General features: G+C 48.5%; 4 protein-coding genes across 8 annotated transcripts; 1 reads left to right on the top strand and 3 right to left on the bottom strand.

Annotated features, from left to right (window-relative positions):
* The first annotated feature begins 2,076 nt into the window (after nucleotides 1-2,076).
* rft1 (RFT1 homolog) lies at nucleotides 2,077-133,805 on the top strand. Of its 3 annotated transcripts, none has more exons than XM_072473149.1 (13): nucleotides 2,077-2,206; nucleotides 17,494-17,579; nucleotides 30,061-30,177; nucleotides 41,125-41,314; nucleotides 54,193-54,294; nucleotides 72,542-72,676; nucleotides 74,658-74,736; nucleotides 77,382-77,432; nucleotides 78,173-78,303; nucleotides 100,037-100,181; nucleotides 107,627-107,732; nucleotides 109,508-109,757; nucleotides 126,891-133,805. In XM_072473149.1, the coding sequence occupies exons 1-13, from the start codon at nucleotides 2,129-2,131 to the stop codon at nucleotides 127,047-127,049; spliced, it is 1,629 nt and encodes a 542-aa protein (XP_072329250.1). In that variant the 5' UTR covers nucleotides 2,077-2,128; the 3' UTR covers nucleotides 127,050-133,805. The 3 variants fall into 3 exon arrangements, with proteins under 3 accessions (XP_072329250.1, XP_072329252.1, XP_072329253.1); XM_072473151.1 differs by lacking the exon at nucleotides 126,891-133,805 and adding an exon at nucleotides 112,589-115,067; XM_072473152.1 differs by lacking the exon at nucleotides 72,542-72,676.
* LOC140388664 (musculoskeletal embryonic nuclear protein 1-like) lies at nucleotides 133,430-138,652 on the bottom strand. Of its 2 annotated transcripts, none has more exons than XM_072473156.1 (3): nucleotides 138,506-138,652; nucleotides 137,753-137,876; nucleotides 133,430-133,827 (listed from the first exon to the last, which is right to left on the bottom strand). In XM_072473156.1, the coding sequence occupies exons 1-3, from the start codon at nucleotides 138,536-138,538 to the stop codon at nucleotides 133,718-133,720; spliced, it is 267 nt and encodes an 88-aa protein (XP_072329257.1). In that variant the 5' UTR covers nucleotides 138,539-138,652; the 3' UTR covers nucleotides 133,430-133,717. The 2 variants fall into 2 exon arrangements, with proteins under 2 accessions (XP_072329257.1, XP_072329258.1); XM_072473157.1 differs by lacking the exon at nucleotides 138,506-138,652 and adding an exon at nucleotides 137,965-138,268.
* A 30,602-nt stretch (nucleotides 138,653-169,254) lies between these two features.
* On the bottom strand, nucleotides 169,255-427,933 carry stimate (STIM activating enhance). 2 transcript variants are annotated; one of them, XM_072473154.1, is made up of 8 exons: nucleotides 427,639-427,932; nucleotides 406,449-406,497; nucleotides 382,156-382,251; nucleotides 360,259-360,380; nucleotides 280,770-280,882; nucleotides 262,737-262,814; nucleotides 239,807-239,956; nucleotides 169,255-175,880 (listed from the first exon to the last, which is right to left on the bottom strand). In XM_072473154.1, exons 1-8 carry the CDS (start codon nucleotides 427,838-427,840, stop codon nucleotides 175,764-175,766), a joined length of 927 nt encoding a protein of 308 aa, XP_072329255.1. In that variant the 5' UTR covers nucleotides 427,841-427,932; the 3' UTR covers nucleotides 169,255-175,763. The 2 variants fall into 2 exon arrangements, with proteins under 2 accessions (XP_072329255.1, XP_072329256.1); XM_072473155.1 differs by lacking the exon at nucleotides 169,255-175,880 and adding an exon at nucleotides 224,616-224,867 and having other exon boundaries at nucleotides 427,639-427,933.
* Nucleotides 175,890-189,068, bottom strand: LOC140388661 (uncharacterized). Its single transcript, XM_072473153.1, has 2 exons — nucleotides 177,237-189,068; nucleotides 175,890-177,151 (listed from the first exon to the last, which is right to left on the bottom strand). The coding sequence occupies exon 1, from the start codon at nucleotides 187,568-187,570 to the stop codon at nucleotides 186,617-186,619; it is 954 nt and encodes a 317-aa protein (XP_072329254.1). The 5' UTR covers nucleotides 187,571-189,068; the 3' UTR covers nucleotides 175,890-177,151; nucleotides 177,237-186,616.
* Nucleotides 427,934-450,000: the final 22,067 nt, after the last annotated feature.

Genomic DNA, 450,000 nt, shown 5'->3' on the forward strand with positions numbered 1-450,000 from the left:
TGACCTCTCACATCTCAGTGTTCACACCCAGTGACCTCTCACAGACAGTGTTCACACCCAGGTGACCTCTCATACTCAGTGTTCACGCTCAGTGACCTCTCACACTCAGTGTTCACGCCCAGTGACCTCTCACATTCAGTGTTCACACCCCAGTGACACTCTCACACTCAGTGTTCACGCCCAGTGACCTCTCACATTCAGTGTTCACACCCAGTGACCTCTCACACTCAGTGTTCACACCCAGTGACCTCTCACACTCAGTGTTCACGCTCAGTGACCTCTCACACTCAGTGTTCACGCCCAGTGACCTCTCACATTCAGTGTTCACACCCAGTGACCTCTCACACTCAGTGTTCACGCTCAGTGACCTCTCACACTCAGTGTTCACCGCCCAGTGACCTCTCACATTCAGTGTTCACGCCCAGTGACCTCTCACACTCAGTGTTCACACCAGTGACCTCCTCACACTCAGTGTTCACACCCAGTGACCTCTCACACCTCAGTGTTCACGCCCAGTGACCTCTCACACTCAGTGTTCCCACTCAGTGTCCACGCCCGTGACCTCTCACACTCAGTGTCCACGCCTAGTGACCTCTCACACTCAGTGTTCACACCCAGTGACCTCTCACACTCAGTGTTCACGCCCCAGTGACCTCTCACACTCAGTGTTCACACTCAGTGTTCACAGCCCAGTGACCTCTCACACTCAGTGTTCACACTCAGTGTCCACGCCCAGTGACCTCTCACATTCAGTGTTCACACCCAGTGACCTCTCACACTCAGTGTTCACACCCAGTGACCTCTCACACTCAGTGTTCACGCCCAGTGACCTCTCACACTCAGTGTTCACACCCAGTGACCTCTCACACTCAGTGTTCACGCCCAGTGACCTCTCACACTCAGTGTTCACACTCAGTGTCCACGCCCAGTGACCTCTCACACTCAGTGTCCACGCCTAGTGACCTCTCACACTCAGTGTTCACACCCAGTGACCTCTCACACTCAGTGTTCACACCCAGTGACCTCTCACACTCAGTGTTCACGCCCAGTGACCTCTCACACTCAGTGTTCACGACTCAGTGTCCACGCCCAGTGACCTCTCACACTCAGTGTCCACGCCTAGTGACCTCTCACACTCAGTGTTCACACCCAGTGACCTCTCACACTCAGTGTTCACGCCCAGTGACCTCTCACACTCAGTGTTCACACTCAGTGTTCACGCCCAGTGACCTCTCACACTCAGTGTTCACACTCAGTGTCCACGCCCAGTGACCTCTCACATTCAGTGTTCACGCTCAGTGACCTCTCACACTCAGTGTTCACGCCCAGTGACCTCTCACACTCAGTGTTCACGCCCAGTGACCTCTTCACACTCAGTGTCCACACTCAGTGTCCACGCCCAGTGACCTCTCACACTCAGTGTTCACACTCAGTGTCCACGCCCAGTGACCTCTCACATTCAGTGTTCACGCCCAGTGACCTCTCACACTCAGTGTCCACGCCCAGTGACCTCTCACATTCAGTGTCCACGCCCAGTGACCTCTCACACTCAGTGTCCACGCCCCAGTGACCTCTCACACTCAGTGTCCACGCCCAGTGACCTCTCACACTCAGTGTTCACGCCCAGTGACCTCTCACACTCAGTGTTCACGCCCAGTGACCTCTCACACTCAGTTCACACTCGGGGCGGTTGGCTGCTCTCAGGCTCCGCCCCTCTCGTCGAGTTTCCGAGAAGCGGCTTCACCGAGACCCGGAGGCGGGAAAGTCGGAGCGGGGGCCGGGGGAGCGGGGCCGGGGGGGAGCGGGGCCGGGGGAGCGGGGCCGAGGCCGGGGGAGCGGGGCCGGGGGAGCGGGGCCGGGGCCGGGGGAGCGGGGCCGGGGGAGCGGGGCCGGGGCCGGGGGGAGCGGGGCCGGGGGAGGGGGGAGCGGGGCCGGGGCCGGGGGAGCGGGGCCGGGGGAGGGGGAGGGGGAGCGGGCCGGGGGAGCGGGGGCCGAGCCGGGGGAGCGGGGCCGGGGGAGCGGGGCCGGGGGAGCGGGGCCGGGGCCGGGGGAGCGGGGCCGGGGGAGCGGGCCGGGGGAGGGGGAGGGGGAGCGGGGGCCGGGGGAGGGGGGCCGAGGCCGCGAGCGGATGGATCCGGCAGCCGGGCGGCCCCGGGAGGCTCTGAGAGCCGCGGCCGCCCTGACCTCGTGGAGCGCCGGCCTCCAGGTGCGGGGAGAGAGAGACCCCCCCCCTCCCCCCTCACCCCTCACCCCCCCCCCCCTCTCCACCCCCCCCCCCCCCCTCCCCCCCCCCACCACCCCCCCCCCCTCACCCCCCCCACCCCCCCCTCACCCCCCCCCACCCCCCCCCCTCCCCCCCCCCACCCCCCCCACCCCCCCCCCCCCCCCCCCCACCCCCCCCCCCCTCACCCCCCCCCACCCCCCCCCCCTCACCCCCCCAACCCCCCCTCACCCCCCCCTCACCCCCCCCAACCCCCCCTCACCCCCCCAACCCCCCCCTCACCCCCCCAACCCCCCCCCCCTCACCCCCCCCTCACCCCCACAACCCCCCCCCTCACCCCCCAACCCCCCCCCCCCACCCCCCCAACCCCCCTCACCCCCAACCCCCCCCCAACCCCCTCACCCCCCAACCCCCCCCTCACCCCCCCCAACCCCCCCCTCACCCCCCCCAACCCCCCCTCACCCCCCCTCACCCCCCCCTCACCCACAACCCCCCCAACCCCCCCCTCACCCCCCCTCACCCCACAACCCCCCCCCTCACCCCCCAACCCCCCCCCACCCCCCCAACCCCCCTCACCCCCCAACCCCCCCCTCACCCCCCCCAACCCCCCCCAACCCCCCCTCACCCCCCCAACCCCCCTCACCCCCAACCCCCCCCTCACCCCCCCAACCCCCCCAACCCCCCCCCTCCCCCCCCCTCACCCCACAACCCCCCCCTCACCCCCCCAACCCCCCCAACCCCCCCCTCACCCCCCCCACCCCCCAACCCCCCCCTCACCCCCCCCTCACCCCCCAACCCCCCCCACCCCCCAACCCCCCCCCTCAACCCCCCTCACCCCCCTCACCCCCCCCCTCAACCCCCCTCACCCCCCCCTCCTCACCCCCCCACCTCACCCCCCCAACCCCCCCTCACCCCCCCAACTCCCCCTCACCCCCAACCCCCCCTCACCCCCCCCACACCCCCAACCCCCCCCTCACCCCCAACCCCCCCCCTCACCCCCCCAACCCCCCCTCACCCCCCAACCCCCCTCACCCCCCCCTCACCCCCCAACCCTCACCCCCCCAACCCCCCCCTCACCCCCCCCAACCCCCCCCCCTCACCCCCCCAACCCCCCCCTCACCCCCCCCAACCCCCCCCTCACCCCCCCAACCCCCCCCCCCTCACCCCCCCAACCCCCCCCTCACCCCCCCAACCCCCCCCCCTCACCCCCAACCCCCCCCCTCACCCCCCAACCCCCCCCCTCACCCCCCAACCCCCCCCCTCACCCCCCAACCCCCCCCCTCACCCCCCAACCCCCCCCCTCACCCCCCAACCCCCCCTCACCCCCCAACCCCCCCCCCTCACCCCCCAAACCCCCCCCCCCTCACCCCCCAACCCCCCCCCCTCACCCCCAACCCCCCCTCACCCCTCAACCCCCCCAATCCACTCCCTCACCCCCCCCCCCAATCCACTCCTCACCCCCCCCCAATCCACTCCTCACCCCCCCCCATCCACTCCTCACCCCCCCCCCCTCCACTCCTCACCCCCCCCCCCCAAATCCACTCCTCACCCCCCCCCCAAATCCACTCCTCACCCCCTCCCCCCAAATCCACTCCTCACCCCCCCCAAATCCACTCCTCACCCCCCCCCCCAAATCCACTCCTCACCCCCCCCCAAATCCACTCCTCACCCCCCCCCAAATCCACTCCTCACCCCCCCCCCAAATTCCACTCCTCACCCCCCCCCCCCAAATCCACTCCTCACCCCCCCCCAAATCCACTCCTCTCACACTCACCACTCACTCCCCCCACAAAATCCACCACTCCCACCCCCCCTCCCAACCCCTAACTCTCCCAAACCCGCAGCCCCCCCCCCCCGCCCCAGGTCTCAGCCACTCCCCTCCCCCTGTGTCAGTGCCGGAGACGGCGCCCCCCAACCCTAACCCTAATTCTCCATCCCCGTGTCTGTCAGCACCACCCTCTCTGTCTGTACCAGGACAACCCCCTCCCCCAACCAATCCCCCCATCACAAACACCAATCCACCCCCCCCCCCCGTGTCTGCATCTTCCCAAACCCCGCCCCCCCCAAACACAAACTATATCACCCACCCCATCCCCCAAGCCCAATTCTTCCCGATCACACCCATGTCTGGCACCATCACCCTCACTGCGTCTGTATCAGGACAGCATCCCCCCACGAACCCTAACCGCCCCATTCCCCCCATCCATAACACCAACCCATCCACCCCCCCATGTCTGTTAACACCACCCTCACTGATTCTGTGTCAGGACAACTCCCGCCCCAACCCCCCCCCCCCCCCCCGAAACCCGAAGTCCCCATCCGTAACCCCAACTCATCCCCCCTCCATGTCTTAGTCACCACCACCCTCAGCAGATTGTGTGTATCAGGGTGATTCTCACTGTGTTTTGTTGTGTGTATCAGGATGATTCTCACTGTGGTTTGTGTGTATCAGGATGATTCTCACTGTGTTTGTGTGTATCAGGATGATTCTCACTTTATATCAGGATGATTCTCACTGTTTTGTGTGTATCAGGATGATTCTCACTGTGGTTTGTTGTGTGTATCAGGATGATTCTCACTGTGGTTTGTTGTGTGTATCAGGATGATTCTCACTGTGTTTTGTGTGTCTCAGGGTGATTCTCACTGGTTTGTTGTGTGTACCAGGGTGATTCTCACTGTTGTGAGTATCAGGATGATTCTCACTGTGTTTTGTTGTGTGTATCAGGATGAGTCTCACTGTTGTGAGTATCAGGATGATTCTCACTGTCTTTTGTTGTGTGTATCAGGGTGATTCACACTGTTGTGTGTATCAGGATGATTCTCACTTTTGTTGTGTGTATCAGGGATTCTCACTGTTTTGTTGTGTGTATCAGGGTGATTCTTCTGTTGTGTGTATCAGGATGATTCTCACTGATTTGTTGTGTGTATCAGGGTGATTCTCACTGGTTTGTGTGTACCAGGGTGATTCTCACTGGTTTGTGTGTATCAGGCTGATTCTCACTGTTTTGTGTGTATCAGGGTGATTCACACTGTTGTGTGTATCAGGGTGATTTTCACTGTTTTGTTGTGTGTATCAGGATGATTCTCACTGTGTTTTGTGTGTATCAGGATGATTCTCACTGTGTTTTGTGTGTATCAGGGTGATTCTCACTGTTTTGTTGTGTGTATCAGGATGATTCACACTGTTGTGGGTATCAGGATGATTCTCACTGTTTTGTTGTGTGTATCAGGGTGATTCTCACTGTTTTGTTGTGTGTATCAGGGTGATTCACACTGTTGTGGGTATCAGGATGATTCTCACTGTTTTGTTGTGTGTATCAGGGTGATTCACACTGTTGTGTGTATCAGGGTGATTCTCACTGTTTTGTTGTGTGTATCTGGGTGATTCACACTGTTGTGTGTATCAGGATGATTCTCACTGTCTTGTTGTGTGTATCAGGGTGATTCTCACTGGTGTGTGTGTACCAGGGTGATTCTCACTGGTTTGTGTGTATCAGGCTGATTCTCACTGTTTTGTGTGTATCAGGGAGTTTAACACTGTTGTGTGTATCAGGGTGATTCTCACTGTTTTGTTGTGTGTATCAGGATGATTCTCACTGTGTTTTGTGTGTATCAGGATGATTCTCACTGTGTTTTGTGTGTATCAGGGTGATTCTCACTGTTTTGTTGTGTGTATCAGGGTGATTCACACTGTTGTGGGTATCAGGATGATTCTCACTGTTTTGTTGTGTGTATCAGGGTGATTCTCACTGTTTTGTTGTGTGTATCAGGGTGATTCACACTGTTGTGGGTATCAGGATGATTCTCACTGTTTTGTTGTGTGTATCAGGGTGATTCACACTGTTGTGTGTATCAGGGTGATTCTCACTTTTGTTGTGTGTATCTGGGTGATTCACACTGTTGTGTGTATCAGGATGATTCTCACTCTTTTGTGTGTATCAGGGTGATTCTCACTCTTTTGTGTGTATCAGGGTGATTCTCACTGTTTTGTGTGTATCAGGATGATTCTCATGTTTTGTGTGTCTCAAGGTGATTCTCACTTTTGTTGTGTGTTTCAGGGTGATTCTCACTGTTTTGTGTGTATCAGGATGATTCTCACTGTGGTTTGTGTGTATCAGGGAGATTCTCACTGTTGTGTGTGTCAGGGTAATTCTCACTGTTTTGTGTGTACCAGGATGATTCTCACTTTTGTTGTGTGTATCAGGGTGATTCTCACTGTTTTGTTGTGTGTATCAGGGTGATTCTCACTGTTTTGTTGTGTGTATCAGGGAGATTCTCACTGTTTTGTTGTGTGTATCAGGATGATTTTCACTTTTGTGTGTATCAGGGTGATTCACACTGTTGTGTGTATCAGGGTGATTCACACTGTTGTGTGTATCAGGGTGATTCACACTGTTGTGTGTATCAGGGTGATTCTCACTGTGTTGTGTGTCTCAGGGTGATTCCTACTGTGTTGTGTATCAGTGTGATTCTCATTGTTTTGTTGTGTGTATCAGGATGATTCTCACTGGTTTGTGTGTATCAGGGTGATTCTCACTGTTTTGTGTGTCTCAGGGTGATTCTCACTTTTGTTGTGTGTATCAGGGTGATTCTCACTTTTGTTGTATGTATCAGGGTGATTCTCATTGTTTGTTGTGTGTATCAGGATGATTCTCACTGGTTTGTGTGTATCAGGATGATTCTCACTGTGTTTTGTTGTGTGTATCAGTGTGATTCACACTGTTGTGTGTATCAGGATGATTCTCACTTTTGTTGTGTGTATCAGGGAGATCCTCACTGCTTTGTTGTGTGTGTCAGGATGATTCTCACTGTTGTGTGCATCAGGATGATTCTCACTGTGTTTTGTGTGTATCAGGGTGATTCTCACTGTTTTGTTGTATGTATCAGGGTGATTCTCACTGTGGTTTGTGTGTATCAGGCTGATTCACACTGTTTTGTTGTGTGTATCAGGGTGATTCTCACTGTTTTGTGTGTATCAGGATGATTCTCGCTGTTGTGTGTGTCAGGGTGATTCTCAGTTTTGTTGTGTGTATCAGGGTGATTCTCACTGTTGTGTTTATCAGGGTGATTCTCACTGTTTTGTGTGCATCAGGATGATTCTCACTGTTTTGTGTGTCTCAGGGTGATTCTCACTTTTGTTGTGTGTATCAGGGTGATTCTCACTTTTGTTGTGTGTATCAGGATGATTCTCACTGGTTTGTGTGTATCAGGCTGATTCTCACTGTTTTGTTGTGTGTATCAGGGTGATTCTCACTGTTTTGTGTGTATCAGGATGATTCTCGCTGTTGTGTGTGTCAGGGTGATTCTCAGTTTTGTTGTGTGTATCAGGGTGATTCTCACTGTTGTGTTTATCAGGGTGATTCTCACTGTTTTGTGTGCATCAGGATGATTCTCACTGTTTTGTGTGTCTCAGGGTGATTCTCACTTTTGTTGTGTGTATCAGGATGATTCTCACTTTTGTTGTGTGTGTCAGGGTGATTCTCACTGTTTTGTTGTGAGTACAAGGATGATTCTCACCTTTGTTGTGTGTATCAGGGAGATTCTCACTGTTTTGTTGTGAGTATCAGGGTGATTCTCACTGTTTTGTTGTGTGTATCAGGGTGATTCTCACTTTTGTTGTGTGTGTCAGGGAGATTCTCACTGTTTTGTTGTGTGTATCAGGGTGATTCACACTGTTGTGTGTATCAGGGTGATTCACACTGTTGTGTGTATCAGGGTGATTCACACTGTTGTGTGTATCAGGGTGATTCACACTGTTGTGTGTATCAGGGTGATTCACACTGTTGTGTGTATCAGGGTGATTCACACTGTTGTGTGTATCAGGGTGATTCACACTGTTGTGTGTATCAGGGTGATTCTCACTGTGTTGTGTATCAGGGTGATTCTCACTGTTTTGTTGTGTGTATCAAGGTGATTCACACTGTTGTGTGTATCAGGATGATTCTCACTTTTGTGTGTATCAGGGTGATTCTCACGGTTGTATGTATCAGGGCGATTCTCACTGTTTTGTTGTGTGTATCAGGGTGATTATCACTGTTTTGTTGTGTGGATCAGGGTGATTCTCACTGTTTTGTTGTGTGTATCAGGGTGATTCTCATTGTTTTGTTGTGTATCAGGGTGATTCTCACTGTTGTGTGTATCAGAGTGATTCTCACTGTGTTTTGTGTATCAGGATGATTCCCACTGTGTTTTGTGTGTATCAGGGTGATTCTCACTGTTTTGTTGTGTGTATCAGGGTGATTATCACTGTTTTGTTGTGTGGATCAGGGTGATTCTCACTGTTTTGTTGTGTGTATCAGGGTGATTCTCATTGTTTTGTTGTGTATCAGGGTGATTCTCACTGTTGTGTGTATCAGAGTGATTCTCACTGTGTTTTGTGTGTATCAGGATGATTCCCACTGTGTTTTGTGTGTATCAGGGTGATTCTCACTGTTTTGTTGTGTGTATCAGGGTGATTCACACTGTTGTGTGTATCAGGATGATTCTCACTGTTTTGTTGTGTGTATCAGGATGATTCTCACTGTGTTTTGTGTGTATCAGGATGATTCTCACTGTTTTGTTGTGTGTATCAGGATGATTCTCACTGTGTTTTGTTGTGTGTATCAGGGTGATTCACACTGTTGTGTGTATCAGGATGATTCTCACTCATTTGTTGTGTGTATCAGGATAATTCTCACTGTTTTGTTGTGTGTATCAGGATGATTCTCACTGTGTTTTGTTGTGTGTATCAGGGTGATTCACACTGTTGTGTGTATCAGGGTGATTCTCACTCATTTGTTGTGTGTATCAGGGTGATTCTCACTGTGTTTTGTTGTGTGTATCAGGGTGATTCTCACTGTTTTGTTGTGTGTATCAGGGTGATTCACACTGTTGTGTGTATCAGGATGATTCTCACTTTTTTTGTGTGTATCAGGGCGATTCTCACGGTTGTATGTATCAGGCTGATTATCACTGTTTTGTGTGTATCAGGGCGATTCTCACTGTTTTGTTGTGTGTATCAGGGTGATTCTCACTGTTTTGTTGTGTGTATCAGGGTGATTCTCATTGTTTTCATGTGTATCAGGGTGATTCTCACTGTTGTGTGTATCAGGGTGATTCTCACTGTGTTTTGTGTATCAGGATGATTCCTACTGTGTTTTGTGTGTATCAGGGTGATTCTCACTGTTTTGTTGTGTGTATCAGGGTGATTCACACTGTTGTGTGTATCAGGATGATTCTCACTGTGTTTTGTGTGTATCAGGATGATTCTCACTGTTTTGTTGTGTGTATCAGGATGATTCTCACTGTGTTTTGTTGTGTGTATCAGGGTGATTCACACTGTTGTGTGTATCAGGATGATTCACACTGTTGTGTGTATCAGGGTGATTCTCACTGTGTTGTGTATCAGGGTGATTCTCACTGTTTTGTTGTGTGTATCAAGGTGATTCACACTGTTGTGTGTATCAGGATGATTCTCACTTTTGTGTGTATCAGGGTGATTCTCACGGTTGTATGTATCAGGGCGATTCTCACTGTTTTGTTGTGTGTATCAGGGTGATTATCACTGTTTTGTTGTGTGGATCAGGGTGATTCTCACTGTTTTGTTGTGTGTATCAGGGTGATTCTCATTGTTTTGTTGTGTATCAGGGTGATTCTCACTGTTGTGTGTATCAGAGTGATTCTCACTGTGTTTTGTGTATCAGGATGATTCCCACTGTGTTTTGTGTGTATCAGGGTGATTCTCACTGTTTTGTTGTGTGTATCAGGGTGATTATCACTGTTTTGTTGTGTGGATCAGGGTGATTCTCACTGTTTTGTTGTGTGTATCAGGGTGATTCTCATTGTTTTGTTGTGTATCAGGGTGATTCTCACTGTTGTGTGTATCAGAGTGATTCTCACTGTGTTTTGTGTGTATCAGGATGATTCCCACTGTGTTTTGTGTGTATCAGGGTGATTCTCACTGTTTTGTTGTGTGTATCAGGGTGATTCACACTGTTGTGTGTATCAGGATGATTCTCACTGTTTTGTTGTGTGTATCAGGATGATTCTCACTGTGTTTTGTGTGTATCAGGATGATTCTCACTGTTTTGTTGTGTGTATCAGGATGATTCTCACTGTGTTTTGTTGTGTGTATCAGGGTGATTCACACTGTTGTGTGTATCAGGATGATTCTCACTCATTTGTTGTGTGTATCAGGATGATTCTCTCTGTTTTGTTGTGTGTATCAGGATGATTCTCACTCTGTGTATCAGGATAATTCTCACTGTTTTGTTGTGTGTATCAGGATGATTCTCACTGTGTTTTGTTGTGTGTATCAGGGTGATTCACACTGTTGTGTGTATCAGGGTGATTCTCACTCATTTGTTGTGTGTATCAGGGTGATTCTCACTGTGTTTTGTTGTGTGTATCAGGGTGATTCTCACTGTTTTGTTGTGTGTATCAGGGTGATTCACACTGTTGTGTGTATCAGGATGATTCTCACTTTTTTTGTGTGTATCAGGGCGATTCTCACGGTTGTATGTATCAGGCTGATTATCACTGTTTTGTGTGTATCAGGGCGATTCTCACTGTTTTGTTGTGTGTATCAGGGTGATTCTCACTGTTTTGTTGTGTGTATCAGGGTGATTCTCATTGTTTTCATGTGTATCAGGGTGATTCTCACTGTTGTGTGTATCAGGGTGATTCTCACTGTGTTTTGTGTATCAGGATGATTCCTACTGTGTTTTGTGTGTATCAGGGTGATTCTCACTGTTTTGTTGTGTGTATCAGGGTGATTCACACTGTTGTGTGTATCAGGATGATTCTCACTGTGTTTTGTGTGTATCAGGATGATTCTCACTGTTTTGTTGTGTGTATCAGGATGATTCTCACTGTGTTTTGTTGTGTGTATCAGGGTGATTCACACTGTTGTGTGTATCAGGATGATTCTCACTCATTTGTTGTGTGTATCAGGGTGATTCTCACTGTTTTGTTGTGTGTATCAGGGTGATTCACACTGTTGTGTGTATCAGGATGATTCTCTCTGTTTTGTTGTGTGTATCAGGATGATTCTCACTCTGTGTATCAGGATGATTCTCACTGTTTTGTTGTGTGTATCAGGGTGATTCACACTGTTGTGTGTATCAGGATGATTCTCACTCATTTGTTGTGTGTATCAGGGTGATTCTCACTGTGTTTTGTTGTGTGTATCAGGGTGATTCTCACTGTTTTGTTGTGTGTATCTGGGTGATTCTCACTCTGTAACAGGATGATTCTCACTGTGTTTTGTGTGTGTCAGGGTGATTCTCACTGTGCTGTTGTGTGTATCAGGATGATTCTCACTCTGTGTATCAGGATGATTCTCACTGTGTTTTGTGTGTATCAGGGTGATTCTCACTGTTTTGTTGTGTGTATCAGGGTGATTCTCACTGTTTTGTTGTGTGTATCTGGGTGATTCTCACTCTGTAACAGGATGATTCTCAGTGTTTTGTGTGTATCAGGGTGATTCTCACTGTGTTGTTGTGTGTATCGGGATGAGAGTCGATTTCGGCGGGAGTGGAGCTGGCTGGTGAGTCAGTTTCAGCGGGAGCATTGCGGAAGTGGCTGCTGGGAGGTAAGTCAACCTTTAAAAGCACTTGTCTTTGCAGGGGCAGGCCAGTCGATTTCGGCGGGAGTGGAGCTGGCTGGTTAGTCAGTTTCAGCGGGAGCATTGCGGAAGTGGTTGCTGGGAGGTAAGTCTGTCCTTTAAAAGCACTTGTCTTTGCAGGGGCAGGCCAGTCGATTTCGGCGGGAGAACAGCTGGTGAGTCAGTTTCAGCGGGAGCATTGCGGAAGTGGCTGCTGGGAGGTAAGTCAACCTTTAAAAGCGCTTGTCTTTGCAGGGGCAGGCCAGTCGATTTCGGCGTGAGAACAGCTGGTGAGTCAGTTTCAGCGGGAGCATTGCGGAAGTGGTTGCTGGGAGGTATGTCTGTCCTTTAAAAGCACTTGTCTTTGCAGGGGCAGGCCAGTCGATTTCGGCGGGAGTGGAGCTGGCTGGTTAGTCAATTTCAGCAGGAGCTGAGAATTTTTCTTTTTTTTTAAATTAGTTTTTTAGGCGGGAACAGGAAGTCGACCCGCGGACGTCTGGGAAGACCCTCACCAATAAATTCTGGTGGAGAGGAAACCCGAGACACTACACGTGTAGTGTCTCCCACCCGCCCTCCTCCTCTAACCTAACAATAAAACCCATTGGTCTGAGGTAAGTACCATATTTTATTATATTATTATTATTTTTTATAAAAATTTAATTTAGTTGTTAGCCAGATCTTGGTAGAAAGTTAGAGGAATGGCAGGGAAGGGAGTGCAATGTTGCTCCTGCAGGGTGTTTGAGGTGAGGGATGCAGTTAGTGTCCCTGCTGATTTTACCTGCAGGAAGTGCTGCCATCTCCAGCTCCTCCAAGACCGAGTTAGGGAACTGGAGCTGGAGTTGGAAGAACTTCGGATCATTCGGGAGGCAGAAGGGGTCATAGATAGCAGCCTCAGGGAATTAGTTACACCAAAGATTGGAGATAGGTGGGTAACTGTAAGAGGGACTGGGAAAAAGCAGTCAGTGCAGGGATCCCCTGCGGTCGTTCCCCTGAGAAACAAGTATACCGCTTTGGATACTTGTGGGGGGGACGACTTACCAGGGGTAAGCCATGGGGTACGGGCCTCTGGCACGGAGTCTGTCCCTGTTGCTCAGAAGGGAAGGGGGGAGAGGAGCAGAGCATTAGTAATTGGGGACTCTATAGTCAGGGGCACAGATAGGAGATTTTGTGGGAGCGTGAGAGACTCACGTTTGGTATGTTGCCTCCCAGGTGCAAGGGTACGTGATGTCTCGGATCGTGTTTTCCGGGTCCTTAGGGGGGAGGGGGAGCAGCCCCAAGTCGTGGTCCACATTGGCACTAACGACATAGGTAGGAAAGGGGACAAGGATGTCAGGCAGGCTTTCAGGGAGCTAGGATGGAAGCTCAGAACTAGAACAAACAGAGTTGTTATCTCTGGGTTGTTGCCCGTGCCACGTGATAGTGAGATGAGGAATAGGGAGAGAGAGCATTTAAACACGTGGCTACAGGGATGGTGCAGGCGGGAGGGATTCAGATTTCTGGATAACTGGGGCTCTTTCTGGGGAAGGTGGGACCTCTACAGACAGGATGGTCTACATCTGAACCTGAGGGGCACAAATATCCTGGGGGGGAGATTTGTTAGTGCTCTTTGGGGGGGTTTAAACTAATGCAGCAGGGACATGGGAACCTGGATTGTAGTTTTAGGGTAAGGGAGAATGAGAGTATAGAGGTCAGGAGCACAGATTTGACGTCACAGGAGGGGGCCAGTGTTCAGGTAGGTGGTTTGAAGTGTGTCTACTTCAATGCCAGGAGTATACGAAACAAGGTAGGGGAACTGGCAGCATGGGTTAGTACCTGGGACTTCGATGTTGTGGCCATTTCGGAGACATGGATGTTGCAGGTTCCGGGGTTTAGGTGTTTTAGTAAGCTCAGAGAAGGAGGCAAAAGAGGAGGTGTGGCGCTGCTAGTCAAGAGCAGTATTAAGGTGGCGGAGAGGATGCTAGATGGGGACTCTTCTTCCGAGGTAGTATGGGCTGAAGTTAGAAACAGGAAAGGAGAGGTCACCCTGTTGGGAGTTTTTTATAGGCCTCCTGATAGTTCTAGGGATGTAGAGGAAAGGATGGCGAAGATGATTCTGGATATGAGCGAAAGTAACAGGGTAGTTATTATGGGAGACTTTAACTTTCCAAATATTGACTGGAAAAGATATAGTTCGAGTACAATAGATGGGTCGTTTTTGTACAGTGTGTGCAGGAGGGTTTCCTGAAACAATATGTTGACAGGCCAACAAGAGGCGAGGCCACGTTGGATTTGGTTTTGGGTAATGAACCAGGCCAGGTGTTGGATTTGGAGGTAGGAGAGCACTTTGGGGACAGTGACCACAATTCGGTGACGTTTACGTTAATGATGGAAAGGGATAAGTATACACCGCAGGGCAAGAGTTATAGCTGGGGGAAGGGCAATTATGATGCCATTAGACGTGACTTGGGGGGGATAAGGTGGAGAAGTAGGCTGCAAGTGTTGGGCACACTGGATAAGTGGGGCTTGTTCAAGGATCAGCTACTTGTGTGTTCTTGATAAGTATGTACCGGTCAGACAGGGAGGAAGGCGTCGAGCGAGGGAACCGTGGTTCACCAAGGAAGTGGAATCTCTTGTTAAGAGGAAGAAGGAGGCCTATGTGAAGATGAGGTGTGAAGTTTCAGTTGGGGCGATGGATAGTTACAAGGTAGCGAGGAAGGATCTAAAGAGGGAGCTAAGACGAGCAAGGAGGGGACATGAGAAGTATTTGGCAGGAAGGATCAAGGAAAACCCAAAAGCTTTCTATAGGTATGTCAGGAATAAGCGAATGACTAGGGAAAGAGTAGGACCAGTCAAGGACAGGGATGGGAAATTGTGTGTGGAGTCTGAAGAGATAGGCGAGATACTAAATGAATATTTTTCGTCAGTATTCACTCAGGAAAAAGATAATGTTGTGGAGGAGAATGCTGAGCCCCAGGCTAATAGAATAGATGGCATTGAGGTACGTAGGGAAGAGGTGTTGGCAATTCTGGACAGGCTGAAAATAGATAAGTCCCCGGGACCTGATGGGATTTGTCCTAGGATTCTCTGGGAGGCCAGGGAAGAGATTGCTGGACCCTTGGCTTTGATTTTTATGTCACCATTGGCTACAGGAATAGTGCCAGAGGACTGGAGGACAGCAAATGTGGTCCCTTTGTTCAAAAAGGGGAGCAGAGACAACCCCGGCAACTATAGACCGGTGAGCCTCACGTCTGTAGTGGGTAAAGTCTTGGAGGGGATTATAAGAGACAAGATTTATAATCATCTAGATAGGAATAATATGATCAGGGATAGTCAGCATGGCTTTGTGAAGGGTAGGTCATGCCTCACAAACCTTATTGAGTTCTTTGAGAAGGTGACTGAACAGGTAGACGAGGGTAGAGCAGTTGATGTGGTGTATATGGATTTCAGCAAAGCGTTTGATAAGGTTCCCCACGGTAGGCTATTGCAAAAAATACGGAGGCTGGGGATTGAGGGTGATTTAGAGATGTGGATCAGAAATTGGCTAGCTGAAAGAAGACAGAGGGTGGTGGTTGATGGGAAATGTTCAGAATGGAGTACAGTCACAAGTGGAGTACCACCATGATCTGTTCTGGGGCCGTTGCTGTTTGTCATTTTTATCAATGACCTAGAGGAAGGCGCAGAAGGGTGGGTGAGTAAATTTGCAGACGATACTAAAGTCGGTGGTGTTGTCGATAGTGTGGAAGGATGTAGCAGGTTACAGAGGGATATAGATAAGCTGCAGAGCTGGGCTGAGAGGTGGCAAATGGAGTTTAATGTAGAGAAGTGTGAGGTGATTCACTTTGGAAGGAATAACAGGAATGCGGAATATTTGGCTAATGGTAAAGTTCTTGAAAGTGTGGATGAGCAGAGAGATCTAGGTGTCCATGTACATAGATCCCTGAAAGTTGCCACCCAGGTTGATAGGGTTGTGAAGAAGGCCTATGGAGTGTTGGCCTTTATTGGTAGAGGGATTGAGTTCCGGAGTCGGGAGGTCATGTTGCAGCTGTACAGAACTCTGGTACGGCCGCATTTGGAGTATTGCGTACAGTTCTGGTCACCGCATTATAGGAAGGACGTGGAGGCTTAGGAGCGGGTGCAGAGGAGATTTACCAGGATGTTGCCTGGTATGGAGGGAAAATCTTATGAGGAAAGGCTGATGGACTTGAGGTTGTTTTCGTTGGAGAGAAGAAGGTTAAGAGGAGACTTAATAGAGGCATACAAAATGATCAGGGGGTTGGATAGGGTGGACAGTGAGCGCCTTCTCCCGCGGATGGATATGGCTGGCACGAGGGGACATAACTTTAAACTGAGGGGTAATAGATATAGGACAGAGGTCAGAGGTAGGTTCTTTACGCAAAGAGTAGTGAGGCCGTGGAATGCCCTACCTGCTACAGTAGTGAACTCGCCAACATTGAGGGCATTTAAAAGTTTATTGGATAAACATATGGATGATAATGGCATAGTGTAGGTTAGATGGCTTTTGTTTCGGTGCAACATCGTGGGCCGAAGGGCCTGTACTGCGCTGTATTGTTCTATGTTCTATGTTCTATGATTCTCACTCTGTGTATCAGGATGATTCTCACTGTGTTTTGTTGTGTGTACCAGGGTGATTCTCACTGTTTTGTTGTGTGTATCTGGGTGATTCACACTGTTGTGTGTATCAGGATGATTCTCACTGTGTTTTGTTGTGTGTATCAGGGTGATTCTCACGGTTTTGTTGTGTGTATCTGGGTGATTCACACTGTTGTGTGTATCAGGATGATTCTCACTCTTTTGTGTGTATCAGGGTGATTCTCACTGTTTTGTGTATCAGGATGATTCTCTCTATTTTGTTGTGTGTATCAGGATGATTCTCACTCTGTATCAGGATGATTCTCACTGTTTTGTTGTGTGTATCAGGATGATTCTCACTGTGTTTTGTTGTGTGTATCAGGGTGATTCTCACTCTGTGTATCAGGATGATTCTCACTCATTTGTTGTGTGTATCAGGGTGATTCTCACTGTGTTTTGTTGTGTGTATCAGGGTGATTCTCACTGTTTTGTTGTGTGTATCTGGGTGATTCTCACTCTGTAACAGGATGATTCTCACTGTGTTTTGTGTGTATCAGGGTGATTCTCACAATCACAGGGTGATTCGCACTGTGTTTTGTTGTGTGTATCAGGGTGATTCTCACTGTGTTTTGTGTGTATCAGGGTGATTCTCACTGTTTTCTTGTGTGTATCAGGATGATTCTCACTGTGTTGTGTGTATCAGGGTGATTCTCACTGTGTTTTGTTGTGTGTATCAGGATGATTCTCACTGTTTTGTTGTGTGTATCAGGGTGATTCTCACTGTTTTGTTGTGTGTATCAGGGTGATTCTCACTGTTTTGTTGTGTGTATCTGGGTGATTCTCACTCTAACAGGATGATTCTCACTGTGTTTTGTGTGTATCAGGGTGATTCTCACTCTGTGTATCAGGATGATTCTCACTGTGTTTTGTTGTGTGTTTCAGGATGATTCTCACTCTGTGTATCAGGATGATTCTCACTGTTTTGTTGTGTGTATCAGGGTGATTCACACTGTTGTGTGTATCAGGATGATTCTCACTCTTGTGTGTATCAGGGTGATTCGCACTGTGTTTTGTTGTGTGTATCAGGGTGATTCTCACTGTGTTTTGTTGTGTGTATCAGGTGGTGATCCGGTTGCTGACCTTCCTGCTGAATGCCTTCACCCTGCGCTATGTTTCTAAGGAGACCATTGGTGTTGTCAATGTGAGGTATGCGCTCAGCATTTCATTGTCGATACCTTTTAAACCTCTCTTCAACATCATCCTTTTTTGGATGTTCAGATTATTTTCATAATCAGAATGGATTTGTCGAATGAATGGGACTAGCAACATTGATGCAAAAGTGGCTGAATAATAGGAAGCAGCGAGGAATGTCCAATGGATATTTTTCAGGCTGGAGGAAGGTTTGTAGTGGGGTTCCCCCGTGTTGATATTAGGACCCTTATTTTTCCTGGTATGGAACATGGAACTGCACAGTACAGGCCCTTCGGCCCATGATGTTGTGCTGACCATTTATCCTAATCTAAGATCAATCTAACCTACATCCCTTCAATTTACTGCTGTCCATGTGCCTGTCTAAGAGTCGCTTAAATGGCCCTAATGACTCTGACTCCACCACCTCTGCTGGCAGCGCATTCCACACACCCACCACTCTCTGTGTAAAGAACCGACCTCTGACATCTCCCCTATACATTCCTCCAATCACCTTAAAATTATGTCCCCTCGTGACAGCCATTTCTGCCCTGGAGAAAAGTCTCTGGCTATACACTCTATCCATGCCTCTCATCACCTTGTACACCTCTATCAAGTCACCTCTCTTCCTTCTTCGCTCCAGTGAGAAAAGCCTCAACCTCAACCTTTCTTCATAAGATATGCCCTCCAGTCCAGGCAGCATCCTGGTAAATCTCCGCTTCACCCTCTCCAAAGCATCCACATCCTTCCTATAATGAGGCGACCAGAACGGGACACAATATTCCAAGTTTGGTCTAAAGCTGCAGCAAAATCTCATGGCTCTTCAACTCAATCGCCCTGTTAATGAAAGCCAACATACCATACGCCTTCTTAACAACCCTATCAACCTGGGTGGCAACTTTGAGGGTTCTATGTACGTGGATTCCAAGATCCCTCTTCCTCCACACTTCCAAGAATCCTGCCTTTAACCCTGTATTCAGTATTCAAATTCGACCTCCCAAAATGAATCACTTCACATTTATCTAGGCTGAACTCCATCTGCCACTTCTCAGCCCAGCTCTGCATCCTATCAATGTCCTGTTGTAACCTGCAACAACCCTCAACACTATCTATAACTACACCAACCTTTGTGGCATCGGCAAACGTACTAACCCACCCTTCCACTTCCTCATCCAAGTCATTTATAAAAACCACAAAGAGCAGAGGTCCCAGAACAGATCCCTGCAAGACACCACTGGTCACCGACCTCCAGGCGGAATACTTTCCATCCACTACCACTCGCTGTCTTCTTTCGGCCAGCCAATTCTGTATCTAGACAGCCAAATTTCCTTGTATCCCATGCCCCCTGACTTTCTGAATGAGCCTACCATGGGGAACCTTATCAAATGCCTTACTGAAATGCATATACATCACATCCACTGCCCGACTTTCAGCAATGTGTCTCGTCACATCCTCAAAGAATTCAATGAGGCTTGTGAGGCATGACCTGCTCCTCACAAAGCCATGCTGACTATCTTTAATCAAAATATGTTTTTCAAAATAATCATAAATCCTATCTCTCAGAATTCTTTCCAGTATTTTGCTCACCACAGACATAAGACTGACTGTAATTCCCAGGGATTTCCCTATTCCTTTTCTTGAACAGGGGAACAAAATTCGCCTCCCTCCAATCATCCAGTTCTACTCCAGTGGAGAGTGAGGATGTAAAGATTATCGGCAACGGCGCAGCAATCTCCTCCCTCGCTTCCCGTAGTAACCTTTGGTATATCCCGTCTGGCCCAGGGGACCTATCTACCCTGATGATTTTCAAAATTTCCAGCACATCCTCCTTTTAATATCAACCTGTTCGAGTCTATTAACCTGGTTCACGCTGTTCTCATGAGCAACAAGGTCCCTCTCTCTTGTGAATACTGAAGCAAAATATTCATTTAGGGTCTCCCCTACCTCCTCACGCTCTAGGCACAAGTTCCCTCCACTATCCCTGGTCGGCCCTACTCTCACTCTGATCATCCTCTTATTTCTTACATAAGTGTAGAACACCTTGGGGTTTCCCTAGCCCTTCCCGCGAGGGGGGGGGGGGGCAGCTCGGTGGCGCAGTGGGTTAGCACTGCAGCCTCACGGCGCCGAGGTCCCAGGTTCGATCCCGGCTCTGGGTCACTGTCCGTGTGGAGTTTGCACATTCTCCCCGTGTTTGCGTGGGTTTCGCCCCCCACAACAAAAAAAGGTGCAAGCTCGGTGGATTGGCCACGCTAAATTGCCCCTTAATTGGAAAAATGAATTGGGTATTCTAAATTTATATAAAAAAGAAAAATTCCTTCCCGCTATGGCTTTTTCATGCCCCCTTCTAGCTCTCCTAAGTTCATGTTTGAGTTCCTTCCTGGTGACCTTGTAACCCTCTGAAGCTGTGCCAGATCCTTGCTTCCTCAACCTTACGTAAGCTTCCTTCTTCGTCTTGACGAGAAGCTCCACTTCTCTTGTCATCCAAAGCTCCTTCACCTTACCATTCCTTCCTCGTCTCAGTGGGACAAAGCTATCCAGCACTCGCAGCAAGTGCTCCTTAAACAACCCCCACATTACTGTTATGATTTCCCTGCGAACATCTGTTCCCACTTTATGCTCCTCAGCTCCTGTCTAATAGCAGCATAATTTCATCTCCCCCAATTAAATACCTTCCCATACTGTGTGTTCCTATCCCTCTCCATGACTATGGTAAAGTTCAAGGAGTTGTGGTCACTGTCACCAAAATTCTCTCCCACCGAGACATCTGACACCTGGCCTGGTTCGTTGCCGACCACCAAATCCAATATGGCCTCCCCCCAGTAGGCCTATCTACATATTGAGTCAGGAATCCTTTGTGTAATCACCTGACAAAATCTGCTCCATCCAAACCATTTGCACCAAGGAGGTTCCAGTCAATATTAAGGAAGTTGAAGTCACCTATGACAACAACTCTGTTACTTCTGCACCTTTCCAAAATCTGACGCCCAATCTGTACCTCCATCTATCTGCTGCTATTGGGGGGTCTATAGAAAACTCCCAATAAAGTGACTGCTCCTTTCTTATTTCTGACTTCCACCCATACTGACTCAGTAGACTACCCCTCCTCGACTTTTCTGCAGCTGTGATGCACTCTCTAATTAACCGTATCCTCACAAATAAAATCCTGTAAAAGTTCTCGCCCTGCTTATCCACAAACCTCTGAACAGGCTGTACACTCTTTCACCTCTTCCTCTGCAGGCATGTTTTTTCCCCCACTTCAGTAAACCTCACTGGCTTTCCTTGTTTTAACGAGTCAGTCTTCCCAGTGCTTCTTAAAAACATACAATATTTTGGACTCAACTACTTCCTGTGGTAACAAATTCCACAGGCAGACCACTCTCTGGGTGAAGAAGTTTCTCCTCATCTCTGTCTTAAATGGTCTACCGCGTATCCTCAGACTGTGACCCCCTGGTTCTGGACTCACCCACCATCAGGAACATCCTTCCTGCATCTACCCTGTCCAGTCATGTTAGAATTTTATAGGTTTCATGAGAATACAATCCGAACCGACTCAACCTTTCCTCATATGTCAGTCCTGCTATCCCTGGAATCAGTCTGGTAAACCTTCACTGCACTCCCTCGAGAGCAAGAACATCCTTCCTCAGATAAGGAGACAAAACTACACACAATATTCCAGGTGTGGCCTCACCAAGGCCCTGTACAATTGCAGCTACACATCCCTACTCGTGCATCCGAATCTAACATACCATTTACCTTCTTTACCGCCTGCTGCACCTGCATGCTTACCTTCAGCGACTGGTGTGCGAGGACACCCAGGTGTCGTTGCAGATTCCCCTCTCCTAATTTATGGCCGTTCAGATAATAGTCTGCCTTCTCGTTTTTGTTACCAAAGTGGATAACGTCACATTTCTCCAAATTAAACTGCATAGGCCATTCATTTGCCCACTCACTCAACTTGTCCAAATCACACTCAAGGACCTTTGTATCCTCATCACAGCTTATCCCTCCCACCCAACTTGGTGTCATCTGCAAATTTGGAGATATGAAATTCTGTCACCCGATCTAAATCATTAATATATATTGTGAATTGCTGGGGTCCCAGCACCGATCCCTGCTGTAGCACACTAGTCACTGCCTGCCAATTTGAAAAAGACTCGTTAATTCCTACTCTTTGTTTCTTGTCTGCCAACCAGTTTTCTATCCATCTTAATACACTACCTCCAATCCCATGCACTTTAATTTTACACTCTAATCTTTTATGCAGAACCTTGTCAAATGCCTTCTGAAAGTCCAAATACACCACATCCACTGGCTCCACTTTTTCAATTCTACTAGTTACATCCTCGAAGAATTCCAGTAGATTTGTCAAGAATGATTTCCCCATAAGACCATAAGATACAGAAGCAGAATTAGGCCACTCGGCACATCGAATTTGCTCCGCCGTTCAATCATGGGCTGATATTTTCTCATCCCCATTCTCCTGCCTTCTCCCCATAACCCCTGATCCCCTTATTCATCAAGAACCTATCTATCTCTGCCTTAAAGACACTCAGTGATTTGGCCTCCTCAGCCTTTTGCGGCAAAGAGTTCCACAGATTCACCACCCTATGGCTGAAGAAATTCCTCCTCATCTCTGTTTTAAAGGATTGTCCCTTTAGTCTGAGATTGTGTCCTCTGGTTTTAGTTCTCCCCGTGTCTGCGTGGATCTCACCCCCACAACCCAAAGATGTGCAGGGTAGGTAGATTGGCCACGCTAAATTGCCCCATAATTGGAAAAAAAGAATTGGGTACTCTAAATTTAAAAAAAAAAAAAGATTCCTGCACAGCCTGCCTTTCTCTCTTGCCCTGCCTAGTGGTCGCCCATTCCCTTCCTGCCTGTGGAGTCTGAACCTGCGGTATGACCACCTCTCTATCCATGTTAGAGGTAGACAAGTCTCCTGGCCCTGATGGAATGCATCCCAGAGTCCTAAAAGAGATGGCTAGGGAAATTTCAAATGGACTAGTGATAATTTACCAAAATTCACTAGACTCTGGGGGTGGTCCTGGCGGATTGGAAATTAGCAAATGTGACACCACTGTTTAAAAAAGGAGGTATGCAGAAAGCGGGTAATTATAGGCCAGATGCGGGCAGGTTGTTTCCACTGGCGGGTGAAAGCAGAACTAGGGGGCATAGCCTCAAAATAAGGGGAAATAGATTTAGGACTGAGTTTAGGAGGAACTTCTACCCAAAGGGTTGTGAATCTATGAAATTCCTTGCCCAGTGAAGCAGTTGAGGCTCCTACACTAAATGTTTTTAAGAGAAAGATAGATAGTATTTTGAAGAATAAAGGGATTAAGGGTTATGGTGTTCGGGCCGGAAAGTGGAGCTGAGTCCACAAAAGATCAGCTATGATTTCAATGAATGGTGGAGCAGGCTTGAGGGGCCAGATGGCCTACTCCTGCTCCTAGTTCTTATGTTCTTATGTTATCCACGACATTCTCGGCTTCGCGGATGCTCCACAGTGTCCCCAGCCGCCGCTCCAGCTCCGAAACCCGGGCTTCCAGGAGCTGCAGCTGGAGACACTTCCTGCACATATGCTAGTCCCGGGCACTGGAAATGTTTCCAGCCTCCCACATGGAGCAAGAGGAGCAAACAGAGGCCTGGAGATCGCCTGCCATGACGTAACCCTTTAAGTTAAACCTTTAGAAGTTGCTTTCACTGTAACTTCATTGCAGTGTTAATGTAAACCTCCTTGTGACAATTCAGATTGTTATAATTCTAATATCAGATTATATCCAATCCTCTAGGTACGTTCTTTTCTTCTTCTCGTAACTACCAATTATAACCCTTGCAGATTATGAACCACAAAATGGATTTTCAAACCATAAAAGTGCTAGAACTTGTCAAGACCTACCGACCTTACCCGCTACTTACCAATCAACTCTCTCTCTTGTAGCCTCTTCTCCCAGTTCCGCCTGGTTTGAACAAGTTGCATAATTAACCTGCCAGAGTTAAAGTTGTGTGCAATGTAGCAGGAATCTTGATTAATAAGGGGATCAGGAGTTATGGGGAGAAGGCAGGAGTTATGGGGAGAAGGCAGGAGAATGGGGATGAGAAAATATCAGCCATGATTGAATGGCGGAGCAGACTCGATGGGCCAAGTGGCCTAATTCTGCTCCTATGTCTTATGGAATGCAACTAACTAAAGTGCAGCTTTTAATTACCCAATTAAAGAACTAACTAATGCAGCTAACCCTGAAAGTTTTGTGAGGGCCACGAAGAATCCAGTACGAGTTGAAGGATAGAAAGAAATAACATTTATTTACAATAACATATATATACAACAGCAGCAGCAACTCCCTTGCTGCTCAGTCTCCTCTAGCCGGTTCCAAACTGGCCAGCTTTATTTATGCAGGGAATCTGCTAATGATTTCTCCGCCCCCCTCATTGGGGAAGCTCAAAGTCCCAAAGGATTGTGGGATTGCCGTTAATCCCCAGCCAGTGGTAAGCAGGCAGGTTATAACAGAAAGCAAGTTTAATTTTTTTTTTGCTTATATTTCTAATTTCTTCACTTTTATTTGTAATTGAATTCTAGCCAATTCTAATGATTCAGGCTTTGTCGCTGGAAAATTTTAATATTGAGCTATGGCTTGTATTTTCTCTGCCACTCTCACCCCTTTAGACAAGGTTAACTCCATCTTCCTCACCACCAAACCCAAAGGTTTTGCTTTAGACTCCCTTTGTAAACCATCCCGAGTAATCTCTTCCATCCCCAGGAACGTTTTTGCAACTGAAAGAACCATCTCCAGTCACTCCCTACTTAAATTTCTCTTTCCCAGAGGGCTCTGGGAGCTCAATCACTGAGCTTGTTTAAGACAGAAATCGGTACATTTCAAGGGGTGTGGAGATCATGCAGGCAAGTGGCCTTGAGGTAGATGATATTATTGAATGACAGAGCAGGCTCGAGGGGAAAAAGGCCTACTCCTGTTCCTACTTCTTATGTTCTTCTGTCATGATAAAGTCTCACAAAATGGACTTGTGAGCAAAATTGAGCTGATGGGATTGAAGTTGCAAAGAACAGGGCCCTGTGTATTAATATGTAGATTCTGGCATACATAAGTGAACCACACTGAGTGCGACTGATAATCTTGCATTGGTTGTCAGTGTAATTCTGTAAGACTTGTTCCTGGGCTCACCCCAGTCCAACGCCGGCATCACCACATTGTGTAATTCTTAGCACACTCAGGATTGGTTAGCACAGGTTGTCCAATCGTGGAATCTTTGCAGACATGAAGAACATGTGCACACCTGTGCCTGTTTCAACTAAACAAAGTAAGCGACAGCCATTCTCTCGTTCACTCTCTAGGGCAATGCTGTGGCCAATCAGAATCAAATTGGCCGGATATGAATTTCAGCAAAACTTGGCAGTTAACTGTCAGTTATAGCACAGAAATGGCTAGTCTGTGCCGGTCAAAAACAACCACCTAACTATTCTAATCCCATTTCTCAGTGCTTGGCCCATAGTCTTGTGTGCCTTGACATCGCAAGTACACATCTAAATATTTCAAAAATATTATAATGGTTTCAGCAGAGAGTTCCAGACTACCACCTCACTCTAGGTGAAAAAGTTTCTCTTCACATCCCCTCTCAGGGTGTCACGGTGACACAGTGGTTAGTACTGCTGTCTCACAGCACCAGGGCTTCCAAGTTCAATACCCGACTTGGGTGACTGTGTGTAATTTGCGCATCCTACCCGTGTCTGCGTGGGTTTCCTCCGGGTGCTCTGGCTTCCTCCCACAGTCCAAAGATGTACAGGTTAGGTGGATTGGTCATGCTAAATTGCCCCTTAGATGTGCAGGTTGGGAGTGGTTATGGGGATAAGGGAGAGTGGGCTTGGGTAGGATGCTCTTTCAGAGAGTTGGTACAGACACGATGGGCCGAATGGCCTTCTTCTGCATTGTTGGGATTCTATGATTCGAAACCTCCTGCCGCTTACCTTTAAGTCTCTACCCCGGTTGTTGATCCCTCCTGTCAACTTATCTATGCGCCTCATAATTTAATATATCAGTACATCTCAATCATGTTCCCCCTCTGTCTCCTCTGCTCCAAAGAAAACAGTCTATCCAATCTCTCTTCATATCTAAAACTCTGCAGCCCAGGCAACATCCTGGTAAATCCCCTCTGCACCCTTTCCATTATCCCTCCTATAATGTAAATTCCAGAACTGCACAGAATCCTGCAGATTAACCTGATGAGTGCAAGATGAAAAGCTTTGACAACATGTCTCTTTTTGCACCATAGAACATACAGTGCAGAAGGAGGCCATTCGGCCCATCGAGTCTGCACCTACTTAAGCCCTCACTTCCACCCTATCCCCGTAACACAATAAACCCATCTAAACTTTTTTTGGTCACTAAGGGCAATTTATCATGGCCAATCCACTTAACCTGTATGTCTTTGGACTGTGGGAGGAAACCGGAGCACCCGGAGGAAACCCGAGCAGACACGGGGAGAACGTGCAGACTCCAACACAGACAGTGACTCAGCAGGGAATCGAATCTGGGACCCTGGCGCTGTGTAGCCACAGTACTATCTACTTGTGCTACCGTGCTGCCCTTAACCAAACGACCAAAAACCAAAAATGTGCTATCTGAAAGCAGACTTTCAAACGGCAATTGGGCAAAATTTTGAAGAGAAAAAATGATTACAGGGCAGTGTGGCAAGACAGCTGAACAAAAATAAAGGCCAGTTTTGCAAAGTGGTGGTAGAGACACGATGATGTGAACAACCTCCTTCTGTGTTGTATAATTTGATGATTCTATGACTCTGGGTAACATTCTCTTCCAGAGTAAATTCAGGGCGCAGATAGGGTGTACTTTTCCTGAATTTTTCCTTTGACGGGGGGACGACTTACCAGGGGTAAGCCATGGGGTACGGGCCTCTGGCACGGAGTCTGTCCCTGTTGCTCAGAAGGGAAGGGGGGAGAGGAGCAGAGCATTAGTAATTGGGGACTCTATAGTCAGGGGCACAGATAGGAGATTTTGTGGGAGCGTGAGAGACTCACGTTTGGTATGTTGCCTCCCAGGTGCAAGGGTACGTGATGTCTCGGATCGTGTTTTCCGGGTCCTTAGGGGGGAGGGGGAGCAGCCCCAAGTCGTGGTCCACATTGGCACTAACGACATAGGTAGGAAAGGGGACAAGGATGTCAGGCAGGCTTTCAGGGAGCTAGGATGGAAGCTCAGAACTAGAACAAACAGAGTTGCTATCTCTGGGTTGTTGCCCGTGCCACGTGATAGTGAGATGAGGAATAGGGAGAGAGAGCATTTGAACACGTGGCTACAGGGATGGTGCAGGCGGGAGGGTTTCAGATTTTTGGATAACTGGGGCTCTTTCTGGGGAAGGTGGGACCTCTACAGACAGGATGGTCTACATCTGAACCTGAGGGGCACAAATATCCTGGGGGGGAGATTTGTTAGTGCTCTTTGGGGGGGTTTAAACTAATGCAGCAGGGGCATGGGAACCTGGATTGTAGTTTTAGGGTAAGGGAGAATGAGAGTATAGAGGTCAGGAGCACAGATTTGACGTCGCAGGAGGGGGCCAGCGTTCAGGTAGGTGGTTTGAAGTGTGTCTACTTCAATGCCAGGAGTATACGAAACAAGGTAGGGGAACTGGCAGCGTGGGTTGGTACCTGGGACTTCGATGTTGTGGCCATTTCGGAGACATGGATAGAGCAGGGACAGGAATGGATGTTGCAGGTTCCGGGGTTTAGGTGTTTTAGTAAGCTCAGAGAAGGAGGCAAAAGAGGGGGAGGTGTGGCGCTGCTAGTCAAGAGCAGTATTACGGTGGCGGAGAGGATGCTAGATGGGGACTCTTCTTCCGAGGTAGTATTGGCTGAAGTTAGAAACAGGAAAGGAGAGGTCACCCTGTTGGGAGTTTTTTATAGGCCTCCTAATAGTTCTAGGGATGTAGAGGAAAGGATGGCGAAGATGATTCTGGATATGAGCGAAAGTAACAGGGTAGTTATTATGGGAGACTTTAACTTTCCAAATATTGACTGGAAAATATATAGTTCGAGTACAATAGATGGGTCGTTTTTTGTACAGTGTGTGCAGGAGGGTTTCCTGAAACAATATGTTGACAGGCCAACAAGAGGCGAGGCCACGTTGGATTTGGTTTTGGGTAATGAACCAGGCCAGGTGTTGGATTTGGAGGTAGGAGAGCACTTTGGGGACAGTGACCACAATTCGGTGACGTTTACGTTAATGATGGAAAGGGATAAGTATACACCGCAGGGCAAGAGTTATAGCTGGGGGAAGGGCAATTATGATGCCATTAGACGTGACTTGGGGGGATAAGGTGGAGAAGTAGGCTGCAAGTGTTGGGCACACTGGATAAGTGGGGCTTGTTCAAGGATCAGCTACTGCGTGTTCTTGATAAGTATGTACCGGTCAGACAGGGAGGAAGGCGTCGAGCGAGGGAACCGTGGTTTACCAAGGAAGTGGAATCTCTTGTTAAGAGGAAGAAGAAGGCCTATGTGAAGATGAAGTGTGAAGTTTCGGTTGGGGCGATGGATAGTTACAAGGTAGCGAGGAAGGATCTAAAGAGAGAGCTAAGATGAGCAAGGAGGGGACATGAGAAGTATTTGGCAGGAAGGATCAAGGAAAACCCAAAAGCTTTCTATAGGTATGTCAGGAATAAGCGAATGACTAGGGAAAGAGTAGGACCAGTCAAGGACAGGGATGGGAAATTGTGTGTGGAGTCTGAAGAGATAGGTGAGATACTAAATGAATATTTTTCGTCAGTATTCACTCAGGAAAAAGATAATGTTGTGGAGGAGAATGCTGAGCCCCAGGCTAATAGAATAGATGGCATTGAGGTACGTAGGGAAGAGGTGTTGGCAATTCTGGACAGGCTGAAAATAGATAAGTCCCCGGGACCTGATGGGATTTACCCTAGGATTCTATGGGAGGCCAGGGAAGAGATTGCTGGACCTTTGGCTTTGATTTTTATGTCATCATTGGCTACAGGAATAGTGCCAGAGGACTGGAGGACAGCAAATGTGGTCCCTTTGTTCAAAAAGGGGAGCAGAGACAACCCCGGCAACTATAGACCGGTGAGCCTCACGTCTGTAGTGGGTAAAGTCTTGGAGGGGATTATAAGGGCCAAGATTTATAATCATCTAGATAGGAATAATATGATCAGGGATAGTCAGCATGGCTTTGTGAAGGGTAGGTCATGCCTCACAAACCTTATTGAGTTCTTTGAGAAGGTGACTGAACAGGTAGACGAGGGTAGAGCAGTTGATGTGGTGTATATGGATTTCAGCAAAGCGTTTGATAAGGTTCCCCACGGTAGGCTATTGCAAAAAATACGGAGGCTGGGGATTGAGGGTGATTTAGAGATGTGGATCAGAAATTGGCTAGCTGAAAGAAGACAGAGGGTGGTGGTTGATGGGAAATGTTCAGAATGGAGTACAGTCACAAGTGGAGTACCACCATGATCTGTTCTGGGGCCGTTGCTGTTTGTCATTTTTATCAATGACCTAGAGGAAGGCGCAGAAGGGTGGGTGAGTAAATTTGCAGACGATACTAAAGTCGGTGGTGTTGTCGATAGTGTGGAAGGATGTAGCAGGTTACAGAGGGATATAGATAAGCTGCAGAGCTGGGCTGAGAGGTGGCAAATGGAGTTTAATGTAGAGAAGTGTGAGGTGATTCACTTTGGAAGGAATAACAGGAATGCGGAATATTTGGCTAATGGTAAAGTTCTTGAAAGTGTGGATGAGCAGAGGGATCTAGGTGTCCATGTACATAGATCCCTGAAAGTTGCCACCCAGGTTGATAGGGTTGTGAAGAAGGCCTATGGAGTGTTGGCCTTTATTGGTAGAGGGATTGAGTTCCGGAGTCGGGAGGTCATGTTGCAGCTGTACAGAACTCTGGTCCGGCCGCATTTGGAGTATTGCGTACAGTTCTGGTCACCGCATTATAGGAAGGACGTGGAGGCTTTGGAGCGGGTGCAGAGGAGATTTACCAGGATGTTGCCTGGTATGGAGGGAAAATCTTATGAGGAAAGGCTGACGGACTTGAGGTTGTTTTCGTTGGAGAGAAGAAGGTTAAGAGGAGACTTAATAGAGGCATACAAAATGATCAGGGGGTTGGATAGGGTGGACAGTGAGCGCCTTCTCCCGCGGATGGATATGGCTGGCACGAGGGGACATAACTTTAAACTGAGGGGTAATCGATATAGGACAGAGGTCAGAGGTAGGTTCTTTACGCAAAGAGTAGTGAGGCCGTGGAATGCCCTACCTGCTACAGTAGTGAACTCGCCAACATTGAGGGCATTTAAAAGTTTATTGGATAAACATATGGATGATAATGGCATAGTGTAGGTTAGATGGCTTTTGTTTCGGTGCAACATCATGGGCCGAAGGGCCTGTACTGCGCTGTATTGTTCTATGTTCTATGTTCTATGACTGTAAGTGTACCTTGTCTTTGGGTAATTGCTGCTGTTCTCTCCATTCAGGCTCACCTTGCTGTATTCTACAATTCTTTTCCTCTCGCGAGAAGCTTTTAGGAAAGCCTGCCTGAATGTTGGTGCAGAACAGAAATGGGCCCAGGTTGTAAACCTGCTCTGGTTAACGTGAGTATCCAGCAGTGTCCGTGATAGTGATCATTATCTTCTTAAAAAAATACATTTAGTGTACCCAATTCTTTTTTTTCCAATTAAGGGCAATTTAGCGTGGCCAATCCACCTAACCTGCACATCTTTGGATTGTGGGGGTGAAACCCACGCAAACACGGGGAGAATGTGCAAACTCCACACTGACAGTGACCCGGGGCTGGGATCAAACCCGGGTCCTCAGCGCCTTTAGGCAGCAGTGCTAAGCACTGCGCACCGTGCCGCCCATGAAGCAGTAGTGCTAAGCACTGCGCCACTGTGCCGCCCATGAGGCAGCAGTGCTAAGCACTGTGCCACCGTGCCGCCCATGGAGTTTGTGAACTAATTTTCGGAAAGCTTACTACGAGCCAGCCAAGAGCCGGATCGTGATCAATTATCACCGTAACATATCAACATACCAATTAGGATCAGGAGGAGGCCACTCGGCCCCTCGAGCCTGCTACCCCATTCAATAAGATCATGGCCGACCTGATTGTCACCTCAAGTTCACATTTCTACCTACCCCTGATAGCCTTTCACCCCCTTGCTTATCCAAGATCTGTAAATCTCTGCCGTATAAAAATTCAAAGGTTCTACTTCCACTTTTCATCAAATACACAAAAAAAACCCAACAATAACAAATACAGTAACAATCCCCCAAACAGCTTCCCCTTCAACATACAAACCTAAACATCATCTTGTGGGAAAGCAGAAACGAGAGGCCATTAATTTAAGATAGTCACCATGATAGAAGTCTAAAAGATTATGAGGGCATGGACAGAGTGGATAGTCAGAAGCTCATACTGAAGGGGGAGGGTGAACATCCAGTTGTCGGGGTGCATATAGGCACCAACGATATAGGTAAAAAACGGGATGAGGGCCTACAGTCAGAATTTAGGGAGTTAGGAGATAAGTTAAAAAGTAGGACCTCAAAGGTATAATCTCAGGATTGCTACCTGTGCCACGAGTCAGAGTATAAATTCAAGAATAGTCAGAATGAATACGTGGCTTGAGAGATGGTGCAGGAGGGAGGGGTTCAGATGTTTGGGACATTGGAACCGGTTCTGGGGGCGGTGGGACCATTACAAATCGGATGGTTTACACCTGGGCAGGACTGGAACCAATGTCCTAGGAGGTGCTTTTGCTAACACTGTTGGGGAGCTTTTAAGCTAATGTGGCAGGGGGATGGGAACAAGATTAGGAAGTTAGAGAAGTTAGAGGTCAGTAAAGAGGCAGAAACTAAAGCCAGTAAGGTACTAGATAATAAACTCAATGTGACTAAGGGGAAGAGTAGACAGGGAAAAGATGATGAGCGCAAAGGGACAGGTGGTCTGAGGTGCATTTGTTTCAATGCGAGAAGTGTAGCAGGTAAGGCAGATGAACTTAGGGCTTGGATTAGTACCTGGGAATATGATGTTGGTATGAGGTTGAGGGAAGGGCAAGACTGGCAACTAAATATCCCAGGGTATAGATGCTTCAGGAGGGATAGAAAGGGAGGTAAAAGGGGTGGAGGAGTTGCATTACTGGTCAGAGATGATATCACAGCTGTGATTAAGGAGGGCACGATGGAGGATTTGAGCACTGAGGCAATATGGGTAGAGATAAGAAATAGGAAGGGTGCAGTAATATTGTTGGGACTTTACGACAGGCTTCCCAAAAGCGAGCGTGAAGTAGAGGTACAAATATGTAGACAGATTACAGAAAGATGTAGGAGCAAAAGAGGGAATTTATGCGTGGAGTCAGAGGAAATGGGTGAGATTCTTAATGAGTACTTTTCATCGGTATTCACCAAGGAGAGGGACATGACGGATGTTGAGGCTAGGGATGGATGTTTAATTACTCTAGGTCAAGTCGGCATAAGGAAGAGTGAAGTTTTGGGTATTCTAAAAGGCATTAAGGTGGACAAGGCCCCAGGTCCGGATGGGATCTATCCCAGGTTACTGAGGGAAGCGAGGGACGAAATGGCTGGGGCCTTAACGGATATCTTTGCAGCATCCTTGAGCACGGGTGAGGTCCCGGAGGACTGGAGAATTGCTAATGTTGTCCCTTTGTTTAAGAAGGGTAGCAGGGATAATCCAGGGAATTATAGACCTGTGAGCTTGACGTCAGTGGTAGGTAAACTGTTGGAGAAGATATTGAGGGACAGGATCTATTCACATTTGGAAGAAAATAGACTTATCAGTGATAGGCAGCATGGTTTTGTGCAGGGAAGGTAGGGAATATACAGTGAATGGTAGAACCCTCAAGAGTATTGAAAGTCAAAGAGATCTAGGAGTACAGGTCCACAGGTCACTGAAAGGGGCAACACAGGTGGAGAAGGTAGTCAAGAAGGCATACGGCATGCTTGCCTTCATTGGCCGGGGCATTGAGTATAAGAATTGGCAAGTCATGTTGCAGCTGTATAGAACCTTAGTTAGGCCACACTTGGAGTATAGTGTTCAATTCTGGTCGCCACACTACCAGAAGGATGTGGAGGCTTTAGAGAGGGTGCAGAAGAGATTTACCAGAATGTTGCCTGGTATGGAGGGCATTAGCTATGAGGAGCGGTTGAATAAACTCGGTGTGTTCTCACTGGAACGAAGGAGGTTGAGGGGCGACCTGATAGAGGTCTACAAAATTATGAGGGGCATAGACAGAGTGGATAGTCAGAGGCTTTTCCCCGGGGTAGAGGAGTCAATTACTAGGGGGCATAGGTTTAAGGTGAGAAGGGCAAGGTTTAGAGTAGATGTACAAGGCAAGTTTTTTATGCAGAGGGTAGTGGGTGCCTGGAACTCGCTACCGGAGGAGGTAGTGGAAGCAGGGACGATAGTGACATTTAAGGGGCATCTTGACAAATACGTGAATAGGATGGGAATAGAGGGATACGGACCCAGGAAGTGTAGAAGATTGTAGTTTAGTCGGGCAGCATGGTCGGCACGGGCTTGGAGGGCCGAAGGGCCTGTTCCTGTGTTGTACATTTCTTTGTTCTTTGTAGGTCATGTCTTACAAATCTAATAGAATTCTTTGAGGAAGTGACAAAGTTAATTGATGAGGGAAGGGCTGTAGATGTCATATACATGGACTTCAGTGAGGCATTTGATAAAGTTTCCCATGGCAGTTTGATGGAAAAAGTGAAGTCGAATGGGGTTCAGGGTGTACTAGCTAGATGGATAAAGAACTGGCTGGGCAACAGGAGACAGAGAGTAGTGGTGGCAGGCAGTGTCTCAAAATGGAGAAAGGTGACTAGTGGTGTTCCACAGGGATCCGTGCTCGGACCACTGTTGTTTGTGATATACATAAATGATCTGGACCAAGGTATAGGTGGTCTGATTAGCAAGTTTGCAGATGATACTCAGATTGGTGGAGTTGCAGATAGTGAGGAGGACTGTCCGAGAATACAGCAAAATATAGATAGATTGGAGAGTTGGGCGGAGAAATAGAACATAGAACATTACAGCGCAGTACAGGCCCTTCGGCCCTCGATGTTGCGCCGACCTGTGAAACCACACTAAAGCCCATCTACACTATTCCCTTATCGTCCATACGTCTATCCATTGACCATTTGAATGCCCTTAGTGTTGGCGAGTCCACTGCTGTTGCAGGCAGGGCATTCCACGCCCTTACTACTCTCTGAGTAAAGAACCTACCTCTGACATCTGTGTTATATCTATCTCTCCTCAATTTAAAGCTATGTCCCCTCGTGCTAGACATCACCATCCGAGGAAAAAGGCTCTCACTATCCACCCTATCCAATCCTCTGATCATCTTGTATGCCTCAATTAAGTCACCTCTTAACCATCTTCTCTCTAACGAAAACAGCCTCAGGTCCCTCAGCCTTCCCTCATAAGATCTTCCCTCCATACCAGGCAACATTCTGGTAAATCTCCTCTGCACCCTTTCCAATGCTTCCACATCCTTCCTATAATGCGGCGACCAGAATTGCACGCAATACTCCAAATGCGGCCACACCACAGTTTTGTACAGCTGCAACATGACCTCATGACTCCGAAACTCAATCCCTCTACCAATAAAAGCTAACACACCGTACGCCTTCTTAACAACCCTCTCAACCTGGGTGGCAACTTTCAGGGATCTATGTACATGGACACCGAGATCTCTCTGCTCATCCACACTGCCAAGAATCTTACCATTAGGCCAGTACTCTGTCTTCCTGTTATTCCTTCCAAAATGAGTCACCTCACACTTTTCCTACCTCCACCTGATGCTCACCATATCATGCCCCAGAAACCTGTCCACTACCTTCGCCACCAAGGTGGGTGTCCCTGTGCTGATGGAGATGATCGCTGTGACGCCTCATTGGTTGCATTCTTGGAGCTTTCCTCTGAGGTGTTATCTTGGAAGGCAGGGGATGGGCTGGAAACATCCGATGGAGATCCTGCAGGAGAATGGACATGTGGACATGTGGTCAGTGAGAGGGAAGGATCATTATGTCTGCCCATCTGTTATGGGCCAACTTCCCCTGAGGGCCAAAGAGACGGCATTGTGAGCTGCACGCATCGGGGGCGGGGGGGGGCGTGCGTGGGGGGTGTGGGGGGGGGGGGGGTGGCGTGCTGTGGGGGGGCACGTGTGGGGGCACGCGCGGCTGGGGGGGGCGCGCACAGAGGGTGGCGCGTGGGGGGCGCGCGCGGCGGGGCGCAGTCATTTCCGCTGTGAAGTCCATGGGGCATCATTACCGGCCCAAATTGGCATTATATGCCAGTGATGGTCACGCCGGGTTGGGAGTCCATAAGCATCCACAATTCTCACTCGCTACCACACCTAGAAACGGTTCTGTTAGATTGCGTCCATTATTAAACTTATAGAAAACTACATATATGCTCAATGTTGAGCGATTGGTCAGAAGATTTTGCACTGAGTGCTGAATTTGGTGCTTTTTGAGTGCGATAGTGAGAGTTTGGTGACCGAGGGAGTATAAGGCTTCATTTTTATCTAAAGTTTAGTCTTTCTTTTATTTAGTTAATTAACTTAAAAGTTGCTGTTTGGTTTAGAAGAAGGTGAATTTTCAATCAGCTTTAAACAGGCATCTACTTCTAGGCACTTGCAGCTGGAGCTTGTTAATTAGTTAATTGGATTAGGCCAGTTTTTCAGAGGCTAGATTCACAGTATAAAAGTGATCCCCTACGCACTGAGTGCTGAATTTGGTGCTTTTTGAGTGCGATAGTGAGAGTTTGGTGACCGAGGGAGTTAGGTGAGGAAGGAGTAAGGTGCTCCTTTCATTTTGTTTCCGACATTTCCGCAAAGAGTGCGAAGAGAGCCAGGAATTTACAGAAAGTGTAGCTGACTGGGAGCAGAGTCGGAGATCTAGTTAGTCCACACAGCAGCTATATTCTGTAAGGTAAGAGGGGATGGAGGCTAGGCCAGTTACATGCTCCTCCTGTAGGATGTGGGTGGTGAGGGATATCACCGGTGTCCCCACTGACTATACCTGCGGGAAGTGCACCCAACTTCAGCTCCTCAAAGACCATGTTAGGGAACTGGAGCTGAAGCTGGATGAACTTCGGATCATCCGGGAGGCAGAGGGGGTGATTGAGAAGAGTTACAGGGAGGTAACCACACCCAAGGTACAGGACAAGAATAGCTGGGTTACAGTCAGGGGGAAAAAAACAAACAGGCAGACAGTGCAGGGATCCCTCGTGGCCGTTCCCCTTCAAAACAAGTATACCGTTTTGGATGCTGTTGGGGGGGATGACCTACCGGGGGAAGGCCCTAGCGGTCAGGTCTCTGGCACGGAGTCTGGCTCTGGGGCTCAGAAGGGAAGGGGTGGGAATAGAAAAGCAATAGTTGTAGGAGATTCAATGGTTAGGGGAATAGATAGGAGATTCTGTGGTCGCGAGCGAGACTCCCGGAAGGTATGTTGCCTGCCAGGGCCAGGGATGTCTCGGATCGTGTCTTCAGGATCCTTAAGGGGGAGGGGGAGCAGCCAGAAGTCGTGGTGCACATTGGTACCAACGACATAGGTAGGAAAAGGGGTGTGGAGGTAATAAACAAGTTTAGGGAGTTAGGCTGGAAGTTGAAAGCCAGGACAGACAGACAGTTGTCATCTCTGGTTTGTTGCCGGTGCCACGTGATAGCGAGGCTAGGAATAGGGAGAGAGTGCAGTTGAACACGTGGCTGCAGGAATGGTGTAGGAGGGAGGGCTTCAGGTATTTGGATAATTGGAGCGCATTCTGGGGAATGTGGGACCTGTACAAGCAGGACGGGTTGCATCTGAACCAGAGGGGCACCAATATCCTGGGAGGGAGGTTTGCTAGTACTCTTCGGGAGGGTTTAAACTAATTTGGCAGGGGAATGGGAACCGGATTTGTAGTCCAGCAACTAAGGTAGCCGATATTCAGGACGCCAAAGCATGTAATGAGGCAGTGGGGAAGGGAACACTGACAAAGGAGAGTATTTGCAGGCATGGAGATGGGTTGAAGTGTGTATACTTCAACGCAAGAAGCATCAGGAATAAGGTGGGTGAACTTAAGGCATGGATCGGTACTTGGGACTACGATGTGGTGGCCATCACGGAAACTTGGATAGAAGAGGGGCAGAAATGGTTGTTGGAGGTCCCTGGTTATAGATGTTTCAATAAGATTAGGGAGGGTGGTAAAAGAGGTGGGGGGGGGGGGGGTGGCATTATTAATTAGAGATAGTATAACAGCTGCAGAAAGGCAGTTCGAGGAGTATCACCCTATTGAGGTAGTATGGGTTGAAGTCAGAAATAGGAAAGGAGCAGTCACCTTGTTAGGAGTTTTCTATAGGCCCCCCAATAGTAACAGAGATGTGGAGGAACAGATTGGGAAACAGATTTTGGAAAGGTGCAGAGGTCATAGGGTAGTAGTCATGGGTGACTTTAACTTCCCAAATATTGAGTGGAAACTCTTTAGATCAAATAGTTTGGATGGGGTGGTGTTTGTGCAGTGTGTCCAGGAAGCCTTTCTAACACAGTATGTAGATTGTCCGATCAGAGGAGGGGCAATATTGGATTTAGTACTGGGTAATGAACCAGGGCAAGTGATAGATTTGTTAGTGGGGGAGCATTTTGGAGATAGTGACCACAATTCTGTGACTTTCACTTTAGTAATGGAGAGGGATATGTACGTGCAACAGGGCAAGGTTTACAATTGGGGGAAGGGTAAATATGATGTTGTCAGACAAGAATTGAAGTGCATAAGTTGGGAACATAGGCTGGCAGGGAAGGACACAAGTGAAATGTGGAACTTGTTCAAGGAACAGGTGCTACGTGTCCTTGATATGTATGTCCCTGTCAGGCAGGGAAGAGATGGTCGAGTGAGGGAACCATGGTTGACAAGAGAGGTTGAATGTCTTGTTAAGAGGAAAAAGGTGACTTATGTAAGGCTGAGGAAACAAAGTTCAGACAGGGCGCTGGAGGGATACAAGATAGCCAGGAGAGAACTGAGGATCTATGGGAAGCAAGAGATGAAATTGCAGAGCCGTTGGCAATGATCTTTTCGTCCTCACTCAACAGGGGTGGTACCAGGGGATTGGAGAGTGGCGAATGTCATGCCCCTGTTCAAAAAAGGGAATAGGGATAACCCTGGGAATTACAGGCCAGTTAGTCTTACTTCGGTGGTAGGCAAAGTAATGGAAAGGGTACTGAAGGATAGGATTTCTGAGCATCTGGAAAGACACTGCTTGATTAGGGATAGTCAGCACGGATTTGTGAGGGGTAGGTCTTGCCTTACAAATCTTATTGAATTCTTTGAGGAGGTGACCAAGCATGTGGATGAAGGTAAAGCAGTGGATGTAGTGTACATGGATTTTAGTAAGGCATTTGATAAAGTTCCCCATGGTAGGCTTATGCAGAAAGTAAGGAGGCATGGGATAGTGGGAAATTTGGCCAGTTGGATAACAAACTGGCTAACCGATAGAAGTCAGAGAGTGGTGGTGGATGGCAAATATTCAGCCTGGATCCCAGTTACCAGTGGCGTACCGCAGGGATCAGTTCTGGGTCCTCTGCTGTTTGTGATTTTCATTAATGACTTGGATGAGGGAGTTGAAGGGTGGGTCAGTAAATTTGCAGACGATACAAAGATTGGTGGAGTTGTGGATAGTAAGGAGGGCTGTTGTCGGCTGCAAAGAGACATAGATAGGATGCAGAGCTGGGCTGAGAAGTGGCAGATGGAGTTTAACCCTGAAAAGTGTGAGGTTGTCCATTTTGGAAGGACAAATATGAATGCGGAATACAGGGTTAACGGTAGAGTTCTTGGCAATGTGGAGGAGCAGAGAGATCTTGGGGTCTATGTTCATACATCTTTGAAAGTTGCCACTCAAGTGGATCGAGCTGTGAAGAAGGCCTATGGTGTGCTCGCGTTCATTAACAGAGGGATTGAATTTAAGAGCCGTGAGGTGATGATGCAGCTGTACAAAACTTTGGTAAGGCCACATTTGGAGTACTGTGTACAGTTCTGGTCGCCTCATTTTAGGAAGGATGTGGAAGCTCTGGAAAAGGTGCAAAGAAGATTTACCAGGATGTTGCCTGGAATGGAGAGTAGGTCTTACGAGGAAAGATTGAGGGTGCTAGGCCTTTTCTCATTAGAGCGGAGAAGGATGAGGGGTGACTTGATAGAGGTTTATAAGATGATCAGGGGAATAGATAGAGTAGACAGTCAGAGACTTTTTCCCCGGGTGGAACAAACCATTACAAGGGGACATAAATTTAAGGTGAATGGTGGAAGATATAGGAGGGATATCAGAGGTAGGTTCTTTACCCAGAGAGTAGTGGGGGCATGGAATGCACTGCCTGTGGAAGTAGTTGAGTCGGAAACATTAGGGACCTTCAAGCAGCTATTGGATAGGTACATGGATTACGGTAAAATGATATAGTGTCGATTTATTTGTTCTTAAGGGCAGCACGGTAGCATTGTGGATAGCACAATTGCTTCACAGCTCCATGGTCCCAGGTTCGATTCCGGCTTAGGTCATTGGCTGTGCGGAGTCTGCACGTCCTCCCCGTGTCTGCGTGGGTTTCCTCCGGGTGCTCCGGTTTCCTCCCACAGTCCAAAGATGTGCGGGTTAGGTGAATTGGCCAATGATAAATTGCCCTTAATGTCCAAATTGCCCTTGGTGTTGGGTGGAGGTGTTGAGTTTGGGTAGGGTGCTCTTTCCAAGAGCCGGTGCAGACTCAAAGGGCCGAATGGCCTCCTTCTGCACTGTAAATTCAATGATAATCTATGATTAATCTAGGACAAAGGTTCGGCACAACATCGTGGGCCGAAGGGCCTGTTCTGTGCTGTATTCTCTATGTTCTATGTAAGATTGGAAAGGATGTAAGGGCCATAAAAGATTGATAAGGGGGGGAAATCTACTGGAGGAGAGAGAGGTAAATAGTAATATAAACACGGGCAGTAAGAGTTTCTATCTATATTTAAATAAGAAATGAGTTAACAAAGCTTCCTGTTTTCTGCCTTCCTTTTGGAATAAAGGAGTTACATTCTCTTATTTTCCTGCCTCACGGAACCTTTTCCAAATCTAGGGAATTTTGGAAAATTGAAACCAATGCATTAATTATCTCACTAGCCACTTGTGTTAAGATGCAAGGACAAAGTTCATCAGGACTTGTCAGCCTGTCGCTCCAACAATATTCTCAGTAACATTTCCCTGGTGATGGTCATTTTCCCGAGTTGCTCTCTCCCTTCCATTTCCTGAATTGCAGCTTTTTCTGGGATGTTACTTGTGTCTCTATAGTGAAAGCTGATGCAAAACACTAGTTCAATTCACCTTCAGTCTCCTTATTTCCAAGATTAATTCCCCAGGTTCACTTTCTATCGGGTCAATGCTCACTTTGTTAACTCTTTTCTTTTTGTAATATCTGTAGAAACTCTGACTATATGTCTTTAAATGTCTCGTCGGCGTTCTCTCATACTCTGTTAAAGATTTCAAAGGAAGTAAAAATAAATCAGAAACAGAAGAGATATCATCAGACTGCGACTCCCCAATGGAAATATAATCACACTTGGAAAGCTGCAGACTGTTAAAGCTCCTTTCTGGTCTTTGTTTGCTGGAAGTATGAAGAAGGTAGAATCCATCCTCTTTGTTCGTTTTGGGCTGCGCTCCTTTTAGGAACGGCCCCTTTTAATTTATCCCTCAGTTAATTTCTGTTCTATTTAGTTGATTGGCCCAATAGTACATGAACAAGGTAGAAGTAATCTCAGCATACTCATAGGCCAGAGCGTGCGGGGAGCCTGTGGGCTATGCGTTCCCAGAGGGCGAGGGGAGTCATGGGCTGTGCGTTCCCAGAGGGCGAGGGGAGCCTGTGGGCTGTGCATTCCCAGAGGGCGAGGGGAGCCTGTGGGCTGTGTGTCCTCAGAGCGTGCGGGGAGCCTGTGGGCTGTGTGTTCCCAGAGGGCGAGGGGAGCCTGTGGGCTGTGCGTTCCCAGAGGGCGAGGGGAGCATGTGGGCTGTGCGTCCTCAGAGCGTGCGGGGAGTCTGTGGGCTTTGCGTTCCCAGAGCGTGCGGGGAGCCTGTGGGCTGTGTGTTCCCAGAGCGCGCAGGGAGCCTGTGGGCTGTGCGTTCCCAGAGTGTGTGGGGAGCCTGTGGGCTGTGTGTCCTCAGAGCGTGCGGGGAGTCTGTGGGCTTTGCGTTCCCAGAGCGCGTGGGGAGTCTGTGGGCTGTGCGTTCCCAGAGCGTGCGGGGAGCCTGTGGGCAGTGCGCTCCCAGAGCGCGTGGGGAGTCTGTGAGCTGCGCGTTCCCAGAGCGTGCGGGGAGCCTGTGGGCTGTGCGTTCTCAGAGTGTGCGGGGGAGTCTGTGGGCTGCGCATTCCCTGGGCATGAGGAATGCAAAGAATTCTCAATTTTATTTAAAAACTGAAATTATGCAACACCCCAGATTAGGGTAGGAATTATCAGTGTTCTAACCAACTGCACCATCCAGTCCCAACACAATTATAATTAATTGTAATTATTCTTTGTGTGCTCTTTATTTCAGTGTTCCATTGGGTGTGCTCTGGGCTTTGCTTTTGTGCTGGATCTGGCTCCAGTTGGTGACGATCCCGGATCCAGCTCTAATCCCTCATTATGAGGTTGGAGTGGTGGCATTCGGTCTCTCTGCGATCGTGGAACTCCTCTCGGAGCCCTTGTGGGTTCTGGCACAGGCACATATGTTGGTGAGGCTAAAGGTGAGTAATGTATAAATGATGACTGACTTGCTTATCGTAAAACTATTTGTTTCATCACTTTATTTTCCTGGATTCTGCTGAAGTTGCTGACACATATCCCAATGTCTAGATCCTGAGGTAATGTCATCTTCACTGCTCTGCCCTTGTGGCTGCTGGTCTTGTGCGATGCTGGGCAATGAGCATTGACACCCTATCTGACTCGGTGGCACCGTAGCCAAGCCTGATGCTGCCTGACCCAATATCCACACCCAAAGGGGTCATTGGACAGTGATCAGGAGCAGGAAGCTTGGTTGATTTTCCCTCCCTCTAGCCTAGATATCACAGGACAGTGAGAGTGTAGAATCTCTGGCTGATTTATTCCCTTTGCTAATGTAATGGTACTGAGGCACAATTGAGAATGTTTCCACAACTGCACAGACTATAGATGGTCTGTGAGAGCCAGTGGCAGCTACTCGGGATCCAGCTGGTTCTATTCCCCTTTGAATTCACATGTTTTCCATTTCCATTTCATTCTCGTTTTTGATTCCTTCAGTTACCTACCTGGGAGGCAGATCGATCATACGGTAAATTGGGATATGTCCCTGAGAATGTTTCCCTTGCATTGTATTATCCGCCCCTGGTTGTGTTAGGAAAGGATCGGTTCCTTGACCTCGAGCCTGACTGGGTGGGGGTGGGTTTGTTGACCTCCAGTCTGGATTGCGGGTGGTGGGTGGATAAGGGGTCAGTTTCCTGACCACCTGAGCTTTTATACAGAAAGAAAGAGTATCCTAAGTAAATGCTAGTTCCTTATAATTAGAGACAGGAGAAACTACATGGGAGATAAGGCAATGGCAGAAACATTAAACAAATATTTTTTTGTCTGTCTTCACGGTAGAAGATTCAAGTTACGTCGCAGAAGTAGCAGTAAACAAGGGGCTAATACGAGTGAGGAAATTAGGGTAATTAATATCTGGAGAGAAAAGTACTGGAGAAACTCAAGGATCCAACAAATCGGCAGACCTGATGGCCTGCACTACCAGGTTCTAAAAGAGATAGTTGCAGAGATAGTAGATGTGATGGCTATGATTTTACAAAATTCCCTAGGTATTGGATGTTCCCGACAGATTGAAATTTAGCAAGTGTAACAGTGTTACTCAAAAAAGGAGAGAGAGAGAAAACAGCCAACAAAGGGCAGTGAGCCTGACATCCGTCATCAGGCAAGGGCTGAAATCTGTTATTAAGGAAGTCTTAACAATGTACTTAGATATTATGATTAGAACAATTCAGCATGGTTTTATGAAAGAAAATGCTTGACAAAGTAATTCAATACTTTTGATGATGTAACTTGTAGGGTAGATAAAGGGGAACTAGTAGATCTAGTATACTTGGGTTTGATAAGGTGCCAGTGGGGGTTGGTGTATTAAAATGGTGAGAGGGTTGGCTAAAGACAGGAAGCAGAAGGTGGGGGTAAATGCGGCATTTTCAAGTTGGCAGGCTGTCGTTACTGGAGTGCCACAAGGTTTAGTGCCGAGGTCTTAACTTAGTGACTTAGACAAAGGGACAGAGAGCAATGCAATAATAATAGTAATCTTTATTAGTGCCACAAGTAGGCTTACCTTAACATTGCAATGACGTTACTGTGAAAATCCCCTAGTCGCCACACTCCGGCGCCTGTTCGGGTACACAGAGGGAGAATTCAGAATGTTCAATTCACCTAACAGGACTGTGGGAGGAAACCGGAGCATCCGGAGGAAACCCACACAGATACGGGGAGAATGTCCAGACTCCGCACAGACAGTGACCCAAGCCGGGAATCGAACCCGGGTCCCAGGTGCTGTGAAGCACCAGTGCTAACCACTGTGCTATCGATTTGGACCGTACAGACTGGGCAGGAGGGCTACAAGATAGGACAGCGGATGAGCAGTGGCAGTTTAAGGAGATACTCAATTCCTCAGAACTAAAATATATCCCAGAGAGGAAGAAAGATGGGAAGAGGGGAAAAAAACATCCATGGCTAAACAAGGAGGTCAAGGACATTATAAAAACTACGGTGCATCATATTGCAAAGGCCAGTGGCAGGCAGGAAGATGGGGAAACTTTTAAACATAAACAAAGGAATGCTGAAAAAGTAATATTAAGTGCTGAGGTAAATTACGAAAAAAAACCTCGCACAGAATATCAAAAAGGATAGCAAAAGCTTCGACAGGTACATAAAAGGGAAGGGAATCACCAAGGTGAATGTTGGCCATTTGGAAGATAAAACCGGTGAGTTAATAGTTGAGGAACGTCAAAATGGGAAAGATGCTAAATCAATAGGTGTACAAGGTGATGAGAGGCATGTGTAGAGTGGATAGCCAGAGACTTTTCCCCAGGGCGGAAATGGCTGTCACGAGGGGCCATAATTTTAAGGTGATTGGAGGAAGGTATAGGGGAGATGTCAGAGGTTGGTTCTTTATCTCTGCGGGTGTGTCTTCTCTGGCTCGCTGGGAGAACTCACTGGGAGTGACGTTAAAGTTGCTCTTTTTAAATTGGCCTGAGTTGACTCCCCCCTCCCCCCCCCCCCGCCCCCCCAAATGCTTTTAGATCAAAGTAACTTAAGGTGCCTGACTTCGGTGCACCGTGGATGCTGGGACAGTAAATTTAAGGAGGAGTTAAGACAGATTTTTAATTGGTAATGTGTTGAAGGGTTATGGAGAACAGGCAGGACGGTGGAGTTGAGGCCAGGATGGGAGCAGCCATGGTCACATTGAGGGTGTTAGGCTCCGGAGGCTAAATTGCCGACTCCTGCTCCTAGCTCATGTGTTCTCGGGAGGAGATGCTCTGGCTGATTTCGCAATCCAGCTCTTGGTCTGTAGCATTGTAGGTAACAGATGAGGAACATATCAGCCATGATAGAAAGGTGGAGCAGACTCGATGGGCTGAATGGACCAATTCTGCCCCTATATCTTCTGAAGTTATAACTGCGCAGAGATGAATGGCAGGGAAGATGATTGGTCAAAATATAAAGAACGGCAGAGAATGACTAAAAGGTTAATTAGGAGAAAGAAATTGAATATGAGAGGAAGCTAGCTAGAAATGTGAAAGCGGAAAGCAAGAGCTTTTACAGGTGAGAGGAAAAGGTTAAAGTGAATGTTGGTCCTCCAGCGTGTGTGAATGGGGAGTTAATAGTCGGTCATAAGGAGGTGACAGTATGATGAGTTGGAGATATTTCAGAGGATGTTTACTAGATTAAGGGGAGATAGATATAAGACAGATGTCAGAGGTAGGTTGTTTACTCAGAGAGTAGTAAGGGCGTGGAATGCCCTGCCTGCACCAGTAGTGGATTCGCCAACACTAAGGGCATTCAAATGGTCATTGGATAGACATATGGACGATAAGGGAATAGTGTAGATGGGCTTTAGAGTGGTTTCACAAGTCGGCGCAACATCGAGGGCCGAAGGGCCTGTACTGCGCTGTAATGTTCTATGTTCTAGATTGAATAAGCAGATTGTTACATGAGGAAAGGTTAGACAGATGGGGGTGTGATTCAGCGGACTTGAGTTAAAGTTCACTGAATGAGTTCTCCCAGTGAGTCAGAGAAAACACAGCTAGAGTGAGGCACAGAGAAGAGTGAGTTTGGGAATTTGATGCTAGGTGGGAATTGAATCGGTAAGACTGTTCCTTTTTAAATTACAGGAATTTAAATTAATCTAGAATTGTGCAGTGAAGGTTAACAAGGGGCTGCCCCACGCACTCACATAACTGGTTGACAGTTAAGTGTCATGCACCTTAAGCTACTTTGATCTAAAAGCATTTGGGGGGGGGGGCGGGGTGGGAGTCAACTCAGGCCAATTTAAAAAGAGCAACTTTAACCTCACTCCCAGTGAGTTCTCCCAGTGAGCCAGAGAAGACACAGACGGAGTGAGGCACAGCGAAGAGTGAGTTTGGGAATTTGAAGCTAGGTGGGAATTCGAAGCTGGGTTGGGAAGAGGTGCTTTTTAACCCTGGTAAGTGACTGGTAAGTAGTTTTTCTTTTCATTTGTCTATTTATTATTTATTTTTTCTTTCATTTTTTGGAATTGTAAGTTAACCTAACGTTTAAGACATGGCAGGATATCCCAGACCCGTGTCATGCTCTTCGTGTGTGATGTGAGAGCTCAGGAACATGTTCACTGTCCCTGGTTCCTTCACGTGCAAGAGGTGTGTCCAGCTGCAGCTCCTGTTAGACCGCCTGACGGCTCTGGAGCTGCGGATGAATTCACTTTGGAGCATCCGCGATGCTGAGGACGTCGCGGATAGCAAACGTTTAGCACGTTTGGTAACACCGCAGGTGAAAGTTACTGAGGGAGATAGAAAATGGGTGACCAAAAGACAGAGCAAGAGTAGGAAGGCAGTGCAGGTGTCCCCTGCCGTCATCTCCCTGCAAAACAGATATACTGCTTTGGATACTGATGAGGAAGATGTCTCACCAGGGGAAGGCAGCAGCAGCCAGGTTCATGGCGCCGTGGCTGGCTCTGCTGTGCAGGAGGGCAGGAAAAAGCAGGGCGATAGCGATAGAGGACTCAATTGTAAGGGGAATAGACAGGCGGTTCTGCGGACGCAATCGAGACACCAGGATGGTATGTTGCCTCTCTGGTGCAAGGGTCAAGGATGTCTCGGAGTGGCTGCAGGACATTCGGGGGGGGGGGGGGGGGGGGGGTGAACAGCCAGCTGTCGTGGTGCACATAGGCACCAATGATATACGTAAAAAACGGGATGAGATCCTACAAGCTGAATTCAGGATGTTAGGAGTTGAACTAAAAAGTAGGACCTCAAAGGTAGTAATCTCAGGATTGCTACCAGTGCCATGAGCTAGTCAGAGTAGGAATGTCAGGATAGATAGGATGAATGCATGGCTTGAGAGATGGTGCAAGAGGGAGGGATTCACATTCCTGGGGCTTTGGAACTGGTTCTGGGGGAGGTGGGACCAGTACAAACCGGGTGGTCTGCACCTGGGCAGGACTGGAACCGATGTCCTGGGGGGGGGGGTGTTTGCTAGAGCTGTTGGGGAGGGTTTAAACTAATGTGGCAGGGGGATGGGATCCGATGTAGGAAATCGGGGGGAAGTAAAACGGGGCCAGAAACAAAAAGTAGTAAGGGGGAAAGTGCAAGGCAGAGAAGCCATAATTAAAAATCAAAAAGGGCCACAGTACAGGGTACGGTGACTGAGGAGAGTGTGAAAAGGGAGGTGGCCAATGCAGGATTGAGGGTGTTGTACCTAAATGTGCGCAGTATACGGAACAAGGTAAATGAAGAACAAAAAACAAAGGAACAAAGAAAATTACAGCACAGGAACAGGCCCTTCGGCCCTCCCAGCCTGCGCCGATCCAGATCCTTTATCTAAACCTGTCACCTATTTTCCAAGGACCTGCTTTCCTCTGTTCCCCGCCCGTTCATATATCTGTCTAGATGCATCTTAAATGATGCTATCGTGCCCGCCTCTACCACCTCCGCTGGCAAAGCGTTCCAGGCACCCACCACCCTCTGTGTAAAAAACTTTCCACGCACATCTCCCTTAAACATTCCCCCTCTCACCTTGAAATCGTGACCCCATGTAATTGACACCCCCACTCTTGGAAAAAGCTTGTTGCTATCCGCCCTGTCCATACCTCTCATAATTTTGTAGACCTCAATCAGGACCCCCTCAACCTCCGTCTTTCCAACGAAAACAATCCTAATCTACTCAACCTTTCTTCATAGCTAGCACCCTCCATACCAGGCAACATCCTGGTGAACCTCCTCTGCACCCTCTCTAAAGCATCCACATCCTTCTGGTAATGTGGCGACCAGAACTGCACGCAGTATTCCAAATGTGGCCTAACCAAATCCTATACAACTGTAACATGACCTGCCGACTCTTGTACTCAGTACCCCGTCCGATGAAGGCAAGCATGCTGTATGCCTTCTTGACCACTCTATCGACCTACGTTGCCACCTTCAGGGTACAATGGACCTGAACTCCCAGATCTCTCTGTACATCAATTTTCCCCAGGACTCTTCCATTGACCGTATAGTCCGCTCTTGAATTGGATCTTCCAAAATGCATCACCTCGCATTTGCCTGGATTGAACTCCATCTGCCATTTCTCTGCCCAGCTCTCCAATCTATCTATATTTTGCTGTATTCTCTGACAGTCCCCCTTGCTATCTGCAACTCCACCAATCTTAGTATCATCTGCAAACTTGCTAATCAGACCACCTATACCTTCGTCCAGATCATTTATGTATATCACAATCAACAGTGGTCCGAGCACAGATCCTGTGGAACACCACGAGTCACCTTTCTCCATTTTGAGACACTCCCTTCCACCACTACTCTCTGACTCCTGTTGCCCAGCCAGTTCTTTATCCATCTAGCTAGTACACCCTGAACCCCATACGACTTCACTTTTTCCATCAACCTGCCAGGGGAAACTTTATCAAACGCCTTACTGAAGTCCATGTATATGACATCTACAGCCCTTCCCTCATCAATTAACTTTGTCATTTCCTCAAAGAATTCTATTAGGTTTGTAAGACATGACCTTCCCTGCACAAAACCATGCTGCCTATCACACTGATAAGTCTATTTTCTTCCAAATGTGAATAGATCCTTGTTGCGCACATTGAAATTGGCCGGTACGATTTGTAGGCATCACCGAGACGTGGCTGCAAGGGTATCAGGGCTGGCATCTAAATATCCAAGGCTATATGTCCTATCAAAAGGACAGGCAGATGGGCAAAGGGGGCGGGGTTGCACTGTTCGTAAGGAATGAAGTTAAATCGATAGCAAGGAGCGATATAGGATCAGAAGGCACAGAATCTCTGTGGGTAGAGTTGAGGAATCGCAAAGGTAAAAAGACCCTGATGGGAGTTATGTACAGGCCCCCTAGCAGTAGTCAGGATGTGGGGCCGAATATAAATCAGGCGATAGAGATAGTTTTTTTGAGCAGCTTGTGACAGAGCCGACTAGGAATCAGGCAATTCTGGATTTGGTGATGTGTAATGAGGCAGACTTGATTAGGGAACTTAAGGTGAAGGAACCCTTAGGGACCAGTGACCACAATATGATAGAATTTACCCTGCAGTTTGAGAGGGAGAAGCTGCAATCAGATGTAACGGTATTGCAATTAAATAAGGGTAACTGCAAAGACTTGAGGGAGGAGCTGGCCAGAGTTGATTGGAGAAGGAGCCAAGCAGGGAAGACAGTGGAACAGCAATGGCAGGAGTTTTGGGGGGTTATTCGGGAGGCACATCAGAAATTCATCCCAAGGAGGAAGAAACATGCTAAGGCGAGGACAAGGCATCCATGGCTTACGAGCGATGTCAAGGACAGCATAAAGGCTAAAGAAAAAGCATACAAAGTGGCGAGAATTAGTGGGAAACCAGAGGATTGGGAAGCCTTTAAAAGCGAGCAGAGGACAACTAAAAAAGCAATAAGGGGGGGAGAAGATGAAGTACGAGTGCAAGCTAGCTAGTAATATAAAGGAAGATAGGACAACATTTTTTCAATATATAAAAGGTAAGAGAGAGGCAAAGATAGACATTGGACCACTGGAAAATGTGGCTGGAGAAGTAATAATAGGAAACAAAGAAATGGCAGACGAACTGAATAGTCTTATCGGTGGAAGACACCAGTGGGATGCCAGAGCTCCAGGAGAATCGGGGGCAGAGGCGAGTGCAGTGACCATTACTAAGGAGAAATTTCTGGGGAAACTGAAAGGTCTGAAGGTGGATAAGTCACCTGGACCGGATGGGCTACATCCCAGGGTTCTCAAAGAGATAGCTGAGGAAATTGTGGAGGCATTAGTGATGATCTTTCAGGAATCACTGGAGGCAGGAAGGGTCCCAGAGGACTGGAAAGTGGTGAATGTAACACCCCTGTTTAAGAAGGGAGGGAGGCAGAAGATGGGAAATACTAGGCCGGTTAGCCTGACTGGTCATTGGTAAGATTTTAGAGTCTGTTATTAATGATGAGATCGCGAAGCACTTGGAAGTGCATGGTAAAACAGGACTGAGTCAGCACTGCTTTGTCAAAGGGAGGTCGTGTCTGACAAATCTGTTAGAGTTCTTTGAGGCGGTAACAAGCAAGTTAGACAAAAGAGAACCAGTGGATGTGATTGATTTAGATTTCCAGAAGGCCTTTGACAAGGTGCCACATAGGAGACTGTTAAATAAGTTAAGAGCCCATGGTGATAAGGGTAAGATCCTGGCATGGATAGAAGATTGGCTGACTGGCAGAAGGCAAAGCGTAGGGATAAAGGGGTCTTTTTCAGGATGGCAGCTGGTGACTAGTGGTGTGCCTCAGGGGTCGGTGCTGGGACCACAACTTTTCACAATATACATTAATGATCTGGAAGAAGGTACTGAAGGCAATGTTGCTAAGTTTGCAGTTTGTACAAAGATCTGTAGAGGGACAGGTAGTATTGAGGAAGCAGGCGGACTGCAGAAGGACTTGGACAGGCTGGGAGAGTAGACAAAGAAGTAGCAGATGAAATACAATGTGGAAAAGTGTGAGGTTATGCACTTTGGAAGGAGGAATTTAGGCAGAGACTATTTTCTAAATGGGGAAATGCTTCGGAAAGCAGAAGCACAAAGGAACTTGGGAGTCCCTGTTCAAGATTCTCTTAAGGTTAACGTGCAGGTTCGGTCGGCAGTTAGGAAGGCAAATGCAATGTTATCATTCATGTCAAGAGGGCTAGAATACAAGACCAGGGATGTACCTCTGAGGCTGTATAAGGCTCTGGTCAGTCCCCATTTGGAGTATTGTGAGCATTTTTGGGCCCCCTATCTAAGGAAGGATGTGCTGGCCTTGGAAAGGGTCCAGAGGAGGTTCACAAGAATGATCCCTGGAATGAAGAACTTGTCGTATGAGGAACATTTGAGGACTCTGGGTCTGTACCCGTTGGAGTTTAGAAGGATGGGAGCGGATCTTATTGAAACGTACAAGATACTGCGAGGCCTGGATAGAGTGGACGTGGAGAGGATGTTTCCACTGGTAGGAAAAACTAGAACCAGAGGACACCATCTCAGACTAAAGGGACGATCCTTTAAGACAGAGATGAGAAGGAAATTCTTAAGCCAGAGGGTGGTGAATCTGTGGAACTCTTTGCCGCAGAAGGCTGTGGAGGCCAAATAACTGAGTGTCTTTAAGACAGAGATAGATAGGTTCCTGATTAATAAGGGGATCAGGGGTTGTGGGGCGATGGCAGGAAATGGGGATAAGAAAATATCAGCCATGATTGGATGGCGGAGCAGACTCGATGGGCCAAGTGGCCTAATTCTGCTCCTATGTCTTATGGTCTTATGAATGGCCAGTTTAGTGGGGTGTTTCTTGGGGATGGGAATTCCAGGGTACCACCCTGCCTTGTCCCTGACCACCCAGGGGGTCTCCAATGGCCTCGGAGAACCCCCCCCCCCCCCCCGCTCCAGGTGCTGTTATGCCTGGTCCATGTTTGTGTGGAGCAGAACTAAACAGCACCCAGGCAAAGTCTTCCGGGAGCGACCGATGAGTCCCGGGTGCTGGGTGAATCCGGTGATGAATATTTATTTAAATATGCTGATCTGGAAAACACCCAGTGACGACGGGAATCTGGTGAGATGTTTCAGGTGTTGCGAATCTTGCGAGATTTCATGGCCTGATCCTGACACCAAGTCGGGCGCGACAAGGTCACTGAATCGAGCCCAGAGTTTGATTCAACTGGCGTTTCGAGGGGAGTCGTTGAGGTAGATCATAGAATTTACAGTGCTGCAGGTGGCCATTCAGCCCATCGAGTCTGCACCAGCCCCTGGAAAGAGCACCCTACCCAAGCCCACACCTCCACCATATCCCTGTAACCCAGCAACCCCATTAACCGTTTTTTTGGACACTAAGGGCAATTTATCACGGCCAGTTCACCTAACCTGCACATCTTTGGACTGTGGGTGGAAACCGGAGCACCCGGAGGAAACCCTCGCAGACACTGGGAGATTGTGCCGACTCCGCACAGACAGTGATCCAAGCCGGGAATCGAACCTGGGACCCAAGAGCTGTGAAGCAACAGTGCTAAGCACTGTGCTACCATGCTACCCAAAATGATCAACCATGATCTGTTTAAATGGGATTCAGGGTCATTTAGCAGTTGAATCAGAAATTGGCTAGCTGGAAGAAGACAAAGGGTGGTGGTTGATGGGAAATGTTCAGACTGGAGTCCAGTTACTAGTGGTGTACCACAAGGATCTGTTTTGGGGCCACTGCTGTTTGTCATTTTTATAAATGACCTGGAGGGGGGCGTAGAAGGATGGGTGAGTAAATTTGTAGATGACACTAAAGTCGGTGGAGTTGTGGACAGTGCAGAAGGATGTTACAAGTTACAGAGGGACATAGATAAGCTGCAGAGCTGGGCTAAGAGGTGGCAAATGGAGTTTAATGCAGAAAAGTGTGAGGTGACTCATTTTGGAAGGAATAACAGGAAGACAGAGTACTGGGCTAATGGTAAGATTCTTGGCAGTGTGGATGAGCAGAGAGATCTCGGTGTCCATGTACATAGATCCCTGAAAGTTGCCACCCAAGTTGAGAGGGTTGTTAAGAAGGCGTACGGTGTGTTAGCTTTTATTGAGGGATTGAGTTTCGGAGCCATGAGGTCACGTTGCAGCTATACAACACTCTGGTGCGGCCGCATTTGGAGTATTGCGTGCAATTCTGGTCGCCGCATTATAGGAAGGATGTGGAAGCATTGGAAAGGGTGCAGAGGAGATTTACCAGAATGTTGCCTGGTATGGAGGGAAGATCTTATGAGGAAAGGCTGAGGGACTTGAGGCTGTTTTCGTTAGCGAGAAGAAGGATAAGAGGTGACTTAATTGAGGCATACAAGATGACCAGAGGATTGGATAGGGTGGACAGTGAGAGCCTTTTTCCTCGAATGGTGATGTCTAGCACGAAGGGACATACCTTTAAATTGAGGGGGGATAGATATAAGACAGATGTCAGAGGTAGATTCTTTACTCAAGAGAGTAGTAAGGGTGTGGAATGCCCTGCCCGCAACAGTAGTGGACTCGCCAACACTAAGGGCATTCAAATGGTCATTGGATAGACATATGGACGAGAAGGGAATAGTGTAGATGGGCTTCAGAGTGGTTTCACAGGTCGGCGCAACATCGAGGGCCGAAGGGCCTGTACTGCGCTGTAATGTTCTATGTTCTATATGTTCTAAATGGTGGAGCAGACTCAACGTGCCACAGGACCTACTTCAGCTGTTTCCTATGATCTTGTATTTAATGAAGGATATTGTGGAGCAGGCTCGACAGACAGTGTGGTCACCTACTCCCAACTACTATTTTCTAATTGTGTCTAAGACGGGTCTGTCTCAGCAGGTTGCTGATTCCTGGGGTCTGGGACAGGGGTCAGTGTCGGCAGGTTGCTGGTAACTGGGGTCTGGGACAGGGGTCAGTGTGGGCAGGTTGCTGATTCCTCTGGTCTGGGACAAGGGTCAGTGTCGGCAGGTTGCTGATTCCTTTGGTTTGGGACAGGGGTCAGTGTGGGCAGGTTGCTGATTCCTTTGGTTTGGGACAGGGGTCAGTGTGGGCAGGTTGCTGATTACTGGGGTCTGGGACAGAGGTCAGTGTCGGCAGGTTGCTGATTCCTGGGGTCTGGGACAGGGGTCAGTGTGGGCAGGTTGCTGATTCCTTTGGTTTGGGACAGGGGTCAGTGTGGGCAGGTTGCTGATTCCTGGGGTCTGGGACAGGGGTCAGTGTGGGCAGGTTGCTGATTCCTTTGGTTTGGGACAGGGGTCAGTGTGGGCAGGTTGCTGATTCCTGAGGTCTGGGACAGGGGTCAGTGTGGGCAGGTTGCTGATTCCTGGGGTCTGGGACAGAGGTCAGTGTGGGCAGGTTGCTGATTCCTGGGGTCTGGGACAGGGGTCAGTGTCGGCAGGTTGCTGATTCCTGGGGTCTGGGACAGGGGTCAGTGTGGGCAGGTTGCTGATTCCTGGGGTCTGGGACAGGGGTCAGTGTGGGCAGGTTGCTGATTCCTGGGGTCTGGGACAGGGGTCAGTGTCGGCAGTTTGCTGATTCCTGGGGTCTGGGACAGGGGTCAGTGTGGGCAGGTTGCTGATTCCTGGGGTCTGGGACAGGGGTCAGTGTGGGCAGGTTGCTGATTCCTGGGGTCTGGGACAGGGGTCAGTGTGGGCAGGTTGCTGATTCCTGGGGTCTGGGACAGGGGTCAGTGTGGGCAGGTTGCTGATTCCTGGGGTCTGGGACAGGGGTCAGTGTGGGCAGGTTGCTGATTCCTGAGGTCTGGGACAGGGGTCAGTGTCGGCAGGTTGCTGGTAACTGGGGTCTGGGACAGAGGTCAGTGTGGGCAGGTTGCTGATTCCTGAGGTCTGGGACAGGGGTCAGTGTCGGCAGGTTGCTGGTAACTGGGGTCTGGGACAGAGGTCAGTGTGGGCAGGTTGCTAATTCCTGGGGTCTGGGACAGGGGTCAGTGTCGGCAGGTTGCTGATTCCTGGGGTCTGGGACAGGGGTCAGTGTGGGCAGGTTGCTGATTCCTGGGGTCTGGGACAGGGGTCAGTGTGGGCAGGTTGCTGATTCCTGGGTCTGGGACAGGGGTCAGTGTCGGCAGGTTGCTGATTCCTGGGGTCTGGGACAGGGGTCAGTGTGGGCAGGTTGCTGATTCCTGGGGTCTGGGACAGGGGTCAGTGTAGGCAGGTTGCTGATTCCTGGGTCTGGGACAGGGGTCAGTGTGGGCAGGTTGCTGATTCCTGGGGTTTGGGACAGGGGTCAGTGTGGGCAGGTTGCTGATTCCTGGGGTCTGGGACAGGGGTCAGTGTCGACAGGTTGCTGATTCCTGGGGTCTGGGACAGGGGTCAGTGTCGGCAGGTTGCTGATTCCTCGGGATTCATACCTTTTGTGGACTTTGTTTTTCAGGTGATTGCGGAGAGCATAGCCATGGTTGCAAAGTGCGTGCTGACTGTTTTGTGTGTCACAATCGCACCGCACTGGGGTCTCTGTATATTCTCTCTGGCCCAGGTGGGTTGCCTTTATTTTTTGTAATAAATATTTTTATTTGGATTTTTATTTTATATAATACACAATAGTATAAAACAACAAGACAGACTAAAACCTCGAACACAAAACCCCAAAACATAGCCTAACCCCGCCCCTTTTTTACATATTGTTTTCAATTAGCCATTCACAGTCGGCTGTAGTAGCGTTGTTACGTTAATGCTTAAATAAACAAGAACCAAGTATAAGTGAGGTGTGGGGTGTGAGTGTTGCGTGTGTGGGGTGTGAGTGTTTGTGTGTGGGGTGTGAGTTGTGTGTGCGGGGGGTGGGCGTGTTGTGTGTGTGCGGGGGGTGGGCGTGTTGTGTGTGTGCGGGGGGTGGGCGTGTTGTGTGTGGGGGGGGTGAGTGTTGTGTGTGGGGGGGTGAGTGTTGTGTGTGTGTGGGGTGAGTTGTGTGTGTGGGGTGTGACTGTTGTGTGTGTGTGGGGTGTGAGTGTTGTGTGTGTGTGGGGTGTGGTGTGTGTGTGGGGTGTGAGTGTTGTGTGTGGGGTGTGACTGTTGTGTGTATGTGGGGTGTGCGTGTTGTGTGTGTGTGGGGTGAGTGTTGTGTGTGTGTGTGGGGTGTGAGTGTTGCGTGTGTGTGTGGGGTGTGACATGCATGTGTGGGGGGGTGTGAGTGTTGCGTGTTTCTGGGGTGTGTGTTGCGTGTGTGTGGGATGTGAGTGTTGCGTGTGTGGGGGATGTGAATGTTGCGTGTGTGGGGGGTGTGAGTGTCGCGTGTGTGTGGGGTGTGAGTGTTGCGTGTGTGGGGGGTGAGTGTTGTGTGTGTTTGTGGGGTGTGATTGTTGCATGTGTGGGGGGTGAATATAGAACATCGAAAATACAGCACAGAACAGGCCCTTCGGCCCACGATGTTGTGCCGAACCTTTGTCCTAGATTAATCATAGATTATCATTGAATTTACAGTGCAGAAGGAGGCCATTCGGCCCTTTGAGTCTGCACCGGCTCTTGGAAAGAGCACCCTGCCCAAACTCAACACCTCCACCCAACACCAAGGGCAATTTTGGACACTAAGGGCAATTTATCATGGCCAATCCACCTAACCTGCACATCTTTGGACTGTGGGAGGAAACCGGAGCACCCGGAGGAAACCCACGCAGACACGGGGAGGATGTGCAGACTCCGCACAGACAGTGATCCAAGCCGGAATCGAACCTGGGACCCTGGAGCTGTGAAGCAATTGTGCTATCCACAATGCTACCGTGCTGCCCTTAAGAACAAATAAATCTACACTATATCATTTTACCGTAATCCATGTACCTATTCAATACCTGCTTGAAGGTCCCTAATGTTTCCGACTCAACTACTTCCACAGGCAGTGCATTCCATGCCCCCACTACTCTCTGGGTAAAGAACCTACCTCTGATATCCCTCCTATATCTTCCACCTTTCACCTTAAATTTATGTCCGCTTGTAATGGTTTGTTCCACCCGGGGAAAAAGTCTCTGTCTACTCTATCTATTCCCCTGATCATCTTATAAACCTCTATCAAGTCGCCCCTCATCCTTCTCTGTTCTAATGAGAAAAGGCCTAGCACCCTCAACCTTTCCTCATAAGACCTACTCTCCATTCCAGGCAACATCCTGGTAAATCTTCTTTGCACCTTTTCCAAAGCTTCCACATCCTTCCTAAAATGAGGCGACCAGAAATGTACACAGTACTCCAAATGTGGCCTTACCAAAGTTTTGTCCAGCTGCATCATCACCTCACGGCTCTTAAATTCAATCCCTCTGTTAAAAGGGATTACTTTCAAAGATGTATGAACATAGACCCCAAGATCTCTCTGCTCCTCCACATTGCCAAGAACTCTACCATTAACCCTGTATTCCGCATTCATATTTGTCCTTCTAAAATGGACAACCTCACACTTTTCAGGGTGAAACTCCATCTGCCACTTCTCAGCCCAGCTCTGCATCCTATCTATGTCTCTTTGCAGCCGACAACAGCCCTCCTTACTATCCACAACTCCACCAATCTTCGTATCGTCTGCAAATTTACTGACCCACCCTTCAACTCCCTCACCCAAGTCATTAATGAAAATCACAAACAGCAGAGGACCCAGAACGGATCCCTGCGGTACGCCACTGGTAACTGGGATCCAGGCTGAATATTTGCCATCCACCACCACTCTCTGACTTCTATCGGTTAGCCAGTTCGTTATCCAACTGGCCAAATTTCCCACTATCCCATGCCTCCTTACTTTCTGCAGAAGCCTTCCATGGGGAACCTTATCAAATGCCTTACTAAAATCCATGTACACTACATCCACTGCTTTACCTTCATCCACATGCTTGGTCACCTCCTCAAAGAATTCAGTAAGACTTGTAAGGCAAGACCTACCCCTCACAAATCCGTGCTGACTATCCCTAATCAAGCAGTGTCTTTCCAGATGCTCAGAAATCCTATCCTTCAGTACCCTTTCCATTACTTTGCCTACCACCGAAGTAAGATTAACTGGCCTGTAATTCCAGGGTTATCCCTAGTCCCTTTTTTGAACAGGGGCACGACATTCGCCACTCTCCAATCCCCTGGTACCACCTCTGTTGACAGTGAGGACGAAAAGATCAATTGCCAACGGCTCTGCAATTTCATCTCTTGCTTCCCATAGAATCCTTGGATATATCCCGTCAGGCCCGGGGGACTTGTCTATCCTCAAGTTTTTCAAAATGCCCAACACATCTTCCTTCCGAACAAGTATTTCCTCGAGCTTACCAATCTGTTTCACACTGTCCTCTCCAACAATATCGCCCCTCTCATTTGTAAATACAGAAGAAAAGTACTCGTTCAAGATCTCTCCTATCTCTTCAGACTCAATACACAATCTCCCGCTACTGTCCTTGATCGGACCTACCCTCGCTCTAGTCATTCTCATATTTCTCACATATGTGTAAAAGGCCTTGGGGTTTTCCTTGATCCTACCCGCCAAAGATTGTTCATGCCCTCTCTTAGCTCTCCTAATCCCTTTCTTCAGTTCCCTCCTGGCTATCTTGTATCCCTCCAATGCCCTGTCTAAACCTTGTTTCCTCAGCCTTACATAAGTCTCCTTTTTCCTCTTAACAAGACATTCAACCTCTCTTGTCAACCATGGTTCCCTCACTTGACCATCTCTTCCCTGCCTGACAGGGACATACATATTAAGGACACGTAGTACCTGTTCCTTGAACAAGTTCCACATTTCACTTGTGTCCTTCCCTGACAGCCTATGTTCCCAACTTATGCACTTCAATTCTTGTCTGACAACATCGTATTTACCCTTCCCCCAATTGTAAACCTTGCCCTGTTGCACGCACCTATCCCTCTCCATTACTAAAGTGAAAGTCACAGAATTGTGGTCACTATCTCCAAAATGCTCCCCCACTAACAAATCTATCACTTGCCCTGGTTCATTACCAAGTACTAAATCCAATATTGCCCCTCCTCTGGTCGGACAATCTACATACTGTGTTAGAAAAGCTTCCTGGACACACTGCACAAACACCACCCCATCCAAATATTGCGTGTGTGGGGGGGGGTGTGAGTGTTGTGTGTGTGGGGGGTGTGAGTTGCGTGTGTGGGGTGTGAGTGTTGTGTGTGTGGGGGGTGTGAGTGTTGTGTTTGTGTGGGGGGTGTGAGTTGCATGTGTGTGGGGTGTGAGTGTTGTGTGTGTGGGGTGTGAGTGTTGTGTGTGTGGGGTGTGAGTGTTGTGTGTGTGGGGTGTGAGTGTTGTGTGTGTGGGGTGTGAGTGTTGTGTGTGTGGGGTGTGAGTGTTGTGTGTGTGGGGTGTGAGTGTTGTGTTTGTGTGGGGGGTGTGAGTTGCATGTGTGTGGGGTGTGAGTTGCGTGTGTGTGGGGTGTGAGTTGCGTGTGTGGGGGGTGTGAGTTGCGTGTGTGGGGGGTGTGAGTGTTGCATGTGTGGGGGTGTGAGTGTTGCGTGTGTGTGGGGTGTGAGTGTTTGTGTGTGGGGTGTGAGTGTTGTGTGTGGGGGGTGTGAGTGTTGCGTGTGTGGGGGTTGAGTGTTGCGTGTGTGGGGGTTGTGAGTGTTGCGTGTGTGTGTGGTGTGAGTGTTGCGTGTGTGTGTGGTGTGAGTGTTGCGTGTGTGTGTGGTGTGAGTGTTGCGTGTGTGTGTGGTGTGAGTGTTCCATGTGTGTGGTGTGTGAGTGTTCCATGTGTGTGGTGTGTGAGTGTTGCGTGTGTGTGGGGTGTGAGTGTTTGTGTGTGGGGTGTGAGTGTTGTGTGTGTGTGGGGTGTGAGTGTTGTGTGTGTGTGGGGTGTGAGTGTTGTGTGTGTGTGGGGTGTGAGTGTTGTGTGTGTGGGGTGTGAGTGTTGCGTGTTTGTGGGGTATGAGTGTTGCGTGTGTGTGAGGTGTGAGTGTTGCGTGTGTGTGAGGTGTGAGTGTTGCGTGTGTGTGGGGTGTGAGTGTTGCGTGTGTGTGGGGTGTGAATGTTGCGTGTGTGGGGTGTGAGTGTTGCGTGTGTGTGGGGTGTGAGTGTTGCGTGTGTGTGGGGTGTGAGTGTTGCGTGTGTGTGGTGTGAGTGTTCCGTGTGTGGTGTGAGTGTTGCGTGTGTGTGGGGTGTGAGTGTTGTGTGTGTGTGGGATGTGAGTGTTGCGTGTTTGTGGGGTGTGAGTGTTGCGTGTGTGTGGGGTGTGAATGTTGCGTGTGTGTGGGGTGTAAGTGTTGCGTGTGTGTGGGGTGTGAGTGTTCCGTGTGTGTGGTGTGTGAGTGTTGCGTGTGTGTGGGGTGTGAGTGTTGCGTGTGTGTGGGGTGTGAGTGTTGCGTGTTTGTGGGGTGTGAGTGTTGCGTGTGTGTGAGGTGTGAGTGTTGCGTGTGTGTGAGGTGTGAGTGTTGCGTGTGTGTGGGGTGTGAGTGTTGCGTGTGTGTGGGGTGTGAATGTTGCGTGTGTGTGGGGTGTGAGTGTTGCGTGTGTGGGGTGTGTGAGTTGTGTGTGGGGGGTGTGAGTTGTGTGTGTGTGTGGGGGGGGTGTGAGTGTTTGTCTGGGGGGTGTGAGTGTTTGTGTGTGGGGGGGTGTGAGTTGTGTGTGGGTGGGTAAGTTGTGTGTGGGGGGTGTGAGTTATGTGTGGGGGGTGTGAGTTGTGTGTGGGGGTTGTGAGTGTTGCCCATACTTCTCCTCCAGCTCACCCAGGCTCACGAACTTCCTGTCCACAAACTGGTCCCCCAACCTTCTTATCCCTGCCCTGTGCCACCCTGAAAACCCTCCATCTGTTCTCCCTGGGACGAACCGGTGTGTCCCCCGTATTGGGGTCCACACCGAGGCCCCAACTTCCCCCCCCTGTGCCGCCTCCACAGCCCCCAGATTTTGAGGGCTGCCACCACCACCGGGCTTGTGGTATACCTCATTGGAGGGAGCGGCAGCGGCGCCATTGCCAGCGCCCCCAGACTTGTACCCACACAGGACGCTGTCTCCAACCTCTTCCATGCAGCCCCTCCCCCTCCATCACCCACTTGCACTCCATCGTCGCATTGGCAGCCCAGTAGTACCCACAGAGGTTGGGCAGCGACACCCCCCCCCCATCTCTACTCCGCTCCAGGAACACCCTTCTCACCCTCGGAGTCCCTCGCGCCCACAAAACCCCATTATGCTCCTGTTGACCTGCCTAAAAATGGCCTTCGGGATAAACACGGGGAGGCACTGGAACAGGAACAAAAACCTTGGGAGCACCGTCATTTTGATTGACTGCACCCTACCCGCCAAGGACAGCGGCAACGCGTCCCACCTCTTAAACTCCTCCTCCATTTGCTCCACCAGCCTTGTAAAGTTAAGCCTATGCAGGGCCCCCCAGCTCCTGGCCACCTGGACCCCCAAATACCTGAAGCTACTCTCCGCCCTTTTTAGTGGGAGCTCACCAATCCCCCTCCCCTGGTCCCCAGGGTGAACCACGAACAGCTCGCTCTTCTCCATGTTGAGCTTGTACCCTGAGAAATCCCCGAATTCCCTGAGGATCCTCATTACCTCCGGCATCCCCCCCCCCCCCCCCCCCACCGGGTCCGCCACATATAGCAGCAAGTCGTCCGCATAGAGCGACACCCTATGCTCCTCCCCACCCCACACCAACCCCCTCCAGTTCCTCGACTCCCTCAGTGCCATAGCCAGGGGTTCAATCGCCAGTGCGAAGAGCAGGGGGGACAGGGGACACCACTGCCTCATCCCTCGGTGCAACTGAAAGTACTCAGACCTCCTCCTGTTTGTGGCCACACTTGCTATCGGGACCTCATACAACAGCCTAACCCACCTGACAAACCCCTCCCCAAACCTCTTCAGCACCTCCCACAGGTACCCCCACTCTACCCTATCGAACGCTTTCTCAGCGTCCATCGCCACCACTATCTCCGCCTCCCCCTCCCTCGCCGGCATCATAATAACGTTCAGGAGCCTCCGCACATTTGCGTTCAACTGCGTCCCCTTCACGAACCCCGTCTGGTCTTCGTGGATCACCTGCGGCACACAATCCTCAATCCTCGTGGCTAAGACCTTCGCCAGCACCTTGGCATCTACGTTTAACAACAAAATCGGCCTGTAAGACCCACACTGCAGGGATCCTTGTTCCGTTTCAGGATCAAGGAGATCAGTGCCCGGGACATCATCGGGGGCAAAGCCCCCCCCCTCCCTTGCCTCATTGAAGGTCCTAACTAGCAACGGGCCCAACAGGTCCATATATTTTTTATAGAATTCGACCAGGAAACCATCCGGCCCCGGTGCCTTCCCCGCCTGCATGCTTCCTATCCCTTTGGTCAGCTCCTCCAGCCCAATCGGGGCCCCCAATCCCGCCACCAGTCCCTCTTCCACCTTTGGAAACCTCAGTTGGTCCAGAAAGCGGCCCATCCCTCCCTCCTTCCAGTGGGGGCTCAGACCGATACAATTCTTCATAAAAGTCCCTGAAGACCCCATTGATGCCAACCCCACTCCGCACCACACTCCCTCCCCTGTCCTTAACTCCCCCGATCTCCCTAGCTACGTCCCGCTTCAGAAACTGATGCGCCAGCATCCGGCTTGCCTTTTTGCCCATACTCTTAAATCGCCCCCTGGGCCTTCCTCCACTGCACCTCCGCCTTCCTGGTGGTCACCAGGTCGAATTTGGCCTGGAGGCTGCGCCTCTTCCTCAACAGTCCTTCCTCGGGCACCTCCGCATACCTTCTATCTACCCTCACCATCTCCCCCACCAGCCTCTCCCTCTGCTCTCTCCTCGTGGGCCCTAATGGAGATCAGCTCTCCCCTAACCACCGCCTTCAGCGTCTCCCATACCATCCCCACTCGGGCGTCCCTGTTATCGTTGGCCTCCAGGTATCTCTCTATGCTTCCTCGGACCCGCTCACTCACCACCTCGTCCGCCAACAGCCCCACCTCCAAGCGCCACAATGGGCGCTGGTCCCTCTCCTCCCCCAGCTCTAAGTCCACCCAATGCGGGGCGTGATCCGAAATGACTATCACTGAGTACTCGGTATCCTTTACTCTTGCTGTCAGCGCCCTGCTCAAAATAAAAATGACAATCCGGGAATAAGCCTTATGGACATGTGAGAAGAATGAAAATTCCCAAGCCCCCGGCCTTGCAAATCTCCAAGGGTCCACCCCTCCCATCTGGTCCATAAACCCCCTCAGCACTTTAGCCGCCGCCGGCTTCCTACCTGTCCTAGACCTGGAGCGATCCAGTGCCCGATCCAACACCGTGTTAAAGTCCGTCCCCCCCATTATCAGGCCCCCAACTTCCAAGTCCGGGATCCAACCCAACATACGCCGCATAAAACCCGCATTGTCCCAGTTCGGGGCGTACACGTTGACCAGCACCACCCTCTCCCCTTACAGCTTACCACTTACCATTACGTACCTACCGCCATTGTCTGCCACAATGTTCGATGCCTCAAATGATACCTTCTTTCCCACCAAGATCGCCACCCCTCGATTTTTCATTTTCATTTTCATTTCATTTCATTTGGCATCCAGCCCCAAATGAAACACCTGACCTATCCACCCTTTCCTCAATCTTACCTGGTCTGCCACCTTCAGCTGTGTCACCTGGAGCATAACCACATCCGCCTTCAGCCCCTTCAGGTGCACGAACACGCAGGCCCGCTTGACCAGCCCGTTCAGTCCCCTTACATTCCAGGTTATCAGCTGGATCAGGGGGGTAGCCGCCTCCCTCCCCCGCCAACTAGCCATGACCCCTCCTCGGCCAGCCACGTGCCCGCACCTCACGCCCGGCCCGTTCCCCACGGCGGCAGACCCCCGTCTTGACCCCCCCCCCCCCCCCCCCCCCCCTCGCACCAGCACCCCCTTGACCATAGCAGCAGCAACTCGATTCTCGTTGTCGGAGATCTTTTGCCGGGCCTTGCGGATCGCCACCCCCTGGGCCGTCTGTGTCTCCAGCAGCATATCGATAGAAGCCTTCATCGGCTCAAGCAGGTCCGCTTTAATCTCCCTGAAGCAGCGCTGGATACCCTCCTGCTGGTCCTGCGCCCACTGCATCCACGCTGCCTGGTCTCCGCCCGCCGCCATTTTGATCTTCTCCCTCGCACCTTCTTCGGGTCCACCACCACTTTTTTAGGCGCCCCGCTCCTGGTAAAAGCCATATACTGTCGGGGAACTATTGTACTCTCCTTCCCTCCACGGGAAACGTCGAAAAAGTGCCGTTGGGGGCCCTGAAAAGAGCCCAAAAGTCAGTTTTTTACGGGAGCTGCTGAATGTGCGACTTAGCTCCGCATAACCGCAACCGGAAGTCCAAAATGATTTTGCCGGTCCTCTTAAAAAAAGACCGCGGTATTAAAATCGGGAGGCATTGGAACACAAATAAAAATCTCGGCAATATCGTCATCTTAACCGTCTGCACCCTCCCCGCCAGTGATTGCGGGAGCGCATCCAATCTCCGAAACTCGCCCCTCATCTGCTCAACCAGCCGGGACAAGTTCAACTTGTGTAACCGGCCCCAGTCGCGTGCCACTTGTATCCCCAGATACCTAAAGTTGTCCCTCACTAACCTAAACGGTAGCTCCCCCAGCCGACCCTCCTGGCCTCTTGCCTGGACTGCATACATCTCACTCTTTGTCATATTCAGTTTGTATCCCGAAAACCGGCCAAATTCCCCCAGAATCGTCATAATCTCCCTCATCCCTGCCCCTGGATCCGCCACATATAGGAGTAAGTCATCCGCATACAGCGATACCCTATGCTGTACCCCCCCTCTCCCCCCCCCGAACCAGCCCTTTCCAGCCCCTAGAAGCTCTCAGAGCAATTGCCAGCGGCTCTATGGCTAAGTGGGGAGAGGGGGCATCCCTGTCTTGTCCCCCGGTACAGCCTAAAATAGTCCGAGGTCGTCTTGTTTGTCCTTATACTAGCTTCCGGAATCTGGTACAGCAGCTTGACCCAGTTGATAAAGCCCCTACCAAACCGAAAGCGTCCCAACACCTCCCATAAATAGTCCCACTCTACCCGGTCAAACGCCTTCTCTGCATCCATGGCCACAACTACCTCTACCTCCCTACCCTCCGGGGCATCATAATCACGTTAAGCAACCTTCTAATATTGACCACCAACTGCCTCCCCTTGACAAATCCGGTTTGGTCCTCCATAATTAGCTCCGGCACACAATCTCCAATCCTTGAGGCCAACACTTTGGCCAGCAGCTTAGCGTCCAAAGGTACATTTCCTAAGCACCCATTTCTTAAAGGTACTCTCACATGACACCAGTGCGGTCTAACCAGGGTTTTATAAAGCTGCAGCAAAATCTCATGGCTCTTAAACTCAGTCGCCCTGTTAATGAAAGCCAACATACCATACACCTTCTTAACAACCCTATCAACCTGGGTGGCAACTTTGAGGGATCTATGTACATGGACCCCAAGATCCCTCAGTTCCTCCACACGTCCAAGAATCCTGCCTTTAACCCTGTATTCAGCATTCAAATTTGACCTTCCAAAAAGAATCACGTCACATTTATCTAGGTTGAACTCCATCTGCCAGTCCTCAGCCCAGCTCTGCATCCTGCCAATGTCCTGTTGTAACCTGCGCTCTCAACACTATCTACAACTCTGCCAACCTTTGTGTCATCGGCAAAGTTACTAAGCCACCCTTCCACTTCCTCATCCAAGTCATTTATAAAAACCACAAAGAGCAGAGGTCCCAGAACAGATCCCTGCGGGTCACCACTGGTCACCAACCTCCAGGCGGAATACTTTCCATCCACTACCACTCGCTGTCTTTTTTCAGCCAACCAATTCTGTACCAGACAGCCAAATTTCCCAGTATCACATGCCCCTGACTTTTTGAATGAGCCTACCATGGGGAACCTTATCAAATGCCTTCCTGAAATCCATATACACCACATCCACTGCCCGACCTTCATCAATATGTCTTGTCACATCCTCAAAGAATTCAATGAGGTTTGTGAGGCATGACCCGCCCCTCACAAAGCCATGCTGACTATCTTTAATCAAACTATGTTTTTCTAAATAATCATAAATCCTATCTTTCAGAATCCTTTCCAGTATTTTGCTCACTACCGATGTAAGACTGACTGGTCTGTAATTCCCAGGAATTTCCCTACTCCCTTTCTTGAACAGGGGAACAACATTTGCCTCCCTCCAATCATCCAGTATTACTCCAATGGAGAGTGAGGATGCAAAGATCATCGCCAACGGCGCAGCAATCTCCTCCCTCGCTTCCCGTAGTACCCTTGGGTATACCCCGTCAGGCCCAGGGGACTTATCTATCCTGATGCTTTTCAAAATTTCCAGCATATCCTTCTTCTTAATATCAACCTGTTTGAGTCTATTAACCTGATTCACACTGTTCTCATGAGCAACAAGGTCCCTCTCTCTAGTGAATACTGAAGCAAAATATTCATTTAGGGCCTCCCCCATCTCCTCAGACTCTAGGCACAAGTTCCATCCACTATCCCTGATTGGCCCTACTCTCATTCTGATCATACTCTTATTTCTCACAAGTGTAGAACGCCTTGGGGTTTTCCCTAATCCTTCCCACCAGGGCTTTTTCATGCCCCCTTCCAGCTCTCCTAAGTCCATTTTTGAGTTCCTTCCTGGCTACCTTGTAACCCTCTAGAGCTGTGTCAGATCCTTGCTTCCTCAACCTTATGTAAGCTTCCTTCTTCCTCTTGACTAGAAACTCCACTTCTCTTGTCATCCGAGGCTCCTTCACCTTACCATTCCTTCCTCGTCTCAGTGGCACAAAACTATCCAGCACTCGCAACAAGTGCTCCTGAAACAACCCCCACATTACTGTTGTGCATTTCCCTGAGAACAACTGTTCCCAATTTATGCTCCTCAGCTCCTGTCTAAAAGCAGTATAATTTCCCCTCCCTCAATTAAATACCTTCCCATACTGTCTGTTCCTATCCCTCTCCATGACTATGGTAAAGGTCAAGGAGTTGTAGTCACTGTCACCAAAATGCTCTCCCACCGAGACATCTGACACCTGGCCTGGTTCGTTGCCGAGCACCAAATCCAATATGGCCTCCCCCCAGTCGGCCTATCTACATATTGGGTCAGAAATCCTTCCTGTACACACCTGACAGAATCTGCTCCATCCAAACCATTTGCACTAAGGAGGTTCCAGTCAATATTAGGGAAGTTGAAGTCACCCATGACAACAACCCTGTTACTACTGCACCGTTCCAAGATCTGCCGCCCAATCTGTTCCTCTATGACTCTGCTTCTATTGGTGGGTCTATAGAAATCTCCCAATAAAGTGACTACTCCTTTCTTGTTTCTGACTTCCACCAATACGGAATCTGTAGACGAACCCTCCTCAACTACCTCCTTTTCTGCAGCTGTGGTGCACTCCCTAATTAACAGTGCCACTCCCCCTCCTCTTTTACCTATTCTTCTGAAAACATCTAAACCCGGAACATATAACAATCATTTCTGCCCCTGTGTAATCCATGTCTCCGTAATGGCCACAACATCGTAGTTCGAAGTACTGATCCATGCTCTTAAGTTCATCTCCCTTATTCCTGACACTCCTTGCATTGAAACAGACACACTTTAACCTATCCCACTCAGTAGAACTTTGCCCTAAGTAGGGGATGACACATTGTTGACTTGGATAGCAGTGCTGGTCTGGGTATGGTACACCACTTGGGGTAGAGAAGACAGCGGTAGTAAGTTTCAAGGGAGTAAGACAAGGCTGAATGGCCTCTATTTTAGTGCCAGGAGTATTACAGGTAATAAGGATGAGTTAAGGGCTTGGATTGACACGTGGAATTGTGATATAGAGCCATCACGGAGACATAGTTGAGAGAGGGACAGGATTGGCATCTCAACATCTCGGTATACAGAATCTTCAGGCGAGACAGAGAAGGGGATAAAAGAGGAGGAGGCATTGCATTATGAGTTAAGGAGTCAGTTACTGCAATAAGGATCGATGATACCTTGAAAGAGACATCAAATGAAGTTTTGTGGGTAGAGTTTAGCAATAAAAAAGGGACAGCTACGATGCTAGGTGTTTATTATCGACTTCCAGATAGTTAGCGGGAAATTGAGGAGCAGATATGTGCGCAATTCACAGAGGGGTGTAAAAATAACAATAGCGTAATTATATTAGGTGATTTCAACTTTCCCAAAATTAATTGGGATAGTCATGGTGTTGAGGCCTTAGATAGAATAGAGTTTTAAAAATGTTAAAAGGAGAACTTTTTAGCTCAACATGTAGAGGGTCCAACAAGTGCTGGACCTAATTTTGGGGAATTAAGCCAGACAGGTAGTTGATGTGTTGGTGCGGGAGCATTTTAGTGATAGTGATCACAGCATGGTACAATTTAAATTTGTTATGGACAAAGAAATAGACAAGTTGCAAAAAAGGTTTTATATTGGGGGAGAGCAGATTTCAGTGTAATAAGGCAGGACCTGGCCAAGGTAGACTGGAAAGAGTTATTTGTGGGAATGGGGGTGGGGGGTGGCATTCAAAAGGAAATGGGAGGGTACAGGCCCAACATGATCCTACTAGGGTGATAGGAAGGAGTAAAAAGCCAGAGACTCATGGATGACCAGACATTCAGGATACAATGAGAGGATTTTAGCAGGCACAAGGGAAGCAAATCAGCAGAGGCATTAGAGCAAATGGACGTATTAGTGAGAGGCAGCATGGTTTTGTGAAGGGGAGGTCGTGTCTCACTAATTTGATAGAGTTTTTCGAGGAGGTCACTAAGATGATTGATGCAGGTAGGGCAGTGGATGTTGTCTATATGGACTTCAGTAAGGCCTTTGACAAGGTCCCTCATGGTAGACTAGTACAAAAGGTGAAGTCACACGGGATCAGGGGTGAGCTGGCAAGGTGGATACAGAACTGGCTAGGTCATAGAAGGCAGAGAGTAGCAATGGAAGGATGTTTTTCTAATTGGAGGGCTGTGACCAGTGGTGTTCCACAGGGATCAGTGCTGGGACCTTTGCTGTTTGTAGTATATATAAATGATTTGGAGGAAAATGAAACTGGTCTGATTAGTAAGTTTGCAGACGACACAAAGGTTGGTGGAATTGTGGATAGCGATGAGGACTGTCAGAGGATACAGCAGGATTTAGATTGTTTGGAGACTTGGGCAGAGAGATGGCAGATGGAGTTTAATCCGGACAAATGTGAGGTAATGCATTTTGGAAGGTCTAATGCAGGTAGGGAATATACAGTGAATGGTAGAACCCTCAAGAGTATTGAAAGTCAAAGAGATCTAGGAGTACAGGTCCACAGGTCACTGAAAGGGGCAACACAGGTGGAGAAGGTAGTCAAGAAGGCATACGGCATGCTTGCCTTCATTGGCCGGGGCATTGAGTATAAGAATTGGCAAGTCATGTTGCAGCTGTATAGAACCTTAGTTAGGCCACACTTGGAGTATAGTGCTCAATTCTGGTCGCCACACTACCAGAAGAATGTGGAGGCTTTAGAGAGGGTGCAGAAGAGATTTACCAGAATGTTGCCTGGTATGGAGGGCATTAGCTATGAGGAGCGGTTGAATAAACTCGGTTTGTTCTCACTGGAACGAAGGAGGTTGAGGGGCGACCTGATAGAGGTCTACAAAATTATGAGGGGCATAGACAGAGTGGATAGTCAGAGGCTTTTCCCCGGGGTAGAGGAGTCAATTACTAGGGGGCATAGGTTTAAGGTGAGAAGGGCAAGGTTTAGAGTAGATGTACGAGGCAAGTTTTTTACGCAGAGGGTAGTGGGTGCCTGGAACTCGTTACCGGAGGAGGTGGTGGAAGCAGGGACGATAGTGACATTTAAGGGGCATCTTGACAAATACGTGAATAGGATGGGAATAGAGGGATACGGACCCAGGAAGTGTAGAAGATTGTAGTTTAGTCGGGCAGCATGGTCGGCACGGGCTTGGAGGGCCAAAGGGCCTGTTCCCGGGCTGTACATTTCTTTTTCATCTAATTTATTTGAAGCCACCAAAATCTCATGTACATGTGGGCTTCTACTTCTATTAGTATTCGTAGTCTTACTCATGTTGCGAAATCTTGATGAACTACGTCCCCTCTCCCGCCTGGTATCTCGTTCTGTACTGCTACTGCTTGATCTTTCCCTTCTGCTGTGGGATGTCCTTTCAATTGTTCGCGACCTTTTCCTGCGGACCTGTTCACTATCCGATGTACTATCTGAACTGGCACTGCGTTTCTGTGCCCTCCATTTTTGAACTTCGTTTTCCCAATCCATTGTCTTGACTCCTTCCCCTGAATGCTGTACATTCAACCAATGTTTATACTTTCCAGTGGCCTTCCCTGCTCTACTAATAACAGTTGCATCCTTCCATTGACTAGACCCTTCAGGCAAGTATGTCACTTTTGTACCAACTTTTGGCAGTTGCCCTTTCGGAAAAATGGCCTGTTCTAATTCATCAGAAGTGTTGTGTTCCTCCACAGAAACTGGTCCTCATAGTTCTGTAACACATGCGTACCAGATGACTGGTTCCTCGTCATGTCTGTCTGCTCTGTCTAAATTTGAAAATTTGTAATCTGGATCCATTAGCGGTCACTAACCTGTTCTATCAGTTTAGTATAGTCGTCATCCCTTACCCCTGAAATAAATTTTTTAGCCTCCGAGGAGACGGATGTGCAAATTGCCTATGCAGTTTTAATACCACAAGCTTTTTATCGGCTAAAGTCCCATTTTCAACTGCCATTAACACATCCTTAACCACTCTACTTTAAATATTATTTGTCAGTAATGGAATACAATAGTGTCCCGACTCTGTAAATTGTAAGTCCACCGTCTTTCCAAAAACTGTTGCCTTATCCTGTTCCATATCCAGTTTCATGTGTGCTTTCTTCATCGACGGTCTGCTCAGAAGCAAAGGTATCTCACTTGATGCAACATCCGTGCTAATGAAATGATTCACTCCGGCAATATTGCAAGGGATCACCACTCTTTTCAGCGACTTCAGAGTATTATCATTCCCAAACCTGAAACTTGTGGAACTTTCAAATTCCTTAACCTTATTACGATTTTCAGCATTCAAGGAGTCCAGATAACATTTTAACCAGTCAATTCCACACACAGTAAATGTGCAGCCACTGTCCAATACAGCACAGTTGAAGGATTCTGCAACCAACACCCTCATTACTGGCGTAAAACTGCTTGTCAATATGACAATGCCTTCTTTCTGGTCACTATCTTTTTCCTCTTCTGACTCTTCCGTGTCATGTGTCGCTTCAAACACTCTATCATAACGAGTTGGACAGTTGAAAGCATAATGGTATTGAGAGTCACATCGAAAACATCGATTTATCATGCCCCGTGCATTTCTGGGGTTAATCTTCCTATTGTAGGTTCTAAATGGGTTTCTGTCTTCATAATTTCCTTGTCTCGGTCTCCTTCTATAGTCTTGAGCCCTGTTCGTAGCCATACAATTTTGCCATCCTGTTAGTAGTGTTTCTTCCATATTCTGCCTTATTGCAGGCTGACCTATTTGGGTCATCGGAGCCATCGGAATCGAATGTTTCCCCAGAAACTTTTGTAAAGCTTTTGTCACCTGTTCGAATAAGGTATCCTTATCAGTAAACTGAACTCCTGTCAAAACCAGGAGCCTATCCATGTTGCTCACTCTAGCACAGTCAAGTAATTTAAAGGCCAACATAGACTGTGGAAATTCCAGGTTGTGTTTCTGCAGCCTTTTATATAGTCTGCCAAATTCCATTATATAGTCTTCCATGGAGATATCCTCCATTTTCCGCAACTTATCAAAATCCGATCATGGTTCATACGTACTTAACAAGTCATCTTTCTTATAAATCTTATCCATATAATGTAATAAAGTCTCCAGACCTCCTTCTGAGTCTAACTCTTCCAATTCCAGCTCAGAAAGCACTTTGTTTCGGATTTTACTGCCATATGGTAGAGAAAGAGCCAATGCCATACCTTGTTTTCTCTTTCCCAAAGCAGTTACCTTAGTCCACATAACTACTGCACTTCTCCATTGGTCGTACGATTCCCTTTCAGAAAATAAGGGAGGATAGTCATATCCAGCCATCTTTATCCTAGGTTCAGCCATGTATCTTTTTTTTCCCCCTTCTCACTCACTCCTTAGTTTGATCAGGAAAAGTTGTATCTTTCAAACCTTCACATTTGCACAGCAACCATCCTCTGCTCCCATTGTTATAGACGTTTTAGTTGCTGTGAAATGAAGAGTCTAAAGTTCTTGTTCCTTTTCACCAAACACCATTTATTTCACTTCCACAGCCTCTGCACAAAACTCTTAACAACACACCACCTGACAGAGGCCACCTGAAGCCCCTTTACATATCAGTGTCAATTAATGGATACTTAACATAAATGAGACAACTAATTGCAATGTCTCTTAACCCATTACTTAACATAGTGGAATACAGAAAGTGCAGGATGGAGCTTAAAAAATAATTAGGAGAGCAAGGAGGGGGATATGAAAAAGCTCTGGCTGGTAAAAGTAGGGAAAATCCCAAGATATTCTATAAATATATCAATGGGAAGAGGATAACCAGGGAAAGAGTGGAACTCATTCGGGACCAAGGGGGAAATCTGTGGGTGGAGCCAGAGGACATTGGTAGGGTGTGAACAAATACTTCACACCCGTCTTCACCAAGAAAATGAAGATGTAGATATCGAGCTCAAGGAGAGAAACTGAGGTTCTTGAGCAAATTGTCATAAGGTAGGGACAAGGTATTGGAAGTGTGGGCAGCTTAAAAGTGGACAAATCTAGGTCCAGATGAATTGTGACCCAGGTTGCTGTGGGAGGCGAGGGAGGAGATTGCAGGGCTCTGATCCAAATTTTTAATTCCTCTCTGGCCTCGATGGAAATGCTAGAGGACTGGAGAACAGCTAATGTGGTGGGGGGGGGGGCGGGGGGCGGGGGGCGGCAGGCAGAGGAGATTCACCAGGATGGTGCCTGGGATGGAACATTTCAGTTATAAAGAGAGGTTGGATAGGTTTGGGTTGTTTTAACTGGAGCAGAGAAGACTGAGGGGCGTCCTGATCGAGGTGGACAAGATTCTGAGGGGCATGGACATGGTGGATAGGGAGCAGCTGTTCCCCTTAGTTGAAGGGTCAGTTACGAGGGGGACTCAAGTTCAAGGTGAGGGGCGGGAGGTTTAGGGAAAATGTGAGGAAAAACCTTTTTACCCAGAGGGTGGTGACAGTTTGGAACGCACGGCCTGGGAGGGGGGGAGAGGCGGGTCTGGAACGCACGGCCTGGGAGGGGGGGAGAGGCGGGTCTGGAACGCACGGCCTGGGAGGGGGGGAGAGGCGGGTCTGGAACGCACGGCCTGGGAGGGGGGGAGAGGCGGGTCTGGAACGCACGGCCTGGGAGGGGGGGGAGAGGCGGGTTGCCTTGCATCCTTTAAAACAATACCTGGATCGGGTGACGGTCTGTGTGGAGTTTGCACGTTCTCCCCGTGCCTGCGTGGGTTTCCTCTGGGTGCCCCGGTTTCGTCCCACAGTCCAGAGATGTGCGGGTTAGGTGGATTGACCATGTTAAATTGTCCCTTAGTGTCCAAGAGGTTAGATGTGGTTACTGGGTTATGGGAATAGTGTGGAGGTGTGGGCTTAAGAAAGGTGCTCTTTCCAAGGGCCGGTGAAGACTCGATGGGCCGAAGGGCCTCTTTTGCACTGTATTATTCTGTGAATGTGAGCGGGCCGGTCAGGGTGGAGACTGATGGCTGTGGCTTGCTCCTTTCCCTATGATCTGTTTACTGTAATTTGCTGCAATTATCTCTAAACTGATGTTAACACAACTGTTTTCGTTTCCTGAAAGCTGCTGTACTCGAGCTGTCTCCTCGCTTGCTATGTGCTATATTTTGTGAAGTTTGTTGGTTCACAGGAAGCACAAAGAAAATCTTTCCCCCTCTCCACACTGGGCGACCTAATGCCGAAGTTTCTCTGTCATCAGGTAAGGGATGTGGGTCCCCATTCACTGTTTACCTGCCTGATGGCCGCCCTTCACTGCCCCCATTCCCAGTTTGTACTCCCCCTACTGATGTTCCCCGCCCTCCTCAATCACTCCCCTCCTCAATCACTCCCCTCCTCAATCACTCCCCTCCTCAATCACTCCCCTCCTCAATCACTCCCCTCCTCAATCACTCCCCTCCTCAATCACTCCCCTCCTCAATCACTCCCCTCCTCAATCACTCCCCTCCTCAATCACTCCCCTCCTCAATCACTCCCCTCCTCAATCACTCCCCTCCTCAATCACTCCCCTCCTCAATCACTCCCCTCCTCAATCACTCCCCTCCTCAATCACTCCCCTCCTCAATCACTCCCCTCCTCAATCACTCCCCTCCTCAATCACTCCCCTCCTCAATCACTCCCCTCCTCAATCACTCCCCTCCTCAATCACTCCCCTCCTCAATCACTCCCCTCCTCCTTCACTGTTCAGCCACCTGAAGATTTGTTAAACAATCCTGAGTCTGTTCAGAATTACACTGACAGCTAATGGAAGATTATCAGTTGGGCTGACAGTGTGGTTCCCTGCGAGCTGAAAGCTAAATCTATTAATACACTGGGTCCTGCACACAGAAAGCACTTGCCCACACATTGTGCCCTATTCAACTAAATACAATAGGCAAGGGCCATTCCCTGCTCCAGTCCCCAGAACAATGCCTCGGCCAATCAGTGTCAACCTGCCTGCTTTGAATTTCGTCAAAGCTCGACAGCTGTCAGTTGTCAGCCAGCTGGTGAACTCTCCATAGCGACATTTCTTTCAATCAGAGTCCACCTGCCAACCAATCAGCATTCTTCTCATGCAGTATAAATTGTTGTTCCTTTTACAATTTGGTATTCTTCTGAATTGCCCTGATGATTCGGAGATTGTCTGGATGAGTGCAGCTCCAACAACATTCCAGAAACTCAACACCATCCAGAACAAAGCTCTCCCTTCCACAAACATTCAAATCCTCCACCACCGACGAACAGTAACAGCCGTCTGCACCATCTACAAGATGCACTGCAGTAACTCACCAAGGTTCCTTTGCCAAACCCATGATCACTATCATCTAGAAGGACAAGAGCAGCAGATACCTGGGAACCCCACCACCTGGAGGTTCCCTTCCAAGTCACTCACCATCCGAACTTGGAAATATATCGGCCGTTCCTTCACACATCCTGGAACTCCCTCCCTAACAGCACAGTGGATGTACCTACACCACAGGGACTGTAGCGGTTCAAGAAGGCAGCTCACCACCACCTTCTGAAGGGCAACTAGGATGGGCAATAAATACTGGGCCTAACCAGCGACGCCCACATCCCGGACATGAATTTTTAAAAAAGATGAAAAGCTTTGTCAACATGTCTTTTTTCAGCAATAATCACAGTAATCAATTTCTATCAATGAGTCTGTAACACTCCGGCATGAGGTGGGGAAATACCCAGTGAGGAAGAGCACAGGGAACCATAGTCCCAAAGTGAACTCTTCCTCCCAAACGGACTCTACTCACCACATATTGTAGATCCCAAAATGTTAATTCGCAAAACAAAATCTCTCCAATTTGCATTTGATGCATGAACACTTCTGGAGTGATTAGTGATACTGGTTTAATGATTACTACAGCAGTGTTGGAGCAGGGAATGCAAAGCTCTCTTGAAATGATCTCTGTGCCAGTTTCGCACTGATATTTAATCAATTGTAACACCCACAGTTTAGACATGATGAAAGGAGCAGCTGAACTGTTTGCCTGTTGTCCTCCACTTAGACATAATAGTAATAATAATGAACAATTTGATTGTAGCCATACAGCTTGGAATCTCGATCGGTGACATCACTAATCACATGACATAAAATGTCTGGCCTGAACATCTGATTTGGTTAGAAGCAGTTTTAATTTCTTGATTTTTTTAATGTAAATATATTCCTGCTAATTGATTTTATTTTTCAGCATGTTATCAATCCAAGACTGGCCATTCTGACTTGGACCTTCTACAAACAATCCTTCCTCAAACAGGTCCTGACAGAAGGTGCGAATTGGTTGCAGGCAAGGGTCAAGTTACTTTAAAGTGTTCATCTCCGATAATAAAGCTGTTGGTTTATTCCATACACGCCTCTCTGTATTTACACCATCGCTAATGGTGCTGAAATGTGTCAAGAGTGACAATCACAGAGTCCCTGCAGTGCAGGGGGAGGCAGTTTGGCCCATCGAGTCTGCACCGACCCTCTGAAAGAGCAACCTACCTAGGCCCCATCCCCCACCCTATCATAGAATTTACAGTGCTGACGGAGGCCATTAGGCCCATCGAGTCTGCACCAGCCCTTGGAAAGAGCACCCCACCCAAGCCCACACCTCCGCCCTATCCCCGTAACCCAATAACCCTACTTAACCTTTTTGGGACACTAAGGGCAATTTATCATGGCCAATCCACCTAACCCGCACATCTTTGGACTGTGGAAGGAAATCGGGGCATCCGGAGGAAACGGGAGACAGTGCAAACTCCACACAGTGACCCAAGACTAGAATTGACCCCGGGTCCCTGGCGCTGAGGTAGCAGTGCTAACCACTGTGCCATCGTGCAGCCTAGACATACCGTGTCCTCAGCCATTGAATAATATTTGATGTGACTTCACAGTACATGATACAAATTACATACCAGAAATAGTGGTACCCAAGGGATGAATAAGATTGAGAAATTTTAAATGCTTCCTACCAGCAGAGAAAAAGTATTAGATAAACTTTGAGTCATAAGATTATTTATGGCACAGAAAGAGACAATTCAGTCCATGAAATCAATGCAGCCCCATGTGGAGAAATGAAGTCAGTCCCACACCCTGTAGCCTGCAAGTTTATTTTGTTCAAGTGCCCATCCAATTCCTTTTGAAATGATTGATTGGTTCTGTGATATTTGTAAGAGAAGCTTGCAGACCATGAAGGTATAAAACAAACCAGAGTTTTATTGGAAACGTGTTGTCTGTACAGCCTCTGGAACAGGCTGACTGCCGGCCCTCCCCAACCACCAATTACCTCATCAATATGTCACATGATCAAACTCATAAAATGACCTTGTTCCAGCTAGAAACATATTGTGAGGACACCCTGGGCGAGGCACAGTCAGCTGCCCCCCCCCCCCCCCCCCCCGAGTCTCAACATCAGTGAATTAACCAACAATGTGTGTTTTCCTAAGATCTTTAATCCCTGACTGCTTCAATGAGTTACAGTCATCAGATTTATAAGCAAAATATTAACAAACTGTTTATTTATAACAAGAATAAAAGGTGAACATAGAAAGGAATTAATTGGCACTATGGTCTACTGTTCTACCTATTCCCAAATCCCCGTCCCACCCTCCACCCAGACACACAGTGAAGAGATAGGAGAAGGGTTAGAGTAACGGGAATGGAGGGAAAGATTTGAGAGGAATCCTCGCAGCTGAGGTTGTGGCTTCTGTAGGTGCCGGTCTTCTCCAAATGCGACCCTCTGGGGAATTGGTTCATACAAGAGATTTGGGTTGGTGCAATTCTGATCTTCGACCACCAGATGGAGCTTTACACAGGGGATTCAGGTCAATTCAATTTTGACCGCCGGCCACCAGATGGAGCCTCCGTCTCCCTGAGATATCGCTGGAACTTTAAACCTGAGAATTTTACAGAAAACCCACGTAGACACGGGGAGAACATGCAAACTCCCCACAGACAGTCAGCCTGGGTCAGAATCGAACCTGGGATCCTGGCACGGTGAGGCAAAAGCGTTAATCACTGTTCCACTGTGCTGCCCGATGTGGGAATGTAAGCTATGAGGAGGACAGGGGAGGCGGTGGTGTAGTAATATCGTCACTGGACGAGTAACCCAGAGACACAGGACAACCTGGGGACTGGGGTTCAGATCCCACCTTGGCAGGTGGTGAAGTTTGAATTCCATAAAATTCTGATGACCATTGTCGTAAAAACCCATCAGGGGAAGGAAATCTGCTGTCCTTTCCTGGTCTGGCTTACATGCAACTCCAGATCCAGATTATACAATAATTATAATAATAATCACGTATTGTCACAAGTAGGCTTCAATGAAGTGACTGTGAAAAGCCCCTAGTCTCCACATTCCGGCGCCTGTTCGGGGAGGCTGGTACGGGAATTGAACCCGCGCTGCTGCCTTGTTCTGCATTACAAGCCAGCTGTTTATCCCAGTGTGCTAAATGTGGTTGACTCTCAAATGCCCTCTGAAATGGAGGGCATTTGGGGACGGGCATTGATTGGTGGCCCATACAGCGATGCCCACATCCGATAAATGAATTTTAAAAACACGATAAGGCTGCAAAGAGAATATGTGGGTTAAGTAAGTGGACAACAAGGTGGCAGCTGGAGAATGTGTGAAGTTATTCACTTGCTGTAAGAGTAGTAAAGCAGAATCATTTTTAAAAGGTGCGAAACTTGTAAATGTTGATGTTTGGAGGGATTTGTCTGGATCTATAGAAGGAACACAGAGTTAGTATGCAGCTACAGGAAGCAGTTCTTTTGATCCATATGGGATATGGAATTAGGAAGGCAAATGACATGTTGCCCTTTATTGGGGTTAGGGGTGCAGCGATAAAGATGTCTTGCTACAACTGAATATATTCACTTTCAGAATAATCCTGGTGCCTGTGAATAATCCCTTCAAATTTTGCTTCCCTTTCAGGTGAACGATATGTCATGACTTTTCTAAATGTGTTAAATTTTGGAGATCAAGGTGTGTTCTTTACTTTCTTGAAACAGTTTGTCTAATTAAATTTTGCATGTTTTATTACAAACCTGGACTGTAGTGCTGGGGCCAAGTACTGAAAAGTTGGATTAGTGGAGATTTAGTGTAGTTTTGTCAGTGCCGAAGACCCCTCTTCTGTACAGTATGACTATGTCCAATGATGCTCCTCTGTTTAGTGAGGGTATTCCTAATGTGTCGGCTTGGCTCACTGGTATCGCAGTGAGCTTGTGAACCCTGTTGGCAGAGCTGATTGCATAATTTTGGGTTGCAACTAAGTGCCGTGTGGAGAGGGCCCAGCGCCCCAGTGTCATGCACTGTTCATGGGTCATTAAGTCACACTCTGGGTCGAAGTGGGGGGAATGGGCCCCTCTCGATCGAGGGTCAGGTTGGTGAGCAGTCCTGAAAGGAAAGGTGTGATGGTGTAAGAACAGCGAATCTCACTTGTTGAGATTGGCTGGAGCCTGATTTTATGCTTGTTTACTGGTGTAGATGCCAACTCCACTGCATGCAGCTGAAATGATTACTGTTTTCATGAAACAGTGGAGGTGGGGAGAAAGAAACATGTCACAGAATCTCACTGCCCCCCAGCCAATGTCTGTCTTTGCCACAGTTCCTGTTCCTGTCTCACAGACTCTTCCTGAAGCTGAGCACAGCCTTCAGGGGACTACAGACAATACAACATATTTCCATTTGGTGGGTTGATTGCTAATTGTGGATTTTTGGTGCAGGTGTATATGACATTGTGAATAATCTGGGGTCGCTGGTGGCCAGATTTCTCTTCCTTCCCATTGAGGAGAGCTTCTACGTTTTCTTTGTTAAAGTGCTTGAGCGAGGGAAGGACATTGGACACCAGAAGCAGGTAATGTGTTGCTGCTACAAGTACTGTATTGCACTGTATTGTGATGTCTCAGGGTCCAGTTACTTTACTGATATATATAAGTGTGTTGCAGCTTTCTTCAATACAGAAGGTTATTTAAAAAGAAAATATTCTTTTTTTAAAAATTATTTTTATTCAAATTTTTGTCAAAAACACAATATTTTTGCATAACCGTACGCAACAATTAACATAACAAAATAAATGTTAACCACATATACAGAGAAAAGAACAATACTACATAACAATCCCCCCCCCCCCCCCCCCGGGGATGCTGCTGCTGACATTTACTGCTCTCCTAGAAAGTCGAGCAACGGCTGCCACCTCCGAGAGAAACCCGTCATGGACCCTCTCAAGGCAAACTTTATTTTCTCGAGACTGAGAAACCCAGCCATGTCACTAACCCAGGTCTCTACACTCGGGGGCTTCGAGTCCCTCCACATTAAGGATCCGTCTCCGGGCTACCAGGGAGGCAAAGGCCAAGACGTCGGCCTCTTTCGCTTCCTGAACTCCCGGATCGTCTGACACACTGAGATCGCTATCTCTGGACTCAGCACCACCCGCGTGTCCAAGATCTTGGACATTGCCTTAGCAAATCCCTGCCAGAATCCCTTAAGAGCCGGACATGCCCAGAACATATGGACATGACTTGCAGGGCTTCCCGCACACCTCGCACATTTATCCTCAACCCCAAAGAGCTTGCTCATCCTGGTTGCTGTCATGTGTGCCCGGTGGACCACCTTAAACTGGATTAAGCTAAGCCTGGCACATGAAGAGGAATTGACCCTGTTTAGGGTGTCCGCCCACAGGCCCGCATCCAGCTCCCCACCTAGCTCCTCCTCCCATTTGCCCTTAAGTTCCTCCATTGGGGCTTCCTCCGCCTCCTGAAGATCCTGGTAGATGTCCGACACCTTCCCCTCCCCTACCCAGGTGCCAGAGACCACCCTATCCTGTATCCTGCGTGGGGGTAGCAGCGGAAATGAACAGGTAGCACCTGTTTTTTGAGAAAGGCGCGTACCTGAAGGTAACTGAAAGCATTTCCAGCGGGCAAGCTGAATTTCTCCTCCAGCGCTTTCAGGCTGGGGAAGGTCCCGTCTATGAACAGGTCCCTCATCCTTTTAATGCCTGCCCTATGCCAGCTTTGAAACCCTCCGTCTATCTTGCCCGGGACAAATCTGTGATTGTTGCGTATCGGGGTCCAGACTGAGGCTCCTTCTACCCCCCGTGCCTTCTCCACTGACCCCAGATCTTTAATGCCGCCGCCACCACCGGAGTAGCTGGCCGGCGGGAACGGCAGAGGTGCTGTTACAAGTGCCCCTAGGCTGGTACCTTTGCATGAGGCCGTCTCTAACCGCTCCCACGTCGAACCCTCCCCAATGCCCATTCCCTAAGCATGGCTATGTTAGCCGCCCAGTAGTAGCTGCAAAAGTACGGCAGCGCCACCCCCCCCCCCCCCCCCCCCCCCCGACTGCACTCCAGGTACAGTCTCTTTACTCGTGGGGTCTTATTTACCCATACGAATCCCGAGATGATCTTGTTCACCCGCTTAAAGAAGGACTTTGGGATGAAGATGGGAAGGCACTGGAAGACGGACAGGAATCTGGGGAGAACCGTCATCTTAACGGCCTGCACCATCCCTGCTAAAGATAGCGGGAACATGTCCCACCTTTTGAAGTCCCCCTCCACCTGCTCTACCAGCCAAGATAGATTAAGCTTGTGGAGGGCATCCCACTTTCGAGCCACCTGTATCCCTAGTACCGAAAGCTCTTCTCGACCATTTTCAACGGAAGCTCTCCCAGTCTCTTTTCCTGCCCCTTAGCTTGGACCACCAACATCTCGCTTTTCTTCTCGTTTAGCTTCTACCCCGAGAAATTGCCAAAGTCCCTCAGAATCTGCATGACCTCCCCCATCCTCTCTAGTGGGTCCGAGATGTACAGGAGCAAATCATCCGCGTAAAACGAGACCCGATGCCCCTTACTCCCCGCCCCCCCGAACCAACCCCTGCCAGTTCTTTGAAGTCCGCAGCGCTATAGCCGGCGGCTCTATCGCAAGGGCGAATAATAACGGGGAGAGGGGGCATCCCTGTCTCGTCCCCCGGTGGAGCCTAAAGTATTCCGACCTCACCCTGTTCGTGCACACACTTGCTACGGGGGCCTGATAGAGTAGCTGGACCGAACCTATGAACCCCTCACCGAATCCGAACCTTCTTAGCCTTCCCACAGGTACTCCCATTCCACACGGTCAAAGGCTTTCTCCGCGTCTATTGCCGCCACCACTTCTGCCTCCCCTCCCTCTGAGGGCATCATGATGATATTTAGCAGCCTCCGTACATTGGAGTTCAATTGCCTGCCCTTGACGGAGCCTGTCTGATCCTCCCCTATCTCCCCAGGGATACAGTCCTCCATTCTAGCAGCCAAGATCTAGGTCAGCAGTTTGGCGTCTACGTTCAGGAGTGATATCGGTCTATAAGATCCACACTGTAGCGGATCTTTCTCTCGTTTGAGGATGAGTGAAATCGAAGCCTGTGACATTGTTGGGGGGAGGGTCCCTCTCTCTTTGGCCTCATTAAAGATCCTTAGCAGGAGTGGACTTAGCAGCTCCTAAAATTTCTTATAGAATTCTACAGGATAGCCGTCCGGCCCCAGGGCCTTGCCCGACTGCATGTTCCCTACACTCTTTACCATCTCCTCCAGCTCTGTCTGGGCCCCCAGTACCTCCACCAGATCCTCTTCCACTTTTGGAAACCTCAGTTGGTCCATGAATTGCCTCATCCCCTCCCCTCCCGGTGGGGGCTCTGACTCATACAATTTACCGTAGAACGCCCTAAAGACTTTGTTCACCCCCTCTGGGTCTATGACCGTGTTGCCCTCCTTAGCCCGTATTTCCCCAATTTCCCTGGCCGCCTCCGTCTTGCGATGTTGGTGCGCCAGCATTCTACTCGCTTTCTCCCCGTATTCATAGACAGCCCCTTTGGCCTTCCTCAGCTGTGCTACCGCCTTCCCAGTGGTCAGCAGGTCGAATTCCGACTGCAACCTCCGGCACTCTTTCAGTAGCCCCGCCACGGGGGTCTCCGCGTAGCTCCTGTCTACTCTGAGTATCACTTCAACTAGCCTCTCTCTCCACTCTTTCTTTCTTCTCTGGGATCTCATAGAGATCAACTTCCCTCTGATAACTGCCTTCAGGGCCTCCCACACCGTGGACGCCGCTACCTCCCCCGTATCATTAGTTTCCAGGTACTTTTTGATGTTCCTCCTTATCCGCCCACAAACCTCATCATCTGCCAGCAGCCCCACATCTCGCCTCCATAGTGGGGGCTGACCTCTCTCCTCCCCAAGACGCAAATCCACTCAGTGCGGGGCATGATCGGAGACTGCAATGGCCGAGTATTCGGTCCCCACCACCCTAGGGATTAACGCACTGCTCATCACAAATATATCTATACGGGAGTAAACCTTGTGGACATGGGAAAAGAAAGAGAACTCCTTCGCCCTCGGTCGGGCGAATCTCCACGGGTCTATGCCCCCCACCTGTTCCATGAATCCCCTCAGTTCTTTAGCCGCTGCTGGTCGCTTCCCCGACCTGGGGTTTGACTGGTCCAATACAGGATCTATAACTGTGTTAAAGTCACCCCCCATAATCAGATTGTGTGAGTCTAAGTCTGGAATTTTACCTAGCGTACGTCTCAAAAAATTCCACGTTGTCCCAGTTCGGGGCGTAAATGTTCACTAGCACCACCTGAGTCCCCTGCAGCTTCCCGCTAACCATTATGTATCTGCCCCCTTGTCAGCCACAATATTCCCTGCCTCAAAAGCCACCCGTTTGCTGACCAGGATTGCTACTCCTCTGGTCTTTGAATCCAGCCCCGAATGGAACACCTGGCCCACCCACCCTTTTCTCAATCTTGTTTGGTCCGCAGGTTTTAGGTGCGTCTCCTGTAGCATGGCTACGTCTGCCTTTAACCCCTCTAGGTGCGAGAACACGCGAGCCCTCTTGACTGGCCCATTCAGGCCCCACATATTCCATGTGAACAGCCTGGATGGGGGGCTAATCCCACTCCTCCCCTGCCGACTAGCCATCTCCTTTTTTCGGCCAGCCACGAGCCCGCGTCCCCGCTTACTCGAGCCCTCCCATTGGAAGCCCCCCCCCGACTCTCCCTCTGTTCCCCCATGTTGGCTCCTTTTCTGTCAGCAAAGCAGCATCCCACTGCCCCCCCCAGCAGCCCCCTGATCCCAAACCCCCGCTTGACACTGGCTCTCCCCCTCCATTACGCTTCTGTGAGTCAGCTGACCCATGCTGACCCCGGCCGCGTCCGCCTATGTCTCTGATTATTCAGATGCCTCATTTTGCAGGCCCCTCCCTCCCTGTGGAAAGCCCAACTTATCTGCTTCAACGGCCCCCAAAGAACATTTTCTGCCCCCCCTCCCCCAACGAAACAAACAACAAACCCCGGGTGCAAACCCGGCCCCACAAAATAAATAATAAACCCAGTAACAGCACGTTAGTGAGCCTAACCCCAAAAGTGGAAACACCTTTAGAGATGTTACTCCAGACAAAATTATTTGATATTTTGAAAAATGAGTGAATAAATGAAAGTCAGCAAACGTTTATGAAAGGCAGATTGAGTTATTTCATGGAGTGAGGGAGAGGCTTGATGAAGGAGTGAGGGAGAGAGTTGATGAGGGAGTGAGGGAGAGGGTTGATGAGGGAGTGAGGGAGAGGGTTGATGAGGGAGTGAGGGAGAGGGTTGATGAGGGAGAGGGTTGATGAGGGAGTGAGGGAGAGGGTTGATGAGGGAGAGGGTTGATGAGGGAGTGAGGGAGAGGGTTGATGAGGGAGTGAGGGAGAGGGTTGATGAGGGAGTGAGGGAGAGGGTTGATGAGGGAGAGGGTTGATGAGGGAGTGAGGGAGAGGGTTGATGAGGGAGTGAGGGAGAGGGTTGATGAGGGAGTGAGGGAGAGGGTTGATGAGGGAGTGAGGGAGAGGGTTGATGAGGGAGTGAGGGAGAGGGTTGATGAGGGAGTGAGGGAGAGGGTTGATGAGGGAGTGAGGGAGAGGGTTGATGAGGGAGTGAGGGAGAGGGTTGATGAGGGAGTGAGGGAGAGGGTTGATGAGGGAGTGAGGGAGAGGGTTGATGAGGGGGTGAGGGAGAGGGTTGATGAGGGAGCGAGGGAGAGGGTTGATGAGGGAGTGAGGGAGAGGGTTGATGAGGGAGTGAGGGAGAGGGTTGATGAGGGAGTGAGGGAGAGGGTTGATGAGGCAGTGAGGGAGAGGGTTGATGAGGGAGTGAGGGAGAGGGTTGATGAGGGAGTGAGGGAGAGGGTTGATGAGGGTAATGCAGTTGATGTTGTTAGCTGCTCTGGGAAAGTGTGCAGTCAATTCCAACCCCACGCGCCCCGGAGTCACAACATAAGTGAATTAACCAATAATTCTTCTAAAATTCCCCGAAATGTTTGGCCCTTGGCTGCCGAATAATTACAGTTACTGGGTTTGTAAGTTGAAACACAATTATTGTTTATTTATAACAAGAAAAAATATGAAATCAGCGGTAAATACAGCTAATTAACGCCGTGCTAATACCTGACTCCCCCTTTAACTGCCCAAGCCTCTATCCACACACACACACACACACACACACACACTCACAAGACACAAACACAGAGGGGTGGAAAGGGGTAATAATAATAAAGATGAAGGTAGAAAAGATAAGCATTCTTGCTTCAGATGATGAGTTCTTCAGTGCACTCTCTTCACAGTTTGAGTGTGGTTTAAAGTCTCTGGCCTGCAGCATGTAATGAACTTCTTTGGAGCTCAACAGTTGATCTTATGCCTTTTGCAGGAGAGGTCTCTTGGCTTCACATCAGCCCATGCCTAAAGAGAGTTTTCTCCCTTAGCTGCCAAAAGCAAAACTGCAACCTCTTTAGATCTCTGAACCCTTTCTTTGGGAGCAGAACAAATAACCACCTGTTACATGGCAGAGCACAGCCTCTTAGGCCAATTCATTTGCCACCAGCCGCTTAAATCAATCAAGTCATCACTGTTGTCCATCTAAAACAGCACAGCCTTCTGCTCAAATTAAAGGCACAGGCCACCTTATTAAAGACATGTGTTCAGGTTCAGTACACTGGGCTAAATAGCTGGCTTTTAAAGCAGACCAAGGCAGGCCAGCAGCCTGGGTTCAATTCCCGTACCAGCCTCCCTGAACAGGCGCCGAAATGTGGCGACTAGGGGCTTTTCACAGTAATTTCATTTGAAGCCAACTTGTGACAATAAGCGATTTTCATTTTCATAAATCATCTATGGTTCAAAAATGTAACAGCAAAAATAAAACAAACGGGAAATAAGAGAAGAGGAAGAACCCTGACACTGTTATGTAGAGATTTTCAAAAGACGTTTGATAAATGCCACCTGGATGTCCATAGATCAGGAACGTGGGGCTGAAGTGCAAAGAAAACCTCAACAGCAACGTTGTCAAGAAACCAAAAAGGGGGTGCAGCCTAGAACTGACAACATAAACATGCTCCACGGTCTCCACCAGGCCGCAAAAGTGGCAGGTCTCTGGCAGAGCCGTGAAGTGATTCAAACGATAGTTGCATGGCACTGCCATGCGCAGCACGCTCCACCCCAGGTCCCCCAGTTTTATGGGGAGGACACCTCCGTAGAGGGACCTCCAGTGGGGACCTCCGCTGCCGGATCGCAACAAAGCATGCCAAGGTGTGTCCGGGCAGCGGGCGAGGACAAGGAGGTCGAAGGCGTGCAACAGCAGGCCGTACAGGAAACCCCTCCATGCACAAAGGGTATTTCCGCGAGGCGGCTGGGGCTATGGGTCACCAGCACCCGGGGGGGGGTTCCGGGGTTTGGGACCAATGTGGAATTCCGTCCGAGCAGGGGTCCACTTAGACGGGATGCCACCGCGCAACACGCCGTCTCTAGCTCCAGTGTGCCCGCGGGACCGAGCACGGCCGCTTTGAGGCCTTGGATATCATTGGCCGCGCACCGGACAGACACCGCTCCGCGCCTGGCAAGCTCGTAGAGTGTCATCCAGCCCGCCCTTCCGCCACCCAGCACGTCCCCGATCCTGGTCACCCCTGCATCCACAGCCCTCCGCTCCGCCAGCCACCTGAATGGCTATTGGCGGAGGTGCGGATTCCTGAGCAGCGGCTCCCTTACGACAGCCACTCCTCCTGACGGGGTAGAGCTGCAGTGCGTGGCGACCGTGTTCCAGACTTTGAGAAGGTCCTGGTACAAGACGGGCAGCGCCAACAAAGAGTTCCGAAGACCATTCCGGTCAACGAAGAGGAGCTGCACGTTGTAGTTCAGGCCGTGCACCTGACAGAAGAAATACGTCGCCAGGGCACACAATCGTGGAGGAGGCTCAACGTACAGGTATCGCTGCAGATAAATGGTTCGGTCCGGGACTGTGTAGTTCTGGTCAGGGTGAACCATGTGGTCCAGCACGGGGCCAAGGCGTAAAGACATCGCCTTGGCAAAGATTTTGTAGTCCGTGCTGAGGAGGGAGACCGGTCGCCAGTTTTTAAGTAGGCGGAGATCCCCCTTCTGTGTTCCATGTTCTTGGGCAGCAGGGCAATGACGGCCCTGCGCCATGAAGGGGCATCTCCCCGGTCGCGATACATTCCCCCAGGATCCCCGCATAGTCGCTCCCCAGGACGTCCCAGAACGTCCTGAAGAACTCAACGGTCAGCCCGTCTAGCCCTGGAGTTTTGCCCCGTGACAAGCTGTCCAGGGTGCCAGTCAGCTCTTGGAGGTTGATGATTTGATCGAGCCTCTCGGCGCCCTCTAGGCCGACCTGCGGCAGGTCCTCCCACAGAACTCTGCAAGCATCCTCGCTGGACGGATCCGGAGAGAAGATGTCGGAATAAAAGTCCCTAATCAGGGTCCTGACCCCCTCCGGATCCGAGACGAGGGACCCATTGTCGGCCAGCAGCGTAGAAATCTGCCGACGGGCCCCACGTCCCCTTTCCAGCGTCAGGAGGCTGCGGGACCCGGCAAGTTGCAGGTCCCGGAGCGTGCCCTTCGGGCTGAGCAAGACGTGACTCTAGATCGAAGAGTTCCTCAGCCAATTTGGCGATCGTGGAGTTCCGCCCTGCCGTAGACCCCTTTGTGTACCCCTGACAGAAGGCGCGGACGTGAGTCTTGCCCACGTCCCACCATAGCCTCCAGGAGGGGAAGCCACCCCGCTTCCTTCTCCAGCCTGCCCAGAAACGGCGAAACGAGTCCAGGAACCGCTCGTCCTCCAGCAGCAGGTTGTTAAAGTGCCAGTACGCGGACCGTGTCTGAGCGCGGGACGGGGCGAGCCCCGCCCACACCAGGTGGTGGTCCGAGCACGGCATCTGCTCCACAGAGGCCGTCGGATCGCTGGGCAAGTATGTCTTGGAAATATAAAGACGGTCGATTCTGGACGCTCTGAACGGAGGGCGCACGAAGGTGCACACCCGCAATTCAGGATGGAGAGTCCGCCAGACGTCGTCCAGGTCCCTCAACTTCACCACCGCCGGCGAGCTGCGCTGGACTCCTCGACGGTCCTTGTCCTGGAGTGTGCAATTTAAATCCCCTCCCAGGACGATGCACTCGCCCACCGAGATGGTGCCTTGAAGAGTGGACACCTTTTTCGTAGAAAGTCGCCTGCTGCGGCCCGACCAGGGGAGCGTAGACATTCACAAAGTGAAGCACCACATCCCCGTCGCGGACTGTTCAGTGCACTGGCTCCTTGACCCCCAAGATCACCGGCTAAAAATGTGGAGCCAACAAGATAGCCACCCCGCCCGAACGTGGGGCCAAGTGACTCATGAAGACTCCTCCTTGCCACTCCAGGGTCTACTGAGCTTAGTCACCCGGAATGGCCTGGGTTTCCTGCAGGAAGCATACCCCGTACTTTCCGTCCCGAAGGAGAGAGAAGAGCTGGAAACGGCGATGTGTGCCCTTGCTGCCGTTGATGATGAGGCTGGCTATGGTTACCTCCATGTCAGTAGTGGTGTGTATCCGTCACCAATCACCTCAGTGCACAGAGGGAGTGGAGGTTCAACTCCCTCAGGAGTCACGCAGGGAACAGAACAGCTTGGCGCTGCTCCCCCTGGTCCTGATCGAAATCCCGCACCTCTCTGGCATAGGTGCGGGCGGACTCGAGGAGCAGCCCCAGAATTCCCCAGCTGTCCAGGGCCAGCCGCACACAGTCCTGGTGACCACGATGTTTATTCAAAAATATCCGGAGTTCTCCCGAGGAGATGAGGGGAAACTCGGTGCTGGGTGTGAGGGTGCCCTCTGCCTCACTGCAGAGAGCGCCTAAATACTCCTCCTCACTCGTCACCGAGCAGCCTTCGTCCTCCGAACAGTCACCACCTGAGCCCGAGTCCCCCGCCACATGGAGTGTGACGGGCAACATGGACCCACCGGCTAGCCCCAGCCCCGAGTCGATCCCACCCCCAGGATCGTCCTAGAGCGGGTCCCTCGCAGGCTCCCCCCGCGATTCAGGGTCCGTGGGCGGCAGCGGCTCCGGCCCCGCCTCCACCGTCGTTGCCGGGCTCTCGGAGAGACCCGGGAAAAGCCCCGGGAACAGCTCCGGGATGGAACCTGGGCCCCCTCATATCGTCTGCACGGTTATGGTGAGCGGGGAGCCTTCCTCGCCGTCGCCCACCCACGACCCGAATATATACGAGCTCTGGTGGCTGCCGCCGACCTCCAGCAACAAACAAAAGGAGGCGAACGGAGAGTAAAACTCCAATGGGCGGAATGAGCCCTCGGGGGTCACATCTCTGCCCGACCCCGGGCCTACCTGCTCGGGGGACGACAGCAGCTCAAATGGTTTAGGGGGCCTCGAAGGCCTCCCTGGCCTTGCTTCTCTTAGTTCTTTACATGGGACTGGGTGTTAGGGGGATGGGGACGAACACTGGAGACACCCACCCCCCCCTCACCCGGGGAGGGGGCAGCAAGATCCACCCTCCTGCCCGGACAGATGGCGCTTGTGGGAAGGGGGTGGCTCGGGATCACCCTGCTGCACGGCCTCCATTTCTGGAAAGCCTTCGGCAGCGTTTCCCTCCCCCACATCGCCCGGCCCCTGGAATCGCGAGGAGGTTGGATCCTCCTCCACCTCGGGACCATACGCAATGTCACCGCCGCCCCCTGCAGCCCAGTCGGTGGTCAATCCAGGCACCTCGGGTTGTTGCGGGGCAGCGGAGACTGGAGGTGACAATGAAACGCTGACCAGCTCAGGGCCGGGTGCAGGATCCCCGTCTCCCTCTGGAGCCCGGTTGGTGGTCTCCTCGGGCCCCTCTGGTTGTTCCAGGGAGGCGGCGTCCTGAGACGAGGCTGCGGCTGCTGAGCTGGTCGGGACAGGCACGGGGACAGCGGCCGGGACCGCCCGGTCTAATCGCCGTGCCGCCGCTGTTTGCCTTTTTTTGTTTTCCGCTGTTCCAGCGGAGGTTCTCCCCCCCCCCCCCCCCCCCCCCGCCAGCAGCTGTGGTGTTATCGGGGGCCAGCTGCTGGGTAGACGAGGAGGAGGAGAGGGGGGCAGTGCCAGCCACGGCCGCCGTGGAGGTGGTATTGCCGGCTGTCAGGGTGGGGCAGTTGCGGCGGAGATGCCCCAGCCCTTTGCAGGCAGGCACCGCATGCCATCCGCTGACCAGAACACCCTGTGGTCCTCCGCTTGGTGGGAGACCACAAAACCTCCCTCCGTGACCTCCTCCCGGGTGAAAACCTGATGCCGGAAGGAGTATACATGGTAGAGGGAGGGGTCCCGAAGGCCGAGCGTCAGTAGTGCCACCCCGGACCTGATCTCCCCCAGTAGGTTGAGATGGGGGAGGAGGAGCTCGGTGGGGAGGGAGGGCGGGAAGTTGGAAAGGACGACATACTCAGCAGTGGCCTCCAGCGGGTCCACCACCACGTGTGTCCCGCCCACCCTGAGCCCCCTTTCCAGGGGCCGGTGGACCGCCTGCTCGTCCCGCAGGAAAAAAACGGCCTTGCCGTACATCCGGGAGTCGGCTACGATGGCCGAGGGGCCGACAACCCCGGCCATCGCACGGGTGCACGCCTCGATGGTCATGGTGGGGTGGGCATAGCACTTTACCCCCATTTGCCGCGTTAGTAGGCGGAAGGGCGTGGGGGCCGTGGAAGCAGCGGAAGGTCGAGAGAATGCCACCCCCGCATAAGTGCTTGGCCACCCTGCCCCTGGCAGAGTAGAGGATGCCCCAGAGGTGCTGGCCATGCCCACCCCGGTACGACCCGGCCGTGCGTAAGACAATGAAAGGATAAGGGAGGTAGGGACATGACACCCTAAGCACAGGTGCCACAAGGGAGGGCGCTGTAGAACAGTGGGGCAGCGTTCTTCAGCCTTGGAGGGGCCCAAGGTAATGTCCAAAGCTGCCCCACTCCCGCCACAGGTGGTAGAAAGGCAGGCGGACGACGCTCTTCAGCCCTGCTGGGGCCTGAAAAACGTATTTTGCCGCAGCCCCAGTGGTCCCACTCCCACCTCAGGCAGAGGGGTGGGAGGACAGAAGGTGGGGCAGGTAAGGTTGGGGATTAGGCAGGAGACGGTGGAGCATTCATCTACAAGTTGTTTGTTTAGAAGAAGGTGAATGTTCAATCAGCTTTAAACAAAGGTTCTACTTGTAGCTACTTGCAGCTGGAGCTTGTTTATTAGTTAATTGGGTTAGGTCATTTTTCAGAGGCTAGATTCACAGTAGAAAGTGAGCCAGCTACAGTGCAGTCTTTGTTTGCACTGAGTGCTGATTTTGGGTGCATTTGAGTGCTATAGTGAGAGTTTGGTGACTGAGGGAGTAAGGTGAAGAGGGAGCAAGGTGCTCCTTTCATTTCCTCAGAGCGTGAAGTGAGCCGGGAGTTTACAAGAGAGTGTAGCTGACTGGGAGCAGAGTCGGAGGGCGGATTTCCAGTTGGTCCACAGGGCAGCTATATTCTGTAAGGTAAGAGGGGATGGAGGCTAGGGCAGTTGCATGCTCGTCCTGTAGGATGTGGGTGGTGAGGGATACCACCGGTGTCCCCGCTGACTATACCTGCGGGAAGTGCACCCAACTCCAGCTCCTCAGAGACTGTGTTAGGGAACTGGAGCTGGATGAACTTCGGATCATCCGGGAGGCAGAGGGGGTTATAGAGAAGAGTTACAGGGAGGTAACCACACCCAAGGTACAGGACAAGAGTAGCTGGGTTACAGTCAGGGGGAAGAAAACGAACAGGCAGACAGTGCAGGGATCCCTCGTGGCCGTTCCCCTTCAAAACAAGTATACCGTTTTGGATGCTGTTGGGGGGGATGACCTACCGGGGGAAGGCCCTAGCGGCCAGGTCTCTGGCACTGAGTCTGGATCTGGGGCTCAGAAGGGAAGGGGGAAGAATAGAAAAGCAATAGTAATAGGAGATTCAATGGTTAGGGGAATAGATAGGAGATTCTGTGGTCGCGTGCGAGACTCCCGGAAGGTATGTTGCCTCCTGGGTGCCAGGGCCAGGGATGTCTCGGAGCGTGTCTTCAGGATCCTTAAGGGGGAGGGGGAACAGCCAGAAGTCGTGGTGCACATTGGTACCAACGACATAGGCAGGAAAAGGGGTGTGGGGGTAATAAACGAGTTTAGGGAGTTAGGCTGGAAGTTAAAAGCCAGGACAGACAGAGTTGTCATCTCTGGTTTGTTGCCGGTGCCACGTGATAGCGAGGCTAGGAATAGGGAGAGAGTGCAGCTGAACACGTGGCTGCAGGAATGGTGTAGGAGGGAGGGCTTCAGGTATTTGGATAATTGGAGTGCATTCTGGGGAAGGTGGGACCTGTACAAGCAGGACGGGTTGCATCTGAACCAGAGGGGCACCAATATCCTGGGAGGGACGTTTTCTAGTACTCTTCGGGAGGGTTTAAACTAATTTGGCAGGGGAATGGGAACCGGATTTGTAGTCCAGCAACGAAGGGAGCCAATATTCAGGATGCTAAAGCATGTAATGAGGCAGTGGGGAAGGGAACACTGACAAAGGAGAGTACTTGCAGGCACGGAGATGGGTTGAAGGTGTGTATACTTCAACGCAAGAAGCATCAGGAATAAGGTGGGTGAACTTAAGGCATGGATTGGTACTTGGGACTATGATGTTGTGGCCATCACGGAAACTTGGATAGAAGAGGGGCAGAAATGGTTGTTGGAGGTTCCTGTTTATAGATGTTTCAATAAGATTAGGGAGTGTGGTAAAAGAGGTGGGGGGTGGGGGTGGCATTGTTAATTAGAGATAGTATGACAGCTGCAGAAAGGCAGTTCGAGGAGGATCTGCCTACTGAGGTAGTATGGGTTGATGTCAGAAATCGGAAAGGAGCACTCACCTTGTTAGGAGTTTTCTATAGGCCCCCTAATAGCAGCAGAGATGTGGAGGAACAGATTGGGAAACAGATTTTGGAAAGGAGCAGAAGTCACAGGGTAGTAGTCATGGGTGACTTCAACTTCCCAAATATTGAGTGGAAACTCTTTAGATCAAATAGTTTGGATGGGGTGGTGTTTGTGCAGTGTGTCCAGGAAGCTTTTCTAACACAGTATGTAGATTGTCCGACCAGAGGGGAGGCAATATTGGATTTGGTACTTGGTAATGAACCAGGGCAAGTGATAGATTTGTTAGTGGGGGAGCATTTTGGAGATAGTGACCACAATTCTGTGACTTTCACTTTAGTAATGGAGAGGGATAGGTGCGTGCAACAGGGCAAGGTTTACAATTGGGGGAAGGGTAAATACGATGTTGTCAGACAAGCACTGAAGTGCATAAGTTGGGAACATAGGCTGTCAGGGATGGACACAAGTGAAATGTGGAACTTGTTCAAGGAACAGATGCTACGTGTCCTTGATATGTATGTCCCTGTCGGGCAGGGAAGAGATGGTCGAGTGAGGGAACCATGGTTGACAAGAGAGGTTGAATGTCTTGTTAAGAGGAAGAAGGAGACTTATGTAAGGCTGAGGAAACAAGGTTCAGACAGGGCATTGGAGGGATACCAGATAGCCAGGAGGGAACTGAAGAAAGGGATTAGGAGAGCTAAGAGAGGGCATGAACAATCTTTGGCGGGTAGGATCAAGGAAAACCCCAAGGCCTTTTACACATATGTGAGAAATATGAGAATGACTAGAGCGAGGATAGGTCCGATCAAGGACAGTAGCGGGAGATTGTGTATTGAGTCTGAAGAGATAGGAGAGGTCTTGAATGAGTACTTTTCTTCAGGAGTTACGAATGAGAGGGGCCATATTGTTGGAGAGGACAGTGTGGAACAGACTGGTAAGCTCGAGGAGATACTTGTCAGGAAGGAAGATGTGTTGGGCATTTTGAAAAACTTGAGGATAGACAAGTCCCCCGGGCCTGACGGGATATATCCAAGGATTCTATGGGAAGCAAGAGATGAAATTGCAGAGCCATTGGCAATTGATCTTTTCGTCCTCACTGTCAACAGGGGTGGTACCAGGGGTTTGGAGAGTGGCGAATGTCGTGCCCCTATTCAAAAAAGGGAATAGGGATAACCCTGGGAATTACAGGCCAGTTAGTCTTACTTCGGTGGGAGGCAAAGTAATGGAAAGGGTACTGAAGGATAGGATTTCTGAGCATCTGGAAAGACACTGCTTGATTAGGGATAGTCAGCATGGATTTGTGAGGGGTAGGTCTTGCCTTACAAGTCTTATTGAATTATTTGAGGAGGTGACCAAGCATGTGGATGAAGGTAAAGCAGTGGATGTAGTGTGCATGGATTTTAGTAAGGCATTTGATAAGGTTCCCCATGGTAGGCTTATGCAGAAAGTAAGAAGGCATGGGATAGTGGGAAATTTGGCCAGTTGGATGAAATGAAATGGAAATGAAATGAAAATCGCTTATTGTCACAAGTAGGCTTCAATGAAGTTACTGTGAAAAGCCCCTAGTCGCCACATTCTGGCGCCTGTTCGGGGAGGCTGGTACGGGAATTGAACCGTGCTGCTGGCCTGCTTGGTCTGCTTTAAAAGCCAGTGATTTAGCCCAGTGAGCTAAACCAGCCCCTAATGAATTGGCTAACTGATAGAAGTCAGAGAGTGGTGATGGATAGCAAATACTCAGCCTGGATCCCAGTTACCAGTGGCGTACCGCAGGCATCAGTTCTGGGTCCTCTGCTGTTTGTGATTCTCATTAATGACTTGGATGAGGGAGTTGAAGGGTGGGTCAGTAAATTTGCAGACGATACAAAGATTGGTGGAGTTGTGGATAGTAAGGAGGGCTGTTGTCGGCTGCAAAGAGACATAGATAGGATGCAGAGCTGGGCTGAGAAGTGGCAGATGGAGTTTAACCATGAAAAGTGTACGGTTGTCCATTTTGGAAGGACAAATATGAATGCGGAATACAGGGTTAACAGTGGGGTTCTTGGCAATGTGGAGGAGCAGAGAGATCTTGGGGTCTATGTTCATAGATCTTTGAAAGTTGCCACTCAAGTGGATAGAGCTGTGAAGGCCTATGGTGTGCTAGCATTCATTAGCAGAGGCATTGAATTTAAGATCCGTGAGGTGATGATGCAGCTGTACAAAACCTTGGTAAGGCCACATCTGGAGTACTGTGTGCAGTTCTGGTCGCCTCATTTTAGGACGGATGTGGATGCTTTGGAAAAGGTGCAAAGGAGATTTACCAGGATGTTGCCTGGAATGGAGAGTAGGTCTTACGAGGAAAGGTTGAGGGTGCTAGGCTTTTTCTCATTAGAACGGAGAAGGATGAGGGGCGACTTGATAGAGGTTTATAAGATGATCAGGGGAATAGATAGAGTAGACAGTCAGAGACTTTTTCCCCGGGTGGAACAAACAATTACAAGGGGACATAAATTCAAGGTAAATGGTGGAAGATATAGGGGGGATGTCAGAGGTAGGTTATTTACCCAGAGAGTAGTGGGTGCATGGAATGCACTGCCTGTGGAAGTAGTTGAGTCGGAAACATTAGGGACCTTCAAGCGGCTATTGGATAGGTACATGGATTACGGTAGAACGATATGGTGTAGATTAATTTGTTCTTAATCTAGGACAAAGGTTCGGCACAACATCGTGTGCCGAAGGGCCTGTTCTGTGCTGTATTTTTCTATGTTCTATGTCCTCTATGACTCCTAGTTCTGGATTCCCCACCATAGGGAACATTCTTTCTGAATCGACCCTGACTAATCCTGTTAGAATTTTGTAAGTTTCTGTGAGATCCCCTCTCACTCTTCTAAACTCCAATGAATATAATCCTAACAGATTTAGTCTCTGCTCATATGACAGTCTCACCATCCCAGGAATCAGCCGGGTAAACCTTCGCTGCTCTCCCTCCACAGCAAGAACATCCTTCCTCAGATAAGGACACCAAAACTGCACACAATACTTCAGGTGTGGCCTGTGACATTGCTGAGGTATCGCTGCCATGAGAAGTGGTGGGTAAGCGCACACAGTTTACATGGGGCAGCTGGGACCTTGCAGCTGCTGTGGGTGGTTATATCTTTCATATCTGGGGGCGAGTCTAGCTGGTGGTGGGGGTCTCCTGCAATCTCGGGCGAAGTGTCCTGACTGCCTGACTGCCCACAGTTGTAACATGACCCCTGGGGTACGTAAGGTGGAGCAGGCTCTCTGGTGCATTGCTCCCTTGGGTATGGTTCTCTGGGTGGGGGGTTGGGGCTGTTGGTGTCGTCGCTGGTTCGGGGGCATTTGTGGGCTGATTCCGTTGCTGTTTCAGGGGGCTTGACATTCTCATGCGTAATGTCCTAATTTGCCGCAATTATAACACTCCTTGTTTCTTCCCTCATTTACCCATGCGGGGTTCTGGTGCACTTTAACTGGGTTCATATCTGTCTGCTCTTCATCGGGTGTTATAAATGCGGTTTTGCCTGCAATTGATTGCTCCCAAGTGCGGGACAATCTCTTCAAAACCCATTTTTCATTGTGGGCCTCATCTGAGGGGTCATAATTTGCGCAAGCTTTTCATCCTGCTTCTGTGGAGTGGGAGACTAGAATTCGGGTCCATTTGGCCATATCATCTGGGGACAAATGGGCGAGGGCCAACTCTCCAAAAACTGCGGTGAAGTGAATCCACATACGTCCAGCAAACGCTGTGGGGTGCTCTGTCTTTTGCCTACACTTATTTATGCTTTCTACGGGGTCTCCTCTGTTAAAACCGATTACATCAAGGATCGCTGTGTGCATCTCTTGGAGTGTGCCTCCTCCTACATTCTGTGGGTCGGGAAGGGCTGCTACGACTGAAGGGTTGAGGCTTAAAACTGTGAGCTTCACTTGCTCCTTTTCGTCCAGGCCGTACATGGTTGCCTGTTGTTTGACTTTCGCGAAAAATTGGTGGGGGTCTGATGTGGGAAGGAACGGTGTAATTTTTCCACACGCATCCCGTAATTGGGTCACGGTTAACGGGGTTGTGTAAAGGAAATCTGCTTCTTCTGCGGCCCTGCGGTGTGTGGTTACAGGATTCATGGGGGTGTGTTCGGCCTGTTCGGTTGGGGCGCTTTCCTTTTCTGGGTTTTTTCCTGCGTATATGTCCCGTGTATGTATCTATGGGCAGTCTCGTTCAATTCCTGCCAGTCAGGGCCGTTTTCTTGATCTAATTGGGGTCCGAATGTACTTTAAAATCCATTTTGAACGGAAAGCAGAGATTGCAGTTCTGCAATTTGCTTCCGGCACTTTGCGTGGTCTATGGAGCTCTGCCTTTGTTCCGTTGTGGAAGTGTGGAGTGCTCGTAGAGCTGCTTTCAAATCATTGCACTGTTTCTGCAATTTCTCAACTTGCTGTTCTGTTTCTTGTCTTACCAAGACCGCACGTTGCATGTCCTGGTAGGCCTTATCATATTGCGTCTGAAAACTGTTCAAATGCGCGAGACAAGACTGATGTGCCCACTTGGCATCATCCACCTCTCTGTCCCTTTCTGCTAACTGCTCTTTTAAATCTCGATTCTCCTTCTCTACCTCACTACTTCTGTCTCTCTCCTCTATCTCTCTACGGAGCGTCCTAACGACCTCCTCTGTGCCTCGCAATTGTGCCAAACAGGACACGATTGCCATCGGCTTGCGAGCTTTCCCCAAGCTCTTCTTGTGGGTCTCTGACAGGTTCTCCCACCAAGTATGTCCTATACTCCCGGGTCCTGTTTCCTGTACTGCAGAATTCACTTCAAAGGGGCCATCCTTTCCCTTTGAGATATTTCCAGATCTCATCTTCCCAAACGGGACACTGTCCTACTCTACTGGTCGCTGCAACCTCGAATTCCAATGGGGTCATAAGGCGTTCCATTGCCTTCATTGCCATTTTCTCTATCTAGGTTCTCTACTGAATTTGGAACAGGGGGTGATAAAGTGGTGATGTAAACACGTGTACAGCTTACTCTAATTTCCAGCCTACAAAACTCCCGACAGTTTTACGCAGCAAAGTCTCTCAGGTTTACCTTATATCCCTGTTAGTACGCATGCATTAACACACTTCCGAATCTCGGAGGCTTGATCAGTACTGTTCTTACACTTGTGGTTTTTCTGTTTCTAATTGGATTCTCAATTCAAATTTTGGGTTCTTTCGGAGTGGTTAGGCCACTTCTAAGTCGAGTCCCGTCAGAAGTCGCCAGTAAATGTTGCTCTCTTTGGTTGGCTCTTAATTTGGCTCTGTTTGATTATGTTTGCTCAAGAATCGCCAGGTATCTTTCGACACCGCCACAAGGTTCAGAACCGAATACTGATCAATGACTCGATACACCAGTTAGTAAGTTCAAAAGCAATGCTCATTTATTTACACACAGTCAAATCTACTCGTACATAAACTCTACAAACTAAACTACCACTATTACTAAAGCCTATACTTAGCTTCGGGTGCCCACTCAGTCAGAGGAACAATGGCCGTTGCTCGGTTCTGAGGCTGCTGGGTTGAGCTGTTTACAGGATAGCAACTAGGAGCGTCTATCTCGTAGTGTGCGTTGACTTGGAACTTACTTGGTCTGATGCAGCTGTTAGGCTGGTCTCTCTCTTCACTGAGAGCCAAAGCCAAAGGAGGGCGTTCTCCCTTGGGGGATACCTTTTATACTAAAAAGGGCTTTGCGCGCTTTTGGGCGGGCCTTGAACTTGGCCTCAACTAATTGGGTCTTTCCCAATCAGTCGTATCGATCTTCCTCCAATGGAGGGGTGGTTCCCTGATCGCTGGGCGTGTCCTGGTGACTGTCAGTCTGCTTTGTCTTCATTTCCTCTGGCGCCGGGGAGTCTGCCTTAACATTGTGTATCTAAATATTTCCCTTTTGTCCCCAGAGATGGCTCATTAGTATGTAGATTGCTTGGTAGTTTCTGTCCTGTCTGAGAGTTTAAGGTTCTAATCAACAGACAGAGCTTGCACCTGCTTGTTTCTTAGTATTGTCCAATTTTCCCTACATTCTTTGCAAGTGTCCATTTTGTAATCGGGCCGTGGCCATCCCAGATGGCTACAGGCCTCACCAATGCCCTATACTCAAATCCTGTCACTATGAAGACAAGCATACCATTTGCCTCCTTTATTGCCTGCTGTACCTACACGCTTACTTTCAGTGACTGATGCACGAGGACACCTAGGTCTCGCTGAGCATCCACCTCTCAATTTACACCCATTCAAAAAAGAATCTGCCTTCCTATATTTCTCCCGAAGCGGATAAACCTCACATATATCCATATTATACTGCATCTGCCGTGCGTGTGCCGATTCACTCAGCCTGTCCAAATCCCGCTGAAGCATCTCTACATCCTCCTCACAGCTCACCCTCCCACCCAACTTTATCTCATCTGCAAATTTGGAGATAATACATTTAGTTCCATCGTCTAAATCATTACTAATTTGTTGTTTGCAAAATTGAAACCCATGAGATTAAAGGGACTGTGACTGTGTGGATACTAAAAGCAGTGAGTGATGATGAATGCTGGTTTTTCAGTCTGGAGGGAAGGACATTGGGGGATTTTCCAGGATCAGTAATGACACCATTGCCTTTTTGATATATATTAATAATAATTTAGACTTGGGTATTCAGAGCATGCTTTCAAAGTTTGCAGATAATATATAAGTGAAAGCTGTAGGAATCAGTGAGGAGTAGAGTAACAAACTTCAGAAGGACATGGACAGACTGGTGAAATGGGCAGACATGACAGATGAAATGTAATGCAGAGAAGTGTCAAGTGATACCTTTTGTTAGGAAGGAGGTGAAGCAACATACACTAAATGGCACAGTTACAAAGGGAAATACAATGATAGAGAGAGCTGCAGATGATTGTACACAAATCTTTGACAGGACAAAAGAGCAGGTGGGATCCTTGGATTTCTAAACTCATCCATAGATTATGAAAACAAGGAAGTTATGCTAACCCTTTATAAAATACCGATGAAGGCTCAGTTGAGTTAATGTATTAATTCTAGGTACCACATTCGGTGAAGGATATCAAAGCCTTGGAGAGGATGTAGAGGGAGACGTACCAGTGTAAATAATAATCTTTATTATTGTCACAAGTAGGCTTACATTAACACTGCAATGTAGTTACTGTGAAAATCCCCTAGTCGCCACACTCCGGCACCTGTTTGGGTACACAGAGGGAGAATTCAGAATATCCAATTCACCTAACAGCATGTCTTTCGGGACTTGTGGGAGGAAACCGGAGCACCCGGAGGAAACCCACGCAGATACGGGGAGAACGTGCAGACTCCACACAGTGACCCAGGCCGGGAATCGAACCCTGGATCCTGGTGCTGTGAAACAACAGTGCTAACCACTGTGCTACTGTGCCGTCTACAGTGATAAAGGACTTCAGTGCTATGGAGAGACTGGAGGAGCTGGGGTTGTGCTGAACAGAAACTTTTACAGATGCACCATTGAAAGCATTCTTTCTGGTTGTATCAAAGCTTGGTATGGTTTCTGCCCTGCCCAAGACCGCAGGAAACTACAAAAGGTTGTGAATGTAGCCCAGTCCATCACGCAAACCAGCCTCCCATCCATTCTTTGTCTACAATTCCCACTGCCTCTGAAAGACAGCCAGCATAATTAAGGACCCCACGCACCCGGTCATACTCTCTTCCACCTTCTTCTGTCAGGAAAAAGATACAAAAATTTGAGGTCTCGTACCAACCGACTCAAGACCAGCTTCTTCCCTACTGCCGTCAGACTTTTGAATGGACCTACCTCGATTTAAGTTGATCTTTTCTGTACACCCTAGCTATAACTAACATTACATTCTGCAGTCTCCCCTTCCTTCCCTATGTACGGTATGCATTGTCTGTACCGCATGCAAGAAACAATGCTTTTCACTGTATACTAATACACGCGACAATAATAAATCAAATCAAAACAAAAAAGTGGAAATTTAATTCAGGTGTCCAAAATCATTGAGCGTTTTGATAGCGTGAGTAAGGGGAAACTGTTACTAGTGCCTGGATCACTAGCAGTGAGACACAGATTTAAGCTAATTGGGAAAAGGACCAGATGGGGGAATCTTTTTATTGAGTGTGTTGAGATGATCTGGAATACACTGCCTGAAAGGGCAATGGGAGCAGATTCAATTCATAAAGTCAGTTGTAAAAGGGAAGATACTTGCAGGTTGAGAGAAAAGTGCAGAAGATTGTAGCGAATTAGATCGCTCTTTCAAAGAGCCAGCTCGGGTAGGGTAGGTTAATCGCCTTTGATTATATAAGATTTTCTAACCTCTCTCAGAATAGGTTTTTGTACCGGTAGTTGCCGATTATGAAGTATGAAATATTCACTAAACTTCCTGTCTGGTTGCCAGGAGGATGTTTCCGTGGCAGCCACTGTTCTGGAGATGCTTGTGAAGTTGGTGCTGTTGATCGGACTGACCATCGCCGTGTTTGGCTACTCCTACTCCCAGTTAGCACTGGATATCTATGGTGGATCGATGCTCAGCTCTGGCTCAGGTATTGCTCTCTGTGTGCCAGGTGCTATATTTCAACTTGCCTTTTTATATAACCCCAAGAAATGGAATTTATACAACTTCATAAAAACGTCAACAGTGACTTTTGTTTAATTGCTTAATACTGACAATCACAACAATTCAGAAGTAATTTTAGAAAATCTATTCTTGGGATATAGGTGTCACTGGCTAGGCTAGCATTTATTACCCATCCCTAATTGCCCTCGATAAGCTGGAGGTGAGCTACCTGTTTGAACTGCTGCCACGCATAAGGTGTAGGTATACCCATAGTGCTATTACGGAGGAAACTCCGGGATTTTGACCCAGTAGCAGTGAAGTTTGGTTCCAGATTAGGATGGTGTGGGGCTCGGAGGTAGTGGTGGCCACACAACATGCTGTCTTATCCTTCTCTGTCGTGGAGGGTGTGGATGAGGGAGCTGCTGTTGAAGTAACTTCATTTATGGAATGTTCCGCATGGTTTGCTGCGAGTGATGTTAGCTTTAAAGAAATCTTCAGCCCACATTCAGCAAGTTTTTGACTGACAACATTAAAAGAGAGTAGAGCTGGTGGGAAATGCAGGGATGTGGGGTGAGGTATGGAGGGATAGAGAACAGAGGGCTAAAGGTAGGGATGGGGATTATGGTGGAGGATCATGAAATTCCAGCTCAAACTCCTGTTTTAAATCATTTACATTTTAAGTCTATATTGAGATTTTATTCCAAAATTGATTTAAAATACAGTTTTGGATCATTGACTGTTGTCACTAACATGTGAATTTGTGTTCTGTTCTTTATTTGTTATCGATGTATTAATTCTAGCCTCTTGAGCATCCCTAATTTTAATCGTTCTATGATTGAGAGCCATGCCTTTAGGTGCCAGGGCCCTAAGCTCCCTCACTGAACACCTCTACCATTCTGTCCTCCTTTATGACACCTCTTCAAACCTACAGTCATCCGTACATTCAGATCCTCGAGCCTCTCCGCCATTTAATAAGATTGTGGCAAATCTGTTTGCGTTGAGTTCATATTTCAATCTACCCCCAATAACCTTTGATTCTCTTCCCCAGAAAGAATCTATCCACCTCAATCTTAAAAATATTGTGACCCTGCTTCCACCGGCCTTTAGGCAGAGTTCCAAAGTTGCATCACCCTCTGAGAGAGAAAAAAATCTCCTAATCTCTGTCCTAAAAGGGAGACCCCTAATTTTAGACCAGTGTCCTCTAGTTAGAATCGTAGAATTTATGATGCAGAAGGAGGCCATTTGGCCCATCGAGTCTGCACCGGCCCTTGGAAAGAGCATCCCGCTTAAGCCCACACTTCCAACCTATCCCCATAAACCCAGTAACACCACCTAATTTGGACATTATGGGCAATTTAGCACAGCCAATCCACCTAGCCTGCACATCTTTGGACTGTGGGAGGAAACCGGAGCACCCGGAGGAAACCCACGCACACATGGGGAGAACGTGCAGACTCCGCACAGTCAGTGACGCAAGCCGGGAATCGAACCTGGGACCCTGGAGCTGTGAAGAAACTATGCTAACCATTATGCTACCGGGCTGCGTGAGTTCTGAACTCACCCACAAGAGGGAACATCATTTCCATGTCCAATCTCGTCAATACTGTTCAGGATTTTTTTTACTTCAGTCTCGCCAACCCCCACTCTTCTAAACTCCAGTGAAAACAAGCGCAGCCTTTAAAAAAAAAAAATTACCCTCATAAGACAACCCGCTCAATCCAGGCATATATGCAGTAAACCTCTGAACTGCCTCCCACGCATTTACATCTTTCCTTAAATAGGGAGACTAAAACTGCTCACCTTTGATAAGATGCCATATCAAAGGTTATTGCAAGAAATAAATCTCATGGTGTAGGGGTTCCCACTATCCACAGCACATGTTACACCTTCAAACAACTTTAATAAATTATTTAAACATGATTTCCCATTCACAAAACCATGCTGACTCTCCCTGATTACATTGAGCTTGGCTAAATACCCAGCTATGACCTCTTCAATTGATTCTAACATCGTCCCCATGACAGAGGTCAATCTAACTGGCCTATAGTTTCCTGTTTTCTGCCTCCCTTCCTTCCTTGAACTGCTCGAGATGCATAACTGAAGCGTAGCATCCTTACTTTTATGTTCAATTCCTCTCGTATTGAAGAATTGTATTCATTCGCCTTTTGATTACATGCTGCATCTCCATATTAACATTTTGTGACCCGTGCATGAGAACTTAGATTCCTCTGCACCTCGGGCATTCTGCAGACGTTTTCCACTTAAGGAATACTCTGCTTTTTTATTCCTCCTATCAAAGTGAACAACTTCACATTTTCCCACATTATACACCCATCTGCCAGATTATTCCTCACTCGCTCAACCCATCTATATACATCTTCCAACTCCTTTTGTCTTCTTCATAACATAATTTCCTGTCTATCTTTGTGTTGTTTCCAAATTTAGCTACCATGTCTTTGATTCCCTCATCTCAGTCATGATGTAAATTGTAAAAAGTTGAGGCCCAGCACAGACCTCTGAAGGACTCCACTTCACATCTAGCCAATCAGACAATTACCCGGTTTTCTGTCAGGCAGTCAACCTTCAATCCAGGCTAATATGTTACCCCTGACACCATGAGATTTATTTCTTGCAATAACCTTTGATGTGGTACCTTATAAAATGCTTTCTGGAAATTGAAGTACAGTACATCTACAGGGTCCCCTCCATCCACAGCACACGGTACACCTTCAAACAACTTTAGTAAATTGGTTAAACATGGTTTCCCATTCATAAAACCATGCTGACTCTCCCTGATTACATTGAGCTTGGCTAAATACCCAGCTATGACCTCTTCAATGATTGATCTAACATCGTCCCCACGACAGAAGTCAATTTAACTGCCTATAGTTTCCTGTTTTCTGCCTCCCTTCCTTCTTGAATAGAGGGCTTATAAGATCATGAGATGTAGGAGCAGAATTGGGCCATTCAATCATGGCTGATATTTTTCTCATTCCAATTCTCCTGCCTTCTCCCCATTACCCCTGATCCCCTTACTAATCAAAAACCTATCTATTTCTGTCTTAACCCACCACCTCGGCCCCTGGTTCTACACAGTGACACCGACCGTAGGGTGTGCCCACCACCGCACCCCGCCACAGTGCGCCCCCTCCGGCCCCAAACACCCCTCAACAGGCCCGCCACCCACCAGCAGACCACCCAGGCACCCATGGCAGCACCCAGGGAGGGCAATGCCAGCCAACGGTACCCCTGGCATCAGGGACGGGCGATCGGACCAGGGGCCCCCACGGTCCTGGACACTGACGGTGCAGGGGTGAGGGGTTTGGGTGGGACATGCAGGACCGGAGCCCACAGTGCCAACCAGGGCCACCGTGTAGCCCATGGAACCTGGTTTGGCACGGGGGTACGCATCATGCTAACATGTTGGCCTTCCACCCCCTGCAGACAATGACGTTTGGAGTTCAACCAGCAATGCTGGCTGCCCTGGTGATGGCTGCAGCTCTGCGAGATGCCCTGCGGCCGTTTGAGCGGGGCTGCTCGAAGAGGTGAGGGAAGCTGCAGCAGCAGAGCAGGCAGCAGCAGAGCGGGCAGCAGCAGAGCGGGCAGCAGCAGAGCGGGCAACAAGGAACAGGCTGCAGAGGGGCAGGTGGCAGCCGCACAGTCTGGAGGGCCGGCCGTCCAACAAGCCAAGGAGGAGGAGGTGCCAAGGAGGCGCCACATGAGGCCATGTGTGTACCGGCAGAGCCTGTCATTCGAGGACCTGCCGGACCGGGCATGGTGTCGGAGACTCTGGCTGAGCAGGGTGACAGTGTGACGTATCTGCCAGATCATGGCGCACCTGGCACCACGGGAGTATGGGGGAGGACGCCCACTCCCGGTGACCGTTACAGTGACGGTCGCCCTGAACCTCTACACGACGGGGTCCTTCTAGTCGCCGAGTGGGGACCTGTCCAGGATCTCAACGAGCGCGGTGCACAGGTGCATCCGCGCTGTCACAGAGGTCCTATATGCCCAGGCGCCTCAATACATCCATTTTGATGTGGACCGAGCCCACCAGGATGCCCGGGTAGCGGGGATCGCCGCCTTCGCAGGGTTGCCCCGGATCCAGGGGGCGGAAGACGGGATGCATGTCGCCCGACGGGCACCTGTCAATAATGGGCCGCTGCATGTCTGTGCCCGATACCCGGGCAGTGTGCACGACGCCTTCATCCTGGCACACCCGGTGATCCATAACATGTTCGGGGGCCCCCCCACCCTCTGCTGAGGGGTTGACTCCCGGGTGACATGGGTTACCCACTGCGGCTGTGGCTGATGACCCCTGTCTGGAGGCCACTGACCGACGCGGGGACCCGCTACAACGATGCCCTTACAGCGCCCAGGAGTGTGATCGAGCGGAGCCTCGACCTCCTGAAGATGCGGTTCAGGTGCCTGAACTGCTCTGGAGGGGTCTCCAGTATGAGGCTGAGAGGGTCGCCCGCATCGTGGTGGCCTGCTGCATCCTCCCCATCATTGCGTAGCAGAGGGGCGATGTGCTGGAGGAGGAGGAGGAAGGGCAGGCCTCGTCAGACGAGAAGCATGCGGCGAGGGGGACGATGAGCAGGACATGGGACCTGGGCAGTAACGAGGCCCCACAACGTGTGCGCCAGGGCCAGCGCGCACGGGATGCTCTGATCGCCTCCAGGCTCACCGACTAGGAGCGGGGTGTTGGTCAGGGGCACGGAAACCACATCCCAGATCCACACCCACTCACCTCCCACACCACCAAACACGTGGGAAGCACGGGCCTCCCATAGGGCCTGCACCGGGACAGGTTGTAATGGTGGTAACAGGTGTTTATTTTTAGCAAATACATACAGATCTGTACCCTCGCCTCAATGACTAAACTTAACTGGTGTCAAACCTTCTGGCCTTACAGGCCCTAACACTACGCCTAGGTGGTTCTCCAGATTGTACAGCAGCTGTGGAGGTGGCCTGCTGTGACTCCTGCCCTGCGGCGAGGGTCCCCGTTGGCGCACGTCTCCTGGGGCTACCTGGCCTGGATGGGCCCGGCCGCTGCTCGCGTAGCGTGGTGCCGCTCTGTTCTGTCTGCTGCCCACCAGGGGGGGGGGGGTGACGGAGAGTACAAGGTCCTGCGTTTTTTCCCGGACCTCACTGGCACGGGCCCCATCACCTCCACCTCCCTCAGGGTCCCCGATGGCCCCCAGGCTACTCCATGGGACGAGGGTGTGACCAAAGCCATCCCCTGACGCCCCCCCGCCACTGGTGCTGCCAGTCCTGGAGGCCTGCTCTGTTCTCAACCAGGGTATGTACGCTCGCGGCCATGGAGCACAGGGAATGTCCTATCTCTGCCTGGGACTGCACCACACCTGCTGTGACTGTGCCACCACCCTGTGGGTCTGTGCCACATCAGCCAGTGACTGGGTCATCTCCCTCTGGGACTGGGCCACCTCCCAATGGGACTGGGCCACCTCGCCCAGTGTCTGTGCCACGCTGGCCAGGCCTGGGAAATGCTGCCAACGTTCCCAGCCATGACCTGCTGTGACTGGGCCACCTCCCTCTAGGTCTGGGCAACCTCCCAATGGGACTGGGCCACTTGGCCCAGTGTCTGCGCCACGCCAGCCAGTGCCTCAGCAATGCCGCAGATGCTCTCAGCCATGGCCTGCTGTAACTGGGCCATTGTGAGGAGCGCTGCTGCAATGTCCAGGTGGCTCTGGCACATGGCTGCCTGTGAGAGGGCAGCCCTGACCTGGGCTTCAGCCACCACCTACACAGAGTGCCCAGCACGGTAGCATTGTGGATAGCATAATTGCTTCACAGCTCCAGGATCCCAGGTTCGATTCCGGCTTGGGTCACTGTCTGTGCGGAGTCTGCACGTCCTCCCCGTGTGTGGGTTTCCTCCGGGTGCTCCGGTTTCCTCCCACAGTCCAAAGATGTGCAGGTTAGGTGGATTGGCCATGATAAATTGCCCTTAGTGTCCAAAATTGCCCTTAGTGTTCAAAATTGCCCTTAGTGTTGGGTGGGGTTGCTGGGTTGTGGGGATAGGGTGGAGGTGTTTGACCTTGGGTAGGGCGCTCTTTCCAAGAGCCGGTGCAGACTTGATGGGCCGGGTGGCCTCCTTCTGCACTGTAAATTCTATGAAAAACCTATAGACTTGCAGGCACCTTTGTTTAACATGAAGTTATCTAAATTTTAACCCTTAGCAAATAAATACAGAAATGGCAATTAAGGATCAACTTGAACTGATATCTTATTTCTAATAACCACAATACAAATATAAATTGTTTAAACCAGTCTATTTCATAGCATGATGCACTAACCCAGGTGTAAAGCATAAAGGAAAACGCAGCAGGGAGCTGCCATTGCGCCTGGTCTGACATGCCAGTGCGAATGATGGAATTGTGGGAGGAAACCGGAGCACCCGGAGGAAACCCACGCAGACACGGGGAGAACGTGCAGACTCCGCACAGACAGTCACCCAAGTGGGAATCGAACCCGGGTTCCTGGTGCTGTGAAGGAACGGTGCTAACCACTGTGCTACCGTGAAAGACAGAGTGGAGTGGTGGGAGTCATGTGATATGAACCTCTGACTGACAGCCAATAATATTGCCTTTTGACATTAAGAAACCTCATCCTGCCAAAACTGAGGAATTGGGAAATATGCTAACGCTTATAAAGGGGGGAGCAAATCAAAACACCTTTCTGTTTGTGGATGGCTGTGAGGAGAAATTGGACTGTTTAAATTCACAACAGTAGATTTAATAAGTATGATCTGCCTTTCATAACCCCATGCTGGCTTTGTCCACTCCCTCTAATGCTTACTAAATATTCTGTTATGTCTTTTATAATCGACTCCAGCATCTTCCTCACTACTGATGTCAGGCTAACTGGTCTGTAATTCCCCCGTTTTCACACCCTCTCTTTTTAAATAGTGGGGTTACAATTGCCATCCTCAAATCTGTCAGGACTGCTCCAGACCCTTGTGAAGTTTGGAAGATGACCACCAATGCATCCAATATTTCAGGGCCACTTATTATAATGTAGATTATCAGGCTCTGGTGATTGGTCAGCCTTTAACCCCATTCATTTCCCCAGCACCATTTTCTTATTAATACTACTGATTTCCTTCAATTCCCCATCTCTCTAGACCCTTGGTTACCTAATATTTCCTGAAGTTATTTGTGGCCTCTTTTGTGAAGACAGAACCAAAGTTTGTTCAGTTCTGCCATTCTTTTGTTCCCCATCATAATTTCTGATCTTTACTAATCTTTTTCTCTTCACATATTTAGTGAAGCTTTTACGGTCATGTGGAGCACAGTCACTTTGTGGAAGCAATAGAGGTTAACCGTTGCCTCTTTCCACCCTGGGTGTACACCATGAGAGGGAGGATTGTGGAAGGAAGTTGAGATGTAATAGTTTTCTGTTTCTCTGTAGGTCCAATTCTTTTGCGTTGTTACTGTGTCTACGTTCTGCTTCTGGCTGTAAATGGAGTGACTGAATGTTTCACATTTGCTGCAATGAGCAAGGAGGAAGTTGACAGGTGAGTGGCTGAGGCAATGTTATGTTAGAGGTATTCCTCCAAATCAATAAGCTTGTTCAAACATTGGGGTCAGATAGTCCTCAGACCTACGACACAATTGGACCTGAAAACCCCGTGTCAAGTCAAAATGTAAATCAAAACTAATTTTCCTATGAGAACAATGTTGTAAATCAGGAATAGGCTCCTGAACCTAGCCCTGATATCCTATTTTCACCAAAATAACCTAGAATTTTGTGCTCAATCAATTATAAAAAAGTAATATAGCAATAAATTAATATTATAAAATATATATTGTAAGACAAAGTTTGGAAACACAACGATTCACCAAGTAAAAATGTGTTGAAACGGCAACTGTGTGTCGTGTCGGGAAGATGGGTGGCTAAAATGTGAATGAGTGAATGTTTGAACTTGTTCACTGCCATGGCATCATAAAGTCAAAACTGATGCCATAAATTCAAAACAGTGTCAATTTATAAATGCTGTAAGTGTTATCCGTCGCAACTCAGGAATCGGAAAGTGAAGGACTGCCTGTAGATTTATGTGGTTGACTCCAAAGTGACCTCTGAAATAGAGTGGCAGGGTAGCCCAGTGGTTAGCACAGTTGCTTCACAGCTCCAGGGTCCCAGGTTCGATTTCCGGCTTGGGTCACTGTCTGTACGGAGTCTGCACGTTCTCCCCGTGTCTGCGTGGATTTCCTCCCACAGTCCAAGGTTGTGCAGGTTAGGTGGATTGGAAATTCTAAATTGCCCTTGGTGTCCAAAAGGCTTGGGTGGGTTACAGGGATAAAGGGGATAGGATAGGATGGGATGGAGGCATGGGGCTTGGGTGGGGTGCTCTTTCCAAGGGCCGGTGCAGACTAGATGGGCTGGCTGGCCTCCTTCTGCGCTGTAAATTCGATGATAACTATGATATAGAACAGGCAATGATACTTAAACACTTTTAAATATGTAGAACTTAGAAACACACCTAATGGTTAGTGACTGAAATGCATTAGGAGTTTTGAGTTCAGTGTTCAAGCTGGTCAAACTCTCAAAATCCAACTTCTCATTACTGCCTGACCCTTCACACACTTCCTGATATCCCAAGTCCATTTGCAAGAATCCAAGTCCCGAAAGACGTGCTGTTAGATGAATTGGACATTCTGAATTCTCCCTCTGTGTACCCGAACAGGCGCCGGAATGTGGCGACTAGGAGCTTTTCACAGTAACTTCATTGCAGTGTTAATGTAAGCCTACTTGGAGTATTATTATTAAGAATTAATAGTTTTCAGTGATGGTAGCACTGAATCAGAAGCTGGGAGGTGACGATGCCATAGTGCTCCTGTCACTGGATTTAGTAATCCAGAGGCCCAGGCTAATGCTCTGGGAACATGAATTCAAGCACGGCGGCTGGTGGAATTTAAATTCAATTAAAAATCTGGAATTGAAAACTGGCCTCAGTAACGGTGACTGTGAAATATCATCGATTGTCATAAAACCTATCTGGTTCACTAATGTCCTTAGGGAAGGAAATCTGCCGTCCTTACCTGGTCTGGCCTACATGTGACTCCAGACTCACTGCAATGTGATTTAGACTCTTAAATGCCCCCTGAAATGGCCGAGTGAGACACTCAGTTCAAAGGTCAATTACGGACAGGTACCCCACATCCGAAGAAATAATTTTTTCAAATGTTTCAAATGTAACATTTGGGGTACTTTGGGGTGTCCTGAGATTATGAAAGTTTCTGTCTTTTATTACTTTTATATTTAACTTAATATTTGATTGTTTTGTCAAAGGTATAACCTGATGATGATAGCTCTGTCTCTTGCGTTTCTTGGCCTCTCCTATTACTTGACCTGGTGGCAAGGAGCTGTTGGTTTTATTTTGGCAAACTGTCTGAACATGGGATTCCGGATTGCCCACAGCCTCCAGTACATCAGCCATTATTTCAAGCACAGTGAGAATCGGCCTCTCGTTGGCCTCCAGCTCCCACGGCCGTTGCTGCTGGCCTACCTCGGCAGTGCAATCGTGACAGCATTTTCACAGGTAGGTACCAGCGACGGACAGAACAATTATAGGTGGTCAACACCCCAAGTATCAAAAGCAAAGTAACCCCATACCCCATGGCACATGGAAACTGACACCTGACCCCACCCTCATTACACGAGACACTGACATCCCCTCCCCCCGTGACACACTAACCCCTTAGCCTCTCCAGTGACAAATGGACACTGATTCCTGACTCCTCGTGACACATGATGGTATGGCAGGTCAGCTCGGCCAAGTGGAACATACATCCTGCTGTACGTGGGAAGTCGACAAACACCTCTGCAGGAGCTATCACCAGCTGCAGAAGTTTGAGCTCTGGGTTTCAGAACTCAAGCAGCGGCTAGAGTTACTGTGGTGCATTCACGAGTCAGGGAACTATGTTGATGGCATGTTTAGGGAGGTGCATATAGGCAGGGAGTGAATGGGTGATCACCAGGCAACCTAAGAGAACAAAGCAGGTAATGAAAGATTCCTCTGAATCTATCTTGCTTGCTGAACGGTTTTCCATTTTAGATACTGATGGGGGTGATGGTTCCTCAGGGGAGTGCGGCCAGACCCAAGTCTCCGGTACTGTCAATGGCTGACCGGCTCAGGAGGGGAGGAAGAAGAGTGGGAGAGCAATAGTGATAGGGTGATTCTGCAGTTGTAAATGTAACTGAGATGGTATGATGCCTCGCTGCTGCCAGGATCAAGGATGTTACCGAGCAGGACATCCTTCTGGGTGATCAGCCAGAGGTCATGATGCACATTGGTACTAGAGCCAGGGGTAGGAGGAAGAGGGATGAGGTCCTCAAAATAAATTTAGGGAGTTAAGTAAGAAATTAATAAGCAGAATCTCAAACATTGTAATCAGCACTACTCCCTGCGCCAACTAAGCTTAGAATGCAGAATAATGTCAAAAAAACAAAGTTAAGGGCACTCTACCTGAATACATACGACATTCGTAACAAGGTAGATGATTTAAATACGCAAATAGAGATAAATGGATATGATCTAAATGCCATTACGGAAACATGGCTGCAGGTTGACCAAGGCTGGGAACTGAATATTCAAGGATGTTCAACATTTAGGAAGGGCAGACAAAAGGGAAAAGAAGATGGTGATGAGCTGATAATAAGGGATGGGATCCATACATGAATAAGGAAGGATTTCAGATCAAAAGAACAAAATGTAGAATCTGGGTGGGGCTAAGAAACAGTAAGAGGAAGCAATGGGTGTTGTGGGGTCCCATGGGTGTTGTGGGGCACCGTATTAATCAGGAGATGAAAGAACATAGAACATACAGTGCAGAAGGAGGCCATTCGGCCCATCGAGTCTGCACCGACCCACTTAAACCCTCACTTCCACCCTATCCCCGTAACCTAATAACCCCATCTAACCTTTTTGGTCACTAAGGGCAATTTATCATGGCCAATCCACCTAACCTGCACATCTTTGGACTGTGGGGGGAAACCGGAGCACCCGGAGGAAACCCACGTAGACACGGGGAGAACGTGCAGACTCCGCACAGACAGTGACCCAGTGGGGAATCGAACCTGGGACCCTGGCCCTGTGAAGCCACAGTGCTATCCACTTGTGCTACCGTGCTGACCTAGCTGGGTAGAAGCATGTTGCTTGGGTAATGCAGTAATCACAGGTTACTTCAATCTGCATAGAGACTGGGTAAATCTAATGAGTACTAATGCTGCAAAGGACAAGTTTCTAGAATGTGTCAGAGATGGTTTTCGAAAGCAGTATGTTGAGAAGCTGGTTAGAGAATTAGCTATTTTAGATGTAGTATTATGGAATGAGAAAGGACTAATTAATAATCTTGTATGGGGAAGGCGGTGACACAGTGGGATTGTCACTGGACCAGTAAACCAGAGACCCAGAGGAATGCTCTGGGGACCCAGGTTCAAATCCTGCCACTGCAGATGGTGAAATTTGAATTCAATAAAAATCTGGAATTAAAGTCTAATAATGACCATGAAACCATTGTTGATTGTCATAAAAAAAGCATCTGGTTCACTAATGTCCTTTAGGGAAGGAAATCTGCCGTCCTTACCCGGTCTGGCCCACATGTGACTCCAGACCCACAGCGATGTGGGTGACTCTTAACTACCCCCTCAAGGGCAACTAGGGATGGGCAATAAATACTGGCACAGCCTGCGATTCCCATGTCCCGTGAATGAATAAAAAAAAGAACTTCTGGGAGTGAGTGACATAATATGATAGAATTTTACGTTATATGTGAAAATGAGGCAGTTCAATCTGAACCATGGATGTTCAATTTGAACAAAGGAAATTATGAAGGTGCGAGGGGCAAATTGGCTCAGGTGGATTGGGAAAAGACATTAATAAAAGAGGTGATGTGCATAGATAATAGACAGTCTTTAAAGAATTGTTGCGTAGTTTACAGCAATTATACATTCCTTCAAGGCTCAAAAACCCAAAACGAAAAGTCAGTCAGCTGTGACTAACAAGGGAAGTTAAGGATTATATAACATTATTTTAAAAGGTCGATAAATTTTCCAGAAATAGTAGTAAATAGAAACATAGAAAATATAGGAGCAGGAGGAAGCCATTCGGCCCTTCAATCCCACTCAGCCATTCATTATGATCATGGCTCATCATCCAACTCAATAGCCTAATCTGGCTTTTCCCCCATATCCTCTGAACCCCTTCGTCCTAAGTGCTATATCTAACTGCTTTTCAAAACGTACAATGATTTGGACTCAACTACTTCCAGTGGTAACGAATTTCACAGACTCACCACTCTCGGTGAAGACATTTCTCCCCATCTCTGTCCTAAATGGTCTACCCCACTGTGTTTCAAACTTTTTTTCCAGGGACCCATTTTTACCAACCGGCCGACCTCTGTGACCCACGCCGGCTGACTTTTGCGACCCACGCCAGCCGACCTTCGTGACCCACGCCAGCCGACCGTCGCGGCCCACGCCGGCCGACCTCTGTGACCCACGCCAGCCGACCTTCGTGACCCACGCCAGCCGACCTTCGCGACCCACGCCGGCCGACCTCTGTGACCCACGCCGGCTGACTTTTGCGACCCACGCCAGCCGACCTTCGTGACCCACGCCAGCCGACCTTCGTGACCCACGCCGGCCGACCTTCGCGACCCACGCCGGCCGACCTTCGCGACCCACGCCAGCCGACCTTCGTGACCCACGCCGGCCGACCTTCACGACCCACGCCGGCCGACCTTCACGACCCACGCCGTCCGACCTTCACGACCCACGCCGTCCGACCTTCACGACCCACGCCGGCCGACCTTCACGACCCACACCGGCCGACCTTCGCGACCCACGCCGGCCGACCTTCGCGACCCACGCCGGCCGACCTTCGCGACCCACGCCGGCCGACCTTCGCGACCCACGCCAGCCGACCTTCACGACCCACGCCGGCAGGCCTTCACGACCCACGCCAGCCGACCTACGCGACCCACGCCAACCGACCTTCACGACCCACGCCGGCAGGCCTTCACGGCCCACGCCAGCCGACCTTCGCGACCCACGCCAGCCGACCTTCGCGACCCACGCCAGCCGACCTTCACGACCCACGCCAGCCGGCCTTCGCGGCCTACGCCGGCTGACCTGCGCGACCCACCATTTTCTCTTACCTTGTTTGCTGCTGACAAAAATGGAGGAAATGGTTTTGGGTCCCTTCGACCCTCGTACACACTCCTCCAAAGGAACCTGTTGGATGAAGGTGAAGCCTTCTGGTGTCAGAAAGTATGGCGTCTCCATCTGTCCAAAGTTCTGCATTTTGTTCCTGTAAAACTTTATCAAATAAAACCTCCCCGAACTTTAAAAAAAAAAATGAATAAAATAAATGACAAAAATAAAAAAATGAATACCCCCCCCCCAAACTTGTAGAATAAAAACTGCGACCGTTAAAAAAAAAAAAAACGGCCACACTGCTCACGCGCGCCGATGATCTGGCACGCATGCGCAGTGCGGCCTCATTTTGTTTACATATTTGTGGCCATTTTGAAGGCTGCTTGCTGCCGGCGGTATTAACAGCCGGCTGCTGTGGCTGTTGCGCGCAGAATTACGCGATCGGGAGCGTCGCAACGAACGGTTCCGCGCCCCTCCCGACACTGGGTCCCTCCCCCGAGTTTGAAAATGCCTGGTCTACCCCTATCCTCAGACTGTGACCCCTAGTTCTGGACACACAAACCATCGGGAACATCCTTCCTGCATTAACCCTGTCCAGTCCTGTTGAATTTTATAGGTTCCTATGAGATCCCCCCCCCCTCATTCTTCTGAATTCCAGCGAATTCAATCCTAATCGATTCAATCTCTCCTTGTACGTCAGAACTGCCATCACAGGAATCAGTCTGGTAAACCTTCGCTGCACTCTCTCCATAGCAAGAACATCCTTCCTCAGATAAGGAAACCAAAACTGCCCACAATACTCATCAAGACCCTGTATAATTGTAACAAGATATCCCTGCTCCTGTACTCGAATCCTCTCGCAATGAAGGCCGGCATGCCATTTGCCTTCTTTACCGTCTGCTGCACCTACATGCTTACCTTCAGTGACTGGTGGACGAGGACACCCAGGTCTCGTTGCAGATTCCCCTCTCCTAATTTATGGCCATTCAGATAATAATCTGCCTTCTTGTTTTTATTACCAAAGTGGATAACCTCACATTTATCCAAATTATACTGCATCTGCCATTCATTTGCCCACTCACTCAACTTGTCCAAATCACACTGAAGGATCTCTGCATCCTCCTCACAGCTCACCCTCCCACCCAACTTGGTGTCATCTGCAAATCTGGAGAGATTACGTTTTGTTCCCTCATCTAAATCATTAATATATATTGTGAATAGCTGCGGTCCCAGCACCGATCCCTGCGGTACCCCACTAGACACTGCCTGCCAATTTGAAAAAGACCCATTAATTCCGACTCTTTGTTTCCTGTCTTCCAACTAATTTTCTATCCAACTCCATACATTTCCCAAAAATCCCATGCGCTTTAATTTTATACGCTAATCTTTTAGCGTGCACGGTATCACAGTGGTTAACACTGTTGCTTCACAGCACCAGGGATCCGGGTTTGATTCCTGGCTTGGGTCACTGTGCGGAGTCTGCACATTCTCCCCGTGTCTGCGTGGGTTTCCATCCGGTTTCCTCCCACAAGTCCCGAAAGATTGTTTATTAGATGAATTGGACATTCTGAATTCTTCCTCTGTGTACCTGAACAGGTGCTGGAGTGTGGGCGACGAGGGGATTTTCACAGTAACTTCACTGCAGTTAATGTAAGCCTACTTGTGACACTAATAAAGATTATTATTATTTATGCGGCACCTTGTCAAAAGCCTTCTGAAAGTCCGAATACACCTCATCCACTGGCTCCCCTTCATCAAATCTACTAGTTACACCCTCTAAGAATTCCAGTAGATTTGTCAAGCATGATTCCTCCTTTATAAATCCATGCTGACTCTGTCCGATCCTGCCACTGTTTTCTAAGTGCTCCGCTATAAAATCTTTGATACTGGATCCTAGCATTTCCCCCACTACCGATGTCAGGCTTACTGGTCTATAATTCCCTGCTTTCTCTCGACCTCCCTTTTTAAATAGTGGAGTTACATTAGCCACCCTCCAATCTGCAGGAACTGTTCTGGAGTTTATAGAATCCTGGAAGATGACCACGAATGGATCCACTATTTCTAGAGCCACCTACACCCTGGATGTAGATTCTCAGGCCCTGGGGATTGATCAGCCTTCAATCCCATCAATTTGTTCTCCAATTCTCACGTTCTGTTATCTTTCCTTTATGCCACCATTAACAGTCCCTTTGTCATGCGTCCATGGTATCTTTGTCAAATTCTCCTTAGCTCTAACCTATCCTGATCTTCTATACTCCACTATATAATTCATTACATTTCTACCCCTCTTCAGCTCTGAAGAAGTCATATTGACTTGAAACATTAACTGTTTCTCTCTCGCCTCCGTCCCCCCAGAGATGCTGCCAAACCTGCTGAGTTTAATCCAGCATTTTCTGGTGTACAATGGGACTGAAATTGATAAGTCCCCAGGACCTGCATCCCAGAGTGTTGGAGAAGGTAGCCATGGAACTGGTGTATGCATTGATGATCGTCTTCCAAAATTCTATAGGTTGTGGGACAGTTCCTGCAGATTGGAAGGTACCAAATGTTACCTCAGTATTTAGAAGGGAAGGACAGGGGCGGCACGGTGGCACAGTGGTTAGTACTGCTGCCTCACAGTGCCGAGGTCCCAGGTTCGATCCCTGGCCTGGGTCACCGCCGTGTGGAATTTGCATATTCTCCCCGTGTCTGCGTGGGACCCACCCCCACAACCCAAAGATGTGCAGCGGAGGTGGATTGGCTAAATTGCCCCTTAATTGAGGGGAAAAAATTGGGGACTCTTAAATTTATTTTAAAAGGAAGGGAAGAAGAGAGAAAATGGAAAAGTACAGACCTGTGCACCTTACATCAGTAGTAGGGAAAATGCTGGAATCTGTTATAAAGCATTTGATAAATGAACACCGATAATAATCTGATTGGGCATAGTCAACATGGATTTATGATTTATGAATAGTAAATAATATTTGACGAACCAGTTGCAGTTTTTTTGAGGATGTTACGAACAGAATTGATAAAGAGGAGACTTTGGACATAATGTACTTGGATTTTCATAAGGCTGTGATCTAGTCCCCCTCTGCTGGTAGATTAGCAAAATTAAAGCATATGGGATAAGAGGTAATATACTGACATGCATTAACGATTAGTTAACATGGCAGAAACCAGAGAGCAAGAATAAACGGATAAAGAGAAAGAGATTGATAAAAACAGTCAGAAACGGAGGAATTCATATCTGGGAACAAATAAATGGCTGAGGAACTAAATTCCTACTTTGCTTCTGTCTTCACAAAGGAACCGGGTCAGGAAAGTGGGATTAAAAAGGGCACCTGGGAGGCCTTGGGCTGGCATGGACAGACGGGCTGAATGGCCTCCTTCTGCTCTGGAACCTTTCTATGATTTTATGAATCTATTCGATGAAGACATGAAAAATGTAGCGGAAATTCTGAGAAACACAAGTTTCAGTGAGGAGCTGAAGGAAATTAGTATTCGTAAAGAAACGGAGGAATTCATATCTGGGAACAAAGAAATGGCTGAGGAACTAAATTCCTACTTTGCTTCTGTCTTCACAAAGGAAGACATGAATAATGTGCTGGAAGTTCTGAGAAACACAAGTTTCAGTGAGGAGCTGAAGGAAATTAGTATCAGTAAAGGAATAGTTTTGGGGAAATTAATGGGATTGAAGGCGGATAAATCTCCAGGGCCTGATAATCTTCATCCCAGAGTACTTAAGGAAGTGACCCTAGAAATAGTAGATCCATTGGTGGTCATTTTCCAAAATTCTTTGGACTCTGGGTTGGTTCCTACAGATTGGAGGGTAGCAAATGTAACCCCGCTATTCAAAAAGGGAAGGAGAAAGAAAACAGGGAACTGTAGACCAGTGAGCCTAACGTTGGTAGTAGGGAAGTTGCTGGAGTCCATTATCAAGGATTTCATAGCACAGCATTTGGAAAGCAGTGGTGTAATTAGACAAAGTCAGCGTGGATTTACAAAAGGAAAATGATGCTTGAAAAATCCACTAGAATTATTTGAAGATGTAACTAGTAGAGTTGACCAGGGAGAACCGGTGGATGTGGTTTATTTAGACTTTCAGAAGGCTTTCGACAAGGTCTCACATAGCAGATTAATATATAAAGTTAAAGCGTATGGGATTGTGGGTGGTGTCTTGAGATGGATAGAACGCTGGTTAGCAGACAGGAAGCAAAAAGTTAGAATAAATTGGTCTTTTTCTGATGGCAGGCAGTGACTAGTGGGGTACTGCGGGGATCTGTGTTAGGACCCCAACTGTTCACATAATATATTAATGGTTTGGACGAGGGAACTAAATGTATTATCTCCAAATTTGCAGATGATACAAAGTTGGGTGTAAGGATGCAGAGATACTTCAGTGGGATTTGGACAGGCTGAGTGAATGAGCACATGCATGGCAGATGCAGCATAATGTGGATAAATGTGAGGTTATCCACTTTGGTAGCAAAAATAGGAAGGCAGATTTGTCCAATGTGTGCAGGAGGGTTACCTGACACAGTATGTAGATAGGCCAACGAGAGGCGAGGCCATATTGGATTTGGTACTGGTTAATGAACCAGGACAGGTGTTCGATTTGGAGGTAGGTGAGCACTTTAGTGATAGTGACCACAATTTGATTATGTTTACTTTAGTGATGGAAAGGGATAGGTCTATAGGTGGCTCGAGAGATGGTGCAAGAGGGGGGGATTCAAATTCCTGGGGCATTGGAACCGGTTCTGGGGAGGTGGGACCAGTACAAACCGGACGGTCTGCACCTGGGCAGGACTGGAACCGATGTCCTCGGGGGGGGGGGGGGGGGGTTTGCGAGAGCTGTTGGGGAGAGTTTAAACTAATGTGGCAGGGGGATGGGAACCGATGCAGGAAGTTGGAAGGTAGTAAAACAGGGACAGAAATAAAAGGCAGTGAGGGGGAAAGTGTAAGGCAGAGAAGCCATAGTCAAAAATCAAAAAGGGCGACAGTACAAGGTACAGTGACTGAGGGGAGCTCAGTGAATAGGACCAAGAATACTAAAAGGAATAAAACGGGAAGTGAAAACATTAATGGTAAGCGACGCGGCAGGTTGTTACATGAAGATGTGGGTTCAACGACAAGGAAAATTAGAAGAAAGGTTAAGAGGAAATATAACTTAGGAGAGGTTACTGATCGAGGTGTTAAGATTCAAAACAGAGGTAAAAAAGCAAACATAAGTGTACTTTACCTGAATGCTCGTAGTATTCGGAATAAGGTAAATGAGATGATGGCGCAAATCATCGTGAATGACTATGATTTAGTGGCCATTACTGAAACATGGTTATAGGATGGTCACGACTGGGAGTTAAATATCCGAGGGTATCAAACTATTCGGATGGACAGAGTGGCTGGTAAGGGAGGTGGTGTAGCTCTGTTATTTAAGGATGACATCCGGGCAATAGTAAGGGATGACATCGGTGCTATGGAGGATAAGGTTGAATCCATTTGGGTGGAAATCAGGAATAGTAAGGTGAAAAAGTCACTGATAGGAGTAGTCTATAGGCCACAAAATAGTAACATTATGGTGGGGCAGGCAATAAACAAAGAAATAACTGATGCATGTAGAAATGGTAAAGCAGTTATCATGGGGGATTTTATCTACATGTCGATTGGTTTAACCAGGTCGGTCAAGGCAGCCTTGAGGAGGAGTTTATAGAATGTATCTGCGATAGTTTCCTAGAACAGTATGTAATGGAACCTACGAGGGAACAAGCGGTCCTAGATCTGGTCCTGTGTAATGAGACAGGATTGATTCAGGATCTCATAGTTAGGGATCCTCTCGGAAGGAGCGATCACAATATGGTGGAATTTGAAATACAGATGGAGGGTGAGAAGGTAAAATCAAGCACTAGTGTTTTGTGCTTAAACAAAGGAGATTACAATGGGATGAGAGAAGAACTAGCTAAGGTAGACTGGGAGCAAAGACTTTATGGTGAAACAGTTGAGGAACAGTGGAGAAACCTTCCACGCGATTTTTCAAGGTGCTCAGCAAAGGTTTATACCAACAAAAAGGAAGGACGGTAGAAAGAGGGAAAATTGACCGTGGATATCTAAGGAAATAAGGGAGAGTATCAAATTGAAGGAAAAAGCATACAAAGTAGCAAAGATTAGTGGGAGACTAGAGGACTGGGAAATCTTTAGGGGGCAACAGAAAGCTACTAAAAAAGCTATAAAGAAGAGTAAGATAGATTATGAGAGTAAACTTGCTCAGAATATAAAAACAGATAGTAAAAGTTTCTACAAATATATAAAACAAAAAAGAGTGGCTAAGGAAAATATTGGTCCTTTAGAGGATGAGAAGGGAGATTTAATAATGGGAGATGAGGAAATGGCTGAGGAACTGAACAGGTTTTTTGGGTCGGTCTTCACAGTGGAAGACACAAATAACATGCCAGTGACTGATGGAAATGAGTCAAGGTGAGGACCTTGAGAGGATTGTTATCACCAAGGAGGTAGTGATGGGCATGCTAATGGGGCTAAATGTAGACAAGTCTCCTGGCCCTGATGGAATGCATCCCAGAGTGCTAAAAGAGATGGTTAGGGAAATTGCAAATGGACTAGTGATAATTTACCAAAATTCACTAGACTCTGGGGTGGTCCCGGCGGATTGGAAATTAGCAAACGTGACACCACTGTTTAAAAAAGGAGGTAGGCAGAAAGCGGGTAATTATAGGCCAGTGAGCTTAACTTCGGTAGTAGGGAAGATGCTGGAATCTATCATCAAGGAAGAAATAGCGAGGCACCAGGATGGAAATTGTCCCATTGGGCAGACACAGCATGGGTTCATAAAGAGCAGGTCGTGCCTAACTAATTTAGTGGAATTTTTTGAGGACATTACCAGTGTGGTAGATAACGGGGAGCCAATGGATGTGGTATATCTGGATTTCCAGAAAGCCTTTGACAAGGTGCCACACAAAAGGTTGCTGCATAAGATAAAGATGCATGGCATTAAGGGGAAAGTAGTAGCATGGATAGAGGATTGGTTAATTAATAGAAAGCAAAGAGTGGGGATTAATGGGTGTTTCTCTGGTTGGCAATCAGTAGCTAGTGGTGTCCCTCAGGGATCAGTGTTGGGCCCACAACTGTTCACAATTTACAGAGATGATTTGGAGTTGGGGACCAAGGGCAATGTGTCCAAGTTTGCAGACGACACTAAGATAAGTGGTAAAGCAAAAAGTGCAGAGGATACTGGAAGTCTGCAGAGGGATTTGGATAGGCTAAGTGAATGGGCTAGGGTCTGGCAGATGGAATACAATGTTGACAAATGTGAGGTTATCCATTTTGGTAGGAATGACAGCAAAAGGGATTATTATTTAAATGATAAAATATTAAAACATGCTGCTGTGCAGAGAGACCTGGGTGTGCTAGTGCACGAGTCACAAAAAGTTGGTTTACAGGTGCAAAGGTGATTAAGAAGGCGAATGGAATTTTGTCTTTCATTGCTAGAGGGATGGAGTTTAAGACTAGGGAGGTTAAGCTGCAATTGTACAAGGTGTTAGTGAGGCCACACCTGAAGTATTGTGTTCAGTTTTGGTCTCCTTACTTGAGAAAGGACGTACTGGCGTTGGAGAGTGTGCAGAGGAGATTCACTAGGTTAATCCCAGAGCTGAAGGGGTTGGATTACGAGGAAAGGTTGAGTAGACTGGGACTGTACTCGTTGGAATTTAGAAGGATGAGGGGGGTTCTTATAGAAACATATAAAATTATGAAGGGAATAGATAGGATAGATGCGGGCAGGTTGTTTCCACTGGCGGGCGAAAGCAGAACTAGGGGGCATAGCCTCAAAATAAAGGGAAGTAGATTTAGGACTGAGTTTAGGAGGAACTTCTTTACCCAAAGGGTTGTGAATCTATGGAATTCCTTGCCCAGTGAAGCAGTAGAGGCGCCATCAGTAAATGTTTTTAAGATAAAGATAGATAGTTTTTTGAAGAATAAAGGGATTAAGGGTTATGGTGTTCGGGCCGGAAAGTCGAGCTGAGTCCACTAAAGATCAGCTATGATCTCATTGAATGGTGGAGTAGGCTTGAGGGGCCATATGGCCTACTAAGCAGTTCTTATGTTCTTATACCGCAGGGCAAGAGTTGTATCTGGGGGAAAGGCAATTATGATGCGATGAGGCAAGACTTCGGATGCATCGGATGGAGAGGAAAACTGCAGGGGATGGGCACAATGGAAATGCGGAGCTTGTTCAAGGAACAGCTACTGTGTGTCTTTGATCAGTCTGTACCTGTCAGGCAGGGAGGAAGTGGTCGAGCAAGGGCACCGTGGTTTATTAAAGCAGATTCTCTGGGAAGCGAGGGAGGAGATTGCTGAGCCTTTGGCTTTGATCTTTATGTCATCTTTGTCTACAGGAATAGTGCCAGAAGACTGGAGGATAGCAAATGTTGTCCCCTTGTTCAAGAAGGAGAGTAGAGACAACCCCGGTAACTATAGACCAGTGAGCCTTACTTCTGTTGTGGGCAAAATCTTGGAAAGGTTTATAAGAGATAGGATGTATAATCATCTGGAAAGGAATAATTTGATTAGAGATAGTCAACACGGTTTTGTGAAGGGCAGGTCGTGCCTCACAAACCTTATTGAGTTCTTTGAGAAGGTGACCAAACAAGTGGATGAGGGTAAAGCAGTTGATGTGGTGTATATGGATTTCAGTAAAGCGTTTGATAAGGTTCCCCACGGTAGGCTACTGCAGAAAATATGGAGGCATGGGATTCAGGGTGATTTAGCAGTTTGGATCAGAAATTGGCTAGCTGAAAGAAGACAAAGGGTGGTGATTGATGGGAAATGTTCAGACTGGAGTCCAGTTACTAGTGGTGTACCACAAGGATCTGTTTTGGGGCCACTGCTGTTTGCCATTTTTATAAATGACCTGGAGGAGGGCGTAGAAGGATGGGTGAGTAAATTTGCAGATGACACTAAAGTCGGTGGAGTTGTGGACAGTGCGGAAGGATGTTACAGAGGGACATAGATAAGCTGCAGCACTGGGCTGAGAGGTGGCAAATGGAGTTTAATGCAGAAAAGTGTGAGGTGATTCATTTTGGAAGGAATAACAGGAAGACAGAGTACTGGGCTAATGGTAAGATTCTTGGCAGTGTGGATGAGCAGAGAGATCTCGGTGTCCCATGTACATAGATCCCAGAAAGTTGCCACCCAGGTTGAGAGGGTTGTTCAGAAGGCGTACGGTGTGTTAGCTTTTTTTGGAGAGGGATTGAGTTTCGGAGCCATGAGGTCAAGTTGCAGCTGTACAAAACTGGTGCGGCTGCATTTGGAGTATTGCGTGCAATTCTGGTCGCAGCATTATAGGAAGGATGTGGAAGCATTGGAAAGGGTGTGTGGTAGTATGCATTAGGGGTCATGTGGGACTGTGAAGCCGTGATGTCATTGGCTGACAGATCCCGGGTCCTGGTTGGCTGTTGATCTCTAGCTCTGCCCTGAAGGCGGAGTATAAGAACCAGGAGTTCTCCCCCGCAGGCCAGTCTGTTGCTGAACTGCGGGGAACAAGTCACGCTTAATAAAGCCTCATCGCCTTCACCTCTATTCGTCTCTCGGGAGTCTTTGTGCGCTACAATTTATATAGCGTGCTTAAAGGACTATGGAGCTCAGGATCGTCCCGGAATGCCTGAGGATCAGCCCCCACGCAGTGAACTCAGCAGCAGTTTTAAACACTGGCAGATTTGTTTCGAGGCCTACCTCCGAACGGCCCCCGGCCGGATCACAGAAGACCAGAAACTACAGGTCCTGCACTCGAGGATAAGCCCGGAAATTTACCCTCTCATAGAAGACGCAGAGGATTTCCAGACGGCGTTCGCAGCACTAAAGAGTATCTATGTTCGCCCAGTGAACCAGATCTACGCACGCTACCAACTCGCAACGAGACGGCAAAGTCCCGGAGAATCGCTAGACGAATTCTACGCCGCGCTGCTAACTTTGGGACGGGCCTGCAGCTGCCCGCCGGTAAACGCGATTGAACACACGGACATGTTAATTCGCGATGCGTTCGTGGCTGGTATGAACTCTCCCCAAATCCGCCAAAGACTTTTAGAAAAAGAGTCGCTAGGACTCTCAGAGGCACGGGCCCTTGCAGCCTCACTAGATGTGGCCGCGCGAAACGCCCGCGCGTACGGCCCCGACTGCGCGGCAGCCCCTTGGGCTCCGTGGACCCCCGTCGCGACAAACCCCCCCCCCCACCCCACAGGCTTGCGCGGTTCAGACGCCAAGTCGTCCCGGGGGAGCCCGCTGCTATTTCTGCGGCCAGGCGAAACACCCCTTGCAGCGCTGCCCGGCCCGCGCAGCGATTTGCAAGAGCTGCGGGAAAAAGGGCCATTTCGCGGCTGTGTGCCGGTCCCGGGAGGTCGCCGCTGTCCCCGGAGAAGGAGTCCTGCGCGTCTCAAATGCTCCCCAACCCCCCTAGCGCCCCATGTGTGACCCGCAGGCGCAGCCATTTTGGGTCCCGGTCACCACGAGGGGAGGAGGGGCGCCGCCATCTTGGGACCCCCCAGCCCTGTGCGACGCATGGGGGCGGCCATTTTGTCCACCCCCGCCGCCATCGTGTGACCCCCCAGCCATGTGCGATGCATGGGGGCGGCCATTTTGTTCACCCCCGCCGCCATCTTGGACGGCAACAATGGACCCCAGCATCGACGGCTCCACGGGGTTCGAGGAAGACGCTGAAGCACTACGACCACGTCTGGCCTGAATGACGCTGGACCAAGCACGGCCCCGGACGCTCCTGACAACGACAACAACGGTGCTGATCAACGGGCACAAGACACCATGCAGGATCCCAATCCGTACAGATCAAAGGCTTCTGCATAGTGACCCTAACGGTGCAAGGGAGGGAGTTTAAAAACTACAGGCTCTACGTCCTTCCCCAACTCTGCGCGCCCACATTACTGGGATTAGACTTCCAGTGCAATCTTCCAATTCGGCGGCCCAATACCCCCACTCACTATCTGCGGCCTCGCAACCCTCAAGGTTGAGCCCCCATCCTTGTTTGCAAACCTCACCCCGGATTGCAAACCCGTCGCCACTAGGAGCAGACGGTACAGCGCCCAGGACCGGACATTCATTCGGTCCGAAGTCCAGCGGCTACTGAAGGAAGGCATAATCCAGGCCAGCAATAGTCCCTGGAGAGCACAGGTGGTAGTAGTAAAGACAGGGGAGAAGCAAAGGATGGTCATAGACTATAGCCAGACCATCAACAGGTACACAAGCTAGATGCGTACCCTCTCCCCCGCATATCCGACATGGTCAATCGGATTGCCCAATATAAGGTCTTCTCCACCGTGGACCTCAAGTCCGCCTACCATCAGCTCCCCATCCGCCCAAGTGACCGCAAGTACACAGCCTTCGAGGCAGACGGGCGATTATACCACTTCCTAAAGGTCCCATTTGGCGTCACAAACGGGGTCTCGGTCTTCCAACGAGAGATGGACCGAATGGTGGATCAACACGGGTTGCAGGCCACGTTCCCGAATCTCGACAACGTAACCATCTGCGGCCACGATCAGCAGGACCACGACGCCAACCTCCAAAAATTCCTCCAGACCGCTAAAGCCTTGAACCTCACATACAACGAGGACAAGTGCGTTTTTAGCACAAACCGGCTAGCCATCTTGGGATATGTAGTGCGCAATGGGATAATAGGCCCCGACCCCGAACGTATGCGCCCCCTCATGGAATTTCCCCTCCCTCACTGCTCAAAAGCCCTAAAACGCTGCCTGGGGTTCTTTTCATATTACGCCCAGTGGGTCCCCCAGTACGCAGACAAGGCCCGCCCCCTAATACAGACCACGACCTTCCCTCTGTCGACAGAGGCTTGCCAGGCCTTCAGCCGCATCAAAGCGGATATCGCAAAGGCCACGATGCGCGCCATCGACGAGTCCCTCCCCTTCCAGGTCGAGAGCGACGCCTCCGAGTAGTAAAGGTGTGGAATGCCCTGCCTGCAACAGTAGTGGACTCGCCAACATTAAGAGCATTCGAATGGTCATTGGATAGACATATGGACGATATAGGAATAGTGTAGATGGGCTTTAGAGTGATTTCACAGGTCGGCGCAACATCGAGGGCCGAAGGGCCTGTACTGCGCTGTAATGTTCTATGTTCTATTTTTATTTGAATGGGTGTAAATTGAGAGAGGTGGATACTCAGCGAGACCTTGGTGTCCTTGTGCATCAGTCGCTGAAAGTAAGTGCGCAGGAACAGCAGGCAGTAAAGAAGGCAAATGGCAAGTTGGCCTTCACAGTGAGAGGATTTGAGTATCGGAATGATCAGCCGTGATCGGAATGAATGACAGAGGCTGGAATGGCTGATTGGCCTCCTGCTTCTATTTTCTATGTTTCTATTCTCACGTTAGCCGGCTGTGGCTAGTGGGGTACTGCAAGGACCAGTACCTGGGCCTCAGCTGTTCCCAATATATATCAATGATTTGGATGTGGGGACCAAATCTAATATTTCCAAGTTCACAGATGACATAAAGCTAGGTGGGAATGTGTGATATGAGAAAGGTAGAATGCAGGTACAGGTGGGTTTGGACAGAGTGGGCAAGAACATGGCAGATGAAATAATGTGGAAAGATGTGAGTCGTCCACTTTGGTCGAAGGGAGAGTGTTTTGTAAATGGTGAGATTAGAAAGTGTTGATGTATAAAGTGTTTCCTCATCTCACTAAATCACTGAAGGATAGCATGCAGGTGCAGCTAGGAAGGCTAATGGAATGTTAGCCTTTATCGCTAAGGGATTTAAGTACAGGGGTAGCAAAGTCTTGCTTCAAACTTGGTTAGACGGCATCTGGAGTAGTGTGAAGTTTTGGTTCCCTTACCGTAGGAAGAATATTATTGCTATGGAGGGAGTGCCACAAAGGTTCACCTGGTTTGTCCTGGGGATGGCAGGAATGTCTTGTGAAGAGTGAGTGGGGCAAACTGGGCCTTTATTCTCCAGAGTTTTGAAGAATGAGAGGTGATCTCATTAAAATCTGCAAAACCCTTAGAGTTGGACGGGGTAGTTGCAGGTAAGATGTTTCCCCTGGATGTTGGATCTAGAACCAGTAGACACAATTTCAAAATAAAACCACTTAGGACCAAGTTAAGGAGCAATTTTGTTACTCAGAAGGTGAGCCTTTGGAATTCTTTATCACAGAGAGCTGTGTAGCTCAGTCATTGAGGATGTTTAAAGTAGAGATTGACAGATTTCTCTAAATACCAATGACATAAAGGGATATGGGGATAGTGTGGGGCAAAGGCCTAGAAATGGATGATCAGCCATGATCTTATTAAATGGCCAAAAAGGCTCAAAGCGCTGACAACCTGTTCCTACATTCCTATAAAACATGAACACTGGCCGATGACACCCCCCCCACACACACACACCCTGTTACAAAGGACACTGGCCCCTGGTGACAAACACATATTGTTCCCTGACCCCATGACACTGATGTACTGTATGTTTTGTGCTATCTTGTTGCTTTCAGCTGTTTGGTTTTATTTGCAGGCATCTCTGAGTCAGCAGGGTTTAATGGCCCTGTCAGTTCATGTTCTACTTGGGGCTGTGTGTTTGATCATCGTCCTCATCACAATCTTCTTCACCGAGCCTAAATTTGTTTGGTTCGTTAGAACTCAATTCCTTTCCCAGGACAAGAAAGAAACATAGGATTAGGAATGAAAGCAGTGGAACGATTCGAGAGCTGCGGAGATTGACAACAGCAGTCCTAAGGGGGCAATGGATTCAAGTCTCACATTTCAATCATTATAAAATCACTGAAATGAAAAGCAGTTGTTCTGGAAAACTTCAGCCTTTGTGTCTGTGACACTAGTGCTGGGTGTGTATTACTAGAATTTGATGACATTTGCTTGTCAATTGGAACATTTTATTGGAGGTGGGGTTTAGTAGAAAGGGGAAGCATCAGACTGATTCACCCAGACGAAATTGATAGCAGCTACTCTTACATCCCAGGTTATTTCTGGTTCTTTTTAAAAATAAATTTAGAGTGCTCAATTCTTTTTTTCCCAATTAAGGGGCACTATAGCGTGACCAATCCACCTACCCTTCACATCTTTGTGTTGTGGGGGGTGAGACCCACGCAGATACGGGGAGAATGTGCAAACTCCACACGGACAGTGACCCGGGGCCGGGATTCGAACCCGGGTCCACAGCGCTGAATTTCTGGTTCTAATTGAAATTATAAATAAACCGGCCACAAGGGGCTGGATTCGTCATTATTGAGACTATGACCCCCACGCCGGCTACAAGCGGTTGGGTTTTACTCCTGAAATTCCTGCAAAAAAGTCAAACGAATTCCCAGCCCAGCAGGGGGCTAGCAGGAAACCCAGAGTGAATCTCGCAGCTTTTGCTGCGGATACGGGCCCCTGCACTTGTGGGTCAGAGGCCGCGCACGTGCATGGCGGCGGCCTCCAGCAGCCACGCTGCGCTCCATGGTGGACTCGGACCGCGGAGCCAGACCGAAGAAAGAGACCCCCCGATCGGCCGCACGCCCGACCCTCAACCCCCCGCACATTAAATCTCCAGCCGCCTTTAAGCCCCCCCCCCCCCCCCCCCCCCCGGGTCTCTGATCTGCCCGGCCCCAACCAGGGCGGCCGTGCACGGAGACCGCAGCCGTCACGCGAGCATCCCAACCGGCAATAGGTGGTTAGTTCCACGCCGTCGGGAATTCGGGTGGTTGGGAGCAGAGGATTGCTGAGCAGGCCTCTGGCAATGGCCCCCCGGCGGCGTGGCGTACTCCCTGGTGACGCTGATTTTCGGTGCCCGGAGAATCGCCGAACCGATGCCAAGCCCCATTACGGCGTCAAACTGGATTCTCTGCCCCGGCACCAGACGTGATTTTGGCGTCGGGCTGCAGAGAATCCAGCCCCAAGGTCTTTATTGAAATTCTGACTATTATCAGCCTCCTGTTCATACTTCATATCTGTACAGTACAGATGTGTAGGATAAAAGGAAGATGGGAATTAATGGTGAGGGTTTCCAGTGTTGTGTTTATTAGGAGGAATGAGCTGCACGGTGGCACAGTGGTTAGCACTGCTGCCTCATAGCACCAGGGAGCCGGGTTCAATTCTGGCCTTGTGTGACTGTCTATGTGCAGTTTATACGTTCTCCCCGTGTCTGCGTGGGTTTCCTCCGGGTGCTCTGGTTTCCTCTCACAGTCCAAAGCTGTGCAGCTTTGGTGGATTGACCATGATCAATTGCCCTTTAGTGTCCAGGGTTATGGGATAGGGTGGGTGAGTGGGCTCACTCTCATTTCTTTTGGAAAAAAAAAGGCTAAGACATAACCTAATGGAGGAATTTAAAATTCTGAAAGGTTTTGATCGAGTAGCAGAGAGAATATTTCTTCTTGTGGGAAAGAGCACAACTAGAGGCCATTAATATAAGATAGTCACCATGGTAGAAGTCTATAATATGAGGGGCACGGTCAGAGTAGATAGTCAGAAGCTTTTTCCCCGGGTGGAAGAGTGAATTACTCGGGGACATAGGTTTAAGGTGCGAGGGGGTACGAGGGAAGGTTTTTACACAGTGTAGTGGGAGCCTGGAACTCGCTGCCAGAGGAGGTGGTGGAAGCAGGGACGATAGTGACGTTTCAGGGGCATCTTGACAATTACATGAATAGGATGGGAATAGAGGGATATGGTCTAGGGGGTTTTAGTTTAGACGAGCAGCATGGTCGGTGCAGCTTTGGAGGGCCAAAGAGTCTGTTCCTGGGCTGTACTTTTCGATGTTCTTTGAAATCTAATTAGGAAATTCAGACGAAATCTCTTTACCTTAAGGGTGATGAGAATGTGGAACTCGTTACCAATGGGAGTGGTTGAAGCAAATAGGATAGCATCATAAAATGCATACAGTGCACAAGGAGGCCATTCAACCCACTGTCTCTGTGCTGGCTCTTCTGTTTTCACCCTGCCCCTAAGCATGTTCTTCCTTTTCAGATAATAATCCAATTTTCTCTTGAATGCCTCAATTGAATCTGTCTCCACCACATTCTAGGACAGTGCATTCCAGATCCAAATATCCCGCTGCAGTAAGGTGTTCCTCGTGTCTCCATTGCTCCTTTTGCCAATTAAATCGGTCTTTTCTGGTTCTCAATCCTTCCACCAAATGGGGACAGTTTATCTACTCTGCACAGACCCCTCATGATTTTGAAAACCTTTATCGAATCTCTTCTCAAACCTTCACTTCTCTAAGAAAAACAGTCCGAACCTAACCAATTTATCTGTTTTTCTGCATCCTCTCTAACGCCCACACCTAAAATGCGGTGTTGAGAACCGGATGCAATACTCCAATTGAAGCCAAACCAGTGTTTTGTAAGCAATAGTCACAGGAGAATAACTTTTCCCACCACGAGTGGCTCAAGCCTGGAATGCACTGCCGGGAAGTGTGGTGGAGGCAGATTCAATCAAGCTAGTCAAGAGGGAATTAGATGCAGCACGGTGACGCAGTGGTTAGCACTGCTGCTTCACGGTGCCGAGGTCCCAGGTTCGATCCCGGCTCTGGGTCACTGTCCGTGTGGAGTTTACACATTCTCCCCGTGTTTGCGTGGGCTTCACCCCCCACAACCCAAAGATGTGCAGGGTAGGTGGATTGGCCATGCTAAATTGCCCCTTAATTGGAAAAAATGAATTGGGTACTCTAAATTTATATTTTAAAAAACAGTGAATTAGATGACTATTTGAAAAGAAACAATGGCCCCTAACTTCCCCAACGTCGGATTGGGGGAGTATCCCAAAGCTGGGGGTATTTACCATGTTTATGTTGCTGTTATTGTTATTATTATAAAAACTACAAATACCGTAATAAAATGTTTTTTTAAAAAAAGATGTGCTGGGGAATCCTCCGAGGTTCCTAGGTAAGGGTCTACCCGGCAATTGTCCAAAACGTGAACTTCCTCCAAACAATTGCACTGGGCTGGGAACCCTCTGATTTAAATCACTAACTCAGGTGGTTCTGCCAGTTTGACACCAATAATTACTCTGAAAGAGAAGAAATAAAAGCACTTCTAACTTCAGTGTAACTATTTTAAACACCCATATCAAGCCCTGCTCAGGACCCCACATCCCCGACCTCCCCAGGGGACATCCCACACCCTCCCAACTAAATACCCCACCCCCCACTGTATTCCCTCCACCCGCATGGGATTCCCCAACCCCTTTGACCTAACTCCCCCAACATTATTGGACCCGACCCCCCACCAACCTGACCATCCACAACCCATCTTGCACACCCCTCAGTGTCCGACTCCCCCACAATGTCCATCTCTCGACTCCCCTCCCTGATGTCTGACCCCCCCCCCCCAATATCCCGACTCTCTGTTCACCCTGCCCCGCCCCACACATCCAAACATCCCACCCCCACATATCCGACTCCCCCTGATGTCTGAACTGCCCATCCCCCGATTTCCAAGACCCCCACATGTCTGACTCCCATCCCATTCACTTACCTCACACACTTACCTTTTCAATGGGACCTTTAAACTCACCTGCTTTCGGGTAACTAGTGCTGTGAAAAAAGAGGTGTGTCCTCTTTCACTCCACTTCTTTTACACTTTGCTGCTGGAGCCAGAGACGCTGTTTGCTGCCTGAATCTTACCCGGCCTGAGTCAGGAAGGTCAGGCGAGACGGGCAATTCAGAATTTAAATGCAGACACATTTGTCCGGTGTGAGAATCCACCACTGATTGGACCATAACCTCCTCGGAGTGGCGATGTATAGGGTTAAGGGGAGGAGGCAGGTGAATGGCATGCTGTGAAATGCTCATTCGGAGAGTTGGTGGGACATAGGTCGATTAGCTTTCTGTAATAATTCTGTGATTTATACAAGTTTAACATAACTTCTTTGCTCTTGTATTTTATACCATATTGATAAAACCCAGGAATTGTACATTTAATTAATCGCACACTCAACCTGTTCTGCCAGCTTTGCTGATTTATACATGTATACAGCCAGGTCCCTCCTGCTCCTGCACCACCTTTAGAATGATACCCTTTATATTGTTTCTTGGCATCTTCCCACCAAAATGAATCATTTCACATTTATCTGCATTAAATTTAATCTACGCTCATTCCACCAACCTAGGAAGATGGTGGTATAGCGGTATTGTCGCTGGATTAGTAATCCAAAGATTCGAGGGACAAGGCTTCATCACAGCAGCTGCTAGGGTTTAAAGGGCTGCTGCCTCACAACGCCAAAGACCCGGGTTCAATTCCGGTCTTGGGTTACTGTCTGTGTTGAGTTTGCAATTTTTCCCCGTGACTGCGTGGGTTTTCTTCGGTTTCCTCCCACAGTCCAAACATGTGCAGGTTAGGTGGATTGGCTGTGCTAAATTCCCCTTAGTGCAGATTAAGTTACAGGGGTGGGGCGGATGTGAGAGTGGGCCTGGGCAGAAAGCTCTTCCGAAGGGTTGCTGCAGTCTTGATGGGCCCAATGTCCTCCTTCTGCACTGTAGCGATTCTATGATTCTGTTCTTTTGAGGTTTTACACTATCCTCCTCATGGTTCAGAATACTTCCAAATTTTGTATCATCTGTAAATTTTGGAATTTTGCCCTGTATAGTAAGTTTTCAGTAATATATATCAGGAAGAGCAAGGATCCCGATATTGATCCCTGTGGAGCTCCAGCCTGAAAAGCAATTGTTAATCATTACTCTGCCAATTTAATTAAATGTTGCTCCTGTTCCTGTCTGAAAGATTCCCCACCACTGACCTTAATCTGACTGATCTGTAGTTGTTGGGCTTATTTTGACACCCTTTTTTGAACAAAAGTGTAAAGTTTATAATTCTCTTGCCCTCCGACCCGAGTCTAAAGAAGTTTGGAAAATTATGGCTTAGTGCCTCTACATTTCACCCACTTCCCTCAGTATCCTTGGATGCCTCAGCCCTGATGCCATTCAACATTTAAGTGCAGCCAGCCCATCCAATACCACCTCCTTATCAATCTTAAACTCTTTGAGGGTCTAAGCTTGTTCACAGTGACAAGTGCAGAAACCTTGTAAAGACAGATGCAAAGTATTTAATACCTCTGACATTCCCCCTGCATTTAGAATGTAGAACATAAAGTGAAACCAGGAATAAGCTGTCTGGCCTCTCGAACCCAAATGTAAATCCCCCTTTCAGCCACAAATCTGCTTTATTTCTACTTTTATCACCCTTTACTGTTAATATGCCTGTAGAAGAATTTTATTTTATTTGGCCGTATCTTCCAATACACGCTCTTTGTTTCTTTTATTTGCTTTTTCAGTTGCCCTCTGAACCTTCTGCCAAGTACTCGGTGTATTTTCCACTTGACATCTGTCAGAAACTCACTTTTTCTTCTTCATATTCTTTCTTTGCATTTCTCCTGGTTCTTTTCATAGTCATCTAACCCTTATGAAGCAATGCTCCCCTACTGACACTATCCACTGAGCACAACTCATTTCCAGGAACCATGTCCATCAGTGCCTCAGTGGACTGGACACACACTGCAGTAGAAAACTTTCCTGAATCAACTCCAGGACCTTTTGTCCCTCTCTACCCTTTACACAAATAATAATAATAATTGCTTATTGTCACAAGTAGGCTTCAATGAAGTTACTGAAAAGCCTCTAGTCTATCCCAGTCTATTTTTGGATAATTAAAGACCCTCATTTTAACAATTCTATCACTCTTGCACTTCTCTGTAGTTTCCTTGCAAATTATTCCTTCACTTTCTGACAAGTTGGTGGCCTATAAACTACAGAGCAATGCAACTGCATCTTTTTTATTCCTTAGCTCTAGCCAAATAGATTCTGCCCTTGACCCTCCTGGACATCCTCTCTGTCCAGCACTGCAATACTCTCCTTAATCAATACCACCACTCCTCCTCCTTTTCTTACTTTGCTATCTTACAGGAATACTTAATACTCAGGCCAGACCTTTTTTTCAGCTCTCTGTCTTTCTGTTGTCCACTGATTTAGCAGATTGGGTCTGAGCTGTCCAATGAGTCTGATTGAAAACCAAGTGCAACATAAAGCAGACTGAATATGATAAAGAAACAAATGAGCAGCTCTCAGCGTTGATTAAATCACTAACCTCAAATGGTTTGTTTATTTGAAGAGTTTGGACAATTCGATCTTCTTTCCAATCAGGTGCTTTTCTCAACCAAACACTTTCTAGCTTCATAATTCAAATCCACTTGGTCAGTGGGATGCAAAATCAGGAAGTGACCTTAATTATTTTGGTTTTAATCATATATAAAACTAAACCGGATTTCTTCACTCCAGGAAGAACATTGAGGTTTCATAACATTAGCTTACAGCTGTTCTCACTTTAGGATCAAAAGCCATTGGCTGCAGAACTTTTCTCATTTACTGAAGACGCTCTTTGGCTGATCATCTGCTCCCTTTGTGAACGCTGTCTCTTGTCCCGTTCTCGTGCTGCTGAAGACAGAAGGAGCAACAGCACCTTCCTGCTCTGTTAGTACAAAAAACAGAGTCACAGAACTGTGCCACTGATCCAGGCAACCAAACATAAGATTGTAGCAAAACATGGGCAAGGCACAACAATACTTTTATAAATGACCTGGAGGAGGGCTTAGAAGGATGGGTGAGTAAATTTGCGGATGACACTAAAGTCGGTGGAGTTGCGGACAGTGCGGAAGGATGTTGCAGGTTACAGAGGGACATAGATAAGCTGCAGAGCTGGGCTGAGAAATGGCAAATGGAGTTTAATGTAGAAAAGTGTGAGGTGATTCATTTTGGAAGGAATAACAGGAAGACAGAGTACTGGGCTACTGGTAAGATTCTTGATAGTGTGGATGAGCAGAGAGATCTCTGTGTCCATGTACATAGATCCCTGAAAGCTGCCACCCAGGTTGATAGGGTTGTTAAGAAGGCGTACGGTGTGTTAGCTTTTATTGGTAGAGGGATTGAGTTTCGGAGCCATGAGGTCATGTTGCAGCTGTACAAAACTCTGGTGCGGCCGCATTTGGAGTATTGTGTGCAGTTCTGGTCGCCGCATTATTGGAAGGATGTGGAAGCATTGGAAAGGGTGCAGAGGAGATTTACCAGGATGTTGCCTGGCATGGAGGGAAGATCTTATGAGGAAAGGCTGAGGGACTTGAGGCTGTTTTCGTTAGAGAGAAGAAGGTTAAGAGCTGACTTAATTGAGGCATACAAGATGATCAGAGGATTGGATAGGGTGGACAGTGAGAACCTTTTTCCTCTGGATGGTGATGTCTAGCACGAGGGGACATAGCTTTAAATTGAGCGGAGATAGATATAAGACAGATGTCAGAGGTAGGTTGTTTACTCAGAGAGTAGTAAGGGCGTGGAATGCCCTGCCTGCAACAGTAGTGGACTCGCCAACATTAAGTGCATTTAAATGGTCATTGGATAGACATATGGATGATAATGGAATAGTGTAGATGGGCTTTAGATTGGTTTCACAGGTCGGCGCAACATCAAGGCCGAAGGGCCTATACTGCGCTGTAATGTTCTATAACACCATCCTACAAACTGGAACGAAACAAGAAATAGGAAGAGGAGTAGACCATACAGCTCATTGAGCCAACTCCACCATTTAATATGGTCATGGCTGATCTTGGGGTTCAACTCCACTTCCCCGCCTGCTGCTCCCTGTATCCCTTAATTCACTGAGAGACCAAAAGTCTGTCCATCCCAGCATTAAATGGATGTTCTTGGGAAACCCTCCAATGGATGGAGGGAGTACAGCAAATGTTTACCAGGCTGATTCCTGGGATGGCAGCACTGTCATATGCGGAGAGACTAAATTGGTTAGGATTATATTCATTGGAGTTCAGAAGAGGGAGAGGGGATCGCACAGAAACATACAAAATTCTAACCGGGTTAGACAGGGTAGATACCGAAAGAATGTTCCCGATGGTGGGGGAGTCCAGAACTAGGGGTCATAGTTTGAGGATAAGGGGTAAACCTTTTAGGACTGAGGTGAGGAAAAATGTCTTCACCCAGAGAGTGGTGAATCTGTGGAATTCACTGCCACAGAACGTAGTTTGAGGCCAAGACATAATGTAATTTCAAGAAGGAATTAGATACAGCTCTTGTGGCTAAAGGAATGAAAGGATACAAAGAACAAGACAGCACAGGAACAGGCCCTCCAAGCCTGTACCGGTCGTGATACCACCCTTGGCCAAAACCCTCAACACGTTCTTGTGTCGTATCCCTCTATACCATCCATGTGTTTGTCAAGATGCCTTTTGAACACTGTTAATGTATCTGCTTCCACAACATTCCCTGGCAACAAGTTCCAGGCATCCACCACCCTCTGTAAAAAAAACAACAAAAAAAACTGCCTCGCACATCTCCTCTAAACCTTGTCCCAGGGACCTTAAACCTATGCCCCCTTGTGACTGATCCCTCCACCCTAGGAAAAAGTGCCTGCCCATCCACTCTATCCATGTCCCTCATAATCTTGTAGACCTCTATCAGGTCACCCCTCAACCTCCGTTTTTCTAATGAAAACAGTCTGAGTCTATTTAGCCTCTCCACATAGCTAACATCCCCAGACCAGGTAACATCCTGGTAAACCTCCTCTGCACCCTCTCCAAAGCCTCCACATCTTTCTGGTAGTGTGGTGACCAGACCATAGAAGCTGGTGGCATGGTGGGACAGTGGTTAGCACTGCTGCTTCATGGCGCCGAGGTCCCGGGTTCGAACCTGGCCCCAGATCACTGTCCGTGTGGAGTTTGCACATTCTCTCCTCTGCGTGGGTCTCACCCCCACAACCCAAAGATGTGCAGGTAGGTGAATTGGCCACGTTAAATTGCCCCTTAATTGGAAAAACAATAATTGGGTACTGTAAATTTATTTTTTTAAACTCTCAGAGAAAGGCATGAATTAGTTAAGGATAGTTAGCATAGATTTGTTAAAGGAAGGTCTTACCTCACAGATTTGATTGAACCTTTGAGGAGATGTCAAGAAGGGTTGATGGAGGTAGTGCAGTGGATGTGGTACATGGATTTTAGCACACTTTTCTAGTCCTGGCAACATTCTTGTAAGCCTCCTCTGCACACTCTCCAGAGCAATAACAATAAAGATTAATATTATAACATCCTTTCTGTTATGTGGTCTTCCTTCCTTGGCAGAGGTATAGAATATAAAAGTAAGGATATAGTGTTAGAATTGTGTAAAACACTGGTGAGGCCACAACTGGAGTATTGTGTGCAGTTCTGGTCACCACATTACAGGAAGGATGTTATAATATTTATCTTTATTGCCAGGAGAGATTGGATAGGTTGGGGTTATTTTCCTCAGAACAAAGAAGGCTGAGGGGGTGACTTAATTGAGGTGTACAAAAATATAAGGGGAGGTGATAGAGTGGAAAGGATAAAATAGTTTCCCTTGGTGGAGAATTCTAGAACCGGAGACATAGATTCAAGATAAGTGGCAGAAGGTGTGGAGGGGACGTGAGGAAGAACCTTTTTACACAGAGGGTAGTGGGAGTCTGAAATTCACTGCCCGAGTTGGTGGTGGAGGCAGAGACTCTTTTAAACCGAACCTGGATCGCCACCTTAACTGCTGTAAACTACAGGGCTGTGGGCCGGGTGCATGGAGGTGGGATTAGAAAGGGCACCTGCGGGTCCTCAGGCTGGCACGGACAAGAAGGGCCGAATGGCCTCCTGTGCTGTAACTTTTCGATGACCCTACTTCCATTACTGATTGTATTAGATTTACTGCTGATGGTCTAGAGCCTCATGGGTGAGGATTGTTTACTGTTCAGAGACCTCCTCCCAGAAGAGAAGGTATTTTGTGCTGTTATTGACCGGTAAACTTGAGGCAAACTCAGCGACTACGGGAATTGAACCCGCACTGCTGGCCTTGACTCTGCCTCACTAACCAGCTGTAGAGTGGAGTGAGCTAAACCAGAAGGTGTCCCTGTAGTGTAGGTACATCCACTGTGCTTTCAGGGAGGGAGTTCCAGGATTTTGACCCAGCCACAGTATTTATTTTGGTTTTAAGGGCTAGAGGCGATGAGAAAGTACTTGGACAAATTAACGCAGATTCATGGAATGGTTATGAGATAGCGAGAGAGAAAATCCACTTCCAGATTCAGGAATAAAAATTACATTTCAATAACTGAGGAAATAAATTGATATCAAAAAGAAAATGCTGGAAAATCTCAACAGGTCTGTAGGAAGAGAAAAGAGCAAACGTTTCGAGTCCAGGTGCTATTTAAAAATCCAACCTGGGTTTGTTCAATTCAGCGTTGGTCAGTTTCACACTTTGTTACAAAAATTAATGGACATAAAGACAAGACATTCGAGAAACCAGTAAACATTCGGGCATCAGAAAGGTCAAGAGCCTTCGCTCCTATTTGAACCCCTCACTTTCCCAGGAGCGGTTTTATTTTCAGGACTCACCGCATTGCTGGAGAACCCGGTAGGTTTTGGACTGGATTTTCTTTTCACTTCCCAGTTTATTCCGAGCCCCTTTAATATCTTCTTCCTTCATCGGTGGCCGTTTCTTCTTAACAACGTGCGCTTCCTAAATGGCACATTTTACAACAGTTTGAAAAAATACATTAAATGGTTCAATAAAGAAGCGGAATACAGGCGGAATGAGGAATTTCTACCTGCGACATGGCTTTGGTCTGTTCAAAGTTAATCTTCCAGAAAGTGTCGGTTGGAATCCGCGGTTCAGCTCAATTGGCTCCGAGTTTTGTTGCTGGTAATTTTCTAATTCTGGAGCCGGGAATGAGCTCAGAGTCTGTCACCAGCCGCTTATTATTAACCATGATTCTTCTGTGTAGAATTTACTGAACCTGTTTGATGTTTGCAGGCAGCTGCACAGCCTCACTGGGAGGAAAGTTGCAGATTTTTGGCACATAGATTCCATCGAGTTTGCAGCCCAGAAACAGACCCAGATCCTAACTCCAAACCAGGTTCAATGTTCTAACTGTGATGAAGAGAAGTTGCTGGGGGGGGGGGGGGGGGGGTGATGGATTGAACTCTGGGTTTATTCCGAGAACTAAATTGAAAAGTGATCATCAGCTGCTTACCGTGGGGCAAGATTGAGCAAATCTGACTGCTGCCCAATCCCAAATTCAGCTGCTGCTCCTGACTCAGTCCCTATCTATGGCTCTGACATTTAGACACTCTTCCCAATGTTTGTACCTTATTTAACTTCATGATCAATATATTCAGCATGCTTTTAGTTGACAAAATCTTGTCATCTTCACTTGTGCTTGGTGATCGGAAACATTCCCTGAGACAAGAGTCATAACCCAGGATTGAAGAATATCACAATCAACCAGTTTAGTCCACTTGTCCAGACAAGGAGGCTAAGAACACTGACATCCAGCGTCACTCACATGTGATACCATGGAAACACCCAATCGGTGGCAGCATTGGGGAAGGGGGGAGAGTTAACATTTCAACTCCAAATGATTGTTCTTTGTAACTCCAGGATTAACTGTTTATCAAACTGATAGTCATTACATTTATTTCCTGGGACTTCAGATAAAATGCCATCCCCTTGTTGGATCCCAGAAAGGGCTCCTGGAAGACAAAGAAAATGAAGCTCTCAGTGGGGCAACAACACTCCTCAAGTTCCTTGATGAAGGATGCCTCATAACATAGTGGGAAACAGCAGAGGCATTTGCCTTCACAAAGGAAATGGTGACACAGATATAATAATCCAGGAGGAACACAGATACTGGTTGGGATAATCATAGAGAGAGGAAGTACTCGAAGGATTGGAATCCTTGAAAGTTGCTAAGTCACCAGGGCCAGATGGATTGTTTCCGAGGCTACTGAAGGAGATCAGGGAGGAGCTGGCAGTTGCTCTGATTGTTTTCCAATTCTCACTAGATTCAGGGGAGGTTCCGGAGGACTGGAGTAATGCAAACATGACTCCATTGTTTAAAAAGGGATCAAAGGAAATGCCAAACAATTAAAGAGTTTGTCTTACGTCAATAGTGGACAAATGACTAGACTCAATCCTGAGAAATAGGATTAACTGTCACATAGAAAGGCATGGACTAGTTAGGGATAGTCAGCATGGATTTGTGAAAGGAAAGTCTTGTCTCACAAATTTGATTGAATTCATTGTGGAAGTGACAAGAAGGGTTGATGAAGGTCGTGAAGTGGATGTTGTGTACATGGATTTTAGCAAGGCATTTGACAAAGTTCCACATGTCAAATTGGTCAAGAAAGTGAAAGCCTGTGGGATACAGGGCAATGTGGCGAACTGGATAAAAAGTTGGCTTAGTAACAGGAAACAAAGGGTAATAGTCGATGGCTGCCCTTGGAATTGGAAAGATGTTTCAAGTGATGTTCCACAGGACCCGGTGTTGGGACCCTTACTGTTTGTGTTATATATTAACAATTTGGATGTGAACGTGGGGAGCACGACTGGGAAATCTGCAGACAACACAAAGATTGGCCAAGTGGTGGACAGTGTAGAGGATAGCTATAATCTCCAGAACGATATAGATGGAGTGGACGATGAAGTGGCAGATGGAATTTAACAGAGAAGTTTAACAGATCGGGTACAGGAAGGTGGGATTAGAAAGGGCACCTGGGGACTTCTGATGGTGTGAGTGGCTGCACGTTTGGTGGCTCCCACTCGTGGTGGACTTTTTGGGCCTTTCCCCGGCTAATGGCTGGGCTGTGAGATTGTAAAAGGTGCAGGAGAGGTGGAAGGAGAGCGTGTCCCACCGGTGTATGGATTTGTGGACCAGAAGTGGTCGAAAAAGGAGGGAACAATCATCAAAAGCTGGTGTGATGCTGGTGAGAAGTGCATTTAGGGAGGTCAAACATTTGTAGGGTGTACACAATAAATGGGAATATACAAAGGGGTAAATGAAGGTGAGAGATCCTGGCGTACAAGTACACAGGTCCTGAAAGACAGCAGTTCAAGTAGACAAGGTTGTTAAGAAAGCATATAGAATGCTCTCCTTCATTGGCTGAGGTATAGAATATAAAAGTAAGCATATCATATTGGGATTATATAAAACACTGGTGAAGCCACAACTGGAATATTGTGCGCAGTTCTGCACACCACATTACAGGAAGGACGTTATTGCTCTGGAGAGAGTGCAGAGGAGGTTTACAAGAATGTTGCCTGGGTTAGAAAAGTGTAGCTATGAGGAGAGATTGGATAGGTTGGGGTTATTTTCCTTGGAACAAAGAAGGCTGAGGGGTGACTTAATTGAGGTGAACAAAATTATGAGCGGAATTGCTAGAGTGGACAGGATAAAATTGTTTCCCTTAGTGGTGAATTCTAGAACCAGGGGGACATAGATTCAAAGTAAGTGGCAGAAGGTATAGAGGGGACGTGAGAGAGAACCTTTTTACACAGAGGGTAATGGGAGTCTGGAATTCGCTGCCCGAGTTGGTGGCGGAGGCAGAGACCCCAAACTCTTTTAAACCGTACCTGGATTTGCACCTTAAATGCTGTAAACTACAGGGCCATGGATCGGTAACAGGAAGGTGGGATTAGAAAGGGCACCTGGGGACTTCTGGTGGTGGCAATGGTGTGAGTGGTCGCACGTTTGGTGGCTCCCACTTGTGGTGGACTTTTTGGGCCTTTCCCCGGCTAATGGCTGGGCTGTGAGATTGTAAACGGTGCAGGAGAGGTGGAAGGAGAGCGTGTCCCACCGATGTATGATTCGTGGACCAGAAGTGGTCGAAAAAGGAGGGAACAATCGTCAAAAGCTGGTGTGATGCTGCGACACAGAGGAAGATGATGGAGGGTCAGGGACCGATCCTGCCCACCCAGTGGTCAGACGGAGCAGCTTCCTCCATGAGAAGTTTAGAAGAAGGTGAATTTTCAATCAGCTTTAAACAAAGGTTCTACTTGTAGCTACTTGCAGCTGTAGCTTGTTAATTAGTTAATTGGATTAGGCCAGTTTTCAGAGGCTAGATTCACAGTATAAAAGTGAGCCAGCTACAGTGCAGACTTTGTTTGCACTGAGTGCTGAATGTGGGTGCATTTGAGTGCTATAGTGAGAGTTTCATGACTGAGGGATAATAAGGGTTCATTTTTATCTAAAGTCTAAACTTTTATTTAGTTAATTAACTTAAAAGTTGCTGTTTGGTTCAGAAGAAGGTGAATTTTCAATCAGCTTTAAACAAAGATCCTATTTGTAGCTACTTGCAGCTGGTGCTTAATTAGTTAATTGGATTTGTCCCGTTTTCAGAGGCTAGATTCACAATATAAAGGTGAACCAGCTACAGTGCAGACTTTGTTTGCACTGAGTGCTGAATTTGGGTGCATTTGAGTGCTATAGTGAGAGTTTGGTGACTGAGGGAGTAAGGTGAAGAGGGAGCAAGGTGCTCCTTTCATTTCATTTCCTCAAAGAGCGTGAAGGGAGCCGGGAGTTTACAGAGAGTGCAGCTGACTGGGAGCAGAGTCGGAGGGCGGAGTTCCAATTGGTCAACAGGGTAGCTATATTCTGTAAGGTAAGAGGGGATGGAGGCTAGGGCAGTTGCATGCTCGTCCTGTAGGATGTGGGTGGTGAGGGATACCACCGGTGTCCCCGCTGACTATACCTGCGGGAAGTGCACCCAACTCCAGCTCCTCAGAGACCGTGTTAGGGAACTGGAGCTGGATGAACTTCGGATCATCCGGAAGCAGAGGGGGTAATAGACAAGAGTTACAGGGAGGTAACCACACCCAAGGTACAGGACAAGGGTGGCTGGGTTACAGTCAAGGCAAAGAAAACAAACGGGCAGACAGTGCAGGGATCCCTCGTGGCCGTTCCCCTTCAAAACACGCATACCATTTTGGATGCAGTTGGGGGGGGGAGGGGGTGGTGGATGACCTACCAGGGGAAGTCCCTAGCGGCCAGGTCTCTCGCACTGAGTCTGGCTCTGGGGCTCAGAAGGAAAGGGAGGAGAATAGAACAGTGATAGGAGACTCAATGGTCAGGGGAGTAGATAGGAGATTCTGTGGTCGCGAGCAAGACTCCCGGAAGGTATGTTGCCTCCCGGGGGCCAGGGCCAGGGATGTCTCGGATTGTGTCTTCAGGATCCTGAAGGGGGAAGGGGAGCAGCCAGAAGTCGTGGTGCACATTGGTACCAACGACGTAAGTAGGGAAAGGGGTGTGGATGTAATAGACAAGTTTAGGGAGTTAGGCTGGAAGTTAAAAGCCAGGACAGATTGAGTTGTCATTTCTGGTTTGTTGCCGGTGCCACATGATAGCGAGGCTAGGAATAGGGAGAGAGTGCAGTTGAACACGTGGCTGCAGGAATGGTGTAGGAGGGAGGGTTTCAGTTATTTGAATAATTGGAGCGCATTCTAGGGAAGGTGGGACCTGGACAAGCAGGACGGGTTGCATCTGAACCAGAGGGGCACCAATATCCTGGGAGGGAGGTTTTCTAGTACTTTGTAGTTTAGTCGGGTAGTTTAGTTCTAGATTGTAGTTTAGTCGGGCAGCATGGTTGGCACGGGCTTGGAGGGCCGAAGGGCCTGTTCCTGTGCTGTACATTTCTTTGTTCTTTGTACCCTTCGGGAGGGTTTAAACTAATTTGGCAGGGGAATGGGAACCGGATTTTAGTCCAGCAACTAAGGTAGCCGATGTTCAGGACGTCAAAATGTGTAGTGAGGCAGTGGGGAAGGTAACACTGACAAAGGAGAGTACTTGCAGGCACGGAGATGGGTTGAAGTGTGTATACTTCAACACAAGAAGCATCAGGGTGAACTTAAGGCATGGATCGGTACTTGGGACTACGATGTGGTGGCCATCACGGAAATTTGGATAGAAGAGGGGCAGAAATGGTTGTTGGAGGTTCCAGGTTATAGATGACTCAATAAGATTAGGGAGGGTGGTAAAAGAGGTGTGGGGGTTGCATTGTTAATTAGAGATAGTATAACAGCTGCCGAAAGGCAGCTCGAGGAGGATCTGCCTACTGAGGTAGTATGGGTTGATGTCAGAAATAGGAAAGGTGCAGTCACCTTGTTGGGAGTTTTCTATAGGCCCCTCAATAGCAGCAGAGATGTGGAGGAACAGATTGGGAAACAGATTTTGGAAAGGTGCAGAAGTCCCAGGGTAGTAGTCATGGGTGACTTTAACTTCCCAAATATTGAGTGGAAACTCTTTAGATCAAATAGTTTGGATGGGGTGGTGTTTGTACAGTGTGTCCAGGAAGCTTTTCTAACACAGTATGTAGATTGTCCGACCAGAGGGGAGGCCATATTGGATTTGGTACTTGGTATTGAACCAGGGCAAGTGATAGATTTGTTAGTGGGGGAGCATTTTGGAGATAGTAACCACAATTAAAGAACAAAAAAAAGTACAGCACAGGAACAGGCCCTTCGCCCCTCCAAGCCTGTGCCAACCATGCTGCCCATCTAAACTAAAATCTTCTGCACTTGCTGGGTTCATATCCCTCTATTCCCATCCTATTCATGTATTTGTTAAGATTCCCCTTAAATGTCACTATCGTCCCTGCTTCCACCACCTACTCCGGCAACGAGTATCAGGCACCCACTACCCTGTGTGTAAAAAACTTGCCTTGTACATCTCCTCTAAACATTGCCCCTCGCACTTTAAACCTATGCCCCCTAGTAATTGTCCCCTCTACCCTGGGAAAAAGCCTCTGACTATCCGCTCTGTCTATGCCCCTCATAATTTTGTAGACCTCTATTAGGTCGCCCCTCAACCTCCGTTGTTCCAGTGAGAACAAACCGAGTTTATTCAACCGCTCCTCACAGCTAATGCCCTCCATACCAGGCAACATCCTGGTAAATCTCTTCTGCACCCTCTCTAAAGCCTCCACATGTGGTGACCAGAATTGAACACTATCCTCCAAGTGTGGCCTAACTAAGGTTCTATACAGCTGCAACATGACTTGCCAATTCTTATACTCAATGCCCCGGCCAATGAAGGCAAGCATGCCATATGCCTTCTTGACTACCTTCTCCACCTGTGCTGCCCCTTTCATGGACCTATGCACCTAGATCTCTCTGACCTTCAATACTCTTGAGGGTTCTACCATTCACTGTATATTCCCTACCTGCATTAGACCTTCCAAAATGTATTATCTCACATTTGTCCAGATTAAACTCCATCTGCCATCTCTCCAGCCCAAGTCTCCAAACAATCTAAATCCTGCTGTATCCTCGGACAGTCCTCATCGCTATCCGCAATTCCACCAACCTTTGTGTCGTCTGCAAACTTCCTAATCAGACCAGTTACATTTTCCTCCAAATCATTTATATATACTACAAACAGCAAAGGTCCCAGCACTGATCCCTGTGGAACACCACTGGTCACAACCCTCCAATTAGAAAAGCATCCTTCCATTGCTACTCTCTGCCTTCTATGACCTAACCAGTTCTGTATTCACCTTGCCAGCTCACCCCTGATCCCGTGTGACTTCACCTTTTGTACTAGTCTACCATGAGGGACCTTGTCAAAGGCCATACCGAAGTCCATATAGACAACATCCACTGCCCTACCTGCATCAATCATCTTAGTGACCTCCTCGAAAAACTCTACCAAGTTAGTGAGACACGACCACCCCTTCACAAAACCATGCTGCCTCTCACTACTACGTCCATTTGCTTCCAAATGGGAGTAGATCCTGTCTCGAAGAATTCTCTCCAGTAATTTCCCTACCACTGAATTAAGGCTCACCGGCCTGTAGTTCCCTGGATTATCCTTGCTCCCCTTCTTAAACAGAGTAACAACATTGGCTATTCTCCAGTCCTCCGGGACATCACCTGAAGACAGTGAGGATCCAAAGATTTCTGTCAAGGCCTCAGCAATTTCCTCTCCAGCCTCCTTCAGTATTCTGGGATAGATCCCATCAGGCCCTGGGGACTTATCTCCCTTAATATTTTTTAAGACGCCCAACACCTCTTCTTTTTGGATCTCAATGTGACCCAGGCTATCTACACACCCTTCTCCAGACTCAACATCTACCAATTCCTTCTCTTTGGTGAATACTGATGGAAAGTATTCATTTAGTACCTCACCCATTTCCTCTGGCTCCACACATAGATTCCCTTGCCTATCCTTCAGTGGGCCAACCCTTTCCCTGGCTACCCTCTTGCTTTTTATGTACGTGTAAAAAGCCTTGGGATTTTCCTTAACCCTATTTGCCAATGACTTTTCGTGACCCCTTCTAGCCCTCCTGACTCCTTGCTTAAGTTCCTTCCTACTTTCCTTATATTCCACACAGGCTTCGTCTGTTCCCAGCCTTTTAGCCCTGACAAATGCCTCCTTTTTCTTTTTGACGAGGCCTACAATATCTCTCGTTATCCAAGGTTCCCGAAAATTGCCGTATTTATCCTTCTTCCTCACAGGAACATGCCGGTCCTGAATTCCTTTCAACTGACACTTGAAAGCCTCCCACATGTCAGAAGTTGATTTGCCCTCAAACATCTGCCCCCAATCTAGGTTCTTCAGTTCCCGCCTAATATTGTTATAATTAGCCTTCCCCCAATTTAGCCCATTCACCCTAGGACCACTCTTATCCTTGTCCACCAGCACTTTAAAACTTACTGAATTGTGGTCACTGTTCCCGAAATGCTCCCCTACTGAAACTTCTACCACCTGGCCGGGCTCATTCCCCAATACCAGGTCCAGTACCGCCCCTTCCCTAGTTCGACTGTGTACATATTGTTTCATGAAGCCCTCCTGGCAGTACGGTAGCATTGTGGATAGCACAATTGCTTCACAGCTCCAGGGTCCCAGGTTCAATTCCGGCTTGGGTCACTGTCTGCGGAGTCTGCACATCCTCCCCGTGTGTGCGTGGGTTTCCTCCCACAGTCCAAAGATGTGCAGGGTAGGTGGATTGGCCATGATAAATTGCCCTTAGTGTTGGATAGGGTTACTGGGTTATGGGTGGAGGTGTTGACCTTGGGTAGGGTGTTCTTTCCAAGAGCCGGTGCAGTCTCGATGGGCCGAATGGCCTCCTTCTGCACTCTAAATTATAAGTATATCTATGCTCCTTACAAACTCTGCCCCGTCTAAGCCCCTGGCACTAAGTGAGTCCCAGTCAATATTGGGAAGTTGAAGTCTCCCATCACCACACCCTGTTTTTACTCTTTTCCAAAATCTGTCTACCTATCTGCTCCTCTATCTCCCGCTGGCTGTTGGGAGGCCTATAGTAAACCTCCAATATTGTGACTGCACCCTTCTTATTCCTGATCTCTACCCATATAGCCTCACTGCCCTCTGAGGTGTCCTCTCGTAGTACAGCTGTGATATCCTCCCTAACCAGTAGCGCAACTCCGCCACCCCTTTTACATCCCCCTCTATCCCGTCTGAAACATCTAAACCCTGGAACGTTTAGCTGCCAATCCTGTCCTTTCCTCAACCAGGTCTCTGTAATGGCAACAACATCATAGTTCCAAGCACTAATCCAAGCTCTAAATTCATCTGCCTTACCCGTTATACTTCTTGCATTAAAACATATGCACTTCAGGCCACCAGACCCGCTGTTTTCAGCAACATCTTCCTGTCTGCTCAGAGCCATACTGGCTCTATTCCCTAGTTCTCCCTCAATGTTTTCACCTTCTAACCTATTGCTCTGGTACCCACTCCCTGCCATACTTGTTTAAACCCTCCCGTGTGACACGAGCAAACCTTGCGGCCAGGATATTTATGCCTCTCCAGTTTAGATGCAGCCCGTCCTTATACAGGTCACACCTGCTCCGGAAGAGCTCCCAGTGGTCCAGATAATGGAAACCCTCCCTCCTACACCAGCTGTTTAGCCACATGCTTAGCTGCTCTATCTTCCTATTTCTAGCCTCACTGGCACGTGGCACAGGGAGTAATCCCGAGATTACAACCGTCTTTTAATTTTCTGCCTACTCCCTGAACTCCTGCTGCAGGACTTCATGCCCCTTCCTGTCTCTGTCGTTAGTACCAGTATGTACAACGACCTATGCCTCTTTGCCCTCCCCCTTCAGGATGCCCGCTATCCATTCTGAGACATCCTGGGGCCTGGCACCAGGGAAGCAACATACCATCCTGGAGTCCCTTTCACGTCCACAGAAGCACCTATCTGTGCCCCTGACGATAGAGTCCCCAATGACTATTGCTCTTCTGCGCTTGTACCCTCCCTGCTGAACATCAGAGCCAGCCGTGGTGCCACTGCTCTGGCTGCTGCTATTTTCCCCTGATAGGCTATCCCCCCCAACAGTATCCAAAGCAGTATACCTGTTCGGGCGGGGGACAACCACAGTGGATTCCTGCACTGACTGTTGCCCCTTCTGTTGGTCACCTATCTCTCTGCCTTATCCTTGGGTGTGACCACGTCTCTATAACTCCTATCGATGTCACTTTCCGCCACCTGCATGCTCCTCAGTGCATCCAATTGCTGCTCCAACAGAACCAAGCAGTCTGTGAGGAACTGCCATTGGTTACACTTGCTGCAGATGTAGTCGACCGGAACGCTAGAAGCGTCACAGATCTGCCACATCTCACAGTTGGAGCACTGCACCCCTCAGAGTGACATTTAAGCACAAATTAATTAATTTAAAATAAACACTTGAATTATTGTTAGATTGAGTTACAATTAACTATATGGCCCTGACGCTAGATGATTTTTACTGTAAAATTAAATGCTAAACACCGATCACTGCCCTTTAGTTACTCCACTATCTAGTTAATCAATTAGATTTGTTTTGCAATAATGTTTTTTTCAAATTTAACAGATTTCCTCCCAGCCAATCAGGTCACAGCTTTATTGTGATGTCACTTCAGCCCCCCCCCCCCACACACACAATTTGAAAAGGTAATAAAAATAAAAATGAAAATCACTTACCTTCCCAGGATGCTCTCTGTTTCTCCATCTGCAGATTAACAGTTACAGGCCAGAAGAAAGAGAACAAAAAGAGAAAAAGCACCTTCTCCCACTCTGCACCGAATTACCTCACTGCACCAAATTACCAAGTTCCAATTCCCACTCTGGATGTGTCTGACTCAGGCTGTGTCTCCTTCACCTGTGCAAATTCTGTGACTTTCACTTTAGTAATGGAGAGGAATAGATACGTGCAACAGGGCAAGGTTTACAATTGGGGGAAGGGTGAATACGATGCTGTCAGACGAACTGAAGTGCATAAGTTGGGAACATAGGCTGTTAGGGAAGGATGCAATTGAAATGTGGAACTTGTTCAAGGAACAGATACTATGTGTCCTTGATATGTATGTCATATATACAGGGCAGGGAAGAGATGGTTGAGTGAGGGAACCATGGTTGACAAGAGAGGTTGAATGTCTTGTTAAGAGGAAGAAGGAGACTTATGTAAGGCTGAGGAAACAAAGTTCAGACAGGGCGCTGGAGGGATACAAGATAGCCAGGAGAGAACTGAGGATCTATGGGAAGCAAGAGATGAAATTGCAGAGCCGTTGGCAATGATCTTTTCGTCCTCACTGTCAACAGGGGTGGTACCAGGGGATTGGAGAGTGGCAAATGTCGTGCCCCTGTTCAAAAAAGGGAATAGGGATAACCCTGGGAATTACAGGCCAGTTAGTCTTACTTTGGTGGTAGGCAAAGTAATGGAAAGGGTACTGAAGGATAGGATTTCTGAGCATCTGGAAAGACACTGCTTGATTAGGGATAGTCAGCACAGATTTGAGAGAACAAAGAACAAAGAACAAAGAAATGTACAGCACAGGAACAGGCCCTTCGACCCTCCAAGACCGTGCCGACCATACTGCCCGACTAAACTACAATCTTCTACACTTCCTGGGTCCGTATCCTTCTATTCCCATCCTATTCATATATTTGTCAAGATGCCCCTTAAATGTCCCTATCGTCCCTGCCTCCACTACCTCCTCCGGTAGTGAGTTCCAGGCACCCACTACCCTCTGCGTAAAAAACTTGCCTCGTACATCTACTCTAAACTTTGCCCCTCTCACCTTAAACCTATGCCCCCTAGTAATTGACCCCTCTACCCTGGGGAAAAGCCTCTGACTATCCACTCTGTCTATGCCCCTCATAATTTTGTATACCTCTATCAGGTCGCCCCTCAACCTCCTTCGTTCCAGTGAGAACAAACCGAGTTTATTCAATCGCTCCTCATAGCTTATGCCCTCCATACCAGGCAACATTCTGGTAAATCTCTTCTGCACCCTCTCTAAAGCCTCCACATCCTTCTGGTAGTGTGGCGACCAGAATTGAACACTATACTCCAAGTGTGGCCTAACTAAGGTTCTATACAGCTGCAACATGACTTGCCAATTCTTATACTCAATGCCCCGGCCAATGAAGGCAAGCATGCCGTATGCCTTCTTGACTACCTTCTCCACCTGTGTAGCCCCTTTCAGTGATCTGTGGACCTGTACTCCTAGATCTCTTTGACTTTCAATACTCTTGAGGGTTCTACCATTCACTGTATATTCCCTACCTGCATTAGCCCTTCCAAAATGCATTACCTCACATTTGTCCAGGTTAAACTCCATCTGCCATCTCTCCGCCCAAGTCTCCAGACAATCTAAATCCTGCTGTATCCTCAGACAGTCCTCATCGCTATCCGCAATTCCACCAACCTTTGTGTCGTCTGCAAACTTACTAATCAGACCAGTTACATTTTCCTCCAAATCATTTATATATACTACAAAGAGCAAAGGTCCCAGCACTGATCCCTGTGGAACACCACTGGTCACAGCCCTCCAATTAGAAAAGCATCCCTCCATTGCTACCCTCTGCCTTCTATGGCCTAGCCAGTTCTGTATCCACCTTGCCAGTTCACCCCTGATCCCGTGTGACTTCACCTTTTGTACTAGTCTACCATGAGGGACCTTGTCAAAGGCCTTACTGAAGTCCATATAGACAACATCTACTGCCCTACCTGCATCAATCATCTTAGTGACCTCCTCGAAAAACTCTATCAAGTTAGTGAGACACGACCTCCCCTTCACAAAACCGTGCTGCCTCTCACTAATACGTCCATTTGCTTCCAAATGGGAGTAGATCCTGTCTCGAAGAATTCTCTCCAGTAATTTCCCTACCACTGAAGTAAGGCTCACCGGCCTGTAGTTCCCGGGATTATCCCTGCCACCCTTCTTAAACAGAGGAACAACATTGGCTATTCTCCAGTCCTCCGGGACATCCCCTGAAGACAGCGAGGATCCAAAGATTTCTGTCAAGGCCTCAGCAATTTCCTCTCCAGCCTCCTTCAGTATTCTGGGGTAGATCCCATCCGGCCCTGGGGACTTATCTACCTTAATATTTTTTAAGACACCCAACACCTCGTCTTTTTGGATCACAATGTGACCCAGGCTATCTACACCCCCTTCTCCAGACTCAACATCTACCAATTCCTTCTCTTTGGTGAATACTGATGCAAAGTATTCATTTAGTACCTCGCCCATTTCCTCTGGCTCCACACATAGATTCCCTTGCCTATCCTTCAGTGGGCCAACCCTTTCCCTGGCTACCCTCTTGCTTTTTATGTAAGTGTAAAAAGCCTTGGGATTTTCCTTAACCCTATTTGCCAATGACTTTTCATGACCCCTTCTAGCCCTCCTGACTCCCTGCTTAAGTTCCTTCCTACTTTCCTTATATGCCACACAGGCTTCGTCTGTTCCCAGCCTTTTAGCCCTGACAAATGCCTCCTTTTTCTTTTTGACGAGGCCTACAATATCATTCGTCATCCAAGGTTCCCGAAAATTGCCGTATTTATCTTTCTTCCTCACAGGAACATGCCTGTCCTGTATTCCTATCAACTGACACTTGAAAGCCTCCCACATGTCAGATGTTGATTTGCCCTCAAACATCCGCCCCCAATCTATGTTCTTCAGTTCCCGCCTAATATTGTTATAATTAGCCTTCCCCCAATTTAGCACATTCATCCTCGGACCACTCTTATCCTTGTCCACCAGTACTTTAAAACTTACTGAATTGTGGTCACTGTTACCGAAATGCTCCCCTACTGAAACATCTACCACCTGGCCGGGCTCATTCCCCAATACCAGGTCCAGTACCGCCTCTTCCCTAGTTGGACTGTTTACATATTGTTTTAAGAAGCCCTCCTGGATGCTCCTTACAAACTCTGCCCCGTCTAAGCCCCTGGCACTAAGTGAGTCCCAGTCAATATTGGGGAAATTGAAGTCTCCCATCACCACAACCCTGTTATTTTTACTCTTTTCCAAAATCTGTCTACCTATCTGCTCCTCTATCTCCCGCTGGCTGTTGGGAGGCCTGTAGTATACCCCCAACATTGTGACTGCACCCTTCTTATTCCTGATCTCTACCCATATAGCCTCACTGCCCTCTGAGGTGTCCTCTCGCTGTATAGCTGTGATACTCTCCTGAACAAGTAGCGCAAATCCGCCTCCCTTTTACATCCCCCTCTATCCCGCCTGAAACATCTAAATCCTGGAACGTTTAGCTGCCAATCCTGCCCTTCCCTCAACCAGGTCTCTGTAATGGCAACAACATCATACGAGAGGGGTAGGTCTTGCCTCACAAGGCTTATTGAATTCTTTGAGGAGGTGACCAAGCACGTGGATGAAGATAAAGCAGTGGATGTAGTGTACATGGATTTTAGTAAGGCATTTGATAAGGTTCCCCATGGTCGGCTTATGCAGAAAGTAAGGAGGCATGGGATAATGGGGAATTTGGCCAATTGGATAACAAACTGGCTAACCGATAGAAGTCAAAGAGTGGTGGTGGATGGCAAATATTCAGCCTGGAGCCCAGTTACCAGTGGCATACCGCAGGGATCAGTTTTGGGTCCTCTGCTGTTTGTGATTTTCATTAATGACTTGGATGAGGGAGTTGAAGGGTTGGTCAGTAAATTTGCAGATGATACGAAGATTGGTGGAGTTGTGGATAGTAAGGAGGGCTGTTGTCGGCTGCAAAGAGACATAGATAGGATGCAGAGCTGGGCTGAGAAGTGGCAGATGGAGTTTAACCCTGAAAAGTGTGAGGTTGTCCATTTTGGAAGGACAAATATGAATGCGGAATACAGGGTTAACGGTAGGGTTCTTGGCAATGTGGAGGAGCAGAGAGATCTTGGGGTCTATGTTCATATATCTTTGAAAGTTGCCACTCAAGTGGATAGAGCTGTGAAGAAGGCCTATGGTGTGCTAGCGTTCATTAGCAGAGGCATTGAATTTAAGAGCCGTGAGGTGATGATGCAGCTGTATAAACCACATTTGGAGTACTGTGTACAGTTCTGCTCGCCTCATTTTAGGAAGGATGTGGAAGCTTTGGAAAAGGTGCAAAAGAGATTTACCAGGATGTTGCCTGGAATGGAGAGTAGGTCTTACGAGGAAAGGTTGAGGGTGCTAGGCCTTTTCTCATTAGAATGGAGAAGGATGAGGGGCAACTTGATAGAGGTTTATAAGATGATCAGGGGAATAGATAGAGTAGACAGTCAGAGACTTTTTCCCCGGGTGGAACAAACCATTACAAAGGGACATAAATTTAAGGTGAATGGTGGAAGATATAGGGGGGCTGTCAGAGGTAGGTTCTTTACCCAGAGAGTAGTGGGGGCATGGAATGCACTGCCTGTGGAAGTAGTTGAGTCGGAAACATTAGGGACCTACAAGCAGCTATTGGATGGGTACATGGATTATGGTAGAATGATGGGGTGTTGATTAATTTGTTCTTAATCTAGGACAAAAGTTCGGCACAACATCGTGGGCCGAAGGGCCTGTTGTGTGCTGTATGTTTCTATTTTTTTTTATAAGAGGGGCAATTCGGTCTTGGACCCGGTGGGGGTGACCAGGGTTTTAGGGACTTTTACAGCAGGTTATATAGTTGGAACCCCCAGCCAGGGTGGAGGGGATGAGGTGATTTTTGGAGTGATTGTAGTTTCCGAGGATGGAGAAAGAGCTGGTGGCGGTCTTAGGGGCCCCAATTGGGCTGGTTGAAGTGGTGGAGGGGCTGGAGGCAATGCAGTCGGGCAAGGCCCCGGGGCCAGATGGGTACCTGGTGGAGTTCTATAAAATGTTCTCGGGAGTGCTGGGAACTTTGTTGGTAAGGGCGTTTAATGAGGCTAGAGATCGTGGGGTGCTCCCCCGACGATGTCCCAGGCCTCGATTTCTCTCATCCTGAAGCGGGAAAAAGATCTGGACCAATGCAGGTCGTACAGGCTGATCTCGCTCGTAATGTAGGTGCCAAGCTATTGGCCAAGATCCTGGCCTCGAGAATAGAGGATTGTGTGCCCGGGGTGATAGGGGAGGACCAGATGGAGTTTGTGAAGGGGGGACATTGGGGGCGAATATAAGAAGGCTGCTAAATGTGATAATGATGCTCTCCGAGGGACGAGAGATGGAGGTCGCCATTGATGCGGAAAAGGCCTTCGATTGGGTGGAGTGAGAGTCCTGGGGTGGTTTGGGTTCATGCAGTTCTGTGGACTGGGTCCGGCTGCTGTACCAGGCACCGGTGGCGAGTGCGAGGACGAACTGCGTGAACTCGGACTATTTTAGACTGCATCGGGGGACAAGTCAGGAATGTCCACTCTACCCACTGTTGTTTGCCTTGGCTCTAGAGCCACTGGCCAATGCGCTGAGAGCGCCGAAGGACTGGCAAGGGATAGTACAGGGTGGGGGTCTCGCTGTATGCGGACAACATGCTTCTGTACATTTCGGACCCACTGGGCGATTAGAGGGATTATGGGGATCTTAGAGGAATTCGGCCTGTTTTCGGGGTATAAATTGAACATGGGAAAAAACTAGGTCTTTCTGATCCGAGCGTGGGGACAGGAGAAGAGGCTGGAAGAGATGCCGTTCAAGGTGATGGGAGGGAGTTTTCGGTATTTGGACATCTAGGTGGCGCGTGAGTGGGAGCAGCTAAACAAGCTAAATCTAGCTCGGTTGGTGGAGCAGATGAAAGGGGACTTTAGCAGGTGGGATATGCTCCCGTTGTCACTGGCGGGGAGGGTGCAGACGGTGAAGATGACGGTTCTCCTGAGGTTTCTGTTCATATTTCAGTGCCTTCCTATTTTTATCCCCAAGGCTTTCTTCAAGAGGATGAATGCGGTGATTTCAGGGTTTGTGCGGGCGGGTAAAACCCCACGGGTGAAGAAAGGGGCGGGCGGTGTGCGGGTGTGCCTGCGAATCATGTCCATATGTTTTGGCCATATCTAAGGCTTAGGGGGTTTTGGCAGGGGTTTGTCGAAGTCATGTCCACAGAATTGAAAGTTCCCGGTCCAGAGGTAGAGATTTTTGGTGTGTCGGAAGACCTGGGAGTCCAGGGGGCGAGGGAGGCTGATGTTTTGGCCTTTGCCTACGGTAGCCCAGAGACGGATCTTATTGGCGTGAAGGGACTCGGAACACCCAAAATCGGGAGGTGGATCAGTGACATGGCCGGGTTTCTCAGGCTTGAGGAGATCATGTTCGCTCTGAGACGATCGATGCTAGGGTTCGCCTGGAGGTGACAGCCGTTTATTAACTTCTTTGGGGAAAATTAAGCTGTCAGCAGTTTGGGGGGGGGGGGGGGGGGGTACAAGAAAAGAGGGAGGCATGCGGGGTTGGATAAGGTTGGAAATGGTTAGTGGGAAATTGGGATTGAGGAATTGGGTATGTAAGCCATGTTGGCTGGGTTTGGTTGCTGGTTGGGTCTGTGTTTTTGTCTTGAAGAATATAAATGTCTTAATAAAAACATTTTTTTTAAAAAGAGAAAGGGGTGGCATGTGGCGCAGTGGTTAGCACTAGGACTGTGGCGCTGAGGATCCGGGTTCGAATCCCGGCCCTGGATCACTGTCCGGGTGGAGTTTTGCAAATTCCCCCATGTCTGCGTGGGTTTCGCCCCCACAACTCAAAGATGTGCAGGGTAGGTGGATTGGCCACACTAAATTGCCCCATAATTGGAAAAAAAATTATTGGGCACTCTAAATTTCAAACAAAAGGCAGCTGGGTGTCCTCAGGCTGGCATGGACAAGTTGGGCCAAAGGGCCTCCTTCTGTGCTATAACTTGTCTATGACTCGAGTTCAGCCTCAAGCTGAAAAGGCATGGCAACTCCTACACCACCCAAGAGCAGCAATTACACCAATGGCCCAGAATCAGGTGCAGCTTGATGCTGTAGTTTCACTACTCTCATCTTCTCTGCTGATCAGTACTTTTGAGATTATTAAAGGGATGGTTAAGAGAGCTATGATGCAGTCTCGAGACCTGGCCATAGCAGATTGGCTGCTCAAACTCTTACACACCAAAGGGCGTGAACAGCACCCCCTAACAGCTACCTGGTCAGGCAAAGTAGCAGGAGTCAATGGGACTTACCCAGAATTCCTGAAAATATCTGATCGCGGGAAGGAGGTGTCTAGTGAAGCTAATTGCCAATACCCACCCACAGCACAAGCACCATTCCAAACATCTGGTTATCCAGTTCCCTGACTTCTATTAGTTAGCCAATCCTCTATTCATGCTAATATACTACCCCCAACCCAATGGTATCTTATTATGTAGCCTTTTGTGTGGTATCTTATTGAATGCTTTTTGGAAGTCCAAGTATATTACATCTACTGGTGCCCCTTTATCTATTCTGCTTGTTATCACCTCAAAGAATTGCAATAAATTTGTCAGTCATGATTTCCCCTTTATGACTCTGCTTGATTAGATTATGTATTTCTAAATGCTCTGCTATTACATCCTTCATAATGGACTCTAACATTATCCTGATGACAGATGTAAAGCTAACTGACCTATAATTTACTGTTTTTTGTCTCCCACCATTTCTGAATAAGGGAGCTGGGCAGTTTTCCAATATTCTGGGACTTTTCCAGAATTTTAAGGATTCTTGTGCGTCCAGCATCTCTGTAGCTAGTTCCTTTAATATCCTTTTATGCTGTCTAACTATCGGAGCAGCACAGTGGCACAATGGTTAGCACTGCTGCATCACAGTGCCAGGGTCACAGGTTCGATTCTGACCTCAGGTGACTGTGGAGTTTGTACATTCCCCCCGTGTCTGTGTGGGTTTCCTCCGGTGCTCCAGTTTCCTCCGACAGTTCAAAAACGTGCAGGTTTGGTGGATTGGCCATGTGAAAATTGTTCCTAAGTGTCAAAAGGTAGACAGGGTTAGAGAGACAGGGCAGAAAATTGGTCCTAGGTAGGGTGCTCTTCTGGAGGATTGGTGCTGAATGGCCTGCTTCTGCACAATAATGATTTTATGATTCTAGGATGTAACCCAATGGATTTAGTAGCCTTTAGCCCCATTAGTTTTCCTGGTATTTTTTCTCTTGTGATAGTTATTGGGCGGGATTCTCCATCCCGGCAGTCAGCCAAAGGGGCCGTCGGAAATTCCGCATGCATGTGTCCACTGCCGGCGAAACGGAGGATCCAGCTGCCGGAGAATCCAGCCCATTGTATTTGGTTCCCCCCTTCCTCCCCCTTTTCATGTTTTGGCACTTTCTGTGGAATGCTGCTTCCAACTGAACTAAACCTGTTGTTCTCCGTGTGTCTGTGGGCCGCCAGTTATGAGGCAACAGCATAGTCTTTCTACTATTTTTTAAACCTTCCTAAACCACGTGATGAGGTTTTACAACTCTTGGAAAATAGCTCCAGACCGGCTGGCTCCACTCTAAAATGCACAAATAAAGAAAATAAATAAAGAAAATAAATAAATAAGGGGCTGGTTTAGCACAGGGCTAAATCGCTGGCTTTGAAAGCAAACCAAGGCAGGCCAGCAGCACGGTTCAATTCCCGTACCAGCCTCCCCGAACAGGCGCCGGAATGTGGCGACTAGGGGCTTTTCACAGTAACGTCATTGAAGCCTACTTGTGACAATAAGCGATTTTCATTTCATTTTCAAATTAAAGCTTAAACACAACTGATTTAACTATCTCTATTTCCTAACAAAAGCTAGACAGCCCTCAACTGCATATTGCTCAGGTATGGAAGATTGGTCACTTGAGGAACACGAGGAGGAGCTCAAATTGTGATTGTGGCTATTCAAGTCACACCATCACAAAAGTTGCCTATTTCTATCTCGAATGTCACTCATGTCTCCTACTGAAAACCCCAATCGGGCCAAAAAAATTTAAACCTCCTGAATTGATGCCTCTGCCATCACCACCAGCTGCAGTGATCTCTGCGACATCAAGATCAAGATTTACCAAAGCTTCCTCAGTTTAATGCTGATAAACCTCAGGCTGAATCTCCTACCCAGATGTGCAGGATCTTTGCATGTTGCCTAACTCAGACCAGCATTCAGTCCTGGATCCAGTGCATTGACAAAAGCGGTTATTCACACACACATTGTCCACTTAACTCTTGCCTTTTTACCTCTGCTGAGGACATTCAAAACTTTGCTTTTATCACCTATTAGTGTAGCAGGTCCTTTTATTTGCTTTTAGGGTATGGACATGGTGGCAAAAGGGGAGGTGGTGGCCTGGTGGTATTACCACTGGACTAGTAATTCAGAAGACCCAGGCTAATGCTCTAGCGACCAGGTTTGAATTCCATTATGGCAGATGGTGAAATCTGAAGTCTAATTTGAGGGCCACATTCATTGCTGAGTGTCAGTAAAATCCATCTGGTTCACTAATGTCCTTTAGGGAAGGAAATCTGCCGCCCTTACCCGGTCTGGTCTACACGTGACTCCAGACCCACAGCAATGTGGTTGACTTAAATGCCCTTGTGGATGACCCACGCAGCAACACCCACATCCCATGAACTAATTTTAAAAAGGAAGAGTCGAAAACAGATTTTCAGACCAGTCTTGAGATAGAGAAGTTGTGTATATCCTATGCCCTTTATTTATTAAGATGTGCCTCTTAATTATTTATTTTAATTAATGTGTTTTGTGGTGCTGTGCCACCTTCGTGAACCACTGCAGTCAATATGGTACATTTCCAAGGTTCGTATGTGACTTAGAAGGGAACTTGTATATGGTGGTATTCCCATGCATCTGTGAACCTTGCCCTTCTAGCTGGTAGAGGTTGCAAGTTTGGAAGGTGCTGTCATACAAGACTTGTGCATTGGTGGTGTAGGGAGTGAATGTTTAGGATGATTGCTGGTGTGTTAATCAAATAGGCTGTTTTGTGCGATATAGTGTTGAGATATTTGAGTTGTTAGAGCAGCACTTATCCAAACAAGTGGAGAGTATTCCTTCACACTTGTGCCTAGTAGGTTGAAACAGAGCTAAGATCTCACACTTTATTTTTATGAAATGGACATAAACCATCATGGCTTCTTCCTAAAAATTTTTAAAAACTGGCCAAAGACTTTAAAATGACTGAAGCCATGTCTGACTGTGACTTTCAAACGACTGTCAAACAGAAGGAAATTTTTGGCAGCATCAGAGATGTTGACACCTCTTTATCGTGGAAGAAACCCAAATGACTCTGAGCGGCAGAAACCAAACTCAAAGGGAATTATTTAAAAGCCATTTACATTTCCTGAGCTAGGCTTGGCCAACAGAAACTACTCTTCTGCTCGGACAAAGTTCCCACACCACCTTCTTTTAAATTCTTAATGGTTGAAATATTTAAAAATCTCAATGGAATATACATCCTCTGCCAAAGCCCAAGTGGAAAGGCGAAAGTCACATGCCCCCGCCCCCTCTCAAACTGGTTACACTATCTTGCTGTAGCTCGGAACAAGTGCTTGTCCTGTTTCTACTGGAACGTCAGGGAAAGGAAAACCAGGAAAAATTTAGGGCCCGTTAAGGACCAAGGGGGGAATCTGTGGGTGGAACCAGAGGACATCGGTGGGGTGTTGATCAAATATTTCACATCTATCTTCACCCAAGAGAATGAGAAGGTAGATATGGAACTCAGGGAGAGAGACTGTGAGGCTCTTCAGCAAATTGTCATAGGCAGAAACAAGGTATTGCAGGTATTGGCAGACTTAAAAGTGGACAAATATCCAGGTGCGGATGAATTGTGTCCCAGGATGTTGTGGAAGGCGAGGGAGGAGATTGCTGGGGCTCTGACCCAAATTTTTTATTCCTCTCTGGCCACAGGGGTGGTACCAAAGGCCTGGAGAACAGCTAATGTGGTCCCACTATTTATAAAAGTTTGTAGAGACAAGCCAGGGAACTGCAGACCAGTGAGTCTCATGTCAGTGGCAGGGAAATTACTGGAGAAGATTCTGAAGAATAGAATCTATCTCCACTTGGAGAGGCAAGATTTGATTAGGGATAGTTAGCATGGCTTTGTCAGAGGGAGGTCATGCCTAACAAAATTGATTGAATTTTGTGAGCATCTAACCAAGTGTATAGATGAGGATGGTGTAGTTGCCTTTCTATTTATAGGCAATGATATCAAAATTAAACCCCCTCTGTTCTGTAACAAAATGGTAGACAGACTTTGGAGAGTCACAAGGTGAGTTTCTGAAGAATTTTTAGTCTCTGCTCTTGTGGTCACAGTATTTATAATGGCTGGTCACATTAGGTTTCTGGTAATGGTGGGGAGATTCAGTGATGATAATGTGAAACAGGAGACAGTTAGAATAGTTGAGACTGAAGGTACCAAATGTATGGATGTGTTTGAGCAGCAGATAGACACAGAGGGTGGCTGGTTTAGCTCAGTTGGTTGGACAGCTGGTCGCTGATGCAGAACGAGGCAGCAGTGTGGGTTCAATTCCCGTACCGGCTGAGGTTATTCATGAAGGCCCCGCCCTCTCAACCCTGCCCCTCGCCTGAGGTGTGACCCTCAGGTTAAATCATCACCAGTCAGCTCTCCCAGCTATGGTCATATGGGACTATGGTGACTTTACCTTTAAGCTCCCGTGTCCATCAAACTCTCCCAGGATAGGTACAGCACGGGGTTAGATACAGGGTAAAGCTCCCTCTACACTGTCACCATCAAACACTCCCAGGACAGGTACAGCACGGGGTTAGATACAGGGTAAAGCTCCCTCTACACTGTCACCATCAAACTCTCCCAGGACAGGTACAGCATGGGGTTAGATACAGAGTAAAGCTCCCTCCACACTGTCCCCATCAAACACTCCCCGGACAGGTACAGCACGGGGTTAGATGCAGAGTAAAGCTCCCTCTACACTGTCCCCATCAAACACTCCCAGGACAGGTACAGCACGGGGTTAGATACAGATACATCATTCCATTAAGACCTTATTGCCACCTCATTTATGAATCCCATATTCAATTTCTCACAACTGTCATTCAGTGCTCGAGTCTGATTACTAGTTTAACGTTAATCAGGATCAATTCTATGCAGTGCAATTGCATTAATTCCAAACTGAGTGATCACTCCCAGTGAGACCAGAGAAGACACATCCAGAGTGAGACACATCGAAGAGTGAGTTTGGGAGCTGGGAATTTGAAGCTCGATGGGAATTGAATTGTTCCTTTTTAAATTTTGGTTTATATTTTAAGCTTATTGACAACTCAAGAATACAAAAGAATCAGCAACTCACATCGGTGAAGAAGCGTCCACAAACATGAGCCCACCGGAAAAGGACACACCGATACGGGGCACAGCGGAAGAGATAGGCAGAGAGAGAGGGAGAGGGAGAGAGCGAAAGAGGGCAAGAGAGAGAGAGAGGGAGGAGAGGGGGAGAGAGAGAGGGAGAGAGAGAGGGAGGAAAGGGAGAGGGAGAGAGAGGGAGAGAGAGAGGGAGGAGAGGGAGAGGGGGAGAGAGAGGGAGAGGGAGAGGGAGGAGAGAGAGGGAGAGAGAGAGGGAGGAGAGGGAGAGGGGGAGAGAGGGAGAGGAAGAGAGAGGGAAAGGGAGAGAGAGGGAGGAGAGGAAGAGCGAGGGGGAGAGAGAGGGAGAGGGAGAGAACTCCCTTTTGCAAAATACAGAGCAACCACAAGAAACTCATCAAACAATTAAGTACAAGGCAAAGCCGCCAGCACTAGAGCCAGTGCACATTCCCCACCGCACCCTCTCCAACAGCTCCACGTCGGTGAAAAAGCGTCACAAGCATGAGCACCGGAAAAAGGCAGATCGCGGTTTAGGAGAGAGAAAGAGAGAGAGAACACTAGCACCGGGAAGGACTCCTCAACCCCCACTCGGGAGGATTTAAACTAGTATGGCAGGGGGCTGAGAACCAGAGCGTTAGCTGAGAAGGTGTAATAACTGAAGGGGAAATCGAGAACAAAAATGTAGTGTCTTTTTTTCAACGCCAGAAGCAAAGCAGGTAAGGCAGGTGAACTTAAGAGCACTGATTAGTACTTGGAATTACGATGTTGCGGCTATCACAGAAACATGGTTAAAGGACAGGCAGGATTGGCAGCAGAATGTTGGAGGATATAGATGCTTCAGGAGAGATAAGAGACGGATGTAAAAGGGGTGGGGGAGTAGCATTACTGGTTAAGGAGAATATTATAGCCGGACTGCGGGAGGACACCTCGGAGGGCTCATACAATGAGACAATCTGGGTAAAGCTCAGGAACAGGAAGGGGCAATCACAACGTTGGGGGTTTATTACAGGCTCCCCAACTGCCAGCGGTAGATAGAGGAGCAGATAGGTAGAGAGACATTGGATAGGTGCAAAAGTAACAGGGTTGTTGCGGTAGGGGATTTTAATTTCCCCGATATTGACTGGGACTCTCTTAGTGCTCGGGGCTTGGATGGGGCAGAGTTTGTGAGGCGTATCCAGGAAGCCTTCTTGATGCAATATGTAGATAGTCCAACTCGGGAAGGGGCCGTACTGGATCTGGTATTGGGGAATGAGCCTGGGCAGGTGGTTGAGGTTTCAGTAGGGGAACATTTTGGAAGTAGTGACCACAATTCCATAGATTATAGGATACTTTTGGACAGGAATGAGGGTAACCCTCACGTTAAGGTGCTAAAGTGGGGAAAGGCAAATTACGATAACATTAGACAGGAATTGAAGAATTTGGATTGGGAGAGGCTGTTGGAGGGTAAATCAACATCGGACATGTGGGAGTCTTTCAAACGACAGTTTATCAGGATTCAGGAAAGTCACGTTCCTGAGAGAATGTAGGATAAGTCTGGGAAGTTTAGAGAGCCCTGGATAACGAGGGATATTGTGAACCTCGTCAAAAAGAAAAAGGAGACTTTTGTACGGTCTAGAAGGGTGGGGACAGTCAAAGCCTTGACTATTAAGAGTGTAGGAAGGTACTTAAGCTGGAAATTAGGAGGGCTCATGAAAGGTCCTTGGCAAGTAGGATTAAGGTGAATCCCAAAGCTTTTTATTCATACGTAAAAAGCAAGAGAGTGGCCAGGGAAAGGATTGGATCACTTCAGGACAGTGGTGGGAATCTATGTGTTGAGCCAGAGGAAATGGGCGAAGTATTAAATGAGTACTTTGGATCAGTGTTCACCAAAGAAAAGGACTTTGTGGAAGATGATTCTTGGAGTGTGTGGACAATCTGGATCATGTTGACACTGAAAAGGAGGTAGATATTTCTCCTGGGCTGGATGGGATTTACCCAGAATACTGAGGGATGCAAGGGAGGAAATTGCTGGGGCCTTAACTGCCATCTTTGTATCCTCATTGGCTACAAGTGAGACCCCAGAGAACTAGAGGATAGCTAATGTGGTACTGAAGGTAGAAGGGATAATCCAGGAAACTATATAGGCCGGTGAGCCTCTCGTCAGTAGTAGGTAAATTATTGGAGAGAATTCTCAGGGACAGAATTTATACCCATTTGGAAACAAATGGACTCATTAGTGATAAACAGCACGGTTTTGTGAAGGGGAAGTCGTGCATCACTAACTTGATCAAGTTTTTTGAGGAGGTGACAAAGATGATTGATGAGGGGAAGGCGGTGGATGTTGTTTACATGGACTTCAGTAAAGCCTCTGACAAGGTGCTTCATGGCAGACTGGTACATATGGGCGGCATGGTAGCACAGTGGTTAGCACTGTTGCTTCACAACTCCAGGGCCCCAGGTTCGATTCCCTATGGGTGGGTTTAGCACAGTGGGATAAACAGCTGACCTATAATGCAGGACAATGCCAGCAGCGCAGGTTCAATTCCCGTACCAGCCTCCCCGAACATGTGGCTGGAATGTGGCAACTAGGGGCTTTTCACAGTAACTTCATTGAAGCCTACTTGTGACAATAAGTGATTATTATTATTATTATTATGCCCTCCAGTCCAGGCAGCATCCTGGTAAATCTCCTTTGCACCCTCTCCAAAGCATATACAGCCTTCCTATAATGAGGCGACCAGAACTGGACACAATATTCCAAGTGTGGAGCAGACTTGATGGGCTGAGTGGCCTAATTCTGCTCCTGTGTCTTATGGTCTGTGTTGCCAGGGGAGGTTGTGGAAGCAGATACATTAACGGCGTTTGATAAGGTTCCCCACGGTAGGCTATTGCAGAAAATACGGAGGCTGGGGATTGAGGGTGATTTAGAGATGTGGATCAGAAATTGGCTAGCTGAAAGAAGTCAGAGGGTGGTGGTTGATGGGAAATGTTCAGAATGGAGTACAGTCACAAGTGGAGTACCACAAGGATCTGTTCTGGGGCCGTTGCTGTTTGTCATTTTTATCAATGACCTAGAGGAAGGCGCAGAAGGGCGGGTGAGTAAATTTGCAGACGATACTAAAGTCGGTGGTGTTGTCGACAGTGTGGTAGGATGTAGCAGGTTACAGAGGGACATAGATAAGCTGCAGAGCTGGGCTGAGAGGTGGCAAATGGAGTTTAATGTAGAGAAGTGTGAGGTGATTCACTTTGGAAGGAATAACAGGAATGCGGAATATTTGGCTAATGGTAAAGTTCTTGAAAGTGTGGATGAGCAGAGGGATCTAGGTGTCCATGTACATAGATCCCTGAAAGTTGCCACCCAGGTTGATAGGGTTGTGAAGAAGGCCTATGGAGTGTTGGCCTTTATTGGTAGAGGGATTGAGTTCCGGAGTCGGGAGGTCATGTTGCAGCTGTACAGAACTCTGGTACGGCCGCATTTGGAGTATTGCGTACAGTTCTGGTCACCGCATTATAGGAAGGACGTGGAGGCTTTGGAGCGGGTGCAGAGGAGATTTACCAGGATGTTGCCTGGTATGGAGGGAAAATCTTATGAGGAAAGGCTGATGGACTTGAGGTTGTTTTCGTTGGAGAGAAGAAGGTTAAGAGGAGACTTAATAGAGGCATACAAAATGATCAGGGGTTCGATAGGGTGGACAGTGAGAGCCTTCTCCCGCGGATGGAAATGGCTGGCACGAGGGGACATAACTTTAAACTGAGGGGTAATAGATATAGGACAGAGGTCAGAGGTAGGTTCTTTACGCAAAGAGTAGTGAGGCCGTGGAATGCCCTACCTGCTACAGTGGTGAACTCGCCAACATTGAGGGCATTTAAAAGTTTATTGGATAAACATATGGATGATAATAGCATAGTGTAGGTTAGATGGCTTTTGTTTTGGTGCAACATCGTGGGCCGAAGGGCCTGTACTGCGCTGTATTGTTCTATCTATCTAACGGCGTTGAAAAGGCATCTCGACAAACACATGGATAGGATGGGTATAGAGGGATACGGCACAAGTGATGAGGGTTTTGGCCAAGGGTGGTATCATGATCGGTACAGGTTTGGAGGGCGGAAGGACCTGTTCCTGTGCTGGATTGTTCTTTGTATTGGAATGGCATGAACTTAACACCTTACAGTGAACAGAAGGGAAATTTGGAATAAAAACAGAAAATACTGTCAACATCTTTTCCCAAAGGTAGGGGAGTCTAAAACTAGAGGGCATAGGTTTAAGGTGAGAGGGGAGAGATTCAGAAGGGCCCAGAGGGGCAATTTCTTCACTCAGAGGGTAGTGAGTGTCTGGAATGGGCTGCCAGAGGTAGTAGTAGAGGCGGGTACAATTGTGTCTTTCAAAAAGCATTTAGATGGTTACATGGGTAAGATGGGTATAGAGGGTTATGGGCCAAGTGCGGGCAACTGGGACTAGCTTAATGGTAAAAACTGGGCGGCATGGACTGGTTGGGCCGAAGGGCCTGTTTCCATGCTGTAAACTTCTATGATTCTATGATTCTACTGATACACTCAGCAGGTCTGGCAGCATCTGTGGAGAGAAAAATAGAACATAGAAAATACAGCACAGAACAGGCCCTTCGGCCCACGATGTTGTGCCGAACTTTTGTCCTAGATTAATCATAGATTATCATTGAATTTACAGTGCAGAAGGAGGCCATTCGGCCCTTTGAGTCTTCACCGGCTCTTGGAAAGAGCACCCTACCCAAAGTCAACACCTCCACCCAACACTAAGGGCAATTTTGGACACTCAGGGCAATTTATCATGGCCAATCCACCTAACCCACGCAGACACAGGGAGGATGTGCAGACTCCGCACAGACAGTGACCCAAGCCGGAATCGAACCTGGGACCCTGGAGCTGTGAAGCAATTGTGCTATCCACAATGCTACCGTGCTGCCCTTAAGAACAAATTAATCTACACTATATAATTTTACTGTAATCCATGTACCTATCCAATAGCTGCTTGAAGGTCCCTAATATTTCCGACTCAACTACTTCCACAGGCAGTGCATTCCATGCCCCCACTACTCTCTGGGTAAAGAACCTACCTCTGACATCCCCCCTATATCTTCCACCATTCACCTTAAATTTATGACCCCTTGTAATGGTTTGTTCCACCCGGGAAAAAAGTCTCTGACTGTCTACTCTATCTATTCCCCTGATTATCTTATAAACCTCTATCAAGTCGCCCCTCATCCTTCTCCGTTCTAATGAGAAAAGGCCTAGCACCCTCAACCTTTCCTCGTAAGACCTACTCTCCATTCCAGGCAACATCCTGGTAAATCTCCTTTGCACCTTTTCCAAAGCTTCCACATCCTTCCTAAAATGAGGCGACCAGAACTGTACAGAGTGCTCCAAATGTGGCCGTACCAAAGTTTTGTACATCTGCATCATCACCTCACGGCTCTTAAATTCAATCCCTCTGTTAATGAACGCTAGCACACCATAGGCCTTCTTCACAGCTCTATCCACTTGAGTGGCAACTTTCAAAGATGTATGAACATAGACCCCAAGATCTCTCTGCTCCTCCACATTGCCAAGAACTCTACCGTTAACCCTGTATTCCGCATTCATATTAGTCCTTCCAAAATGGACAACCTCACACTTTTCAGGGTTAAACTCCATCTGCCACTTCTCAGCCCAGCTCTGCATCCTATCTATGTCTCTTTGCAGCCGATAACAGCCCTCCTCACTATCCACAACTCCACCAATCTTCGTATCGTCTGCAAATTTACTGACCCACCCTTCAACTCCCTCATCCAAGTCATCAATGAAAATCACAAACAGCAGATGATCCAGAACTGATCCCTGCGGTACGCCACTGGTAACTGGAATCCAGGCTGAATATTTGCCATCCACCACCACTCTCTGACTTCTATTGGTTAGCCAGTTCATTATCCAACTGGCCAAATTTCCCACTACCCCATGCCTCCTTACTTTCTGCATAAGCCTACCATGGGGAACCTTATCAAATGCCTTACTAAAATCCATGTACACTACATCCACTGCTTTACCTTCATCCACATGCTTGGTCACCTCCTCAAAGAATTCAATAAGATTTGTAAGGCAAGACCTACCCCTCACAAATCCGTGCTGACTATCCCTAATCAAGCAGTGTCTTTCCAGATGCTCAGAAATCCTATCCTTCAGTACCCTTTCCATGACTTTGCCTACCACCGAAGTAAGACGAAATGGCCTATAATTCCCAGGGTTATCCCTAGTCCCTTTTTTGAACAGGGGCACGACATTCGCCACTCTCCAATCCCCTGGTACCACCCCTGTTCACAGTGAGGACGAAAAGATCATTGCCAATGGTTCTGCAATTTCATCTCTTGCTTCCCATAGAATCCTTGGATATATCCCGTCAGACTTGTCTATCCTCAAGTTTTTCAAAATGCCCAACACATCTTCCTTCCGAACAAGTATTTCCTCGAGCTTACCAGTCTGTTTCACACTGTCCTCTCCCAACAATATGGCCCCTCTCATTTATAAATACAGAAGAAAAGTACTCGTTCAAGACCTCTCCTATCTCTTCAGACTCAATACACAATCTCCCGCTACTGTCCTTGATTGGACCTACCCTCGCTCTAGTCATTCTCATATTTCTCACATATGTGTAAAAGGCCTTGGGGTTATCCTTGATCCTACCCGCCAAAGATTGTTCATGCCCTCGCTTAGCTCTCCTAATCCCTTTCTTCAGTTCCTTCCTGGCTATCTTGTATCCCTCCAACGCCCTGTCTGAACCTTGTTTCCTCAGCCTTACATAAGTCTCTTTTTTCCTCTTAACAAGACATTCAACCTCTCTTGTCAACCATGGTTCCCTCACTCAACCATCTCTTCCCTGCCTGACAGGGACATACATATCAAGGACACGTAGTACCTGTTCCTTGAACAAGTTCCACATTTCACTTATGTCCTTCCCTGATAGCCTATGTTCCCAACTTATGCACTTCAATTCTTGTCTGACAACATCGTATTTACCCTTCCCCCAATTGTAAACCTTGCCCTGTTGCACGCACCTATCCCTCTCCATTACTAAAGTGAAAGTCACAGAATTGTGGTCACTATCTCCAAAATGCTCCCCCACTAACAAATCTATCACTTGCCCTGGTTCATTACCAAGTACTAAATCCAATATTGCCCCTCCTCTGGTCGGACAATCTACATACTGTGTTAGAAAAGCTTCCTGGACACACTACACAAACACCACCCCATCCAAACTATTTGATCTAAAGAGTTTCCACTCAATATTTGGGAAGTTAAAGTCACCCATGACTACTACCCTATGACTTCTGCACCTTTCCAAAATCTGTTTCCCAATCTGTTCCTCCACATCTCTGCTACTATTGGGGGGCCTATAGAAAACTCCCAACAAGGTGACTGCTCCTTTCCTATTTCTGACTTCAACCCATACTACCTCAGTAGGCTGATACTCCTCGAACTGCCTTTCTGCAGCTGTTATAATATCTCTAATTAACAATGCCACCCCCCACCTCTTTTACCACCCTCCCTAATCTTACTGAAACATCTATAACCAGGGACCTCCAACAACCATTTCTGCCCCTCTTCTATCCAAGTTTCCGTGATGGCCACCACATCGTAGTCCCAAGTACCGATCCATGCCTTCAGTTCACCCACCTTATTCCTGATGCTTCTTGTGTTGAAGTATACACACTTCAACCCATCTCCGTGCCTGCAAATACTCTCCTTTGTCAGTGTTACCTTCCCCACTGCCTCATTACATGCTTTGGCGTCCTGAATATCGGCTACCTTAGTTGCGGGACTACAAATCCGGTTCCCATTTCCCCTGCCAAATTAGTTTAAACCCTCCCGAAGAGTACTAGAAAATCTCCCTCCCAGGATATTGGTGCCCCTCTGGTTCAGATGCAACCCGTCCTGCTTGTACAGGTCCCACATTCCCCAGAATGCGCTCCAATTATCCAAATACCTGAAGCCCTCCCTCCTACACCATTCCTGCAGCCACGTGTTCAGCTGCACTCTCTCCCTATTCCTAGCCTCGCTATCACGTGGCACCGGCAACAAACCAGAGATGACAACTCTGTCTGTCCTGGCTTTTAACTTCCAGCCCAACTCCCTAAACTCGTTTATTACCTCCACACTCCTTTTCCTACCTACGTCGTTGGTACCAATGTGCACCACGACTTCTGGCTGCTCCCCCTCCCCCTTAAGGATCCTGAAGACACGATCCGAGACATCCCTGGCCCTGGCACCCGGGAGGCAACATACCTTCCGGGAGTCTCGCTCGCGACCACAGAATCTCCTATCTATTCCCCTAACCATTGAATCTCCTACAACTATTGCTTTTCTATTCTCCCCCCTTCCCTTCTGAGCCCCAGAGCAAGACTCAGTGCCAGAGACCTGGCCGCTAGGGCCTTCCCCCCCCCCTAAGAAACAAAGATTTGGATCTAAATGACCCTTCTACAGGAGGAAAATTTGTTCTGGACTCAAAACCATGTTTGAGATAAGAGACAAGCATTGATCGGATGGATTCTAGCCTGTGCAGACATTGTTCGCTTTCAGAAAGTTTAAACTTTTCTTATCACTTAGAGCATTACAATAGGCATTACAAAACACAGGTTAGTTTTAAAGTTCCCAATACTTTAATATAAAGTGAGATACAAAGTATATACATCATATACTCATTGCTGTACACATTGCAACATGATGGGTTTCACCCAGATCCCGAGCAGCATCTGTGAATCTGCACAAGTCTTCTGCTGATTTGGCTGATGTAGGAGTTACTGTAACATTTAAACTATACGAACAGGTATGACAGAAGTACAGACAAATTTCAATACATTGATACCTATCGAGACATTATTAAAACATCCAACTGAGTCATACTGTTGTTTATAGCTTCTGCAATAATTTGAAGTTAGCAATTAGACTGACTTTTTTCAAACGTGTGTTATACCTTTTCACAGGCAATTCTCATTTACAAAATGTAGTTATAATAATAATTTAAACTTGATATTATCAGAAAGTATATTTATGATATTCTTTTACTTGTTGATTTCCTTCACCCGATGCCAAGAGGGAAAGTGAAACAAGGTTTAGTGATCGAATGTTAAAAAGTGTTATTTCACCATTTAAACTGACTATTTTAATCAGTAGCTAATATGAAGTAATTATTTGGCCGTGAAAGGGCCTCAAGTGTTTTTGTGCCACATTTCTCCATTATCTAATCATAGAAAACAAACAATAATGAAGGCATCAACGCACATCAGAACCAAGTATTCCATCTCCCAGGGTATACAATCACAACATTGCACTTAATTGATGTGTATCCAGTTATTCCCCAGCACTGGGAGCGTCTCTATTCAGGAAAATCTAATTTTATGCCCAATTACTGCAGCCAGGTATGTTCCTACCTTTCTCTCACATTCATGCACAAAATATGAGTGACTGAAATATGCAGACCTCTCACACATTTCAAATTTAGGTTCCATGTTATTGCTGAGTGTCCAGGATGCTGTGCTAACACAACTGGGTGTACTAATCTAGCATATATCCATCAATCAGGCAATTGTTTACAACTGTTCATAAACCATGAGGCCCATGGAAAACAAACAGGAGAAATGTATCCAAAACAATATCAGAACAAACTGGACTTTGTGCTCTAGATCAGAATTTGGGTCATCGGAGATTCAAGAGAAACAGCAATATCAAGAAAATGATGTGGAGCAAAGACAGCTCCCTCCCTCTCTCCCAGTGCCCAGGACTGCTGGACAACACCAGGGGTGGAATCTCCACTGCCCACCACCGCTGGCAGGTTTCCTGATCTGGAGGAGAATCGAGTGTTGGCCAAAAACACACGATTGGGGGATGCTGTGGTCTCCAGCCTGCGGCCGCAGCGAGCTACATGTCACATGCCGGTGCCATCATGTAAATGGGTCAGTTGCATCCGGTTAACAGGCTGGAAGCCCAATTCTCTATCTCTCCCGGGTTGCACCAGCTCCCTCAGCCGAGATTCAGGCAGGAATGAATTGGTGAAGGTATTTTCAAGCACGGCCCTGATGCGGTGAGTCAGAGCATAGCAGAGGTGACCCCCAAAGTCCATTGGAAGGTTCCCCTCCCACCCACAACACAAATCCTGCCCCCCCCCAGCGGACGCCCATCAGAGATCCACTGCCTGAAAGCAGAAGAGCAGACCAGGCAGTATCACTGCATTGTCACTTACCCTTTCCTAATGTCTGCTGCCCCAGAGAAAAATGTCTAAAGCAGCAGATATTGCAAGTGTCAGAGACTTCCTGGAAAGTCAAGTACACTTCAAAGGGCTTGAAGTCCCTGGCTAGTGCAATGTATTGCTGTGTGAAATTGAATGGAAGATTTGCATTTCAAAGACTATCAAGGAATCTAGAACTAGGGGTCTCTGTTTAAACTAAGGGGCTTAACTGAGATGAGGCGCAATTCTTTCGCTCAGAATGTCGTGAGTCTTTGTAACATTCTGAATATTTTTAAGGCAGAGGTGGATAGATTCTTGGGAAGCAAGGAATGGGTAGGTTGTCAGGGGAAAGGGGGGATGCAGATTTGATTTTATTGAATGGTGTAGCAGGCTCGAAGGGCCTAGAGGTCAACCTCTGCTCCTATTTTGTCTGTACAACATCATCTCTGTCCAAATGTCAAGAGTAGAGACACTGTACAACACAGGTTCTATCCTATTGTCCAGAAAAGAACAGCAGAACACAAGTTCCATCAGTGTCCAGATCACAGACACTGTACTAAACCAGCTCTATCCCTGTGTCAAGAGGAGAGACACTGTACAACAGTGAGTTTCCCCACTCCTTTATCTGTTCACTTTAAAACAAATTTCAATCAGCATTTTTACATCTGTTAGTTTAACAGTTGGACTTGGAATGAAGCACTCACATAAAGAACTTTCCTCGTTCTGCATTTCTTTCCAATTAAAAAAAGTTACACATTTCAAATTCACTTTAAAAGGAGCTCTGATCTTAATATTACTTTCTCAGAACATGAGAGTAGATAGGTAAAAGAGGCACTATATCTGGAGTAGTGGCTTACATTCAATTTGGAAAAATTTAATGCAAGCTAAAATCTCAGTTAATCATTTGCATTATCCCCACTGTAAATGTAGGTCAATATGCTACAACTTTTATATCAACATTTTTACATGTACGGACCATGAACATGTATCTAAAAATTAATGTTACAAATGTGCTATTTTCCAAAGGATTAAATTCAGCTGTAAAGTGTCATGGTGAACACCAGCCACAAATGTAAATTGCATTTCTATTGAATGCATTAGATTAAATGTGCTGCTTATTCACAAGTGTTTTAAAGTAATGCAAAATAATTGTGTATACATACCAGCAGCTGTTGAGTCTCCAGCAAATTCACTATTAAAATGTTGTATCTGACACATTTAGTGATTTAGGATAAGAATCAGGTTAAAAAAAAAATCAAAATTGGAAAACAGAACTGAAAATTAGAAAGCAAATCAGTAACACACCTGACAACCATGTGTTCAGACTAGGTGGCATTTCACCCACTGTTAGAGTCCGAACAAAATGAAATGCCTGTGAAATAACTCAAAAATCTCATTTAAACAGCACTCGCCTTTCAAGTTAGAAGTTACCCATCCTAAGAATAACTTTAATTTAACTTCCTTTTCAACCAGTTTGCTTTACTCCAAAAAACCCATTTCTACTCTTACAACTCAAGGGCAACTAAGGATGGGCAATAAATGTCGGCCCAATCAACAGATGGCCACATCCTGGAAAAGAATATTTTAAAAAATGAATTCTTCACATTTATCGCCACAATTAAATCTTTAAAAGATTGTGTTAAGGATTAATTTTTCATAAAAAGTGTTGAAAATAAGTAATTGCTTTGAAGATTACTTATTTCAAGGCAGTAGTCATTCAGGTTATTCTACAATTTTCTTTGCACTAAGACTTTCTGGAAGAGCAGGCACAACGTTAGAACCAAAACATCAACTTCATTCATTTTGACAGTCTTTTTAAACTTCTCTAATATAAAAACAATATCACATTTGTCCCAGCTAAGCCTTTCAGAAATGACAAATTGATTATTTAAGTTTATAAATAGATTAATGTCACATTTTAGATGAGTGCTCCCTCTACACTGTCCCCATCAAACACTCCCAGGACAGGTACAGCACGGGGTTAGATACAGAGTAAAGCTCCCTCTACACTGTCCCCATCAAACACTCCCAGGACAGGTACAGCACTGGGTCAGATACAGAGTAAAGCTCCCTCTACACTGTCCCCATCAAACACTCCCAGGACAGGTACAGCACTGGGTTAGATACAGAGTAAAGCTCCCTCTACACTGTCCCCATCAAACACTCCCAGGACAGGTACAGCACGGGGTTAGATACAGAGTAAACCTCCCTCTACACTGTCCCCATCAAACACTCCCAGGACAGGTGCAGCTTGGGTTAGATACAGAGTAAACCTCCCTCTACACTGTCCCCATCAAACATTCCCAGGACAGGAACAGCACGGGGTTAGATACAGAGTAAAGCTCCCTCTACACTGTCCCCATCAAACATTTCCAGGACAGTTACAGCACGGGGTTAGATACAGAGTAAAGCTCCCTCTACACTGTCCCCATCAAACACTCCCAGGACAGGTACAGCACGGTGTTAGATACAGAGTAAAGCTCCCTCTATACTGTCCCCATCAAACATTCCCAGGACAGGTACAGCACGGGGTTAGATACAGAATAAAGCTCCCTCTATACTGTCCCCATCAAACACTCCCAGGACAGGTACAGCACGGGGTTAGATACAGAATAAAGCTCCCTCTATACTGTCCCCATCAAACATTCCCAGGACAGGTACAGCACGGGGCTAGATAGGAAGTAAAGCTCCCTCTACACTGTCCCCATCAAACACTTCCAGGACAGGTACAGCACGGGGTTAGATGCAGAGTAAACCTCTCTCTGCACTGTCCCATCAAACACTCCCTGGACAGGAACAACATGGGGTCAGATACAGAGTAAATCTTCCTTTACACTGTCCCCATCAAACACTCCCAAGCATGGGGTTAGATACAGAGTAAAGCTCCCTCTACACTGTCCCCATAAAACATTCCCAGGACAGGTGCAACACGGGGTTAGATACAGAGTAAAGCTCCCTCTACACTGTCCCCGTCAAACACTCCCAGGACAGGTCCAGCACGGGGTTAGATGCAGAGTAAAGCTCCCTCTACACTGTCCCCATCAAACACTCCCAGGACAGGTACAGCACGGGGTTAGATACAGAATAAAGCTCCCTCTATACTGTCCCCATCAAACATTCCCAGGACAGGTACAGCACTGGGCTAGATAGAGAGTAAAGCTCCCTCTACACTGTCCCCATCAAACACTTCCAGGACAGGTACAGCACGGGGTTAGATGCAGAGTAAACCTCTCTCTGCACTGTCCCATCAAACACTCCCAGGACAGGTACAGCACGGGGTTAGATACAGAGTAAACCTCCCTCTACACTGTCCCCATCAAACATTCCCAGGACAGGAACAGCACGGGGTTAGATACAGAGTAAAGCTCCCTCTACACTGTCCCCATCAAACATTTCCAGGACAGTTACAGCACGGGGTTAGATACAGAGTAAAGCTCCCTCTACACTGTCCCCATCAAACACTCCCAGGACAGGTACAGCACGGTGTTAGATACAGAGTAAAGCTCCCTCTATACTGTCCCCATCAAACATTCCCAGGACAGGTACAGCACGGGGTTAGATACAGAATAAAGCTCCCTCTATACTGTCCCCATCAAACACTCCCAGGACAGGTACAGCACGGGGTTAGATACAGAATAAAGCTCCCTCTATACTGTCCCCATCAAACAGTCCCAGGACCGGTACAGCACGGGGCTAGATAGAGAGTAAAGCTCCCTCTACACTGTCCCCATCAAACACTCCCAGGACAGGTCCAGCACGGGGTTAGATGCAGAGTAAAGCTCCCTCTACACTGTCCCCATCAAACACTCCCTGGACAGGAACAACATGGGGTCAGATACAGAGTAAATCTTCCTTTACACTGTCCCCATCAAACCACCTAAGGGAGGTAGAGCATGGTTTAGGATGGGATAGACCTCTGTTGTAACAATGTGTCTCAAATCCAATCTCAGTCGTTTTTCTGTAGTTGTGTTAATAAATCTTTTTCCACAGTAGCTCATACCAAATATTAGTAGGATTTCTGTCGGCAAAATCTTTTCAAATAGGATGATTGTCAGGTACATTAAACATAAAGGTTAAATAAACATTAATGTCATCATTTAATGAATATTTGTTCTGCAAAGCAGAGATGGGTTAGCAGAAGGGAACCATTATGAAATAATTTTGGTTGGTTGGACGTTTTTGGACAGAACAGATCAGCATTCACCGTTAATGCTTTGTTGGTGAAATTTGTAAAGCACAGCCCGAGAACAAGATCTGGATTACAAATAGAATGCCTTGTTGCTGAATTGGAACTTTAGTCCATTTAGAAACTGTGTTGTAAATCTGTGCTGCCACCTTTAATCAGTTATCAAACTCCATTGATCCAGGTAAATAATCAGAGTGGATGAGGTAAAGGGAGAGGGAGGAAAGGAATTAGCCCACAGCAGCTCCATGTCTTTTTACCATTGTGGATTTTTCAGCTGTGGCAATGTTTTCACTTTGGTAATTGCTGAGGTCTAACATACTCACCTGAATACCAACATGTAACCACATTGTGCAATAATTACAGCTGCTGTCTAGTCGTTGAAAGTTTTCACAGTTCTTGGGCAATATATAAAACATATAAACAAGCTGAGTGACAGATTTAATAATTTAAAATAAAGGAACAAAAACCTGATTGGTGCAAAAAAGAAAATGTTCTGCAGCACCCAATGGTCCTGTACATTTTGCATTTGCAAACAGACAACTTTGATCAGGAATGCTTGGTATCATTGCAAAGAGAAGAGTTGAGATCATAAACTTACAATCATCACAATCTCATCTTTTAAAAAATCTTTCAGATCCTCGCCACCATTTTATGCAGCCCATTTTCACATTGCAGTTTGGAGCAGGAAAAGGTGTGGCCCTGTGCATGACCCTCCCTGCCGAGCATGGCCCTGTGTCATACTGGAAGGCCCCCAAATCGCAGCTTCTTTTTAACAGGCTTTAAATTCATCAGTCTCCGAAGGTCCTCGTCACCTTCAGATTCGTCCATCTCGTCATCTGCTGAAATGAGAATCTGTAAACCGCATTTAATAATGAGAACTGGAAATCACATCAATATCAGCAGACAGCACCTACGATCAGAAATCAGAATTTAATTTGATCTTTTGGCTTCCTACATATCCTATTTGTATTTGCCAGGGTTTGAAGTAGCTTAAGAACATAAAGTAGGACTTGGAGTATGACACATGGCTCCTCGAACCTGCTCCCTGTTATAACCCGCACGAGACCTATGGGGACGGACCAATTAGCCTCTCCGTAAATCTCGTGGAATACAAGCTTTCCTGCCGAGGGGCGGGGCCATCAGCGGAGTAATGGACTCTGGCAATAAAAGCTCAGCCCGAGTGGGAACCGCGCAGAGTAATCCCGACTGGCACCTCCAGTGTACTGTGTAAATAGTTTATTAATAAAAACAACTCTCTTTACGCCTCTCATTGTGGACTTCTCTGTGCTCACTAAATTGGCGATGAGAGTAAAAGTGGAGGTACAAACGGTGCTACTAACTGTTGGAAGCACCGTCATCTCGACTGGTACTACTGGAATAAGGTTTGCACTAATTTCAAAATGCCTCTCTTTGGGAGACTGGATGCAATCCACAGATCGAATGCGATACTTTTTCAGGACTAACACTTTAAGTGGTGATGAGCGACAGACAGTAATACTCTGGACTGCCTTTGGAGCCCCCACCTTCAGCATCCGCTGCCCCAGACTCTAAGTCATTCGAGGGGATGGTAATGCTAGTGGTGAAACATTATAACCACAAGCCGTTGGTCATTGTGCAACAGTACCATTTTAACACGGCTAAGAGGACCCAAGGAGATGAAGTTACTGAGTTCTTAACGTATTGAGGAAACTAGCTGAATTTTGTCATTATGGCCCTTCCCGAGATGCTGCGGGACCGATTGGTCTGTGGCATTAACAATATGGTGGCCCAAGGAAAGTTACTGGCCGAGCCACTGTTGGACCTGAAGAAGGCCCTGAGCCGAACATTGCCGAGGTCAAGTCCGATGGCCGAGGACTGAGTCAGCTAGGCAGGATACCACCCCCGAATCTGCAGAGGGCGACCCCAGATGAGGTGCAGGTGGAGAAGCTGCAGGGGGCGCGAGGCAGGGGGCGCGAGGCAGGGGGCAGCCAAACACGCTGCCTCACCCGAGGCAGGGGGCGCGAGGCAAGGGGCAGCCAAACAAACACACCGTCCCACCCGAGGCAGGGGGCAGCCAAACACGCTGCCTCACCCGAGGCAGGGGACGCGAGGCAGGGGGCAGCCAAACAAACACACCGCCCCACCTGAGGCAGGGGGCGCGAGGCATGGGCAGCCAAACACACCGTCCCACGCGAGGCAGGGGGCAGTCAAACAAACACACCGCCCCACCTGAGGCAGGGGGCGCGAGGCATGGGCAGCCAAACACACCGTCCCACCCGAGGCCGGGGGTGCGAGGCATGGGCAGCCAAACACACCGTCCCACCCGAGGCCGGGGGTGCGAGGCATGGGCAGCCAAACACACCGTCCCACCCGAGGCCGGGGATGTGAGGCATGGGCAGCCAAACACACCGTCCCACCCGAGGCCGGGGGGGCGAGGCATGGGCAGCCAAACACACCGTCCCACCCGAGGCAGGGGACGCGAGGCAGGGGGCAGCCAAACACGCTGCCTCACCCGAGGCAGGGAGCAGCCAAACACGCTGCCTCACCCGAGGCAGACGTCAACCCAGATCCCACACTTTTCTCTTGGCTCAGCACGATGACGAACGCAAGCAGCTGAATTGCATCATGGCTCCCAAAGTTGCCCTGATTAGGATCACCGTCCAGGTAAATGGTCACGCTCTTGAAATGGAATTGGACACAGGAGCTGCAGTCTTAATCATTGGCAAACAGACATTTAAAAGGATTAATTCGGGGATACTGAGGCACGTCTGGTCACAAACACGGGGGAACCACTTGCCATAGCGGGGATGGTGTAAAGGCAGCAATCTGTGAGGAAGTCAGTTGACTGAAGTGAAAGGTCACATCCAGGGTTCACTAGGTCACGAACAGCAGCAACATCTTCGCCGTGATTGGCAGCAAATGTTCAGATGGGCTCCGGAGGCCTTTATGAAGCGTTGGGGAAATACCCAAAGACTTCCAAGCCGGTTCGGGAAAAATTAAGGGAGGAATGGCTAAAATTCATGTAGACCGCAAAGCACAGCCTAAATATTTCCAGGCACGCCCAGTCCTCTCTGCACTAATAGCCAAGGTTGAGACAGAGCTCGGGCGACTAGAGGACTGTGGACTATCAGGCCGGTTAAATTGGGTGTTTGGGCAGCACCTGTGGTCCCCATCCTTAAACTGTACAAAACGGTTCGACTTTGTGGCGACTATAAATTGAGTGAATAGGGCCTCCAGATTGGACGGCTATCGGATGACGCAGATCAAAGAAATTGGTTGGAGGCCATTCGTTTACAAAACTTGACATGAGCTACGTATACCTCCAACTGGAATTAGACCCAGAGTCCAGACAATATGTGATGTTAAATACCCACAGGGACCTGGAAGAGTATACTCGGATGCCTTTCGGAGTGGCGTCTGCTTGTGACATTTTCCAGCACGTCATGGAAAACATTCTGCGGGTCTGCCACACGGAGCGGTTTATTTAGATGACGTTTTGGTCACAGGTACAACAGAGCAAGAACACTCCGAGGTGCTTCACCGCATTTCAAAGACAGGCTTCCGTCTCAAAAGAGAGAAGTGCACTTTTCCACCAGGGGGGTCGTCTCCCTGGGAGACCGTGCCGACTGGGACTGTCTACACCCAGTATAAGAAAAGGTAAGTGCAATTCAACAAGCCCCCAAACCTGAGATTACAACCAAGTTGCACTTGTTTCTAGGACTTGAGAACTACTATGGCAAATTCATTCCCGGCCTCGTGATCATGCAAGTCTCCCTGCACATCTGGCTGAAAGAAAACCAGGAATGGGCGTGGAGACCACATTGTTGAGTAAAACGGCTTCATCCGGCCTGCTGACGCACTACAATGCCGCCAAGCCACAGTAGTCACGTGATATGTCTCGCCATACGGCATTGACGCTGCATTGTTACACCTCATAGATGATGGCAGAGTGCGGCCGATTGTATTCGCCTCCCTGTCTGTGGCAGAGAGGAACAAGACGCAAATAGAGTAAGAACGTCTGGCCGTAGTTTCCGCAGTCAAAATGTTCCATCAGTACATGTATGGATGTCGCTTTACGATATTGACGGACCACAAACAGCAGCTGGGACTCTCTCTTCAAGGAAGACAAGATTATCCTGCCTATAGTGTGAGCCAGAATCCAGAGATAGGCCCTCTTATTGGCAGCATGTGAATATACATTCGACCACGGACCGGGCACGCAGATCGCGAAAGCGGGTGTGTTGAATGGACTTCCACTGGCAACGAGACCACCAACTCCCCCCAGTGCCGACAAAGCTGTAGCCAAACTGAACTTCATGGATACGTTGCCTGTCACGGCAGCCCAAATAGATGAGTGGTCACAAACAGATCCTTTATTGTCCACCATATCGTGCTATACAGTGGTCAACAATGGAAACTGCTCAATGAGTTAAAGACCTTCTCCACTTAGATAGCAGAGTTCAGCATCGAAGCCGGCATCCTTTTGTGGGGGACTCATGCCGTGGTCCCACACAAGGGTCAGGACTTCAGACTGTGAGATCTGTTTAACGGGCACCTGGATGTGTTCGGGGGTTTTATGAAGGCAACAGAGTACGACACACCCGCACAGCCCTGCACCACCTGGCCTCAAATGTGTTGGCCAAAAGGGCGGTGCAAACTTATTGAAGAGGCTTGAAGAAGCAGACTTCAGGATTCCTCGACACACGCCTGGCCAGATTTTTATTGTTACCGTGCCACCCCACATGCCGCAACTGGTGTAGCGGTGGCAGACGTTGCCAGAAAGGAGATACAGAGCTTCCCAGTAGAGCCGGCTTCCACATTGTTGGAGGAGGTGCTGACGACAGGGGGACTGGAGAAGGGAGTAGTATCAGCGGTTTACGGGGCTATTTTGGAGGAGGAGAAGGCGCCATGAGAAGGGATCAAGGCAAAGTGGGAGAGGGTATGGAGGAGGGGTTCTTGTGTGAGGTGTTCCAGAGGGTGAACGCCTCGTGTGCGAGGTTGGGGCTGATACAGCAGAAGGTGGTATATAGAGCACACCTCACGAGGGTGAGGATGAGCCGATTCTTTGAAGGAGTAGAGGATGTGCGTGAGCGTTGTGGAGGGGGGCGGGGGGGGGGGAGGGGGGCACAAACCACTTCCATATGTTTTGGTCCTGCCCAAAGCTGGAGGATTACTGAAAGGAGGTTTTAGGGTAATCTCTAAAGTAGTGCACATGAAACTGGACCCGGGCCTTCGGGAGGCCATATTCGGAGCGTCGAACCAGTTGGGGTTGGAAACGGGCGCAGAGGCAGATGTTGTCGCCTTTGCCTCGTTGATCGCCCGAAGCTGGATCCTGTTAGGGTAGAGATCAACCTCTCCACCCTGTGTCTTGGCCTGGCGGGGGGACCTGTTGGAATTCTTGACGGTTGTAAAGGTCAAATTTGAACTGAGGGGAAGGATGGAGGGGTTCTACAATTCATGGACGTTATTCATTATGCACTTTCGAGAATTGTATCCCATCGAACATTAGGGGGGTTGGGGACTGGGAGAGTTGGGGGGAGGGAGGCTGTATGTGTTAATGGTGACTATGATACCTTTTTGTCATTTATGTTAACATGCGGGCTAACGTCTGGGGTTTGGTGGGAGGATAGAATCGTTGTTATTGATATGGGGATTGACATTGCATTCGTTACGGATTATTGTTTATTGTTGGGTGTAAATTTGGGAGAAAATGTGAAAAAAGAGAATAAAAATATATTTTTTTAAAAGATGTGCCAGGTGGATTGGCCAGGCTAAATGACCCTTTAACGTCCAATAGGTTAGGTGGGGTCCCGGGATAGGGTGGAGGTGTCGGCGTGGGTAGTGTGCTCTTTCCAAGGGCTGGTGTAGATTTGATGGGCCGAATGGCCTCCTTCTGCCCTGTAAATTCTATGATAACCCACATGTGATCTACAAGGACGGACCAATTAGCCTCTCTGTAGGCCTCGTGGAATACAAGCTTCACCGCTGAGGGGCAAGGAACCAACAGCGGAGTAATGGACTCTGGCAATAAAAGCTCGACCTGAATGGGAGCCAGGCAGAGTAATCCCAGCTGGGATCCCCAGTGTATTGTATAAATAGCTGCTTATTAATAAAAGTTGAAATTAAATAAGAAATTGTAAATCAAAGAATTCTCAGTTTTTCAGCAAACTAAAATCAAAGTTATTTAGAAAATAGGAGTTAAGTAGAAACATTTCAGTTAATCTCCCTATGAAATAAAGTGACATCAGCACAAGACCGACGGTTGATTGCTGAGTAGCTGATCAGTGTTTATTTAAATTCTAAGTTCAAAAGTTTAATAGTTATCATTGCAGGCACCTCGGTATTGTGGAGTTTGCATCCTGTTCCTTGTGGGAATTGGGGGTAAGAGAAAATCATAAGTGCAAGAAGTGTCATTGGCTGCAGGTCAAGCTCTGTGTTTTGGAGCTGGAACACATGGGGCACATCTGCGAGGTTGAGAGTTTTGTGGATTTATGAATTTATAAGATATGGTCACCCCACAGGGGGAATGGGTGATCATAATACAATCAAGAAGAACCAGGAAGATCTCCCAAGGATATCTCATTCTCCAACTAGTGTTCAGTTCTGAATACTACTGAGGGTGATGGTTCCCTTCAGGAGGGGTTGTGTCACCGTGGGTGCCTCAGATTAGGGCAGGAGGAAGGCTTAGCAAGCAATGGGGAGAGACAGGCATCTCTGCGGCCACAGATGTCAATCCAAGATGCTATGCTGCCTCTCTGGTACCAAGCTTAATGATATCACTGAATTGCTACAGAGCACTTTGACAACATTCATGAACATGTCGCTGGACAGATGGTGGAGGAGGGAGGCCTGTCGGTTCCTGGAACACTGGAACTGGTTCTGGGGTTGTTGTGCAGGCTGGAAAGATTAGTTTGAGCTATGTTCAGGGGCAAAGTCCTTGTGGGTGATTTGCTTGTTCTTTGGGATGGGTTTAAACTAACTTGGCAAGGCTTTAGGAACCAGGAGGAAATATTAGAGTGGAAACACAAGGAATTGGGAGAGACATAGAGGAATATTGAAATATTAGATGGTATTAGAGTGAGAGGAATACTAGATCAAGATACTAACAGAAAAAGACAGGGTAAATAAAGATAAACTGTTTCTACTGGTTGGAGATTCTAGAACTAGGGGCCAGAGTCTACAAATTAGGGCCACACTATTCAGGAAAGATGTTAGGAAGCATTTCTACACACATGATGGCAATTGATGCTCCATCGGTTACTGATTTTAAATCTGAGACACATACATTTTTGTTAAGCAAATGTATCAAGGGATATGGACCAAAGGCAGTAGTTTGGCCAGAGATTAACCATGACCTCATTGAATGATGCAGTAGGCTCGAGGGGCTGAATGGCCTACTCCTGTTCCTTTGTATAAAATTCTGATAGAATAGACAAGAAACTTTTCCCCTTGATGGAGGTCTCACCAAGTCCCTGTATAATTGCAGCAAGCCATCCCTGCTCCTGTATTCGAATCCTCTCATTATAAAGGCCAACGTACCTTTTGCCTTCTTTACCTCCTGCTGCACTTGCACGCTTATCTTAAGTGACTGGTGTACGAGGACACACAGGTCTCGTTGCACATTCCCCTCTCTCAATCTTTAGCCATTCAAATAATAATCTGCCTTCCCGTTTTTGCTACCAAAGTGGATAACCTGACATTTATCCACATTATACACATCAGCCATTCATTTGCCCATCATTCAACTTGTCCAAATATCACTGAAGCATCTCTGCATCCTCCTCACAGATCACCCTTCCACCCAGCTTTGTGTCATCTGCAAATTTGGAGATACTACATTTAGTTCCTTCATTGGAATCATTGAGCACTTATGCTTGCATTGATCTTTAAAGAGCTACTGCGAATGTCTGACTCCTGTCTTGCTGAAGGCAGCTCGCTCACTCTCAGTGACCAGGATCATAGCATGGCAACATGATGCAGAGATTTTCACCCTCCTGATCGAAGCTCCTCCTTAAGTGATCTGTGCCCTTGAGCTTTAGTGTCACTGGAGGCTGAGGCTACCTTCAATTCAGTCAAGCAGCTTGGCAACACGCGCAGAGAACACATATTGACAACGACTTGGTTGAGTGACAGTAGCTCTGTACATGGTGGGAAACATCCTCATTCCCAAAGAGAAACAGGCAGAACTGAAGTGTTCAGTCACTGTGAGGGGATGCCACAAATGTGCTGGTAAATGTGCAGAGAGCAGATGGAGGAAGCTCTGGACTGAGAATCAAGCCGTTCTGTGGAACAGGAGTCCAGTTGTGTGAGCGACGCTACAGGAAGACATCTCCTCAGAACAAAGAGCCATAGAGAGGTGCAATAAGTGAAAGATTATTTACAGAGATGGACACTATTTACAAGTGAGGGACACCCCCTGCCCATACTGTGCAGCTAGACCTTTTTAAACCTTTCTAACAATGTAGCTAAAATCTTGTTGTATCCCCAGGATAATCCCCTTGGATTAGTACTTGGAACTATGATGTTGTTGCCTTTACAGAGACCTGGTTGAGGGAAGGACAGGATTGGCAGCCAAACATTCCAGGATTTAGATGTTTCAGGCGGGATAGAGGGGGATGTAAAAGGGGTGGCGAAGTTGCACCACTGGTGAGGGAAAATAGCACAGTTGCACTGCGGGAGGACACGTCAGAGGGCAGTGAGGCTATATGGGTAGAGATCAGGAATAAGAAGGGTGCAGTCACAATGTTGGGGGTTTACTACAGGTCACCCAACAGCCAGTGGGTGATAGAGGAGCAGATAGGTAGACAGATTTTGGAAAGGAGTAAAAGCAACAGGGTTGTTGTGATGGGGGACTTTAACTTCCCCAATATTGACTGGGACTCACTTAGTGCCAGGGGCTGAGACGGGGCAGAGTTTGTAAGGAGCATCCAGGAAGGCTTCTTAAAACGATATGTAGATAGTCCAAACAGGGAAGGGGCTGTACTGGACCTGGTATTGGGGAATGAGCCCGGCCAGGTGGTAGAAGTTTCAGTAGGGGAGCATTTCGGGAACAGTGACCACAATTCAGTAAGTTTTAAAGTGCTGGTGGACAAGGATAAGAATGGTCCTTGGGTGAATGTGCTAAATTGGGGGAAGGCTAAATATAACAATATTAGGCGGGAACTGAAGAACCTAGATTGGGGGCGGATGTTTGAGGGTAAATCAACATCTGACACGTGGGAGGCTTTCAAATGTCAGTTGAAAGGAATTCAGGACCGGTATGTTCCTGTGAGGAAGAAGTATATATACGGCAAATTTCGGGAACCTTGGATAACGAGAGATATAGTAGGCCTCGTCAAAAAGAAAAAGGAGCCATTTGTCAGGGCTAGAAGGCTGGGAACAGACAAAGTCCATGTGGAATATAAGGAAAGTAGGAAGGAACCTAAGCAAGGACTCAGGAGGGCTAGAAGTGGTCACAAAAAGTCATTGGCAAATAGGGTGAAGGAAAATCTGAAGACTTTTTACACGTACATAAAAAGCAAGAGGGTAGCCAGGGAAAGGGTTGGCCCACTGAAGGACAGGAGAGGAAATCCTGCCAGAGGAAATGGGTGAGATACTAAATGAGTACTTTGCATCAGTATTCACCAAAGAGAAGGAATTGGTGGATGCTGAATCTGGAGATGGGTGTGTAGACGGCCTGGGTCACATTGAGATCCAAAAAGACCAGGTGTTGGGCGCCTTGACAAATATTAAGGTAGCTAAGTCCCCAGGGCCTGATGGGATCTACCCCAGAATACTGAAGGAGGCAAGAGGAAATTGCTGAGGCCTTGACAGAAATCTTTGGATCCTCACTGTCTTCAGGTGATGTCCCGGAGGACTGGAGAATAGCTAATGTTGTTCCTTTGTTTAAGAAGGGTAGCAAGGATAATCCAGGGCAGGTGAGCCTTACATCAGTGGTAGGGAAATTACTGGAGAGAATTCTTCGAGACAGGATCTACTCCCATTTGGAAGCAAATGGACGTATTAGCGAGAGGCAGCAATGTTTTGTTGGGGAGGTTGTATCTCGCTAACTTGATAGTTTTTCGAGGAGGTCACAAAGATGATTGATGCAGGTAGGGCAGTGGATGTTGTCTATATGGACTTCAGTAAGGCCTTTGACAAGGTCCCTCATGGCAGACTGGTACAAAAGGTGAAGTCACTTGAGGTCAGAGGTGAGCTGGCAAGATGGATACAGAACTGGCTACGTCATAGAAGGCAGAGAGTAGCAATGGAAGGGTGCTTTTCTGATTGGAGGGCTGTGACGAGTGGTGTTCCGCAGGGATCAGTGCTGGGACCTTTGCTGTTCGTAGTATATATAAATGATTTGGAGGAAAATGTAACTGGTCTGATTAGTAAGTTTGCAGGCGACACAAAGGTTGGTGGAATTGCGAATAGCGATGAGGACTGTCAGAGGATACAGCAGGATTTAAATCGTTTGGAGACTTGGGCGGAGAGATGGCAGAGGTAGTTTAATCCGGACAAATGTGAGGTAATGCATTTTGGAAGGTGTAATGCAGGTAGGGAATATACACTGAATGGTAGAACCCTCAAGAGAATTGACAGTCAGAGAGATCTAGGTGCACAGGTCCACAGGTCAAGAAGGCATATGGCATGCTTGCCTTCATTGGCCGAGGCATTGAGTATAAAAATTGGCAAGTCATGTTGCAGCTGTATAGAACCATAGTTAGGCCACACTTGGAGTATCATGTTCAATTCTGGTCGCCACACTACCAGAAAGATGTGGAAGCTTTAGAGAGGGTGCAGAAGAGATTTACCAGGATGTTGCCTGGTATGGAGGGCATTAGCTATGAGGAGCGGTTGAATAAACTCGGTTTGTTCTGACTGGAATGACGGAGGTTGAGGGACGACCTGATAGAGGTCTACAAAATTATGAGGGGCATAGACAGGGTAGCTAGTCAGAGACATTTTCCCAGGGTAGAGGGTTCAATTACTCAGGGGCATAGGTTTAGAGGCGATGTACAAGGCAAATTTTTTTATTATACAGAGGGTAGTGGGTGTCTGGAACTCGCTGCCGGAGGAGGTGGTGGAAGCAGGGACGATAGTGACATTTAAGGGGCATCTTGACAAAGACATGAATAGGATGGGAATAGAAGGCTACGGACCCAGGAAGTGTAGAAGATTTTAGTTTAGACGGGCAGCATGGTTGGCACGGGCTTGGAGGGCCGAAGGGCCTGTTCCTGTGCTGTACATTTCTTTGTTCTTGTTCAGGATCCACAGCAGAGGTGGAGATAACCTGTTGTCTGTGATGACCTTGGTGGGCATTCTCTGGATGGCCAGGTAATGCCATCACCTGGAGGAGCCTGGTCTGCTTTAGGTGTGCTTCTGTGTGGTAGTGTCACGCTCCTCGGCCTGTGGAGGCGGAGCTGAAGCAGTTCCAGGAAGAGGGGAATTCAGATGGGCTGGACACTTCAGGAATCATCTGTGTGGATTGCCCCAAGCTTCTCCTCCTCCCTGGATGCCCCAGGGTGTCTGGCTTCCTCTTAGGGTTAGAAAGGCAATTGGAGTGAGCTCTAGATGCTCCCCCTTCACCCCGTACTCTGGCTTTGGCATTTGTGGATGCCCACAAGTGCCTACACCATGGTGTAGACGCCCTGCACCGTGGTGTACGTGTCCTGCAGCGTGGTGTACGCGTCCTGCACCGTGGTGTACGCGCCCTGCACCGTGGTGTACGCGCCCTGCAGCAGGGTGTACGCGCCCTGCAGCAGGGTGTACGCGCCCTGCAGCAGGGTGTACGCGTCCTGCACCAGGGTGTACGCGTCCTGCACCAGGGTGTACGCGTCCTGCACCAGGGTGTACGCGTCCTGCACCAGGGTGTACACGTCCTGCACCAGGGCGTACACGTCTTGCACCAGGGCGTACACATCCTGCACCAGGGTGTACACGTCCTGCACCAGGGTGTACGCGTCCTGCACCAGGGTGTACACGTCCTGCACCAGGGTGTACACGTCCTGCACCAGGGCGTACACGTCTTGCACCAGGGCGTACACGTCCTGCACCAGGGTGTACACGTCCTGCACCAGGGTGTACACGTCCTGCAGCAGGGTGTACACGTCCTGCAGCATGGTGTACACGTCCTGCAGCATGGTGTACACGTCCTGCACAAGGGTGTACACGTCCTGCACCAGGGTGTACACGTCCTGCAGCATGGTGCACACGTCCTGCACCAGGGTATACACGTCCTGCACCAGGGTGTACACGTCCTGCACCAGGGTGCTCACGTCCTGCAGCATGGTGTACACGTCCTGCAACATGGTGTACACGTCCTGCAGCATGGTGTACACGTCCTGCACCAGGGTGTACATGTCCTGCACCAGGATGTACACGTCCTGCACCAGGGTGTACATGTCCTGCACCAGGGTGTACACGTCCTGCACCAGGGTGTACACGTCCTGCATCAGGGTGTACACGTCCTGCACCAGGGTGTACACGTCCTGCATCAGGGTGTACACGTCCTGCAGCATGGTGTACACGTCCTGCATCAGGGTGTACACGTCCTGCAGCATGGTGTACACGTCCTGCAGCATGACGTGCAAGTCCGAGGTTTTGCACCAACAACTCAACTGCAGCCACCGCGCTCACTGTGTTGACATCATGGCCTCAGAGCATGGCACCGTCTCGGTGGACAGAAAACAGCCGCACTTCTCCATTCTGACTTTCGATTTGAGGAGTGTAGCTGACATCCCTTCCTGATGTTGCCAGCTTTGTTTTTGTAGTTCCAGGAATGAGGCATGACCAAGTCCAGAGGCTCCAAGTCCTGGCCTCCAGCTCCTCAGAGTGCCAGCTCCGGGGATGACCCTGCCTCTGCCCGCTGTGGATCTGAGAGGGTGAACTGCTCAGTTTGTGACCCCAAGATCTCTTTAATACAAAGTCCTACTGAAATGCGGGTCTTTGTGCTGATGGTGGGTTTGGATGAAAGCTGTGATCGCTGTTCGATCTTCACTTCTGAGAAGTCATCCATGATGTTCTCGGAAATAGACACTTGGATCTGGCTGTGGAGACCCAGGGCTGCTCTCCTGAAATGCCTGTAAGAGAAGGAAGATTTCATTAGTGCATGGCGGCGGCCTTCAGATCGAGGAGACGTGACATTTAGTTTGGTGTGATGGATGATGGTGTTCTGGGCCCTCATTTGTTTTATTGGTGCCCACCACCCCTCGGTGCAGGAGTGGTTGACTTCCTCCCTGGCCAGCTGCAGGCCTCCTTGAAATTAGAGAGGACTTTCAACTCGGGAGTCCCTCTGCCCGTCTGGGGTCTCTCCTCTTATTGTGAGCCAACTTGTTCTGCATAAAAATGGATAGAGAGTGTGTGAGCAAATCGTGTGCCAGGACAGGTGAGTAAGGACGTCTGGCACATCTGGATGGCGAGCGGGAGCAGCAAAGTGACGAGGAGACGACCTGCAGGGGAGATGAAGATGTGTTTGGGAGAGCGAGTGGTGGGGTCCCTCAAGCTGGTAGTGAGGGAGCCCCCTGTGGATGTGTGATGGGTTTGTAAGTGTGAGAGTTGAGAGTGATGGGTAGGGGGAGTGACTCACCCTGGCAGAACGGAGATCATTCATTCATTTACGATACTGGATGCCTGCCACCTTTGCAGGGAGTTGGCGCTGACCACAGCTGCCCCTGCCACCCATGCTGGGTTGGTATCCCTGCTCGCTGGTATCCTCCCTGTATGTGGGTACAGGACATCACAATGAACCTCCACGGCATGTAGCAGTCTAGTGAGGGAGGCCTCAGAGATCCTTGGGGCAGATTTCTTTGCAGCCATCGTCCGCATTGGGAGGGCTGCGGCTGCCTTTAATCGGTCAGCCCGTTAACTGATGCGCTCAGCCGACGGCAGGACAGGCAAACCAGAGGCTGTTCCCACCACACAGTTGGCATAAAATGCACGGGAGAATTTATTTTTCTTCAAAGTAACTAAAAATATGGGGTGTGATTTTCCGTTTCAGAGACTAAGTGTTGACACCGGGACAGAATCCATGGACTTTCACGACAGCAAAACTGGCGCCGAACCTGGACTGATTCAGCAACTGTGGAGGGGCATCACCGGCTCCACGCACAACACAATCGATTCCAATGAAAAACGATGCCGGATTCACCGGGTCCCTGATTAACACTCGGGAGGCTGACAAGCTGCAGACGCACATACACATTACACTCCCCACACCCACTCATCCCAGCCGCACACACACATTACACTCCCCACACCCACTCATCCCAGCCGCACACACACATTACACTCCCCACACACACTCATCCCAGCCGCACACACACATTACTCTCCCCACACCCACTCATCCCAGCCGCACACACACATTACACTCCCCACACCCACTCATCCCAGACGCACATACACATTACACTCCCCACACACACTCATCCCAGCCGCACAGACACATTACACTCCCTACATACACTCATCCCAGATGCACATACACATTACACTCCCCACACACACTCATCCCAGCCAACAAGATGGCACTGGTTGTTCTGGAGCGCCCATACAGCTGATGGGTCGGCTGGGGCCAGAGGGCACCCAGGGGGGTGTCCTGGAGGGGGGACCTAAACGACCCCTTCACAGTGGGTTGCTAGCGGCATGCACAGCTGCTTGGCTGCCTTGCCGGCTGAGGCAATGGTGTTCTGTGCCATGCACCCCGACCCCACAGCCCACGTTCTGGCCACCACCCCGCTACTCTCCCGGACCTGGCAGAAGCCCCCCCACCCCCCGGCCAGCAGCACAACTGTCAGCAAACTGGGACGATATTGGACACTTCCCGAACCCCCACTCTCTCCCTCAGCAGCCACCATGCCGGTTTTGCAATTTTAAAAAGTCCAAGTGAACCTCCCGCCGGGAACTCGAGGCAGAGAATCGCGGAGGCCCTGGAGAATACCAGGTTGGGCCCGCTAGTGTCATGCAAACGACATTTACTGTACGTGCATTGCGGACCGCATTGACGCCGCTGCTGAGGTGACGGGGAATTGAGGTGATTTGGCGTCAAATCGGCACCCGCTGCGATTTTGGCATCGGAACCTATTCTCTGCCCAGTCGCGTTTCGGTGTCAACCAACAGAGAATCCCGCCAAGGTGTGTAAACCCACCATGGGCAGGCTAAACGCCAACCCGCTATGTGGGCTAGTAATTGATAATTGAATATACGAAATAGGAGCACAAGCGAGCCATTTGTGGCTCCCCTGAACCTGCTCTGCCATTCAATAAAATCTTGGCTGATCAGTTTGAGTTGAGTTCTACTATCCCCGATAACCTTTGGTTCCCTGCCAAACAAAATTCTATTAACCTCTGCCTTAAATAGTATTCAGTGATCCCATTCCACCGCCTTCTGAGGCAGACAGTTCCGAAACTGCATAATCCTCTGAAATTAATTTTCCAAATCTCTGTTGTATAAGGACGATCCCTCATTTTAAAACATGCCCCTTAGTTCTGGACTCATCCACAGGAAACCTTTCAATATCCCCTTGAAAATACTGTTCAGGATCTTATATCCTTCAGACAAGTCACCCCTCACTCTAAACTCTAGTGGGAACAAGCCCAGCCTTTCTAATCTGTCCTCTTCCAAGTATCAAAGAACAATGAAAAGTACAGCACGCCCTCGCAGACCGTCTTACCCAAAACCTTTTACACTTCCGGGGTCCGTATCCTCTATTCCCATCCTATTCATGTATGTGTCAAGATGTCCCTTAAATGTCACTATCGTCCCTGCTTCCACCACCTCCTCCAGGCACCCACTACCCTCTGTGTAAAAATACTTCCCTCGCACATCTCCTCTAAACTTTGCCCATCGCACCTTAAATCTATGTCCCCTAGTAATTGACCCCTCAACCCTGGGAAATAGCTTCTGACTATCCACTCCATCCATGGCCCTCATAATATTGTAGACCTCTATCAGGTCGCCCCTCAACCTCCATCGTTCCAGTGAGAACAAATCGAGTTTATCCAACCTCTTCTCTTAGCTAATGCCCTCCATACCAGGCAACAGGTAAACCTCTTCTGCACCCTCTCGAAAGCCTCCACATCCTTCTGGTGGTGTGGTGACCAAAATTGAACATTGCGCTGGTCAAGGAGACACAGCCTGAGTGAGTGAGACACAGACAGAGTGAGAATTTGGTAATTTGGTGCAGTGAGGTAATTCGGTGAAGAGTGGGAGAAGGTGCTTTTTCCCGACTGTTTTGTTCTCTCTCTTTCTTCGGGCCTAATTTTGGGAGCCGTTCGGAGGAGGAGCAGTCTCTGTGAGTATAAAAATCCTAACGGTAACTTCCTGTTTTCCATTTTTCCCCCCCCAAAAGTGACGTCAGAGGGAAGCTGTGATCTGATTGGTTGATAGCAAATCTGCCCCAAATTTTAAGAAAAACACGGCTAAACTCGTAAACTTAAATTAAACTAATTAATTAATTAGTGATGGCTGGTCAGGTGATGTGCTTGAGCTGCTTGATGTGGGAGCTGGCAGATCCCATTGCGAGCTGCAGCGACCACATCTGCAGTAAGTGTTGGCTGCTCGAAGAGCTCCGGCTCAGAGTTGATGAGCTGGAGTCTGAGCTTCAAACACTGAGGCACATCCGGGAGGGGGAGACTTACCTGTACACTGTGTTTCAGGAGGCAGTCACACCTGTCAGAGTAAGTAGTTTAAATCCTGCCAGTGGCCAGGGACAGCAGGGTGTGACTGCAAGTCAGGCAGGTAAAGGGAACCAGCAGTCAGGAACTCAGGAGCCTCAGCCCTTGACCCTGTCCAACAGGTATGAGGCACTTGCTCCCTGTGTGGATGGCGAACAGGGCTGCAGGAAGGATGAGTCAGCTGACCAAGGCACCATGGTTCAGTAGACCATTCAAGGGGAGGGAGTACATAGGCAAGTTGTAGTAGTAGGGGATTCTATTATCAGGGGGATAGATAGTATCCTTTGTGAGCAGGATAAAGAGTCCCGCATGGTATGTTGCCTGCCCGGTGCTAGGGTGTGGGACATCTCTGACCGGCTTGAAAGGATACTGGAGAGGGAGGGGGAGGATCCAGTTGCTGTGGTCCATGTCGGTACCAACAACATAGGCAAGTCTAGAAAAGGGGACCTGTTTAGAGATTATAAAGAGCTAGGATTCAAATGAAAAAACAGGTCCTCAAGGGTCATAATCTCCGGATTACTGCCCTAGCCACGTGCAAATTGGCATAGGGAGGCAAGAATAAGGGAAGTTAACATGTGGCTGAAAGAGTGGTGTGGGAAAGAGGGGTTCCTTTTCATGGGACACTGGCATCAGTTTCGGGACAGGGGGGACCTATACCGTTGGGATGGTCTCCACCTGAACCGAGCTGGGACCAGTGTTCTGGCGAAAAGAGTAAATAGGGTGGTCAATAGGACTTTAAACTAGAGATTGGGGGGGGGAAGGGAAAGTCAGGGAACCAAGAGGTGAAGTAATCAGAGGGAAGCGTAGCTGCTTAGGAATACAAAAAAGCACGAAAAGACAGAACTCAGGAGAGGTTACGATAGTCCCCATCCCACAAAATATGACAAAATATTCCAAAATATGGAAAGGCTCAGTAAACCAAGGTCCACCACACTAAGAAAACAAAAAAGGATGGTCAATAGAGAATTAAAGGTGCTATATTTAAATGCGCGCAGTGTACGGAACAAGGTAGATGAGCTTGTGGCCCAGATTGTGACTGGCAGGTATGATGTGGTAGGCATCACAGAGACGTGGTTGCAGGGGGTTCAGGACTGGCATTTAAACATCCAGGGATTCACAACCTATCGAAAATACAGAGAGGTGGGCAGAGGGGGTGGGGTTGCCTTGTTAATTAGGAATTAAATTAAATCAATAGCACTAAACGACATAGGGTCAGATGATGTGGAGTCGGTGTGGGTAGAGTTGAGGAACCACAAAGGCAAAAAAAACATAATGGGAGTTATGTACAGGCCTCCTAACAGTGGTCAGGACCAGGGGCACAAAATGCACCATGAAATAGAAAGGGCATGTCAGAAAGGCAAGGTCACAGGGATCATGGGGGACTTCAATATGCAGGTGGACTGGGTAAATAATGCTGCCAGTGGAGCCAAGGAAAGGGAATTCATTGAATGTTTACAGGAGGGCTTTTTGGAACAGCTTGTGATGGAGCCCACGAGGGGACAGGCCATTCTGGACTTAGTGTTATGTAATGAGCCAGACTTGATTAAAGATCTTAAAGTAAGGGAGCACTTGGGAGGCAGTGATCATAATATGGTAGAATTCAATCTCCAATTTGAAAGAAGGTAGAATCAGATGTAAAGGTGTTACAGTTAAATAAAGGTAACTACAGGGGAATGAGGGAGGAACTGACGAAAATCGACTGGGAGCAGAGCCTAATGGGAAAGACAGTAGAACAGTAATGGCAGGAGTTTCTGGGAGTAATTGAGGACACAGTACAGAGGTTCATTCCAAAGAAAAGAAAGGTTATCAGAGGGGGGATTAGGCAGCCATGACTGACAAAGGAAGTTAGGGAATGCATCAAAGCAAAAGAGAAAGCCTATAATGTGGCAAAGAGTAGTGGGGCGTCAGAAGATTGGGAAGGCTACAAAAACAAACAGAGGATAACAAAGAGAGAAATAAGGAAAGAGAGGATCACTTATGAAGGTAGGCTAGCCAGTAACATTAGGAATGATAGTAAAAGTTTCTTGATATACATTAAAAACAAACGGGAGGCAAATGTAGACATTGGGCCACTCCAAAATGACGCTGGTAATCTAGTGGTGGGAGACAAGGAAATAGCTGAGGAACTAAATAAGTACTTTGCGTCAGTCTTCACAGTAGAAGACATGAGTAATAGCCCAACAATTCCGGAGAGTCAGGGGGCAGAGTTGAATATGGTAGCCATTACAAAGGAGAAAGTGCTAGAGAAACTAAGAGGTCTAAAAATTGATAAATCTCCGGGCCCAGATGGGCTACATCCTAGAGTTCTAAAGGAGATAGCTGAAGAAATAGTGGAGGCGTTAGTTATGATCTTTCAAAAGTCACTGGAGTCAGGGAAAGTCCCAGAGGATTGGAAAATCGCTGTTGTAACCCCCCTGTTCAAGAAGGGAACAAGGAAAAAGATGGAAAATTATAGGCCAATTAGCCTAACCTCGGTTGTTGGCAAGATTCTAGAATCCATTGTTAAGGATGAGATTTCTAAATTTTTGGAAGTGCAGAGTCGGATTAGGACAAGTCAGCATGGATTTAGTAAGGGGAGGTCGTGCCTGACAAACCTGTTAGAGCTCTTTGAAGAGATAACAAATAGGTTAGACCAAGGAGAGCCAATGGATGTTATCTATCTTGACTTCCAAAAGGCCTTTGATAAGGTGCCTCACGGGAGACTGCTGAGTAAAATAAGGGCCCATGGTATTCGAGGCAAGGTACTAACATGGATTGACGATTGGCTGTCAGGCAGAAGGCAGAGAGTTGGGATAAAAGGTTATTTTTCGGAATGGCAACCGGTGACGAGTGGTGTCCCGCAGGGTTCAGTGTTGGGGCCACAGCTGTTCTCTTTATATATTAACGATCTAGATGACGGGACTGGGGGCATTCTGGCTAAGTTTGCCGATGATACAAAGATAGGTGATGGGGCAGGTAGCATGGAGGAGGTGGGGAGGCTGCAGAAAGATTTAGACAGTTTAGGAGAGTGGTCCAAGAAATGGCTGATGAAATTCAATGTGGGCAAGTGCGAGGTCTTGCATTTTGGAAAAAAGAATAGAGGCATGGACTATTTTCTAAACGGTGACAAAATTCATAATGCTGAAGTGCAAAGGGACTTGGGAGTCCTAGTCCAGGATTCTTTAAAGGTAAACTTGCAGGTTGAGTCCGCAATTAAGAAAGCAAATGCAATGTTGTCACTTATCTCAAGAGGCTTGGAATATAAAAGCAGGGATGTACTTCTGAAGCTTTATAAAGCATTAGTTAGGCCTCATTTAGAATACTGTGAGCAATTTTGGGCCCCACACCTCAGGAAGGACATACTGGCACTGGAGCGGGTCCAGCGGAGATTCACACGGATGATCCCAGGAATGGTAGGCCTAACATACGATGAACATCTGAGGATCCTGGGATTATATTCATTGGAGTTTAGGAGGTTGAGGGGAGATCTAATAGAAACTTACAAGATAATGAATGGCTTAGATAGGGTGGACGTAGGGAAGTTGTTTCCATTAGCAGGGGAGACTAGGACCCGGGGCCACAGCCTTAGAATAAACGGGAGTCACTTTAGAACAGAGATGAGGAGAAATTTCTTCAGCCAGAGAGTGGTGGGTCTGTGGAATTCATTGCCACAGAGGGCGGTGGAGGCCGGGACGTTGTGTGTCTTTAAGACAGAAGTTGATAAATTCTTGATTTCTCGAGGAATTAAGGGTATGGAGAGAGAGCGGGTAAATGGAGTTGAAATCAGCCATGATTGAATGGTGGAGTGGACTCGATGGGCCGAATGGCCTTACTTCCGCTCCTATGTCTTATGGTCTTAAGTGTGGCCTAACTAAGGTTCTATACAGCTGCAACATGACTTGCCAATTTTTATACTAAATGCCCTGGCCGATGAAGGCAAGCATGACGTATGCCTTCTTGACTACCTTCTCCACCTGTGTTGCCATTTTCAGTGACCTGTGGACCTGTGCACAGATCCTTCTGTCTGTCAATATTCCTAAGGGTTCTGCCATTTACTGTATATTTCCCACCTGTATTGGAACTTCCAAAATGCATTTCCTCACATTTGTCCGGATTAAACTCCATCTGCCATCTCTCCGCCCAAGTCTCCAATCGATCTATATCCTGTTGTATCCTCTGACAATCCTCATCGCTATCCGCAATTCCACTAACCTTTGTGTCGTCTGCAAACTTACTAATCAGACCAGTTACATTTTCCTCCAAATCATTTATATATACTACGAACAGCAAAGGTCCCAGCACAGATCGCGGAGGAACACCACTAGTCACAACCTTCCATTCAGAAAGGCACCCTTCTACTGCTACCCTCTGTCTTCTATGACCTAACTAGTTCTGTATCCAACTTGCTAGCTCACCTCTGATCTCGTGTGACTTCACCTTCTGTACCAGTCTGCCATGAGGGACCTTGTCAAAGGCTTTACTGAAGTCCATGTATTTTTAAAAATAGATTTAGAGTGCCCAATTCATTTTTTCCCATTTAGGGGCAATTTAGTGTGGCCAATCCACCTACTCTGCACATCTTTGGGTTGTCGGGGCAAAACCCATGCAAACACGGGGAGAATGTGCAAACTCCACACGGGCAGTGACCCAGAGCCGGGAACAGACCTAGGACCTCGGCGCCGTGAGGCAGCAGTGTTAACTACTGCGCCACCGTGCTGCCCTCTGAAGTTTATGTAGACAACATCCACTGACTTTCGATCATCCTCATCTCTTCTTCCAAAAACTAGATCAAGTTAACGAGACACGACCCCCCCTTTACAAAACCATGCTGCCTCTCGCTAATACGTCCATTTGCTTCCAAATGGGAGTAAATCCTGTCTCGAAGAAACCTCTCCACTAATTTCCCTTTCTGACGCAAGGCTCCCTGGCTTGTAATTTCCTGGATTATCCCTGCTGTCCTTCTTAAACAATGGAACAACATTGGCTATTCTCCAGTCCTCGTGACCTTCACCCCTAGCCAATGAGGATACAATGTTTCCTGTCAAGGCCCCAGCAATTTCCTCCCTTGCCTCCCTCAGTATTCAGGTCCTGGGGACTTATCTCCATTAATAATATAATAATCACTTATTGTCACACGTAGGCTTCAATGAAGTTACCGTGAAAAGCCCCTAGTCGCCATATTCTGGCGCCTGTTCGGGGAGGCTGCTACGGGATCTTTTTCAAGTCACCCAATACCACCTCCCTTTTGATCTCAATGTGACTCAGACTATTTACGCACCCTTCCCCACACTCATAATCCATCAAGTCCTTCTCTTTGATGAATACTGATGCAAAGTATTCATTCAGTATCACACCCATTCCTTCTGGTTCTACTCATAGATTCCCTCCACTGTCCTTGAGTGGGCCAACCCTTTCGCTGGCCACTCTCTTGCTCTTTATATATGTGTAAAAAGCCTTGGGATTTTCCTTAATCTTGTTTGTCAATGGCTTTTCGTGATCCCTTTTAGCCCTCTTGACTCCTTGCTTAAATTCCTTTCTACTTTCCTTATATTCCTCACGGTCTTCGTCTGTTCCCACCCAGCCTTCTAGCCCTTTTTGATTAGGCTACAATTTCCCTCATTATCCAAGGTTCCCCAAACTTACCATATGTATCCTTCTTCCCCTCAGGAACATGCCGGTCCTGAATTCCTATCAACTGACATTTGAAAGCCTCCCACATGCCAGATTTTGATTTACCATCAAACATCCCCCCCCCCCCAATCTAGGTTCTTCAATTCCTGCCGAATATTATTATAATTAGTCTCCCCGCAATTTAGCACCCTCACCCGAGGACTACTCTTATCTTTAGCCAACAGTACCTTAAAACTTACTGAATTATGGTCACTGTTACAGAAATGCTCCCCTACTGAAACTTCGACCACCTGGCCGGCTCATTCTCCAAAAGCCGATCCAGTATGGCCTCTTCCCTAGTTGAAATGAAAATCGCTTATTGTCACAAGTAGGCTTCAAATGAAGTTACTGTGAAAAGCCCCTAGTCGCCACTCTGGCACCTTTTCGGGGAGGCTGGTACGGGAATTGAACCTGCGCTGCTGGTCTAGGTCTGCTTTACAAGCCAGCTATTTAGCCCACTGTGCTAAACCAGCCCCTAGTTAGACTATCTACAAATTGTTTCAAGAGGCCCTCCTGGATGCTCCTTACAAACTCTGCCCCATCCAAGCCCCTAGTACTAAGTGAGTCCCAGTCCATATAGGGGAAGTTAAAATCACCCACAACAATCCTTTTATACCTTGCTTTTATACCGTTCCAAAATCTGCCTACATATCTGCTCCTCTATCTCATGCTGACTGTTGGAGGCCTGGAGTAAACCGCCAGCAGTGTGACTGTACCCTTCCTATTCCTTTGCTCTGCCCATATTGCATCACTGAACAAGCCCTCCGAGGTGTCCTCCCACAGTTCAGCTGAGATATTCTTCTTAACCAGTAGTGTAACTCTCCCACTCCTTTTACGCCCCCTTCTGTCCTGTCTGAAATATCTCAATCCTGGAAAGTTTAGCTGCCAATCCTGTCCCTCCCTCAACCAAGTCTCCCTCAACAACATCTTAGTTCCAAGTACTCATCTAAGCTCTAGGTTCATCTGCCTTACCTGTTACACTTCTCGCATTGAAACAAATGCACTTCAGACCACCAGTCCCGCTGTGTTCAGCAACATCTCCCTGTCTGATCTTCCTCCGAGTCTCACTGGCCCTATTCTCTAGTTCCCCCTCAGTTATTTCACCTTAGAACATAGAACATAGAATATAGAACGATACAGCGCAGTACAGGCCCTTCGGCCCACGATGTTGCACCGAAACAAAAGCCATCTAACCGACACTATGCCATTATCATCCATATGCTTATCCAATAAACTTTTAAATGTCCTCAATGTTGGTGAGTTCACTACTGTTGCAGGTAGGGCATTCCACGGCCTCACCACTCTTTGCGTAAAGAACCTACCTCTGACCTCTGTCCTATATCTATTACCCCTCAGTTTAAAGTTATGTCCCCTCGTGCCAGCCATATCCATCCGCGGGAGAAGGCTCTCACTGTCCACCCTATCCAACCCCCTGATCATTTTGTATGCCTCTATTAAGTCTCCTCTTAACCTTCTTCTCTCCAACGAAAACAACCTCAAGTCCATCAGCCTTTCCTCATAAGATTTTCCCTCCATACCTGGCAACATCCTGGTAAATCTCCTCTGCACCCGCTCCAAAGCCTCCACTTCCTTCCTATAATGCGGTGACCAGAACTGTACGCAATACTCCAACTGCGGCCGTACCAGAGTTTTGTACAGCTGCAACATGACCTCATGACTCCGGAACTCAATCCCTCTACCAATAAAGGCCAACACTCCATAGGCCTTCTTCACAACCCTATCAACCTGGGTGGCAACTTTCAGGGATCTATGTACATGGACACCTAGATCCCTCTGCTCATCCACACTTCCAAGAACTTTACCATTAGCCAAATATTCCGCATTCCTGTTATTCCTTCCAAAGTGAATCACCTCAAACTTCTCTACATTAAACTCCATTATCCACCTCTCAGCCCAGCTCTGCAGCTTATCTATGTCCCTCTGTAACCTGCTACATCCTTCCACACTGTCGACAACACCACCGACTTTAGTGTTGTCTGCAAATTTACTCACCCACCCTTCTGCGCCCTCCTCTAGGTCATTGATAAAAATGACAAACAGCAACAGCCCCAGAACAGATCCTTGTGGTACGCCACTTGTAACTGAACTCCATTCTGAACATTTCCCATCAACCACCACCCTGTCTTCTTTCAGCTAGCCAATTTCTGATCCACATCTCTAAATCACCCTCAATCCCCAGCCTCCGTATTTTCTGCAATAGCCTACCGTGGGGAACCTTATCAAACGCTTTACTGAAATCCATATACACCACATCAACTGCTCTACCCTCGTCTACCTGTTCAGTCACCTTCTCAAAGAACTCGATAAGGTTTGTGAGGCATGACCTACCCTTCCCAAAGCCATGCTGACTATCCCTGATCATATTATTCCTATCCAGATGATTATAAATCTTGTCTCTTATAATCCCCTCCAAGACCTTACCCACTACAGACGTGAGGCTCACCGGCCTATAGTTGCCGGGGTTGTCTCTACTCCCCTTTTTGAACAAAGGGACCACATTTGCTATCCTCCAGTTCTCTGGCACTATTCCTGTAGCCAATGATGACATAAAAATCAAAGCCAAAGGCCCAGCAATCTCTTCCCTGGCCTCCCAGAGAATCCTAGGATAAATCCCATCAGGCCCAGGGGACTTATCTATTTTCAGCCTGTCCAGAATTGCCAACACCTCTTCCCTACGTACCTCAATGCCATCTATTCTAATAGCCTGGGTCTCAGTATTCTCCTCCACAACATTATCTTTTTCCTGAGTGAATAATGACGAAAAATATTCATTTAGTATCTCGCCCATCTCTTCAGACTCCACACACAACTTCCCATCCCTGTCCTTGACTGGCCCTACTCTTACCCGAGTCATTCGCTTATTCCTGACATACCTATAGAAAGCTTTTGGGTTTTCCTTGATCCTACCTGCCAAATACTTCTCATGTCCCCTCCTTGCTCGTCTTAGCTCTCTCTTTAGATCCTTCCTCGCTACCTTGTAACTATCCATCGCCCCAACTGAAACTTCACACCTCATCTTCACATAGGCCTCCTTCTTCCTCTTAACAAGAGATTCCACTTCTTTGGTAAACCACGGTTCCCTCGCTCTACGCCTTCCTCCCTGCCTGACCGGTACGTACTTATCAAGAACACGCAGTAGCTGTTCCTCGAACAAGCTCCACTTATCCAGTGTGCCCAACACTTGCAGCCTACTTCTCCAACCTATCCCCCCCAAGTCATGTCTAATGGCATCATAATTGCCCTTCCCCCAGCTATAACTCTTGCCCTGCGGTGTATACTTATCCCTTTCCATCACTAACGTAAACGTACCGAATTGTGGTCACTGTCCCCAAAGTGCTCTCCTACCTCCAAATCCAACACCTGGCCTGGTTCATTACCCAAAACCAAATCCAACGTGGCCTCGCCTCTTGTTGGCCTGTCAACATATTGTAACAGGAAACCCTCCTGCACACATTGTACAAAGAACGACCCATCTAATGTACTCGAACTATATCTTTTCCAGTCAATATTTGGAAAGTTAAAGTCTCCCATAATAACTACCCTGTTACTTTCGCTCTTATCCAGGATCATCCTCGCCATCCTTTCCTCTACATCCCTAGAACTATTTGGAGGCCTATAGAAAACTCCCAACAGGGTGACCTCTCCTTTCCTGTTTCTAACCTCAGCCCATACTACCTCGGAAGATGAGTCCCCATCTAGCATTCTCTCCGCCACCGTAATACTGCTCTTGACTAGCAGCGCCACACCTCCCCCTCTTTTGCCTCCTTCTCTGAGCTTACTAAAACACCTAAACCCCGGAACCTGCAACATCCACTACTGTCCCTGCTCTATCCATGTCTCCGAAATGGCCACAACATCGAAGTCCCAGGTACCAACCCATGCTGCCAGTTCCCCTACCTTATTTCGTATACTCCTGGCATTGAAGTAGACACACTTCAAACCACCTACCTGAACACTGGCCCCCTCCTGCGACGTCAAATCTGTGCTCCTGACCTCTATACTCTCATTCTCCCGTACCCTAAAACTACAATCCAGGTTCCCATGCCCCTGCTGCATTAGTTTAAACCCCCCCAAAGAGCACTAACAAATCTCCCCCCCAGGATATTTGTGCCCCTCAGGTTCAAATGTAGACCATCCTGTCTGTAGAGGTCCCACCTTCCCCAGAAAGAGCCCCAGTTATCCAGAAATCTGAATCCCTCCCACCTGCACCATCCCTGTAGCCACGTGTTTAATTGCTCTCTCTCCCTATTCCTCATCTCATTATCACGTGGCACGGGCAACAACCCAGAGATAACAACTCTGTTTGTTCTAGTTCTGAGCTTCCATCCTAGCTCCCCAAAAGCCTGCCTGACATCCTTGTCCCCTTTCCTACCTATGTCGTTAGTGCCAATGTGGACCACGACTTGGGGCTGCTCCCCCTCCCCCTTAAGGACCCGGAAAACACGATCCGAGACATCACGTACCCTTGCACCTGGGAGGCAACATACCAAACGTGAGTCTCTCTCGCTCCCACAAAATCTCCTATCTGTGCCCCTGGCTATCGAGTCCCCAATTACTAATGCTCTGCTCCTCTCCCCCCTTCCCTTCTGAGCAACAGGGACAGACTCCGTGCCAGAGGCCCGTACCCCATGGCTTACCCCTGGTAAGTCCCCCCCCCCCCACAAGTATCCAAAGCGGTGTACTTGTTTCTCAGGGGAACGACCGCAGGGGATCCCTGCACTGACTGCTTCTTCCCAGTCCTTCTAACCTATTGCTCCAGTTCGCACCCCGGAATCTAGTAAACCTCCTCTGAACCGCCTCCAACGCATTTACATTCTTCCTAAAGGGTCATCTGGACTAGAAACATTAGCTCTTTTCTCTCCCTACAGATGCTGCCAGAGCTGCTGAGATTTTCCAGCATTTTCTCTTTGGTCTATACTTCAAAGTTGATAAGTTGTTACATTTGAGGTTTATAAGATTATTATATTTTGGGAGAATAACTTTAAATTTAGGATAAATTAAGTGCTGTCTGCTGGTTGTCCATCTGGATGCTGATGAGGCCATTGGTTCCTCGGAGGAGGGCAGTCAGAGCCATGTTCCTGATATCACAGTGGTTCAGTTGGACAGGAGGGAAGGAAGACGACGGGAAGAGCAGTACTGACAGGAGATCTGTTAGTTAGAAGAACAGACAGGCGTTTCTGTGGTCACAGACATGACCCCCAAGATGACATGTTGCCTCCCTGGTGTCAGGATCAAGGATGTCATGGAACGGCTGCAGGACATTCTTCTAAGTGAGGGTAAACAGTCAGAGGTTATGTTCCACATTGGTACCAATGATTTAAGCAGGAAAGGGGATGAGGTCCTGAAAGCAGATTTCAGGGAGCCATGAAGGAGATTTAAAAGGAGGAGCTGTAAGGCGATAATTTTAGGATTATTTCCTGTCCCACATGCGAGTAAACATAGAAATAGAAGAATGAAATGAAATGAAAATCGCTTATTGTCACAAGTAGGCTTCAAATGAAGTTACTGTGAAAAGCCCCTAGTCGCCACATTCCGGCACCTGTTCGGGGAGGCTGGTACGGGAATTGAACCGTGCTGCTGGCCTGCCTTGGTCTGCTTTCAAAGCCAGCGATTTAGCCCTGTGCTCGAATTGAGAGATTGAACACATTTAGATTTATTGTCACATGTTCAGAGGTACATAGAACATAGAACATAAAACAGTGCAGCACAGATAGCTGGAGAACTGGTGTGGGAGGGAGGGCATCGGATTTCTGAGGCATTGGGATCAGTTCTGGGGCAGGTGGGACCTGCACAAGATGGACGGGTTGCACCTTAGTGACCGGGTCTAACATCCTGGCAGGGAGATTCGCTCGTGCTGTTGGGGAGGGTTTAAACTAGATTGGCAGGGGAATGGGAACGTGAGAGGGAGCTCAGTTGAGGGAAGAATAACTGGTGAAACTACACTGTGATGAATGTAGGAATTTCAGATATATTATAAGTATTTAGTGCAGTAAGGATTAAAAGTCTGTGTTAGTGTGTATAACTGCTGCAGTGGTGTTTTTAAAAATCCTGGTTTGCAGGACAGCTCGGCCTTTTGGGAGCCAGAGGTACAATTAAAGCATCATAAACGTTTGGGCTACTGGATTTTTGTTTGGATTAAGAGGGTTCCCTGTGGATTTGTTAATTAGAGACATTGTGTTGTTTTAGTAAGTTGATGTAACTGATGGGAGGAGCTAGAGTATCAGACATTTTTCAGAAAAGCAGTTTAGTTTTAGATTGGGAGTGAACTGAAAGCAAGCATCTGCTCTCAATACAGTTCAGTTGGGCAGCACGGTGGCGCCGTGGTTAGCACTGCGGCCTCACGGCACTGAGGACACGGGATCGATCCCGGCCCCGGGTCAGTGTGTGTGGAGTTTGCACATTCTTCCCTTGTTTCACTGCCACAACCCAAAGATGTGCATGTTTGGTGGATTGGCCATGCTAAACTGCCCCTTAATTGGAAAATAAATGATTGGGTACTCTAAATTTATTTTTAAAATACAGTTCAGTTGAAGATCTAGCAGTTTCTTTCCAAGCAGTTCAGAGTTTTAGTTGTGTGGCTGGAAGGCAAACTGAAACAAGCTGAGAAGCAGCTTCTGAAGAAATACAGCCATAGTTCCTGCATGGTTCTGACAGTGGTCAGGTCTCTTGAAAGCAATCTCAAATGATCTCTCTTTTTCAACGTGGAGTTTCAAGGTATCTATGTACAGCAAGTATTCTGGAGTGCTTTTTGAAAATAAATTTGGAGTGCCTAATTCTTCTTTTTTCCCAATTAAGGGGCAATTTAGCGTGGTCAATCCACCTACCCTGCACATAAGAACATAAGAACCAGGAGCAGGAGTAGGCCATCTGGCCCCTCGAGCCTGCTCCGCCATTCAATGGGATCATGGTTAATCTTTTGTGGACTCAGATTCACTTTCCGGCCCGAACACTATAACCCTTAATTCCTTTATTCTTCAAAAAACTATCTATCTTTATCTTAAAAACATTTAATGAAGGAGCCTCAACTGCTTCACTGGGCAAGGAATTCCATAGATTCACAACCCTTTGGGTGAAGAAGTTCCCCCGAAACTCAGTCCTAAATCTACTTCCCTTTATTTTGAGGCTATGCCCCCTAGTTCTGCTTTCACCCGCCAGTGGAAACAACCTGCCCGCATCTATCCTATCTATTCCCTTCATAATCTTATATGTTTCTATAAGATCCCCCCTCATCCTTCTAAATTCCAACGAGTACAGTCCCAGTCTACTCAACCTCTCTTAGTAATCCAACCCCTTCAGCTCTGGGATTAATTTAGTGAATCTCCTCTGCACACCCTCCAGCGCCAGTATGTCCTTTCTCAGCTAAGGAGACCAAAACTGAACACAATACTCCAGCTGTGGCCTCACTAACATCGTATACAATTGCAGCATAACCTCCCTAGTCTTAAACTCCATCCCTCTAGCAATGAAGGACAAAATTCCATTTGCCTTCCTAATCACCTGTTGCACCTGTAAACCAACTTTCTGCGACTCATGCACTAGCACACCCAGGTCTCTCTGCACAGCAGCATGTTTTAATATTTTATCATTTAAATAATAATCCCTTTTGCTGTTATTCCTACCAAAATGGATAACCTCACATTTGTCAACATTGTATTCCATCTGCCAGACTCTAGCCCATTCACTTAGCCTATCCAAATCCCTCTGCAGACTTCCGGTATCCTCTGCACTTTTTGCTTTACCACTTATCTTAGTGTCATCTGCAAACCTGGACACATTGCCCTTGGCCCCCAACTCATCTATGTAAATTGTGAAGAATTGTGGGCCCAACACGGATCCCTGACGGACACCACTAGCTACTGATTGCCAACCAGAGAATCACCCATTAATCCCCACTCTTTGCTTTCTATTAATTAACCAATCCTCCATCCATGCTACTACTTTACCCTTAATGCCATGCATCTTTATCTTATGCAACAACCTTTTGTGTGGCACCTTGTCAAAGGCTTTCTGGAAAACTAGATATACAACATCCATTGGCTCCCCGTTATCTACCGCTCTGGTAATGTCCTCAAAAAATTCCACTAAATTAGTTAGGCACGACCTGCCCTTTATGAACCCATACTACGCCTGCCCAATGGGACAATTTCCATCCAGATGCCTCGCCATTTCTTCCTTGATGATAGATTCCAGCATCTTCCCTACTATCGAAGTTAAGCTCACTGGCCTATAATTACCCGCTTTCTGCCTACCTCCTTTTTTAAACAGTGGTGTCACGTTTGCTAATTTCTAATCCGCCGGGACCACCCCAGAGTCTAGTGAATTTTGGTAAATTATCACTAGCGCATTTGCAATTTCTCTAGCCATCTCTTTTAGCACTCTGGGATGCATTCCATCAGGGCCAGGAGACTTGTCTACCTTTAGCCCTATTAGCTTGCCCATCACTACCTCCTGTTATTTGTGTCTTCCACTGTGAAGACCGACCCTAAAAACCTGTTCAGCTCCTCAGTCATTTCCTCATGTCCCATTATTAAATCTCCCTTCTCATCCTCTAAAGGACCAATATTTACCTTAGCCACTCTTTTTTGTTTTATATATTTGTAGAAACTTTTACTATCTGTTTTTATATTCTGAGCAGGTTTACTCTCATAATCTATCTTACTCTTCTTTATAGCTTTTTTTAGTAGCTTTCTGTTGCCCCCTAAAGATTTCCCAGTCCTCTAGTCTCCCACTAATCTTTGCCACTTTGCATGCTTTTTCCTTCAATTTGATACTCTCCCTTATTTCCTTAGATATCCACGGTCGATTTTCCCTCTTTCTACCGTCCTTCCTTTTTGTTGGTATAAACCTTTGCTGAGCACTGTGAAAAATCACTTGGAAGGTTCTCCACTGTTCCTCAATTGTTTCACCATAAAGTTTTTGCTCCCAGTCTACCTTAGCTAGTTCTTCTCTCATTCCATTGTAATCTCCTTTGTTTAAGCACAAAACACTAGTGTTTGATTTTACCTTCTCACCCTCCATCTGTATTTTAAATTCCACCATATTGTGATCGCTCCTTCCGAGAGGATCCCTAACTATGAGATCATTAATCAATTCTGGTTCATTACACAGGACCAGATCTAGGACCACTTGTTCCCTCGTAGGTTCCATTACATACTGTTCTGGGAAATTATCGCGGATACATTCTATAAACTCCTCCTCAAGGCTGCCTTGACCGACCTGCTTAAACCAATCGACATGTAGATTAAAATCCCCCATGATAACTGCTGTACCATTTCTACATGCATCAGTTATTTCTTTGTTTATTGCCATCCCCACCATAATGTTACTATTTTGTGGCCTATAGACTACTCCTATCAGTGACTTTTTCACCTTACTATTCCTGATTTCCACCCAAATGGATTCAACCTTATCCTCCATAGCACCGATGTCATCCCTTACTATTGCCCGGATGTCATCCGTAAATAACAGAGCAACACCACCTCCCTTACCATCCACTCTGTCCTTCCGAATAGTTTGATACCCTCGGATATTTAACTCCCAGTCGTGACCATCCTTTAACCATGTTTCAGTAATGGCCACTAAATCATCGTCATTCACGATGATTTGCGGCATCAACTCATTTACCTTATTCCGAATACTACGAGCATTTAGGTAAAGTACACTGTAGCTATCTGGGATGGCCACTTCCAGAATACAAAATGGATGCTCGCAATGAATGTATGGAACTATGGACAATGTTAAGAAAGAAAGCAAGCAGGCACAGAACCTGTATGTGTATTGAGAAGACAGCTCCCAGACAAGACTGAAATTGTAGGTCAATTAACATATTGATGGCCCATCTCCGGGAACAAAGGAACGACACTCAAGCAACTGGTCTAGCTCCAGACACCCCGGCGCCAGTTCCCCAAACCAAAAGCGTAAACAAAGCCAGGCCAACGGCCACATAGGACTCGCCCAGCCATCAGGTACCCACCCCTTTATTGGTCAAGATCAATACCAGTGATCAAGATACGGCCCAATTAATTGGGGCCAAGTTTAAGGCCCGCCCAAAAGCGGGCGAAGCCCCTCCGGGTATAAGAAGATACCCCCGAGAGAGAATCGTTCTCTTGGATTTGGCTCTCAAAGCGGAGAGACCCATCCACCAGCTGCACCAGAAGCAAGTAAGTCCAAAGTCAACGATCGCTACCAGACGGACGACCTTAGCTGTTCTCCTGTACCTCTTCGAACCCAACAACCTCAGATTCGAACAACAGCCATTGTTCCTCTGACTGAGTGGGCACCCGAAGCTAAGTATAGGCATTAGTGTTAGAGATAGTTTAGTTTGCAGTACTTTGTGCATGTGTAGATCTTACGGTGTGTGTAAATAAATAGTATTGACTTTGAACTAACTAACTGGTCTATTGGCTCTTTGATCAGTATTCGGGTTTGAACCTTGTGGCAGTATCGAGAGATACCTGGCGACTCTAAAGCAAACATAATTAAGATTAAGGAAGGTGACCATATTGACTGCCATACTTAAAACCAGAGAAACAACACTTATGTTGGCTTTTATACCTCTGTTTTGAATCTTAACACCTCGATCAGTAAACTCTCCTAAGTTATATTTCCTCTTAACTTTTCTCCTAATTTTCCTTGTCGTTTAACCCATATCTTCATGTAACAACCTGCCGCGTTGCTTACCATTTATGTTTTTACTTCACGTTTTATTCCTTTTAGTGTTACTGGTCCTATTCACTGAGCTCCCCTCAGTCATTGTACCTTGTACTGTCGCCCTTTTTGATTTTTGACTATGGCTTCTCTGCCTTACACTTTCCTCCTTACTGCCTTTTGTTTCTGTCCCTGTTTTATTACCTTCCGACTTCCTGCATTGGTTCCCATCCCCCTGCCACATTGGTTTAAACCCTCCCCAACAGCTTTAACAAACACCCCCCCACATCTTTGGGTTGTGGGGGTGAAACCCACGCAGACACGGACAGTGATGCGGGACCGGGATTGAACCCGAGTCCTTGGCGCCGTGATGCAGCAGTGCTAATCACTGCACCACTGTGTTGCCCAGTATTCCTGAGTGTTAACTATATTTAAAAGTGGATTGGGATTTGAGATGGTTTTGATGTTTGAGTAAAGTGAAGTTGGTAGTTAATGGATGTCCAGTGGCAGCCATGGTCTAAGTGGCCACACGCAGGGAAGCTTCCATGAAGACCCGATTTTAGATCTTTTTTGCCCTGGAAAATGGGCACCGCCGTCAGAAGGAGGTAGATTAAATCGATCCTCTTCAACAGCTCCGCGGATGTCAAATCGCGGTTGGTGGCAGCAAAATCTGAAAGAAAAAAACAAAAAAAAACGCCGCTCCGGTCTCAGAGGCAGCATGGAAAAAAACATGGCGGACCCAAAGATGTGCAGGTTAGGTGGATTGGCCATGAAAAATTGCCCTTAATGTCCAAAGTTGCCCTTCATGTTGGGTGGGGTTACTGGGTTATGGGGATGGGGTGGAGGTGTTGTGTAGGGTGCTCTTTCCAAGAGCCGGTGCAGACTCGATGGGCCGAATGGCCTCCTTCTGCACTGTAAATTCTATGTAAATCTTGCTGAGCTATCAACGCTGACGACCGCCATGTCCTCCACGGAGAAGCTGATGGCTTTTATTACGCGGGTTCCAGAGGCACAGACAGGTGGCGATGGAAGATCTGGCCACGGCGATCAACGCGGCGGCAGCACTTCTTTGTGTATCGATGGTAAGAGTGGAGCAGCGGCTGGATCCGGGAGATGAAGAGACGAACGAATTGCCTCATTGGTGGCAGAAAACTGGCAGCGGCTCAAAAAGTTCTAAAGGCCAGAGCAGATCTCGGCGGCAGACCTTACAGATCATCAGGTTAACGGAGGGAGTTGAAGTTAACTGCCCCATCGCGTGTGTCGAAGGTGCTCGGGGAGCAGTTCGGAGAGGGGGGTCTTCACTGGACCCCTGGAGGTTGACCGGGCCCATCGGTCGCTGCGCCTGAAGCCGAGAGCTGGGGAACCGCCACTGGCAGTGACCGTCAGTCTTCACAAATTCCAGGACAGGGAGTGCATTTTGAAATGGGTGAGAACGAGGCGGTTCTGTAACTGAGAGGGCACTCTGTCCGCATTTATCAGGACATTGGGTCAGACCTGGCAAAATGCAGTGTGGAACTCAACGAAGCCGAGATGGCGCTATTTAAAGGTAATATCCGGTTTGGAATGTTGTTCCTGGCGAAACCTTGGGTTATGTTAAAAAACAAAGAGCATTTCTTTAATACACAAGAGGCAAACGGCCTCTTTATTTTAATTTGCCGGAAGAGGCAAACGGCTTCATATGAGAAAATGGTCTGAGAGTGAGTTGAGTGGGGGTGTACAAAGTTATGGAACTTCTGTGTTATTCTGTAACATGTGCATTTTGTTGTTGTATACAGGGCTTGAAGCTTTTGCTGTTTGGGGTTCCAGGGGTGAACCATATAGCTGCCAGGGATAATTCATCTGGTTGAAAGGTGTTCATTTTTGGCCATGTGTGTTATTCCTTTTCATCCCTTTGTTCCCTCTGGTACGGGCAACTTTGGGCGGGGAGGAGGGGCCAGTTCTTGCATTTTCTTCCAAGAGGGGGCCACCGTTCTAGCAGCTATGCTAATAAACAGAAGTAAAATGAATGGAGAGGCCGTGTTAGGCTGCCTGAGGGGGAGGCGGCATGCCGGGGTGGGGTGAGATAACATGTCAAAGTCTATGAGACCCATGTCGCTGTTACGGGATGTGAGTGGGGGTGGCGGATGGATCAAAGGGAGGTACAATACTGGCCTCACAGGTATTGTGTCTAATGAGTTGAATGAGGGCGGTGGCCATCTTGGATGGTTTGGGAAAACGGACAGACCTTGGCAAGCGGAGGCCTATCCACGAGGCGGATACGGCCAACCCTAATAGTGGGGGGCGTTCAGAGACCCCCTGTCAGGATTACCACCTGGAATGTGAGGAGTCTAAATGGTCCTTTCGAGAGAGCCTGGGTGTTTGCTCACCTGAAAACTGACTTAAGTCTTTCTATTAAAACGCATTTGACGACCAGGGATCAGACGAGGCTAAGGAAGTGCTGGGTGGGGCAAACATACCAATCAGATTCCGACGTGAGGGTGAGAGGGCTGGCTATCCTTTTCAACAAGAGGGTGGTCTTCGCGGTGGCCAACATGATAACAGACACGGGGGGGGGATATGTAATGGTGAGTGGGGTTGTGGAGATGGTGGTGCTAGTGAGCATCCACGCCCTGAATTGGATTGATGTTGACTTCATTAAGAAAGAACCGGCAGTGATCCCCAACCTTAAATCTGATGAACTGATTATGGGGGGGGGGGGGGGGGGGGGGGGGGTCGGGGGTCGGGTCCCCTGGTGTTTCAGTCATCCGAGAGAGAGGGAGTTCCCTTTCTTCTCTCACATCCATTGGGTGAACTCCCAAATAGATTTTTTTGTGGTGGGGAAATCGGTGCTTCTGGGGGTGGGTGGGGCTGAATATTCAGCGATCATAATTTCAGATCAGCGCCACATTATGTGGCTATGAGATTGGAGTCGAGCCGGACCCAGGACCCTCCTTGGAGGCTGTATACGTCTCTCCTTGCGGGAAAGGGCTTCTGTGAGAATCATAGAATTTACAGTGTAGGAGGAGGCCATTCGGCCCATCGAGTCTGCACCAGCTCTTTGAAAGAGCACCCTACCCAAGCCCACACCTCCACCCTATCCCCATAACCCAGTAACCCCACCCAACACTAAACACAACACAGAAGATGGCCGTGGACATAAAAATTAAGTGAATGACAGCCAGAATGGGGAGGTTTCGGCTTCTACATTCTGGGAGGCACTGAAGGCAGTGATCAGCGGAGGGGTAATCTCATACAAGGCCCACAGGGGCAGAGGGGAGGCAGCGGACAGATATAGGTTGATTGACTCCATTCTGGCAGTATTCCGAAGCCCCGACCTCAGAGTTGCTGGCGGAAAGAAAAATAATCTGTGCATGGATCCAAAGGAAATTGGTATGGTATTGAACAAATTCTTCATATTTGTCTTCACCTAAGAGAACGAGGAGGTAGTTATGGAACTCAGGGAGAGAGATTGTGAGGTTGTTGAGCAAATTATCATAGGGAGTGACAGGGAGATGTTGGCAGCCTCAGACGTGGACAAATCTCCAGGTCCGGATGTATTATGTCCCAGAATGCTGTGGGAGGCGAGGGAGGAGATTGCTGGGGCTCTGACTCAAGTTTTTAATTCTTCTCCGGCCACGGGTGAGGTGCCAGAGGATTGGAGAACAGCGAATGTGGTCCCATTATTTTAGAAAAGTTGTAAAGATAAGCCAGGGAACTACAGCCCAGTGAGTCTCACGTCAGTGGTAGGGAAACTATTGGAGAAAATCTGAAGGAGAGAATCTATCTCCACTTGGAGAGGCAAGGTTTGATCAGGAATAGTCAGCATGGCTTTGTCAGAGAGAGGTCATGCCTAGCAAATTTGATTGAATTTCTTGAGCATGTGACCAGGTGTGTAGATGAGGGCAGTGCAGCTGATGTATTTTACATGGATTGCAACAAAGCCTCACATGGGAGACTTATTATGAAGGCAAATGCACATTGGGATACAGGGTAATTTGATAAGGTGGATTCATAATTGGCTTAGCGGCAGGAGACAGAGGTTGATGACAGACGGCTGCTTTAGTGCCTGGACGCCAGTGTCCAGTGGTGTATCACAGGGATCTGTGCCGGGTCCCCTATTGTTTGTCATACATATAAATGACTCAGATGACTATTTAGGGGTAGGATCAGTAAGTTTGCGGATGACACAAAGATTGGCCGGGTGGTTAACAGTGAGGTTGAGTGGCTTGGGTTACAGGAAGATACAGACGGGATGGTCAAATGGGCAGAAAAGTGGCAGATGGAATTTAACCCGGAAATGTGTGAGGTGATACACTTTGGAAGGAAGTATACTATGTAAGGTCTGACATGGGAAGTTCCAAAGAACAAAAGGACCTTGGCGTGTTTGTCCATAGATCTCTGAAGGCAGAAGGGCAGGTTAATCGGGCGGTGAAAAAGGCATATGGGGCACTCGCTTTTATCAATCGGGGCATCGATTACAAAAGCAGGGAGGTCATGTTGGAGTTGTATAGAATTTTGATGAGGCCACAGCTGGAGTAGTGTGTGCAATTTTGGTTGTCACATTATAGGAAGGATGTGATTGCACTGGAGGGGGTGCAGAGGAGATTCACCGGGATGTTGCCTGGGACGGAACATTTCAGTTATGAAGAGAGGTTGGATAGGCTGGGGTTGTTTTCTCTGGAGCAGAGAAGGCTGAGGGACGACCTGTTTGAGGTTTTCAAGATTATGAGGGGCACGGACAGGGTGGATAGGGAGCAGCTGTTCCCCTTAGTTGAAGGGTCAGTTACGAGGGCACACAAGTTCAAACTGAGGGGTGGAAGGTTTAGAGGGGATTTGAGGAAAAGCTTTTTTACCCAGAGGGTGGTGATGGTCTGGAACGCACTCCTGGGAGGGTGGTAGAAGTGGGATGCCTCAGGTCTTTTAAAAAGCACCTGAACGAGCAGTTGGCACATCACAACATTCAAGGCTGTGGGTCAAGTGCTGGCAAATTGGATTAGGCACAGGTCAGGTGTCTTTCATGCATTGCAGCAAACTCGATGGGGCGAAGGGCCTCTTCTGCACTGTAGTATTCTGTGATTCTGTGAACTCCATTGCTCGTGAGGGACCTTTTATGAGTATGGTGACAAGGCCAGCTGCCTGCTGGATGACTAGCTGAGGAGGCAGGAGACCACAAGGAAGATAGTGCAGGTTAGGGACGAGGGGTGGCCAGCTGGTCATGACTCCGGAGATCAATGGAGCCTTGGACACTATCCTGAGGAACTCCTGCAGTGATGCCATGGAACTGAGATAATTGACCTCCAATAACCTCTTCCTTTCTGCCAGGTATGACTCCAAAGAACAAAGAAAAGTACAGCACAGGACAGGCCCTTCGGCCCTCCAAGCCCGTGCCGACCATGCTGCCTGACTAAATTACAATCTTCTACACTTCCTGAGTCCATATCCCTCTATTTCCATCCTATTCATGTATTTGTCAAGATGCCCCTTAAATGTCACTATCGTCCCTGCTTCCACCACCTCCTCCAGCAGCGAGTTCCAGGCACCCACTACCCTCTGTGTACATCGACTCTAAACCTTGCCCCTCTCACCTTAAACCTATGCCCCCTAGTAATTGACCCCTCTACCCTGGGGAAAAGCCTCTGACTATCCACTCTGTCTATGCCTCTCATAATTTTGTAGACCTCTTATCAGGTCGCCCCTCAACCTCCGTCGTTCCAGTGAGAACAAACTGAGTTTATTCAACCTCTCCTCATAGCTAATGCCCTCCATACCAAGCAACATCCTGGTCAATCTCTTCTGCACCCTCTCCAAAGTCTCCACATCCTTCTGGTAGAGTGGCGACCAGAATTGAACACTGTACTGTAAGTGTGGCCTAACTAAGGCTCTATAGAGCAGCAACATGACATGCCAATTTTTATACTCCATGCCCCGGCCAATGAAGGCAAGCATGCCGTATGCCTTCTTGACTACCTTCTCCACCTTTGTTGCCACTTTCAGTGACCTGTGGACCTGTACACATGGTTATGGTGTTCGGGCCGGAAAGTGGAGCCGAGTCCAAAAAAGATCAGCCATGATCTCATTGAATGGCGGAGCAGGCTCGAGGGGCCAGATGGCCTACTGCTGCTCCTAGTTCTTATGTACACCTAGATCTCTCTGACTGTCAATAGTCTTGAGGGTTCTACCATTCACTGTATATTCCCTACCTGCATTAGACCTTCCAAAATGCATCACGCACATTTGTCCGGATTAAACTCCATCTGCCATCTCTCCGCCCAAGTCTCCAAACAATCTAAATCCTGCTGTATCCCCTGACAGTCCTCATCGCTATCCGCAATTCCACCAACCTTTGTGTCGTCCGCAAACTTACTAATCAGCAGAGAGCTCCCCTCCTCCCGATCCCCATTGACTCCAGTTTTACTAGGGCTCCTGGATATAATACTCAAATCAAATGTGGCCTTAATAGCAAGGGAAGTCACTCTCACCTCACTTCTGGAGATGGATCAATTTTTTTGTCCATGAGGTCAGGAACTTAGTGACCCTGGCAGAATCCAAGCTGAACATCAGGGAGCAGTTTATTGCTGAGTAAGTGCCACTTAATAGTGCTCTTGGCGACTGCTTCCATCAGTTTACTGATGATCGAGAGTGGACTGATGGGCGGTAATTGGCTGGGTTGAATTTGCCCTGCTTTGTGTGTACAGGACATACCTGGGAAATGTTCCCTATTGCCAGGCAGATGTCAGTGTTGTAGCTGTGCTGGAACAACGTGGCTCGGGACACGGCAGTTTCTGGAGTGCAAGTCTTCAGTAGTGTTGCCGGAATATGGTCATGGCCCATAGCCTTTTGCAGTATGATAGGTGCAACCTCGCCTCCTTTGTCATTCTGTCTTTTCAAAGCTCAGTTACACTCAATATGTATTTTCCCACCTTGGTCACCATGTAACCATGTTTCTTTAATGATCAAACCCATTTATTTCTACTTGCTATTAATTTGTCTGTTCCGTTAAAAATTCTTCATGCATTCAAATAAAAGTGTCTTTAATTTCAACTATTATCGCCCCAATTTGAACATATTTAATAATGTACTATTGTTGTTATACTTTTAGTCAGTGTCATACAGGACTTTTCATTATCTTTTTCACCACACTGTTCTGTGGTCTTGTTTTTCTCTTTAGAGTAAGAAATTTCCCCTTAATTTAACCTAGCATTTTAATTTAAAGCCCCATCTATAACCCTAGACAGTCGATTTATCAGGACACTGGTCCACTTCTGGGCTGGGATTCCCCATTTGGGGAGGCTAAGTGTTGCCGCTGGGACTGAATAGCGTGTGATTCACACTTCTGTTGGGGGTGGTATTCAGCAAGCGAATTAGGACACGCTTGAGGGTCTGCACCCTTTCAGCGCGAATTGAGAACAATTCCCAGTACAGCAGACATTGTGACCACTGGGGCCGGAGTTAGCACCAAAGAGCTTGTCAGCTGGAACTGTTAACCGCTCCACTTACCACACACTTATTGCAGCCACAAAAGTGGCTCACAGAAGACCTGCCCCCTCTACCCCACTGTTCAGGGGTGTGAGGCGGATCCACAGCTTCATACCAGCGAGGAAGGGACGGGGGACACACCCTTTTCCCCAGGGTGGGCCGCAGATTCGAGCCTGCTCTCCTGAACAGCGCCCGGGAGGTGGTGTTAAAGGCAGTCAGCGCTGTCCGCCTCACCAGGAGACAGCTGGTGATCCTGAAAGGTGGGGGTCACTGGTCAGGCACCCCATGAGGGACAGAGAACCAGAAAGGGGCAGCACAAGTGGATAGCACTGTGGCTTCACAGCACCAGGGTCCCAGGTTTGATTCCCCGCTGGGTCACTGTCCGTGTGGAGTATGCACATTCTCCCCGTATCTGCGTGGGTTTCCTCCGGGTGCTCCGGTTTCCTCCCACAGTCCAAAGACGTGCTGGTTAGGTGGATTGGCCATGATTGCCCCTTAGTGTCCAAAAAGGTTAGGAGGAATTATTGGGTTATGGGGATAGGGTGGAAGTGAGGGCTTAAGTGGGTCTGTGCAGACTCGATGGGCCGAATGGCCTCCTTCTGCACTGTATGTTCTATGTTCAAAGCCCAAGTAATAGGTGCCCTCTGGTTGGGGTGAATTCTGCTTCCTCTGCAGTGGGACAGCGCTTCAGAGGTAAACACCTGGTGGGCCCCGAATGAGCTTGGCCACGCCCATCCCCTTGATGATACACCTGGGACACGAGTGTGTCTAGAGGGGCGGCCTGGGTGGGCTCCCTGATCACCAGAGGATCACAGAATGCAGACAGCACTCAGCAGTGTGAGCAGCCAGGAGCCTGTAAGTAGCACTAAAGGGTTGTGTTTAAAACATAGGCAGCTGCAATGACAGTCAGAGCCAGACCACCCGATCCCAAGTGGGACACTCCGAGTCCACCGACTTGGCACCAAGTTGTTCCCTGCATCTGCCCCCGCTCGGGCAGCCAACACCCACCAAGCCCATCAATGCTTCAGGCTTCTTCAGAGTTTTTTTAGTCTCCCGTTCCCCAATCGTCACGGCGCCCAGATCCCACTGTAAACACACTAATTCGTACCCGAAAGACTTCCGCCTAAGAGGGGCAGAGCATTGCTGAGAGGTGGAGCATGAAGAGCCCAAGCCGTTAATGATATTAAATAACGGTTATGCACGAATCTGCCGGCACAGGGCGCAAACCTCGATATAGCCGCCAGCGAGGGACTGGAGCATGGCATCAGAATCAGTGGCAGGCTCAAAACGCTTCTTTCCCAGTCCCTGATTGAAGTGGTCAATCACATTGATGCGAATGTCTCATAAAGCAAATCCCCATCTTCTTTCAATCACATATTCAACTCTCTGATCCTGGTTCGATTTGGACTGGTTACAATTCTGCTTATTAATTTGAAATTAATTAATTTGAACTCCAGCTCCTCATAAATTCTCTTTGCAGAAATCCTTTCTACATGGAGCATGACAACTGGATCCTCCTCCTCAAACTTGCTCTTGGTAATGATGACTTGAACCCTGGCACCAAGCAAGCAAAACAATCATCAGAACCTCCAGTTGTTGGGGGACTTCCGGTTGCGGCGATGTGGAGCTAAGCCGCACATTTCGGCAGCTCCATCGATAACGGACTTTTGGGCTCTCCAGAGGAGTCCCAACGGAACTTTTTTGATTTAATCCCGTGTGGGAAGGTGAAGTAAGGTCCCCCCTTACGTCGTATGGCTGAGATTAGCGGTGGAGCGGCGGGAAAAGCTCTGGAGCAGCAGCAAAAACGAGGGGGAAAAAGCAAGATGGCGGAGGGCGGAGATCGAGCAGCATGGGGGCCGGACCAGCAGGAGTTCCTTAAGCGCTGTGTGGAGGAGCTCAAAAAGGAGGTGCTGGCGCCAATGCTGTTGGCGATCGAGGGGCTGAAGGAGACCCTGAAGGCCCAGGTGGTGGAGCTTCGCGATGTGAGAGATAAAACGAATGAGAACGAGGGCGAGGTCCTGGGCCTGGCGGTAAAAATGGAGGGGCACGAAGCGGTGCACAGGAGGTGGGCCGAGAGAATCGAGGTCCTGGAGAACAGGTCAAGGAGGAAGAATCTCCAGATTCTGTGTCTCCCCGAAGGAGTGGAGGGAGCTGATGCTGGGGCGTATGTGAGTACGATGCTCCATTCACTGATGGGTGCGGAGGCCTCTCTGAGTCCCCTGGAGCTGGAAGGGACTCCCGGGTCCTGGCGAGGAGACCCAAGGCTGATGAGCCACCAAGGGCGATAGTGGCAAGGTTCCATCGCTTCGCGGACAAAGAAAGTGTTCTGAGATGGGCCAAGAAGGTGCGGAGCAGTAGATGGGAGAATGCGGTGATCCGAGATTACCAGGATTGGAGCGCGGAGGTGGCAAAGAGGAGAGCTGGCTTCAACCGGGCCAAGGCGGTGCTGCACAAAAAAAAAGAGTCAGGTTCGGCATGCTGCAGCCTGCGCGACTGTGGGTTACTTATCAGGACCGACACCATTATTTTGAAACGCCAGAAGAGGCTTGGACCTTTATTCAGACGGAAAAATTGGACTCGAACTGAGGGGATGTGGTTGTGGGGGGTGATGTTGGTTGTATACGGGGTTGTAAATATGGGTAAAGATTGCTTCATGGGTGGGATGATGGATGGGGATGTGGGTAGAGTTCTGGTTAAAATTCCCCTTTTCTTTTTTCTTTTCGTTTCTGTAGACGAGATGATGGGGAATGTGGGCGTTGGTGCTGGATGGAGGCGAGACTCGGGGATGAGGGAACTGGGATAATGGCCGCAACAGGAGCTGCACCACAGGGGGCGGGGCTGGCTCAGGAAAGCGCGGGCTTTTTCCCGCGCTAAAAGGGGGGGGGGGGGGATGGAAGAAGGCAAGGACGAGGAGAGACTCCCACACGGGGAGATCAACGGGAAGGCGGGGGAAGCCGGGGTCAGCAGAAGTCAACGGGGAGGGGGGAGGGGAGGGGGGAGGGGAGGGGGGGGCATAAGGGTTGCTGATGCACTGTCCGAGGGGAAACTGAAAATGGAAGAGGTGGTCGGGACGGGGGTTCCCCGCCTGGGGGACTGGAGGGTGCGGGAGGCGCGAGCCGGGACTGGCCTAAGATAGGAGATGGCTAGTCGGCGGGGGGGGGGGGGGTAGAGAGAGAGAGAATCCGGCTGATTACGTGGAATGTGAGAGGTCTAAATGGGCCGGTTAAGAGGGCCCAAGTGTTCGCGCTCCTAAAGGGACTGGAGGCAGACGTGGTCATGCTTCAGGAGACACATCTGAAGGAGGCAGATCAGGTCAGGTTAAGGAAGGGATGGGTGGGACAGGTGTTCCATTCGGGGCTGGATGCGAAGAATAGAGGGGTGGCAATATTGGTGGGGAAGCGGGTGTCGTTTGAAGCCAAGAACATAGTAGCGGACAATGGAGGCCGATACGTGATGGTGAGCGGTAGGTTGCAGGGGACGGAGGTGGTACTGGTGAATGTATATGCCCCGAACTGGGACGATGCTGGATTCATGAAACGGATGTTGGGGCGTATTCCAGACTTGGAGGTAGGGAGCTTGATAATGGGTGGGGATTTTAACACGGTGCTGGACCCAGCATTAGATCGTTCCAGATCTAGGATGGGGAAGAGGCCGGCTGCGGCCAAGGTGCTTAGGGGGTTTATGGACCAGATGGGGGGAGTAGATCCGTGGAGATTTGCCAGGCCTTTGGCCAGAGAATTTTCTTTTTTCTCCCACGTACATAAGGCCTACTCCCGGATAGATTTCTTTGTTCTGGGCAGGGCATTAATCCCGAAAGTGGAGGGAACAGAGTATTCGGCCATAGCCATTTCAGACCATGCCCCGCATTGGGTGGAGCTAGAGCTGGGGGAGGAGAGGGACCAACGCCCGTTGTGGCGGTTGGATGTGGGACTGCTGGCAGACGAGGAAGTGTGTGGGAGGGTGCGGGGGTGCATTGAAAGGTATCTGGAGGCCAATGACAACGGGGAGGTGCAGGTGGGAGTAGTATGGGAGGCGCTGAAGGCGGTGGTCAGGGGAGAGTTCATCTCCATCAGGGCTCATAGGGTGAAGAGAGAGGGCAGGGAAAGGGAGAGGTTAGTGGGGGAGATTTTAAGGGTGGACAGGAGATATGCAGAGGCTCCTGATGAGGGACTACTCAGGGAGAGGAGAAGTCTCCAGACGGAGTTTGACCTGTTGACCATAGGGAAGGCAGAGGCACAGTGGAGGAAGGCACAGGGGGCGATATATAAATATGGGGAGAAGGCGAGTCGGATGCTGGCACATCAGCTCCGTAAGAGGATGGCAGCGAGGGCAATAGGTGGAATCAAGGATGGCAGGGGAACTATGGTGGGGAGTGCGGGGAAAGTGAATGAGGCATTCAAGGCCTTTTACGACGAGCTGTATAGGTCCCAGCCCCCAGGGGGAAAAGAGGGGATGCAACGATTCTTGGACCAACTGAGGTTCCCGAGGGTGGAGGAGCAGGAGGTGGCTGGTTTGGGGGCGCCAATTGGGGTGGAGGAGCTGGTTAAAGGACTGGGGAGCATGCAGGCAGGGAAGGCCCCTTGGCCGAATGGGTTCCCGGTGGAGTTTTATAGGAAGTATGTGGACCTGTTAGCCCCGTTGCTGGTAAGGACCTTCAATGAAGCAAGGGAAGGGGGGACCCTGCCCCCGACAATGTCAGAGGCGACGATCTCTTTGATCTTGAAGCGGGATAAGGTCCCACTGCAATGTGGGTCGTACAGACCGATCTCGCTCCTCAACGTAGTTGCGAAGTTGCTGGCAAAAGTGTTAGCTACGAGGATTGAGGATTGTGTCCCAGGGGTGATTCACGAGGACCAGACGGGGTTTGTAAAGGGCAGGCAGCTAAATACTAATGTGCGAAGGTTCCTAAATGTGATAATGATGCCATCGGTGGAGGGAGAGGCGGAGATAGTGGCAGCTATGGACGCGGAGAAGGCCTTTGACCGAGTAGAGTGAGAATATCTCTGGAAAGTGTTCAGGAGGTTTGGGTTCGGGGGAGGGTTTATTAGTTGGGTTAAGCTCCTGTATAGAGCCCCGGTGGCGAGTGTGGTCACGAACCGGCGGAGGTCGGAGTATTTCCGGCTGTATCGAGGGACGAGGCAGGGGTGCCCCCTGTCCCCTCTGCTGTTTGCATTAGCAATTGAACCTTTGGCCATGGCGTTAAGGGAGTCGGGGAAATGGAAGGGGGTGGTGGAACATCGAGTGTCACTGTACGCAGATGACTTGTTGCTGTATGTGGCGGATCCAGTGGAGGGGATGGTTGAGGTCATGCAGATCCTAAGGGAGTTTGGAGACCTTTTGGGCTATAAGCTCAATGTGGGAAAGAGTGAGCTCTTTGTGGTGCATCCGGGGGATCAGGGAAGAGGGATAGACGACCTACCGTTGAGGAGGGTGGAAAGGAGTTTTCGATACTTGGGGATCCAGGTAGCTAGGAGCTGGAGGGCACTGCACAAACTTAATTTGACGTGGCTGGTGGAACAGATGGAGGAGGATTTTAAAAGGTGGGACATGTTGCCACTCTCGCTGGCGGGCAGGATACAGTCGATTAAAATGGTGGTCCTCCCGAGGTTTCTTTTTGTTTTTCAATGCCTCCCAATCGTGATTACCAAGGCGTTCTTTAAGAGGGTAAGCAGGAGCATTATGGGATTTGTGTGGGCGAGTAAGACCCCGAGGGTAAGGAGGGGGTTCCTGGAGCGTAGCAGAGATAGAGGAGGGTTGGCGTTGCCGAACTTGGGTGGCTACTACTGGGCAGCCAACGTGGCGATGATCCGTAAGTGGGTGATGGAGGGAGGGGGGCGGCGGCGTGGAAGAGGTTGGAGATGGCGTCCTGCAAAGGAACGAGCCTGGGGGCGCTGGTGACGGCACTGCTGCCGCTCTCGCCGACAAGGTACACCACGAGTCCGGTGGTGGCGGCAACGCTAAAGATCTGGGGGCAGTGGAAACGGCACAGGGGAGCGATGGGAGCCTCGGTGTGGTCCCCAATCAGAGATAACCATCGGTTTGTCCCAGGAAGGATGGAGGGGGGGTTTCAGAGCTGGCATCGGGCAGGGATTAGAAGAATGGGGGACCTGTTCATCGATGGGACGTTTGCGAGCTTAGGGGCGCTGGAGGAGAAATTTGGACTACCCCCGGGAAATGCCTTCAGGGACATGCAAGTGAGGGCAATTGTGAGGCGGCAGGTGAGGGAATTCCCGCTGCTCCCGGCACAGGGGATTCAAGACAGGGTGATTTTGGGCGTATGGGTCGGAGAGGGCAAGGTGTCGGCGATATACCAGGAGATGAAAGAAGAGGGGGAGGCTTTGGTAGAGGAGCTGAAGGGTAAATGGGAAGAGGAGCTGGGGGAGGAGATTGAGGAGGGGCTATGGCCTGATGCCCTAAGTAGGGTTAATTCCTCTTCCTCGTGTGCCAGGCTTAGCCTGATACAATTTAAGGTGGTTCATAGAGCGCATATGACGGGGGGCGAGGCTGAGTAGGTTCTTTGGGGTGGAGGACAGATGTGGGAGGTGCTCAGGAAGCCCGGCGAACCATGTCCATATGTTTTGGTCATGCCCAGCACTGGAGGGGTTCTGGAGGGGAGTTGCGGGAACAGTATCTAAGGTGGTGAAAGTCCGGGTCAAGTCAAGCTGGGGGCTAGCACTATTTGGAGTAGTGGACGAGCCGGGAGTGCAGGAGGCGAAAGAGGCCGGTATTCTGGCCTTTGCGTCCCTAGTAGCCCGGCGAAGGATCTTGTTAATGTGGAAAGAGGCGAAGCCCCCCAGCGTGGAAGCCTGGATAAATGATATGGCAGGGTTTATCAAATTGGAGCGGATAAAGTTTGCCTTGAGAGGGTCTGCGCAGGGGTTCTACAGGCAGTGGCAACCGTTCCTGGACTATCTCTCGGAGCGTTAGATGAAGGTCGGACAGCAGCAACAGCAACCCAGGGGGAGGGGGGGGAGGGGGCTTTTCTGGGGGGCATTTGAGCAAGGAAACACATGAACGATCCGGAAAACTGACATGTACGGGAGAAATCCAATGTACAAAGTTCTGTATCTTATTGACTTGCCATGTTCATGTCTTGCTATGCAAGCTTTCTTTCTTTTTGTAACGGGGGGGGGGGGGGGGGTTTGTTTGTATGGTTGAAAATTTTGTTGAAAAATTCTTAATAAATATATTTTTTTTAAAAAAGAATCTCCAGTTTTGGCTATAAAGAACAGTATCAATCTCCCCCTCTGTACGGCCTCTTATCATCACCATATTTCTTTTTACTCCCACTTGAATGGCCTCGTGCTGCAGCATAGGAACATAGGATTTAGGTACAGGAGGATGCCATTTGGCCCTCCGAGACTGCTGTGCAGTCAATATTATGGTTGATCTGACTCTGGTCTCAACTCCACTTTCCTGGCTGGCCTCCATAACCCTTGACTCCCTTATCTATTAAAATTCTGTCCAATTCTGCCTTAAAAAAAACGATTATCCAGCCTCCGCTGCTTTCTGGGGAAGTAAACATCACAGACGGACAACCCTCAGAGAAATAAATTCTCATCTGTCTTAAAAGGGAGACCTCTTATTCTTAAAATGTGTCTCTTAGCTCTAATGCTGCCATGGACAGTTTGCTCAGTCACCCTTCAGCAAGAACACAATCCTGTTGGATAAAGGCAAAGGCCGAGGTTCTCTGATATCCAGTCCCCTTCTTAAATTCTGATTCATTAATCCATACCACTTCCCAATGTAAAGGCTGTGAATACCCCTGGATCGAGTGTCCAGGTATCTTTCCCACCCAATACCTCAATAACTGAATTTGCTCAAGATGCAGAATCTTCCTGCGGATATGGTCGTTTGGGATTGTGGTGATGTCCACAAACTCTCACATGCTGCAGCTACAACATGACATATGCACTGCCATTTCTCTATAACCTTTTTAGGAAGTTTGTCTAATGTATTTAATCAATTAAAGTTTTTAGTCTTTTAGCTAATTACATGATCTAGTTTAAATTGTAGATTAAATTACATATCTACCTGCAACAACATTAGTATTGGAGGCAAAAAACAGCACACCTGGGGAGGTGGTGGCATCGTGATAGTGCCATCTTTCCCCGTGTGTCACATTTCTAAAACATTACATTCTGTTTCCAATGCATTCTATTTATGGCCATTCCATGTCAGTGAGTGATTGGAGATCAAAATTCAAGTGCACTCCTCCTTATAAGGGAGGATTTAACAATCAATTCAGCTCCTGAGAGCTTACTGGTCATTTATGGAAACCATATAGCCAAAGGTTCTTCTGCTTAATGGTGGAGTGCAGGTGGAAATGCAGAAGAAGCGAAGGCCAGAGAAAGATTGTGTTAGGGGAGCAATAAAGGGGTGGAGAAGATTGCAAAGATAGAATGGCATAAGGCCATGGAAGGACTTGAATGAGGGTTGTAAGCAGGAAGGATAGGAGCCAATGCAGATCAGTGGGGACAAGGTAATTAATGTGGCACAAGATGCACACAGTCTAACTTTGCTAAGTTGCAATTCATGGGGAGTGGAAGATGAGAAGTCAGTGACATGTGGGTTGGGGTGAAGTCTTAAGGGGGATAAAGGAATGCACAAGGATTTCAGCAGTTTAGGTAGCTGGTGGCAGTGGAGGGTGGGGAGAGGTTGCACATGATGACTGTGTGGAGTCTGTACGTTCTCCCCGTGTCTGCGTGGGTTTCCTCCGGGTGCTCCGGTTTCCTCCCACAGTCCAAAGACGTGCAGGTTAGGTGGATTGGCCATGATAAATTGTCCCTTAGGGTGGGGTTGCAGGAATAGGATGGGGAATTTGGCCTAGGTAGGGTGGTCTTTCAGAGGATCAGTGCAGACTCATGGGCCGAATGGCCTCCTGCACTGTGGGGATTCTCTGATTCTATGATGATGTATGGTGATGTTCTTGAGGGAGAAGAAAGTGTGTTTTTGTGATGGAAAAGTTATGGAGTCCGAAACACTGTTCAGGACTGAGCAGATGTAAACAATCTGATTCGGAGAATGCAGTTAGGAAGAGCATTGGGATGGAAGGGAGAGGTACAAAGTTTACGCAGCCACTGAACACGATGACTTCAGTCCTTTTAAGGTGAACCGGAAAAAATTAAGATTCATCCAAACTCGAGACTCAAAAAAGTAAAACTCAAGTTAGTTATTTGAGTAAGTCAGTAAAGCTTTTTTTTTACTGGTTAACAAATTAAACAGGTTAGTTTTCTATTAACTAATAAATAACAGGTTGCAGTGTCGCTTTGATTCACAGAACAATAAAAGGAAGGGGCAGTCTTGGTGATCCACTTGCAAGACAATTTCAGGCTAAAATAGTGTCCGAAGCACAAGCAAACATTTATTTCCACCATCTTCTCAGAGCAACTAGGGATAGCCAATAACAGCTGGCCTCACCAGTGTCCCCATCCTGTGAATGAATAAAAATATTTCCAGCTACTGATTGCCTTCAACCAACAAAGATGCCCTGAATTTAAAACACAGCAAACTGCTTCCTCGCCTTATGGCTGTTCATAGAATGACACTGCACAGAAGGACACCATTTGATCCATCATGTCTGTCCCATTTCTTTCAAAGTCCCATTCCCCTGCTCCTTCCTCACATCTCTGTTCTCAATTATTTAACAGGTGGTAGTGTTACACAACATGATGGAGGGTACCCTTTGTCTCCACTAAAACAGGCAGGTGGTCACTCCCATCAGTACGGTCATGGACAGTATCTGTGACAGGTAGATTGGGGAGGACAAGGTCAGGTAAGATCTATTCCCTCATGTTTCAACACCTGAGAGAAGTCCAGTCTGGCATCTATGTCCTTCAGGGCCTAACCCATTCAGTAAATAGTGGTGATATTCACCCACCCTAATACATTCTGTAACCATACTACCCTTAGTATTTCTTCCAAATAATGTTCAACATGGAGTGGTACTGATTAACAGCTGAGGGTTAACAGGAGGTTTCCTTGCCCATGTTTGACCGGATGCCTTGAGACTTCATGGGGTCCAACGTCAGCGCTAAGGCCACTTCCTTCTGACTATATACCTCTGCTGCCAGCTCTGATGGGTTTGTCCTGCTGGTGGGATACAACTGACTTGCTGGTTAGGTCATTTCAGAGGGTAGTCAACTGCTTTGCTGTGGGTCTGGAGTCACATGTCAGCCAGAGTAAATGAGAAGATTTATCTCCATAAAGAACAATAATGAACCAGATGGATTTTTACAACAATTATGAAAATACATGTTTCATTTATTACAGAAAATAGTTTTTTTATACCAAGATTTATTTAATTAAATTTAAACTTGTGGTCCATTAACATAACCACAATTAACTGGAGGAGGAGGTTCCATAAACACCTCCATCCTCAATAGTGATGAAGCCCACAGATATAGATTTTGAGCCATATTCAGCTAGATATGCCATCTCAGCCTCCTCATGAGGACCCCAGTATCAGATACCAATCTTCAGCAATTTTGATGCACTATACTGGATATCAAGAAATGGCTGTGTGAAAGGAATGCAGCAAAGACCAGGGACCATAAAACATTTGGCTGCATTGTTAACTTGTTCTAGGACTAGTTTCATTTGCGACCAAGCATTCCCATACAGCTATAATACTGTCATCTACCTGAGTAGAGGCGGCATCCTGCAAGGGTATGAGTTTGGAGGCTTTATTGACGGCGCCCCTGCCGTTCTCGCCGGCTCGGTACTCCACAAGCTCTGCCGTGGTGGCAGCCCTGAGGGTCTGGGGACAATGGAGACAGCGCATGAGATTGGAGGGAGCGTCAGTGTGGTTACCGATCTGTGACAATCACCGTTTTGTTCGGGGGGTGCTGGATGGGGGCTTTAGGAGGTGGCAGCAGGCAGGGATTGAGAGATTTGGGGATCTCTTCATTCAGGGGGGTTTCCCGAGCCTGGAGGCATTGAAGGAGGAGTTTGAGTTGCTGGGTGGGAACAGGTTTCGGTATCTGCAGGACTTTGTCCGGAGGCAGCTTTCCTCGCCTCCCCCTGAGGGGACTACAGGATAAGGTGATATCAAAAATGGGGGTTGGGGAGGGGAGGGTCTCGGAGATATATAAGGAGTTGATGGAGTGCGAAGGAGTCCCTATTGGGGAGGTGAAGAGGAAGTGGGAAGAGGAGCTGGGAGGAGGATTGGAAATGGGGAAAGGCTTTGAAGAGAGTTAATTCATCCTCGTCTTGTGCCAGGCTCAGTCTGATCCAGTTCAAGGTGGTTCATAGGGCCCACATGACGGTAGCCCAGGTGAGTAGGTTTTTTGAGGAAGTGGAAGATAGGTGCGGACGCTGTGGGGGAAGCCCGACGAATCATATACACATGTTCTGGGCATGTCCGAAGTCGAGGGGATTCTGGCAGGGATTTGCGGGCACTAGGTCAGAGGTCCTGGAAGGGAGGGTGACCTCGAGTCCAGGATTAGCAATAGTTTGGGCATCAGAAGAAGATCCGGGGGCCAAGTGTGGGGGGGAGGGGCTGATGTTCTGGCCTTCTCTTCCCTGGTGGCCCGGAGACGGATTTTGCTGGGATGGAGAGACTCGGAACCCCCAAAGTCAGGAGTGTGGGTCAGCGACTTGGCGGGGTTTCTCAGGCTGGAAAAGATTACGTTCGCCTTGAGGGGGTCAATTCAGGGGTTTGCTCGGAGGTGGCAGCCGTTCATCGACTTCTTTAAGGAAAATTGAATTCCAGCAGTAAGGGGCGGGGGGGGGGGGGGGGGGGGATGGGAGGCATGGTAGTGTAAGACAAGGACAGGGAATTTAGTACACGGGTGTGATGAACGATAACTGTATAACTGTACCTTTAATATGATGATCCCTTTAAGACTGGGTTTGGAACCCTGGGGCACTCCGCCTCCGGCCCCACCCCCCAGGGAACTGTATATAAGGTAATGTTCAGTGGGCAGCGTGCAGTGAGCACACTTCTCGGCAGCTGTCTGGTTCTCTGCTAATTGAAGCCTTTGAATTATCAATCTTCTCCCTCGAGTCGCAATTGTGGGTATCTCAATGTAATTAGCAGAATACGTCGAGGTGGACAGCGGACTGAAGCCGAAGAAGCTCAATCTGGACGCTCGGTCACCGGAAGCCGCTGCAATTTTTAAATACTGGCTCCGGTGTTTTGAGGCCTATCTGAACTCCTCAGAGACTGCAGTTGACGGACCTCACAAGCTGAGCTTACTACATGCTCGGGTGGGCCACAGACTCTCCTCCGTGATCGAGAAGGCTACGACGTACGAAACAGCGGTCGAAATCCTACAGAAGCGCTTCGTTAAGCAAGGTCCACGCCCGACATTTGCTCTCGACCTGCCGCCAGCACTCCGGGGAAACGCTAGACGAATAGTTGGAGAGACTCACCGTTCTCGCCAGGAACTGCGACCATAAATAGGTGACGGCAGAAGTCCATATGAACTTACATATTCGTGATGATTTTGTGTCCGGTATCCGATACACGTACATCCGGCAGCGGCTCCTAGAAGACGGAGCAAAGGACCTCCAAGGCACGGTAACGCTCGCCTCTTCTCTGGAAGTGGCCCACCATAATCTCCACACATACTCCGCGGACCTTGCGAACCCCTCTCGATCCCCTCCAGATTCGGCCACGCTACAGGCCTGCGCCGCGCGGCGACCCGCTCACACCGAGGGCACACCGTGCTATTTCTGTGGGCAAGGCCAACACCCACGCCTGCGTTGCCCAGCCCGCTCCACTATCTGCAACGACTGAGGAAAGAAGGGACAGTTCGCAAAGGTCTGCCTGGCTGGGCCCAAAGGCCAAAAACAAACGTCTCATCAGGCCCAGAAATCGAACTCCCGGGCCCACAGGACACGCAACGCGGCTGCGCGCCAGCCGGACACACCCACTTCTGACACGTCATCGGCCTCGTGCGAGTCATGGGGCGGCCATCCTGGCAGTGGCCATCTTCAAAATCTGACACGTGCGACCGACGGTGGCTGCCATTTTGTGACTCCCGGCGGCCATTTTGTGAATCCGACTCAACCGAACACTCTGATCTCCCGCAACTGGGAGCGATCACTCGCGATCAATTACGTCCGAACCACCTGCGGAACTCAATGATGCAGGTCCAAATCAACGGTTGCGACACCCCCTGCCTATTTGACTCCGGGAGCACGGAGAGCTTTATTCACCCAGACACGGTAAGACGCTGCTCCTTGCGCACCTATCCCGCCTCCCAAACTATCGCCCTCGCATCTGGGTCTCATTCGGTCCAAATCACGGGGTATTTACGCCCGTATTAAACTCTATATCCTCCCTCACCTCTGCGCCCCTGTGCTGCTCGGTCTGGACTTTCAGTGCAGCCACCGAAGCCTGACACTGAAGTTCGGCGGACCACTGCCCCCACTCACGGTATGTAGCCTGGCAACACTTAAAGTTGCACCCCCCCCCCCCTTCGCGAACCTCACTCCCGACTGTAAGACCGTCGTCACCAGGAGTCGGCGGGACAATGCCCAAGACATGACTTTCATCAAGTCAGAGATTCAGAGACTACTAAAAGAAGGGGTCATAGAGTCATGGAGAGCACAAGTATTGGTAGTCCGGTCTGGGGAAAAGCAACGAATCCATAAACCGTTTTACGCAACTCGATGCGTACCCACTTCCCCGCATAGCAGAAATGGTGAACCAAATCGCCCAGTATCCACGGTCGATCTAAAATCCGCCTATCATCAGCTCTCTATCCACCCAGAGGACCGCCCCTACGCGGCCTTCGAAGCAGCCGGTCGGCTTTTTCACTTCCTCAGGGTCCCTTTTGGTGTCACAAACTGAGTCTCCGTTTTTCAAAGGGTGATGGATCAAATGGTGGACCAGTACAGCTTACGGGCTACATACCCGTACTTTGTCAACGTCACCATCTGTGGCCACAACCAGCAAACCTGAGGAAGTTCCTCCAGACCGCCCGGGCCCTCAATCTGACATACAACAAAGAGAAATGAGTGTTCCACACAACCCGACTAGCCATCCTTGGCTACGTCGTGGAAAACGGGGTCCTAGGCCCAGACCCCAACCGCATGCGCCCCCTTAAGGAACTTCCCCTCCCCCGTAGCCTCAAGGCACTCAAACGGCACTTGGGGCTCTTTTCCTATTACGCCCAGTGGGTCCCCAGATATGCGGACAAAGCCCGACAACCCATTAAGACCACGGATTTTCCCCTGACGGCTGAGGCTCAGTCGGCCTTCAGTTGTATCAAAGCCGATATCATCAAGGCCGCCATGCACGCGGTGGACGAAACCATCCCCTTGCAGGTAGAAAGCGATGTATCAGACGTCGCCCTGGCTGCTACCCTCAACCACGTGGGCAGACCAGTAGCATTTTTCTCCCGAACCCTCACCGCCTCGGACATCCGGCACTCTGCAGTCAAGAAGGAGGCAGAAGCCATAGTGGAGGCCGTGCGGCACTGGAGGCACTACCTAGCTGGTAGGAGGTTCGCCCTCGTCACCGACCAAAGATCGGTCGCCTTTATGTTCGATAACGCACAACGGGGCAAAATAAAGAATGATAAAATTCTGAGGTGGAGGATAGAACTCTCCACCTATATGTACGATATTACATATCCTCCGGGGAAGCTCAACAAGTCCCCAGATGCCCTGTCCCGCGGCACGTGCGCCAACGCGCAGAAAGACCGCCTGAGGGCCCTCCACGATGACCTCTGCCAGCCGGGGGGTCACCCGGTTTGCTCACTTCATCAAGTCCTGAAACCGACCTTACTCCACCGAGGAGGTCAAGGCCATGACCAAGGCTTGCCAGATCTGTGCGGAGTGCAAACCGCACTTCTATCGACCAGACAAGGCCCGCCTGGTGAAAGCCTCTGGGCCCGTTGAGCGACTGAGCGTGGACTTCAAAGGGCCCCTCCCGTCCACCAACCGCAACATTTATTTACTCACTGTCATCGATGAATTCTCCCGCTTCCCATTCACTGTCCCCTGTCCCGATATGACCTTGGCCTCCGTAATCAAGGCACTGCACAGCACCTTCACCCTGTTTGGTTTCCCCGCTTATATCCACAGCGACCGGGGTACATCGTTCATGAGCGATGAGCTGCGTTGATATCTGCTCAACAAGGGCATCGCCTCGAGCAGAACAACCAGCTATAACCCGTGGGGAAACGGGCAGGTGGAGAGGGAGAACGCGACTGTTTGGAAGGCTGTCCTTCCAGCCCTACGGTCAAGAAGTCACCCAACCGCAGGAGGTCCTACCCGATGCCCTACACTCCATTAGGTCGCTCCTTTGTACGGCCACGAACGAGACCGCTCACAACCGTTTGTTTGTCTTCCCCAGGAAGTCCACCTCTGGGGTCTCGCTTCCACGTTGGCTGACGACTCCGGGACCAGTTCTACTCCGGAGGCACGTGAGGAGCCATAAGACAGACCCACTAGTCGAGAGGGTCCAACTGCTACACGCAAATCCTCAATACGCCTACGTCGAGCACCTCAACGGCAGGCAAGACACCGTTGCCCTGCGAGACCTGGCACCCGCTGGCTCTCCCACCGATGCCCCCCCCTTCTACCGACGCTCCCCTCCCCACACTGGCTGCTGACTGCGACAGCGCCCCCCCCCCCCCCCCCCCCATAGCGCCCCCTTCCCCCCAGCCGGCACCAATCACCCTAGCCATCCCAGATAACCCCCCTGCTCCAACACGGGCAAAGGCTCAGATAACCGTGCTCCCTGATATACCCCCACCGAGCATGACCTTATCTGCCGCACCACCGCCAGAGCTGAGAAGGTCAACATGGGCAATCAGACCACCCAAAAGACCGAACATGTAATTCTACTTCACCCCCGACAGACTATGCGTTTTTTTTAGACAGGGGATGAATGTGATGAACGATAACTGTATAGCTGTACCTTTAATGTGATGATCCCTTTAAGACCGGGTTTGGAACCCTGGGGACTCCGCCTCCGGCTCCGCCCCCCAGGGAACTGTATATAAGGTAATGTTCAGTGGGCAGCGTGCAGTGAGCACACTTCTCAGCAGCTGTCTGGTTCTCTGCTAATTAAAAAGTCTTTGAATTATCAATCTTCTCTCTCGAGTCGTAATTGAGGGTATCTCAATGGGTAATTAGGAAATAGGGTGGGGATAGGAGGGGACGTTGTTTTTAGGTTTTTTGCGCCTGTTGGCCCGCGCGCTTGTTTAAGGAATGTTAAAGTGTTGAACTGTAAACTGTGAAAATTACAAATGCTTCAATAAAATATTTTCTAAAAAAAACAATGGACTCCAAATGACTGAAGTCAGGCTAACCGGCCTATAAATTCCCATCTTCTGCCTCCCTCCCTTCTTAAACAGCAGTGTTACATTAGCCACTTTCCAGTCCTCTGGGACCCTTCCTGCCTCCAGTGATTCCTGAAAGATCATCACCAATGCCTCCACAATCTCCTCAGCTATCTCTTTTAGAACCCTGGGATGTAGCCCATACGATCCAGGTGATTTATCCACCTTCAGACCTTTCAGTTTCCCCAGAATCTTCTCCTTAGTGATGGCCACTACACTCACCTGATTCTCCTGGAGCTCGGGCATCCCACTGGTGTCTTCCACCATGAAGACTGATGCAAAGTAACTATTCAGTTCATCTGCCATTTCTTTGTTTCCTATTATTACTTCTCCAGACACATTTTCCAGTGGTCCAATGTCTAGTTTTGCCTCTCTTGTATCTTTTTTATATTGAAAAAAACTCTTCCTATCTTCTTTTATATTGCTAGCTAGCTTGCACTCATATTTTATCTTCTTCCCCATTCTTGCTTTTTTACTTGTCCTCTGCCCCCTTTTAAAGGCTTCCCAATCCTCTGGCTTCTTCTTTAGCTTTTATGCTGTCCTTGACTTCCTTTGTCAGCCATGGATGCCTTGTCCTCCCCTTTGCACATTTCCTCCTCGGTGTGAAATTCTGATGTGCCTCCCTAATAACCCCCAAAAACTCCTGCCATTGCTGTTCCACTGTCTTCCCTGCTAGGCTCCTTTTCCAATCAACTCTGGCCTGCTCCTCCCTCATGTCTTTGCAGTTACCGTTATTTAATTGTAATACCGTTACATCTGATTCCAGCTATTCCCTCTCAAACTGCAGGGTAAATTCAATCCTATTGTGGACACTGCTCCCGAAGGGTTCCTTCACCTTAAGCTCCCTAATCAAGTCTGCCTCATTACACATCACCAAATCCAGAATTACCTGATCCCTAGTAGACTATAACAAGCTGCTCCAAAAAAATCTTAGACATTCCACAAATTCCTTTTCTTGGGATCCGCTACCAACCTGATTTTCCCAGTCCACCTGCATATTGAAGTCCCCCATGATTATTGTGATGTTGCCTTTTTTACAGCCTTTTCTATCTCCTGATTTATTTTCTGCCCCACATCCTGACTACTGCTAGGGGGTCTGTACATAACTCCCATCAGGGTCTTTTTACCTTTGCGATTCCTCAACTCTACCCACAGAGATTCTATGCCTTCTGATCCTATATCGCTCCTTGCTATCGATTTAACTTCATTCCTTACCAACAATGCCCATCTGCCTGTCTTTTCTATAGGACACATATCCTTGTATATTTAGATCCCAGCCCTGATCCCCTTGCAGCCACGTCTCTGTGATGCCCACAACATCGTACCGGCCAATTTCAATGTGCGCAGCAAGCTCATTTACCTTGTTCCGTATACTGCGCGCATTTAGGTACAACACCCTCAGTCCTGCATTGACCACCTCCCGTCTCACACTTGTCAACTTTTTTGCTTTGCCCGAGGGTGATGTTTTTCTCTCATTTTTGTTCTCTATTTTCCCTTCAGTTATGACACCTTCTAAGCTAACGTTCTGGTTCCCACCCCCCGGCCATACTGGTTTAAATCCTCCCGAGTGACTCTTGCAAATCTCCCAGCCAGGATATTGGTGCCCCTCCAGTTTAGATGTAACCCGTCCTTCTTGTTAAGGTCCCACCTGCCCGGACGAGATCCCAATGGCCCAGAAATCTGAAACCCTCCCTCCTGCACCACCAGTTTAGCCACATGTTTAGCTGCACTATCCTCCTAGTTCTAGCCTCATTGGCATGTGGCACAGGGAGTAATCCTGAGATTACAACCCTAGAGGCCCTGCTTTTTAGCTTACTGCCTAACTCCCTGAATGCCTTCTGCAAGACCTCTTCCTGCCTATGTCATTAGTACCTATGTGTACTACGACCTCTAGCTGTTCACCCTCCCCCTTCAGGATGTCCTGTGTTTGTTCAGAGACATCCTTGACCCTGGCACCAGGGAGGCAACATACCATCCAGGAGTCTCTTTCCTGTCCACAGAAGCGCCGATCTGTTCCCCTTACTATAGAGTCCCCGATAACTATCGCACTCCTGCACTTTGCCCTCCCCTGCTGAGCCACAGAGCCAGTTGTGGTGCCCCTGTTCTGGCTGCTGTTGTTTCCCCCTGATAGACTATCCCCATAACAATATCCAAAACGGTATATCTGTTAGAGAGGGGGACAGCCACAGGGGATTCCTGCGCTGACTGCCTGCCCTTTCTAGCGGTCACCCATCCGTCTGCCTGCACCTTGGGTGTGACCACGTCTCTATAACTTCTATCCATGACACTTTCCACCACCTGCATGCTCCTAGAGCACTGCACTCTGCTGAGTAACATAGAACAATACAGCGCAGTACAGGCCCTTCGGCCCACGATGTTGCACCAAAACAAAAGCCATCCAACCTACACTATGCCATTATCATCCATATGTTTATCCAATAAACTTTTAAATGCCCTCAATGTTGGCGAGTTCACCACTGTAGCAGGTAGGGCATTCCATGGCCTCACTACTCTTTGCGTAAAGAACCTACCTCTGACCTCTGTCCTATATCTATTACCCCTCAGTTTAAAGTTATGTCCCCTCGTGCCAGCCATATCCATCCGCGGGAGAAGGCTCTCACTGTCCACCCTATCCAACCCCCTGATCATTTTGTATGCCTCTATTAAGTCTCCTCTTAACCTTCTTCTCTCCAACGAAAACAACCTCAAGTCCATCAGCCTTTCCTCATAAGATTTTCCCTCCATACCAGGCAACATCCTGGTAAATCTCCTCTGCACCCGCTCCAAAGCCTCCACGTCCTTCCTATAATGCGGTGACCAGAACTGTACGCAATACTCCAAATGCGGCCGTACCAGAGTTCTGTACAGCTGCAACATGACCTCCCGACTCCGGAACTCAATCCCTCTACCAATAAAGGCCAACACTCCATAGGCCTTCTTCACAACCCTATCAACCTGGGTGGCAACTTTCAGGGATCTATGTACATGGACACCTAGATCCCTCTGCTCATCCACACTTTCAAGAACTTTACCATTAGCCAAATATTCCGCATTCCTGTTATTCCTTCCAAAGTGAATCACCTCACACTTCTCTACATTAAACTCCATTTGCCACCTCTCGGCCCAGCTCTGCAGCTTATCTATATCCCTCTGTAATCTGCTACATCCTTCCACACTATCGACAACACCACCGACTTTAGTATCGTCTGCAAATTTACTCACCCACCCTTCTGCGCCTTCCTCTAGGTCATTGATAAAAATGACAAACAGCAACGGCCCCAGAACAGATCCTTGTGGTACTCCACTTGTGACTGTACTCCATTCTGAACATTTCCCATCAACCACCACCCTCTGTCTTCTTTCAGCTAGCCAATTTCTGATCCACATCTCTAAATCACCCTCAATCCCCAGCCTCCGTATTTTTTGCAATAGCCTACCGTGGGGAACCTTATCAAACGCTTTGCTGAAATCCATATACACCACATCAACTGCTCTCCCCTCGTCTACCTGTTCAGTCACCTTCTCAAAGAACTCAATAAGGTTTGTGAGGCATGACCTACCCTTCACAAAGCCATGCTGACTATCCCTGATCATATTATTCCTATCTAGATGATTATAAATCTTGTCTCTTATAATCCCCTCCAAGACTTTACCCACTACAGACGTGAGGCTCACCGGCCTATAGTTGCCGGGGTTGTCTCTGCTCCCCTTTTTGAACAAAGGGACCACATTTGCTGTCCTCCAGTCCTCTGGCACTATTCCTGTAGCCAATGATGACATAAAAATCAAAGCCAAAGGTCCAGCAATCTCTTCCCTGGCCTCCCATAGAATCCTAGGATAAATCCCATCAGGTCCCGGGGACTTATCTATTTTCAGCCTGTCCAGAATTGCCAACACCTCTTCCCTACGTACCTCAATGCCATCTATTCTATTAGCCTGGGGCTCAGCATTCTCCTCCACAACATTATCTTTTTCCTGAGTGAATACTGACGAAAAATATTCATTTAGTATCTCACCTATCTCTTCAGACTCCACACACAATTTCCCATCCCTGTCCTTGACTGGTCCTACTCTTTCCCTAGTCATTCGCTTATTCCTGACATACCTATAGAAAGCTTTTGGGTTTTCCTTGATCCTTCCTGCCAAATACTTCTCATGTCCCCTCCTTGCTCGTCTTAGCTCTCTCTTTAGATCCTTCCTCGCTCCCTTGTAACTATCCATCGCCCCAACCGAAACTTCACACTTCATCTTCACATAGGCCTCCTTCTTCCTCTTAACAAGAGATTCCACTTCCTTGGTAAACCACGGTTCCCTCGCTCGACGCCTTCCTCCCTGTCTGACCGGTACATACTTATCAAGAACACGCAGTAGCTGATCCTTGAACAAGCCCCACTTATCCAGTGTGCCCAACACTTGCAGCCTACTTCTCCACCTTATCCCCCCCAAGTCACGTCTAATGGCATCATAATTGCCCTTCCCCCAGCTATAACTCTTGCCCTGCGGTGTATACTTATCCCTTTCCATCATTAACGTAAACGTCACCGAATTGTGGTCACTGTCCCCAAAGTGCTCTCCTACCTCCAAATCCAACACCTGGCCTGGTTCATTACCCAAAACCAAATCCAACGTGGCCTCGCCTCTTGTTGGCGTCTGTCAACATATTGTTTCAGGAAACCCTCCTGCACACACTGTACAAAAAACGACCCATCTATTGTACTCGAACTATATCTTTTCCAGTCAATATTTGGAAAGTTAAAATCTCCCATAATAACTACCCTGTTACTTTCACTCATATCCAGAATCATCTTCGCCATCCTTTCCTCTACATTTATGAACTAGTTAATTAATTCAAAATAAATACTTGTTATTTGATTAAGTTACAATTAACTACATTTTTAAAAAAAAATTAATTTAGAGTACCCAATTCATTTTTTCCAATTAAGGGGCAATTTAGCATGGCCAATCCACCTACCCTGCACATCTTTGGGTTGTCGGGGCGAAACCCACGCAAACACGGGGAGAATGTGCAAACTCCACACAGACAGTGACCCAGAGCCGGGATCGAACCTGGGACCTCGGCGCTGTGAGGCTGCAGGGCTAACCCACTGTGTCACCGTGCTGCCCTACAATTAACTATATGACCCTGGTGCTAAATTTTTAATGTAAAATTGCTAAATACTAATCCCTGCCCTCAGGTTCAATTACTCCCCTATCTCGTTAATTAATTTGTTTCTTCAATGTTTTTGTTTTCAAATTTAACAGATTCCCTACCAGCCAATCAGGCCACAGTTTTATTGTTAGTCACTTCAGTTTCTTCCCCCCACAATTTATAACAACAATCTTTATTATTGTCACAAATAGGCTTACATTAACACTGCAATGAAGTTACTGTGAAAAGCCCCTAGTCGCCACATTCCATAGGTTCTGCCTCCTTGACCGATTCTCAAGGTCCTCCATTTTTTCCCTCAACCTCTTTCGGCTCACCACCACAAGCGTCATCTTGGCCTCCATCGAGGCCGGCCACTCCTCATGTTCACCCACCGACTCCTCCACTTTGTGGTGCGCCAGGCCCTGTACCTCGAACCTCTGTTCCTCTCCCTTGATCACCACCTTCAGTGGTTAGCATTGCTGCCTCCACAGGTCCAGGGACCCAGGTTCAATTCCGGCCTCGGGTGACTGTCTGTGTGGAGTTTGTACTTTCTCCCCGTGTCTGCGTGGGTTTCCTCCGGGTGCTCCGGTTTCCTCCCACCGTCCAAAGTTGTGCAGGTTAGGTGGATTGGCAATGTTAAATTCCCCCTCAGTGTCCAAAAGATTAGGTCGGGTTACAGGGATAGGGAGGATGCATGGGCTTAAGTAGTGTGCTCTTTCCACACTACCAAAGAAAGTGTGCAGACTCGATGGGCCAAAAGGCCTCCTTCTGCACTCTAGGGATTCTGTGATTCTATGGTTTGCCAGGTCGTCGAAGGCCGCCAGCGTCTGCTGCTGGAACTTTGCATTTAGAAATTCCACCAGTTACTCGATAGAGCATTGGGTTGGCAATGCCACCCCAGCACTCTCCAGCTCCTTTTCTTGTACCGCACCTTGAATACCCTCTCGCTCATGTTGCTGCCTCCTACTCATAAATAAGACATAAACCGGACTCACGACAGAGCATCCCTGTCCCTCGATGCTCTTGCACCTTTCACCAACCAGCACCCCTTAATTTGGGTGGAAAAGGACCTTAGAATTCCACCTCGAGAGTGGGAGCCATCAATGTGCGACCACTCACTCCATGGCTGCCACCGGAGGTCGTTCCCTTGCTTTCTAGATAGAGGTCATAGGGTTGAAAGGTGCTGTTGAAAGAGCCTTGGGAGATGGTACATACTGCTGCCACTGTATGTCGGTGGTGGAGGATGTGAATATTTGTTGGTGGAGTGCCAATCAAGTGGGCTGATCAGCAAGAGATCTCCTCGCCCTTGTTTGACCTAATGCCATGAGACTTCATGCAGAGCGAATGTTGAGGACTCTCAGGACTCCTGACTGCATATCATTGTGCTGCCACCTCTGGTGGAGCTGTGATGTCAGTGGGACACAGCACATCCAGGGGTGGTGATGACCGCAACATTGTAATGTGTCATTATGTTCGGCTGTTGCTTGACTAGTCTGAGGAACAGATTTCCCAATTTGGGCACAAGCCCCTTGATGTTAGCAAGGGTAAGTTTGCAGAGTCGACATGGCTGAGCGTGCCACTGTCAGTTCTGGTGCCTAGGTTGATGCTGGATCGTTTTCTATCTCCTTGACTTTGTAGCACTGGTAAAATTAAGAAGGTGTCGAGGAGATTTACCAGAATGGTTCCAGGCATGAGGTTTTTAGTTACAAGGGTTGCTCTTCTTGAAGCAAGGAAATTGAGGAGGGATTTATAATCATCTTTATTGTCACAAGTAAGCTTACATTAAAACTCCGGCGCCTGTTCGGGTACACTGAGGGAGAATTCAGAATGTCCAATTCACCGAACAAGCACGTCTTTTGGGACTTGTGGGAGGATACGGAGCACCCGGAGGAAACCCACGCAAACACGGGGAGAACGTGCAGACTCCGCCCAGACAGTGACCCGAGCCAGGAATCGAACCCAGATCCCTTGCACTGTGAAGCAACAGTGCTAACCACTGTGCTAACGTGCTGCCCCAGGATAGAGGCATCCAAGATTATGACAAGCCGGACTAGGAAAAACTGTTCCCCTTTGCTGATCGTACAAAGACCAGTGGGCACACATTGCCAGGGGCACACATTTACGATTTGGGGCATGAGAAGCTGAGGGAATGAGAGAAATAATTTTTTTTAAACACAGAGTGTTGTCCACGAGTGTGTGGCTACAAAAATAATCAATGGTTTCAAAAGGAAACTGGACAGTTACTTGTCGGAAATAAACTTGCAGGGCTACAGGGTAGTGGGAGAGACTGGATTGCTCCGCAGGGAACTGGCATGGATTCGCTGGGCTGTTGGCCACTTTCCATGCTGTAAATGACCAATCACTGCATCATAATTTTCCCATACGTGTTTGTGTCTGCAGCTCACAAACCTTATTAACCGCACTGTGCATTGACATGACTGAACTGCAAATCTAATTCAGACCTCTTCATATTTCATATGATTCCACCAAATTCTGTACTACTCCTAGCTCTTAACTGTCCTTCCCAGAACTGTGTAGCTAGTTTCTACTTTTTAAATATTACACCTTGCTGCCCACAAGGAGGTATTATGATCCGGAAAAAGGGTGGTGGAAGCAGATGTAACAGTAACCTTTTTCAAAAGGCGATTTGACAAATACTTGAAAGCAAAACAAAATAATCAGGCCTTTGAGGAAAGTGTGGAGCTGACAGGAAAAGCACCTTCAAAGAGCCAGGACACGCACAATGTGTCAACCAGCTTCTTCTGTGTGGTATCATTCTATGACTCTAACCATTTGCTTTCTTGTTCTCTCAAGAGTGAGCGGGATGGGGGGGGGGGGGGTTGGGGAAACATTTGCCATGGAATGTATAAATCGCACAGTCATGCAGAAAGACGGAGTGTGTGACATGATTCAAGCACTTACCTCAGACTCAGATTCCTCATGCGATGCTGCTCTTCTGTATCTGACCTTGCTGCTGCTTCTACAGTCGTCCTCCCCAACTTCTCCTTCCAGTTTAGCTTTAGTTTTACCTTTTCTCATTAGAAAATTATCTACTACCCAAAACATTAATGCCTGTGAGGAATGAGAAAGCAAAACATATAGCAGAGTTAAGGATTAAAATTGCAACAGACATAGACATAGAACATACAGTGCAGATGGAGGCCATTCGGCCTATCGAGTCTGCACCGGTACCCACTTAAGGCCTCACTTCCACCCTATCCCCTTAACCAATAACCCCATCTAACCTTTTTTGGACACCAAGGGCAATTTAGCATGGCCAATCCACCTCACCTGCACGTCTTTGGACTGTGGGAGGAAACCGGAGCACCCGGAGGAAACCCACGCAGACACGGGGAGAACGTGCAGACTCCGCACAGACAGTGACCCAGCGGGAAATCAAACCTGGGACCCCAGAGCTGTGAAGCAACTGTGCTAACCACTATGCTACTGTGCTTAACTTTGTTTGCACTGAGTGCTGAATTTGGTGCTTTTTGAGTGCGATAGTGAGAGTTTGGTGACCGAGGGAGTTAGGTGAGGAGGGAGTAAGGTGCTCCTTTCATTTTGTTTCCGACATTTCCGCAAAGAGTGCGAAGAGAGCCAGGAGTTTACAGGAAGTGTAGCTGACTGGGAGCAGAGTCGGAGGGCGGAGATCTAGTTAGTCCACACAGCAGCTATATTCTGTAAGGTAAGAGGGGATGGAGGCTAGGCCAGTTACATGCTCCTCCTGTAGGATGTGGGTGGTGAGGGATACCACCGGTGTCCCCACTGACTATACCTGCGGGAAGTGCACCCAACTTCAGCTCCTCAAAGACCGTGTTAGGGAACTGGAGCTGAAGCTGGATGAACTTCGGATCACCCGGGAGGCAGAGGGGGTGATTGAGAAGAGTTACAGGGAGGTAACCACACCCAAGGTACAGGACAAGAATAGCTGGGTTACAGTCAGGGGGAAAAAAACAAACAGGCAGACAGTGCAGGGATCCCTCGTGGCCGTTCCCCTTCAAAACAAGTATACCGTTTTGGATGCTGTTGGGGGGGATGACCTACCAGGGGAAGGCCCTAGCGGCCAGATCTCTGGCACTGAGTCTGGCTCTGGGGCTCAGAAGGGAAGGGGGGAGAATAGAAAAGCAATAGTTGTAGGAGATTCAATGGTTAGGGGAATAGATAGGAGATTCTGTGGTCGCGAGCGAGACTCCCGGAAGGTGTGTTGCCTCCCGGGTGCCAGGGCCAGGGATGTCTCGGATCGTGTCTTCAGGATCCTTAAGGGGGAGGGGGAGCAGCCAGAAGTCGTGGTGCACATTGGTACCAACGACATAGGTAGGAAAAGGGGTGTGGAGGTAATAAACAAGTTTAGGGAGTTAGGCTGGAAGTTGAAAGCCAGGACAGACAGAGTTGTCATCTCTGGTTTGTTGCCGGTGCCACGTGATAGCGAGGCTAGGAACCGGGAGAGAGTGCAGTTGAACACATGGCTGCAGGAATGGTGTAGGAGGGAGGGCTTCAGATATTTGGATAATTGGAGCGCATTCTGGAGAAGGTGGGACCTGTACAAGCAGGACGGGTTGCATCTGAACCAGAGGGGCACCAATATCCTGGGAGGGAGGTTTTCTAGTACTCTTCAGGAGGGTTTAAACTAATTTGGCAGGGGAATGGGAACCGGATTTGTAGTCCAGCAACTAAGGTAGCCGATATTCAGGACGCCAAAGAATGTAATGAGGCAGTGGGGAAGGGAACACTGACAAAGGAGAGTATTTGCAGGCACGGAGATGGGTTGAAGTGTGTATACTTCAACGCAAGAAGCATCAGGAATAAGGTGGGTGAACTTAAGGCATGGATCAGTACTTGGGACTACGATGTGGTGGCCATCACGGAAACTTGGATAGAAGAGGGGCAGAAATGGTTGTTGGAGGTCCCTGGTTATAGATGTTTCAATAAGATTAGGGAGGGTGGTAAAAGAGGTGGGGGGGGGGGGTGGCATTATTAATTAGAGATAGTATAACAGCTGCAGAAAGGCAGTTCGAGTATCACCCTATTGAGGTAGTATGGGTTGAAGTCAGAAATAGGAAAGGAGCAGTCACCTTGTTAGGAGTTTTCTATAGGCCCCCCAATAGTAGCAGAGATGTGGAGGAACAGATTGGGAAACAGATTTTGGAAAGGTGCAGAAGTCATAGGGTAGTAGTCATGGGCGACTTTAACTTCCCAAATATTGAGTGGAAACTCTTGAGATCAAATAGTTTGGATGGGGTGGTGTTTGTGCAGTGTGTCCAGGAAGCTTTTCTAACACAGTATGTAGATTGTCCGACCAGAGGAGGGGCAATATTGGATTTAGTACTGGGTAATGAACCAGGGCAAGTGATAGATTTGTTAGTGGGGGAGCATTTTGGAGATAGTGACCACAATTCTGTGACTTTCACTTTAGTAATGGAGAGGGATAGGTACTTGCAACAGGGCAAGGTTTACAATTGGGGGAAGGGTAAATACGATGTTGTCAGACAAGAATTGAAGTGCATAAGTTGGGAACATAGGCTGGCAGGGAAGGACACAAGTGAAATGTGGAACTTGTTCAAGGAACAGGTGCTACGTGTCCTTGATATGTATGTCCCTGTCGGGCAGGGAAGAGATGGTCGAGTGAGGGAACCATGGTTGACAAGAGAGGTTGAATGTCTTGTTAAGAGAAAAAAGGTGACTTATGTAAGGCTGAGGAAACAAGGTTCAGACAGGGCATTGGAGGGATACAAGATAGCCAGGAGGGAACTGAAGAAAGGGATTAGGAGAGCTAAGAGAGGGCATGAACAATCTTTGGCGGGTAGGATCAAGGAAAACCCCAAGGCCTTTTACACATATGTGAGCAATATGAGAATGACTAGAGCGAGGGTAGGTCCGATCAAGGACAGTAGCGGGAGATTGTGTATTGAGTCTGAAGAGATAGGAGAGGTCTTGAATGAGTACTTTTCTTCTGTATTTACAAATGAGAGGGGCGATATTGTTGGAGAGGAGAGTGTGAAACAGATTGGTAAGCTCGAGGAAATACTTGTTAGGAAGGAAGATGTGTTGGGCATTTTGAAAAACTTGAGGATAGACAAGTCCCCCGGGCCTGACGAGATATATCCAAGGATTCTATGGGAAGCAAGAGATGAAATTGCAGAGCCGTTGGCAATTATCTTTTTGTCCTCACTGTGAACAGGGGTGGTACCAGGGGATTGGAGAGTGGCGAATGTCGTGCCCCTGTTCAAAAAAGGGACTAGGGATAACCCTGGGAATTACAGGCCAGTTAGTCTTACTTCGGTGGTAGGCAAAGTAATGGAAAGGGTACTGAAGGATAGGATTTCTGAGCATCTGGAAAGACACTGCTTGATTAGGGATAGTCAGCACGGATTTGTGAGGGGTAGGTCTTGCCTTACAAATCTTATTGAATTCTTTGAGGAGGTGACCAAGCATGTGGATGAAGGTAAAGCAGTGGATGTAGTGTACATGGATTTTAGTAAGGCATTTGATAAAGTTCCCCATGGTAGGCTTCTGCACAAAGTAAGGAGGCATGGGATAGTGGGAAATTTGGCCAGTTGGATAACGAACTGGCTAACCGATAGAAGTCAGAGAGTGGTGGTGGATGGCAAATATTCAGCCTGGATCCCAGTTACCAGTGGTATACCGCAGGGATCAGTTCTGGGTCCTCTGCTGTTTGTGATTTTCATTAATGACTTGGATGAGGGAGTTGAAGGGTGGGTCAGTAAATTTGCAGACGATACGAAGATTGGTGGAGTTGTGGATAGTAAGGAGGGCTGTTGTCGGCTGCAAAGAGACATAGATAGGATGCAGAGCTGGGCTGAGAAGTGGCAGATGGAGTTTAACCCTGAAAAGTGTGAGGTTGTCCATTTTGGAAGGACAAATATGAATGCGGAATACAGGGTTAACGGTAGAGTTCTTGGCATTGTGGAGGAGCAGAGAGACCTTGGGGTCTATGTTCATATATCTTTGAAAGTTGCCACTCAAGTGGATAGAGCTGTGAAGAAGGCCTATGGTGTGCTCGCGTTCATTAACAGAGGGATTGAATTTAAGAGCCGTGAGGTGATGATGCAGCTGTACAAAACTTTGGTAAGGCCACATTTGGAGTACTGTGTACAGTTCTGGTTGCCTCATTTTAGGAAGGATGTGGAAGCTCTGGAAAAGGTGCAAAGAAGATTTACCAGGATGTTGCCTGGAATGGAGAGTAGGTCTTACGAGGAAAGGTTGAGGGTGCTAGGCCTTTTCTCATTAGAGCGGAGAAGGATGAGGGGCGACTTGATAGAGGTTTATAAGATGATCAGGGGAATAGATAGAGTAGACAGTCAGAGACTTTTTCCCCAGGTGGAACACACCATTACAAGGGGACATAAATTTAAGGTGAAAGGTGGAAGATATAGGAGGGCTATCAGAGGTAGGTTCTTTACCCAGAGAGTAGTGGGGGCATGGAATGCACTGCCTGTGGAAGTAGTTGAGTCGGAAACATTAGGGACCTTCAAGCAGCTGTTGGATAGGTACATGGATTACGGGAAAATGATATAGTGTAGATTTATTTGTTCTTAAGGGCAGCACGGTAGCATTGTGGATAGCACAATTGCTTCACAGATCCATGGTCCCAGGTTCGATTCCGGCTTGGGTCATTGTCTGTGCGGAGTCTGCACGTCCTCCCCGTGTCTGCGTGGGTTTCCTCCGGGTGCTCCGGTTTCCTCCCACAGTCCAAAGATGTGCGGGTTAGGTGAATTGGCCAATGATAAATTGCCCTTAATGTCCAAATTGCCCTTGGTGTTGGGTGGAGGTGTTGAGTTTGGGTAGGGTGCTCTTTCCAAGAGCTGGTGCAGACTCAAAGGGCCGAATGGCCTCCTTCTGCACTGTAAATTCAATGATAATCTATGATTAATCTAGGACAAAGGTTCGGCACAACATCGTGGGCCGAAGGGTCTGTTCTGTGCTGTATTTTCTATGTTCTATGTTCTATGTGCTGCCCCACAGGAAGGAGGCCATTTAACCCCTCAAATCTGTTCCACCACCATTCAATGATATCATGCTGATCCGCATCCTAATTCTATTTACCTACCTTGGCCCCATATCTTTTCATTTCTCTGGTTAACAACTCAATCTCAGTTTTAAAATTAACAATTGATATAGCATCAACTGCTGTTTGCTTAAGAGATTCACAAACTTATACCATCCTTTGTACATGAAAGTGTTTCTTAATTTCACTCCCGAAAGATCAGGCTCTAATTTTTAGTTTGTGTCATCTGGTCCTTAACTCTCCAAATTGGAAAAACATTTCTGCCCCTTTCCCTTAATATCTAGAAAACATTGATCAAATCAACCCTTAATCTTCTCAATCCAAGAGAATAGAACCCTAGATTGTACAAATCGTCTTGTAGCTTAACCTTTAGTCAAGATATCACTCTGCCTAATGAAAGGTACAGCAGAGGCATGGGAACACCACATCTGAAAATTTCCCTCCAAACCACACATCATCCTGACTTCAAACTGTATCTTTGTTCCTTCGCCGCTGGATCAAAATCCTGGAACTCTCTTCCGAACAGCATGGTATGGGAAGAAAAAAAGATTGAAGACAAATGTAGGTCCTTTGCAATCAGAAACAGGGGAATTTATAATGGGGAACAAAGAATTGGCTGACCAACTAAATACATACTTTGGTTCGGTATTTACAATGGACACAAATCAGATACCAGGAATGTTAGGGAACACAGGATTGAGTGAGAGTGAGGAATTGAGGGAGATCAGTATTGATAGAGAAATGTTATTGGGGAATTTGAGGGGATTGAAGGCCTATAAACCCCCAGGGCCTGATGATCTATATCCCAGAGTACTTACGGAAGTAACCCTAGCAATAGTGGATACGTTGGTGGTCATCTTCCAAAATTCTATAGACTCTGGACATTTCCTGCAGGTTGGAGAGTAGCTAGTATAATCCCACTATTTAAAAAGGGAGGTAGAGAGGGAATTTATAGACCAGTTAGTCTGACGGTGGTAGTAGGGAACATTTTAGAACCCGTCAAAGATTTTATAGCAGAGCACTTAGAAAACAGTGAACATTTGGACAGAGTCATCATGAATTTATGAAAAAAATTACCTAACGGCAGGCAGTAACTAGTGGGGTACCACAGGGATCAGTGCTGGGGCCCCAGCTATTCTCAATATATATTAATGATTTAGATGAGGGAGCTAAATGTAATATATCCAAGTTTGCAGATGACACAAAGCTGGGTGGGAGGATGTAGAGATCCTTCCGTGTGATTTGGACAAGTTGAGTGAGTGGGCCAAAGAATGGCAGATGTGGTATAATTTGTATAAATGTGAGGTTATGCACTTTGATAGCAAAAACAGGAAGGCAGATCATCTGATTGATCATGAATTAGGAGAGGGAATGTGCAACGTGACCTGGGTGTCATCATATGCCAGTCGTTGAAGGTAAGCAGCAGGCGGTAAAGAAGGCAAATAGCATGTTGGCCTTCATAGCTGTTATAACCTGCCTACTTACCATTGGCTGGGGACTAATGACAATCCCACAATCCTGTGGGAGTATGAGCTTCCCCAATGAGGGGGGCGGAGAAACCATTAGTAAACTCCTAGTATAAATAAAGCTGGCCAGTTTGGAACCAGCAGGAAAGGAGTGTGCATCAAGGGAAGTTGCTGCTGCTGTTATATATATATATATATATGTATATCTATGTTATTGTAAATAAATGTTATTACTTTGTATCCTTAAAACTCGTGCTGGATTCTTCGTGGCCCTCACAAAACTGGCGACGAAGGTTAAAGTGAATAGCTGTCTACACTGCTGAAGTCACCTCCCTGGCTTTTTGTTGGATACAGGTTGTAAGTTGTTTTCTATTACACCATGCCTCTGTACGAACGTTTGGATGTTTTTGATGCTGCGCTGGAAAGCTGGAACCAGTACACACAACGGATGCGTTACTATTTCCGGGCAAACAATATCACCGAAAACGAGTGCCAGGTGGTCATATTGCTCACCGCCTGCGGCCCGCATACGTTTGGAGTGATTAGGAGCCTTACGTACCCAGCTGCGCCGGACACCAAAATGTTTGGTGAACTTGTGAATATAGTGGGGCAACATTTTAACCCAACCCCGTTCACGATAGTCCAGCGTTACCGGTTTAATACCGCTGAGAGGACCCCTGGAGAATCCCTTGCCGATTTTCTATCCAGGCTACGCAGGATTGCGGAGTACTGTGACTATGGTGAGACCTTGTCAGAAATGTTACGCGACCGTTTGGTTTGCGGTATTAACAATGCGGCCACCCAGAGAAAGTTGTTAGCTGAGCCAACATTGACTTTTCAACAGGCCATTCAAATAGTATTGTACCGAGAGAGCGCAGAACGAGGAGTGCAGGAGCTACAGGGAATGGAAGTGGATGCCTTGGGGCGCAGCCCCTTCCGTCCGAAAATGTCCCCCCGCACTCCTGTGGTACCTTGGGCGAGGCAACGTCCGGACCGACGCCAGTGGCCGTCAGACATTCCTCCCGAAGGGAGCCTTCTCCAGAACCAATGGATGAGGCGCCATGTCCGTGTCAGACTTGTAGGCGCCGACCCCGTCGCGGACGGCGGTCCTGAGGGCGCCAGAGGCGCCGTCGTTCCGACCGAAACTGGGACCAGCCCAGGGGCCGTACTTTCCATGTGGATGAACCTGCGGCGACTACTCCTGAGGACGTGGAGACGGAGGACGACTGCCTGCAGTTGCATTGTGTGGCAGCTCCCCGTGTGGCCCCCATTAAGGTGACAGTATGGGTCAATGGCCACCCGCTTGAGATGGAGTTGGACACTGGCGCAGCGGTCTCCGTGATCGCCCAGAGGACATTCGACCGCATCAAGCAGGGTATACAGACCCTTACATTAACCGACTCACAGGCCAGGTTGGCCACCTACATGGGGGAACCACTGGACATTGCAGGAACTACAATGACCCCTGTTGTTTATGGACGCCAGGAGGGGCGTTTCCCACTTACCGTGGTGCACGGCCATGGGCCCAGCCTGTTGGGTCGGGACTGGTTGCGCCATTTGCGGTTGCAATGGCAGCACATCCTCCAAACAGTTTCTGAAGGGTTGACCGAGGTGCTAGGACGATACCCAGATGTATTCCAGCCTGGTTTGGGGAAAATAAAAGGGGCCGTAGCCCGTATCCAAGTCGAACCAGGAGCCACGCCGCGCTATTTCCAGGCGCGCCCGGTGCCTTACGCCTTGCTCGAGAAGGTAGAAGGGGGGCTCACTCGTTTGGAGAGGTTGGGTATTATCAGGCCCGTCCGTTTTGCTGACTGGGCAGCACCAATTGTACCTGTAATGAAGCCAGATGCCACAGTTCGCATGTGTGGCGACTATAAACTTACAGTGAATACGGCTTCCCGACTCGACCGATATCCAATGCCTCGCATAGAGGATCTCTACGCGAAGCTTGCAGGTGGACTCTCGTTCACAAAATTAGATATGAGTCACGCCTACCTGCAGTTGGAGCTGGACCCTGCCTCCCGACCATCTGCCTGCGCAATTTTTCAACGTGTTATGGAGGGCATTTTGAGAGGTTTACCACGTGTTGCTGTCTACTTAGATGACGTTTTGATTACAGGGACGTCGGAGCAGGAACATTTGGAAAATCTGGAGGCTGTCCTTAGACGCCTTTCGGAGGCTGGAGTCCGTTTACGTTGCACAAAGTGCGTATGTCAGGCAAAGGAAGTAGTCTACCTGGGTTATCGGGTGGACCGCGAAGGTTTGCACCCCGTCGCAGAGAAGGTGCGTGCAATTCAACAGGCCCCCGCCCCGACTGACACTTCACATCTTCGTTCTTTTCTCGGTCTCGTAAACTATTACGGGAAGTTCCTCCCCAATCTGGCAACTACGCTGGCCCCTTTGCACCTTCTGCTAAAGAAAAATCACACCTGGGTTTGGGGTCAGCCGCAAGAAACCGCTTTCCGGCGGGTAAAGCAACAATTGTCGTCGTCTTGGTTACTAACCCACTATGATCCTGGAAAGCCTTTGCTCATCACATGTGATGCATCCCCGTATGGTATTGGGGCCGTCCTGTCCCACAAGATGGAGAACGGGGCCGAGCGACCGATAGCTTTCGCCTCCCGCACATTGACTGCAGCGGAGAAAAAGTACGCGCAGATCGAGAAGGAGGGCCTGGCAGTGGTTTTTGCGGTGAAACGCTTCCACCAGTACGTGTATGGCCGCCATTTCACTATCGTGACTGATCATAAGCCTCTGCTGGGACTTTTCAGAGAGGATAAGCCAATACCGCCCATTGCTTCCGCACGGATCCAGCGCTGGGCTTTGTTGCTTGCTGCATACGAGTATTCTCTGGAGCACAAACCAGGTACGCAGATAGCAAATGCCGACGCACTGAGCCAATTGCCTTTATCAACCGGCCCCATGTCGACCTCCACGACCGGTGAGGTGGTTGCAACCCTAAATTTTATGGACACCTTGCCTGTCACAGCATCACAGATCCGTGAGTGGACCCAGACAGAGCCAGTCCTGTCAAAGGTTCGGCACATAGTCCTGTATGGTGGGCAGCATAGACAGCTCCCAGGCGAGTTGCGGGCATTTTCCTCCAAGCTGTCAGAATTCAGCGTGGAAGACGGCATCCTCTTGTGGGGGACGCGTGTGATTGTCCCGGAAAAAGGCCAGGAGCTGATACTAACAGACTTGCACAATGGGCATCCAGGCGTGACCAAAATAAAAATGTTGGCCCGGAGTTATGTCTGGTGGCCAGGCCTCGACACCGACATTGAGAAGGTGGCCCAAAACTGCTCCATTTGCCAGGAGCATCAGAAGCTTCCGCCGGCTGCGCCCCTACATCACTGGGAATGGCCAGGGCGGCCTTGGGCACGCTTGCATGCAGATTTCGCAGGCCCTTTTCAAGGATCCATGTTCCTTCTATTAATTGACGCCCAGTCTAAATGGCTAGAGGTGCATAAGATGCAGGGGACAACGTCCTGCGCAACAATTGAAAAGATGAGTTTGTCCTTTAGTACGCATGGCCTCCCCGAGGTGCTGGTCACGGATAACGGCACTCCATTCGCGAGTGAGGAGTTTGCGAGGTTCACGAAGATGAACGGCATATGCCATATCCGCACTGCCCCTTACCACCCGGCTTCAAATAGGTTGGCAGAGCGCACAGTGCAGACATTCAAAAGAGGCCTAAAGAAGCAGTCTTCCGGATCAATGGACACGAGACTGGCTCGCTTTTTGTTTACGTACAGGACCACCCCCCATGCAGTGACTGGGGTAGCTCCCGCAGAACGCCTAATGGGCCGGAGACTTCGCACCCGCCTTAGTATGGTTTTCCCGGACATTGGCGCAAAATTACGCCGCACACAAGAATGGCAGGGACAGGGATTTTCTCGGCATCGGCCGATTCGGCAGTTTGCGCCCGGTGACCCAGTGTTCATTTGGAATTTTGCTGGTGGTGCCCAGTGGGTTCCTGGTGTAATCTTTCGCCAAACGGGCCCTATATCTTACCAGGTGCAAGCCCAGGGTCGTCTCCAGCGCAAACATGTAGACCACGTTCGGTCCAGAAGACTATCCCCTCAAAAGATTCTCCGCTCCCGGAGCTCATTTGTACAGCCGCAGAGACCAGAGACAAGGGAAGGTAGTCCTCACAATCTTCCACTGGTGCCTCACTCGAAGCCTGTGCAGGTCGTTACAGAACCGAATGGAGATAGAGACGCTGACATGACGGAGGCAGCAGACTCTGACTCTGAGATGGAGGCACAGGATGCATCAGAGGGGGAATCCTCGGGTCCACGGGCCATGGATGTACAACCGTTGCGCCGTTCATCACGGAAGCGCCGGTCTCCGTCTCATTACACGCCGCCTGATCCAGCGCCGCGTGCAAATGGTGTCCGGCCTGCGGCAAAACGGGTCCGACGCCCTCCTTCGCCAGGGTCTTCGGTGGATTCCTTGGACTTTGGTGGGGAGGGATGTTATAACCTGCCTACTTACCATTGGCTGGGGGCTAATGACAATCCCACAATCCTGTGGGAGTATGAGCTTCCCCAATGAGGGGGCGGAGAAACCATTAGTAAACTCCTAGTATAAATAAAGCTGGCCAGTTTGGAACCAGCAGGAAAGGAGTGTGCAGCAAGGGAAGTTGCTGCTGCTGTTATATATATATATATATGTTATTGTAAATAAATGTTATTACTTTGTATCCTTAAAACTCGTGCTGGATTCTTCGTGGCCCTCACAAAAATAGCAAGAGTATTTGAGCAAAGGAGCAATGATGTCTTGCTGTAATTATACAGGGCCTTGGAGAGGCGGTAGCATCGTGGTACTGTCACTGGACCAGTAAACCAGAAACCCAGGGTAATGCTCTGCGGATCCGGATTCGAATCCCGCCACTGCAGATGGTGGAATTTGAATTCAATAGAAATCTGGAATTAAAAGTCTAATGATGACAATGAAACCATTGTCGATTGTTGTAAAAACCCATCTGTTCACTAATGTCCTTTAGGGAAGGAAATCTGCCATCCTTATCTGGTCTGGTCTACATGTAATAATAATAATCTTTATTATTGTGACAAGTAGGCTTACATTAACACTGCAATGAAGTTACTGAGAAAACCCCCTAGTCGCCACATTCCGGCGCCTGTTCGGGTACACAGGGAGAATTCAGAATGTCCAAATTACCTCATGGTACATCTTTCAGGACTTGTGGGAGAAAACCCATGCAGACACCGCAGACAATGACCCAAGCCGGGAATCGAACCTGGGACCCTGGTGCTGTGAAGAAACAGTGCTAACCACTGTGCTACCGTACTTTTCTGATGATTGAGAATAGCCTGACGGGGTGGTAATTGGCTGGGTTGGATTTGTCCTGTTTTTTGTATAAAGGACATATCTGGCCAATTTTCCACATTGCCGGGTAGATGTCAATGTTGGAGCTGTACCAGAACAGCTTGGTTAAGGATGCGGTAACTTCTTGAGCACAAGTCTTCAATACTATTGCTGGGATATTGTCAGGACCCAGAGTCTTTGCAGTATCCAGGGCCTTCAGCTATTTCTGGATATCACATGGAGAGAATCCAATTGACTGAAAACTGACATCTGTGATGCTGGGAACCTCCGGAGGGGGCAGAGATGGATCATCCACTCGGCACTTCTGGTTAAAGATTGTTGCATATGAATCAAAGAACAAACAAAGAAATGTACAGCACAGGAACAGGCCCTTCGGCCCTCCAAGCCCGTGCCGACCATACTGCCCGACTAAACTACAATCTTCTACACTTCCTGGGTCCGTATCCTTCTATTCCCATCCTATTCATATATTTGTCAAGATGCCCCTTAAATGTCCCTATCGTCCCTGCTTCCACTACCTCCTCCGGTAGCGAGTTCCAGGTACCCACTACCCTCTGCGTAAAAAACTTGCCTCGTACATCTACTCTAAACCTTGCCCCTCTCACCTTAAACCTATGCCCCCTAGTAATTGACCCCTCTACCCTGGGGAAAAGCCTCTGACTATCCACTCTGTCTATGCCCCTCATAATTTTGTATACCTCTATCAGGTCGCCCCTCAACCTCCTTCGTTCCAGTGAAAACAAACCGAGTTTATTCAATCGCTCCTCATAGCTTATGCCCTCCATACCAGGCAACATTCTGGTAAATCTCTTCTGCACCCTCTCTAAAGCCTCCACATCCTTCTGGTAGTGTGGCGACCAGAATTGAACACTATACTCCAAGTGTGGCCTAACTAAGGTTCAGCCTCATCTTCTGCTCTGATGTGCTGGGCTCCTCCATTATTGAGCATGAGGATATCTGTGGAGCATCCGCCTCCAGTCAGATGTTTAATTGTCCACCACCATTCATGACAAGACAGGGCCGCGGAGCTTAGATGCGATCTGTTGGTTGAGGAATTGATTAGCTCTATTATTTGCTGCTTATGCTGTTTTGCACACAAGTAGTCCTGTGTTGTAGCTTCATCAGATTGACACACGGTGATGCTCTTGGCATGCTCTCCTGTACTCTTCATTGAACCAAGGTTGCTACTTGGTTTAATGGTAATGGTAAAGTGGGGATCTGCAAGGCCAAGAGGTTACAATTGCTGGCATCCATTATATCCTCCATTCCGCTTTCACCATTCCGAAGGGCCCTTGGCTTCCGTGACATCCTGGTACACACCTTATTTGCCCCCAACACCACCACGTGTGGTACGTTTCCGCGAAAGCACTGGAGATGCACCTGTCCATTTTCCCCCTCCTCTTCACTGCTCAAGATCCCAAACATTCCTTCCAAACGAAACATGATTTATTACACTGCATCAATGTACATTTGGCGACCACTTTGCAGAACTAGTTTCGCCATTCAGTCCACAAGCATGGCCCCAAGCTTCCAGTTGCCTGCCATTTTATTTGCTTTCAAGCTGACCCTCACTGTCTGAAAAGTGAGAGCAGCTTCAGAGTGAGAAACAACATGGAAAGAGGTGGATCCGGGCAGTTAAAACAGCGCGGGGTGGGGAGGGGTGTTCAAGCGCACTATAAACAGGGTGGGAGAAACAAAGAGTGATGGCCTGATGGGATCTACCCCAGAATACTGAAGGAGGCTGGAGAGGAAATTGCTGAGGCCTTGACAGAAATCTTTGGATCCTCGCTGTCTTCAGGGGATGTCCCGGAGGACTGGAGAATAGCCAATGTTGTTCCTCTGTTTAAGAAGGGTAGCAAGGATAATCCCGGGAACTACAGGCCGGTGAGCCTTACTTCAGTGGTAGGGAAATTACTGGAGAGAATTCTTCGAGACAGGATCTACTCCCATTTGGAAGCAAATGGACGTATTAGTGAGAGGCAGCACGGTTTTGTGAAGGGCAGGTCGTGTCTCACTAACTTGATAGAGTTTTTCGAGGAGGTCACTAAGATGATTGATGCAGGTAGGGCAGTAGATGTTGTCTATATGGACTTCAGTAAGGCCTTTGACAAGGTCCCTCATGGTAGACTAGTACAAAAGGTGAAGTCACACGGGATCAGGGGTGAACTGGCAAGGTGGATACAGAACTGGCTAGGCCATAGAAGGCAGAGGGTAGCAATGGAGGGATGCTTTTCTAATTGGAGGGCTGTGACCAGTGGTGTTCCACAGGGGTCAGTGTTGGGACCTTTGCTGTTTGTAGTATATATAAATGATTTGGAGGAAAATGTAATTGGTCTGATTAGTAAGTTTGCAGACGACACAAAGGTTTGTGGAATTGCAGATAGCGATGAGGACTGTCAGAGGATACAGCAGGATTTAGATTGTCTGGAGACTTGGGCGGAGAGATGGCAGATGGAGTTTAATCCGGACAAATGTGAGGTAATGCATTTTGGAAGGGCTAATGCAGGTAGGGAATATACAGTGAATGGTAGAACCCTCAAGAGTATTGAAAGTCAAAGAGATCTAGGAGTACAGGTCCACAGGTCATTGAAAGGGGCAACACAGGTGGAGAAGGTAGTCAAGAAGGCATACGGCATGCTTGCCTTCATTGGCCGGGGCATTGAGTATAAGAATTGGCAAGTCATGTTGCAGCTGTATAGAACCTTAGTTAGGCCACACTTGGAGTATAGTGTTCAATTCTGGTCGCCACACTACCAGAAGGATGTGGAGGCTTTAGAGAGGGTGCAGAAGAGATTTACCAGAATGTTGCCTGGTATGGAGGGCATAAGCTATGAGGAGCGATTGAATAAACTCGGTTTGTTCTCACTGGAACGAAGGAGGTTGAGGGGCGACCTGATAGAGGTATACAAAATTATGAGGGGCATAGACAGAGTGGATAGTCAGAGGCTTTTCCCCAGGGTAGAGGGGTCAATTACTAGGGGGCATAGGTTTAAGGTGAGAGGGGCAAGGTTTAGAGTAGATGTACGAGGCAAGTTTTTTATGCAGAGGGTAGTGGGTGCCTGGAACGCACTACCGGAGGAGGTAGTGGAAGCAGGGACGATAGGGACATTTAAGGGGCATCTTGACAAATATATGAATAGGATGGGAATAGAAGGATACGGACCCAGGAAGTGTAGAAGATTGTAGTTTAGTCGGGCAGTATGGTCGGCACGGGCTTGGAGGGCCGAAGGGCCTGTTCCTGTGCTGTACATTTCTTTGTTCTTTGTTCTTTGATATAGGAAAACGTGTAGCTGATTGTTCTGGTAAGCAACCTATTCTAATTTGCTTTCAGATTAAAGATTAAAACGAGAAATAAAGCCCAGAAATAAAATCTAAAGCCCAGTTGGAAATTTAAAAATTCACAAATTAAAAGCTGTATAAATAGAGATGCGGGGCCAGGTGATTTGTTTTACCTGTATGATGTGGGAGCTGGTGGGCCCCATTGTGGTTCCTAGTGGCCACATCTGTAGTAAATGTTGGTTGCTTGAGGAATTTCCGCTCAGAGTTGATGAGCTGGAGTCTGAGCGTTGGACGCTGCGACACATCAGGGAGGGGAGAGTTACCTGGATGCTGTGTTTCAAGAGGCAGTCACATCCTTCAGATTAGCTTGAAATTGGCCAGTGGTCAGGGACAGGATGGTGTGACTATGAGAGGGATCCAGGAGCCTCAGCCCCTGAGCTTGTCCAACAGGTTTGAGATTCTTGCTTCCTGCGTGGATGAGAGTGGGGACTGTGGGAAAGCTGGACAAACTGACCACACCACCGTAGTACAGGGTGCGATTTAAGAGAGGGGGGGGGGGGGGGGGGGGTAGGAGAGAAAGGAATTGTAGTCATAATTGGGGATAGTTTAGTTAGGGACATAGACACTGTTCTCGGTGACCAGGATTGAGAATCCCGAAGGTTGTGTTGCCTGCCTGGTACTCGGGTTCGGGATATTTCACCTGGGCTGCAGAAGAGCTTGGAGTGGGAGGGTAAAGATCCAGTTATCGTGGTCCAAGTAGGTACCAGCGACACAGGTAGAACAAGATCGAGGTTCTGCTGAAAGATTATGAGCAGCTAGGGGCTAGACGCTCTTCACCTGAATCAAGCTGGGACCAGAGCCCTGGCGAATCGCATGACTAGGGCTGTAGATAGGGCTTTAAACTGAATGGGGGGGGGGGGGGGGGGGTTCAGTTGCTTTGAAAATTAGAACATCAAAGTTAAAGGAGAAGGTAGGTGTACATGCTAATGATGAGCATTGTAAACTAGTTAGGGGGGCTCAGGAGAGGCTGGTAAAGTTTCCAGTACAGAGAGTATCAAAAGCAGCAGGAATCTAACTCCAGGCACAACAGGAAAGGGGACAACTATGAGAAGTGGGGTGGTCAACGCAGGACTAAGGGTGTTGTACCAAAATGCACACAGTATATGGAACAAGGTAAATGAGTTTGTAGCGCGCATTGAAATTAGTGGGTACAATTGGTAGTCCCATCAACAAAGAACAAAGAACAAAGAAATGTACAGCACAGGAACAGGCCCTTCGGCCCTCCAAGCCCGTGCCGACCATACTGCCCGACTAAACTACAATCTTCTACACTTCCTGGGTCCGTATCCTTCTATTCCCATCCTATTCATATATTTGTCAAGATGCCCCTTAAATGTCCCTATCGTCCCTGCCTCCACTACCTCCTCCGGTAGTGAGTTCCAGGCACCCACTACCCTCTGCGTAAAAAACTTGCCTCGTACATCTACTCTAAACTTTGCCCCTCTCACCTTAAACCTATGCCCCCTAGTAATTGACCCCTCTACCCTGGGGAAAAGCCTCTGACTATCCACTCTGTCTATGCCCCTCATAATTTTGTATACCTCTATCAGGTCGCCCCTCAACCTCCTTCGTTCCAGTGAGAACAAACCGAGTTTATTCAATCGCTCCTCATAGCTTATGCCCTCCATACCAGGCAACATTCTGGTAAATCTCTTCTGCACCCTCTCTAAAGCCTCCACATCCTTCTGGTAGTGTGGCGACCAGAATTGAACACTATACTCCAAGTGTGGCCTAACTAAGGTTCTATACAGCTGCAACATGACTTGCCAATTCTTATACTCAATGCCCCGGCCAATGAAGGCAAGCATGCCGTATGCCTTCTTGACTACCTTCTCCACCTGTGTAGCCCCTTTCAGTGATCTGTGGACCTGTACTCCTAGATCTCTTTGACTTTCAATACTCTTGAGGGTTCTACCATTCACTGTATATTCCCTACCTGCATTAGCCCTTCCAAAATGCATTACCTCACATTTGTCCAGGTTAAACTCCATCTGCCATCTCTCCGCCCAAGTCTCCAGACAATCTAAATCCTGCTGTATCCTCAGACAGTCCTCATCGCTATCCGCAATTCCACCAACCTTTGTGTCGTCTGCAAACTTACTAATCAGACCAGTTACATTTTCCTCCAAATCATTTATATATACTACAAAGAGCAAAGGTCCCAGCACTGATCCCTGTGGAACACCACTGGTCACAGCCCTCCAATTAGAAAAGCATCCCTCCATTGCTACCCTCTGCCTTCTATGGCCTAGCCAGTTCTGTATCCACCTTGCCAGTTCACCCCTGATCCCGTGTGACTTCACCTTTTGTACTAGTCTACCATGAGGGACCTTGTCAAAGGCCTTACTGAAGTCCATATAGACAACATCTACTGCCCTACCTGCATCAATCATCTTAGTGACCTCCTCAAAAAACTCGATCAAGTTAGTGAGACACGACCTCCCCTTCACAAAACCGTGCTGCCTCTCACTAATACGTCCATTTGCTTCCAAATGGGAGTAGATCCTGTCTCGAAGAATTCTCTCCAGTAATTTCCCTACCACTGAAGTAAGGCTCACCGGCCTGTAGTTCCCGGGATTATCCCTGCCACCCTTCTTAAACAGAGGAACAACATTGGCTATTCTCCAGTCCTCCGGGACATCCCCTGAAGACAGCGAGGATCCAAAGATTTCTGTCAAGGCCTCAGCAATTTCCTCTCCAGCCTCCTTCAGTATTCTGGGGTAGATCCCATCCGGCCCTGGGGACTTATCTACCTTAATATTTTTTAAGACACCCAACACCTCGTCTTTTTGGATCACAATGTGACCCAGGCTATCTACACCCCCTTCTCCAGACTCAACATCTACCAATTCCTTCTCTTTGGTGAATACTGATGCAAAGTATTCATTTAGTACCTCGCCCATTTCCTCTGGCTCCACACATAGATTCCCTTGCCTATCCTTCAGTGGGCCAACCCTTTCCCTGGCTACCCTCTTGCTTTTTATGTAAGTGTAAAAAGCCTTGGGATTTTCCTTAACCCTATTTGCCAATGACTTTTCATGACCCCTTCTAGCCCTCCTGACTCCCTGCTTAAGTTCCTTCCTACTTTCCTTATATGCCACACAGGCTTCGTCTGTTCCCAGCCTTTTAGCCCTGACAAATGCCTCCTTTTTCTTTTTGACGAGGCCTACAATATCATTCGTCATCCAAGGTTCCCGAAAATTGCCGTATTTGTCTTTCTTCCTCACAGGAACATGCCTGTCCTGTATTCCTATCAACTGACACTTGAAAGCCTCCCACATGTCAGATGTTGATTTGCCCTCAAACATCCGCCCCCAATCTATGCTCTTCAGTTCCCGCCTAATATTGTTATAATTAGCCTTCCCCCAATTTAGCACATTCATCCTCGGACCACTCTTATCCTTGTCCACCAGTACTTTAAAACTTACTGAATTGTGGTCACTGTTACCGAAATGCTCCCCTACTGAAACATCTACCACCTGGCCGGGCTCATTCCCCAATACCAGGTCCAGTACCGCCTCTTCCCTAGTTGGACTGTTTACATATTGTTTTAAGAAGCCCTCCTGGATGCTCCTTACAAACTCTGCCCCGTCTAAGCCCCTGGCACTAAGTGAGTCCCAGTCAATATTGGGGAAGTTGAAGTCTCCCATCACCACAACCCTGTTGTTTTTACTCTTTTCCAAAATCTGTCTACCTATCTGCTCCTCTATCTCCCGCTGGCTGTTGGGAGGCCTGTAGTATACCCCCAACATTGTGACTGCACCCTTCTTATTCCTGATCTCTACCCATATAGCCTCACTGCCCTCTGAGGTGTCCTCTCGCTGTATAGCTGTGATACTCTCCTGAACAAGTAGCGCAACTCCGCCTCCCCTTTTACATCCCCCTCTATCCCGCCTGAAACATCTAAATCCTGGAACGTTTAGCTGCCAATCCTGCCCTTCCCTCAACCAGGTCTCTGTAATGGCAACAACATCATAGTTCCAAGTACTAATCCAAGCTCTAAGTTCATCTGCCTTACCCGTAATGCTCCTTGCATTAAAACATATGCACTTCAGGCCACCAGACCCGCTGTGTTCAGCAACTTCTCCCCGTCTGCTCTGCCTCAGAGCCACACTGTCCATATTCCCTAGTTCTCCCTCAACGCTCTCACCTTCTGACCTATTGCTCCCGTGCCCACCCCCCTGCCATACTAGTTTAAACCCTCCCGTGTGAATTGGTAGACGTGGCTGCAAGGGAATCAGCTCGGAGATCTAAATATTCAAGGATATGTGCCCTATCGCAAGAACAGACAGATGGGCAAAGGGGCGGGGTTGCATTGTTGGTAAGAAATTAAATTAAATCGATAGCAAAAAGCAACATAGGGACAGAAGGCATAGAATCTCCATGGTTGGAGTTGAGGAATCGCAAAGGAACAAAAGACCCTGATGGGAGTTATGTACAGGATGTGGGGCAGAAAATAAATCAGGAGATGGAAAAGACATGTAAAAAATGCAATATCACAATAATCATGGGGGACTTCAATATGTAGGTGGACTGTGAAAATCAGGTTGGGAGTGGATCCCAAGAAAAGGAATTTGTGGAATATATATAAGAGGTGTTTTTTGGAGCAGCTTGTGACAGAGCCTACTGGTGAACAGGCAATTCTGAATTTGGTGATGTGTAATGAGGCAGATTTGACTGGGGAGCTAAAGGTGAAGGAACCCTTAGGGAGCAGTGACCACAATATGATAGAATTTACCCTGCAGTTTGAAAGGGAGAAGCTGGAATCAGATGTAACAGTATTACAATTAAAGAAGGGTAACTACAAAGACATGAGGGAGGAGCTGGCCAGATTGGAAAAGGAACCTAGCAGGGAAGACAGTGGAACAGCAATGGCTGGAATTTTGGGGGTTATTTGGGAGGCAAAACAGAAATTCATCCTAAGGAGGAAACATGCTAAAGGGAGGATGAGGCATCCATGGATAATGAGAGAACTGAACCATAAACGCAAAAGAAAAAGCCTCCAAAGTGGCGAGGATTAGTGGGAAGCCTTTAAAAGCAAGCAGAGGACAACAATTAAAAAAATCAATAAGGGGTGGGGGGGGGGGGGGGGGGGGGAGAAGAAGATGAAATATGAATGTAAGCTAGCAAGTAATATAAAAGAAGATATCAACAATTGTTTTGATGTGTAAAAGGTAAGAGAGGCGCAAGAATGGACTTTGGATCACTGGAAAATGAGGCTGTGAACAAAGAAATGGCAGAGGAACTGAACAGTTATTTTGCATCAGTCTTCATAGTGGAAGACGTCAGTGGCACACCAGAACTTCAAGAGAGTCAGGGGCAGAGGCGACTGTAGTGGCCATCACTACAGAGAAAGTGCTGGGGAAGCTGAAAGGTCAAACGGTGGATAAATCACCTGGACCAGTTGGACTACATCCCAGGGTTCTGAAGAAGATAGTTAAGGAGATTGTGGAGGAACTGGTGGTGATCTTTGTGGAATCACTTGAGTCAGGGGTGGCTCCCAGAGGACTGGAAAGTGGTTAATGTAACACTGCTGTTTCTGAAGGGAGGGAGGCAGAAGGCAAATTATAGGCTGGTTAGCCTGATTTCGGTCATTGGTAAGATTTTAGAGTCCATTATTAGGGATGAGACTGCAGAGTACTTAGGAGTGCATGGTAAAATAGGACTGAGTCAGCATGGCTTCATGAAGGGAAGGTCATGCATGACAAATGTGTTAGAATTCTTTTGGGCCCCGTATCTAAGGAAGGATGTGCTGGCCTTGGAGAGGGTCCAGAGGAGGTTCACAATAATGATCGTGGGAATGAAGGGCTTGTTATATGAGGAGCGATTCAGGACTCTGGTCTGTGCTCGATGGAGTTTAGAAGGATATGGGGGGATCTTATTGAAACTTACAGAACACTGGGAGGCCTGGATAGAGTGGACATGGAAAAGATGTTTCCACTTGTAGGAAAAATTAGAACCCAAGTGTACAACTTGAAGCTGAAGGGACGATCCTTTAAAAGTGAGAGAACGCCCCAAGTCGAACTGGAACAAGCAATGTCACACAAAAAGACAGGCATAACTGGGGCCCATGCGGATGCCCATAGCCACACCTTTTTCTTTCAGGAAGTGAGACAAGTTCAGTTCGGGGTAGGAAGGTAGCAGCAGATGGGGTTGTTCGGGTATCTGCTTAAGGGATAAACGCACAGCCCTTAGACCCTCCTGGTGGGGGATGGAGGTGTTTCTGTTTCTATTTCAGAATTCCAGCATCTGCAGTATCTTGCTTTTATTCAAGTATATCTACACCGTGTCAAAATAAAGTCCCCTTTATGCCCAATGACCGACGTTCAAAGTTGATTCGTAAGTTAATGGTGTTAAATACAAAATAAGCAGAATAGTTTCCAGAAAACAAGGGAGCGGATTTTCGGCCGTGTTGTTTCTGGGGCACCTCCCGCTACGCCTGAAGAATAGCAGGATCGCCCCTACACGGGTTTGCCGCTGGACGGCGAGTGGGTCAAAATGCTCCTGACCCGCCGCACCCGGCACGCTCTGGCTTGCGCCCTCACTAAGCGGGAACGAGATTTGCATATTTAAATGACTTTTTTGACTGATTTAAATAGGCTCAGCCCATTTCAGACCGGAGTCTTCTGGGATTTGCGGCTCAGCGGTGCATCCGCCGCAAATCAGTACCGGTTTCCAAAATCTGAAACCAGGCCTGATGACAACACCGGAGCTCAGAGGCCATTGGAGCCGCTGGGTGTCGGGGGCAGGGCAGGGCACCGCCCGGGCTCCCGTCCGGCTCCGCCCGGGTGTCCATCCGGCTCCGCCCGGGTGTCCATCCGGCTCCGCCCGGGCTCCCGTCCGGGTGTCCACCGGCTCCGCCCGGGCTCCCGTCCGGCTCTGCCCGGGCTCCCATCCGGCACCGCCCGGGTGTCCATCTGGCTCCGCCCGGGCTCCCGTCCGGCACCGCCCGGGTGTCCATCTGGCTCCGCCCGGGCTCCCGTCCGGCTCCGCCCGGGTGTCCATCTGGCTCCGCCCGGGCTCCCGTCCGGCACCGCCCGGGTGTCCATCTGGCTCCGCCCGGGCTCCCATCCGGCTCCGCCCGGGCTCCCATCCGGCACTGCCCGGGCTTCCATCCGGCTCCGCCCGGGCTCCCGTCCGGCACCGCCCGGGTGTCCATCTGGCTCCGCCCGGGCTTCCATCCGGCTCCGCCCGGGCTCCCATCTGGCTCCGCCGGAAGGTTCGGGGCTATTGTCCATGTCTGCAGGGATCGTGATGTCCGTGGGTGGGACCTTCAACTAAACTTTTAAAAATGCGCCTGATCTTGGAGGCTTGTGTCTTTAGTTCCACTCTTCAGAAAAAATTCTAAGTGTGGGAGAATGCAGTGAGTTTTGCCCCAAGGTCAAATAAAAATGACTAAGTGTGGATGAAATGCGAAGGGAATCATGTGGGAACAACTGGCGGGATTCTCACCCATTTACCCGCCCAAAATGACACTTAGTTTGGGAGAATTTCGCTTGAAATGTTGCAGCTTTCAAAATGTACGGACATTTTCCAACTTGTATCAAGTTCATTGACATCAACCCAAATTCTCTACATTACAAGTCTTTGGCAGAAATGGAAAATCACTCAAATTACTTAGTTAAAGGTCAAATTTCTCAGTAAAGGTCAGTCTGTAAGGGCTACTTACATTGACAAAAAAAGGGACTATAAGCATCACAATTGCCAGTTCCAACTGTGGGTTCTGGATTGGATTGAGCAGTGCCACCTGTAAACAATCAGAAAAACAGTGCACAAATCATTAAAAGGTTATTTCACTGAGCAAGGTTAGTCCCATAATCTCCTTCCACACACAACCACAATTTCCTTTGAATGCGGATGTCACTGATCACCACACCCACAATCTCTCGCCACAGCTCACCTCACCTGCAATCTCTAATTGATAGCCGACGTCAGATCACCCCATCTACAAACTCCTTCTGGCCAGATGCACAGATGATCACAAATTGCAAAGTTGAAATACAAAGATAATTCCCAGCTTCTATTCTCTACGACAAACCATTTTAGAACATAGAACAATACAGCGCAGTCCAGGCCCTTCGGCCCACGATGTTGCACCGAAACAAAAGCCATCTAACCTACACTATGCCATTATCATCCATATGTTTATCCAATAAACTTTTAAATGCCCTCAATGTTGGCGAGTTCACTACTGTAGCAGGTAGGGCATTCCACGGCCTCACTACTCTTTGCGTAAAGAACCTACCTCTGACCTCTGTCCTATATCTATTACCCCTCAGTTTAAAGTTATGTCCCCTCGTGCCAGCCATATCCATCCGCGGGAGAAGGCTCTCACTGTCCACCCTATCCAACCCCCTGATCATTTTGTATGCCTCTATTAAGTCTCCTCTTAATCTTCTTCTCTCCAACGAAAACAACCTCAAGTCCATCAGCCTTTCCTCATAAGATTTTCCCTCCATACCAGGCAACATCCTGGTAAATCTCCTCTGCACCCGCTCCAAAGCCTCCACGTCCTTCCTATAATGCGGTGACCAGAACTGTACGCAATACTCCAAATGCGGCCGTACCAGAGTTCTGTACAGCTGCAACATGACCTCCCGACTCCGGAACTCAATCCCTCTACCAATAAAGGCCAACACTCCATAGGCCTTCTTCACAACCCTATCAACCTGGGTGGCAACTTTCAGGGATCTATGTACATGGACACTTAGATCCCTCTGCTCATCCATACTTTCAAGAACTTTACCATTAGCCAAATATTCCGCATTCCTGTTATTCCTTCCAAAGTGAATCACCTCACACTTCTCTACATTAAACTCCATTTGCCACCTCTCAGCCCAGGTCTGCAGCTTATCTATATCCCTCTGTAACCTGCTACATCCTTCCATACTATCGACAACACCACCGACTTTAGTATCGTCTGCAAATTTACTCACCCACCCTTCTGCGCCTTCCTCTAGGTCATTCATAAAAATGACAAACAGCAACGGCCCCAGAACAGATCCTTGTGGTACTCCACTTGTGACTGTACTCCATTCTGAACATTTCCCATCAACCACCACCCTATGTCTTCTTTCAGCTAGCCAATTTCTGATCCACATCTCTAAATCACCCTCAATCCACAGCCTCCGTATTTTTTGCAAAAGCCTACCGTGGGGAACCTTATCAAACGTTTTGCTGAAATCCTTATACACCACATCAACTGCTCTACCCTCGTCTACCTGTTCAGTCACCTTCTCAAAGAACTCAATAAGGTTTGTGAGGCATGACCTACCCTTCACAAAGCCATGCTGACTATCCCTGATCATATTATTCCTATCTAGATGATTATAAATCTTGTCTCTTATAATCCCCTCCAAGACTTTACCCACTACCTACGTGAGGCTCACCGGTCTATAGTTGCCGGGGTTGTCTCTGCTCCCCTTTTTGAACAAAGGGACCACATTTGCTGTCCTCCAGTCCTCTGGCACTATTCCTGTAGCCAATGATGACATAAAAATCAAAGCCAAAGGTCCAGCAATCTCTTCCCTGGCCTCCCAGAGAATCCTAGGATAAATCCCATCAGGTCCCGGGGACTTATCTATTTTCAGCCTGTCCAGAATTGCCAACACCTCTTCCCTACGTACCTCAATGCCATCTATTCTATTAGCCTGGGGCTCAGCATTCTCCTCCACAACATTATTTTTTTCCTGAGTGAATACTGACGAAAAATATTCATTTAGTATCTCGCCTATCTCTTCAGACTCCACACACAATTTCCCATCCCTGTCCTTGACTGGTCCTACTCTTTCCCTAGTCATTCGCTTAACCCTGACATACCTATAGAAAGCTTTTGGGTTTTCCTTGATCCTTCCTGCCAAATACTTCTCATGTCCCCTCCTTGCTCGTCTTAGCTCTCTCTTTAGATCCTTCCTCGCTCCCTTGTAACTATCCATCGCCCCAACCGAAACTTCACACTTCATCTTCACATAGGCCTCCTTCTTCCTCTTAACAAGAGATTCCACTTCCTTGGTAAACCACGGTTCCCTCGCTCGACGCCTTCCTCCCTGTCTGACCGGTACATACTTATCAAGAACACGCAGTAGCTGATCCTTGAACAAGCCCCACTTATCCAGTGTGCCCAACACTTGCAGCCTACTTCTCCACCTTATCCCCCCCAAGTCACGTCTAATGGCATCATAATTGCCCTTCCCCCAGCTATAACTCTTGCCCTGCGGTGTATACTTATCCCTTTCCATCATTAACGTAAACGTCACCGAATTGTGGTCACTGTCCCCAAAGTGCTCTCCTACCTCTAAATCCAACACCTGGCCTGGTTCATTACCCAAAACCAAATCCAACGTGGCCTCGCCTCTTGTTGGCCTGTCAACATATTGTTTCAGGAAACTCTCCTGCACACACTGTACAAAAAACGACCCATCTATTGTACTCGAACTATATCTTTTCCAGTCAATATTTGGAAAGTTAAAGTCTCCCATAATAACTACCCTGTTACTTTCGCTCATATCCAGAATCATCTTCGCCATCCTTTCCTCTACATCCCTAGAACTATTAGGAGGCCTATAAAAAACTCCCAACAGGGTGACCTCTCCTTTCCTGTTTCTAACTTCAGCCCATACTACCTCGGAAGAAGAGTCCCCATCTAGCATCCTCTCCGCCACCGTAATACTGCTCTTGACTAGCAGCGCCACACCTCCCCCTCTTTTGCCTCCTTCTCTGAGCTTACTAAAACACCTAAACCCCGGAACCTGCAACATCCATTCCTGTCCCTGCTCTATCCATGTCTCCGAAATGGCCACAACATCGAAGTCCCAGGTACCAACCCATGCTGCCAGTTCCCCTACCTTGTTTCGTATACTCCTGGCATTGAAGTAGACACACTTCAAACCACCTACCTGAACACTGGCCCCCTCCTGCGACGTCAAATCTGTGCTCCTGACCTCTATACTCTCATTCTCCCTTACCCTAAAACTACAATCCAGGTTCCCATGCCCCTGCTGCATTAGTTTAAACCCCCCAAAAGAGCACTAACAAATCTCCCCCCCAGGATATTTGTGCCCCTCAGGTTCAGATGTAGACCATCCTGTCTGTAGAGGTCCCACCTTCCCCAGAAAGAGCCCCAGTTATCCAGAAATCTGAATCCCTCCCGCCTGCACCATCCCTGTAGCCACGTGTTTAATTGCTCTCTGTCCCTATTCCTCATCTCACTATCACGTGGCACGGGCAACAACCCAGAGATAACAACTCTGTTTGTTCTAGTTCTGAGCTTCCATCCTAGCTCCCTGAAAGCCTGCCTGGCATCCTTGTCTTCTTAAACCTTTCTTTCCTGCCGCCTCCAACCTCAACAAGTATGAGGAGCTCATGGATTTGGTCACAAAGATTGAGAGCATCTACCCAGCTGCCGCTGCCTCTTCCCCATGTCTATCAGACCAAACCACCCAAGGTCCCTTTGCCCTGGCTCTGAAATGGATATTTGATTATTTCAGTCTGCACGCACCCCAGTAACCAATCTGGGATAGCTATGCAATTGCTTTCTGCAACAGTCCATTGTTTCACTGTCAGCAACATGGCTTGGGAGGATGAGCTGTAAAATCTAAGAGCAATGATTCATTCTCTCTGGGGTTTCAATCTTAAGGAGAGGTCTCAAATAGGACCGTGTAAAAATACGGACAATTCAAACAGGCTGAAGGATGGCATAATGGTAATCACAGCCAGGACTTAATAACCAGGTATTAAAAAGGGACTGTCTGGTCCGAATAGTCAGACTAGGTCAGGTTGAAGGTCTGCCTTCATCCAATGCTACTGTGTGATAGGGTTGGCTTCAGCCGCAATGCTTTTAGTCATTTAGTCATCAGCCAATAAAATGGCAAATAACATTCCGGCAACACTAGTGGCAAGCAATAACCATACCCAAAAGGACAATCAGCAACATTACCACTGAAATCCCCATGGTCAACATCCGGGGGGGGGGGGGGGGGGGGGGGGGGGGGGTTCCACCATCACAGGTCACCAGTCAGGAGTTTGATGGAATACTCTCCACTTGCCCTGAGGAGTGCAGTTCCAACAACACTCACAATCCTACCTGATCAGCAATCCATCTATCACCTTAAACCTTCGCTTTCCAACACTGACACCCAATATACGTATTTGTTTCGTAAGCCTTATCCAATCTGTTTCCAACGTATTTACATCATTCCTTAAATAAAAAGACCAATGCTGTACATTGTATCCAGATGCCCTGTAACCTTCTTACTTTTGTGTCATCAGCAAATTTAGCAATCATACCCTCCATTCCTTTATCCAAATCATTTATATAAATTGTAGAAAGTTGAGACCCAACACTGATCCCGAAGGCACATGACTCGTTTCATCTTGACAACCAGAAAAAGATCCATTTATGTCTACTCTCTGCTTCCTGTTAGCCAGCCAATCTCCTACCCATGTTACCTCCTACAATGAGCTTTTATTTTTTGCAATAACCTTTGATGTGACAACTTACCAAATGCTTTCTGGAAATCTAATTATAGCACATCCACCTGTGGCCATCTAAAATGGCCACCCACCAAGGATGATGGGAATTGTGGTCAGGTTGGGACACAGGCAGGACACAGCCTGTGTGGATTGCAAACAATAACTCAAACTTATGCAAAAACTTGCACCTGCTAGAGGCCACTCACAGGTCTCCCCAGGACAATGGGCTTCAGATTGAAACTTAACATTAGTAACAGACTCAGGGGCGCCTATTTGCCTTATTTGGGAGTGCCTACGTGCCTTGGACAATAACAACTAGTATCTGCCCAGCTATCAAGGTATCCGCCCGTAATTGGCCAGAATCAATCAGGGTGATTGAAATCCTATTGATCCATTGGATCCCGACTTGGGACCACCCAAAAGATCAGAGGATAAGAAGAACTGCGCGACCAACATTCTGTCTCTTTTGGGACCGGCTTCTGTGAAAACTGCAGCAAATCGATCAGCCAAATTCAAGGACCCGCGATCTCCACCTGAAAGACAACACTCAGCTGACGGCCTTATCTAACCTACACAGAGCCGGTCAAAATATGGGGCAGGTTTAGGACTGAGTTGAGGAGGAACTTTTTCACCCAAAGGGTTGTAAATCTGCGGAAATCCCTGCTCAGTGAAGCAGTTGAGGATACCTTGCTGAATGTTTTTAAGGCAAAGATAGAATTTTGAACAGTAAAGGGTTATGGTGAGCGAGCGGGTAAGTGGAGCTGAGTCCACAAAAAGATCAGCCATGATCTTATTAAATGGCGGAGCAGGCTCGAGGGGCAAGGTGGCCTACTCCTGCTCCTAGTTCTTACAAGGTGTTTGTGGCAGAGTTGGCACCGCATTTGTTGGGGGTGTTTAGTGATGCGTTGGAGAAGGGGAGTTGCCAGAGACGCTAATCTCGAAGAAGGGGAAAGATCTACTGGAGTGTGGGTCGTACAGGCCATTTTGTTGTTATATATGGACGTGAAAGTACTGGCTAAGTTGCTGGCGGGGAGGATGGAGGTGTGTGTGCCAGGGGTGGTCTCAGAGGATCAAACTGGTTTTGTAAAGGGCCCGCAGCTCTCTAGCAACATCGGGGGCTGTTAAATATGGTGATGACTTGGTCAGGGGCGGGTGCTGGATGTGATTGTTTCTATGAATGCGGAGAAGGCCTTTGATTGGGTGGAGTGAAGGTACTTATTTGAAATCTTGGGTGGGTTTGGGATTGGCCTGAAATGTGTAGCGTGGGTGCAGCTTTTGTATGTTTCCCCAGTGGCAATGTATGTATAGATGAGCCGAGTTCACCAAGTTTTGGACTGCCCAGGAGAACGAGGCAGGGGTGTCTGTTGTCGCTGGCGGTCTTCATGCTGGCAATTAAACACTTGGCGTTGGGCCTTCGAGGGTCTGTGCAGTGGCAGGGGATCGTGAGGGGAAGCAGGGGACACCGGGTGTCATTGTACGTGGACGACCTGATGCTGTTTGTGTCGGACCCGCTAGAGAGTATGGGTAGGATCGTGGGACTATTGGAAAGGTTTGGGGCCATCGCTGGGTAAAGCTAAACATCAGGAACAGTGAGATGTTTCCGGTGAACGTGGCGGGGTGGGGGGGATAATTTTGAGGTGTTGCCATCCAAGGTAGTTAGGGAAAGGTTTAGGTATTTGAGTATTCAGATGGCAAGGCAGGTGGAATTTGACTACGTTAGTGGAGATTAGGGGGACACACATTGCACCTGACACGAGCAAGGAATACACAGGTGATAGAGATGAATGGGCTGCCAATGTTCCTGGGGCTGGTTTAGCACAGTGGGCTAAACAGCTGGCTTGTAATGCAGAACAAGGCAGCGTCGCGGTTCCAATTCCCGTACCAGCCTCCCCGAACAGGTGTCGGAATGTGGCGACTAGGGGCTTTTCACAGTAACTTCATTGAAGCCTACTTGTGACAATAAGTGATAATATTATTTCCAGTCCTTCCAGATCTTTCTTCCCAAGGCCTCCTTCCGGAAGTTGGAGACAGTGATCTCGGAGTTCATTTGGGCAGGGAAGGTGTCCAGGGTAAAGAGGGTTCTGCTACAGAGACAAGACAGAAAAGGAGGGTTTGCACTACCAAACCTGCTGCACTATTATTGGGTGGCGAATGTGGAGGGAGACGATATTTGGGGGGGGGCGGTCAAGTTGGTGGAGTCCTGTAGAGGATCCAGTCTGAGAGCTATGGTGACAGCCCCGTGCCGTTAACTCCGGGGAAGTATACTCTGTGGTGCAGTCGACGGTCAGGGTGTGGAATTAGCTGAAGAGACATTTCACACAAACATGCAGCATCGAAAGCATCCTATCGGGCTGCATCACAGCCAGGTATGGCAACTGCTCAGCCCAAGACTGTAAGAAACTACAGAGAGTCGTGAACACAGCCCAGTCCATCACACGAACCTGCCTCCCATCTATTGACTCTGTCTACACCTGTCCCGCTGCCTTGGGAAAGTGGGCAGCATAATCAAAGACCCTCCAACCTGGGTTATTCTCTCTTCCAACCTCTTCCATTGGGCAGAAGATACAAAAGTCTGAGGACAAGCACTAAGATTCAAAAGCAGCTTCTTCCCCGCTGTTACCAGACTCCTAAACGACCTCCAATGGACTGAATTGATATCTGTAAGCATCTTCTTTACAGTGGTAGCACTACACTCCGTATTCTTCACCCAATGTCCGTGCCTATGTATTTACATTGTGTATTTTTATATGTCCTATGTTTTTCAAGTATGGTACGATGTGTCTGGGTTGTACGCAGAATAATACTTTTCACTGTACCTCGGTACACGTGACAATAAATCAAAATCAATCATTTTAAGGAGAGATTGAATAAACTCGGTTTGTTCTCACTGGAATGAAGGAGGTTGAAGGGCGACCTCTATAAAATTATGAGGGCCATAGACAGAGTGGATAGTCAGGGGCTTTTCCCCAGGGCAGAGGGGTCAATTACTAGGAGGCATAGGTTTAAGGTGCGAGGGGCAAGGTTTAAAGGAGATGTACGAGGCAAGTTTTTTTACACAGAGGGTAGTGGGTGCCTGGAACTCGCTACCGGAGGAGGTGGTGGAAGCAGGGACGATAGTGACGTTTAAGGGGCATCTTGACAAATACATGAATAGGATGGGAATAGAGGGATACGGACCCCGGAAGTGTAGAAGATTTTAGTTTAGATGGGCAGCATGGTCGGCATGGGCTTGGAGGGCCGAAGGGCCTGTTCCTGTGCTGTACCTTTCTTTGTACTTTGTAAAAAGGAAGGATGGTAGAAAGAGGGAAAATCGACCTTGGATATCTAAGGAAATAAGGGAGAGTATCAAATTGAAGGAAAAAGCATACAAAGTGACAAAGATCAGTGGGATTGGGAAATCTTTAAGGGGCAACAGAAAGCTACTAAAAAAGCTATAAAGAAGAGTAAGATAGATTAGGAGAGTAAACTGGCTCAGAATATAAAAACAGATAGTAACATTTTCTACAAATATATCAAACAAAAAAAAGAGTGGATAAGGTAAATATTGGTCCTTTAGAGGATGAGAAGAAGGGTTTAATAATGTGAGATGAGGAAATGGCTGAGGAACTGAACAGGTTTTTTGGGTCGGTCTTCACAGTGGAAGACACAAATAACATGCCAGTGACTGATGGAAATGAGGCTATGACAGGTGAGGACCTTGAGAGGATTGTTATCACTAAGGAGGTAGTGATGGACAAGCTAATGGGGCTAAAGGTAGACGAGTCTCCTGGCCCTGATGGAATGCATCCCAGAATGCTAAAAGAGATGGCTAGGGAAATTGCAAATGCACTAGTGATAATTTACCAAAATTCACTAGACTCTGGGGTGGTCCCGGCGGATTGGAAATTAGCAAACGTGACACCACTGTTGAAAAAAGGAGGTCGGCAGAAAGCGGGTAATATAGGCCAGTTAGCTTAACTTCGGTAGAGGGAAGACAGTGGAACAGCAATGGCAGGAGTTTTGGGCGGGTTATTCGGGAGGCACAACAGAAATTCATCCCAAGGAGGAGGAAGCACGCTAAAGGGAGGATGAGGCATCCATGGCTGACGAGGGAAGTCAAGGACAGCCTAAAAGCAAAGGAAAAGCATACAAAGTGGCGAGAATTAGTGGGAAGCCAGAGGATGGGGAAGTCTTTAAAAGCAAGCAGAGGACAACTAAAAAAAGCAATAAGGGGGGAGAAGATGAAATAGGAGTGCAAGCTAGCTGGAAATATAAAAGAAGATTGCAAGAGTTTTTTTCCGACATATAAATGGTAAGAGAGAGGCAAGAATAGACATCAGACCATTGGAAAATGTGGCTGGAGCAGTAATATAAAAAACAAAGAAATGGCAGAAGAACTGAATAGGTACTTTGCATCAGTCTTCACAGTGGAAGACAGTGGCATACCTGAACTTCAAGAAAGTCAGGGCACAGAGGTGAGTGTAGTGGCCATCATTAAGGAGAAGGTTCTGGGGAAACCAAAAGGTCGGAAGGTGGATAAATCACCTGGACCGGATGGACTATACTCCAGGGTTCTGAAGGAGATAGCTGAGGAGTTTATGGAGGCATTGGTGTTGATCTTTTGGGAATCATTGGAGGTAGGGAGGTTCCCAGAGGATTGGAAACTGGCTAATGTAGTACCCCTATTTTAGAAGGGAGGGAGGCAGAAGAAGGGAAATTATAAGCCGGTTAGCCTGACTTTGGTCATTGGTAAGTTTTGAGAGTCTATTATTAAGAATGAGATTGCGGAGTACTTAGAAGTGCATGGCAGAATAGGACTGAATCAGCACGGATTAGTCAAAGGGAGGTCATGCCTGACAAATCTGTTAGAATTTTTTTAAGGAGGTAACAAGGATGTTAGACAAGGGAGAATCAGTGGACGTGACTAGTGGTGTTCTGCAGGGGTCAGTGTTGGGTCCACACTTTTCACAATGCACATTAATGATCTGGAAGAAGGAACTGAAGGCGCTGTTGCTACATTTGCAGATGATACAAAGATCTGTAGAAGAACAGGTTATACTGAGGAAGCGGGGAGGCTGCTAAAGGATTTGGACAGGCTAGGAGAGTGGGCAAAGAAGTGGCAGATGGAATACAATGTGGAAAAGTGTGAGGTAATGTACTTTGGTCGGAAGAATAGAGGCATAAACTGATTGGGGAAAGACTTCGGAAATCAGAAGACAAAGGGACTTAAGAGTCCTAGTTCAGGATTTTCTTCAGGTTAACATCTAGGTTCAGTTGTCAGTTAAGAAGGCAAATGCAATGTTAGCATTCATAATAATCTTTATTAGTGTCACAAGTAGGCTTATATTATCACTGCAATGAAGGTACTGTGAAAATCCCCTAGCGCCACACTCCGCCGCCTGTTCGGGTACACATAGCGACAATTCAAACATGGACAAAAGAGCTGAATGACAGAGGTGAGGTGAGAGCGACTGCCTCTGACATCAAGGCAGCATTAGACTGAATATGGCATCAAGGGGCCCCAGTAAAACTGGAGTCAACGGGAATCAGGTGGGAAACCCCTCCCTGTTTGAAGTCATACCTGGCACAAAGGAAGATGTTTTTTGGAGATCAATCATCTCAGCTCCAGGACATCACTGCAGGAGTTCCTCAGGATAGTGTCCTAGGCCCAACCATCTTCAGCTGCTTCATCAATGACCTCCCTTCCATCTTAAGGGTGGGGATGTTTGCAGATGACTCCACAATTTTCAGCACCATTCGTGTCTCCTCAGATAATGAAGCAGTCCATGTTCAAATGCAGCAAGACCTGTACAATATCCAGGCTTAGGCTGACAAGTGGCAAGTTACATTTGTGCTAAACAAGTGCCAGGCAATGACCATCTCCAACCACCACGCCTTGACATTCAATGGCATTACATCGCTGAATCTGCCACAATCAACATCCTGGGGGTTACCATTGATCAGAAACTGAACTGGACCCAGCCACATTAATACTGTGGCTACCAGTGCAAGTCAAGGGCGAGGAATTCTACGGCGAGTAACTCACCTCCTGGCTCCCAAAGCCTGTCCACCATCTACAAGGCACAAGTCAGGAGTGTAATGGAATACTCTCCACTTGCTTGGATGAGCGCAGCTCCAACAACACTCAAGAAGCTCAACACTATCCAGGACAAAGCAGCCCGCTTGATTGCTCCCCAGTCCACAAACAGTCAATCCCTCCACCACCGACGAACAGTGGCAGCCGTGTGTACCATCTACAAGATGCACTGCAGCAACTCACCAAGGTTCCTTCGGCAGCACCTTCCAAACCCATGACCACTACCATCGAGAAGGCCAAGAGCAGCAGATACCTGGGGACCCCACCACCTGGAGGTTCCCTTCCAAGTCCCTTGCCACCCCTACTTGGAAATATATCGCCGTTCCTTCATTGTTGCTGGGTCAAAATCATGGAACTCCCTCCCTAACAGCATTGTGGTTCTACCTACATCTCAAGGACTGCAGCGGTTCAAGAAAGCAACTCACCACCACCTTCTGAATGACAACTAGGGATGGGCAATAAGTTCTGGCCTAACTGGCGACCCCCACATTCCGTAAATGAAGTTTTAAAAAAAATAGTTAACCAGTTGTATTGTTGCATACTTAATATTAATTACGGCGACGACTTCCGGGTGCGGCGATGACCAGCTGAGTCGCACGTTTCGGCAGCTCCCGGTGGAACAGACTTTTGGGCTCTTGATAGGAGCCCCAACGGCAATTTTAACGGCTAAAAACACCGTGCGGTAAACCAGAAGGGTATTCCCCCTGGACACGGATGGAAAAAGGAGAGGAAAGTGGCCGGATTGCAGCGGATCCTTTGGAACAACGGCAAGGAAGGCAAGCAGAAACCAAGATGGCGTCGGAAGGTGGCAGTTTCATATGGGGCCCTGAACAACAAGAGTTCTTGAAACGCTGCGTGGAGGAGATAAAAAAGGAAATGAAGAAAGAGTTGTTGGCCCCGATATTACAGGCGATTGAAGGGCTGAAAGAGGAACAAAAGACCCAGGAGCAGGAGCTTCGGGTCGTGAAGGCGAAAGCAGCAGAGAATGAGAACGATATACAGGGCCTGGTGGTGAAGTCGGAGATACAGGAGGCACACCAGAAATGATCTGTGGAGAGGTTGGAGGCACTGGAAAACAACGCAGGGAGGAACAACTTGAGGATTCTTGGCCTTCCTGAAGGTGTGGAGGGGGCGGACGTCGGGGCATATGTGAGCACGATGCTGCACTCGTTAATGGGAGCGGAGGCCCCGACGGGTCCGTTGGAGGTGGAGGGAGCATACCGAGTTATGGTGCGAGGATCGAGAGCAGGAGAAACTCCCAGAGCCATAGTGGTGAGATTCCTCCGTTTTAAGGATAGAGAAACGGTCCTTAGATGGGCGAAGAAAACTCGGTGTAGTAAATGGGAGAACGCGGTGATCCGCGTTTATCAAGATTGGAGTGCGGAGGTGGCGAGAAGGAGGGCGAGCTTTAATCGGGCCAAAGCGGTACTTCACAAAAAGATGATAAAATTTGGAATGCTGCAACCGGCAAGACTGTGGGTCACATATCAAGGGAGGCACCACTACTTTGAAACGGCGGATGAAGCGTGGACTTTTATTGTAGAAGAAAAATTGGAATGATTGGATTATGAAAATGAACGTTTGGACAAAGTGGTGGGGCGAATGGGGGGGGGGCGAAGAGGGGTTTTATGTTTTGATCCTGCGGTATGGTAACTTTTCTTTCTCCCACAGGTGGTGATGGGGGGAGGTGGGGAGGGAGAGGAGATGGGGCGTTGGCCATGGGAGGCGGGGCCGAGGGAGAGGCGCGGGCTTGGTTCCCGCGCTATGATAATTATGGCGGGAATAGAGAAGCAGGAAGGAGGGGGTGTCGCACGGTGCGAGCCGTGATCACGGGGGGAAGCCGAGGTCAGCCAGAGTTTGCTGACCTCTGGGAGCAACATGGGGGGAGTAATTACGCTAGCGGGGGGTCTAGCGGGGGGGGGGGGGGGAATTACTGGGTTGCTGCTGCTGGGGAAAGGGGGGAGTGGGTACGGGAAAGGATGGGCGGGGGGGGCACCGTCTGGGAGAGATACAGCTGCGTGGGAACTGGGTGAGAAGCTGGAAAAAGATGATGGCTAACCGGCAAGGGGGGGGGGGTGGGAAGCCCCCCAACTCGGCTGATCACGTGGAACGTGAGGGGGCTTAACGGGCCGATAAAGAGGGCACGAGTACTCGCACACCTTAAGAAACTTAAAGCAGATGTGGTTATGCTACAGGAAACGCACCTGAAACTGATAGACCAGGTTAGGCTGCGCAAAGGATGGGTGGGGCAGGTGTTCCATTCGGGGCTGGATGCGAAAAACAGGGGGGTGGCTATATTAGTGGGGAAGCGGGTAATGTTCGAGGCGAAGACTATAGTGGCGGATAACGGGGGCAGATACGTGATGGTGAGTGGCAAATTACAGGGAGAGATGGTGGTTTTGGTAAACGTGTATGCCCCGAACTGGGACGATGCCAACTTTATGAGGCGAATGCTAGGACGCATCCCAGACCTAGAGACCGGAAAGCTGATAATGGGGGGAGACTTTAACACGGTGTTGGAACCAAGGCTGGATAGGTCGAAGTCCAGGACTGGTAGGAGGCCGGCAGCAGCCAAGGTGCTTAAGGATTTTATGGAGCAGATGGGAGGGGTGGACCCGTGGAGATTCAGTAGACCTAGGAGTAAGGAGTTCTCGTTTTTCTCCTATGTCCATAAAGTCTATTCACGCATAGACTTTTTTGTGTTGGGTAGGGAATTGATCCCGAGGGTGAGGGGAACGGAATATACGGCTATAGCCATTTCGGATCATGCCCCACACTGGGTAGACTTGGAGATAGGGGAGGAAACAAGAGGGCGCCCACCCTGGAGAATGGACATGGGACTAATGGCGGATGAGGGGGTGTGCCTAAGGGTGAGGGGATGCATTGAAAAGTACTTGGAACGCAATGACAATGGGGAGGTTCAGGTGGGAGTGGTCTGGGAGGCGTTGAAGGCGGTGGTTAGGGGGGAGCTGATATCAATAAGGACACATAAAGGGAAGCAGGAGAGTAAGGAACGGGAGCGGTTGCTGCAAGAACTTTTGAGGGTGGATAGACAATATGCGGAAGCACCGGAGGAGGGACTGTACAGGGAAAGGCAAAGGCTGCATGTGGAATTTGACTTGCTGACTACAGGCACTGCAGAGGCACAATGGAGGAAGGCGCAGGGTGTACAGTATGAATATGGAGAGAAGGCGAGCAGATTGCTGGCACACCAATTGAGGAAAAGGGGAGCAGCGAGGGAAATAGGGGGGGTGAGGGACGAGGAAGGAGAGACGGAGCGGGGAGCGGAGAGAGTGAACGAAGTGTTCAAGACATTTTATAAAAAATTGTATGAAGCTCAACCCCCGGATGGGAGGGAGAGAATGATGGATTTTTTGGATCGGCTGGAAATTCCCAAGGTGGAAGAGCAGGAAAGGGTGGGACTGGGAGCACAGATCACGGTAGAAGAAGTGGTGAAAGGAATTAGGAACATGCAGACGGGAAAGGCCCTGGGACCGGACGGATTCCCAGTTGAATTTTACAGAAAATATTTGGACTTGCTCGCCCCGCTACTGACGAGGACCTTTAACGAGGCAAAGGAAAGGGGACAACTGCCCCCGACTATGTCAGAAGCAACGATATCGCTTCTCTTAAAGAAGGAAAAGGATCCGCTACAATGCGGGTCCTACAGACCAATTTCCCTCCTCAATGTGGATGCCAAGGTCCTGGCCAAGGTAATGGCAATGAGAATAGAGGAATGTGTCCCGGGGGTGGTTCATGAGGACCAAACTGGGTTGGTGAAGGGGAGACAGCTGAACACGAATATACGGAGGCTGTTAGGGGTAATGATGATGGCCCCACCAGAGGGTGAAACGGAGATAGTAGTGGCGATGGATGCCGAGAAAGCATTTGATAGAGTGGAATGGGATTATCTGTGGGAGGTGTTGAGGAGATTTGGGTTTTGAGAGGGGTATGTTAGATGGGTGCAGCTGTTGTATAGGGCCCCAGTGGCGAGTGTGGTCACGAATGGACGGGGATCGGCATATTTTCGGCTCCATAGAGGGACAAGGCAGGGATGTCCTCTGTCCCCATTACTGTTTGCACTGGCGATTGAGCCCCTGGCGATAGCGCTGAGAGGTTCCAAGAGATGGAGGGGAATACTTAGGGGAGGAGAAGAACACCGGGTATCTTTATATGCGGATGATCTGCTACTATATGTGGCGGATCCAGCGGAGGGGATGCCAGAAATAATGCGGATACTTGGGGAGTTTGGGGATTTTTCAGGGTATAAATTGAACATGGGGAAGAGTGAGCTGTTTGTGGTGCATCCAGGGGAGCAGAGTAGAGAAATAGAAGACCTACCGTTGAGGAAGGTAACAAGAGACTTTCGTTACCTGGGGATCCAGATAGCTAAGAATTGGGGCACATTGCACAGGCTAAATTTGACGCGGTTGGTGGAACAGATGGAGGAAGATTTCAAGAGATGGGATATGGTAGCATTGTCAATGGCAGGGAGGGTGCAGGCAGTTAAGATGGTGGTCCTCCCGAGATTCCTCTTTGTGTTTCAGTGCCTCCCGGTGGTGATCACGAAGGCTTTTTTCAAAAGGATAGAAAAGAGTATCATGGGTTTTGTTTGGGCCGGGAAGACTCCGAGAGTGAGGAAGGGATTCTTACAGCGTAGTAGGGATAGGGGGGGGCTGGCACTACCGAGCCTAAGTGAGTATTATTGGGCCGCTAATATTTCAATGGTGAGTAAGTGGATGGGAGAGGAGGAAGGAGCGGCGTGGAAGAGATTAGAGAGGGCGTCCTGTAGGGGGACCAGCCTGCAGGCTATGGTGACAGCCCCATTGCCGTTCTCACCAAGGAACTATACCACAAGTCCGGTGGTGGTAGCTACACTGAAGATTTGGGGACAGTGGAGACGACATAGGGGAAAGACCGGAGCATTGGGGGGGTCCCCGATAAGAAACAACCACAGGTTTGCCCCGGGGGGAATGGATGGGGGATATGGAATGTGGCAAAGAGCAGGTATAACGCAATTGAAAGATCTATTTGTGGATGGGAAGTTCGCGAGTCTGGGAGCGCTGACTGAGAAATATGGGTTGCCCCAAGGGAATGCATTCAGGTACATGCAATTGAGGGCTTTTGCGAGGCAACAGGTGAGGGAATTCCCGCAGCTCCCGACACAAGAGGTGCAGGACAGGGTCATCTCGAAGAAATGGGTGGGGGACGGTAAGGTGTCGGATATATATAGGGAAATGAGGGATGAAGGGGAGACTATGGTGGACGAACTAAAAGGGAAATGGGAAGAAGAGCTAGGGGAGGAGATCGAGGAGGGGCTGTGGGCAGATGCCCTAAACAGGGTAAACTCGTCGTCCTCGTGCGCCAGGCTAAGCCTGATTCAGTTTAAGGTATTACACAGGGCACATATGACTGGAACACGGCTCAGTAAATTTTTTGGGGTGGAGGATAGGTGTGCGAGGTGCTCGAGAAGCCCAGCGAATCATACCCATATGTTTTGGTCATGCCCGGCACTACAGGGGTTTTGGATGGGGGTGACAAAGGTGCTTTCGAAAGTAGTAGGAGTCCGGGTCGAACCAAGCTGGGGGTTGGCTATATTTGGGGTTGCACAAGAGCCGGGAGTGCAGGAGGCGAGAGAGGCCGATGTCTTGGCCTTTGCGTCCCTAGTAGCCCGGCGCAGGATATTGCTAATGTGGAAAGAAGCCAAGCCCCCGGGGGTGGAGACCTGGATAAATGATATGGCGGGGTTCATAAAGTTAGAGCGGATTAAGTTCGTCCTAAGGGGGTCGGCTCAAGGGTTTACCAGGCGGTGGCAACCGTTCGTCGAATATCTTGCGGAAAGATAGATGGGGGAAAAAAGAAGGCAGCAGCAGCAGCCCAGGACTTGGGGGGGGGGGGGGGGGGGGGGGGGGGGGGGGGGGGTGGCCTGAGACAAGGCAGTTGCCAATTAGGGCTAGTTTTTATTTTTGTTATTTAATATTTATTTATTTGTTGTTGTTTTCTTTTGTTCTTGTTTAAATAAAAAAGGTCATTATTATCTGTATTGTTATAATGTTGTGTAAAGGATGCACAATGTACTGTGTTGGTTGACCAAAAATTTTCAATAAAATATTATTTTAAAAAAAAATATTAATTACGGCTTGTTTTATAAATTTAGAGTACCCAATTAATTTTTTCCAATTAAGGGGCAATTTAGCGTGGCCAATCCATCTACCCTGCACATCTTTGGGTTGTGGGGGCAAAACCCACTCAAAAATGGGGAGAATATGCAAACTCCACACGGACAGTGATTTAGAGCCGAGATCGAACCTGGGACCTCGGCGCCATGAGACAGCAGTGCTAACCACTGCGCCACTGTGCTGCCCAATATTAATTACTGTTAAACAATAAAAGGTCATATGTGTTAAAATGTGCAAACCTGGTCGCTGTACCTAATCAGGATCATAGATCATAGAATTTACAGTGCAGAAGGAGGCCATTCGGCCCATCGAGTCTGCACCGGCTCTTGGAAAGAGCACCCTACCCAAACCCACACCTCCACCCTATCCCCATAACTCAGTAACCCCACCCAACACTAAGGTCAATTTTGGACACTAAGGGCAATTTAGCATGGCCAATCCACCTAACCTGCGCATCTTTGGACTGTGGGAGGAAACCGGAGCACCCGGAGGAAACCCACGCACACACGGGGAGAACGTGCAGACTCCGCACAGACAGTGACCCAAGCCGGGAATCGAACCTGGGACTCTGGAGCTGTGAAGCAATTGTGCTGACCACTATGCTACCATGCTGCCCTTCAAACCAAAGACATTGGATATTCAAGTCACTTTAATTAAAACTGTGTTGCGACCCTGGGGCAAGTGGGGGTGGAATTGACTGCGCAGACCAGGGCGCCATGCCAATGCCATATATATGAAATTCAGTGTGGGCATGATGCCAAGTATATAGGTCTCACATGCCCAATTATTGGCGGTGGCGGTGGATCGTACCAAACAGCACATCCCTTCACCTGGTCACGAGAGGCCAGGTATTGTCCGGACCCAACTGACCCACAATTCGTGCACTTCAACTCGCTCATTAGTCACAAATACACGAGGAATTCAGAAACACACAATGTAAGTTTGAATCAAGACGGGAGAGAAAAAGGATACAAACCTTCTTCCACTGAGGTAAGAGCAGCACTACAATCACCACAGTCTTCTCCAACATCATAATTAGCAGGTAAAGTGCACATTGTCCAACCCAAGCACTGCATTCCACAGGATCTCCTGCAATTAAAGTTCAGTACATGGAGTTAGTGCTGAATGCAACTCGTTAACAGCTGGATTATTTCATTACAATTACAATAAATAATTGCAGCAAGAACTACACAACATTCACGTCTGGACTGTTAAGTGGCAAGTAATATTCATGTCACACATGTGGGAGAACAAGATTAACTTCAACAACTGATTCCAACCACCACCACAGGCACACTTCGACATCCAACGGCATTGCCAACACTGAATTCCCACCGTCAACATCCTGGGCATTATCATCATGTTACCATCCAGTTGGTGTTGTAACTGGACAGGAAAATCCCAGAATAGAACCCTGGCTCAAAAGACGGTAAGAGTTACTTCTTTTATATAAAACGAGGACCGAAGTCACAGGACTGCTAATTAATTAAAAAATATATTTTTTTATTCTCCTTTTTCACATTTTCATCCAAATTTACACCCACCAACAAACAATCAACAATACAATGTCAATCTCCTGGCCAACAATCCCCTCCTCCCACCAATCTCCAAACAACCTTCAACATTTTAAATACAAACATAAAAGAAAAGGATTCAGGAATCCATCCCATACATAGTCACCAACACATACACAGACCAACGCCAATCCCCCCCCCCCCCCCCCCCCCCCCCCGCCCAACCCAGTCCCCCCACTAATGTTCAGTGTCATCCAATTCTTGAAAGTGTATAATAAACAAAGCCCGTGAATTGCAGAATCCTCATCCTTCCACTCAACTTAAACATCACCTTTGAGTGTTAAAAACTCCAACAGATCCCTCCCGCCACGCCCAGGCATAGGGTGGAGAGACTGACCACCCCAACAGGATCCGCCTTCGTGTAATCAGCGAGGCGAAGGCTAAAACATCTGCCTCCGCACCCGCTTCCAACCCCGGCCGATCCAATACCCCGAATATGGCCTCCAGAGGACCCGGCTCAAGCCTCAAATGTACCACCTTCAAAATTACCCTGATCATCTCCCTCCAATACCCTTCCAGCTTTGGACAGGACCAAAACATATGAACATGGTTTGCGCCACCCCCCCCTCCCCCCCCCCCCCCCCCCCCCCCCCCCCCCCCCCCGCAACGCTCACAAACATCCTTTACCCTCACAAAGAGTTGGCTCATCCTCGCCCTCGTGAGGTGCGTCCTATACACCACCTTCAGTTGTATCAACCCCAACCTCGCGCACGAAGTTGAGGCATTTATCCTCCGGAGCACCTCACACCACAACCCCTCCTCCATGCTCTCTCCCAACTCTTCCTCCCACTTTGTCTTAATCCCCTCCAGCAGTGCCTTCTCTTCTCCTCGAATCGCCCCATAAATCACCGACATCACCCCCTTCTCCACTCCCCCTGTCGTCAGCACCTCCTCCAACAGTGTGGAGGCCGGCGCCACCGGAAAGCTCTGTATCTCCTTCTTAGCAAACTCTCGGACCTGCATATACATAAACATTTCCTCCTGCCCCAACCCATATTTCACCCCTAGCTCCTTCTATCCCACATATCAGCCCCCTAGAAACAAATCCTTTAATGCCCTGACTCCCTTCTCCTCCCATCTCTGAAAACTCCCATCCCACTTCCCTGGTTCAAATCTGTGATTCCCCCGAATCAGCATTTCCCTTGACCCTGCCCCCAGCCTAAAGTGCTGGTGCAACTGCCTCCAGATTTTCAACGTCGCTACTACTACCGGACTCCGTGTATTTCCCCGGGACCATTGGGGGTGGCGCTGTTGCCAACACCCTCAGCCTCGACCCCCTACATAGATTCTCCTCCATTCCTTTTTTAAAAATAAACAATTTTAATGAGGTATTTTTGGCATTACAAACAACAACAGTATAAAACAATGTACAAAGAACAATAAACAAAGTGCAATCACTGACTCCCATCCCGCCAAGACCAGCCTAATTGACCCCCTATTCTACGCTACCCTAACCTCCCCCCTTCTCCGCGAAGTCGATGAATGGTTGCCACCTCCGGGCGAACCCTTAACTGTGACCCTCTCAAGGCGAACTTAACCTTCTCTAGGCCGAGAAAGTTTGCCATGTCAGTTAGCCAGGTCTCTGACTTCGGGGGCTTTGAGTCTCTCCAAGCTAGCAGTATCCGTCTCTGGGCTACCAGGGAAGCAAAGGCCAAAATGTCAGCTTCTTTCTCCTCCTGGACTCCATGGTCCTTCGAAACCCCAAATATCGCCACCTCTGGACTCATTGCCACCCTTGTTTTCAATACTCTGGACACCCCTGCCAATATCCCCTAAGTTTTGGACACGCCCAGAACATGTAAGCATGGTTCGCTGGTCCTCCCACACATTTTACACACCTGTCCTCTACCCCAAAGAATCTACTCATCCGGCCCACTGTCATGTGAGCCCGGTGAACCACCTTGAATTGGATCAAGCTGAGCCTGGTGCATGTTGTGGTTGCGTTAACTCTGCTCAACGCGTCCGCCCATAAGCCATCCTCCATCTCACCCCCCAGCTCCTCCTCCCACTTACGCTTCAGCACCTCGGTCTGCGTCTCCTCCGCCCCCATGAGTTCTTTGTAGATGTCCGAGACGCTCCCCTCCCCATCCATCCCCGATACACTACCCTATCCTGGATCCCCCTTAGTGGCAGGAGTGGGAAGGTTGATACCTGCCTGCGCAGAAAGTCCCGCACCTGTAAATATCTAAATCTGTTCCACCTTGCCAACCCAAACTTCTCCTCCAGCGCCCTCAAGCTAGGGAAGCTATCCTCTAAAAACAAGTCCCCCATCTTCTCAATTCCCGCCCTTCGCCATACTCGGAACCCCCATCCAAGCTCCCCGAGGCAAACCGTTGATTTGGGGACCAGACCGATGCGTACCTTCTCCACTGACTCCAGATTCTCAGGACTGCCACCACTACGGGGCTGGTGGAGTACCCCGCTGGCGGGGATGGCAGAGGTACCGTTACCAACGCCCCCAGACTGGTGCCCCTACACAAAGCTGCCTCCATCCGCTCCCAAACCGACCCTGCCCCCACCACCCACTTCCTTATCATGGCTATGTTAGCCGCCCAGTAATGATTGCTAAAATTCGGCAGCGTCCCTCCCCCGGTTCCACTCAAGCATCATCTTCTTCACTCACGGGGACTTACCCGCCCACACAAAGCCCAGGATGATTTTATTGGCCCTCTTATAAAAGGACTGCAGAATGAAAATTGGGAGACACTGAAATACGAACAGAAATCTCGGTAGGAACATCATTTTGACCATCAGCACCCTCCCAGCTAACGACATCCCATCTCTGAAACTCGCCCCCTCATCTGTTCAACCAACTGGGACAAGTTCAACTTGTGTAACCGGCCCCAGTCGCGCGCCACTTGTATCCCTAAGTACCTGAAACTGTCCCCTGCTTACCTAAGCGGCAGCTCCCACAGCCGACCCCCCCTGGCCCCTCGCCTGAACTACAAACATCTCACTCTTTGCCATATTCAGTTTATAACCAGAAAACCGGCCAAATTCCCCCAAAACGGCCATAATTTCGCCCATCCCTGCCCCTGGATCCGATACGTATAGAACATAGAACAGTACAGCACAGGACAGGCCCTTCGACCCTCGATGTTGTGCCGAGCTTTGTCCGAAACCAAGATCAAGCTATCCCACTCCCTGTCACTCTGGTGTGCTCCATGTGCCTACCCAATAACCGCTTGAAAGTTCCTAAAGTGTCCGACTTCACTATCACAGCAGGCAGTCCAATCCACACCCTAACCACTCTCTGAGTAAAGAACCTACCTCGGACAGCCCTCCTATATCTCCCACCCCGAACCTTATAGTTATGCCCCCTTGTAACAGCTACATCCACCCGAGGAAATAGTCTCTGAACGTCCACTCTATCTCTCCCCCTCATCATCTTATAAACCTCTATTAAGTCGCCTCTCATCCTCCTTCGCTCCAATGAGAAAATCCCCTAGCTCCCTCAACCTTTCCTCATAAGACCTACCCTCCAATCCAGGCAGCATCCTGGTAAATCTCCTTTGCACCCTTTCCAATGCTTTCACATCCTTCCTACAACGAGGTGACCAGAACTGCACGCAATACTCCAAATGTGGTCTCACCAGGGTCCTGTACAGTTGCAGATAAGAGCAGGTCGTCCGCATACAGCGAGACTCTATATTCCATCCACCACCCCCCCCCCCTCCGAACCAGCCCCTTCTAGCCCCTTGAAGCTCTCAGAGCAATTGTCAGTGGCTTTATAGCTAACGCGAACAAAAGTGGGGAGAGGGGGCACCCGTCTTGTCCCCCGGTACGGTCTAAAATAGTCTGAGGCCGTCCTATTCGTCCTTACACTAGCCTCCGGGGCCTGGTACAACAGCCTGACCCAGTCGATAAAGCCCTTTCCAAACCCAAATCATCCCAGCACCTCCCATAAATAGCCCCACTCCACCCGGTCGAACGCCTTTTCTGCGTCCATTGCCACAACTACCTCAACCTCCCTACTCCCATCATGATCACATTGAGCAACCTTCGTATATTGGCCACCAACTGCCTGCCCTTGACAAACCCGGTTTGATCCTCCATAATCACATCCGGCACACAATCTTCAATCCTGGAGGCCAAAAGTTTGGCCAGCAACTTGGCATCCACATTAAGCAGGGAGATCAGCCTATATGACCCGCATAGCTCCGGGTTCTTGTCCCGCTTCAATATCAACAAAATAGTGGCCTGTGACAAAGTCGGGGGCAGCGCCCCTCTGTCCCTTGCCTCATTGAAAATCTTGACCAACATCGGCCCTAAAATCCCCGAGAACTTTTTAATAGAACTCCACCGGGTACCCGTCCGGCCCTGGGGCTTTACCCAATTGCATTGCCTTCAAACCCTCAACTATTTCTTCGGCTCTAATGGGGGCCCCCAGCCCATCTACCAGCTCCCTACCCACTCTTGGGAAAGTCAGTCCGTCCAAAAAAAGTCTCATCTCCTCTGGCCACTTGGGGGGGTTCCGAGCAATAGAGCCTGCTGTAAAAGTCCCTGAACGCCCTGCCGACTCCCCTACCAAGTTCCCCTCCCCATCAACCACCCTCTCTATTTCCCTGGCCATCTCCCTCGTCCTAAGCTGCTGAGCAAGCATTCTGCTGGCCTTCTCCCCATGTTCGTAAAACGCACCCCTCGCCTTTCTAAGCTGCTCCACTGCCTTACATGTGGACAACCCTCCCCGAACTCCGCCTGCAGCCTCCGACTTTCCCTTAAGAGCTCCACCCCCGGGGTCACCGCATACCTCCTGTCTATCTGCAAGATCTCCTTAACCAGTCGATCCGTTTCTGCCCTATCCGTCCTGTCCCATATGAGCCCGGATCGAAATCCAGCTCCCCTCTCACCACTGCCTTCAGCGCCTCCCAGACCACCGCTGCTGAGACTTCCCCAGTGTCATTAACCTGCAGGTAATTCTGCATGCACTTCCTCAGCCTCTCGCACACCGCCTCGTCCGCCAACAATCCCACCTCTAACCTCCATTGCAGGCGCTCCTCACTAACCTGCAGTTCCACCTAGTGTGGGGCATGATCCGAAATAGTGATGGCCGAATACTTCGTGTCCACCACCCCCACCAGTAAATCCCTGCTCAAAATCTATCCGGGAATAAACCTTGTGGACATGCGAATAAAAAGAAAACACCTTCCCCGTTGCCCCGTTGGCTGCCTAAACTTCCAAGGGTCGACCCCCCCCCCCGCGCCCCCCGCGCCCCCCCGCGCCCCCCCCCCCCCCCCCCCCCCCCCCCGCCTGCTCCATGAACCCTATCAGTTCCTTTGCCATTGCTGGCACCCTACCGTTTTTGAACAGGACCGGTCCAGGCCGGGATCGATGACTGTATTAAAATCCCCTCCCATAACCAACTTGTGCGAGTCCAGGTCAGGTATCTTCCCCAGCAACCTCTTTACAAATTCTACGTCATCCCAATTTGGTACGTACACATTAACCAAGGCTACCTTCCTCCCCTCCAGCTTACCGCTAACCATGACATAACGGCCCCCCCTGTCCGAGACTATATTGCCCATCTGAAATTGCACCCACTTGTTGATCAAAATCGTAACCCCTCTGGGTCTTGGTGTCCAGCCCCGAATGAAAGACCTGACTGACCCAACCCTTCCTTAGCCTGACTTTATCCGCCACTTTCAGGTGTGTCTCCTGCAACATTACCACGTCTGCCTTCAGAGCCCTCAGATGCACGAACATACGTGCCCTCTTGACCGGCCCATTCAACCCTCAAACATTCCAGGTGATCAGCCTAGTTGGGGTCACCGTGCCCACCACACACCCCCCCCCCCCCCCCCACCACCCCACACCCCCGACCGATCAACCATCCCCTTTCCCGGGCCCGCCACCAGCCCATGCGCCGCGCCTCCTTCGGCCTGCCTCCTAGCAGCCCCCACCCCCGACCTCCTCTCTGTCCCAAAACCTAAGTCCCTCCCTCGTCAGCAGAGTAACTCCCCCCTTCCTCCCCCCCCCAGCAACAACACTTTGTAACTTAACCCCTGCTATAGACTAATCGTATGCACACACCCCACTTTGCTTCCGTAGACTAGCTCACCCAGCTAGTCTGGTGGCCCTCGCCTCCGGCACCAAGAAGTCTCTCATCTATTGTTCCCTCACTCCCCTACCCCCCCCGCCCATCAAAACCACTTCCCTTCCCCACTACCTTAGGGCTAAGGTAAATATTGGTCCTTTAGAGGATGAGGGGAGATTTAATAATGGGAGATGAGGAAATGGCTTAAGAACTGAACAGGTTTTTTGGGTCGGTCTTCACAGTGGAAGACACAAATAACATGCCAGTGACTGATGGAAATGAGGCTATGACAGGTGAGGACCTTGAGAGGATTGTTATCACCAAGGAGGTAGTGATGGGCAAGCTAATGGGGCTAAAGGTAGACAAGTCTCCTGGACCTGATGGAATGCATCCCAGAGTGCTAAAAGAGATGGCTAGGGAAATTGCAAATGCACTAGTGATAATTTACCAAAATTCACTAGACTCTAGGGTGGTCCCGGCGGATTGGAAATTAGCAAACGTGACACCACTGTTTAAAAAAGGAGGTAGGCAGAAAAAGGGTAATTATAGGCCAGTGAGCTTAACTTCGGTAGTAGGGAAGATGCTGGAATCTATCATCAAGGAAGAAATAGCGAGGCATCTGGATGGAAATTGTCCCATTGGGCAGACGCAGCATGGGTTCATAAAGGGCAGGTCATGCCTAACTAATTTAGTGGAATTTTTTGAGGACATTAACAGTGCGGTAGATAACGGGGAGCCAATGGATGTGGTATATCTGGATTTCCAGAAAGCCTTTGACAAGGTGCCACACAAAAGGTTGCTGCAGAAGAGAAAGATGCATGGCATTAAGGGGAAAGTAGTAGCATGGATAGAGGATTGGTTAATTAATAGAAAGCAAAGAGTGGGGATTAATGGGTGTTTCTCTGGTTGGCAATCAGTAGCTAGTGGTGTCCCTCAGGGATCAGTGTTGGGCCCACAACTGTTCACAATTTACATAGATGATTTGGAGTTGGGGACCAAGAGCAATGTGTCCAAGTTTGCAGACGACACTAAGATAAGTGGTAAAGCAAAAAGTGCAGAGGATACTGGAAGTCTGCAGAGGGATTTGGATAGGTTAAGTGAATGGGCTAGGGTCTGGCAGATGGAATACAATGTTGACAAATGTGAGGTTATCCATTTTGGTAGGAATAACAGCAAAAGGGATTATTGTTCAAATGATAAAATATTAAAACATGCTGCTGTGCAGAGAGACCTGGGTGTGCTAGTGCATGAGTCGCAAAAAGTTGGTTTACAGGTGCAACAGGTGATTAAGAAGGCAAATGGAATTTTGTCCTTCATTGCTAGAGGGATGGAGTTTAAGACTAGGGAGGTTCTGCTGCAATTGTATAAGGTGTTAGTGAGGCCACACCTGGAGTAGTGTGTTCAGTTTTGGTCTCCTTACTTGAGAAAGGACGTACTGGCACTGGAGGGTGTGCAGAGGTGATTCACTTGGTTAATACCAGACCTGAAGGGGTTGGATTACGAGGAGAGGTTGAGTAGATTGGGACTGTACTCGTTGGAATTTAGAAGGATATGGGGGGGATCTTATAGAAACATATAAGATTATGAAGGGAATAGACAGGATAGATGCGGGCAGATTGTTTCCACTGGCGGGTGAAAGCAGAACTAGGGGGCATAGCCTCAAAATAAGGGGAAGTAGATTTAGGACTGAGTTTAGGAGAAACTTCTTCACCCAAAGGGTTGTGAATCTCTGGAATTCCTTGCCCAGTGAAGCAGTAGAGGCTCCTTCATTAAATGTTTTTAAGATAAAGATAGATAGTTTTTTGAAGAATAAAGGAATAAAGGGTTATGGTGTTCGGGCCGGAAAGTGGAGCTGAGTCCACAAAAGATCAGCCATGATCTCATTGAATGGTGGAGCAGGCTCGAGGGGCCAGATGGCCTACTCCTGCTCCTAGTTCTTATGTTCGCATCAAACCGACCCCAATCGCCCAATTAAAATAAGAGACAACCCAAAGAAAAACACACAGAAAACCCCCACAATAGTGCAAATCAAAGTAATACAAAGTAAAAAGCCGAAAACCCGCAGAAATCGAATAACTTCTACTTCCCCCTTCTTCAACCGAACTCAAATACAGAAGAGAAACGACATGAGAAACATATAAACATCACTCAAAAAGTTGCAACTTAAAACAAAAAGTTCTCAGATCAGCGCCAGCCCATTCCTCTTGCCAAAGTCCATTGCATCTTCGGGCGACTCAGAATAATGTTGCTGGTCCTCGTGCGTAACCCAAAGATGCGCCGGGTGTAAGAGTCCAAATTTCACCTGCTTCTTGAACAGGATCGCCTTAACTTGATTAAAGCCTGCCCTCCTCCTGGCCACGTCCACGCTCAGATCCTGGTAGACACGCAAAATGCCGTTGTCCCATTTGCAGCTCCTCGTGCACTTGGCCCACTGGAGAACACACTCCTTGTCCAGGAACCTGTGGAACCGGACCACCATTGCCCTTGGGGGGGGGGGGTCCCCCGGCCGCGGCTTCCTCGCCAGCGCTCTGTACGCCTTGTCCACCTCCAACGGTCGGGGAAAAGCCCCCTCCCCCAGAAGCTTCTGAAACATACTTGTTACAAACGCGCCAGCATCAGCCCCCTCAGGGAGACCGACAATTCTTAAGTTCTGCCGGCGAGCTCTATTCTCCAGGTCCTCTACCTTCTCCGGCAGCCTTTTTTGCTGATCCTTCAGCATCCTCACCTCCAGCTCCACCACCGTTTGGTGCTTCTCCTGGTCCGCCAGCGCTTTCTCCAGCTTCTGAATCGTTTGAACCTGGCATCCAGCCTGCGCTCCCGCTGATCGATCGATTCCTTTAATCGGATCTGGACTGTCCCGTTTCTGCCAAGCGAAGCCCTCTTGAACGACCTGCATCAACTCCTCCGTTGATGGTTGGGCCGACACAGCAGGGGTCTGGACATCAGCCATATTGTCTTCTGCCACAACCTCCACCCAGCCCTTGCTTGTCTTCCTTTTCACCCTTTTCGAGCCCTTGGGGTTCTTCGTTCCATACACCAGTGTGTGGAACCAGTACCAAATTGACTTCGCCTTCAAAGCCAGCTATCAAAAACGCAAAAAGGGGGGGGGGGGGGGCCACCGACTCCCTCATGGCCGCCACCGGAAGTCACAATTCTCCTCCATTCTAACCCACTGGGAGTCCCCCCCTCTAACCCAGCTCCTCACCTTCTCCATGTTCACCACCCAGTAATAATGTAGTAAATTCGGAAGACCCAACCCCGACCTCTCTGGAACAGCACCTTCCTAATCCTAGCCACCTTCCCACCCCCTATATAAACGAGGTAATCATCTTTTCGACTTCCTTGAAAAATGCCTTTGGCAGGCAGATCGGTAGGCACTGAAAAATAAACAAGAATCGCGGCAACACGTTCATTTAATTGCCTGTACCCGATCTGCCAGCAACAGAGGGAGACCATCCCACCTCATTAGATCCGCTTTTACTCTCCCCACCAGACTAGTAATGTTATACCAACGGAGCCCCCCCCCCCCCCCCTCAATCCAGTGCCACCTGCACCCCAGATATCTAAACCGAGTCCCCTCCCTACGAAATGGTAGCCCCCCCCACCCCTGGCCGAGACACCACAAAACATTCACTTTTATCTAAATTTAGTTTATATCCTGAAAAAGACGCAAACACTCGAAGCAGCTCCAATATGCCCCCCATCGTCGACAGACTCGGTTCCGATACATACAACAGCAAGTTGTCCGCATACAAAGATACCCAATGCTCTACTCTCTCCCCCCCACCCCCCGCACTATCCCTTTCCACACCTCCGAACTCTTCAATCCGATGGGCAATGTCTCAATTGCTAGCACGAACAACAGGGTGGTCATAGGACATCCCAGCCTGGTCCCACAGTGCAGAGCAAAATAATCCGAATTCACATTATTTGTGTCACTCGCCCTCGGCTCCCTGTACAGCAGCCTTACCCAATCTACAAAACGTGGCCAATCCCGAACCGCTCCACAACTGCCATCAAATATCCCCACTCGACTCAGTCAAACGCCTTCTCGGCGTCCAATGCCGCAACCACCTCTGTCTCCCTCCCCTCCGCCGGCGGCATAACCATGTTCAAAACCCTCCTAAAATGTTCGAAAAGAGTTGCCTCCCCGTCACTTTTAAAAAATATATATTTTATTCAAAATTTTTTGGCCAAACAAAACAATACAAAGGTTTTCCTTTTTACAACAATAAAACAGTATAAATAACAGTGGCCGTTTTAACAAATAAATAAATAATATATAAACTAAATGGCAACTGCCATATCAAAAAGAATAACTCTCCAAAAATAAAATCAAACAATCCAATATACATAGCCTAATACAAATATCTATACAAAAACACCCCCTCGTCCCTCATTTCCCTGTATATATCCGACACTCTACCATCCCCCACCCATGTCCCTGAGATCACTCTATCTTGAATCTCCTGCATCGGGAGCTGCGGGAATTCCCTCACCTGCTGCCTCGCAAAAGCCCTCAGTTGCATGTATCGAAATTCATTCCCTTGGGGCAACCCATATTTTTCCGTCAGCGCTCCCAGACTCGCAAACGTCCCGTCTACGAACAGATCTCTCAGTTGCACAACCCCAGCTCTCTGCCATGCTCCAAATCCCCCATCCATTCTCCCCGGGACAAACCGATGGTTATTTCTTATCGGGGACCGCACCGAGGCTCCCGTCCTTCCCCTATGTCGTCTCCACTGCCCCCAAATTTTTAGTGTTGCCACCACCACTGGACTTGTGGTGTATTTCTTCGGGGAGAACGGCAACGGCGCCGTCACCATTGCTTGTAGGCTGGTTCCCTTGCAGGACGCCATCTCCAATCTCTTCCACGCCGCTCCCTCCCCTTCTCCCATCCACTTACACACCATTGAGATATTGGCGGCCCAGTAGTATTCACTTAGGCTCGGTAGTGCCAGCCCCCCCTATCCCTGCTATGCTGCAAGAACCCCCTCCTCACTCTCGGGGTCTTCCCGGCCCACACAAAACTCATGACACTTTTCTCAATTCTCTTGAAAAAAGCCTTCGTGACCATCACCGGAAGGCACTGAAACACAAAGAGGAATCTCGGGAGGACTACCATTTTGACCGCCTGCACCCTACCCACCAGTGACAGGGGCACCATGTCCCATCTCTTAAAATCCTCCTTCATCTGTTCCACCAATCGTGTTAGATTAAGCCTAAGGTTCCCCAACTCCTGGCTATCTGAATCCCTAAGTACCGGAAATCTCTTGTTACCTTCCTCAGCGGTAAGTCATCTATTCCCCTGCTCTGCTCCCCCGGATGCACCACAAACAACTCACTCTTACCCATATTCAATTTGTACCCCGAAAATTCCCCAAACTCCCCGAGTGTCTGTATTATCTCAGGCATCCCCTCCACTGGGTCCGCAACATACAGCAATAAATCATCTGCATACAAGGATACCCGGTGTTCTTCTCCTCCCCTGAGTACTCCCCTCCACTTCCTGGAGCCCCTCAGTGCTATGGCCAGGGGCTCAATCGCCAATGCAAACAGTAACGGAGACAGGGGACACCCCTGCCTCGTCCCTCTATGAAGACGGAAGTAATCAGACCTCTGTCTGTTCGTGACCACGCTCGCCACCGGGGCCCTATACAGCAGTTGTACCCATCCGATATACCCTTCTCCAAAACCAAATCTCCTCAGCACCTCCCACAGATAATCCCACTCCACTCTGTCGAATGCTTTCTCGGCGTCCATCGCCACCACTATCTCCGCCTCCCCCTCTGGTGGGGGCATCATCATTACCCCTAGCAACCTCCGTATGTTCGTGTTCAGCTGTCTCCCCTTAACAAACCCAGTTTGATCCTCGTGGACCACCCCCGGGACACAGTCCTCTATCCTCGTCGCCATCACCTTGGCCAGGAGCTTAGCATCTACATTTAAAAGGGAAATGGGCCTGTAGGACCCACACTGCAGTGGGTCTTTTTCCTTCTTCAATAGGAGCGATATCGTTGCCTCTGACATAGTCGGGGGCAGCTGCCCCCTTTCCCTAGCCTCATTAAAGGTTCTCGTCAAAAGCGGGGCCAGTAGATCCATATACTTCCTATAAAATTCCACCGGGAATCCGTCCGGTCCCGGGGCCTTCCCCGCCTGCATGCTCCCAGTCCCTTTTACCACCTCCTCCATCTCAATCTGTGCTCCCAGTCCCGCCCTCTCCTGCTCCTCCACCTTAGGGAATTCCAGCTGATCCAAGAAACACATCATTCCCTCCTTCCCTTCCGGGGGCTGAGCCTTATATAACCTCTCATAAAATGCCTTGAACACCCCGTTCACTCTCTCCGCTCCCCATTCCATCTCTCCCTCCTCATCTCTCACCCCACCTATCTCCCTCGCTGCTCCCCTCTTCCTCAATTGGTGGGCCAGTAGCCGACTCGCCTTCTCTCCATACTCATACTGTACACCCTGTGCCCTCCTCCACTGTGCCTCTGCCTTACCCGTGGTCAGCAGGTCAAATTCCACATGTAGCCTTTGTCTTTCCCTGTACAATCCCTCCTCCGGTGCCTCCGCATATTGCCTGTCCACCCTCAAAAGTTCTTTCAGCAATCGCTCCCTTTCTTTACCCTCTTGCTTCCCTTTATGTGCCCTTATGGATATCAGTTCCCCTCTAACCACCGCCTTCAACGCCTCCCAGACCACTCCCACCTGAACCTCTCCATTGTCATTAAGCTCCAAGTACCTTTCGATGCACCCCCTCATCCGCCAATAAGCCCATATCCATTCTCCAGAGTGGGTGCTGTTCTTTTTCCCCTCCTACCTCCAGGTCTACCCAATGTGGAGCGTGGTCCGAAATAGCTATGGCCGTATATTCAGTCCCTGTCACTTTCGGAATCAGTGCCCTTCCCAAGACAAAAAAGTCTATCCGTGAGTATACTTTGTGAACATGGGAGAAAAATGAGAACTCCTTACTCCTAGGCCTACTAAATCTCCAGGGGTCTACCCCTCCCATCTGCTCCATGAAGTCCTTGAACACCCTGGCCGCTGCCGGCCTCCTCCCGGTCCTGGACCTCGACCGGTCCAACCCTGGATCAAGCACCGTATTGAAGTCTCCCCCCATTACTAACTTTCCCGCCTCCAGGTCCGGGATACGTCCCAACATACGCCTCATAAAATTTGCATCATCCCAGTTCGGGGCGTATACGTTCACCAGAACCACCGCCTCCCCTTGCAATCTGCCACTCACCATCACATATCTACCCCCACTATCCGCCACTATGGTCTTTGCCTCAAACAGTACCCGTTTCCCCACTAAGATAGCCACCGCCCTGTTCTTCGCATCTGAACCTGAATGAAACACCTGACCCACCCATCCTTTACGTAGTCTGACCTGATCTATCAGTTTCAGATGCGTCTCCTGCAACATAACCACATCTGCCTTTAATTTCTTGAGGTGCGCGAGTACCCGTGCCCTTTTAATCGGCCCGTTCAGCCCTCTCACGTTCCACGTGATCAGCTGGGTTGGGGGGGGGCTCTTTACCCCCCCCCCCCCCCCCCCCCCATTGTCGACTAGCCATCCCCTTTTTTAACCCAGCTCCTCACCCGGTTCCCACGTACCCGTGTATCCCCCCCGACGGCGCCCTCCCGCCTCGACCACCCCATCCCATAACAGTTCCCCCTTCTCCTTAGCAGCAGCAACCCAGTTAACCCCCCCCCTCCGCTAGATCCCCTTCTAGCGTAGTTGCACCCCCCATGTTGCTCCCAGAAGTCAGCGAACTCTGGCTGACCTCGGCTTCCCCCCTTGTCCTCGGCCCCCACTGTGTGAGGCCCCCTCCTTCCTGCGTCCCTGTTCCCGCCATAATTACCATAGCGCGGGAACAAAGCCCGCGTTTCCCACTCGGCCCCACCCCTAATGGCCAGCGCCCACAGTTCCTCATACTTTCCCTTCCCCCCCCCCCCCCCCAAAACATGGGGAAGAGAGAAAAGTCACAGGGTCGCAAAATTAACAAATTGAAAAATCATCCCCCCCCCCTTTTTCCTCGCCCCACATAATCACCCCACCACTTTCTCCCAAAAGTTCTTTCTCTCGCCAGACTATTCCAGCTTCTCGTCCACAATGAATGTCCACGCCTCTTCTGCCGTCTCAAAGTAGTGGTGCTTCCCTTGGTGTGTGACCCACAATCTCGCCAGTTGCAACATTCCAAATTGGATCTTCTTTTTGTGAAGCACCGCCTTAGCCCGATTAAAACTTGCCCTCCTTCTCGCCACCTCCGCACTCCAATCCTGGTATACGTGGATCACCGCGTTCTCCCACCTACAGCTCCGAGTTTTCTTCGCCCATCTGAGGACCGTCTCGCTGTCATTGTAGCGGAGAAACCTCACCACTATAGCTCGAGGTATTTCTCCAGCCTTCGGTCTTCACGCCAAAACTCGATAAGCTCCCTCCACCTCCAAAGGGCCCGTTGGGGCCTCCGATCCCATTAGCGAGTGAAGCATCGTGCTCACATATGTCCCGACGTCCGCCCCTTCTGCGCCTTCGGGAAGACCCAGAACGCTTAAATTCTTCCTCCTCGAGTTATTCTCCAGTACTTCCAACCTTTCAACACACCTTTTGTGCTGTGCCTCGTGCGTCTCTGCCTTCACCACCAGGCCCTGTATTACGTCTTCATTTTCAGCAGCCTTTGCCTTCACAACCCGAAGCTCAAGCTCTTGGGTCTTCTGCTCCTCCTTTGGTCCTTCAATCGCCTGTAATATCGGGGCCAACAGCTCCTTCTTCAACTCCTTTTTCAGCTCTTCCACACAGCGCCGCAGGAACTCTTGTTGGTCCGGGCCCCATAACAAACGGCCACCTTCCGACGCCATCTTGCTTTGAGCTTCCCTTCCTTGCCGCTGCTCCAGAGGATCCTCCGCAATCCGGCCGCTATCCTCTCCCTTATCCATGCGTGTCCGGGGGATTCCCTTCTGGTTTACCACACAGTGTTTTTGGCCGTTTAAATTGCCGTTGGGGCTCCTATTAAGAGCCCAAAAGTCCTTTCCAATGGGAGCTGCCGAAACGTGCGACTTAGCTGGTCATCGCCGCACCCGGAAGTGAGTTGCCTCCTCTTCACAAACCCCGTCTGATCTTCCTCTATCACCTTCGGGAAGCACTCCTCCACCTACCCGCCAATACCTTCGCCAACAACTTTGTGTCCACTTCAAAAGTGATATAGGCCTATACGACCCACATTCTGTCGGATCCTTGTCCTTCTTGAGCAACAGGGAGATTGATGCCTGCCCCAAAGTCTATGCAACACCCCCTTCCTTATCGCCTCCTCAAACACCCCACCCTCAGCGGCGCCAAACTATCTTTAAATTTCTTGTAAGACTCCACTGGAAACCCGCTGGCCCTGCTACCTTCCCCGACTGCATCCTCCCAATCGCATCTTTTATTTCCTGCCCCGCTATCGGCCACTTAAATATGGCCCTGTCCCCCTCCCGCAACCTCGCAAACCATCCAGAAATTCCTGCATCTCCCGATCCTACCCAGGTGGTTCCAACCTAAACAATCTCTCGTAAAACTCCTCAAACACCCCATTAATCTGATTTCCCTGCCTTATCCCGCACCTGAACAATTTCCTTCACCACTGCCTCCCTCCGAAGTTGACCAGCCAACATGCGTCCCGCTTTCTCTCCATATTCGTAGACCGCACCCCTCGCCCACCTCAATTTGTGCACCCCCGTCCTTATGGACAGCCGGTCAAAACTCACCTGCAACTCCTTCCTCTTTTCCAACAGTGTTGGATCCACATCCCCCGCGTACCTCCAGTCCATTTCCAACATCTCATCTATTAACCTTTGCCGCTCCACCCTCTCCCCCTTATCCACCTTTGCCTTAACCGATATCATCTCTCCCCCCCCTCACCACTGCCTTTAGAGCTTCCCAAACCACCGCCTGAGACACCGCCCCCCTACAATTAAGCCGCACATATTCTTTAATCACTTTTCCAATCTGATCACAAAACCCTTGGTCCCCCAACAGCCCCACATCCAATCTCCACCCCCGCCTCTGCACTATTCCCTTTGTAGCCATCTGGGATGGCCACTTACAACCAGGAACAGAGAAACTCGCAAAGCATGGCGGGTAAAATGGACAAAGCAAGATTCAGGCAGGCTCAAGAGCCTTAAATGTATATTTGCAAGCAAGGAGTCCATTTGGTATCGAAACTCCGACCAATTAGCATTTTTACGGACCGATTAGCATTTGATGGCCCATCTCTGCCAGACAAAGGTACTTGAGCGACCGATACAGTCCCAGACATTTCGGTGCCACTCCCTGTTCGAGGGAAGTGTGAACAACAGGGTCAGTGACCGCTTGGGACATGCCCAGCCATCCAGGCACCTGCCCATTTATTGGTTAGAAATCGAACATAGTGATCGGGGATCACCCAATTAGTGGGGTCCAAACTGAAGGACCGCCCAAAAGAGGGCGAAAACCCCCAAGCATAAGAAGAGAGTCCGCCATGTGTCCGGCCTCTCTTGGACCCGGTGCCCCGGCAACGACCATCTCCAATCGCAGCACCACCAGAACCAAGTCCAAGTTCAACGCTCGCTACCAGACAGATGAGCCGAGCTGAGCAGCAGTTACTTCTCCAGACTCGATAGATCCAGAATCGAACAGCGGCCACTGTTCATCTGACCTAAGCCGGGTGCCTGAAGCTAAGTACAGGTTGTCATAGTCGATAGGTGTAGTTAACTAGTTGTGTTATGTTGCATGACTAATTGTGTGTAAATAAAGTACCCTTGACCTTGAACTAACTAACTGGTGTTTGGCTCTTTGATCGATAGCCGGTTGAACCTTGTGGTGGTATCATTTGATACCTGGCGACTCTGAGCGTTAGAATATAGATATCAAAAGAAGAGGGCAAACTCACTGATTGCCGTAGTTACAGCAGAGCCACAGAAAAGGCAACACCTTCTCCAACACCATATCAACCCGATGTGGCGCATGGTCTGATATCGCAATTGCCGAATACTCCGACCCCTTGACCCCGGCCAACAGCAACTTCCGCAACCACAAAAAAAATCTATCCATGAGTAGGCCTTATGAACTGATGAGAAGAAAGAATACTCCCGCTCTCCCGGATGCAAGAACCTCCAAGGGTCCACGCCTCCTATTTCTGCCATTAGCCCAGCCAACGCCTTCGCTCCCCCTGCCTGGGTAAGCGATTGCAGCTGTGACTTGTCCAATTTTGGCTCCTGCACCAAGTTCCAGTCTCCACCCACTATCAATTAATGTCAATCCAAGTCGGGGATGGCCCCACACACCTTCTTTACAAACCCTGCATCATTCCAGTTGGGACCATACACGCTTACCAATGCCACCAGCCTCCCTTCCAATGCCCCTGTCACTATTACGTATCACCTCCCTGATCTGTCCCAACTTTCTCCATTTGGAATATCACTCTTTTATTCACCAGAACCGCAACCCTACTATCGAAACCTGAGTGAAACACCTGGCTAACCAAGCCCTTTCTAAGTCTCTCCTGATCCTTCACCCTCAAGTGAGGCTCCTGCAACATCGCCACATTTGCTTTCAAACTTTTCAAATGCACAAGTAACCTCGATCTCCTCACTGGGATTCCCAACCCCCTCACGTTCCACGGAACTATCCTACCAAGGGGTCTCTCCCCCTCCCCTCCCTGCATATCCACCATCATCATAATTTTGGGTCCTATCCACTGAGCCTGACCCGTCCCTATCCATTGTTGATATCGAACCCCATCCTCCCCTCCCAGAATTCTCCCCCCCCACAATCCCCTCTCGAAGAAACCCCACCCCGTGCCGAGCCCTTCTCCTCCCTTTTCTTACTTCCTAGGCCCATTGAAACCTGCTCACCAGGCTCCAATGTCCGCAGCCCCTCCCCCCACAACACCTCCACTCACTAGCCGACTTAAGTTAGCTAATGTGGGGGCCCCTGCTCAGGCCATTCCTCCCCTCCTGCCTAGTCCCAGGGAAAAAAAAGGAATCAAATATAATCTTATCATTACAAAACCTTGCTATAAGAACAGCAACAAAAAAAAAACGTTAACCTCTGTAACAGTATGAAGCAAGAACATTATTCAAAGCTACATATATACATTCTCGCACTCTTTACTTCCGTCCCGAGCCTTCATAAATGCCTCCGCCGCCTCCAGGGTCTCAAAATAAAAGTCTCTGGAGTTATAGGTCATCCTTAGCTTTGCTCGATACATCACTCCAAACCGCACTCCACTGTAATACAACGCCACCTTCCCATGGCCGAAAGCCACTCGCCGCTTTGCCAGTTCCACCGTCAAGTCCTAATAGATACGAACCTTGGCACCAGCCCACTGCACCTCCCACTCCTTCTTTGCCCAGTTCAATACCTTCTCCTTCATGTGATATCTGCGAAAACAGATAATCACTGCCCTTGGCGGCTCGTTTAACATAGGCTCAGGCCTCAGCTACCGATGAGCTCGGCCCAATTCATACCGAGGGGGTTCTTCTCCCTCCTCCATCAGTTCTGCCAACATCTTGGCAAAGTACTCTGTTGGCCTCGGGCCCTCCGCCCCCTCGGGCAGGCCCACAATCCTTAAATTTTGTCATTTCGAGCGGTTCTCCAGGTCCTCCAGCTTTGCTCGCAGCCCCTTATTGGCCTCAACCACCCTCTGCAGCCCATCTCCCCTCGAGGTGAGCTGATTGCTGTGCTGCAACACGGCCTCCTCCAATCTCTTCACCTTTTTACTCTGTTCCCTCACCTCAGCCGACGCCTTTGCAACAGCTACCTTCACCGGAGCAATTGCCTCCTCTACCAACACCTTCAGCGCCGCTGCCATCTCCTTTCTCATCACCTCCATATGCAAACTGTTTTTCGAGCTCTAGAGTCACCACCTCAGCCATCTTCTCTGCTGTAAGCAGTGCGGCTCCACCCAGTGAGCAGGCCTCCGCCATCTTGTCAGCCCCTGGGCTGATCCTCACACTCGACGACGAGCTCTCATTCTCTCTCCTCCTCGCTGCTGTCTTCCTCTGATTCTTGGACATCTTTTGCCTCTTTGCCGGTCCTTAGTCCTTCATGAATTGCCCCCAGGACCGGGCATTAAAAATTTCCAAAAAGAAAAACAACCATACACGCCTGAAGCAGGAGCCACCCACCGTTTGACGACCCCTCTACACGCTGCCTTCGGCTGCCTCATGTTCTGGGCCCTGCCCCGCTGCTCCGGCTGCTTCAAGCACTAACCTCAGTATCACTGCTCCTGCAGCTCCACACTTTAACTCCAGCCCTGCTGCTCCACACTTTAACTTCAGTCCTGCTGCTCCAGCTGCCTCACCCTCTGCCACCGTTTCGGCTGCCTCACTACTGCTAATTAATTTTAACAACAAAAGCATTTATTTAAACATGAAAAAATTGGATAAACATACAATACTGTGCTGGCCTTGGAAAGGGTCCAGAGGAGGCTCACAAGAATGATCCTTGGAATGAATAGCTTGTCATATGAGGAACGGTTGAGGACTCTGGGTCTGTACTCGTTGGAGTTTAGAAGGATGAGGGGGGATCACATTGAAACTTACAGGATACTGCGAGGCCTGGATAGAGTGGACGTGGAGAGGATGTTTCCGCTTGTAGGAAAAACTAGAACCAGAGGACACAATCTCAGCCTAAAGGGACAATCCTTTAAAACAGAGATGAGGTGGAATTTCTTCAGCCAGAGGGTGGTGAATCTGTGGAACTCTTGGAGGCCAAATCACTGAGTGTCTTTAAGACAGCGATAGATAGGTTCTTGATTAATAAGGGGATCGGGGTTATGGGGAGAAGGCAGGAGAATGGGGATGAGAAAAATATCAGCCATGATTGAATGGAGGAGCAGACTTGATGGGCCGAGTGGCCTAATTCTGCTCCTATGTCTTATGGTCTTACATCCCATGAACGAATAAAAAAATATTTGTACAAGTGAGTGGACAAATATGCGGCAAGTACAATACAAGGTGGATAACGAGGGTGGATAACCTATGGAATTCTCGACCACGGAAAGCTATGGAGGCCAAATCACAGAGTATATTTAAGAAGGAAATAGAAATTTCAGCCATTATTGAAGGGCGTTATCATTATCGATGGGCCGAGTGGCCTAATTCTGCTCCAATGTCATATGGTCTTATAATACTCCTTTACTCCCCCCTTAGCTTAACAATGACACAGATTTTGAGATTAACACGGATCTAAAGGGGTTTTCTTTTTCAGGATAGCAGCCGGTGACTAGTGGTGTGCCTCAGGGGTCTGTGCTGGGACCACAACGTTTCACAATATACATTAATGATCTGGAAGAAGGAACTGAAGGCAATGTTGCTAAGTTTGCAGATGATACAAAGATCTGTAGAGGGACAGAGTGTATTGAGGAAGCAGGTGGGCTGCAAAGGACTTGGACAGGCGAGGAGAGTGGGCAAGGAAGTGGCAGATGGAATACAATGTGGAAAAGTGTGAAGTTATGCACTTTGGAAGGAGAAATGGAGGCATAGACTATTTTCTAAATGGGGAAATGCTTAGGAAATCAGAATCCCACAGGGACTTGGGAGTTCTTGTTCATGATTCTCTTAAGGTTAACATGCAGGTTCAGTCGGCAGTTAGGGAGGCAAATTAAATATTAGCATTCGCGTCGAGAGAGCCAGAATACAAGACCAGGGATGTACTTCTGAGACAATATAAAGCTCTGGTCAGACCCCATTTGGAGTATTGTGAGCAGTTTTGGGCCCCGTATCTAAGGAAGGATGTGCTGGCCTTGGAAAGGGTCATAGAACATAGAAAATACAGCACAGAACAGGCCCTTCGGCCCACGATGTTGTGCCGAACCTTTGTCCTAGATTAATCATAGATTATCATTGAATTTACAGTGCAGAAGGAGGCCATTCGGCCCCGAGTCTGCACCGGCTCTTGAAAAGAGCACCCCACCCAAACTCAACACCTCCACCCAACACCAAGGGCAATTTTGGACACTAAGGGCAATTTATCATGGCCAATCCACCTACCCTGCACATCTTTGGACTGTGGGAGGAAACCGGAGCACCCGGAGGAAGCCCACACAGAGGAGGTTCAGAAGAATGATCCCTGGAATGAAGAACTTGTCGTATGAGGAGCGGTTGAGGACTCTGGGCCTGTACTCGTTGGAGTTTAGAAGGATGAGGGGGGATCTTATTGAAACTTATAGGATACTGCGAGGCCTGGATAGAGTGGACGTGGAGAGGATATTTCCACTTGTGCGAAAAACTAGAAGCAGAGGACACAATCTCAGACTAAAGGGATGATCCTTTAAAACAGGTGAGAAGGAATTTCTTCAGCCAGAGGGTGGTGAATCTGTGCAACTCTCTGTCGCAGAAGGCTGTGGAGGACAAATCACTGAGTGTCTTTAAGACAGAGATAGATAGGTTTTTGATCAATAAGGGGATCAGGGGTTATGGGGAGAAGGCAGGAGAATGGGGATGAGAAAAATATCAGCAATGATTGAATGGCGGAGCAGACACGATGGGCCGAGTGGCCTAATTCTGCTCCTATGTCTTATGGTCTTATAGATTACAAAGTACATTAAAGCTACAATGGTCTCATTAACACACCAAGTCCCTTTTATACACAGAAGATCACTGTGATGAGGTGCACCCCTCTATGAACCCAAGTGAACATCTGTGGATTTCTCCACAAAGTCCCCCCAGGTGATATGAGCCACCTTGTCTCACTGAACTTTGGTTTCCACAAATGTAAGATGCTGTGCAGCAACTCACCAAGGTTCCTTTGACAGCACCTTCCATACAAAGAACAAAAAGAACAGTACAGCACAAGAACAGGCCCATCGGCCCTTCACGCTTGCGCCGATCACGTGTCCTATCTAGACCAACCGCCTGTGTCCTTCTATACTCCATCTATTCATATGCCTATCCAGATAAATCTTAAAGGTCGCTAACGTACCTGCTTCAATCACCTCACTTGGCAGTGCATTCCAGGTCACCACCACCCTCTGTGTAAAAACCTTCCCCCGCACATCTTCACTGAATCTTTCCCCATCACCTTGAACCTGTGCCCCCTTGTAATTGTCAATTCTGCCCTGGGAAAAAGCCTCCAACTGTTCACCCTATCTATACCCCTAATAATTTTATAAACTTCTATCAGGCTGCCCCTCAGCCTCCGTCTTCCTAGGGCGAACAATCCCAGTGTATTCAATCTCTCCTCATCCAGCAGAGGGCAGTAGGGCGGAGTTGCTGATTGGCTGTTGCGGGGAAAATTTGCATCAGTGCATTGCGGTAACTGCATCCAGAAAGTGTACCTGAGCAAGACACCCTAGGCGTTCAAGTCAAGGCAAGCATCCAGCAGAGGGCAGTAGAGCAGAGCTGTTGATTGGCTGTTGCGGGGAAAATTTGCATCAGTGCATTGCGGTCACCGTATCTTGAAGGTGGTTTGTGGAGGAGCTGTTGTCAAGTGACAGTTAAACCCAAAACACTTCTTCAGTATTTCCCTTCCTACCTCCTACTCTAACCAAAAAAAAAAGACAATCACTGTAAGGATCCCAGCCGAGTAAAGATCAAGAGGGAGACTCGAGGGCAGGTAGAAGTAGAAAGAAGTTGAACCGTGACGTCACAGCCTGCAGGTAAATGATTGGCTGGTGACTGGTAAGTAGTTTTTCTTTTCCCTGAGGTGTTAACGTGTGGGGTGCAGTGGTTGCTGAGTGAGTGCTTGCTGAGAAGGGGAGTAAAAAATGTGTTTAAACTTACTGTTGGAAGTTTCCAGCTGAATCCGGTTGGAGTGAGGACAGAGTGACTGCTGGTGAAAGAGCGCGAGGAGAGCGGCGGAGACTCCGTGAAAGAGCGCGAGGAGAGCGGCAGGGACACAGGATAAAATAAATTAGCTCCAATTAGCAGTAGCTGGGAGAAACTCTTCATGTGTAGGTAAGTATTGTGATTGGTAAGTAAAATCTTTATTCCTTTCATTTATTCATTATTTGATATTATATTTGTAATCAGTTAAGGTAAAGTGTAAAAATGGCAGGAGATCCCAGACCCGTGTTATGCTCCTCGTGCTCAATGTGGGAGTTCAGGGACACGGCCGATGCCACTGACTCCTTCATGTGCGGGAAGTATGTCCAGCTGCAGCTCCTGTTAGACCGCATTACGGCTCTGGAACTGCGGATGGACTCATTTTGGAGCATCCGCGATGCTGAGGAGGTCGTGGATAGCACGTTCAGTGAGTTGGTCACACCGCAGATTAGGATTGGTGAGGGAGACAGGGAATGGGTGACCAAAAGGCAGAGAAAGAGCAGGAAGGCAGTGCAGGTGTCCCCTGCGGTCATCTCCCTCCAAAACAGGTATACCGTTTTGGATACTGTTGGGGAAGATGACTCACCAGGAGAAGGCAGTAGTAGCCAGGCTCATAAGGCAGGAAAAAGACTGGCAGGGCTATAGTCATAGGGGATTCAATCGTAAGGGGAGTAGACAGGCGTTTCTGTGTTTGAAAACGAGACTCCCGAATGATATGTTGCCTCCCGGGTGCACGGGTCAGGGATGTCACAGATTGGCTGCAGGACATACTGAAAGGGGAGGGTGAACAGCCAGTTGTCGTGGTCCACATAGGCACCAACGATATAGGTACAAAACGGGATGAGGTCCTACAATCAGAATTTAGGGAGTTAGGAGATAAGTTAAAAAGTAGGACCTCAAAGGAAGTAATCTCAGGATTGCTACCAGTGTCACTAGACAGTCAGAGTATAAATTCAAGAATAGTCAGAATGAATATGTGGCTTGAGAGATGGTGCAGGAGGGAGGGGTTCAGATTTTTGGGACATTGGAACCAGTTCTGGGGGCGGTGGGACCATTACAAATCGGATGGTTTACACCTGGGCAGGACTGGAACCAATGTCCTAGGGGGTGCTTTTGCTAACACTGTTGGGGAGGTTTTAAACTAATGTGGCAGGGGGATGGGAACCAGATTAGGAAGTTAGAGGTCAGTAGAGGCAGCAATTAAAGCCAACTTGACCTATAGTATTTAAACATCCATCCCTAACCTCAACATCCATCATGTCCCTCTCTTTGGTGAATACCGATGCAAAGTACTCATTAAGTTTTGGCAGTAAGGTACTAGATAATAAACTCAATGTGACTAAGGGGAAGAGTAGACAGGGAAGAGATGATGAACGCAAAGGGACAGGTGGTCTGAGGTGCATTTGTTTCAATGCGAGAAGTGCAGCAGGTAAGGCTGATGAACCCAGGGCTTGGATTAGTACCTGGGAATATGATGTTATTGGTATTACTGAGACTTGGTTGAGGGAAGGGCAAGACTGGCAACTAAATATCCCAGGGTATAGATGCTTCAGGAGGGATAGAGAGGGAGGTAAAAGGGGTGGAGGAGTTGGATTACTGGTCAGAGATGATATCACAGCTGTGATTAAGGAGGGCACGATACGGATTCGAGCACTGAGGCAATATGGGTAGAGCTAAGAAATAGGAAGGGTGCAGTAACATTGTTGGGACTTTACTACAGGCCTCCCAAAAGCGAGCGTGAAGTAGAGGTACAAATATGTAGACAGATTATAGAAAAATATAGGAGCAATAGGGTGGTCGTGATGGGAGATTTTAACTTCCCCAACATTGAATGGGACTCATGTAGTGTTGGAGACGTAGATGGAACAGAATTTGTAAGGAGCATCCAGGAGAGTTTTTTTAGAGCAGTATGTAAATAGTCCAACTTGGGAAGGGGCCATACTGGACCTGGTATTGGGGAATGATCTCGGCCAGGTGACTGAAGTTTCAGTCGGTGATTACTTTGGGAATAGCGATCACAATTCCGCAAGTTTTAGAATACTCATGGACAAAGACGAGAGTGGTCCTAAAGGAAGAGTGCTAAATTGGGGGAAGGCCAACTATACCAAAATTCGGCAGGAGCTAGGGAATGTGGATTGGGAACAGCTGTTTTAAGGTAAATCCACATTTGAAATGTGGGAGTCTTTTGAGGAAAGGTTGATTAGAGTGCAGGACAGACATGTCCCTGTGAAAATGAGGGATAGAAATGGCAAGATTAGGGAACCATGGATGACGGGTGGAATTGTGAGACTAGCTAAGATGAAAAAGGAAGCATACATAAGATCTAGGCAACTTAAAACTGATGAAGCTTTGGAGGAATATCGGGAAAGTAGGACAAATCTCAAACGCGCAATAAAGAGGGCTAAAAGGGGTCATGAAATATCTTTGGCTAACAGGGTTAAGGAAAATCCCAAAGCCTTTTATTCGTATACAAGGAGCAAGAGAGTAACTAGAGAAAGGATTGGCCCACTCAAAGACAAAAGAGGGAATTTATGCGTGGAGTCAGAGGAAATGGGTGAGATTCTTAATGAGTACTTTGCATCGGTATTCACCAAGGAGAGGGGCATGATGGATGTTGAGGCTAGGGATGGATGTTTAAATACTCTAGATCAAGTCGGCATAAGGAAGGGGGAAGTTTTGGGTATTCTAAAAGGCATTAAGGTGGACAAGGCCCCAGGTCCGGATGGGATCTATCCCAGGTTACTGAGGGAAGCGAGGGACGAAATATCTGGGGCCTTAACAGATATCTTTGCAGCATCCTTAAGCACGGGTGAGGTCCCGGAGGACTGGAGAAATGCTAATGTTGTCCCTTTGTTTAAGAAGGGTAGCAGGGATAATCCAGGGAATTATAGACCTGTGAACTTGACGTCAGTGGTAGGCAAACTGTTGGAGAAGATACTGAGGGATAGGATCTATTCACATTTGACAGAAAATAGACTTATCAGTGATAGGCAGCATGGTTTTGTGCAGGGAAGGTCATGTCTTACAAACCTAATAGAATTCTTTGAGGAAGTGACAAAGTTAATTGATGAGGGAAGGGCTGTAAATGTCATATACATGGGCTTCAGTAAGGCATTTGATCACGTTTCCCATGGCAGGTTAATGGAAAAAGTGAAGTCGTATGGGTTTCAGGGCGTACTAGCTAAATGGATAAAGAACTGGCTGGGCAACAGGAGACAGAGAGTAGTGGTGGAAGGAAGTGTCTCAACATGGAGAAAGGTGACTAGTGGTGTTCCACAGGATCTGTGCTCGGACCACTGTTGTTTGTGATATACATAAATGATCTGGACGAAGGTACAGGTGGTCTGATTAGCAAGTTTGCAGATGATACTAAGATTGGTGGAGTTGCAGGTAGCGAGTAGGACTGTCAGAGAATACAGCAAAATATAGATAGATTGGAGAGTTGGGCAGAGAAATGGCAGATGGAGTTCAATCCAGGCAAATGCGAGGTGATGCATTTTGGAAGATCTAATTCAAGAGCGGACTATACGGTTTAGCCATGTAAAATGGCTGACTCCCGATTAGAATGGCCAAACCCCGATTTAAAATGGCGAACGGAAGAGGCTGATGGGAAAATCAGCCAACAGGACTCAAACAGACAGCTGCAGGTAAAACAGTGTATTTGCCTCTGGAGAAGCCAGACCGAATCGATACCTGCAGCCATCAACATCACAACACCCCAGCCATCTGCATATTAATCAGCAATCCCCAGGAACAATTGATACAAAATAGACACACAAAGCCAACCCAGACCTTTCGGCGCCAGCAGGAGCTGACACAAAGAAAGGTAAACGACCACCCCTCGATCAAGGAATCGCTCCAGTATTGGAGAATATCGAACCAAGTGATTGGGACCAAGTCCAATCACTTGGAACCAGGTACAAGGTCCGCCCCGAGAGGCAGGAAGCCCCTGGGGACTATAAGAATAGGGGCCAAGTTCAAATCGACCCTTCTCCGCTCCGCACCCTGCGAGACCCTTCTGCAAGAGATCGTAAGTTTTACTCCAACGATCGCTACGAGATAGGCGCTCCTGACTATCGACCTGTACCAGCTTTTGAATCCCGCAGGCTCAGAACCCATTCGAAAGGCCATTAGTTTCCCTGACCTGGTGGGCCATTTCCAAAGTTAAGTATTGGCCTGTTAGTTGTAGGAAGTAGCTTAGAGGTAGAATTCATGTATAAGTATTGATTGCTGTATATAATAAATGAGCGTCGATTTAACTCTTACTAAGCGGTGTGTTGGATTATTAATCATTACTCGGACTTGAACCACGTGGCGGTATCAGAAAGATACCTGGTGACTCAAGAGCAAAGGTGACAGAATTAGAGCAAATAAACTAAGGCTAAAACGAGCAACAACGGTCAATGGAAGAGTCCTGGGGAAAATTGATGTACAGAGAGATCTGGGAGTTCAGGTCCATTGTACCCTGAAGGTGGGAACGTAGGGAAGTTGTTTCCATTAGCAGGGGAGACTAGGACCCGGGGGCACAGCCTTAGAATAAACGGGAGTCACTTTAGAACAGAGGTGAGGAGAAATTTCTTCAGAACAGAGAGTGGTGGGTCTGTGGAATACATTGCCACAGAAGGCGGTGGAGGCCGGGACGTTGAGTGTCTTTAAGACAGAAGTTGATAAATTCTTGATTCCCCGAGGAATTAAGGGCTATGGAGAGAGAGCGGGTAAATGGAGTTGAAATCAGCCATGATTGAATGGTGGAGTGGACTCGATGGGCCGAATGGCCTTCCGCTCCTATGTCTTATGGTCTTATTATACTCCATTTGCAAGTCTTTGCCACACTCACTTAACCTATCTATATCTTTATGTAATCTCTTTATTTTATATTCACAACTTATTTTCCTACCTACTATTGTGTCATCGGCAAATTTGGTAACCTCCCGTCAATCCCTTCCTCCAAGTCATTGATATAAATTGTAACCATTTGAGGTTGTATAGGACTTTGGTTAGGCCACATTTGGAATACTGCGTGCAGTTCTGGTCGCCACATTACCAGAAGGATGTGGATGCTTTAGAGAGGGTGCAGAGGAGGTTCACCAGGATGTTGCCTGGTATGGAGGGTGCTAGCTATGAAGAAAGGTTGAGTAGATTAGGATTGTTTTCGTTGGAAAGACGGAGGTTGAGGGGGGACCTGATTGAGGTCTACAAAATTATGAGAGGTATGGACAGGGTGGATAGCAACAAGCTTTTTCCAAGAGTGGGGGTGTCAATTACAAGGGGTCACGATTTCAAGGTGAGAGGGGGAAAGTTTAAGGGAGATGTGCGTGGAAGGTTTTTTACGCAGAGGGTGGTGGGTGCCTGAAATGCCACGCCAGCGGAGGTGGTAGAGGCGGGCATGATAGCATCATTTAAGATGCATCTCAACAGATATATGAACGGGTGGGGAACAGAGGGAAGTAGATCCTTGGAAAATAGAAGACAGGTTTAGATAAAGGATCTGGATCAGCGCAGGCTGAGAGGGCCGAAGGGCCTGTTCCTGTGCTTTAATTTTCTTTGTTCTTTGTTCATAGTTAATACCCTCCATACCATGCAACCTCATGGTCAACCTTTTCTGTACTCTCTCCGAAGCCTCCATGTCCTTCTGGTGTGATGACCAGAACTGGTATGTGGAGACCAGAATTGGACACAGTATTCCAAATGTGGCTTAACCAACGTTCTATATAACTGTAACATGATTTGCGAACTTTTATACTCCATGTCCCGTCCAATGAATGCAAGCATACCATATGCTTTCTTTACAACCATTTCCACCTGTGCTGCCACTTTTAAGCTGTGGGCCTGCACGCCCAGATCTCTGTATCTCTATGCTCCTGATGGATCTGCCATGTATTTTATCGCTCCCACCCGAATTGGATCTACCAAAATGCATCACCTCGCATTTGTCCGGGTTAAATGGGCAGCATGGTAGCACAGTGGTTAGCACTGTGGCTTCACAGCGCCAGGGTCCCAGGTTCGATTCCTGGCTGGGTCACTGACTGTGTGGAGTCTGCACGTTCTCCCCGTGTCTGCGTGTGTTTCCTCCGGTTTCCTTCCACTAGTCCCGAAAGACGTTCTGTTAGGTAATTTGGACATTCTGAATTCTACCTCTGTAACCAGGAACCAGGCGGGATAGAACATAGAGAACATAGAACATAACAACGCAGTACAGGCCCTTCGGCCCTCGATGTTGCGCCAACCTGTGAAACCACTCTAAAGCCCATCTACACGATTCCCTTATCGTCCATATGTCTATCCAATGACCATTTGAATGCCCTCAGTGTTGGCGAGTCCACTACTGTTGCAGGCAGGGCATTCCACGCCCTTACTACTCTGAGTAAAGAACCTACCTCTGACATCTGTCCTATATCTATCTCCCCTCAATTTAAAGCTATGTCCCCTCGTGTTACACATCACCATCGGAGGAAAAAGGCTCTCACTGTCCACCCTATCCAATCCTCTGATCATCTTGTATGCCTCAATTAAGTCACCTCTTAACCTTCTTCTCTCTAACAAAAACAGCCTCAAGTCCCTCAGCCTTTCAACCTCATAAGATCTTCCCTCCATACCAGGCAACATTCTGGTAAATCTCCTCTGCACCCTTTCCAATGCTTCCACATCCTTCCTATAATGCGGCGACCAGAATTGCACGCAATACTCCAAATGCAGCCGCACCAGAGTGTTGTATAGCTGCAACATGACCTCATGGCTCCTAAACTCAATCCCTCTACCAATAAAAGCTAACACACCATACGCCTTCTTAACAACTCTCTAAACAAGGGTGGCAACTTTCAGGGATCTATGTACATGGACACCGAGATCTCTCTGCTCATCCACACTACCAAGAATCTTACCATTAGCCCAGTACTCTGTCTTCCTGTTATTCCTTCCAAAATGAATCACCTCACACTTTTCTGCATTAAACTCCATTTGCCACCTCTCAGCCCAGCGCTGCAGCTTATCTATGTCCCTCTGTAACTTGTAACATCCTTCTGTACTGTCCACAACTCCACCGACTTTAGTGTCATCTGCAAATTTACTCACCCATCCTTCTATGCCCTCCTCCAGGTAATTTATAAAAATGACAAACAGCAGTGGCCCCAAAACAGGTCCTTGTGGTACACCACTAGTAACTGGACTCCAGTCTGAACATTTCCCATCAACCACCACCCTTTGTCTCCTTCCAGTTAGCCAATTTCTGATCCAAACTGCTAAATCACCCCGAATCCCTCTGTATTTTCTGCAGTAGCCTACCGTGGGGAACCTTATCAAACGCTTTACTGAAATACATAAACACCACGTCAACTGCTTTACCCTCATCCACCTGTTTGGTCACCTTCTCAAAGAACTCAATAAGGTTTGTGAGGCACGACCTACCCTTCACAAAACCGTGTTGACTATCTCTAATCAAATTATTAATTTCCAGATGATTATACACCCTATCTCTTATAAACCTTTCCAAGATTTTGCCCACAACAGAAGTAAGGCTCACTGGTCTATAGTTACCAGGGTTGTCTCTACTTCCCTTCTTGAACAACGGGACAACATTTGCTATCCTCCAGTCTTCTGGTACTATTCCTGTAGACAAAGATGACTTAAAGATCAAAGCCAAAGGCTCAGCAATCTCCTCCCTAGCTTCCCAGAGAATCCTAGGATAAAGCCCATCCGGCCCAGGGGACTTATCTATTTTCACACTTTCCAGAATTGCTAACACCTCCTCCTGATGAACCTCAAGCCCTTCTAGTCTAGTAGCCTGAATCTCATTATTCTCCTCGACAACATTATCTTTTTCCTGTGTGAATACTGATGAAAAATATTCATTTAGCACCTTTCCTATCTCCTCGGACTCCACGCACAACTTACCGCTACTGTCCTTGACTGGCCCTACTCTTACCCTAGTCATTCTTTTATTCCTGACATATCTATAGAAAGCTTTAGGGTTATCCTTGATCCTACTTGCCAAAGACTTCTCATGTCCCCTCCTGGCTCTTCTTAGCTCTCTCTTTAGGTCCTTCCTAGCTAACTTGTAACTCTCGAGCGCTCTAACTGAACCTTTATGTCTCATCTTTACATAAGCCTCCTTCTTCCTCTTGACAAGTGTTTCGACTGCTTCTCTTGCTCGACCACTTCCTCCCTGCCTGACAGGTACATACTTATCAAGGACACGCAGTAGCTGTTCCTTGAACAAGCTCCACATTTCCATTGTGCCCATCTCCTGCAGTTTTCTTCTCCATCCGATGCATCCTAAAGTCTTTTAGAACCTTAAAGGCCACACTTGGAGTATAGTGTTCAATTCTGGTCGCCACACTACCAGAAGGATGTGGAGGCTTTAGAGAGGGTGCAGAAGAGATTTACCAGAATGTTGCCTGGTATGGAGGGCATTAGCTATGAGGAGCAGTTCAATAAACTCGGTTTGTTCTCACTGGAACGAAGGAGGTTGAGGGGAGACCTGATAGAGGTATACAAAATTATGAGGGGCATAGACAGAGTGGATAGTCAGAGGCTTTTCCCCAGGGTAGAGGGGTCAATTACTAGGGAGCATAGGTTTAAGGTGAGAGGGGCAAGGTTTAGAGTAGATGTACGAGGCAAGTTTTTAACGCAGAGGGTAGTGGGTGCCTGGAACTCGCTACCGGAGGAGGTGGTGGAAGCAGGGACGGTAGTGACATTTAAGGGGCATCTTGACAAATACATGAATAGGATGGGAATAGAAGGATACGGACCCAGGAAGTGTAGAAGATTGTAGTTTAGTCGGGCAGCATGGTCGGCACGGGCTTGGAGGGCCGAAGGGCCTGTTCCTGTGCTGTACATTTCTTTGTTCTTTGTTGTTCTTTGTTTGCCTCATCGCATCATAATTGCCTTTCCGCCAGATATAAGGGGGTGTAAAAGGGGTGGAGGAGTTGCGCTACTGGTTAGGGAGAATATCACAGCTGTACTGCAGGAGAACACCTCAGAGGGCAGCAAGGCTATATGGATAGAGATCAGGAATAAGAGGGGTCAATTACTAGGGGGCATAGGTTTAAGGTGCGAGGGGCAAGGTTTAGAGTAGATGTACGAGGCAAGTTTTTTTACACAGAGGGTTGTGGGTGCCTGGAACTCGCTACCGGAGGTGGTAGTGGAAGTAGGGACGATAGTGACATTTAAGGGGAATCTTGATAAATACATGAATATGATGGGAACAGAGCGATACGGACCCCAAAAGTTTTTAGTTTAGACAGGCAACATGGTAGGCACAGGCTTGGAGGGCCGAAGGGCCTGTTCCTGGACTGAACCTTTCTTTGTTCTTTGTACCCGAACAGGCGCCGGAATGTGGCGACTAAGGGATTTTCACAGTAACTTCATTGCAATGTAAGTCTACTTGTGACAATAAAGATTAAATTAAATTAAATTCCATCTGCCATTTCTCCCAGCCCTATTTTGCAGACTATTGATATCCTGCCGTATTCTCTGACAATCTTCATTACTATCCGCAACTCCAGCAATCTTAGTATCATCCGCAAACTTGCTAATCAGACCCGCTACGTTTTCTTCCAAGTCATTTATATTTATTACAAAGAGGTCCCAGAACTGATCCCTGTGGAATACCACTAGTTACATACCTCCATTCGGAAAAACACCCTTCCACTGCTCCCCTCTGTCTTCTTGGCCAAGCCAGTTCTGAATCCACCGAGCTAGTTCCCCTGTCCCCGTGTGATTTAATCTTTTGCACTAGCCTGCCATGAGGGACCTTGTCAAATGCTTTACTAATGTCCATGTAGACAACATCCACAGCCCTTCCCTCGTTAATCATTTTTTTGTCACCTCAAAAAACTCAACCAAATTAGTGAGGCATGACCCCCCTCGTACAAAACCATGCTGTCTGTCGCTAATAAGAAGTCCTACACACCAGATTAAAGTCCACAGGTTTGTTTGGAATCACTAGCTTTCGGAGTGTAGGTCCTTCATCAGGTGAGCAACGCTGGCATTTCCACATCAGGTCACTAATAAAACCACAGCAAGAAGTCTTACAACACCAGGTTAAAGTCCAACAGGTTTGTTTCAAACACTAGCTTTCGGAGCACTGCTCCTTCCTCAGGTAGAAGGAGGAAGGAGCAGTGCTCCGAGAGCTAGTGTTTGAAACAAACCTGTTGGACTTTAACCTGGTGTTGTAAGACTTCTTACCGTGCCCATCCCAGTCCAACGCCGGCATCTCCACATCATGGCTGGTAAGACCATTCACTTCCAAATGCAAATTATCTCCATAACCCATAACTAAAAGGACAAGGGCAGCAGGTGCACTACTGCCTGCAGCTTCCCTCAGAGTCACATATGCCTGATTTGGACCTCTATCACTGTTACTTCGCTGCTGCAGGGTCAAAATCCTGGAAATGCCTTCCTAACAGCAGTGTGGATGTATCTACACCACATGGACTGCACTGGTTCAAGAAGGTGGCTCAGTATCACCTTCACAAGAGCAGTCAGGGATAGGCAATCAATGTTGGGCTAGCCAGTGACACCCATGCTTCAAATGAATCTTAAAAATGACATGATCTGAGGATGTCTAACTTTAATAATAATCCAGACGGTTAGAAAGTGGCTATGAGCAGTCTTGTGCAATGAATTTGCATCATTTCTTAAAGATCTTTCCTCCCAAGCAATTTTACTTCAATTTTTTTTTTAATGATCCTTAATTAAAGGGGACATTCAGGAAAGGAAAGTTAGTTATCTACATTTGAACTATCCTGGAGAGGCAGTCAGTGCTTCCTTTATCTGCTGGTTTAGCACAGTGGGCAAAACAGCTGGCTTGTAATGCAGAACCAGGCAGCAGCGCGGGTTCAATTCCCGTACCAGTCTCCCTGAACAGACGCCGGAATGTGGCGACTAGGGGCTTTTCACAGTAACTTCAATGAAGCCTACTTGTGACAATAAGCGATTATTATCATAAATGCAACTTCCCCAAGGACCCCCTGCCTAGCCCTGGACTCATCATTAGGTTTTCCTCTCATCTCATCCATGAAATCTCTTTGCTTCTCTCTTGTCTTTATTTCCACTAAATTACTGGCCATCCAACCTTCTCCTGGTTCCCATGTTAGCTGATATTGTAAATTGTTTCCACCTCTCAGGTCCTGTCCTATCCCCTTTAAATCTGCCATTATCATCTCAATTTAAACTCATGACCCATTCTGTCCTTACAAAAAACATCCCCATCTGCAACTTCCTTTTACTCCCCTTGAACATGTTCCTTCGTGATTCTGTACCCGATTTTCCTGCACCTCCTTGTTTGAATCAAGTTTCCACTTCTCGCCACATGACTGACCCTGTGCTTATCAAAAATGACAAATGTTCATTGTAGTGAATGTGGCTGAGGTGCATTACAGCCGAAGGATCATCTTCAAAGGCTACACTTCCCACTCTTGCTTCTTCTGTCCCTGAAGAGTCTATCCTTGGTACCCTCTTATTTCTCAACCATATATAGCGAAATATCGGAAAATATGAGAGCAGGTTACACATGCAAGCTGTACTTCACCACGACTGGGGAACTACAGGTTTAGCTCAGTGGGCTAGACAGCTGGTTTGTGATGCAGAACAAGGCCAGCAGCGCCGGTTCAATTCCCGTACCAGCTTACCCGAACAGGCGCCGGAATGTGGTGACTAGGAACTTATCACAGTAACTGACAATAAAAGGTTACTGAAGTGGGAAATGGTTCAGAAGGGCACTTGGCACAGAAGGTGGCTGCCTGACACACAAGATGGAGACACAGAGAATAAAGCAGACATAACTGATGCCTGCAGTCCAGCGGGGTGCCAGTAGGACAGATAGGAACAGATCCAGGATAAAGGGAGCCAGACAGGAAGATTAAGAAATACATAAATGCGGGACACCACTTGAATAAAGCTGACTTCAGTCAAGGTGTACACAATGATATGCTATTTCCTAAAACAAAGGGACAATCAATACTACTTTCCTGCTGCTGCCTGTAACCTGTTAAACCTCTTTGACTGTGGCCATGTGTAAATGACAAAACGCTTACAAATAGTGATGTATAATCTATAAAATGTTTAAAGATAACAAGGTGATAATTGTTTTGTATCTGGGCTCATTGTGAACCCAAAGTATAAAATGAATGACTGCCATTCAAACCGGGAGAAAGGCTGGCTACTGTACCGCGGGGTACGTACGCTTTCTCCCGAAGCTCCGTGTAACAATAAAATTGCACTTATTTGAACACAGCAAGTCTGACTCTTGAAATGGTTGATTTTTCCCACAACAGTTACAATAATAATACTGCTTTTAACCCCTTCATTGTCACTAAATTGAAACATTGCCTGTCCTACTACCAAATGAACTTCAGTTCCTTCCAGTTATTTAAATTGGGAAAAACCAAAGCTATCAAGTTCAGTCTCTGCAACAAATTCCATGCAACCAATTTCCATTCTAACCATCTCCTGAGCCGACAAAGGTTGAAGCCAATAACATGCTGAGGTTGCAAAGAAAATGACACTGTTTGAATTTCCAATTCCACATCTGCCTTCTCCTGAATAATAATAATATCTAATTAAAGCAATAATCTTTATTGTCACAAGTAGGCCTGCAATGAAGTTACTGTGAAAAGCCCTTAGTCGCCACATTCCGTCCCCTGTGCGGGTACACAGAGGGGGAATTCAGAATGTCCAAATTACCTAACTGCATGTGTTTTGGGACTTGTGGGAGGAAACCAGAGCACCTGGAGGAAACCCACGCAGACACTGGGAGAACGTGCAGATCTGCACAGACAGTGACCCAAGCCGGGAATCGAACCAGGGATCCTGGCGCTGTGAAACAACAGTGCTAACCACTGTGCTACTGCACCACCCCATTACCACCCCTGCCTCAGGTCTTCAGCTGCTGAAACCCTCATTCATGCCTGTTACCTCCAGACGGATATGTTCTAATGCTCCCCTGGCCAGATTCCCACCCTCTGCCCTCCATATATTCATCTCATCCAAAACTCTACTGTCCATATCTTATCCCATGCTAAGTCCCACTCCTTAAATCATAGAATCATGGAATCTACAGTGCAGAAGGAGGCCATTCAGCCCATCGAGTCTGCACCGACCCTTACAAAGAGCATCCTACTCAAGCCCATATCTCTACCCTTTTCCGGTAACCCAGTAACCCCCACTTAACCTTTTTGGACACTAAGGGCAATTTAGCATGGCCAATCCACCTAACCTGCACATCTTTGGATTGTGGGAGGAAACCCACGCAGAACTCAGAATATTCTCATGTGCGGGGACCAACTGTACCCTACATTTTTACCTCATGAAAACTGGACAATGACCCTAAAATGGATAAGTCAATGTCTGCCTGTGACCCTCAAAAAGAGAAGCTACCTGGAAGTATTGGAGAAACATGCATCTCGTTAACCCTAAAGACAAACTAACGATGGCTGTGCGTACCAAATTCAAACAGAACTATACAAAGGCAATCTGCTTTTCATAACTCAGGCTGGCCAACCGGGGTCTACTTGTCTGCGAGAATAAAGCACCTGCAATCCTCCTTTCAATTCTTAATGGGGAAGATATTCAATTATCTCAGAGACCCAGGCAAAGGATACACATTGTAAGGAACCTATTATAAATCATTGTCAGTACCCTTGTTTTCCTTTGCTGTTTCGGTCCTTTCTGGCTTTTAATTTTTGCATCTGGACAATTACTGAAACACCCCCAGTACAAGGTGCTACGTGGTCTAGCCCAAGGAGACTCCCAGGGTAATGTGCTATTTGGTTTGGTGAAGTGATGTCGTATTGTGATGGACTTGGTTGGCAGCCAATTGGCTACTTCCATTTCCCAGGTCTTGTTTGGCTTTTGATTGGTAGAGAGCTCCAAATGCTTCTGGAAGGAGGGCAGATCTCATTTTGAGTTTAGTTCTGATTTGACTCAGGAGAGTGGGGGACACAGGTTCGAACTCTCTCTTACAATAATAATATTAATCTTTATTAGTGTCACAAGTAGGCTTACATTAACACTGCATTGAAGTTACTGTGAAAATCCCCTAGTCGCCACACTCAGGTGGCTGTTCGGGTACACTGAGGGAGAATTCAGAATGTCCAATTCACCTAACAAGCACGTCTTTCGGGACTTGTGGGAGGAAACCGGAGCACCCGGAAGTAAACCACGCAGACACGGGGAGAACGTGCAGAAACCCTACAGACAGTGACCCAAGCTGGAATCGAATCTGGGACCCTGGCACTATGAAGCAACAGTGCTAACCACTGTGCTACCATGAAGATTACAAGCAGTCTCTCTCTCTCTAGCCAGCCGGTGAAAGTTTACCCTCTGTTTGAAAGACTGAGGAAAGCCCAGTTTCTTTCCTGAGACTTCGAAAGACCTTTTTCTCTCTTTCACAGCTAATTCAAATCTGCAGGAAGATCAGACCAGCATTCAAGAGGCAGAGTGGATGAAAACCCCTTTTAAAATACTCAAGAAAGAATTTTCATATTATCACAGTGAGACTGGGACTCAAACTGGTGGTGGCCTGTCGGGAATGATTCAACCCGAGGGGGAATCTTCAGTGTGAAGACCCAGATTTCGAAAAGTTAAAGTGACTCCCAGAAGGATTCCACAGCCTGCAAGAGCTGGGTGAAGGCACTAACCAGATTTAAACACTTTGCGGCCTTGGCAGTTAGCCGACTACAACTTCAACACCAAAGATACTATTAGCAATTCTGGAAAGTGTGAAAATAGATAAGTTCCCTGGGCCGGATGAGATTTATCCTCGGATTCTCTGGGGAGCTAGGGAGGAGATTGCTGAGCCTTTGGCTTTGATCTTTAAGTCATCTTTGTCTACAGGAATAGTGCCAGAAGACTGGAGGATAGAAAATGTTGTCCCCTTGTTCAAGAAGGGAAGTAGGGACAACCCCGGTAACTATAGACCAGTGAGCCTTACTTCTGTTGTGGGCAAAGTCTTGGAAAGGTTTATAAGGAATAGGATGTATAATCATCTGGAAATGAACAATTTGATTAAAGATAGTCAACACGGTTTTGTGAAGGGTAGGTCGTGCCTCACAAACCTTATTGAGTTCTTTGAGAAGGTGACCAAACAGGTGGATGAGGGTAAAGCAGTTGATGTGGTGTATATGGATTTCAGTAAAGCGTTTGATAAGGTTCCCCACGGTAGGCTACTGCAGAAAATACAGAGGCATGGGATTCAGGGTGATTTAGCAGTTTGGATCAGTAATTGGCTAGCTGGAAGAAGACAAAGGATGGTGGTTGATGGCAAATGTTCAGACTGGAGTCCAGTTACTAGTGGTGTACCACAAGGATCTGTTTTGGGGCCACTACAGTTTGTCATTCTATAAATGACCTGGAGGAGGGTGTAGAAGGGTGGGTCAGTAAATTTGCAGATGACACTAAAGTCGGTGGAGTTGTGGACAGTGCGGAAGGATGTTACAAGTTACAGAGGGACATAGATAAGCTGCAGCGCTAGGCTGAGAGGTGGCAAATGGAGTTTAATGCAGAAAAGTGTGAGGTGATTCATTTTGGAAGGAATAACAGGAAGACAGAGTACTGGGCTAATGGTAAGATTCTTGGCAGTGTGGATGAGCAGAGAGATCTCGGTGTCCATGTACATAGATCCCTGAAAGTTGCCACCCAGGTTGAGACGGTTGTTCAGAAGGCGTACGGTGTGTTAGCTTTTATTGGTAGAGGGATTTAGTTTCGGAGCCATGAGGTCATGTTGCAGCTGTACAAAACTCTGGTGCGGCCGCATTTGGAGAATTGCGTGCAATTCTGGTCGCCGCATTATAGGAAGGATTGGAAAGGGTGCAGAGGAGATTTACCAGAATGTTGCCTGGTATGGAGGGAAGATCTTATGAGGAAAGGCTGAGGGACTTGAGGCTGTTTTCGTTAGAGAGAAGAAGGTTAAGAGGTGACTTAATTGAGGCATACAAGATGATCAGAGGATTGGATAGGGTGGACAGTGAGAGCTTTTTTCCTCGGATGGTGATGTCTAGCACGAGGGGACATAGCTTTAAATTGAGGGGAGATAGATAGAAGACAGATGTCAGAGGTAGGTTCTTTACTCAGAGAGTAGTAAGGGTGTGGAATGCCCTGCCTGCAACAGTAGTGGACTCGCCAACACTAAGGGTATTCAAATGGTCAGTGGATAGACATATGGACGATAAGGGAATAGTGTAGATGGGCTTTAGAGTGGTTTCACAGGTCGGCGCAACATCGAGGGCCGAAGGGCCTGTACTGCGCTGTAATGTTCTATGTTCTCTGTAAGGGATGCAAGTTCTTTTTATTGTCACTTTGTGCAGCTGAGATCAGAGTACAGTTGTGTAAAGCAGACATCAACTGCGTGTTCTTAATTTTCACAGACTGACATCATTGAGATTCCTGTTGGTAGTGGTGGCCTCAAAGAGCACACTGATTGTTAATATTTAAGATTATGCAGTCATCACAGCTTAAAATGTCAAACATCGCTTCATATTTGACTACTGTTTATGGTTTCGCTATTGACATTCCCCTGGAGCTTTCCTTAGTGATGTCAGAATCCAGCAGATTACTTGCAGAAACTCAATGATACAGTTTTGTACAGAATTTAAACTTCCAAATGTTTCATTTATATGTTAACAGCAGCAATTTTCATTTGTACAGGCTTTTTAATGCTTCAAAGGAGGCATCAGGAGGGCCGACTGAAAGCTTGATCAACAAATTAGTTTTAAGCAGGATTTAAACGTGGAGAGAGATGGAGAGGTTTAAGGCAGGTGAATGTGTGGCCATCAATGATGAAGTGAAATGCACAAGAGGCCAGAATTGGAGGATAGCAAATGTTGTCCCCTTGTTCAAGAAGGGGAGTAGAGACAACACCAGTAACTATAGACCAGTGAGCCTTACTTCTGCTGTTGTGGGCAAAATCTTGGAAAGGTTTATAAGAGATAGGATGTATAATCACCTGGAAAGGAATAATTTGATTAGAGATAGTCAACACAGTTTTGTGAAGGGTAGGTCGTGCCTCACAAACCTTATTGAGTTCTTTGCGAAGATGACCAAACAAGTGGATGAGAGTAAAGCAGTTGATGTGGTGTATATGGATTTCAGTAAAGCGTTTGATAAGGTTCCCCACGGTAGGCTACTGCAGAAAATACAGAGGCATGGGATTCAGGGTGATTTAGCAGTTTGGATCAGATATTGGCTAGCTGGAAGAAGACAAAGGGTGGTGGTTGATGGGAAATGTTCAGACTGGAGTCCAGTTACTAGTGGTGGACCACAAGCATCTGTTTTGGGGCCACTGCAGTTTGTCATTTTTATAAATGACCTGGGGCAGGGCGTAGAAGGGTGGGTGAGTAAATTTGCAGATGACACTAAAGTCGGTGGAGTTGTGGACAGTGCGGAAGGATGTTACAAGTTACAGAGTGACATAGATAAGCTGCAGCGCTGGGCTGAGAGGTGGCAAATGGAGTTTAATGCAGAAAAGTGAGAGGTGATTAATTTTGGAAGGAATAACAGGAAGACAGAGTACTGGGCTAATGGTAAGATTCTTGGCAGTGTGAATGAGCAGAGAGATCTCGGTGTCCATGTACATAGATCCCTGAAAGTTGCCACCCAGGTTGAGAGGGTTGTTCAGAAGGCGTACGGTGTGTTAGCTTTTATTGGTAGAGGGATTGAGTTTCGGAGCCATGAGGTCATGTTGCAGCTGTACAAAACTCTGGTGCGGCCGCATTTGGAGTATTGCGTGCAATTCTGGTCGCCGCATTATAGGAAGGATGTGGAAGCATTGGAAAGGGTGCAGAGGAGATTTACCAGAATGTTGCCTGGTATGGAGGGAAGATCTTTTGAGGAAAGGCTGAGGGACTTGAGGCTGTTTTCGTTAGAGAGAAGAAGGTTAAGAGGTGACTTAATTGAGGCATACAAGATGATCAGAGGATCGGATAGGGTGGACAGTGAGAACCTTTTTCCTCGGATGGTGATGTCTAGCATGAAGAGACATAGCTTTAAATTGAGGGGAGATGTCAAATATAGGACAGATGTCAGAGATAGGTTCTTTACTCAAGAGAGTAGTAAGGGCGTGGAATGCCCTGCCTGCAACAGTAGTGGACTCGCCAACACTAAGGGCATTCAAATGGTCATTGGATAGATATATGGACGACAAGGGAATAGTGTAGATGGGCTTTAGAGTGGTTTCACAGGTCGGCGCAACATCGAGGGCCGAAGGGCCTGTACTGCGCTGTAATGTTCTATGTTCTATGAGTGCAGAGACTTTTTAAAATTATTTCATAGGATGCGCAAGACCAGTATTTATTGCCCATCCCTAATTGTCCCTGAGAAGGTGGTAGTGAGTTCCCTTCTTTAGGATTTCTATTAATAATCTGACAGCAAATTTGAGACAGGATGAACGGGGGTTTGTTTATTTTCATGCACTCAAAACACAAGCGGAAGGTTGCAGTGTTTCAGTATGCTTCACCCGATGCCTGTGTCTATGTATTGACATTGTGTAATTTATGTTTGCTCTATGTATTTTCTTTTCATGTGACAATGAACAAATCCAATCCAATCCAATCCAATGTGCTGTTTGGTCGGACATCAGTGATGACACCTCTTGATGGACTTGGCTGGTGGCCAATGAACTGTTTTGCAATTGCCAGGCCTTAGCTGATATTCAATGCTGATTGGTGCTAACCGTTTTGGAATGTTACTTCCTCGATGTTTTGCTTCTAGTTTCCTTTTCAACAGAAGCTGGAGGGTCACAGCTCTGAATTCTCTCTCACCTGCTCTTCTGAAGGTCCAGAGTAAAGACCTTTCAGTCTGCATAGCCAGTTTGAGCTACAAAAAAAAAATCCAGCCCAGCACTAGCTACAGACAGGGTCAGTTGTTTAAAACCCCTTTTTGACATCTCGTGTGGGTAACTAGGCTCTTATCTCAGAAGGGCTGAGAGACATTCTGGTGGAGTTGGACATAAATAAGAATTACACAGGTCTGAGGCTGTTCTTTTGGAGTGAAAGCACAGGTTAATAAAAGTTAAAGTGACTCCCCAGAGGGAATACCACAGCCTGGGAGTTCTGACTGAATGCAGCTGACAGAAGATCCTTGTTAGCAATCCAACCGCTGGTTTCAATCACTCCCCATCCTGGAGGGACAACCTGTTTTTACAACCTCTTCAACATCCGAAAAAGGATACTCGTCTTCGATTTCATATTTTAATTTCTGTTATTTTTACCTCTCCCCTTCCCCGGTGTGTGTTTCTCTTGTGTATGTTTGGGTAGAGGGTTTGATGGTAAAGTGTGGGGGTGGGGTAGAGCAGTAGATTAGCTAGCCATTATTCAAAGTATTGCATGTCTTATCTATATTTTTGTTATAAATAAAGTTGTTGTATTTCACTTACAAATCTGGTGCCTGTAGTCATTGGAGCAGTCAAGGGCCAAAGATCTCAGAAACTTTATACAAATTATTGGTTAATTCACTTGTCCGGGGTCTGTGGGGCTGAAATCAACCGCACACTAACCCAGGGTGGCATAACATAAATTCAGGCCTTTTCCGGGATCTGAAACGTTAAACGGCAAATTTGGGTTAAATTAAAAAGAGACACCAGATTTGTAGTAATAAAACAGGACGTCTCTGGAAGCTAAGCATTTTCTTCAGGTGGAAGACTTAACTCTGGTTTATTTGGAGGGGCTTCGCAAAGATCCGCTAGACGAATTGGCAGGGAAATTAAAACTGGCTGATCAGTTAAAGTTAAGAAGTTGGAGGTACTTGAAGCGATTGCTAAACATTTAGTGGGGGGCTGACAAAATAGTGTAGCATCAGGCACGTCTTCTGGTGGAGAAGTTGAGCTGGAGAGAGTTTGGTTGCAGTTAGGACATGAAAGGGAATTAAACGAATACAGATAGAAATGCAGCAAAAACAGAGAAATAGAAATACAGCAAAAACAATAGGAAATGGAGATGAAAATGAAGAGAGAGGAACAAGAAAATTAGAGAAAAGAAAAAGAAAGAGAGAGAGAGCACAAGAAAAGGAGACTTCCAGCTTAGGGCACTGAAATAGGTGGGAACCTGCCAGAAGATAATAATAATTGGAATCTTTATTAATGTCACAAGTAGGCTTACATTAACAGTGCAATGAAGTTAATGTGAAAATCCCCGAAACAGTTTAAGGGAGATGTGTGGGGTAAGTTTTTCATGCAGAGTGGTGGGTGCCTGGAACGCGCTGCCAGAGGATGTGGTGGAAGCAGCACATTAGCAACATTTAAGAGGCATCTGGATGGGTCCATGAATAGGGAGGAAATAGAGGGATACGGACCGAGTAAGGGCAGAAGGGTTTGTTCCTGTGCTGTACTGTTCTTTGTTCTTTCTTTGTTCCAGTCGCCACACTCTGGCGCCTGTTCGGGTACACAGGGGGAGAATTCAGAATGTCCAATTCACCTAACAGCATGTCTTTCGGGACTTGTGGGAGGAAACCAGAGCACCCGAAGGAAACACATGCAGACATGGGGAGAACTTGCAAACTCCGCACAGTGACTCAAGCAGGAATCGTTCCTGGGACCCTGGCGCTGTGAAGCAACAGTGCTAACCACTCTGCTACCGTGCTGCGTAGAGGGCAGCTTAGTCCTCGATCGGAACTCAGTGGTGATATCTTTCAATTCATACATGCTCTCCCAAAATTTTAAGCGAAGGAAGTTTTTAAAAAGTGTCTCTTTTTACAGGAATTCTCCCTTTCTTGAAGAGTGGGCATTATATTTGCCACCTTTGAATCAGCAGGATTCATTTCACAGTCAATGGAATTTTGAAATAGGACAACCATTGCATCAATAATCTCTGCTATCAGTCTGGAAATGTTTTTTATGAAAGACGAACACTCGCGATGTTGTCCATCAGGAATTAGAGGCATTTGTTAAAGTTCCCGGCAAGAGATTCATAAAACTAAAAGCCCACAGATTTACAGGTGACAATGTGAAATTGGACAGTAATTGATTGGAAGGTAAGAAATAAAGAGCTGAGATAAAGGATGTGTTTAGCTGGATTGGCCATGCAAAATTGATCCCTGGTGTCCAACGATTTGGTGGGGTTGCGGGGATAGGGTGAGGGAGTGGGCGTAGATAGAGTGCTTGTTCGGAGGGTGCAGACTCAATGGGCCAAGTGGCTTCCTTCTGCACTGTAGGGACTCCATGATTCTCTAACTGGTATAAGGCCATAAGGCGTAGGAGCAGAAGTAACATAGGCTGTCAGGGAAGGACACAAGTGAAATGTGGAACTTGTTCAAGGAACAGATACTACGTGTCCTTGATATGTATGTCCCTGTCAGGCAGGGAAGAGATGGTCGAGTGAGGGAACCATGGTTGACAAGAGAGGTTGAATGTCTTGTTGAGAGGAAGAAGGAGACCTATGTAAGGCTGAGGAAACAAGGTTCTGACAGGGCACTGGAGGGATACAAGATAGCCAGGAGAGAACTGAAGAAAGGGATTAGGAGAGCTAAGAGAGGGCATGAACAATCTTTGGCGGGTAGGATCAAGGAAAACCCCAAGGCCTTTTACACATATGTGAGAAATATGAGAATGACTAGAGAGAGGGTAGGTCCGATCAAGGACAGTAGCGGGAGATTGTGTATTGAGTCTGAAGAGATAGGAGAGGTCTTGAACGAGTACTTTTCTTCTGTATTTACAAATGAGAGGGGCCATATTGTTGGAGAGGACAGTGTGAAACAGACTGGTAAGCTCGAGGAAATACTTGTTAGGAAGGAAGATGTGTTGGGCATTTTGAAAAACTTGAGGGTAGACAACTCCCCCGTGCCTGATGGGATATATCCAAGGATTCTATGGGAAGCAAGAGATGAAATTGCAGAACCGTTGGCAACGATCCTTTCGTCCTCACTGTCAACAGGGGTGGTACCAGTGGATTGGAGAGTGGCGAATGTCGTGCCCCTGTTCAAAAAAGGGACTAGGGATAACCCTGGGAATTACAGGCCAGTTAGTCTTACTTCGGTGGTAGGCAAAGTAATGGAAAGGGTACTGAAGGATAGGATTTCTGAGCATCTGGAAAGACACTGCTTGATTAGGGATAGTCAGCACGGATTTGTGAGGGGCAGATCTTGCCTTACAAGTCTTATTGAATTCTTTGAGGAGGTGACCAAGCATGTGGATGAAGGTAAAGCAGTGGATGTAGTGTACATGGATTTTAGTAAGGCATTTGATAAGGTTCCCCATGGTAGGCTTATGCAGAAAATAAGGAGGCATGGGATAGTGGGAAATTTGGCCAGTTGGATAACGAACTGGCTAACCGATAGAAGTCAGAGAGTGGTGGTGGAATGCAAATATTCAGCCTGGATCCCAGTTACCAGTGGCGTACCGCAGGGATCAGTTCTGGGTCCTCTGCTGTTTGTGATTTTCATTAATGACTTGGATGAGGGAGTTGAAGGGTGGGTCATTAAATTTGCAGACGATATGAAGATTGGTGGAGTTGCGGAAAGTGAGGAGGGCTGTTGTCGGCTGCAAAGAGACATAGATAGGATGCAGAGCTGGGCTGAGAAGTGGCAGATGGAGTTTAACCCTGAAAAGTGTGAGGTTGTCCATTTTGGAAGGACAAATATAAATGCTGAATACAGGGTTAACGGTAGAGTTCTTGGCAATGTGGAGGAGCAGAGAGATCTTGGGGTCTATGTTCATACATCTTTGAAAGTTGCCACTCAAGTGGATAGAGCTGTGAAGAAGGCCTATGGTGTGCTAGCGTTCATTAACAGAGGGATTGAATTTAAGAGCCGTGAGGTGATGATGCTGCTGTACAAAACTTTGGTAAGGCCACATTTGGAGTACTGTGTACAGTTCTGGTCGCCTCATTTTAGGAAGGATGTGGAAGCTTTGGAAAAGGTGCAAAGGATATTTACCAGGATGTTGCCTGGAATGGAGAGTCGGTCTTACGAGGAAAGGTTGAGGGTGCTAGGCCTTTTCTCATTAGAACGGAGAAGGATGAGGGGTGACTTGATAGAGGTTTATAAGATGATCAGGGGAATAGATAGACAGTCAGAGACTTCTTGCCGGGTGGAACAAATCATTACAAGGGGACATAAATTTAAGGTGAAAGGTGGAAGATATAGGGGGGATGTCAGAGGTAGGTTATTTACCCAGAGAGTAGTGGGGGCATGGAATGCACTGCCTGTGGAAGTAGTTGAGTCGGAAACATTAGGGACCTTCAAGCAGCTATTGATAGGTACATGGATTACGCAGAATGCTATAGTGTAGATTAATTTGTTCTTAAGGGCAGCACGGTAGCATTGTGGATAGCACAATTGCTTCACAGCTCCAGGGTCCCAGGTTCGATTCTGGCTTGGGTCACTGTCTGTGCTGAGTCTGCACATCCTCCCCGTGTGCTTGGGTTTCCTCCGGGTGCTCCGGTTTCCTCCCACAGTCCAAAGATGTGCAGGTTAGGTGGATTGGCCATGTTAAATTGCCCTTAGTGTCCAAAGTTGCCCTTAGTATTGGGTGGGGTAATTGGGTTATGGGGATAGGGTGCTGTTTCCAAGAGCCGGTGCAGACTCGATGAGCCGAATGGCCTCCTTCTGCACTATAAATTCTATGATAATCTATGATTAATCTAGGACAAAGGTTCGGCACAACATCGTGGGCCGAAGGGCCTGTTCTGTGCTGTATTTTCTATGTTCTATGTTCTTAAGTAGGCCATTTGGCCCATTGAACCTACTCCACCATTCAATGAGGCCATGACTGATGTCACATGATGATCCTCAATTCCACTTTCCCATTTTATCTGCATTTCCCTCGATTCCCTTACTGATTACCGAACATGCTTAATGACCCAGTCTCTATAACTCTCCGTGGTAAAGATTTCCACAAATTCACGATCCTGCAAGAAGAAATTCCCCCTCATAGAACATAGAAAATACAGCACAGAACAGGCCCTTCGGCCCACGATGTTGTGCCAAACCTTTGTCCTAGATTAATCATAGATTATCATTGAATTTACAGTGCAGAAGGAGGCCATTCGGCCCTTTGAGTCTGCACCGGCTCTTGGAAAGAGCACCCTAACCAAACTCAACACCTCCACCCAACACCAAGGGCAATTTTGGACACTAAGGGCAATTAATCATGGCCAATCCACCTAACCACACGCATCTCCCTTAAACTTTCTCCCTCTCACCTTGAAATCATGACCCCTTGTAATTGACAACCCCACTCTTGGAAAAAGCTTGTTGCTATCCACCCTGTCCATACCTCTCATAATTTTGTAGACCTCAATCAGGTCCCCCCTCAACCTCCGTCTTTCCAACAAAAACAATCCTAATCTACTCAACCTTTCTTCATAGCTAGCATCCTCCATACAAGGCAACATCCTGGTGAACCTCCTCTGCACCCTCTCTAAAGCATCCACATCCTTCTGGTAATGTGGCGACCATTCCTAATGTGGCCTAACCAAAGTCCTATACAACCTCAAATAGTTACAATTTATATCAATGACTTGGAGGAAGGGATTGACGGGAGGTTACCAAATTTGCTGATGACACAATAGTAGGTAGGAAAATAAGTTGTGAATATAAAATAAAGAGATTACATAAAGATATAGATAGGTTAAGTGAGTGTGGCAAAGACTGGCAAATGGAGTATAATAAGACCATAAGACATAGGAGCGGAAGGCCATTCGACCCATCGAGTCCACTCCACCATTCAATCATGGCTGATTTCAACTCCATTTACCCGCTCTCTCTCCATAGCCCTTAATTCCGCGAGAAATCAAGAATTTATCAACTTCTGTCTTAAAGACACTCAACGTCCCGGCCTCCACCGCCCTCTGTGGCAATGAATTCCACAGACCCACCACTCTCTGGCTGAAGAAATTTCTCCTCATCTCTGTTCTAAAGTGACTCCCGTTTATTCTAAGGCTGTGCCCCCGGGTCCTAGTCTCCCCTGCTAATGGAAACAACTTCCCTACGTCCACCCTATCTAAGCCATTCATTATCTTGTAAGTTTCTCAACCTCCTAAACTCCAATGAATATAATCCCAGGATCCTCAGACGTTCATCGTATATGTTAGGCCTACCATTCTTCTGGGAGGTGAGTAGTTAGTTTAAAAACCTTACCTTTACAGGAGCAGCCCATTGGATTTCGGCGGCAGCGGTGCGCAGGGGCCTTCTTGGAGGTGAGTAGTGAATTTAAAACCACTTACCTTTACAGGAGCAGCCCTTTGGATTTCGGCGGCAGCGGTGCGCAGGGGCCTTCTGGGAGGTGAGTAGTTAGTTTAAAAACCTTACCTTTACAGGAGCAGCCCATTGGATTTCGGCGGCAGCGGTGCGCAGGGGCCTTCTTGGAGGTGAGTAGTGAATTTAAAACCACTTACCTTTACAGGAGCAGCCCTTTGGATTTCGGCGGCAGCGGTGCGCAGGGGCCTTCTGGGAGGTGAGTAGTTAGTTTAAAAACCTTACCTTTACAGGAGCAGCCCATTGGATTTCGGCGGCAGCGGTGCGCAGGGGCCTTCTTGGAGGTGAGTAGTGAATTTAAAACCACTTACCTTTACAGGAGCAGCCCTTTGGATTTCGGCGGCAGCGGTGCGCAGGGGCCTTCTGGGAGGTGAGTAGTTAGTTTAAAAACCTTACCTTTACAGGAGCAGCCCATTGGATTTCGGCGGCAGCGGTGCGCAGGGGCCTTCTTGGAGGTGAGTAGTGAATTTAAAACCACTTACCTTTACAGGAGCAGCCCTTTGGATTTTGGTGCGCAGGGGCCTTCTTGGAGGTGAGTAGTGACAGCAGTTTTATTTGTTTTTATATAAGGCGGGAACCGGAAGTTCTACCTCTGGCAAGTGCCCCCCCCCCCCCCCCCCCCCCCAACCAATAAATTCTGGTGGAGAGGAAACCCGAGACACTACACGTGTAGTGTCTCCCACCCGCCCTCCTCCTCTAACCTAATAATAAGACCCATTGGTGTAAGGTAAGTGCCATATTATATTATTAGCATTGTGCAGGTCAAGGATCGGTGGTGGAGGAGCAGTCTCTGTCAGCGAGAGAACCTGAGAACATCTCAGACACTCAGAAGGCAAGTAAGTGATTTTTACTTTTATACCTTTTTTCAAATTGTGTGTCGGGGGGGAAATTGAAGCGACATCACAGAAAAGCTGTGACCTGAGTGGCTGGTTGGGATTCTAACCTAAATTTAAAAAATATTTGAGTATTTGGGAACTAATTAAACATAATAACTTAATTATAATTTAGAGGATATCTAAGCCAGAGATCGGAGAGTATTATAGTTAGCTATCGCATTTCTATTAGAAATTTAGTGCTAGGAAACAGATAGTTGACAGTAACTTTGCAATTTAAAAAAAAAAAAGTATTTATAAAAAAAAAAGACAAATTTTAATTTTAATTAATTGACGCAATGTCAGTTAGAGGGGTGCTGTGCTCTGACTGTGAGATGTGGCAGGTCCGGGAGGCTTCCAGCGTCCCGGGTGGCTTCATCTGCAGAAAGTGCACCCAACTGGAGCTCCTCACAGACCGCATGGTTCGGTTGGAGCAGCAATTGGATGCACTTAGGAGCATGCAGGTGGCGGAAAGCGTCATAGATCGCAGTTATGTAAATGTGGTCACACCCAAGGTGCAGGCAGAGAAATGGGTGACCACCAGAAAGGGCAGGCAGTCAGTGCAGGAATCCCCTGTGGTTGTCCCCCTCTCGAACAGATATACCCCTTTGGATACTGTCGGGGGGGATAGCCTATCAGGGGAAAACAGCAGCAGCCAGAGCAGTGGCACCACGGCTGGCTCTGATGTTCAGAAGGGAGGGTCAAAGCGCAGAAGAGTAATAGTAATAGGGGACTCTATAGTCAGGGGCACAGATAGGCGCTTCTGTGGACGTGAAAGAGACTCCAGGATGGTATGTTGCCTCCCTGGTGCCAGGGTCCAGGATGTCTCCGAACGGGTAGAGGGAATTCTGAAGGGGGAGGGCAAACAGGCAGAGGTCGTTGTACATATTGGTACTAACGACATAGGCAGGAAGGGGCATGAGGTCCTGCAGCAGGAGTTCAGGGAGCTAGGCAGAAAGTTAAAGGACAGGACCTCGAGGGTTGTAATCTCGGGATTACTCCCTGTGCCACGTGCCAGTGAGGCTAGAAATAGGAAGATAGAGCAGACAAACACGTGGCTAAACAGCTGGTGTAGGAGGGAGGGTTTCCGTTTTCTGGACCACTGGGAGCTCTTCCGGGGCAGGTGTGACCTGTATAAGATGGACGGGTTGCATCTAAACCGGAGAGGCATAAATATCCTGGCAGCGAGGTTTGCTAGTGTCACACGGGAGGGTTTAAACTAGTATGGCAGGGGGGTGGGTACGGGAGCAATAGGTCAGAAGGTGAGAGCATTGAGGGAGAACTAGGGAATAGGGACAGTGTGGCTCTGAGGCAGAGCAGACGGGGAAAAGTTGCTGAACACAGCGGGTCTGGTGGCCTGAAGTGCATATGTTTTAATGCAAGGAGCATTACGGGTAAGGCAGATGAACTTAGAGCTTGGATTACTACTTGGAACTATGATGTTATTGCCATTACAGAGACCTGGTTGAGGGAAGGGCAGGATTGGCAGCTAAACGTTCCAGGATTTAGATGTTTCAGGCGGGATAGAGGGGGATGTAAAAGGGGAGGCGGAGTTGCGCTACTTGTTCGGGAGAATATCACAGCTATACTGCGAGAGGACACCTCAGAGGGCAGTGAGGCTATATGGGTAGAGATCAGGAATAAGAAGGGTGCAGTCACAATGTTGGGGGTATACTACAGGCCTCCCAACAGCCAGCGGGAGATAGAGGAGCAGATAGGTAGACAGATTTTGGAAAAGAGTAAAAACAACAGGGTTGTGGTGATGGGAGACTTCAACTTCCCCAATATTGACTGGGACTCACTTAGTGCCAGGGGCTTAGACGGGGCAGAGTTTGTAAGGAGCATCCAGGAGGGCTTCTTAAAACAATATGTAAACAGTCCAACTAGGGAAGGGGCGGTACTGGACCTGGTATTGGGGAATGAGCCCGGCCAGGTGGTAGATGTTTCAGTAGGGGAGCATTTCGGTAACAGTGACCACAATTCAGTAAGTTTTAAAGTACTGGTGGACAAGGATAAGAGTGGTCCGAGGATGAATGTGCTAAATTGGGGGAAGGCTAATTATGACAATATTAGGCGGGAACTGAAGAACATAGATTGGGGGCGGATGTTTGAGGGCAAATCAACATCTGACATGTGGGAGGCTTTCAAGTGTCAGTTGAAGGGAATACAGGACAGGCATGTTCCTGTGAGGAAGAAAGATAAATACGGCAATTTTCGGGAACCTTGGATGACGAGTGATATTGTAGGCCTCGTCAAAAAGAAAAAGGAGGCATTTGTCAGGGCTAAAAGGCTGGGAACAGACGAAGCCTGTGTGGCATATAAGGAAAGTAGGAAGGAACTTAAGCAAGGAGTCAGGAGGGCTAGAAGGGGTCATGAAAAGTCATTGGCAAATAGGGTTAAGGAAAATCCCAAGGCTTTTTACACTTACATAAAAAGCAAGAGGGTAGCCAGGGAAAGGGTTGGCCCACTGAAAGATAGGCAAGGGAATCTATGTGTGGAGCCAGAGGAAATGGGCGAGGTACTAAATGAATACTTTGCATCAGTATTCACCAAAGAGAAGGAATTGGTAGATGTTGAGTCTGGAGAAGGGGGTGTAGATAGCCTGGGTCACATTGTGATCCAAAAAGACGAGGTGTTGGGTGTCTTAAAAAATATTAAGGTAGATAAGTCCCCAGGGCCTGATGGGATCTACCCCAGAATACTGAAGGAGGCTGGAGAGGAAATTGCTGAGGCCTTGACAGAAATCTTTGGATCCTCGCTGTCTTCAGGGGATGTCCCGGAGGACTGGAGAATAGCCAATGTTGTTCCTCTGTTTAAGAAGGGTAGCAAGGATAATCCCGGGAACTACAGGCCGGTGAGCCTTACTTCAGTGGTAGGGAAATTACTGGAGAGAATTCTTCGAGACAGGATCTACTCCCATTTGGAAGCAAATGGACGTATTAGTGAGAGGCAGCACGGTTTTGTGAAGGGGAGGTCGTGTCTCACTAACTTGATAGAGTTTTTCGAGGAGGTCACTAAGATGATTGATGCAGGTAGGGCAGTGGATGTTGTCTACATGGACTTCAGTAAGGCCTTTGACAAGGTCCCTCATGGTAGACTAGTACAAAAGGTGAAGTCACACGGGATCAGGGGTGAGCTGGCAAGGTGGATTCAGAACTGGCTAGGCCATAGAAGGCAGAGAGTAGCAATGGAAGGATGCTTTTCTCATTGGAGGGCTGTGACCAGTGGTGTTCCACAGGGATCAGTGCTGGGACCTTTGCTGTTTGTAGTATATATAAATGATTTGGAGGAAAATGTAACTGGTCTGATTAGTAAGTTTGCAGACGACACAAAGGTTGGTGGAATTGCGGATAGCGATGAGGACTGTCTGAGGATACAGCAGGATTTAGGTTGTCTGGAGACTTGGGCGGAGAGATGGCAGATGGAGTTTAATCCGGACAAATGTGAGGTAATGCATTTTGGAAGGGCTAATGCAGGTAGGGAATATACAGTGAATGGTAGAACCCTCAAGAGTATTGAAAGTCAAAGAGATCTAGGAGTACAGGTCCACAGGTCATTGAAAGGGGCAACACAGGTGGAGAAGGTAGTCAAGAAGGCATACGGCATGCTTGCCTTCATTGGCCGGGGCATTGAGTATAAGAATTGGCAAGTCATGTTGCAGCTGTATAGAACCTTAGTTAGGCCACACTTGGAGTATAGTGTTCAATTCTGGTCGCCACACTACCAGAAGGATGTGGAGGCTTTAGAGAGGGTGCAGAAGAGATTTACCAGAATGTTGCCTGGTATGGAGGGCATAAGCTATGAGGAGCGATTGAATAAACTCGGTTTGTTCTCTCTGGAACGAAGGAGGTTGAGGGGCGACCTGATAGAGGTCTACAAAATTATGAGGGGCATAGACAGAGTGGATAGTCAGAGGCTTTTCCCCAGGGTAGAGGGGTCAATTACTAGGGGGCATAGGTTTAAGGTGAGAGGGGCAAGGTTTAGAGTAGATGTACGAGGCAAGTTTTTTACGCAGAGGGTAGTGGGTGCCTGGAACTCGCTACCGGAGGAGGTAGTGGAAGCAGGGACGATAGGGACATTTAAGGGGCATCTTGACAAATATATGAATAGGATGGGAATAGAAGGATACGGACCCAGGAAGTGTAGAAGATTGTAGTTTAGTCGGGCAGTATGGTCGGCGCGGGCTTGGAGGGCCGAAGGGCCTGTTCCTGTGCTGTACATTTCTTTGTTCTTTGTTCTTTGTTCATTCCTGGGATCATCCGTGTGAATCTCCGCTGGACCCGCTCCAGTGCCAGTATGTCCTTCCTGAGGTGTGGGGCCCAAAATTGCTCACAGTATTCTAAATGAGGCCTAACTAATGCTTTATAAAGCTTCAGAAGTACATCCCTGCTTTTATATTCCAAGCCTCTTGAGATAAGTGACAACATTGCATTTGCTTTCTTAATTGCGGACTCAACCTGCAAGTTTACCTTTAAAGAATCCTGGACTAGGACTCCCAAGTCCCTTTGCACTTCAGCATTATGAATTTTGTCACCGTTTAGAAAATAGTCCATGCCTCTATTCTTTTTTCCGAAGTGCAAGACCTCGCACTTGCCCACGTTGAATTTCATCAGCCATTTCTTGGACCACTCTCCTAAACTGTCTAAATCTTTCTGCAGCCTCCCCACCTCCTCCATACTACATGCCCCTCCACCTATCTTTGTATCATCGGCAAACTTAGCCAGAATGCCCCAGTCCCGTCATCTAGATCGTTAATATATAAAAAGAACAACTGTGGCCCCAACACTGAACCCTGCGGGACACCACTCGTCACCGGTTGCCATTTCGAAAAAGAACCTTTTATCCCAACTCTCTGCCTTCTGCCTGACAGCCAATCGTCAATCCATGTTAATACCTTGCCTCGAATACCATGGACCCTTATTTTACTCAGCAGTCTCCCGTGAGGCACCTTATCAAAGGCCTTTTGGAAGTCAAGATAGATAACATCCATTGGCTCTCCTTGGTCTAACCTATTTGTTATCTCTTCAAAGAGCTCTAACAGGTTTGTCAGGCACGACCTCCCCTTACTAAATCCATGCTGACCTGTCCTAATCCGACCCTGCACTTCCAAGAATTTAGAAATCTCATCCTTAACAATGGATTCTAGAATCTTGCCAACAACCGAGGTTAGGCTAATTGGCCTATAATTTTCCATCTTTTTCCTTGTTCCCTTCTTGAACAGGGGGGTTACAACAGCGATTTTCCAATCCTCTGGGACTTTCCCTGACTCCAGTGACTTTTGAAAGATCATAACTAACGCCTCCACTATTTCTTCAGCTATCTCCTTTAGAACTCTAGGATGTAGCCCATCAGGGCCTGGAGATTTATCAATTTTTAGACCTCTTAAGTTTCTCTCGCACTTTCTCCTTTGTGATGGCTACCATATTCAACTCTGCCCCCTGACTCTCCTGAATTGTTGGGCTATTACTCATGTCTTCTACTGTGAAGGCTGACGCAAAGTACTTATTTAGTTCCTCAGCTATTTCCTCGTCTCCCATCACTAGAATACCAGCGTCATTTTGGAGCGGCCCAATGTCTACTTTTGCCTCCCGTTTGTTTTTAATGTATTTAAAGAAACTTTTACTGTCATTCCTAATGTTACTGGCTAGCCTACCTTCATACTTGATCCTCTCTTTCCTTATTGCTCTGTTATCCTCTGTTTGTTTTTGTAGCCTTCCCAATCTTCTGACTTCCCACTACTCTTTGCCACATTATAGGCTTTCTCTTTTGCTTTGATGCATTCCCTAACTTCCCTCGTCAGCCATGGCTGCCTAATCCCCCCTCTGATAACCTTTCTTTGGGATGAACCTCTGTACTGTGTCCTCAATTACTCCCAGAAACTCCTGCCATTGCTGTTCTACTGTCTTTCCCACTAGGCTCGGCTCCCAGTTGATTTTCGTCAGTTCCTCCCTCATGCCCCTGTAGTTACCTTTATTTAACTGTAACACCTTTACAGATTGAATTCTACCATAATATGGTCACTGCCTCCTAAGTGTTCCCTTACTTTAAGATCTTTAATCAAGTCTGGCTCATTACATAACACTAAGTCCAGAATGGCCTGGCCCCTCGTGGGCTCCATCACAAGCTGTTCCAAAAAGCCCTCCTGGAAACATTCAATGAATTCCCTTTCCTTGGCTCCACTGGCAGCATTATTTACCCATTCCACCTGCATATTGAAGTCCCCCATGATCACGGTGACCTTGCCTTTCTGACATGCACTTTCTATTTCATGGTGCATTTTGTGCCCCTGGTCCTGACCACTGTTAGGAGGCCTGTACATAACTCCCATTATGGGTTTTTTGCCTTTGTGGTTCCTCAACTCTACCCACACAGACTCCACATCATCTGACCCTATGTCGTTTAGTGCTATTGATTTAATTTCATTCCTAATTAACAAGGCAACCCCTCTGCCCACCTCTCTGTCTTTTCGATAGGTTGTGAATCCCTGGATGTTTAAATGCCAGTCCTGAACCCCCTGCAACCACATCTGTGTGATGCCTACCACATCATACCTGCCAGTCACAATCTGGGCCACAAGCTCATCTACCTTGTTCCGTACACTGCGCGCATTTAAATATAGCACCTTTAATTCTCTATTGACCATGCCTTTTTGTTTTCTTAGTGTGGTGGACCTTGGTTTACTGAGCCTTTCCATACACTGTCATATTTTGTGGGATGGGGACTATCGTAACCTCTCCTCAGTTCTGTCTTTTCGTGCTTTTTTGTATTCCTAAGCAGCTACGCTTCCCACTGATTACTTCACCTCTTGGTTCCCTGACTTTTCCTTCCCCCCAATCTCTAGTTTAAATTCCTATTGACCACCCTATTTACTCTTTTCGCCAGAACACTGGTCCCAGCTCGGTTCAGGTGGAGACCATCCCAACGGTACAGGTCCCCCCTGTCCCAAAACTGATGCCAGTGTCCCATGAAAAGGAACCCCTCTTTCCCACACCACTCTTTCAGCCACGTGTTAACTTTCCTTATTCTTGCCTCCCTATGCCAATTTGCATGTGGCTCGGGCAGTAATCTGGAGATTATGACCCTTGAGGACCTGTTTTTCAATTTGAATGTAGGATATATGAAATTGTGGCAGGAATAAAAAAAGATACATCTAAATATGAGAGATTGCAGATCTCTAACGTGCAAAGGGATGTCTGGGGCATGAATTCATCGATTATCATAGAATTTATAGTGCAGAAGGAGGCCATTCGGCCCATCGAGTCTGCACCGGCTCTTAGAAAGAGCACCCTACCCAAGGTCAACACCTCCACCCCATCCCCATAACCCAGTAACCCCACCCAACACTAAGGGCAATTTTGGACACTAAGGGCAATTTATCATGGCCAATTCACCTAACCTGCACATCTTTGGACTGTGGGAGGAAACCGGAGCACCCGGAGGAAACCCACGCACACACGGGGAGGATGTGCAGACTCCGCACAGACAGTGACCCAAGCCGGGAATCGAACCTGGGACCCTGGAGCTGTGAATCAATTGTGCTCTCCACAATGCTACCGTGCTGCCCACATTGTAAATGGCTACTGTGCAGATACAGTAAGTACTTCGGAAAGCTATAAGAATGTTATAAATTATGAGGGGAATTGAATACAGAAGTAGGGGGTTATGCTTCAGTTGTAAAGGGCATTAGTGAGTTCACATTTGGTGATAGTGGACAATACTGGTTTCCTTATTTAACAAAAGATGTAAATGTGTTGGAAGCAGTTCAGAGAAGGTTTATCAGAATAATATGTGGAATGGACGGGTTGTCTTATGAGGAAAGGGTGCACAGGCTAGCCTTGTATCCGCTGGAGTTTAGAAGAGGAAGGGGAAACTTGATTGAAACATATAATCTCCTGAGGGATCTTGACAGATTGAATGTGGAGGGGATGTTTCCTCCTGTGCATTAATCTAGAACAAGGGAGTCACTGCTTAAAAATAGGGGCCGCCCATTTAAAACTCATGTGGAGATGCCAGGGTTGGACTAGGGTGGGCACAGTAACAAGTCTTACAACACCAGGCTAAAGTCAAACAGGTTTGTTTGTGTAGATGGGCTTTAGAGTGGTTTCACAGGTCGGCGCAACATCGAGGGCCGAAGGGCCTGTACTGCCCTGTAATGTTCTATGTTTGAAATCACTAGCTTTCGGAGCGCAGCTCCTTCATCAGGTGTGTTTAAAACTGAGATGAGGCAATGTTTTTTCACTGAAGATGTTGTGGAGAACCTAGTGATAATTTAACAAGATTTACCAAAATTCACTCGGTTCTGGGGTGGTCCCGGCGGATTGGAAATTAGCAAACGTGACACCACTGTTCAAAAAAGGAGGTAGGCAGAAAACGGGTAATTATAGGCCCGTGAGCTTAACTTCGGTAGTAGGAAAGATGCTGGAATCTATCATCAAGGAAGAAATAGCGAGGCATCTGGATGGAAATTGTCCCATTGGGCAGACGCAGCATGGGTTCATAAAGGGCAGGTCGTACCTAACTAATTTAGTGGAATTGTTTGAGGACATTAACAGTGCAGTAGATAACGGGGAGCCAATGGAAGTGGTATATCTGGATTTCCAGAAAGCCTTTGACAAGGTGCCACACAAAAGGTTGCTGCATAAGATAAAGATGCATGGCATTAAGGGTAAAGTAGTAGCATGGATAGAGGATTGGTTAATTAATAGAAAGCAAAGAGTGGGGATTAATGGGTGTTTCTCTGGCTGGCAATCAGTAGCTAGTGGTGTCCCTCAGGGATCAGTGTTGGGCCCACAATTGTTCACAATTTACATAGATGATTTGGAGTTGGGGACCAAGGGAAATGTGTCCAAGTTTGCAGACGACACTAAGATGAGTGGTAAAGCAAAAAGTGCAGAGGATACTGGAAGTCTGCAGAGGGATTTGGATAGGCTAAGTGAATGGGCTAGGGTCTGGCAGATGGAATACAATGATGACAAATGTGAGGTTATTCTTTTTGGTAGGAATAACAGCAAAAGGGATTATTATTTAAATGATAAAATATTAAAACATGCTGCTGTGCAGAGAGACCTGGATGTGCTAGTGCATCAGTCACAATAAGTTGGTTTACAGGTGCAACAGGTGATTAAGAAGGCGAATGGAATGTTGTCCTTCATTGCTAGAGGGATGGAGTTTAAGACTAGGGAGGTTATGCTGCAATTGTATAAGGTGTTAGTGAGGCCACACCTGGAGTATTGTGTTCAGTTTTGGTCTCCTTACTTGGAGAAAGGACATACTGGCACTGGAGGGTGTGCAGAGGAGATTTACTAGGTTAATCCCAGAGCTGAAGGAGTTGGATTACGAGGAGAGGTTGAGTAGACTGGGACTGTACTCGTTGGAATTTAGAAGGATGAGGGGGGATCTTATAGAAACATATAAGATTATGAAGGGAATAGATAGGATAGATGCGGGCAGGCTATTTCCACTGGTGGGTGAAAGCAGGACTAGGGGGTATAGCCTCAAAATAAGGGGAAGTAGATTTAGGACTGAGTTTAGGAGGAACTTCTTCACCCAAAGGGTTGTGAATCTATAGAATTCCTTGCCCAGTGAAGCAGTAGAGGCTCCTTCATTAAATGTTTTTAAGAAAAAGATAGATAGTTTTTTGAAGAATAAAGGGATTAAGGGTTATGGTGTTCGGGCCGGAAAGTGGAGCTCAGTCCACAAAAGATCAGCCATGATCTCATTGAATGGCGGAGCAGGCTCGAGGGGCCAGATGGCCTATTCCTGCTCCTAGTTCTTATGTTCTTAAGAGGGTGATGAATCTTTGGAACTCTCTTCCTGAGAAGGTGGTGGAAGGAGAGTCTTTGGATATTTTTAGGGCAGAAGTGGATAGATTTTTGGTAAGAGAATGGGTGACAGATTATATGGGGTAGGCGGGATACAAATTTGAGATTACTGGCAAATTAACCATGATTTTGTTAATAGGTGGAGCAGACTCGAGGGGCTGAATGGCCTACTCCTGCTTCTTGTTCATATGTTGTACATCCAAGTTTGCAGGTGACAAAGTTGGAAGGGCAATAAATTTGGGCAAGCAAGAAAGTGGAACCAATTGGACAAGTTTATCAAAGTGTCAGCACAAGCACAATGGATGGGATGGCCTCCTCCTGTTCTGTACGATTCTACTCCCATTGCTCTGCACTTTCTTAATTATCATAGAATTTACAGTGCAGAAGGAGGCCATTCGGCCCATCGAGTCTGCACCGGCTCTTGGAAAGAGCACCCTACCCAAGATCCACACCTCCACCCTATCCCCATAACCCAGTAACCCCACCCTACACAAAGGGCAATTTTGGACACTATGGGCAATTTAGCATGGCCAATCCACCTAACCCGCACATCTTTGGACTGTGGGAGGAAACCGGAGCACCCGGAGGAAACCCATGCACAAATGGGGAGGATGTGCAGACTCCGCACAGACAGTGACCCAAGCCGGAATCGATCCTGGGACCCTGGAGCTGTGAAGCATTTGTGCTATCCACAATGCTACCGTGCTGCCCTGCATTCCCTCCTATAGCAGGAACACAGACCATAGAAACAGTTCTTAAATCCCCTTCTTTCATCTGAAAGATATTCATCACACCAATCAATTTCTGATCATTAACATTTCCTGTTATAACTTTTTGTTAAAAGATACCTCTTGAATTTATCTACAATGGTGATGCTCATTATCCTTGGTACTGTTAGTTATTTATAATAGGCAGCACGGTGGCGCAGTGGGTTAGCCCTGCAGCCTCACGGCGCTGAGGTCCCAGGTTCTGGGTCACTGTCCGTGTGGAGTTTGCACATTCTCTCCATGTTTGCGTGGGTTTCTCCCCCACAACCCACAGATATGCTGGCTGGGTGGATTGGCCACGCTAAATTGCCCCTTAATTGGAAAAAATTAATTGGGTGCTCTAAATTTATATTTTTAAAAGTTATTTATAATATTCACCCAGCAACATTACTGATCACTTGTAATTCTTTACTGTAACCAAAGGGTTCTGTTTGTACCACTTTGCTCGTTAAATCCATTAGTACCAATATCTATTAGTATCACAACTAATCGTCCCATTCTTTTTCCCTGAACCTCAAGATTTTATGCCAAAATATATTGGAAATCTTGACCCAATCAATAAGGAGTTCCTTATTTGTCTTTCCTGCTTTCCAAGCATTAACTTACCAACACTTTAGTTTGGATTTCTTAGTGTGTTCATTGCCTGTTCTCCCCCATAAATGCATTTTTTTAAAATCCCAGCTTGATCCATCCATCTCCTCCTTTATAGAACATAGAACATAGAAAATACAGCACAGAACAGGCCCTTCGGCCCACGATGTTGTGCCGAACCTTTGTCCTAGATTAATCATAGATTATCATTGAATTTACAGTGCAGAAGGAGGCCATTCGGCCCCCTGAGTCTGCACCGGCTCTTGGAAAGAGCACCCCACCCAAACTCAACACCTCCACCCAACACCAAGGGCAATTTGGACATTAAGGGCAATTTATCATTGGCCAATTCACCTAACCCTCACATCTTTGGACTGTGGGAGGAAACCGGAGCACCCGGAGGAAACCCACGCAGACACGGGGAGGACGTGCAGACTCCGCACAGTCAGTGAACCAAGCCGGAATCGAACCTGGGACCCTGGAGTTGTGAAGCAATTGTGCTATCCACAATGCTACCGTGCTGCCCTTGAGAACAAATAAATCTACACTACATCATTTTACCGTAATCCATGTACCTATCCAATAGCTGCTTGAAGGTCCCTAATGTTTCCGACTCAACTACTTCCACAGGCAGTGCATTCCATGCCCCCACTACTCTCTGGGTAAAGAACCTACCTCTGATATCCCTCCTATATCTTCCACCTTTCACCTTAAATTTATGTCCCCTTGTAATGGTTTGTTCCACCCGGGGAAAAAGTCTCTGACTGTCTACTCTATCTATTCCCCTGATCATCTTATAAACCTCTATCAAGTCGCCCCTCATCCTTCTCCGTTCTAATGAGAAAAGGCCTAGCACCCTCAACCTTTCCTCGTAAGACCTACTCTCCATTCCAGGCAACATCCTGGTAAATCTTCTTTGCACCTTTCCCAAAGCTTCCACATCCTTCCTAAAATGAGGCGACCAGAACTGTACACAGTACTCCAAATGTGGCCTTACCAAAGTTTTGTACAGCTGCATCATCACCTCACGGCTCTTAAATTCAATCCCTCTGTTAATGAACGCGAGCACACCATAGGCCTTCTTCACAGCTCTATCCACTTGAGTGGCAACTTTCAAAGATGTATGAACATAGACCCCAAGATCTCTCTGCTCCTCCACATTGCCAAGAACTCTACCGTTAACCCTGTATTCCGCATTCATATTTGTCCTTCCAAAATGGACAACCTCACACTTTTCAGGGTTAAACTCCATCTGCCACTTCTCAGCCCAGCTCTGCATCCTATCTATGTCTCTTTGCAGCCGACAACAGCCCTCCTTACTATCCACAACTCCACCAATCTTCGTATCGTCTGCAAATTTACTGACCCACCCATCAACTCCCTCATCCAAGTCATTAATGAAAATCACAAACAGCAGAGGACCCAGAACTGATCCCTGCAGTACGCCACTGGTAACTGGGATCCAGGCTGAATATTTGCCATCCACCACCACTCTCTGACTTCTATCGGTTAGCCAGTTCGTTATCCAACTGGCCAAATTTCCCACTATCCCATGCCTCCTTATTTTCTGCATAAGCCTACCATGGGGAACTTTATCAAATGCCTTACTAAAATCCATGTACACTACATCCACTGCTTTACCTTCATCCACATGCTTGGTCACCTCCTCAAAGAATTCAATAAGACTTGTAAGGCAAGACCTACCCCTCACAAATCCGTGCTGACTATCCCTAATCAAGCAGTGTCTTTCCAGATGCTCAGAAATCCTATCCTTCAGTACCCTTTCCATTACTTTGCCTACCACCGAAGTAAGACTAACTGGCCTGTAATTCACAGGGTTATCCTTAGTCCCTTTTTTGAACAGGGGCACGACATTCGCCACTCTCCAATTCCCTGGTACCACTCCTGTTGACAGTGAGGATGAAAAGATCATTGCCAACGGCTCTGCAATTTCATCTCTTGCTTCCCATAGAATCCTTGGATATATCCCGTCAGGCCCGGGGGACTTGTCTATCCTCAAGTTTTTCTACTCATATCAGAGAGATTTCAAATAGAGCCCAAACATTTCTTCACCTTACCTGGCATTGTGAATCTCCTTATGAAAATATCAATCTTAGCTTGGTTTAAATGTCTGCTAGATTCAAAACATTGACGTGATCAAAGGTGAAAAGAATGGCAATATTGGAACAAGCATTTACCACTGGACATTGGGGGATAACATTTGATTGTTTTAAAACGCTTCATTACATGAAAAGTGCTTTCAGACATCAAGTGGTATATAAATACAAACTTGGCTTTTGTAGCCATGTAAAATGGCCACCTGCAAAGGATCATGGGAATTGTGGTCAATTTGGGACACAGACCGGTACACAGACTCTGTGTATTGTGCTAAGAAACCAGACTTGGCTGAAACATGCATCCATTGAGAATCAACTACCATTTTCCCCAATAAGAAGTCCAAGGAACACATCCGCCAACTCAACAGACTGATCAAGACCTTGGATCCAGACCTTCAGAGCACCCTACGTGCTCTCATCCCACGTACTTCCCGCATTGGAGAGCTCTACTGCCTCCTGAAAATACACAAGGCCAACACACCAGGCCGTCCTATCGTTTCAGGCAATGGGACCCTGTGTGAAAACGTCTCTGGCTACATTGAGGGCATCTTTAAACCCATCGTACAAGGTACGCCCAGTTTCTGTCGCGACACAACGGACTTCCTATAGAAACTCAGCACCCATGGACCAGTTGAATCAGGAACATTCCTCGTCACAATGAACGTCTCGGCACTCTACACCAGCATCCCCCATGACGACGGCATTGCTGCAACAGCCTCAGTACTCAACACCGACAACTGCCAATCTCCAGACGCAATTCTGCAACTCATCCGCTTCATTCTGGATCACAACGTCTTCAGCTTCGACAACAAGTTCTTCATGCAGACGCACGGAACAGCAATGGGGACCAAATTCTCACCTCAATATGCCAACATCTTCATGCACAAGTTTGAACAAGACCTCCTCACCGCACAGGACCTTCAACCAACGTCATACACCAGATACATCGATGACATTTTTTCCTTTGGACCCACAGAGAAGAATCACTGAAACGACTACACGATGACATCAATAAGTTCCATCCCACCATCAGACTCACCATTGACCACTCTCCAAAATCAGTTGCATTCTTGGACACACTCATCTCCATCAAGGACGGTCAGCTCAGCACTTCGCTTTACCGCAAACCCACGGACAACCTCACGATGCTCCACTTCTCCAGCTTCCACCCTAAACACATTAAAGAAGCCATCCCCAATGGACAAGCCCTCCACATACACAGGATCTGCTCAGACGAGGAGGAGCGTAACAGACATCTACAGATGCTGAAAGATGCCCTCGTACAAACGGGATATGATATTGGACAGTTCCAACGCGCCGCAGCAAAAAACTGCACCGACCTCCTCAGAAGACAAACACGGGACATAACCAACAGAGTACCCTTCATCGTCCGGTACTTTCCTGGAGCGGAGAAACTACGACATATTCTTTGCAGCCTTCAACGCGTCATCGATGAAGATGAACATCTTGCCAAGGTCATCCCCACACCCCCACTACTTGCCTTCAAACAACCGCGCAACCTCAAACAAACCATTGTTTGCAGCAAACTACCCAGCCTTCAGAACAGCGACCACGACACCACGCAACCCTGCCATGGCAATCTCTGCAAGACGTGCCAGATCATCGACATGGATACCACCATTACACATGAGAACACCACCCACCAAGTACGCGGTACATACCCGTGCGACTCGGCCAACGTTGTCTACCTCATACGCTGCAGGAAAGGATGTCCCGAAGCGTGGTACATTGGCGAGACCATGCAGACGCTGCGACAACGAATGAACGGACAGCGCGCGACAATCACAAGGTAGGAATGTTCCCTTTCAGTCGGGGAACACTTCAGCAGTCAAGGGCATTCAGCCTCTTATGTTATTCTCCAAGTCTGAATGAAGATTGGAGACTTCCAGTTAACACAAATACTTTATTCAATGGGTTTGTTCTGTTTCCAGAGCTTAACTAGATATAATACAGTCAAGAGGTATGACCAGTGAAGCTAAGGTAAGCTGCCTATGCTGAGCTGTCTCTGTCTGCTGCTGCTCACTAGCCCTGTGCTTCTGAAAGAGGCGGATCCTCGCTTGGCTGGACCCTTTATACCCGTCTCTGATGCTGCTCTTTCGTGATGCTGTGGCTGTTACATCTGTCTGTAGTCCCCGGTGTATGTACAGATGTACAGATCACTACGCCTCTGATCTCCGGGTAAGCGTTCTCCAAGGCGGCCTTCAGGACGCGCAACAACGCAGAATCGCTGAGCAGAAACCTATAGCCAAGATCCACACACGAGTGCGGCCTCAACCGGGACCTGGGATTCGTGTCGCATTACATTCATCCCCCACCATCTGGCCTGGGCTTGCGAAATCCTACTAACTGTCCTGCCTTGAGACAATTCACACCTCTTTAACCTGGGGTTACCCCTATCTCTGGATCTGTAAAGGCTTAATTACCTGCAAATGCTCGCATTCTAAGCATTGTCTTGAATCTTTGAATTTGTCTATATATGTTTCTGGAACATACCTCTTCATTCACCTGAGGAAGGAGCAGTGCTCCGAAAGCTAGTGTTTGAAACAAACCTGTTGGGCTTTAACCTGGTGTTGTAAGACTTCTTACTGTGCTCACCCCAGTCCAACGCCGGCATCTCCATATCATTTTCCCCAAGACAATAGCATTTGCATTAAGGACCATCAACGATAGCAGACTAACTGGCGTCACCCCACCCCCCCCCCTTATTTGGAAAGGCCTACGTGCCTGGTAAAATGATAACTAGGACCCGCCCAGCCATCGAGGGATCCGCCCTCTAAGTGGCTGAGATCGATGAGGGTGATCGAAAACCTTATCGATCCATTGGATCTGGAGTTAGGTCCGCCCAAAAGGGCGCGAAAGAGACGCAGGATAAAAAGCCCTGCGCACCAGAGATCGTCTCTTTTGGGACTGGCCTGTGCGCGGCCAACTGTCGCAAAACAACCAAGTTTCAAGGACCCGCGACCATTTCCTGAAGGACGAGCCCAGCTGAGACAAACCCAACAACTTCCAACCCACCACGTGGACCCGGATAAAGGCCTTATCTCGCACAGTGCCGGTCACTCGAAGTTAAGTAAAGGTCATCTTATTTGTTCGGTGTAGTTTAGAATGGAGTCGCGTGTATTATTGCATAGAGATACAAGTCTTGTGTTATTAATAAACTGTTTTTGAGCTAACATTCTGGTTGTGTGGTCATTTGGTCAATACAAGAAACAGCTTGTGGTTCACGCCAAAGGGTAAAAAGGCAACACTTTCAAATAAATATTCAGGAAGACAAAACTCCTTGAACAATCTGCCTCATCGAAAAACTTGGTTCTGCTTTGTTATTAAACCTGTCACACACAAATTTCTATTAATTAGTGACTGTTATTTTCCAGCAACACCTCAACTGCTTGAAGTAGATCTGACTTGTGTCACCATATATGGATGCAACTGAATCCTCAGCACGTCCATTTCAAGACTTGCCTTCGAAGCAACTGACAAGGAATGATTCATTCAAAGCATAAACAAGTTTGCAGCATGTACTAGCGTGCACCAGAGGAGGCCGCAGGGTGCAATATTTCCCTGGTCCAGTATCGCACAATAATAACCAGGCATGTGCACAGTGCTCATTGAAGAAAATGGATGTTTCAAGTGGTTGACAGGATGCCAAATGCTTTGTCCGGGAGGTACATTGTTAGAAAAGTAGAAAATCAAAGTTAAAGGAGAAGGTCGGAGTGCAGGTTATTGATGCTGACTTTTAACTAGTTAAAGGATTCGAGACCTCAGGAGAAGTTAGTAAAGTTTCCAGAACGTGTAATGAATGAAATGAAAATCGCTTATTGTCACAAGTAGGCTTCAAATTAAGTTACTGTGAAAAGCCCTTAGTCGCCACATTCCGGCGCCTGTTCGGGGAGGCTGTTACGGGAATCGAACCGTGCTGCTGCCCTGCCTTGGTCTGCTTTCAAAGCCAGCAATTTAGCCCTGTGCTATACAGCCCCGAGAACAGAAAGTATGGAAAGCAGCAGGAATCTAACTTCAGGCACAGTAGATAAGGAGACAACTATGAGAAACAGGACTGAGGGTGTTGTACCCAAATGCGAGCAGTGTACGAAACAAGATAAAAGAGATTGCAACGCACATTGAAATTGATATTGACGGGTACAATGTTGTGGGCATCACAGAGACGTGGCTGCAAGGGGATAAGAGCTGGGATCTAATTATCCAAGGATATGTGTCCTTTCGAAAGGATAGGCAGATGGGCAGAGGGGGCGGGGGTGCTGGTTAGTAATAACCAAAATTAAATCTATAGCAAGAGGCAATATAGGGTTGGAAGGCGTAGAATCTCTGTGGGTAGAGTTGAGAAATCGCAAAGGAAAAATGACCCTGATGGGAGTTATGTACAGGCCCCCTAACAGTAGTCAGGATGTGGGGCCGAAAATAATTCAGGAGACAGGAAAGGCAATATTACAATAATCATGGGGGACTTCAATATGCAGATGGACTAGGAAAATCAGGTTGGTAGTGGATCCGAAGAAAAGGAATTTGTGGAATGTTTTCGAGATGGTTTTTTGGAGCAGCTTGTGACAGAGTCCACTAGGGAACAGGCAATTCTGGATTTGGTGATGTGTAATGAGGCAGACTTGATTAGGGAACTCAAAATGGACGGCACGGTAGCACAGTGGTTAGCACTGTTGCTTCACAGTGTCAGGGTCCCTAGTTCGATTTCTGGCTTGAGTCATTGTCTGTACGGAGTCTGCGCGTTCTCCCCGTGTCTGCGTGGGTTTCCTCCGGGTGCTCACGTGTCCTCCCACAAGTCCCGAAAGATGTGCTTGTTAGGTGAATTGGACATTCTGAATTCTCCCTCTGTGCACCCGAACAGGCGCCGGAATGTGGCGACTAGGGGCTTTTCACAGTAACATCATTGCAGTGTTAATGTAACATACTTCCGACACTAATAAAGATTATTATTTACCCTGCATTTGAGAGGAAGCAGCTGGAATCGGATATAACAGCATTACAACTGAATAAAGGTAACTATAACGACATGAGGGAGGAGTTGGCCAGAGATGATTTGAAGAGAATCATAAATTTAGTGCAGAAGGTGGTCATTCAGCCCATCGAGTCTGCACTAGCTCTTGGATAGAGCACCCCACCCAAGCCCACGCCTCCCCCCTATGCCCGTAACCCAGCAACCCCACTTAACCTTTTTGGACACTAAGGGCAATCTATCATGGCCAGTCCACCTAACCTGCACATCTTTGGACTGTGGGAGGAAACCGGAGCACTCGCAGGAAACCCACGCAGACACGGGGAGAACGTGCAGACTCCGCACAGACAGTGATCCAAGCCGGGAATCGAACCGGTGACCCTGGAGCTGTGGAGCAACTGTGCTAACCACTGTGCTGCCGTGCTGCCCAAGAAGAGCCTAGGGAAGATGGTGGAACAGCAATGGCAAGCGTTTTGGGGGTTATTTGGAAGGCACAACAGAAATTCATCCCAAAGAAGAGGAAACATGCTAAGGGAAGACGAGGCAACTAAGGCTGACAAGGGAAGCCAAGGGCAGCATTAAATCAAAAGAAAAAGAGTACAATGTGGCGAGGATTAGTGGGAAGCCAGAAAATTGGGAAGCCTTTAAAAGCAAGCAGAGGACAATGGAAAAATCAATAAGGGGGTGAAGATGAAATATGAATGTAAGCTAGTTATTAAAAAAAAGATTGCAAGAGTTTTTTCAATATATAAAAGGTAAGACAGAAATGAGAAAGGAGATTGGACCACTGGAAAATTAGGCTAGAGAAGTAATAATAGGGAACAAAAAAATGGCAGAGGAACTGAATAGGTACTTTGCATCCAAAGAGAAAATACTGGAAAATCTCAGCAGATCTGGCAACATCTGTAGGGAGAGAAAAGAGCTAACGTTTCGAGTCCAGGTGACCTTTTGTCAAAGCTATCTTCACAATGGAAGATACCAGGGGCATACCATTACTTCAACAGAGTCAGGTGGCGGACTTCCGGGTGCGGCGATGACCAGCTGAGTCGCACGTTTCGGCAGCTCCTGGTGTAACGGACTTTTGGGCTCTTAATAAGAGCCCCAACGGCAATTTTAACGGCTAAAAGTACTGTGCGGTGAACCAGAAGGGAATCCCCCCTGGATACGGATGGAAAAAGGAGAGGAAGGTGGCCGGATTGCGGTGGATCCTTTAGAGCAGCGGCAAGGAAGGCAAGCAAAAACCAAGATGGCGTCGGAAGGTGGCAGTTTAATATGGGGCCCTGAACAACACGAGTTTTTGAAACGCTGCGTGGAAGAACTCAAAAAGGAAATGAAGAAGGAGCTGTTGACCCCGATATTACAGGCGATCGAAGGGCTAAAGGAGGAGCAAAAGACCCAGGAGCGGGAGCTTCGGGTCGTGAAGGCAAAGGCTGCCGAGAATGAGGACGACATACAGGGCCTGGTGGTGAAGATGGAGATGCACGAGGCACACCATAAACGATGTGTGGAAAGGCTGCAGGCGCTGGAGAACAGCGCGAGGAGGAACAACCTAAGGATTCTTGGCCTTCCTGAAGGTGCGGAGGGAGCGGACGCCGGGGCATATGTGAGCACGATGCTGCACTCGTTAATGGGAGCGGAGGCCCCGGCGGGTCCGCTGGAGGTGGAGGGAGCATACCGAGTGATGGCGCGAGGACCGAGAGCAGGAGAAATTCCTAGAGCCATAGTGGTGAGATTCCTCCGTTTTAAGGATAGAGAGATGGTCCTTAGATGGGCAAAGAAAACTCGGAGCAGTAAGTGGGAGAACGCGGTGATCCGCGTATACCAAGACTGGAGTGCGGAGGTGGCGAGAAGGAGGGCGAGCTTTAATCGGGCCAAGGCGGTGCTTCACAAAAAGAAGATAAAATTCGGAATGCTGCAACCGGCAAGACTGTGGGTCACATATCAAGGGAGGCACCACTACTTTGAGACGGCGGATGAGGCGTGGACTTTTATCGTGGAAGAAAAATTGGAATGAGCGGGTTATTAAAAAAAAGAATGTTTGAAACAAAGTGGTGGGGCGAGTATGGGGGGCGAAGAAGGGGGGAAAGAGGAGTTTTATGTTATTAATCCTGCGATGTGGTAACTTTTCTCTCTTCCACAGGAGGTGGTGGGGGGAGGAAAGGAGGTGGAAGAGATGGGGCATTGGCCATTGGGGGCGGGGCCAAGGGGGAAGCGCGGGCTCGGTTCCCGCGCTATGATAATCATGGCGGGAATAGGGAAGCAGGAAGGAGGGGGCATCGCACGGTGCGAGCCAAGGTCACGGGGGAAGCCGAGGTCGGCCAGAGTTTGCTGACTTCTGGGAGCAACATGGGGGGTGTAACTACGCTAGTGGGGGATCTAGCGGGGGGGGTGGGAGGGGGGAATTATTGGGCTGCTGCTGCTGGGGAGTGGGGGGAGCTGGTATGGGGTGGGATGGGCGGGGGGGCACCGCCTGGGGGGGACACAGCTGCGTGGGAACCGGGTGAGGAGCTGGAAAAAGGGGATGGCTAATCGACAAGGGGGGGGGGTAAAAAGCCCCCCAACCCGGCTGATCACGTGGAACGTGAGAGGGCTGAACGGGCCGATAAAGAGGGCACGGGTACTCGCACACCTTAAGAAACTTAAGGCAGACGTGGTTATGTTACAGGAAACGCACTTGAAACTGATAGACCAGGTGAGACTACGCAAAGGTTGGGTGGGGCATGTGTTCCATTTGGGGTTAGATGCGAAAAACAGGGGGGGTGGATATATTAGTGGGGAAGCGGGTAATGTTTGAGGCAAAGACTATAGTGGCGGATAGCGGGGGCAGATACGTGATGGTGAGTGGCAAACTACAGGGGGAGACGGTGGTTTTGGTAAACGTATATGCCCCGAACTGGGATGATGCCAATTTTATGAGGCGTATGCTAGGACGCATCCCGGACCTAGAGGTGGGAAAATTGGTAATGGGGGGAGATTTCAATACGGTGTTGGAACCAGGGCTGGACAGGTCGAGGTCCAGGACTGGAAGGAGGCCGGCAGCAGCCAAGGTGCTTAAAGATTTTATGGAGCAGATGGGAGGAGTAGACCCGTGGAGATTTAGCAGACCTAGGAGTAAGGAGTTTTCGTTTTTCTCCCATGTCCACAAAGTCTATTCGCAAATACTTTTTTGTTTTGGGAAGGGCGTTGATCCCGAAGGTGAGGGGAACGGAGTATACGGCTATAGCCATTTTGGATCACGCTCCACATTGGGTGGACTTAGAAATAGGGGAGGAAACAGAAGGGCACCCACCCTGGAGAATGGACATGGGACTAATGGCAGATGAGGGGGTGTGTCTAAGGGTGAGGGGGTGCATTGAAAAGTACTTGGAACTCAATGACAATGGGGAGGTCCAGGTGGGAGTGGTCTGGGAGGCGCTGAAGGCAGTGGATAGAGGGGAGCTGATATCAATAAGGGCACATAAAGGAAAGCAGGAGAGTAGGGAACGGGAGCGGTTGCTGCAAGAACTTCTGAGGGTGGACAGGCAATATGCGGAGGCACCGGAGGAGGGACTGTACAGGGAAAGGCAAAGGCTACACGTAGAATTTGACTTGCTGACAACGGGTACTGCAGAGGCACAGTGGAGGAAGGCACAGGGTGTACAGTACGAATATGGGGAGAAGGCGAGCAGGTTGCTGGCCCACCAATTGAGGAAAAGGGGAGCAGCGAGGGAAATAGGGGGAGTGAGGGATGAGGAATGAGAGATGGAGCGGGGAGCGGAGAGAGTGAATGGAGTGTTCAAGGCATTTTATAAAAAATTATACGAAGCTCAACCCCCGGATGGGAGGGAGAGAATGATGGGCTTTCTGGACCGGCTGGAATTTCCCAAGGTGGAGGAGCAGGAAAGGGTGGGACTGGGAGCACAGATTGAAATAGAGGAAGTAGTGAAAGGAATTAGGAGCATGCAGGCGGGGAAGGCTCCGGGACCGGATGGATTCCCAGTTGAATTTTACAGGAAATATGTGGACTTGCTCGCCCCGCTACTGATGAGGACCTTTAATGAGGCAAAGGAAAGGGGACAGCTGCCCCCGACTATGTCTGAGGCAACGATATCGCTTCTCCTAAAGAAGGAAAAGGGCCCGCTGCAATGCGGGTCCTATAGACCTATTTCCCTCCTAAATGTAGACGCTAAGATTCTGGCCAAGGTAATGGCAATGAGGATAGAGGATTGTGTCCCGAGGGTGGTCCATGAGGACCAAACTGGGTTTGTGAAGGGGAGACAGCTGAATACGAATATACGGAGGCTGCTAGGGGTAATGATGATGCCCCCACCAGAGGGGGAAGCGGAGATAGTGGTGGCGATGGATGCCGAGAAAGCATTTGATAGAGTGGAGTGGGATTATTTGTGGGAGGTGCTGAGGAGATTTGGTTTTGGAGATGAGTATGTTGGATGGGTGCAGCTGTTGTATAGGGCCCCAGTGGCGAGTGTGGTCACGAATGGACGGGGATCTGCATACTTTCGGCTCCATAGAGGGACAAGGCAGGGATGCCATCTGTCCCCATTACTGTTTGCACTGGCGATTGAGCCCCTGGCAATAGCATTGAGGGGTTCCAAGAAGTGGAGGTGAGTACTTAGAGGAGGAGAAGAACACCGGGTATCTCTGTATGCGGATGATTTGTTGTTATATGTAGCGGACCCGGCGGAGGGGATGCCAGAGATAATGCGGACACTTCGGGAGTTTGGAGAATTCTCAGGATATAAACTGAACATGGGGAAAAGTGAGTTGTTTGTGGTGCATCCAGGGGAGCAGAGCAGAGAAATAGAGGACTTTCCGCTGAGGAAGGTAACAAGGGACTTTCGTTACTTGAGGATCCAGATAGCCAAGAATTGGGGTACATTGCATAGGTTAAATTTAACGCGATTGGTGGAACAAATGGAGGAGGACTTCAAGAGATGGGACATGGTATCCCTGTCACTGGCAGGGAGGGTGCAGGCAGTTAAAATGGTAGTCCTCCCGAGATTCCTCTTTGTGTTTCAGTGCCTCCCGGTGGTGATCACGAAGGCTTTTTTCAAAAGGATCGAAAAGAGTATCATGAGTTTTGTGTGGGCCGGGAAGACCCCGAGAGTGAGGAAGGGATTCTTACAGCGTAGTAGGGATAGGGGGGGGGCTGGCACTACTGAGCCTAAGTGAGTACTACTGGGCCGCCAATATCTCAATGGTGAATAAGTGGATGGGGGAAGAGGAGGGAGCGGCGTGGAAGAGATTGGAGAGGGCGTCCTGTAGGGGGACTAGCCTACAAGCTATGGTGACGGCCCCATTGCCGTTCTCACCGAAGAAATACACCGCAAGCCCGGTGGTGGTGGCGACTTTGAAAATTTGGGGACAGTGGAGACGGCATAGGGGAAAGACGGGAGCCTTGGTGGGGTCCCCGATAAGAAACAACCATAGGTTTGCCCCGGGGAGAATGGATGGGGGATTTGGAATATGGCAAAGAGCAGGAGTAACGCAACTGAAAGATCTGTTTGTGGATGGGAAGTTCGCAAGTCTGGGAGCGCTGACCGAGAAATATGGGTTGCCCCAAGGGAATGCATTCCGGTATATGCAACTGAGGGCTTTTGCGAGGCAGCAGGTGAGGGAATTCCCGCAGCTCCCGACGCATGAGGTGCAGGACAGAGTAATCTCAAAGACATGGGTGGGGGACGGTAAGGTGTCAGATATATATAGGGAAATGAGGGACGAGGGGGAGATTATGGTAGATGAGCTGAAAGGGAAATGGGAAGAAGAGCTGGGGGAGGAGATTGAGGAGGGGCTGTGGGCGGATGCCCTAAGTAGGGTAAACTCATCGTCCTCGTGTGCCAGGCTAAGCCTGATTCAATTTAAGGTGTTACACAGGGCGCATATGACTGGAGCACGGCTCAGTAAATTTTTTGGGGTAGAGGATAGGTGTGCGAGATGCTCGAGAAGCCCAGCGAATCACACCCACGTGTTCTGGTCATGTCCGGCACTACAGGGGTTCTGGGTGGGGGTGACAAAGGTGCTTTCGAAAGTAGTGGGGGTCCAGGTCGAACCAAGCTGGGGATTGGCTATATTTGGGGTTGCACAAGAGCCGGGAGTGCAGGAGGCGAGAGAGGCCGATGTTTTGGCCTTTGCGTCCCTAGTAGCCCGGCGCAGGGTACTGTTGATGTGGAAGGAAGCCAAGCCCCCGGGGGTGGAGACCTGGATAAATGACATGGCTGGGTTTATAAAGCTGGAACGGATTAAGTTCGTCCTAAGGGGATCGGCTCAAGGGTTCACCAGGCGGTGGCAACCGTTCGTCGAATACCTCACAGAAAGATAGAGGGAATGGAAAAGAAGAAGGCAGCAGCAGCAGTAGCCCAGGGGGGAGGGGGGGGGGGGGGGGGGGGGGGGGGGGAAACCAGAAGCAGTCTCAGGGTTATTAATATATATGTATAATATGTATAGGTCGTTGCTATAAATAATTGTATATTGGATTGTTAAACCATATTTTTGGAGAGTGTTTATCTGAGACAAGGCAGTTGCCATTTAGTTTTAGTTTTCGTTATATATTATTTATTCTTTGTTTATAAAACAGGTCATTGTTATTTATATTGTTATATTATTGTGTAAAGGATACACAATGTACTGTGATGGTTGACCAAAAATTTTCAATAAAATATTCTTTAAAAAAAAAGAGAGTCAGGTGGCAGAGATGAGCATTGTGGCCATCACTCAGGGGAAGGTGCTGGGGAAGCTGAAAGGTCTGAAGATGAATAAATCAACTAGAAGGGATGGACTACACCCCAAGGTTCTAAAGGAGAAAACGGAAGAGACAGTGGAGGCATTGGTGGTAGAAAATGGCTAATGTAACACCCCCATTTAAGAAGGGAGGTAGACAGAAGATGGGAAATTATATGCCGTCTAGTCGGACTTCAGTCGCTGCTAAGATTTTAGAGTTCATTATTAAGGATGAGGTTGTGGACTCCTTGAAGTGCATGGTAAAATAGGGCTGAGTCAACATAGCTTTGTTAAGGCGAGGTCATGCTTGAATTCTGCTAGAGTTCTTTGAGGAGGAATCTAATTGAAACTTACAGAATACTGAGAGGCCTAGATGTTTCCACTGGTAGGAGAGACTAGAACCTGAGGGCACAGCCTCAAACTGAAGGGACAATCCTTTAAAACTGAAATGAGGAGGAATTTCTTCAGCCAGAGGGTGGTGAATCTGTGGAATTCATTGCCGCAGAAGGCTGTGGAGGCCAAATCACTGAGAGTCTTTGACAAAGAACAAAGAAAAGTACAGCACAAGAACAGACCCACCGGCCCTCCAAGCCTGCGTAGAACATGATGTCCGAACTAAAAATAAAACCTTCTGCCCTTACTCGGTCCGTATCCTTCTATTTCCTCCCTATCCATGTACCAATCCAGGTGCCTCTTAAACATTGCTAATGTGCCTGCTGTCTCTGGCAGCTCATTCCAGGCTCCCATCACTCTGTGAAACACGTACCCCACACATCTCCCTTAAACTTTCCCCCTCTCACCTTGAACCTGTACCGCCTTGTAATCAACACTTCAACTCTTGCAAAAAGCCTCTCTCTATCCAGCCTGTCTATGGCATAGTGTAGGTTAGATGGCTTTTGTTTCGGTGCAACATCGTGGGCCGAAGGGCCTGTACTGCGCTGTATTGTTCTATGTTCTATGCCTCTCATAATTTTGTAGACCTAGGATAGAGATAGATAGGTCCTTGTTTTATAAGGGGATCAGGGTTATGGGTAGAAGGCAGGAGAATTGGGATGAGAAACATATCAGCCACGAATAAGGACTGGACAGGCTAGGAGTGGGCGCAAAGAAGTGACAGATGGAATACAATGTAGAAATGTGTGAGGTTATGCACTTGGGAAGCATAGAGGCATAGACTATTTTCTAAATAGGAAAAGGCTTCGGAAGTCAGAAGCACAAAGAGACTAGTTCAGGATTAACGTGCAGGTTCAGTCGGCAGTTAGGAAGGCAAACGCAATGTTAGCAGTCATGTCAAGAGGCTGGAATACAAGAGCAGGGATGTACTGCTGAGGCTGTATACGGCTCTAGTCAGACCTCATTTGGAGTATTGTGAGCAGTTTTGGGCCCCATATCTAAGGAAGGATGTGCTGGTCTTGGAAAGGGCCCAGAAGAGGTTCACAAGAATGATCCCTGGAATGAAGAACTTGTCATATGAGGAGCAGTTGAGGACTCTGGGTCTCCACTCGATGGGAGTTTAGAAAGATGAGGGTGATCTCATTGAAACTCACAGAATACAGAGGATGTTTTCACCAGCAGGAGAAACTAGAACTTGAGGGCACAGAAGGCAGGAGAATGGGGATGAGAAACATATCAGCCATGATTGAATTGTGGAGCGGACTCGATGGGCCGAATGGCCTAATTCTGCTCCCATGTCTTATGGGATGGTATTGATGTTGCTTCAGCTGCATCCTTCCAATCAAGTATTCCATCTTACTGCTGGTTTAAGTCAGTCCTTTTGTATTTCAGCACACAGCCGTTCTTTGAAATTAGGCAGAATCTGTTCAGCACTTTACTCCAAGCACCATCACAAACTCTGGTAGGTATATTCATCAGTTGTATTTAGACTTCCGGTGGTGACATGTAGGTGGAAGTCGCATGTGGGGTGATTCCTGCTCAACGCTCTGGTTATTAGAGTTTAATGCCCGGTTCCAGGGGCAATTTCTGGATAAGATTTCAGGAAAACATAGGGAAGGAGGGGAATGTAGAAAACCCAGAAAAAAAACACTGGAAGGGGACGAGCAGAGCTGCGGCATCGAGTGAACGGGTCAGCCTGGCAGCAGGAAAGATGGGGGAGGCTGGGTCACTGGGTGGGGCATGCCCTTCATTCGAGAGACTTGACCAAGGTGATGGCTGGAAAGTTTGAGAGCTGCGGAGGGTGGTGGAGACCAACAGAGGACTGAGAGTCAAGGTGGAGGACATGGAGAACAGGTCGAGGTGGCAGAAGTTGAGAATTATGGGTTTGCCGGAGGGGATGGAGGGCCCAATGCCAACTGAGTACTTTGTGAAGAAGTTGTCGGAGTTGTTGGGGGGGGGGGGGGGTAGAACCCTCCCGGCACAAGCTGGACCGTGCTCATCGGTCGGTCAGGCCCAAGCCAATTTGTCTTGTGAGATTATTAGGCTTTGGGATAATGCTGTTTTTTTCTGGGGCACGGTGGTTATGTTTGAGAATCTTTGTTTCTCAGGGATTGGGTCATGGGGAGGGAATTGGGAGGAGGGGGGACCTGGGCAGGAGCCTCCACAAGTTATGATGACGACAGATAGGAGGTGGGGGGAGGGGGGCTGAGGGATCCCCAGTCAGAATAATAACATGGAACGTGAGGGGGCTATGGGGAACCGGTGAAGAGGTCTTCATTATTGATTTGGTTTATTGTCACATGTACCAAAGTACAGTGAAAAGTTTTTTTCTGCGGCCGAGGAACGTACACAGTACGTACATAGTAGACACAAGAATAATCAACAGGGAACAAGGTCGAGGGTATTTGTACATTTAAAGAATGCAGGACACCTATCTGAGGGTGAAAGATCAGGTGAAGTTCAGGGAGGGTTGGGTGAGCCAGGTTTCCCACTCTCTGTTCGATAGCAGGGCTGGGGGGTTGGCGGTGCTGGTAGGCGAGAGGGTGAGGTTTCAGATGGAGAAGATGGTGGCGGGCCAGGGGGCAGATACGTGATTGTGATAGGGGCATTAGAGGGGGAGGTTGGTGGCACCGGTGAGCGCATATAGCCCCAACTGTGATGATGCAGGGTTTGTGAAGAGGGTGCTGGGGGCTATTCCGGATTTGGACAACCACGGGAGGGGCAACGCGCTGGTTGGGTTCATGAGAGAGTTGGGAGGAGTGGACCCATGGAGGTTCCTGCACCCGAGTCCATTTTTTGCCCCCGGTCCATAAAACGTACTCGAGAATAGACTTTTTCATGGTGGGGAAGGCATTATTGGCCGGGGTCAGAGCATCGGAGTATGCAACGATATTGATTTTGGAACATGTGTTGCATTGGGTGGATGTGGTTCTGGAGAAGGGGGTGACTCAGAGGCCGGGGTGGAGAATGGATTGTTAGGCGACTGGAGTTTTTGCGGAAAGATTGGGAATGTGATTGAAGAATATGTGGGGTTTAATTGCACTGGGGAAGTTTCACAGTCGGTGGGTTGGGAGGCTTGGAAGGCAGTAGTAAGGGGGGAGGTGATCTCGTTTCAGGCTAAGGTGGACAAGGACGAGAGAGAGGAATGCCAAAAATTGATAGAGGAAATGCCCGAGGTGGATAGGAGGTCTGCGGGGGACCTAGGCTCAAACCCATGATTCTCGCACGGCGGCGTTAGCACCGACATCCTTTCCACCCTAAAATGCCTCCACAGCTGATTCAATATCTTCACCGTGGACTGCACCAGTCCAATTATTATTATTACCACTGGGTTCCCCGAATACCTACTCGGAGCCATTGGCAATGCTGCCGTCACCATCACCCTCAAACTAGACCCCTTACAAGATTACTCCTCCATCCTAACCCACTCTACCCCTTCTCCTTCCCACCACCGTCGCACCTTGTCCACATTCGCCGGCCAATAATAATGAAGCAAGTTTGGCAACGCCAACCCCCCCCCTGCTGCCTCTGCAGCAGGGTCCTTCCCCACCCTCAGCATCTTCCCCACCCATACAAAGTCAGGGATGATTGTGTCCACTTTCCGAAAAAAGGCCTTTGGTATAAAGATCTGGAGAACCTGAAAGATAAACAAGACCCTCGGCATAATATTGATTTTAACCACTTGGACCCTCCCCGCCAACGTTAAGTTTGTTTATTATGCACTTTCAGGAGTCGGTTGCCGTTGAATGCTAAGGTTGGAGGGGTGGGGGGGGGGGGGGGGGTAGGAATTACGTTGTTTGTGTCTGTCTCTATTTTATGAGCACAGTAAGAAGTCTTACAACACCAGGTTAAAGTCCAACAGGTTTGTTTCGATGTCACTAGCTTTCGGAGCACTGCTCCTTCCTCAGGTGAATGAAGAGGTATGTTCCAGAAACACATATATAGACAGATTCAAAGATGCCAGACAATGCTTGGAATGCGACCATTAGCAGGTGATTAAATCTTTACAGACGCGCAACAACGCAGAATCGCCGAGCAGAAGCTTATAGCCAAGTTCCGCACACATGAGTGCGGCCTCGACCGGGACCTGGGATTCATGTCGCATTACATTCATCCCCCACCATCTGGCCTGCGAAATCCTACCAACTGTCCTGGCTTGACACAATTCACACCTCTTTAACCTGGGGTTACCCCATCTATGGATCTGTAAAGATTTAATCACCTGCTAATGCTCGCATTCCAAGCATTGTCTGGCATCTTTGAATCTGTCTATATATATGTTTCTGGAACATACCTCTTAATTCACCCGAGGAAGGAGCAGCTCTCCGAAAGCTAGTGACATCGAAACAAACCTGTTGGACTTTAACCTGGTGTTGTAAGACTTCTTACTGTGCTCACCCCAGTCCAACGCCGGCATCTCCACATCTATTTTATGAGTCTAGGTTTAGGTTTTATGCTGTTGGGGTTGTTCTGCTGTTGTTTTCTTTTTTATGTATGCCGAAAATGATGAAAATATGGTGAATAAAAATATTTTAAAAAAATATTTAGACCAATGATATTTAATAATGTGATGCTTTGAACACAATCACTGAGCGATTAATTAAAAGGAATTAATGTTGCCTCACCATACTCGCCAAAACGAAGAGACTCCCAATGTCGCCATTCCACAAGGACACCCACAATTCGCACTCCAGCGTAAATCAGAAGCATTCCCAGAGTGGCATCCAGCAGGAAATTAACCAGATACCTGAAACAGCGAAAAAAAAATGTCAATTGTGAAGTGTATTATATTACTCTTTGGTAATATATCGTTACTCTTTGCATCGCAATCCAGAATGGTCTGATGGTGTGATTATAAATAAACCACCAATCTCTAACTTGAAGCAAAACTGATTTATTGAATAACGATTAATTAATATTGAGTCTGCACACTCCACAGAACTATAAGTAGTAATCAAGTTATCTATATTTAAGCAATAACTAATTTAAACTACATGTGCTGCCTCTATCTATTCTGAACTATGCTGTGATCTATCTCTCTTACACTCTACTGTCTAGAATCTCCTGGTTAGAAGTACCCAAGATCCCCAGAGTTCTTATATTTATAATGGGAACCAGTGATGCCCTCTTGTGGTTGTGTTACACAGATGTAATAATTAACTCTTTACTTATCATATATATACACATATCATTACATCCCCCTTTTTTTAACATTTCTTTCGGATGTGTGACAAGAGGAAAAATGTAGAATATTATAATAAAACATGTATATCTTTGCACATAGTAAAATGAGTAATGCTTACAAAGTTCACTATAAATTATTTACAAATTCAGTCTATTAGATTTTCTTCTTCTTCTCGTGGATCTCCTTAATTCACGAGGAGGTGACGTTGAAGTTTTTACAGTTCTTTGTGTGTCATCACAAACTTGAGTGTTGATTAGAGCATCGTGAAATATACTCTCATGAAGTTGTAAGTCTGAAAGATTTTTGTGTTTAGCTTAATTTTTTGAAGTGCTCGACTATTTCTTCGAAGTATTTTTCCTTCAGCTGTCTGAATTCTGCAAGAATGTGGTGCTGGTTGTGTGATGACTCTGGCAGGAGCAGACCAACCTCCATCAGGTATCTTGATCCTGACGGTATCATCTGGAAGCAATGAATCCAGATCGGTTGTATGCTGATCGTAGTACATTCTCGGTCATTCACACTGCTGTTTCACTGGCAGATGATCTGGATTTAGAAGAGGTATTGATGGTAATGTTGTTCTCAAATCTGTTTCATTAGCATTTGTGCCGGTGATAGTCCAATTGAAAGAGGAGTCGTTCTGTAGGAAAGTAGCGCAAGATTGATGTCTGACGAAGAATCCAAAGCTTTGTTTATAAGTTGTTTAATTATATGAACTCCTTTTTCTACTTTCCCGTTCGACTGTGGGTAATGTGGACTTGACGTTATATGTGTAAAGTTGTAAAGTCGTGAAAACTTGGCCCAGTCATTGCTGTTGAAACACAGTCCATTGTCTGACATGACAGTGGTACAGTAAGAAGTCTTACAACACCAGGTTAAAGTCCAACAGGTTTGTTTCGAATCACTAACTTTCAAAGCACTGCTCCTTCCTCTGTACTCCGAAAGCTAGTGATTCGAAAAAAACCTGTTGGACTTTAACCTGGTGTTGTAAGACTTCTTACTGTGCTCACCCCAGTCCAACGCCGGCATCTCCACATCATTGGACTTGAGGTTGTTTTCGTTGGAGAGAAGAAGGTTAAGAGGAGACTTAATAGAGGCATACAAAATGATCAGGGGGTTGGATAGGGTGGACAGTGAGAGCCTTCTCCCGCGGATGGATATGGCTGGCACGAGGGGACATAACTTTAAACTGAGGGGTAATAGATATAGGACAGAGGTCAGAGGTAGGTTCTTTACGCAAAGAGTAGTGAGGCCGTGGAATGCCCTACCTGCTACAGTGGTGAACTCGCCAACATTGAGGGCATTTAAAAGTTTATTGGATAAACATATGGATGATAATGGCATAGCGTAGGTTGGATGGCTTTTGTTTCGGTGCAACATCGTGGGCCGAAGGGCCTGTACTGCGCTGTATTGTTCTATGTTCTATGTTCTATGACAGTGATAGGTATTCCATATCTTGCAAAAGTTTCTTTACTTGCTTTGATGGCAGATTTGTTTGTTAGATCAGGTAACTTCATGACCTCTGGATAATTCGAGTAATGGTTGATTATCAAAACATAATGACCATTGCAGTAAAATAGGTCTGTACCAACTTTGGCCCAAGGGGATGTTTCTAACGCATGTTGCTCTCGTTTCTCCTTGCATTGCGGAGGCTGAAGCTTCAGACATGTCTCACATCCAAGTACCATATCAGTGATGTCCCGATTAATACCTGGCCAGTATACTGTTCGTCTAGCCCTTCGCTTGCACTTTTCAATACTGAGGTGACCTTCATGAATTTGGTTGAGAATCATTGGTCGGAGAGTCAGTGGTATGACGATCCAGTCCAGTCGATCCATCCACGATTGTCAAATCTACTTGAACATTTCTAAATTGAGGACAATGCCCTTTCGGCCACCCATTGTTGATATGGTGTATGACGCATTGCAGCATTGCATCCTTCTTTGTCTCTTCTTGGACGAGGTTGATCTTTTCATCCGAGGCAGGAAGATTTTCTGCACACAGCTCTGCTTGAGATTCAACAGGCTGTATGAACTCAAAAGGTTCACTTTCTGAAGTGATAGAGCATGATAATGCATCTGTTATTATCAGGTCTTTTCCAGGTGTATAGATGAGGTTGAAGTCGTATCTGCTGAGTTTCATCAAAATTCTCTGGAGTCGCGGAGTATGTCGTTGAGATTTTTCTGTATTATATGCACCAGCGGTCTGTGATCCATTTCTACGGTGAAAGTGGGGAGTCCATAGACATAATCATGGAACTTCAATATGCTGGTGAGAAGTCCAAGTCACTCTTTTTCAATCTGAGCATATCGATGCTCTGTTGGTGTCATCGTTCTGGATGCATATGCCACAGGGACCCAAGACAAGCTACCATCTTGTTGCAACAGGGGCTGGTTTAGCACACTCGGGGCTGGTTTAGCACACTCGGCTAAACCCCTGGCTTTTAAAGCAGACCAAGGCAGGCCAGCAGCACGGTTCAATTCCCGTACCAGCTTCCCCGAAAAGGCGCCGGAATGTGGCGACTAGGGGCTTTTCACATTAACTTCATTGAAGCCTACTTGTGACAATAAGCGATTTTCATTTCATTTCAGTACTGCCCCTATTCCGTCCTGACTCGCATCAGTCAAAATTTTCATCTCTCTGGTCAGATCGAAAAGAAGAGGTGCAGCTGTTAGTTGTGCTTTTAAATCAAGTTATTCTTTTTGTCTGCAGCGCAGGTTCAATTCCCGTACCGGCCTCCCTGAACAGGCGTCGGAATGTGGCGACTAGGGGCTTTTACAGTAACTTCATTTGAAGCCTACTTGTGACAATAAGCGATTTTCATTTCATTTTCATGTTCTTCCTTTGTTTATGGCCATATGATAATGTCGTTGAGGTTGACACAAACACCTTCTATGCCCTCAGTCATCTGTTCCATAATGCGGTGGAAGATTTCAGATGCAGATTATTCTGAAAAGCATTTTGTTAAAGCAAAATCTGCCAAAAGGTGTGTTGAAGGTGCAGAGCTTTCTGCTTATGTCATCCAATTGCATTTTCCAGAAACCTTGCGATGCATCTAATTTGGTGAAGATGCGTGCATTAGCCATCTCACTCATGAACTCCTCTCATTTTGGAATGGGATAGTGTTCCCTCATGATGTTCTTGTTGAGATCCTTGGGGTCTATACATACCATAGATCACCTGAAGGTTTCTTCACGCAAACTATCGAACTGACCCAATCAGTCGGTTCAGTGACTCTTGAAATTATTCCTTGTTGTTGTAGCCTTTCTAATTCACGTGTTAATCTTTCTGTGAGTGGAGCAGGAATTCTCCTCAGAGGATAATTTAAGCGGCGATGTTACTTCAGTGGTGTTATCAAATTTCGCTTATGATTCCTATAAAGAAAGTGTTTTCCAGAGAGTGGACATCTGTGTCTGTTGAAAAATTCTGTTCAAAATCTTCTTCCTTAGATTCAACACTTTGTACATTAATCTATCTTGTATTGGGTTTTGCAGATTTAAATGCGAGTGATGATCTGCACTGAGCAGCAAAATGGTTTAATTTGTCACATTGTGAGCATTGTTTTCCTTTGGCAGGGCAATTTTTTTTGAAAGTGGGAGGTTCTACACCTTGAACACGTCATGACGTTGACATCATCACGCACGATACTTCTTCGCGCAGATCGGCTTTCGTCCGTCTCGCATCTTTTGACGAAGTGCACAGGTGCAGGGTTAGAATGCACGTGTACAAGATGGCTGCCATCCGAAACGTGCATCTGCCTCATCTGCAACACCGCCTTAACACACTCTACCTCGTGGTGAATGTTCGTACCCTTTTCACGGAGATAATACTCTTGGTTTCGATTTTTCGATTGCTGATGGACACAACACATTTCAATTTCGATTTCTAGAGTTAGATCCTTTTGCCCAAGTAATCTTTCTCTCAGTTTTTCATCATTTGTGCCAAAGACAATTTGGTCTCTTATCATGGAATCATTCAGTGCGGAGAAGTTACAGGATTGTGCTAGCAGTCTCAGATCAGTAACAAAGCAGTTAATCAATTCACCCTTGTTTTGCAATCTCTTGTTAAATATAAAATGCTCAAATCGAACATGGCTAGCTTTCTCTGTTGGGAGAAAATCAAGTTCGACTTGAGAGGGTCACGGTTAGGGTTCGCCCGGAGGTGGCAACCGTTCGTCGACTTCTTTGCGGAAAATTAATCGTCAGCAGAAGAGGTGGGGGTTAGTTTAGCTTAGAGTAGGGGGTTAATAAAGGTGGGACCTGTAAGGGAGGAAAGCAGGCTTTTGCACTATGTTTAACGATTCATGTACATTGTTTATTTTGTTGTTGTAAAACCAAAAATACCTTAATAAAATGTTTATTAAAAAAAAATAAAACACTCAAACGTTTCATTAGTTTGGATTATACGATGGTTCTCAAATTTTGCAAGAATTACATCAAATTTTGTTTTATCTTGATCTGCCGTGTACTGAAAAGAATTATAGATCTCAATGGCAGATGGACCCGCCATAGTTAATGGAAGAGCAATTTTACAAGCATCGGTAGCATTATTCAAATCGGAAGCCTCTAAATACATTTGGAATTGCTGTTTGAACAACAGTCAGTTTACATTTAGGTTAGGTCGAGGAGCTTGAGCTTTATCCATCGACCCTGGATTCGTCGAAGTTCTGCAGTCTCAGGTTGGTGCTTCGTAAGTTGAATAACTTCTTAGTTTTTTCTTTTTCTAATCTTACTCATTTACGCTAGCTAGTTTATGTAGCCAATCACCTGGTACTATGTTATATTATTCTTTGGTAATATATCGTTACTCTGCTTCGCAACCCAAAATGGTCTGATGGTGTGATTATAAATAAACAACCAATCTCTAACTTAAAGCAAAACTGCACCGCCTCAATTCAGCCAACTAATACTCAAAGCAGTGTGTATTGATGCACTGAGGCAACTCACAAGCATCCTTCTAAACCCACACCTTCTCTATCACCTCAAAGAACCAGCAAGAAGTCTTACAACAAAGTCCAACAGGTTTATTTGGAATCACTAGTTTATGGAACGCAGCTCCTTCATCAGGTGAATGAAGAGGTAGGTTACACAAACACAGCATATAAAGACAAAGCCAATGATGCAAGATGATTGCAAGATTCCATATAAACCTGTTGAGCTTTAACCTGGTGTTGTAAGACTTCTTACTGTGCCCACCGCAGTCCAACACCGGCATCTCCACATCAAAGAACCAGGGCAGCAGACTTGGAAACACTATCACCTGCAAGGGAGGTGACGTAGTGGTTTTGACATTGGACTTGCAATCCAGGTCCCAGGTTAATTCCATATGTGGTGAAGTTTGAAATCATTAAGAGTTTGGAAATAAAATGGGGTGGCACCGTGGTTAGCGCTGCTGCCTCACAGCTCCAGCATCCCAGGTTCAATTCCGGCCTCCGGTGACTGTCTGTGTGGAGTTTGCACGTTCTCCCCGTGTCTGCGTGGGTTTCCTCCGGGTGCCCCAGTTCCCTCCCACAGTCCAAAGATGTGCAGGTTAGGTGGAGTGGCCATGTTAATTTGCCCCTTAGTAGCCAATGTGTTAGATGGGGTTACTGGGATAGGGTGAGGGCGCGGTGCTAGGTAGGGTGCTCTTTCGGAGGGTTGGTGCAGATTCGATGGGCCAAATGGTACACTGTAGTAATGCTATGATTCTATGACTATGAAACCATTGTCGATTGTCATAAATACCCATTTGGTTCACTGGGGAAGGAAACCTGCAGTTTTCACCTGTTCAGTGACTCCAGATCTATAGCAATATAGTGAATGAAAAAATGAAAAATGAAAAATGAAAGTCGCTTATTGTCACAAGTTGGCTTCAAATGAAGTTACTGTGAAAAGCCCCTAGTCTCCACATTCCGGCGCCTGTTCGGGAAGGCTGGTACGGGAAGCTGGTAGTTGACTCTTAAATGCCCTCTGAAATGGCCTATAAAAAGCCACTCGGTTCAATTAGGGAAACATAGAAACTAGAGGCAGGAGTTGGCCATTTAGCCCTTCGAGCCTGCTCCACCATTCAATATAGATAGATCGATAGATAGAATTTACAGTGCAGGAGGCCATTTGGCCCATCGAGTCTGCACCGGCTCTTGGAAAGAGCACCCTACCCAAGGTCCACACCTCCACCCTATCCCCATAACCCAGTAACCCCACCCACCACTAAGTGCAATTTTGGACACTAAGGGCAATTTATCATGGCCAATCCATCTAACCCGCACATCTTTGGACTGTGGGAGGAAACCGGAGCACCCGGAGGAAACCCACGCACACACGGGGAGAATATGCAGACTCCGCACAGACAGTGACCCAAGCCGGGATTCGAACACGGGGCCCTGGAGTTGTGAAGCAATTGTGCTATCCACAATGCTACCGTGCTGCCCAAATATGGGCAGCCATATGATCATGGCTGATCTTGTAACTCAATAGCCTGTTCCCACTTTCCCCCCATATCCTTTGATCCCTTTAGCTCTCTCTTGAAATCATACAGGTTTTGGCCTCAACTGCTCCCTGTGGCAGTGAATTCCGCAGCCTTACTGTTCTCTGGGTGAAGAAATTTCTCCTCATCTCAGTCCTAAATGGTTTACCCCATATCCTTAGACTGAGCACCCCATTTCTGGACTCCCCTGCCACTGGAAACATCCCTCCTGCATTTACCCTGTCAAGTCATGTCAGAATTGTCTAGGTTTCTAGACGGCCATGAGGTTTGCTCGTGTCACTGGGGAGGATTTAAACTAGTGTGGAGGGAAGCAGAGCAGGTGGTTAGAAGGTGAAACAACTGTGGGAGAGCTAGAGAATAGGGCCAGTAAGACTCAGAGGAAGAGCAGGCAGGGAGACGTTGCTGAACACAGCGGGACTGGTGGTCTGAAGTGCATTTGTTTCAATGCGAGAAGTATTGTTAAGGCAGATGAACTTAAGAGTTTGGAACTATGATGTTGTTGCCATTACAGATACGTGGTTGAAAGAAGGACAGGAATTGGCAGCTAAACGTTCCAGGAATTAGATGCTTCAGGCGGGATAGAGGGGGATGTAAAAGGGGTGGGGGAGTTTCACAACTGGTTAAAGAGAATATCACAGCTGTACTGCGGGAGGACACCTGGGAGAGCTCATATAGCGAGGCAAAATGGGTAGAGCTCAGGAATAGGAAGGGTGCAATCAGTGTTGGGGGTTTAATATAACTTCAGAGAGTCGTGAACACAGCCCAGTCCATCTCACAAACCCACCTCCCATCCATTAACTCCATCTGCAACTCCCGCTGCCTTGGGAAAGCGGGCAGCATAATCAAAGACCCCTCCCACCCGGCTTACTCACTCTTCCAACTTCTTCCATCGGGCAGGAGATACAAAAGTCTGAGAACACGCACGAACAGACTCAAAACAGCTTCTTCCCCACTGGTACCAGACTCCTAAACGACTGATTTGATGGGGGGATTTGTTAGTGCTCTTTGTGGGGGGTTAAACTAATGCAGCAGGGGCATAGGAACCTGGATTGTAGTTTTAGGGTCCGGGAGATTGAGAGTATAAAGGTCAGGAGCTCAGATTTGACTTCGCAGGAGGGGGCCAGTGTTCAGGTAGGTGGTTTGAAGTGTGTCTACTTCAATGCCAGGAGTATACGAAATAAGGTAGGGGAACTGGCAGCATGGGTTGGTACCTGGGACTTCGATGTTGTGGCCATTTCGGAGACATGAATAGAGCAGGGACAGGAATGGTTGTTGCAGGTTCCGGGGTTTTGGTGTTTTAGTAAGCTCAGAGAAGAAGGCAAAAGAGGGGGAGGTGTGGCGCTGCTAGTCAAGAACAGTATTACGGTGGCGGAGAGGATGCTAGATGGGGACTCTTCTTCCGAGGTAGTATGGGCTGAGGTTAGAAACAGGAAAGGAGAGGTCACCCTGTTGGGAGTTTTCTATAGGCCTCCAAATAGTTCTAGGGATGTAGAGGAAAGGATGGTGAAGATGATTCTGGATAAGAGCGAAAGTAACAGGGTAGTTATTATGGGAGACTTTAACTTTCCAAATATTGACTGGAAAAGATATAGTTCGAGTACATTAGATGGGTTGTTTTTTGTACAATGTGTGCAGGAGGGTTTCCTGAAACAATATGTTGACAGGCCAATAAGAGGCGAGGCCACATTGGATTTGGTTTTGGGTAATGAACCAGGCCAGGTGTTAGATTTGGAGGTAGGTGAGCACTTTGGGGACAGTGACCACAATTCGGTGACGTTTACGTTAGTGATGGAAAGGGATAAGTATACCCCGCAGGGCAAGAGCTATAGCTGGGGGAAGGGCAATTATGATGCCATTAGACATGACTTGGGAGGGGTAGGTTGGAGAAGTAGGCTGCAAGTGTTGGGCACACTGGATATGTGGAGCTTGTTCAAGGAACAGCTACTGCGTGTTCTTGATAAGTATGTACCGGTCAGGCAGGGAGGAAGGTGTCGAGCGAGGGAACCGTGGTTTACCAAAGAAGTGGAATCTTTTGTTAAGAGGAAGAAGGAGGCCTATGTGAAGATGAGGTGTGAAGTTTCAGTTGGGGCGCTTGATAGTTACAAGATAGCGAGGAAGGATCTAAAGAGAGAGCTAATCCGAGCAAGGAGGGGACATGAGAAGTATCTGGCAGGTAGGATCAAGGAAAACCCAAAAGCTTTCTATAGGTATGTCAGGAATAAGCGAATGACTAGGGTAAGAGTAGGGCCAGTCAAGGACAGGGATGGGAAGTTGTGTGTGGAGTCTGAAGAGATAGGCGAGATACTAAATGAATATTTTTCGTCAGTATTCACTCAGGAAAAAGAGAATGTTGTGGAGGAGAATGCTGAGCCCCAGGCTAATAGAATAGATGGCATTGAGGTACGTAGGGAAGAGGTGTTGGCAATTCTGGACAGGCTGAAAATAGATAAGTCCCCGGGGCCCGATGGGATTTATCCTAGGATTCTCTGGGAAGCCAGGGAAGAAATTGCTGGACCTTTGGCTTTGATTTTTATGTCATCATTGGCTACAGGAATAGTGCCAGAGGACTGGAGGATAGCAAATGTGGTTCCTTTGTTCAAGAAGGGGACTAGAGACAACCCCGGCAACTATAGACCGGTGAGCCTCACGTCTGTTGTGGGTAAAGACTTGGAGGGGATTATAAGAGACAAGATTTCTAATCATCTAGATAGGAATAATATGATTAGGGATAGTCAGCATGGCTTTGTGAAGGGTAGGTCATGCCTCACAAACCTTATCGAGTTCTTTGAGAAGGTGACTGAACAGGTAGACGAGGGTAGAGCAGTTGATGTGGTGTATATGGATTTCAGTAAAGCGTTTGATAAGGTTCCCCACGGTAGGCTATTGCAGAAAATAGGGAGGCTGGGGATTGAGGGTGATTTAGAGATGTGGATCAGAAATTGGCTAGCTGAAAGAAGACAGAGGGTGGTGGTTGATGGGAAATGTTCAGAATGGAGTTCAGTTACAAGTGGCGTACCACAAGGATCTGCTCTGGGGTCGTTGCTGTTTGTCATTTTTATAAATGACCTAGAGGAGGGAGCAGAAGGGTGGGTGAGTAAATTTGCAGACAACACTAAAGTCGGTGGTGTTGTCGACAGTGCGGAAGGATGTTGCAGGTTACAGAGGGACATAGATAAGCTGCAGAGCTGGGCTGAGAGGTGGCAAATGGAGTTTAATGTAGAGAAGTGTGAGGTGATTCACTTTGGAAGGAATAACAGGAATGCGGAATATTTGGCTAATGGTAAAATTCTTGGAAGTGTGGATGAGTAGAGGGATCTCGGTGTCCATGTACATAGATCCCTGAAAGTTGCCACCCAGGTTGATAGGGTTGTGAAGAAGGCCTATGGAGTATTGGCCTTTATTGGTAGAGGGATTGAGTTCCGGAGTCATGAGGTCATGTTGCAGCTGTACAAAACTCTGGTACGGCCGCATTTGGAGTATTGCGTACAGTTCTGGTCACCTCATTATAGGAAGCTTTGGAACGGGTGCAGAGGAGATTTACCAGGATGTTGCCTGGTATGGAGGGAAAATCTTATGAGGAAAGGCTGATGGACTTGAGGTTGTTTTCGTTAGAGAGAAGAAGGTTAAGAGGAGACTTAATAGAGGCATACAAAATGATCAGGGGGTTAGATAGGGTGGACAGTGAGAGCCTTCTCCCGCAGATGGAAATGGCTAGCACGAGGGGACATAGCCTTAAACTGAGAGGTAATAGATATAGGACAGAGGTCAGAGGTAGGTTCTTTACGCAAAGAGTGGTGAGGCCGTGGAATGCCCTACCTGCAACAGTAGTGAACTCGCCAACATTGAGGGCATTTAAAAGTTTATTGGATAAGCATATGGATGATAATGGTATAGTGTAGGTTAGATGGCTTTTGTTTTTTTGACTTCCCATGTCGGTGCAACATCGTGGGCCGAAGGGCCTGTACTGCACTGTATCGTTCTATGTTCTATGTAGATATGCAGACCAATTTTGGAAAGGTGTAAAAGCAAAGGGTTGTTGTGATGGGTGATTTTAACTTTCCCTATATTGACTGGGTCTCACTAAGTGTTGGGGTGTGGCTGGGGCAGAGTTTGTAAGGAGGGCTCCTTGAAACAAGATGTAGATAGTCCAACTAAGGAAGGGGCTGTACTGGACCTGGTATTGGGGAATAAGCCCGGCCAGGTGGTCGAAGTTTCAGTAAGGAAGCATTTTGGAAATAGTGACCATAATTTAGTAAGTTTTAAGGTACTTATGGATTAGGATAAGAGTATTCCTCGGGTGAAGGTGCTAAATTGGGGGAAGTCTAATTATAACAATATTGGACAGGAACTGAAGAATTTAGATTGGGGGAGGCTGTTTGAGGGTAAATCAATATTTGACATGTCGGAGTTTTTTTAAAACGTCAGTTTATAAGAATTCAGGCCCGGCATGTTCCAGTGACAATGAAGGGTAAGTATGGCAAGTTTCGGGAACTTTGGATAACAAGGCATATTGTGAGCCTATTCAAAAAGAAAATTGAAGCATTCATAAGGGCTGGGAACAGACAAAGTCCTTGAGGAATATAAAGTAAGTAGGAAGGAACTTAAGCAAGGAGTCAAGAAGTCAGGAGGACTAAAAGGCGTCACAAAAGAACCTTGGCAAACAGGATTAAAGAAAACCCGAAGGCTTTTTATACGAATATAAAGAGCAAGAGGCTAGCCAGGGAAAGGGTTGGCCCACTCAAGGACCAGGGAGGGATTCTATCTGTGGAGCCATAGGAAATGAACAAGGTACTAAATGAGTACTTTACATCAGTATTCACCAAAGAGAAGGACTTGGTGGATGATGAGTCTGGGTCATGTCGATATCAAAAAGAGGTGTTGGGCATCTTGAAAACATTCAGGTCAATAAGTCCCCAGGGCCTGATGGGATCTACTAAGGGAGGCAGGGGAGGAAATTGTTAGGGCTTTGACCAAAATCTTTGTGTCCTCACTGGCTCAGGTGAAGTCCCAGAGGTTTGGAGAATAGTCAATGTTGTTCCTTTGTATAAGAACTGTAGCAAGGATAATCCAGGAAATTACAGGCCGGTGAGCATTATGTCAGTGGTACAGAAATTATTTGAGGATTTGTCGAGACCGGATTTACTCCCATTTGGAAACAAATGGACTTATTAGCGAGAGGCAGCATGGTTTTGTGAAGGGGAGGTTGTGTCTCACGAACTTGATCTAGTTTTTTGAGGAAGAGCTGAAGATGATTGATGAGGGTAGGGCAGTAGATGTTGTCTGCATGAACTTCAGTAAAGCCGTTAACAAGGTCCCTCATAGCAGACTGGTGCAAAAGGTGAAGTCACACAGGATCAGAAGTGAGCTGGCAAGATGGATACAGAACTGGCTCGGTCATAGAAGACAGAGGGTAGCAATGGAAGGGTGCTTTTCTGAATGGAGGGTTGTGACTAGTGATGTTCCGCAGGAATCAGTGCTGTGACCGTTGCTGTTTATAATATATATAAATGATTTGAAGCAATATGTAACTGGTCTGATGAGTACGTTTGCGGACGACACAAAGATTGGTGGAATAGTGGATAGCTATGAGGACTGTCAGAGGATACAACAGGATATAGATCGGTTGGAGATTTGGGCAGAGAAATGGCAGATGGAGTTTAATCCGGACAAATGTAAGTTAATGCATTTTGGGAGGTCTACTACATGTGGGAAGTATACAGTAAATGGCAGAACCCTTCGGCGTATTGACAGTCAGAGAGATCTGAGTGTACAGGTCCGCAGGTCACTGGTACTGGCAACGCAGGTGGAGACGGTAGTCAAGAAGGCATACGGCATGCTTGCCTTCATCAGTCAGGAAATTCAGTATAAAAATTGACAAGTCATGCTGCAACTGTACAGAACCTTAGTTAGGCTACACTTTGAATGCTGCATATAATTCTGGTTGCCACACTACCAGAAGAATGTGCAGGCTTTGGAGAGGGTACAGAAGAGGTTTACCAGGGTGTTGCCTGGTCTGGAGGGTATTAGAACATAAGAACTAGGAGCAGGAGTAGGCCATCTGGCCCCTCGAGCCTGCTCCACCATTCAATGAGGTCATGGCTGATCTTTTGTGGACTCTCCGGCCCGAACACCATAACCCTTAATCCCTTTATTCTTCAAAAAACGATCTATCTTTATCTTAAAAACATTTAATGAAGGAGCCTCTACTGCTTCACTGGGCAAGGAATTCCATAGATTCACAACCCTTTGGGTGAAGAAGTTCCTCCTAAACTCAGTCCTAAATCTACTTCCCCTTATTTTGAGGCTATGCCCCCTAGTTCTGCTTTTACCCGCCAGTGGAAACAACCTGCCCGCATCTATCCTATCTATTCCCTTCATAATCTTATATGTTTCTATAAGATCCCCCCTCATCCTTCTAAATTCCAACGAGTACAGTCCCAGTCTACTCAACCTCTCCTCGTAATCCAACCCCTTCAGCTCTGGGATTAACCTAGTGAATCTCCTCTGCACACCCTCCAGTGCCAGTACGTCCTTTCTCAAGTAAGGAGACCAAAACTGAACACAATACTCCAGGTGTGGCCTCACTAACACCTTATACAATTGCAGCAGAACCTCCCTAGTCTTAAACTCCATCCCTCTAGCAATGAAGGACAAAATTCCATTTGCCTTCTTAATCACCTGTGCACCTGTAAACCAACTTTTTGCGACTCATGCACTAGCACACCCAGGTCTCTCTACACAGCAGCATGTTTTAATATTTTATCATTTAAATAATAATCCCTTTTGCTGTTATTCTTACCAAAATGGATAACCTCACATTTGTCAACATTGTATTCCATCTGCCAGACCCTAGCCCATTCACTTAGCCTATCCAAATCCCTCTGCAGACTTCCAGTATCCTCTGCACTTTTTGCTTTACCACTCATCTTAGTGTCGTCTGCAAACTTGGACACATTGCCCTTGGTCCCCAACTCCAAATCATCTATGTAAATTGTGAACAGTTGTGGGCCCAACACTGATCCCTGAGGGACACCACTAGCTACTGATTGCCAACCAGAGAAATACCCATTAATCCCCACTCTTTGCTTTCTATTAAATAACCAATCCTCTATCCATGCTACTACTTTCCCCTTAATGCCATGCATCTTTATCTTTTGCAACAACCTTTTGTGTGGCACCTTGTCAAAGGCTTTCTGGAAATCCAGATATACCACATCCATTGGCTCCCCGTTATCTACCGCACTGTTCATGTCCTCAAAAAATTCCACTAAATCAGTTAGGCACGACCTGCCCTTTATGAACCCATGCTGCGTCAGCCCAATGGGACAATTTCCATCCAGCTTTGAGGAGAAGTTGGATAAACTCGGATTGTCTTTTGATTGGACGATGGAGGTTGAGGGGCGACCTGACAGAAGTTTACAAAATTATGTGTGACATGGACAGAGTGGATAGTCAGAAGCTTTTTCCCCAGGGTGCAAGAGTCAATTACTCGGGGACATAGGTTTAAGGTGCAAGGGGCAAAGTTTAGAGGAGATGTGTGAGGCAAGTTTTTTTTACACAAGAGGGTGGTGAGTTCCTGGGACTCACTGCCAGGGGAGGTGGTGGAAGCAGGGACGATAGTGACAAATACATGAGTAGGATGGGAATAGAGGGATAGGGACTTCGGAAGTGCAGAAGGTTTTGGTTTCGACAAGCAACATGATCGGCGCAGACTTGGAGGGCCGAAGGGCCTGTTCCTGTACTGTACTATTCTTTGTTCTTTGAGACCCTCCTTTATTCTTTCTAACTCTAGCAAATATAATCCTTCACTGCACTCCTCCAAAAGCAAGATCATCCTTCCTCAGATAAGGAGACCAAAACTACACACAATATTCCAAGTGTGGCCTCACCAATGCCCTGTGTAAGTATGGCATGAAATCCCTGGTCCTTTACTTCGAATCCTCTCACAATAAAGGCCAACATACCATTTGCCTTCTTTACTGCCTGCTGCACCTGCGCGCTTATCTTCAGCGACTGGTGAACGAGGCTCACTCCTCTGCCCTATTCCTGTCACCCAGTCAAAGTTACCCATCTCCGGACACTGAGGGGCAATTTAGCATGGCCAATCCACCTAACCTGCACATCTGTGGGAGGAAACCGGAGCACCCGGAGGAAACCCACGCACACACGGGGAGAACGTGTCAACTTCACACAGTCACCTGAGGTGGGAATCGAACATAGGTCCCTGGTTCTGTGAAGCAACAGTGCTAACCACTAATTTATAGCGATTCAGATAATAATCTGCCTTCCACTTTTTGCTAGCAAAGTGGATAACCTCATACTTATCCACATTATACTGCATCTGCCATGCATTTTCCTACTGACTCAGCTTCTTCAAATCATACTTAAGGATCTCTTCATCCTCCTCACAGCTCATCCTCCCACCCAACTTTGTGTCTTCTGCAAATTTGGAGATATTACATTTCATTCCCTCCTCGAAATCATTGATATATATTGTAAATAGCTGGGGTCCCAGCACCGATCATTGAAGTATCCCACAAGTCACTGCCTGCCATTCAGAAAAAGACCCATTTATTCCTACCCTTTGTTTCCTGTCTGCTAACCGGTTTTCTATCCATCTCAAAATACACTATTCCCAATCTAATGAGCTTTAATTTTACACAGTAATCTCTTATGTAGGGCTTTATCGAAAGCGTTCTGAAAGTCCAAATAAATCACATCCACTGGCTCCCTCTCATCAACTCTACTAGTCACATCTCAAAGAATTCCAGTTGATTTGTCAAGCATTATTTCCAGAATTTCCGGCAGGGGCCATGGAGTGAGCGGGTGCCCATTTGCTAGCTCCCGCTCAAGGTGGATGTTTTCAGTCTTTTCCCCGTCTGAGGGGTGGATGTTTGGATGGAAAGAGGTGTAAGAGTGCTAGGAGAAAGTGTAACTCCTCTGGTGTGGCTGGTGGGTGGATCCACACAACTCGAGTGGGTCAAGATGAAGGGGGCTGGTAGTGCAGGAGAATCTTCATGCGCCACAGGTCAAGGTGGCGGAGGGAAAAGGGCCTGTCCTGCCCGTCCAGTTTGCAACAGAGCAACAGGTGGACTTCTTAAATGAGAAGTTCAGCCAGCAGAGAAGGGAACCCTGGAGGATCTAGCCAAGGTGGTAGAGCTGCTCAAAGCAGGGACTGACCCAGTGGAGCAGAGCTGGAGTCCCAGGGCCAGGCGATCCCGAAAGTGGAGGTGGCGGAGAACGAGGAACAGCTCGCCTCATTGGTGGCCGAGATGGGAGTGATGAAGGAGACCCAAAAGAGGCTGAAGGAGAAGGTGGAGGATCTGGAGAACTGCTCCAGAAGGCAAAATGTGCAGATCGTGGGGGTGCCTGAAGTAATGGAAGGAGCAGAGGCCGGCACGTATGTGGCAAGATTCCAGAAAAGCTAATGGTGGATGGGGCCTTTGATCTGCCTCTGGAGGTTGACCGAGCGCCCAGGACGCTGATGTGGAGACCCCAGGCGGGCGAGCCACCAAGGGCAGTGGTCGTGCGGCTGCACCGATTCTTGGACAAAGAGAAGATTCTTCGGTGGGCGAGGCAAACGACAAGTGCACTTGGGAAGGGAACACGCTGCAGGTGTACCAGGACCTGGGAGCAGAACTGGAGGCCTGTGTTTAACTGGGTCAAGGCTGCCCTCTTCTAGAAGGGGATGAAGTTTGAAGTGCTGTACCCGACCCGCCTCTGGATGACTTTCCAGAATCGTGAATACTATTTTGGTACGCCAGAGGAGGGATTGGAGTCTCTGAGAGACAGTGGACTGGCAGAAGGAGGACACTGAACTTAGGAGGTGTTTCTTTTTGGTGGTGATTGGAGACCTTTTCCTCTTTTGAAATGTTTTGTTGGGCTTAGTGGCGGGGTGCTTGGGGAGCATCAAGGGCGAGTGCACCTTTTTTCGGTTTGCTTCTGTCAGAACACTATTCACGACGCCCTATGCTGCTCTTGCTCATGTATTTGCTTTGTTTGGCCCCTTGTTCCGCACTGTAACCAATCACTGTTTGCCGATGTGCCATCTGTCAATGTACTCTGTCGATTATTCTTTTTTGTCCACTATGTACGTACTGTGTACGTTCCCTTGGCCGCAGGAAAATACTTTTCACTGTACTTCACTACATGTGACAATAAATCAAATCATAAAAATCAAAAATCAAAATCTTGCAGGAGTGTGGACGGGGGAGGGGATTCGGGTGGGTAGGAGGTTTGGAGGCCATGGGCTATGCTAGCTGGGCGGGCTAGTTAACGGGAGCACAGTGGGGGGTGTTCAAGTGGTTGCTGCAGGAGAGGAGGGTGGGGTTTTTGTTTTGTTTGGGGGGGGTGCTGACAAGGGAGCAGTTGGTGTGGCGCCGCTGGAAACGGAATGATGACAGTGGACATCCGAGGGTGGGCCTGGGGGGTCACGTGACACCCAGAAAGGGATATAGTCGATCGGCAGTGGCGAAGGAGTTTATGGAGTGTATTGGGGGGAGGGGGGGTGGACCCGTGGAGCTTTGGGAGGCCGAGGGCAAAGGATTTTCGTATTTTTCCCATGAGCACAGAGTTTACTCCCGGATTGACTTTTTTGTGGTGGACAAGGCATTGTTGGCGCGGGTGGTGGACTCGCCGTATTCGGCGATTGTGGTCTCAGACCAGTGCCCGCAGTGGAGGTTGGATGTGGAGCTGTTGGCGATGAGGTGGTGTGTGAGTGGGTGAGGACCACCATCCGGGGGCATGTGGAGCTGTGGGATGCGCTCAAGGTGGTGGTTCAGGGGGAGTATATTTTGATTCGGGTACACAGGGAAAAGGCAGAACGGGCAGAGGTGGCCAGGTTGCTGAAAGAGATTCTGAGGATCGACAGGAGGTATTCGGAGGCCCCGGAGGCAGAGCTATTGAGGGAGAGGCAGAGGCTCTAGATGGAGTTTGGATTGGTACCCATGGGGAAGGCGGTAGAACAGTTGCAGAGGGTGAGGGGGGCAATATATGAAGATGGGGGAAGGCGAGCAGGATGTTGTCCCACCAGCTTAGGAAACAGGAGGCGGCGAGGGAGAATGGTAGATTGAAAGAGGGGGCGGGAGGGGTGGTGCTGGACCCAGTGAGGGTGAATGGGTTGTTTGAAGAATTTTATAGGAGGTTATACGAGTCGGAGCTGTGGGGGGGGGGGGGGGGGGGGGGGTGGCGGTTCCTGGGTGGGTTGGAGTTTCCTAGGGTGGCCGAGGAGTTGCTGCAAGGTTTGGTGGACCCTGGTGGGATGAAGGAGGTGATGGTGCGCATGGAGGAGATGCAGGCAGGGAAGGCCCCGGGTCCGGATGGGTTTCCGCTGGAGTTTTACAAAAGGTTTGGGGCCATTGCTGGTGAGGGCATATAATGAGGCTAGGGAGAGGGGGGCACTCCCCCCTCCACTATCGTAGGTACCCATCTGTCTGATACTGAAAAAAGATAAGGACCCGGAACAATGTAGGTGGTACAGTCCGATATCATTGCTGAATGTGGATGCTAAGTTGTTGGCGAAGGAGTTGGCTTTGCGAATTGAGGACTGTGTCCTGGGGGCGATACATGAGGACCAAACGGGGTTTGTGAAAGGGAGACAGTTGTTGGCAAATGTGAGGAGGCTGCTTAATGTGATTACGATGCCCCCGGAAGGGCAGGAAGTGACGGTGGTAGTGGCGATGGACGCGGAGAAGGCTTTCGACCGGTGGAGTGGGAGTATCTGTAGGAGGTGTTGGGACGGATTGGGTTTGGACAGGGGTTTGTGGACTGGGTCCTGTTGCTGTATAGGGCGCCGGTTGCAAGTGTGGACTAGGAGGGAGCCCTGACGGGAGATGTTAAACAGAAGTGGGAGGAGGAGCTGTGTGTGGGGGAGGGGTGGAGGCCAGGACGTGGGAGGAGGATCTGCGGGGGGCGAAAGCGTCCTCGTCGTGTACAAGGCTCAGTCTTATCCAGTTTAAAGTAGTCCAGAGGGGGCACATGACGGTGGTCAGGATGAGTATGTTCTTTGAGGGGTTGAGGCTAGGTGTGGGCGGCACACGGGGAGGCCTGCGAACCATGTCCACATGTTTTGGGCACGTCTGAAACTGAAGCAGGGCGTTGCAGACGTAATGGGGGTGAAGGTGGCCTGGAGTCCAGAGGTAGCGTAAGACCCGGGAGTCCAGGGGGTGAGAGAGGCCCATGTCTTGGCCTTTGCCTCCTTGATAGCCCGGAGACAGGTTTTGCTTGGGTGGAGGGATTCGGAGCTGCGAAAGCGGAGATGTGGGTGAGTGACCTGCCGGAATTCCTGAGTTTGGAGAGGATCAAGTTTGGCTTGAGGGGGTCGGTCACCGGAGATGGAAGCCATTCATTGACTACTTTAAGGAGCACTAGCTTTCAGAGCGCTGCTCCTTCCTCAGGTGAAATGTTTTTACTTTAAGGAGGATTGAGGTGTCAGCAGAGGGGAAGAGTGAGGGATGGATAAGGGGGTTAAAATGGGGAAGGCAGGATGGGAAGAGGGGGAGGGCAGGGGGCAGGGGTCGGGTTGTTGTTATTTATCATGTTGTACAATTTTATTTCTGCTCTTATTTGTTTTTATAAATACCTGAATAAAATATATTTTTTTAAAGATTTCCCTTTCATAAATCAACGTGAACTCTGTCCGATCCTGCCACTGTTTTCCAAGTGCTCTGCTATGAAATCTTTTAGAATGGACGCCAGCATTTTCCTCACTACCGACGAAAATTCCTTTACCTCCCTTTTTAAATAGTGAGGTTACATTAGCTACCCTCCAATCTGGAGGAACTGTTGGGAGTTTCAGTAGACCTTGGAAGATGACCACCAACGTATCCACTATTTCTAGGGCCACTTTCTTGGGTACTCTGGGGTGTAGATTATCAGGCCTTGGGATTTATCAGCCTTCAGTCCCATCAATTTCCCCAACACCATTTTTCTACCAATACTGATATCCTTCAGTTCTTCCCTCTCACTAAACCATGTTCCCCAACATATCTGGTATTATTTGTGTCCTCCTTTGTGAAGACAGAACCAAAGTATGTACTTAGGTGGTCAGCCATTTCTTTGTTCCCCATTATACATTCTCCTGTTTCTGACTGTAAGGGACCTACATCTGCGTACACCAATCTTTTTTCTTCACAAACCTATAGAAACGATTAGTTTTTATGTTCCCCACCAGCTTTCTCTCGTACTCTTAATCAATCCCTTTGGTCCTCCTTTGCTGAATTTTAAACTGCTCCCAATCCGCAGGTCTGTTGGCTTTCCTGGCCAATCTGTACACCTCTTCCTTGGATCTAATACTCTCTCTAATTTCCTTTGTAAGTCGTGGTTTGGCCAACTTTCCCATTTTACTTTTGCGCCAGTCAGGAATAAACAATTGTTGTAGTTCACCCATGCGCTGTTTCAATGTTTACCATTGTCTATCCACTGTCATCCCTTTAAGTAACATTGCCCAATCTATCATAGCCAACTTGCACCTCATACCATCGCAGCTTCCTTTATTAAGATTCACGACTTAGTCTCAATCAACTGTGCCGTCCTCCATCTTGATCAAAAATTCTATATTATGGCCGCTCATCTCACTCAAGGGTCTCACACAACTAGATTGCCAATTATCCCTTTCTCATTACCCAGTACCCAGTCTAGGATGGCCTGTTCTCTGGTTGGTTCTTCAATGTATTGATCCAAAAATCATTCTGTAAACACTCCAGGAATTCCTGCTCTACTGTATTGTGGAAATTTCATTTGCCCAATCTATATGCAGATTAAAATCATCCACAATTACAGATGTTCCTTTATTGCACGCGTCTCTAATTTCCTGTTTAATGCCATTCCCAACATCAGTACTCCAGTTTGGGGGTCTAAAAACTGATGTTTTTTGCTCTTTGGTGTTCTACCCACACAAATTCCATATCGTCAGAACTGATACCTTTCCTCAATATTGTGTTCATTTCCTCTTTAATCAGAGATGCAACTCTGCCACTATATCATTTTTGTCTGTCCTGAGCAATAACAGCTGGCCCAGCCAACAGTGCTCATAGCCCGTGAATGAATAATTTAAAAAATTACAAGTTCCCTTTCAAGCCACACATCATCCCGACTTGGAACTACATCCCATTTCTTCACTATCGCTAGGTGAAAATCCTGGCACTCTTTTCCGAACAGCTTTGTGGGTGTACCTACACCACATGGACTGCAGTGGTTCATAAAGTCAATTCACTACCACCTTCTCAAGGGCAATTAGGGATGGGCGATGCCAGTGACACCCACATCCCATGAAAGAATAAAAAAGGTTGGAGAAATTTGGGTATTCCTCTTTTGAGTAAGGAGATTTGATAGAGGTGTACAATATTATTACAGGTAGACAAAGATAAGCTATCCCTATTAGCTAATGGTACTTGGTCCTTGGAAAACAGATTTAAGGTTTTGGCTAAAGTTTGGGTGGGTGAGATTGGAGGAATAACTACTTTTAAAGCACTGCCTACAAGAGCAATGAAAATGTTCAAATTTTGTTTGATTTACACCTTGTCAAGCACCTTGGCATGTCATGTGCGCTGTACAAGTGACAGTAAGTGACAATGATCAATGACAATCAGTGAATGACAAAGTGAAAGTGAACTATGGGCAGTGGTGACAGGCAAGCTTTGAGCAGCAGCAAGTGACAATTAGCAGTGAGCGATGGTTAGTGAAAAGTGCTCCGGTTCCTACTCGAAACAAAGGTCACCATCTGTATTCATGAATTTTAAAACTCATGGTAGATTAAAATGAGCAGAGCCTATGAACACATTTAAACCGAAAACATGAAAAATTGAGATTTAAGACTTTTGAAAATGTTAACACTGCAAACATGACAGATAAGTAATGTGCAAATGACATGACTCACAGTGAGCACGGATCCTCTTCAGTCAGGTCAGACAAATAGACATTGGCAAAGTGAATAAAGAGCATCCCAATTGCTTGCTTGGAAGTATCCAAGAACCTGTAAAAGCAACAAGTTCAATTATTATTTCTGAAACCACAAAGTGGCTATGACTCATCTTTCATTACTTCACCCCACAGTATAAATATCTCCCACTTTTAGCTTTGACAAAGCGTCATCTGGACTCGAAACGTTAGCTCTTTTCTCTCCCTACAGATGCTGCCAGACTGGAGATTTTCCAGCATTTTCGCTTTTGGTTTCAAATTCCAGCATCCGCAGTCATTTGCTTTTATGCTTATTATTTGTGAAATATCGATTAACACTTGGAAAATAGACTGAGGGTCAATGTAATTAAAAACAGTGAAGCAGAATCACCAGCCCACCAAGGACCTGAAATCTGTGCAGTGACTCGGAGATCTTCAGTAACTGCAAAAGTTCAGAATTCTTACAAGACAAAGAACATAAATCTAGGAATTTGCTCAGCGAGGGGTGAGGTGTTGTTCTGCAGTGGTCCAAGAGAGGGAAGCAGAGACAGCAAGACCTGAGAGCTAACACCTGAAGGCAATAATTAGGTGCAAATGTATGTAACTGGTGAGCTTTAAGGACCCCCCCCCCCCTAAAGTAGTCTCAACCGTTACTGCAATCTTAAATGTATTAAATTTATAGTATTAACAAGTTAATCTTCATAAAAGACTACAGATAATTGTCAAGTGATGATCTAAACTTGAAACAAATTAGTTAAATAAAAACAAAATAAAGATGGCAGCGCAGATGATGTGTTACATCTGCAGTATTTGGACAATGTTGAATGTGTGTGTGATCCAAAGCAAAACTTGAGATTTGAAAGGAGTGGGAGAGAACCCATCTGGAGTGAGGCACAGTGAACGCATCTGGAGTGAGGCACAGTGAACGCATCTGGAGTGAGGCACAGTGAACGCATCTGGAGTGAGGCACAGTGAACGCATCTGGAGTGAGGCACAGTGAACGCATCTGGAGTGAGGCACAGTGAACGCATCTGGAGTGAGGCACAGTGAACGCATCTGGAGTGAGGCACAGTGAACGCATCTGGAATGAGGCACAGTGAACGCATCTGGAGTGAGGCACAGTGAACGCATCTGGAGTGAGGCACAGTGAACACATCTGGAATGAGGCACAGTGAACGCATCTGGAGTGAGGCACAGTGAACGCATCTGGAGTGAGGCACAGTGAACGCATCTGGAGTGAGGCACAATGCACGCATCTGGAGTGAGGCACAATGCACGCATCTGGAGTGAGGCACAGTGTACGCATCTGGAGTGAGGCACAGTGAACGCATCTGGAGTGAGGCACAGTGAACGCATCTGGAGTGAGGCACAGTGAACGCATCTGGAGTGAGGCACAAGTGAACCCATCTGGAGTGAGGCGCAGTGAACCCATCTGGAGTGAGGCACAATGAACGCATCTGGAGTGAGGCACAGTGAACGCATCTGGAGTGAGGCACAATGTACACATCTGGAGTGAGGCACAATGTACGCATCTGGAGTGAGGCACAATGTACGCATCTGGAGTGAGGCACAGTGAACGCATCTGGAGTGAGGCACAGTGAACCCATCTGGAGTGAGGCACAGTGAACGCATCTGGAGTGAGGCACAGTGAACACATCTGGAATGAGGCACAGTGAACACATCTGGAATGAGGTACAGTGAACGCATCTGGAGTGAGGCACAGTGAACGCATCCTGAGTGAGGCACAATGCACGCATCTGGAGTGAGGCACAGTGTACGCATCTGGAGTGAGGCACAGTGAACGCATCTGGAGTGAGGCACAGTGAACGCATCTGGAGTGAGGCACAATGTACACATCTGGAGTGAGGCACAATGTACGCATCTGGAGTGAGGCACAATGTACGCATCTGGAGTGAGGCACAGTGAACGCATCTGGAGTGAGGCACAGTGAACGCATCTGGAGTGAGGCACAGTGAACGCATCTGGAGTGAGGCGCAGTGAACCCATCTGGAGTGAGGCACAGTGAACGCATCTGGAGTGAGGCACAGTGAACACATCTGGAATGAGGCACAGTGAACACATCTGGAATGAGGTACAGTGAACGCATCTGGAGTGAGGCACAGTGAACGCACCCTGAGTGAGGCACAATGCACGCATCTGGAGTGAGGCACAGTGTACGCATCTGGAGTGAGGCACAGTGTACGCATCTGGAGTGAGGCACAGTGAACGCATCTGGAGTGAGGCACAATGTACACATCTGGAGTGAGGCACAATGTACGCATCTGGAGTGAGGCACAATGTACGCATCTGGAGTGAGGCACAATGTACGCATCTGGAGTGAGGCACAGTGAACGCATCTGGAGTGAGGCACAGTGAACGCATCTGGAGTGAGGCACAGTGTACGCATCTGGAGTGAGGCACAGTGAACGCATCTGGAGTGAGGCGCAGTGAACCCATCTGGAGTGAGGCACAGTGAACGCATCTGGAGTGAGGCACAGTGAACACATCTGGAATGAGGCACAGTGAACACATCTGGAATGAGGTACAGTGAACGCATCTGGAGTGAGGCACAGTGAACGCATCCTGAGTGAGGCACAATGCACGCATCTGGAGTGAGGCACAGTGTACGCATCTGGAGTGAGGCACAGTGAACGCATCTGGAGTGAGGCACAGCCAGCATGAGTGTGGGTTTAGGGAATTTGGAGTAGAGTGAGAATTTGGTGCAGAGAGGTATTTTTTCTCCTTGCTTTCTAATTTGTAAATCTTCAGAGAACGGACTTGTCCTGCTGCACTAATAGAGAACAGAAGGAAGAGAGAACTGATTGGTAAGTCGTGGATAAGGTCAAGTAAGTATTTAATACTTGTATCACTAAGAGTTTGAGAGGTCTTTTGGTGGGATATAGGGCTATATGCGAACGAGGCCAAGGGAAGAAGGGCCCTAGAGAATTGGATACAATTTGATATTATGCTTCTTCTAAAATTTTAATATAAGGGGGTAACTCATGAGAGGAGAGCTCAAAGTAATGGTTTGTTCCTTGTGCTCTATATGGGAGACTGGAAACATTTCCAGTACCCAGGGTCAGCAGGAAATGTCTCCAGCTGCAGCTCCTGGAAGCCCAGGTTTCAGAGCTGGAGGTGGATCGGGACATTATGGATCGGGACATTGTGGACCATCCGCAAAGCTGAGAGTGTCGTGGATAGCACGTGTAGAGAGGTGGTCACACTGCAGCCTCAGACTCCACAGACAGGAAGGGAATAGATGACCATCAGGCAATGCAAGAGGGCTAGGCAGGCACTGCTGGAATCTCCTGTAGCCGTTTCCCTGCAAAACTGATATACTGTTTTGGACACAGTTGAGGGGAATGACCTCTCGGGAGCAAGAAGCACCAGCCTCATTCGCTGTACCACGGTTGGTTCTGCTGCAGAGGAGAGGAGCACAAAATGTGGGAATGCAATAGTTTGTGGGCAACACGGTGGCACAAGTGATTCACACTGTGGCTTCACAGCGCCAGGGTCCCAGGTTTGATTCTCTGCTGGGTCACTGTCTGTGCGGAGTCTGCACGTTCTCCCCGTGTCTGTGTGGGTTTCTTCCGGGTGCTCCGGTTTCCTCCCACAGTCCAAAGACGAGCAGGTTAGGTGGATTGGCCATGATGAATTGCCCTTAGTGACCAAAAAAGGATAGGAGGGGTTATTGGGTTGCGGGGATGGGGTGGAAGTGAGGGCTTAGATGGGTCGGTGTAGACTCGATGGGCCGAATGGCCTCCTTCTGCACTGTATGTTCTGTTATAGGGGATTCAATTGTAAGGGGAATAGATAGGTGTTTCTGTCACCGTAAACGGGACTCCAGGATGGTATGTTGCCTCCCTGGTGTCAGTTCAAGGTGTCTCGGAGCGGTTACAGGACATTCTAGAGGGGGAATGTGTACAGCAAGTAGTCGTGGTACACTTTGGTTAAAAAAGGGATGAGGTCCTAAAAGCAGATATAGGGAATGAAGAAGAAAGTTGAGAAGTCGGTCCTCAAAGGTCGTGATCCCAGTGCCACGTGCTAGCCAGAGTCAAAATAGCAGGATATATCAGATGAATACATGGCTGAAGAGATGGGGTGAGGGGGGGAGGATTTCAGATTCCAGGGGCATTGGGACCAGTTCTGAGGAAGGTGGAACCTGTACAAACTGGATTGGATTGGATTAATTTATTGTCACGTGTACCGAGGTACAGTGTAAAGTATTTTTCTGTGAGCAGCTCAACAGATCATTAAGTACATGAAAATAAAAAGAAAATACATAATAGGACAACATAAGGTACACAAAGTAACAACATAAACACTGGCATCGGGTGAAGCATACATGGCTGTAGTGTTAATCAGGTCAGTTCATAAGAGGGTCGTTTAGGAGTGTGGTAATAGCGGGGGAGAAGCGGTTTTTGAATCTGTTTGTGCGTGTTCTCAGGTTTTTTTAAATCTCCTGCCCGATGGAAGAAGTTGGAAGAGTGAGGCGGGTGGGAGGAGTCACCAGGCAGCGGGAGGTGTAGATGGAGTCAATGGATGGGAGGCAGGTTTGTGTGATGGACTGGGCGGTGTTCACGACTCTCTGAAGTTTCTTCATGCCTTGGGCCGAGCAGTTGCCATACCAGGCTGTGATGCAGCCAGATAGCATACTCTCTATGGGCAGTGTAGGTTAACAAGAGCTGTCCCACCCACTCACATAACTGGTTGGCAGTTAAGTGTCAGTCACTTTAATCTACTTTGATCTAAAAGCAGGTGGGGGAGGGGAGTCAATTCAGGACAGTTTAAAAAGAACCACTTGTAAACTCACTCCCAGTGAGTTCTCCCAGTGAGCCAGAGAAGACAGAGCCAGGAGTGAGACACAGCTAAGAGTGAGTTTGGGAATTTGATTCTAGGTGGAAATTCGAAGCTGGGTGGGGAGGAAGTGCTTTTTATCCCTGGTAAGTGACTGGTAAGTAGTGTTTCTGTTTTTCAGTTTCTTTTCATTGGTATATTTATTTATTTTTTTCTTCATTGTTTATTTATTTATTTAAATTTTTGGGGGGGGAAATTGAAATTGTTGAAGTTAACCGAAGGTTTAAGACATGGCAGGAAATCTCAGACCAGTGTCATGCTCCTCGTGTGCGATGTGGGAGCTCAGGGACACGTCCACTGTCCCTGGCTCCTTCATGTGCATGAAGTGTGTCCAGCTGCAGCTCCTGTTAGACCGCTTGACGGCTCTGGAGCTGCGGATGGACTCACTTTGGAGCGTCCGCGATGCTGAGGACGTCGTGGATAGCACGTTTAGCGAGTTGGTCACACCGCAGGTGAAAGGTACTGAGGGAGATAGTAAATGGGTGACCAAAAGACCGAGCAAGAATAGGAAGGCAGTGCAGGTGTCCTCTGCAGTCATCTCCCTGCAAAACAGATATACCGCTTTGGGTATTGTTGAGGGAGATGGCTCACCAGGGGAAGGCGGCAGCAGCCAGGTTCATGGCACCGTGGCTGGCTCTGCTGCGCAGCTGGGCAGGAAGAAGAATGGCAGGGCTATAGTGATAGTGGACCCAATTGTAAGGGGAATAGACAGGCGGTTCTGCGGACGAAATCGAGACTCCAGGATGGTATGTTGCCTCCCTGGTGCAAGGGTCAAGGATGTCTCGGAGCGGCTGCAGGACATTCTGGGGGGGGTGGGGGGGTGAACAGCCAGCTGTCGTGGTGCACATAGGCACCAACGATACAGGTAAAAAACGGGACGAGGTCCTACAAGCTGAATTTAGGGAGCTAGGAGTTAAACTAAAAAGTAGGACCTCAAAGGTAGTAATCTCAGGATTGCTACCAGTGCCACGAGCTAGTCAGAGTAGGAATGTCAGGATAGAGAGGATGAATACGTGGCTCGAGAGATGGTGCAAGAGGGAGGGATTCAAATTCCTGGGACATTGGAACCGATTCTGGGGGAGGTGGGACCAGTACAAACCGGACGGTCTGCACCTGGGCAGGACTGGAACCGATGTCCTGGGGGGGGGGTGTTTGCTAGAGCTGTTGGGGAGAGTTTAAACTAATGTGGCAGGGGGATGGGAACCGATGCAGGAAGTTGGAAGGTAGTGAAACAGGGACAGAAATAAAAGGCAGTAAGGGGGAAAGTGTAAGGCAGAGAAGCCATAGTCAAAAATCAAAAAGGGCGACAGTACAAGGTACAGTGACTGAGGGGAGCTCAGTGAATAGGACCAGGAATACTAAAAGAAATAAAACGGGAAGTGAAAACATTAATGGTAAGCGATGCGGCAGGTTGTTACAGGAAGATGTGGGTTCGACGACAAGGAAAATTAGGAGAAAGGTTAAGAGGAAATATAACTTAGGAGAGGTTACTGATCGAGGTGTTAAGATTAAGAACAGAGGTAAAAAAGCCAACATAAGTGTACTTTACTTGAATGCTCGTAGTATTTGGAATAAGGTAAATGAGTTGATGGCGCAAATCATCGTGAATGACTATGATTTAGTGGCCATTACTGAAACATGGTTAAAGGATGGTCACGACTGGGAGTTAAATATCCGAGGGTATCAAACTTTTCGGAAGGACAGAGTGGATGGTAAGGGAGGTGGTGTAGCTCTGTTATTTAAGGATGACATCCGGGCAACAGTAAGGGATGACATCGGTGCTATGGAGGATAAGGTTGAATCCATTTGGGTGGAAATCAGGAATAGTAAGGCGAAAAAGTCACTGATAGGAGTAATCTATAGGCCACCAAATAGTAACATTATGGTGGGGCAGGCAATAAACAAAGAAATAACAGATGCATGTAGAAATGGTACAGCAGTTATCATGGGGGATTTTAATCTACATGTTGATTGGTTTAACCAGGTCGGTCAAGGCAGCCTTAAGGAGGAGTTTATAGAATGTATCCGCGATAGTTTCCTCGAACAGTATGTAATGGAACCTACGAGGGAACAAGCGGTCCTAGATCTGGTCCTGTGTAATGAGGCAGGATTGATTCAGGATCTCATAGTTAGGGATCCTCTCGGAAGGAGCGATCACAATATGGTGGAATTTAAAATACAGATGGAGGGTGAGAAGGTAAAATCAAGCATTAGTGTTTTGTGCTTAAACAAAGGAGATTACAATGGGATGAGAGAAGAACTAGCTAAGGTAGACTGGGAGCAAAGACTTTATGGTGAAACAGTTGAGGAACAGTGGAGAACCTTCCAAGTGATTTTTCACAGTGCCCAGCAAAGGTTTATACCAACAAAAAGGAAGGACGGTAAAAAGAGGGAAAATCGACCGTGGATATCTAAGGAAATAAGGGAGAGTATCAAATTGAAGGAAAAAACATACAAAGTAGCAAAGATCAGTGGGAGACTAGATTATCATAGATTATCATAGAATTTACAGTGCAGAAGGAGGCCATTCGGCCCATCGAGTCTACACCGGCTCTTAGATTGAGCACCTACCCAAGGTCAACACTGCCACCCCATTCCCATAACCCCACACAACACTAAGGGCAATTCTGGACACTAAGGGCAATTTATCATGGCCAATCCACCTAACCTGCACATCTTTGGACTGTGGGAGGAAACCGGAGCACCCGGAGGAAACCCACGCACACACGGGGAGGATGTACAGACTCCACACAGACAGTGACCCAAGCCGGAATCGAACCTGGGACCCTGGAGCTGTGAAGCAATTGTGCTATCCACAAGGCTACCGTGCTGCCCAGAAGAGGAGGTTTCATCTGATGTAAAGCAGCAGAGGAGGATCAGGGTGAAGAGCCAACAGGGCAGAGGCCAGCAGACATTCCATTTACTGCTCAACTGTCCCATTCTGATTGCATTGCTGCACAACTGTCCCATTCTGATTGCATTGCTGCACAACTGTACCATTCTGATTGCATTGCTGCACAACTGTCCCATTCTGATTGCATTGCTGCACAACTGTCCCATTCTGATTGCATTGCTGCACAACTGTACCATTCTGATTGCATTGCTGCACAACTGTCCCATTCTGATTGCATTGCTGCACAACTGCCCCATTCTGATTGCATTGCTGCACAACTGTACCATTCTGATTACATTGCTGCACAACTGCCCCATTCTGATTGCATTGCTGCACAACTGTCCCATGATAATATAATAATAACTTATTGTGACAAGTAGGCTTCAATGAAGGACTGGGAAATCTTTAGGGGGCAACAGAAAGCTACTAAAAAAGCTATAAAGAAGAGTAAGATAGATTATGAGAGTAAACTTGCTCAGAATATAAAAACAGAGAGTAAAAGTTTCTACAAATACATAAAACAAAAAAGAGTGGCTAAGGTAAATATTGGTCCTTTAGAGGATGAGAAGGGAGATTTAATAATGGGAGATGAGGAAATGGCTGAGGAACTGAACAGGTTTTTTGGGTCGGTCTTCACAGTGGAAGACACAAATAACATGCCAGTGACTGATGGAAATGAGGCTATGACAGGTGAGGACCTTGAGAGGATTGATATCACCAAGGAGGTAGTGATGGGCAAGCTAATGGGGCTAAAGGCAGACAAGTTTCCTGGCCCTGATGGAATGCATCCCAGAGTGCTAAAAGAGACGGCTAGGGAAATTGTAAATGCACTAGTGATAATTTACCAAAATTCACTAGACTCTGGGGTGGTCCCGGCGGATTGGAAATTAGCAAACGTGACACCACTGTTTAAAAAAGGAGGTAGGCAGAAAGTGGGTAATTATAGGCCAGTGAGCTTAACTTCGGTAGTAGGGAAGATGCTGGAATCTATCATCAAGGAAGAAAGAGCGAGGCATCTGGATGGAAATTGTCCCATTGGACAGACGCAGCATGGGCTCATAAAGGGCAGGTCGTGCCTAACTAATTTAGTGGAATTTTTTGAGGACATTAACAGTGCGGTAGATAACGGGGAGCCAATGGATGTGGTATATCTGGATTTCCAGAAAGCCTTTGACAAGGTGCCACACAAAAGGTTGTTGCATAAGATAAAGATGCATGGCATTAAGGGGAAAGTAGGAGCATGGATAGAGGATTGGTTAATTAATAGAAAGCAAAGAGTGGGGATTAATGGGTGTTTCTCTGGTTGGCAATCAGTAGCTAGTGGTGTCCCTCAGGGATCAGTGTTGGGCCCACAACTGTTCACAATTTACATAGATGATTTGGAGTTGGGGACCAAGGGCAATGTGTCCAAGTTTGCAGACGACACCAAGATAAGTGGTAAAGCAAAAAGTGCAGAGGATACTGGAAGTCTGCAGAGGGATTTGGACAGGCTAAGTGAATGGGCTAGGGTCTGGCAGATGGAATACAATGTTGACAAATGTGAGGTTATCCATTTTGGTAAGAATAACGGCAAAAGGGATTATTATTTAAATGATAAAAAATTAAAACATGCTGCTGTGCAGAGAGATCTGGGTGTGCTAGTGCATGAGTCGCAGAAAGTTGGTTTTCAGGTGCAACAGGTGATTAAGAAGGCAAATGGAATTTTGTCCTTCATTGCTAGAGGGATGGAGTTTAAGACTAGGGAGGTTATGCTGCAATTGTATAAGGTGTTAGTGAGGCCACACCTGGAGTATTGTGTTCAGTTTTGGTCTCCTTACTTGAGAAAGGACGTACTGGCACTGGAGGGTGTGCAGAGGAGATTCACTAGGTTAATCCCAGAGCTGAAGGGGTTGGATTACGAGGAGAGGTTGAGTAGACTGGGACTGTACTCGTTGGAATTTAGAAGGATGAGGGGGGATCTTATAGAAACATATAAGATTATGAAGGGAATAGATAGGATAGATGCGGGCAGGTTGTTTCCACTGGCGGGTGAAAGCAGAACTAGGGGGCATAGCCTCAAAATAAGGGGAAGTAGATTTAGGACTGAGTTTAGGAGGAACTTCTTCACCCAAAGGGTTGTGAATCTATGGAATTCCTTGCCCAGTGAAGCAGTAGAGGCTCCTTCATTAAATGTTTTTAAGATAAAGATAGATAGTTTTTTGAAGAATAAAGGGATTAAGGGTTATGGTGTTCGGGCCGGAAAGTGGAGCTGAGTCCACAAAAGATCAACCATGATCTCATTGAATGGCGGAGCAGGCTCGAGGGGCCAGATGGCCTACTCCTGCTCCTAGTTCTTATGTTCTTATGTTCTATGGAGCCCTGATATTGAGAACTATTGTGGAGGAGGTGTTGTTTTTTTATTCTTACTGATTGTGATCTGTGGGTCAGAAAGTCGAGGATCCAGTTGCAGGAGCCAAGTCCTAGGTTTTGGAGCTTTGATATGAGCTTGGCTCGGATTATGGTTTGAAGGCGGAGCTGTAGTCAATAAATAGGAGTCTGATGGAGGAGTCCTTGTTGTCGAGATGCTCTAGGGATGAGGGTAGGGCCAGGGAGATGGCGTCTGCTGTGGACCGGTTGCGGCAGTATGCGAATTGCAGTGGATCAAGGCGTTCTGGGAGTATGGAGTTGATGCCCTTCATGACCAACCTCTCAAAGCACTTCATTACGACTGACGTCAGGGTCACCGGATGGTAGTCATTGAGGCACGTTGCCTGGTACCGGTATGATGGTGGTCTTCTTGAAGCAGGTGGGGAACTCGGAGTCTGATAGGGACAGGTTAAAGTTGTCCACAAACACATCTGCCAGCTGGTCCGCGGAGGATCTGAGTGCATGACCAGGGATCCCGTTAGGATCCGTTGCCTTCCGAGGATTCACTTTCAGGAAGGCCGATCTGACTTTGGAAGCTGTGATGGTGGGTATGGATGGATTACACCTGGGCATGACCGGGACTGATATCCTAGGTCGAGTATTTGTTAGAGTGTTTTGGGGGGGGTTAAATTAAAACAGTAGGGAGATGGGAACCTTTGAAATAAGTCAGAGGAGGGGGAATCAAGGACAAAAATAAAAGACAGAAAGGGGAATAAGAAAAGTGATAGGCAGAAAAACCAAGGGCCAGATTCAAACAGGGCCTCAGTGAAACCGTGGCACAAGTGATGTTAAAAAGGGAAGCCTAAAAGCTTTGTGCCTTAACGTGCAATGCATTTGCAACAAAGTAGATTAATTAATCGCACAAATAGATGTGCAAATAGGATATAGTCAGGATGAAATAGGCATGGCTGCAGGGTGACCAGGGATGGGAACTGAACATCCATGGATATTCAGTATTTAGCAAGGACAGGCAAAAAGTAAAAGACAGTGGGGTTGCAGTGCTGGTTAAAGAAATTAACACGATAGTGAGGGAGGATATAGCTTGTTGGCCTGTATAGGTAGAACTGAGAAACACCAAAGGGCAGAAAACATGAGTGGGGGTTGTGTACAGACCTCCAAACTGTTGTGGTGATGTTGGGAATGACATTAAATAGGAAATTAGAGACCCATAAATCCCCTCAACACTCTAGCCGTCCTAGATCTGGAGCGATCCAGTGCCGGATCCAACACAGGGTTAAAGTCTCTCCCCATTATCAGGCCCCCCACTTCCAAGTCTGGGATCCAACCCAACATACGCCGCATAAAACCCGCATCGTCCCAGTTCGGAGCATACACATTGACCAGTACCACCCTCTCTCCTTGCAACTTACCACTGACCATTATGTACCTACCGCCATAATCTGCCACAATGCTCGACGCCTCGAATGACACCTGCTTACCCACCAAGATCGCCACCCCTCGATTTTTGGCACCTAGCCCCGAGTGAAACACCTGACCTACCCACCCTTTCCTCAGTCTTACCTGGTCTGCCACCTTCAGGTGTGTCTCCTGGAGCATAACCACATCCGCCTTGAGCCCCTTCAGGTGCGCGAACACACGGGCCCGCTTAACCGGCCCATTCAGTCCTCTTACATTCCAGGTTATAACCGGCCCATTCAGTCCTCTTACATTCCAGGTTATCAGCCGGATCAGGGGGCTACCAGCCCCCCTCCCCCGCCGACTAGCCATGACCCCTCCTCGGACAGCCACGCGCCCGCACCCCACACCCGGCACGTTCCCCACAGCGGCATACCCCCGGTCTCGACCCCCACCCCCCCCACTCGCTCCAACACCTCCTTGACCTTAGCAGCAGCAACTCGATTCCCCCTCACCCACCCCCCACCCGGCTAGGACCCATCCTACCTGGTTTACTCCCCCCATTTCACTTCCGCAAGTCAGCTGACTCCTGCTTACCGCGGCCACTCCCGCCTCCCCTTCGACTCCTCCCATTGTGTGGCACACCCTCCTCTCCCGCAGCCCATCCACAGGCTCTCCCCCTCCCCCCTTCGTTCTAAGCGCGGGAAACAATCCTCGCTTCCCCGCCCCGGCCCTGCCCCCCCCCCCCCCCCCCCCCCAGTCTTCAGCGCGGGATAAAAGCCCGTGCTCTCCACCTACCAGGCCCCGCCACCAACCAAAACAGTGCCCAACCCGCCCCATCCACCCTCCCCAACCCGAAAGAGAAAAACACAGAGAAAAAGAACCCCAAAACAATGCAAAGGCCCCCCCCCACCCCCGAACAAAAAATAGGCATAACATATCCACCGCAGTCCCCAATTGCCCATCCCGACCCTCAGTCTGTGCCCAGCTTCTTGGCCTGAACAAAGGCCCACGCCTCCTCCGGAGACTCAAAATAATGGTGCCGGTCCTTGTAGGTAATCCACAGTCGCGCCGGCTGCAACATGCCAAACTTCACCCCCTTCCTGTGCAGCACCGCCTTTGCTCGATTGTACCTGGCCCTCCTCTTCGCCACCTCCGCACTCCAGTCCTGATATATCCGAACCTCCGCATTCTCCCACCTCTGCTCCTCTCCTTCTTAGCCCACCTGAGCACACACTCCCGATCGACGAACCGATGGAACCGCACCAGCACCGCCCGTGGAGGCGCGTTAGCCTTGGGCCTCCTCGCGAACACTCTATGCGCCCCTTCCAGCTCCAGGGGCCCCTGGAAGGACCCCGCTCCCATCAGCGAGTTCAACATGGTGACCACATATGCCCCCACGTCCGGCCCCTCCGGGAAGCCCAGAATCCGCAGATTCTTCCGCCTCGACCGACTCTCCATCTCCTCGAACCGCTCCTGCCATTTCTTGTGGAGCGTCTCGTGCGCCTCCACCTTTACCGCCAGGCCTAAGATCTCGTCCTCATTGTCGGAGATCTTTTGTCGAGCCTCTCGGATTGCCACGCCCTGGGCCGTCTGTGTCTCCAGCAGCTCATCAATAGAAGCCTTCATCGGCTCTAGTAGGTCCGTTTTAATCTCTCTGAGGCAGCGCTGGATACCCTCCTGTTGCTCCTCCGCCCACTGCCTCCACGCAGCCTGGTCTCCGCCCGCCACCATTTTGTCCTTCTTCCCTCCCTTCTTCTGTTCCACCACCACCTTTTTTGTCGCCCCGCTCTTAGTTAAAGCCATATACAGACGGGGAGCTATTATTAACTCCTTCCCGCACCGGGAAACGTCGAAAAAGTGCCCTTGGGGGCCCTGAAAAGAGCCAAAAGTCCGTTTTTGCGGGAGCCTCCGAATGTGCGACTTAGCCCCGCATAGCCGCAACCGGAATTCTCGAGAGGGAATCCTTTTGGCAGTGTTCACTTCACCAATCTGCCCCAAAAAGTCTGTGGAAACTCCTGAAAAAGATCTGAGAGTCCGTTCCAGACGGGAGCTGCCGAATGCGCGACCTACTCCTCCATGGCCGCCACCGGAAGCCTTGTCCCCGCTTCTTCAACGGCCTTGGTAGATCTTTTCACAGTTGTTCCCTCTGCTGCTAGAATTCACCTTTAATAAAGACCCTCAAGTCAGCTTGCAGCCTTTAAGCTTGCCCTCTCACCTTAAACCTATGCCCCCTAGTAATTGACCCCTCTACCCAGGGGAATAGCCTCTGACTATCCACTCTGTCTATGCCCCTCATAATTTTGTAGACCTCTATCAGGTCGCCCCTCAACCTCCGTCTTTCCAGTGAGAACAAACCGAGTTTATTCAACCGCTCCTCATAGCTAATGCCCTCCATACCAGGCAACATTCTGGTAAATCTCTTCTGCACCCTCTCTAAAGCCTCCACATCCTTCTGGTAGTGTGGCGACCAGAATTGAACACTATACTCCAAGTGTGGCCTAACTAAGATTCTATGCAGCTGCAACATGACTTGCCAATTCTTATACTCAATGCCCCGGCCAATGAAGGCAAGCATGCCGTATGCCTTCTTGACTACCTTCTCCACCTGTGTTGCCCCTTTCAGTGACCTGTGGACCTGTACACCTAGATCTCTCTGACTTTCAATACTCTTGAGGGTTCTACCATTCACCGTATATTCCATACCGGCATTAGACCTTCCAAAATGCATTACCTCACATTTGTCTGGATTAAACTCCATCTGCCATCTCTCCGCCCAAGCCTCCAAACAATCTAAATCCTGCTGTATCCTCTGACAGTCCTCATCGCTATTTGCAATTCCACTAACCTTTGTGTCGTCTGCAAACTTACTAATCAGACCAGTTACATTTTCCTCCAAATCATTTATATATTCTACAAACAGCAAAGGTCCCAGCACTGATCCCTGCGGAACACCACTGGTCACAGCCCTCCAATTAGAAAAGCATCCTTCCATTGCTACTCTCTGCCTTCTATGACCTAGCCAGTTCTGTGTCCACCTTGCCAGCTCATCCCTGACCCCGTGTGACTTCACCTTTTGTACTAGTCTACCATGAGGGACCTTGTCAAAGGCCTTACTGAAGTCCATATATACAACATCCACTGCCCTACCTGCATCAGTCATCTTTGTGACCTCCTCGAAAAACTCTATCAAGTTAGTGAGACACGACCTCCCCTTCACAAAACCATGCTGCCTCTCACTAATACGTCCATTTGCTTCCAAATGGGAGTAGATCCTGTCTCGAAGAATTCTCTCCAGTAATTTCCCTACCACTGAAGTAAGGCTCACCGGCCTGTAGTTCCCTGGATTATCCTTGCTACCCTTCTTAAACAGAGGAACAACATTGGCTATTCTTCCAATAGTTGACTGAACAGGTAGACGAGGGTAGAGCAGTTGATGTGGTGTATATGGATTTCAGCAAAGCGTTTGATAAGGTTCCCCACGGTAGGCTATTGCAAAAAATAGGGAGGCTGGGGATTGAGGGTGATTTAGAGATGTGGATCAGAAATTGGCTAGCTGAAAGAAGACAGAGGGTGGTGGTTGATGGGAAATGTCCAGAATGGAGTACAGTCACAAGTGGAGTACCACAAGGATCTGTTCTGGGGCCGTTGCTGTTTGTCATTTTTATCAATGACCTAGAGGAAGGCGCAGAAGGGTGGGTGAGTAAATTTGCAGACGATACTAAAGTCGGTGGTGTTGTCGATAGTGTGGAAGGATGTAGCAGGTTACAGAGGGATATAGATAAGCTGCAGAGCTGGGCTGAGAGGTGGCAAATGGAGTTTAATGTAGAGAAGTGTGAGGTGATTCACTTTGGAAGGAATAACAGGAATGCGGAATATTTGGCTAATGGTAAAGTTCTTGAAAGTATGGATGAGCAGAGGGATCTAGGTGTCCATGTACATAGATCCCTGAAAGTTGCCACCCAGGTTGATAGGGTTGTGAAGAAGGCCTATGGAGTGTTGGCCTTTATTGATAGAGGGATTGAGTTCCGGAGTCGGGGGGTCATGTTGCAGCTGTACAGAACTCTGGTACGGCCGCATTTGGAGTATTACGTATAGTTCTGGTCACCGCATTATAGGAAGGACGTGGAGGCTTTGGAGCGGGTGCAGAGGAGATGTACCAGGATGTTGCCTGGTATGGAGGGAAAATCTTATGAGGAAAGGCTGATGGACTTGAGGTTGTTTTCGTTGGAGAGAAGAAGGTTAAGAGGAGACTTAATAGAGGCATACAAAATGATCAGGGGGTTGGATAGGGTGGACAGTGAGAGCCTTCTCCCGCGGATGGATATGGCTGGCACGAGGGGACATAACTTTAAACTGAGGGGTAATAGATATAGGACAGAGGTCAGAGGTAGGTTCTTTACGCAAAGAGTAGTGAGGCCGTGGAATGCCCTACCTGCTACAGTAGTGAACTCGCCAATATTGAGGGCATTTAAAAGTTTATTGGATAAACATATGGATGATAATGGCATAGTGTAGGTTAGATGGCTTTTGTTTCTGTGCAACATCGTGGGCCGAAGGGCCTGTACTGCGCTGTATTGTTCTATGTTCTATGTTCTTCAGTCCTCTGGGATTCACCTGAAGACAGTGAGGATCCAAAGATTTCTGTCAAGGCCTCAGCAATTTCCTCTCCAGCCTCCTTCAGTATTCTGGGGTAGATCCCATCAGGTCCTGGGGACTTATCTACCTTAATATTTTTTAAGCCGCCCAACACCTCGTCTTTTTGGATCTCAATGTGACCCAGGCTATCTACACACCCTTCTCCAGACTCAACATCTACCAATTCCTTCTCTTTGGTGAACACTGATGCAAAGTATTCATTTAGTACCTCGCCCATTTCCTCTGGCTCCACACATAGATTCCCTTGCCTATCCTTCAGTAGACCAACCCTTTCCCTGGCTACCCTCTTGCTTTTTATGTACGTGTAAAAAGCCTTGGGATTTTCCTTAACCCTATTTGCCAATGACTTTTCGTGACCCCTTCTAGCCCTCCTGACTCCTTGCTTAAGTTCCTTCCTACTTTCCTTATATTCCACACAGGCTTTGTCTGTTCCCAGCCTTTTAGCCCTGACAAATGCCTCCTTTTTCTTTTTGACGAGGCCTACAATATCTCTCGTTATCCAAGGTTCCCGAAAATTGCCGTATTTATCCTTCTTCCTCACAGGAACATGCCGGTCCTGAATTCCTTTCAACTGACACTTGAAAGCCTCCCATGTCAGATGTTGATTTGCCCTCAAACATCCGCCCCCAATCTAGGTTCTTCAGTTCCCGCCTAATATTGTTATAATTAGCCTTCCCCCAATTTAGCACATTCACCCTAGGACCACTCTTATCCTTGTCCACCAGCACTTTAAAACTTACTGAATTGTGGTCACTGTTCCCGAAATGCTCCCCTACTGAAACTTCTACCACCTGGCCGGGCTCATTCCCCAATACCAGGTCCAGTACCGCCCCTTCCCTAGTTGGACTGTCTACATATTGTTTTAAGAAGCCCTCCTGGATGCTCCTTACAAACTCTGCCCCGTCTAAGCCCCTGCCACTAAGTGAGTCCCACTCAATATTGGGGAAGTTGAAGTCTCCCATCACCACAACCCTGTTGTTTTTACTCTTTTCCAAAATATGTCTACCTATCTGCTCCTCTATCACCCGCTGGCTGTTGGGAGACCTGTAGTAAACCCCCAACATTGTGACTGCACCCTTCTTATTCCTGATCTCTACCCATATAGCCTCACTGCCCTCTGAGGTGTCCTCCAGTAGTACAGCTGTGATATCCTCCCTAACCAGTAGCGGAACTCCGCCACCCCTTTTACATCCCCCTCTATCCCGCCTGAAACATCTAAATCCTGGAACGTTTAGCTGCCAATCCCGCCCTTCCTTCAACCAGGTCTCTGTAATGGCAACAACATCATAGTTCCAAGTACTAATCCAAGCTCTAAGTTCATCTGCCTTACCCGTAATACTTCTTGCATTAAAACATATGCACTTCAGGCCACCAGACCTGCTATGTTCAGCAACTTCTCCCTGTCTCCTCTGCCTCAGAGCCCCACTGTCCCTATTCCCTAGTTCTCCCTCAATGCTCTCACCTTCTGACCTATTGCTACCGTGCCCACCCCCCTGCCATACTAGTTTAAACCCTCCCGTGTGACACTAGCAAACCTCGCGGCCAGGATATTTGTGCCTCTCCAGTTTAGATGCAACCCGTCCTTCTTATATAGGTCACACCTGCCCCGGAAGAGCTCCCAGTGGTCCAGATAACGGAAACCCTCCCTCCTACACCAGCTGTTTAGCCACGTGTTTAGCTGCTCTATCTTCCTATTTCTAGCCTCACTGGCACATGGCACAGGGAGTAATCTCGAGATTACAACCCTAGAGGTCCTGTCTTTTAACTTTCTGCCTAGCTCCCTGAACTCCTGCTGCAGGACCTCATGCCCCTTCCTGCCTTTGTCGTTAGTACCAATATGTACAATGACCTCTGCCTGTTTGCCCTCCCCCTTCAGGATGCCCTCTACCCCTTCGGAGACATCCTGGACCCTGGCACCAAGCAGGCAACATACCATCCTGGAGTCTCTTTCACGTCCACAGAAGCGCCTATCTGTGCCCCTGACTATAGAGCCCCCTATTACTATTGCTCTTAAGCGCTTTGATCCTCCCTTCTGAACATCAGAGCCAGCCGTGGTGCCACTGCTCTGGCTGTCGCACCTGGAAGTCAATAGGAAATTAGAGACACGTGACATCTGCAATTATGGGCGATTTTAATCTGCATATAGATTAGGCAAATCAAAAAGAAAAAGAACAAAGTACAACACAGGAACATCTCTTCTGCCCTCTGAGTTAGCACCGACCATGCTGCCTGTCTAACCTAAAACCTTCTACACTTCCGGGGTCCGTATCACTCTATTCCCATGATATTCATGCATTTGTCAAGACGCTCTTTAAAACGTCACTACTACCTGCTTCCACCACGTCCTCCGGCAGTGAGTTCCAGGCACCAAGTGTCCTCTGTGTAAAAAAACTTACCTCGCACATCTCATCTAAACTTTGCCCCTCGCACCTTAAACCTATGTCCCCTAGTAATGGACTCTCCCACCCTGGAATTTTGTAGACATCTGTCAGATCGCCCCTCAGCCTCCATCATTCTAGCGAGAACAAACCAAGTTTATCCAACCTCTCAGGGCTAATGCCCTGAAACTAATGTGCTCCAGAACTTGCCGCACCCCTAGCCGAGCAGTGACCACAGCATGATAGAATTTACCCTGCAGTTTCAGGCTGCAATCAGATGTAACGGTATTAAAATTAAATAAGGGTAACTACAAAAACATGAGGGAGCAGCTGGCCAGAGTTGATTGGAAAAGGAGCCTAGCAGGGAAGACAGTGGAACAGCAATGGCAGGAGTTTTTGTGGGTTATTCGGGAAGCAAAACAGAAATTCATCCCAAGGAGGAAGAAACATGCTAAGGGGAGGACAAGGCATCCATGGCTGACGAGGGAAGTCAAGAACAGCATAAAGGCTAAAGAAAAAGCATACAAAGTGGTGAGGATTAGTGGGAAGCCAGAGGATTGGGAAGTCTTTAAAAGTGAGCAGAGGACAATAAAAAAGCAATAAGGGGAGAGAAGATGAAATATGAGTGCAAGCTAGCGAATAATATAAAGGAAGATTGGAAGATTTTTTTACAATATGTAAAAGGTAAGAGAGAGGCAAAAATAGACTTTGGACCACTGGGAAATGTGGCTGGAGAAATAATAATTGGAAACAAAGAAATGGCAGACGAACTGGGATGCCAGAACTCCAGGAGAACCAGGGAGCAGAGGTGAGTGCAGTGACAATTACTAAGGAGAAGGTTCTGGGGAAACTGAAAGGTCTGAAGGTGGATAAATCACCTGGACCGGGATGGACTGCACCCCAGGGATCTAAAACAGATAGCTGAGGAGATTGTGGAGGCATTGGTGATGATCTTCAGGAATCACTGGAGGCAGGAAGGGTCGCAGAGGACTGGAAAGTGGCTAATGTAACACCACTGTTTAAGAAGGGAGGGAGGCAGAAGACAGGAATAGGCCGGTTAGCCTGACTTCGGTCATTGCTAAGATTTTAGAGTCCATTATTAAAGATGAGATCGGGGAGTACTTGGAAGTGCATGATAAAATAAGACTGAGTCAGCATGGCTTCGTCAAGGGGAGGTCATGTCTGACAAATAGAACATAGAACATAGAACAATACAGCGCAGTACAGGCCCTTCTGCCCACGATGTTGCACAGAAACAAAAGCCATCTAACCTACACTATGCCATCATCATCCATATGTTTATATTGTTTCAAGAGGCAATCACACCCCTTAGACTCGGTCATTCATATTTTACCTATGGTCAGGAACAAGTGGAAGTGACTCTGACAAGAGACAGATTTATGGGGATCTAGAATGTAGCAATGGAGGAGCCTCAACCCTTGAACCAGTAGGTGCAACTTGTACAAATGAGAGCAGGATTCCAGGTACATTGAGTAAAGTGGCCATGGCAACATGGTACAGGAGGCCATTCAAGTGGAGAACACAAAAAGGAATACAGTTGCAGTGGGGGCCAGTTTAGTTTGGGATATAGACACCTCTCTGCAACCAAGAGAATGTCTGCCAGCGCCAGACATCTCCTCAGGGCTGGAGAGAAATTTCAGTGGGAGGGGGTTGGATCCAATTGTTGGGGTCTATGTTGTGGTGGATTCAAGATAGAGTCTGCAGGCCTTGGGGGTTCAATCAAAGCACAGAGCTTTATTTGGAAGATGTTAACACCTCAGGCTGCCGTGCTAGACTGTCCGTTTGCCCACACAAAAGGCCAACATCACACAGCCGTTCTCTTAAAGTGCCCCTATTCAGCTACAGGGCTGCATCTGAGGAAGCACTAAAAACACTACGAATACACAATATTTCCTCCCTCTTCAAATCAAAAGTCCTGGCACAATAAACAGTGTACAATATAACAGTGACAATCAATTAACAACATGAACAATTAAAACATTACTTAATAAGTCAAACGCTCGGGAGGTTGTCATTCTGTGTCGTTGTCCGCGAACGTCAGGCTTTTGCCTTTTAGTACTTGCTGCAACCTCGGTTGTCTTTGGCTTGGTGTGAGCATTTTCACTGGTTATCTTAACTGGAGTCGACATAGTGATCAGATGTCGACTTAGTGTTTGATTCGCAATCGAGGTGCTGTTTTTCCCAATTGGTTCGGTTAGCGTCAAGTTCGCGGGAAGGTTCAAGTCATTTCGTGGCACTGCTGGATTTTGATGGCAGATTCATTCGTATAGTAGCCATCAGGTGTGGTTGAGAGAGGGGTAGGATTGGCAGCTCAACATTTCGAGATTTGGAATCTTCAGGCAAGACGGGGGAGGGGGGTAAAGGAGGAGGAAGCATTGCATTGTTAGTTAAGGAGTCAGTTACTGCAGTAAGGAGAGATGATATCTTGGAGGGGACATCAAAAGAAGCTTTGTGAGTAGAGCTTAGAAATAAAATAGGGGCAGCCACATTGCTAGGTGTTCATTATGGACCCCCAGATAGTCAGTGGGAAATTGAGGAGCAAATACGTGCACAATTCATAGAGGTGAGCAATAACAATTTATATTAGGTGATTTCAACTTTCCCATCATTAATTTCCCATCATTGTGTGAAGTGCTTAGATGGAGTGGATTTCTTAAAATGTATACAGGAGAGCATTTTAGCTCAATATGTAGAGGGTCAGACAAGTGCTGGACCTAAATCTGGGGACCTAATTCTGGGGAATGACAGGCGGTCGAGGTGTTGGTGGCGACCATGACACGTTACAATTTAATCTTGGTATAGACAAAGAAATAGACAAGTTGCAAAAAAAAAGGTTTCATATTTGGCGAGAGCATAATTTAGTTTAAAAAAGGCAGGATTTGACCAAGGTAGACTGGAAAGAGTTACTTGTGGGGAAATCTACAGAAGAGCAGCGGAAGGCATTCAAAAAGGAAATGGGGAGGATACAGACCCAACATGTTCCCTATAGGGTGACAGGAAGGATAGAAGCCCAGAGGACCATGGATAATCAGAAACATTCAGGATACGATGTGAAGGAAAAGAGAGGTTTTTAGTCGGTACAAGGGAAGCAAATCAGCAGAGGCATTAGTGGAGTATATAAAGTTCAGGATGGAGCTTAAGAAATCCATTAGAAGAGCAAAGAGGGGATATGAGAACGCTCTGGCAGGTAAAAGTAGGGAAAATCCCACAATATTCTCCAAGTATATCAATGGGAAGAGGATAATCAAGGAAAGAGTAGGGCCCATTAGGGACCAAGGGGGGAATCTGTGGGTGGAGCCAGAGGACATTGGTAGGATGTTGAATGAATACTTCACATCCGTCTTCACCCAAGAGAATGAGGGTGTATGGAACTCAGGGAAACAGACTGAGAGGTTCTTGAGCAAATTGACACAGAGGGTGTCAAGGTATTTAAAGTGTTGGCAGGCTTAAAAGGAGTAAATATCCAAGTCTGGATGAATTATGTCCCAGGCTGCTGTAGGAGGTGAAGGAGGACATTGCAGGGGGTCCGACCCAAATTTTCAATTTTGCTACACTTGGAGAGGCAAGGTTTGATTAGGGATAGTCCGCACAGATTTGTCAGAGGGAGGTCATGCCTAACAAATGTAAATGAATTTTTCGAGGAGGTGAAAAAAGTGTGTAGATGAGAGCAGTGCAGTTGATGTAGTGGAGATGGATTTCAGAGCCTTTGACAAGGGGTGGTGACCAGGTGTGTAGATGAGGGTAGAGCACTCACATAGAAATATAAATAGAAAATAGATGCACGAGGAGGCCATTCAGCCATTTGAGTCTGTTCCGCCATTCATTCGGATCATGGTTGATCATTAAGTTCAAAACCCTGATCCCGCCTTCCCCCCATATCCCTTGATCCCTTTAGCCCCAAGAGCTGTATCTAATTTCTTCTTGAAATTACACAACGTTTTGGCCTCGACTACTTTCTGTGGGAGTGAATTCCACATTCACCACTTTCTGGGTGAAATTTTTTTGCCTCATCTCAGTCCTAAAAGGTTTGCCCCTTATTCCCAAACAATGACCCCTAGTTCTGGACTCCCCACCATCGGGAACATTCTTTCTGAATCGACCCTGACTAATCCTGTTAGAATTTTGTAAGTTTCTATGAGATCCCCTTTCACTCTTCTAAACTCCAATGAATATAATCCTAACCGACTTAGTCTCTCCCCACAAGACAGTCCCACCATCCCAGGAATCAGCCCGGTGAAACTTCGCTGCACTCCCTCCACAGAACAAAGAAAAGCACAGTACAGGAACAGACCCTTCAGCCCTCAAAGCCTGCGCTGACCATGCTGCCCATCGAACCTAAAACCTTCTACACTTCCTGGGACCTTATCCTTCTATTCCCATCCTATTCATGTATTTGTTAAGATGCCCCTTAAACGTCACTAGAGTACCTGCTTCCACCACCACCATTAGTCGTCAGCAGAAGGGGGGGGTGGGGGTGGCCGGGGGGTTAGCTTAGTTTAGAGTAGGGGGTTAGTGAAGGCAGGACTTGTAAGGGAGGAAGGCGTCTTTTGCACAATGTTTATAAATTCATTACATTGTTTGCTTTGTTGTTGTTGTAAAACCATAAATACCTTAATAAAATGTTTATTAAAAAAAAATTGTTAATATTACCACACAAATATTGAAATAGGAGGAAAAAGCAAATGAATGTGCATTGCTGGAAAGTTGGTGCAGGAGGGAGGGCAAGGGAATCTGCACCGAGGGAGATGGCACCTGCACCAAAATTGAGACCTAATTCCTTGTAGGACGATTTGCAAGAGCTATCGGGAGAGTTGAAATTAACTTGGCAGGGGTTGTAATACCGGAGAGGTATACCAAGGTACACAGAACTCCTGGGAGAGGTAGGTAGCACCAGAATAGGGAATAAGTTAACACAAGAATACAAAGAAAGGGAAAAAGTACTGAAGTCTAAATCAAGGTTACTGCGTGTGTATGTGAATGCACGAGTGTGATAAGTAAAAGTGAGTTACAGGCACAGGTTAACATGTGGAAATATGATTTTGTGGCTATACGGGAGACCTGGCTCCAGAAAGGCTGTAAAATATTCCTGGATACAAGGTGTTCAGGAATGATAGAAAAAATAGCCATGGGGTAGGGTTGGCAATATTAATGGAGAGCATTGCAGTGCTGGAGAAAACAAATGTTCTAGAGGGGTGAAAGGCAACACATTTAACGACAGCAAAGGAACAAAAAGAGGTGCAATTATTTTAATTGGTGTATTTAAAAGGCCACCAACTAATGAGAAGGACGTAGAGAAAGAAATTTGTAAGAAATTAGAGTTGCACAAATTAAAGAGTAGTTATAATGGAGGACCAATTATCCAAATATACATTGGAATAGAACAATAGAAAACAATAGAAAAAGTAGTGTCAAGGGCAGAGAGTTCCTAAAATGTGTCGAGAAAATGTTCTACAGCATATGTTTCCAGTCCAACATGAAAGGAGGTACTGCTGGATCTAATTCTTGGGAGTGAATTGACCAAGTTGGAAAAATGGCAATAAGGCAACATTTAGAGGAGAGTGATCATTATATAATAAGGTTTAGGCTGGCTATGTAAAAGAACAACAATCCAGAGCAAGAATAATTAACTGGGGAAAAGCGGACTTAAATGGGGTAAGAATAGATCAATAGGGATGCTCATTTTAATAACAGAGTAACACTCACCATATCTTCCACGGTCGCCTCTCATGCTTTGGCTCTCGGAAACGTTTCACTGCAAGAAACAAAGCAGTGTATCAATTTAAAACATATTCTAAATTAAATGCTAATTATTTTGCAGGTGAGAATGTAATCTCACTTAATATAGGATAAGAGAATATTCAGCAAACTGGTCTAACTTCTCCTTAACTACATCAAACCTTTTAGTTCCTGTGGTAGCAAGTTACAGGTTCTCACCATTTTCTGGGTGAGGAAGTTTTTTCCGAATTCCCGACTGGATTTCTTGGTCACTATCTTACACTGATGGTCTTTAATTATACTCTCTTTCCACAAGAGAAAACATTTTCTCTGTATTGTGATCAATGTAAAAAAATTGGTAAATATATTACATCGTATGTATCTGCTGCAGTAACTTTTTAACAATCCTGGCTTGAAAGACAACCAGACTGTGGCTACAAAAAATGCAATTAAGATATCATAAAAGTGAGATGATCATTCTTTCAAGGTTTAGGTTTACATAATGTGGAGATGCCGGCATTGGAATGGGGTGGGCACAATAAGAAGTCTTACAACAGCAAGATAAAGTCCAACAGGTTTATTTGAAATCCTGATGAAGGAGAAGTTGGACTTTAACCTGGTGTTTAAGACTTCTTACGAGGTTTACATAAAGATTTAATGGGATTTTGTTATGAGATTTCTGGGGATTAGATAACTAGAGACAGTATTTAACCTTAAACAAGTATCATACACTTTGAGGGGAATGGGGAATGATATAATTAATGGGAGGAGCCAGGGCTGCAGCAGGCAAAGTTTTGAGTTTAAGTTTGTCTGTGAGCTGAACAGCAGCTTCTGCGGAAGGCTGTCAGAGATTGAGCATTAATCTGACATGATCTCTTGCTTGCTCTCTCTCCAAGAAGTCTCTCAAAAGATAATAATAATAATCTTTATTATCCCCCAGTTGCCACTGTTCGGGTACGCAGAGGGAGAATTCAGAATGTCCAATTCACCTAACAAACACGTCTTTCGGTACTTGTGGAAGCCGGAGCACCCGGAGGAAACCCACACAGACACGGGGAGAGCGTGCAGACTCCACACATACAGTGACCCAAGCCGGGAATTGAACCTGGGACCCTGGCGCTGTGAAGAAACAGTGCTAACAACTGTGCTACCGTGCCAACCCAAATCGGGATACAAATTGAACATAGAACAACACAGTACAGGCCCTTCAGCCCACGATGTTGTGCCAACCATTTATCCTAATCGAAGATCAACCTAATCTACACTCCTTCAATTTATTGCTAGCCCTGTACCTGTCCAAGAGTCGTTTAAATGTCCCGAATGACTCTTACGTCACCACCTCTGCTGGCAGTGCATTCCATGCACCCACCACTCTCTGTGTAAAGAACCTATCTCTGACATCTCCCCTATATCTTCCTCCAATCACCTTAAAATAATGTCCCCTTGTGACAGCCATTTCCGCCCTGTGGAAAAGTCTCTGGCTATACACTCTATCCATGCCTCTCATCACCTTGTACACCTCGATCATGTCACTTCTCTTCCTTCTTCGTTCCAGTGAGAAAAGCCCCAGCTCCCTCAACCTTTCTTCATAAGACATGCCCTCCAGTCCAGGCAGCAACCTGGTAAATCTCCTCTACCCTCTTCTCCAAAGCATCCACATCCTTCCTATAATGAGGCGACGAGAGCTGGACACAATATTCCAAGTGAGGTCTAACCAGGGTTTTATAAAGCTGCAGCAAAACCTCACGGCTCTTAAACTCAATCCCACTGTTAATGAAAGCCAACACACCATACGCCTTCTTAACAATCCTATCGACTTCCGGTTGCGGCTATGCCTAGGTAGGTCACACGGTCGGCAGCTCCTGCCGATAACAACCCTATCAACCTGGGTGGCAACTTTGAGGGATCTATGTATATGGACCCCAAGATCCCTCTGTTCCTCCACACTTCCAAGAATCCTGCCTTTAACCCTGTATTCAGCATTCAAATTCAACCTTCCAAAATGAATCACTTCACATTTATCTAGGTTGAACTCCATCTGCCAGTTCTCAGCCCAGCTCTGCATCCTGTCAATGTCCTGTTGTAACCTGCAACAGCCCTCAACACTATCTACAACTCCACCAACCTTCGTGTCATCGGCAAACTTACTAACCCACCCTTCCCTTCCTCATCCAAGTCATTTATAAAAACCACAAAGAGCAGAGGTCCCAGAACAGATCCCTGCGGGACACCACTGGTCACCGACTTCCGGACGGAATACTTTCCATTCACTACCGCACGCTATCTTCTTTCGGCCAGCCAATTCTGTATCCAGACAGCCAAATTTCCCTGTATCCCATGCCCCCTGACTTTCTGAATGAGTCTACCATGGAAAACCTTATCAAATGCATGACTGAAATCCATATACACTACATCCACTGCCCGACCTTCATCAATGTGTCTCGTCACATCCTCAAAGAATTCAATGAGGCTTGTGAGGCGTAACCTGCCCCTCACAAAGCCATGCTGACTATCTTTAATCAAACAATTTTTTTCTAAATAATCTTAAATCCTATCTCTCAGAATCCTTTCCAGTATTTTGCTCACCACAGACTAAGACTGACTGGTCTGTAATTCCCAGGGATTTCCCTATTCCCTTTCTTGAACAGGGGAACAACATTCACCTCCCTCCAATCATCCGGTACTACTCCAGTGGAGAGTGAGGACGCAAAGATCATCGCCAACGGCGCAGCAATCTCCTCCATCGCTTCCCGTAGTAACCTTGGGTATATGCCGTCTGGCCCAGAGGACTTATCTATCCTGATGCTTTTCAAAATTTCTAGCATATCCTCCTTCTTAATATCAACATGTTCGAGTCTATTAACCTGGTTCACGCTGTACTCATGAGCAACAAGGTCCCTCTCTCTAGTGAATACGGAAGCAAAATATTCATTTAGGGCCTCCCCTACCTCCTCAGACTCTAGGCACAAGTTCCTCCACTATCCCTGATCGGCCCTATTCTCACTCTGATCATCCTCTTATTTCTCACAAGTGTAGAACACCTTGGAGTTTTCCCTGATACTTCCCGCCAGGGCTTTTTCATGTCCCCTTCCAGCTCTCCTAAGTCCATTTTTGAGTTCCTTCCTGGCTACATAGATTGGGGGCGGATGTTTGAGGGCAAATCAACATCTGACATGTGGGAGGCTTTCAAGTGTCAGTTGAAAGGAATACAGGGCCGGCATGTTCCTGTGAGGAAGAAAGATAAATACGGCAATTTTCGGGAACCTTGGATGACGAGTGATATTGTAGGCCTCGTCAAAAAGAAAAAGGAGGCATTTGTCAGGGCTAAAAGGCTGGGAACAGACGAAGCCTGTGTGGCATATAAGGAAAGTAGGAAGGAACTTAAGCAAGGAGTCAGGAGGGCTAGAAGGGGTCACGAAAAGTCATTGGCAAATAGGGTTAAGGAAAATCCCAAGGCTTTTTACACGTACATAAAAAGCAAGAGGGTAGCCAGGGAAAGGGTTGGCCCACTGAAGGATAGGCAAGGGAATCTATGTGTGGAGCCAGAGGAAATGGGCAAGGTACTAAATGAATACTTTGCATCAGTATTCACCAAAGAGAAGGAATTGGTAGATGTTGAGTCTGGAGAAGGGGGTGTAGATAGCCTGGGTCACATTGTGATCCAAAAAGATGAGGTGTTGGGTGTCTTAAAAAATATTAAGGTAGATAAGTCCCCAGGGCCTGATGGGATCTACCCCAGAATACTGAAGGAGGCTGGAGAGGAAATTGCTGAGGCCTTGACAGAAATCTTTGGATCCTCGCTGTCTTCAGGGGATGTCCCGGAGGACTGGAGAATAGCCAATGTTGTTCCTCTGTTTAAGAAGGGTAGCAAGGATAATCCCGGGAACTACAGGCCGGTGAGCCTTACTTCAGTGGTAGGGAAATTACTGGAGAGAATTCTTCGAGACAGGATCTACTCCCATTTGGAAGCAAATGGACGTATTAGTGAGAGGCAGCACGGTTTTGTGAAGGGGAGGTCGTGTCTCACTAACTTGATAGAGTTTTTCGAGGAGGTCACTAAGATGATTGATGCAGGTAGGGCAGTAGATGTTGTCTATATGGACTTCAGTAAGGCCTTTGACAAGGTCCCTCATGGTAGACTAGTACAAAAGGTGAAGTCACACGGGATCAGGGGTGAACTGGCAAGGTGGATACAGAACTGGCTAGGCCATAGAAGGCAGAGGGTAGCAATGGAGGGATGCTTTTCTAATTGGAGGGCTGTGACCAGTGGTGTTCCACAGGGATCAGTGCTGGGACCTTTGCTCTTTGTAGTATATATAAATGATTTGGAGGAAAATGTAACTGGTCTGATTAGTAAGTTTGCAGACGACACAAAGGTTGGTGGAATTGCGGATAGCGATGAGGACTGTCTGAGGATACAGCAGGATTTAGATTGTCTGGAGACTTGGGCGGAGAGATGGCAGATGGAGTTTAATTCGGACAAATGTGAGGTAATGCATTTTGGAAGGTCTAATGCAGGTAGGGAATATACAGTGAATGGTAGAACCCTCAAGAGTATTGAAAGTCAAAGAGATCTAGGAGTACAGGTCCACAGGTCATTGAAAGGGGCAACACAGGTAGAGAAGGTAGTCAAGAAGGCATACGGCATGCTTGCCTTCATTGGCCGGGGCATTGAGTATAAGAATTGGCAAGTCATGTTGCAGCTGTATAGAACCTTAGTTAGGCCACACTTGGAGTATAGTGTTCAATTCTGGTCGCCACACTACCAGAAGGATGTGGAGGCTTTAGAGAGGGTGCAGAAGAGATTTACCAGAATGTTGCCTGGTATGGAGGGCATAAGCTATGAGGAGCAATTGAATAAACTCGGTTTGTTCTCACTGGAACGAAGGAGGTTGAGGGGCGACCTGATAGAGGTATACAAAATTATGAGGGGCATAGACAGAGTGGATAGTCAGAGGCTTTTCCCCAGGGTAGAGGGGTCAATTACTAGGGGGCATAGGTTTAAGGTGAGAGGGGCAAGGTTTAGAGTAGATGTACGAGGCAAGTTTTTTTACGCAGAGGGTAGTGGGTGCCTGGAACTCGCTACCGGAGGAGGTAGTGGAAGCAGGGACGATAGGGACATTTAAGGGGCATCTTGACAAATATATGAATAGGATGGGAATAGAAGGATACGGACCCAGGAAGTGTAGAAGATTGTAGTTTAGTCGGGCAGTATGGTCGGCACGTGCTTGGAGGGCCGAAGGGCCTGTTCCTGTGCTGTACATTTCTTTGTTCTTTGTTTGTACCTTGCAACCCTCTAGAGCCGTGCCAGATTCTGGCTTCCTCAACCTTACGTAAGCTTCCTTCTTCCTCTTGACTAGAAGCTTCACTTCTCTTGTCATCCAAGGCTCCTTCATCTTACCATTCCTTCCTCTTCTCAGTGGGACAAAACTAGCCAGCACTCGCAACAAGTGCTCCTTAAACAACCCTCACATTACTGTTGCTCATTTCCCGGAGAACAATTATTCCCAATTTATGCTCCTCAGCTCCTGTCTAAAAGCAGTATAATTTCCCCTCTCCCAATTAAATACCTTCCTATACTGTCTGTTCCTATCCCGCTCCATGCCTTTAGTAAAGGTCAAGGAGTTGTGGTCACTGTCACCAAAATGCTCTCCCACCGAGACATCTGACACCTGGCCTGGTTCATTGCCAAACACCAAATCCAATATGGCCTCCCCACTAGTCTACATATTGAGTCAGGAATCCTTCCTGTACACACCTGACAAAATCTGCTCCATCCAAACCATTTGCACCAAGGCGGTTCCAGTCAATATTAGGGAAGTTGAAGTCACCCATGACAAGATCTCGGTTACTTCTGCACCTTTCCAAGAGCTGCTGCCCAATCTGTTCCTCCATCTCTCTGCTGCTATTGGGGGGTCTATAGAAAACTCCCACTAAAGTGACTACTCCTTTCTTGTTTCTGACTTCCACCCACACTGACTCAGGAGACAAATCCTCCTCAACTACCTCCTTTTCTACAGCTGTGACGCACTCCCTAATTAACAGTGCCACTCCCCCTCCTCTTTTACCCATTCTTCTTAAAACATCTAAACCCGGAACATCTAACAATCATTCCTGCCCCTGTGAAATCCATGTCTCCGTAATGGCCACAACGTCGTAGTTCGAAGTGCTGGTCCATGCTCTAACTTCAACTCCCTTATTCCTGACTCTCCTTGCATTGAAACAGACACACTTTAACCCATCCCACTGAGAGCAACTTTGCCCTTTCCTCACAGACTCACTGCATATTATTTCTGCCTATTCAACAAGTACCCTATCCTCTAATCCGCAGCTCTGGTTCCCATCCCCCTGCCAAACTAGTTTAAACCCTCCCAAAGAGCTCTAGCAAACCTCTCACCACAGAAATTGGTGCCCCTCCAGTTTAGGTGCAACCCGTCCTTCATGTACAGGTCCCACCTTCCCCAGAAGGTATCCCAATGATCTACATATCTGAAGCCTTCCCTCCTGCACCAGCCCTGTAGCCATGTGTGCAGCTGCACTCGCTCTCTGCTCCTTGCCTCACTTGCACGTGGCACCGGTAGCAATCCTGAGATTGCTACTCTGCTCGTCCTGCTCTTTAGCTTCCAACCCAACTCCCTAAAATCACTTTTTAGATCCTCATCCCTTTTCTTTGCTGTTGTTGGTGCCTATGTGCACCACAACTTCTGGTTGCTCACCCCTCCCCCTTAATAGTCCTGTAGATTTGATCCGAGACATCCCTGACCCTGGCACCCAGGAGGCAACAGGCCTTCCGGGAGTTTCATTCACAACACAGAATCACCTATCTGTTCCCATAACCATTGAGTCTCCTATCACTATCGCTTTTCTATTCTCCCCCCCTTCCCTTCTGAGCCACAGAGCCAGGCTCAGTGCCAGAGACCTGGCCGCTTGGGCCTTCCCGTGGTAGGTCCACCCCGCCCCCAACAGCATCCAAAATGGTATACTTGTTTTGAAGGGGAACAGCCACAGGGGATCCCTAAACTGTCTGCCCATTCCCTTTCCTTCTCCTGAGTGTAACCCAGCTACCCTTGTCCTGAACCTTGGATGTGGCTACCTTCCTGTAACTCCTCTCTATCACCCCCTCTGCCTCCCGGATGATCCGAAGTTCATCCAGCTCCAGTTCCTTAACGCGGTCTCAGAGGAGCTGGAGTTGGGTGCACTTCCCGCAGGTGCACTCAGTGGGGACACTAGTGGTGGAGCATGCAACTGCCCTAGCTTCCATCTCCTCTGATCTGAATTCCCAAAGAGATTTAAAAGGAAAAGAAATTAAAGATTAAACACCCGTTAGGTCCTTAAAAAAAATATATATATATATATATATATACTGCTGCTACTCTCTCAAGTGATCCTCTAAAATTGGTGATTCTGCTGAATTGAATATGGGAATGAGCAAGATGTTCCTGATTGAGGGCAGAAAAGGAGACTAGGGGAGTTGCCGTTTAGGGTGGTGAGGGTGAATTTCAGGTATGTGGATATCCAAGTGGCGCTGGCCACTATGGCCAGTTGGGAGCAGTTGCATAAATTCAACAGGGCCCGGCTGGTGGAGCAGATGAAGGTGGACTTTAAGACTTGGAATGTGTTTCCACTAGCTGGCAGGGCGGGTGCAGACAGCGAAAATGATGGTCCTACCAAGGTTTTTGTTTGTATTTCAGAACCTCCCAATCTTTGTCCCAAGTTGTTTTTTAGGAATGTCAATGGGCTAATATTCGGATGTGTGTGGGCGGCGAATATCCCAAGGGCTTTCTTGGAGCGGGGGCGGGTGGCTGGCGTTGCCGAACATGATGATTATTGGGCGCCGAACATTGATATGGTAAGAAAATGGGCCGTAGGGAGGCTGGATGCAGTACCGTGCAGGGGTACATGTTTGAGGACTTTGCTGTTTATGCCTTTACCGTTCTCGCCAGCCAGGTACTCTGCAAGCCCAGTGGTGGTGTCGGCCTCACGGGTGTGGGGACAGTGGAGACAGAATTGGGGGCTAGAGGGTGCTTCGATGTGGGGACTGATCAGTAAATTTAAAGAAATTTAGAGTATCCAATTATTTTTTTCCAATTAAGGGGCAATTTAGCGTGGCCAATCCACCTACCCTGCACATCTTTTGGGGTTGTGGTGCCGAGACCCAGGTAGACACAGGGAGAATGTGCAAACTCCCCCCGGCAGTGACCCGGGACCACTGTGTCACTGTGCTGCCCCGAGGGCACTGATCTGTAATAACCAGAGATTTGCACCAGTGGGGCTGGATGTGACGTTTAGGCAGTGGTGGCAGTGCTTTGGCGACTTGTTTATATGGGGCAAATTCATGGGGCTGAAGGACCTGGAGGAACTGTATGAGCTGCCCAGGGGGAATGGTTTTAGGTACCTGCAGGTTCGGACTTTGTAAGGAGAGAGGTGCTGTCCTTTCCTGGGCTGACGCCCCTGGGGTTGCAGGACAAGGTGCTGTTGAAGGTCGAAATAGGGGAGAGAAAGATGTTGGATGTCTAAAAGGAGTCGATGGAGTGGAAGGGAGCCCTGGTGGGGGATATTAAGTGTAAATGGGAGGAGGAGCTGGGAGGGGATGTGGGGGCCAAGACATTGCAGAGGGTGAACACGTCCTCGTGTGCAAAGTTAAGCCTCATCCAGTTTAAAGTAGTACATAGGGCTCTTATGACGGTGGTGAGAATGCGGGGATAGAGAATATGTGTGGGCGGTGCACAGGGTGGGGGCACGAATCACATCCGCATGTTCTGGGCATGTCTGAGATTGAGGGTGTTCTGGCAGAGGTTCTCGAACGTGATATCCGAGGTGCTGGGTGTGGAGCCCACAGGTGGTGATACTTAGGGTGTCAGAGACCCAGGGAGTCCAGGGGGTGAGAGAGGCCAATGTTTTGGCCTTTGCCTCCCTCATACCCCAGAGATGGATTTTGATGGCGTGGCGGGACTCGGAGCAGTTGAAAGCCGGAGTGTGGGCGACCGAACTGCATAATTCCTGAGGTTGGAGACAGTCAAGTTCGCTTTGAGGGGATCGGCAGAAGGGGCTCACACAGAGGTGGAAGCCATTTATTGACTTCTTTAAAGAGGATTGAAGGATCAACAAGGGGGTGTGTGTAAGGGACTTAAAATGGGGAAGGCGGGAAACAAGATGGGGTTGGCATCAGGGGAGCTGTTCTGGCTGTTTATTGTTTATTAATTGTTCTGTTGTTCTTCTGATTCTTTTTGTGTGTATATGTCAAAATGCCTTGAATAAAATATTTTCTAAAAACTTAAGTTGGTGCACAGAGCGCACCTAACCAGAACCCCAATGAACAGGTTCTTTCTGGATGTGGAGGACAAATGCAAATGGTGCCAGGGAGGCACGGCCAACCACACCCACATGTTCTGGTCCTACCCCAGACTTGTCGGGTACTGGACATCCTTCTTTGAAGCCATGAAGTCCTTCGCCTCCCTAATCGCACGCCGAAGAATCCTGCTCAGATGGCGATCGGCAACACCACCCAAAGCTGCAGACTGGCTGTCCGACCTGTCAGAATTCCTCCAACTGGTGAAAATAAAATTCACCATCCGTTGGTCGGAAGAGGGCTACCACAAGACCTGGAGGTCATTCACCAACTTGTTTCAAGACCTGTTTGCAGCCAGCCGCCAATAGAGTGGGTTGTCCACCTCTCCTTCCCCCCCCCCTTTCAGGAACTATGTAAATGTTCAAACTTTGACTTTGTTAGTAATGACGGAACTATGTACCATAAAATGGGAAAATCAATACTTTTTCTTAAAAAGGAGTGCAGAGGGGCAACAGCTGGCAAGTTCCCCTGCTCTTGACGCTGGTCGCAATGCTCGACCATGATAGTAATGTCGACATCGATGCCAGGCTTCCATGCCAACATCTTCACTTTAGATAGGGTATTATGCAACTCCTCCAATAACAGCTTTCTAGCGGAACAACGACATGCGAACCCAACAGGAGCACACAGTCCTCACAGCTCAACTGGAATTTTACCACAAAGCACTAAGCAATTGGTGGTAAAAACTGGACGGCATGGGCAAGTTGGGCCGAGGGGTCATCGTTAATGCTGTAAACCTCTATGACTTTATAACTCAAATATGGCTTCAATGTTTGCAAAACATGACCAGGGAAACCACTGTTCAAAATTATATGCTTAATTTTCAACAGAATTGGGTCTTTTTGGGTACAAGACCGGATTTGTCTTGCAGATACCAATAGGGTCTCCAGGAAGTTTAAAGTCATCACGACTTCCTCAAGACACCAATGGGGATGTGAAGGTTACAGGTAACAGGACACGTCTCAAAGCAGCTGCGTGACATATCTTGGTTCCAAACCAATGCTGCAAAGTATATTCATAGGCTAACAGTTGCAACATCCAATGCCGTCCACGTAGGTTTAAGTGGAATTTCTAAACGCTGAACATGACCGCCAACTCCTTCTTTTCAATTTGAGTATATTCAGACAAGCCTCTGTGCGTGTTGATGGTACTCGCGGGATGTATCATTTTATTCCAGTTGCAATAAGCGTGTCTCATGTCCAGTTTGGGAAACGTCAAAGCCCAGCAGGTTTAGTGTACAGGTCCTCAATCTTAGATATAGGCTACCTGTCTAATTTAGCCACTCAATTGACTGTTAGTTTATAATGCCTGCAAAATCGGATCGTCTTGTCTGGCTCGAGGATGGGTACGATGTGTGCCGCCCACTCTGCGAACTGTACCAGTCTAATAATGACCATGTCTTTAAGGCGCCGACGCTCTCCTTCCACTTTTTTTTTTTTAACATGGAACCGGTCTGGCCCTATAAAATCTTGGTGTAGCCTCAGGGTCTGCATATATTTTGGCTTGGAACCCCTTTATCTTCCCCAGTTCTTCCCAGCAGACCTCATGAGTACCTTCACTTTGTACAGATCCTGCTTGCCCAGTTTGAATGAAATGAAAAATGAAATGAAAATCGCTTATTGTCACAAGTAGGCTTTCAATGAAGTTACTGTGAAAATGTTTCCACCCAAATCAAATTGTGTGTGTTGGAGCCATTCATGCCCCATTAAGCTTGGACCTGTCCACTTAATACGTCAAGTGAGGAGCCATACAGACTACCGCCCATAAGCTACCGGGGTCTCTGCGGTCCCCTTAATTTTTAGTGCCTCTCTTGTATTAATGGCTAACTGGGGCGCAGTGTTCTTCAACCTCAACCGTTGGATCCTATCTTCTAAATAATGATAAACCTGATCCCCAATCATGGTCACTGAAGCCCCGGTGACTACTTCCATCTTTAAAGGGCGTCCATTGACAAGTAATACTACGGTCATTGAAGCCTCTCTGCCCATATCAATGTGGTCCAATGTCAACATGTTCCGCTGATCTGCAAATTTCCCAATCGTTTCCCCCCACCCCGCAAGTTCATGTCCAAATTGCTCATATATAACATAAAGAGAAAGGGTCCTAACAAGAAACCCTGTGGAACACAAAGAACAAAGGAAAGTACAGCACAGGAGCAGGCCATTCTGCCCTCCAAGCCTGCGCCGACCATGCTGCCCACCTAATTAAAACCTTCCATACTTCTAGGATACATATCCCTCTATCCCCATTCTATTCATGCATGTCAAGCCCCTTAAAGTGCGTCATATTGACAGCTTCCAGTCCGCGGGCCCTAACCGTATTCTCTACACCTCCATCCCACACCAGGATGGCCCGAGATCCCTCCCAGAACAAGGAGAGAGTCGCCCTCATTCTCACATTTCATCCCACCAGCCTCCATATGCAAAGCATAATCCTCCGCCATTTTCGCCAACTCCAGCGTGATGCCACCACCAAACACATCTTCCCTTCACTCCCTCTGTCACAGTATTCCGCAGAGACTGTTCCCTCCAAGATAATCTAGTCCACTCCTCCACCATACCCAGTACCTCTCCCATCATCCATGGCACCTTCCCATGCAATCACAGAAGGTGTAACACCTGCCCTTTTACCTCTTCCATGCTTAACATCCCAGGCCCAAAACACTCATTCCAGGTGAAGCAGCGTTCCATTTGCATCTCTTCCAATTTGATCTATTGCATTCGCTGCTCCCAATGTGGTCTCCTCTATATTGGAGAGACCAAATGAAGACTGGGTGATCGCTTTGCTGAACATCTTCGGTCTGTGCACATTCAGATCCCTGGCCTTCCCGTTGCTTGCCATTTTAACACAAGACCACATGTCTGTCCTTGGCCTGCTGCAATGTTCCAGTGAAGCTCAACGCAAACTGGAGGAACAACTTCTCATCTCCCGGTTAGGCACGCTACAGCCTTCCGGCCTCAACATCGAATTCAACAACTTCAGATGATTAGCTCTACCCCATCTTGACCCATTTATTTTCATCCCATTTCATTTTAACTGTCTTTTATCATTTCTCTCCTCCTTGTCTTTCTTAATACATATTAAACCCCCCCCCCCCCTCCATCTTATCAACCGTTTCTTACCCTTTCTCCTCTTTGCTTCCCCTTTCCTTCCCCCCACATATACATCTATCACAGTTCACCCTCTGATATTAGTTTCTCTGCCGTTTAGCCTTTCACATCTTTTGTTCTCTCTGGGGACTGCCATTAGCACTCTTTCCCCTTGGTTTCTGTGACCATTAGCACCCAGTTTCCCTGGATTTCTGTGGCTATGACTCATCTTTCATTCTCACACAACAGTATAAATATTTCCCACTTTCTCTGTCTGTTAGCTTTGACAAAGAGTAATTGGACTCGAAACGTTAGCTCTTTTCTCTCCCTACAGATGCTGCCAGACCTGCTGAGATTTTCCAGCATTTTCTCTTTCGTCAGGCTATCCACTCTGCCCAAGCCTCTCATAATTTTGTAGACGTCTACCGCTCAACCTCAGTCGTTACAGTTAGAAAAAAACGAGTTTATCCAATCTCTCTTCATAGCTAATGCCCTTCAAACCAGGCAACATCCTGGTAAACCTCTTCTGCACCTTCTCTAAAGCCTCCACATTCTTCTGGTAGGTGTGTCGACCAGAACTGAACACTATACTCCAAGTGCGGCCTAACTAAGGTTCTATACAACTGCAGCATAATCTGCCAATTTTTTATACTCAATGCTCCGGCCGATGAAGGCAAGCAAACTTCTTGACTACCTTCTCCACCTGTGCCACTTTGTGACCCATGGACCTGTACAGCCAGATTCCTCTACCTGTCAATACACTCAAGGGTTCTGCCAGTTACTCCATATTTCCCACCTGCATTAAACATTCCAAAATGCATTACCTCACATTTGTCCGGATTTAACTAATTCTGCCATCTCTCCGCCCAAGTCTCCAATCGATCTATATCCTGCTGTATCCTCTGACAGTCCTCATCACTATTCCCAATTCTACCAACCTTTGTGTTGTCCGCAAACTTACTAATCAGACCCGTTACATTTTCCTCCAAATCATTTATGTATACTACAAACAGCAACGGTCCCAGCGCTGATCCCTGCAAATACTACTAGTCACAGCCCTCCAATCAGAAAAGCACCCTTCCATTGCTACTCTCTGCCTTCTATGACCGAGCCAGTTCTGTATCCATCTTGGCAGCTCACCTGATCCCATGTGACTTCACTTTCTGTACCAGAGTACCATGAGGGACCTTGTCAAAGGCCTTACGGAGTCCATGTAGACAACATCCACTGCCCTACCTTCATCAATCATCTTTGTGGCTTCCTCGAAAAACTCGATCAATTTAGAGACACACAACCTCCCCTTGACAAAACCATGCTGACTCTCGCTAATGCATCCACCCCAGCGGGCGCTGGGTGCGGGCGTGAGCGGGCGCTGGGTGCGGGCGTGAGCGGGCGCTGGGTGCGGGCGTGAGCGGGCGCTGGGTGCGGGCGTGAGCGGGCGCTGGGTGCGGGCGTGAGCGGGCGCTGGGTGCGGGCGTGAGCGGGCGCTGGGTGCGGGCGTGAGCGGGCGCTGGGTGCGGGCGTGAGCGGGCGCTGGGTGCGGGCGTGAGCGGGCGCTGGGTGCGGGCGTGAGCGGGCGCTGGGTGCGGGCGTGAGCGGGCGCTGGGTGCGGGCGTGAGCGGGCGCTGGGTGCGGGTGTGAGCGGGCGCTGGGTGCGGGTGTGAGCGGGCGCTGGGTGCGGGTGTGAGCGGGCGCTGGGTGCGGGTGTGAGCGGGCGCTGGGTGCGGGTGTGAGCGGGCGCTGGGTGCGGGTGTGAGCGGGCGCTGGGTGCGGGTGTGAGCGGGCGCTGGGTGCGGGTGTGAGCGGGCGCTGGGTGCGGGTGTGAGCGGGCGCTGGGTGCGGGTGTGAGCGGGCGCTGGGTGCGGGTGTGAGCGGGCGCTGGGTGCGGGAGTGAGCGGGCGCTGGGTGCGGGTGCGAGCGGGCGCTGGGTGCGGGTGGGAGCGGGCTCTGGGTGCGGGTGGGAGCGGGCTCTGGGTGCGGGAGTGAGCGGGCGCTGGGTGCGGGAGTGAGCGGGCGCTGGGTGCGGGAGTGAGCGGGCGCTGGGTGGGGGAGTGAGCGGGCGCTGGGTGCGGGAGTGAGCGGGCGCTGGGTGTGGGTGTTAGTGGGCGCTGGGTGCGGGTGTGAGCGGGCGCTGGTGTGGGTGTGAGCGGGCGCTGGTGGGGGTGTGAGCGGGCGCTGGGTGCGGGTGTGAGCGGGCGCTGGTGCGGGTGTGAGCGGGCGCTGGTGCGGGTGTGAGCGGGCGCTGGTGCGGGTGTGAGCGGGCGCTGGTGCGGGTGTGAGCGGGCGCTGGTGCGGGTGTGAGCGGGCGCTGGTGCGGGTGTGAGCGGGCGCTGGGTGCAGGTGTGAGCGGGCGCTGGGTGGAGGTGGGAGCGGGCGTTGGGTGCAAGCGGGCGTTGGGTGCGGGTGTGAGCGGGCGCTGGGTGCGAGCGGGTGGTGATGCGGGTGTGAGCCGGCGGTGGGTGCAAGCGGGCGCTGGGTGCGAGCGGGTGGTGAGGGTGGCTGGGCACGGGTGAGAGCGGGCGGTGGGTGTGAGCGGGTGCTGGGATGACGGCGCTGGGTGCGAGCGGGCGCGAGCGAGAACTGGGACACATCTGCTCACATCCGGCGCCCGCTCACACCCACGCCCAGCCAAACATGCGCCCAGCGCCCACTCACACCCAGCGCCGGCTCACACCCGCACCCAGTGCCCGCTCCCACACCTAGCTCACACCCGCTCCCACACAGAGCTCACACCCGCACCTACACCTAGCTCACACCCGCACCCACACCCAGCTCACACCCGCACCCAGCTCACACACCTAGCTCACACCCACTCCCACACCTAGCTCACACCCGCACCCAGCTCACACCCACTCCAACACCCAGCTCACACCCACTCCCCCACCTAGCTCACACCCACTCCCACACCTAGCTCACACCCACTCCCACCCGCACCCAGCTCATACCCACTCCCACACCCAGCTCACACCCACTCCCACCCGACACCCACTCCCACAACTAGCTCACACCCACTCCCACACCTAGCTCACACCCACTCCCACCCGCACCCAGCTCACACCCACTCCCACACATAGATCACACCCACTCCCACACCTAGCTCACACCCACTCCCACACCTAGCTCTCACACACTCCCACCCGCACCCACTCCCAGCTCACACCCACTCCCACACCTAGCTCACACTCACTCCCACACCTAGCTCACACCCACTCCCACCCAGCTCACGCCCACTCCAAGCTCAAACTCACTCCCTCACCTAGCTCACACCCACTTCCACACCTAGCTCACACTCACTCCCACACCTAGCTCCAACCCGCTCCCACACCGAGCTCACACCTAACGCACACCCGCACCCACAACTAGCTCACAGCCGCACCCAGCTCACACCCACTCCCACACCCACCCAGCTCACACCCACTCCCACACCTAGCTCACACTCACTCCCACACCTAGCTCACACCCACTCCCACACCCACACCTAGCTCACACCCACTCCCACCCGCACCCAGCTCACACCCACTCCCAGCTCACACTCACTCCCACACCTAGCTCACACCCACTCCCACACCTAGCTCACACCCACTCCCACCCGCACCCAGCTCACACCCACTCCCAGCCCTAGCTCACACCCACTCCCACACCAAGCTCACACCCACTCCCACACCTAGCTCACACCCGCACCCAGCTCACACCCACTCCAACACCCACTCCCACACCTAGCTCACACCCACTCCAACACCTAGCTCACACCCACTCCCACACCTAGCTCACACCCACACCCACACCTAGCTCACACCCACTCCCACACAGAGCTCACACCCGCACCCACAACCGCACCCAGCTCACACCCACCACCACACCCAGCTCACACCCACTCCCACACCTAGCTCACAACCACTCCCACCCGCACCCAGCTCACACCCACTCCCACACCTAGCTCACACCCACTCCCACACCTAGCTCACACCCACTCCCACACCTAGCTCTCAACCACAGCTCACACCCACACCTAGCTCACACCCACTCCCACCCGCACCCAGCTCACACCCACTCCCAGCTCACACCCACTCCCACACCTAGCTCACACCCACTCCCACACCTAGCTCACACCCACTCCCACACCCAGCTCACACACGCACCCAGCTCACATCCACTCACACACCTAGCTCACACCCACTCCAACACCCAGCTCACACACACTCCCACACCTCACTCACACCCACACCCAGCTCACACCCACTCCAACACCCAGCTCACACCCACTCCCACACCTAGCTCACACCCACTCCCACACCTAGCTCACACCCACTCCCACACCTAGCTCACACCCACTCCCACACCTAGCTCACACCCACCCCCACACCCAGCTCACACCCACTCCCACACCTAACTCCCACCCACTCCCACACCTACCTCACACCCACTCCCACCCTCACCCAGCTCACACCCACTCCCACACCTAGCTCACACCCACTCCCACACCCACACCTAGCTCACACCCACTCCCACCCGCACCCAGCTCACACCCACTCCCAGCTCACACTCACTCCCACACCTAGCTCACACCCACTCCCACACCTAGCTCACACCCACTCCCACACCCAGCTCACGCCCACTCCAAGCTCACTCTCACTCCCACACCGAGCTCACACTCACTCCCACACCTAGCTCCCACCCGCTCCCACACCTAACACCCGCACCCACACCTAGCTCACACCCGCACCCAGGTCACACCCGCAACAAGGTCAGACCCGCAACAAGGTCACACCCGCAACAAGGTCACACCCACTCCCACACCCACCCAGCTCACACCCACTCCCACACCTAGCTCACACTCACTCCCACACCCACTCCCACACACAGCTCACACCCACTCCCTCACCTAGCTCACACCCACACCAAGCTCATACCCGCACCCACACCGAGCTCACACCCGCACCCACACCGAGCTCACACCGGCACCCACACCGAGCCCACACCCGCACCCACACCGAGCCCACACCCGCACCCACACCTAGCTCACACCCGCACCCACACCTAGCTCACACCCGCACCCAGCTCACACCCACTCCCACACCCAGCTCACACCCACTCCCACACCTAGCTCACACCCACTCCCACACCTAGCTCACACCCACTTCCACACCTAGCTCACACCCACTTCCACACCTAGATCACACCCGCACCCAGCTCACACCCACTCCCACAGCTAGCTCACACCCACTCCCACACCCAGCTCACACCCACTCCCACACCCAGCTCACACCCACTCCCACACCCAGCTCACACCCATTGCAACGCCCAGCTCACACACCTAGCTCACACCCACTCCCACAACTAGCTCACACCCATTCCCACCCGCACCCAGCTCACACCCACTCCCATACCTCGCTCACACCCACCCACCCGCACCCAGCTCACACCCACTCCCACAACTAGCTCACACCCACTCCCACACCTAGCTCACACCCACTCCCACCCGCACCCAGCTCACACCCACTCCCAGCTTACACCCACTCCCAGCTTACACCCACTCCTAGCTCACACTCAATCCCACACCTAGCTCACACCCACTCCCACACCTAGCTCACACCCACTCCCACACCTAGCTCACACCCACTCCCACACCTAGCTCACACCCACTCCCACCCGCACCCAGCTCACACCCACTCCCATATCTAGCTCACACTCACTCCCACACCTAGCTCACACCCACTATCACACCTAGCTCCCACCCACTCCCACACCAAGCTCACACTCGCTCCCACACCTAACTCACACCCGCTCCCACACCGAGCTCACACCCGCACCGGCACCTAGCTCACACGCGCACCCAGCTCACACCCGCACCCAGCTCACACCCGCACCCAGCTCGCACCCACACCCACTCCCACACCTAGCTCACACCCAGCTCACACCCACTCCCAGCTCAAACCCACTCCCACACCTAGCTCACACCCACACCGAGCTCACACCCGCTTCCACACCGAGCTCACACCCACTCCCACACCTAGCTCACACCCGCACCTACACCCAGCTCACACCCGCTCCCACACCTAGCTCACACCCGCACCCACTCCCATACCTAGCTCACTCACTCCCACACCTAGCTCACACCCGCACCCAGCTCACACCCGCACCCAGCTCACACCTGCACCCAGCTCACACCCGCACCCAGCTCACACCCGCACCCAGCTCACACCCACTCCCACACCTAGCTCACACTCACTCCCACTCCCAGCTCACACCCACTCCCACTCCCAGCTCACACCCACTCCCACACCCAGCTCACACCCACTCCCACACCTACTCCCACATCTAGCTCACACCCACACCTAGCTCACACCCGCTCCCACACCTAGCTCACACCGAGCTCACCCGCTCCCACACCTAGCTCACATCCGCAACTAGCTCACACCCGCACCCAGCTCACACCCGCACCCAGCTCACACCCGCACCCAGCTCACACCCGCACCCAGCTCACACCCGCACCCAGCTCAAACCCAGCTCATACCAACTCCCACACCCAGTTCATACCCACTCCCACACCTAGCTCACACCCACTCCCACACCTCGCTCACACCCACTCCCACACCTCGCTCACACCCACACCTAGCTCACACCCGCTCCCACACCTAGCTCACACCCGCTCCCACACTTGGCTCACACCCACTCCCACAGAGCTCACACCCGCACCCACAACCGCACCCAGCTCACACCCGCTCCCACACCTAGCTCACACCCGCACCCACCTCACACCCGCACCCAGCTCACACCCACTCCCACACCTAGCTCACACCCACTCCCACACCCAGCTCACACCCACACCCAGCTCCCACCCACTCCCACACCTAGCTCACACCCACACCTAGCTCACACCCGCTCCCACACCTAGCTCACACCCGCTCCCACACCTAGCTCACACCCGCTCCCACACCGAGCTCACACCCGCACCTAGCTCACACCCGCACCCAGCTCACACCCGCACCCAGCTCACACCCGCACCCAGCTCACACCCGCACCCAGCTCACACCCGCACCCAGCTCACAGCCGCACCCAGCTCACAGCCGCACCCAGCTCACAGCCGCACCCAGCTCACACCCACTCCCACACCCACCCAGCTCATACCAACTCCCACACCCAGCTCACACCCACTCCCACACCTAGCTCACACCCACACCTAGCTCACACCCGCTCCCACACAGAGCTCACACACGCACTCAGCTCACACCCGCTCCCACACCTAGCTCACACCCGCACCCACACCTAGCTCACACTCACTCCCACACCTAGCTCACACCCACTCCCACACCGAGCTCACACCCACTTCCACACCCACTCCTAGCTCACACCCACACCTAGCTCACACCCGCTCCCACACCTAGCTCACACCCGCTCGCACACCTAGCTCACACCCACTCCCACATTCAGCTCACACCCGCTCCCACACCTAGCTCACACCCACACCCAGCTCACACCCACTCCCACACCCAGCTCACACCCACTCCCACACCCAGCTCACACTCGCTCCCACAACTAGCTCCCACTCGCTCCCACCTCACATCCGCACCCAGCTCACACCCGCACCCAGCTCACACCCAGCTCACTCCCACACCTAGCTCACACCCACACCTAGCTCACACCCGCTCCCACACCTAGCTCACACCCGCTCCCACACCTAGCTCACACCCGCTCCCACACCCAGCTCACACCCGCTCCCACACCCAGCTCACACCCGCTCCCACACCTAGCTCACACCCGCACCCAGCTCACACTCACTCCCACACCCATCTCCCACTCGCTCCCACACCTAGCTCACACCCGCTCCCACACCTAGCTCACACCCGCACCCAGCTCACACCCGCTCCCACACCTAGCTCACACCCGCTCCCACCTCACACCCGCACCCAGCTCACACCCGCACCCAGCTCACACCCGCACCTAGCTCACACCCACACCTAGCTCACACCCGCTCCCACACCTAGCTCACACCTGCTCCCACACCTAGCTCACACCCGCTCCCACACCTAGCTCACACCCACTCCCACACCCAGCTCACACCCGCTCCCACACCTAGCTCACATCCGCACCCAGCTCACACCTACTCCCACACCCAGCTCACACCCACTCCCACACCTATCTCACACCCACTCCCACACCTATCTCCCACTCGCTCCCACACCTAGCTCACACCCGCTCCCACACCTAGCTCACACCCGCACCCAGCTCACACCCGCTCCCACACCTAGCTCACACCCGCTCCCACCTTACACCCGCACCCAGCTCACACCCGCACCCAGCTCACACTCACTCCCACACCTAGCTCACACCCACTCCCACACCCAGCTCACACCCACACCCAGCTCACACCCACACCCAGCTCACACCAACTCCCACACCCACTCCCACACCTAGCTCACACCCACACCCAGTTCACACCCACACCCAGCTCACACCAACTCCCACACCCACTCCCACACCTAGCTCACACCCACACCCAGCTCACACCCACACCCAGCTCACACCCACACCCAGCTCACACCAACTCCCACACCTAGCTCACACCCGCATCCAGCTCACACCCACCTCACACTCACTCCCACACCTAGCTCACACTCACCCCCTGCACTGACTGAGCTGTCGCTCCCAGTGAGGGAGAAAACTGATTGAAGCAGCAGCTCCTCCCAGTGAGAACCGGCAGCTTCCGCCCCATCGCCCGGCCCCAGCCGCCGGTACTCACGCATCAAGAGGCTGAAGGCCACGACCCCGAGTAGGCCCTGGATGAACATCCCGAAGTTTCCCATCAGGGCGCCGTTCTCGCAGCCTCGGGATCCGGGGCTTGGGCGGCCGGACGTGTGGACTGAGACGCTCATGTTGGAAGCGGCGTTGGTGCCACGGAACAGGCGCTGGGTGTCCGGCGGCCGGAGCTCGCTGGTCGCCATGGGTTCGGCTCAGGCCCAAGGCCTTAGCCCAACCGCGGCCTCAGTTACTGGAAGCCGCCGGCGACGCATTCTGGGAACTGTAGTTCCGGCCGCGGTGGATTGTGCCAGAGCTGCTTCCGGTCCGCACTGCGCAGCCGCAGTTTTTGCAACGCCCAGCGTGCCCCGCGGCATCTCCCAGCCTCTTCTGGAGGTCAAGGTGCAAATTGCTCAGTCAGCATAAAGATGAAGGGGGAGGTGGGGTGGGCAGAGTGAGAAGTCTGACACCAGGTTCAAGTCCAACACGTTTGTTTCGAATCACTCGCTTTCGGAGTGCTGCTCCGCTCCGCAAGCCAGTGATTCGAAACGAACCTGTTGGACTTCAACCTGGTTTTGTAAGACTTCTTACTGTGCATAAAGATGACAACATTAACTTGTATTTCTCGCACCTTTAACACAGTGAAATATTCCCAAAGCCCATCACCAAACATTTCAATTAAATTTAAGGCCTATTGGGCACTGTTAATCATAGAATTTACAGAGCAGAAGGAGGCCATTCGGCCCATCAAGTCTGCACTGGCTCTTGGAAAGAGCACCCTACCCAAGGTAAACACCTCCACCCTATCCCCATAACCCAGTCCAACACTAAGGGCAATTTTGGACACCAAGGGCAATTTATCATGGCCAATCCACCTAACCTGCACATCTTTGGACTGTGGGAGGAAAACGGAGCACCCGGAGGAATCCCACGCACACGGGGAGGATGTGCAGATTCCGCACAGACAGTGACCCAAGCCGGAATCGAACCTGGGACCCTGGAGTTGTGAAGCAATTGGGCTATCCACAATGCTACCGTGCTGCCCTTGTCTTGCTGGATTGTGTACTAGACCAAACCTCAATTTATATTACGAAACTGGATGAGAAACCCGAACAACTTTTAATGTTAAATCAAACTTTATTATTAACACAGGGTTAAGCATATTAATATCACAGAAAATAGCTTCACAATTAAATCATTCAATCTCCAAAGTCCATGTACACTCTCCCCTATCACAGTCTATATCCCAATTAAAGCTCCCACAGTCCATGTACACTGGCCCCTATCACAGCCTGTATATCCACATTCAATCTCACACAGTCCATGTGCTCTCTCCCCTATCACAGTCTGTATATCCCCATTCAATCTCCCACAGTCCATGTACACTCACCCCTATTACAATCTCCATATCCAAATTTAATCTCCCAGAAACCATGTACACTCTCCCCTATCACAGACACTATATCCCCATTCAAACGCCCACAGTCCATGTGCACTCACCCCTATTACAATCTCCATATCCAAATTTAATCTCCCACAATCCATGTACACTCTCCCCTATCACAGTCTCTAAATCATAGAACATAGAACATTACAGCGCAGTACAGGCCCTTCAGCCCTCGATGTTGCGCCGACCTGTGAAACCACTCTAAAGCCCATCTACACTATTCCCTTAAGTCTCAAGTCCCTCAGCCTTTCCTCATAAGAGCTTCCCTTCTTACCAGGCAACATTCTGGTAAATCTCCTCTGCACCCTTTCCAATGCTTCCACATCCTTCCTATAATGCGGCGACCAGAATTGCACGCAATACTCCAAATGCAGCCGCACCAGAGTTTTGTACAGCTGCAACATGACCTCATGGCTACAAAACTCAATCCCTCTACCAATAAAAGCTAACACACCGTACGCCTTCTTAACAACCCTCTCAACCTGGGTGGCAACTTTCAGGGATCTATGTACACGGACACTGAGATCTCTCTGCTCATCCACACTGCCAAGAATCTTACCATTAGCCCAGTACTCTGTCTTCCTGTTATTCCTTCCAAAATGAATCACCTCACACTTTTCTGCATTAAAATCCATTTTGCCACCTCTCAGCCCAGCGCTGCAGCTTATCTATGTCCCTCTGTAACTTGTAACATCCTTCCGCACTGTCCACAACTCCACCGACTTTAGTGTCATCTGCAAATTTACTCACCCATCCTCCTGTGCCCTCCTCCAGGTTATTTATAAAAATGATAAACAGCAGTGGCCCCAAAACAGATCCTTGTGGTACACCACTAGTAACTGGACTCCAGTCTGAACATTTCCCATCAACCACCACCCTTTGTCTTCTTCCAGCTAGCCAATTTCTGATCCAAACTGCTAAATCACCCTGAATCCCATGCCTCTGTATTTTCTGCAGTAGCCTACCGTGGGGAACCTTATCAAACGCTTTACTGAAATACATATACACCACATCAACTGCTTTACCCTCATCCACCTGTTTGGGCACCTTCTCAAATAACTCAATAAGGTTTGTGAGGCACGACCTACCCTTCACAAAACCGTGTTGACTATCTCTAATCAAATTATTCCTTTCCAGATGATTATACATCCTATCTCTTATAAACCTTTCCAAGATTTTGCCCACAACAGAAGTAAGGCTCTCTGGTCTATAGTTACCGGGGTTGTCTCTGCTCCCCTTCTTGAACAAGGGGCAACATTTGCTATCCTCCAGTCTTCTGGCACTATTCCTGTAGACAAAGATGACTTAAAGATCAAAGCCAAAGGCTCAGCAATCTCCTCCCTCGCTTCCCAGAGAATCCTAGGATAAATCCCATCCGGCCCAGGCGACTTATCTATTTTCACACTTTCCAGAATTGCTAACACGTCCTCCTTATGAACTCATTCCTCATTCAATCTCCCACAGTCCATGTACGCTCTCCCGTATCACAGTCTATATACCCCAAATCAATCTCACACAATCCATGTACACTGTCCACTATCACAGTCACGCTCTCCCCATTCAATCTCCCACAGTCCTTGTACACTGTCCCCTATTACAGTCTGCATATCCCCATTCAATCTCCCACAGTCCATGTACAATATCTCCTATCACAGTCCCTGTATCCTCATTCAAATGCCCACAGTCCATGTACACTCACCCCTATCACGGTCTCTATATCCCTATTCAATCTCCCACAAACCATGTAAATTCTCCCCATGACAGTCTGTATATCCCCATTTAATTCCCCACAATCCAGGTTCACTCTCACCTATCACAGTCTCTATCTCCTCATTCAATCTCTCACAGTCCATGTACACTCTCCCCTATCACAGTATCTATATCCCCATTCAATCTCCCACAGTCCATGTACACTCACCCCTATTACAATCTCCATATCCAAATTTAATCTCCCAGAAACCATGTACACTCTCCCCTATCACAGATACTATATCCCCCATTCAAACGCCCACAGTCCATGTGCACTCACCCCTATTACAATCTCCATATCCAAATTTAATCTCCCACAAACCATGTACACTCTCCCCTATCACAGTCTCTATATCCCCATTCAATCTCCCACAGTCTATGTACACTCTTCCCTATCACAGTTTCTCTCTCCCCATTCAATCTCCCACAGACCATGAACACTGTCCCCTGTAACAGACTCTATATCCCCATTCAAATGGCCACAGTCACTGTACACTCACCCCTATCACAGTCTCTCTCTCTCCCCATTCAATCTCCCACAGTCCATGGACACTCACCCCTATCAGTCTCCAGGTCCCCATTCAATCTCCAACAGTCCATGTACACACTCCCCTATCACAGTCTGTATATCCCCAATCAATCTCCCACAGTCCATGGGCCCTCTAACCAATCACAGTCTCTATATACCCATTCAATCTCCCACAGTCCATGTACCCTCTGTTAGATGTTTTAGTTGCTGTGATATGAAGAGTTCTGTTCCTTTTTCACAAACACACATTTATTTCATTACAACGGCCTTAGCACAAAACTCTAACTATACATCACCCGCCAGAGGCCACCTGAAGCCCCTTTACATATCAGTGTCAATTAATGGATACTTAAAATAAATGAGACAACTAATTGCAATGTCTCTTAACCCATTACTTAACAGTCTCCTCTTCCTTGGAGAAAAAATAATAATTAGATGAAAACAAAATTTCAAGAAACTCAAAAACACACACATGATTTCCCCCCCCTTTTTTCTTTTTTTTTTTGTTTGGACAAGAAAGAAAAAACAAAGTCACAGAAACAAGCGCCCTTCATTAACAATATCCAAAAGTTTCTGTGAACTCGCCCCTCTTTTCGTAAAACAGTCTGACAGTTGATAGCTCCTGTCGACCCATTTAATTTTTGTTATTTCCCCTCTGTTTAACATCTGCTTCAAACTTGCGATGTCTATCCGTACCCTCTTTTCATTGACACTTTTTGTAGAGTGCACATTTTCCCACAGGGATTTATTGTCAATGTGACAGTCAATAGGTATATTACCCAAATCCCCTAATCCCAAAATTTCTGTCAATATCATACTTATATAAAAGGCCATATCCACTGCCTCTCAGCAGCCAAAGTGCTTTCTCCTTATTTTCTTTGTTTCCCACACAAGCGGGCAACATTTACCATTGTTCCCCAAAAGGAAAATTATAAAACCTCCTGCACTTGAAACACCATCACATAAATTTGTGTAGGACGCATCACTATAAACTATGAGTTTCAAGTGCCTAAAGTCACCTAAAACCGGGAACTTCAAAACACACTCCTGCATTTTAGTTTGGCCAACGCTTTATTTGTTCTTATTATGTCTTCCACTTTGGGATCATTCATTTTTGTACTCAACTCTAAGACATCAAAACTCACGTCCGGTCTAGTCTGTCTACCTAACCAGTTCAGTTGCCCAATTAAACTTCGCAGTTGCTCTTTTGCTATCTTTGAAACCATTGCGTCTTTTTGTGAAACTCGGCCACGACTAATTGCTATTGGGCTGATGCTTTCCAAATAAGATTGTTGAAGTAAAGTTGCCCCTAACTTAGTCTGTCCAATTTCCAGTCCAATATATTTAAATGCACCGGAAGCCTGACTTCCAACCCTGAATTCTTTCCTCAAGCCAGAGATTACAATAGCTTCAAAATCACTAGTCACACCCCACAAATAATTATTGACATTGTTGCTGCTAACTTTGGCCTTGGTTTAATTGCTCTGTTCTATCACCTTTGCTCTTAAGTCACCAGGTATCTTTCTGATACCACCACATGGTTCAAGTCCGAGTAATGATCAATAATCCAACACACCGCTTAGTAAGAGTTAAATCAACGCACATTTATTATATACAGTAATCAATACTCATGCATAAATTCTACGTCTAAGCTACTTCCTACAACTAACAGGCCAATACTTAACGTGGGAATGGCCCACCAATTCAGGGAAACATATGGCCTTTCGTTTGGGTTCTGAGCCTGCGGGATTCGAAGCTGGTACAGATCGATAGCTAGGAGCGCCTATCTCGTAGCGAGCGTTGAAGTAAGACTTACAATTTGAGCGGCTGTTGTAGAAGGCGAGCAGAAGGGTGGCAGGAGGAAGAAGGGTGCAGAAGGGTGGTGGAAGGGTCGATTTGAACTTGGACTCTATTCTTATAGTCCCCAGGGGCTTCCCGCCTTTTGGGGCGGACCCTGTACCTGGTTCCAAGTGATTGGACTTTGTTCCAATCGCTTGGTTCGATATTCTCCAATGCTAGAGCGATTCCTTGATCGATGGGCGGTCTTGGGTTGATCATTCACCTCCCTTTGTGTAGGCTCCTGTTGGCGCTGAAGAGTCTGGGTTAGCTTTGTGTGTCTAAATTGGTGCACATTGTTCCTGGGGATTGCTCATTAGTATTCAGATGGCTGGTGTTTTGTTGTGCTGATGGCTACAGGTATCGATCTTGTCTGGCCTTCCCAGAGGTGAATACACAGTTTACCTGTAGCTGCTTGTTTTAGTCCTGTTGGCTGATTTTCCCATCAGTCTTTTCCGTTCGCCATTTTAAATCGGGGTTTGCCATTCTAAATCGGGAGTTAGCCATTTTAACTGGCTACATACCCTCCTTGTGATCCTAACGCGAAGTGTGAAGGATCACATCACTATGTTGCTTTCCATTCCCTGACCTGAGGGGGGCACTCCCTTCATGGCCTCTGCACTGACCATAGCTATGCACAAAAAATGTTAACTAACAATTCTAAGGGCGCTATGTCAGACAGGGACATGCATTACAAAACAATAAACTGGGAACCTCTAACTTATTCTTAATATATTACACTCACTTAAACATCCCATTATCCTACCTTCCTCAATCATACAACAAAATCATAGCATTTCATACAGTCTTTCCTGGCTTGGCAGTCAAGCTCAGGATCATACAGTTTGCTCATGAAAAGTTCTGTACATCTCTTTATTTACAATACAAATGACGCAAGTGAATGCACTTTATTACTTTATTATAGATCGCGGGGGTCGGGGGTCTGGTCGTAACCGAACATAGGGGATCTGATCCTATATACCGGGGTTCGAGCGCGGTAGGCTCTCCTTCTCCATTTCCGTAGACGCATAGTCTGCACGATACAGCAGGGTATCGCTAATGCTAGTAAAGTTTCGATTCCATAGGACAGACAGTACCAGGTTATAAACCTGGCACACCAAGATGCTGTAGTGTCGCTGGTGACTGGGCTCTGGGTACTGCGGGATAGTGAAACATTAACAGCTGGGGGTCTTGAAGTCATGGGGTTTGCGTTCACGCGCAACCAAATGTCCAATAGCACAAGGGCGATCCACTTGAAGGAAGTCCTCATGGCTGTTCTCTATCCTTTTCTTTCTTTGTTTTCTCCGGTCCTGGAGCTTCTGGAGAAACAAGCATAGTGTCTGTAACTATCTTTGTTTAATATCTGGTTCGCTAGTGTGTCTGTCCTTTGGTGCCAATTATTCCCTTTATAATTGGTCACTATGTGTGACTCCCTCATTTTTTTTCAAACAAAACAAATTTTAGGAGAAGTCACACTTCCCACTGATGACCCAGTGCTGATTTAGCATCCAAATGTTCCAGGATGTAAATAGCAGATGACCGGCAACCTAAAGGTTACCTAAACAAACAAAACTTTTTAAACTGAAAAAAATGCCAAAATGAGGTGCGTATGGGCCGCGACATGTAAGAGTTGGATGGAGTCCCCGGCTACCAATGCCGTGTCTCTCCTACCCGAGCGTAGTTGACCAGCAGGGGGTTCCCAAGCAGGGCGGGTCTCAAGCCGTTTCTCCACTGCCTGAGCAACCGACAAGAACGGGCAAAAAATGTAGTCATCGTGGTGGGGCTGCCGTAGTGGTTCTATCCTTCGAACCAGAAGGGCAGTTACGAACGGGTGTCTGGTTCCATAACCAGTCTCTGCAGACAAGCTCTCAGAGGTTTCTGCTGAACTAATGGTGAGTCTCTGTAGGCAAGTCCTCAGAGGTTTCGGCTGAATAGGCGTGGGGCAGTGAGAAAAAAAATTCTCCTGTCGGACATACAACATTTAACAAACTTACAAACAACATAAAACATTCTGCAGGTTCCATCAGAAAGGACAACACTTCTCCCAAGCGGTTCCTTTTAAAACATCATTTGGACACCTCAGTTCTCGGTTGCGAACAGGGTCGCAAAGGGGTGGGCGGTTTGGGAGTCAGACCCAAGGTCGTCCTCTTCTCCCGGGTGCCAAACTCTGGAGTGGACTAGGGCTGAAAGGGCTGCATGGTGTGAGTTGGGGTTGCTCTCGCCGTTGCGGACGAGTCGGTATGAGTTGGCACGGTGCCAATAATTGGTGTCTAGTTGTGTGGGGACAAAATCGGGGTCGTCAGTGTGGTTCGGTGGTTGGTGGTGGGGTTTGTTCCGGAAAGTGATCAGGAAGGGATCACTTGGATCGTAGTCGGAGTCACTGGGTGTGGGTCCGGTTGCATGGGGATAGTAGTGGGGTGTGCTGTGGCTATCGTCCGAGTCACAGTCGCTGTCTCTGCTGCTGCAGTCTGTGGGCGTTCCGGGGCGGAGTGTATATTTCGGGGGTGGAGTCGAGGTCGAGTCCGTGGCTGGGCTGGACGTGGTGGGGGTTGGTAGGGTTACGTTGGCTATGGGCAGGGTGTGGTGTGCTGCGTCGAACATGACGTGGTGTGCGTGGTTCAACTGTGTTCCATATGCCTTCAGCTGGTTAATATGGAACCACGCAGTCTTACCATTGGGGTACTTTATTTTATAAACGGAAGGGCTTACTTTATCCGCAATGGAATACGGACCCGAGTATTTTGGTGACAGGAATGTGCTGGGGTTATATACAGAAAGCATCACTTGCTGTCCGATACTATACTCAGTCGCATGCACTGTCTTGTCGAAACAAGCCTTGCTCTGTTTCTTTCTTGTGCCCAATTTTACTGCGGCTGCTAGCTGAGCCGTTTTAACATTGTCAACTAATTGCTCCACGGCTTTCTCGTGTGTGAGGGCCGTCACTTCGGGGCTGGTCAGGTCCAAATCTAACAAATATTCTGTGCCTTTCATGGGGTGTCCGGTCATGAGAGTGTGTGGGGTGTAACCTGTGAAGGTAGAAATTGTGTTACGCAAAAACATCAGCGCAAAAGGGAGGACTGAGTCCCAAGTGGTGTTGTTCTGCTGGACCATTTTTCTGAGGGTGGATTTTAGGGTCCGATTCATGTGCTCCACAAACCACTCGACTGTGGGTGATATGCTATGTGGAATTTTTGGGTGATGCCAAATATTGTGAGGACGTTCTGCATGACATGTCCCGTAAAATGGGAACCTTGGTCGGATTCACTGCTGCGGGGGAGTCCCCATCTCGTAAAGATGTGGTGGGTCAGAACCTTGGCTGTGGTTTTTGCAGTGTTTGTGCGGGCTGGGAATGCTTCCACCCATTTGGTAAATGTGTCAATTACCACAAGTACATATTTATAGCCATTCCTGCAAGGGGGCAATGGTCCAAGAAAGTCGATCTGGAGGTTAGTCCAGGGGCCATTAACGGGTCGGGTGCGGCTGAGTTGAGCCTTTTTGGCATATCTGTCCGGATTATTCTGCGCACAGATAAGACAGTTTTCTATGTAATGGTTTACATCTTCCTTTAAATTTGGCCACCAACAAAGCTGTTTGAGATGGGCTGTAGTGGGATCGATTCCCTGATGTCCATGACCGTCATGGAACAAGCAAATCAATTGATTCCATTCCTGTTCAGGAACCACATAAAGGGTGTCTTTTAACACCACACCGTCATGTGTGGTCAGTGTATTTCAAAATCTCTCATAGGATGCTGGATACTTCCCTTTTACAATCTCCCTGAGATTGGTGTCCTGCTTCTGGGCCTCCACTAAATCCTTGATCTTTGCCTGTGAGACCTGAACTGCACTCACTGGTGCGCCTTTGGGGGGTGTCCAACAGTATCCATGCCTGGAACCTGCCTTGGCCAGTGCGTCGGCTTTCACATTTCCGGGGGGGAGGAACGATGGTGGCTGCGGACTTTGATTATCCCATAAGTCCTGTTCTGGGCTTTTTCTAAAATATGACGGAGCAATGGGGCTGAGGGGAGGGGTTTTCCATCTGCGGAAACAAATCCTCTTGCTTTCCACAGGGGCAGAAATTCCGTGAGGCTGTTGCAGACATAGAGGCTGTCCGAGTATATGTCTGCTGGGTTGGGGAAGGAATCTGGGTGCTCAACTATATATGCGATGGCTGCGAGCTCTGCTGCCTGCGCGCCTAAGTGTCCGGGTAGTTTTAACGATATTTCCTCAAGGGCGCATCCCTGTGTGTCCTCGACATAGATACTGCAACCTGTTATGCGTTTCCCATCCAAGACTGTGGAAGATCCATCCACATAGATCTTTATGGGCTCACACGTGTCCGTGTGCTGGGGGCTCTGGGTTGAACTATCTATCTTCCTGGGGGGTGTCTTAGCGACCGGAGGGCTGAAACGTTCTGGGGAAAGGGCAATTTAGCAATCGAGTCAATCCTTTTATGCTCGATCTCGCGTTTACCGTGCGTAATAATTGTTCCCAAATATATCACTTTTTCTTTCAAAATCTGGGCCTTTTTAGGGTTGGCTTTACAACCAATTGAATGTAATAGTTCCAGGAGTTCGGACAGAAGCTCAATGTGCTCTTCCTTGGCGTCTGTCTGCAGTAGGAGGTCGTCTACGTACTGTACCAGACATTCGGGGCAAGAAAAGTTTGCTAAACCATTTGCCAGCTGTCGGTGGAAAATGGAGGGGGAGTTGTGGAATCCTTGTGGCAGGCATGTCCATGTGTACTGCTGTGCTTTAAAGGTGAAGGCAAATTTGTACTGGCACGCCTTTGCCAATGGAATGGACCAGAATCCATTACTGACGTCCAAAACCGTGAAGTATCGGGAATTGAGTCCCTGCCTGAGCATGGTCTCGGGACTTGTTGCTACGGTGGGGGCTGCTGCGGGGGTGACTTTGTTGAGTTCCCAATAATCGATGGTCAGTCGCCATGATACATCGGGCTTTCTCACTGGCCAAATCGGGGCATTATTAGTGGAGGCTACTGATCTAAGTACGCCCAGCTCTAATAAGCTTTCTATTACTTTTGAGATTTCTCCCTCTGCCTCTTGGGGAAATCCGTACTGTTTCTGGGGTCTAGGGTCAGGTCCTGTTACTTGTACGGAGCCAGTCATCCGTCCACAGTCGTGCTTGTGGGTCGTGAATGCTGCCCTGTTCTTTTGCAGAACTGCCCTAACCTGCTTGTCCGTGCTAAGCGTGGTCGGGTTGAACCAAAATTCACCTACGGCGCTAATTTTGTTCATATACTCTCCTATGTTGAGCGTTGCGGGGGCTCTTGCGGATTTTGCCATCTTCCAGACACACTGGTTGACTGGATCGAATGAAAGGTGGTGGGAATTGATTAAATCAATTCCCAGAATGTGTTCTGCTGTGTGGGGCAGGTCAACTAAAACCACGGGGTGCTTGGTGGTAATGTTACCAATTTGAATGGGTACAAGGGCTGTGATGTGTCCCTGCTGTGAGTGGCCTGTAAAGCCGCTGAGGGTGATAGTGGCTGTAGTGGACCACGCGTCTTTTTAAAACATTTGAAAAATATGTTTATTAAGAATTTTTCAACAAAGTTTTCAACCATACAAACCACCCCCCCCCCCCCCCCGCCCGTAACAAAAAAAAAGAAAAGAAAGGTCGCATAGCAAGGCATAAACATATCAAATCAACATAATACAGAACTTTGTACATTGGATTCCTCCCGCACATATCGACTTTCCCAAACGTTTATGTATTTTCTTGCTCAAGTGCCCCGAGGGAAAAAACCCTTCCCTGTCCACCCTTCTTCCCCCCTCCCCCCGAAAGAGATGTCTGTCCCCCCCCCCCTCCCCCCACCCCCCTCCCCCTCCCTGGGTTGCTGCTGCTGCTGACCGAACTTCATCTAACCCTCCGCGAGATAGTCTAGGAACGGTTGCCACCGCCTGGAGAACCCCTGCACAGACCCCTCAAGGCAAACTTTATTCTCTCCAAATTGATAAACCCTGCCATATCATTTATCCAGGCTTCCACACTGGGGGGCTTCTTTCCACACTAACAAGATCTTCCGCCGGGCTACCAGGGACGCAAAGGCCAGAATGCCGGCCTCTTTCGCCTCCTGCACTCCCGGCTCGTCCGCCACTCCAAATAATGCTAGCCGCCAACTTGGCTTGACCTGGGCTTTCACCACCATAGATATAGTTCTCGCAACACCCCTCCAGAACCCATCCAGTGCCGGGCACGACCAGAACATATGGGCGTGGTTCACCGGGCTTCCTGAGCACCTCCCACATCTGTCCTCCACCCCAGAGAACCTACTCAGCCTCGCCCCCGTCATATGCGCTCTGTGAATAACCTTAAAGTGTATCAGGCTAAGCCTGGCACATGAAGAAGAAGAATTAACCCTACTCAGGGCGTCAGCCCACAGACCCTCTTCAATCTCCTCCCCCAACTCCTCCTCCCATTTACCCTTCAGCTCCTCTACCAAAGCCTCCCCCTCTTCTTTCATCTCCTGGTGTATCGTCGACACCTTGCCCTCTCCGACTCATACACCCGAAATCACACTGTCTTGAATCCCCTGTGCCGGGAGCAACGGAAATTCCCTCACCTGTCGCCTCACAAACGCCCTCACTTGCATGTACCTAAACGCGTTTCCCGGGGGTAGCCCAAACTTCTCCTCCAGCACCCCTAGGCTCGCAAACGTCCCATCACTGAACAGGTCCCCCATTCTTCTAATCCCTGCCCGATGCCAGCTCTGAAACCCCCCGTCCATCCTTCCTGGGACAAACCGATGGTTATGCCTGATCGGGGACCACACCGAGGCTCCCATTGCACCCCTGTGCCGTCTCCACTGGACCCAGATCTTTAGCGTTGCCGCCACCACCGGACTCGTGGTGTACCTTGTCAGCGAGAGCGGCAGCGGTGCCGTCACCAGCGCCCCCAGGCTTGTTCCTTTGCAGGACGCCATCTCCAACCTCTTCCATGCCGCCCCCTCTCCCTCCATCACCCACTTACGGATCATCGCCACGTTGGCTGCCCAGTAGTAGCCACCTAGATTCGGCAACGCCAACCCTCCTCTATCTCTACTACGCTCCAGAAACCCCCTCCTTACCCTCGGAGTCTTGTTTGCCCACACAAAACCCATAATGCTCCTGCCTACCCTCTTAAAAAAGGCCTTGATGATCACAATTGGAAGGCACTGGAACACAAAAAGAAACCTCGGGAGGACCACCATTTTAATTGACTGTACCCTGCCCGCTAGCGAGAGTGGCAACATGTCCCATCGTTTGAAGTCCTCCTCCATTTGCTCCACCAGCCGCGTTAAATTAAGTTTATGCAGGGCCCCCCCCAGCTCCTAACTATTTGGATCCCCAAGTACTGAAAGCTCCTTTCCGCCCTCCTCAATGGTAGATCGTCTATCCCTCTTCCCTGGTCCCTTGGATGCACCACGAAGAGCTCACTTTTCCCTACATTGAGCTTATAGCCCAAAAAGTCCCCAAACTCCCTTTAAATCTGCATGACCTCCACCATTCCCTCCATTGGATCCGCCACATACAGCAACAGGTCATCTGCATACAGCGACATTCGATGCTCCTCTCCCCCTTGGACCACCCCCTTCCATTCCCTGGACTCCCTTAATGCCATGGCCAAAGGTTCAATTGCTAATGCAAACAACAGGGGGGGAAGGGGGCACCCCTGCCTCGTCCCTCGATACAGCCGAAAATACTCCGACCTCCGCCGATTCGTAACCACACTCGCCACCGGTGCTCCATATAGGAGCTTAACCCAGCTGATAAACCCTCCCCCGAACCTAAACCTCCGCAACACTTCCCAGAGATACTCCCACTCTACTCGGTCAAAGGCCTTCTCCGCGTCCATAGCTGCCACTATCTCCGCCTCTCCCTCCACCGATGGCATCATTATCACGTTTAGGAGCCTCCGCACATTGGTGTTTAGCTGCCTGCCCTTTACACATCCCATCTGGTCCTCGTGAATCACCCCCGGGACACAGTCCTCGATCCTCGTAGCCAGCACTTTTGCCAGCAACTTAGCATCCACGTTAAGGAGCGAAATCGGCCTATACGACCCGCATTGCAGTGGGTCCTTATCCCGCTTCAGGATCAAAGAAATCATCGCCTCCGACATTGTCGGGGGCAGGGTCCCCCCCCCTCCCTTGCCTCATTGAAAGTCCTCACCAGCAACGGGCTAACAGGTCTACGTACTTCCTATAGAACTCAACCGGGAACCCATTCGGTCCCGGGGCCGTCCCTGCCTGCATGCTCCCCAATCCTTTAATCAGCTCCTCCAACCCAATTGGCGCCCCCAAACCAGCCACCTCCTGCTCCTCCACCCTCGGGAACCTCAGTTGGTCCAAGAATCGTCGCATCCCCTCTTCCCCCGCTGGGGGCTGGGATCTGTACAGCTCCTCATAGAAGGCCTTGAATGCCCCATTTACTTTCACCGCACTCCGCACCGTAGTTCCCCTTCCATCCTTGACTCCACCTATCTCCCTCACTGCCATCCTCTTACGGAGCTGGTGTGCCAGCATCTGACTCGCCTTCTCCCCATACTCATACGTCGCCCCCTGTTCTTTCCTCCACTGTGCCTCTGCCTTCCCTGTGGTCAACAGGTCGAACTCCGTCTGGAGACTTCGCCTCTCCCTGAGTAGTCCCTCTTCAGGGGCCTCTGCATATCTCCTGTCCACTCTCAAAATCTCGCCCACTAACCTCTCCCTTTCCCTGCCCTCTCTCTTCTCCCTATGAGCCCTGATGGAGATTAACTCTCCTCTAATCACCGCCTTCAGCGCCTCCCATACTACCCCCACCTGCACCTCCCCATTGTCGTTGGCCTCCAAATATCTTTCAATGCACCCCCGCACCTTCCCGCACACCTCCTCATCTACCAGCAGTCCCACATCCAGCCGCCACAACGGGCGTTGATCCCTCTCCTCTCCCAACTCCAGTTCCACCCAGTGCGGGGCGTGGTCTGAAATGGCTATGGCCGAATACTCCGTTCCCTCCACTTTCGGGATCAGCGCCCTACCCAGAACAAAAAAATCTATCCGGGAGTAGGCTTTGTGTACGTGGAAGAAAAAAGAAAATTCTCTGGCCAGAGGCCTGGCAAATCTCCACGGATCCACTCCCCCCATCTGGTCCATAAACCCCCTAAGCACCTTGGCCGCAGCCGGCCTCTTTCCGGTCCTAGATCTGGAGCGATCCAGTGCTGGGTCCAACACCATGTTGAAATCCCCCCCATTATCAAGCTTCCTACCTCCAGGTCCGGAATGCACCCCAACATATGCTTCATGAATCCAGCATTCGGGGCGTATACATTTACCAATACCACCCACGTCCCCTGCAACCTACCACTCACCATCTCGTATCGACCTCCATTGTCCGCTACTATGTTCTTGGCCTCAAACGACACCCGCTTCCCCACCAGTATTGCCACCCCTCTATTCTTCGCATCCAGCCCTGAATGGAATACCTGTCCTACCCATCCCTTTCTTAACCTGACCTGGTCTGCCACCTTCAGATGTGTCTCCTGAAGCATGGCCACGTCTGTCTTAACAAAGAACAAAGAACAAAGAAATGTACAGCACAGGAACAGGCCCTTCGGCCCTCCAAGCCCGTGCCGACCATGCTGCCCGACTAAACTACAATCTTCTACACTTCCTGGGTCCGTATCCTTCTATTCCCATCCTATTCATGTATTTGTCAAGATGCCCCTTAAATGTCCCTATCGTCCCTGCTTCCACCACCTCCTCCGGTAGCGAGTTCCAGGCACCCACTACCCTCTGCGTAAAAAACTTGCCTCGTACATCTACTCTAAACCTTGCCCCTCTCACCTTAAACCTATGCCCCCTAGTAATTGACCCCTCTACCCTGGGGAAAAGCCTCTGACTATCCACTCTGTCTATGCCCCTCATAATTTTGTATATCTCTATCAGGTCTCCCCTCAACCTCCTTCGTTCCAGTGAGAACAAACCGAGTTTATTCAACCGCTCCTCATAGCTAATGCCCTCCACACCAGGTAACATTCTGGTAAATCTCTTTTGCACCCTCTCTAAAGCCTCCACATCCTTCTGGTAGTGTGGCGACCAGAATTGAACACTATACTCCAAGTGTGGCCTAACTAAGGTTCTATACAGCTGCAACATGACTTGCCAATTCTTATACTCAATGCCCCGGCCAATGAAGGCAAGCATGCCGTATGCCTTCTTGACTACCTTCTCCACCTGTGTTGCCCCTTTCAATGACCTGTGGACCTGTACTCCTAGATCTCTTTGACTTTCAATACTCTTGAGGGTTCTACCATTCACTGTATATTCCCTACCTGCATTAGACCTTCCAAAATGCATTACCTCACATTTGTCCGGATTAAACTCCATCTGCCATCTCTCCGCCCAAGTCTCCAGACAATCTAAATCCTGCTGTATCCTCCGACAGTCCTCATCGCTATCCGCAATTCCACCAACCTTTGTGTCGTCTGCAAACTTACTAATCAGACCAGTTACATTTTCCTCCAAATCATTTATATATACTACAAAGAGCAAAGGTCCCAGCACTGATCCCTGTGGAACACCACTGGTCACAGCCCTCCAATTAGAAAAGCATCCCTCCATTGCTACTCTCTGCCTTCTATGGCCTAGCCAGTTCTGTATCCACCTTGCCAGCTCACCCCTGATCCCGTGTGACTTCACCTTTTGTACTAGTCTACCATGAGGGACCTTGTCAAAGGCCTTACTGAAAGGCTGATGGACTTGAGGTTGTTTTCGTTGGAGAGAAGAAGGTTAAGAGGAGACTTAATAGAGGCATACAAAATGATCAGGGGGTTGGATAGGGTGGACAGTGAGAGCCTTCTCCCGCGGATGGATATGGCTGGCACGAGGGGACATAACTTTAAACTGAGGGGTAATAGATATAGGACAGAGGTCAGAGGTAGGTTCTTTACGCAAAGAGTAGTGAGGCCGTGGAATGCCCTACCTGCTACAGTAGTGAACTCGCCAACATTGAGGGCATTTAAAAGTTTATTGGATAAACATATGGATGATAATGGCATAGTGTAGGTTAGATGGCTTTTGTTTCGGTGCAACATCGTGGGCCGAAGGGCCTGTACTGCGCTGTATTGTTCTATGTTCTATGTTCCAGATAGACAACATCCACTGCCCTACCTGCATCAATCATCTTAGTGACCTCCTCGAAAAACTCTATCAAGTTAGTGAGACACGAACTCCCCTTCACAAAACCGTGCTGCCTCTCACTAATACGTCCATTTGCATCCAAATGGGAGTAGATCCTGTCTCGAAGAATTCTCTCCAGTAATTTCCCTACCACTGAAGTAAGGCTCACCGGCCTGTAGTTCCCGGGATTATCCTTGCTACCCTTCTTAAACAGAGGAACAACATTGGCTATTCTCCAGTCCTCCGGGACATCCCCTGAAGACAGCGAGGATCCAAAGATTTCTGTCAAGGCCTCAGCAATTTCCTCTCCAGCCTCCTTCAGTATTCTGGGGTAGATCCCATCAGGCCCTGGGGACTTATCTACATTAATATTTTTTAAGACACCCAACACCTCGTCTTTTTGGATCACAATGTGACCCAGGCTATCTACACCCCCTTCTCCAGACTCAACATCTACCAATTCCTTCTCTTTGGTGAATACTGATGCAAAGTATTCATTTAGTACCTCGCCCATTTCCTCTGGCTCCACACATAGATTCCCTTACCTATCCTTCAGTGGGCCAACCCTTTCCCTGGCTACCCTCTTGCTTTTTATGTACGTGTAAAAAGCCTTGGGATTTTCCTTAACCCTATTTGCCAATGACTTTTCGTGACCCCCTTCTAGCCCTCCTGACTCCTTGCTTAAGTTCCTTCCTACTTTCCTTATATTCCATGCAGGCTTCATCTGTTCCCAGCCTTTTAGCCCTGACAAATGCCTCCTTTTTCTTTTTGACGAGGCCTACAATATCACTCGTCATCCAAGGTTCCCGAGAATTGCCGTATTTATCCTTCTTCCTCACAGGAACATGCCGGTCCTGTATTCCTTTCAACTGCCACTTGAAAGCCTCCCACATGTCAGATGTTGATTTGCCCTCAAACATCCGCCCCCAATCTAGGTTCTTAAGTTCCTGCCTAATATTGTTATAATTAGCCTTCCCCCAATTTAGCACATTCATCCTCGGACCACTCTTATTCCTTGTCCACCAGTACTTTAAAACTTACTGAATTGTGGTCACTGTTACCGAAATGCTCCCCTACTGAAACATCTACCACCTGGCCGGGCTCATTCCCCAATACCAGGTCCAGTACCGCCCCTTCCCTAGTTGGACTGTCTACATATTGTTTTAAGAAGCCCTCCTGGATGCTCCTTACAAACTCCGCCCCGTCTAAGCCCCTGGCACTAAGTGAGTCCCAGTCAATATTGGGGAAGCTGAAGTCTCCCATCACCACAACCCTGTTGTTTTTACTCTTTTCCAAAATCTGTCTACCTATCTGCTCCTCTATCTCCCGCTGGCTGTTGGGAGGCCTGTAGTATACCCCCAACATTGTGACTGCACCCTTCTTATTCCTGATCTCTACCCATATAGCCTCACTGCCCTCTGAGGTGTCCTCTCACAGTACAGCTGTGATATTCTCCTGAACAAGTAGCGCAACTCCGCCTCCCCTTTTACATCCCCCTCTATCCCGCCTGAAACATCTAAATCCTGGAACGTTTAGCTGCCAATCATGCCCTTCCCTCAACCAGGTCTCTGTAATGGCAACAACATCATAGTTCCAAGTACTAATCCAAGCTCTAAGTTCATCTGCCTTACCCGTAATACTCCTTGCATTAAAACATATGCACTTCAGGCCACCAGACCCGCTGTGTTCAGCAACTTCTCCCTGTCTGCTCTGCCTCAGAGCCACACTGTCCCTATTCCCTAGTTCTCCCTCAATGCTCTTACCTTCTGACCTATTGCTACCGTGCCCACCCCCCTGCCATACTAGTTTAAACCCTCCCGTGTGACACTAGCAAACCTCGCGGCCAGGATATTTATGCCTCTCCGGTTTAGATGCAACCCGTCCTTCTTATACAGGTCACACCTGCCCCGGAAGAGCTCCCAGTGGTCCAGATAATGGAAACCCTCCCTCCTACACCAGCTGTTTAGCCACGTGTTTAGCTGCTCTATCTTCCTATTTCTAGCCTCACTGGCATGTGGCACAGGGAGTAATCCCGAGATTACAACCATCGAGGTCCTGTCTTTTAACTTTCTGCCTAGCTCCCTGAACTCCTGCTGCAGGACCTCATGCCCCTTCCTGCCTATGTCGTTAGTACCAATATGTACAACGACCTCTGCCTGTTTGCCCTTCCCCTTCAGGATGCCCTCTACCCGTTCGGAGACATCCTGGACCCTGGCAACATACCATCCTGGAGTCTCTTTCACGTCCACAGAAGTGCCTATCTGTGCCCCTGACTATAGAGTCCCCTATTACTATTACTCTTCTCCGCTTTGACCCTCCCTTCTGAACATCAGAGCCAGCCGTGGTGCCACTGCTCTGGCTGCTGCTGTTTTCCCTTGATAGGCTATCCCCCCCGACAGTATCCAAAGGGGTATATCTGTTCGAGAGAGGGACAACCACAGGGGATTCCTGCACTGACTGCCTGCCCTTTCTGGTGGGCACCCATTTCTCTGCCTGCACCTTGGGTGTGACCACATTTACATAACTGCAATCTATGACACTTTCCGCCACCTGCATGCTCCTAAGTGCATCCAATTGCTGCTCCACCCGAACCAAGCGGTCTGTGAGGAGCTCCAGTTGGGTGCACTTTCTGCAGATGAAGCCATCCGGGACGCTGGAAGCCTCCCGGACCTGCCACATCTCACAGTCAGAGCACAGCACCCCTCTAACTGACATTGCATCAATTAATTAAAATTAAAATTAAAAAAAATTTAAAAAAAAATATTTTTAAAAAAATTTCATCGTTACTGTTAACTATCTGTTTCCTAGCACTAGATTTCTAATAGAAATGCGAAAGCTAAATATAGTACTCTCCGATCTCTGGCTTAGATATCCCTCTAAATTATAATTAAGCTATTATGTTTAATTAGTTACCAATGCTCAAATTTTTTTTAAATTTAGTGTAGAATCCCAACCAGCCACTCAGGCCACAGCTTTTCTGTGATGTCACTTCAGTTCCCCCCCCGACACACAATTTGAAAAAGGTATAAAAGTAAAAATGAGTAAAAATCACTTACTTACCGTCTTACCTTCTGAGTGTCTTAGATGTTCTCAGGTTCTCTCGCTGACAGAGACTGCTCCTCCACCTCCGCACCTTGACCTGCACAATGCTAATAATATAATAATAATATAATATGGCACTTACCTCACACCAATGGGTCTTATTATTAGGTTAGAGGAGGAGGGCGGGTGGGAGACACTACACGTGTAGTGTCTCGGGTTTCCTCTCCGCCAGAATTTATTGGTTGGGGGGGGGGGGTCCTTCCCAGAAGTCCGCGGGTCGAACTTCCGGTTCCCGCCTTATATAAAAAAAAACAGAAAAGAACAGACACGGGACCAGGTAAGGGTTTTTAAAGTAACTACTCACCTCCCAGAAGGCCCCTGCGCACCGCTGCCGCCGAAATCCAAAGGGCTGCTCCTGCAAAGGTAAGGGTTTTTAAAGTAACTACTCACCTCTCACTTCAGTCCTTTAGGTGCGCGAACACTCGGGCCCTCTTAACCGGCCCATTTAGGCCCCTCACATTCCACGTTATCAGCCGGATTTGGGGGCTCCCCCCCCCCCGCCGACTAGCCATCTTCTATTTTAGGCCAGTCCCGTGACCGCGCCTCCCGCACCCTCCAGCCCCACAGACGGGTTTAACCCCCACCCCGACCACCTATTCCGTTTTCAGTTCCCCCTCGGCCAATGCAGCAGCAACCCTATTTCTCCCCCTTTCCCCCCTCCCCCCCCACCCCGCCTAGATCCAGATCTAGCTCTTTTGCTCCCCCCATAATACTTCCGTAAGTCAGCTGACTCCTGCTGACCCCGGCTTCCTCCGCCTTCTCATTGACCCCCCCCCGTGTGGAAATCCCTCCTCCACCTTGCGCTCCTCCATCCCCCCCCACCCTTCCCTAACGCGGGAAAAAGCCCGTGCTTTCCAGAGCCAGCCCCGCCCCCTGTGGCGCAGCTCCTGTTGCGGCCTTATCCCAATTCCCCCATCCCCGGGTCTCACCTCCCTCCAGCACCGACGCCCACATTCCCCACAGTCGCCCCATCAAATCTCTTCTCCCATCCCCATCCATCGTCCCACCCGTGAAACATTCTTTACACATATTTACAGCCCTGTATACAAACAACATCTCCGCCACAACCACAGACCCTCAGTTTGAGTCCAAATTTTCCGTTTGGATAAAGGTCCAAGCCTCTTCTGGCGTTTCAAAATAGCGGTGTCGATCCTGAAATGTGATCCACAGTCGCGCTGGCTGCAGCATTCCGAATCTCACCCTCTTCCTATGCAGCACCGCCTTGGCCCGATTGAAACCAGCTCTCCTCTTTGCCACCTCCGCGCTCCAGTCCTGGTAGACTCGGATCACCGCATTCTCCCATCTACTGCTCCGCTCTTTCTTGGCCCATCTCAGGACACTCTCTCTGTCCATCGCGAAATGATGGAACCTCACCACTTTCGCCCTTGGCGGCTCGCCGGCCTTGGGTCTCCTCGCCAGGACCCGGTGAGCCCCTTCTAGCTCCTGGGAGCTCGGAGAGGCCTCCGCATCCATCAGCGAATGGAGCATTGTGCTCACATATGCCCCATCATCGGCCCCCTCCACCCCTTCAGGGAGACCCAGAATCCGGAGATTCTTCCTCCTCGACCTGTTCTCCAGGTCCTCGAATCTTGTGGCCCACCTCTTGTGCAACGCCTCGTGCGCCTCCATCTTCACCGCCAGGCCCAAGGTCTCGTCCACGTTCTCGTTGGTTTTGTCCCTCACCTCCCGGAGCTCTATCTCCTGGGCCTTCTGGGTCTCCTTCAGCCCCTCGATCGGCGTCAGCAGTGGCGCCAGCACCTCTTTTTTAAGCCCCTCCACGCAGCGCCTGAGAAACTCCTGCTGATCCGGCCCCCATGCTGCTCGATCTCTGCCCTCCGCCATCTTGTTTTTTCCCCCTCGTTTCTGCCGCTGCTCCAAAGCCACTTTTTCCCCCACTCCACTTCGGGTCCCCTCCATACACGACAGAAGGGTTAGGGTTAGGGTTAGGATTAGGGTTAGGGTTAGGGTTAGGGTTAGGGCTAACCCTAACTTGCTCTCACCTTCCCACACGGGAATCGGTCGAAAAATTTCCATTGGGGCTCCTCTGGAGAGCCCAAAGGTCCGTTCTAGCGGGAGCCGCCGAAATGTGCGGCTTAGCTCCGCATCGCCGCAACCGGAAGTCCCCACGTGTCTTTTTGAAACAGGGTGGACGAATTTATTGTGGTGCGGGACCCTCCTGTGTCCCAGAGAAATTCGATGGGCTGTCCCCGAATTTTTGCTGCAACTACCGGTCATCCGGACTTATCCCAAAGGGTGTCGCAGACCCAACTGGGGTAGCCCGTACACCGTCAGTCCGTTCCGGTCAAGTCCGTCTGATCCGAATGGGCGCTAACACTATGAATGGGCTCTGTCTTTTTCTTAATCAGAGTGCCCGTCTGCTGGGCTCTCTGTGGCTTTTTAGGGGCATTGCACTCTTTTGCAAAGTGTCCCAACTGTCCGCAGTTGTAACACTCTTGTGACTTGGGTGGGGGGCTGTTCTTTCCCTCATTCACCCATGCGGGGTCGTGGTGTGTTGTTTTTACTGCCTCCATATCTGCGCCG

Source organism: Scyliorhinus torazame, chromosome 13 (genome assembly GCF_047496885.1).
Source record: "Scyliorhinus torazame isolate Kashiwa2021f chromosome 13, sScyTor2.1, whole genome shotgun sequence".
Lineage (NCBI taxonomy): Eukaryota > Metazoa > Chordata > Chondrichthyes > Carcharhiniformes > Scyliorhinidae > Scyliorhinus > Scyliorhinus torazame.

Coding starts and splice junctions, on each gene's coding strand:
- LOC140388661 (XM_072473153.1), bottom strand. CDS start 187,570: ATGCTGCAGGACGTGTACACCATGCTGCAGGACGTGTACACCCTGATG.
- LOC140388664 (XM_072473156.1), bottom strand. CDS start 138,538: ATGCTGAATATATTGATCATGAAGTTAAATAAG. Junction 137,877..138,505: donor TGATCATGAAGTTAAATAAG/GTACAAACATTG, acceptor TGTGCCATTTAG/GAAGCGCACGTTGTTAAGAA. Junction 133,828..137,752: donor CCGGGTTCTCCAGCAATGCG/GTGAGTCCTGAA, acceptor TTGTACTAACAG/AGCAGGAAGGTGCTGTTGCT.
- stimate (XM_072473154.1), bottom strand. CDS start 427,840: ATGGCGACCAGCGAGCTCCGGCCGCCGGACACCCAGCGCCTGTTCCGT. Junction 382,252..406,448: donor AGGCGACCGTGGAAGATATG/GTGAGTGTTACT, acceptor TTGCTTTTACAG/GTTCTTGGATACTTCCAAGC. Junction 175,881..239,806: donor ATGAGGAATCTGAGTCTGAG/GTAAGTGCTTGA, acceptor TGCGGTTTACAG/ATTCTCATTTCAGCAGATGA.
- rft1 (XM_072473149.1), top strand. CDS start 2,129: ATGGATCCGGCAGCCGGGCGGCCCCGGGAGGCTCTGAGAGCCGCGGCC. Junction 17,580..30,060: donor ATTGGTGTTGTCAATGTGAG/GTATGCGCTCAG, acceptor CTCTCCATTCAG/GCTCACCTTGCTGTATTCTA. Junction 72,677..74,657: donor CGAAGTTTCTCTGTCATCAG/GTAAGGGATGTG, acceptor TTTATTTTTCAG/CATGTTATCAATCCAAGACT.